The 538,942-nt window shown below is 41.3% G+C and overlaps 2 protein-coding genes and 2 pseudogenes across 5 annotated transcripts; 3 read left to right on the top strand and 1 right to left on the bottom strand.

Moving 5' to 3' along the window:
* Positions 1 to 167,834: 167,834 nt before the first annotated feature.
* LOC126184617 (SPRY domain-containing protein 3-like) lies at positions 167,835 to 332,795 on the top strand. 4 transcript variants are annotated; one of them, XM_049927075.1, is made up of 7 exons: positions 167,835 to 167,966; positions 212,493 to 212,636; positions 215,514 to 215,699; positions 240,542 to 240,691; positions 284,650 to 284,828; positions 317,987 to 318,125; positions 332,413 to 332,795. In XM_049927075.1, the coding sequence occupies exons 3-7, from the start codon at positions 215,565 to 215,567 to the stop codon at positions 332,545 to 332,547; spliced, it is 738 nt and encodes a 245-aa protein (XP_049783032.1). In that variant the 5' UTR covers positions 167,835 to 167,966; positions 212,493 to 212,636; positions 215,514 to 215,564; the 3' UTR covers positions 332,548 to 332,795. The 4 variants fall into 4 exon arrangements, with proteins under 4 accessions (XP_049783032.1, XP_049783031.1, XP_049783030.1 ...); XM_049927074.1 differs by having other exon boundaries at positions 167,949 to 168,085; XM_049927073.1 differs by lacking the exon at positions 167,835 to 167,966 and adding an exon at positions 167,976 to 168,758.
* A 256-nt stretch (positions 332,796 to 333,051) lies between these two features.
* LOC126184258 (high mobility group nucleosome-binding domain-containing protein 5-like) lies at positions 333,052 to 378,585 on the top strand (annotated as a pseudogene).
* A 1,469-nt stretch (positions 378,586 to 380,054) lies between these two features.
* Positions 380,055 to 452,329, bottom strand: LOC126184256 (uncharacterized). The gene is made up of 4 exons (XM_049926624.1): positions 452,174 to 452,329; positions 417,115 to 417,423; positions 407,399 to 407,617; positions 380,055 to 380,528 (listed from the first exon to the last, which is right to left on the bottom strand). The coding sequence occupies exons 1-4, from the start codon at positions 452,327 to 452,329 to the stop codon at positions 380,151 to 380,153; spliced, it is 1,062 nt and encodes a 353-aa protein (XP_049782581.1). The 3' UTR covers positions 380,055 to 380,150.
* Positions 452,330 to 530,111: 77,782 nt separating this feature from the next.
* Positions 530,112 to 531,031, top strand: LOC126184255 (uncharacterized; annotated as a pseudogene).
* The last annotated feature ends 7,911 nt before the right edge of the window (positions 531,032 to 538,942 follow it).

Raw genomic sequence — 538,942 nt, 5'->3', positions numbered from 1 at the left:
CTGGTTATCAGTTAGATAGGCTACGCCAGATGACTTGGCAGACATTTGTAAAAGAAAGAAATGAAGGTAGTTAACTGAGGTGATGGAAAAAAAAGAGGCAAGTGAAAGTAAAGAGTAAGTATCATTGAAGTAAAGATGCACTTGAAAATGTCATAAAGGAATTAAATTTTGTGAATTAATTGGAAAATATTTCAAAATCTTGCAGCGTACAGAAACAACTAACTTTGTTTAATTAAATATTACTATTTGCCTGAATAAACACTTGCATAATATTGTACATACATTATCAATAAAAAAAGTTTTGGTTGCCAGCAGCTTTTCAAGAAGTATGTATCTTATACAAATTCATCCCACCAAATACAGTAATAAATTGTAAAGTGAAAGAGTTAAAATTACTGTTTCGATAGTTTTCTGTAAAGTGATCAGAACAATGGTGTTAACCCATTCTACAGAAATTCTGGAAGTGCTTCTTAGTATTTCAGCAGGTTATATGGTTTAATGTTTTATGTACTTTTAAATTATTGACAATTTAAGTGAACACACTGAAAACAGAAAAAATTCTAATAATTCAATTAAAAATAAATACAAGCTGAAACACTAGCAGGACCATGAAACAAAAAATAAAGATTGAATTTCCATGTACAATGTACCATTATATCTGTATAGGAAGTTACTTTTATTTTTAAAATAAATGCAAAAGGAAATAGTGTGCAAGGATTAAATAATTATAGGTAAATCACCAGAAAATGTTAAGCAAACAACAGTATATGTTTTAGCCACTTTTGATGACTAATTAGTAATGCATTTCAGACATTGCCCATCATCAGAATATCTGTCCAGAAACATCACAAAATATGCATGACACATTAAGCGTGCTTAGATTCATAGGCAAATAAGTTAACATACCAGAGAAAAAAACTTTACTTCAGAGTATCGTGCCAAGTGTTATCTATCATAACTTCGAAGCTCTCAACTCACAGCATTCTTCCATCACATAATTAGCTGTTATAACATACCACTAATTGACTTGGTTGTAGAAGTGCTGAGTTCATTTGCCATATTTTGACAGATAATTAACAAAAATCAACTGAAAAACCATAAAACAGTACATCATGCTAAATGATTTTTTATTCCTTTAGGAAAACTAATAATCACAATTGAGAGTGCAAAGATCACATTGGAACAAAAGTACAGTATTAATGCAGGTGGTATGGGCAAGAGACGGAGGGAAGGGAGGCTTCCAAATTAATCTCAGCTTATGTAAATGTGAACCAGCAATCTCTGGTATTAATAAACTTAAAATAGGGAATAGAGGCTTACTGAAAGTCTATTAGGCATTGCGCATACACATAATAAGTTGAAGGTGAAATTTCTTTATAGTGCATAAACAGGTTATTAAATTATTCCAGCACTTAGATAAGAACACACAATATATTCAATATAATGTTATTCGAGTGGGGAGAAGCCATCTGCCTCTGTCAAACAGTAGTAAGTCACATATTTAGCTTTTTTTGTTTGTTTTCATAGTTTAAATCTTAAGATAGAAATGGTAGGATGGATAGGGTGTGTGTTGGACACAATAGGAGCTGGCTGCAGTTCATGATTGGCTGAAGGTGCTTTTAACTATGGTCAGCTGTCTTCAGGCTGCTGCATTCAGGTGTAATGGTGGCGGAGAAACTGGTGCATTGCTTGGAACAGCTCAGGTATCATTTGTTTCACCATAGGCTCTGCTGTTGAGGCACCTTCTAGTGTATCTCATGTGGTGGGTCTGCCCTGACCATAGGGTGAGTGGCAGTCGGTAATACATTTGCATCACTTGAGGCAAAGGGTCAACATGGAGACAGGTCATTGGGATGGGTGGAGTGGACTGCACATGGTAAAGTGAGCATTCATGATCAAGGAAAGATGTAAGCAGAACACGGATTAAAGGGTCAGTGGAAGGAGGGTTTGGGCATGGAGGTGTACAAAATAAGAGCAGAAGAGAGGAATATTGTTGGATTGTGGAACTTCACTCCAGAAAATACCCTCTATGTTTTGATAGCTATCAATGTCAACACTAATAGGTAAATTTGGATATCATCTTATAATGATTGATATTGGCAGTCATTAGGTGTTGTATGATGGTCTTTGTCATACTAGTCTGTTCTGTGATTTTGGAATCAGCTGATGACATTTTTCCTTCTACACTTGTTTTGATATATACACTCCTGGAAATTGAAATAAGAACACCGTGAATTCATTGTCCCAGGAAGGGGAAACTTTATTGACACATTCCTGGGGGTCAGATACATCACATGATCACACTGACAGAACCACAGGCACATAGACACAGGCAACAGAGCATGCACAATGTCGGCACTAGTACAGTGTATATCCACCTTTCGCAGCAATGCAGGCTGCTATTCTCCCATGGAGACGATTGTAGAGATGCTGGATGTAGTCCTGTGGAACGGCTTGCCATGCCATTTCCACCTGGCGCCTCAGTTGGACCAGCTTTCGTGCTGGACGTGCAGACCGCATGAGACGACGCTTCATCCAGTCCCAAACATGCTCAATGAGGGACAGATCCGGAGATCTTGCTGGCCAGGGTAGTTGACTTACACCTTCTAGAGCACGTTGGGTGGCACGGGATACATGCGGACGTGCATTGTCCTGTTGGAACAGCAAGTTCTCTTGCCGGTCTAGGAATGGTAGAACGATGGGTACGATGACGGTTTGGATGTACCGTGCACTATTCAGTGTCCCCTCGACGATCACCAGTGGTGTACGGCCAGTGTAGGAGATCGCTCCCCACACCATGATTCCGGGTGTTGGCCCTGTGTGCCTCGGTCGTATGCAGTCCTGATTGTGGCGCTCACCTGCACGGCGCCAAACACGCATACGACCATCATTGGCACCAAGGCAGAAGCGACTCTCATCGCTGAAGACGACACGTCTCCATTCGTCCCTCCATTCACGCCTGTTGCGACACCACTGGAGGCGGGCTGCACGATGTTGGGGCGTGAGCGGAAGACGGCCTAACGGTGTGCGGGACCGTAGCCCAGCTTCATGGAGACGGTTGCGAATGGTCCTCGCCGATACCCCAGGAGCAATAGTGTCCCTAATTTGCTGGGAAGTGGCGGTGCGGTCTCCTACGGCACTGCGTAGGATCCTACGGTCTTGGCGTGCATCCGTGCGTCGCTGCGGTCCGGTCCCAGGTCGACGGGCACGTGCACCTTCCGCCGACCACTGGCGACAACATCGATGTACTGTGGAGACCTCACGCCCCACGTGTTGAGCAATTCGGCGGTACGTCCACCCGGCCTCCCGCATGCCCACTATACGCCCTCGCTCAAAGTCCATCAACTGCACATACGGTTCACGTCCACGCTGTCGCGGCATGCTACCAGTGTTAAAGACTGCGATGGAGCTCCGTATGCCACGGCAAACTGGCTGACACTGACGGCGGCAGTGCACAAATGCTGCGCAGCTAGCGCCATTCGACGGCCAACACCGCGGTTCCTGGTGTGTCCGCTGTGCCGTGCGTGTGATCATTGCTTGTACAGCCCTCTCGCAGTGTCCGGAGCAAGTATGGTGGGTCTGACACACCGGTGTCAATGTGTTCTTTTTTCCATTTCCAGGAGTGTATATACAAACAATGTTTTTCATCCTCATGAATATTATTGAATTGTTGTGTGTGTTTGCATATTCAGAAAAGCATGATATTGTTTATAATGTTTGAATTCTTTGCAGTATTAGGCATGTAATATATGTATTGGTTATCTATGCAAATTCCCAGTTGGAAGTAAGTTTGCTATTAATTCAGATAGAACACTACTGTATAAATTTGGATCATGCATATGGCATGTAGTCCGTAGTCTTGTCATAATGCTGTGACATAATCTCTTCTGGATTTGTATTTATTACGACTCAAAACCACCCCCCTGCCACCACCATTTAGTCACTATTTATTTTACTTATACCCTTGACCAAACCTCCTCATCTTCCCACTGCTCTTTCACAATCCCCCCCCCCCCCCCCCCTCCAAACAAACATTCTGTATATGAAATTAGGTCAATTCTGTTGAAGAAATCATCAGCCAAGTCATGAGGACAAAGACACAGCATGGCTTCCAATCTGTGGTGCAATGGGTAAGTTAGAGTGTAAACAGGCAAGGAATCAGATGAGTCTTTCTGTCACCAAGGAAAATTAAAGAAAGGTTGTGACCTGACAAACATACTCTCAGGCTCAGTGTACCAGGGATTTATAATATTCCTTGTGAGTATGGTATCAGTTATGTGGGACAGCCTATACAAACTACTGCTAATTGCTGTGTTGATCATCATCTCAAGCATGAAAAAATGAAAATCAGCAGTTTCCAAAAACTGTTTAGTGAGTAAATGCAAGAAAGCCTTTAAGCAGATGAGGATCTGGCCCATATTTCTAGCTGTTGGGTCTCTGTAATTACGGAAGTAGCTGAAATTAGACTGTATGATCACAACAATATACACACTGGCTATGTAATTATCAGTTTATTTATTTGGTATTTTCTAATACAAGAACAGACCACATGAGGCAGTATATATGAATATAACTCAATAGTTTCACACAATTTCAAATTAATTGGTATAATAAAGCAATGCATGGAAGCATGCACGTCGGAAAGAAAAATTACAGAGAAAAACTTCACATAGTTCACCACCTATTACAAGTGATGGCACTGCAAGCTATGCTGGACAGCTTGCAAAAATGTGACCTATGAATGCAGAGAGTGTTGCTTTAGCATATGCTTTCTCCATGATGTAATTTAGCCAACTGCATTGTGTCCACTGGGCATGAGTGTGAACCTCATTAATTTTATGACAGTCAGACTTGGCCCCTGACAGTAGTGATGGAGGCAGTAATCAAAAGTATGGGATTCTATTCAGATTTAATGTGGAATCTTATGAGATAACTTTTTATCCACATGAGTAAGATTATTGTGTAGAAGTGATAGTTTGACATCTTACAGAAGCCTCCTCATTGTCCTTGAGTTTTACACTCTCATGTCAATTTATTAACCCCCTAATTTTATTTGGTGTTCATAAGAAGTGTGAATTTAGGATTATTTGTGAAATTAAATGCCATAATACTTGGATAGTCTGTTTCTCTGCCTGGGATTCAGAATAGAAATTTACATTCTGGTGCAAAATCAGAATTTTATCCGTGATGTATGGTGCTGATCTCCATGACTGTTCCTTTATTTAACACCCTGTAGTCTAACAGGTTGCTGGCAGGCATCAGACAGAAAACTGGAAACCTCAGATATTAAATACATGTAATTACTTCTGAAACAGTGATTTACTGCCATGTGGAGTTCTGCTCCACAAACAGCCACTGCCAATGGGTCTGAAGATGACCACATAAGTGGCCGAAAAAAAAAAAAAATGTGATCGAGAATGATTTAAAGTAAATTATCCAAAATAAATATAAAGTAAACTCATTAGCCTCCCCTCCTATAATTAATCATAATGTTTGGACTCAAGGATGCATGTACTGGATGACAGTAATGTTCATATTAAACAGATATTTAACTTTTCAGTTATATAAACAGCTGATGGTGCTCTCTAAAAATTATAAAATGGTTTGTATGAACTATTAGAGGAAACAACAGTTGAGTAAAAAAACTATTTCTAGCTTTCTGTACTCATAGTTCCTTCCTCTGGGAAGATGAATACATTTGGGAAGACTGGGAATGAGGGGAGTGTCGCTCAGACCACAAGTTGAGAGAAACCCGCCTGTATTGAACACTGATGCAATTCATTCTGGAGTACCACTTGAATTTTTGGGATACCCACCAGGTCAGTTTAAGGAAGAAACCAAGCAGTTCAGAAGTGGGCTTCTAGATTTCTTACTGGTAGGCTCAATCAACATGCAAGTATTATGGAGATGCTTCATGAACTCAAATGAAAAAACCTTGGACAAACATGTTCTTTACATGGAACACTATTGAGAAAATTTAGAGAAATGTCATACAAGGTACCCATCACCACATACCGTATTGTAGCTAGCAGACTAGGCCCTATGTTTGTAATAGAGAATACAGAAAAGAACTATGAGTGAATGTCTAATACATTAAAACATACGGTATCACTCTGAAACTTTGCGATTTATTTCAAATGTTTCGTTACACATTTCACTGTAAATGATAAACTGTGATTACCAGTGACCTACATCTATAACAGTCTCACGATTTGGAGATGTGAGTATTGTCTAGACCTATTAACTATACAAACTACTGCTAATTGCTGTGTTGATCATCATCTCAAGCATGAAAAAATGAAAATCAGCCGTTTCCGAGAACCGTTTAGTGAGCAAATGTAAGAAAACCTTTAAGCAGATGAGGATCTGGCCCATATTTCTAGCTGTTGGGTCTATGTAATTACGGAAGCAGCTGAAATTAGACTGTATGATCACAACAATATACACACTGGCTATGTAATTGTCAGTTTATTTATTTGCTATTTTTAATACAAGAACAGACCACATGTTGCACATGAGGCAGCATATATGAATATAACACAATATTTTCACACAATTTCAAATTAATTAGTATAATTAAGCAATGCATGGAAGCATGCAAGTCAGAAAGAAAATTAATCTAATTCCTCATTCAGCATTGTTTATCACAATGCCATATGAACATAACCCAGATTCTGAAAAACTAGACACGGTGTAGGAAGACACAGTTCGAGCATAACAATGACATATAGTTCCTTGTTTACATAACAACGACCAAAATTGAAGCATAACACATACTTTGCCAGGAGCACAATATTGGGACACCCCCCTGGAAATCTATTCTATGGACTTCTCTAATGTTGTCTGAGGCCTAGGTTAGTTGAAGGGTGATAATTTCGTTAGTTGTGGAACTCGTAAAGATTGGGTGCGGGATAATTGTTATGGTGACAAACGGACATATGGCATTGCCTAATATTTACGTTTGCGTTATATTTGAAGGTACCATATTTATAGCACTTCTCGCAATAAAACCTAAAAGAACAAGGTAAAATCGGAAAATATAGTTAATGAATAATTATTCAAAGAATATTTTGATACATATCATGAACAATATCATACATAAACTGCAGAAAATGCAAGGAATATGTATGTAACTTTTACATATATTTGGTCTGCTTTTCCGCATTTGCCACAGCTGCAACCGGGTTAGTCTGTCACCACATTATCGATTATTCGCATTCGAACCAAGTTTTTACATTTAATTCCCATAAGTTAAGCTCCATTGAATAATCTGGACTTCTTTGACGTTCCAAAATGACAGCTGTGGGCAATCTACATGTAATTTTTAAACAACAAGTGAGCGACGTCGCTAATGTCAATAGAGCTCATTACACTTCTTGTCACCAGGTGGCACTGCTACATACGTTCTGTCTCCCTGATGACGTCATGAGCCTCAACCAATCAGCAGACCCAATTCCCTGGCGTCCCCTAGACGCAAGTGTTTGGCTGCTCTCTGGGGACGCGGTCGTCACCTGTAGTGTTTGGTGCTCTGTATCCTGGCTATTTCCTTGGTCTCAACTTCTCTTTCTTGCTAGGCACTGTGTAACTGGTCCGCGCCGCATCGAGTGCTTTGTTCGCGGTGCACGCACGCCAGGCCCGACTACCATGGACCCCTCTGGTCACTGGTGTTCCGACCGCCGTCCGTGCAGGACTTGGACGTCCTCTAGGGCAGTAGTTGTCATCTCGGGAGTGTCAGGACAAATTTGTAGTGTCTGGTGCTCTGTCTCGTGCCTGTTTTATCGGACCCACGCCTGTTTCTTGTGAAATCTCGCTGTGTTTTGATTTGAGCTTTCAGAAGTTCAAGACTCAAATCCCAGGCCATGCTGAGCTGGTATCCAGTGTCACAGGTGACGAGATTCTCCGTTATCTTGATCTTGATGGACTCTTTTATGACATTGTCCCAATATCTAGGGGTCAGTGTGACAATCTTGGTGTCATTGTAGTTCATCGAGTGAACAAGCTCTAGTCAGTGTTCTGCTATGGTTAATTTGGTTGCCTGTCTGAGTCTGGTCTGCCTGTGGTGTTCTTTACACCTGATGTCCACAGTCCTGGTGGTCTGTCCAATGTATGACATCCCACACTCGTATGGTATGTTGTAAATGTCTGGCTTCCATAACCGCATCCTATACAGTCCCGAACATTATCCCAACCTTAGTTGGTGGGCAAAATAACGCTCTTCATGTAATGTTTCATGAGAATTCTGTTGATCTTAGCAGAGATCAGTACGGCATATGGCAAGTATGACACTCTCGTTGCTTATTCCAGCTCCTCATACTGGATGCTATGGTTAAGTGGCAGGTCAAAGTGCCTTCTGCATGTCTCTAGATGAGAATCCATTCTTGCTGAACACGAACTGTAAGTGTTCTATTTTCATCGCCAAACTGTTGGGGTCTGACAGAGTATGTGCTCTGTGGACTAGAGTTTTGAGCACTCTATTCTTCAGTGCCGGATGGTGGCAGCTGTTGGCTTGCAAGTATAAGCCAGTGTGTGTCTGTTTGCGCTACACATTGTGCCCAAATGTGCCATCAGCCTTCCTCTTGACTAATACCTCCAGGAATGGGAGTTGTCCATCTTTCTCTAGTTCCATTGTGAATGTTGTATTTGGGTGGCGTGAATTTTGATGTTCCTGAAAAGCATTTAGTTTCTCTCTGCCATGGGCCCAAATGACAAAGGTATCATCCACATATCTAAAAAAGCACATGGGTTGATATGTTGCCAATGTAAGTGCCTCCTCTTCAAATCTTTCCATGAATAGGTTGGCAATCACTGGTGATAGAGGCTGCCCATTGCCACTCCTTCCTTTTGCTCATAAAATTGACCACCATATAGGAAGTGTGTCAAGGTTAATATATGCCTGAATAAGTCAAGGAGAGCTCCATTTATCTCCTCTCCAATAATATCGAGTGAGTCATTCAGTGGTACATGTGTGAAGTGAGACACCACATACAAACAGACCATTATGTCAGAGTCCACAATGTGTAGTTCCCTCAGCCATTGTAGGAAGTCCTCTGAATTCTGAAAGTGGTGCACACATTTGCTCCACATGTGGTGCCAGCATCTTCTTTAAGTATTTGGCAGTAGGATAGGTGGCAGCGTCGATATTGTTGACAATAGGTCGAAGAGGAACCCCATTCTTGGGAACGTTCAGGATTCCATAAAGCCTAGGTGGTACCGGCGCTTTGGAACGCAGCAGTCTGATGACTTGTTCAGGCAGGCCTGTCTACTTCTGCAGAGGCCTAGTCTTTTTGTCCACTTTGTCCATGGGCTGACTTCCTATTGGCTTGTATGTAGGATCCTCCAGAAGTTGTTGCACTTTTCTGTCATAATCTGTCTTCTTTAGCATGAGTGTGGAGTTCCCCTTGTGTGCAGTCATCACCACAATGCTGTCATCCTCACAGAGTTGCCTGAGTGCCAACCTTTCATCGCTTGAGATGTTGTGGCTTGGTTTTGGTGAGCGCCCTGCACATCTCTCTACAGATCTCTTCAGCCATACTGGATGGTGGTGTGTTGTTCGCTTGCCCAACTGCACTGATGAAAGCTGTGACAGGCACGTTCCTGGGTGTCACTGCAAAGTTGAGACCCTTTCTGAGTACTTTTAAGATTGCCTCGTCGAGCTGCTTGTCACTCATGTTGGTCACCGTGCACATGTGCTCATTCTGATGCTCCTTGTAGTTGAGGTGTTCAAACTTGGCTAGTTGCAACGTCGTTGACTTCTTCCTGATGCATTCTGCTTGAGACCAGGAGGCGCCATCGACCTGGTCCCATTCTTGTTTGGTCAGGGAAGCTGCTGTGGATAGAGTAAGTATGATATCTTATAACCTTGTAAGAACCATTTTGCAAAGTAACTCTTCTTTACTAATATCATTTTCTACTTTCTTGTCAACAGTTTCACTCTTTTTCCAAACTTCGTACACAGCACATGCTTCCATATGGCCACTCAAGAACCTGTGTTCTTTAGTTCTTTCTGAAAAGTGCTTCCAGTCCCGGTTACCCGTACACTGTACATTATTCCTTTTCTAAGAAAACAGCACCAAGAATTTTGGAATAACACAACAAAAACTATTAACTGATCCATACTTAGAAAATGAAACATAATACGACGTTGAAAAACACCTGTTGTTCTGGTGGGGATCTTTGGGAAATAGTCGCGAGAGCTGTAACGGCACCATATCAAGAATTAGACGTTTTTCTTTATCACTCAATGTCTGGTTTGCAAAGTTTCCCGTGTCATACGAAGTTTTATTTACCTTCTCGAAGAGCGTGTAGATTGACATTTCTTTCCCTGTTTCGTATGCCATGCAGATGTCGTAGACATGATCGGTGGCGTCGTCGTGGCTGGTGTTTTTAACTGCAGTTATTGTCGGATCGTTTTCAGTGGGCTTCTCAGCAGATAGATACCATACTATCTGAGTCACAGTCAACACAAATGTTTGCGCCAAAAGTACTTGTAAAAGTTTGAGTAAAACATTTGTCAAGTTTTGTTTACTCACTTCTTTTTCATGACATTGCTTTCGCTTAAACACACCACTGAGTCGAATTTTTTTATGCATGATTTTAGTTCACTTTAACGGAAACCCTGCAAACCAAACAAACAGTCCTAATGCTTGGTTACACGTATGTGCTCGAAGCGAATACTTACTGCACTGCGTTGACTTTATACGTTGTTACGAATAAACCCGAAGGAAACATTGCACATGTATACTTTCGCGTTTCCCGGTACCTCAATGGCCCGTTGTTTTACCTTGAGCTTAAAGAACACGCCCCCTAGAGTACTCTAAAGTAAGATGATGATAAGAAAAATTGTGCTGTAATGTCACTGATAAGACCGAAATATCTCACAACCGCTCAAATACTACCAGCACATTTGCACGGGCTGGCCATATCAAGAATCATTAGATCGGTTACTGCTGCTACAATTGCACGTTATCAAGATTTCAGTGAGTTTGAACGTGGTGTTAATAGTCGGCACATCAGCGATGGGACACAGCATCTCCGAGGTAGTGATAAAGTGGGTATTTTGCCGTACAACCATATCACGAGTGTACCGTAAATATAAGGAATCAGGTAAAGCATAAAATCTCCAACATCGCTGCGGCCGGAGACAGATCCTGCAAGAACGGGACCATCAACAATTGAAAAGAATCATTCAACGTGCCAGAAGTGCAACCCTTCCGCAAATTGCTGCAGATTTCAATGCTGGGCCATCAACAAATATCAACCATTCAACGAAACATAAAATATCAGTATGGGCTTTCAGTACCAAAGATGCACTACTGTATGTTTCGTGACTGTACAACACAAAGCTTTACCCTCGCATTGACCTGTCAACACCCGCATTGGACTGTTGATAACTGGAAATGTGTTGCCTGTTCAGACGAGTCTCCTTTTAAATTGAATCGAGTGGATGAATGTGTACAGGTATGGAGACAATGTACTGAATCTGTGGACCCTGCATGTCAACGGAAGACTATTCAGGCTGCTGGAGGCTCTGTAATGGTGTGTGGCATGTGCAGTTGGAGTGATGTGGGACCCCTGATACCTCTAGATATGACTCTGACAGATGATATGTACATAAGCATCCTGCCTGATCACCTGCATCCATCAATGTCCATTGTGCATTCCGATTGACTTGGGCAATTCTAGCAAGACAATGTGACATCCCAAACGCCCAGAATTGCTACAGAATGGCTCCAGGAACACTTTTCTGAGTTTAAACACTTCCAATGGCCACCAAACTCCCCAGACTTGAACATTATTGAGCATATCTGGGATACCTTGCAACATGCTATTCAGAAGAGATCTCCACGCCGTCGTACTCTTATGGATTTATGGACAGCCCTGCAGGATTCATGGTATCAGTTCCCTCCACCACTATTTCAGACATTAGTTGAGTCCATGCCATGTCATGATGCAGCACTTCTACATGTTCGTGGGGGTCCTACATGATATGGCAGGTGTACCAGTTTCTTTAGCATGTCAGCATCTATACATAGTGGCTCATTTTTCTGCTAAATGTAATGTTTTCATATTGCTTTCATTGTTATCACTGAATGGTTTTCCTCTGCAATGTGGGCTGCAAATGTAGATTTATTCAAGTTTCCAAGCCTTAAGGCATCAAGGTGCTCTTTGTACCTAACCTGCAAACTTCTGCCTGTCTGACCAGTGTAGAATTTCCTGCATGAATCACATTGGAGCTTGTATATTCTTGATTTACTGTTGGAATCCTTGGAAAGATTTACAGAATGGATCACTTTTTCCAGTAATTTATTGTTAGTAGAGAAGCTAATATTAATATTCTCCTTTTTAAATAAGTTTGCAATTTGGTATGCTATTGGGTCTGTGAATGGTATAACAGTATATTTAGGTTTGGCTTCTACAGAAGGCTGATTTGTTTTTGATTGAATGCCTCGTGAACTGCTGTTCTCTGGAGCTGTGGCATTTGTTTTTATTTTGTTGTGGAGTTTGTATATTATTATGTGGTCATAGATATTATTGTGGGCAACTGTTTTAATTATACTGATTTCATTTTGTTGATCTGTGTGATTCATAGAAACTTTCTGCATATGGATATCATGGCTCTGAAGTATGCCATTTTGTGTTGGCTGGGATGACATGAGGAGTTGCCAAAGGTGACGTCTGTGATGGTGGGTTCCCTGTAGATGACAAACTGATTGATATTTATGGTCAACATTACAGCTTTTAAGATCAAGAAAATTTATGCTCTTATTTGTTTCAAGCTCAAATGTGAATTTAATATTTTTATGCATTTTGTTGAGGTCTGTTGCCAATGTATCAGTTTCCATGTTTGTACCATCAAAAATCAGGATTGTATCATCAATATGCCTTTTGTAGTATATTATTTTGTTTGTGATTAGTTGAGAAGTATTTTTGTTCTACATGGTTGATGTAAATGTCTGCTAATATACCAGCTAAGCCAATGTGTAATATGTACTGTTGAAAGCATGAAAAACCCATCTGATGATGTATTGTAAAAAAATTGAAATCATTAATGGTACTTTTGAATAAAGTAACCTGAAACCAGTATGTGGCTGGTTACTGTACACCATCAACAGTTTATTTATATAACAGCCATATGACAAAATTGCACATGTTGAATGGCTTCAGATTACCTTTTGTGGGGATACATTAAAAGGAATGGTATCAGATGCTGGTGATACATAAGGGATGTCAAACGTATGATGCACATCTTGAAGTTTATTCTTTAATTTATCACAAACCACAAATTTATAAAATAAATATTGATAATTGTACAAAGACTTAATCCCACACCTGTACATTAGGAATTTATCATATTTATATATGCTCCAAATGATGTGTTTGTATGGCAGTGTGAGGTGTCACCTGACCCATGTGCTGCAGTGATAATACCACCACACTGCTCTTGTTCCACTTCATGCCATACACAGGGGAGAATACTGCTAGTGGACATTGGTAAAAAAAAACAAGGTGGACATTCTTTACTGGCCATCTATCCTCAATGATTAAATATATCTTTTAATATTAGCTACAGTGCCAAAAAAAGTTTATTTTACTTTAAAAAATTTGCAGTACCTGCATTTCCTATACTGTAGAGTTAACTTAGTCAGATCACACTGCAGTGACTAAAACTATTGTTACAGAAAAAAGCCATTCAAATATCATGCACACAGTGCATGCCTGAATTACTAAATGGGGGAAATGCAGCTGGCGAATTTACTCTCCATCCTCAAGCATGATGCAGTAGCTTTCCAAAAGCAAGTTGTGTACCTGCTCCCACAGCAACAGCAACCACATCACATTACTTTCGCATCAACGCATAGTTTTCTATGACAAAATCTTTCCATAGCAGATCACAAAGGCTCAGAATGGCATTGCTGACAGTCATGCACCTGCTTGCATTGAATATCATAGGTGCTGTGGCACTCATGTATGGTACCTTGCCAGGACTGCTGTATGACTGTCTCTCAGAGGTAAGGCAGCAGTTTGCATATGTCTAAATTCCTACACAGGAAAGACGCATGACATTAACTACACATACAGTTACACTATTTCACATGACTACTTCTCTTACAATGGAGTGACCATTTCCTTCTCTTCAGGGACAGCATAGGTGAATCCACTTCCTTATACTATTCCACATGTGATGCAGATGGATTCACTCTCAAACCAAATGTGGGTGAATCCATCTAGAAATAGTATTATGGATGTGAATTTGGTGGATTCCCATCCACACCAAATGTAAGTGAATCCAAATCTGCATGATATACTGGATGTAATATTTATGGATTCGCTTCAGAACCCTAACTCTGATGTTGGGTGTCCCCCACAGGTAAAGTAGACACATGGAATAGCATAACTGTATATATGATTAATGAGCTATGTGTTTTTTGTAGTTACATACTTGGACATCTGCAGCCTTCTTCCCAGGCTCTGTCACATGTGCTCACACAGCAGCTTTGATGGGGTACCATACACATGTGCCACAGTGCCTATCATATTTATTTATAGTCAATTATAACATCACTTTTAATGTTTCAAATAGATCATCATAGTAACATGCCCATATTATGTCATTATAATAAAGTTACCCACTGAAATTCATTTACTGTAAATAAATCATACTCATAGAAACTATGCCATGAAATTACCACAGTAGATAGAACAGAGTCACTTTACTCATTCCCCAAACCCACATACAGTATACTGTCACAAAAGCGCATAAACAAAATATGTTTCTGTAGTCCTCACTTAACTCTATGTACATTATCAATGTACTTCAACTATAAAAGTTAAAAAAAGGACGATCATTCCACTTGGGACCTGTGGAAGGTACATTAGCTTATTTGTTTGAGTTGTAAATATCTGTCACGTATTATTGTTTTTCTGACATGTTCTACATCCTGGAGGACCTCCTCACTATAGATCAATTGGAATGAAAGTTAATCTAATCTAATAGTGACTTAAGCTTCAAATGTCTTACAGTATTCATATAGCTTTTAATTCCCATAATCTGTTTACTCTTATGGTCTAACAAGCCTCTTTCTCTACTAGACTTTCCTCCCACCATAACACAAGGTTAGAAACAAAGTTGGAAAAATTTGCTAAAAATTTAACACCTCCATTTCCCATAGCTATCAAATTGTCTCACTAGTACTTCAGATCTTATCACAATACCCATATTTACCAGCTGTTTGCAATCACAATTAAAAAAAACAGTAAAATTTTAAATTTGACTTCACATCTTGTGAAAACCAAATTTCTTCTCAATATTGCACAGAAGTCCTCCAACAGCAGTTTTGAAAGGAGTATAAAAATTTTCAACAAACAATGAAGTTTTCTTCACATAAACTTCATGAAATTCAAAATGCAATAAATAGTATTTCATATCCCAAAAGTTTTGAACATAGGCAGTAACAGACAATATTTATTTCAAAACCTCAGAATTTTTTTCCACTTCAGTCACATTTTTTTTTTTTTTTTTTTTTTTTTTTTTTTTTTTTTTTTTTTTTCTTCTTCTTCTTCTTCTTCTTCTTCTGACAATTGTGAGATTAACAGCACATTAGCTCTGCACTTTTACTGAATCACTTCTTACCTACTAAAGAGAGGGCGGCAGATTGATAGTGTAAGATGATTTGAAAGTTTAAATAGATGAGTTGAAGAAATCATGTGCCATGGCAAAAAGAAATTTCAGAATTAGTACTGATTGAGCATCGAGGCCCTGGGTTCACCATATCCAGATCACAAACAGAACTCATGTCACTCTGGGGATATCTTCATTAGTGTCCCTATCTTTGTCATTTGATTGGACCTCATCTGGTTCACACACTATCATGGCTATATGTTTTAACACTTTCCTGTTCAGTACCTTCACCACATATTTCCAAGAAAGACATATACTTTTCTTTAACTGGACCTACTGTGAATCTGCAAATGACCACATTATTAGCAACACTGTCTTTGCACATACTTTTCCATCTTGTACTTTTTCAATTTAGTCAAATCATTATTAAAGTCAAAATTCTCACAAAAATCTACCATAGGCAAAGTCATTATTGTGAGTCTCATTCCTCATAAACATACTATTATCATTTGTCCTACATACAGTTTCAATATACAGTTCTGCTTTGATGACTATTACTTTGTAATAATTCTGTATGTGTAATTTGAAGTTTTGCTATTTTGAACAATAGATAGGTTTATGGTTGGTGAAGTTATGTCAACATAAGCACTGTTTAGTTCTAGTGTCACTTAAAAATTTAAGCTCCATTCAAACAGGCCTTGGAAATCCCAATGGTACCAATTGACCACTGTGTCATCATCAGCCCAAAGGCACCACAGGATACTGATGAAGAGGGCATGCTCTGGCTGTTGTCAGTTTACATGACCAGAGCTGCTGCTTCTCAGTCACGCAGCTCTTCCACCGGTCTCACAAGGGTGAGTGCACCCCACTTGCCTACAGAACTTGGCAGACTGATTGGTCACCCATCCAAGTGCAAGCCAAGCCCAACAACACTTAACTTCAGTGATCTGATGGAAACCTGTGTTATCATTGCATAAAGGCCATCTAGTGTCACACTATGGTTTACATCCTTATGTTGTAGAAGAATATAATAGGTTACCTCAATTTAATGTTTTACTTCAACAAAAAGACCATGTTCAATATCATTCACATTTATTCTAGTCTTCAAATAGATTTTCGTTTCTGTAATGTGATTAGTGCCAATGGCCTTGACGCTGTGGTAACACCGGTTTCCGTCAGATCACCGAAGTTAAGCGCTGTCGGGCTAGGCTAGCACTTGGACGGGTGACTGGCCAGTCTGCCAAGCACTTTTGGCAAGCAGGGTGCACTCAGCTCTTTTGAGACAAATTGAGGAGCTACTTGATTGAGAAGCAGCAGCTCCGGTGTCGGAAACTGACATACGGCAGGGAGAGTGGTGTGCTGACCACATGCCCCTCCATATACCCATCCGGTGACACCAACGGGCTGAAGATGACACGATGGCCAGTCAGTACCTTTGAGCCTTCATGGCCTGTGTGTGAAGAGTTTAGTTTAATGTGATTAGTATTGGCCCATGTTTTACCTTTAATTGTTTTCAATTGTTCCCCATTTCCCTCTAACTGTTTTCTGATGTTATCTTTAAGTACTTGTAGGTGCTTGTTAGTATTTGACACTAATCTGGTGTCTAGTTGTTGGTGGAACTCTTCCATTTGTTCACTTATTAGGAATGAAAATGTTTTTATCCCCCACCCTCACTCCACCCCCACCCCCTGCTTCATTTGGTGTTTTTCCAGACTCACCAATTTTCTTGACAAACAGTTCAAGCAAAATTACCAAATTCTGATATTTCAATGATATTTATCATGATACTTCTTCTGAAGCTCAACTTGGCTGTCTTCTGTTGGTTTTTAACTTACTTTAAGTGCCAGTGATTACTCTCAATACACACTTAAAACGTACTGTAATCCCCCATGTTATTTCCAAGTTACTTCCAGTCCATTCGTTCTCTGCAGCCTATTTTCACATAAATTTTAAAACATGTATATTTTTTTCCTTTATTCATTTTAAAAAGAGAGTTCTACTAGCTTCTTAAGATATTTTTAACTGACCCTGACTGAGCTTCATGTATAATGTTCCGCTTTCCTTCTTCTTTTACGAAATAATTGCTCTTGTAGTTATGAATCTGAAATATGTGCTCTTCTAGCATTGGGCAGTACATGTTAAACTATAGGAAAGGATGACATTAACTGAAGTTTATAAAAGAATTAGAACTTGAGTAATTTTTTTTACTCATCTGTATAGTAGTTTCAAATATGAGATCCATTGTCTTCTTTGTTGAGAGATAAAATAGAAATCCTGGGTTTTATACTTCACACTAAAAAAACTTTTTTACAATGACACTGCACAATGGTTTTTGACTTTTCTGTTTCTTGTTAGAACATCAAACTTAAACAGTAAAGAGTCGTGTTATACCAAAGAGAGCTTTATTTATTTATTTATTTATTTATTTATTTATTTTATCCATCTTTCAGCACTAACATGCAATGAATGTCGTCAGAAGAGTTACAGCTATTTGTACATTATGTTTTACATACCAAAACATTACATAGTAAAAATATAGCAATGTTGTAAACTATTAGCTTAAAACAGCCTCTACACCTAGATCCATACATAACAGTAAGCCATAATTTATCAGCATTAACATCAAGGGCAAATTTTGCATGATAAACATGTTTTACACAGTACACATATCAACACAATTTGCACATACATGTTGCCAACTATTGAATGAGACAAAGAACAAGTGCTTCATGGTCAAGTTACATGCTAGATGTCCACTCAAAAATAACTGTAAACCAACTGACTGAATTGGCACAGATTGTATTTCTATATATTAGAACATGATCTTTTGGAAAGTTCTAGAAGCAGTAATGGTTCAAATTAATATTTGTATTGCTTTTCTGTTTTTCAATAGTGAATCATTTAATCAAAGTTACATCTTATGAAGTTTGCAAATATACTTCACTTTTTCTACCATGTGGATGTATTTATGAAAACTTAGATATTATTTTGAAACATAACAGTTATTTCTGTTTATTGAATAAATAAATTTTGGGAACAGTTATGTGAATAACATTCTGGCAAATATATGAAACACATGGTGTTTTTGATAACTCATGTAAATTGAAATCTACAGGATAACTAATTTTTGTAGTGCAACATTAATACACAGAAATATGCAAAGTTATTATTATGTTGTGTGCAAATTTCTGATGGTAAATGGTTCAGAAAATGCACCAGTATATATCGTAAACATTTGGGAAGCAAGAACCTCATAATCTGTAGCTGAAAATCAGGTAAATGTTACTGGAAAGATGTTGCAGTGAATCTTGGTTCATTATAACAGAGAGATGATAGATGAGGAGATGGACAGATAGAGGGAGTGGGAAGAGGAGATGGATACAAAGAGGGTGGCATGTGGAGGAGATGGACATAAATATAGGGAGCAGGAGGAGATGGAAATGGGAGGAGGACATTGACAGAGAGAGAGAGGAGAGAAGGCGAAGATGCACATAGAGAGAGGGAGAAGGAGGAGATGCACATAAAGAGATGGGGAGGAAGAAATGAACATAGAAAGACAGATAGGAGGAGGACATGGACAGGGGGAGAGGGAGAGGGAGAAAGAAGAGAGGGGGAGAAGGAACAGATAAACAGGAGATGGACAGTGAAAGGGAGGGAAGGAAGGGGAGATGGACAGAGACTATAATGAATGTCCTTGAGAGATGGAAGCTTCTGTCCACAAATCAGCATGGTTTTAGAAAGCATCACTTGCATGACACTCAGCTTGTCATTTTCTTACATGATATCCTGCAGACTATGTATGGAGGGCTAACAGGTAGATTTCATATTTCTAGATTTCTAAACAGTGTTCCAAACAGTATTCTACTGCAGACTGTTAACAAAGTATAGGCCTATGGAATAGTTTTCCAGATGTGTGAGTGGCTCGATGACTTCTTAAGTAACAGGACCCAGTATGTTGTCCTCAATGGCAAGCGTTCATCACAGACAAGGGCATTGTCAAGAATGATCAGGAGAATTGTGTCCCCCAGTATTGTGATTGGCTAGAAGACTTGTTAACTAACAGGACACAGTATTTTATCCATAACAGCTAGTGTTCATCAGAGACAAGGGTATTGTCAGGAATACCCCAGGGAGGTGTGATAGGACTGCTGTTATTCTTCAATTTAGGAAAATGATCTGGCAGAAAGGGGCAGTGGCAATCTGTGGCTGTTTGCTGATGATGTTGTGGTGTATGGGAAGTTGTCATCATTGAGTGACTGTAGAAGGATACAAGTTGACTTAGACAAAATTTCTAGTTAGTGTGTTGAATGGTAGTGAGTTATAAATGTAAGAAAACGTAAGTTCATGCAGATGAGTAGGAAAAACCAAGGACCTTGCTGTCGGTGGGTGGCTTGCATGCTTCAGTGATACAGATAGCTGTACCATAGGTGCAACCATAGCAGAGGGGTATCTGCTGAGAGGTCAGACAAATGTGTGTTCCTGAAGAGGGGCAGCAGCTTTTCCAGTTGTTGCAGGGGCAACAGTCTGTATGATTGACTGATCTGGCCTCTTAACATAACCAAAATGGCCTTGCTGTGCTGGTACTGTGAACAGCTGAAAGCAAGGGAAAACTGCATCCGTAATTATTCCTGAGGGTGTGCAGCTCTTCTGTATGCTTAAATGATGATGGTGTCCTCTTGGGTAAAATATTCAAGAGGTAAAATAGTCCCCCATTTGGATCTCCAAGTGGAGCGTTCTCAGGAGGATGTCATTATCAAGAGAAACAAAACTGGTGTTTCACAGATTGGATCATGATGTTAGATCCCTTACTTGGGCAGGTTGGTTATAAAATTTAAAAATGGAAATGGATAAGTTGTAGTTAGATATGGTGGGAACTAGTGAAGTTCAGTGTCAGGAGAAACAGTTCATCTGCTCAGGTGAATACCGGGTTATAATACAAAATCAAATAGGGGTGATGCAGGAGCGGGTTTGATAATGAATGAGGAAGCCCACGGCAGTACAAGTTTATATGCCAATTGTCTCCATAGATGATCAAGACTTTGAAGAAATTTATAATGAGATAAATGAAATCATTCAGATTGTTAAGGGAGATGAAAATTTCATTGTGGTGGGGTACTCAAATTCAAAAATAGGAAAAGAAAGAGAAGGAAAAATTGTGAGTGAGTATGGACTCAGGGAAGGGGATGAAAGAGGAAGCTGCCTGGTAGAATTTTGCACTGATCATAATTTAATTGTTGCTAACACTTGGTTTATGAATCATAAAAGAAAGTTGTGTGTATGGAAGAGACCTGAAGACACTGGAAGGTTTCAAATTGATTACTTATTGGTAAGGCAGAGATTTAGGAACCAGATTTTGAATTGTAAGACATTTCCAGGGGCAGATGTGGACTCTGACCACAACATATGGGTTATGAACTGTAGATTAAAATTGAAAAAATTGGAAAAAGGTAGGAAACCTGGATGAATTAAAAGAACCAGAGGTTGCTGAGGGTTTCAGAGGGAGCATTAGGCAATGGTTAACTAGGACACTGGGAAAGGAATACAGAAGAAGATGAATGGGTAGCTTTAAGGGATAAAATAGTGAAGGTGGCAGAGGATCAAATAGAGAAAAAGCCAAGGCCTAGTAGAAATCTTTGGATAACAAAAGAGATATTTAATTTATTTTATGAAAGGAGAAAATATAAAAATGCAGTAAACAAAGTACGCAATAAGAAATACAACCGTTTAAAATACGTGATGACAGGAAGTGCAAAATGGCTAGGCAGGAATGGCTAGAAGACAAATATAATGATTTAGAATCATATTTCACTAGGGTAAAGATAGATACGAACTACAGGAAAATTAAAGAGATGTTTTAGAAAAGATAGCAGTTGCATGAATATCAAGAACTTAGATGGAGAATGAGTTCTAAGCAAATAAGGGAAAGTGTAAAGTTGGAAGTAGTATGTAAAAGATCTACACAAGAGAGATGAACTTGAAGGCAGTATTATAGAAAGCAAACTGGATGTAATGAGGATGAGGTAGCAGATATGTTACTGTGAGAAGAATCTGACAGAGCTCTGGAATATGTAAGTTGAAACAAGACACTGAGAGTAGTCAATATTTTCTCAGAACCACTGATAGCCTTGGAAGAGCCACCCATGACAAAACTCTTCCATCTGATGTGCAAGATGTATGAGACAGGCAAAATACCTCAGACTTAAAGAAGAACATAATAATTCCAATTCCAAAGAAATCAATTGCTGACAAGTGTGAAAATGACCAAACTATCAGTTTAATAAGTCATGCTTGCAAAATACTAACAGAAATTCTTTACAAAAGAATGGAAAAAGTACTAGAAGCCAACCTCAGGGTCAATCAGCTTGGATTCCAGAAAAATGTAGGTATACACAAGGTACTGCAGAGATTATGACTTATCTTAGAAGATAGGTTAAGGAAAGGGAAACCTAAGTTTGTAGCATTTGTGGACTTACAGAAAGCTTTTGATAATGTTGACTGGAATATTCTCATTGAAATTATGAAGGTAGAAGGATAAAATACAGGGAACAAAAGGCTATTTACAACTTGTACAGAAACCAGGGGCATGAAAGAGAAGCAGAGGTTGAGAAGGGAGTGAAACAGGATTGTAGCCTTTTCCCAAAGTCACTGAATCTGTACACTGAACAAGCAGTATAGGAAACCAAATAAATATTTGGAGTGGGAATTATAGTCCAAGGAGAAGACATAAAAGCTGTAAATCCAAGTGTATAATAAAAGGGTAGGCTAATGGGAAACAAAGCTAGTTTTCAGTAGACAAGGAACTTAAATTGACCAAAATAGAAATTGAAACTCATGTTAGATTATGTGGGCAATACTCAGTTTTAAATGTGGACATAAGCTTCTAAGTGGGTATTTTTATCCATCACCAGACTCACACCACTGATTTAACCAAAAAGTTCAGTCTGTTTGTATGAATATCCCCCCTGTCAGACTATCATTGTTGCAGGAGTCTTAAATCACATTGCAGTTATTAAAATTTTGTTAATGGTGAGCATGCTAAGACATCCTGTGAACATTCTCAAAAGCTTCAGTCAGTGAATATCAATGAAATTTCTTCAAAGCCCAGTTGTGCAGATTACCAGTCTCAAAATATGTATGCAGATGAATACTGTTGCATCAGAGACTGTTGAATACAAGCAATTATGAATTGTTAGGTGAGCCTGAGTTCTCAAAGTCACAAGTAACTTTTTCTGGGTATGGTGAACATGATGTTCCTGTGCTAGATATTTTCAGCATATATATCACTATTTATATTATTACCAAGAGAGTTTTGTTCATGATTTTGTGCTCATATGAAAATAGCTGAACTGTGTGAGGAACTTACAAGGAGACTTTTCCAAGCGTCAATAAATGATCTGCACAAAAGTTGGTGGGTGTGTAGAAGGTGCAAAATAGTGCAATAAATGTTTTTTTATTGAGCCTAGTGTAATATATTAGGGGTAAAACACACCCCAAAAGACTGTTTGGCATTTTAGGTTTAGAGGGAATGTCTTCTAAATGATGATATATAAAAAATGTTTTTTTGTAAAAAAGTTAATATGTAATTATATAAAAAATGTTTTTCGGACAAAAGTTGATATGTAATTAATGTTCTATAAAAATGTATAATCACAATTTTTGCAAAATACCCCACCTTCATTTGTAGGCTTAGAAAAATGAGAACTTTTGTTACAACATAAATAAAAGAAGCTTTCAAGCCATGTATATCCCTGTGTAAAGAAACTGGTTCCTGAAACACTGTTTTTGGAAAATAAGCTGTTCACAATGTGTTGGAGTATTTTCAACAAAGCTAATTAAAATGCCTAAACATTCATTGCTGTTATTTATTCTGGAATTTCACATATGTGTATTTTGTTAACTGAAAGTAATAAGTAACTCATTATTATGAAGGTAAGTAATCACAATAATGATAATCTGTAAGGAAACGCTTAAAATGTAACGTTTTTTTATGCCATGCACTTAAAATGAATGAAATTTCTTCATGTAATATACATGATGAGCAAGACAATGTAAAACAAAATTTGTCAAGATTTTAAACTGTCACAGGTGACCTTCTAAATATCCTAATTTGTATCAGGCTTATTTCAGTATGTTTGTAAGCCTTGGCAAACAGAACTGATTATGTACTAATGTCTGCAGCTTGATTATGTTGCTTCTCAAGTGGAGATTGACATCATAGCCATTCAAAAGAAGTAGATCTGAAAGTCTTCACACAAAGTTCTTCCCTCATTGAAAGCTGTATACATCCAATGACTGTACCTGTGCTATTGAGCCCTTTGGGATAACCAGATGAACAAGTTCCTCATCCTCAGGTGCAATGCTCTCAATAGTTTTTTTCACATTGACCACCACAAGAATTTAACAATAACAGATATTTCTTTCACTGGGAGAGAAAACATTTTTCAAATATCTTTTGACCTGTTCAATTATTTGTTTATCAGATTTCAAGAATCTCTTTGAAAAGAAATTCTTGAATTCTCAGTCCAAACTCATCAACAGTTTCTTTTAAAACTATGAAAATGAAGGTGGTCAATGTGAAAAAAAAACTGTTCTGAGCAACATACCCAAGGACAAGAAATACCTGGTCATTCCAAAGGGTTCAGTGGCACAGGTATAGCCATGGAACACATATGGCTTTCAATGTTGGAAGAACTTTCTGAGAAGATTTTTAGCTGTAACCCTGTTGAATGATTATGATTTCAGTCCTCACTTGAGAAACTATACAACCTAGCTGCAGTCACTCACACATAAACAATTCTCTTTTCCAAGGCTTACCAATGTACTAAAATGTACTTGATACACATCAGGATATTTCGAGAGTGACCCATGACATCATATTGTCTCCTCTGTTGTGTATATTACACAAATAATTGTCATTCATTTCATGTGCATGGTGTAAAAAAGTTATGTTATTTTTTAAGTGTTCCCTTGCAGATCATCATGATCTTAATTATATTGTATCATACTAATGAGTTACTTATCTTTTTCAGTCAACAAAATACAAATATGTGAAATGGTAAGTATATACAGTTCCCCACAGTAAATGGAATGACCTCATTAATAAATATAGACTTCGATCAGAAATCGGTAGCTAAGGTAGAATATTCAAAATTTCTAGGTGTATGCATTGATGAGGGGTTGAACTGGAAAATAACACACTGAGGATCTGCTGAAATGTTTGAGTTCAGCTACTTATGCTATTAGGGTCATTGCAAATTTTGGCAATATACATCTGAGTAAATTAGCTTACCATGCCTATTTTCATTCTCTGCATCATATTCTGAGGTAACTCATCATTGAGTAAAAGAGTGTTCATTGCATAAAAGTGTGTAATCAGAATAATTGCAGGAGCTCATCCAAGATCATCCTGCAGACACTTATTTAAAGAGCTAGAAATCTTCACTGTATCCTCACAATATATATATTCACTTATGAAATTTGTTATTAACAATCGGAACAAATTCAAAAGTAATAGCAGTGTACATGGCTACAACACTAGGAGAAAGGATGATCTTCACTACTCAAAGTTAAATCTAACTTTGGCTCAGAAGGGGGTAAATTATGCTGCAACAAAAGTCTTTGGTCACTTACCTAACAGCATCAAAAGTCTGACAGATAGCCATATAGTATTTAAAAGGAAATTAAAAGAATTTCTTAATGGCAACTCCTTCTACTCATTAGATGAACTTGGTATATAGTAAGCGGGTAATTTCCCAATCCCAAAAAAAATATTGAGTGTCATGTAATATTTTGTCTAATGTAATATCTTGTATAGACACCTTTCATTAACCTGACACGTTCCACATCATTACGAAGTGTCGTATTCATGATCTATGGAACAAGTACTAATCTAATCTAATCTAATCTCTAAACTAAAAAAACACAAAAGCTATGAATGTAAAATGTAAAATAAGAATTTAAAAGGTAAAACAAATGTGAGTAAAATAAAGAATTATTATGTTTTTGAATTTTACATATTTTAATTAGGTATGTTGAAAATACTCTGACAGCACATTGTGTATTGCTTATTTTCCAGAACAGTATTTCAGAAACCAGTTGTATTACACAAGGATGTATGTGGTTGAAAGCATCTTTAATTTATGTTGTAACAAAAGTTTCTATTTTTCAAAATTAATTCATGGTGGTGGGGTATTTTTTGTAAATTTTCAAATTATTACAAAAGTTGTTTATGCAGTTTTCAAGAAAATTAGTTACGTATCAACTGTTATTTGAAAAAAAAAAAAAAAAAGAACATTTGTCATGTATCACCATTTTGAAGATATTCCTTCTAAATCTAAAATTCCAAATTACATTTCATGGTGTGTTTTTTCCCTTAAAAGTGAAACTGAGCACAGACAAAAAAATGTTTTGTAATATTTTGCCCCTCTATACAGCCCCCAATTTTCATCAAGATTGTTTATTGACACCTGGGAATGTTCCCTTGTTAGTGACTTTTCAAGATGACCTAGGCAAAGCTTACAATTTTGAGGCTCACTTTGACACACAAAATAATGTAGAACAATGGAATTACCAAGCATGACCTGTCCTTCACACTATCAGAGATCAGGTGGCACAGGAATCATTATCTTGGCTGGACAATAGTGTGACTCCCCCCCCCCCCCCCCCCCAGTAGCTAGTCAGTGGGCATAACCTTTAGTAATTATACAGAAATCTTCAGTAAAGTTATACTTAAGTACAGATTTTAAGGTAGCAGTAAATTCACAGGCTATGATTGACTCCTTTCCCTTGTCACAGCCTGAGGAAAACTGAGAACAGGTCATTTCTTTTCCGAGACTGATCTCCGCAATACTTATTAGCATATTTCCTTTGATGAACAGTCATGACAAGTTTTTTTAATGAACACCAACATGGTGTTATTTAAGTATTTGAGGTTACAGTTCCTTATTGTTTGAATTATTTGGATGACATAGTCATTTTGGGTCATACTCCCAACCAACATCTTTCCAATTTCAGGAAATTATTTGGAGTGCTCTCAGATGCCGCATCAAAGTGTAATGAGGACAAGTGCTCCTACTTCTAGACTGAGATTAAGTATTTAGGAAATGTTATTAACAGTCATGGTCATTTGATTCATTCCGAATGCTGTGCAGATTGCAGCTCCAGTGTATCATCTTCAATGAGAGAATGTTCCATTTGTGTGGACTAGAGACTACAAGTCATATTTCAGAAAATAAAAAATATTTTATTGACCACCATTTTGATCATGGTAAGCCTGTTGTGCTGGCAGCTGACATATCAAGTTATAGGAATGGCACTGTTCACTCACACATAGCTGGACCATTGGAGAGGCCAGTTACCTTTGCATCTGAACTCCTCAACAAAACACAGTGCTACTATTTGCAGATTGAGAAGGAAGTTCTTGCTATTGTGTATGGAGTGACCAGATTCCATCAATACTTTTGTGGCAGAAAATATTCCAATTAGTAATGGATCCCAAGCCTCTCACCTCATTGTTCGCCTCTTCAAAGCACAGTCCCTCCAAGCACAGTGCAAATGTTGTAGAGTTGGACTCTGCTCCTTTCAAATTATCAGTACAAAATCATGCACAGGCCAACAGCTAAGTGTTCGAATATGGACACTCTTTCTCACCTATCAGTCAGCACAGACTCAGGGTCAGATGCCTCAGAGGATTCTTACTTCTACATTGATATTCAGGACACTGAAACACCTGATGGTTTTCCCATTGACCACCAACAGACAGTTCAGGCAATGGTTGTGGATACCAGTCTCAAAATTCTGTTGTAGTCCTCTGCACCAGTTGCCACATTCAATTAAGAAGCCTTGTGATCCAGTGGGATGCCATTATTTTGCACGTCCGTGCACATTATTTGTTCAACAGGGTGTTATCCTATTACATACAGAAAAGTACCAATCACTTGTGGTTGTGCCACATTTGCTTCAGAAGGGAATTCTTCACCTTCTCCATCAGGAGTGTCGGGGCATTGTATTTACTAAGCAGTTCACCTGACACCATTGCTCATCAATCAGCAGGACACACAAATAGAAAATTTGACTGCGCAATGTCTGTCAAGTGCAGCACTCCCAGCTGCTCCACAACAGAAGTTTTATGATTGGCCCAAGCCCAGTGTCCTTTGGAAATGTCTGCATGTTGACTTTTTGGGTCATTACTGGAATTCTCATTGGCTTATTGTGTTAGATGTCTTTAGCAATTTTCTGTTTGTGGTGCTTATCCAATCCACCACAACAGCTATTCCTGTTAAGACTCTGATTTCTATTTTTTGTGTTGAGGGTCTACGAGAAGTGTTGGTTTTGGGAAATGGGCTGCAGTTCACATCAACAGTATTTCAGCAGTCTTGTGATGTCAATGGCATCAGCCATGTGATGACAGAATCTTTCCACACTCAATCTAGTGTTAAAGCAGAAAGCTTTGTCAGAACATCTTTCAAGCAATATATCAACAATTTATAACCTCTCCCCCCCCCCCCCCCTCCACATTCATGGGATAGGCTTTAGTGTTCTTCTTCTCATCCTACAATTCCCAGCCAAGCAACGGCAAATCATCAGTGGAACTTTTGCATGGACACTGACTTTGGGAACCGCATGAGTTGCTGCATCCTTTTCAGTCATTGGCCAATCCTCCACAATGTTCTAAGTTCAAGGTGAATGATTTAGTCTCTTTCAGAGTTATTGGGAGAGGCACTGGGAATGAGGTGGTATTACAGAAATCTTGGGCCACTTTTTGTATGTCTTACAGGGTACCACCAGACTGCAGAAGTGTCATCAGTATCAGCTTCTTTTGTATGGGCTGTGTGATCATGCTGTTGGTTTTTAATTTGCAGATTTGGGGCCCAGAAGGACACAGAAGCTTCAGCTGCCTTCACCTCTCTTAGATCCCATGCCGCCAGCACAGGACGGGGAGCTGATGGGCACTGACGCAGAGCCATTTCCATCGCCACAGTGCCAGCAGCCCTAACCACAAGTGGTGCTGCCTTCTAGTGGGCCACTGTGGACCCTACACTCACTGGTGCACCTCCACCAATGGAAGAAAATGTTCCAACCCTAGGTGTAGGTGTGCACCCTGTGGATGGTTTTATGGACGATTTTTCTGGCCATTTGCAAGATGACTGTCAGGGTGCAGGAGAAAACTTGTCACTGGCTGCAGTTTCAGCTTCTGACTCCTCAGGGGCACCTTCACCCAGACTCCTCTAGCACTGTCAACTCAGGCAGTAAAGGTACATGACAATGGCAAGGGGTTTTTTGGTGGTGGGGAATGTGATGTCATAAACTATTACAATGTCAAAACCATGCCAAGTAGCCCATACCTAGAATTTACTAGTAATTAATGTGACAGCCTCGCTAATCTGCAGCTGGCCCCAAGGCACACCCTCTGCAGCATGCACAGCTAGCACCACCACAGAGCCAACTTATGAAAATGCAGCACTGACACCAGCCTAGTCAGTTCATGAAGTTCTGTCCGTGCATTTGAACCCTTAGTAGTTAGCCTCTGTTTTTATTGTATACGATGAATTTGCCTGTCTCACAGAACTGATGGAATATAATTAGACTTACTGAACTAAAGTTAAGTAAACCAGAGTTACATATGTATTACATGTGCTTCTCATTATTTCTGTTCTCTGTCTCAGCACCCACCTACTCCTTGGTATCCCACCTAGGCCAGCCCAACAATACCAAGTATTTATTATATGTTACTGATATGCAATTTGAATTACCTTTATATCATTTGAATTAGTCACACAATAGAAACACAACACAGACATGCATTCTCTCATTTATAAAAGAATTAATAGGCTATCATATTTTTATAATGTGGTGAAGAATAGGTGGGATTATTCAAGTGTGAGAATGACATTCTAATGAAAGTTGTTTTAATTTCAGCCAATTAGTATACCACTAAAACTATTGCAAAGTATTTTTTATGAAAATCAAAGCAATTAACCCTGAGACGGATGTTTATATTGACCTCACTGTGTGCTGTCTGATGTAAAACCAAGCGAGGTGGCGCAGTGGTTAGCACACTGGACTCGCATTCAGGAGGACAACAGTTCAATCCTGCATCCGGCCATCCTGATTTGGGTTTTCCATGATTTCCCTAAATTGCTCCAGGTGAATGCCACAATGGTTCCTTTGAAAGGGCATGGCCAACTTCCTTCTCCGTACTTCCCAAATCTGACGAGACCGATGACCTCGCTGTTTGGTCTCTTCCCTCAAACAACCCAACCCCCCTCTGATGTAAAAATACAATTGGTGGACTGGAATGATGACGCAACAATGAGTGGGACTACAGATAAGTACAATTTTAACATTTTATTGTGATTCTGGGCAGTAACTTTAGGACTCATGAAATATTTTTTTTATTATTGAACTAAAAAAATCACACCAAAATGATTAAAGAAGGGCTAATTTCAAAGAATGTGGTGAGGGACAATTCAGGATTCTAATAATGTTTCACAAGTTCCCAGAGGAAATGTTATGCTCGAATAGATTATGAAAATGTTATACAGTACAATAGGTGAACTGAGCAAAAGAAAAATCAAAACTTGAATAAAGGGATGAACTAAGTAACAGTGTTCAGCAGGTACTGAAACCAAAAGTCAAGTGAAAAAAGGATTATGTAAGCAAATACCACAATCAATTAGTGAACTGATCATTAAAATTGCTGAGTCCAACAGTGAACTGAACTGTAAGGTAGCAAAAATAAATCAATAACAAAATTCAGCAAGTGACTACTAGTGAATTAAAAAACTGAGCTGCAAAATAACAGTGCTCAGGTCATGGAATTAAAAGAGAAACTTAACAAATTAAAACTATGCTGTACAGTTGTGGTAAGAATGCCTTAATGCTCAAGTGAATGTAGTTGAGTGTAAAATTGTAAATGTGAGATCAAATCTTTTGTATGAAATTGTAAAAACCAAAAAGAATTTTGAAATAGTTCACACTGCCGTGAAACTGTAAAATCAAATTTTTAAATCAGAATTAACTTTTATTCAACAGAATCTTGAAGAGAAAATTGATGCTTTAGAGTTTAAAACAAATAGTCTGATTTACATAATCAGTATTAAAGTTGTAGACCTAGAGAGAATAGTTACTAGTGATGTAGATGCATTAAAAATTGTGGGAGATCTTAGTAAGAAGCTTTGTTTTGTTGTGAGAAAATACTTCTGTAAATAGTTTTGTCAGTATTCCTGGAGAATATAAACTGCACCCAGTTGATTTTATAAAATTCTAATGTGGCAATTTTGATTCTGAAATTACTGATAAAATTAAAGTTGTAAAAATGTTTATGGATGATAAGGGACTTCCATGGGCAAATCAGAATACCCATACAGATACATCCTACAGTGAATTTTAAAAAATGTTATAAACAAATTGTGGTCAAAATCAGAACAAGCTAGAATCAAAAGTGAGTTTTGGGATGGCCAAAGCTATAGGGAGCGAAATGGTAGTATGAAGGAATTTTTGTGAGAGGTAGGAACTTTGATGAGCTAACCAAAATTAACTCTTTAATGGAGATTATTTGAGAAAATTTGGTGGGTTAAGTTCACAGAACAGGTGACTCAACAGAACAGTTTTAAAATACACTCCTGGAAATTGAAATAAGAACACCGTGAATTCATTGTCCCAGGAAGGGGAAACTTTATTGACACATTCCTGGGGTCAGATACATCACATGATCACATTGACAGAACCACAGGCACATAGACACAGGCAACAGAGCATGCACAATGTCGGCACTAGTACAGTGTATATCCACCTTTCGCAGCAATGCAGGCTGCTATTCTCCCATGGAGACGATCGTAGAGATGCTGGATGTAGTCCTGTGGAACAGATTGCCATGCCATTTCCACCTGGTGCCTCAGTTGGACCAGCGTTCATGCTGGACGTGCAGACCGCATGAGGTGACGCTTCATCCAGTCCCAAACATGCTCAATGGGGGACAGATCCGGAGATCTTGCTGGCCAGGGTAGTTGAATTACACCTTCTAGAGCACGTTGGGTGGCACGGGATACATGCGGACGTGCATTGTCCTGTTGGAACAGCAAGTTCCCTTGCCGGTCTAGGAATGGTAGAACGATGGGTTCGATGATGGTTTGGATGTACCGTGCACTATTCAGTGTCCCCTCGACGATCACCAGTGGTGTACGGCCAGTGTAGGAGATTGCTCCCCACACCATGATGCCGGGTGTTGGCCCTGTGTGCCTCGGTCGTATGCAGTCCTGATTGTGGCGCTCACCTGCACGGTGCCAAACACGCATACGACCATCATTGGCACCAAGGCAGAAGCGACTCTCATCGCTGAAGATGACACGTCTCCATTCGTCCCTCCATTCACGCCTGTCGCGACACCACTGGAGGCGGGCTGCACGATGTTGGGGCGTGAGCGGAAGACGGCCTAACGGTGTGCGGGACCGTAGCCCAGCTTCATGGAGACGGTTGCGAATGGTCCTCGCCGATACCCCAGGGGCAACAGTGTCCCTAATTTGCTGGGAAGTGGTGGTGCGGTCCCCTACGGCACTGCGTAGGATCCTACGGTCTTGGCGTGCATCCGTGCGTCACTGCGGTCCGGTCCCAGGTCGACGGGCACGTGCACCTTCCGCCGACCACTGGCGACAACATCGATGTACTGTGGAGACCTCACGCCCCACGTGTTGAGCAATTCGGCGGTACGTCCACCCGGGCTCCCGCATGCCCACTATACGCCCTCGCTCAAAGTCCGTCAACTGCACATACGGTTCACGTCCACGCTGTCGCGGCATGCTACCAGTGTTAAAGACTGCGATGGAGCTCCGTACGCCACGGCAAACTGGCTGACACTGACGGTGGCAGTGCACAAATGCTGCGCAGCTAGCGCCATTCGACGGCCAACACCGCGGTTCCTGGTGTGTCCGCTGTGCCGTGCGTGTGATCATTGCTTGTACAGCCCTCTCGCAGTGTCCGGAGCAAGTATGGTGGGTCTGACACACCGGTGTCAATGTGTTCTTTTTTCCATTTCCAGGAGTGTATGTTGACATATTGGGTTGAGCCTTAGAGAAAAACAAGAGACAGAATTTTAATCATGGAGGGGTAATTAGTTATCAGCATAGGGGTAGACTCAAAAATGTAATAGAGAAAATTATGAGAGTAGGGATGTAGGAAACTACAGGAATGAAAATAACAGAGTTGGAAAAAGAAGATCTTTTCTTTGGAATGAGAGCAATAGAAATGTGACCAGTGAATTTGAAATCAAAGGCAGGTCATAATAGTTTGTAGGATACAAGAAGACAAGATAACGGGGGAAAATTTCAGGGAAACTGATGGTCATCTGTTGGTAGCCTGTCTGATTGGAGAAAAATCTATGACCAAAATCAGGCTAATAATTACAGGAAAACATTTCAGAGGAGGAGAAATTCTAGATCTTAAGGGCAGAACAACCAAGGAGCATACCAGATGAACTGATTATAATTTGACATAGAATTTTGAAAAGCACTGAATATTAATCTGTCTGATGGCAAAATGCACAATAGAACATGTTATGGGGAGTTAGAGATGAATGCAGAGGTGCTGATAAATTTATATATTCAGTCAGGAAATGATATTTATGAATTGGAGGAAGTGACAAACACTAGTTTTGATGAGTGTGGTATAAATAAGATACTGACTTACAAGGGAGTAAACTGATCTCACTGATCATTATGTTCTCAGGTGGGTTTAGTGATCATGTACTGCAGGGATGAAGGGACTTTACCATATAATTTTAATGTGACTGATGTTGAAGTTGTTGATAAAACTAATGGTGATGATAGTGGTGAGATTAACTATGATGAAGAAATTGATGGATGATGGGATGGTTTAAGTTGAAGTCAAAGAAAAAGCAGTGAATATAGTGATTTAGATAATAATGAAGGTAGCTGGGGAAATGAGGTTACTGATCGAGGGATCCATGAGAATTAGATTTTGCCAGTCTGTATTAGTGCATCATTAATCATCAGTGAGTGTAAGGGAGAATATAAGAAGAATGTAAGACTTGCAGATTTGAGGGTGGTTTGGAATAATTTTCATGACAACAACAATAAAATTTGACCTTGTTTAAAAGAAGTTTGTGATAAGATACATCGAGACTGGTGGATTGAAATGAATACTAGTTTGAATAATTTGAGAAAACACAAATGCATTATCAATAAGGACAGTTACAATAAAAGGGAATCTGATATGCCTGTGAATGCACTACACACAACAAATGAAGCACTCATAGAAACTTGGGGTGGAAAATAAGGGTTTTAGTAAAACAAGATGATCTGTTTCACCAAGAGGACAATAAAAATGAATTCAGGATGCAGGGAAGTGCCTACATTTACATTCAAACAGGTACATAGGAATATAACTCTTAGTGGATACTGACAGTCCATCAGTGAGTTTTCTGAAAAATCAAGAGACAAAATTAAACTTGTTCCAGAATTCATTAACATGAATACAATAGACATTGAAACAAGGGGAACTACTGGGACACATTGTAAACATGTGAAAAATCAGGTGCTCCTTTCATTTAAAATGGGGAAAATAAAATGTATATAGGCATGAGTTGTAATACTGGGTTTGAGAGAAAGTATCTTTATTGATATTGACTGGATTGTAAATGGCAGAGTGGGATTTGGTTTGTTGAACAGAGAATTAGTATTTACCAGCCCCAAAAGCAAAATTTCATTAAAGGCCAAATTGATTGCTCTGAATTGTGTTCACAATAATAACCAAATCAGCAGAGTGACTTGTGCAAAGAAGAGCAGATATTTTGAAGATGAAGGAGATTATACTGAAGAGGGCTTAGTCATTAAATAATAGCACAATAAGGTAGATACAAAATTGGAGGCAGAGAAGCTCAATCTTGAACAGAAAGAAAAATTTGGAACTATTGTGGGAATATTATGACATTCACAATGCAAAATTTGGAAAGCTAAAAAATTACTTGTTTAAATTAAAATTGAAACAACATAAACGAGTTTTCAATAAGCCAGTGCTGTATTATTCAAAAAATTGGGAAGCCGTAGACAAGGATTTACATAAAATTGAAACTTGTGGTATAATTGATACAGGTAGTATTGAGTGAGACACTCCTCTTATTGTTGTGGAGACACATTTATGACAGGAGAAGATGTGGATGGGAAAATGGAACACAAATCAGTAGTTTTTTCCACTACAACTTTAAAAAAATATGAGAATTTATGGAGTTACAAAAAAAGAACTATGCTTTGGGAATTCAGTGAATTTCAGAATTACTTAGTTCATCATAAAATTACGTTCTATTTTCACCACAAAGCTTTGAGTTATTTTCAAGAGGGCAAACAGATTAGGCAGATTAGACAGGTGAGTACTATTTCTTCAACAATTTTGTTATACAATTAAATAAATGAGAGGAATGTGGAGCTTAATATGCCAGTGCTCTGTCAGGACTAGCAGTGGAAGTTGATTCTGAACTTATCAGTGTGTAGTGTGAAAAGGAATTTAAGATAATGTGTTTTAAAGGAATCAGAGAGGAAAAGGTGGTGCAAAGATAAGAAGGAACCAAAATCATTATCAAACTTGAAGGCTTTGTCTGGTTTCCAATTGATTGTATTGCACAGATTTGTAAATCTTAGAAATGACATATTGCATTATCAAATAAATTGGCAAAGAATTATTATTATGACTAGTATTATCTTCTAATATTGTCTCTCTTAGGAGAGACACCCTGTATGTATTCCGTTCAAACTGTTGGTTCAAAATTAAATTTGGATCTTTAAAATAATGCAAAAAATATCTAACTCTTCCATTACATCCTATCTTCAGGATTATCTGCTACATACTTTTGATCTTCTAAATGTGAAGCAAATTTGGATAGATTGCTTTTGTTGGTATTGCTATAATACGTAATGCAGAGAAAGATAGATATATGGATGTAACAGAAGAGAAAGACATTTTTTCACACTATGCTCAACATCCAAATTTGATTTTGGAAGAATAATTTCAACTGGAAAAAAATATATTGACAATTTTTGTGATTAAAAAGATAATACTAGTGATAATGGCAGTGCTTTGCCATTTTATTTTACATTTTCTTTGGATAATTGTGTAACTGACATTCCATGCATCTACCTTTGCACAACAAAAAATATTATTGATAAATATATATTTTGCCATTTGTTTTATATACATACAGAGGTGACAAAAGTCATGGGATACCTCCTAATATCATGTCAGACCCCCTTTGGCCTGGTGTAGTCCAGTAACTCTACATGGCATGGACTCAACAAGTCATTGGGAGTGCTGTGCAGAAATATTGATATATGCTGCCTCCATGGCTGTCCATAATTGTCAAACTGTTGCCAGTGCAGGATTTCGTGCAAGAACTGACCTCTTCATTATGTCCCATAAATGTTCAATGGGATTCGTGATGGGCAATATGGGTGGTCAAATCACTCACTCAAAGTGTCCAGAATGCTCTTCAAGACAGTCACAAACAGTTGTAGTCTGGTGACATGGCACATTGTTATCCATACAAATTTCATTATTCTTTGGGAACATAAAGTCCACAAATGGCTGAAAATGGTCTCCAAGTAGCAGAACATGACTATTCCCAGTCAATAGTCAGTTCAGTTGGACCAGAGGACCCAGTCCATTCAATGCAAATACTGCCCACCCACTATGGAGCCACCACCATCTTGCACAGTGCCTTGTTGAAAACTTGGATCCATAGCTTTATGGGGTCTATGATACACTTGAAAACCTACCATCAGCTCTTGCTGGCTGAAACTGGGATTCATTTGACCAGACTACAGTTTTCCAGTTATCTAGGGTCCATTCAATATGGTCGAAGCCCAGGAGAGGCACTGCAGGCAATGTTGTGCTGTGAGCAAAGGCACTCGCGTCGGTCATTTGCAACCCAAGGCCCATTAATGTCAAGTTTCACTGCACTGTCTTAACACATATGTTTGTCATATGTCCCACATTGATTTCTGTGGTTATTCACACAGTGCTGCTTGTCTGTTAGCACTGACAACTTTACACAAATTCCACTGCCCTTGTATGTTATGTGAAGGCAATCAGCCATTGCATTGTCTGTGGTAAGAGGTAATGTCAGAAATTTGTGATTCCCGGCACCCTCTTGACACTTTTGATCACAGAATATTGAATTTCTTAATGATTTACAAAATGGAATGTCCCTTGTGTCTAGCTCCAACTACCATTCCAAGCTACAGGTCTGTTAACATTTCCACATGAATCGCTTGAGTGCAAATGACAGCTCTGCCGATGCACTTCCTCTTTATACCATGTGTATGTGGTACTACCACCATCTGTATTTGTGCATAACACTATCCCATGAATTGTGTCACTTCAGGGTATAAACTCCTGCTATTAACAAAAATTGGTGAGTATCGGTCGAATTTTACTACAATTTTGAAACATCCTCTTTGCATGTAAATTGTCCTGTGTTCATAATGTATCACAACAGTTACTGTAAAATTATCTTTGACCAAAACTGGTCACACAACTAAAAATAAATTATGCAGCTGCTTCATGTGTTAAAATATGTCATTTCTGCACTTTGTAAAGAGTTGTTTATGTAACAAGGGAGACAAAATGTTGAACAATAAGGGCCTACTGTTAAGAAGAAATAGGCCTGACACTAACAATTGGAAATTATGACTGATGTAGCAATTTATTGATGTATTAATAAAACACGTATTAATAAAAAATGTCTGGTACCACGCACCATGGAATTTCTATCCCTGCCAGATGTCATAGACGTTGAAGACCCCTAGAGGTCTCTGCACCATCGCACCATAAGCTGTGGCGGCGCCTGCCTCCTGGCCTGCTTTTAGTGTGACGGTGCCACAGTGGAACACATGGTTCCAGCGGCCAATAGGGGGGCCCTGATAGAGTATTTAAGCGCCTGCCTCTCACTCAGCCAGCTAGTCTAACCTTGCGTACATCTCTGGACACATCGCCTCGCCTTAGACAGCTTATTTACTTTCTTGTTCTGTGTATGAGTGGACGTGGTTGTTAGGTTTTCTTGTGACTCCATTGTTTCAATCTTGTTGTTGTTCATTCTGTCCTTCATTGGTCGTGTCCATCCTCTCCCATTGTGTTGTTGTTCACGGGCCGCTCTGCGGGTCCCACCACACTTTCCATCACTTCAACCCTGCGACCATTCCAGTCGCCATTACAACAAAATGTTTCAGTCATTGTATGGGTCAAAACTACATTTGGAAAAGTCAGGAGAATAAATATTTCTACAATCATAATGGAAGAGTTAGAAAGAAACTAGCAATGTGTGACAGATGCCATAGAGCGAAAGTCAGCAAAGATGTAGGGGGCGTATGCTGAACATGATATCTAAGAAACAGATGGACTTAGCGAGTGTACACATTATTGGACTGTTACCAAAAGCAAAAAGGGATGTCTGTTATGTTTTTGTTGTGGTAGATCTATTCTCAAAATTTACAACATTATATCCACTTATAAAAGAAATCAGTAAAAATGTAATTTGAACAATTATTTTCTGAATGTGGATACTCCCAAAAGAATTCTTTCTGACAATAGGATGTGATTCACTTCAATAACTTGGAAAAAATTTCAAGAGGGGAAAGAGGAAAATCATATATTAATTTTGGTACATCACCCTTGAAGCAGTCCTGCCAGATATATATGAGGAAAATTGGGAGGGCATGCAGAACATATTGGAACAAAAACTATTCAGACAGGATGGAGTGTGTTAACAGTTTTAAGGATGTTTGAAATTGTTTACAACAAATCTCCGTTGGTTTCCCACATCACGAAATTTTATGTGACAAGTAATCTGACAACCATATAATCAAATTAATAGAGTATCCTGCTTGCAAAAGGCTCACAGAACAGAAGAGCGAAGAAATTGTTAGCAAGCTATGGAGAAGCATGGAGAAAAGAGAAAGCAGAGGCACTATAAGAAATTAAAAGTAACACTATTTGTAGTGGATGATTTGGTTTTAGTGAAGACTAATGAAAAATCAAAATATATCTGTGGTGAGCTTAAGAAAGTTTTGGCGTTTAAACTGGGAATTTTGAGGTGCTCAAGAATCCACATACAAATGCTTATAGGACAGCTCTCAACACATGGAGCACTCTCTCCTTCAGCATGATAATGCCTTACACACACAAGTGCTGTGACATCTACAATAGTCTAATACCTTGTTTCACTGTCATAGATCATTCTCCATACATTCCCAATTTGGCCCTATCTGATTTCCATATGTTTCCAAAACTTAAAGAACACCTTCAAGAATGTCACTTTGATAGTGATTAAGCAGAGCAAGCAGAGGCATAGTTGTAATGCCATCAAAAAAGTCAAGTATTCTATGATGATGGTATCAATAAACTGGTCTCTCCTTGGAGAAATGAGTTCATCACCAGAGTGACTATGTAGGGAAATAAATATGTAAACATGAAGATTAAAGATATAAATTGTTAATAAATTTTATTCCATTTAAATAACTTTTAGAGTTTTCACATAAAAATTTGGAGGCATTACTTTTCAGCATGTGCCCATAGATTGATACACCCAAATTGAGACTAACTTTTAGGTTTGAGAAGTGTAGCTAAACTAACAACATTTTGCATCCAGGTGACTGACCTGGTTAAGTAATATGTGTGTACATTTCATGATAATCTCAAGTCAAAATTCTATTCTGTGATTTGTTTTCTAGCATGAAACTCTCATATTTGACTTTGAAATAGCTAAATAAGCATTTAACAAGTAGTGACTTAATTATTAGAAGTTGCTTACTTAGCTATGTTCCTTTCTTTATAGTCAGGGTGACTGCTAAAACTTGCTTCACTGCCGTTCTGATAAGATTGATTCTATATGCATGTAGGACATTGGATACACACTCTAATGAAAATAATGTACTCTGAGTTTTGATCAATTTCCACTCATTCCCATAACTTTTCACCAATACACCTGTTCTGATAAACAAACTTGTATTGCATGCTGCCGTAACAGTTGGCTGAACTGATTTGAACCAACAGCCATAATAAGCTGCAGTAACTCAATCCCACTCAGGCACCCTGTTGTTTGTAACAGGTGACAATGACAGTTTTTGTATGGCAATATTGACGTGATTGATAACAAATTTACAGTTAACTTTTGCAACTATATAATAATCAAGATATAGCATTTTGTTCTTTATAACATACTATCATATTTCATGTGAACCAAATTTTGACAGATGCACATTTGTAACATGAAATTCAATAAAATACCTATTTGAAACCATCAGCATAGAAAAGTTGTGATTTCTGTTTCAATTACAATATAATTCTTTATGCTATCATATTCATGGACTCATATTTTGGTATCAGACACTATATAACTGTTGTTACTGAAATAAACATTTTGGAAGTCCTATAAAAGGAACTACTATTAATCCAGTTTTCTTAGATATTTCAACAAATTAGTTTTATGTAAAATAGTGATGATTTGATACCCAGCAGTCAGCTTTTTTTAAGTGTAATGACAACAGTAAGCTAACATACTGGTGAAATTAAGACTGTCAGTGTTAACAGTAATTTGTAAAACATATATTGTATTCACAACTTGTGTATCTGGTTGTGCTTCAGTCTTGCCATCAATCACTTCACTATAGTGTTTCCTGGGCTGCCTCATTATAATGGCATACGTTAATATGGCCTTACATTAGTTAAAAGATTTTGCAAGCATTATGTCACACACTCTACTGTCATCTACAGAGTGAGTCAGGAGGAAAGTACATGTTGTGAGGGATGATAGTATTAGCGACTGTGAACAAAAACCATCATATGAACATATGTCCTGTTCTTAATAGTTTCTGAGGAAACTAATGAAAACAGGGAGAAACAGGCTACATGTGTGTGATAGTAAATGAATGATTATGCTCTAATGTTCTGTTTAATTTTGTACATTTTCTCACAAAAATGTTCAGTAAATATACGATGAACTGCAATGCACCTGGCAGCCTTGCAGACAGCTGTTGTGTTGCTGATCTGAACTCATCTGTATGGTCCTTAACTTGAGCACAAGCATGTAAAATAAGAGTGAGAAGATCATTTCACAATACTCCCCATGTGTGAAAACCTGAGGCATTTTTGCTACAATAACACATACAGTTTTGACTGTACATGTAACAACACTGTATTACACTGGCGCAACCAGTGTAGTACTGAAATGTGAGGTAAATAGTTTGTGCACTTGCAGGACTCGTCACCCCACTATGCACATATGAAGTGCATAGTAAGTGGTTGGTAAAGATGATACTGTGTAGCCTAATGTTGCTTCGGTTGTATTCCCATGTTAGTGCTAGTGATAAAGGACATGCAGCTGATGCCTATGTTTTCAAACAGCTGTACATCAGATAGAAGGAGGCATATGATCTTTTGAAGTTTTTTATTCAGAATCACCAGTACTGTCACCCCTCAAATTATGTAGCTTTCACTCACCCTGTGTAATGCCCTATCAGTCATTTTTCATGTAATATGAAATTACTTGGTACCTTTGTTGACATTATTCCTGATATGTGTCTATATTACATTTTGCAGATCATCGAGTTGTCGAATAGGACATAATATGTTACACTACTGGTGATAGAATTTATAGTATTCTGTGAAGATTAATGAACTGACTAAAGATTATTCAATGATATATTACTAATTTTTGCCTAAACTATTTAGTTATTTGCCTTTTTTGCAAAATGATTGATGTTACATTATCATTACTTAATTCTTTTCCCTTACTTATTACCTATACTGAAAAATATGTAGGATCTTATGTTGTGTGATAGTTTCAAGAAATGTGATGATTATGATGAACTGATAATGATTTCTGTAATGTAATGATTAATACTAGGTAATGTGAACTGGCATGTTATGGCAATTTTAGTAATCATCAAAACTGTCACTAACACAAATACAAGTAAAGACTATAAAGAAAGTAATATGCATGTGATACACTGTTTAAAGAATGATGACTGCTGTGTAACAGTTGACATTCATGAAGAATCAGCTCTGTATACACTGCACTTCATGATCATAATGGAATCATAGCAGGGTGGTGGATATTAGGAAGGATCTTGAAGCTCAAGTCCAAATATGTTACAGATGTCTGCAAAGACCTGGTCTCTGTTCAAGTATCTGCAAGAGTGAGTACCTTGAAAGGATTTCATGAACTGACTAATCATTATTCAATGATTTACTGCTATTCCATATCCCAGAACTATAAAAATCAATGAAGCTCCTGTCACCAAGGTAGATACATTCAGTACCTATGTTTTTGACTACAGAGTGTTAGTTCAGTTCAGTGACTTCCTTGGTGTTCTTTGTGATAAGTAGATGCCAGTCCACCTAAAATCAAAGATATACTGCACAATGATGAGGCCAGTGGTATTATATAGTACAGAGTGTTGGCCTGCACCTATAAGTGCTGAGCAGGTCATGGATATGACAATGAGATCATTAGGCATTTCTCTGTGTGACCATACCAACAGTTCAACATTTCAACAACTAGCAGGAGAGACTCCAATCAATGGAAGATGGAAGAATGTAAACTTCATTGATATGGATATTTCATGAGGGAGCCGCCCCATTCAGTCATCAACTCAGCCCTTTACTTCACTGTCAAAGACCAGGGACAGTGTAGAAGACTTAAACTGGTGAACAATGTAAACGCAGATCTCTGATCAAGAAACCTACATCCACAGAAAGCATTAGATTGTAAGAAATGGCTTGTGTTGACCAAAAAACCAGACTCTGTTCTGATGGAAAGGTGCCAGTAAGAAGAAAAAGGCATTGGAGGAAGACAGTTAATATGAATATGACTCTGTGATGATTCAAAGAAAGACATACATCAATTAGTGTGCATAAGGAACAAAGTAGGTTTGTGTAAATTAAAGACAGGCAATGTAGGAGCATAAATGTTTTTAGAGCTGTTTAAGAAACAGAGTGGGAAAGAGTGTTACCTTTTGTGAAGTTTTGATGTAATGAATGTTTATACTACTATCAAATTATAGCAATAAAGTGAGAAGATATTATGATGTACTGCAGTGAAACATTCATTTGAAATGAAGGTTTTTGTGAAATGAGGTAATGATGAAGCTGAGTTACGGTTTTTAGTGAGTAGTATTGATTATAATGATACTATTTATTTATTTAGCCATCCTTGGACGTTTTAAAATGTATGATGATGTTGTTGTTGTTGTTGATGATGATGATGATGATGATGATGTGTTAGAGATTATTTGTGAGAAATGAATATGTAATATGAAAAGTAGGACAATGAAGTTATAGTTATGGCTATGTTACCTTAAAATGTAGTAAAGCATATACATGAAATTGTGACAGAGTATTAAAATGTGGAAAAAATTTATTGCCTGTATAATGAAGATGCAATTATGTTTGAAGTACTGTATCATCTTGGTTTCAAGCAAAGGCAGACCATATAACAAATAATTGTTTGCTAAGTTAACTAGTCTGATTATGGGACTGTGATAATTTTAAACATAAGTAGTAAGAAAGAAAGTGAAATATGTATAAACATGTCATTATAATTATAATTAATAATTAATTGGAAATTGCATATAATAATGTACAAAAGAAATTGAAAACTGGTGCTATAAGAAAAGTGGAGAATCCTGTTTGGAATCAAGCTAATGCGAGTAATGTTGTAACCACTTCTCATTTAAAATAGTCTGCAGATGTTTATATCAGATTGTATATGATAGCATCAAGTTACTTAATATTAAGAACAAAGGACATATGCTCTTGATTATGTATTATCTATTTAATTCCTTTCAGTTCTGTGGTCGTTAGTGTAGTGCTGAAATCCTTATTAATTTACTGTTTTGTAAATATCTAAAGAAAATTTTTGTCCTTTTTCTATTTATATGTACAGTGTTGTGACACATTATTTCATATTTGTTTCTTTCTAGTATCTATGCACCTACATTACCACATACTTTTGCACAAATTCTGCGCAGTGGTTAGCACACTGGACTCGCATTCGGGAGGACAATGGTTCAATCCCGCGTCTGGCCACCCTGATTTAGGTTTTCCGTGATTTCCCTAAATCGCTCCATGCAAATGCCAGGATGGTTCCTTTGAAAGGGCATGGCCGACTTCCTTCCTTGTCCTTTCCTAATCCGATGAGACCGATGACCTCACTGTTTGGCCTCTTCCCCCAAACAACACAACCCACAAATACTGTATATTTTATGTGCTTAGGAATATATGTGACGGGCTTATGTTATAATAGAAGTACATGATGAAAAGTTGTTTAGTGTTAAATGATAATTTTAGTTTCCTTTAGACAAGTTTTTGTACTTATAGCCTGCTTGAGCCTTGACTTGCTGCTTACACAGTTTTTGCCCTATCAATTAACTTGAAAATTTATTGAGGATTTGTTTTATGAGAAACTTCAGAAAGGCATAAACACATTTTACAGTTTTTTTAATTTGAACATTAGTGATGTTTCAATTGATTGTTAGGCGAATCGTTATTATGCTGTAATTTCACTTTTTGTAGTCTTCTTCTATTTTTGTAACAACAAGAACATTGTGGTAAAAATATGATTACAAATTGTCAGTACAAGAGACTACTTTACATAATGGTGCCCCGATATTTAATATGTTGTGTAATATTTTGCAGAATATATTTTGCTCTGATGAAGTCAAAAACTATTTTAATGCTTAACTAATAATTTTCTTCTGTATTATAACTAGGTCATTTAGTAATTTTTCCATTGTGTAATAAGTTTTAATTCTTGTTAGCAGTCATTAATCCCTTTTCTTAAAGTGCAGCATGGAATGGGAATCACTCTTGTTACAAAATACAAACAACAAAAGGAAGGAAAGAAGATTAGGGTTTAATGTTCTGTTGCCATTGAGGTCATTACGGAAGAAGCACAATCTCAGCTTGTTTCAGGGATGAGGAAGGAAATTAGTAATGATATTTCAAAGGAGCATGGAATGGTTTAGGGAAATAATAGCGAACCTAAATCTGGAGAGTCAGATGTAGATTTGAACCATTATCCTCCTGAATGCAAGATCAGTGTGCTAAACACTTCATCACCTCTCTTGGTACAAACAAGAGTCCTTGCTATGAAATACTTGGAAGAAATTGTTTCTATGTTTTTTTTTTTTTAAATTGTTACACTTTGTGCCTTTTCCCCATTCATGCTCAAGCATAATTCTTACGCAAGATTTTTTTATGGGGAGAGGAGGGGGGATGAGAATTGGGGGAGGGGGGCTGCAAAGGGGGAGTGCAATGTGGCAGACCAAGACGCACTATACTGAAGTGACTGATGCCACATATAGCATACACTCTAATCCAGATTTTTGTCTCATTTACACAAGTGTTAAAATTCTTGGATATGCTTATGCATACATCTTATTTACTAGTACGTTTTCTACAAATTTATGCCATATAACATAATTGTTTTTATTTGATTTACAAGAATTAATGTTGTCAGTCATGTAAATAATATTGTTTTTTTTCCATCCACACATAATCTGTGGTGAAGCTAGTTACATTAGCAGAGCTCGCATAATTATATAATACACAAAAGTCTTACCATTTTTGATCATAAATTAATTAATTCATTAATCAAAACCTAACAACCACACATTGTTAGGACTGTCTATTCTACACATTTCAGATATAATTCTTAAATGTTTTCATGTCTATAGTAGTCCACCTGTTCTCATATTTTGAGGAACTGGATAGATAAAAAAAATCTACTCACCAAGCAGTGGTAAGAGAACTCATACATATAAAGGTCAAGGTAATTTGAAAGCTTTTGGAGGCAGAGGTTCCTTCTTCTTGCAGAAAAGGTGAAAGGGAAGGAAAAAATATGAAGATAAAGAATTAGCAAGACTTAGGAAATGTGGAGATTTTGGAAAAGTTGCCCAGAACCATGGATCAGGGAATATTGCCAGATGGAATGAGAAGGAAAGACTGATTGTTGGGGATTGCATCAGACAACATTTGAAATCCAGAGACATTGGAGTTGGAAGATAGGGTAATAAGCAAACCAGAGATTACTGACAAAACATCATGCAAGAGTTAATAAGAGCAGATAGTTAAGTGCATTGTACATTGCAGAGGTGGGTTGTGGGAGAAATAGACTGGTCAGAAAATAAAAGATGTAGAAAACTAAAAGGGACTGAAGAAAGGAATAGTTAATGGGAAGAAATGCTGGCATAAAAGACAATAACATAAATTAAGGGCAAGGGGGTGACAAGAACCAAGGACATATTGTAATGCCATTTCTCACTTGGAGAACTCTAAAACTCTAGTGCCTGGGAAAGAATCCAGACCCATGTGCTGAAACAGGCACCAAACTGAGGTCATAAATGTTATATTGTAGAGCATGCTCTGCAACAGGATATTGTGTATTACCAGTTTACACCCTCTGTTCATGTCCATTCACCTGACTGATAAGTTGGTGGTAGTTGTACCAATGTAAAAGGCTGAACATTGTTTACCTAACAGCTGGTACATGAGATTTCATTTTACAGGTGGCCCTCTCTTTGATAGTGTATGTTCTGCCAGTTACAGGGGTGGTATAGATGGAGGTAGGATGGTGCATAGGGCAAGTCTTTCAGAGAGGATGGTCACATGGGTAGAAGTCATAGCTCAGGGAAATTACAGCAAAAGAAGCTTACGGTCTGAACAGTATATGACAGAGATTGGGAGGGAGGAGGGCATGGCGAGGAGACAATGAAAAATTATTCTAGGTTTGGTGCGCAAAATATTGGGCAGAATGGCCCTCATTTCAGGGCATGATTTTAATGAATTTAGGATGTCATAGCCATGTCAAAGTAGCTGATTAATTCACTCAAGATGCAAATTTTAATTGTTATGTGTTTGTTGTGGCATTGGTTCAAGCAGGCCACAAGTTCACAAGCTGGCAGCTAGTTACAAAAATCCAGTGGCAGGCACTAGAATACTGCTTCTTCAGCATCCTGCACTCCACAGCCTGCCTTACAACAGGCCACTAGCCTGCTCCACATACAACGAACGTCTCAGGTAGCACTTGTCAGGTGGGCATGACAAGTGGCTATATTTATCACAACAACGGTGACTGGACAAGAATAACCAAAGATCACATGTGCTGGGAATTGCACTGGGGGTGTGCCTCTCATTAGCTGACATTAGACCTGCCCTTTTATGATTCCAGACTGGGATTCTGATGTTACCACCATCAGTGCCATGTTCTCTTCAGCTTTAGTCTTGAGTTTGACTCCAGCCTCAGCACAAATGTAGTCTCCAAGCCTTCCAACTGCCTCCTCATTCCACGGCAGCTAATACATGCAGTTACAGGTCAGCTAGCACCAGCTAGCCTCACAGTCTATGGCATCAATCTTGGTCCACTCTGGTGGAGCTGTTCAGTGCACACCCGGACCTAGCACTCCATCATCTCCAAAGATGTTTGGGTCAAATTGGCTATGTAGAGAGTGGCTTCCTATATCCCTGCTGGCCAATATCACTGCCTTCCATGGGGGGAGGGGGGGGGGGGACTGTGCTGATGCCACCTACTCTGTAAGTCAGTTCCTGCCAGATGCCATTAGCACTGCTGACATTGCATTCCACCACATCAGTATTTGCCAGCTATTGGCACTGGCCAACTTTGCTGTTTAGGAAGAGTTCCCAGTAAAGTTATTTAACATCTGAGAGCATTCTTTGGCTTTGTCATTGCCATGAACCCTTTATTATTCTTTCCCTGGGTTCCCCTATACATGATATCCAGACAACCAGATGACCATCCCACTCCCTGTGAGTGACTATATAGCAGTCAATAGCCCAGGCTACTACATTTTGGTGTCATAAGTGTTACTGGAGTCAAGCAAGCAACATCATGAGGCATAAATCTGCAACAACACTTCTACACAGTGAATTCAGTTCAGTATTTTGCAGACTTGTGGTTTTGGTGTTCGTTCCTTTTCTAATGAGTATTATCTTTGTATTGTAGGCTTAGGCTTTGCAGTGACAGAAACAGGGGTAGAGGAGGTTACAACTGTAAAGGCCATTCTGACCTTATTAAACCAAATGGTACAGATGCAAGAAGGCAATAAAGAATTATGCAAGCAGTCAGAGGTATTGAGGATAGATAGGAGGGAACAGCTATCATCCGTTTTGTCAGCATCTGTCCTAAAAGCTATTACCACTAGCTTAGTCACTCACTTTTCTCGTAATGCAGAGGAGGGTGCATTGTCATTTGTGGGTAAAAGGTTCATTTTCACTATGCTGGGATGTTGGTCAGAGGAAGACGTTTTGCAAACTGCATTTGGTAGGAATTATGGAATGCACTAATGTTTGATAGTCTAAAGGCGGGTTGTTACAAGAATATGGAAGGAAGAACAGCTGTAGGAATTTTAGGGAAAAGTTAAGCAATTTATTCAGAAGCAGGGTCAGTCTATTGTGAACTTTGTGGACAGGATTAAGAAATTAAATGTCAACTTGTCTAAGTTAACAGAGAGTGACAACACCAATGGGGTCCTTCTGTAAGAGGAAGAACAGATGGTACAGAATGTATTTTTGTGAGGGTTACCTTACAAGATATGAAGCAAAGTACAGGCAAAATTCCCAAAGAAATTAAGTGGAGCCATAGTAGCTGCAACAGCATTGAAAGAAATGAACGTAGTGACCCAAGCCAGAAATAAAAGAGGAATTCTTTCTGTTGAAGTCAAGTGCTACTGTTGTGAGTGATCAGGCCACATATAACAAGAATGCCATCAACCACAGTGTAAAAAATGTGGGTGAACAGGGCATGAGACTGTAGGCAAAAACCAAGTAAGGGACATGAGATAATGGGACATTGGATAGGAATAGTGCCTCACTGTTAAATGGTAGTAGGGGTTCCAGAGCTGGCAAGCAGCGCTCCCAGTAAATAGAACCACAATTAAAACATCATCAGTAATGGTATTTTGCTTGGATGAAACAGTGGGTTGAATAGAACATAGGTTTTAATTAGACATGGTCCACAGGTGTCTGTGACAAGTATGTACCTCAGGGGGTAAAGAAGGTTGGACCCACCATGATGTAGGTTAAGCAGCAGTGATGGAAGTGCTTTACATCCTCTGGGTACAATGATGTTGAATTTTTAGGTTGGGACAAAAAATTTTGCCTCATATAAATGATGGTTACTGTGCAGTGTTAGGATTAGATTTCTTGATTAAACATTTTACTGAAATTGACCTTGATCAGCACATCGTAGAACTTGATGGGACCTAACTCCATCAGGGGAAACCACTAGGAGGACTACACTTGTGCAAGTTACATCCCTAAAGCTGGGAGAACAATTAAACTGTGTGTGCAGGCACTAAAGATGAATCTGTATGATGCTGCACCAAAAGGAATGGAGAAACTGTGATGGATGAAAATGGGAATACAAAATTCATCCCTAGTGCAAGGGGAACCATTTAAACTGTGTGCACAGTCACTAAGGATCAGTTAGCTTGATAGTGCACCACAAAGTATGGAAAAAATATGATGGATGGGAGTGGAAATTAACTGGGATGGTAGAGCCACTAAAGGAAAATGAGGAGTTAGGTAAGGCACAATGCTTCATACACAGGAGTGTGCTACATGTACAGCAATTAGATGATGAGCAGGTACTGTAGGAGGGGTGGTACTTATGACATGTAATTAATTGCAAGGGAGTGTGAATGGACCCCAGAATATTCAAATCCATACAGGATATGCTGATGACACAGATGGAAAAGAATTTGCTGTCTTCTTTATGTTGTTGTTGTTGTTGTTGTGGTATTCAGTCAAGAGACTGGTTTGATGCAGTTCTCCATGCTACTCTATCCTGTGCAAGCTTCTTCATCTCCGAGTAACTACTGCAACCTACATCCTTCTGAATCTGCTTAGTATACTCATCTCTTGACCTCCCTCTACGATTTGTACCCTCCACACTTCCCTCCAATACTAAATTGGTGATCCCTTGATGCCTCAGAGCATGTCCTACCAATCGATCCCTTCTTTTAGACAGGTTGAGCCACAAATTCCTCTTCTCCCCAATTCTATTCAGTATCTTCTCATCAGTTACATGATCTACCCATCTAATCTTCAACATTCTTCTGTAGCACCACATCTCAAAAGCTTCCATTCTCTTCTTGTCTAAGCTATTTATTGTCCATGTTTCACTTCCATACATGGCTACATTCCATTCAAATACTTTCAGAAAAGACTTCCTGACACTAAAAACTATACACATTGTTAACAAATTTCTCTTCTTCAGAAATGCTTTCCTTGCCATAGCCAGTCTACATTTTATATCTTCTGTACTTTGACCATCATCAGTTATTTTGTTCCCCAAATAGCAAAACTCATTTACTACTTTAAGTGTCAGTCTCAGTGTCACCTGATTTAATTTGACTACATTCCATTAACCTAGTTTTGCTTTTGTTGATGTTAATCTTATATCCCCCTTTTAAGACACCGTTCATTCCGTTCAACTGCTCTTCCAGATCCTTTGCTGTCTCTGAAAGAATTACAATGTCATCAGCAAACCTCAAAGTTTTTATTTCTTCTACTCCATTTTTTTTTCTTTACTGCTTGCTTAGTGTACAGACTGAACAACATTGGGGATAGGCTACAACCCTGTCTTACTCCCTTCTCAACCACTGCTTCCCTTACATGCCCCTCAACCCTTACAACTGCCATATGCTTTCTGTACAAATTGTAAATAGCCTTTTGCTGCCTGTATTTTACCTCTGCCACCTTCAGAATTTGAAAGAGAATATTCCAGTCAACATTGTCAAAAGCTTTCTCGAAGCCTACAAATGCTAGAAACATTTGTTTGCCTTTTCTTAATCTATTTTCTAAGATAGGGTCAATACTGCCTCATGTGTTCCAACATTTCTGCAGAATCAAAACTGATATTTCCTGGGGTCAGCTTTTGCCAGTATTTCCGTTTGTTGGTAAAGAATTTGTGTTAGGATTTTGCAACTGTGACTTGTTAAACTGACAGTTTGGTAATTTTCACACCTGTCAACACATACTTTCTTTGGGATTGGAATTATTATATTCTTTCTGAAGTCTGAGGGTATTTTCCCTGTCTCATACATCTTGCTCACCAGATGGAAGAGTTTTGTCATGGTTGACTCTCCCAAGGGTATAAGTAGTTCTAATGGAATGGTGTCTACTCCCAGGGCTTTGTTTCGATTTAGGTCTTTCAGTGCTCTGTCAAATTCTTCATGCAGTATCATACCTCCCATTTCATCTTCATCTATGTCCTCTTCCAGTTCCATAATATTACCCTCAGGTGTATCACCCTTGTATAGACCCTCTATATACTCCTTCCACCTTTCTTCTTTCCCTTCTTCACTTAGGACTGATTTTCCATCTGAGCTCTTGATATTCATACAGGTAGTTCTCTTTAATTTTCCTGTAGGCAGTATCTACCTTACCCCTAGTGACATATGCCTCTACAGCCTCACATCTGTCCTCTAGCCATCCTCGGTTAGGCATTTTGCATTTCATGTCGATCTCATTTTTGAGATGTTTGTATTCCTTTTTGCCCGCATCATTTACTGCATTTTTATATTTTCTCCTTTCATCAACTAAATTCAATATCTCTTCTGTTACCCAAGGATTTCTACTATCCCTCATCTTTTTGCTTACTTGTTCCTCTGCTGCCTTCACTGTTCCATTCTTCTTCTGCTGTATTTCTTTCCCCTGTATTTCTCAGTCATTCCTTAATGCTCTCTCTGAAACTGTCTACAACCTCTGGTTCTTTCAGTTTATCCAGGTCCCATCTCCTTAAATTACTACCTTTTTTCTGTTTCTTCAGTTTTAATCTACAGTTCATAATCAAAAAAGTGTGGTCAGAGTCCACATCTGGCCCTGGAAACATTTTACAATTTAAGATCTGCTTCCTAAATCTTTGTCTTACCATTATATAATCTATTTGAAATATTCCAGTGTCTCCAGGCCTCTTCTACATATACAACCTTCTTTCATGATTCTTAAACCAAATTTTAGCTATGATTAAGTTATGCTCTGTGCAAAATTCTACCAGGTGGTTTCCTCTTTCATTCCTTACCCCCATTCCAAATTCACCTACTACTTTTCCTTCTCTTCCTTTCCCTACTACTGAATTCCCAAATGACTAATAAATTTTTGTCTCCCTTAAATATCTGAATAATTTTTTTCATAGCATCATACATTTCTTCAATCTCTTCATCATCTGCAGAGCTAGTTGGCATTTAAATTTGTACTTCTGTGGTAGGTGTGGGCTTCATATCTGTCTTGGCTTCAATAATGCATTCACTATGTTGTTCATAGTACCTTATTTGCGCTCCTATTTTTTATACATTATTAAACCTTCTCCTACATTACCCCTATTTGATTTTGTATTTATAAGTCTGTATTCAGCTGACCAGAAGTCTTGTTCCTCTTGCTACTGAACTTCACTAATTCCCACTATATCTAACTTTAACCTATCCATTTCCCTTTGTAAATGTTCTAACTTATCTGCCTGTCTTCTCTAGGGAAGCTTGAGGAAGCTGCACAGACAGTAAATCTTCTATTAAAGAAAGGATACATTGCAGTGGGTAGCAGAGTATTGAGAAATGTTTTTCCCATAAAAGGAGAGGATAAACTTACTATAATGTGCATTGAACCAGAAGTAAAACCTACAAGCAAATAGGGTGTTCAACATTCTGTGTTGTATTCATTATGTAGCGATAGTACTTACCCCAGCTGTCTGTCTTAATTTTCATGTTTCCTGAAGCAGTCAAACTCTTCTCCTGCAGCTATCTGTAGTTTATAAGTGAATCAGAAGCAATCTTCTACTTTCATGTGATTTTGTACAGTAGGATACTTTAGAATAGGGATATGTTAGAAAAAGTATCTCCAGTGTTGTATATATACATATTATGTTGTGTTAGTTATAAGTAATGTAATCATAAGAGGATGGAAGAAAGTAAATTAGTACCATAGTTAAAGAATTTCTGTCAAACAAATAGGTAAGGTAAACAGAAAGTGAAAGGTGTCAGCATTATGTGGAGGAGAAGGTGCAGATTATCTGAAACTGTAACTAACATCCAAAGTAATCAGCTCATGGGTTTGCCTTAGCATAAGGATCTGTTACTTGGAGCCGGCTGGGATGGCTGAGCGGTTCTAGGTGCTACAGTTTGGAACCGCGCGACCACTACAGTTGCAGGTTCAAATCCTGCCTCAGGCATGGCTGTGTGTGATGTCCTTAGGTTAGTTAGGTTTAAGTAGTTCTAAGTTCTAGGGGACTTATGACCTCAGCTGTTGAGTCCCATAGTGCTCAGAGCCATTTGAACCATTTTTTTGTTACTTGGACTGTTTTTCAGCAGATTCAATTTTTGATTAGAAAAGCAGGGAAGTTGTTTCTTTATTACGTAATGAAGCAATAATGAAATAATAAAATAATGAATAATGTTAGAGTCTTAATGTTAGGGAGACTGTCTTTGCAGTATGAGTATTTTTTGATAATGCCCTCCAGTAGCTAACGAGGTAGGAAAGGTAAGTAAAATAATGGAGCTGACAGACAAGATTGAGTAATGAAAAAGATAACTGTGTACCAAAAAATGTTGTGTAACTGTATTGGTGATCTAGTTTTGAACTAGGTAACATTGGGTATGTGTATATTGTGCAATTCATGACACTGCAGCTGACAATGAGAGCTTACCATAAAGGGCAATATTTTAGTGAGGTACAAGTCGTATAATGCTGCATTATCGGATCTATAAGTTATCTGAAAACATCTATTTGTGTTTTGAGGAATTATGAGCTTAAAGTGGTAATACTGGAACAAAGAAAACTGATTTTTCTGATTAACTGATAACTGTGGTGCTAGACTGATGTGAATATTTTGAAAGGTCAACTACTTGGTAATATTTTGTGATTCATGATGGTTTAATTTTCTGTTTGACTAAGAATAGTGCTCAGAATTTGAGTGGAGAAGTGGGGTAATGATTTAGTGTGACTTCCATCCCCTTAATTTTGATTTAAGTAGTTATTAAGTTATGTGATGGTGACTCTATTCTTTTTTCATAACATAATGATTAGTAAATCTATGCTACTGCACATCTTGAGCTGTAGCTATTTTGCAAATGGGAAAGAGACCGTAATCTTTCAAGTCTAATCAGTTTCAGACACTTATGACTTAGAGTTATTATTTGTAGTGTAATGTGCACTTGATTTTAAAATTTTACTAGTCAACACTTTTCATACTATAGTCAATTTTTGTACTGATTATTGTGATGTTATGAGGACTATGTAATGTATTTATTTCTGAAGTAATGAATGTAGTTAACCTCTGATGAATGTAGTTAATAAAGACTATGCTCAGTATGAAACAAATTGTTCATACCATAACTACAATACAAGAGGTAAAGATGATCTACATGTTGAACTAAAAAATTTAACACTTGTACAGAAGGGAGTAAAGTATGCTGCTATAAAGACTTTTAATGCATTGCCTAATTATATTAAATGTACAATAGAAAATGAAACGCTGTTCAAAGGTATGTTAAAAAAATACCTGCTCGACCATCCACTGTACTCATTAGATGAATTCTTTTCCAAAAGTAATGCCCTCCCTTAATAATAGATGTATTTGGTGTCTTAGTTATTAGATGGATGATACAATATTATGTTAATGTTATAGTGTTAATGTTATAGTTATAATGTTATATTGAGAATTACTGTACTAGTTTAATGACAGCTTGGAAATGAGAAAAAGTGATACTTATAATATCTATATCATTGAATTATATTACTATTCTGTAGCATTAATTGTATTTGTACAATTGTATTGACACGTTCCACATCCAGGCGAATCACTCGCATGTACGGATCTATGGAATAATCATACCAAATAAAAATAAAAATAAAAATAAAAAATAAATGACCATTATTTACCATTAGCATTAAACATTTTTTCATTATATTTAGAAGTAAAAGTGAGTGTACTAGAGTAGGGTATTTTGACTAATTTTTTCATGTACTGTGGCGGAGGAGAACCACCTCCAAGGGAGCTGATAGCAGTGCATTTCATTGCTAACTGCCACTTGGACCTGTTGAAGGCATGGACAACTTGGTGAGAAAGTGTGTTAAAGCTCATTAAAAGAGTGAAAGTACGTGTGAAAAATATTTAACATTGAGCAAGTGAAATTTTCTGTCTAAAAAGTGAACTGCAATGCGCAGTGTAATCTAGTGTTTTGCAACCCATGAGGATTTATTCTTTTAAGCAGGACAGGACTTGTATAAAGTGATATGGATATTAGAATGTAATCTTTGCTTATCCAAAAAGGACATCACTTATGATGAAGATGCCTAATTTTTATTAAAAGTATAACTTGTGGATATTTTGTGCAAATGTACAATACACTGTATGCAAATATTTTGTATGGTGATTTTCCATATGGCCAGTTCATATAAGTATAAATTTGAAAAAATATATGTACTGTAGTTTTGATAAGATTTCTTATGTAATATTTTTCTGTGTGTAGATTGTTAGCCCAATTTCTGGGGTCACTTGTGGTCATTGAATTGCCCAGTTAGCTATCTGCAATATCTATCTGACCAAGCTAATGAGGGGGTGATGTGAGGAAGCAAGCTGGGATATTTTTACTTCCCCTCTTGTTCTGCCATCTGCCTCCTTAAAATTCATTTTTTTTTATGTCTGACTAATTATCATTAACATACATGAGTATAATCTGCATTTCCATAAAAGAGAAAGGTTGGCCTCAGTTTTAAACAATATAACACCAGATCTAATTTTGTTCTTAGTTTTATGTATGTAATTGAGTTTCTAATTTATTTTGACTATTCCTAGTTAGTATCTTTTGTTATAGGGTGAAATCAGTAATTGTCTCGTTACTCTAATTCTATTGTTGACTTATAAACAAATATAAATTCTGTACTAATTATAAATATTTGGAGGAACAACTAATAGGATTTTCAAAGTATTTATCTGGCTCTATTGAAAAACATGTTACCAAAGCCAACCCTTAATTAATTCCAAAGGAATTACCAGTTTCGTCAAAAGTATTGTTTGTGTAACTATATCTGTTAATTTCATCATTTAAACAAATAATTCGGCATAACCCTTGTAGTAAAAGAAACTGTTAAAAGGAATGAATTTTTTGATGTATCAGTTAATTTAATGAGTTAAGTTTTAATTTTAATTTCTGTAAAATGAACATCAAACAATGTGCCATTTTAGTGTGATACATAAGGGCCCCATTTTTGCTCCTGAGACAGTCAGTCCATGGCCAAGTTTCAGACAAGGAACTCGTATTGCTTAGATCAACAACAATGCATCCACTTAACTGTGAAATAAGTGTAATATGCCATTTGCTAAAACAGTGACAGTGTCTGTTCAATATTTACCATATTATGCAGCATGAACTGTGTGGTTAGGTTTTTACTGCTCATAGATGTTCAACAGTAAACTATTGTAGCAGTATGTTGATGTTTGCTTGCAACCAATTAATGAGACTTATCAAAAGTTAAAAAATAGTACACTGGCCATATAACTGTGTATTATTGTGGGGTTGTGAACAGTGAAAGTAAAGAACTGTGAAACATAAATGTGCATGTGTCGGCTACATCATTTAAAGTAGTCAGTGTTGAACTTCCACACCCCATTTTTGAGCCAGTTTAGTGATGCAGTACATTGACACCAAGGACAATCAAAGAAAAAATAAAGCAGGCAAATGTCACAAGATGTTATTAAAAATAATCCATTGTTCTTGCAAGACGAAATGCAAAACAGTGCAGTGTGGATGTAAGTAGAATGAGCTGTCTTGTCCAGCCTCCTGTGGAGAGTACCAGATCAGTGGATATGAGAATGATATTGTAATCCAAAACAATTACTGTGATTCAGATACCAAGTTTTTCCTATACCACTCATTTAATTCTTAAGGAACATGTTCATATTCTTCTACTATGAAATAAAAAACATTTATACTTATCACCAAAAAATTAAAATTATTTCTTTGTTATTTGAATATAATTTATATGTTGTTTAAAAATGTGCACTGATATTTAAAGGGTTCCTTTGTTACCCAAAATATTAGAAAATTTCTTTAAACTAAGTAATCAATAGTTCAAAAAACCAAGTTTTTATTTAAATTTTTCAGTACTTTTGTGTGGTCCAATTTTGTCTGATTTTGGATATGTTATAAAGCAGCAGTAGTTCAGTTGAATGCCACTTCAAACACTTGTAAAGCAATTTTGCCCAGGTTGTTGGCTAACATTCTTAATTTGATCTAACTAATAAGGAAAGACAGAGATAGGAATGTGTTCAGAAAACAATTGAGGACTTTGGATGTAAGTGCTACTCTGAAATGAGGAGGTGGAAATAGGAGATTAATATATGGCATTCCTTATCAAATTATGCAGAAGAGTGAAGAAAAATAAATAAACAAATAAACTGATAACAATTTCAAAGATTATTATTAGTTTTCTCTCTGCCTCTCTGGGAAGCCACTCAATTGGCTCCTAGCAACCATATCATCCACGCATCACACTGCATAATGCAGATAAGCCTTGGATACATCACACATATCTTCTTTTCTAGCAAACTGTCAAACAACACTGAGCTGGGTAGCACAGTAGTTAGCACACTGAACTTGTATTAGGAGGATTGCGGTTCAAACCTGCAGGTGGTCATCCTGATATAGGTTTCCATGATTTCCCTAAGTTGCTTAAGACAAGTATCAGGATTGTTCATTCAAAAGGGCATGGCCACTTTCCTTCTCCATCCTTCTCTAATCCGAGCTAGTGTTCTGTCTCTAATAAACTTGTTCCTGACGGGACATTAACACTAATCTGTTCCTCCTCTTCCTGTCAAACAAGTACAACACATTAATCTCAGTTTCACTTTCCATATACACAAGCCACAAATTTTGTTTTTTCAGTTCACTTAATGTGTAAATACATTTTTACTTGTAATCCAAAGAGAGTGTTGTGTAAAAAATCTTTTCCTACAGGGGCTGTCATATGTGGCAAACCTTTACTAGTAAACAGGTAACATTAAGAGAGTACATTATTAAAACCTTTTAGAAGTTCCACAGTACTTTCAACTTTTATTTTTGGAAAAAAAGACAGTTACTGAGAAGCTCAAGTCGTAAAGCAAAGTCATCGTTAATAACACAAATACAAAGCTGAAGTGAGGGGTAAAGAACTTTGCTCAGTTACAGAAAAAAGCACAACATATTCTCTCACTTTACAGTCAAGAGTATAGTGAGACATTTAGAAAAGGTAAATGCAAAGCGAAAACACTGACAAATTACATGATTTTCTCAAGCCCAGAAGAATAAATAGTTTGGGAAATACAGTAATACAGAAAGGGACAAATATAATGACCCTAAAAAAAGTTATAACACTCAAGCATAACAACATGTAATTAACTTACGTCTAACAGACTGAAAATACACAAAGCAATACTTTTAAGGCATTACAAACAATTTAACAATCAATTACAAGAAAAATGTTTTTTATTCCAGTCTTTGATCACAATATCAATTCTTTAGACGATGACCGGATTCAGTCCATAATGACCATCCTCAGATCATTTTTACACCATGTCCTAAAGCGATAAGGCCATAATGGCATTGTCAAAAACTTTTGACAGTACTGGATCACTGTTTGTATACACGACCATGTCGCAGTTGGTGGAATTATAAGACAGCATAAAAATGGTTCAAATGGCTCTGAGCACTATGGGACGTAACATCTATGGTCATCAGTCCCCTAGAACTGAGAACTACTTAAACCTAACTAACCTAAGGACATCACACAACACCCAGCCATCACGAGGCAGAGAAAATCCCTGACCCCGCCGGGAATCGAACCTGGGAAAGACAGCACAGACATCAGGACAGAGTAAATACTGGGTTTCCTCAATGTATAGCGTGAAACAACTCAAAGTAAAACCATTCACATTTCCTGTTCACAAGTAACAAGACAGGGAAAATTTAGAAAACTGTAAACCATTCTCTTTGTTAGCTGATTTTTCAGAAATCAAAGAGTGAATAATGTGTGAGTGGTTAGCAACATTCTTGCACAAAACACATGCAAACAAACATATTATACAACAGATCCCACTTAATCATGTCCAATATGATTTCATCAAGAATAAATCTGCTGCCAAATTTTAATAAAAGTCTGAAACATTTTTTTAAAATCATAACTTCCATTCAGTAACTGAGTTTTAGATCATATTATACGCACAAAGCTTTATACAGGAAAGTGCAAGATCTGCTAAAGCAAGTAAAGCAAGTGCTCTTGTAGATACAGTCAGCATTTATTTACTTTATTTATTGCAATATGATTGTTAATATTTCCAATTTTTTGTGACTTTAAGTGTGCATGCCTGTGTGTGTGTGTGTGTGTGTGTGTGTGTGTGTGTGTGTGTGTGTGTGTGTGTGTGTGTGTGTGTTTGTGTGTGTGTGTTTGTATGTGGTTGTGTGTAGACACGCACACATTGATGCATTCCTACACTTCATTTACAAATTAAGTACCCCATAAATGAAAATTTTTAGATGAATAAATAAATTAAATGATGTTAAGTTGTGCATCTTTTCTTGTTAGCCATCATGCTCAACAAAGGTGTGCTTACATATCATTCACACATTCACATATCAGTTGGGACTCATACTGAGAAATTTAACTTACACAAGAATTGTTGATTTTGACCCATCGCCAGTGCTGTCACTATCTCGCTCTCTTCTCCCTTTAATCAGTTTTGTACAGTATAATGTGTCAGTAACCATTTTCTGCTTTACTGTGGATAGTTGCAGGTTTTATAATATGAATATATAAGTTATCTAGTGCTGGTCCACAGGTATTTCCCTTCTGGAGGCACCAGCTCCATGCTAAGCTGCAATCCTATTGATAGCAACACTGTGAATGCAGATTATTTCTTCATCCACAGTCATGTGATTACACATGCATATCCATCCACCTGCCTATATAGGATGCGGCATGTCAGCCAGCAGGCACATGGGTCCACTCTGGACAATTTTGCTCTCTGCATCCCACAACCCATCAATCAAAGCCAATTCACGCCCAGCTCTGGGCTTAACACTGCCTGCATTCCATGGCCCATTAGAGCCACATCATGCTTCATCAGCCTGTCGGCATCGTCATGTTACAGGGACCACTGCTGTCACAGCACTGCCTCCTATCGACCCGCTGATAATAGCTACCAACACCTCTGGCCCATCAGCTTCATTACATTGTTCCTTTCTGGCCTGTCACCCTTGTCACATATCAGGTGGCCAACAGTTGTCAAACGGCACCTCCCACTGGATACTAACACCTGCCACTGTCAAAAATGGCCCACTGACTTTGCCACATCATACCTTGCCAACTTGTTGCCATTGTTATATCTTGGGCTGCCAATGGTGCTCGAGCACCAACTCTTACCAGTCACCGATGCTTTATGATGTTAACACTGGCTCATAGGCTTCACTGATGCTGCCTCTCATGTCAGGTGCCACTGCAGCATCTCACTGGGCAACAGCATCAGCACTGGGCACCAACTATATCCATGCCACAGCATCCTGTGGAGTGCCAGCAGTGCTCACGCCATAGCTTTGCCAGAAACTTGGTTCTTGCAAGGCACCTACAAGCACTGTTAAGACTGGCTGGTTGACACCCTACCTAACAGATCTGAAGGAGTGTTCTCTACTGTAGTTCCAGATGTTACATATTTTAACCTTGTCTTGGTTGTCCAATAAACCATTACTCACATCTACCTGGGACACTGTGTTTATGTCATGTGCCCTTGCCACCATTCAAGGGCCCAAAAGTTGCTGACATAGCTGTCCTATCAATGTTCCCCAGTGTCTATGTCTGGCATCATCGCTTCCAAATGCTGCCACCAACTGCGACCAGGCCATGGACCTTCCACTCCAGCTCACTGGCACCTCCCATTGATAACCCATCAGTCAACTGTAACCTGGCCAAACCTGTCAGTTGTAGTGTCCACAGCAGTCACTATCAGTCAATCTTGCCTCCTGATGGCTGCTGATGCCTTACCGATATCTCACTGGCACGTCTGCTTCCAGTCGAGCCCGTCAGCACCCCAATCTATGTCTGACTGGCTGTTGTCATACAGCCAGATCGAGCTTAGAGTGCCTCAATACCTCTCATTTTTTCTGAAGCCCCAGGAATCCAGTTTCACCCTTCTGATGCTCTTCCACTTCATCTCCAGTGCTTCCCTGCACAAAATTCATTATCTGCCGTGTCAGGTGCATTGTATTTTTCCTGCTGACGCCTCTCTTCTGGGTTCCTGGGCAATGGGCTGTCCTCCTTTTCGTGGTGTTTATCCTGCTGGTTGCTTCTTCATGTTGCACCTCTGGTGACATCTTTCTCTTTTCCGCTGCTATGGTCTTCTGTCCCTGCCATTTCCTTTTCACGTGTTTCTCTGTGCTCCCTGCTTTCTGGATGGCCATCGCATTTGGGTGGCTACAGTCAGTCGAGCTCCTGCCGCCAACACCCTTTCAGTTTGGTCTTTTCTCACGTGCATTTCATTGCTCACAGCTCACCCTCCATCCAGAGCCTTGTCTCCACACTCTGAGCGTGCTCTTTCCCCTTTTAGCCTCTTTCAACTTCAAGGAGGAGCAGTATTCTACCTGGCCATATCTCCTACTCAGTACAAAAAGAAAACGTTCAAATGCGTGCGAAATCTTATGGGACTTAACTGCTAAGGTCATCAGTCCTTAGGCTTACACACTACTTAACCTAAATTATCTTATGAACAAACACACACACCCATGCCCGAGGGAGGACTCGAACCTCTGCCGGGACCAGCTGCACAGTCCCTGACTGCAGCGCCCTAGACTGCTCGGCTACTCAGTACAACCACTGACACTACACTCACGTCCTGTGGGTTGTCTAGTTGCTGGGCAACAGACATTTCTGTTCTGAACATGCCAGGTCTCCGCAATGCTGCACACACCCCACTGATAGCAGCACTATGTTCACAGATCATTTTTTCATGCACGGTCGCATGATCATACGTGCATATCCTTCCACCTGCCTACAGAGCACATGGTATGATGGCCAGCAGGCAGACGCCTTCTCCTCTGGTTAGTTACAACAGCCGCGTCTGTGGCCTGTCAACTGAGCCAACTCGCACACCACTCTGGACTTAATGCCACCTGCATTCCATGGCCAATCTCTCAGAGCCACAGTGTCCATTGGCATCATTGTATCCTGGGGGCCACCATCACTGCTTGAGCCCCTCCTCCCATCGGCCTCCAGCACCCGCTGATGTTGAAGCTGCCTAATCAGCTGCACAGACACTGCCGCTGATGAAATGGAATGAAATGATCGTGTGGCATTGTGGCTAGGAGGCCTCATCTGAAGAAGTTCAGCTGCCGAGTTGCAAGCCTTTTTTCAGGTGACGTCACATTGAGCGACTTGCATGGCAGAGATGATGGAATGAAGATAAGGACAACACAACACCCAGTCCACGACCAGAGAAAATCTCCAACCCGGCCAGAAATCGAACTCGGGGCTGCAGCATGGTAGGCAAACACGTTACCACTCAGCTAAGCAGGCGGACACTACCGCTAATGCCAGGAACCAACAGAGACAACATTGCAGTATCTCACTGGGTGCCAGCTGTGTCCTCACTGCAGCATTTCACCTGGCACCAGCCACACTCCCATTGCAGCATCATCGCTGCCCACGCCAAAATATCATGCTGGGTGCCAGCTGTGACTCTATCACAGCACTGCCATTTGACGGCCACGTCTGCGCCACATCGCCAACGCCATTAAGTCTTGCCAGTAGGGTATCATGCCTGCCAGATAGGGAGGAGCATTCTGTGCTGTATTTCCAGATGTCATATACTACCTTTTGGTACAAACCATTATGGATTTCTGTCAGGAAACGACTGTTTATTTTATGTGCCCTTGCGGCTGCGCAGGGGCACAAAAAATTTTATTGCAGCAGTCAGGACCTGCTTCCATTGCGTAACACGTAGCATGCTAGCTTGTGATATGAAAAGGTGAGCCAGACCAGCCAGGCCCACATCGATCCACATGGCAGTTTAACGAATGAGGCTGGTGCACTGGCCAGCCTGAATATGACATAGGTGATGCCCCAGGTTCGTTAGGCAAATGCGCTGGACCTCGATTTCCGACTCAGAAAATACAATACAAAAACAGTTAAATACACTGCACATCACAATTAAAAGATCACATTTTCTAAACCCTGCAACTGTCTTCCAATGCGGAACATAAGTTTGAAATTTGATTCAAAGGTGCCTACGACCTTTCTCTGTAAGATGCAAAAACCTGGCGCCCTGCGAAGTCACACTCGGCTTCAGTGACGCTTCAGACTGCAAGGCGTCAACACATGCGAAAAACCGCCCCGAGCTCATAACTTCAAGTGAGATGTAAGGACATTTAAAGCTATCACATTTGCACCAAAATTCATCAGAGCCTTGCCCAACGCCATCGTGGACATGTCACGCGATGGGAAGGCCTTCACACCCCTATTAGCCATATTTCACCCTTTCTTTCGACGCCCCTGTGGTGAAGGTCATAACTGTAACACCCAGCGTTTAAATCACACTGTTTTGTTGTGGGCGGCCGAGGAAAACATTTCAGAGACGCAGAGACGCCAGCGTTGAGAATCGACACAAAAAGTCCTTAGGAGATGACAAAAGGGACGTCAATGAAACAACCACTTCCCTTGGGACGTTGATTCCCACATATTTCGCGTTCGAAAATTACATTTCGCAGTGCGATTAGCTATCTTTAACTCTGCTGACACCACCCAGACGATTGAGTCTACGATTCAATTCTTCTCTAAGGTCACCTTTGGTCTGCAACCATACTAAACGTGATCGCATCCGTTTGCAGTAGACTGTGATCGTAATTTTTACCCTGGTGTGGAGGGTAGAACCATTAGGTAACGTTTACGACAATTCGAGAAAATTTGAACGTCATCCAAAGCAGCGAAGTGTGTTTATGCGTTTTCGGCCTTCCTGTTTTGCAGTCTTCTGTGGTGTGGTCACCGGGGAGAAAAGCCGGCCACGGTGGTCTAGCGGTTCTGACGCTGCAGTCCGGAACCGCGGGACTGCTACGGTCGCAGGTTCGAATCCTGCCTCGGGCATGGGTGTGTGTGATGTCCTTAGGTTAGTTAGGTTTAAGTAGTTCTAAGTTCTAGGGGACTTATGACCTAAGATGTTGAGTCCCATAGTGCTCAGAGCCATTTTGAACCGGGGAGAAAGCGGGAGGTTACGACGTTGACACATGCGCGAATAAAACTTCAAACAGTTCCTCAATAACCACCCAATCCTTCAACATCCTTGCTGGCACCTGCACAACTTTGTTGAGCATGTTTAAAATGTACCTGTACAAAGACAGGCCATCCAATGATATCTAAGTGCCGGCAGTGTAGGCAACCCTTTTGGCACACATTCCATTCATATACTGCCAGCAAACGCTAGTGCATCGGAATAGCGTTACTTAGTTGCTTTGTTTCGATGGACAAGGAAATAAATTTCAGGAGAACTAATGGTACATATTCTGATTTCAACGATTTCTTTTATTTTTACAATGAATATTCAGTAACAGATAACACTACTTCTAGCAGTAATAACAACACTACTTCTAGCAGTAATACCAGTCTAGCCTCAGCGGATCACAAAATCAATATAGTCCTGAGGGATGTTGGTCCCCACCTATACATGTGCCTTAACCTTTATCTCATGTAATCCCATACTAGTGTGAGCTGTTGACAGGCCTCTGAATCACCATGATACCCCCTGTACTCAGGCGATCTTTGATGGCCCAGGCAGTGTGAGGCCGAGTGTAGCCATACAGCAATGTGAAGTGGAACCCAAAGGGTGGACCCTCTAGAATGATTTGCGGCTCCACTACATCATTGCCGTAGTGCTGCACATTGAAAGTTGGAAGTGACAAGTCGACGAGGAGCGTTTTCCTGTTGCGTCTGAGGGAAAACGGCATCCGGTATGATTCTTCGCTCCTCATCGTGACGCCAGACACTGGTGCTGCCGTCATGACTCTCGACTGAGAAGCGTGACTCATCCATGAAGAACACCTGACGCCAACGTTCCGCACCCCACTGCACGTGCTGTCTGGCAAACTCCAACCTGGCAACAGGATGTGCACGTGTAAAGATGGACACCTTCATTGACATGTGTGGATGAATGTGCATGTCTCGCAGCTGTAGCCAAATTGTGCCTACACCACTCGACCAGAAGCAGCAGCATGGCGATTGGCAAGAGTCTGTGCTGTTGCTCGTCAGTAGCAGATTGCATGCCGTGCATGCGCTATCCTTCTGCACTGTAATGCAACGGCGAGCAACCTGACGGGACGTCGCGTAGTAAGGCCTGTCTACCGATGCAGTTGCAGCATCCTAAATACCACACTCTATGACATGCCAAATACGTCCGCGATGTACTGTTGTGCCTGCCATCTCGAGACAGAACAACTGCTTGGATAACCTCAGCGGATGACAGCTGTCTTCGTACCATATTTCTGTAAAACAAAATAGACATTCCGAGTCCTCTGCGCTGAGTGAAAGGAACACGCCGTTACTCTAAGATTCCTTACTATGCACTGACGACGACAGTACGCGAAAGAAGCACACTGCACTGTGTGAGAGCAGTCTACAGACTGATCTGCTTGTCCATCAAAACAAAATGGCTGAGTTGCGTTACCCCTCAGCACTAGTATTTGCTGACTGCATACCTCCGGCGTTTAGGTATCACCCTGAATGGCCATTCTCTGTACGGGTAGATTTTTAATGTGACCAACAAAGTTGCGCAGGTAGCACCAAGGATACTGGCGAACGAACTGTGAGGGACCGTTTGCTGTTTTATTCATGCAAGTCTAAATGTCCTCCCCCCCTACCCTGTTATGACGCCACAAGAGAGTGCGAAACATGAGAGCTGAAAAAGCATGAACTCACTTTGCTCCTTCGGATCACGTTCAGATTTAGTCGAATGATCGTAAACGGTCCCTAGTGATTCCACCCTGTACACCAGGGTAAAAATTGCGATCACATTGCTCTCCGAAGCGATGCGATCACGTTCATTGGGGTTGCAGGCCAACGATGTCCTTAGAGAAGGGTGGTTGAATCCTCTGGTTGCTGTCAGCAGCTTCAAAGGTTGCCAAGAACGTCATTCTGTAGCTAATCGCACAGCGAACTGTCATTTTCGAACGTGAAATGCGTGAGAATCAACGCCCCAAGGGATGGGTGGTTTTATTGACACTGTTTATGCTATCTCCTAAGGAGTTTTCATGTCTGTTTTGAACGGCGGCGTCTCTGGAACCTTTTCCTCGGCCAACCACAAGAAAACCGTCTTCTGATCTTCATCACAGAGGCACAATAAGAAGGGCTGAAACATGGTTCAGAGGGGTGTGACGACCTTCCCATGGTGTGACATGTCCACAATGGCGTTGAGCAGAATAGTGGTGAAATTTGAGGCCAATGCCACATCATTAATCCATCTTACACCTCACACGAACTTCTGTGTTATGGACTTCAGTTCGCACGTATCGACACCTTGGTGCTTGAATCGCCGCCGATTCCTAGGATGACTTCACAGGGCGCCACTCTTTTGCACCATTGGAGAAGAAAGTTGTAGGCACCTTTGAACCAAACTTAAAACTTGTGCGTCGCAATGGGAGACAAATTTGGAGTTTCGAAAATGTGAGCCTTTAATTGTGTTGCACAGTGTACGATCTCACACAGAACGAGGTTTACACAATTCGCAGACAAGTGGTGCACACTATTTCCTTCCCTTAGGTTAACTGACAACTGCGGTGACAGGAATGGCATCTGGCCCCAAAATTTAATCAAATATATGTGCCACATTTTTAGTACAGTAGATACAGTTCTAGACGAGGTAATGCGAAGGAGAAGAATTACAGAATTCGAAATTGTCAGTGCACCATTTAAAAATATTCAGAAAGAACTTTCATAAGCCACTGACAATCAGTACTTTGAAACTTCCTGGCAGATTAAAACTGTGTGCCCGACCGAGACTCGAACTCGAGGCAAAGGTCCCGAGTTCGAGTCTCGGTCGGGCACACAGTTTTAATCTGCCAGGAAGTTTCATATCAGCGCACACTCCGCTGCAGAGTGAAAATCTCATTCTGGAAACATCCCCCAGGCTGTGGCTAAGCCATGTCTCCGCAATATCCTTTCTTTCAGGAGTGCTAGTTCTGCAAGGTTCGCAGGAGAGCTTCTGTAAAGTTTGGAAGGTAGGAGACGAGGTACTGGCAGAAGTAAAGCTGTGAGTACCGGCCGTGAGTCGTGCTTCGGTAGCTCAGATGGTAGAGCACTTGCCCGCGAAAGGCAAAGGTCCCGAGTTCGAGTCTCGGTCGGGCACACAGTTTTAATCTGCCAGGAAGTTTCATATCAGCGCACACTCCGCTGCAGAGTGAAAATCTCATTCTGGGAATCAGTACTTTGCCAACCAAGTACGTGTACCTTCGCTAGTCTAGACGCAGACTGACTACAGTTTCGGATGCAATTAGGAATGTGAACATTGGTGCATCGCCGGTCATACTTGACGCTATTCGTTTTATTTATATGTATGCATTTTATTTATTTTAAGCCAAATATACTTCGAGAAATATATCAGTTGAAATAAAATTCGACAGGAGGTTTTCGGAGGATTCCAGATACGAGGTTTGTCCGGAAAATACGTATAAAAGTCGGATAATGTCTTCATGTTACAAGTTGCAGTCACTGCCAAGTGGGACTACTGCTGTAATCAATCCCATCAACGCTCAGTTCGAATCAGAGCACTCTACGAGAAGGTGGGAGTGTGCGGCAGCTTGTTGACAGTTACCCTTTTTCACCTGCAGTCGGCATGGAGCTCTCTCTGATTAAGGAGCAGCGCGTCAACATCAAGTTTCTTGCAAAGCTAGGCAAGAATGGCCGTGAAATTTATGAGTGTTTGAAACAGGTTTATGGAGACAATTCTCTGAAGGAACCAACCGTGAACAAGTGGTTAAAAAGGTTCCGGAATGGCCAAGAAGAAGTGAACGATGATCTTCGCCCAGGACGCCCGTCGACATCGAGTTCCGATGCAAATGTTGAACGAATTCGGGCTTGTGTTCTTAAAGACCGCAGATTGACAGTCAGAATGATTGCTGACGAGCTGTCAATCCCCAAAACAATCGTTCACGAAATCCTGACACAAAAACTTGAAATGAAGAAATTGTGGGCGAAAATTGTACCAAAGCTCTTGACGCCAGAACAGAAAGCAAAGAGGGTTGAGTGCTGTGAGCATTGGTTGGAAGCAGAGGAACGAGGGGACTTTTTCAACCGAGTCATCACTGGAGACGAGTCCTGGTTTTACGAATTCGATGTGGAGCTCAAATCTCAAAGCAAGGAATGGAAACTAGCAGGAGAACCGAGAACAAAAAAGTCGCGAAAATCAAGGTCCAATGTGAATACAATGTTGATTGTTTTCTTTGATTCTAGGAGCATTGTTCACAAGGAATTTGTCCCTCCCGGCCAGAGAGTGAACGGAAATTTTTACGTTGAAGCTCTGACACGTCTCAGAGCTCGTGTGACCCGAGTTCGACCGGTGTTGGCAAAAGGGGGCAGGTGGATCCTTCATCACGACAATGCGCCCGCTCACACGTCGCTCTTTGTGCGCGAGTTTTTCGCCCAAAGCTCAACCACCGTGACAGACCACCCGCCTTATTCACCCGATTTAGCCCCGTGTGACTTCTTCATGTTCCCGAAATGCAAAATGGTGCTTTGGGGGCGGCACTTGGGAGATGTGAAAGCCATCAAGGCGGAAACGACACGGCAACTGAACAACATCACAACTGAAGACTTTCAGCAATATTATCAACAGTGGAAACGGCGTTGGCAGAAGTGTATCGCGTGCCAGGGCGAGTACTTTGAAGGAGACCATATTGTAATACCTGAATAATTGTAAAATAAAGTTATTATTCAGCTTTTATACGTATTTTCCGGACAAACCTCGTATAAGCAATATACACTGTGTGAAGAAAAAGTGAAGCACCTATATGTGGAGAAGAAAACTTGGCAGAATGAGCCCTTTTATTAGTATGATGTTGTATCTCGTAATTCAGCTTGCAAGTGCCATCGTTTTCTTTCCTAAGGCAAGATGGCCCACAACTTTGTTAATTGGTCCTTGATGTCCTGGATACTGGCACTGGGACGGAGTTGACGTCCGAGTTGGTCCCATATGTTCTATCAGTGATGTTTGTGGGGAACTTGCTGGCCACAGAAGTACCTCGACATCACACAGACAGTTCATAAACACGTGCCATATGTGGACGAATATTGTCATGTTGAAAAGTGACACCACAATTCCGTCGCGTGAGAGGTAACACATGAGCACATAGGATGTCCATGATGTATCGTTGTACTTCCAGAGTTCCCTCATTATCACCCATGATCTGAAGTCATACTCGATGGCTCCCCACACCACGACGCCAGGAATAACACCGTTGTGCCTATCCAAAACGTTGGAAATGTGGGACCTCGCCCCAGGTCGCCGTCATACTCGCCGACGATGGTCATCCGGGATCGAACCGCAATTCGTCACTGCACACAATGCAATGCCATTCATCAGTAATCCATGCTTCCTTGTCGTGGCACAAATCCAAAAGCAGTTGATTATGTTGTGATGTTAACGGCAGCTTATGCGTGGGGCAGTAATTACGTACTCCGGCTGCCGTTAGTCTCTGACCAATAGTACAGGGTGACAGAATGCTGCAGGAGGTCCATTACACGCTCTCGCATGGAAGGTTCAGCCATTAAGAGTTTACGCTGTGTTTGGTGGCCAGACGTGGTCGACTTGAATCTTGAAAAGTATGCCTACCCTCGCTTTCCGATGCGGTCCAACATGAGGCACTTCTGCATCTGAATGCCCCTACAAATCCGGATATTCCACGATTCGACTACCAGGTCAAATGGAGACTTACAATTAGGCCTCTTTCAGTCTCTGTCGGGTGCTGATAACGTTACCTCAAACATGTACATGGCGTATCTGTGTCCTACATGCTGATGATTCATAATCTGACGCTCTTCGTGACCTTTATATACCCTTTCTCGCCTAGTAACAAAATAAACACGAACAATACAAATGCAGTCTGGTGGGCGTTCTACATGTCGTAAAGAATTGGAACTCTATTAATTTACATACCCGGCAATGATGTGTACATGTACGAAGTTACATCGACGTCCGACTGTGTCTTCTGGGTGCTTCGCCCTTTTTGACAAGCAGTTTGGTTGAACAAGGTGAATGTTATTATCATCTCCGTGGGATTGACGAGGAAAATTCACACATTCCCAGTTGTTACGAGCAGTCGTCGGAGCTGGACAGGTATGCACTCTCACGATATTGCAGCTGTCACTGTTTATTGGTCAGATGTTCAACAATTACAGCCTCCCAGACGTGTGAACGGATTGAATACTATTGTAGTGTACGATGTCGAATCAGTTCGCACTGATACTGTTTGCATTCATGTAGAGCATTCATGTAGAGGTATGTCTACATCCCAATAGTTAAGGGCCACGGCTTCAAACGCTGCGGTGAAACCACTAATGTCTTTCTTACTTAGCTCGACAATATGCAATGCAACATTAGAACGTGCTTAGTAGAACTAAGCGCATGCGACGTAGTGGCTAAGGTGCACCCTGCTTCTTATCGAATTTTCGTAATAACACTTTCCGGGGTCGATAGATGGGACTGACATATCGCTGAAGGTATGGTTTTCAATCAAGGATCTAACGACCAACAGACTGGTGGCCAAAAGGTCTCTCTATCTTCTTCTTTAGACGTAGCTTGGCAAACATATCACTGGTCTCATTTTCTGCAGTTTTAACATTCCATAAACAACTTCTGAGTCTCCATAGCTAAGTAGTTTGCATAGATGGCTGTCATGTGGGGGACCTGAGTTCGATTCTCGGTACTGTCAAGGATTTTTCCTTGGTAGGAAGACTGGTACGGGGTGCACTCAGCCTCATGATGCCAACAGAGGAGCTGTGTAAGTGAGAAGCAGCTGTTCAACGGTCTGGAACGCCGGCAAAACGGCCGCGAGAGCTGTGTGCTGACCATGTGCCTTTCCATACAGCATCCGCATGACACCGCAAAGAAGAGGATGACTCGGCGACCAGTCGACATCCCTTGGGCCTTTAGGGCCTGGACGATGAGTTCGTTGGAGTCCTTCTGGCTCAGTTACACTTTGTTGGCAAAACTATGCAGTTATACAAGCATCAGTCTATATTACCTTCCATTATTCATCTAATGTCCGATAATAGCTCATGATAAATGTAACCCATTGCACGATTTCGGATATGGAGTATCATATAGTCTATTAGGTCCGACGACGTAGCAGAGACCAAATTCCCTGTGTTATAACGTATTGTAAACTCCGTTTGCGATTGCTAATCTGAATCAAAGAAAACAATCAACATTGTATTCACATTGGACCTTGATTTTCGCGACTTTTTTGTTCTCGGTTCTCCTGCTAGTTTCCATTCCTTGCTTTGAGATTTGAGCTCCACATCGAATTCGTAAAACCAGGACTCGTCTCCTGTGATGACACGGTTGAAGAAGACCCCTCGTTCCTCTGCTTCCAACCAATGCTCACAGCACTCAACCCTCTTTGCTTTCTGTTCTGGCGTCAAGAGCTTTGTTACAATTTTCGCACACAATTTCTTCATTTCAAGTTTTTGTGTCAGGATTTCGTGAACGATTGTTTTGGGGATTGACAGCTCGTCAGCAATCATTCTGACTGTCAATCTGCGGTCTTTAAGAACACAAGCCCGAATTCGTTCAACATTTGCATCGGAACTCGATGTCGACGGGCGTCCTGGGCGAACATCATCAATATCTACAAGAACGAACGGCAATGGGACGCCATCACATCAATTGGGCGGGGGGGGGGGGGGGGGGGGGCGCATATAGTCGGCGAGCCGTGATCTGTGCAGCCCTGTTTTCTACTTAGTGGAGAACAGTATCCCTAAGGCGCCAAATCTCCTCACAGCACTCAGAAAATAACATAATTTCCATGGTCTGTCGACACGTTAAGAAGACTGTTGTACGCCAAGTGATTCCGATGGAAAAGATGTGCTAGAAATAGCAACATTTCAATTGAGCGGGTGAATATTGTCGCTTGGCCAGCGAAGTACTCCAGCGGCATCAAAACTTCCCGTTCCCAGGACATAAAAATTGTTTGTTTGGATGACTCTTGGATGGACAATTGTTTTACATTTAGCAAATGCTGACAGAGAGAAAATATAAGAATCACTTCAAATACCAGCTCATCAAATGTATTCATGGAAGTTCCAGGAGCGTAACTGACAATAGAGCAGAGCTGATTTTTAGAGGTGGACACTCCAGTGGAGATTATGGAAAGCAAATGAATGTTACGGTACCAATTTCGAAAAATGGATACAGAAAAAAATTGCTCCCCAATCTAGCGAAAGCTAGCATTATAACTGTTGATAATGCGCCTTATAATAGTGTCTAAGAAAACTAAGCACCGTCAAAATATGTTGTTAAAATAGAGACGATTAATTTGTTGCAAAATGAAAGTGTATCACAGAGCGAAAAATGAAGAAGTTCGAACTGTTGGAACTGATTCAAAAGCTTAAGAGGCCTGAAAAGAGGTATTGGTTTGACGAATTGATGACAAGATACAGACATTCCTACGGATATGTTCAAACATGTGTGTACTGGTTGCTATAGAGATATCCTGGGCGAAAATTAAAAGAGGCGTACGGAAGCTGAATGTAACAGGGGACGCTTCCCTAGAGAAGCTACAAGAAGCGACCAAGAACGGGATGTGTTAACAGATGACACTACAGACAATATTGTGAACGGTAAAATGATTTAATACATTTAGTCAGTGTTATGTAAATAAATCAGCCACATAATGTTGATGTATTTATTTTACGGATATTTTTAGAACGACGCGCGCTATTTTTCTGTACATTGCGTTCCGAATTGCAACCGCTTAATCGTCGCGCCTATTCTTCTCAGTTTCTTGTCAAATCTTCAGCCACCTCTCCATCTAATTTTTTTGCAGTTACATGTGTTAATAAAAACATAAATTGTTATATTTTTGAAGCGTTTCAATAACCGGTATTTATTATTACTTATTTCTGCTTATGCTTATACGTCCTAATGTGTTGGAAAAATTTACTTTGGTGATTCCATATTTAAATTAATAATATCCACATTTTTTTCCGCACTGTGTCCAAAAGATTATGTTATTTTCAAACACCTGACCATTAGCGGCTGACATTAATTACAAAAAATAGTTCTGGTTCCATCTTCTCAAGTTTAAATTTCGCTGGTTGTAAATACCACCTTTGATGTTGTTATATCTTTGCATAATATTTGCCGTTGACTGGTATGAGACGTAATCTAAGAACTAAGAAGTTACATAGCAGTGGGCGGGAAAAATTCGTTTCTATACGCGTCGTGGTACTAGGTAGAATTTGTACTGTGTGGATAAATTTGATTTGTTTTTGAGTTAGAGAGTAATTTTCAGTTAATGGTTGCACTTCTTTTAGTGATTGACAGACGGTCTATGATATCTCTTCGGTACAACAATCATTTCGTTACATGAACAATTTTTTCCCTCAACTCTGGTGTGTGGCAGTGACATAACTGAGCAAATGGTAAGTTCGTTATTAAATAATATAATTTTAATAGCTTAAAGATTCTGGTGATTATTCGTAGTATTACCGAGCTTATTGTCGAACGGTGGTGTTTGTTTAACGGTGGTGTTTGCTCTTGCAAGGATGTTTCAAAGAGCAACCTACTACTTTTTACGATTCTGAATTTAATAATTCCGCTTGTTATCATTCGTCTGATTTGTAAACTGAATTCAATAATTCCTCTTGTTATCATTCGTCTAATGTGCAAACAGTCATTACAACACAAAGTATACGATTTGAACTGCCGATATTGCAAGAGTGCGTGAAACATAACAGTGCAGTGTACTGCTCACTGATACTATACCCATCGAGACATATTTCTATGAGAGAATGTTGCGTTGTTTTACTGTTATTTAAAAAATTTTCTTGATTGAACGTGATGTCATCAAAATTATTAGTAAAACCGTACAGATGTACTTCATTGAGATGTTTTGATTCTACATCTGATTCGATATGCCAAAAATACCTTACTAAGTATAATACGTATTTAAGATTCTAGATTATGTCTGTTGTAGCTATGGGAAAGAAGAAAGACAATGGCGACTATTTTTGAGTTTGTGGCTTTGATTGTGTTTATCGTTCCACCCAGCCATCTAAGTATCATTGAATGAGTAAATTAAAATTTCAGTTGCAAATATTTTCAAATTTAAAGTAAAAGAGTGGATGCTGCAATATAAGTGGGTATTCCAGTAGAAATTTTATTAATAAGAAACTGTAACAGTCACGAGCACGTGATCCTTGCGTGTTAAGTAGCAGTGCACCTATGGCTCGAAGAAGGCAACAGTCCGAGAATATGTCAGGCGGGCTGCAAGTTAGGCCCCTGATCTGTGCATATTAGTACTACACACAAAAGGTCTTTCGTGATCACGCTTTAAGCGCGGTGGATATGGCAATTTATTCATACGCTCTTTCAAGAATCGGTAATGGCGCCTTGAAGTACGCAACACCCGCCCTTGTCACGCGTGGAGGGTTGCTCGTCATGCGCCTTCAGTAACTGCTGATAACAGTTTGTTTTTCATGCTTTCCTTTATTTGAGGTATCCCTTCGAAACTAACATTCGACGAGTGCCATTGATTTTTCTTAATTATTCTCTTCACTTTCATTTTAAGAAGAAAATTTTCATTATGCAGTGCTCCATCGGCATTTTCCCCTGTGTTAGTTATGTCAACAAAGTGGTTTGAACACCAGTAAATATACATTACTGCAATAATAAATAAGTTTTTTTAATCTGTCACTCGTCTACGCACGTGAACCAAACCTGAAGTATAAATTAGGAGATGTACGCGTGAAGCGTTTACAACTGTCGATGAAACTGCGCACATTATTTGTTTCTAAGCTGATCCATAAACTAGAAAATAGCAATTATTTAGAACCTAGCATTTTTGTCTCAGATGACGTCTCTATATTTAGGTAGATTCTTAAAATTTTTCTTTCCGTTATTTTCACAAATTTGGACATGCAAACTCTGCACTATGTTATTTATGCCATGTTCATGTTTAGTGCAATACACAGTATGACCACCTGGAAAGGTCAAGGATTTCAAAATGAAAATGTTACATGCTGGTGTTTATTCAGCAGTTCTTTTTCATCATGATTTATTGGTGTGGTACCGTGTGATACGAAAGAGGCTATTACAGGTTTCGCTTTACAGATAAATGTGGCAACAAAGTAGGCCGCCAATTCTGGAAACATACCATAGCGGCGTGCATTATGTGAATTGAATAGTTTTTCTGAATCTGAAATAAGTCGATTAAGAATTACCTATATCGCCTGTGGTCAAAATAAGAACAGGAAAATAGTTGAATAAGACAGTCTAAACATTCGTCAGGCAAAGGCACGATTGAAATAAAGAACCATTTCGGAAACTTTGTCGACTTCATCGTCTGTTGAGAACTGTAACGCTTCTCATTTTAAAGGTAGTTATTGTTTTATGCTACGTCTTTTACAAAATTTCAGTTCGTATTGTCTTTCGATATAGTTGTTCATTTCGCTACTACGAACAATTACGTCGAGTGATAGTAAATTTAATATTACTGCCTATATGTTGTTAGTTTAGAGCAGCCGCTAGTTTTTTTATGACCTGGCCGTTTTCTTATTCACGTTACATTGTTATTGCGGATCCAATTTTCACATTATTTGTAACAAATCCTGGCTATAGCTGCTTTGACTTTGTTCTCTGCAGTCCTTGTCACTTCTTGCTCGCACCCTAGCGTGTCTTTGGAGAATATCGAAATAGTTCTTGCAACAATTGAAATGAATTATGCACTAAAATATTAAAATATATTAGGTAGGGAAAATTTTGTAAAACATTACGAAAGTATTTTCTATCTGATAGTGTTATCATGTTCAGTCAAGCTTCAACGAAAAATTCAATTAATGCTAAAATAAAACCATTGAGTGACAATACGGCTAATGAAGACACACAGAACTATGTCTATCTCACCTGCACTGTTCAGTTTCGGAAAAAAATATTAAAACTGACTAGGTACTCCGGAGAAACGAATAACGTCGGAATATTGCAGTTAATCTTAGACATGTCTCTAAAATATTTTTTCATTCCGACGAGTGCGTCCTCAACATTCCGGCGAGTGCGCTCTCGCTGGTCACCAACATGCTACGTCACTTGGCACCCAGGGCTGGCACAGTCGTGTACTCGTTAAGTGAAATCTCACACAGAAAATCAGTTTTTGACGTCTCTTTTCATTCGATTTTGAGCATCTTATTGATAGGATTCAGTATCATTCGAAAGAATTAGTATTTGAAATACTCGAAAGGAAATGTCAAGCGGTAAAGGCACTCGTGATAACACTTGTCAATATCCAAAGCTAACTGTAGATTATCGTTACTGACACTGACGGCTTAAGAATGTGACTACGCTGAATATTTTATAATTTTACGTGTTACTTTAGTTCAGACGCATTTAGAGAATATTGTACTAGAGATTATGGAACTTATACTATGATCTTGACACGGAAAATTTAATTAGGAAGATGCTGAAGTTGACGCAGTCCAGAGAAGATTCATTTTCGCCGAATCCCGCTTCATTGCATCCCATTTGGCTTTTTTGTTCAAAAATCTAATTCTGATGAAAGTTTTGTTCTTACAAATAAATCAATGATTTTCTTTTCGATTGCGAGAAATCTTGAATGTACTAGTGCTGCTAATGATTCTATCACGCGTTTGCAATGTGAAATATTTACTCCATGAAAAGATGCAAAAATAATTACGAAATCTGATATTGCACCCAACTCGGTTGTTGTTACTCTTAATTAACTGTGTATGTTTTACACTTGAATGCGATGTATCGTGTCAAGTGTTACAAGGCATCGTGAGTAACATTTTCACTGGAGCTATCTGAATAAGATCGCAGTGTTGAAGAAAATCTTCATCTGACGTATCGTGACGTGATGTCTACTACTTTATTGCAGAACTCACTAGAAATGAACTTCTCGAATTCTCTCACTGTTTCCTATTCACAATTTTGATCTTTGTCCTCTAAAATAGAAGTACCAAGGGGAAAAGGTAGATTTGTCGCATTAACAGTCACTATTAACAAGCGAATTCTATTTTTCATCTTGACTGGCTTGGGGTTATTATAAAAAGCACCAAGACCGCGAATTCTACAAAAAAAAATTTCGAGACAATCTTGACTCAGTATGGCAGTCAGGATATAGGCAGCCCCAATCTTTTTCACATTTGTGAAAAGTCCAAAAAGTGAATTTACTGATGCAACAAATTCTTTTTGGAATGGGAGGAGACCATTTCTCTTCCCTACTCGTCTATTCGAGCAAATTTCCAAAACCTCTTCAGGGAATTTTCTTGCTTCTGAGGTTGAAACGAAAACGATTTTTAAGAAGTGTTTTCTGGTCTTGAGTGTACCTCGAGTTCAACACATCTAAAACCTCATTTATCAATTCAATGTGCGATCTTTATGGAGGATGTTATTTCACCGCTTGGGCAGTGCGAAGTGAAAATAGCTGTTCAGCCATTCTAACACTCTGACATGCATGACCACATACATCCATGCGAGCTTCCGGTATGTGATAGGTGATCGAAAGATCACTTGTCTGGTGCTGCAGAAGATCATCTATTACAGTCTTTGTAAATAATACGGTAACGGAAGGCAAGATGATTCCGCCGTCAACGAAGTGATTGCTTAATTATTTTTGCAAATGTGCTACGTCGTAAAAATGCCCGTATATTCCTTATAATGCCCACATGGTTCGAAAAATATGTCATAGTTGTGGATACACCAAGTTGTTTCCACAGTTTTGAATTTTTCGCTCCCACATCTTAAGTAACTGCTAAAACACGAGCCACAACTCCTTCAAGTTCTGTAATGATTGTCTGCAACAAATTGCTTGTCATTATCACATTAGTATCGCAATATATTGGCTGCTCCACTTTGATAATAAACTTCCTGTCATGAATACTTGAACGTTCTTGTGTGGCCCGAGTATGACATCGTCAAATAAATCGTAGCTCACACGACTGTCAATGTTCATTTCATCAAATCTTAGGACAGTCATGGCCTCATTGTAAACATTGCTAAGCTAACCTTAATTAAATCTGTTACTTTCTTTAAAATGTCTGATTGACACTTATAGAGCTTCGTCCATTTTTGGAGTGGTGATCGATATGGCAAAGGATATTCTTTCTTCGTGGGCAAGCATATGCTCTAAAAGTGTGCATTTACAGTGTCCTCCGAACTCCAGTTTACACAATTTTTTTCCTACATCAGTCAACCAATTTGTCCTTGGTTGAAACACTGAGCAGTATAATCTTAACCACCTAACTTAATCTTCTCATATTCTCACTAACAGGACCAGATGTTTTGAGATGTACATCCTGTGTCCCAGCTTTCTTCATAGCTGCAACTTTTTGCTCCAGTAAGACGTTTGTGCTCTTCACAATAAGCAGTTCTCTCTCTTCAAGTCCATAATTTCTTGCTCTTTACTTATAAAAAACGAATCAGAAGGTATTTCTGTTTAATTGACTTTTCCAGTTTTCTTTTCTTAGGACACAAAACTTCCAATGTTTTGACAGCCCTCTTCCGCTCCGCACTGCTCTGATGTTATCACATCGTTCTCCTTCTGTTACTTCGACTTCTGTGAGATCACAACCTGAATAATTAGGTTTATTTCCGTGCCAATTAGGTATTTTCTGGGACGGAATTGCACCTGACTGCAGTAACTTTCTTGTAGATAAACCCAACAATTCAGTTTACATATCCCATTTGTAATCCTTTGGTCTAAAATGCTCGGAAAATATCCTTGTGTTTTTAATATTGATCTTGTCCTCACGTTTACAAAGAGGCAACCAATCTAGTTGGAGTTCTAAGTCTTTGGGGAACCGATGGTAAAGAAAGCCCTCGGTTCTATGCCCAGAGTTACTGCACTTAGCAACAGCACAATGCGACGTGGTTATGCTCATCTCACTCGGAAAATATTCTGAACAACTCACAAGATTACGAAAGCTATCACGTTGTACCGGAACACGCCACAGATCAAGGCAGCGAGAACACAGCTCTACCTACAATACTGCTGCCAGTAACGACATAAATACTTGTGCTTAAAATATATACGTTTGTTGAAAAAAAAATAGTTCATGGGGACGGTCATTTAGCTCGAACATTTCATGACCGTAAATTTGAACGTTTATCAGAACACTTTCTCAGCAACGAAAGTTGTCCGTGAGAAATGCTCATTGAATTTATTGCCAAGAGGAAACTTTCAGAGGCATCAAACCTCCTCGACGGGGCAGTAACAATACTCAATCGTAAATGTCGAACTAAGAACCTTGCGGTGTGAAATAAAGGCTATGGAACACTGACAACTACGATTATTTCAAAGTCTCTCCATAGCGACTCAGGCGCATATCCTCCTGATAGGTATTTCTGTCTCTTAGTGATGACGTTTGATTTTCGTAATTGTACACATCCACGTCGAAAACTGAAGTAGTGCAATGCTGAAGTTTGACTATGGAATACTGAAACACAACACGATGGTTTTCGATTCACCATCTGGTATTCGGACACGTGTCTGAACGAGGTCCCTCAATCGCCAGTTTTTCGGAGTTTGAGTGCTATTAGTTACTTTCAAATTATGTACTCTATAAACCCTAGAGTTTACAATGACAGTTTCAACATTCAAGTGATTATTGAAGCTTTGCCACAAGATGGTGAAATTTACTGGGCCTGTAGCTGCAATCTTCATTGTAAGAGGGGATTATCTGGCCACATGGAAGAGATAAACAGGCAGACTTCCTCACACATCTCAATTCCAGACACGAGAATATTAAGTTCACCATGGAGATCGAAACGGATGAGATGCTCGCTTTCCTAGATGTTTTGATTAGAAGACGAGCTGACGGCACTTTGCGCCACAGCGTGTATAGGAAGAAGACGCACACCGATTTGTACCTCCATGCGGATAGCTGCCACCACCCGGCACAAAAGAACGGCGTGCTCAAAACTCTTGTACACAGAACTCACACCATCTCCGACAGGGACAGTCTCCAACAAGAATTGGACCATCTGAAGACCTTGTTTCGGAGGGCAAATTCGGAAGGCTCTAAGTACCACACCTGCAGCACCGGCGGAAACTGAGGATGAACCTCAGGAGGAGGCGACCTTGGCTATTATTCCGTGGGGCCTTATCCGGAAAAACTGAACGCATTTTACGTAAACACAAAGTGAAAACCATCTTCCGTCCTCCAAGCAAAACCAAGAGCTTTCTTTGTAGTGTCAAGGACAATCTTGGTCTACGTAAATCAGGGGTTTATCAGATACCTTGCCAATGCGGGAGTGTATACGTAGGTTAGACCATTCTTACCATTGAGGACCGATGCCGAGAACATCAACGGCACACTAGACTGCAACAGCCCAGCAAGTCGGCAATCGCTGAACATTGCCTGTCGGAACTCCACAGTATGGTTTATGACCAAACCAAATTCCTGACACAGACTTCCAAATACTGGGACTGTGTCATCAAAGAAGCCATAGAGATCAGAGTAAGGGAGCCACAACCAAATCGTGACAGCCGTTACATCCTTAGCAAGGCGTGGGAAGTCGCGATCACCCAGATTAAGAAGAAAAAGGATATTTCCCAGAGTGTACCGACTTCGGGGGAGGAGGGAAGAATAACGAGAGCGGTGTCGGCAGACCCTCCTGAACGAGAAGACCTAGGACGCAGCGCCCAGACGACGGGAGAACGGACGCTGTACCTGGACCGCGGGCGGGGCGCGGACCGCACCGACTCATAGAAAGCGCCTGAGGGAGAAGGGGGATTGTCCTATATATACATGGCACCGACCCACCGCCGGTCAGCTGAGCCTTGGCTGGAGCGATGGCGTATTAAAGTAAACGTCGACAAGTGCGAAGCAGTTCTGTTCACACGCAGACCGAAACTACTGCGCAAACACCAACACTGTAAACCGATAACACTACATACCCGCCCAATACGTTTCCGAGAGAAAGTCAGATACCTTGGTGTCTGGCTGGACCGGAAACTTACATGGGGGGACCACATCGAATACGTTGCCAACCGAGCGCACGCGAGGCTCAAACAGCTCTACCCAATGCTCAACAGGGAAAGCACACTGAATAGGAGGGTGTCGAGGTCCTTATACATGACACTGATTAGACCTCTGATGACGTACGCAGCTCCCGTCTGGGGATATGCAGCTCCCACACGACTGCGCCGCCTGCAGATCATACAGAACAAAGTGCTACGAATCATTAGCAATGCTCCACGCTACACATGCACCGTGGATCTTCACCATGAATACCGCCTTGATACCCTCAAGGAAGTATTCAAGAAACACGCCACACGACTATACAGGAACTCGAGACACTCGAACAATCCTTTCATCCTCACTCTGGGAAACTACGATCACAACCACAGGTGGAAACACAAGCGACCAAAGACACTGCTAGCTAGGGCATAACCACCTATGGTAAAATAACATACGCAAACAGCGACAAACGTCGGTAAGCCCCAGCATATCAGCAACACTGACTGGCAACTACCAGCTGCTATTAGAGCCGACCAACAGGCCACAGCAGGGACACCGACGAGCTCGCGCACAGACGCACGAACAATCTGCCAACACTCCCTCACACTGTGCCTCCGGTATATGACCTATCGGACACAAGACCGATAACAAACCTAACCGTTGCAGGTTGCAGGACGCTGAACGAGGACTCTGTACCAGCACCCAGCGCCAGCCGCCGAGCAGCACAAACGCACAACGTCAAGGTATCGACATGCATGATACCCACTACTAACAAAGCCTATCCTTGCACAACCTATCGCAGGCAGCAAAACAACCGCTACTGCTCTTGCCGCCCGACCTAACTTTCGCAGAGGTTTTTTTCCCTTGGCTCTTGCCTTGGCACTTTTTTTCCTCTGCCCTTCAAACCGCTACCCTTCGACAGACTTCGACCAATCTATCTCCAGATGAGCGCGTATTAATGGTTAATCCTAACCAGACGTACGCAAACATCGCAGTACCCACATCCTGCGACACCTCACTTTAGTGAATACTAACCCTTATGCAGAGATGGCAGTAGACCTTTTGTGTTGGCCATCATGCCGGTGTGGGCGTGGAGGGGCTCCACCTCTAATAAAAAAAAAAAAAAAAAAAAACCGCCGGTCAGTTCATTAGCGCACCTGATGATGGCAACGTGGTCGATTGCGGAAATATTGTGTCCTATGCACACTCATACCATGCTGTTCACCCGAGATTTATTTCGTCATAGGCTACATATTTTTTAATGTGTAAAATATGTAAATATATGTTAAATAGAAGGGGGAAATATTATACCAAAAATATCGAATACTTCTTGAGCGACTTACTTCGAATTTTTAGACGATACTCTAATGAACATTCCGACAAACATAGGATACATATTTGTCAATTTATGTAGTATGTAAGTGTATATGTAGTTTATAATGGGGAACGTTGTTAGTAAAAATTTAAGTTATTGTCAGTTTTACTTATTCTGTTATAGGTACTTATAAATGTGGAAATAATACTAATAATAGTAGGTCTATATGTTTCATAATGAATGTAATGACAAAAATGTGGCGAATACCTGCTTAAATGAAAGAGGTCACTGTTCAAAGAGAAGAAAGAGGTTTCTGTTAACCCTTTAATGCATAGTGTAGCTTATCAACTACAGACTTCATTTCTTCGATGTGTCTTATATTGGGCAACATTTTGTAACAAATTCTTTATGTAGTTAAGTGTATACACTCTACTGCCGCTGCTGGTAGTTCTTCATAGCGATCGTAAATGGCAGGATGAACTGAACCAGTTCGAAAATTAGCTGTGTGGATGTACTGCCGCGCGTGTGTTGTGGTGGAAAGTAGAGGCGTTTTTAAGGTGTTTGTGCACTGATTTGTGGGTTTGAAAATTACTTTTTTATTTTGGAAACGTAAGTAGATATGGTGTAGACAGTTAATTCGAGTGTCTTTACGATAGATTTGAATTTTGGTCTGGTTTTGTGTTTGTAGCGATTGTCAACAATAATGCTTTGTTAATTTAATTTAAAAAATTTTTCAATATTTTTTTCGTAATGTAGGCACTATAAACTAAACGTGGTAATTTTTACAGCTTGAAATAAAAAATCATGCCTTTAAAGGTTAAAACTGACTGAGAGAAAGAAAATGCTGTACTGTGCTGTGAAAGTGTACGGTTTCTTTCTCGCAGCCAGTTTCAACTACGATAGGAGAGCATATAAAGCATTATACAAATTATTTGTCCCATTTACAGGTATGTTCTTTTCTCTGATATATCTTTTCAAACAAAAATTGTATACAAAACAATGTGCTGCTTAGTTTCCTTCCTCGGCATCGATTTTATAGAAAACAGAAAAGGTGTATTATGGCTTATTGGCTTATGATTAGAACAAATTTGTTTTAGGCGACTTCAGTTCCCAATCAAGATTTCCTTTCCAATAACAGTAAAAAAAAGGCTCAAGGTCAGATAGGGGTAGGGGAGAAGAGGACAGAGAAGGCGTCAGGAAACGAACATAGAGAAGGGGAGGAGGAGGAGATTAGTGTTTAACGTCCCATCGACAACTAGATCATTAGAAACGGAGCACAAGCTCGGTTTAAGGAGTGGTGGGAAAGGAAATCTGCCATGCCCTTTCAAAGGAACAATCATGTCATTTGCCTGAAACGATTTAGGGAAAACACGGAAAATCTGAATCAGGATGGCCGCACTCGGGTTTGAACCGCCGTCCTCCAGAATGCGAGTCCATTGTGCTAGAGGAGGAAGAAATGGACAGACAGGGGGAAGGAGGAGGAGGAGATGGGCAGGGAGGAAGGGGAGGAGAGTCCAGCCAATGTGATTTAGGTTTTCTGCGATTTCCCTAAATCGCTTTGTGCGAATACCATACAAGTTCTTTCAGAAGAGCTTCGGGCGATATCCTTCCTCATCATTGCCTAATCCGAGCCCTTGTTCCTTCACCAACAGGAGTCCCATCCTAACGTACATTCTTTGTTGTAACGAAATGAGGCTTATAGCTCTTGAATAAGTGGTCATCTTTTTTAATTTTCTGTTTTTGAAATAATTTAAGTTACTTCTTCTGTTATAGGTATTTATAAATGTGGAAGTAATATTAGTGATATTAGTAATAGTAATGTTTCATAATGAATGTAATGATAAAATATGAGGAATACCTGGTTAAATGAAAGAGGTTACTTATAGTTACAGCTTTTTCTGAAGAAATAAAGCCATAAATAGCTAAAATAATGAGAACCCGATAACTATTTGGAATTTTAGAAGAGTGAATTGAGATTCAAACTGCAAACTAAGCGTTTTATTTTCATGGCACATCATTTCTCAGCCAGCGGAGGGAAAACATTATAAAGAAAACTATTTATTCTAGAATTAACTAGGCTGTCTATGTGGGTGCGATTCCATTGCGACTACTGAGACGACCCAAACCGCATCGCTGGAACAGAGCGCCCGTAAAATGGGACTCAATGTTTCTGAATGCAACGATTTCCACTGGTACGTTTGCAGCCGTGCGACTGCACAGCCGGTTAGAGCAGAGTTGCAAATTTCTTTCCCAACAAAGAAGGATTTTTTCTAACCGGACTCTTCTAAACAGAACATGGTTAGGAGTTTTTCAAAACTTATGCTTCTAAAAATAATATATATATACTGGTTTAAAATTTAAATAGATGTCCTAAAATCATCGGTTCACACATTTATTCTTTCAAAAATATACAAAAGTGCTGTAAGCACAAAAACTGTTGATATTCTTGAGCGACAAGGATGTCTTGCTAAACTCACTTTTCATTCTTGCCGCAAATGAGTCAGTTGCTTTCCTTTCACTGCTGTAAAATAAGAGATGACAAACACAGTCTTCACAGAGAAACAGCGCCGTGCATGGGGACAGCTTTTAATGAGTCATATGTTGGATGCAGCATAATAATACACCAGTCCTCCAACTGCCCAATTGTTCAGACCTTTCGACACGGACCTAGCACTGACAAAATGGTTTTCATTAATTTTGTGGCTCCACATGAATATTTTTCGGAAGTTTTTGAATCGGGGAGCAACTAACAGACAGCAGTCCACAAAAATATAACTATGGCTATGTTTAACTGAGTAAAAGACAAACGCTGCTCCCACAATTAATTCTTTTAATAGCTCTATGTTTCAGATGACAAGGAAAATACGACCTTACATTAATTTGCATTTTCGAGGCATACAGGTGAAAAGAGGTTCTGTGTGCTGCAATGTTTGATACTTTATATTGTAATTTTCGCCTCCGCGAGACACACTAAAATATGAGGGACATACAGTACCACGAGCATTATAATCATCTTTACCTTTGTTAAGCCATGAGTGAACTTTACACGGTTCATTATGAAATTTGATTATCAGTTTCAACTTTTGCTTCTTTTTCGGCACTGGCACTTTATTAATTTCACTCTCTGACGATGAATTCGTTTGTAAAAATGCCTTACGAACGGTAACACATATAGTAGCAACAACCTTTGATCGATTTCAGACTCGCTCCTGAATGAAAGTAAGTTCGAGGTATGGTAACCGGTGTTGCGTGCGGGTTTGTCAAATTAGCTCTAACGCTATTAAATGCTGGATTTTTATTTTCAAATAAGTTTACAAGACTGAATCTTAATTTAAACACTCGCATAATGAACGGACCTTAGTATGTGAAATATTATCTGTTATGGTGTTATCGGGATTTTTACTTATCCCGTCAAGGTTTAATCGGGAGTAAGATTTTCAACAGGAAAATTCGAACAGACCCTCCGAAATCGGAATACCTGGCAAACCTGGGCTAGGGTTGTACCAGTAGTGCAGTTTTATCTGTGAAAATTTTTTCTGTTATTTGGAGTTCTTTTAAGTCCTGCATTTTCTTAAACCTTTTTTGTCAAAGTAATAAAATTTTGTTTTTGTTTCCGTTTGTCTCTTTGGGTTCATTCTGAGCATGTTCCCATCTTCGTTTTCTTGTTGTATCTGCGATTTTTTCGGTTTTTGGTAAAGGGCTTCATTTCTGATGTGGATTATTTTGTTATTACAGAATTTGAGGCCTAGGATTTTTCTTAATATCTTCCTTTCTTTTATCTTCAGCCTTTCAGTTCAGCTACGGGTGTTGGTGGACAGTGTTTCGAGTGCGTATAGGGTCTTATTTTTCCTTCATATGACAGCGGTAGTATATTATTTGTGTTTTTGGTGAGTTGGAAGACCAGTTAACCTTTATTTTTTTCTAAATTATTTTGCCTTTTTCTCCAGGAAATTCCAGCCTGTCTTTTCTCTAATATGTTTGAATACTTTGGCGATTTCTGTTTTTTGTGCTCTCACTTTAAAACGTTTCGATTAATATATTTCAGTATTTTGGTTTTCTCGAAGGAGGTTTTTAGGCCTATTTTTTCTACATGTTTTTGTAGTTCGAGGGTTTGTTCTTTGGCTTCTTTCCAGGTATGGGCTGGTGGGACCATATCATCTGCTAAAGCTAAGCAATTGACTTTGATGCCTCTGTTTTTTGTTTCAAGTTGGATTCCACTATGGGTCCACGTGTTCCGCTCTCTGGCCATTTTCCCTAGGATGCAGTTAAACAGCAGTGTGGAGAGTCCGTCTCCTTACTGTACACCAATTTTTATCTCAAAAGCCTGGGAGAATTCTCCCATGAATTTAACTTTGAGGTATGTGCTGGTAAGGATTTCAGTGATTAGGTTTATGGTTTTATTGTGTAGATTTAGTTCTACACAGAGAGAGGGATTTCCGATCTATTGAGTGGTCAATAGACCGGGAAGTCAATGAAAGTGATAACAAGATTTTGCTCTTGATTTTGGGTAGGCCATGAGGTTTCGTGAGATTTCGGATTTGTTCTGGAAACGAGCTTCCTTTCTTTAACCAGCTTGATATTGTTCTGGGAACGAGCTTCCTTTCTTAAACCAGCTTCATATTCTCAATATTAGAGCCTATTTGGGGTTCTGCTCCGTTTAGCATACTTTAGAAACATCTACGCCTTGTAATGAGATTCCTATGTAGCAGTTGGGATCTGTTTTGGACCGTTTCTTGTGGAGTGGGTGGATGAGGACGGTCTACCATTCAGCTTGGATTCTTTAATTTATCCAAATTTCTTCAGAAGTGTTTTGGAGAGACTCTATGATAATTTTTACTTTTTCCAAACTTGAGCTGTTGATTTGGTTTTCTCCCCGGCCTTATATGATTGATATTCGATATGACAGTTTTTAGTCACCCTATGGTGGTTGGTTTTGAGTTAGGGTTAGTGCTAAAGTTAATTTTTTCTAAGGGTTCTTTACAGTTGAGGATGTTTCTGAAAGACTCTGCAAATATTTTGCAATTGTGAGTTTTGGTTGTGGGCAATATTCCGTTTTTATCTTGGAATTGTATTGTCGGTGGCTGTATTTGGTTATTTTTGTTTACCTATTACAAAAGTTTCATGCGTTGTTTTCGACTAAATCGTCGTTGATATGGAAGAGGAGTAGATCTTCTTGGGCCTTTTTTTTTATTCTTTTGAGATTTTTCTCACTAATTTTCTTATGGTGTCTGTAGTCCGTTCTTTTGTGATTGCCGCTGACGCCACGCTTTGCTTCTTAGTAAAAGGAGTGTATTACATTCTTGTGTCCAACAGGCATACTTTCTGGCTTTAGTTATGACAGCTAGTTATTCGGCTTCAGTTATTAGATTTTCTTTTATTTGATCCAGGTCTTGGTTTTGCATGTTGTTATAGGTTGCGAGAGGAAACCCGTTTGAATTTATTATCTTTTCTAGATCGTATTTTTTGCGTTTGTGTTAGTTGGTTTAGTTTTTCCTTTTGAGGATGGTTTTGAGTTTTATTTTAGAAAGAGCAGAATCTAGTTTGACTCCTCTGAGAACTTTGGCATTTTGTTTCTCTAAATTAACTTCCATTTTATTGCCACATAATCGATTTAAAATTCACCTTGATGTGGATTTTGTGAGACCCATGTTATATGTCTTCTAGGCAGCTTTTTAAAGGCTGTGTATCTGGTGGTAATGTTGTGCGCTTGGCACAGTTCTATCTGTCTGATTGCATTTAGATTATCTCTCTTTTGTGCTACCTACTTTCCGAAATTTTTTTGGACTTTTTTCTCCTTCTCTGCGTGGACACTGAAGTCCCCATAGGTACTACATTGTGTTCCTCTGCATTTTTTTGGACAGCGTCGTCTAGTTGGTCCGAAAGGAGTTCGTTCTTTTCTTTGTCATTTGAATTGTCTGCATTTATGAGATCATGTGCATCCATGGCGGTGTATAACCTATTTTTCAGATTTGAAAGTGAGTGTGGAGAGTGTAAACCTCCTCCCGTTCTGATTCTAAAAGTGTTTGAGTTAATTTCCTGTCCAAGTCAGTAGACGTCGGACTGAATATTTATGACAGCACAGGAGGATAGGCACACATAATGTAAAGGGTGTCAAATGGTTGATATTACAAACTGTGCACTTACTGACATGCCAACTATCAAATCTTCTACTACTGATACCTCTGTCCATCAGCTACAGTCTAGCAAAGTATGTCATTTGTTTAGGCATAACCATGTCAAGTACTGGTATTATATATGGTAGCAACCAACTCTACAGAATTAACGGGAGGTCCTGAATATGATATAGGCACAGATTCTCAAGCAATGTTCTAAGAAATTTATAATATTACATTAATAATCATTCTGAAGTACAGATACTACGATCTCCTTTCAAAATTGTTGCATATTTTGTGTAAGATCAAGCTATGTGCCTTTCTCTTGCACTGCAAAATAACTAGTAATATCCACTGTGCATATACTTGTAGACTTTTTGTTTTATATACATCCACTGTTCCTCCTTCGAAATTGTTGCATATACTGTGAACGATGATGTTTAGTGTCTTTGTCTCAGACTGTAAAGTAATTGGAAAAATCCGAAAGTCACTTTCCTGTAGATATTTTATTTTATGTAGGTGTGCTTTTCACGTGTGCCCGCAGTGATCACCATGTGCAGCATCATTCGACAGTGCATCTGATGTCAAGAAATAAAACGTTTGCATCATATATTATTTTATGGCTGCTCATTTGCTTTCTGACATTTAAACACTGTGGTATCACGTCCGCAATGAGTGACATGTTTACGGTGTTCAACATTAATACCAGGCTTAGATAATGAAGGTCATATTACACTAATTATTTGTTAAATTGCCATTCTTTGGTACAGCAGATGCTAGGTTAATTGGATATCAGTGCATGAGTCAAATGTATGTAGTACCCTTTCCTTTCAACTCTTACATCATATTTTTTGTCAGACTGTTGTTCCATATAGTGTTGTAGAAAGAAGTTTCTGACATGTCTTGCACACTTTAACTGCAACAGATGTGTGCTTTGACATCCATACTGAGAGTGGGTATGTTGTGGATATACTGCTTGCCTAATGCTGAGAGATGGATTTCTGACTACTGTTAAATTCTCTTCATTCTATGATAAGAAATCTATTCGCTGAAAATATATGTTCTTTGCTCTTTATACTACCTGCTATCTTCTCTCGATAAAAAGCTTAATTTATTTTCGTATTTCCTCATAGTTACTGTGCTGCACAAGTTTAAGTAAACCATAAACAAACATTTAATCAGGTTAGAGAGATAGAAGCACTTTGGATATACTTTGCATGTGTTTCGATTTATCTTGGTACAATACTGTATGAAATGAAGATAAGGTATCGATATTTTTATTTAAAATCGAAGGGATAACAATACCTTTTTTCATACTCAAGTTATCCATGTTGATACGGATCGGGCAGACGCATGCAACATGCACAGTCTCATCATGTGCTATGGAAAAACATGTTCTATGGAAAAACTGAGCATAACAGTCATATTTCTTAAACGTTTCAGTATATTGAAATGATTTTTTTTGGGGAATAGTTCCACTCAAGGACGCATGTATATTCTATTACAAGTACTTTGAACTTTCTTATTTATGAGAAATTAAGGTAAATCGTCCACATAGTGCTACAGTGTACTGAACAGAATCCATCTACATATCATATATGTCAAGGAACCCCAGGAGTTGCTTTTAAACATATCTTCAGCATCCGGAAGTGGTGAAGCCTGACAAATACCTCATGCACGGCACTTGCAGAATTCATAATGTTAGCCCAACAAAATCTGCAGATATAGTTTGGTATTAACATTAACATATGGGATAACAGATGAAATGAACTAATTTTACATCAAATAGATACTATTTGCAGATTTAGTTAATCTTTAGTGGCAGCTGTAGCCTTGTTGCAGTGTCAGACATAGCAGACAAAACTGTCTTCAAAAAACAGTCGATTTTTGATGAAAACATACTATAACTTAATAAATGAATGCCACATTTCAGTTCTGTTCAGTGCATTTCAATGTACACAGTGAACACTTCGTGTGTCATTAACAGCCACAAAATTTTCGCAGAGTATATTTGATTTTCTTCAGATGAGAAATTCGTCCGGTTTACTTTGTGATTGAGTTTACCCTATCACAGAGACAATTGCACTTTGTCTGTTTTCCACTGTAACTTACATTTAATGTACGTTGATAAATAGACCTTGTCTCTAAAACACGTAATTCACAAGCAGTTGTGGACTCTGCTCTTGCAACAATTCTTTAGTGCCTTTTGGTGATAGTTATTGCGCTTGTAGCAGTTGATTTCACTTAATCAGCTGGCTGATACATATTTGATGATTCACTGTCAGACAACAGTGCTCATGTTAGACCAAGTTGACCATGACATGTGGTAGTACTCAATTGTGAAGCATTAAGTGGATATACTGAATGTAATATAGACACAATGTTGTTAAGAACAATGTTGTTAAGAATGTGCTATGTTAAATTAACAAGTAATCTGGGGTACTGCTACTGTGATCCCTCTTCAAATTTGTTGCAAACATTGTGACACTGACAATGGCTATCAGCAGACACAGCAGAGAAGGTATTAGCGTATTTCAGCAAAATGTAAGAGGTATTAAAATTAATGCATTGCTTACATATGTTGACTCTGAAATTATTGGTATATCAAGGACCACTTAAATAAGTTGACCAGGATACAGGTTACTTTTCCCTTTTTGAAAGAGTTACTTGTGGAGTGGGGCAGTGGCCACATATGTAAAAAACAATTTAGATTAGATTAGATTAGATTTACTTTCATTCCAATTGATCCGTAGTGAGGAGGCCCTCCAGGATGTGGAACATGTCAGGAAAACAACAATACATGACAAATATTTACAACTAAAACAAATAAGCTAATGTACCATTCCACAGGTCCCAAGTGGAATGATCGTCATTTTTTAATGAACACTAAGAGTCATTTTACAATTACTAATGTACTGAATTTAAAATAAAAAAGTTTTTTATTTATTTATAAGGTAATAAACATGTAATACAACTACTGTAATACTTATTTACAATGAACACATTACTGCACTGAAATGGTGCAGAAGTTAGATTATACTTACACACACACACACACACACACACACACACACACACACACACACACACACAGACACACAAATTTTCAGTGAACATATTACTGCACTGAAATTGTGCAGAATTTATGTTGTACTTATATACAAATCAGTTGGTTTTACTAAGAAATTCATCAATGGAGTAGAAGGAGTTGGCCACCAATAAATCCTTTAGGCTTCTCTTAAACTGAATTTCATTGGTTCTTAAGCTTTTTATGGCTGCTGGCAAGTTATTGAAAATGTGTGTTCCTGAATAATGCACACCTTTTTGTACAAGACTAAGTGACTTTAAATCCTTGTGAAGATTATTCTTATTTCTAGTACTGATTCCATGAATTGAGCTGTTGGTTTGAAAAAGTGATATATTTTTAATGACAAATTTCATTAAGGAATAAATATATTGGGAAGCTGTAGTTAGTATCCCTAGTTCCCTAAACAGACTTCTGCAGGATGTTCTTGAGTTCACACCACATATAATTCTTACTGCACGTTTTTGTGCCCAGAAAACTTTAGCTTGGCTTGATGAATTACCCCAAAAAATAATCCCATATGACATTATGGAATGAAAGTAAGCATAGTATGCCAGCTTTTTCATTTTTATATCCCCTATGTCTGACAAAATTCGCATTGCAAACAGAGATTTGTTAAGACGCTTCAGCAGTTCTGTGGTGTGCTCCTCCCAGTTGAATTTATTATCACCCCTTACAAGTTCTGAACTGCATGTAGTGTGTTTTCTCAAAGTTTAGTGACAAAGAATTGGCTAGGAACCAGTGATTAATGTCCACAAATATTTTATTGGCTGATCTTTCTAAGACTACACTTGATTTGCTATTTATTGCAATGTTTGTATCATCGGCAAACAAAACAAACTTGGCATCTGGTAATGTTACTGATGAAAGGTCATTGATATACACAAGGAAAAGTAAGGGCCCCAAAATGGAACCTTGTGGGACCCCACATGTAATTAGTTCCCAGTTGGATGATGCCTGATAGCTTGATACATGTCTCTTTCCTAATAACACCCTTTGTTTCCTGCCAGAGATATAAGATTTGAACCATTTTGCAGCATTTCCTGTTACACTATAATATTCTAGTTTACTTAAAAGGATATTGTGATTTACACAGTCAAATGCCTTTGACAGATCACAAAATATACCAGTTGCCTGCAATTTTTTGTCTAATGAATTAAGCACATTTTCACTGTAAGTGAAGATAGCCTTCTCAATATCAGAACCTTTTAGAAATGCAAACTGTGACTTTGACAGTATGTTATTTGAGATAAGATGGTTATAAAGACGACTGTACATTACTTTTTCGAAAATTTTTGAGAATGCTGGCAACAGTGAAACTGGACGGAAATTTGATGGTATTTCTTTATCTCCCTTCTTAAACAGTGGCTTAACTTCAGCATATTTCAGCCATTCAGGAAATATTCCACTGATAAACGACTGGTTGCACAGATAGCTTAATATGTTACTTAGCTCAGAATCACATTCTTTAATTAACTTTGTTGATATTTCATCATACCCACTAGATGTTTTTGATTTTAAAGATTTTATGATGGATATTATTTCTGTTGGGGTAATGAGGGTCAAATTCATATTATGGAAGTTACTTGAAATGTCTGGTCTAAGGTAATCCATAGCAGCATCTACCGAACCTGACAACCCCATCTTTTCAGTAACAGTTATAAAATGTTTGTTAAAAAGTTGTGCAACACTATATACATCTGTCACCAATGTATCATTTACTCTTAATGCTATTTGTTCCTCTTCATGTCTGGTTCTACCGGTCTCCTCCTTCACTATATCCCATATTGTCTTTATTTTGTTATCTGATATGACTATCTTCTCCTTGTAATATATTTGCTTTGACATCCGTATTACAGTCTTTAATGTTTTGCAGTATTTCTTATAATGTGCTATAGCATCAAAATTGGAAATGTTTCGGATTGACAGATACAGTTTTCTTTTTGTTTTACAAGATACCCCTATTCCTCGAGTAATCCATGGCTTCTTTGTAGACTTTGCTCTAACCTTGGTAAGTTTTGGGGGAAAGCAGTGTTCAAATAAGGTAAGCACTTTATTAGCAAAAATGTTATATTTTTCATTCATGCCATGAGCACTGTAAACATCAGTCCAGTGAATGTCCCTGAGGAGTGTCCTAAAATAATCAATTTTTGGCTTACTGATTACCCTCTTGAGCTCAGATTTAACAGACTTTATATCCTGTTCAGTATTAACATTTAACAGAAGGAGCTGCATGTCATGGTCTGAGAGGCCATTGACTATTGGTTTTGTAATATAATTTTGTTCATTGGACTTTTCTATAAAGATATTATCAATGGCTGTTTGTGAGCAAGTGGCTATCCTAGTGGGGAACTTTACTGTGGGAATTAAGTTGAATGATAGTGTTACTAACTCAAATAAGTTCTTATTGGGAGAGTCTTTAAGGAAATCTACATTGAAATCACCAGCAACCACTATTTCTTTGTTTTTGGTTGTTAAATGGGCCAGTACAGCTTCAAGGTGGTTTACAAACAGATTAAAGTTACCTGCAGGTGCTCGATATACACTTAATATTATGAAAGATTTTTTGTGAAGATCTAATTCTGTTGCACATGCTTCCATATGCTGTTCTAGGCAAAATTTATGAATGTCTATGTTCTTAAATTTATGACAGTTCCTGATGAATGTGGTAACTCCTCCTTTCTCCATTTCTGATCTACAAAAGTGAGATGCTAACCTAAACCCTGTAACACTTAAGAGTTCTATACCAGTGGTCACATGATGTTCCGAGAGGCAGATTATGTCAGCTGGGTTTGAAGACTCTAATTAATCTATGCAGATAGTTAATTCATTAATTTTATTTCTCAGTCCTCGAATATTTTGATGCAATAAAGATAGCTGACATTTCACATTGACTGAGTTAAAATTGGGTGGAGTTAAAATATCTGCTGACAGTTGAAAATTCTTAACCAATGGCTGTTTATGCTGATGTAATAAGCTGGAATTATGTTTTTTGATTTCTTTCTCAAACTGAAGGTTTATCACAGTTCTAACCTCTCTTAAAATTTGCTTTCTTTCTGTCCTCCCTACCCTAAAAAAGGGTCTTTTCTGAATCCTATAACCACTGGTATTTTACCACTCATGACAGTGCCTCCCCCCTTTAACTTTCCTGCTATTTCCCCAGCCAATTTACCCTTCCCCTTACATATGAGTCTATAGTCGTATCATGACACTGCACTGAACACGTATTTGAATGGTGGGGAGGGGCAGTTGAATTTAGTGGAACTAAGCTTCTAATTTTTGTTGTTTATAGATCCCCTAACTCTGATTTCAGAGCATTTCTGCTCAGACTGGAGAGGGTTCTTGATTCACTTTATAGAAACTACCAACAATTAATTATATGTGGTCACTTCAATATTAATTTTGTATATGATCATGCAAGAAAAAAATGTTGGTAGACCTCCTAAATTCATATGACCTGATGCAGACTGTGTTTTGTCCAACTATTGTGCAGGGGAACAATAGCACAGCCATACACAATATTTTTATTCATTCTTCATTACTAGATGGGCATTCTGTTAGTAAAAGGGTGAATGGCATTTCAGAACATGATGCACAAATTTTAACACTAAAAGGCTTTTGTACTTAAACAAATGTCACATATAATTACAATCTATGCAGGAAAGTTAATGAAATGGTAATAGAGAGTTTTTCTAAACCTTGTCAAGGAACAAGAGTGAGGGGTGTTTATAGCGCAGATAACATAGAAGACAAATATAATGTTTTCCTTAACACATTTCTCATTCTCTTTGAGAGTAACTTTTCATTAGAACTTTCTAAACGGGGTCCTAGCAGTAAAAGGCGGCCTGGGTGACTGACTAGTAGTATAAGGATATCATGTAGAACAAAGTGGGAATTATATCAAAATGATTGAAGTAGTCAGAATCAAGTTACAGTAGCCCATTACAAACAGTTCTGTAAGGTGCTTAAAATAGTTAGTTTCCTGAGCGATTAAAGTACTCAGTAGTAATGCCACTTTATAAAAAGGGAGAAAGAGAGAATGTAGACAGTTTCAGACCTATGTTTATGCTCTCAGTATTTGCTAAAGTTATTGAAAAGTCTGTGTATGTAAGGATAATTGAGGGGCTCGGCGTAACAGTGGTCTAACCCTCGCCCGTACAGAAAATGAGATATCCATGCCATCTGTTGTCTAGTGAGGTGAACTACCTTTCTGTCATGTGGCATAGACCAATATCACCTTGTACGTATTTTTTAGAAGTCATTAATTTCTTCCCTCGAACAAACTTCTGTTTTGTTTGAGTGGAACATTGGTCCAACCTCAAACAGCCAATTAGAGGTGAGTATCTGGATCAAGTGTAACAACATCAAGTATGGCTGACATTCAGGGCGAGAGTGATGTCTCAAGCAATGAAAATAACGAAGAAACAGTGGAAAACTGTGGGGCGAAAAGGGCAAGGTGTATACATTCCTGGGACAGGAATATAAAGAAGAGGAAAAGACATGCAGGAGAAGAATATGTAGGGAGAACAGGCAAGAAAGTACACAAACGTAAACAAGGCCCCCCCATGTGGTTGTCAACGCAAGTGCTATGCATGTTTCAGTGAATATCAATGAGAAGCAGTGTTCAAAAGGTTTTTGAATATGTGGGACTTTAGTTTACAAAATGCATATATTAGTGGGTGAGTGAAAGTAAACCAAGTGAAAAAAAGAATTGTGCAAGTGGAAATGAGAGCAGGAAACAACACACCCGTGAGTATTATATTTCGTTAGATGGTAGTAAAAAAAGAGTTAGCAAACAGGCATTCATGTTTTTGATTGGAATCAGTAATGATAAACTTCCGAGGGCAGTTTCACAGAAACAGACTGAGGGAACACCAAAATAAGATAGTCGTGGAAGACATGGAAATAGACCCAATAAAACCAGTGTTTCCAGACCAATTTAGTTGTAAATCATATTAACAGTTTTCCACTGCGTAAAACTCATTATTCTAGACCTTCTGCTCAAAACAGAAAATATTTGCCTGAAGATCTTAATGCAGCCATGATGTATAAGCTTTCTGTTACTTGGATGAAACAGGAACATAATCCTGAAGATATTGTTAGTGAGCATATTTACGGCGGTATTTTAAACACAAAATTCAACCTCTCTTTTTCCTCAACAGCTACTGACACATGCAAGGTGTGTGACTCATTGCGCATAAAACTTTCACATGTGGAGGAAGATGTTAAAAAAGCTAACGTCCAGAAAGGGTTAAATTTGCACCAATTCAAAGCTCAACAGGCATATAATAATCTAAAGACTGATACAGCTTATTCTAAAGACCACAATTCTGTGAAAGTGATAGCATTCGATTTACAACAAGCTCTACCTATTACCCATCTACACACTAGTGAAGTTTTCTACAAGAGACAGTTATAGACTTATAACTTTTGTGTGCGTAATTGTACATCAGATGATGTGCAAGTGTATGTATGGCCAGAACATATTGCAGGACAGGGTGCTGATGAAATAATATCATGTTTAATTAAATGTACTTCCAACAGTCTTAAAATACTGATAAATTAATCATGTATTCTGATAACCGTTTTGCTCAAAATAATATTATATCAATAGTATGTTTTCGTTTGCAACTTATTCACAAACAATATGTTAAGAAAATAGTTCACAAGTATCTAGTAACAGGTCTTAGCTACCTACCCTGTGATAGGGACATTGCACTCATAGAGAAGAAAAGGAGATTGGAAAAATAAGTATATACACCTGCTGGGTGGGTAGATCTTATAAAAAATACTAGCACAGCTAAAAGAAAATTGAATGTAAATGCAATGCAACAGGTTGATTTCGTAAGTTCAAAGCGTTTAACTGATAAAATACCTAATCGTAAATTTACGGAGGATAAAGAACCTGTTGCTTTCAGTCGCATTTCAATGCTGAAAGTCTCTGTTGAACAACCATGGAAATATATACTATTTCTAGCTTTAGTTAATCTTTAGTAGCTGCTCCAGCCTTGTGACATGGGCAGTGGTAATTATCAGCAGTTGTAGTAGAGAAAGAACTAGTTCAAGCTAGTTCAAGCATTAACATGTCGAGTATTACAGGTGGTAGTAATCAACTTTTCAGATTAACTGAATGTCCTCAATTTTTTTGTAGGTGCTGTCGTTCGTGTAATGTTGTTAGGAATGAGCTATGCTATATTCAGAAACATTCTGAAGTACTGTAACTACATCCCTTCCTCACAGTTGTTGCATATACTGTGTACTGTCATAGTCTAAGCATCTATATGTGGTGAAGCACAACCAGTTACACACACCCACAGCAATTGTACAATTCATAATGTCAACCCAAATATTGTTCAGATAAAGTTTCACATTTACATTACCACCTGGGATACCTGATAATGTGTACTAAATCTGTTTCAACATGTGTACCATATGTTGGTATAGTTAATCTTCAGTGCCAGCTAATACCTTGTGCCATCACAGTGGCAAATAACACCACACACTGCAGAGAATACCATCTTGAACAAACCATTCTATATCTTGATCACAAAGTTTTTCATATTTATATATGAGTGCCACATTGCAATTCCATTGAATGCATATCAGTATAAACAGTGAATATTTCCCCTGTTGTTAACTTCTACAACAGTTTAGAAAAGAAAAATGCTTGTAGTGGTAAATGAGATTAGTTTACCTAGTGTGTGTGCCCTATAAGGGAGACATAAACCCATAGCCTCTCTTCCACTGTAACTTACAACTTGTCTCCAAAACAAGTGATTCAAAGCCAATTCTTAGTTCTATTGTTACAGTAATTCTTTTGTGGCATGCTAGTGATAGTTATTGCACATGTAGTACTTGATTCCTCTTATTCAGATGAATTATGTGTACTGAGTGACACACTATGACAACTGTGTAGGATTAAGTTTGATATTCGCGTTACCTCCTGCAATAGCAGACAACATGAACTAAATCTAAATCAACTATATACTATTTCTAGCTTTAGTTAATCTTTAGTAGCTGCTCCAAACTTGTGACATGGGCAGCAGCAGTTGTAGTAGAGGAAGAATAGTGTATTTCATCAAAATATAAGAGCTATTAGAGGTAAAGGTAGTGCATTATGGTGAACATTTGGCGTCATATGCCATTTTGTGGCATCTCATTTCTTTCTTGACATTTAATCACTGTGGTAAAGTATCCACAATGAGTGTAATGTTAACGATGTACAACATTAATAATTGGCTTCAATACTGAATGTCATATTAGACAAATTATTTGAGATAATGCCATTCTGTGGTGCAGCAGCTTTTTTATGCTACAAAAATCTAATTTCAGTTTACACTTTAACGCCTGAGACATTAATATGTAGTTCCCAGTGCTGTCATACTGTTACTTTGTGTGTTGGTGTCAAAACAGTAGTTCCATATAGTGTTGTTGGAGAAAATTTCTGATCTTTCTTTAATTCTTTGACAGCAACAGAAGAATGCTTTGAATTCCGTGCTGAGCGCAGCTTTGTTGTTGCTGTACTACTATCTAATGCTGGTAGCTGCACTGAGAGATGCGGTTTTGACTACTGTGAAAAACTCATCATGCAATGGTAAGAAATTTATTCAATGAGAAAGATCTGTTCTCTGCCCTTTATACTGCCAGATATCTTCTGTAATAAAGAACTTCGTTCGTTTTCGTTTTTCCTCATATTTGTAATGCTGAATATAATTAATTAAAGAAAAACAAATTTTTTCTATCCGTTTAAAGAGATATAAACGTATTAGATACACATTGCATTTGTTTTTTATTATCTCATACCTTACTGTGTATGAAATGTAGATGAGATTTCGATACATTTTTAAAAATAGAAATGAGAGCAATACCTCATTTGGTAATCAAGATATTCAACTTCATATTGAGCGGGGAAACCACATGGCACATACACAGTCCCATCCCTGTGCAACTGTAAATGTTGTCGAAAAAATCCTCAAATTTCATAACCATTACATTCATTTGAACTATGTTACCTGTAACTGATAACATTCACGAAGATGTGTGTATTCTATAACAAATATTCTAAACGTTTTTCGTCTTAAGAACTGAATGTAACACGTCCACACAGCGATATATTGCATACAACGATATTGACAGACAGGACATAAGTACGAAGGTATCCGAGAAGTGGAATGCTGTCATGGTCTAAGCATCTGTATGTGGTCAAGCACAACCAGTTACACACACCCACAGCAGTTGTACAATTCATAATGTCAACCCAAATAATGCTCAGATAAAGTTTCACATTTACATCACCACCTGGGATACCTGATAATGTGTACTAAATCTGTTTCAACATATGTACCATATGTTGGTACAGTTAATCTTCAGTACCAGCTAATACCTCGTGCCATTGACAGTGGCAATTAGCACCAGACACTGCAGAGAATACCATCTTGAACAAACCAGTCTATATCTTGATCACAAAGTTTTTTATATTTATGTATGAGTGCCACATTGCAATTCCATTGAATGCATATCAGTATAAACAGTGAATATTTCCTCTGTTATTAACTGCCACAACAGTTTAGAAAAGAAAAATGCTTGTAGCATTAAATTAGGTTAGTTTACCTTGTGTGTGTGCCCTATAATGGAGACATAAACCCATTGCCTCTCTTCCACTTTAACTTACAACTTGTCTCCAAAACAAGTGATTCAAAGCCAATTCTTAGTTCTATTGTTACAATAATTCTTTTGTGGCATGCTAGTGATAGTTATTGCACATGTAGTACTTGATTCCTCTTATTCAGATGAATTATGTGTACAGGGTGACACACTATGACAACTGTGTAGGATTAAGTGGATATCCTGAGTGTGAAATAGACACAGTCAGTGCAATAACGTTGTTAAGGACAGACTATATTAAATTAACAAGCAATCTGAAATCCAGTTAGTGTAATCCCTCTTCAAATTATTTGCATATATTGAGAACGACTAATCTATGTTGCTGTCTCAACGACTAAAATAATAGGAAATGTCCATGGTTCATACACTTGTAGACTTTTTATTTTATGTTCATGCACTGTTCACGTGTGCCCACTGAGACCATCTTGTGTGGCATTAATCGACAGTGCTAGAGCAAACCAGGAAATAAATTGCTTGCCTCATATGTCATTATGTGGCACCTATTTGTTTCCTGACATTCTGTGCTATCTCAACCTCAATGAGTGACATCCTAACAGTGTACAAGATTGTTAATGAACTAGCGAAGCAAATATGTCTTTAATTGTATGAAATAAGACAATCTTTAGTGCACCACCTCTCTTATAATAGGTACATTTCAGTTGTTTGCATATTTTAATATTTGATGCCGAAATACCTTAGTTCTCATTCCAGTTACATCACTAAAATATAAGTTAGTTCAAAATTGTAGGTCCATGTAAGGTCTTTGTGAATGTACAAAACTGTCTTCAGCAATGTCACCAAGATGGATTGTGTAGGTATAATTTCATTGTTCTGGGACCACCACGGATACTTAACACTAGTAAACCGAACCTACTTCGTTTAAGTATCATTGTTGGTTTATTTAGTCTTCAGCGTGAAATGCAGCATTGTCACCTTTTTCACTAGTTCAAGCATTAACATGTCGAGTATTACATGTGGTAGTAATCAACTTTTCAGATTAACTGAATGTCCTGAATGTTTTTGTAGGTGCTGTCGTTCGTGTAATTTTGTTAGGAACGAGCTATGCTATATTCAAAAACATTCTGAAGTACTGTTACTACATTCCCTCTTCGCAGTTGTTGCATATACTGTGTACTGTGATGGTTAGTTTGTTTGCCGCTGCCTGTAAAGTAATTGGAGATATCCGAAATTCGCTTTCCTGTAGGTATTTTATTTTTGGTAGATCCACTGTTCATGTTTGCCCGCAGTTATCACCATGCGTGACATCATTCGACAGTGCATGTGAAGCCAACTAATAAACAGTTGGCGACATGTATTATTTTATGGCTGCTCATTTGCTTCCTGAGCCTAACATTAATAGTAGGCTTAGCTAATGAAGATCATATTACACTAAATATTTATTAAAATGCCATTCTTTGGTACAGAAGCTTCCTGATGCTAAGTTAATCGAATTTCAGTGCATATTGTAATGTGTGAGACAATTCCATATAGTGCCGTCGAAAAAGTTTGTGACCTGTGTTTAACCCTTCTAATTGCAACAGATGTGCACTTTGAAACCCATACTGCGAGTGGCTATGTTGTGGCTGCACTGCTTGCCCAATGCTGGATTCCGTGCTGCGAGATGGAGATCTGACTACTGTGAAAATCTCATCATGCGATGGTAAGAAATCTGTTCGCTCAAAAACGTCTGTTCTTTGCGCTTTATATTACCTCATATCTTCTCTTGATAAAGGGCTTCACTTCATTTCATTGTCCCTAATACTTACTGTGCTGCATAAATGTAACAAAACCATTAACAAATGTTTACAGAAATACAAGCACTTTCCAGACACTTTTGATATAGCTGATTTTATCATGAACATTATTGTGTATTAAATGAAGATAACAGATCGAAATTTTAACTTAAAATCAAAAGAAGAATAACGCCTCATTTCATACTCAAATTATTCATGTTGATATAGAGCAGGCAAATGCACACAAGATACACAATCTCACCCTGTGCTATAGTAAAAGTGGGCATAACAATCCTAACATTTCTTATATGGATCAGTATGTGGCATGAGATTCTATTGGAAATAAACTCACACAAGGAAGCATTTATATTCTATTACAATTACTTGGAACCTTTTTATTCACGAGAAATAGTGGTAACTCGTCCATACAGCGATACATTGTGCTGGCGAAATTCCACAGACATGTCATATGTGTCAAGGAATCCCAGGAGCCGCTTTTAAACACGTCCTCAGCCTCTGGAAGCGGTGAAGCAAGACAAATTACCTTATCCATAGCAGTTGTAGTGTTCATAATATCGACCCAACAAACTCTACAAATAAAGTTTGATATTTGCATTACCTCCTGCGATAACAGATAACATGAACTAAATCTAAATCAACTATATACTATTTCTAGCTGTAGTTAATCTTTAGTAGCTGCTCCAACCTTGTGACATGGGCAGGAGCAGTTGTAGTAGAGAAAGAATAGTGTATTTCATAAAAAATATGAGAGCTATTAGAGGTAAAGGTAGTGCATTATGGTGAACATTTGGCGTCATGTGCCATTTTGTGGCATCTCATTTCTTTCTTGACATTTAATCACTGTGGTAAAGTATCCACAATGAGTGTAATGTTAACGATGTACAACATTAATAATTGGCTTCAATACTGAATGTCATATTAGACAAATTATTTGAGATAATGCCATTCTGTGGTGCAGCAGCTTTTTTATGCTACAAAAATCTAATTTCAGTTTACACTTTAATGCCTGAGACATTAATATGTAGTTCCCAGTGCTGTCATACTGTTACTTTGTGTGTTGGTGTCAAAACAGTAGTTCCATATAGTGTTGTTGGAGAAAATTTCTGATCTTTCTTTAATCCTTTGACAGCAACAGAAGTTTGCTTTGAATTCCATGCTGAGCGCAGCTTAGTTGTTGCTGTACTACTATCTAACGCTGGTAGCTGCACTGAGAGATGCGGTTTTGACTACTGTGAAAAACTCATCATGCAATGGTAAGAAATTTATTCAATGAGAAAGATCTGTTCTCTGCCCTTTATACTGCCAGATATCTTCTGTAATAAAGAACTTCGTTCGTTTTCGTGTTTCCTCATATTTGTAATGCTGAATCTAATTAATTAAAGAAAAACACATTTTTTTCTATCCGTTTAAAGAGATATAAACGTATTAGATACACATTGCATTTGTTTTTTATTATCTCATATCTTACTGTGTATGAAATGTAGATGAGATTTCGATACATTATTAAAAATAGAAATGAGAGCAATACCTCATTTGGTAATCAAGATATTCAACTTCATATTGAACGGGGAAACCACATGGCACATACACAGTCCCATCCCTGTGCAACTGTAAATGTTGTCGAAAAAATCCTCAAATTTCATAACCATTACATTCTTTTGAGGCTACGTTTCGTGCAAAATGACAACTTTCACGCAGATGTGTGTATTCTATAACAAATATTCTAAACGTTTTCCTCTTAAGAAATGAATGTAACACGTCCACACAGCGATATGTTGCATACAACTATATTGACAGACAGGACATACGTACGAAGGTATCCGAGAAGTGGAATGCTGTCATGGTCTAAGCATGTGTATGTGGTGAAGCACAACCAGTTACACACACACAGCAATTGTACAATTCATAATGTCAACCCAAATAATGCTCAGATAAAGTTTCACATTTACATCACCACCTGGGATACCTGATAATGTGTACTAAATCTGTTTCAGCATATGTACCATATGTTGGTACAGTTAATCTTCAGTACCAGCTAATACCTCGTGCCATTGACAGTGACAATTAGCACCAAACACTGCAGAGAATACCATCTTGAACAAACCAGTCTATATCTTGATCACAAAGTTTTTTATATTTATGTATGAGCGCCACATATCAATCCATTGAATGCATATCAGTATAAACAGTGAATATTTCCTCTGTTATTAACTGCCACAACAGTTTAGAAAAGAAAAATGCTTGTAGTGGTAAATTAGGTTAGTTTACCGTGTGTGTGTGCCCTATAATGGAGACATAAACCCATTGCCTCTCTTCCACTTTAACTTACAACTTGTCTCCAAAACAAGTGATTCAAAGCCAATTCTTAGTTCTATTGTTACAATAATTCTTTTGTGGCATGCTAGTGATAGTTATTGCACATGTAGTACTTGATTCCTCTTGTTCAGATGAATTATGTGTACAGGGTGACACACTATGACAATTGTGTAGGATTAAGTGGATATCCTGAGTGTGAAATAGACACAGTCAGTGCAATAACGTTGTTAAGGACAGACTATATTAAATTAACAAGCAATCTGAAATCCAGTTAGTGTAATCTCTCTTCATAGTATTTGCATATATTGAGAACGACTAATCTATGTTGCTGTCTCCACGACTAAAATAGTAGGAAATGTCCATGTTTCATACACTTGTAGACTTTTTATTTTATGTTCATGCACTGTTCACGTGTGCCCACTGAGACCATCTTGTGTGGCATTAATAGACAGTGCTAGAGCAAACCAGGAAATAAATTGCTTGCCTCATATGTCATTATGTGGCACCTATTTGTTTCCTGACATTCTGTGCTATCTCAACCTCAATGAGTGACATCCTAACAGTGTACAAGATTGTTAATGAACTAGCGAAGCAAATATGTCTTTAATTGTATGAAATAAGACAATCTTTAGTGCACCACCTCTCTTATAATAGGTACATTTCAGTTGTTTGCATATATTAATATCTGATGCCGAAATACCTTAGTTCTCATTCCAGTTAAATCACGAAAATATAAGTTAGTTCGAAACTGTAGGTCCATGTAAGGTCTTTGTGAATGTACAAAATTGTCTTCAGCAATGTCATCCAGATGGATTGTGTAGGTATAATTTCATTGTTCTGGGACCACCACAGATACTTAACACTAGTAAACCGAACCTACTTCGTTTAAGTATCATTGTTGGTTTATTTAGTCTTCAGTGTGAAATGCAGCATTGTCACCTTTTTCACTAGTTCACGCATTAACATGTCGAGTATTACATGTGGTAGTAATCAACTTTTCAGATTAACTGAATGTCCTGAATGTTTTTCTAGGTGCTGTCGTTCGTGTAATGTTGTTAGGAATGAGCTATGCTATATTCAAAAACATTCTGAAGTACTGTTACTACATTCCCTCTTCGCAGTTGTTGCATATACTGTGTACTGTGATGGTTAGTTTGTTTGCCGCTGCGTGTAACGTAATTGGAGATATCCGAAATTCGCTTTCCTGTAGGTATTTTATTTTTGGTAGATCCGCTGTTCACGTTTGCCCACAGTAATCACCATGCGTGACATCATTCGACAGTGCATGTGAAGCCAACTAATAAACAGTTGGCGACATGTATTATTTTATGGCTGCTCATTTGCTTCCTGAGCCTAACATTAATAGTAGGCTTAGCTAATGAAGATCATATTACACTAAATATTTATTAAAATGCCATTCTTTGGTACAGAAGCTTCCTGATGCTAAGTTAATCGAATTTCAGTGCATATTGTAATGTGTGAGACAATTCCATATAGTGCTGTCGAAAAAGTTTGTGACCTGTGTTTAACCCTTCTAATTGCAACAGATGTGCACTTTGAAACCCATACTGCAAGTGGCTATGTTGTGGCTGCACTGCTTGCCCAATGCTGGATTCCGTGCTGCGAGATGGAGATCTGACTACTGTGAAAATCTCATCATGCGATGGTAAGAAATCTGTTCGCTCAAAAACGTCTGTTCTTTGCGCTTTATATTACCTCATATCTTCTCTGGATAAAGGGCTTCAGTTCTTTTCATTGTCCCTAATGCTTACTGTGCAGCATAAATGTAACAAAACCATTAACAAATGTTTACAGAAATACAAGCACTTTCCAGACACTTTTGATATAGCTGATTTTATCATGAACATTACTGTGTATTAAATGAAGATAACAGATCGAAATTTTAACTTAAAATCAAAAGAAGAATAACCCCTCATTTCATACTCAAATTATTCATGTTGATATAGAGCAGGCAAATGCACACAAGATACACAATCTCACCCTGTGCTATAGTAAATGTGGGCATAACAATCCTAACATTTCTTATATGGATCAGTATGTGGCATGAGATTCTATTGGAAGTAAACTCACACAAGGAAGCATGTATATTCTATTACAATTACTTGGAACCTTTTTATTCATGAGAAATAGTGGTAACTCGTACATACAGCGATACATTGTGCTGGCGAAATTCCATAGACATGTCATATGTGTCAAGGAATCCCAGGAGCCGCTTTTAAACACGTCCTCAGCCTCTGGAAGCGGTGAAGCAAGACAAATTACCTTATCCATAGCAGTTGTAGTGTTCATAATATCGACCCAACAAACTCTACAAATAAAGTTTGATATTTGCATTACCTCCTGCGATAACAGATAACATGAACTAAATCTAAATCAACTATATACTATTTCTAGCTGTAGTTAATCTTTAGTAGCTGCTCCAACCTTGTGACATGGGCAGGAGCAGTTGTAGTAGAGAAAGAATAGTGTATTTCATAAAAAATATGAGAGCTATTAGAGGTAAAGGTAGTGCATTATGGTGAACATTTGGCGTCATATGCCATTTTGTGGCATCTCATTTCTTTCTTGACATTTAATCACTGTGGTAAAGTATCCATAATGAGTGTAATGTTAACGATGTACAACATTAATAATTGGCTTCAATACTGAATGTCATATTAGACAAATTATTTGAGATAATGCCATTCTGTGGTGCAGCAGCTTTTTTATGCTACAAGAATCTAATTTCAGTTTACACTTTAACGCCTGAGACATTAATATGTAGTTCCCAGTGCTGTCATACTGTTACTTTGTGTGTTGGTGTCAAAACAGTAGTTCCCTATAGTGTTGTTGGAGAAAATTTCTGATCTTTCTTTAATCCTTTGACAGCAACAGAAGTTTGCTTTGAATTCCGTGCTGAGCGCAGCTTCGTTGTTGCTGTACTACTATCTAACGCTGGCAGCTGCACTGAGAGATGCGGTTTTGACTACTGTGAAAAACTCATCATGCAATGGTAAGAAATTTATTCAATGAGAAAGATCTGTTCTCTGCCCTTTAAACTGCCAGATATCTTCTGTAATAAAGAACTTCGTTCGTTTTCGTTTTTCCTCATATTTGTAATGCTGAATCTAATTAATTAAAGAAAAACACATTTTTTTCTATCCGTTTCAAGAGATATAAACGTATTAGATACACATTGCATTTGTTTTTTATTATCTCATACCTTATTGTGTATGAAATGTAGATGAGATTTCGATACATTATTAAAAATAGAAATGAGAGCAATACATCATTTGGTAATCAAGATATTCAACTTCATATTGAACGGGGAAACCACATGGCACATACACAGGTTCATCCCTGTGCAACTGTAAATGTGGACGAAAAAATCATCAAATTTCATAACCATTACATTCTTTTGAGACTACGTTACCTGCGAATGATAACTTTCACGAAGATGTGTGTATTCTATAACAAATATTCTAAACGTTTTTCCTCTTAAGAAATGTATGTAACAAGTCCACACAGCGATATGTTGCATACAACTATATTGACAGACAGGACATAAGTACGAAGGTATCCGAGAAGTGGAATGCTGTCATGGTCTAAGCATCTGTATGTGGTGAAGCACAACCAGTTACACACACCCACAGCAATTGTACAATTCATAATGTCAACCCAAGTAATGCTCAGATAAAGTTTCACATTTACATCACCACCTGGGATACCTGATAATGTGTACTAAATCTGTTTCAACATATGTACCATATGTTGGTACAGTTAATCTTCAGTACCAGCTAATACCTCGTGCCATTGACAGTGGCAATTAGCACCAGACACTGCAGAGGATACCATCTTGAACAAACCAGTCTATATCTTGATAACAAAGTTTTTTATATTTATGTATGAGTGCCACATTGCAATTCCATTGAATGCATATCAATATATACAGTGAATATTTCCTCTGTTATTAACTGCCACAACAGTTTAGAAAAGAAAAATGCTTGTAGTGGTAAATTAGGTTAGTTTACCGTGTGTGTGTGCCCTATAATGGAGACATAAACCCATTGCCTCTCTTCCACTTTAACTTACAACTTGTCTCCAAAACAAGTGATTCAAAGCCAATTCTTAGTTCTATTGTTACAATAATTCTTTTGTGGCATGCTAGTGATAGTTATTGCACATGTAGTACTTGATTCCTCTTATTCAGATGAATTATGTGTACTGGGTAACACACTATGACAACTGTGTAGGATTAAGTGGATATCCTGAGTGTGAAATAGACACAGTCAGTGCAATAACGTTGTTAAGGACAGACTATATTAAATTAACAAGCAATCTGAAATCCAGTTAGTGTAATCTCTCTTCATAGTATTTGCATATATTGAGAACGACTAATCTATGTTGCTGTCTCCACGACTAAAATAGTAGGAAATGTCCATGTTTCATACACTTGTAGACTTTTTATTTTATGTTCATGCACTGTTCACGTGTGCCCACTGAGACCATCTTGTGTGGCATTAATCGACAGTGCTAGAGCAAACCAGGAAATAAATTGCTTGCCTCATATGTCATTATGTGGCACCTATTTGTTTCCTGACATTCTGTGCTATCTCAACCTCAATGAGTGACATCCTAACAGTGTACAAGATTGTTAATGAACTAGCGAAGCAAATATGTCTTTCATTGTATGAAATAAGACAATCTTTAGTGCACCACCTCTCTTATAATAGGTACATTTCAGTTGTTCGCATATATTAATATCTGATGCCGAAATACCTTAGTTCTCATTCCAGTTACATCACTAAATTATAAGTTAGTTCGAAATTGTAGGTCCACGTAAGGTCTTTGTGAATGTACAAAATTGTCTTCAGCAATGTCATCCAGATGGATTGTGTAGGTATAATTTCATTGATCTGGGACCACCACGGATACTTAACACTAGTAAACCGAACCTACTTCGTTTAAGTATCATTGTTGGTTTATTTAGTCTTCAGCGTGAAATGCAGCATTGTCACCTTTTTCACTAGTTCAAGCATTAACATGTCGAGTATTACATGTGGTAGTAATCAACTTTTCAGATTAACTGAATGTCCTGAATGTTTTTCTAGGTGCTGTCGTTCGTGTAATGTTGTTAGGAATGAGCTATGCTATATTCAAAAACATTCTGAAGTACTGTTACTACATTCCCTCTTCGCAGTTGTTGCATATACTGTGTACTGTGATGGTTAGTTTGTTTGCCGCTGCGTGTAACGTAATTGGAGATATCCGAAATTCGCTTTCCTGTAGGTATTTTATTTTTGGTAGATCCGCTGTTCACGTTTGCCCACAGTAATCACCATGCGTGACATCATTCGACAGTGCATGTGAAGCCAACTAATAAACAGTTGGCGACATGTATTATTTTATGGCTGCTCATTTGCTTCCTGAGCCTAACATTAATAGTAGGCTTAGCTAATGAAGATCATATTACACTAAATATTTATTAAAATGCCATTCTTTGGTACAGAAGCTTCCTGATGCTAAGTTAATCGAATTTCAGTGCATATTGTAATGTGTGAGACAATTCCATATAGTGCTGTCGAAAAAGTTTGTGACCTGTGTTTAACCCTTCTAATTGCAACAGATGTGCACTTTGAAACCCATACTGCGAGTGGCTATGTTGTGGCTGCACTGCTTGCCCAATGCTGGATTCCGTGCTGCGAGATGGAGATCTGACTACTGTGAAAATCTCATCATGCGATGGTAAGAAATCTGTTCGCTCAAAAACGTCTGTTCTTTGCGCTTTATATTACCTCATATCTTCTCTGGATAAAGGGCTTCAGTTCTTTTCATTGTCCCTAATGCTTACTGTGCAGCATAAATGTAACATAACCATTAACAAATGTTTACAGAAATACAAGCACTTTCCAGACACTTTTGATATAGCTGATTTTATCATGAACATTACTGTGTATTAAATGAAGATAACAGATCGAAATTTTAACTTAAAATCAAAAGAAGAATAACCCCTCATTTCATACTCAAATTATTCATGTTGATATAGAGCAGGCAAATGCACACAAGATACACAATCTCACCCTGTGCTATAGTAAATGTGGGCATAACAATCCTAACATTTCTTATATGGATCAGTATGTGGCATGAGATTCTATTGGAAGTAAACTCACACAAGGAAGCATGTATATTCTATTACAATTACTTGGAACCTTTTTATTCATGAGAAATAGTGGTAACTCGTACATACAGCGATACATTGTGCTGGCGAAATTCCATAGACATGTCATATGTGTCAAGGAATCCCAGGAGCCGCTTTTAAACACGTCCTCAGCCTCTGGAAGCGGTGAAGCAAGACAAATTACCTTATCCATAGCAGTTGTAGTGTTCATAATATCGACCCAACAAACTCTACAAATAAAGTTTGATATTTGCATTACCTCCTGCGATAGCAGATAACATGAACTAAATCTAAATCAACTATATACTATTTCTAGCTGTAGTTAATCTTTAGTAGCTGCTCCAACCTTGTGACATGGGCAGGAGCAGTTGTAGTAGAGAAAGAATAGTGTATTTCATAAAAAATATGAGAGCTATTAGAGGTAAAGGTAGTGCATTATGGTGAACATTTGGCGTCATATGCCATTTTGTGGCATCTCATTTCTTTCTTGACATTTAATCACTGTGGTAAAGTATCCATAATGAGTGTAATGTTAACGATGTACAACATTAATAATTGGCTTCAATACTGAATGTCATATTAGACAAATTATTTGAGATAATGCCATTCTGTGGTGCAGCAGCTTTTTTATGCTACAAGAATCTAATTTCAGTTTACACTTTAACGCCTGAGACATTAATATGTAGTTCCCAGTGCTGTCATACTGTTACTTTGTGTGTTGGTGTCAAAACAGTAGTTCCCTATAGTGTTGTTGGAGAAAATTTCTGATCTTTCTTTAATCCTTTGACAGCAACAGAAGTATGCTTTGAATTCCGTGCTGAGCGCAGCTTCGTTGTTGCTGTACTACTATCTAACGCTGGCAGCTGCACTGAGAGATGCGGTTTTGACTACTGTGAAAAACTCATCATGCAATGGTAAGAAATTTATTCAATGAGAAAGATCTGTTCTCTGCCCTTTATACTGCCAGATATCTTCTGTAATAAAGAACTTCGTTCGTTTTCGTTTTTCCTCATATTTGTAATGCTGAATCTAATTAATTAAAGAAAAACACATTTTTTTCTATCCGTTTCAAGAGATATAAACGTATTAGATACACATTGCATTTGTTTTTTATTATCTCATACCTTATTGTGTATGAAATGTAGATGAGATTTCGATACATTATTAAAAATAGAAATGAGAGCAATACATCATTTGGTAATCAAGATATTCAACTTCATATTGAACGGGGAAACCACATGGCACATACACAGGTTCATCCCTGTGCAACTGTAAATGTGGACGAAAAAATCCTCAAATTTCATAACCATTACATTCTTTTGAGACTACGTTACCTGCGAATGATAACTTTCACGAAGATGTGTGTATTCTATAACAAATATTCTAAACGTTTTTCCTCTTAAGAAATGAATGTAACAAGTCCACACAGCGATATGTTGCATACAACTATATTGACAGACAGGACATAAGTACGAAGGTATCCGAGAAGTGGAATGCTGTCATGGTCTAAGCATCTGTATGTGGTGAAGCACAACCAGTTACACACACCCACAGCAATTGTACAATTCATAATGTCAACCCAAGTAATGCTCAGATAAAGTTTCACATTTACATCACCACCTGGGATACCTGATAATGTGTACTAAATCTGTTTCAACATATGTACCATATGTTGGTACAGTTAATCTTCAGTACCAGCTAATACCTCGTGCCATTGACAGTGGCAATTAGCACCAGACACTGCAGAGAATACCATCTTGAACAAACCAGTCTATATCTTGATAACAAAGTTTTTTATATTTATGTATGAGTGCCACATTGCAATTCCATTGAATGCATATCAATATATACAGTGAATATTTCCTCTGTTATTAACTGCCACAACAGTTTAGAAAAGAAAAATGCTTGTAGTGGTAAATTAGGTTAGTTTACCGTGTGTGTGTGCCCTATAATGGAGACATAAACCCATTGCCTCTCTTCCACTTTAACTTACAACTTGTCTCCAAAACAAGTGATTCAAAGCCAATTCTTAGTTCTATTGTTACAATAATTCTTTTGTGGCATGCTAGTGATAGTTATTGCACATGTAGTACTTGATTCCTCTTATTCAGATGAATTATGTGTACTGGGTAACACACTATGACAACTGTGTAGGATTAAGTGGATATCCTGAGTGTGAAATAGACACAGTCAGTGCAATAACGTTGTTAAGGACAGACTATATTAAATTAACAAGCAATCTGAAATCCAGTTAGTGTAATCTCTCTTCATAGTATTTGCATATATTGAGAACGACTAATCTATGTTGCTGTCTCCACGACTAAAATAGTAGGAAATGTCCATGTTTCATACACTTGTAGACTTTTTATTTTATGTTCATGCACTGTTCACGTGTGCCCACTGAGACCATCTTGTGTGGCATTAATCGACAGTGCTAGAGCAAACCAGGAAATAAATTGCTTGCCTCATATGTCATTATGTGGCACCTATTTGTTTCCTGACATTCTGTGCTATCTCAACCTCAATGAGTGACATCCTAACAGTGTACAAGATTGTTAATGAACTAGCGAAGCAAATATGTCTTTCATTGTATGAAATAAGACAATCTTTAGTGCACCACCTCTCTTATAATAGGTACATTTCAGTTGTTCGCATATATTAATATCTGATGCCGAAATACCTTAGTTCTCATTCCAGTTACATCACTAAATTATAAGTTAGTTCGAAATTGTAGGTCCACGTAAGGTCTTTGTGAATGTACAAAATTGTCTTCAGCAATGTCATCCAGATGGATTGTGTAGGTATAATTTCATTGATCTGGGACCACCACGGATACTTAACACTAGTAAACCGAACCTACTTCGTTTAAGTATCATTGTTGGTTTATTTAGTCTTCAGCGTGAAATGCAGCATTGTCACCTTTTTCACTAGTTCAAGCATTAACATGTCGAGTATTACATGTGGTAGTAATGAACTTTTCAGATTAACTGAATGTCCTGAATTTTTTTGTAGGTGCTGTCGTTCGTGTAATGTTGTTAGGAATGAGCTATGCTATATTCAGAAACATTCTGAAGTACTGTTACTACATTCCCTCTTCGCAGTTGCTGCATATACTGTGTACTGTGATGGTTAGTTTGTTTGCCGCTGCCTGTAACGTAATTGGAGATATCCGAAATTCGCTTTCCTGTAGGTATTTTATTTTTGGTAGATCCGCTGTTCACGTTTGCCCACAGTAATCACCATGCGTGACATCATTCGACAGTGCATGTGAAGCCAACTAATAAACAGTTGGCGACATGTATTATTTTATGGCTGCTCATTTGCTTCCTGAGCCTAACATTAATAGTAGGCTTAGCTAATGAAGATCATATTACACAAAATATTTATTAAAATGCCATTCTTTGGTACAGAAGCTTCCTGATGCTAAGTTAATCGAATTTCAGTGCATATTGTAATGTGTGAGACAATTCCATATAGTGCCGTCGAAAAAGTTTGTGACCTGTGTTTAACCCTTCTAATTGCAACAGATGTGCACTTTGAAACCCATACTGCGAGTGGCTATGTTGTGGCTGCACTGCTTGCCCAATGCTGGATTCCGTGCTGCGAGATGGAGATCTGACTACTGTGAAAATCTCATCATGCGATGGTAAGAAATCTGTTCGCTCAAAAACGTCTGTTCTTTGCACTTTATATTACTTCATATCTTCTCTCGATAAAGGGCTTCAGTTCTTTTCATTGTCCCTAATACTTACTGTGCTGCATAAATGTAACAAAACCATTAACAAATGTTTACAGAAATACAAGCACTTTCCAGACACTTTTGATATAGCTGATTTTATCATGAACATTACTGTGTATTAAATGAAGATAACAGATCGAAATTTTAACTTAAAATTAAAAGAAGAATAACCCCTCATTTCATACTCAAATTGTTCATGTTGATATAGAGCAGACAAATGCACACAAGATACACAATCTCACCCTGTGCTATAGTAAATGTGGGCATAACAATTCTCACATTTCTTATACGGATCAGTATATGGCATGAGATTCTATTGGAAATAAACTCACACAAGGAAGCATGTATATTCTATTACAATTACTTGGAACCTTTTTATTCACGAGAAATAGTGGTAACTCGTCCATACAGCGATACATTGTGCTGGCGAAATTCCACAGACATGTCATATGTGTCAAGGAATCCCAGGAGCCGCTTTTAAACACGTCCTCAGCCTCTGGAAGCGGTGAAGCAAGACAAATTACCTTATCCATAGCAGTTGTAGTGTTCATAATATCGACCCAACAAACTCTACAAATAAAGTTAGATATTCGCATTACCTCCGGCGATAGCAGATAACATGAACTAAATCTAAATCAACTATATATTATTTATAGCTGTAGTTAATCTTTAGTAGCTGCTCCAACATTGTGACATGGGCAGGAGCAGTAGTAGTAGAGAAAGAATAGTGTATTTCATCAAAATATAAGAGCTATTAGAGGTCATAAGCCATTTTGTGGCATCTCATTTGTTTCTTGACATTTAATCACTATGGTAAAGTATCCATAATGAGTGTAATGTTAACAATGCACAACATCAATAATTGGCTTCAATACTGAATGTCATATTAGACAAATTATTTGAGATAATGCCATTCTGTGGTGCAGCAGCTTTTTTATGCTACAAGAATCTAATTTCAGTTTACACTTTAACGCCTGAGACATTAATATGTAGTTCCCAGTGCTGTCATACTGTTACTTTGTGTGTTGGTGTCAAAACAGTAGTTCCATATAGTGTTGTTGGAGAGAATTTCTGATATTTTTTAATCCTTTGACAGCAACAGAAGTATGCTTTGAATTCCGTGCTGAGCGCAGCTTCGTTGTTGCTGTACTACTATCTAACGCTGGCAGCTGCACTGAGAGATGCGGTTTTGACTACTGTGAAAAACTCATCATGCAATGGTAAGAAATTTATTCAATGAGAAAGATCTGTTCTCTGCCCTTTATACTGCCAGATATCTTCTGTAATAAAGAACTTCGTTCGTTTTCGTTTTTCCTCATATTTGTAATGCTGAATCTAATTAATTAAAGAAAAACACATTTTTTTCTATCCGTTTAAAGAGATATAAACGTATTAGATACACATTGCATTTGTTTTTTATTATCTCATACCTTATTGTGTATGAAATGTAGATGAGATTTCTATACATTATTAAAAATAGAAATGAGAGCAATACCTCATTTGGTAATCAAGATATTCAACTTCATATTGAGTGGGGAAACCACATGGCACATACACAGTCCCATCCCTGTGCAACTGTAAATGTGGTCGAAAAAATCCTCAAATTTCATAACCATTACATTCTTTTGAGACTACGTTTCCTGCAAATGATAAATTTCACGAAGATGTGTGTATTCTATAACAAATATTCTAAACGTTTTTCCTCTTAAGAAATGAATGTAACACGTCCACACAGCGATATGTTGCATACAACTATATTGACAGACAGGACATAAGTACGAAGGTATCCGAGAAGTGGAATGCTGTCATGGTCTAAGCATCTGTATGTGGTGAAGCACAACCAGTTACACACACCCACAGCAATTGTACAATTCATAATGTCAACCCAAATAATGCTCAGATAAAGTTTCACATTTACATCACCACCTGGGATACCTGATAATGTGTACTAAATCTGTTTCAACATATGTACCATATGTTGGTACAGTTAATCTTCAGTACCAGCTAATACCTCGTGCCATTGACAGTGGCAATTAGCACCAGACACTGCAGAGGATACCATCTTGAACAAACCAGTCTATATCTTGATCACAAAGTTTTTTATATTTATGTATGAGTGCCACATTGCAATTCCATTGAATGCATATCAGTATAAACAGTGAATATTTCCTCTGTTATTAACTGCCACAACAGTTTAGAAAAGAAAAATGCTTGTAGCGGTAAATTAAGTTAGTTTACCTTGTGTGTGTGCCCTATAATGGAGACATAAACCTATTGCCTCTCTTCCACTTTAACTTACAACTTGTCTCCAAAACAAGTGATTCAAAGCCAATTCTTAGTTCTATTGTTACAATAATTCTTTTGTGGCATGCTAGTGATAGTTATTGCACATGTAGTACTTGATTCCTCTTATTCAGATGATTTATGTGTACTGGGTGACACACTATGACAACTGTATAGGATTAAGTGGATATCCTGAGTGTGAAATAGACACAGTCAGTGCAATAACGTTGTTAAGGACGGACTATATTAAATTAACAAGCAATCTGAAATCCAGTTAGTGTAATCTCTCTTCATAGTATTTGCATATATTGAGAACGACTAATCTGTGTTGCTGTCTCCACGACTAAAATAATAGGAAATGTTCATGGTTCATGCACTTGTAGACTTTTTATTTTATGTTCATGCACTGTTCACGTGTGCCCACTGAGACCATCTTGTGTGGCATTAATCGACAGTGCTAGAGCAAACCAGGAAATAAATTGCTTGCCTCATATGTCATTATGTGGCACCTATTTGTTTCCTGACATTCTGTGCTATCTCAACCTCAATGAGTGACATCCTAACAGTGTACAAGATTGTTAATGAACTAGCGAAGCAAATATGTCTTTAATTGTATGAAATAAGACAATCTTTAGTGCACCACCTCTCTTATAATAGGTACATTTCAGTTGTTTGCATATATTAATATCTGATGCCGAAATACCTTAGTTCTCATTCCAGTTACATCACGAAAATATAAGTTAGTTCGAAATTGTAGGTCCATGTAAGGTCTTTGTGAATGTACAAAATTGTCTTCAGCAATGTCATCCAGATGGATTGTGTAGGTATAATTTCATTGTTCTGGGACCACCACGGATACTTAACACTAGTAAACCGAACCTACTTCGTTTAAGTATCATTGTTGGTTTATTTAGTCTTCAGCGTGAAATGCAGCATTGTCACCTTTTTCACTAGTTCAAGCATTAACATGTCGAGTATTACATGTGGTAGTAATGAACTTTTCAGATTAACTGAATGTCCTGAATTTTTTTGTAGGTGCTGTCGTTCGTGTAATGTTGTTAGGAACGAGCTATGCTATATTCAAAAACATTCTGAAGTACTGTTACTACATTCCCTCTTCGCAGTTGTTGCATATACTGTGTACTGTGATGGTTAGTTTGTTTGCCGCTGCGTGTAACGTAATTGGAGATATCCGAAATTCGCTTTCCTGTAGGTATTTTATTTTTGGTAGATCCGCTGTTCACGTTTGCCCACAGTAATCACCATGCGTGACATCATTCGACAGTGCATGTGAAGCCAACTAATAAACAGTTGTCGACATGTATTATTTTATGGCTGCTCATTTGCTTCCTGAGCCTAACATTAATAGTAGGCTTAGCTAATGAAGATCATATTACACAAAATATTTATTAAAATGCCATTCTTTGGTACAGAAGCTTCCTGATGCTAAGTTAATCGAATTTCAGTGCATATTGTAATGTGTGAGACAATTCCATATAGTGCTGTCGAAAAAGTTTGTGACCTGTGTTTAACCCTTCTAATTGCAACAGATGTGCACTTTGAAACCCATACTGCAAGTGGCTATGTTGTGGCTGCACTGCTTGCCCAATGCTGGATTCCGTGCTGCGAGATGGAGATCTGACTACTGTGAAAATCTCATCATGCGATGGTAAGAAATCTGTTCGCTCAAAAACGTCTGATCTTTGCGCTTTATATTACCTCATATCTTCTATTGATAAAGGGCTTCAGTTCTTTTCATTGTCCCTAATACTTACTGTGCAGCATAAATGTAACAAAACCATTAACAAATGTTTACAGAAATACAAGCACTTTCGAGACACTTTTGATATAGCTGATTTTATCATGAACATTACTGTGTATTAAATGAAGATAACAGATCGAAATTTTAACTTAAAATCAAAAGAAGAATAACCCCTCATTTCATACTCAAATTATTCATGTTGATATAGAGCAGGCAAATGCACACAAGATACACAATCTCACCCTGTGCTATAGTAAATGTGGGCATAACAATCCTAACATTTCTTATATGGATCAGTATGTGGCATGAGATTCTATTGGAAGTAAACTCACACAAGGAAGCATGTATATTCTATTACAATTACTTGGAACCTTTTTATTCATGAGAAATAGTGGTAACTCGTACATACAGCGATACATTGTGCTGGCGAAATTCCATAGACATGTCATATGTGTCAAGGAATCCCAGGAGCCGCTTTTAAACACGTCCTCAGCCTCTGGAAGCGGTGAAGCAAGACAAATTACCTTATCCATAGCAGTTGTAGTGTTCATAATACCAACCCAACAAACTCTACAAATAAAGTTTGATATTTGCATTACCTCCTGCGATAGCAGATAACATGAACTAAATCTAAATCAACTATATACTATTTCTAGCTGTAGTTAATCTTTAGTAGCTGCTCCAACCTTGTGACATGGGCAGGAGCAGTTGTAGTAGAGAAAGAATAGTGTATTTCATAATAAATATGAGAGCTATTAGAGGTAAAGGTAGTGCATTATGGTGAACATTTGGCGTCATATGCCATTTTGTGGCATCTCATTTCTTTCTTGACATTTAATCACTGTGGTAAAGTATCCATAATGAGTGTAATGTTAACGATGTACAACATTAATAATTGGCTTCAATACTGAATGTCATATTAGACAAATTATTTGAGATAATGCCATTCTGTGGTGCAGCAGCTTTTTTATGCTACAAGAATATAATTTCAGTTTACACTTTAACGCCTGAGACATTAATATGTAGTTCCCAGTGCTGTCATACTGTTACTTTGTGTGTTGGTGTCAAAACAGTAGTTCCATATAGTGTTGTTGGAGAAAATTTCTGATCTTTCTTTAATCCTTTGACAGCAACAGAAGTATGCTTTGAATTCCGTTCTGAGCGCAGCTTCGTTGTTGCTGTACTACTATCTAACGCTGGTAGCTGCACTGAGAGATGCGGTTTTGACTACTGTGAAAAACTCATCATGCAATGGTAAGAAATTTATTCAATGAGAAAGATCTGTTCTCTGCCCTTTATACTGCCAGATATCTTCTGTAATAAAGAACTTCGTTCGTTTTCGTTTTTCCTCATATTTGTAATGCTGAATCTAATTAATTAAAGAAAAACACATTTTTTTCTATCCGTTTAAAGAGATATAAACGTATTAGATACACATTGCATTTGTTTTTTATTATCTCATACCTTAATGTGTATGAAATGTAGATGAGATTTCGATACATTATTAAAAATAGAAATGAGAGCAATACCTCATTTGGTAATCAAGATATTCAACTTCATATTGAGTGGGGAAACCACATGGCACATACACAGTCCCATCCCTGTGTAACTGTAAATGTGGACGAAAAAATCCTCAAATTTCATAACCATTACATTCTTTTGAGACTACGTTACCTGCGAATGATAACTTTCACGAAGATGTGTGTATTCTATAACAAATATTCTAAACGTTTTTCCTCTTAAGAAATGAATGTAACACGTCCACACAGCGATATGTTGCATACAACTATATTGACAGACAGGACATAAGTACGAAGGTATCCGAGAAGTGGAATGCTGTCATGGTCTAAGCATCTGTATGTGGTCAAGCACAACCAGTTACACACACCCACAGCAATTGTACAATTCATAATGTCAACCCAAGTAATGCTCAGATAAAGTTTCACATTTACATCACCACCTGGGATACCTGATAATGTGTACTAAATCTGTTTCAACATATGTACCATATGTTGGTACAGTTAATCTTCAGTACCAGCTAATACCTCGTGCCATTGACAGTGGCAATTAGCACCAGACACTGCAGAGGATACCATCTTCAACAAACCGGTCTATATCTTGATCACAAAGTTTTTTATATTTATGTATGAATGCCACATTGCAATTCCATTGAATGCATATCAGTATAAACAGTGAATATTTCCTCTGTTATTAACTGCCACAACAGTTTAGAAAAGAAAAATGCTTGTAATGTTAAAGTAGGTTAGTTTACCTTGTGTGTGCGCCCTATAATGGAGACATAAACCCATTGCCTCTCTTCCACTTTAACTTACAACTTGTCTCCAAAACAAGTGATTCAAAGCCAATTCTTAGTTCTATTGTTACATAAATTCATTTGTGGCATTCTAGTGATAGTTATTGCACATGTAGTACTTGATTCCTCTTATTCAGATGAATTATGTGTACAGGGTGACACACTATGACAACTGTGTAAGATTAAGTGGATATCCTGAGTGTGAAATAGACACAGTCAGTGCAATAACGTTGTTAAGGACGGACTATATTAAATTAACAAGCAATCTGAAATCCAGTTAGTGTAGTCCCTCTTCAAATTATTTGCATATATTGAAAACGACTAATCTATGTTGCTGTCTCCACGACTAAAATAATAGGAAATGTCCAAGTTTCATACACTTGTAGACTTTTTATTTTATGTTCATGCACTGTTCACGTGTGCCCACTGAGACCATCTTGTGTGGCATTAATCGACAGTGCTAGAGCAAACCAGGAAATAAATTGCTTGCCTCATATGTCATTATGTGGCACCTATTTGTTTCCTGACATTTAAACTCTGTGCTATCTCAACCTCAATGAGTGACATCCTAACAGTGTACAAGATTGTTAATGAATCAGCGTAGCAAATATGTCTTTAATTGTATGAAATAAGACAATCTTTAGTGCACCACCTCTCTTATAATAGGTACATGCATAAAAGATACACAATCTCACCCTGTGCTATAGTAAATGTGGGCATAACAATCCTCACATTTCTTATATGGATCAGTATATGGCATGAGATTCTATTGGAAATAAACTCACACAAGGAAGCATGTATATTCTATTACAATTACTTGGAACCTTTTTATTCATGAGAAATAGTGGTAACTCGTCCATACAGCGATACATTGTGCTGGCGAAATTCCATAGACATGTCATATTTGTCAAGGAATCCCAGGAGCCGCTTTTTAACACGTCCTCCGCCTCTGACAGCGGTGAAGCAAGACAAATTACCTTATCCATAGTAGTTGTAGTGTTCATAATACCAACCCAACAAACTCTACAAATAAAGTTTGATATTCGCATTACCTCCTGCGATAGCAGATAATATGAACTAAATCTAAATCAACTATATACTATTTCTAGCTGTAGTTAATCTTTAGTAGCTGCTCCAACCTTGTGACATGGGCAGGAGCAGTTGTAGTAGAGAAAGAATAGTGTATTTCATCAAAATATAAGAGCTATTAGAGGTCATATGCCATTTTGTGGAATCTCATTTGTTTCTTGACATTTAATCACTGTGGTAAAGTATCCACAATGAGTGTAATGTTAACGATGTACGACATTAATAATTGTCTTCAATACTGAATGTCATATTAGACAGATAATTTCAGATAATGCCATTCTGTGGTGCAGCAGCTTTTTTATGCTACAAGAATCTAATTTTAGTTTACACTTTAACGCCTGAGACATTAATATGTAGTTCCCAGTGCTGTCATACTGTTACTTTGTGTGTTGGTGTCAAAACAGTAGTTCCATGTAGTGTTGTTGGAGAGAATTTCTGATCTTTCTTTAATCCTTTGACAGCAACAGAAGTATGCTTTGAATTCCGTGCTGAGCGCAGCTTCGTTGTTGCTGTACTACTATCTAACGCTGTTAGCTGCACTGAGAGATGCGGTTTTGACTACTGTGAAAAACTCAACATGCAATGGTAAGAATTTTATTCAATGAGAAAGATCTGTTCTCTGCCCTTTATACTGCCAGATATCTTCTGTAATAAAGAACTTCGTTCGTTTTCCTTTTTTTCCTCATATTTGTAATGCTGAATCTAATTAATTAAAGAAAAACAAATTTTTTGCTATCCATTTAAAGAGATATAAACGTATTAGATACACATTGCATTTGTTTTTTATTATCTCATACCTTACTGTGTATGAAATGTAGATAAGTTTTCGATACATTATTAAAAATAGAAATGAGAGCAATACCTCATTTGGTAATCAAGATATTCAACTTCATATTGAGCGGGGAAACCACATGTCACATACATAGTCCCATCCCTGTGCAACTGTAAATGTTGCCGAAAAAATCCTCAAATTTCATTACCATCACATTCTGTTGAGACTACGTTTCCTGCAAACGATAACTTTCACGAAGATGTGTGTATTCTGTAACAAATATTCTAAACGTTTTTCCTCTTAAGAAATGAATGTAACACGTCCACACAGCGATATGGTGCATACAACGATATCGACAGACAGGTCATAAGTACGAGAAAAAATGGTTCAATTGGCTCTGAGCACTATGGGACTCAACTTCTGAGGTCATTAGTCCCCTAGAACTTAGAACTACTTAAACCTAACTAACCTAAGGACATCACACACGTCCATGCCCGAGGCAGGATTCGAACCTGCAACCGTAGCGGTCTCGCGGTTCCAGACTGCAGCGCCTAGAACTGCACGACCACTTCGGCTGGCATAAGTACGAAGGTATCTCAGAAGTGGAGTGCTGTCATTGTCTGAGCACCTGTATGTGATTAAGCACAACCAGTTACACACGCCCACAGCAATTGTACAATTCATAATGTCAACCCAAATAATGCTCAGATAAAGTTTCACATTTACATCACCACCTGGGATGCCTGATAATATGTACTAAATGTGTTTCAACATATGTGCCATATGTTGGTACAGTAAATCTTCAGTACCAGCTAATACCTCGTGCCATCGACAACGGCAATTAGCACCAGACACTGCAGTGAATACCATCTTTAACAAACCAGTCTATATCTTGATCACAAAGTTTTTTATATTTATCTATGAGTGCCACATTGCAATTCCATTGAATGCATATCAGTATAAACAGTGAATATTTCCTCTGTTATTAACTACCACAACAGTTTAGAAAAGGAGAATGCTTGTAGCAGTAAATTAGGTTAGTTCACCTTATGTGTGTGCCCTATAATGGAGACATAAACCTATTGCCTCTCTTCCACTTTAACTTACAATTTGTCTCCAAAACAAATGATTCGAAGCAAATTCTTAGTTCTATTGTTACAATAATTTTTTTGTGGCATGCTAGTGATAGTTATTGCACATGTAGTACTTGATTCCTCTTATTCAGATGAATTATGTGTACTGGGTGACACACTATGACAACTGTGAAGGATTAAGTGGATATCCTGAGTGTGAAATAGACACAGTCAGTGCTATAACGTTGTTAATGATGGACTATATTAAATTAACTAGCAATCTGAAATCCAGTTAGTGTAATCCCTCTTCAAATTATTTGCATATATTGAAAACGACTAATCTATGTTGCTGTCTCCATGACTAAAATAATAGGAAATATCCATGGTTCATACACTTGTAGACTTTTTATTTTATGTTCATGCACTGTTCACGTGTGTCTACTGAGACCATCTTGTGTGGCATTAATCGACAGTGCTAGAGCAAACCAGGAAATAAATTGCTTGCCTCATATGTCATTATGTGGCACCTATTTGTTTCCTGACATTTAAACTCTGTGCTATCTCAACCTCAATGAGTGACATCCTAACAGTGTACAAGATTGTTAATGAATCAGCGTAGCAAATATGTCTTTAATTGTATGAAATAAGACAATCTTTAGTGCACCACCTCTCTTATAATAGGTGCATTTCAGTTGTTTGCATATTTTAATATCTGATGCCGAAATACCTTAGTTCTCATTCCAGTTACATTACTAAAATATAAGTTAGTTCAAAATTGTAGGTCCATGTAAGGTCTTTGTGAATGTACAAAATTGTCTTCAGCAATGTCATCCAGATGGATTGTGTAGGTATAATTTCACTGTTCTGGGACCACCACGGATACTTAACACTAGTAAACCGAACCTACTTCGTTTAAGTATCATTGTTGGTTTATTTAGTCTTCAGCGTGAAATGCAGCATTGTCACCTTTCTCACTAGTTCAAGCATTAACATGTCGAGTATTACATGTGGTAGTAATCAACTTTTCAGATTAACTGAATGTCCTGAATTTTTTTGTAGGTGCTGTCGTTCGTGTAATGTTGTTAGGAATGAGCTATGCTATATTCAAAAACATTCTGAAGTACTGTTACTACATTCCCTCTTCGCAGTTGCTGCATATACTGTGTACTGTGATGGTTAGTTTCTTTGCCGCTGCCTGTAACGTAATTGGAGATATCCGAAATTCGCTTTCCTGTAGGTATTTTATTTTTGGTAGATCCGCTGTTCACGTTTGCCCACAATAATCACCATGTGTGACATCATTGGACAGTGCATATGAAGCCAACTAATAAACAGTTGGCGACATGTATTATTTTATGGCTGCTCATTTGCTTCCTGAGCCTAACATTAATAGTAGGCTTAGCTAATGAAGATCATATTACACAAAATATTTATTAAAATGCCATTCTTTGGTACAGAAGCTTCCTGATGCTAAGTTAATCGAATTTCAGTGCATATTGTAATGTGTGAGACAATTCCATATAGTGCTGTCGAAAAAGTTTGTGACCTGTGTTTAACCCTTCTAATTGCAACAGATGTGCACTTTGAAACCCATACTGCAAGTGGCTATGTTGTGGCTGCACTGCTTGCCCAATGCTGGATTCCGTGCTGCGAGATGGAGATCTGACTACTGTGAAAATCTCATCATGCGATGGTAAGAAATCTGTTCGTTCAAAAACGTCTGTTCTTTGCGCTTTATATTACTTCATATCTTCTCTCGATAAATGGCTTCAATTCTTTTCATTGTCCCTAATACTTACTGTGCTGCATAAATGTAATAAAACCATTAACAAATGTTTACAGAAATACAAGCACTTTCCAGACACTTTTGATATAGCTGATTTTATCATGAACATTACTGTGTACTAAATGAAGATAACAGATCGAAATTTTAACTTAAAATCAAAAGAAGAATAACCCCTCATTTCATACTCAAATTATTCATGTTGATATAGAGCAGGCAAATGCACACAAGATACACAATCTCACCCTGTGCTATAGTAAATGTGGACATAACAATCCTAACATTTCTTATATGGATCAGTATGTGGCATGAGATTCTATTGGAAATAAACTCACACAAGGAAGCATGTATATTCTATTACAATTACTTGGAACCTTTTTATTCACGAGAAATAGTGGTAACTCGTCCATACAGCGATACATTGTGCTGGCGAAATTCCATAGACATGTCATATGTGTCAAGGAATCCCAGGAGCCGCTTTTAAACACGTCCTCAGCCTCTGGAAGCGGTGAAGCAAGACAAATTACTTAACCATAACAGTTGTAATGTTCATAATACCAACCCAACAAACTCTACAAATAAAGTTTGATATTCGCATTACCTCCTGCGATAGCAGATAACATGAACTAAATCTAAATCAACTATACACTATTTCTAGCTGTAGTTAATCTTTAGTAGCTGCTCCAACCTTGTGACATGGGCAGGAGCAGTTGTAGTAGAGAAAGAATAGTGTATTTCATCAAAATATAAGAGCTATTAGAGGTCATATGCCATTTTGTGGCATCTCATTTGTTTCTTGACATTTAATCACTGTGGTAAAGTATCCACAATGAGTGTAATGTTAACGATGTACAACATAAATAATTGGCTTCAATACTGAATGTCATATTAGACAAATTATTTGAGATAATGCCATTCTGTGGTGCAGCAGCTTTTTTATGCTACAAGAATCTAATTTTAGTTTACACTTTAACGCCTGAGACATTAATATGTAGTTCCCAGTGCTGTCATACTGTTACTTTATATGTTGGTGTCAAAACAGTAGTTCCATATAGTGTTGTTGGAGAGAATTTCTGATCTTTCTTTAATCCTTTGACAGCAACAGAAGTATGCTTTGAATTCCATGGTGAGCGCAGCTTTGTTGTCGCTGTACTACTACCTAACGCTGGTAGCTGCACTGAGAGATGCGGTTTTGACTACTGTGAAAAACTCATCATGCAATGGTAAGAAATTTATTCAATGAGAAAGATCTGTTCTCTGCCCTTTATACTGCCAGATATCTTCTGTAATAAAGAACTTCGTTCGTTTTCCTTTTTTTCCTCATATTTGTAATGCTGAATCTAATTAATTAAAGAAAAACACATTTATTTTCTATCCGTTTAAAGAGATATAAACGTATTAGATACACATTGCATTTGTTTTTTATTATCTCATACCTTACTGTGTATGAAATGTAGATAAGTTTTCGATACATTATTAAAAATAGAAATGAGAGCAATACCTCATTTGGTAATCAATATATTCAACTTTATATTAAGCGGGGTACCACATGACACATACACAGCCTCATCGCTGTGCGACTGCATGCTCTATATCAACAACAATAATGTGAGTATGAAATGAGGTATTATTCTTCTTTTAATTTTAAGTTAAAATTTCGATCTGTTACCTTCATTTAATACACGTCCAAAAGAATGTAATGGTATTGAAATTTGCATATTTTAATATCTGATGCCGAAATACCTCAGTTCTTATTTCACTTGCATCACTATCTTTGCACTTTTCATGTGACTGATTTTATCATGTGCATTACTGTGTAAGGCAAGACATCAGAATTTCAACGTAAAATTAAAAGAAGAATAATAGTTCATTTCATACTCAAATTATTCATGTTGCTATAGAGTGGGCAAAAGTACGCAACATTCACAATCTCATCCCTTTGCTATCATAAATGTGTGCATGACAATCCTCATTTTCTTATACGAATCAGTATAAGGCATGACGTTTTATTGGGAATTTTCTCACGCAAGGAAGCATGTATATCCACTACAATTACAAGGAAACTTTTTATTCGTGAGAAATGGAGGTAACACATCTTAATAGTGGTACAGTTTGCTGGAGATATTCGGTAGACATGTCATATCTGTCAGTGAATCCCAGGAGCCGTTTTTAAACACGTCCTCAGCATCTGGAAGCGCTGAAGCAAGACAAATTACCTCATGCATAGCAGTTGTAGAATTCATAATGTCAACCCAACAAAATCTCTAGATAAAGTTTGACATTTACGTTACCACCTGCGATAGCAGATAAAATGAACTAAATCTAAATCATCTAGGTACTATTTGTATCTTTAGTTAATCGTTAGAGGGTGCTAAAACCTTGTGACATGGGCAATGGCAATTAGCACCATTTGTAGTAGAGAAAGAATTAGCATTGTAATAGGATGACTGGAGCAGATAACGTGGTCGGGGCTGTAGGGCGTGGCCGGGTAGAAGAAGGTAACTGTTTTTAGCAATCTTCCTCATTGTTGTTGGTTCTTCCAATACATTTGCCGGTAGCTCAGCCGCACCACTTGTGTCGTGGTTGAGACGTGCTGATGCGCGCAACCGGGGGAACGTGACGCTGTGCTTGGTCAGTTGCTGCGCAGGCAGTAGGAGGTTAGCAGCGCCAGACCCGGCCTAACTGGCCTCCTGCAGACGCTGCAGTTTGCGACGATGCGGGGAGTCGCTGGTGCAGCAGCAGCAGCAGCAGCGGGCAACGCCCTCCACCGCCCGGTCCTCGGGGACAGCGTCACTGATGACGACGACGTAACAGCGACCGAACGCCCAATCTGTCGAACCGATGCCAACGTCCACCTCTGATGCCCTTAAATAGTGCAGACCGCTGCTGAATTCGCCAGTTACGCAGCGCTGTGTTTATTAGAATTTTCTCGATGAGTTGGCTAACGCAACCGCGCCACACACGGCCCGCGCCTGCGTAATTCTGCTAATGCTGCATTCTGGCTGTTGATGGCTGCTTCGCACGTAGACACATACCGACACACGTTGCAAAACTGTGTCACCTGCATAACGCGCCGGCCAGCCTTCATCTGCTGTCTGCCGTGAGGCTGGTGCATTGCGCACTAAAACACAAAAAATCACAATTTCGCACCATATTCCTAAAAATAACACCTTGTCCTCTACAATTCCTCCCTCGTACAAAAAGAATTCATCCCCAAATTCAACCAAAAAGTCAAAACAACTACAGTTCACTTCACAAACATCACAAAATGCGATTAATTCACTATTTACACTGTGTTCATTCACTTCTATACTCAGTCTAATCTTTGTTCATAAACATTATTCAGTGTTCTGCTGCAGTTCCTCACAACTGTTCAGTGATTTTGTCTGGACCCTTCAGTTAAAGGTTGGAAGGGGCGGGATTTGGGCTACCTTCCTCTTGCGCTGATAGTACACTAATTCTACGACAAAGATAAAAATACAAATGCCGGTGGTTGATGATCCAATAACTAGTAAGCGTCGCTTATGCTCATTACGGTTCTCATGCACCCGTTGAAAAAGATGTTCCATAGTTATACGTCCATCCTGAGCTCCTAGCATCCAGTCCAAAGAGGCGAGCAAAGTCAGGTCTAATGTGCTATTCAAAAGAGTGAGATTTTCTTTCATGACGAATTGCACTGGTTGGTATGGTACATAGATCAATGTGCGTGTTATGTTCATGATTGTAGCTCCAGTAATCATGGCTGGTAAACAGAAAGTTGGCCCTGAAATGTCACACTGTGTTCCATTAATTAACAGTCCCTGCCCCTGCAATTCTCTTCTTTGCGTACTCCCTTGCTTACCGTAATCGTAATCGTACTTGATTATAACCAAGTCGTGATTGGTTGTGTCGGCTGTGGCCTTAATGTGGGACATCAAGTTCGCGGCCAAAGCTCGCAATTGGCGCGTATTATTAACTACATGTCCGCAGCTTGTGGTCTTGTGGTAGCATTCTCGCTTCCTGCGCATGGGGTCCCGGGTTCGATTCCTGGCAGGGTCAGGGATTTTCTCTGCCTCGAGATGACTGGGTGGTGTGTGTCTTTCATCATTATTTTCATCCTCATTCACTCGCAAGTCGCCGTAGTGGCGTTAAAGAACTTGTGGAGTGGCGGCCGAACCGCCCCGCTAGGGGTCTCTCTGCCACCAATGCCATACACTAATATTTTTTTTATTAACTACATCTTTTTCCAAACTCTCTAATTGGGTTGTGTGAAGATCTAGTATTCCCTGGTTGATATTCACATTATCCTGTACCTGCCATAGCGTTTCATTAATACTTTTAATATCTTCCGCGTCAGCGGTACCAAAAACAGTCTTTAGAATATGACCATCTGTGTCTAACCATCCTCTTTTCCTACGAACGTGCGGGATTAACCCTGCAGTTTACCGCAACTGAGCTTGTAAGCATGCAAAAGCTGATCGTAGTAGCTGATATTCCCCCTGTGTGTCATTAAACCTTGACTGATTAGCCACCATGAAATGAAGTTCATTAAATGTATCCTCTAATTTACAGATTTCGTCGTCAACCGTCCAAATATTACAGCACACCCTTAAGATCCACTGATATCTGGGCATAATCACGTCCGCTTATCGCAAGAACAAAACACCACTTGATATACGTTGTACCTTCAAGGCTTCAGCTAAGTTGTAACAGCAAAACAGAATAACTATGCTGAGAGATAGTGCACACCTTCCCTCTTCAGCACAACCCATATTGCTGGAACTGCTGGTCTTACCAGAACGTCACGCCTCCTGAGAAACAAAAGAAAAACAACTCACATTAGCTCTTCCTTTTTACGCGTGGCCTATGAGCATAATAGCATATCTGATCGTTTCCACAATTAATTTGGTTCTCTTGTTTATCTACTCCTTTCTTATTCTTTTTCTTAGATTCTCTCTCCACTAGAAGTTACTGCAGACAATGAAGGAAGTTCCTCAAAATTCCCCTTGAAAGGCCTAATTCGGTTCACATGCACAATAGTAGGGCGAGTTGGGAGCTATAATTTTACATTCACCAGCGATGTCTTCTCGATCACCTGGAAAGGACCTTGATAACGAGATACAAATTTTTTCGTTTTGCCTTTTGGCACATACAGATTAGTCATCACCCATTGTCCTACAAGATATTTGGGTAATGCCGCCTTTCTATTGTGAGCTTTGTCCTGTCTCTCTAAGGCTTTAGTGTTCATTTTTTTCACCTGCCGCCAGATTGTTTTCAACTTTGTGGATAAATCCTTAACAGCCGAAATATCGGTTCCTGGTGGGATCTTGAGCAACTGAAACGGAAATGGCATCTTCCGACCGAACAGTACTTCATACGGAGACAATCCTGTACTTTCAAGCACTTTTGAGTTATATGCCATGGTTACAAACGCCAATAGGGTATCCCAGTTGTTGTGTTGAGAATTTACATAATAACTTAACATCTTAGCTATTGTACAATGAACCCTCTCGGTCCGACCATTAGCCTGCGGGTGTAACATGCTCGTTCTCAATTTCTTTACATGCAACAACTTGCATAACTGTTTCATCAAATCGGACATAAAGTTTGTCCCTTGATCTGTAATTATAGTTTCAGGTGTTCCGAATTTCAGTATGCATTGATGTACCATGCCGTGAGCCACTGTTTTGCCTCGCTGGTCCGGAATAGCTGTCATAGATACACAGCGCGAAAAATGATCTATTATTGTTAAAACATAGCGATTATCCACTGGTGTTTGCACAAACGGTCCCAAGACGTCTAAGCCATGTAACTGAAAAGGTCTATCTGCTTCCGGTAGTCGTTGCAACACAATTTTCTAATGACTCAATTCTGCCCTTTGGGCACACGGAATGCAATTCTTTACCTACTGATCGACATCTTGCCCACATGTTGACCACAAATAACTCTGTGCTACCCTCCTTTCCATTGCTCTTCGACCCGAATGACCAGGAAAACATTGAATCATGTGCTTGCCTTAAAATTATACTTTGCAATTTTTCTGGTACAACTATGCACGGACCGTTCCTAGATTTATGGTACAATATCCCGTCTTCCACAACAAACTCGCTGCGAGGTAAATTGTTGACAATCTGTGTCAGTGGTTTGTGCCTCTTCCCATTCGTTCTCATTTATTCCTGTGCATTCCATGGCGCATACTTTACGGCTCAGACTATCCGCGTTTCTGTGCGATTTACCTGGTCGATCAATCACTTCAAAATCGTACTCACTAAGACACAAAGCCCATTTAGTTAGACCGAGCGAGGTGGCGCAGTGGTTAGCACACTGGACTCGCATTCGGGAGGACGACGGTTCAATCCCGTCTCCAGCCATCCTAATTTAGGTTTTCCGTGATTTCCCTAAATCGTTTCAGGCAAATGCTGGGATGGTTCCTTTGAAAGGGCACGGCCGATTTCCTTCCCCATCCTTCCCTAACCCGAGCTTGCGCTCCGTCTCTAATGACCTCGTTGTCGACGGGACGTTAAAACAACACTAACCTAACCTAACCATTTAGTTAATCTACTCATTGGGTCTTTAAGCCCTAACAACCACTTAAATGCTGCATGGTTAGCAATCACCTTGAAACATCATCCATACAAATAACACCGGAAATAGGTTATTCCGAAAATTAATGTCAATAACTCCTTCTCAGTTGTTGAGTAATTTTTTTTCTGGATTGTTTAGCTGTCTGGAAGCATATGCTATCAGGTGTTCCTGCCCATCTATTTTCTGAGATAATACAATACCCAAAGCAAAATTGCTAGAATCACAAGATAATATAAACTGTTTACTAAAATCTGGAAAAGCCAAAACTGGAATAGATGTTATAAAATTTTTTAACATTCTGATAAGCCTCTTCGCATTCTGCTGACCGGTGAAATTTTGCTCCCTTCTTCAACAGCTGTGTGAGGGCTTTGCGATTTCCACAAATTTTGGAATATACCTCCTGTAAAAATTGGCGAGACCTAAATAAGACTGCAACTCTTTTACTTTTGTAGGTGTCAGAATATTCATTACCGCCTCCAGAAGTTTTGGATCTGTGCGGACACCCTCCTGTCCTAGACTATGACCTAAAGAACGGTCTTCTTGCAACAAAAAATGACATTTTTCCATATGAAGATTTAACCGCACTGCTTTCAGAGGATCGAAAACTTCGTGCATATGGCGCACATATTCTTGCACGTCCTTTGAGAAAACAGTTATGTCGTCCAAATATACCATACACTGATTAGGTTTCAGCCCTTGTAACACGCTATCTAGTAACCGTTGGAAGGTTGACGGAGCATTTTTGAGTCCGAAAGGCATTTGCTGATACTGAAAATTACCTGTAGATGTTGAAAAAGCTGTCTTCGGTTGGTCTTATGGGGCGACCTCCAACTAGTGGAACCCGCTTTGAAGATCCAAGGTCGTGAAGTACCGACACTGACCTAAATTATCCAGAGTTTCAGTGATATTAGGCATTGGGTATGCATCCGATACAGTTTTTTGATTCAGGACACGATAATCACAACATCATCAGGTGATTTTTTTACCCACTATTGTGATAGGAGCGGACCAGGGACTACTACTGATTTCTATTATCTCATCCCTAAGCTGTTGATTAATAAATTCTTCCGTGACATGCTGTAAACTTTTTGGAACACGATATGGACGTTTATACACCGGTGCTTCATTCACAGTGGGGATGTAATGCTGAACTAACGGTGTGGTGGGCAGTGGACCATGAGAATTAAATAACTCTTTATATTCCGTGAAAAGGTTCTCCATGACTTCTCTGTCTTGCCCTTCTAAATGTGCTACTTTACCCCTCAGTGTGGACCAGCTGACAGACTCTCCCAGCATTGTGTAATCTGCTGTGAAATCCTTATCTAGTTCATCTTCCCCTATTATCTCCAGATTCGCTATTACGGTACCGCGTACTAACTGCACCTCTTCAAGGCCAAAATTATCAATATTGACAGGCACAACCTTTTTTCCTTCTATCTCCCGCACATAGGACACGCTACGGCGTGTAAAACACTTAATTTTATCCAGCGGCTCATTCTCAGACAAAGGTTCAACGACACACAACGACTTTACCGGCATGCTAGCTCCAACATCTGGCCAGATTATTTTCGCTGTACCCTTCGGTATAGTATCCCGCGAGTTAACCCTAAGGGACCTTGTACACAATTTAGGTGGCCCACCCGATGCCTGGGCGATTCCTTGTGACAGTAATGGTTTTTCTGCCGAAGAACCTAGGCGAAATTGCATTCCGTCCAGTTCTACTGTACGCAGTTCCATGTTAACTTCTGCGTGATGCCAACCCGGAAATCCAATCCGAGTATGACATCACAGCTGCTGCCAACAACTGGAAGAACTTCTACCTTCACCTGGAAGTTCCTCATTCCCACTCAGAAGTTTAACACTGCTGATCCGAGCGACTTCACCTGTCCCCCACCCACGCCACTTAACGCCCAGCGTGGTGATTTTAATTCTACTTTACCGAGTACATTTCTACTCGCCATGGATACCTGAGACCCGGCATCCAATAAAAATTTGCACGGTCTGCCCCTCACCAAACTGGTCAGAAAAAAGTCTGCCACTGATTCTGCAACAGCATTAATCCGTACTGGGGGTGTTGCACAGTGGACACACCATCCCCTGATCCGTTTAACTGAGGGGGGGTGATGCCCACCTTGCGGTTTCCTAACATGTTTCTGTCAGGAACCATTGCAGTTCCGCTCCCGATGACCTCAACGTCTGCATTTCCTGCACTGCACTGCCTTGCAATCGCTTCTAATGTGTCCCATCCGACCACATCTGAAACATTTTATTTCTGCATTAAACACTGCTTTCCTGTCTCACGTCTTTGATACTGCTTCAACTTCCTCTGACGCCACAGCGATTCCGACTGCCTCATTCAGAGTCTCAGGGAATTCCATTCTAATCTTGCAGAAGGTTTCGGGTTGTATTCCCCGCAAAAATGCGTCAAGTGCCCCCTGCTCAGCTTCCTGTAGAATGGCTTCATTAATCCTATCTGAATCCGTTAGCTCGTAGGTATTAACATTAATTTTCGAATTGGATCTACAAAAGCATCTACTGATTCCCTATTCCTTTGTCACATTCTATTCAATTATTCCCGATAATTTCTAGACGCATTTTTCCTCTGATACCTTTACAACAACCCTTTTTTGAATACTTCAAATGTCCGAGCACCCCTTAAGTATTCATGGCAGTAACGTACGCTCTGGTATCCCCAGCTACTTTCAACTTAGCCACATGCAAAAGTGTTTCTGCACCACAATTTCCCAATTTAGCAGCCGTGCTAAGGTTCTCAAAAAAATCATAACATCCTCCAGAGCTTTTCCCGAGAAAGGGGTGACCAAAGACGCAGCATTAGTGTCAAGAATTACTGCATTAACAGGAAACCGTTCCTTGCTCGCTTCTTTAGACCGAGCAAGCTCTATCTATAATTCAGACACTCGCTCAAGTAGCTGCTGACTAGCCACCTCGGCTGACACAGACTGCTCCATCACTACCAGCTATCGAATCAAGACCACAGTAAGCCCAGAAAGAAGAACAGGAAGGGAAGACAGACTATGCTACAGGTTCAGACAAACCACCAAACGAAAAACTGGCACTTACTTGTCATGTTGCAGGAGTTGCTGATCCATTGTTGCCCTTCTCAGGTGCCACATATCCTCATGGATTACCAGCCACAAATTCCTCCAAATTCAGGGAGAAGAACACTACTGTCACCAACTGTAACAGGAGTATGTGATGCACAGGTTGCCAGACTGACACCACTTGTAATAGGATGACCAGAGCGGGTGACGTGGCCAGGGTTGTAGGGTGTGGCTGGGTAGAAGAAGGTGGCTGCTTTTAGGAATCTTCCTCTTTATTGTTGGTTCTTCCAATACATTTTCTGGTAGCTCAGCCTCACCACTCGTGTTTTGGTTGAGACGTGCTGATGGACGCAGCCCAGGGAACCTGACGCCGTGCTCGGTCAGCGGCTACGCAGGCAGTAGGAGGTTGGCAGCACGAGGCCCGGCCTAGCTCACCTCCTGCAGACGCTGTCGCTCGTGACGACGCCAGGAGTCGCCGGTGCAGCAGCAGGCAACGCCATCCGCCGGCCGGTCCTCGGGGACAGCGTCACTGATGAAGACGACGTAACAGCGACCGAACGCCCAATGGGTCGAACCGATGCCTACGCCCACCTCTGATGCCCTTTAATAGTGCAGACAGCTGCTGAATCCGCCGCTTACGCGGCGCCGTGTCTATTAGAATGTTCTCGATGAGTTGGCTAACGCAACCGCGCCACACACGGCTCGCGCCAGCGTAAGTCTGCTAATGCTGAGTTGTGGCTGTTGATGGCAGCCGCGCACATAGACACATACCAACGATTGTTGCAAAACTGTGTTACCTGCATAATGCGCCAGCCAGCCTTCGTCCGCCGTCTACCATGAGGCTGCCGCGTCGCGCCCTGAATCACACTAAATCAAAATTTCGCACCATAATTCCTAAAAATAACGCCTTGTCCTCTGCAGCATATTTCATCAAAATGTAAGAGGTATTAGAGGTAAGGTTAGCGCATGATGGTGAACAGTTAGCTTCAAATGCTTTTTGGAGGCATCTCATTTGTTTCCTGACATTTAATCGCTGTGTTAAAGTATCCACAATGAGTGTAATGTTAACGATGTACAACATTAATAGTAGGATTCAATAATGAATGTCATATTAGACAAATTATTTGAGATAATGCCATTCTTTGGTACAGCAGCTTTTTTATGCTACAAGAATCTAATTTCAGGTTACGCCTGAGACATTAATATGTAGATCCCATTGCTGCCATACTATTACTTTATTAGTTGGTGTCAAAACAGTAGTTCCATGTAGTGTTGTTGGAGAGAATTTCTGATATTTATTTAATCCTTTGACAGCAACAGAAGTACGCTTTGAATTCCGTGCTGAGTGCAGGTTTGTTGGCACTACTACAATCTAACGCTGGTAGCTGCACTGAGAGATGCGGTTTTGACTACTGTGAAAAACTCATCGTGCAATGGTAAGAAATTTAATAAATGAGAAAGATCTGTTCTCTCCCCTTTACACTGTCAGATATCTTCTGTAGATAAATAACTTCGTTTCCTATCGTTTTTCCTCATAGTTGCTATGCTGTAACGAATTTAGTAAAGGAAAAACAATTTTTTAAATCCGTTTAACGAGATATCAACACATTCCATACACAATGTATGTTTTTTTTTCCTCGTACCTTACTGTGTAAGAAATGTAGATGCGAATCAATACATTATTTAAAATAGAAATGAGAGCAATACCTCATTTGGTAATCAATATATTCAACTTTATATTGGGTGGGGAGTCACTTTACAAATGCACAGTCTCATCCCTGTGCAACTGGAAATGTGGTCGTAAGAATCGTCAAATTTCATAACCAATACATTCTTTTGAGACAAGGTTTCCTGCAAATGATAACACTCACAAGGCGTGTGTATTCTATAACAAATACTCGGAAACTTTTTTTCTGTTAAGAAATGAATGTAACATATCCACACAGTGATACGGTCCATAAAAAAATATCGACGGACACGTCATTAGTATGAAGGTATCCGAGAAGTGGAATTCAGTCATGGTAGAAGCATCTGAATGTGGTGAAGCACAACCAGTTACACACATCCACAGCAATTGTACAATTCTTAATGTCAACCCAAATAATGATCAGATAAAGTTTCACATTTACATTACTACCTGGGATACCTGATAATGTATACTAAATCTGTTTCATGTATGTAACATTTGTTGGCGTAGTTAATATCCAGTGCCAGCTAATACCTTGTGTCATCGACAGCGGCAATTAGCACCAGACACTGCAGAGAATACCATCTTGAACAAACCAGTCTATATCTTGATCACAAAGTTTTATATATTTATGTATGAGTGCCACATTACAATTCCATTGAATGTATATCAGTATAAACAGTGAATATTTCCTCTGTTATTAACTGCCACAACAGTTTAGAAAAGAAAAATGCTTGTAGTGGTAAATTAGATTAGTTTACCTTGTGTGTGTGCCCTATAATGGAGACATAAACCTATTGCCTCTCTTCCACTATAACTTACAGCTTGTCTCCAAAACAAGTGATTCAAAGCCATTTCTTACTTCTATTGTTCCAATAATTCTTTTGTGGCATGCTAGTGATAGTTATTGCACATGTAGTACTTGATTCCTCTTATTCAGATGAATTATGTGTACTGGGTGACACACTATTACAACTGTGTAGGATTAAGTGGATATCCTGAGTGTGAAATAGACACAATCATTCCTATAACGTTGTTAAGAATGGATTATATTAAATTAACAAGCAATCTGAAATCCACTTACTGCAATCCGCTTCAAATTTTTTGCATATATTGAGATCGACTAAACTATGTTCCAGTCTCCCAGACTAAACTAATACGAAATATCCATGGTTCATATACATGTAGACTTTTTATTTTATGTTCACGCACTGTGCCCACTGAGACCATCTTGTGTGGCATTAATCGACAGTGCTAGAGCAAACCAGGAAATAAATTGCTTGCCTTATTTGTTTTCTGACATTTAACTCTGTGTTAATTCATCTGCAATAAGTTACATCCTAACAGTGTATAAGATTTTTAATAAACTAGCCAAGGAAATATGTCTTGCATTGTATGAGATAATGCTATTTTTAGTGCAGCACCTCTCTTATAATAGGTTCATTTCAGTTATTTTCATACTTTAATATCTGATGCCGAAATACCTTAGTCCTCATTCCAGTTACATCACTAAAACATAGGTTAGTTCAAAATTGTAGGTCCATGTAAGGTCTTTGTGAATGTACAAAATTGTCTTCAGCAGTGTCATCCAGACGAATTGTGTAGGTATAATTTCATTGTTCTGGGACCACCACAGATAATTAACACCAGTAAGCTAAACCTAATTAGTTTAAGTATCATTGGTTGGTTTATTTAGTCTTCAACGTTAAATGCAGCATTCTAACCTTTCTCACTAGTTTAAGCATATCCATGTCGACTATTACATATGGTAGCAAATAACTTTTCAGAATAACTGAATGTCCCGAATTTTTTTGTAGGCGCTGTCGTTCGTGTAATGTTAGGAATGAGCTATACTATATTCACAATCGTTATGAAGTACTGTTGCTACATCCTCCCTTCGCAATTGTTGCATATACTGTGTTCAATCATGTTTAGTGTCTTTGTCTTAGTCTGTAAAGTGATTGGAAATATCCAAAATTCACTTCCCTGTAGGTCTTTTATTTTATGTAGATGCGCTGTTCACCTGTGCCCACAGTGGTCACACAGTCTCGCAGTATTCGACATGCATGTGAAGCCAAGAAATAAATAGATTCCATCATATATTATTTTATGGCATTTGCTTCCTGATCCCAACATTAATAGTAGGCTTAGATAATGAAGGTCATATTACACTAAGTATTTGTTAAAATGCCGTTCTTTGGTACAGCAGTTTCCTGATGCAAGGTTAATTGAACATCAGTGCATAATTTAATGTGTGAGACTATTCCATATAGTGTTGTCAAAAAACGTTTGTGACTTTTGTTTAACCCTGCTAATTGTAACAGATGTGGGATTTGAAACCCCTTACTGCAAGTCGCTATGTTGTTGCTCCTCTGCTTGCCTAATCCTGGAACCCGTGCTGAGAGATCGAGTTCTGACAACTGTGAAAATCTATTCGCTCAAAACATCATTTCTTTGCACTTTATATTATCTGATATCTTCTCTCGATAAAGAGCTTAAAATATCTTTAAATATCCATGGCGCATATAGTTGTGGACCTTTTATTTTATATACATGCACTGTTCACGTGCGCCCACAGAGATTATCATGTGTGGGATCATTTGACAGTGCAAGAGCAATCCAGGAAATGAACAGTTTGCTTCATATGTTAATTTGTGACATCTTTTATTTTTCCTGACATTTAAACACTGTGGTAAAGTATCCACAATGAGTGAAGTGTTAACGGTGTACAACATTAATAGTAGGCTTAAATAATGAATTTAATGTTAGCCTAAATATTTGACATAATGCCATTCTTTGGTGCAGCAACTTTTTTATGCTAGGTGAATCTAATTTCAGTGTACACCTTAGCGCTGAGACTTTGATATGTAGTTCCCTTTGCTATCATACTACTGCTTTATGTTTTCGTGTGAAAACAGTTGATCTGTATAGAGTTGTGGTTGAATAAATTTTCTGACCTTTCTTTAATCCTTTGTCAACAACAACAGTACACTTTTGAATTCCGTTCAGAGTGCAGCTGTATTGTCACTGTACTACTTGCCTAACACTGGTGCCCGTGTTGAGAGAAATAGTTTTTGATTACTGTGAAAAACTCATCATGCAATGATATGAAATTTATTCAGTGAAATAGATCTGTTTTTTTCACTTAGTATTACCTGATATCTTCTGTAGATGAAGAACTTCAATCCGTTTTGTTTTTACTCATAGCTACTATTCTCTATTTAATTAAGTAAAGAAAAACACAATGTTTTATCAGTTTAAAGACGTTTAACCACATTGCATACAAGTTGATTGTGTTTTTTTTTTTCATCTCATACATTACTGTGTACGAAACGTAGATGAGATATCGATACCTTATTTAAAACTGAAATGAGAGCAATACCTCGCTTGATAATCAAGTTATTCAACTTTATATTGAGTGGAGAGTCGCATGACACATGCGCAATCGCATCCCTGTGCAATGAAATGAAATGATCGTATTGCATTATTGGCCGGGAGGCCCCATTCAGGGGTGTGAGGCCGCCGTATAGCAAGTCCTTTTTAGTTGATGCCACTTTGGCGACTTGCGAGACAATGATGATGAATGATGATGAAGGACACACAACACCCAGTCCCCTACCGGGAATCTAACCCGGGTCCCCTGCGTGGTAGTTGGTAACGATACTGCTACACTACGGAGGCGGACATACCTGTGCAATTAGAAATGTGGTTGTAACAATTCTCAAATTTCATTAATATTTCTTTCTTTTGAGACGAGTTTTCTTGCAAATGATCACCCACAGTGATGTGTGTATTCTATAACAAATACTCGAAACTTTCTATTCTTCAGAATTCTTAAGAAATGAATGTAACTCATCCATACAGCGATATGGTGTGCTGAATGGTATCGATAGACTTGTCATAAGTATGAAAGAATCCGAGAAGCGGCAATTAATTGTGGCCAAAGCATCAGAATGTGGTGAAGTACGGCGAGTTAACTCATCCACGGCAGTGTACAATTCATAATGTCAAAAAATAAAATGAACAGATATAGTTTCATATTTATGTTACCACGTGGGATACCTGATAACGTGAACTAAATCAATTTCAAATTACGTTCATTAGTTGGTCTAGTTAATCTTCAATGCCAGCTAATACCTTGTGTCAAATTCAGTGGCAATTAGCATCAGGCACTGCAGAGAATACCATCTTGACAAAGCAGCTAATTTTTTATTACAAAATTTTGTAGCTTAGTGAATGAGTGCCACATCGCAATTCCGTTCATTGTATTTCAGTATAAACAGTGAATATTCCCTCTGTTATTAACTACCACAACAGTTTGGAAACGAAAAATTTGATATGCTTGTAGTGATACATTAGTTTAGTTTATGTTGTGGATCAGTTGGCCCTATAATGGAGACATTAAATCATTACTTCTCTTCCATTGTAACCTACAACTTGTCTCGAAAGCAAGTAATTGACCATCAGTTGTAGTTTCTATTATTTCAATAATCCTTGTGTGGCATGCTAGTGATAGTTGTTGCATATGTAGCACTTGATTTCTCTGGTTCAGATGAATGATGTGTACTGGATGAAACACTATTACAGCTGTGTAGGATTAAGTGGATATCATGAGTGTGATATAGACACAGTAATTCCTGTAACGTTTTTACGAATGTACTGTTTAAAATTAACAAACAATCTGATATCCTGTTACTATGTTCCCCCTTCAAATTTGTGTCATATATTGAAACCATCTAAACTATGTTGCTTTCTCCCATATTGTAAAGTAATTGGAAATATCTGTGGTTCATATATTTGTAGACTTTTTATTTTATGTACACGCACTGTTCACGTGTGTCTACTGAGACCATCTTGTGTGGCATTAATCGACAGTGCTAGAGCAAACCAGGAAATAAACTGCTTGTCTCATATGTCATTTTGTGGCATCTTATTTGTTTTCCTGACATTTAGAATCTGTGCTAACTCAACCACAACGAGTGAGATCCTAACAGTGTACAAGATTATTAATAAACTAGCGAAGGATATGTGTCTTTAATTGTATGTGATAAGACTATTTTTAGTGCAGCAACTCTCTTATAATAGGTACATTTCAGTTATTTGCATAGTTTAATATCTGATGCGGAAATGCCTTAGCTCTCATTCCTGTTAAATCACTAAAACGTAGGTTGGTTCAAAATTGTAGGTCCATATAAAGTCTTTGTGAATAAACAGAATTGTCTTCAGCAGCGTCGTTCAGACGAATTGTGTAGGTATAATTTCATTGTTATGTGACCACCACAGATACTTAACACCAGTAAACTAAATTTACTTTATTTAAATATCATTGATTGGTTTATTTAATCTTCAGTGTGAAACGCAGCATTGTAACCTTTCTCATTAGTTCAAGCTTAACCAGGTCGACTAGTACACGTGAGTGTAATCAACAGTGCAGATCAACTGTATGTCCTGAATATGATATAGACACTGTCATTCGTGTAATGTTGTTACTATTGTGCTGTATTATAATAACAATCGTCCTAAAGTACTGTTACTACATTCCCCCTTCAAAATCGTTACATTAATTGTGTACAGTCGTGTTTTGTGCCTTTCTCTTGGATTGTAATCTGATTCTAAATATCCATATTTCACATGCTTGTAGATGTTCTATTTTATATAGAAGAACTGTACACGTGTGCTCACAGAGATCCCTGTGTGTGGCATTATTTGACAGTGCAAGTGCAGACCAAGTAGTAAACAGTTTCATTCATTCCATGTTATTTTGTGACATCTCGTTTGATTCTTGACATTTAGACACTGTGCTAAATCATCCACAATGAGTAACATGTTAATTGTGTACAATACAAATAGTAGGCTTAGCTAATGAATGTCATATTACACTAATTATCAGAGATAATGCCATTCTCTGGTACAGCATGTTTCTGATGGTAGGTGAGTTTCATTTTTGATGTATACTTTAATGCCTGAAGCAAAAGTAATTAGTTTCCATTGCTGTCATCCTATTACATTATATTTATGATTCTTAAACAGTAGTTCTACATAGTGTTTTTGAAAAAAGTTTCTGACCTGACTTTTTCCCTTTGACTGCAACAGATGTGCACTTTGAATTCCATGCTTAGAGCGGCCACATTGTCACTGTACTGACTGTCCTTATCCTGGTACAAACACTGAGAGATGTTGTTCTGACTAATGTGATTAACTTATCATATGCTGAGTAATCCATTCATTGAAACAATCTGTTCCTTTAGCTTTATAGGGTCATATCTTCCCTAGATGAGGGACTTGAGTTCTTTTCGTTTCTCCTCATAGTTACTGTGCTGCGCCGAATTAAATAAACCAAAACACAAATGTTTAATCAGTTTACAGAGATGGAAACACATTTCATACCCTTTGCATGTGACTGGTTTTATCTCAATCGTTACTGTGTATGAAATGTAGGTGAGATGTTGACTTTAATTTAAAACTAGAAGGAGAACATAACCTCCATTGTAACTCAGGTTATTCTTGTTGATATCGAGTGGGGAATTGCTTGCAGCATGTACAAACTCATCCCTGTGAAATGGGGAATATTGCCTTAAGAATCATTAAATTTCATAAACGTTTCAGTATATCGAAAAGAGTTTTCACTGCAACTATGTGTATGAAATTATGAAATGTAAATGAGAATTCGATACTTTATTTAAAATTGAATGGAGAACAGTACCTCATTTATTAATTAAGTTATTCAACTTTATATCGAGCTGGGAGTTGCATGACATGTGTACAATCTCATCTGTGTGCAACTGGAAATGAATGTAACTGGTCCTCACAGTCTGCTGAGCAAAATTGACAGAGGTGTCATAAGTGTCAGCGAAGGTCAGAAGTGGCATTTAAACATGTCCTCAGCCTCTGCAAGCATGTGAGTTAACTCATCCGCAGAAGACATAGAATTCATAAAGCCAACCCAACAAAATGTACTGATAAATTTTCATATTTGCATTACGGGTAGGGCCTACTCGACAAAAGTGAACTAACCCTACTTCATTTAAGGATCATTGGTCTTTTATTTAAGCTTCAGTGCGAACGGCAGTTTTGTAGCGTATGTCATTTGTTGAGGCATATTCATGTCGACTATTACATGTGTTAGCAATCAACTGTGCAGCATAACTGAATGTCCTGAATATCGTATAGACACTGTCGTTCATGTAATGTTGTTAGGAATGAGTTATATTGTATTAACAATCATTCTGAAGTACTGTTACTCCACTCCCCCTTAAAAATTGTTGTATATATAGTGTACAATCGTGTTTTCTGCCATTCTCTCGGAGTGCAAAGTAACTGGAAATATCTCAAGTTCACATACTTGTAGATATTTTACTTTATATAGATGCACTGTTCACGTGTGGCCACAGTGATAATCATATGCGGCATCATTGTACAGTGCAGTTGAAGCCATAATAAACAGTTTGCATCATATATTATTTTATGGCTCCTCATTTGCTTCCTGACAATTAAACACTGTGATATCTCATATACATTAAGTGACATGTTTATGGTGTGCAACATTGATAGTCAGCTTATATGAAGAAGGTCACTTACACTAATAATTTGTGAAAATGCCATTCTTTGGCACAGCAGCTGCCTGATGCTAGGTGAACTGAAGTCACTGTATAAATTAATGCCTGAGGCAGTAATATGTAGTTCCCTTCTCTTCCAGACCATCACATCATTCTTTTGTCAAAACTGTAGTTCCAATAGAATTACTGAAAAAAGTTTCTGACCTGTCTTTAACCCTTTAACTACACGCCATGTGGGCATTGAGATCGATACTGAACGTGGCTATGTTGTGGCTGTACTGCTTGCCTAATGCTTGAACCCTGCTCAGAGATGGAGTTCTGACTATTGTGAAAAACTCATCATGCAATAGTAACAAATCTGTTCCCTGAAAACCATCTGTTCTTTGCGCTTTATACTACCTGATATCTTCTCTCGATGGAGGGCTTAATTTCTTTTGGTTTTTCCTCATAGTTACTGTGCTGCATAAATTTAAGTAAACCATAAAGAAACGTTTAATCAGTTTACAGAAATTTATCTTTAACGTTTCATTATATGGAAATAAGGTTATTTTGCAAGTGATAGCACTGAAGGAGGCCTGTATGTTCTATTACAAGTACTCAGAACTCGTTTATTCATAAGAAATAGGGGTAAATCGTCCAGTCAGTGATATGATGTGCTGAACAGAATCCATAGACATGTCATATATGTCAAGGTATCCCAGAAGCCACTTTTAAACATTTCCCCAGCATCTGGAAGCGGTGAAGCATGACATTTTCCTCATCCACAGCAGTTGTAGAATTTATAATGTCAACCCAACAAAATCTGCAGTTTGGGCTTAATATTTACATTACCACCTGGGATAGCAGATAAAATGAACTAAATCTTCATCAGCTAGGTACTATTTGTACGTTTAGTTAAAATTTAGTGGCTGCTGCAACGTTGTGACATTGGCAATGGCAATTATCATCAGACATAGCAGAACACACGGTCAAAAAAAAAAGTCTACTTTTTGATCAAAAAATACTATACTAATACTAATACTAAATGAGTGCCACATTTCATTTCTGTTCATTGCATTGTTATTAACAGCCACAAAAGTTTTGCACAGTATATTTGATAAGCTACATTAGAAGTAGGCATAGATAATGAGGGTCAAATTACACTAATTCTTTGAGATAATGCCATTCTTTAGTACAACAGCTTTCTTATGCTAGCTAAAGTGAATTTCAGTGTATACTTTAATGCCTGAGGCTTAATATGTAGTTCCCATTCCTGTCATACTATTTCATCGTACTTTGGTGTCAAATCTGTAGTGTCTTGTTGAAAATAGTTTCTGACCTGTCTTTAACCCTTTGACTCTAACATATCTGCTGAGCACAGCTATGTTGTTGCTGCACTGCTTGCCTAATGCTGGTACCCATGCTGAGGGGTGGAGTTCTTACTACTATGAAAAACTTAACGAACGACTCTAAGAAATCTATTCAGTGAAGAAAATATGTTCTTTGCACGTTTTACTGGCTTTTATATTCTTTCGGTAAAGGACTTTATTTCCGTTTCCGCTCATAGTTGCTGTGCTGCATCAAATTAAATAAACTAAAACACAAATGTTTAATCAGTTTGCAGAGATAGAGGCACATTGCGTACACCTTGCATGTGGTTAACTTTATCTCGTAGATTCCTGAGTGTGAAATGTAGATAAGATATCGATATTTGATTTATAATTGAAAGGAGAACAATACCGCCTTTGATACTCGATTTATTGACGTTTGTATCAAGGGGGGAGTCGCTTCCAACATGTAGAATCTCACCCTGTGCTACTGGAAATGTGGTCATAACAATCCACAACTTTCATAAACCTTTAAGTATCTCGAAATGATGTCTTCTTGCAAATTATTGCACACAAGGAGGCATGTATAATCTATAACAAGTACTCAAAACTTTTCTTATTAATGAGAAATGATGGTAACAATTCTGCTCAGTGATAGGGTGCGCTGAACACAATCGACAGACATGTCATAAGTGTCAAGGATACCCAGAAGCCACATTTAAACATGTCCTTAGCATCTGGAAGTGGTGAAGCACATTGAGTTAACTCATACACAGCAGGTGAAGAATTCATAATGTCAATCCAACAAAATGTGCAGATGTAGTTTCATACTTACGTTACTCCTGGGATAACTGACATAAGTGAACTAAATCTACAACTAGGTACCATTTGTTGGTTTACTTCATCTTCAGTGGCAGCTACAGCCATGTGATACTCGCAATGGTAATTAGCAACAGATACAGCAGAGAACACTATTTTTAACAAATCAGTCTATTTTTTGATCAAGAAATGCTGTAGCTTAGTGAATGAGTGCCACACTTCATTTGTGTTCATTGTATATCAATACACACAGTGAACATTGCCTGTATTATTAACTGCCACAACAGTTTCAGACATTAAAATTTGATATGCTTGAGATTTGGTTTACTTTGTGGTTGAGAGTGCCCTATCATGGAGACATCAGCACTTTGTCTATCTTTGCCTATAATATATATAATCATTGGTTGGTTTATTTCATCTCCAGTGCAAACTGCACCCTTGTAACCTTTCTAACATGTTCGAGCAAAATTATGTCGACTATTACATGTGCTAGCAATCAACTACGCAGATTAACTGACTGTCCTAAATATGACATAGAGACTGTCTTTGATGTAATTTTGAAAGAAATGTGGTGTATTATATTAACAATCATTCTGAAGTACTGCATTCTCCCCTCAAGATTGTTGCATACATTGTGTATAATCGTGTTTTGTGTCTTTCTGTCGGACTGTACAGTAAATGGAAATATCCAGAGCTCACATACTTGTAGATATTTCATTTTATATAGATTCACTGTGCACGTGTGCCCACAGAGGTCATCATGTGTGGCATCATTTGACAGTGCAAAGGTCAACTAGGAAATGAACAGTTTGGCACATCATTTGTTTCCTGACATTTAAACACTGTGGTAGCTCATATACAATGACTGACATGTTTATGATGTACAACAATAGCAGTAGGCTTAGATTATGATGGTCATATTAGACTAATTATTTGAGATAATGTTACTATTTGGTACAGCTGGTTCCTTATTCTAGTTGAATTATATTTTAATGTATACTTCAATGCCTGAGGTATTACCATGTAGTTGCCATTGATCTGTTGCTATTAGGTCATGTTACAGTGTCAAAACTGTTGTTCCATATTGTGTTGTTGAAACACGTTTCTGGCCTGTCTTTTAACACTTTGACTGCATGAGATGTGCACTTCGAATTCCGTGCTAAGGGTGACTATGTTGTGACCGTACTTCTTGCCTGATGGTGACCCTTGCTGAGAGATGAAGTTCTGACTATTGTGAAAAACTTATCATGCAGTGGTAAGAAGTCTATTCAGTGAAAAAAAATCTGTTCTTTGCGTTTCATACAGCCTGATGTCTCCTCTCTATAAAGGACTTAATTTCTTTCTGTTTTTCTCATAGTTACTGTTCTGCATCAAATTAAGTAAACCAAAACAGAAATGTTTAATCAGTTTATAAAGACAGAAACATACTGTGTACACTTTGAATGTGGTTGGTTTTATCTGTTATATTACTGTGTATGAAATGTAGATGAGATATCGATATATGATTTAAAATTGAAAGGAGAACAGTACCTACATCTACATCTACATCTACATCCATACTCCGCAAGCCACCTGACGGTGTGTGGCGGAGGGTACCTTGAGTACCTCTATTGGTTCTCCCTTCTATTCCGGTCTCGTATTGTTCGTGGAAAGAAGGATTGTCGGTATGACTCTGTGTGGGCTCTAATCTCTCTGATTTTATCCTCATGGTCTCTTCGCGAGATATACGTAGGAGGGAGCAATATACTGCTTGACTCTTCGGTGAAGGTATGTTCTCGAAACTTTGACAAAAGCCCGTACCGAGCTACTGAGCGTCTCTCCTGCAAAGTCTTCCACTGGAGTTTATCTATCATCTCCGTAACGCTTTTGCGATTACTAAATGATCCTGTAACGAAGCGCGCTGCTCTCCGTTGGATCTTCTCTATATCTTCTATCAACCCTATCTGGTACGGATCCCACACTGCTGAGCAGTATTCAAGCAGTGGGCAAACAAGCGTACTGTAACCTACTTCCTTTGTTTTCGGATTGCATTTCCTTAAGATTCTTCCAATGAATCTCAGTCTGGCATCTGCTTTACCGACGATCAACATTATATGATCATTCCATTTTAAATCACTCCTAATGTGTACTCCCAGATAATTTATGGTATTAACTGCTTCCAGTTGCTGACCTGCTATTTTGTAGCTAAATGATAAAGGATCTATCTTTCTGTGTATTCACAGCACATTACACTTGTCTACATTGAGATTCAATGTAGACATGAATGGTAAAATACCAGTGCTTACAGGTGTTGGAGCAGCACCTTTTTTAGGATAGGTAAGACAGAAAGATGTCAAGTTCTACGAGAGGTCATGATTGAAACAAATCTTCAGTTTAGGAAAGAAATTAAACAGCACAATTCTAGCACTTTGGATCACCAATCACAGCTGTCAATTATAAATTTTCACCAATCACCAGAAATTTTATCTCCACCAAGTTGTATCTCAGTCATAGGTAATTGCATTGATGAATTAAAGTCACCCAACCCAGTTGACATAATCTGCCTCTCTGAACACCATGTGACCACTGGTATAGCAACTAGGCCTAAGCACAATGAGAAACTCAGACAGGAGAGTACTGCAAATGTTAGAATAAGGAAATGTTCTCATAAAAGTATAATTAAAAATAATGTAAGTATATTTCATGAAAATATTGGGAGTTTAAAGAATAAAATAGATGAGCTTCTGGTTTGTTTAGAAGGTTTAGAAGCTGAGGATGAAATAGATATACTATGCCTGTCTGAGCATCACATTGTTACTGATATGGATAAGGTAAATGTAAGTGGATATAAGCTCTCTGCACATGTTATGAGAGAAAATATGGAGAAATGAGGAGTTGCCATATATGTCAAAAGTTATCATTGTGCAAAAAGTATAGAAACAAAAAAGTTTTGTGTAGAGAAACATATAGAAGCATGTGCCTGTGAGCTTAAATTAAATAAAGGCACATTTATAATTGTAACTGTATATAGGTCCCCATCAGGAAATTTTCATCTATTTCTGAAAAATTTGGACTCCTTGTTGTGCTATCTGTCAGACAGGGGGAAGCAAATTATTATTTGTGGGGACTTCAATGTAGATTCTCTGAAAGAGGGTAATAGGAAAAATGACCTTGAAGTATTACTCGGTTCCTTCAACTTGACACCTGTTATTGATTTTCCTACTCGGATGGTAAAGGGTAGCAGCTCACTGATAGATAACTTCTTTATAGACCAAGATAAGTTTAACCAGATAAATGCTCAGCCTGTTGAGAATGGTCTTTCTGATCATGGTGCACAGCTAGTTACAATATATGACATAGCTCCATTCAGCAATACTAAACACTCCTCCAAAGTAGTACGTTCAATCAACGATTTAACAATTGCAAATTTCAGAGAAAGCCTAGAGCAGTTAGACTGGGATGAAGTGTACCGTGAACCTGATGCCAATTTAAAATATAATTTATTTCATGACATTTTTGTAAGCGCATTTGAAAACTGCTTCCCCAAGAAAATAGTTAAATATACTCGTAAGAAACCTTGTAACAAACCATGGCTTACTAAGGGTATAAAAATATCTTGTAACCGGAAAAGGGAAATGTATCTGACAGCAAGAAAGAGTAGTGACCCAGAAACTATCAAACATTATAAAAACTACTGTGTTATATTAAGAAAAGTTATTAAAAAATCCAGAAGTATGTGTATCATGTCTGAAATCAGCAACTCTGATAATAAAATCAAAACAATTTGGAATATTATTAAAAGAGAAGCAGGTCAACCAAGAGCACAGGAAGACAGTATTACCATCAAATTGAATGAAAACTTTACGAACAAAAAGTCAGAAGTTGAAAATATTTTTAATAATCATTTTCTAAATGTTGAGGATATAGTAGGATCCAGCTGTTCATTAGAAGATGCTAGGCTGTTAATGGAAGAGGCCATACCTATGCAATTTGATACAATTGAAATCTCACCCACTTCTCCCTCTGAAATTAGGAAAATAATAAACTTGCTTAAAAGCAAAAACTCACATGGAATTGACGGCATTTCCAGCAAAATACTAAAAGCTTGTTCTCAACAGATAAGTAAGATTCTCAGCCACCTGTGTAATAGCTCTCTGGAACAGGGCATTTTCCCTGATAGACTGAAATATGCTATTGTTATACCTTTGCATAAAAAGGGGGATAGATCTGATGTCAACAATTACCGTCCAATCTCCCTTCTAACAGCATGATCAAAAATTTTTGAGAAAGTAATGTATTCAAGAGTAGCTTCACATATCGGTAACAATGAAGTACTAACAAAATTTCAGTTTGGTTTCCAGAAAAGTTTTTCAACAGAAAATGCCATATATGCTTTCACCAATCAAATTTTGAATGATCTGAATAACCGAACACCACCCATTGGGATTTTTTGTGATCTCTCAAAGGCTTTTGATTGTGTAAATCATGAAATTCTGCTAGACAAGCTCAAGTATTGTGGCATGAGTGGGACAGTGCACAAATGGTTTAATTCGTACCTAACTGGAAGAGTGCAGAAAGTTGAAATAAGTAGTTCTCATAATATGCAAAGATCAGCACATTCCTCAAACTGGGGAACTATCAAGAATGGGGTTCCACAAGGGTCAGTCTTGGGTCCTTTGCTGTTCTTAATATATATTAATGACTTGCCATTCTATATTCATAAAGAGGCAAAGTTAGTTCTCTTTGCTGATGATACTAGTATAGTAATCACACCTGACAAACAAGAATTAACTGATGAAATTGTCAATACTGTCTTTTAGAAAATTACTAAGTGGTTCCTTGTAAACGGACTCTCACTGAATTTTGATAAGACACAGTACATACAGTTCCGTACAGGGAATGGTATGACGCCATTAATAAATATAGACCTTAATCAGAAGCATATAGCTAAGGTAGAATATTCCAAATTTTTAGGTGTGTCCATTGATGAGAGATTAAATTGGAAGAAACACATTGATGATCTGCTGAAACGTTTGAGTTCAGCTACTTATGCAATAAGGGTCATTGCAAATTTTGGTGATAAACATCTTAGTAAATTAGCTTACTACGCCTATTTTCACTCGTTGCTTTCATATGGCATCATATTTTGGGGTAATTCATCACTGAGGAATAAAGTATTTATTGCACAAAAGCGTGTAATCAGAATAATAGCTGGAGTCCACCCAAGATCATCCTGCAGACATTTATTTAAGGATCTAGGGATATTCACAGTAGCTTCTCAGTATATATACTCTCTTATGAAATTTGTTATTAACAACCAAACCCAATTCAAAAGTAATAGCAGTGTGCATAACTACAATACTAGGAGAAAGGATGATCTTCACTATTCAAGATTAAATCTAACTTTGGCACAGAAAGGGGTGAATTATACTGGCACTAAAGTCTTTGGTCACTTACCAAATAGTATCAAAAGTCTGACAGATAACCAACAAGTATTTAAGAAGAAATTAAAAGAATTTCTGAATGACAACTCCTTCTACTCCATAGAGGAATTTTTAGATATAAATTAAAAAAATAAAATTAAAAAAACACAAAAAATGAAAAAGTTGTTATATTAACTTAAGTATGTTGTTAAATTAACTTAATTATGTCATGTATTGGAAAATTTGACTCGTTCCACAACATTACGAAATATCGTATTCATGATCCATGGAACTAGTATTAATCTAATCTAATCTAATCAATTGCCATTCCCTGCACCATGCGTCAATTCGCTGCAGATCCTCCTGCATTTCAGTACAATTTTCCATTGTTACAACCTCTCGATACACCACAGCATCATCTACAAAAAGCCTCAGTGAACTTCCGATGTCATCCACCAGGTCATTTATGTATATTGTGAATAGCAACGGTCCTATGACACTCCCCTGCGGCACACCTGAAATCACTCTTACTTCGGAAGACTTCTCTCCATTGAGAATGACATGCTGCATCCTGTTATCTAGGAACTCCTCAATCCAACCACACAATTGGTCTGATAGTCCATATGCTCTTACTTTGTTCATTAAACGACTGTGGGGAACTGTATCGAACGGCTTGCGGAAGTCAAGAAACACGGCATCTACCTGTGAACCCGTATCTATGGCCCTCTGAGTCTCGTGGACGAATAGCGCGAGCTGGGTTTCACATGACCGTCTTTTTCGAAACCCATGCTGATTCCTACAGAGTAGATTTCTAGTCTCCAGAAAAGTCATTATACTCGAACACAATACGCGTTCCAAAATTCTACAACTGATCGACGTTAGAGATATAGGTCTATAGTTCTGCACATCTGTTCGACGTCCCTTCTTGAAAACGGGGATGACCTGTGCCCTTTTCCAATCCTTTGGAACGCTACGCTCTTCTAGAGACCTACGGTACACCGCTGCAAGAAGGGGGGCAAGTTCCTTCGCATACTCTGTGTAAAATTGAACTGGTATCCCATCAGGTCCAGAGGCCTTTCCTCTTTTGAGCGATTTTCATTGTTTCTCTATCCCTCTGTCGTCTATTTCGATATCTACCATTTTGTCATCAGTGCGACAATCTAGAGAAGGAAACTACAGTGCACTCTTCCTCTGTGAAACAACTTTGGAAAAAGACATTTAGTATTTCGGCCTTTAGTCTGACATCCTGTGTTTCAGTACCATTTTGGTCACAGAGTGTCTGGACATTTTGTTTTGATCCACCTACCGCTTTGACATAAGACCAAAATTTCTTAGGATTTTCTGCCAAGTCAGTACATAGAACTTTACTTTCGAATTCATTGAACGCCTCTTGCATAGCCCTCCTCACACTACATTTCACTTCGCATAATTGTTTGTCTGCAAGGCTTTGGCTATGTTTATGTTTGCTGTGAAGTTCCCTTTGCTTCCGCAGCAGTTTTCTAACTCGGTTGTTGTACCACGGTGGCTCTTTTCCATCTCTTACGATCTTGCTTGGCACATACTCATTTAACGCATTATGTACGACAGTTCTGAACTTTGTCCACTGATCCTCAACACTATCCGTACTTGAGACAAAACTTTTGTGTTGAGCCAACAGGTACTCTGAAATCTGCTTTTTGTCACTTTTTCTAAACAGAAAAATCTTCCTACCCTTTTTAATATTCCTATTTACGGCTGAAATCATCGATGCCGTAACCGCTTTATGATCGCTGATTCCCTGTTCTGCGTTAACTTTTTCAAATAGTTCGGGTCTGTTTGTCACCAGAAGGTCTAATATGTTATCGCCACGAGTCGGTTCTCTGTTTAACTGCTCAAGGTAGTTTTCAGATAAAGCACTTTAAAAAATTTCACTGGATTCTTTGTCCCTGCCACCCGTTATGAACGTCTGAGTCTCCCAGTCTATATGCAGCAAATTAAAATCTCCACCCAGAACTATAACATGGTGGGGAAATCTACTCGAAATATTTTCCAAATTATCCTTCAGGTGCTCAGCCACAACAGCTGCTGAGCCAGGGGGCCTATAGAGACATCCAATTACCATGTCTGAGCCTGCTTTAACCGCGAACTTCACCCAAATCATTTCACATTTCGGATCTCCGTCAATTTCCTTCGATACTATTGCACTTCTTATCGCTATAAACACGCCTCCCCCTTCACTGTCCAGCCTGTCTCTGCGGTATACATTCCAATCTGAGTTTAGGATTTCATTACTGTTTACGTCTGGTTTCAGCCAACTTTCTGTCCCTAGTACTATATGGGCGTTGTGACCGTTTATTAATGAGAGCAGTTCTGGGACCTTTCTGTAGACGCTCCTGCAGTTTACTATTAGCACATTAATATTGTTATTCCCTGTTGCATTTTGCCTACTCCTACTTTGCCGCGTCTCAGGAGGCGTCTTGTCGGGCCTAGGACCTCATTTGATACTCAAGTTATTTATGTTTATATATAGCAGGGAGATGTGTGCAATGAGCACAATTTCATCACTGTGCAACGGGAAACATGTGATCATAAGAATCATAATTTTTATAAGAGTTTCACTATATCGAAACGAGACTGTTTTGCAAGGGATTGCACTCAACTGGGCTTGTAGATTTTATAACAAATTCTCGATACTTTTTTTTTTCACTGACGTATGGAGGTAACTCGGCCATACAGTGATAGGGTCGGCAAAACAGAATGTGTAAACATGTCAGAAGTGACAAGGAAACACAGAACCCGCGTTTGAACCTGCCCTCAGCATCTGGAAGCGGTGATGCATGACTTGTTTGTTATCTCATTAACAGCAGTCGCAGAATGTATAATGTCAACCAAACAAAATGTGCAGATATATTTTCATACTTTCATCAGCACCTGGGTTTTGGAATGCATCCCAACACTCTTTGGTGCAAACAAAAGTCACGTTTTTCCAGCGCAAACGATGCAATGCAGCCACTATCTGAGCTGTGTTGTAAAACAGATAGAACACGTCAACTTCATGAGAAGTGACAGAAATTCCGCCACTTTCTGCATGGTAAAGAGGTCCCAGATGGCCAGCAAATGTAAGTGAAGGTGATGAACACCTTGGCTGTTAAGTACATGACTAAGTCCCGAAATTTAGTCCGAAAAAAAGCACATTTGTACAGGCAACACTTCAAATGTGCAGCTGAAAGTACTGGGAAAAAGCCTATGGAGGTTACGGATATGCTCCTCCTGTGTACATTCTGACACCACAATATCGCCCAAGTAATTTGAACAGAAGAGAACTCTTGCAGTAAGCTGTTCTAAGTAGCGCTGGAATTCAGCAGGCACAGAAGCAGTGTCAAAAGGTGAGCGCAAAAAGTTGAACAATCCTAAATACGTGCTGGGCACAAACACTTTCTGACATTCCTCATGTAGTGGAATTTGCAAATACATATCGACGAAGTCAATATTTGAAAAATAGCGGCCTCCACCACCCTGTCTATTAATTCCTAGGGGTGAGTCAACAGGTAAGTATCAATTATTGTTTGTGAGTTCACAGTGGAATTAAAGTCAACACAAAGATGAAGTTTTGCAGAAGGCTTTAGTAAGATTACTAAGGGAGAAGCCAATTCACTAGCCTGGATAGAAGGAATAACACCATTGTCTTACCATTCCTTAAGCTTACTTGCAACTTTGTCTCTAAGTGCAAGAGGGATGGGACGTGCCCATTGTAACGTGTGCAACAAAATGATTTACTCTGCCAAATCCTTCAGAAAATAAATCGGAATAATCCATCAATTAAGTAACGCTGTCATTTGGGTTGAAACAGAAACAGAAAGTACATTGCCCTGAATACGAAGACCAAACACATCAAATGAATGTAGCCCATAAATATTTTCGCAGTTTTGTGAACGCAAAATTGTAATTGTCACTGTTCTGCCGTGAGACTGGAATGTGGCAGGCAAACTACATGTACCAATCACTGTAATATCCAGACAGCTATACGCAGTAAGTTGCCTGCAAGATTTAATCAACTGTGGCTAACCCAACTGTTCATAAGTGGCATGATTAGCACTGTAATGGAAGCACAAGTGTGTAACTGAAGTCGCACACAGCGTCTGGCAGTGACTCAGTTCACAACCAGTTTCTGTGACTGTCATTACACAGCATTTGGGGGGGGGGGGGGAGGAGGGTGTGAAGGCACATCCTGAAATTGTTCATTACTAGTGCCAGTAGCCAGTTTAGAAGAAAACTACATTCACTGAGTGGGAAGGTGCTCCTCGCTTATAAGAATGAATGTGGGTAGAGTTCTTTTTCTGTTGCAAACACACAGACTGCACACAAGCATTCCACGAAGGGCAATTTTGTCTCTTATGTGTGGAAAAGTAGCGGGAACATGATTTCACATCAGACACACTCGTTGAAACTTGTTTACTCTGTCCATGGCGTGGCGGCCTGTTTGCACATGGTGGTTGGTCACAAGACCATACCTGTTTATCACTTTGCATTAGACTGCAGACGGTACTTACCTCATAGTTTTCCACAGCGCTATCACACAAATCGTGATGTTCAATAATTTGTAACACTTGGTAAAACAGGATCACAATGCTTGAGAATTTGTTCGCGAATTCTATTGCCAAGCACATTATAGATAACTGCATCACGAATCATTGCGTCACTATAATACTGTCAAAGCAACACTGAAAACTACACTGTCATGTCAAACCTCGAAGTTCAGCGACACACTGACGGTATATCTGTTCTGGCTTTTTCCGCAATCGAAAGAACCTGTAACGAGCTGCAGCAACCAGTACCTGATTCTCGTGATACTTAGTGAGGACTGAAACTAAATCTTCAAAAACTAGCAACTCCGGCCAATTAGTCGAGAATAACTCCTGAACAAGGAGTTTACACTCCTGTGCCAGGCAGTGACAAGAAATAAGAAAGTTTCACATTACCTTGCACTTGATGTGAATCACAATGAGCGTCGAACTGAGCGTAGTACTCGTTCCATTCCTCTTGTTGCCCATTGAAAGCTCGAAACAGTGGAATGCGCGGAAACAGTGCCTTGGATGTGGGTGACTGTTGTGGTGGAGTTGATGCAGCAGTGGCTCGTCCATTAATGAGATGCTGGACTGTCACCATCAACCCCACATTAGGTGGTTCTGAAACTGGATTAGATCAAAGCCAGCAGTCACCGGAGGCATAGGTGCAGGTGGCGTAGGAGGCGAGACAGAAGCTATTTTAATGAGAGGAGCGGCACAAAGTAATTAGAAGCAAGGCAAATACATAAAATAGCGGAAGCGTTGCGGCTGGTCTGCAAGAAAAAACACAATTACTGTGGTAATCAGCACCAACACAAATAAGGAAGGGGAGAAGTTGCGATGGGCGGTGCCAGGAATCCAAAATGATCTATAAATACCACTTTCAAATTCATAGAATCCTTTATTTGTAAGAAGGAAAGAAACATGAGTTATCTTCTGATTATGACGTGCTTCTTGTGCAACCTACATGCAGGTACATTTATACACTAGTACTAATCACAGAATGCAGGCTAAGTATTGCCTTCGTATCACTCAGTACTGATGCCCTCAAAGTCTGTGACCGAACTGGAGCCCACCAGCGATGCGTAGCTGGTTCAGTTACAGTTAACAGGGCATACTGAACTCTGTCTTCTTGGAGGCATGGCACTGCCCGCTCTTCCCATTGGTATGTGGGTCAGTGTCTTCTTGATGCCATTTCGCAGCACTGTGCTGGGTGATTGGCAGTCTGTGCTTTAGGACTACACACGTCTGCAAGACACTTTGGATAACTGTTTCATTCCAATTCACTTTCTAAAATATCATTTGTGGGCACTGGAGTGCATAGTTTTTGCTCAGATGGAATGCTGCATTTTGTGTCATCAGTGGATTTAGTTTCACCTTCCATCTCTTGATACTTGCCCAATACATGCAAGGCCTCCGTCAATATATCCCCGAAAAGTATAGTTAGTTGAAGTACTATACAAAAAAGATCAACAACTATAATTTCGTGGGACACTGGTGCTTTGGTACATAAGTTGAACGGTGTAAGGTAGAGAAGACAATCTTAAGGGAAGCCATTTTTCAGTTTGTGTAATTTACTCTGTCTTTGATTGGAGTAAATTTGGAACACACGAGTATTCTATATTTTATCCTATAAGGAAATGATCTTTAGGCATGGTATTGTCTTGATCAGTTTCATTAAAAGCCACTAGCTACACGTTATTAGTAAGACAGCAGCACTTATTTCTTTCATCAAAAAGCCAGTTTCCAGATATGTGGGTAATGAGGGGACTGATCACTACTGTCACCAGTGAGAAAGAATCTAACTTATTCCGCTGGGATTTACATTTCAATTACTGATATTGTTTTATTTCGTATCAATTGATCAAATAGTTTGTATGTACCAAATTGCAGTGTGATTGATCTGTACTTTTGTGGGAGGTCTGGGTATTTCTCCTGTTTCAGCAGTATGGTGATTTTAGAATTCTTGACTAAAATTTTGTAATGTGTGTTACTTTCTGGCACTAGTGTATATTGTTGTTTAGAAGGCATGAATATTACGGCCATTCCTTGTTCCATATTTATGCGAGGAAGTGTTTTATTAATAAGCCTCTGATATTACAGAATATTCACTTATAAAAATTGTAAATATCACGGGCTCTGAGTTTTAATTTAGGGATAGAGAAGGACATGAGTCTTGTCTCTGTTGCAGATAATTCTGATGATTGATTTTTGAGTTTTCAATAAAGTTTGTTTACAGGGCATATCATTCCAGAAGAGTGCTCCATAGCTGACTGCAGACTGAAAATATGGATGATGTACTGCCACTACTGTTTCTCTGTTATAAGTGAATTCACTATTTGTCTCATGTACGAGGTAATTCACAATTTTGCTGTAATACTAAGTATATATATTTCCATTTTAAATTTTTTGCAGATATCTAGGCAGGAATTTCAAATGGTCATCATTTTCTTTTTCTCCAAGGACTGATAATTCTGTTACTTGTGGTGCCATATGAGAAAGTGTATAGTTGTTTCATTGTTTATTGTGAGTTCATTTCCTGTGGAGCACAGAGTTAGAGCCACCAGTGGTGTGTCTCATAATGACTGAAGCATTGCTCTGTCTAATACTGTTATAAAATGGCTGTTGTCATCACAGAATTTTTCTGAAGTTTGCTTGCCAATTGCTGAGATATGATCTATGTCATTCATTTTGAACACCTAGGAGTCCTTTCCCTTCTAACTTATTTTGTTAAGCAGCATGATCAGTCTGAAAAGAATCGCTGGCAGGTTGAGAACCACCTACCTATCAGAGGTATAGCGGTGGGAGTGAAAAAGCAACATAGCCCAAATTGCATGGATACCCAAAGATTTAATCATCCAGTATTTGAGAATGCGAGCACTTAGTGACTTGCACCAAACTTCACATATATTTTCAAACACTTATGAAACATTTTCTCACATGAAACCCCAAAAAAATGATGAAAGGTAAAAAGTTAATCTCCTACTACATTTTCGCTTTTTGTGCAGTAAAGTTGTCATATGAAGCACGTAATTTTATTTGATTACTTCTTTTCTACTAACTGTATTCATGATATATTTTGCAGACAGTACTCACATATACCACTGACTGTACCAGCACAGATACATACAACTCATATTTCAGGCGATATAACATCACAAACATAGAGCTGCGTGAACATGAATGTGCCGGGTGAAATTCCCTACAGGTGAAACATGTACAAATACGTATGAAATATGTTGAATACAGGGCGGGGAAAAATTGTGTCACGAAATTTTACCCCTGGATAGCTGATGCCGGTAGGAACCAAAATTACTAATGTTGTTTAGGTCGACAATGCACAATTTTTAAACTATGGAAACTTAGTGCTATGCGCTCTGATTGGCCATGGGAGTGCCATGTTGCCAGATGCTCTCGACAATGCACAACCGTGAATGCTTTGCCTGCCAGAGATTGCGATGTATCCACGGCAGCCCACACGCTTGGCGATAGCACGCCAGCCTTCCACTCTGGGGGTGAATCCGCCTAGGTCCTGACACATCTATTGTAGTTTCAAGATAAAACATACTGGGAAGAAACCCATCAACAGCTGTTAGTTCACATACAGAAAGTCTTTTACAAATTGTGTCAGCCCTGAAAAGGGCCTTTTTTGTAGCTAGGGCATTGTTCACTTAAAGAAGGTGCTCAAACTGGCATACCTCTGATACAGCACAACCTTTGTAACGTCGAATGCTGTTTTGCCGAACTCTTTTAAAGATTTCTGGCATTGCCCTGATGTGATTGGCGGCATGTTGAATGTGAACCATTAATTTCTTTTGGTTTCTAGGTGGTTTGTGCCTGGGTGGGTGAACTAGAATATTGAAGAATCCCGACAGGAAAAAGTCCATTGGCGTGGGGTCTGATGATCACGGGGAACCATGTACTGTGAGCACCTCTACCAATTACCCAGTCATCAAGGAGCTAATTTAAATATCTGCGCACAGCATGACTGTTACGTGCGAGCGCCCCATCATGCTGCAACCACATGCATGGCTTATGCATGTCCAGGGGAACATCTTCCTACAGACCGGCGAGAGTTTCTTGCAAAAAGTGAAGGTTATTTTCCCTGGTAAGTCGAGGAGGTAGATGGACTGGCCCAATCAGATGGCCAACCACAATGCCTGCCCAAATGTTGAGCTAAAATCATTCCTGGTGTCCGTGGACGTAAGTGAGGGGAGGATTTTCCCTTGCCCAATAATGAACATTTCGAGTGTTGTAAATGCCATCCCGATGGAAGGTGCACTCGTTGGTAAACAACACAATGGTGGGGAAGTCGGGATATTGTGCAATATGTCACAGAAACCACTGGCAAAACCCCAGCCTGAGATCATAGTCCGCCACAGGATTTAGATGTTGGACAGGGTGGAAACTAAATGGGTGCTGGCTGTCATCCCTCAAAACCTCCCACACTAACCAATGAGTGACCCCCATGCCATATCCAACTGCTCGAGTACTTGTCATAGGTGCTTCCTTGAAGCGCTCAAGAACAGTCTCTTCAAATGCAGCATCCTGTTGTGTTAAAGGTCTTTTAGCATCACCAGGAAATCCTTCTAATGAGCTTGTTTCGCCACGTTGCTGGTGAATTGCCGTAAACGTTTGCGTGTGTGGGCACCGTCTTGCTGGGTATCGTTCCTCATATGACGGTCGTGATTCAGGTGCATTACCGTTGGTATTTCGTTGTTCTTCAAACGAATACTGTACCGCCATGCTTACTGTATGACTAAATCGCAGGTGACCTGTGTGTGCTCCGAAGCAAAGCTTATGGGTGAATGGCTCTGACTTGAGGTGGAGACAAACAGCGAGACCTATTCGACATTTGTGCATATCATGTTTGGACAGTGATGGGGCAGGCATGTTTATGCACATGAACGGACAACCATAGCGCTGTCCGTCAACCGACGAATGGCAACAGGGCAATCCCACGGCCAATCGGAGTGCGTGGCGCCAAGTTTCCGTTGTTTAAAAACTGTGCACTGTCGACCTACACAACATCAGTAATTTTGGCTCCTAGTGGCATCAGCTGTCCAGGGTTAAAATTTCGTGACAGTTTTTCTCCACCCTGTATATGTGACATATGCATATACTGACAAAGTCATGGGTAAAAAGCTATAGGCTGCTATCCAGTCAACCGCACTTTCAAGTATGCACGCCACAAGTTATACTGCTGCGTTTCCTACAACCCCCACTGTGGGACAAGGGCACTGCCATCAACGATTATGCTGCTGCCAATGAGATGCAAGCATCCTCCCTGGAGCTTCAGCAGCTGGTGTACTTAAGTTCAAGTATCCATGCACACACTGACCCCATTTTCCTGTGTTTGCCAGGTGAATAACATTTACAGACTTTCATAGCGGCCAGGACTCCAGATCTACTGAATAGTCATTGTACTGAAGATTGACTGGTGTGTAAATCTGCATATGTCTCAGCATTTTAAGCTACTGTTAGTGAGTGACACTGCAACTTCAACAACAAAGTTATGTATTATTTTTAATCTTTGATATTACATGTAGAGTAAATTGATATCTGACTTCTCTGTTCATAAACAGCACGTGTTCCTCAATCCTGTATTGGCCAAAGAACCACATTGTGTGTAAAGGAAGTCATAACAATTCCAAACCCCTCAAATGATTTCAACCAAATTTGGTACACATATTAATTAAGGTCCTCAAAGAAATACTGTGGGGGTAAGAATCACTAGCTTCTATTTGAATGAGGGTGATGATGTGGAAAGAGAATGGGAGAAACAGATGAACAGACAAACAGGGGAATAGCAGATAGACACAGATAGAGGGAGGAGGAGATGGAAAGAGTGAGGGGAGGAGGAAACTACAGAGAGAGGGGAAAGCAGGAGATGGGAGGAAAGAGGAAAGAGGAGGAGATGAACTGAGACAGGGGAGGGAAAGATAGGTAGAGAGAGGGGATGAAAGAAATGGACAGAGACTGGGGGAGAAAGAGATAGACAGAGAGGAAGGGAAGGAGGAGATGTACAAAGAAAGGGGAGGAGGAAGTGGACAGAGAAAGGAAAGAGGAGGAGATGGACAGGCTGAGGGAGAAGGAGATGGTCAGAGAGAGGGGGAGGAGCAGATGGACAGAGGGAGGAGTAGGAAGAGATGGAGATAGAAAGGGGCAGGTGGAGATGGACAGAGAGTAGGTGGGGTAGAGCATGTGGACAGAGAAGTAAATGAGGTGAACAGTGAGGGGGTGAAAGAGGAAATGGACAGAGAGAGGGGACAAAGGAAATGGACTAATGGAAGATTGAAATGAACACATACCCAGGCAATGCCGGGTACTCAGCTAGTTCAACTGTCAAGCTGGAGCACTTATTGTGTACAACAGATTTGTGGCAAAACAAATGGCAAGTCTTGCTACGTTGCGCACATCGAGTTCATGGTAGCCTAGTGGCGCAGTCTAATAGACACAGTCATAAAACTCTATAGTGCGAAAATTGTTACCATTTGACAGCTGGAGCGACACTAGCGCTACAAGCAGTGAGAAAGCAGACAGTCACAGATTAGATTAGATTAATACTAGTTCCATGGATCATGAATACGATATTTCGTAATGATGTGGAACGAGTCAAATTTTTCAATACATGACATAATTAAGTCAATTTAAACACATAATTAAGTTAATATAACAACTTTTTTATTTATTTATTTTCTTATAATTTTTTTGTTTGGTTTTTTCTTTTTTTCTTAATTTATATCTAAAAATTCCTCTATGGAGTAGAAGGAGTTGTCATTCAGAAATTCTTTTAATTTCTTCTTAAATACTTATTGGTTATCTGTTAGACTTTTGATACTATTTGGTAAGTGACCAAAGACTTTAATGGCAGTATAATTCACCCCTTTCTGTGTCAAAGTTAGATTTAAGCTTGAATAGTGAAGATCATCCTTTCTCCTAGTATTGTAGTTATGCACACTGCTATTACTTTTGACTTGGGTTTGGTTGTTAATAAAAAAATTCATAAGAGAGTATATATACTGAGAAGCTACTGTGAATATCCCTAGATCCTTAAATAAATATCTGCAGGATGATCTTAGGTAGACTCCAGCTATTATTCTGATTACTCGCTTTTGTGCAATAAATACTTTATTCCTCAGTGATGAATTACCCCAAAATATGATGCCATATGCAAGCAATGAGTGAAAATAGGCGTAGTAAGCTAATTTACTAAGATGTTTATCACCAAAATTTGCAATGACCCTTATTGCATAAGTAGCTGAACTCAAACGTTTCAGCAGATCATCAATGTGTTTCTTCCAATTTAATCTCTCATCAAAGGACACACCTAAAAATTTGGAATATTCTATCTTAGCTATATGCCTCTGATTAAGATCTATATTTATTAATGGCATCATACCATTTACTGTACGGAACTGTATGTACTGTGTCTTATCAAAATTCAGTGAGAGTCCGTTTACAAGGAGCCACTTCATAATTTTCTGAAAGACATTATTGACAATTTCATCAGTTAATTCTTGTTTGTCAGGTGTGATTACTATACTTGTATCATCAGCAAAGAGAACTAACTTTGCCTCTTCATAAATATAGAATGCCAAGTCATTGATATATATTAAGAACAACAAAGGGACCCAAGACCGACGCTTGTGGAACCCCATTCTTGATAGTTCACAAGAAAATGCTTTCTTTTTAGTTATTTTCTACCTACTTAACGATATAGTTGTTATATTTTTGGGTTTCATGCATAACCAAATTACTGAAAGACACCAATATCGTGAAATACATATAAAGACAATCGAATCACACTGATTCAATGACATAAGCTACAACTTCTTCATGAATGAATACTTTCAAATATGTCTATATTGGCAACTTACTCTGCTGAAAGCAAGAGAATATTAGCACATATTTCATGCATGAGAAGCATGTTTTTCTGTTGATATTATTATAGCCACTTTCCTTGACATTGAAGAATTTTTAAAATTTGTCAAATGGTTCGGCCGTTCGTACACTTCAATCGCTTTTTTAATACGCGAATATTTTTCTCAATGTAATTACCTTTGTTCAAAAGCGAATGTGCATAAAATTCTTGCCATTTGTGGCACAGTTTTAGCAACCACTGCAGAATCGGTTTCTTTTGTGTTGAGAAACAGTACCGTTCCTTTTGATTATTTATTACGAAGTCTGTGCGGTTTTCCCTTATGCCACAGGTGTTGTGGCTCATTTGATACGTTAAATGACACAGGTATTAAGCCGGGTTCACACACGCAACAAAAGTGTCGCCACAGCCAGTAGCATATTGGAGTTGCATTGCAGTTGCATGTGTGAGCTCCTAGGTTTTAGTGGTGCAACTTCAGAGACACAACTTTTGTCATCCCACAAAAAGTTAAGCTTGGTTGGACTTTAATGCGCCACTTTCCTAACAGCACTGGTTCCTGGTGGCAGTATTTCTAGACAAGAGTATTCTCTCGCAGTTATCGTGGTGTAATTGCTGTTGCACACCATCGAGTTCAGTGTCTCTTTTATTTCTAAAAAAAAAAAAAAAAAAGTGAATACAATGGTCGGCAGGTACACTTTTGCAGCATCTAGAACTTCACGAATGGCAACCTATGATTTTCAGCAGCAGTGTGTGTGTGTGTGTGTGTGTGTGTGTGTGTGTGCAAATAAATTACATAACCCATAGTCTTAAAAGATGAATAAAGAAACTTAATATATTTAACCATAAAAGTGTGTCGTATAAACTTCGCAATTTGTGAGACCAAGCATTGCACAAATTTTGCATTATACGCAGGAAATAGTAGCAGAGTGTGATGTGGTAGCTGTTATACTAAAACTTAGTTATTCGAAATGCCTGTATCAAGGATCTAAAGTCTTGGAAGACTGGCGTGTCTGCCGATGATACATGCCAGCTGTTGGTTAATCTGCCATTGCAGTCAGCATTTTCTTCTCTGAATATTATTTTGTTATAAATGTGTTTGCTTCCCCTGATTTATCCCTGAGAGAAATCTATTTTTGGATCTAACATTTAGGTTTCGTCTTCCTCGTATTTAACAGTCATCCTAGCTCTAAGGACATAACCTGCACTATAACATTCATACCCGCTCATTTGATTTCATTTGACGCCACCCGCAGAATTTGTTGCGTCCCATGTGGACGGTAGCTTACGACGCCACTACAGCAAGCCACAAGCTGTGGCGCCACGTTAGATGCGTGTGTAAACTTTCTTAGGTGGCTATAGGACGTCTTTATGCGAAAGGTCAAGTCTTCTGGTGTTTACTGGCAATTTTTTGTTATTGAAGGAAAACGACATGATTCATACAGTATCTCTAAGTTGTAAGAGAATCGTAAATAAACTCTGTTGTAATGTACCGTTTTGTACCTCCCAGAGTTTCTTAGGAAACCAAATAATGACAAATGTAGTGTCATTTATTAGTTATTGTCGATTTTATTTTGACACTACATACACTCCTTGTATAAACTATGTTGCAAATCAATATAAACGTTGAAACTTCCTGGCAGATTAAAACTGTGTGCCCGACCGAGACTCGAACTCGGGACCTTTGCCTTTCGCAGGCAAGTGCTCTACCAACTGAGCTACCGAAGCACGACTCACGTCCGGTACTCACAGCTTTACTTCTGCCAGTACCTCGTCTCCTACCTTCCAAACTTTACAGAAGCGCTCCTGCGAACCTAGCAGAACTAGCACTCCTGAAAGAAAGGATATTGCGGAGACATGGCTTAGCCACAGCCTGGGGGATGTTTCCAGAATGAGATTTTCACTCTGCAGCGGAGTGTGCGCTGATATGAAACTTCCTGGCAGATTAAAACTGTGTGCCCGACCGAGACTCGAACTCGGGACCTTTGCCTTTCGCGGGCAAGTGCTCTACCAACTGAGCTACCGAAGCACGACTCACGTCCGGTACTCACAGCTTTACTTCTGCCAGTACCTCGTCTCCTACCTTCCAAACTTTACAGAAGCGCTCCTGCGAACCTAGCAGAACTAGCACTCCTGAAAGAAAGGATATTGCGGAGACATGGCTTAGCCACAGCCTGGGGGATGTTTCCAGAATGAGATTTTCACTCTGCAGCGGAGTGTGCGCTGATATGAAACTTCCTGGCAGATTAAAACTGTGTGCCCGACTGAGACTCGAACTCGGGACCTTTGCCTTTCGCGGGCAAGTGCTCTACCAACTGAGCTACCGAAGCACGACTCACGTCCGGTACTCACAGCTTTACTTCTGCCAGTACCTCGTCTCCTACCTTCCAAACTTTACAGAAGCTCTCCTGCGAACCTAGCAGAACTAGCACTCCTGAAAGAAAGGATATTGCGGAGACATGGCTTAGCCACAGCCTGGGGGATGTTTCCAGAATGAGATTTTCACTCTGCAGCGGAGTGTGCGCTGATATGAAACTTCCTGGCAGATTAAAACTGTGTGCCCGACCGAGACTCGAACTCGGGACCTTTGCCTTTCGCGGGCAAGTGCTCTACCAACTGAGCTACCGAAGCACGACTCACGTCCGGTACTCACAGCTTTACTTCTGCCAGTACCTCGTCTCCTACCTTCCAAACTTTACAGAAGCTCTCCTGCGAACCTAGCAGAACTAGCACTCCTGAAAGAAAGGATATTGCGGAGACATGGCTTAGCCACAGCCTGGGGGATGTTTCCAGAATGAGATTTTCACTCTGCAGCGGAGTGTGCGCTGATATGAAACTTCCTGGCAGATTAAAACTGTGTGCCCGACTGAGACTCGAACTCGGGACCTTTGCCTTTCGCGGGCAAGTGCTCTACCAACTGAGCTACCGAAGCACGACTCACGTCCGGTACTCACAGCTTTACTTCTGCCAGTACCTCGTCTCCTACCTTCCAAACTTTACAGAAGCTCTCCTGCGAACCTAGCAGAACTAGCACTCCTGAAAGAAAGGATATTGCGGAGACATGGCTTAGCCACAGCCTGGGGGATGTTTCCAGAATGAGATTTTCACTCTGCAGCGGAGTGTGCGCTGATATGAAACTTCCTGGCAGATTAAAACTGTGTGCCCGACCGAGACTCGAACTCGGGACCTTTGCCTTTCGCGGGCAAGTGCTCTACCAACTGAGCTACCGAAGCACGACTCACGTCCGGTACTCACAGCTTTACTTCTGCCAGTACCTCGTCTCCTACCTTCCAAACTTTACAGAAGCTCTCCTGCGAACCTAGCAGAACTAGCACTCCTGAAAGAAAGGATATTGCGGAGACATGGCTTAGCCACAGCCTGGGGGATGTTTCCAGAATGAGATTTTCACTCTGCAGCGGAGTGTGCGCTGATATGAAACTTCCTGGCAGATTAAAACTGTGTGCCCGACCGAGACTCGAACTCGGGACCTTTGCCTTTCGCGGGCAAGTGCTCTACCAACTGAGCTACCGAAGCACGACTCACGTCCGGTACTCACAGCTTTACTTCTGCCAGTACCTCGTCTCCTACCTTCCAAGGTAGGAGACGAGGTACTGGCAGAAGTAAAGCTGTGAGTACCGGACGTGAGTCGTGCTTCGGTAGCTCAGTTGGTAGAGCACTTGCCCGCGAAAGGCAAAGGTCCCGAGTTCGAGTCTCGGTCGGGCACACAGTTTTAATCTGCCAGGAAGTTTCATATCAGCGCACACTCCGCTGCAGAGTGAAAATCTCATTCTGGAATATAAACGTTAGCATTCACACTCATCCGATAGCATATTGAGAAGTGTCACTTGCTAGTCACGTGGGGTGCTGTTATGGCAGTGGACAAAAAAACTAGACATAGTTTCACATCACATAGATTGTGCCAGTGATCTCCACACCAGTTTGAGAGCCAAGGATGTTAGTGGAGAACATTACAGCGAAGGCAGAGTGTAGTATAACTTTGGATTAACTTCTGAGTATGTGTTTGTTATATGTTGTGTTTAAGTTTACGATAGAGAGTGGGGTTAAGTTTACTATTAATACGTATGTTTGTTTGTTTACATTCCGCACTCCTATCATCAGTTCTTTATGCTGAGTGAGTTTAGTAATTGTAACAGTTTTTAAATGTTTTCGTAGAATAACGGAAGAAAACAGTTCAGCATGTTAGTTATCCTCATAAATTTAAATGGACTACAAATATTCTTTTAATGAAGAAAACTTAACGTGATGTGGGGTAAAATATTGTTAAGGCCAATGACGTAAAGCAATTTGACATGTTCCACAATATAGCTGCTCACTACGGACATTGCGGAATGCTTTTCATTCGCCATGTGCGAGCGTTGATTTATACTTCAATATATCTGTCAGATTCGGCGCTGGCACCATTGTAGGCTTTGGGAAACCGTTACTGCTGTATCTTATTGACATTTGTCAAGTTTCTGCCCTGCTAGTTCTGTTGGTGCTATACACAATTGAAATGTTTATGCACGTACATTTCCAGCTGCTTGTGACAGTAGCGTAAGTCACAATTTTTTAGCAGCGTACATTTTTCGCGAAAACGTTGTCGTATGACAAGTGCTGCGAGCACTCTGAGGTATCAGATGTGTACTATTGGCAAGATGTTTAAACGGTCATGGGCCTAATAACGTTTTGCGGAAAGATCTCACTCAACTGAACTTCTCCGCCGTCTTGAATGTGTGTTACAAAAAGCTTCATTTATCATGTGATGATGATGCCAAACATTCTATTTAAACGTACACACCATCCAGGTAACGACTGAAAGTTCCAAATTTATATTATCAGACTTAATGTAGTGGGAAATTATTATTATTCATTTATTTTTACAACAAGTGTCTCGTGTATTGTAGAGAAAATATTTTTAAATTTCTGATATGCCGTTACAGAGAACGAATCTTTATTTTATATGAAACAGTGATGCATCCGATGCGCTACAATAAAACTGCTGTGAATATCTTCATGTATGTGAAAAAGGGAACAGAAAATTAAATGTTGCAATTGTAGTGTCATATAAATTGTATCAACTACGGCGGATAATGAATGAAATTTATAAAAAAAATAATAGTTTATATGATATTTTATTTTGAAAAGTCCATTGAAATAGTAGACTTTGATTCACATAAATGGAGTACTCAGGTACCATGAATAATGCAGTATTCCAGCAGTTTTATTTCTAGTAGTAGACCATTGCACGATAACATCATAAACCATCTGTAACTCATACTAAGTCAACAATTTGAATGTTAAATTTCATCAAGAATCTTTAGTTATATGTGTCATAATTGAAACAGTATGTATTAAGTTTTTGAATTGTTACAGATTCATCTGTAACAATACAGTTATGGTAAATTTCAGTTGATGCATTCATTGCCTTGTTTATGTACAATACCCCTGTTTTATCAGTAGCACAATGTTTGATACTGGGCCTTGAATCTTAATAAGAATGTTAAACTTCATTTTCTGCCAAGGACTCTTACAGTGCATTTATTCAGTCATTGTATGGTTAACATGTGTGTTTCTTTTGTATGATCAGTATGTCACCTTTTGTATCATTAATTTTGTGTTTCTGCTCTTATAATTTATGTTAATGCTGGTGTTTGAGAGGGGGCTGGGGTAGAAATGCAGATTGAAAGTGATTCAGGATTCATGCACTATCGTCCAAAGTGGTCACTTTTCCTTGATACATGGCTTGTTCATATCATGAAAAGGCCCAGTTAAGAGTGCAGTATATGTTGTTTACAGATTGTGTTTAGTGTCATCCACAAGGATAAAGATCCATAGTCACCAGCCTCATATATTCAACTCTTGATACGTAAAATGTCATGTGCACAACTATAATCGAGTTCGTGTAAGAAGAACCCTGACAGCTAGCAGCACTGTTGTCAGCTTTCAATTGCAAAGAGCAAACAGTTGTAGGAGGAAACAATACATAGCCATCTACAGAGCTGTAGCAACACTGAGGCATTTCCATAGAGACATTTACAAAGTCATATTTTGTGATTGATTGAGGTAGGTGTGCAAAATGCATGGGAAATACGGAAGCGTCCGATCCCGCCCGTCTGCTTTGACCCATGATGTCACAAATATGGGGAAAACGACCATAAACCACGATTCCAATATGGCGCATATGAAGTCGGTACGTACACATTATGAGGACGAAAATACATCAAAAAATAAACACACACTTTCCACAAAAAGCCTAATGACACTAACGGGACAAGCGCGAGAAATGGGGTGTTTTTGGGTGGGGACAAACCAAATATAAACAAATTTAGACACCCACCCGCATACAAAACGGCGAAAAAACCGACATCACAAAACACCCCAAATATCACTAAACACAATATCATCTGGAATCGGACACTTCCCTTGACCCAAGAAACACACATGTTAAGCTCAACAGCAGCTCTCGATCCCATAAATTAGTATCAAACACTTCCCTTGGCCTATATAGCTCAAAAACATCTCCTGATACCAATATCAACATACACAGCCACACATTGGGATCTAACACTTCCCTTGACCTGCGCACTGTTAATTTTATGCGTCATATCTATTCCTGAACAAAAACAACAACCGATTAATTTTACTAAAATTACCACACCATGTACAGCGAACAACACTAAATTAACCTTCACACAAAATCGTTAACTCACTGAAACGAATTCCACTACAAACCCAGCCGACACTAACAATTCTGTATAATGAGCAAAAGCAAACAGCCCATTACAAATGGTTCAGATGGCTCTGAGCACTATGGGCCTTAACATCTGTGGTCATCAGTCCGCTAGAACTTAGAACTACTTAAACCTAACTAACCTAAGGACATCACACACATCCATGCCCGAGGTAGGATTCGAACCTGTGACCGTAGTGGTCGTGCAGTTCCGGACTGAGTGCCTAGAACCGCTCGGCCACCGCGGCTGGCCAGCCCATTACACCACACAAACGAAAACCTGAACATACCACCAGAGTGCACAACAAACCACAACCCAACATCTACAAACACGCCACACTCGAAACCAAACTCCGCGCCGTCATGACGTCACACACAACAGCCTTACGTCACGGGTCAAAGCCGTCGCGTGGGATCGGACGCTTCTGTCGACCCAATGCATGTCCATCCCACTGCAATTGTCGGGGATATTTTTACACCAGCATGACAAAAGTCTCTTCTAGGGTACTCTATATTTGTTAGTTGTCAAGGGAATTCATTAACAGGTGCATGATGCAATAGATAAATATTGAATCTAAAGTCAGGATGTCAAATAAATTCATTTCCTGATAATTGGTGAGAGCAAGGTTTTGATTTATTTTTTTTTTTTTTCCCCCGCAGTTGTGTAGTTAGATTGTTCTGCAAGGCTGCTACTCCCAGTTGTGTTTAACTTTGAGCTTTCGATGTTTGATATTTGTGCCTTGGTACATCTGTAGTGTAACAGATTCCGCTGCAAAATTCTTTTTTCACCTGTGTCTTAAAAACTAGCAGTAATTCTAGTGTCTCATGATATCCTGAAAGCCGTGGGTAAATGCAGTCTGGTAAATGGAGTATATATTGACTTCCAAGAAGCATTTTACTCAGTAGCACACCAACAGTTACTAATGAAAGAATTATCATATGTCATACCAAACGAAAGTTTTGACTGCATTGAGGATTTCTTGATAGCGACAACTCAGCTTGTTACATGAAGATTCATAGATTTAGAAGTACTGTCAGGTGTGCCCAGGGAAATGTGTTGGGATTCGTGTTGTTCATGTTGTACATTAATGGCCTGGTGGACAATATTAGTAGCAACCTCAGAATTTTCACAGCTGATGCAGTTATCTGTGATGAAATACTGTCTGAAAAAAAGATGTACAGCTATTCAGTCACATCTTGACAGAGTTCAGAGTGTTGCAGGGATTGTAAAATTGCTTTAAATCTTAGGAGAATTAAAATAATACACTTCACAAAATAAAAGAATATTACATGACTACAAAGGACCTGTCAGTGAGTCATTGTTGGAGTTGGTCAAATCATACAAATAGCTGGTGGCTCAGTGGTGCCGGTAGCTCAGCATGTTCGGTCAGAGGGATAGCTGGGTAGGGATTAGGTCGGCAGAGCGAGGGGGAGGAGGAAATGGACAGAGAGAGGGGAGGAGTATATGAAGAGCCAGATATAGTGGGGAAGAGGAAATAGATAGATGAAGGTGGGATGATGAAGTGAGCACAGAGAGAGGTTGGAGGAGGTGTGTTCACAATATTTGTTAAACACATACACAGGCAAAGCTGTGAGGAAAAGGCTAATTGAATGTATACATGGAAGGGCAGCACATATTGAAATGGCATGTGGTGTCTGTATATACTGTGATTTGTCATTTACTCTTGCAAACTTAAGAAGGATGCATGTAGAAAATACAGCCTAAGTGAATAAGTCTAAGCCACTTCAGAAATTTTGACAGTGTGTGGTATAAAAGATTTTGTGTTTAGATTTTCCAGTTTGGTGTTATTTTTGAGCATTTCCTTCAAATTGTTATTAAAAGTATAAGGCACAGAATGTAATTGAAAAAAAGAAGAAATCATAAAACATGCAACAAATGAAGCAGTTAAAAGTAGATAAAGGTATCTAAATAAATTAGATTATCAGGAATTACAAAATGACAAAGCAGATACTTGTAGAGAATGAAATCAAAAGCTGTAGAAGCATTCATGACTATGGAAAAAACAGGTGTCGCATATATGCAAATTTAAAAAAAACAGTGGAGAAAATAGAAATATTTAGTTGAAAATAAAGATTTCAGATTGCAGCCAGTACTAACCAAAAAAGGAAGGCTGACCGTTGGAAGGAATATACAGGGTGAAGTGAAATTTGCATGCTCGGGCTTTGCAGCACAACTCCTTACATGCCAGCGATAAAATAAAGTCTCTCACAATATTTCGTCCGCCGAGTACATTCCGGAGAAAAAGGATATTAAAGAGTAGCAATCTGACAACACTGTAACTACATTTATGGTAACTATCTGTCAGCACATGTTAGTCATGCTGTACAGTTGGTGCAGTGGATAGTGTGTTGGGCTTTTGTAGTTATTCTGTCCTATGACAGGTCATTTGTTTCAACTATCTATTTCCCATTTGTCTGACCATGTATTTGTTATGTTCAGTGTTACAAAATGTGGTGAATTTAGGACACATGACCTAAGAAATGGTGTATATTACAGTATGAAATGTCAGAATGAAATTAGCAAATAAAAAAAAAAATGCATCCCAACCTGGGATCAAACACTTGACCTCCTGCATGCTAACCCAAAACTCTATCCACTGCACCAACTGTACAGCATGACTAATATGTGCTGACAGGGGTAGTTACCATATATGTTACAGTGTTGCCAGATTGACACTCTTTAACATCTGTTTTCTGCCGGATGTACTTGTCAGACGAAATTTTAGGAGCCACGCTGTGAAGCCAGAGTGCATGAATTTCGCTTCACCCTGTATAGAAGGGCTGTGTAATGGAATCAAGACAGTATTTTAAAAATGAAAGAAGGTTAAGATGAAAATAGAGATGTGATTCTGCAAGGTTGGGGTTGAAACAAAGCATCTGGAGTAAGCAACATTCTCTTAGAATTCTTTCTTAAGCTATTAGAGAGAACTAATCATGACAAAACTATTAAACCTGGTATGCAAGATTTAAGATGGTTAAATAGTGTCAGAGTTCAAGAAGAATATAATAATGTTTGTCTGCAGAAATTTGTCCAGAGAAGGGGGAAGAGAGAGAGGGGGGGGGGGGGAGATATCCAAAATTATATGTAAAAGAGTTGCTTAGTTTCAAGACATGTCATGCTGCAAGAATTAAATTTTATAGCCGAGATAAAAAACTTATGGTATTCCACAGAATTGAAATGTCAGAATTGTGTAACTGATAAAAACTCTGTACTCTGAATTTGGGGGGAGGTGGTATGCATCATGGTCGCAAAAAACTAATGCAAATTATTCACCTACTCTTGGAAAGACTGGTGGAAGTCAGCTAGGGGAAGATTAATTTGGGTTTCAGGGAAATGTTCGAATGAGAGGCAATAGTGAGTCTACAACCAGTAGTCAAAGGTAGACTGACAAAAGTCAAACTTACAGTTACATTTGTAAATAAAGGGAAAGCTTTGGACTATGTTGACTGGAATATACTTTTTGAAATTTTGAAGGGATAAAACATGGCGAATGAGAAGCTATTTGCATGTATAAAAAATCAACATGAAAAGGAAGCAGTAGTTGCGAAGGGCATGAGGCAGGGAGTAACTTATTGTCAAGTTACTCAGCCTGTATATTGAGCGAGCAGGAAAGGAAACTGAGGAGAAGTTTGGAAAGGGAAATAAAGTTCAGTGAGAATAAATACAAATTTTATTGTTTGATGATGGCATTATAGTTCTGACAGACATGGCAGTGGACTTGAAAGATTATTTGAACAGAGTATATACATCTACATGGTTACTTTGAAATTCACACTTAAGTGCCTGGCAGAGGGTTCATCGAACCATTTTCATACTACTTCTCTACCATTCCACTCTCGAATGGCGTGTGGGAAAAAGGAAAATCTAAATCTTTCCGTTAGAGCTCTGATTTCTGTTATTTTATTATTATGATCATTTCTCCCTCCGTAGGTGGGTGTCAACAAAACATTTTCGCAAAGTTGGTGATTGAAAATTTGTAAATAGATCTCGCCTCAAAGATATCTGCCTTTGTTTCAGTGACTGCCACCCCAACTTGCGTATCATATCAGTGACACTCTCACCCCTATTGTGCGATGACACAAAACGAGCTGCCCTTCCTTGTACTTTTTCGATGTCCTGCATCAATCCTACTTGGTAAGGATCCCACACCACACAGCAATATTCCAGCAGAGGATGGGCAAGTGAATGTAGGCTGTCTCTTTAGTGGGTTTGTCGCATCTTGTTCAGCCAAGAAAGCGCAGTCTTTGTTTCACCTTCCAATTTAAGTTGCTTGTAATTGTAATTCCTAAGTATTTAGTCAAATTTACAGCCCTTAGATTTGTGAGATTTATTGTATACCCAAAATTTATCAGATTATGTCTTGAAAAGAAATCAGGCAGTGCTGAGGGAATTAGATTAGGAAATGGGACAGTGACAGGAATAGAAGGTTCTATGTATTTTGATAACAAAATGAGTGATGATGGCAGAAGTAGGGAGAATATAAAATGTAGACTTGCTTAGTGAGAAAAACTTTTCTGAAAAGAAAAGAAATTAATGTAAATTTAAGTGTTAGGAAATATGGCCTTATACAGGACTGAAAAGTGGATCTAAACATAATGGACAAGGAGAAAATAGAAATTTTTGAAGTGTGATGCTACATAAAAATGCTAAAAGTTTGGATGACTTGATCAGATAAATAATGAAGAGGTACTGAATGGAATCAGAAAGTAAATTTGTGGTGCTACTTTATTAAAGAAGAGACACACTGAGGCATGAAGGAATAGTTAATTTGGTAATGGAAGCAAGTGGGAGGTGGGTTGGTGGTTAAAAATTGTTGAGAGAGACTGAGGTGTGAATGTAGTGAGTAGGTACAAATGTATATAGGATGCAACAGTGAAGTATGGTTGGAGAAACATGCCCAAGATAACCACTGTGCTCCATAAATTATTGTTCTCTGCGATTGTGTTTGACATGTTATAGCATTCATGTTGTGTTCCATTTAGTTTCCCACTTCAACCTTTTTTACGTTGTTATATGAGTTGCTTAGTGAGAATAACTCAGAGAAAAAGTTGAAGAAACCAAGTTCTCTTCAAGTAATCTGTAAATTTTATTCCAGGTTTTTCTCTTGTTGTTGACACAAATTAATTTCTTGAGCACTGTAGCTTTAGATATAAAATGGAGCTTGCAATACTTGTATCATAACAGTTCCTGCAGTTAAAACATATTAGCGAGGCCAATTTAAAGGTAATTGTTTTGCGTTCCGGTGAACATGGCACCATTGAGAATGCAATCCCACCGTGAGCACTGTTCTTTGATGCATGCGTTCACATACGGCCCTAATTGGGGTTGCGTCCAGGGTGGTAATACTGTTTATCACTTTTCTGCACAATTTTAAAACTAGTTTTGGGCGTTCTGTCATGCAAAATAAATGTGCCACACAGAGGAACAATACAAACAATGAACACAAACTACCATTGTTACATTGTCGGTCCCAAGCATTCTCTGCAACTGACTGGCAGCTGGCACCTGAGATAGCAGAGTGATACGACAATGGTGAACAGGACAGAAAGCATGATGAAACTCATGCCCTGGTTTGTTGTTGGTATGGTAACTGTCCTGTAAATAATGAGCTATCAATCACTTTGTTATTATGATCCAGGTATAAAGATGCTAAAGGAATTACAAGTACCCTTCTGTTCAATGGATACTGTCTTCTCTGCAGGAAGTACAGGATCTATCACCACTTGGCCCTGTACAGGGGAGGCAGGTACCAAGGAGATTACACTCATACCTCTAACCAACAAGTTTAACATGCTGTCTTCCACTGAAACTGAAACTGAGCCAGTGGGGCACATCATCTGTTGAATAACTTGTTGTTTCCTGCGTCTGGAGAATGTAAACACAAAACGGTATTGGTCTGTTAATCACTGCAAGTTCAAACTTACAGCTAATAACTGCACCTCTCTGGGAAATAGCAGCAAGGGATGGAAGGAATCACCTTGTACACTGTGTGTGTGCCTGCATGTCTCATTCATTGTATTGAAGTGGCTATTCTGGCAGCCATTGAGGGAAAAAGACACAAAAAACTGTAGACTGTGGTGCACGGTGGAATGAATGATGCCTACTACCCAGGTAGTTGACTGTGTTTGCAGTGCACACAAGTTTGTTTGTTTGTTTCTTTCGTTCTTTTTCATTTCTTGTTTTTTTCTTTTTTAAATGTTTAGGCAACTCTACATCCATTACAGATAATGATAACTGCAGGAGACGCTGAAGTATTACAATAAGATTCAAAGAAATGACACCCACAGGTGAAATGCTGATAAATTGATGAAGTATTTCAAAGTTCCATAGTTCAAAACATTCCTAAAAAGCAGTGGGGCTCATATGATACTAGGTACAGAAAGCTGACTAAAGCCTGAAATGGACAGCAGTGAGATTTTTGGAGTAAAGTATATGAAAAGGATTTGCCAAAGTTGGTGTATAAGTTGCAGTAGACAAGACACTCAGATCCACTGAGATAGAAATTGAAACTGCTTGCAAGATCAAGTAAGCCTCAGTATTTTTCTGTTGATCAAGCACAGAAGCTGAAATCGTTATAGGTACAGAAAGCTGGCCAAAGCCTGAAATAAATTCTGCAGAAATTTTTACGAAGTCTCAGACGGTGTTCAGGAAAGATAGATTAGGCAGAATTGGTGGTGGAGTGTTTGTGTCTGTCAGTGATGGTTTATCTTGTAGTGAAGTCGAAGTAGATACTCTGTGCGAAATGGTATGGGTGGAGGTTATACGTAACAGCCGAACTAAGTTAATAATTGGCTCCTTCTACCGACCCCTGGACTCCGATGATATAGTTGCTGAACAGTTCAGAGAAAATTTGAGTCTTGTAACAAATAAATACCCCACTCATACGGTTATAGTTGGTGGGGACTTCAACCTTCCCTCGATATGTTGGCAGAAATACTTGTTCAAAACCGGTGGTAGGCAGAAAACATCTTCCGAGATTGTCCTAAATGCTTTCTCCGAAAATTATTTCGAGCAGTTAGTCCACGAACCCACGCGAATTGTAAATGGTTGCGGAAACACACTTGACCTATTAGCCACAAACAATCCAGAGCTAATAGAGAGCATCATGACTGATACAGGGATTAGTAATTACAAGGTCGTTGTAGCTAGGTTCAATACCGTTTCTTCCAAATCCACCAGAAACAAACGCAAAATAATTTTATTTAAAAAAGCGGATAAAGTGTCACTACAAGCCTTCCTAAGAGACAATCTCCATTCCTTCCGAACTGACTATGCAAATGTAGACGAGATGTGGCTCAAATTCAAAGATATAGTAGCAACAGCAATTGAGAGATTCATAAATTGGTAAGAGATGGAACTGATCCCCCATGGTACACAAAACAGGTCTGAACGCTGTTGCAGAGGCAACAGAAAAAGCATGCAAAGTTCAGAAGAACGCGAAATCCCGAAGATTGGCTAAAATTTACAGATGCACGAAATTTGGCACAGACTTCAATGCGAGATGCCTTTAATAGGTTCCACAACAAAACATTGTCTCGAAATTTGGTAGAAAATCCGAAGTTCTGGTCGTATGTAAAGTACACAAGCGGCAAGACGCAGTCAATACCTTCGCTGCGCAGTGCTGATTGTACTGTTACCGACAACTGTGCCGCTAAAGCGGAGTTATTGAACGCAGTTTTCCGAAATTCCTTCACCAGGGAAGACAAATGGAATATTCCAGAATTTGAAACAAGAACAGCTGCTAGCATGAGTTTCTTAGAAGTAGATACCTTAAGGGTTGCGAAGCAACTCAAATCGCTTGATACGGGCAAGTCTTCAGGTCCAGATTGTATACCGATTAGGTTCCTTTCAGATTACGCTGATACAATAGCTCCCTATTTAGCAATCATATACAACTGCTCCCTCACCGATAGACCTGTACCTACAGATTGGAAAATTGCGCAGGTCGCACCAGTGTTTAAGAAGGGTAGTAGGAGTAATCCATCGAACTACAGACCTATATCATTGATGTCTATTTGCAGTAGGGTTTTGGAGTATATACTGTATTCAAAAATTATTAATCACTTTGAAGGGAACGATCTATTGATACGTAATCAGCATGGTTTCAGAAAACATCGTTCTTGTGCAACACAGCTAGCTCTTTATTCACACGAAGTAATGGCCGCTATTGACAGGGGATCTCAAGTTGATTCCATGTTTCTAGATTTCCGGAAAGCTTTTGACACCATTCCTCACAAGCGACTTCTAATCAAGCTGCGGGCCTATGGGGTATCATCTCAGTTGTGCGACTGGATTCGTGATTTCCTGTCAGGAAGGTTGGAGTTCGTAGTGATAGACGGCAAATCATCGAGTAAAACTGAAGTGATATCAGGTGTTCCCCAGGGAAGCGTCCTGGGACCTCTGCTGTTCCTGATCTATATAAATAAGCTGGGTGACAATCTGAACAGTTCTCTTAGGTTGTTCGCAGATGATGCTGTAATTTACCGTCTAGTAAGGTCACCCGAAGACCAGTATCAGTTGCAAAGCGATTTAGAAAAGATTGCTGTGTGGTGAGGCAGGTGGCAGTTGACGCTAAATAACGAAAAGTGTGAGGTGATCCACATGCGTTCAAAAAGAAATCCGTTGGAATTCGATTACTCCATAAATAGTACAATTCTCAAGGCTGTCAATTCAACTAAGTACCTGGATGCAAAAATTACGAACATCTTCAGTTGGAAAGACCACATAGATAATATTGTGGGGAAGGCGAGCCAAAGGTTGCGTTTCATTGGCAGGACACTTAGAAGATGCAACAAGTCCACTAAAGAGACAGCTTTCACTACACTCGTTTGTCCTCTGTTAAAATATTGCTGCACGGTGTGGGATCCTTACCAGATGGGATTGACGGAGGACATCGAAAAGGTGCAAAAAAGGGCAGTTCGTTTTGTATTATCTCTTAATAGGGGAGAGAGTGTGGCAGATATGATATGCGAGTTGGGATGGAAGTCATTAAAGCAAAGACTTTTTCGTCGTGTCAAGATCTATTTACGAAATTTCAGTCACCATCTTTCTCTTCCGAATGCGAAAATATTTTGTTGAGCCCAACCTACATAGGTAGGAATGATCATCAAAATAAAATAAGAGAAATCAGAGCTCAAACAGAAAGGTTTAGGTGTTTGTTTTTCCTGTGCACTGTTCGGGAGTGGAATGGTAGAGAGATAGTATGATTGTGGTTTGATGAACCCTCTGCCAAGCACTTAAATGTGAATTGCAGAGTAATCATGTAGATGTACCTGGTTGTAACAATTTGTAGGATATGGAATGAAATAGAATGATCACACAGGCTCAGTTGTATGTATCAGACTTAAGTTCATTGGCAGTATACTAGAAAAATGCAGATAGTCTGCAATAAGAGAGACTGTTTACAAATCACTGTGTGTCCTGTTATACCCTATGGCAAGTGGTGTGACTGATAGTGATTGAATCCACACATTGGATTAAATTCAGTACGGCTTCAAAGAATGAAAGTCCACACTTGAGTACAACAAGAATGTCCATTATGAGTGTGTGTTATGAGTGCGCAGTATGGCGAAGTCCACAATCATCGGAAGTGATGATGAGCCGGGAGGTACCATGGGTGATCAGCGGCACTGTACCATGAGGCTGTGAGCTCATGGGCTGTCGGAATGCAGGTCCAGGTGCAGGAGTGCCTGTAAGACATCTGGCGAAGGCATGAGACAGCACTGTCTGATGGGTAGCAGCAGTGCCAGGCATTGTGATCTAAAACATAGAGCTGCAGCAGCTGCTAGTTGGTCTGGAGCCCAGAGCAGAACTGGCTGTCAAGAGGTTTACTGACAACTTAAGAACCCATCAGTGGAGGAATACAGGTGCAACATCACTTGGTCATGAGACCGTGCAGGCGCAAATCGTTGCCTGTGAGTGCAGCAATGATTGCTGCTACCTGCATACCACGTATCGACATTGCTTTCTCCCGCAACCACTGTGCTTGGCAGTAACAGCTCAGTGAACCGTTCTGTTGACAAACTACCTCCCAAGGTAAAGCAAGGGCAGTACCTGACCCACGAAGCATATCCGTGAGTGTGATGGCTGAATACTCAGGGGCCCAGCCCAGCATATACTACGTGTCTCTTCGTAGATTACTGCTCAAGTGTATGGAACGCATACCAGATAAGAGTGAGAAGGGATATTCAGTGTATAGAAAGGAAGGCAGAATGAATGATCACAGATTTGTGTGCCTCACAGGAGGGCATAAGAGAAATGAAAAACCTTACTGGGCAGACTCTTGAGGATTATACTGCACGAGCCTACATACAAAACTTTGAGAACCAATAGTCGGCCACCTACATGTAAGTCTCGTAGTGTCTGTGAAAACGGAAGTAGCTTAATTACAGCGTGCACAGAGGATTCTAAGCAGTCATTCTTCCTGTGTTCCATACACAATTGGAATGGGAAGGAACCCTAACATGTGGTAACATGCTAAATCCTCACTGCCATGCAGTACGGTTATTTGCATAGTGTATATCTCTATTCTTCTTTAGAACGGAGAGCAGTGTCAAACCGATCTCTGGACTGAAGCCCGCAACAACAGTGTATATAATTTTATATATTATTTTGATTGATGTTAATCTCTTGGTCAGACAAGTTATTCCGTTGCATGGAAAGCAAAGTTCTTTCTAAACTAATGCAAGCTACATAAATTTTCAGTAGGTTGTGTATAGCAAAGAAAGGAGAAATTTATAACTTCATTTTGATTGATGACAGCAGCTATTAAATGATCCTTTACTGGAAATGACCAGTTTCACAGCATATAGTTGCATCCTCAGGTGAACCATCTGACTATGCTGATAAAAAGGGGGAAAATAAAATAAACAATATTGTCTGTACCACAAGTTCAAAAAGGTTTTATTGTATAATGGGTAAGAATACTTACAATTATTTCATTTCATTCAATCTGAACAGCCCTCTTAGATTGTTTGCAAATGATGCTGTCATTTACCATCATGTAAAGCCGTCAGATGATCAAAATAAATAGCAAAATTATTTAGACAAGATATCTGTATGGTGCAAAAAGCGGTAATTGACTGTAAATCATGAAAAGTGTGAGGTCACCCACATGAGCACTAAATAGAATCCACTAAATTACTGTTATGCAATAAATCACAAAAATCAAAAGGCTGTAAACTCAACTAAATACTTAGGAATTATAATTACAAATAACTTACATTGGAACAATCACATGGATCATGTTGTGGGAAAAGCGAATCAAGGACTGCAAATTGTTGACAGAACATTTAGAAAATGTAACAGGTTTATTAAAGAGACTACTTACACTATGCTTTTGTCTGCCCTCTTCCGGAGTATTCCGGTGCTGTATGGAATCTTGATCAGTTAGGATTGACGGAGGATGTTGAAAAAGTTCAAAGAAGGGCAGCTCATTTTGTATTATCGCAAAATAAAGGAGAGAGTGCCACATCTATGTTACATGAATTGGGATGGCAGTTATTAAAACAAAGGCGTTTTTCACTGCGGCATGACCTTCTCATGATATTTCAATCATCAACTTTCTCCTCCAACTGTGAAAATATTTTGTTGGCACCCATCTACATAGGGAGAAATGATCATCATAATAAAATAAGAAAAATCAGAGCAAGCTCGGAAAGATCTAAGTGTTTTTTTCCCCACACAATGCTTGAGAGTGGAACGGTGGAGAAGTAGTTTACAGGTGGTTCGGTGAACCATCTGTCAGGCACTTAATTGTGAATTGCGGAGTAATCATATAGATGTAGGTATAAAATCCAGATTGGGTTTAAACGGACAACCCAACATTCTCACTCAAATGAAAACAAAACAAAACATCCATCAAAGGAACGGTAGTCAGGTAATAAGATCAGCAGAATGATGGAGTTGATCAGGCCAGACAGGGGATACTACAGTAAAAAGTCAAGAGAAGTGATAGTGTCTAAAATTCAAAGTTTTAAAATGTGGAATTAAAATAAAGGTAATTAATACACTGAAGAGCCAAAGGAACTGGTACGCTAATATCGTGTAGGACCCCCGCGAGCATGTAGAAGTGCTACAACATGATGTGACATGGACTCGACTAATGTCTGAAGTAATTCTGAAGGGAACTGACACCATGAATCTTGAAAGGCTGTCCATAAATCCATAAGAGTATGACGAGGTGGAGATCTCTTCTGAACAGCATGTTGCAATGCATCCCAGATATGCTCAATAATGTTCATGTCTGGGGAGTTTGGTGGAAGTGTTTAAACTCAGAAGAGTGTTCCTGGAGCCACTCTGTAGCAATTCTGGACACGTGGGGTGTTGCATTGTCCTGCTGGAATTGCCGAAGTCCACCAGAATGCACAATGGACATAAATGGATGCAGGTGATCAGACAGGATGCTTATGAACATGTCACCTGTCAGAGGCATATCAGAACGTATCAGGGGTCCCATATCACTCCACCTGCACATTCCCCCACACCATTACAGAGCCTACTCCAGCTTGAACAGTCCCCTGCTGACATGCAGGGTCCATGGATTCATGAGGCTGTCTCCATAACCATACACATCTATCCGCTCGATTCAATTTGAAATGAGACTCATCCGACTAGGCAACATGTTTCCAGTCATCCACAGTCCAATATCGGTGCTGATGGGCCCAGGCAAGGCATAAAGCTTTGTGTCGTACAGTCATCAATGGTTCACAAGTGGGTCTTCAGCTCCGAAAGCTCATATCGATGATGTTTCGTTGAATGGTTCACACGCTGACTCTTGTTGATGGCCTAGCATTGAAATCTGCAGGAATTTGCAGACGTATTGCGCTTCTGTCACATTGAACGATTCTCTTCAGTTATCATCGATCCCATTGTTGCAGTACCATTTTCCGGCAACAGCAATGTCAGAGATCTGATATTTTACCAGATCCCTGATATTCATGATGCACTCTTGAAATGGTCATATGGGAAAATCCCGACTTCATCGCTACCTCGGAGATGCTGTGTCCCATCGCTTATGCGCTGACATCACATCCAAACTCACTTAAATGTTGATCACCTGCACAGCAGTAACTGATCTAACAACTGTACGAGATACTTGTTGTCTTAGAGGGGCCTTGCCGACCTTAGTGCAGTATTCTGCCTGTTTGCATATCTCTGTATTTAAATATGCATGTCTATACCAGTTTCTGTGGCGATTCAGTGTAAAATAGGATTATAATAGATATACTCATATTGGGAGAGCAATATAATGCAAAATAGACTGATGTGCCAGTAAGATACAACAAGAAGGCAGAAGACTAGATCAGGTAAAAATCATGATAAAATATGAAACCTAAAATAAAAAATAAAAAAAAAGTTTCTCCTCAGATTTATATCTAAGGATGCAGTTATAAGCTGCATGGACGGTTGTTTCAATAAAGCATCATTTAACAGATGTTACTGGTCTTCATTTATCAAGACGTATCTCCACAGCTGTGGCTGCCTGGAATATAAAGTTAATTATTATTTTTTTTTATCTTGGAACACTGTATGCTTAATAATTTTTTCTGTGTGACTGTTTTGTATGTGTTATGCTAGATTTGCGATCTTACCAGTCTTTTCATTTCACATTGATGTTATTAACTTATTTTGTGCAGTAGATTGATTGTACATATGTCTTGTAGGTATCCCATTTGTTAGAAAGTGACACTTCCATTATCTTCTGACTGCTTTGACTACTTTAAATCTCTGCCTGTGTCCTTTACTTACTATTGTTTGATACTTTGAAATAGAGAACTGTCAGCTACTCATTGTCTCTTCGCTGACAGTATATATATGATTCATACCTGTTTTTGTGGCTTAATACCAGTAACATAGTAGGCAGTATCAGAGTGAAGAGGTCCTTCTTACCATCAATAAAACTGGCAGAACATGTAACATTTGCAAAACAAAAACACATTTTCTGAATAACATCACCAGTTCATCAGATGAATATGACTATCTGCCAGTTGAAATGGCAATATGTAGGCCTACTATGAAGCACCTCATGTTATATAATCAAACAATGGGAAATCCATGATGGGATGTAACAATATTATGAAAAGGAAAGTTGCCACTCATCATATAGTGGAGATGCTGGGTTGCAGATAGGCACAACGAAAGGACCGTCACAATATAAGCTTTCGGCCAACAAGGTCTATGTCGTAAATAGACAACAGAGACACACACATACAGTCACACACACGACTGCAGTCTCTGGCAGCTGAAGCTCACAGACATTGCCTGGAGCTGGATCCAATATGCACACCACTTGCTTTGATGAATCCTGTGTGAGGCACCTGATGTGGGAATTGCAGAGTACTCATGTAGAAAGGGGATGCACATGATCAGACAGTATGTTCCTGTATCATTGGTAGTGAGAGATATATTAGGTGGTCCATTTCATCCCGTATAAACATCCTTCATAAAAGACTGACTGAACTGCTTATGGGCTCAGATGTGTTAGCAACACTGGGCAGCACTTCATACGTTTAAAACATCCAAATAAATTGTAGTGAATAAGTTATAAACTGGCTTTGTACATAGTAGGGTATAAAAAGATTTTGTTTTCTAAGAAGATGAGGGTGTTCAAAGGTATGTGAAGGATTGAAAGCGACAGCTGAATTTAAGGTAACAGGATAAGGTTACAGGAATATTGTTAGTTTGGCCATGCAAAGCATAAATAATAAATTAAGAACAACATAATATGTTTTCCTGAGTAACAAAGATAGAAATTATTGGCTCTGGCCAGTTATATTAAAAGAGCGTGTTTCACAGAAATTTTGCGATTCATGTGATCTTGGTCTTGACATCTGTCTCAATCCTGAAATAATAGAGATGAAAGAAGCAGTGAGTAGCAGAAAAAAATACAGGGACTGACAGAGGATTGATTATAACTACAATAATATTTACAGAGAAAATGCATTTCTATCTGTCATATAATATATATCACAACATCCAGTGCAAGTCCATTTGTTCTTGATTGTCTGAGTTCCTGCTTCGTTTTCTCATAACCTTGTAAGACAATACTGAAATTACCTGCTTGAAATGCAGTTGGTCAGATGATTGTATCATCTGTTGCCTCTGGGTGACGTCTGGCTTGCTTGTCCCTTCCTAAAGTAGAAACAGAGATAACAGGAGGGCGGCATTGGTTGGAAACCCCGAGTTATTCGCCAGTTAACCAGATTTGCTGAATAGCTCTAACCTAAAGGTAGGATTTCACATTCTCTTCACCATTGCTGTAAACAGTGCAACCAATACATTGAAGAGTACAGTAAAGAATTATTTGTTTATAGACTATTTAATGATTCACTGCTCTTCCTCCTGCCTTGCATCCACAACTCACCAATTACAGTCGACATAAGAGACTGGATGACTGGGCACGCAACACAGGTTTCAAGTTTTTATCAGATGGTTTGTTTTGTTAATTTTAACCATATCTTTTGCAAATTGAATGAGGCAGAACTGCACAAACACACAACCAGCTTGTAGTGAAATTGTGTGCTTATGGAATATTTTCGCAGTTATGTGATTAGATTCCTGATTTCCTGTCAGAGGGGTCAGAGTTCATAGTAATTGACAGAAATTCCCTGAGTAAAACAGAAGTAATGTCTGGTGTTCCTGAAGGTAGTGTTATAGGCCCTCTGCTGTTCATTATCTATATAAATGATTTGGGAGACAATCTGAGCAGCTTTCATAGGTTTTTTGCAGATGGTGCTGTCCTTTATCGTCAGAAGATCCAAAAAAATTGCAAAAAGATTTAGAAAAGATATCTGTATGGTGCGAAAATTGGCAGTTGACCCTAAATAATGAGAAGTGTGAGGTCATCCACAGGAGTGGTCAAAGGAATCCATTAAATGTCAGTTACACGATAAACCAGTCAAATATAAAGGCCGTAAATTAAACTAAATATCTAGGAATTACAATTACAAACAATTTAAATTGAAAAAACACACAGAAAATGTTGTGTGGAAGCCAAACCAAAGACTGCACTTCATCGGCAGAACACGTAGGAAATGTAACAGATCTACTAAACAGACTTTGTACACTGTGCTTTTCTATCATCTTTTGGAGTACTGCTGCATGGTCTGTGATCCTTATCACGTAGGATTAATGGAGTACACTGAGAAAGTTCAAAGAAGAAAAGCACATTTTGTATTATCGCAAAATAGGGGGGAGAGTGTCACTGACATGCTACAGGATTTGGGGTGGTTTTTTGCTGTGGTGGAATCTTCTCACGAAATTACAGTCTTTCCCGTCTGAATGCGAAAATATTTTGTTGACTCTGACCTTCAAAGGGAGAAACTATCATCATAATAAAATAAGGGGAATCAGAGCTTGCACAGAAAGATATAAGTGTTTCTTTTTTCCGCACATTGTTCAAGATTGGAATAATACAGAATTACTGTGAAGGTGGTTTGATACATTGTGTATGTAAGTGTGATTTGCAGTGTATCCATGTAGATGTTGAAAGGCACACGTGGATATCATCACATTTGTGGTAGCTTAAAGTAAGAGCATTTAAAGCCATTGACATTTTGAAGTATTTGGATGGAAAGGTCTGGGATATGTGCAGGTCTTGTCTGTAATAATTTTATACTCATCTCATCCCATCGAGACTATTACACTATTGCTAGTTCAGCCTGATCATTGTACCTAAAGATGTTGGGTGCTGTACATTGTGTGGGCATCAGACTGGTAACAGGGGCGTACAGAACAAGCCCTATCCTCAACCTGACTGCCAAAGCTTGTGAGCCATCACTTACCATTTGAGGGCAGCTCCTGACTATGCAGCATGTTTTTAAAAAGAGAGTCTACAGTGTCCATCATCATTCCTCACCCACCAATGGAGCAACTATTCCCAAACTGTCTGTGAACCACAAAGCCATTAGTGATCCAGGCTTGTTTTGGAGAACAATATAATGTATACCATGAGTCCCCTGGTATGTTTGGGCAAACAGTACCTTGGTTGAAACAGGGGACATGTGCCACCCGATCATGGCATACTTCCATCCATTTATTCAGATGAAACAGTATAATTTTAGCTTGCCCTTTTATAGGGTACAACCCTTCAACCCCTGAGTTTCAGCTATGTTACAAAACAAAGAATGTGACATATGTGATGTCATTTTAATTGGGTTCCATTTTATCTAAGTGGTATTTGTTGTGAGATCTTTAAATGATTTAGCTGGACATGTGCTTTTTTAAAAATGAATGACTTGTTGGATGTAGATAGGTTTTTAAATTTTGTGAGGGCTGTTCCCTTAGTTGTTAGTAAGCAGATTTTTAGCGTTTGAGTGGTAGATTCATTCCTATTTTTTGTATTAATGACCAGCCAACCACATGTATCCATTGAAATGTTTTAGTGTTTTTATCCATCTAGTTTTTTTGAAAGCGTGTACGGGCAGCACGTAATTATGCATATGTTTATTCATTGTTTTAATATATATATATATATATATATATATATATATATATATATATATATATATATATATATATATATATATATTAGTTTAGATTAATGTTGTGGTCTTCAGTCCAAAGATTAGTTTGATCCAGCTCTCTATGATAATCTATCTTCTGCGAGCCTCTTCATCTCTGAAGAACTATTGCAACCTACATCCTTCTGAATCTGCTTATTGTATTCATCTCTTGGTGTTCGATTTTTACCCCCCACCCATTCACTCCAGTACTGAGTTGGTAATCTCGTGATGTCTCAGAATGTGTTCCATCTACCAATCCGTTTTTTTAGTCAAGTTTTGCCGCAAATTAGTTACAAGATCCATCCATGTAATCTTCAGCATTCTTCTTTAGTACCACATTCCAAAAGCTCTCGCTAGACAAAATGGTTTGTTTACTGAGGTGTCGTGCATCGTCACTGGCTGGTTGCAGCTGAGTACGTCTGCCGCTTCCATATTTCCTCATTACTACTGCTTCTCCCCTTCCTACCACTCCCCTTAACTTGCAGTCAGTGCTGCCACTACTTCTTGCCACTAGCCTAACAGCTGTCGACAAGAGGCAGGGAGGTATGAGGAGTGGTTTGTTTGGATCTGATTCTGAGACTAGATGGCGGTCATGTGTGCATGAGTTGTGTGTGGGTGATAGAGAGAGAGAGAGAGAGAGAGAGAGAGAGAGAGAGAGAGAGTGTGTGTGTGTGTGTGTGTGTGTGTGCGCGCAAGCGCGCGCAAAAGCTATGACTGAAGAGTGTGATTTTCTTTTCTACGTGCCTGTCTGCAGCTCAGCAATCATCTTTATGGTGAGTTGCTACCTATCCTCATTATTATTGATTCTCAGAATATATGAACAAGTTATCTGTTGCACGAATTGTTCACCGTGGTATCATTTCATCAACATGCTGCCTGTGGCTCGTGAATAGCTACCACACAAGTGGATTTCCGCGACGGGCCAAAGCTGCAGGCTGTTCCTGTGGGTATGTGTCATGGATCAAGTCTGCCAATCTAAAGCCATTCAGTTCCCACTAATGTGCAGGCCCTGCCCATCAGATCTAGTCTGACCGATCTGCCAACAGGCCAGATCAGTTTGTGTGTAGTGTAATGTAGGGTATTTTCATGGTTTATCCATGGACTCATGACTGCGGTGCTACTCAGTTGGTCAGAGGCCACGAGCGATGGATTTCAGGAACCGCAACTGTCTCGCTGCAAGTAAATTGTACAGACATTTTATTTATTCTTAGTACATTTTGCCACTTAAAAAGTGGTTTATGTGTTATAAAGTATGGACGATAAGAAGAAGAAAATTGTCAGTCGTTGGCTGTCTGTACGCTATATACTGATGATATATTTCTCGGAAGAAAAATCAAAAAATACCTCTAAAGTAATAGATATAACACAGTGGGTAATAATTGACAATAATGAACATAGTAGAACCAAATATTATTGGTGGTCACGTACACAATTCTTCCCCACCTTATACACTTCTTTCAAGAGGCCTAATTTTTTCTTAGATTGTTTCTGAAATCAGTGAAGGTATTTTAAATCTGTCTTGTGACTCCAACCAAATGCATATTTTTGCCACCAAATGTGTTTCATTTTATTGGAATAAAATAACATCATGTGTGTTAATGAAACACACATACCATTTGGCTTGCTTTCTCCATCTAAAAACAGTTCATTACAAAAGACACTGGTGTTAGTACTTCAGATTTTTGCTCACATCAGGGAACACCATCTGCTTGAAAGTTTTTTTAAAGATATTTTCTTGTTTGCACTATTGTTTCTTGTGCCATAGCTGCAAAGACAGATTGTCAGCTCACATCTTAACTTACCCTTGAAGTCTCAAAATTTGTGAGGGAAAAATGCTGACTTCCACTGCTACTTTAAATGTCTCATTTCCTATTCTAATTCCCTCAGTATTACGTAATGTTTTTCAACTCTGTTCCATTATCCTTGTTATGATTTTGTTGATGTTCATCCTGTATCCTCCTTTCAAGACACTGTCCATTTCATTCAGTTGCTCTTCCAAGTCCTTTGCTGTCTCTGACAGAACTGCAATGTCGTAGACAAACCTCAGAGTTTATATTTCTTTTTCTTGAACTTTAATACTTCCTTCAAATTTGCCTTTATGGTGCTTTGTGGAGGGTATGCTGTTCTTTTCCTGTTCCGCTCGAAAATATAGCGAAGGTAAAAGAATTGTCTGTATGCCTCTGAACAAGCCCTCATTTCTCGTATATTATCTTTGTGATCTGTACATGAAATGTATGTTGGTCGCAGTAGAATTGTTCTGCAGTCAGCTTCAAATGCTGGTTCTCTAAATTTTCTCAGTAGTGTTCCTCAGAAAGAACATCTCCTTCCTTCCAGGATTCCCATTTGAGTTCCTGAAGTATCCCTGTAATACTGTGTGTTGTTCAAACCCATCAGTAGACAATTTCCTTTTTCACTTGCTCAGTGTCCAGATTGAATAAAATTTGGTATAGGCTACGACCTTCTCAACCACTGCTTCCCGTTCATGCCCCCTCAAGTCATATAACTGTCATCTCATTTCTGTATAAGCCCTAGATAGCCTTTCGCTCCCTGTATTTTATCCCTGCTGCCTTCAGAATTTCAAAGAGAGTTTTCTGGTTGACAGTATCAAAAGCATTCCCTAAGTCTACAAATGCTTTTAATGTATGTGTGCCTTTCCTTAGCCTATCTTCTAAGAGAAGTTATAGGATTGCTAATGCCTTGCCTGTTCCTACATTTCTCTTGAATCCAAATTTACCTTCCTCCGAGATCGGCTTATACCAGCTTCTCCATTCTTCTGTAAAGAAGTGTTTTGTAACTATGACTTATTAAACTGATAGTTCGGTAATATTCACACCTGTTGCACCTGATTTTTTGGAATTGAAATTATTAAATTCTTCTTGAAGTCTGAGGGTATTTCAACTGTCTCATATGTCTTGCACACCAGATGGAAGAGTTCTGTCAAAACTGGCTTTCCCAAGGATATCAGTAGTACTGACAGAATGTCATCAACTTGAGGTGTGTTTTTACGACTTAGGTCTTTCAGTGATCTGTCATATTCTCGTTGTATCATATCTCCCATCTCATCTGTATATATGTCCTTTTCCCTTTCTATAATATTGCCTTCAAGCTCATCTCTCTTGTATAGCCCCTGTATACGCTCCTTCCACCTTTCAGCTTTCTCTTCTATGCTTCGTACTGATTTTCTATCTGAGCGCTTGATATTCATTCAGCTGCTTCTCTTTTCTCCGAAGGCCACATTAATCTACGTGCTGGTCATGTCTTCCCTTCCCTTAGGGTTGCATACTTCTATAACCTTACATTTGCCCTCTATCCATTCCTGTGTATCCAATTTTCACTTCCTGTCAATCTCATTTTTTATATGTATGCATGCCCTTTTGCCTGCTTCATTTGCTGCATTTTTATATTTTCTCCTGTCATCAGTTAAATTTCAAATCACCTGATACCCAAGGATTTCTTCCAGGCCTTGTCTTTTTACGTATTTCATTCCCTGCTGCCTTCACTATTTCATCTCTCAAAACTACCCATTTGTTTTCTACTGCATTCCTTTCCCCTGTTGCAGTTAACTGTTGCCTGCTGCTTCCTCTGAAACTCTCAACAATCTCTGGTTTTTTCAACTTATCCAGATGTCATCTCATAAATTCACTACTTTCTTGCAATTTCTTCAGTTTTATTCTACATTTCATAACCATAATTGTGGTCAGAGTCCACATCTGCCCCTGGAAATGTCTTACAGCTTCAAATCTTGTTCCAAAATATCTGTTTCATCATTATTTAATCAGTCAGAAACATTACGGTGTCCCCAGGTCTCCTCCACATATACTACCTTCTTTCAGGCTTCTTAAACCGAGTGTTAAGGATGATTAAAATATGGTATGTGCATAATTGTACCAGGCATTCCTCTTTCATTCCTTTCCCCCAATCCTTGGCTTCCTCTTCCTTCTATCGAATTCCACTCCCCCACCACAATTAAATTTTTGTCTCCCTTAAGTATGTGAATAATTTCTGTCATCTCATCATACATTTATTCAATCTCTTCTTCGTCTGCAGAGCTAGTTGGCATATTAACTTGTACTGCTGTGGTGGGTGTGGGCTTCATGCTTATCTTAGCTAGCTATGGTAATGCATTCACTATGCTGTTCATAGTAGTTTATCTGCATTCATATCTTCTTATTTGTTATTAAACATACTTATGCATTACCCCTATTTTATTTTGTATTTATAACCCTGTACTCACCTGTTCTTCCTGCCACCAAATTTCACTAATTTCTCCTACATATAACTTCAGCCTATCCTTCTCCCTTTTTAAATGTTATAAGTTACGTTAAGGAAGCTAATGTTTCACACTCTGACATGTAGAATTTCAGTTTTGTATCTCCTGAAGACGACACCATCCTGGTTAGGCCCTGTTTGGAGATGCAAAAGTGGGGTGATTTTACCTCCAGAATATTTTATTGAAGAACATACCATCATCGTTTAATCATATAGCAGAACGGCATCCTCATGGGAAAAATTATGACTGTAGCTTTCCCTTGCTTTCAGCTGTCCACGGTACCAGCACAGCAAGATCATGTTGGCTGAAGTTATGAGGCCAGACCATTCACTCATCTAGACTGTTGTGCCTGCAACTACTGAAAAGACTGCTGCCCCCATTCAGGAACCACATGTTTGTTTGGCCTCTCAACAGATACCCCTCCATGACTATCTGTATCGTTGAGGCATGCAAGCCATCTCACTACAGCAATATCCATGGTGCTAGTATTGTTCAGCATGTCAGTAGCATTATGTGTAAGGAAAGATTTATTTCTTTAATTCGCAAAAGGTATGTGTTCATACTCAGTGAGGGCACTGAGAACCTTGCTGCTAAGTGCCTTCAAATAACAACCACCAGCACCACCACCACCTCCTGGATGCCTCCGTACAAATGACTGGACAGCTCTGATTCTTCTTCCTACAAAGCCCTCGGGCTTCACTGATGGAATTACATAAGATCTGCTGCTAAAAGGCACATTTTCTTTTATTTCCGGTTTACATATACAACCCTTATTAATTCAGGCCTCTTAGGAAATACTGTGTAGTTATACAGTAGTACCAGTATTTCATTTAACTCTTGCTTATTGGCTGCAAGTTCATAAGGAAGGTTTGTTTATATAAATTATAAATATTTCATGGGCATTGGCTGAACTATGACAAATTAATGTGCCCTGCCACTATGGAAACACTGCCGCTGCCACCTAGTGCTGCAGCCACTGCAACTCTAGAGAGCAACACAGGGTGACCAAAATCTGTGATGGCATGGTCGTGTAACAGTAAAGTACGTGTTTAGAAACTGAAAGATTGTGGCATGTAATCCCAGGTGGACTGTGTGTTTTTCATGCTCAATGGTGCCAAGATTCACCGGAAACAAAATGTGGTTTGGATTCTATGTTAAACTGTAGGTCCCCTTTCCCTGCTTGGATAATTGGTTAGAAACACACAATTGAAATGCTTGCTCCATGCTATTGAGCCACACAACATTATTATTACTACAGTCTGTGGATATTTTCTCCTTCCTTATATAATTTAAATTAAAGTCCCTCACCACCTTTCTTCTGCCTGTATCTCAGGACTAATCTCAGGAACTATTGTAGGGATTTTGATACTCACTCTGGAATGAGGCTGCAGTTGGAAATTTCTCAAAAGGTATGAATTTTCTCACTTCCATATTTAATTGCCATTTGGAATGACATCTGATGGTAATGATGGGATCAGTGAGCTACTGTGCCACCAAAGCAGTGGGAGCAGCACTCATTGGTGATTTCACGCTAATGGTTACCTCTTATAGCCAGTGCAGTGCACAAAGTGCTCCAGTGACTGCCCTGCCAACAAATGACTGGCTGTGGTGGCATGATGCCTTTCATGCCCAGCTTGCATTGTTAGGCTGCTTACAGTAATCTGTAGGAAAGTGATGATATTCTGTGACCTAACATTGTTCCCTGTACTTTAATCATAATTCTATACACTGGTGTATAAACAAAATTGCCACTGTTCCTCTCAGGCCATCTGGCTGTAGATACATGGTGCTACATGTGCGAAGCCAGAATGAGTCGTCAGTATGTACATCAAGGACAGACATACTGGTGTCAAATGTATGTGCATGTTCCACAGTATGTCCATGAAGAATCTGGGTTAAAAATAAAGTTACTCATGCGCTGAAAATACAGCATTAGTCAACATTAACAGTAATAATAATAAAAAAAAAATGGTGTGAGCCTCTGTGACTCACGTCAGCCTTTCACATACTTTCTGTGTTAAGCACACCATCACATTACAAGAATAAGTCACAAAAAATAGCTGAATGCAGCACTGTTTTACTAATTTTAATGGTATGTGATACATGGTATAAAAACTCATGAAACTGGTTTTGTACATACCAGACATGTCAGTAACGAATGACATACTGGTTGAAACAGATGAGAATCAGCTTCACTGTATTAACATCACTTTAAAAGAGTACATTGGAGATGTATGCAGGTGTCTTGATGCTACAGCATAAGTTGCAAGACATGTATACTCTTGAGTGCTAAGTGTAAGGTCATTAAATATTAACAGTGATAAAACTAGAAAATACATTGAACCATACATGATCATTAAGGTACATAAAGTATCATGGCATAATTACAAAAGTTCTCATATAACATACCTCTCTGGATTGTATATAAAATTTAATGCATTATGCTACTCAAAGGATTGGTGTGAAATGTGGGGCTCATGCAGGCAACACTACTCAAAGAAAACAGTGCAGTACGAACACCTTCTTTTATACCAGATACAAAAGCACAAACACCATATCACACAAGGTAAAATACACTCTTACATGTGAACACATGTAGAACACTTCATGACCATGCAGAGATACATAATTTTCCATGGTATATCTACATAAATCCTTGTGTTTTAATTAATAAGAGGGCATAGAAATATGTAAAGTATTCTACTCAAGGGATTCGGAACCATGATGAGAGGGAGGTACTGACAACATGAGCTCATCTAACAGCAGCATTCTTTTGAAAGATTGAATGTAATTTGTGCTGAGATCTTCTGTTGAATAGATCTGTTTGTTCATTTAACATGTCTTCAGAGTGAGTCTTCAGATAATCATAGATTCCCATTTCTTCCAAATTGTTGATGTTTCCACCCTTCTGTACTGTGTAAAATATTTGGAGTGACACTTCTATACTACCAGCCATACCTTTATTGTCGTTAAGGTGTATACCAAATGTAGATATGTAGCTGTTCATTTGCATGGTGTATGTCAGTGATATACTGGTGTTGTTTGAAGGTACGTCCTGTGAAATGGATGTCGTGCATATACTGACGTAAAACGATGACAGAAAACGATGACAGTTTAATACAGGGTTATTACAAATGATTGAAGCGATTTCACAGCTCTACAATAACTTTATTGTTTGAGATATTTTCACAATGCTTTGCACACACATACAAAAACTCAAAAAGTTTTTTTAGGCATTCACAAATGTTCGATATGTGCCCCTTTAGTGATTCGGCAGCCATCAAGCCGATAATCAAGTTCCTCCCACACTCGGCGCAGCATGTCCCCATCAATGAGTTCGAAAGCATCGTTGATGCGAGCTCGCAGTTCTGGCACGTTTTTTGGTAGAGGAGGTTTAAACACTGAATCTTTCACATAACCCCACAGAAAGAAATCGCATGGGGTTAAGTCGGGAGAGCGTGGAGGCCATGTAAAGCCCTACACCCCATTGTGCTATTCCTGCTTTGACTCCTGACAGGTAGACCTTGTATTCTCCCACTTCCTGGCCTGGCGGCAGAAACCTGAAGTGCGGCTTCAGCCGAACAAAACTTTATGAGTTTTTCTACGTATCTGTAGTGTGTTGTGACCATATGTCAATGAATGGAGCTACAGTGAATTTATGAAATCGCTTCAGTCATTTGTAATAGCCCTGTAGTTTACACCATAAGATGAAATTTACTAAAGAAATGGAAGTTAATAAGTGTATGAAGTACCAAGATCTGAAAATTTTAAATGGTGGAGCTCAGTATAAATTCAGTATTTTTCTTAAAAGTTCAGCAGCAGAAACATTGATTAAAAATTAGTTGTGCCACCTGGTTGCATACTAAAGGGCAGTGTTTTATTCTCTGGTACATTACTTGTTAAGCTTGCCGCTTGATAATGTCAAAAATCAGAGAGAAGCAACCACATTAAAAGAGCTGGCTATTAGGAATGGCTTTCTTAGTGATTTATTATGAATAACAAAAGATACTATGCTAATGGAAAACAAAGTGAAAATGAGATCACAGTAGTAAAACTTGAGGAAGTGGTGTAAAAAAACGATGTCGTTCCCGTACCTTGGGGTAGTTTCGGATAAACTTGCATCAACATTGAAGAATGCAAAAGTAGGAATTAGTTACCAAACAAACAACACTCTGCAGAGGCTAATCTGACCTAACAGTAACAAAAGGAAACCTTTCAGTAAAACAGGCATGTATAATATTCCATGTGGCACATGCTCCAAGTACTTTATTATATAGGCAGGACATCTTTTTAGCGTCAAGTTTAAGGAAAATGCCAGGAAAACAGATAGCGGTATTTACTCATTGGTATTCGTCTTAAAGGAGAATACCGTATTGGCCTGAAGGTAAGCCATCACCACATATAAGCTGCTCCCCAAAATTTTAAGGGAAAAAAAAAGAAAAAAGGTTTTGCACTAAAATAAGATTCAATCTGATTGACCGGATATAAATTACCAAAATTTTATTTTTACTTACATGTAAGACATCAGTATGTATTGTAAACATTTGTTCTAAAATTTAATAGAACAGATTTGCAACATGTGTTTTGTCTTATTTACTCTCATTGCTATCAGTACCATTATTCACTTCATCACTCTCACTCCTATCACTTTCTTCATTTTCTTCCCACAATATGTCATCTTCACTTCCATCCAGCATATTTGATATGCAGCATTTCTTAAACCTCTTGATGATGGGCTCTGATGATATTGAGGACAATGGAGTAAGAATCCACTCACACAAAAGGGTGACTGGTGGCTTCTTAATCTTACCTGATGGTGTAAGGGCATGGTCCTCATCCAGGAGCCAATCTGAATACATTTTTTGGGGGTTGCCCTTGAATGGTTTGTTTATGGCCACATCTAGTACTTGTGGTTTTGAAGCCACTCTTGTAGGTGTTACAAGATATGTTTTTTGTGCAGCAAGTTTATCTTTTACTTCAGATGTTAGATGTCCCTTATAAGCAACCAAAACTAGCATGGCTTTCATAGCAAGCAGTGCCCCAGGTCTGTGATTCCAAACAGTAGACTGCCAGTCAACCATGAGTTGCATTGTCAGTCAGCCATTTCCTTGACAGAAAATCACTAAGCATATAGGAATTTTTTTGGCATGGTTTTTCTCCTAAGAGTGACATAAGGGTGTAACTTTCTCCTACAGGCTGTAATAGGTCTACTGTCATATTGCTCAGCATGCCAAAAAATATTGGCATTTGCTCAGCATTGGCAATCTGCTAAAAGGGATATGAGTGACAGTTTTAGAACTGGATGTGATGTAACACTGGAAGTTGGCCAGCTTCTCCTTGAAATCTGCTGGTATTATCTGTGTTAGTGTAGCACTTTGTTGGAGAGCAAGGCCATTTCTCTGCATAAACTGAAGACACAAGACACGACCCAATACTCACATGAAATTCTCATTGTGGCACATTTAAGACTTTTGCGATTTCCAAGACCTTCAGTTGGATAATTTCTCATGAGATAGGCATCCCATCGTTCCTCATATCTTGCACATAGGAAAGAAGTTTAGCTTCAAGTTCTGCACACTTGCCACATTTCAGCTCCAAATGATTTTCTTGTTGAAACTGCCTTTTCCCATTTTCCTTCTGAAGCAGCTCAGTGTAACACATCAGATTCGTCCAGATCGCCTGGCCCCTCTGTTGATTGTGGTTTTGGCATCATGCACTATTGTAAGTTTGAAGCTTGCATTGTAACTACTCCGAATTTCGTGGCATAATGATGCCTTTTGCTCTAAATGGTCGTTCATATGGTCATAAATCAGGCCTTCTTATCAGTATCGAACTAAAACTGAATTATAAGCTAATGAAACGATACTGGTAGACCTACACAATGTCAGCACCAATAAAACATGTTGTGGGTTGGCAGGAGAGCCAACACCGGTTTTGAGAGGAAGCTGAAAGGCACGCATTTTAGCTCACGCAGGCTGGCGTGAGGTCTGGAACAGGACAAGGAAATTAGACTGTAGAAAAAACTGACGTAGCTGGTGGAATACTTAACTTTAATCCATAAATGGTGAATGTCCCTCTTGACGGTACTTGTTTTACAGCATCAATAGTAACTGGTAATGGCGCCTTGCTAGGTCGTAGCAAATGCCGTAGCTGAAGGCTATGCTAACTATCATCTCGGCAAATGAGAGCGTACTTTGTAGTGAACCATCGCTAGCAAAGTCGGTTGTACCACTGGGGCGAGTGCTAGGAAGTCTCTCTAGACCTGCCGTGTGGCGGTGCTCGGTCTGCAATCACTGATAGTGGCGACACGCGGGTCTGGCGTATACTAACGGACCGCGGCCGATTTAAAGGCTACCACCTAGAAAGTGTGGTGTCTGGCTGTGACACCACATTCGTCCCCCGCAAATCGGCTCATGGTTGTGGCATAAGGCTTCCGCCCGCCATGGGGAGGACCCCATGTTGACGTATGCGACGAGGTGGGGAGCCTAACAACAGGCGAGGCTATGCCACCCGCACCCTGCCTTTCGGACCGAGGGGAGCGAGGAAACGCCTGAAAACCTGCTCCAGGGTGCACGCCAACATGCGGTGTATGCGCAATAGAGAGACAGGAAGGGCCAAAGGGTCGACCTCCATCGGGCCGGGGCACCCAACGGGCGAAGACGACATATGGTCCGGAGCGGGCAAGAGTTCCATGTCGGAGGACAACTGGTCACGGGAAGCAATCGGCGGCACGTGACCCAGGAAGTGCCCGGCGGTTGCAGCGACGCGTCTACTGCGGGCGTCGCCGGCGGGAGAACAGGCGGCGGCGTCGCGTCGCCATGGGGCAAAATGGAAGGCAGCGTCGGTAACACCTGGGGCTGAGGCGAGCCAGTAGATGGGTCCCCAGGGCGCTGACCGGACGGCTCCGTCGCTGAAAGCAGACGGCTCCGTCGCTGAAAGCAGACGGGGGGCGGCAGATCCCAGGCGACGACATAGGCGCAGCTGATGGAGATGCCGACGCACCTCACCAGAGGCCCCCAAAAGATACATAGCGCGGCCGAGGCAGCAAAGAATGTGCCCTTCAAGCCAACGCCGTGAACCTCGATAGTTGCGGTAGTAGACAAGATCGCCTGGGGCAAAAGCAGGTGTCTGCCGCTGCACAGGAACCTGATGCGGCGGATGTAGCAAAGACATCAAGGTTCGATGAGGGCGACCGTGGAGCAACTCAGCCGGTGAGCGTCCATCTCGGGGCTGAGAGCGATACGAGGACAAAAAGAGCAATAACACGTCCTCCCGAGAATGCGACTCTTTCAACTTCAACATCTGTGACTTGAAAGTCCTGACCAATCGTTCAGCGGCACCGTTTGACTGTGGCGAAAACGGCGCAGACGTCAGATGTTGAATACTATTGGCCTTGCGGAATGACTGAAATTCTGCGGACATGAATTGTGGGCCATTGTCGGAAACAATAGTCTGTGGAAGACCTTCGATGCAAAAGATAGCGGATAACGCTTGGATGGTGGCAGATGACGTCGTGGAAGACATCCGGACAACAAAAGGAAAATTACTGAATGAATCTACCACAACCAACCATCAAGCATTCCAGAATGGACCAGCAAAATCGATGTGTAAGCGTTGCCAAGGGGAAGTGGCTTTTGGCCATGCAAAGAATTTCCACGGTGGTGCTGATTGTTGTTCAGCACACACCATGCAAGAAGAGCACATATTCGTAATCACGGCATCGATTCCGAATCAAGTACAGTGGTGACGAGCAAGTTGTTTCGTTCTCACTATACCCCAATGTCCTTGGTGGAGAAGCTGTAGGATAGAGGACTGTAATGAACGTGGGACCACGACCCTGGACTGATAATTATCAGAACGCAACAGCAAAACACCACGTCGTACAAAAAGTCTCTCCTTGTGAGCAAAAAATCTGCGAACCAACGGATTCCCGATCCGTGATTTTGACAAGGGCCATTGCGTAGCAACAAAATGCAGAACGGTAGCAAGGACAGGGTCGGCAGCTGTGGCTGTAGCTACACAACGAAAATCAATCGGAAACGATTCGACCGCGTCATCAGTTTTCGAATCAATGAACATGCAAGCAAGTTTGGAGGAACTGAATGCTCTATCCTCAGCAACAGGCAAACGGGAAAATGCATCGGCGTTTCCGTGCTTAGCAGTGGACCGATACAAGATATCGTAGCGGTACTGCGAGAGGAAAATAGACCAGCGAATGAATTTCTGCGCTGTACGTGGAGGTACAGGCTTGGTGGGATGAAAAAGCGATGTCAAAGGTTTGTGGTCTGTGATGATGGTAAAGTGACGACCATACAAGAAATCATGAAACTTTGTAACACCAAATACGAGAGCCAACGCTTCTTTCTCGATCTGTGAATAATTTCTTTGCGCAGACGACAGCAATTTGGATGCAAAGGCAATAGGGCGATCGTGCGAACCATCTTTGTGCGAACCATCTCTGTGCGCCAGCACAGCACCGATCCCAAAATCCGATGCATCCACCATCAACAAAAGGGGCTTCCGGCGATCGAGTGGCATAAGGCAAGTATTGTAAAGCAACGCCGATTTCAACTGGCGAAAGACGCGTTCGCATTCCATCATCCAGACAAACGGAACACCTTTACGGCGTAAGCGATGAAGCTGAGCTGAAATGGAAGAGGCATGGGGAACATATTTGTTATAGTATTTTATTTTTACCAGCACTCTCTGTAGCTGCTTCAAATTCTGCAGCGAAGGCAAGTCTTGTATGCCACGAAGGTGCTCTGGACTGGGATGTATGCCTTGGGCATTGAGTACATGTCCCAGATAGGGTATGTCACGAGCAAAAAACACACATTTGTCCTTCCACAAGCGAAGACCATTTTGTCGCAACACCTGAAATAATGTTCTGAGATTATCTAAATGTTCGCCTTCCGTCTTTCCGGAGATCACAATATCGTCCAGATAGTTTGCTGCAGTAGGGACCGACGCAGAAACAGTTTGTAGATATTGCTGAAACAATGCAGGGGCGGATGCACACCTGAATGGCAGTTGTTTGAATCGATACAAACCAAGATGCGTGTTAATCACCAAAACGCTCTGGGATTCTTCGTCCACCGGTATTTGCAAGTACGCATCTGCTAGGTCCAACTTCGAAAAATATTTACCCTGGCACAGTTTGTCAAAAAGATCTTCCGGGCGGGGTAAAGGAAAAGTTGCAGTCACTAGTTGTGGATTCACTGTTGCCTTGAAGTCCACACAAAGTCTCAATTTTCTGGAAGGTTTTGGTAAAATTACTAAGGGTGATGCCCAGAGAGAAGCCTGCACATGTTCAATTACACCTTGTGATTCCAAATCGTGTAATGTTTTTTGTGACCTCATCACGCAATGCGTGGGGAACATTGCGCGCTCTGAAAAATTTCGGTTGCGTGTTTACTTTCAGTTCCAAATGTGCTTTATAGTTCTTAGCGCAACCGAGGCCCGGTGCAAAAATGTCTGCAAATTCTTCACAGAGACGAGAAACACTGTCTGAAGGCACAGTCTGGTTCACTGATAGGACCTGATTTACTATAGACAAGTTAAACAACTGAAATAAATCGAAACCAAACAAGTTCACTGCAGAAGAACGAAGGATGTAAAATGACACAAGTTTTGTTTGTCCCTTGTATTTTGCAAGAAGGCTGCACTGTCCTAACACAGGGATATGCTGGCCGGAATAGCTAGTCAGCTTAACATTTGCGGCACGCAACGGAGGTGTGCCCAGCTGTTTGTACGTGTCTTGATTGAGCAGTTAAACTGCAGTCCCGGTATCGAGCTGGAATGGTATCACTTTGCCGTTAATGTCCAAGTCCACAAAAAGTTTATTGTCCTGCTGTCACAAGAGCGACTGTCTTGTGCAACGTGAACTGACACTGGTACAAAATCACTTGCGACGTGATGGGAGTGCCGGCGGTGTCGACGCACACTATGTGTGGGACGAACACAGTCACTGTTAGAGAGAGTGGCACTGGACGGAGTGGCATGAACTATATGAATTTCCATGGGCGAAGTGTCACGGGCCTGAGTATCCTTGGTTCGATTCCGATTCCGGCGCGAAGCAAAGGGCCTGGAATGGTTTTGAGCTTCCGATCTGAGCTTTTTCTGGCAAACACTTTGAACATTTCCTTTTTTATTACAGAAAAAGCAAATAGCTTGGCGTGACGGGCAGTTCTCACGCGAAAGTCTAGTAGCACACCACGGGCATGATTTTAGCACTGCAATTGCTTGCCGGCACGGTACACGTGGCTGAGAGCCTGGCGGCTTTGGCGCGGCCGGGCGCGAGGACTGTTTACTGTTCCGTGCAGTTCGCCCGACGGGCCGGTTAACCTGAAACACGGGTGGCGAAGTTTCAAATGATTCCTGAGCAAAGTCAAGTGTGTCCTGCCGATCCAATATGTCCATCACTTGTTGAAGGGAGGGATTGACTAGTTTCAAAATCTGTTCCCTTATACGAACATCAGAAACGTTCTGTGCAATTGCATCACATACCATAGTATCTGAATAAGGGAGTCCACATTCACACGCAAAAGCACAATCCCTAGTAAGGCCTTGCAAGGTTGCAACCCACTCCTGATTAGTCTGACCTGCCGTACGTTTCGTATGAAAGAAGGTATACCGTTTGGCAACTACATTGACCGATTCTTTGAAATATGCCTACGTCGCGTCGGGGAAATAATTTGACTATCACACGGTACGTGGTCACCCCGACGGAAGATAATAAAAAAGGCTGCCGCTCGTTACCTTGAATTCTGTAGGCGGTGAGATGGAATCGAAATTGGCGTGGTCACTCCGTCCAGCTTTCCAGTGCAGCATCAAAAGGACAGAAAGTTGGTGCAACTGCGTGTTGTGGCTGCGTTAGCGGTGGAGCGGCAGCTGCCGCATCGTTTTGCATTGCACGTTGGCCCTGGATGAGCTGTCCATGGGCATCCAGTAAGGCCTGCGTCTGCTGATTCTGTAAGCGATAAAATTCGGACAGTACATCTGGAGATGGTGGTGAAGCCATTACACAAGTACATCAGGGCAGTATAGTTACGAACGCAGTGTGGCCTCGTCGCCAAATGTTGTGGGTTGGCAGGAGAGCCAACACCGGTTTTGAGAGGAAGCCGAAAGGCACGCGTTTTAGCTCATGCAGGCTGGCGTGAGGTCTGGAACAGGACAAGGAAATTAGACTGTAGAAAAAACTGACATAGCTGGTGGAATACTTAACTTTAATCCATAAATGGTGAACGTCGCTCTTGATGGTACATGTTTTACAGCATCAGTAGTAACTGGTAATGGCACCTTGCTAGGTCGTAGCAAATGACGTAGCTGAAGGCTATGCTAACTATCGTCTCGGCAAATGAGAGCGTATTTTGTCAGTGAACCATCGCTAGCAAAGTCGGTTGTACCACTGGGGCGAGTGCTAGGAAGTCTCTCTAGACCTGCCGTGTGGCGGTGCTCGGTCTGCAGTCACTGATAGTGGCGACATGCGGGGCAGTACCATGAACGTTTTGGAAGAAATGGGACCTCATGATTGTCTCAAGACTCACTGTGAAAATACGTTAAATGAACAATCATACCTATTTCATTGAAGTGTCACTAATGTATCCAATATATAATGCTTCCATTTTAGATACTTGAAAATGGCCTAAGGCTGAAATTGTACAATAGTACATGAAATAAAGAGAATGGCAGCTTAAGGCATCATGAAATCTTTCAAAAAATGTTTCATTATTATGAGAAGGAAAATTGCTACTCACTATATAGCAGAGATGCTTCAGTCACAGGTAGGCACAACAAAGAGATTTTTCACACTTAAATATTTCGGCCAATGGCCTTTGTCAACAAGACACACACACACACACACACACACACACACACACACAACTCACACTCGTGGGTGTGAGTTGCACGAGCGCGCGCGTGTGTGTGTGTGTGTGTGTGTGTGTGTGTGTGTGTGTGTGTGTGTTGTTGACAAAGGCCATTGGCCGAAAGCTTTAAGTGCGAAAATCTTTTTGTCGTGCCTACCTGCGACTGAAGCATCTCCGGTATATGGTGAGTAGCAACTTCCTTTCTCATAATATTGTTACATTCCATCCTGGATTTTCCATTGTTTGAAAAAATGTTTCATAGAAGATTTCCTGCCAAATTCAACCCAGTCTTTCAAAAACTGGCTTATGTTAGGTGAATGCTCCTTGTAATGATCATCATGTTTCCCATTCCCTTGGGTAGAATACTTTATGTATTTCTATGCTGTCTTATTGTTTTCAATACGAAAATTTATGTAGATATACCGTAGCATTATAAATCTCTGCATGATTAGGAAGTGTTTTACTTACATCGAAATGTGAAAATGATGTTTTTTGCCGTAATTAATACAGTGATTGTACTTTTATACCTGAAATACAGGGAATCTCCTTGCGTTGTTTGGTTTCTTTGTGGTGTGATGCCTGCATGAGCCTATTTTAGATCCCACCCTTTAAATAATACAGTACATGACATGTTCAGTGTTGTGGCATGAAGAGTTTTACTTATATTCAAGTGTAAGGATGATGCTGTATACCTTGTTTCAGATGGTAATAGTACTTTTGTATCTGGCACTCAAGAAGGTGTTTCTATTGCACGATTGTCTTTGAGGAGTGATGCCTTACGAGCCCCACACTTCACGTCCCATCCTTTAAGTAGTACAATACATTACATATTGTATACAGTCCAGGGAAGCTGTGTTATACAAGAACTTTTGTAGTTGTGCCATGATAGTGTAAATACCTTCGTGACTATGTACTTTGTAATGTATTTTCTAATTTATGCATATGTGTGCATTTTTTATACTGTTAATCAAGTGGGATAGTCCTCACTCTTCCATAACCTTAAGCTTAGCACCTAAAGATCAAGACACCTGCGTACATCTCCAATGTGTATATACATGGTGTCTTTTCTTTTGGACATATTCATATCTTGGTCCGGTACAAACTTTTAACTGTCCCCACTGATTTCAGTCAGTGCCTACACATAGCTAATGCCTGTAATTCCTTAGTCTTGTCTCAAATGTAGTCCTCGAAAATGATTTAAATATGTTGAAGCTGTTGCCACATATTTTGGCCAGTATGGTGTTGCAGGCATTGATGGCCCAACCTGGGACTCCAGATAGCCGAGCTGAAGCCGGGACCCACCGCGCCCTATTTTGTCAGGAGGCCTAGCAAGTCCAATAGCGTCAAGGGGCAGTGCAGAGTGATACAGCGGTATTTGGAAGCGTTTCTTTATTCACATAAGTTACAGAAGCGTAACGTCGGTGCTCCGCCCGCGCGCTGTTCCGCGAGTCCAGCCGGCTCAGCAGCTTCTGGTATGCCGACACCGCTGCCGCCATCTGCAAGGCCAATCAACTGGAACTCAGCCGTGCTTGCCCGTTGGCCGCCTACCGAGTGTTGCGTCTTGCACTGCATAGCTGCCCGCGATTCCAAAGACTGTTAGAGTCCCTGGTCCCTGTCGCCCTCTGCCCCATTTGGCCTGCTCTGTCTGACCATGGGACGAAGGTGGTTGTACTGGTCACCTGTGTCCCTCGGCCACTTCTGCTCCCAGGACAGGATAAGACTGGACTTGAACCCGCGCCTTCCTGGATGCCATGCCGCAACTTGCCACTAGTGGTGCTTGCCGGATGGCAACACCCGCCGCTGTCTCTGGTGTTGCTGCAGCAGTGCCGCACCTCCTGCAGCGTACGTCCCGCCCAGACCCTGGTACACCAGGTTGGAAGCGAATATGGCCCGTCCTGGACCCGCTGCAGACTGCTGTCACTGTCCTCCTTCAGGCCAACTGTGCAGTCTCCAGGTACCGGGCTGCCGTGCTGTCCCGACGCGGTGTTGTGTCCCCAGAGGTGGAATACAGCCCGAACAAGTACAAGGAAACAAAGTACAGATTTACATAGAATATTTACAACATCGCTGTCAGTCTGGCCCCTATAAGTGTAGACCAGCACAGGTCCAACCCGACTCTCGACTGACTTGGTACACACCCCTCAAGCTAAAAGTGCCTGACTATTTATACTGCTTTTCCCATCACTTCTGACATAGAGTCAGAGAGAGATAGAAACTATGGCAGGGTTAAATTCCCATACATCAGCCATTTACACATCGCCCTCCTGGCTCTGGACTAGTGCCCCCGCCTCATACATCGCAATAACTTCAAGGCCCCAGAATTCATTGCCCAACCGCGCCTTTACTGAATTTTTAACAAAATTCCTCTTTCCTACAAATAAGACTAATACTAGTGCAACAATAGTGTTTGTTACTATGTCCAGTTTGCACAGATCCAGTTTCATAAGTTTTTATCCCATCTGTCACATATTGCTAAAATTAGTTAACATTGCTGCACTTATCTGTTTGTTCTGTGATTTGTTCTTGTGGTGTGATGGTGTATTTTATACAGTGAATGTATGTGACTTCATTTTTATTCTTTTTATTAATGTTGAGTAGTGCTGTATTTTCTGCTTATGAGTAATTTTTATTTTATTTTTAACCCAAATTCTTCACGGTTGTACTGTAAAACATGTATTTTTGTCAGCATCCAACATTTTAAATTCCCTTACATAAATTTATTGCATTGGTACATGATGCTCATAATAAGACCTGCCATAATTGGCACTTAGCAGAATTATCCAAGAACCCTTAGTATGTCGATTTACCTTGAGAGAAAGTAAAAGGCCCCAAAGCCAGCCCTACAAAATACGCTAGAATGAACCGCCTGGCACAGGGGTATGGGTTCCCAGCGTTTAGTTCTGCCATACTACAAATTTCCTCCAGAGGCACTTTTGTGCTCTCTAAAAATTATTTTGCTTGTTCAAATTCCCATGCCTGTACTTTGGAAGCATTGCCTATCTTGCTTCCTTCCAAGTTCTGCTTTGGATCCTACAATTCCCATACTTGCCAACTGCACTGCTCTTAAGTGCTGCACTGCTTGCGTGCCCTGCACCCATTCAAGGCTAACTGCTTCTCCACTCTGACCAAGGTTCCCAGAACTCCCATCAGCTTTGTTATGTGGCCAGCCAGTGGACCATCTGTCCCCAGGTGTGCCTGCTTCACACCCTCAGGGTAAACTGTGGCATACCCATTCCACACTTCATGTCCTTGCAAAATGGTGATTTTTACTGCAAATTTTCCCTCACAGTGGCTCCTATATGGTCACACATTGCATGAGTTTGACCTGCAGCTGTAACTACACATAAGGCGCAACTGCCTACCACCACCTTGCCATGGGAGAGCCCGTCCTGACAAAACTCTACCATCTGGTGAGCAAGATGTATGAAACAGGCGAAATACCCTCAGACTTCAAGAAGAATATAATAATTCCAATCCCAAAGAAAGCAGGTGTTGACAGATGTGAAAATTACCGAACAATCAGCTTAATAAGCCACAGCTGCAAAGTACTAACACGAATTCTTTACAGACGAATGGAAAAACTAGTAGAAGCCGACCTCGGGGAAGATCAGTTTGGATTCCGTAGAAATACTGGAACACGTGAGGCAATACTGACCTTACGACTAATCTTAGAAGAAAGATTAAGGAAAGGCAAACCTACATTTCTAGCATTTGTAGACTTAGAGAAAGATTTTGACAATGTTGACTGGAATACTCTATTTCAAATTCTAAAGGTGGCAGGGGTAAAATACAGGGAGCGAAAGGCTATATACAATTTGTACAGAAACCAGAAGCCAGTTATAAGAGTCGAGGGACATGAAAGGGAAGCAGTGGTTGGGAAGGGAGTAAGACAGGGTTGTAGCCTCTCCCCGATGTTATTCAATCTGTATATTGAGCAAGCAGTAAAGGAAACAAAAGAAAAATTCAGAGTAGGTATTAAAATCCATGGAGAAGAAATAAAAACTTTGAGGTTCGCCGATGACATTGTAATTCTGTCAGAGACAGCAAAGGACTTGGAAGAGCAGTTGAACGGAATGGATGGTGTCTTGAAGGGAGGATATAAGATGAACATCAACAAAAGCAAAATGAGGATAATGGAATGTAGTCGAATTAAGTCGGGTGATGCTGAGGGAATTAGATTAGGAAATGAGACACTTAAAGTAGTAAAGGAGTTTTGCTATTTGGGGAGCAAAATAACTGATGATGGTCGAAGTAGAGAGGATATTAAATATTGACTGGCAATGGCAAGGAAAGCGTTTCTGAAGAAGAGAAATTTGTTAACATCGAGTATAGATTTAAGTGTCAGGAAGTCATTTCTGAAAGTATTTGTATGGAGTGTAGCCATTTATGGAAGTGAAACATGGACGGTAAATAGTTTGGACAAGAAGAGAATAGAAGCTTTTGAAATGTGGTGCTACAGAAGAATGCTGAAGATTAGATGGGTAGATCACGTAACTAATGAGGAAGTATTGAATAGGATTGGGGAGAAGAGAAGTTTGTGGCACAACTTGACCAGAAGAAGGGATCGGTTGGTAGGACATGTTCTGAGGCATCAAGGGATCACCAATTTAGTATTGGAGGGCAGCGTGGAGGGTAAAAATCGTAGGGGGAGACCAAGAGATGAATACACTAAGCAGATTCAGAAGGATGTAGGTTGCAGTAGGTACTGGGAGATGAAGAAGCTTGCACAGGATAGAGTAGCATGGAGAGCTGCATCAAACCAGTCTCAGGACTGAAGACCACAACAACAAACATACAACCTCTCGGTCATAGAAAGTTCTGTACCAAGAGACTGGAAAATTGCGCAAGTCATACCAATACCCAAGAAAGGAAACAGGAATAATACGCTGAATTGCAGACCCATACCACTAACATTGATTTGCAGTAGGATTTTGGAATATACTTGCTTGAACATCATGAATCACCTCAAAGAAAATGATTTATTGACAAATAGCCAGCAGAGATTCAGAAAATATTGTTCTTATAAAACACAACTAGCTCTTTATTCTCAAGAAGTAATCCTATCAGTTGTGTGACTGGACTCATGATTTCCTGTCAGATGTGTCACAGTGTTCTGCCAATAAATCGAAGTCTATGGTTTGCTTTGCCCACATTACTATGTGATCATCCCAACTGAAGTTATATGTAACTGCAATCCCTAAGTATTTAGTTGAGTTTACAGCCTTTCGACTTCCGTGATTTAGAGAAAGTTTTTGACAGTGTTTCCTGGAATACACTCTTTGAAGTTCTGGAGATAGCAGTGATAAAATGCAAGGAGTAAACGATTATCTAAGACTTGTAAAGACTCCAGTTTTAAGAGTCAAATGATATGAAAGGGAAGCAGTTGTTGAGAATGGAGTGAAACAAGGCTGTTGCCTATTCACTGTGTTCTACAGTGTGGATATTGCGCAAGAGGTTAAGAAAATCAAGGAGAAATTTGACAAGGAAATTGGAGTTCAGGGAGAGGCATAAAAACTTTGAGGATGTTTGTCGATGACATTGTGATTCTGACAGAGATGGCCAAGACCTGGAGATCAGTTGAATGGACGATGTTTTAGAAACAAGCTATAAAATGAATATTAACAAAATGTAGTGTAATGAAGTTGGATTAAATCAGGGAATACAACATTTATGGCCAACTTGGTAGCTCATCTCCTGTGGATACCATTGGCGGTCCATCGTCATTGGATAGAAAGGCACTATTCCACACTTATGCTGGAGAAGGGTTATTGGTAGAAATGCCTGCTGCCGCTATTGGTTGGTCGTCATCAGTGGCTAGATTCGAAACGGACAGAGCAAGAGACGGGGAATGTTTACCCAAAATATTATTGCCCGCCGAGGTGACTTGCAGTGCGTTGTTTATGCCACTCACACACCGCGGCCGCGTATTTACTTCCTTGACGGCGGGGAGCCACGATGCCGGAAGCCTATAGCCATATAGGAGATGAGCTACCATGCTTCTGCAGCATAGCGGGACTATTAGCCTATGACTATGGCCCACCAATGGTAGCCAAATGAATTTTAACCGATACTATTACTTTTCCAGCACCAACACCACAAACCCCCCCCCCCCCCCCCCCCCTTTATAAGTGGACGCGACACTCGTCTCTGACAGTGTTCTAGCAGTAGTGGACACCAAAAGATCCTGAGGAAGATCCCAACAGAGGGGTCAAAATGTTGAACATTTTAGAAGAAACATGATGCGACCTAATAACCCAGAAGATTTTAACTTCAAATTTTGAATAGTTTGTAGGACTCAAAGCCATTTTTATTTAACCCTAAAGAAACTAAATCAAACTGAAGAGCAGCAAAGGTACATATTTGCACTGTCTCCTTAGATAGAGCTGACATCAATCTGTAGGTTGGTTTGACCAGCACCGTGATTTATTGGGCAGGGTCCTCTCAGTCTAGGTGTACCCTTGTCATCTTCAGTCCCCCAGACATACGTGGACCTACAGTTTAAGGCGGGCTCCGAAACAAGTTGAACTCAGTATTTTGTACATTAACAAGCATTGCCTTAGGTGAGAGTATCAATAAGTGGGGGAAAAAAAAAATCTTATGACTGATCTGGAGTAGAACCCCAGACCATCTGATCAGTAATACAGCATGTTACCACTGAGCTACGAGGACAAAATTATGTTTAGGTATTGGCCAACTAATATGTAGTTGCTCATTGTCTTACAAGTAATTACTGCTTTTATGCAGAAATGTGTGTGCAGTTGTAATAACAATTTAAAGACATGTTCAATAGTTAAAAATGTAATAGAAATAGTTTAGTTGCTGCTGTTCGTGCCTATAGAACATTATCGTAAGAGATGTTTGATCATTATTGACTGCTGTCTGTCTGCTACAGATAGTTCGAATTTCCCTCTCTTTATCCGATTTGATATGTCTTTGAATTAATTACATTAATTATGAGTTATTTCCATTAACTTTTATGAGATCAATTATTATCTGCATTCATTACATAAATTGCTAGTATTTTCCTCAATTGATTGAAAAAACACTGTTTCGAACTTCAGCAGCATGACAGTAACATATTCACATATTTTTACTATTTATTGTGTTAACAATAACTTATTTATTATTTACCCCTTTTCAACGTGTATTTGCCCAAAACAAAATCCATTCTTTGGTAGTGTTATTAGGTTGTAAACCATAGAGTACAGAGAACTTGGTCCACGAAATTTCGCCACTCAAAGTTTATCCTAGTTCGTGGTGACATAATTTGAGGTTAACATTTATCAACACAGATTTCTCAGTTCAGCTTGATCTGAGTGCTAATTAAAGACCAACTGCTTTATAAAATGGTGGTAGATAACTTTTACAATTTCAGCAGCAAAATAACTGACGATAACTGAAATAGTGAGGATATGTAATGCAGATGCAATAGTGAGGGAAATATTTCAGAAAAAGAGAAATGTGCTAACATACATTATAAATTTAGCTGCTAGGATGTCCTCTGTAGATATTTGTCTGGCAAGTAGCCCTGTAGAGAAATGTAATGTGGATGATAAACAGTCCGAACAGGAAAGGAATAATAGTATTTGAAAAGGCGAGTGATACAAGAGAAAACTGAAGATTAAGATAACTAATGAAGAGAGATAGAATACAGTAGTGCTGGAAACAAATTATGCCACAACTTGACTAAAAGAATGGATTGCTGTATAGGACACATCCTTAGGCATCAAGGAATTGTGAGTTTGATAGTGGGAGGAAGTGTGGAGGAAAATTTGTGGAGGGAGATCAAGACTTGAGTACAGTAAATAGTTACAAATGGCTGTAGGTTGTAGTAGTTATACAGAGGTGACTATGCTTGCACTGCATAGATTAGCATGGAGAGTCACATCAAACCAGCCTTCAGACTGAAATCTACAACTACTACTACAACACAGTGTCCTGTCAGTTGACAGATCATTATTTTCGTTACAATTATAATAGATTTAAGCAAAATTAATGTGCTTTGTGAGAAAGGTTGAGCAGAGGCCAACTGTATTCTTATTGTTATCATTCGGAAAGAGAGATGAGCTCTGTATGATTGACTGTAAATGAATTTTTTTGTTACTTTGCATTAAGATGCCTGTTATTTGCATTCTTCATGTTCCAGTTTGCTGAACAAAGTACTTTTCTCCCAGGAAGGATGTTATGGCCGTCCACCTCCATTTTGTGACAGAGTAAAGGATTGATGATTTCACTACCCCATCAATCATCAAGAGATGTAAGAAGATAATTTACTGTGTATCACCAACATGTAAGTTTCACTTTTCTGTGGCATCATAGATTATGACTAATTAATATTTTTGTGTTTCCTTCTCAGTGGAATATTTCTAAGACTGACAATATTAATGAAAAAAGTTTTTGATACACTTTGTTTTGAGATTACCAATATGCAGCAGGAGTCAGATCCTGTGTCAAATCTTAGAAGAATCATAACTCTTGTAGAAAAGACAAAATTTTTCCTCAGTAACCCATACCATCTTGCTAATTTGATTTGAGGATATAAATTGTTTGAAGTTTATCAAGCAAGGTGGCATCTTTGAGAAGCAGAACCAATTTATTCCAGATGTTTTAGGTTTCCTGTGTTCAATTAAGTGATAGATTTTTTTCCACCTCATCTGCTAATGTTTTGTACTTTGTGAGCAATTTGTTAGCAGTTATTCACTGAATATGAACCTTACCAGAGCACACCAAGTAAAAGCATTTTTGGAGGTGATAGGAAGCTGTAGAGGGTTTTGTACCTCCCAATGGTGAATTCCAGTTAAACATCACCAGTGGCGCACATTGTTTGTGTAACTGCACGGACACATTCAGGAATATGTCTCTAATCAGTCTTATAGGAAGGTGGCACAATGTGAGGACATTTGATTTTGCAGAAGTTGTTGAAAGATTCATCAGTGAACCTCAAATTATGTGCTTGTTATTGGCCATAACATGGGTACAAGTGTCAGAGGAACATAATCTGTACTGTCTTACACAAAAGCTAAGCACCCAAAATGGAAGAGAAAGCAAAATGAAACTTCACGTGTTGAGAGGATATGTGATTTTATTTCTGTGATTACAAAATTGAGTCAGATGTACAAAGAACTTTGCAGTATGAGCCCAATTATCAGTATGATGTTGCACCCCATATGGTCTGGATGCATGCACTTATTTGGTTGGTTAGGGGTCACAAAGTCTTTGAATCCTCTCCTGAGACAAGCTGGCCCACAGCTGTTATAACTGCTGCTTGCTATCCTGGATGCTTGCACTGGGACAGAGAAAATGTCTGAGCTGGTCCCACAAATGTTCTGCTGGAGACATCTCTGGGGATCTTGCTGGTTGCACGGGCCGTGTGTGGACAAGCATTGTCTTATTGAAAAAGGGCACCACAATACTGTTACGTGAGGGGTAACACACGAGGAGACAGGATGTCCTTGACATACTGTTGTGCCATCAGAGTTCCCTCAGTCACTACCACCTGTGACCCAAAGTCATATCATGACACAAGGAGTAACATTGCTGTGCCTCCCCAAACCATTGGAAGAAAGGGTCCTCTCCCTAGGTCAAATTTTTGAGAACAGAATGTATTCTTAAAGTTTAAGTAATCTTTAAGGAATTTAGCTTCTTACAGTTGAGAATGCCATAATAGTCTAAAATCTTGATCATGGTGAATTAATACACTTAATAACAGTCCAGGCAGAAAGTGTTGTCCTTTCTAAAATATTGCAGGACTGTGAATAAAAGTAAAATAATTGTGTCAAATATGTTCCCTACAGACAAATCTTTACAATACTCCTCTTTATTAGTTAGGATGAAGCTTATTTCGCTTTTGGTTAGCTCGTCTGGACTCATCAAAGTCCAGTGCTTCTGGCAACTGCAAGCATAGGGGTCAGAGAGAGTAGGTTATATGGGGATGGCCATTAGCCCACTATTGTAAATCAATACCCAGCACAGCTTTCAGACCTAGCAGTTAATACTTAGTTATTGAATCCATAGTAATCCCAACTCTCCAGAACAACAATTACTTTGCTTTCTGTACCTTGACTTTGATTTTGGAACTTTGTTGTAGTGTGCATTGCTGTGTCACACGATTGTGGTTTTCATTCATCAGTACTAATATAAAAATGTATCCATGGCACAACATGCACTTGATGTTAAGTTTTTAGCTGCACATTGTGCATCCTACAGAATATCGTTCTCAAAAGTCAACTGATGAAACGTGACATAATCATCTGCAGATTCTTTGCCGCCACCACCACCACCACACAATCGTGGAAGTAAGATAATTAAAAATGTGGGTATAAATTCCACCTCAACACCAGCTCAAACAAAACTGCAATATTAGTAGTAGTAGTAGTAGTAGTAGTAGTAGTGCTATTTTGCAAAGTGTAGTGAAAATAAGGACTTACCCTCATGATGCCAGTTGAGGAGCTACTTGACCAAGCAGTACCAACTGCAGAACATGAAACCTGACAACTGTCAAGAGTGCAGAGTGGTGGGCCCGCGTCCCTCCATACTGCATCCAATGACGCCATTGGCAGAGGGTGACAAGGCATTCAACTGGTACCAATGGACCTGCCAGGACCTGTGGACGGAGTTAGCATTTACATTTTATGTAAACATTGTGTGTTTATGTATAGCAGTCATCTTATTGCATTGAAGAACCAAGTAACAGTCAGTGTTCCTACAGTAGCAGCTAACATTTTTATTCTGTATGCCTTTACCAGATTGGATTTTTAAATCCAGTATTCAGACAAAAGCAAAGAAAACACAGTGCCTTATGAGTAAAATATCAGTTTTTCACAATTAGAAATGGTCAGCTCATACAAATACCTGAGAATATAACAAGTTGTAGTGATATGAAATGGAATGACCACATTATCTTGGATATGGCAAGTGGCAGACTTCATTTTGTTGGCAGTATAATATAGCCAGTCTACAAAAGAGACTATTTACAAATCCCTTGTGCATCCCATCTTAACTCTCAAGTACTGGCTTTGGGTCAAAAGACCCAAGAGATTTTTCTTTTGCCTAATTTCTTCAGCATATGACCCTCTGAAACTTGGCAGGGGCATGTATTTTCCTTTATTGTTGAGCAATTTAATGTATTTGCTCTATGTTACTGTTATGGCAAATGTTTTTGTTTCAGCTTACTCTTTGGACTGTTATGCTGTTGTGGTATTTGTAGCCCAAGGCACAAATGCAGTCATCTGTTGGGAATGTAATTCATGTGCCATTAAATCTTAGCTGGCTTCCTGAAGAAGATTCACGGATGTCAGTTGACAGCTACGAAGATGACTGGTATAGGCTAAGTGATATACGAGTTAATGGCCAGGTGAGTATTTCTGCCTGTTTCAGTCTGGGGTGTGTATAGTTCCATAATTGTTTTTTAATTGTCTTAGCAACAACATTTCAAAAATAACATTTAAAAAACCTTCTTGATGACCAAAGTTGTTTTTATACTGTTGATACGTTGCCTTTTGAGAGTTTATTTCTTTAAGATTTAATACGAATTTGAGATATGTTTGTGAGAATAATTGCACATTCACCATGCCGAATGTACGCTGTCATGTAATAGGATACATAAAGGAAAAATAAATAAGCCACACAGACCTCATCAGTATGAATAGTGATGTGCTGATTGGCAACATATTGATCTTTATCATCATCCACACTACAGTGTGATTATAGTTGTCATTTTCTAAATTCATTTATTCAGGTTGTATGCAAATGCTACTCATGGTCGTTATTGGATAATGTGTGCAGTCCTGACTAGTTTGAGACAGGTAATTGGATCAATGACAGCAAAATCAGGAGATTGGTAGAGTCTGATAGAATTTTTCCTCCATAAGCATTCCTAGAGATATTTTTCACCAGATTAATGTGTGTCTGTATCTTGCAAAGAATTCATGTAACATAGTATGTATTGTATATGGTTGGTATACTATGTGATCAAAAGTATCCGGATAACTGGCTGGAAATGACTTAAAAGTTCGTGGCACCCTCCATCGGTAATGCTGGCATTCAATATGGTGTTGGCCCACCTTTAGCCTTGATGACAGCTTCCACTCTCGCAGGCAAATGTTCAGTCAGGTGCTGGAAGGTTTTTTGGGAAATGGCAGCCCATTCTTCGTGGAGTGCTGCACTGAAGAGAGGTAGCGATGTCAGTTGGTGAGGCCTGGCATGAAGTCGGTGTTCCAAAACATCCCAAACGTGTTCTATAATATTCAGGTCAGGACTGTGTGCAGGCCAGTCCATTACAGGAATGTTTTTTTCTTGTAACCACTCTGCCACAGGTCGTGCATTATGGACAGATGCTCGATCGTTTTGAAAGATGCAGTCGCCATCTCCGAATTGCTCTTCAACAGTGGGAAGCAAGAAGATGCTTAAAACATCAGTGTAGGCCTGTGCTGTGGTAGTGCCACACAAAACACCAATGGGTACAAGACCCTCCATGAAAAATGTGACCACACCATGACACCACCACCTGCGAATTTTACTGTCGACACTACACATGCTGGCAGTCGACGTTCACTGGGCATTCACCATACCCACACCCTGCCACCGTATCGTCACATTGTGTACCATGATTAGTTACTCCACACAATGATTTTCCACTGTTTAATCATCGAATGGTTATGCTCCTTACACCAAGCAAGGCGTCGTTTAGCATTTACTGGCATGATGTGTGGCTTATGAGCAGCCACTCGACCATGAAATCCAAGTTTCCTCCAAGTCCAACCTTACTGTCATAGTACTTGCAGTGGATCCTGATGCAGTTTGGAATTCCTGTGTGATGGTCTGGATAGATACCCGCCTATTACACATTATGACCCTCTTCAATTATCGGCGGTCTCTGTCAGTCAACAGACAAGGTATGCTTTTGTGCCGTACTTGTCCATTCATGTTTCCACTTCACTGTCACACTGGAAACAGTGGACCTAGGGATGTTTAGGTGTGTGGAAATCTTATGTACAGACATACGACAGAAGTTACACCCAATCATCTGACCACTTTCGAAGTCCATGCCCCATTCTGCTCTCTCACGATGTCTAATGTCTACTGAGGTTGCTGATATGGAGTACCTGGCAGTAGGTGGCAGCACAATGGACCTAATGTGAAAAAAATATGTTTTTGGGGATGTCTGGATACTTTTGATCACACAGTGTATCTGTTTGGTATGCAACTCCTTTGCCACCATCTCAGGCCTCGTGGTCTAGTGGTAAAGTGTGTGTAGGGAAACCAAAAGGTTATGGGGTTGAATCTCAGTTGGACCATGGATTTTTCAGTCTACCTTTTAACCTAGCATTCACCTGTCGGTGATGTGGAAAACAACTGATTTTGAAGTTCGCACCACTGTTAAAGGACAACGATTCCACTTTTTTTCAAAGCTTAAGCTCTCAGCTTGTAAGGATTCTTCCAAAACAGGGCTGATAGGCTCACTTATGAAAATGTTTTAATGCCTACTACCCATACTCAATGGATCACTCCCCAGGTAGAAGTATGCAACCCAATGGCACCTTTCGAAGTAACAGTCAATGCATGTGCAGAAGTGGAAACTTATCCTCTACTGATCCCAGATGAACTATTTGCAAAATTAAGCCATGGCTCTTTATTCAGTAATCTGACCTGAAAGAGGTACATTTTCAAATCCCTGTGTATGCAACATCACAAACGTTCTTAGCGCTAGACATACTGTATGGCCTTTACTGCTATAAACAGTTACCTTTGGATCTTTTCAGTCTGCTGTATTTCAGCATTTTATGGATCAGTTGTGTTGCATACCTTGACAATATTTTGGTTACTGGGGCACCTCCATATTTATCTTCACATTCACAACCTTGAATTTTTTTTGAGACTGGCAACAACAAGGCTTAAATGGCATCATGTATGTATGTTCTTTCATGCAGCCTTCCTTGACACATTTGGGGTTTGAACTTGCAGCAGATATACTGGAACCAACTATGGATTACTGTATTGGCCTGTGTGTTAAGACGAGGGTTTTATTTTTCATTTTTTATTATTTTTTTTATATACACTGAATTCATCATTTGAAAAATGCAGAGTCATCTTACATTTGCATATTAAACTAAGGTCATCAGTTTTACTTAGTGTAATAAATTACATTTCCAACTGAAGTTTTTGACAGTTGAGATTGTGCATAGATTTAATTTGAAGAATTTGGAAGGGTGGGAGGTGGGACAGTAACACTAACTTAGCCGAGCACAGGGACAAATGTGAGGAGGGAATCAGTGAGGAAGCTACAAATTTCATCATGCTGCCAACTACGGAATGTAATGCATAACTTGGCTTTTTTATGGACATTTACCAAGCTTAAACTGTAGTTTGCGTGAATACAGTTGCCGTTAGAATTGAACTAACCTTAAAACTGAACAAATACAGAGCAGTAGTATACATTTCTGTAGGAACAGTGCTAAAGCTGCTACTGCTGTATAGCACTGTTAATTTTCAGGGTTGGCAACAGTTGCTTCATGCAAATAATACAACACTAATTTTAAGTTAACAGAGCAGAGACCATGAACAACTGTGGAGAAAAAAAAAAATTGATGTCACTGAAGCGAATGTTCATAGGTGGTGTCAAATGAAGAATAAATTAAAGGATGCCAGTACTACATTCCAAACTTTCAGGGAACTGAAGTAGGGAAGGTTCCATGAATTGGTGCAACCAATTGCTCAGTACATTTGAGAGAAATGCAAGGAAAGTGTCCCAATTACTTGAGAAATTATCCAAATGAAGGAAGAGGAATTTTCCAACTGCATGCATTGTGTAATTCAAACCAGGTACTGGCTGGTGTGTGAGGATGAAGAAGACAGTGTGGCTTATGTTACAGTGCAGTACAAGGCTAGCACAGCCACTTCCTTTGGTGTTTGACGAAAAACTACTTGCGTATTGGCATCCTAGAATCAATCAAAGAAAATTTCGTGACTGTTTGCTAGGCCATATGGGCAACGCCAATCGGGTGCCTGTTTATTTTGGTATGCCGCCAAATGTTACTGTCTACATGAAGGGTGTTAAAAGTGTTCCTATAAGAAGTTCTGGCAATGAAAGGACCAAAAAACAGCAATGCTGGGGGTGCTAGCAGATGAAAAGAAAGTCCTCAGATATGTGGTTCTCTCCAGGGAATCCATACCAAAAGAAAAACTGCCTGCAGAGCTTATCTTTAGATGCCAAGGAAATGGATGGACAACAAATGATCCAATGCTAGATTGGTTGGAGGTTGTTTTGAACAGAATACAAGACTCTTTTCTTAATAGAAAGAAAATATTGGTGCAGGTTTCTTTCAGGGGACATTTTTCCCAGTAAATTAAGGATCTGATATCGAAAAACTACACAGATGTGGTAATAACTCCTAGTGGTATGACCTCACAACATCAAGTAATGGATTTTGTTGTGAACAGACCTTTTGAGGCTCACCTGCGATAGTTTTATGGTGAATGACTTTTTGAAGGAGATCAAACCCTTACTGCTGGGCCAGAATCTCAACTAAGAATTCAAAAAGTTTTGCATATCCAATGCTATGGATGGCTCAGAAGATGACATAATAGGGGAAGTGTGCCAAGAGAGAAGAAATGGCAGTGGGTTTACAAATGAAGATGATGATGATGATGATGATTTCGGCTCAAGGACCTTGCCTGGGCACGAGTGCCAAAGTGCTCAGCTTTGCTGCACATTTCCCCTATTGCCACACCCAACTGTCTGAGTGTGAGGAGGGGGAAGAGGGGAAAAAAGCAAATGCATTGCACGTAAATGGCAATGAAGTCGCACTGCATATGACAAGGTTTTGAAATTTCAAATTTCTCAATAAAATAGATCACAAACAAAACAAATTTTTGGTATTATTTAATTATTTTTGTCACACTGAAGACATAATTTCTGTCTTGTACAAACTGTTGGCATACGGACAGATGGAGACAATTTCACGGAGTTTCGTACTCAAGTTGCCACATAAACGTGACTTAATTTAGTTTCATACTTGAAAAAACTTCTTTCACACAAATATGTTGATTGAAATATTGTAGTACTTTTGCAACTTCATTACGGACAGTTGGAAACTCTACCTGAGGAAAGCAAAGTAGACATCCTGAATAGTTTTAATGTAAAAAGATTTATCATTAAAACTCGAATTACCATACAGGTAATTCGTTTACATCTACACATACACAAGAACACTTTCAACTGAAGTGGCAACCGGTCCAAAAACAGATTTAAGGTTGACAATGTCTTCAAAACCTTTATAAAACTATCCTCGTAATTCTTTCAAGGCTACAATGAATTTTTCAAACCTCGTGTTTTCTCTAACACCTGTGAGCTTTGGACTGGACTGTCTTTGTCAGAATATGTCCCTACTACAGTGCAATTTTGTTTTTAAATACACATACATCAAATCAGAAATAAGTTACCTTGCAGTGTCTTGCTGTCGTCAGTGTGAAATCAAGTCCACTTAAAATGTGAAGTCTGCAATCCATTCCAGATGTTCTAATTTTTGTTGCTACACTCTTCTTCCTTCATAGCAGGTTTTAAACAAAAAAATCATTCCAGGCATGACCCTTCAGTTGGCCATTGTACTTTTCAGTAATATATGAAGTCCCCAGACTCTTCATTCATTTCCATTGAAAACTGCTGGAACTGACAATGGAATAATGTGTGCATCTTCAGAATTTTGCTATATGTACCACTGATTTCTTCATGTGCTCCATGCCTGCAAATTTAGCACAAAGTGATTCTTGATGTACAGAACAATAAATCCCATCTGTCAACCATTGTAATTTTTTGCTCTTTCATTGTCTACCAAATCTTTAAATTCTTTCTGCATGATATTGTAATGTTGTTTCATAGCTAATATGCAGTAACCATTGCTTACGTGAATTGAGAATTCTCAGCCCTCACTTCTGTCATTCCCATTCATTTTAAAGGATTGTGACAGTACATCGCTAGACTGCCCCTTTTTATGCAAACAGCCAGTGGACCTGTGAACGTCCTTCACACCACAAACAAATAGCAAAGGGTCAACAGTGCTGACACCATGATTCTGCCAAACTCACAAGAGTTGTGCTGACCAAAAACTGTCACACCACTATTTATATCAATAAAACAGTTTGCAACTTTGATTAGTGAGAATATGTTAAAAATAAAAATTTCTTTTCAAAAAACGGGATTGTCTTATACTTCAGGGTCATCTTATAATCACATAAATATGGTATGTTCTAGATATTGATAAAATGCAGCCCCCCCCCCCCCCCCCCCCTCCATGAATATCGAAGACTCACAAGCATTTCTGGGTAAGATCAACTATTTTTGTTGATTCAATGCAAACTGTTGTATCCACAGAAACAGTTATGGTACCAAGGTACACATTTCAAGTAGTCACCTTGGTCTCAACAAATTTTCCACGTTTTAAAAGATTGACTTATGCAGGTACTGTGTTTGATGACGTACACCCCTGTGTTTGCTTTTAGTAGTATCAATGGACATGTCCCTTGATGGTATTGTTGCAATCCTATCCCATAAATAACCAGGTGGTGTTGAGCGCCCTATCGTGTATGCTTATAAGTCCTTATCGGCTTCTCAGCAGCAGTTGTTAAATAAAGCAGGAGACCATCACCACTGTATATGCAGTTCAGAAATTCATGAACAGAAATTTCATGTTTTCACAGACAGTTAAATGCTTCTCACTATCTTCAGCCTCAACCATCTCTTACCAGACTGGACCATACATTGCCTCCTGGATTTGGTACTGCATTTGTCTAATTTTTATTATTCTATCCAGTATTGAGCAGCAACGCTACATGCAAACACGGATGTGCTCTCACGATTTGCCATGGGACTTGACCCAGTCTTCGACCGATGTGAATTGGAATGTTTCCAGCTCACTTCGGATTTGGATATGGCCAATTCCATCTTTCCCTTAGCCTTGCATGACATAGTAACCATACCTGCAAGAACCAGATGCTATGACCTCTTGTTCACTTTGTGCAACATTGGTGGCTGGACGCACTTCCCATGCATGAATTTTGCCCCTGTTAGCCACAGGCGCATCAGTTTCACCTAAATCAGGGAGATCTGTTGTTCATCTCAGAGGAGAACCACTGTTGTGTCCTAAATCCTCCTCTCCTGTAGCTCTGATTGCTGCGCCTCCTGCACACTGCCCATTGGAGCATGTCAAAGATGAAATGTGTGGTATGTCTGTTTTGTATGTTGGTGCAACCAAGTGGATGCACACTCTAGAGCACTTCAAACACTAAGAAGGATTAAAACATAAATTTATTTATTTACAGTTAAGTCAGTATAAAGCATCTGTAACTTTGTATCCTGTAGTCTCTCTGCAATCTCTGTGTCTGTTCCACTGGTCCTGGTTGTACCATATTTGCTAGCAGTTGTAGTAGCACTAGTGTAGTGTTAGGTTTGTAAAATTTTCACTGTACTTGCCATCTGTAATGCTTGGTATGATTGGAGAGTAGCCAGATGATAAACTGAAGATAATCTGAGGTGGAGCTCAGAGTATGGTAGCTTAAAAAGATGTGCAGACTGATCACAGTTGCAGGTAGTGAGATGATGTGAACTCGGCATCATCTGGTTGCGTGTGTAATGTCACCTGACGGCATCTGGTGTGCCGTCCCTAGCAGTGGGTCACGGTGGCTGATTTTAGTGTTTCATCTGTGGAGATGAGATCAGCATGCTGAGAGTGGTCGACAAAGACACGGTTGATACCACATTCCTCTTCCTCCCTCCCACTACCCCCCTCAATAAATAAATAAAAAATTGTGCACCATCATTCCATATTGTGGGCTGTGGGCAGTGATGTGGGGAAGGTCTGTGTCGTGGACTGCTAATGGAGTTGGCTGTGGCAGATGGCGTCAACCAACCTGCATCCTGACATTCATCTTGCAAACCATCGGGAACATCTGCAAAATATCCAGAGGTAGGATGTCCATCCTATTGTCCATCCAACAGTACTGGTGGGGGCAGCACTGCTATTGCCGTGGACACTTATGGCTTTACAGCTGACGCAGCAAGGGCTGCTCGGGGGCGCCATTTTGGGATGCAGGCAACATTTCTGAAACATCAAAATCAAGGGCAAGATCACAAAAATCATGGAAGAAACAGTTGATTATGGTACTGTTGGTGGGTGCCTGTTTTGCCACAAACGGCATAATTAGCTCAGCCATTTGTCTGAGTGACAATGCCAGATTTTCAGTTTTTTAGGCTTTTGAAAGTCATAATAAAAAACTTTGTTTTTTGTGTGGAGTTTTGTTGCAATGTTGGTGTCTGAAGGAGGCTGTCAAGGGTAAACTACATGTCATAGAGTAAGATGACAATGACAGTGTAATAATTCTGCCAGCGAAGCATTGTGAAAATGCAGAGTGCAGTGGGTGCTGAGAAACAACAACAAAGCAGAATGAATTTTTCACACTGCAGCGGAGTGTGCGCTGATCTGAAACTCCCTGGCAGATTAAAACTGTGTGCTGGACCCAGACTTGAACTCGGGACCTTTGCCTTTCACAGGCAAGTGCTCTACCGACTGAGCTACCCAAGCACGACTCACAACTTGTCCTCACAGCCTTAATTCTGCCAGTACCTTGTCTACTACCTCATCTCCAGAAGAGCTTCTGTGAAGTTTGGAGGTAGGAGACGAGGTACTGGCGGAATTAAGGCTGTGAAGAAGGGCTGTGAGTGATGCTTGGGTAGCTCAGTCGACAGAGCACTTGCCCGCAAAAAGCAAAGGGCCCGAGTTTGAGTCTCGGTCCGGCACACAGTTTTAATCTGCCAGGAAGTTTCACAAAAACAAAGCATTTTCCCAAATGTGCAAAGCACAAAATTTGGACATCTGAGTCTTGAAAGTGCAAACAATATGTTCGACTTCACCACTTGATTGGGGAGAGATCAGAGCTGTGTGGATATGATGAATCCCATTTTGTTGGAAAAATTATTGTAATTCCAGTGAATAAAACTGTGGACCATTGTCCAAAATGATAGCTCATGGCAAACATTGTAAACAAAGGGCAGGGGCAAGTGCTTTTAATATAATAATACCAGTTGTCAAATTCATTGGAATGACAGCCGGATATCTGCTGTATGCATCAACAATAATCAGCTACCATGTGCTCCAAGAAGGATCAACAAAATCAATGTGGATGTGTTGCCAAGGATTGTCAGGTCAAGGCTAGCTGAAAAATTTCTGGTGCAGTGCTACTTGTTTGTCTGCCTATGCTTGACAGTAGGAAGTCATCTGCTCATTCTGCCTGTACAGTGCAGGTACACTAGCTGCATAGTTCTAACAATTCCCAAATGTCCTCTATGTAACATTTTTAAACGTGTAGCTGAAATGATGCAGAAATCGTGACTCATGTTTGTTCATTTGGAGTGCGCAATAAATTTACATCATTCTGGAGAGAAATACTGTTGCATTGCGCATAGTATTTGCATATTTCTGCATATGAAATTGGTTTCAGATTATGAGGCCAACCCATCCGAATGTAATACATCATCATTCGTAGTGCCTGAACCTGTTCAATAACTTGTGCAATCCACCAACAATCAAAGAGAAAAGCTTGCAGTGCTTGCAAATCAAATTGATCAATTTGAAGACAAGAAGCTTCTGATACATCGAATTCTGAATCATCTCCTATTGGGAAGCAAGACTGTCTGTGTTTGCATGCTGTTCCATAAGGCAATAGAGAATTTCATACTGGTAATTTAAAAGAAGTACTGATCAACATTGCAGCTTCCGTGAAGTACTATCAGACACATATTTTGTTGGATGAAAATGAGCCATTATCATCTTATGATCTGTCATGAGAAAAAATTTTCTAGCACAAAGATATTGATGAAATTTCATGACACTATAAAGCTAAGGCTTTCTTTTCCAACTGACTGGAGTTGACATGGGCCTTGTTCAATGTCTGAGACATGAAAGCAATGGGGGTTTTCAATGTTACTAAAATTTGTAAGATAAAATTGCTCCTATTCCATGTGATGATGCAGCAAGTTCAAGCACTACTGAATTTTGCAGATTGAACTTAAGAAGGCATGGGTGACTAATCACTGCATTTTTCAATTTTTGAATGGGTCGTTCACTCACTCTGATGCTTTAGAAAGAACATTTTTATGCTGGAGTCAATGCAAATGAGTGGCAGTTTGTGCTGTATTTAGAATAAATTTGATATAGTAGGGCATTTTGTCCTGAACTGCCTGTAGTTCTCATATATTTTTTGAAAGTAATCTCTAAATGGCCCCTAAATGTGTACAAGCTTGCAAGGGAAACTCTCCATCGCACCCTCCTCAGATTTAATGGTAAGAGGGGCCAGTGGACAGCCCATCAAAAACTGAACACAGCTCAAGCACGAAAACAGGAAGAAGGTGTGCTGAACCATGAAAAAAAAAAAAAAAAAAAAGCAAAATGAATGGTCCAAGGACAAGAAGATCAATATATAGCAGCCTCAAACAGTAATGGCAGTGTAGGTAAGTGGTCACAGTGTTGGACTGCTTTTTTCTCTGCTGTTTACTTTATTCAAATTTGTGTCTGTGTAGTGGTGTAATGTCCATTTGCAACTGCAAGTTTGTAAACGTTTGATGACAAGGCACCAAGTCAACCAAATCCTCCACCGCAAAACATTTCTGTTGTGTCATACATGGCATTAGCAATAGTATGTTGTTGTATGGCAGGCATCTCTTATTGACGAACCTAATTTGTATGTCTGGTAAGTGAGTGAGATGTGACTCCTTGCCCGATTTAGGTGTTTGTGTGAGTATAGTCACTCACAAGGAAATGATGAAAACCCACAGTTTCTCTGTGCTCTGTCAAAACATGTTTTTAGTGTTTTTGAAATTGCGTTACATTTTGGAAGTTTTAACTCTTGAATTCCTTTGTTGTAACATTGTTCACACCCATGTATTTGTTGTTTTTCATTTCTGAGAGATGCCTGTGTGGTATCTTGCCTGCTCTCACCATTCTTCACATTTACTAGTGACAGTAATATATTCTTGGCACATGACTCATATTCTATAACTAATGTATATTATGGCTACTGCCAAGACTACAGAAAGGGAACAATCATTTCAGTGAATGTATGGACAATTCATAATGTGAAAAAATAAAATAAAATAAAAGTAAATGGCACGAGGGAGTTTTGAAAATGGCTCATCTAATTTATGGTCTAAAACTGAGACCACTGAACCACGACGGCTGTTCTATTACTCTCGATATTGCACTTGTTAAGCTTGGACCATTCACTGTTTTTATTTTGCTTTTTTTCGCAGTTCAGTACACCTTCGCCTGTTGTCATGCTTGATGTGCATTCATTTTGTGATGGGCTATCCACTGGGCCATCATACCACTAAATCTGAGGGTGGTGCAATGGGGAGTTTCCCTTGTTAGAGACGGACGACTGCCATAGGCATCAATGAGATGTCCCAGATATTCAGTTTCAATGTTGAAAAATGAGCACTTCTGGAAATTACACTTATGCTCTGCATTGTTTAAAACTTAAGAGATTCAAAATTTTTGAGATGGTCTTCTGGTGTTCGTGTGCACACCATGATGTCATCAATTAATTTGAACAGGGCAGAACTTTCAACATCACTTGTTCAAGAAAGCACTAAAATAATACTGGAGCAGATGTGCTTCTGAAGGGAAGGCACTGACTGGTATTGGTACATTCCCCCCCCCCCCCACCCCCCCCCCCCCCACCCCCGACGAAGTTGAAGGTAAACATTGGCTAAATCAATTTTAGAAAACAATTGTCCACATGCTAGGCAATCCATAAGCTCCTCAATATGTGGTGGTGGAATGGAATCAGTAACTGTTTGAGTGCTAACTGTTGCTTTAACTTATTGAGTACCAGTGGTTTCTCCCTGAAACCGTGATTTTATTAATTTTGTTTACAAGTACTAGTGCCTTTTGCATGAAACCACTGATGCTGCTCGCATTCGGGAGGACGGCGGTTCAATCCCGCGTCCGGCCATCCTGATTTAGGTTTTCCGTGATTTCCCTAAATCGCTCCAAGCAAATGCCGGGATGGTTCCTTTCGAAGGGCACGGCCAACTTCCTTCCCTGCCCTTCCCTAATCCGATGAGACCGATGACCTCGCTGTCTGGTCTCCTTCCCCAAAAACAACCAACACTGATGCTGTTGCAAGACAGAGACATCTAGTGGTACGCAGTGGTACCTCTATAAATGTAGTGCATTCTAGCATTTACTTAGAGCATACTGAACAACAGTCTACATGGAGATTATGATATGTGATTATAGGAGATTGTGATGTATTTTTATAGTTTCGAAATGAAACCACTGGGGCAGTAATTACTTTTGAGGGATGTTTTGAGATACATGGGGTTGTATCAAGGAAAACTCCTTAATTGCTCAAGGAAAACCCTGAAATTGCTTTCAAATATGTTTCATGAAATGATGGGTGGTTGAAAATTGTTTCTCCCAGTGATTCCAAACTGACCCGCCCTCTTCAAACAATTTATTCCAAAATGAGATTTTCACTCTGCAGTGGAGTGTGCGCTGATATGAAACTTCCTGGCAGATTAAAACTGTGTGCCAGACCGAGACTCGAACTCGGGACCTTTGCCTTCCACGGGCAAGTGCTCTACCAACTGAGCTACCCAAGCACGACTCACGCCCTGTCCTCACAGCTTTACTTCTGCCAGTACCTCGTCTCCTACCTTCTGAACTTTACAGAAGCTCTAGCACAGAAGCTACACAAATGAAGTTAAATTTACAGCTCCTAGGCATGCCCCGGAGTTCAGCCATCCTCTGTGCCCATTCCTCTTCGTTTTTCATCAAAAGAGTGGCAGGGAGGAGGCAACACCTCGCCACCTGAAATCTGTGCTTCTGTCATTGATGACTGCTTAGTTTTCACCGGTTCACTTACACTGTTTAGCAAAGATTAAAGTGTTGGCTTTGGAAATGAATAAGTACAGTAAGTGTTTATAATAATAATAATAATAATAATAATAATAATAATGCAAAAATGAAAATATCTAGATACACTCTGCTCCTGCCCGTTTCTAGAAAAGAAAAATTTTAGTTAGTTCCAATGATGCTGAAAGAAATACTTATTAGTTATAAATGAAGAGGTGTCAAATATTTTCCCATGAATCCAAATAGTCACAAATCACAAACTCATCACAGAAATGTCTTATGTGTCCATCAGTGTAATGAGATGGATAAATACTGCATAACACATCAAATGCTATAGAAAGTTTAAAATATAAATGTATTTATTTGTAATATTGTTGATATAAAGCATACATAACAATGTATCCTTTAGTCTCTGTGCAGTCTCTCTCACTATTCCTCTCCGATGACCATCGCAGTCTGGTCCCTTCAATCTCACAAACCAACCAACCATCACTATTCCTCTAGTCCTGGTTATACAGTGTTCACTAGCAGTCATAGTAGCACTAGTGTCATACTAGGTTCGTAATGTTTGCGCTTCACTGTTGTCCATGTGCTCGGAGTAATTGAGTAGTAGTGTGATGGTAATCTGAAGATAATCTGAGATGGAGCACCAAGAAAGTAGCTTAAAAAGATGTGTGAACCAATCCATCTGGCAGCATCCGACAAGCCCACCCTAGCAGCAACTTGCAGTGGCCAATTTAAATGTTTCTTCTCTGGAGATGAGAGTGACATACAACCATGATGAATGCGATTGTCAAGGACACTGTCAGTACCCCAGTGACAGTATTTATTCTGGCCCAATATTGACTACACCTGGGTCTGTCAATGTTCCACCTGTCAGGCTCATCGAGCTTCACCTCCCAGGGTCAGTCCATATGAAGTGGTCCAGTGATGGTTGCTTGACCGTTTTTAAATATTTTAATTTTTTTATATGTGATTGCCCTATACTTGAGAAGTTAAAAACAGTTTTTTTTAAATAATTTATCTTGCACCTTTACTGGATGGCAGCCATTTTTATTTGTAGGTGTGCAACAATTTTTCAGTCTGGAGACATTAGCGAAAATTTGAATATCTCTGCACTGGGTTAAGTTACAACATTGCAATCGACATTATTGTTTTTAGAAAAGTGTCCTCTACAACATTGTCTATTACACAAAATACCCTAAATTCAAAAATAACCAATTAAAATAACCTCCAAAATTTGGTATCCAAATTTTCAAAACTCCACTATTTAGGCCCAAAAATAACAAACAAGGGGTGATTTATGAGTGTCTATTTTTTTTTCCTATAGTTAGATATCATATACTACTAGCCTCATATAGAGCAAGAACACTTACAAATGTTTCCTTAACTTTTTATGAAATTTGAAAATTTTCATTTTTTGTAAAGTTCGGGGTTAGTGATCTCAAGTGGGACTGAATATAAAAATATGATTTTTGCACAGTTTGTACATCTACTTGATAGCAAGGTACTGTAAAAATTTCAGCATTGATGTCTGACTGTGAACAAAGATATGAATTTTTGGAAAATGATGAAATAATTCACATTACTCTACAACTGATCTTATGTCTGTTGCCTATTTAAATGGTTTATTGTTTCATTGTAATAAAATTTAATTGTGACATATATTTAGTTAACGCTATCACCCAATATTCATTTAATCTTTATTGGTCCATTATGGACCGTGGGACAACGGCCGGCATGTATTGCAGTAATTTACCAATATCTGTATGTATTGTAGAAATTTATTTCATGAACTTCTTATATGCTACCAGTTTCGGCATTACGTTGCTGGTCAGGCCATCAAGAGCTGTTGCATAGCGATTTGATTCACGGATCCGATTATATGGCTGCTTCCGTGTATAGCGATTTCACGACTATGACATTTGGGGCCTGAAGATGGCATCAATGTAATGCCAAAACTGGTAGCGTATAAGAAGTTCATAAAATAAATTTCTACAATACATACGTCTCTTGGTAAATTATTGCATCAAGCAATATTCATTTAGTTTATTTATTTTAAAAAATGCAAAATTAAACAATAGGAGCTTTCGCTTTTGTTCTATGGTAATAAAAATGCCCATTTACGTTTAGTTTTATCATCAATAATGAAGTACATTATTGCTGGGTGTGGCATTGTAGAAGTACATTATTGCAGGATGTGGCATTGTTGTAGTCAGTCTGTTCTGAAACCTCTTTTAGAGTGGATGTACATACTTCATAGAGAGTGTAGAATGTGTTATGTGCTTTTTTCTGTGTGTAATTTATAATTAATTTTGAGAGATTAACTGGAATGCAATAACATTGGTGAACAGTGCTGTGTCAGACAGACAGCAAGTGAAGTGTGTCACAAAACAGTTTACAGTTCAGTTTCAAAAAACTTGAAAAATGTCAATGATTTTGATGAAGTTAGACAAACTCTGTTTAAATTTAGAGTAAGTTCTTCTGTAACATCAGTGTGTGAGTATCGTAAGAAGAAATATATTCTGAAGTACAACCACATTTTTGTAAGAAAGTGCTGTGATCCACTTTAAAGTTCATAAAAAGCCTATTACTAAAGGTTTGAGGGAAATAAAATTTGAACATTTGTCTTTGTTATGTGAGTGTGAAACAGATTCCCAAGTGAAATATGATATGATTCCTGGAAATTCCCTGTGCCCAAATCATGCAACCTTCTTAATGACATTTATATTCCTAATGAGGAAGCTGTTAGCATATTGGATTTTGCTTGTTCTAAGTTAGATGTATCTCCTGCTTCGAAAATAATAAAATTAAGTAGCAGAAAAAGAAAAGCAGCTATAGAAAATAAAGTACAACATTGAATGAAATCTTTACTCAACAGCAGAGTGTGCGCTGACATGAAACTTCCTGGCAGATTAAAACTGTGTGCCGGACCGAGACTTGAACTTGGGACCTTTGCCTTTCTCAGACAACTGCTCTACCAACTGAGCCACCCAAGCACGACTCACGCCCCATCCTCACAGACGAGGTACTGGCGGAATTAAAGCTGTGAGGATGGGGCGTGAGTCGTGCTTGGGTGGCTCAGTTGGTAGAGCACTTGCCCGCGAAAGACAAAGGTCCTGAGTTCAAGTCTCAGTCCGGCACACAGTTTAAATCTGCCAGGAAGTTTCAAGGTACAACATATTTCAGACAAAATTAGAAAAGACTTGGGATCATGCTTTAATAATACAGATACCAACATCATTTCTAAAGAAGAACAAAACCTACCACCAGCATAATCTGACACTGAATATTTGAGATTAATAGAGAAATTAAATGTTCAGTGACATCTAAAGAGGAAAAGGTTAAAATTTTGAGTTTGCTCCCTGACTCATGGTCAAGAGAAAAAATAGTTCATGAATTCAACGTTTCTCATCGTTTGGTTAAACAAACCCAAAAATTAGTGAAAGAGCAAGGCATTCTTCCAGTTTTAGGAAAGAAGAAAGGAGTTGGTATAAGTGAAGAAACAATTAAAAAGATCCAGCAGTTTTGTGAAGATGATGAAAACAGTAGAATGTGCCCAGATTGCAAAGATAGAAAAAGAGTTGTTTCAAATGGAGTTAAAGTAACAAAGCAGAAATGACTAGTGCTGTCAAATTTAAAAGAACTTTATGTAGCTTTCAGAAATTCTCATCCTGAATGCAAAATTGGAAGGTCAAAAATTTGTGACCTCCACCCTAAGTGGTGTATTTTGGCTGGATCCTCAGGGACACACTCCGTGCGTGTTTGTTTATATCATCAAAATGTCAAACTGATGATTGCGGATGCAAAACCTCAGTGATCTTATCTACAGAGAGTTACTAGATTTAATGGTCTGTGACACTAACAGTTATGGCTGCATGATGAGTGTGTGTAATAAATGCCCTTGTAAGGAAACCATTTTTGAATTGTTTCACGAATATGATGAGGAAATGCCAGACAGTATTACTTTCAAACAGTGGGTCACAACTAACAGGGCAGAAATTATAGCAGTGGTTAAATCTCAGGATGAGTACTTGGAATCTTTAATTGGTAACTTCCAAACCTCAAAAGTCACCACTATGTTTCTAAAATCCAAAGTAAGTTTTTGAAGGACGAAAAAACACAACTTCATGAAACTGAATGCATAGTGCTAGCTGATTTTGCAGAAAATTTTACATTTGTGATTCAGGATGCAGTACAAGGGTACCACTGGGTCAGTGACCAGACAACAGTGCATCCATTCATTCTCTACTTTAAAAATGAGAAAGAGAGCAGTTTGCAGTTCTTCAATTTGCATACAAAGTGACTACTTGGAACACAACACTTTGGCTGTACATGTTTTTCAAAAGTATGTAATAAATTACATAAAAGAAAATTTTTGCAGGGTTGAGGAGCTGATCTACTTTTCAGATGGAAGTGGTAGTCTGTATAAGTACAAAAAGAATTTGTCAAATCTGTGCAACCACAGAGTAGACTTTGGGTTGGAGGCTGAACGGCACTTTTTTGCATCTTGCCATGTTAAAAATGCATGTGATGGAGTAGAAGACAGCCTACAAAGAGCAACCACAGACCAAATTCTCACAGTACAGGACATGTATGTCTTTTGCAAGGATAATATTAAAGGCGTTACCTATTTTCTGACCAAGAAAGAAGAAGTGGTTCTGCATATGAAAACAACACTTCAAACCAGATTTGAAAACTGTATAGCAATAAAAGGAACAAGGCATTTCCACAAATTCCTTGGCATTGCAGAAAACTTAGCTCGATGCTATGTAACATCAGAAACCGAAATTTATGAGGATCATTGTGTCAGTAAAATTACATCTCTGTCTTTAACGTTGAATGACATAGTGGCATGTGTGTATGATGGACAGTGGTGGCTTGCAGAGGTTGAAAGAATAAGTTTGGAAAACAATGATGTTTTTGTGGATTTTTACCACCCTGCTGGCCCAAGAACATCATTCAAGAAATCTACTAGTGACAAAGTTTGGATACCAATGAAAAATGTTTTAAGGAAACTTTCAGTGCTTTAACTTACCATAGCAACTGGGAGGTCTTATTTTGTATCACTGTAGCTGTCTGAAGAAATAAGTGTTCTTAACATTTACCACCAGATTTAGGAACAGTCGCATCTCGAAGGATGTTAATTGAAAATATTTATTTTAAGTATGTCAGAATAATATAAATGTTAATTTCAGTGATGTTTCCACTTTTTGTACCTTACTTCAATAATAATTGATTATATCCCGCCAATATCACATGTGAATAGGCAACAGCCATAAGATCAGTTGTAGAGTGATGTGAATTATCTCCTCATTTTCAAAAATTCATATATTTGTTCACAATCAGATATCAATGTTGAAATTTTTACAGTACGTTTCTATCAAATAGATGTACAAACTGTGCAAAAATCATATTTTTATATTCAGTCCCACCTGAGATCACTAACCCCGAACTTTACAAAAAATGAAAATTTTCAAATTTCAAAAATTCATAAAAAATTAAGGAAACATTTGTAAGTGTTCTTGCTCTATATGAGGCTAGTAGTATATGATATCTAACTGTAGGAAAAAAATAGACTCTCATAAATCACTCCTTGTTTGTTATTTTTGGGCCTAAAAAGTGGATTTTTGAAAATTTGGATACCAAATTTTGGAGGTTATTTTAACTGGTTATTTATGAATTCAGGGTATTTTGTGTAATAGACAATGTTGTAGAGGACACTTTTCTAAAAACAATAATGTTAATTGCAATGTTGTAACTTAACCCAGTGCAGAGATATTCATATTTTTGCTAACTACTCTAAACTGAAACATCGTCACACGCTTACAAACGAAAATGGCCGCCATTCAGTAAAGGTGAAAGGTAAATTTTTTTAAAAAACTGTTTTGAACTTCTCAATTATAGGGTAATTATATATATAAAAAAATTAAAATATTTAAAAATAGTCAAGCAACCAACTTAATTTTTATTGGACCACTTCATTTGGATTGACCCCCCAGTGATTTTCCCCTGGCTTGGCACTGCAGAACTGTGGGAACTTATCCACTTACGTTTTGCTGGCCCATTTTTGGGCTCCATGTGGTTGATTGTGATTGATCGCTTTTTGCACTTCATGTCTGTGTTGCACACGTCTCAGATCACTATTACTGCTACTATTGCAGTCTTGGAAAAGGTCTTTGTCCCTGGAGCACCCTACACATTTTCGTTTCTGATAACGGACTACTTTGTTCTCCTACGATGTCAAATGGTTTTGTGCCATTAGTGAGATGCAACACCTTTGCACACACCTTTTACCCAGCTATAGAAGTAGTGTGAAACACTTTATCGACACATTTAAAACCTATCCCCATAAGCAAATGATGTTATATAGTGCAACTAATGCTTTCTTTGGCTTTCTAGCATCTTACAGGGCCACCCCCATTGAGAGTCACAATCCTGACTGCACAATATTAGACACACTGCACCCATCATCACCGAGGCCTCTTCCTTCCAAAGTGGGTGCCTCAATGTGGGCCCATCAGTTCAAGTACCCCAGTGTGGATCTGTGGAATGATCTCAGCCCTTCTTGGATGCATGTTGTATTTCATGGCCTCTGCCAACTGACTTTTGCAGTGCCATCAAAACCAACTTCATGTCCACCATCCTAATCAGCAGCCACCTGCTTCTCCGCCCCTGGCAGACCCACTGGTCCCTTGACAACTCTGTCGTCTCCATTCAGCCTTGTCTTGCCACAGTTTTCTGCATCAGCACCCATATATATCAATCAGCTTGTTACCTTACCTGGTAGTGCTGCTGTTGACTGCACTCAAACTTCGCCTTCTGCCCCATTGGTCACTGCTTTGGGAAGGGGATATAGTTGCGCCACCTGATGTTACCATGGAAACTGAGCAGTTGCTACAGTGTTACTGTCTATCACTGTGGCCCTATTACTCAGATGACATTGATTCACAGGCGCGTCCTCTGATGGGGTCATGCTGACTCTGGCATATAAGGCAGCCTAAGACTAGACAAAGCAAGTGTTATTGCAAACATTAACTTCCTGATAGAGTAAAACTACATACCAGGCAGGAAACCAAACCTGAACCTTTACCTGCATTACCAATTTACCATCCAAGCCATCTAAGTAACTCCATGGGACACTTAGATAGTTGCCAGTGCCTGTCATCTCCTCCTCCTCATAATACTCACACTAATCAAAACTCTGCATATATTGTTAGGCAAGTACTGTTGTTACAAAGGATATGATAGAAAACGGCTTGGTCACTGCCTGTGGCTATTTTAGTAATGAAACTCTCTGTCTGTTGTGGTGTGTATACTGCAATAGAACTATCACATTATAATACACTCCTGGAAATTGAAATAAGAACACCGTGAATTCATTGTCCCAGGAAGGGGAAACTTTATTGACACATTCCTGGGGTCAGATACATCACATGATCACACTGACAGAACCACAGGCACATAGACACAGGCAACAGAGCATGCACAATGTCGGCACTAGTACAGTGTATATCCACCTTTCGCAGCAATTCAGGCTGCTATTCTCCCATGGAGACGATCGTAGAGATGCTGGATGTAGTCCTGTGGAACGGCTTGCCATGCCATTTCCACCTGGCGCCTCAGTTGGACCAGCGTTCGTGCTGGACGTGCAGACCGCGTGAGACGACGCTTCATCCAGTCCCAAACATGCTCAATGGGGGACAGATCCGGAGATCTTGCTGGCCAGGGTAGTTGACTTACACCTTCTAGAGCACGTTGGGTGGCACGGGATACATGCGGACGTGCATTGTCCTGTTGGAACAGCAAGTTCCCTTGCCGGTCGAGGAATGGTATAACGATGGGTTCGATGACGGTTTGGATGTACCGTGCACTATTCAGTGTCCCCTCGACGATCACCAGTGGTGTACGGCCAGTGTAGGAGATCGCTCCCCACACCATGATGCCGGGTGTTGGCCCTATGTGCCTCGGTCGTATGCAGTCCTGATTGTGGCGCTCACCTGCACGGCACCAAACACGCATACGACCATCATTGGCACCAAGGCAGAAGCGACTCTCATCGCTGAAGACGACACGTCTCCATTCGTCCCTCCATTCACGCCTGTCGCGACACCACTGGAGGCGGGCTGCACGATGTTGGGGCGTGAGCGGAAGACGGCCTAACGGTGTGCGGGACCGTAGCCCAGCTTCATGGAGACGGTTGCGAATGGTCCTCGCCGATACCCCAGGAGCAACAGTGTCCCTAATTTGCTGGGAAGTGGCGGTGCGGTCCCCTACGGCACTGCGTAGGATCCTACGGTCTTGGCGTGCATCCGTGCATCGCTGCGGTCCGGTCCCAGGTCGACGGGCACGTGCACCTTCCGCCGACCACTGGCGACAACATCGATGTACTGTGGAGACCTCACGCCCCACGTGTTGAGCAATTCGGCGGTACGTCCACCCGGCCTACCGCATGCCCACTATACGCCCTTGCTCAAAGTTCGTCAACTGCACATACGGTTCACGTCCACGCTGTCGCGGCATGCTACCAGTGTTAAAGACTGCGATGGAGCTCCGTATGCCATGGCAAACTGGCTGACACTGACGGCGGCGGTGCACAAATGCTGCGCAGCTAGCGCCATTCGACGGCCAACACCGCGGTTCCTGGTGTGTCCGCTGTGCCGTGCGTGTGATCATTGCTTGTACAGCCCTCTCGCAGTGTCCGGAGCAAGTATGGTGGGTCTGACACACCGGTGTCAATGTGTTCTTTTTTCCATTTCCAGGAGTGTATATTTCACTATTTTATACATCTAATAAATGGGAATAATAGCCTGTTATTTCTTTTATAAGACAACTGCTCTAGTGCCTGCTGTTGTTCATACATTTTACACTCTTTGTACTTGTGTTAATAAATTTTCTCACAAATCCAGTTATAATAAGTAACACTAGCATAATTGTGCCTAAGAAGTAATGTGGTCCTATGATACAGGGTGTGTACAAAGTCCGGGAACACTTTGAATTATTTATTGCACAAGAACCAAACATTGTACCGATATCATACATATGTCATTTTGAAGAGAAACCCTGAAAATTTTTTTTCATGTATACCGCCACAGCATAGTTTGGTAATTTGCCGATGGTCAGCGCTAGTCGCAAACATGGCAAGTTCAGGTGTGGAGCTAGCTTTTTGCGTGCTGTAGTTCGAAATGTTTCATGAAATGGCCTCCCCGATCATCAGATCTCACTCCGTGTGACTTTTTTTCTGTGGGGACACATTAAAGATCTGGTGTATGTACCGCCTCTACCATGTGATGTAGCAGAGCTCCGGGAGAGAATACGGGAAGCAACTGCCACAGTCGACGATGTCATGCTGGGACGGGTATGGCAAGAATTCGATTACTGTATTGATGTCTGCCGGGTCACTCATGGTTGGCATATTGAATGTTTGTAAAACAAACTTTCAGAGTTTCTCTTCAAACTGTAATATATATGACATCTGTACAATGTTTAGTTCTTGTGCAATAAATAATTCTAAGTGTTCCCGGACTTTATTTACACCCTGTAGAAGTAGAGCTTTGTTAAAATAACTTTGTGATTGACAGATGGCAGGCGTGGAAAGTGTTGGTGTTGTCAGCTGGTATGAAGCGTGCCATGTGCTCGTGCATTTAATAGCTGCTGACACACTATATGTAGATTGTTACTGTCAAATTTTTCTCTTGGGGAGGCAGCAGTGGTAGTAACAATAGTGCTAGTGTTAGTTTACATTAACATAAAAAATACTCTGCAAACCACTGCAAAGTATCTGTCAGAGGATACTTACCATTGTAACAGATATCAGGGTTTCTTTCCTTTCCGTTCACATCTGGAGCACTGAAAGAATGACTATTTCAGTGTCTGGATTTAGTCTAATTCCGTCTTTCCAGTCCCTACAAAAGCGATTAATTGGAGGCTCTAATATATTCCTAGGTTCCTCATTTAATATTAGTTCTTGAAACTTTGGAAGTGTGCTTTTGTATGATAGTTGATATCTGTCGTCTAGCCCTGCCTGTTTAGGTTTATCCACATTTCAGGGCTATTTACCACTGGCCAAACAAAACCTGTGCTGCCCTTCTTTGTGTATACTGTATTCAGTATTTTTTTGACAATCCTATTTTGTATGGTCCCACTCAGGCGAGCAGTATTCCAGGGCAAGTCACATTAGTATTTTGTAAGCCTCCTTTGTAGACTGATTCCATTTTCCCAGTATACAAGTAATGAACTGAAGTTTGCCATGTACCACTCAGCCTGCATAACCGTATAATTTCTTACACCCACAAATTGCTATACCAGGTATTTATATGAGATGACTGTTACCAGTTGTGAATTATTTATATTGCAGCACTGTGACACTATTTTTACATATTGTGAAGTAGATAGATTTATACTTCTGAATATTTAAAGCAAGTTGCTAGCCTTTGCACTACTTTGAAAGCTTATCAAGATGATGATGTCGTTATGCAAGGACAAGTTTCATGCAGCTCTCCACGCTAGTCTATTCTGTGCCAGCCTCTTAATTTTGTGTGGAATTACTGCAACGTGTATCTATTTGAACAGATTTGTTGTAGTCAAGCCGGGTCTGCCTCTACAGTTTTTATTCGCCCCACCCTACACACACACAAACACACACACACACACACACACACACACACAAAATTGTTCCATGAAAAAACTGGCAATTCCTTGATGCCTCAGGATGTGTCCTATCAACTGACCCTTTCTTGTAGTCAAGTTGTGTTATAAATTTCTTTTCTACCTAATTCTGTTCAGTACTTCATCATTACCTATCCCATCTACTCATATGATCTGTAGCATTCCTCCGTAGCACCACATTTCAAAACCTTCTATTCGCATCTTTTGCGAAGTGTTTACCATCCACATTTCACTCCAACACAAGCCCACATGCCAGACAAATATATTAAGAAAAGATATCTTGACACTAAATTTTGTATTCGAAGTTATTAAATTTTTCATTTTCAGAAATACTTTCCATGATTTTGCCAGTGTGCATTTTGTGTGTCCAAATAGCAAAACTGGTCTACTACTTTTAGTGTTCATTTTTCTAATGCCCTCAGCATCACCTGATTTAATTCATTTAAATTCCATTATACTTGTTTTACTTTTGTTAATGTTTGTCTTATAACTGGTGATGGGGGAAAATCATTTTATTTTATGACCTGTTTCATTATTAGCTTCTGAAATGTATCAGTTACTTTACATGTACTTATTGGAAAAAATAGAAACATTTATGTTAAACCTACAAAATCTAATCAATGTCTGCAACCATAAACTTGAAAGTTTTTCAAAAGAAAACATTGTTACAGCTTCATAGTTTTATTCTGAGATGTGATTCTTACAATCTGTCAACACTTCACTGTAGAATGAAAACAGTTGCCACGAATCTATGTTTGAGCACTGCAGAGAAATTGTCTTTAGCACAACACCAGAAATTTGACATTGTCTACATTTCCTGTTGGCGTGGAAAGTTGTTTTCCACTAAATTATGAAGGGATTTGTATCCCTTCATAATTTCTTTGTACCTGAGGAGGTATATATGACAGAATCTTTGTGTGTCAGCATTAATAGAGTTCGTCATTATGATCATATGGTTGAAATAAAAATGTCAAGCTGTGCTCACAGATGAACATGGATATATGTTCATAAGAGTTGTTAGTGTAGTTTGAAGGTACAACACAATGTGTTTCAGGGTTTTTTTGTTTGTGAAGTATCTGTCTCTTTGTTTTTCTAAAAAAGCTTGCTAATTTCATCACCGAAAGTGCCTTTTCCTACAATAATGAAACTGTTTAGGTTGGAATGGAAGTAATTCTTTTGTCTGTCAACATCACATTTGCCAATATTTTTGTACAATAAATCGTACAAAAAATGTCATGTTTTGGAGAGGACTTTAATGCAGAGCATCAGTGAAAATGTGTATTTTTGTAATCTGCAAGTATAAATAAGAAATAAAGCACTTGAGCTTCAGAAGTATGTAAGTCACATGGCACCTTCTCGATTTTGCTTCTATAAATTGGTCACAACACAGGATATGTGACTTCTACCGTCAATGGATTGAATGATTGGTAGAACATTCTGAGCATTGTATATGGCTTGGCAACTGTGTTAAGATTTAGTGTCATGTATCTGTGTCACTTCAAAGTGTATTGCAGCATTCAATAAAAAGTTACTTGGTCTGCCATAATAATGTGGAAGTCCTCTTTATTGCTTATCCATCAGTGAACATGTTTATGTATGTTATACTTAATCCTCTTTGCAGGTTTTGGAGTACACTGGACGGGGTAAAAGCATAATTGACGTGGGCTTGGCCCAAGCCAGAGCTCCACTGACTACAACAAATCACTATTTTGAAATTGAAATTATAGATCCCGGAGAAAATTGCTATATAGCGATTGGATTGACCAGGAGGGTATGGCCATAATTTTCATGGAGCTTTCATTGTTTCAAACGTTTTTATGAGTTACAGGCTTGAAAAAGGAACTAATTTAACTCTTAGATCTATAATTCTGTAGTATTTTAATTCGGGTGATGCTTTGTCCTTTGACAGAAGTATTTTGTTCTTTGGTACAGTTTTCTGTCATTTTATGTGTTTAACTCGTTGTGCTTACCAGTAACAGTTTGCAAGCAAATCTATTGGGATCCATTTCTTTAACCTGTTCTTAGATTTTTGTGTGGGTAATGTCACTGTTCACAGAAAACTAGTCATCTTGTGAGCCTAGGAATTGATGTTTGGTTGTTGTGAATTTAATACTTGTCTTATACTCCTGCATGTTATTAATAATACCTTAAATAGACTGACAAACGGTCCTTAAGTTTATGATCCACAAAATAATTATTTTCATATGGTCCAGATTTCTGACCATTTGTATATCTTTTTTCTTTCTTTTTAGACAATATTGCTATTAACACAGCACTCACAGTGAGTTAGCTTCCACACAAAAAGTTGAGTGCTGATATCGATATTGCACTCATGGACTTCATAACACCACCAGAAAAAGATTGTAACTAAATTTAAAAGTAAAATTTAGTATTAAGATTATTATAGATGTGTCAAATAACTTAGGTCACATGAACACCACTCCCAATAATAAATTAGTTTCTTTTGACATTCACTTTCTCTTCCTTAGTAGACCAATGACATAAGATATGGACATTTTATGTGTGCAACAATACCACATTAGTCTAACAGAACAAGTTACCATTATAGACATTGTAGAGTTTGTGCAATCTGAATTATTTCACTTAATAAGCTTTAATTGATGGATGGGCAATAGATTCCCCATTATCACCTATGTCAGTAGACGTGTATGGGGAAATTTGAAACAAAGCTTCTTATATTTGAATTTCTGTTAAAATGTATTATGTACAGTCACAGGTGTGGTGTGTGTGTGGGGGGGGGGGGAGGGGGGGGGAATGACTAGGCACACCAAGCTTTCTCAAAGAGATGAATAAATTAACATTCAGTTCAATGTGGATATAGATACAATCAATGATTTCCTGGATATTCACACAGGATATTACTAATTCAAAGCCTACTTTTTCTGTCTCGTGTATACTACCTTCCTCAGAGCATCCATTCTGGCGTGAAAATGCCAGATCTCTCTTCATGATCCAGCATATCTTTGAGGTCAAAATTTGTGAGAAGAATTTTTGTCGGGAGGTACATATTGCAAAGAGATTAGTCCAAAACTTATGATTGAATATTCTAAATTAGTTACCTAAAAGTATCAGTAAATAACTTCAAACTATTGACTGATTATTCTTTAGGGGCTCTTCAAATCTCATGATGTGTACTCAAGTTTCAGCCATGTGGCTCCAAGATTATGTACGTTATGCAGAAACAGTGCATGACCATAGTAGACACAGAAGGTGGCATTTGGATATTCATTTTATCTTTTCTTCTATTAAATTTTGGAACCAGTTAATTCATTTGAACAAGGCCTGTGCTTGGCTCGCAGGGGAAGAACCTGGTTTTATGAGGACAGGTACAGTGCTGATTGTCCTGTACAGGCATGTGCTGGTACTAGCCACTAAACAGGAATGACCACAAGTGCGTAGAATACATACAATACATAGAATGGGTAAGATATTCCCCATTACAAGATACCAACCAGTAGCCTTTGTAGCTAGATGGTGGGGCTGCCACCTTTATGCATCCGTGCACACCTGTTTCTCTTTAGGGGTTATGAAAATGGTTCTAATGGCTCTGAGCACTATGGGACTTGACATCTGAGGTTATCAGTCCACTAGAACTTAGAACTACTTAAACCTAACTAACCTAAGGACATCACACACATCCATGCCTGATGCAGGATTCGAACCTGCGACCGTAGCGGCCGTGCGGTTCCAGACTGAAACGCCTAGAACCACTCGGCCACACCGGCCGGCCTACCTAGGGGTTATCATCTCCCATTGTTGCCTTCACAGAACCATGGATCCATCTCTCCAGGTTTTGTGGGGTTCCAAAATTATAGACAAGTGATGAGGAAAATGTGGAAACTGTGGTTAGTGATGAGCATGTTGATCTCATATCAATGGAAGAACTAAAGGTTGTGTTAAAAACATCCAAAAATAGAAAATCTCCAGGGGAATACAACCTCAATATGGAATTATTTAAATACGCTTCATAATCATTACTCATAAAACTACTGAATTTTGTAAATACTCGTTGGAAATACAGAGATGTACCAGAGGGCTGGTAAATAGCAGTTGTTACCCCATTATTTAAAAATGGGAATTGCAGAAATTGTGTTAATTATCAATGTATTAGTCTTCTGAACTCTGGATACGAGATATATGTATAACTAATAACAGACCAACGTTACTTTTGGAGACATTTCTTACTCAAGAACAGAATGGGTTTTGGAAGGGAAGCTCTTGCTTAGACAGTGTTTTCACAGTCTACCAAATTATTGAAAACCACAGAGAATACAGCCATCTGACATACATAGCCTTCATTGACTATGGAAAAGCTTTTGATAAAGTTAAAGAGTTAGATTATTGGAAATTTCAGAAAAGGATAGTATACCCCAGCATGTAATAAATGTAATTCAACACAAGTATATACACAACAAAATGAAAGTACAAAAAGGAAGCCCATTTGTGAGAAACAATTGTTAAGGAGTGAGATAAGGGTGTCTTTTATCACCCACATTGTTTAATATGTACATAAATGATGTCATAAAGACATGGCAGAATACAGTGGTGCACCATTATAAGCTTAATAATAAAGTTACACTCCTGTTTGAAGATGATCAAGTAATTTTGGTGGACTCAGAAGGTAAATTACAGAGAGCAATTTAGTCCTTGCACGAAGTAACAAATGACTATAACATGACAAAATCTACAGATAAAACTAAGATAATGGCATTCTATGGCAAGGAGCATTTAAGAGCAAAAATAATACCTGATGATAAACAGCTAGAGCAGATAAAACTTTTAAATACCAGGGATAGGTCGTCTCATATACCAAACACAATGATCAAGAAAACAAGTTGCAAAAATTCAAGCAGAAGGTAGGTACTATAAATTAGAAAAGAGACAGTACTAAAATTTTATGTGATGGCAGTGCCAGTTCTAGTGTGTGGCTCAAACACTTGAACTCTAGCTGCCTGTCAAAGGAGGAGGATTGGGGCAGCAGACATGAGACTCCTAAGACAACTAGCTGGTTAAAAACTCATAGACCAGATAAAAAATAGAGAAATATGGAATGAACTGGATGTCAAAAACATATTTCAGAAAATAGAGGAGTAAAGAAAAAAATGGCATGAACACATTCAAAGAATGTCAGAATTAATACCTAAATTAACATATAAACATACACCTCAAGGGAAAAGGAATGTTGGGCACCCTAAGAAGACATGGAAATATCACTAGATTGTACTTGAAACTGGAACATGCAAGGATGCTTTAACCAAAATTGGATATTATGATGGTGCTGGGCAGGCAACATTCTGGGAAAAAGGGCAGGGAAAAGGGGGGGGGGGGGTCATAAATACCTTCCAAGAGATATGCTGCCACATGCTCTGTAAAGTAAAGTATTTATTGGACTGTATTGTGCCTAGAACAATGTGTACAGAAAGCTAGCTATTGGTGGAACTGAGGATTTAACAACTCAGTTGTGTTTTTCGTCTGTTTCTGCAAACAGTGAGATTTGTAGTTTGTTCTTCCACATGTAATGCATAATCCTTGTGATATATTGTATTGAACCTGCTCACGAATCACGAACCTTTTGTACAACAGGGAGAGAGCAATGTAGTGTGAATAACAAATATGACCAAATATTGAGTGAACTTACATGTTATTCCTGGATGTTTGCAGTAATAATTTTTGGACTGGCAACTCATGGGTTTTAAGTGAACACTGTTTGTTAGCTTGAATGCGAAATACAAAGGTAATGCTGCATGGGAAAAAAAAAAAAAAAAACTTGTCATGTACCAAGAACTGCACAGATTAGGTCGGACTTGACAGCAGCAATTTGTGACTTTTTAAACTTAATAATGTAACACAGTTGAAATGCTAAGTTTCTGCACTCACTGTTAATAGTTACCCCGAACGTTTGAACAGTACAAATGTTTTTAGAAAACATTTGTAGAGGGGCATGTAGGCATTGTAGGTGCCTTCTTCTTCTTCTTCTTTTTCTTCTTGCCAGTTACTGTCATTACAGGTTAACATCTACTGTTGCTCTATGCATGTTGAGATTCTCTTCAAAAGTTATTGAGAAAGTGCATCAATTACTAATTGACACAGTACGCAGGCAGAAGTCGCGAAGAGAAATGCACCACCATACATATATTACAGGGGGTGGAAAGGCAAGAGGATGGCTGCAGTGACTGTTGTTAAGAATGATGAGGTAAGCTTGGTTAGGAACTTATATATTTCAGCAGGGAGATGATGGCTTATCATTAGTTTAAAAATGGGTAAACTAACCTCTCTTCAGCACATTTATAACTCCAATCAAAATACTGAGGCAGGAGAACACACAAAATACAATATTTAAAAGATTTGCCATGCTCATATTCTTGTCAGTTAATCTTGTTACCACTTACACTTACAACAGCTTTCTTCTCAGAATATAAAAGGTGCCCCAGTAAAATGTGACACATGGTGATTCATGTCACAAGCACCAAAAACTCAGAAACCCTCTTGCTGCAGTCACAAACCAGACAGCATTAGCTGTGCAGTATCACTGCAAGAAAGTGCTCCATCAGTTCATGCTAGGAAAAAGCACTAGTATCCACAATATTCTACCTATATCCATTGAGAATAGCACTGGAACTCAATGTCCTTGTACTTCAAGCAGTTATCTGTCTACCTGAGAAGCCCTGTACATCACATCGATTCAGTTCTCCCTCAAGTAGAGCTTAAAATGCCAGCAACTGAGTCACTTATTTTAGATGTATGGTAACTACTGTTCCTCTCTGTACATATAAATAAAACCATTACATTGCAAGACTACATGTAAAGCAATGGTTTGAAATAGCAAAGTATACTGACAAGCTAGAATACTATGTTCACTCCTCTTCTAGTAGCAGTCTACTTTCAGTCACTTGATGAACAGTGTCCCTAGTGATTGGAGGAGTGTGCAGGTAGCTCGCATTTTCAAGAAGGGTTGTTGACTAGATGCAGAAGGCTATAGGCATATATTGCTGATGTCTCTCTGTCATAGAACTTGAGAACAAATTCTAACCTCAGGTATTATAACTTTTCTGGAGGCTAAAAATCTCCTCTGTAGGAATCAACACGGATTCCGCAAACAATGGTTATGTGAAACCCAGCTTTAGCTGTTTGTCCACGAGACCCAGAAGGCAGTATATATTGGCACCTAGGTTGATGTCATTTCCTTGACTTCTAGTAAGTGTTCAATACAGTTTCGCACCTTGCCTAATGAAAAAAATATGAGTATTGGTAATATCAGACGAGCTTTGTGATGTGATCAAAGAATTTCCAGCAAATACAACACAGCATGTCATTCTCAATGGAAAGAAATTTTCAAAAAGTAACTTTGGGTGTACACCAGAGGAGTGTTAGAGTAACGTTATTACTACTATTACATCACACATTAAAACCCACCAAGAAATGTTTTCGTATGTGAACTCAGCAAAACACAAACATGCCAATCATGACTAAGGGATATTACCAACTATGACAGTAATGCTATCACATATGGGGTGAGTTTAAGTTAGTTACCTAAAAGTAACATCAAATAACTGAGGAGATTTACTTACTTGAAATAATTTATTCTCAGTTCTGAAATTGACTGAACATCAAGTTTCTTCCTAAAAGTGTTCCAGGTAGCTTCCTCTTGTCACACAGCAGATACCTCATCTGCACAAAAATTATATGTGAGAGCATCTACCCCAGCCAATGCACCACTGATGCATTTGTGAAGCTTGTTAACAGTTGCAGGAAGTGGAGGGAGGAACACTTTGTCTTTAACATATCCCCACAGACACCCAAACAGGAGCAGTGTGGGATAGATATGTTGTTACCTCTTGTTGGTAATGTGGAGGGGTTCCATCTTGTTAGGAAATGAATATACCCATGTCCTCTTGACGTTGTGGCATCAGGTGGTTCTACAACATGTCTAGACACGTAATTCCAGTGACAGCCTGCTCATAGAAAAAAAAAAAGTTGGCTCTTATGGAAGTCAACACAAAAGGCATTCACTGTTGGTGAGTCTTATGTATGTTTCCAGACCTTAGTCAGTTTCTGTGCATCCCATATCCACACATTGCAGCACTTAACATTACCACTAAGATGGAACATGGCCTCATCAGTGAACACTATCTTATCAAGAAAATTCATTTTCCATTCTGTTCCCTATCTTCATACAGAACTCACATCGTCTCTGCTTATGATTGTCACTTTAACGCTGGCAATAGTTGCAACTTGTACATTTTGCACTGCAGCCACTGTCATAAAATTTTCCATACCATAGACTGAGGAACACCCAGCATCAAATTTGTCAGTATTCCAGATTTTGGACAGTTCCGCCATGTAGTCTTCCATTATAGTGCAATAAACACCATTACTCTCAAAGCATACATTATATTTGCACAAAGAAAAATGTAAAATACAGGTACTTTCAAATTAGACCACAGCAGAAGTTCTTCATTACAGAAAACAGTCAAAAGGACCATACTACACTGTAGAATATGTGATCTGTGCACTTTATTGAAATTTTGTGTCAACTGTTTTAAAAGGTTACATAGCTGTTAAGATTTCACAGTGAAGTGTTAATTTTTTCATAATTGACTTTATAAGTTGGTAATCAAGTCGGAGAAGACTAAATGATATTGCTGCAAATAGGATAACGTGGAATAAAGTACTATTGTTGTTGTTTTGCTGTCTTCAGTCTGAAGACAGGTTTGATGCAGCTCTCCATGTGAGTCTCTCCTGTGCAATCCTCTTTATCTCTCTATAAATGCTGCAGCCAACATACATTTGAACCTGCTTGCTGTATTCATCTCAAACTTTCCTCCTTTACCAGATTGATTCCTTGACACCGCAGGATGTGTTCTACCAGTTGATCTCTCCTTTTGCTCAAGTTGTCCCATAACTTTCTGTTTTGTTCAGTTTGATTCAGTACTTCCTAATTAGTTACTTGATCTATCCATCTAATCTTCAGCATTCTTATGTAGCACCACATTTCTAAAGCTTTTCTCTTCTTGCCCATTCTGCTAATTGCCCATGTTTCACTTCCATATAAGGCTACATACCAGACATAAGCTTTAAAAAAAAAAATGGTTCAAATGGCTCTGAGCACTATGGGACTCAACTGCCGTGGTCATAAGTCCCCTAGAACTTAGAACTACTTAAACCTAACTAACCTAAGGACATCACACACATCCATGCCCGAGGCAGGATTCGAACCTGCGACCGTAGCGGTCGTGCGGTTCCAGACTGTAGCGCCTTGAACCGCTCGGCCACTCCGGCCGGCCATAAGCTTTCAGAAAAGAATTTGTAGCACATAAATTTATAGACATTGTTAACAGATGCCTTCTTTTTTATGAGATATGCTTTCCTTGCAATAGCCAGTCTGCATTTTAAATTCTCTTAGCTTTGGACACCATTAATTATTTTGCTGGCCACATAGCAAAACTCATCTACTACTTTTATTGTCTTATTTCCTAATCTGATTTCCTCAGAATTGCCTGATTTTATTTTACTACATTCCATTACCTTTGCTTTACCTTTGTTGATGATCATCTGATAAATTCTGTAGAAGATACTACCCATTCCATTCAACTGCTCTTCCAAGTCCTTTTCTGTCTTTGATTATTACAATCTTATTAGCAAACCTCAAAGTTTTTATTTTTTCACCCAGAATTTAAAAGCCTTTCCCAGGTTTTTCCTTGGTTTCCTTTAATGCCCACTCAATGTGCAGACTGAATAACATCAGGGATAGGCTACAACCCTATCTCACTCCCTTCTCAACGTCTGCTTTCCTTTCATGTCCTTTGCCTCTTGCAGCTACAATCTGGTTTCTGTACAAGTTGTAAATAACATTTCTCACCCATCATTCAATCCTTGCTACTTTCAGAATTCCAAGGGTGTAGTCCAGTCAACATTGTTAAAAGCTGTCTCTACATTTTATGGTAAGTTGTAGGCTCAGTATAGGCTTGTGTTTTCCTGCTTTTCTCTGGAACCCAAACTGATCTATCCTGAAGTTAGTTTCTACCATTTTTTCAATTTTTCTGTCCATATTTTGCAACCTAGACTTATTAAAGTGATATAACAATGAAAATAATCAATTTTTGACAGCATAATGTAATTGGATAGATAAAAAAAATCTACTCACCAAGTGGCAGCAGGAGAAACACATTTTTTAGATTAGATTAGATTTACTTTCATTCCAATTGATCCATAGTGAGGAGGTCCTCCAGGATGTGGAACATGTCAGAAAAACAACAATACATGACAAATATTTACAACTAAAACAAATAAGCTAATGTACCATTCCACAGGTCCCAAGTGAAATGATCACCATTTTTTAATGAACACTATATGAAAGTCATTTTACAAATACTAATGCACTGAATTTACAATAAAAAAGTTTTTATTTATTTATAAGGTAATAAACATGTAATACAACTACTGTAATACTTATTTACAATGAACACATTACTGCACTGAAATGGTGCAGAAGTTAGATTGTACACACACATACACACACACACACACACACACACACACACACACACACACACACACACACACACACACGCGCGCTCGCGCGCGCGGAGAGAGACAGATTGTAACTTATGCATGCTTTGGGAGCTCCAGATCTGAATGAAGATGTTCCCTCAATCCATGAAAAGCAAAGCATGATTTTCCATCTGTTCATTACTCAAAATTCTGGGAACAAATTTTGCCCTCCAGCATCTCATTTGCAAATTATCAGTTAAAATGCTTTGTGCAGACCTGTACTAGACACTAAGTTCTTCGGTAAGCTCTCAAATAGTTATTTGCCAGTTTGAATGAACAATTTTTACCACTTTATGCACATTTTCTTATGTTTTTGATGTTTAGGAATGACCTGAACATTGTTGTCTTCTACAGACTCATTTCTGATTTTAAATCACTCATGCACTTGTAAACAGTCTTCAGAGTTACAGCATTGTTGCCATACCCCAATTATCACATTTCACGAGTTACTTTAACACTTTTTTGCAACTTTAAACACAACTTAATGTTCACAAATTATTTAAAATCCATTATTTGTTACAGATTCATTTCCTGCAAATATTTTTCTTTTCTTTCTTTCTTTTTTATTTCGAGGGGGGGGGGGGGGGCAGTTGCACACAGTTTCAAATTTCCACAACTCCCAGATGTTGCTTGTTCATTATAGACCAATAACCAATACTGGGTAACTACATTCCCAGACCTTGTATCATTTCAGTGTGTTTGAGATATCAGACATATTTTGAATGCAGAAAACATGTCTTAAAATAGTCAAGTGACAGATGAGAATTGATTGTCACAATAAGGGCATTAGTCTTTTAAGTTTCACCAGCTATCCATCTCATTAAACTATCTCCCACCCAACTATTACTTAAGCTGAGAGATGATCATATTCATAATAATTTTAGAAAAAGGATAGGTTGCTATTCAGCAACACACACACACACACACACACACACACATTCGTGTAAATGAAACTCTCACAAACTTGACCACTGTCTCTGTCGGTCGAGGCCAGACTGATCTCGGAAGCCAGAGACTCATCTACATCTATATCTACATCTACGTGATTACTCTGCTATTCACAATAAAGTGTCTGGCAGAGGGTTCAAGAACCACCTTCAAGCTGTCTCTCTACCGTTCCACTCTCAAATGGCGCGCAGAAAAAACGAGCCTTCAATATTTCTGTGCGAGCCCTGATTTCTCTTATTTGATTGTGATGATCATTTTTCCCTATGTAGGTGGGTGTTAACAGAATGTTTTTGCAATTAGAGGAGAAAACTGGTGATTGAAATTTCATGAGAAGATCCCGACGCAACGAAAAATGCCTTTGTTTTAATAGTTGCCACTCCAATTCACATATCATGTCTGTGGCACTATCACCCCTATTTTGCTATAAGACAAAATGAGCTGCCCTTCTTTGAACTTTTTTGATGTCATCCATCAGTCCAACCTGATGCGGATCCCACACCATCCAACCTGATGCGGATCCCACACCACACAACAATACTCCAGAATAGGGCAGACAAGTGTTGTGTAAGCAGTCTCTTTAGTAGACCTGTTGCACCTTCTAAGTGTTCTGCCAATGAATTGGAGTCTTTAGTTTGCTCTACCCACAACGTTATGTATGTGATCGTTCCAATTTAGGTTATTAGTAATTGTAATCTCTAAGTATTTAGTTGAATTTACAGCCTTGAGATTTGTGTGACATATCGCGTAATCGAAATTTAGCAGATTTCTTTTAGTACTCATGTGAATAAGTTCACACTTTTCTTTATTCAGGGTCAATTTTCAATCATACAGATATCTTATCTAAATCATTTTGCAATTCGTTTTCGTCATCTGATGACTTTACAAGACAGTAAATGACAGCATCGTCTGAAAACAATGTAAGACAGCTACTGAGATTGTCTTCTCTGTCGTTAATATAGATCAGGAACAATAGAGGGCCTGTAACACTTCCTTGGGGAATTTCAGATATTACTTCTGTTTTACTCAATGATTTTCCATCTATTACTACGAACTGCAACCTTTCTGACAGGAAATCATGAATCCAGTCACTGAGGCGATATTCCACAGGCACACAGTTGTGAGGAACGGTGTCGAAAGCCTTCTGGAAATCTAAAAATATGGAATCAATTTGACATGCCCTGTTGATAGCACTCATTACTCCGTGAGTGTAAAGAGCTAGTTGTGTTTCACAAGAATGATATTCATGTGTGTGATAGTTGAATTTGCATGTGTGTGTGATGTTTAATTCAGAAGAAAGCTTTTTGGCTGACTACTTACTTTTTTAGCAGTGTTTTTGTTTTGCCTGTCAACATTTCCACTATATGGTGAGTAGCAATCTATCATTTTCATAATATTGTCATTATTCCATCCTGGATTTTCCATTGTTTCATAATACTTTTAACATATTTAATAGAAGTCAAGAGTATTATGAATTTCAGCTTTTACATGATAATCACTGAGAATTATAGTGTGTCCAGCTCGCCTGTGAAAACCCACCTGAATACAAAATGGAGATAATTCTCAGTGGTTTGTAGTTTCCTTCTGATAATTACAAAAATATTTTGACACAATAGATGTGCCCTATTTCCAATTTACAATGTTTTCTTAGCAGATTCTTTATCAGGAGGGCAACCCTTCCAAGCTGTTTTCAGCAAATTGTTAGGCATTACTCATGTCCAATGGTCCATCAGAACCACAAACTGTTTAAGAGTTTATCAGTGGATTACACTGGAGTGACACAAAAAGCTAGGAAAATATGTAGCATTAGAAGAAAATCCTTTGTTGTCTAGGTAAGCCTAATACAGGTGGGGTGCAGTACGTGTCCACTAAAGGCGGTTTTGCCTTGGCAGCCGTCCATCCCACTAGCATCGAGCATCACTTGAAGTTATAAAATACAGACAGTGAAGCCAAGATTTGTGTTTCCCATGACACACAAGGTTCAATTATTGTACTGCAGAAAGGACACTGAGGTATATACGAACCTTACAATTGTAGAGGACTGGCAGCACTCATCAGCACTAAGGCTAGGAGCAGTTCATATTATCATGTTTAACAATAACCACATGTGAAACAGTTTGTCTCTCACTATTACCTTCTGTCCGTCGTACTGTTAACCAGTACACTTGTTCTGTAATCAGATGTGTGTGAAAGATATTAGTGATGGGTGATGGAGGCCGGTAAAGTTGCCACAGGGATTACTAAAGGCACTTGGTTTGGAGGGGGGGGGGGGAAGGTGGTAGGTTAGGAGTAGTGTGTGTGTGTGTGTGTGTGTGTGTGTGTGTGGTGTGTGTGTGTGTGTGTGTTCCTATACTTCAGGATTGTGAGACTCTGCAGGTGAATGCTGCCTCACGTGAATTACTAGTTATGTCATAATAAGTAAAGATGATCATAAACTACTTCCAGCATTATAAAAATAAAAATTACCACACACATTACTTTTAGCATAAATCTCAAAGCATATGAAGCCACTATGTCAAATAGAAAAGTATTGTTTGGTAAATGAATACATTCATATGCAAGATTATTAACAGCCCAAAAACTGTTCCTTATTGAAAGCACAGTCCTGCCTCAGAACAAGATAATTTTTTCCTAATGCATCAATTATTTCCCTATCAGAGCTGCTATGTTGTTAGCAAGCAGCTAGTTTCTAAAAATGTTATTGAAGTAGGTTTATCAGCCCCCTGCCCCAGTGAACCAGGGACCGTAGCTATAATGTAGGTGCAACCACAATGGAGGAAATATCTGTGGAGAGGACAGACTGATCTACAGTTCCTGAAGAGCAGCCTTTTCAGTAGCTGCAGGGGAACAGTACAGATGACTGACTGATATGGCTTTGTAACTTCAGCCAACATGGCTTTGCTGTTCTTGTACTATGATGGCTGAAAATACCACACACACATCACTCTTAGCATAAATCTCAAAGCATATGAAGCCAGTTTGTCAAATAGAAAGGTATTGTTTGGTAAATGAATACATTCATGTGCAAGATGCTAGGGGAAACAATAGCTATCATTTTTTCCGCAAGGGTACACAGTTCTATCAAATGTTTAGATGCTGATATCTCTGGACATAAAAATTGTCCCCCATTCAGATATCTGGGTAAAGACTACTCAGGCGGAGGGGGGGGGGGGGGGGGTATCATGCTGTGGGTAACAGTGTGGAATGTTAGATTTCTTAAATGGTTCAAATGACTCTGAGCTAGGACTTAACATTTGATGTCATCAGTCCCCTAGAACTTAGGACTACTTAAATCTAACTATCCTAAGGACATCCACGCTCGAGGCAGGATTCAAACCTGCGACCGTAGCGGTTGCACGGTTCCAGACCGAAGCGCCTAGAATCGCTCGGCTACAGCGGCCAGCTAGGTTTCTTAATCGGATAGCCAGGTTTATCGGATAGCCAGGTTAAGGGTACAGGGTACTTGTCCAGCTCAATATTATGTAAAAATCAACACCTATTTCCTTCAGGCACTGTTTATGATGTATATGTTTTACAGATTTTTTGTTCATCTCAGGTAATGCAGCACACTTTCTAAACAATTTAGAAGTATTTTGAATATTTTTGAACTTGCGTAGGGCCATTAAAAAAATTACAAAGAAATTGATGCATTTTTTTCCCCCCTCCAAAATGCTCCTGTAAATTGAGGTACCATTTAATCCAGTGTTATACATTTGAAGGTGACCAAATTTTTACCAGATATGCATGTCATGATGGCTGAGGTATGAGACCTATTTAATTTGACCTATTATGTATATTACAAGTTTACAAAAGTATCACATGTTACACTTCAATTTTTATAATTTTTTTTCCTAATAAAAACGTAATTTTTTTCTATAATTTAGTTGATTCTGCAATAAAGCTTAGGTCTACTACATAAGTATGGACTATTGCAAGTTACAGAAAAAATTAGAGCAATGCTTTATAAACTTTAGGAAATATTTGTACCTGAATTCTGGAAAATATAACTAGCAGGACATTGCGAATGAAGATATGAGTCCAATTAAACTGTGCCCCAGAACATTGCTGAAGCATAGTCTTCATCCTGCAGCATTTCTTCATCTTCAAGCTCTCTCCTGGCATTCCTTTTCATAATTCTTGCTTCTTTGGTAACTTGAAGAGCAAATCTTTCAGCTTCATGCACCCATTATCTGTCAACGCAAGCAATTGATCTTCCATATTAGAGTCACATTTTATGCCTAAATTTCTCAGGACTTCCAACCTTCCCATCACTCCATCATTGAAACATATCACTGCATCTAGTACATCAACTTTTAATGTATTTAGTCCTACAAAAACATTCTTGGGTACTCTTTCCCATATGCAATGGTTGAAATTTTCATTTGTATTCTGAGTGCCCCCATGAAGACATTTACTAAGCAAAACAGGGTCACTCAGGTCTCTAAAAATTGGTTTTATTTCATTCATAACAGGCTCAGGAAAAGAATGCTTATGGTGGTATATTTGACCACTTTCTTTTGCTGTTTGGTAACCACACCAAGAATCTGCTCCTTTAGGGCAAAATCCACAAACAGGGTGGTCATCTGTGAACAACTTATGAAAGTAGGTGGCCCATGCTGTAACATCATTCAGCGGTGCAATTCATCTAATGGCCATTCCATAATAACTCTGAAGAAGGTCTATTTCAGTTCCTGTCAATATGCCTTGGCCAGACATAGATTTTCCATCAGATAGCGACTTTCCTTTCATTTCTCTTTGTAGCTTCCTCAATGTAGTGCGTATCCTCTTTTGCATGTGTCTACAACATTCCAGTTTTGTTACCAAGGTATCACCATAAACACTGAACTCATTAATTTTATTGAAATCTGGAATATTTTTAGAGCTCCATCACACTCCATACTTCCAGTGTAACCATCATAATTCTTAGAACACTGATGTTCAGTATGTCCTGGCAGGTGTGGCAGTACTTAGATAAGCACTCAGCATCAACAACTTTTCCATTCTCCAGAGAAGTAGCACTTGCAACGATGTTGCCATGTCACATCAAGTACAACAGCAATGTCCCAGGTGCCACTAATATTTACAGTTTCTTCTAATGCACGTTTAATAGATGCTTTAGATACAACTGCCAAGGCACCTAAAAGTATTTTTATGTACTTGCTGAACCACCAAACATTTGAGCAGCCTTTTTTCCTTTTCCTATTGCATGCATTGAATACACTAACTTCAAATTCACATCATATGAATAATGCGCAATGTTCGAAGTCATTTTCGAGGGAAATTTATTGCAAGATATACACAGAACAACTAATTTTGATGCTAAACCTTCCTGCTACTTTGTTGTGCAGTTATTTCCAGACAGCCTACACCATCACATTATTTACATTTTGCCACTTCCTTTATCAAAGAAGATAAGATGCCCACATCAATAACAACAAATCCACTACAGACAGCGTCATTCTTAACACAAAAATTTGAATCACCAGGAGGCGTGCCATGCGGGAGTTTCTTTCCTGAAGGACTGATACATAGATTACTTTCAACAGTGTGGCTTGCTTTGTTTGTGAACTGGTTACCATGGAATTTCCTGTTATTGAATTTCTTGATGCGTGGCATAGCTCATATTTATCGCACACTAAAGGATATGTACTTCCACAAATATATGTAGCACCTGGGCAACAAACATTCAGTAACACGTGAGCAAACTCCTTCAGCGAAACAAAAGTAAATACTAGCAAAGATAATCATACACACACACACTAGAAATCTGCACTGCTACCAACATATACAATGTATCATATGTATAATTGCTGGAAACAGAAAGTTCACGGTTATTTTCAAAATAATACTGATTCCTGTAACAGAAATAAAGGGGGCGTGGTGGCATACATGACTGTAACTTTAAAATTTGATGTATATAGGTCATTTTTCGTTTGAAACCCTATAATGTGTATACCAGTGTAATCAGGAAAGACTATAGAATTTAATAAGATCATAAAAGTTTTGATTTTTCCACCATTTATAAGTACCCTGTATTCTTAAAGATGAAGAGATTGAAAGAACATATGATGAAATAAAAGAAAGCATTTAGTTAGTTAAGGGAGATGGAAATTTAATTGTGATTGGGAAATGGAATTCAATAGTAGGAATGAAGAGAATGAAAAATAGTAGTAGAACATGGACCAGGGGGCTTGGAATGAAAGAGGAAGCCAGGCACTAGAATTTTGCAAAGTATAATTTAATCATCACTAGCACTTGGTTTCAGAATAATACGAGGAGCGTGTATACAATGAAGAGACTTGGACACATTAGAAGGTTTCAGATAGATTATATAATGGTAAGATAGAAATTTTGAAATCTGAAATAAAATGAGGCATTTCCTGGAGCAAATGTGGACTCTGGCCATAAGTTATTGGCTATGAACTACAGATTAAAATTGAATAAATTGCAAAAACATAGGAAATTAAGGAGATGGGACCTGGATAAACTGAAATAACCAAATGTTGTTGAGAGTTTGGAAGGTAGCATAAGGCAACAATTACTGTGTGTGTGTGTGTGTGTGTGTGTGTGTGTGTGATGCTTAACAGCTAGTCTAAATACTGTTTTCTGTTGCATGTTGCTATGTGCCACACATCAATCAGTGATACGAAAGTGGCTGCTTCTCCTTTACTTTACATATTTCCTGTTTGCCTTTCTTTTACTTTACTTCCTGTTTTATTCCATCCAGGATTTTCCATTGTTGATACAGAAAACAGATGTAATTTTGAAAGGTGATATAGTGAAGGTAGCAGAGGGTCAAACAGGTAAAAAGACAAGGCCTAGTAATAATCCTTGGATTGCAAAGGAGATAGTTAATTGATGAAAGGAGAAAATATGAAAATACAGCAAATGAAACAGGTTACAGGGAGTACAGATGTCTAAAAAATGAGACTGACACAAAGTGTACTGTACCAAAGCAGGAATAGCTAGAGGGCAAATGCAAGGCTGTGGAAGCACGCTTATGTTGGGGAAAGAGAGATGTCATCTGCAGGAAAATTAAAAAGACCTTTGGATAAAAGGAGTTAGCTGTATGAATATCAAGTGCAAAGATGGCAAGCCACTACTAATCAAAGGGAAAGCTGAGAGGTGGAAGGTGAAAGAAATTCCCTGTACAAGGGAAATGAACTTGAGGCCAAGATTATAGAAAGGGAAGAGGAAGTAATAAAGATGAGAAGGGAGATACGATACTGCGAGAAGAATCTGACAGAGCATGGAAACCTCTAAGTCAAAACAAGGCCTCTGGAGTAGAAAACATTTCCTTACATTTATTGAGATCCATGGGAAAGCCAGCTATGGCAAAACTGTTTTCCCGGGTGCACAATATATATGACACAGGCAAAATATCCCTTTTCTTCTTCTTCTTCTTCTTCTTCGGCACTACAGCCCTTGGTGAGCCTTGGCCTCCTTAACAATCTTATATCTCTCTGTTCTCAGCTTTTTTCTTCCATCCATGGATCCCCATCTTGGCGAGGTCAGCCAGCACATTGTCCATCCATCAAGCTCTTGGTCTGCCCTTCCTTCTGGTGGAATACAGTCCGGCATTCATTATTCATTTGGGCATCCTATCTTCCGTCATCCTCTCCGCATGTCCTAACCAACATATTCTCTGAGATTTGATCAATTTCACTATATCTTTCCCTTGTGTAAGCTCCTGTATATCATGGTTGTATCTGACTCTCCAACCTTCTGCCTCTGTCACAGGCCCATAGATTTTTCGTAAGATTTTCCTTTCAACCATGTTTCTGAACCATATGTGGTAACAGGTCGCACAAGGGAATAGTATACTCTCAATTTAGATGTTCTTGCAATTAGAGTGTTCTTGAGTATCTTTAGCTTTACATAATAGGCTTTGTTTCCTGCTTGTATCCTTTCCTTAATACATTTTCTCATACTATTATCATTGGTTAGGAGCACACCTAAATAATGGAAGCATCTGGCACCTTTGAAGCACTTACCAGAGGTCTTCAGGTCCTGTGGTATTCTTCTAGTTTCAGAATTGGACATAACCATATATTTTGTCTTGCTTTCATTTACAGTAAGTCCAGTTCTTGTTCCTTCTGCTTCCATTTGTCCATGTATTTCTTTAAGTAGTGTTACATCCTGCCACAATGGCAATATCATCTGCATATATACATATCTGGCTGGACTTCATCATTATTGTTCCTCTTTTATCTACTTTTTGTATCATACTATGCAGTGTTAAGTTAAACAGGACTGCAGAGAGGCCATCACCTTGTTTCACTCCATCCTCAAAGTCAAACTGCCTGGTCATTCGGTTATTCACTTTTGCTTTTGTATCCTTCATCGTTAGCCCGATTAACTTTCTCAGTTAACCACAGATGCCCAATTCTTTCAGCCCTTTATACAATGCTGGTCTATTAAAACTATCAAATGCTTGTTTAAAGTCAATGACCAGGAAGTGGATATCTATATCATATTTATAAAATTTTTCCATTATTTGTGTAACAACAAACAACTGATCAAATGTACCTCTGTTTGTTCGGAATCCACATTAGTATTCTCAGAGTATCTTCTCGGAGCACTTTTTTATTCTTTCATTCAGCACTCCAGAGAAAATCTTATATACTGTATTCAGTAGGGACATGCCTCTATAGTTTTCACAATTCAGCTTTTCTCCTTTCATATATATTGGGCATATTATTCCAGTATTCCACTTCTCCGGCATGCTTTCATTTACCCATATGTTCTTTATTAGTTTAAATATTTCACGTCTCAGACGTTGCCCACATGATTTTATTAGTTCTGGATTTTGGATTTTGTGCCTCATCCCTTTCAATTTATTTTGCCTCTGTGTTCTCTTCCTGTTCCTGTGTACCTCTTGGGGCCTGATTGTTGTGTCTAGACAAGACAGTCTAGACACAGGGTGAGGTTACCGAAAGGGCACGCGTCAACTCACGCCGACTGGCGCGAATTCTGAAACAGGATAAGTTATGAATGCACTAAAGAAAAGTACGTATCTAAGTTAATACTCAACTTTTAATTCCATCATTGTGGTACATCGCTCTTGACGATACAAATGAGACTTTAATTACAAGCACTGTAAGGCTAATGGCGCCTTGCTAGGTTGTAGCCATGGACTTAGCTGAAGGCTATTCTGTCTCTCGGCAAATGAGAGAAAGGCTTCGTCAGTGTAGTCGCTAGCAAAGTCGTCGTACAACTGGGGCGAGTGCTAGTCCGTCTTTCTAGACCTGCCATGTGGTGGCGCTAGGTCTGCAAGTACTAACAGTGGCGACACGCGGGTCCGACATGTACTAATGGACCGCGGCCGATTTAAAGCTACCACCTAGCAAGTGTGGTGTCTGGCGGTGACACCACACTGATCTAAGTTTTTGTTGAGCATATCTTCAAAGTATTCTGCCCATCTTTGCAATATTTCTTGTTCATCTCTTATTATCTCATGGTTTCTGTTTTTGCATGCATTTTGTTTAGGTAGAAAATTTTTTCTCATCTTTCCCACAGTATAATAGAATTTCTTCGTTTCATTCTGTTCCTTTAATTCTTCTATCTCTTTAAACTTTGATGTCAGCCATTCCTTTTTCTTTTTCTTGCATATTCCTTGGGCATTGGATCTTAATTCTTTGTACACATCCACATTTCTTCTTGTTTCTCTCTGTATCATTCTCAGTCTTGCTGCATTCATACGTTCTATTACTAGCCTCCATTCATCATCAAACCACTCATTTCGAGTATCTCTTCTCATCCCGACTATGTCTTCTGCTGCCTCTTTCAGTGCTTTTTGGATCTTAGTCCATCTCTCTTGAATTCCCATTGTTTCCTCCCTGAGTCAGTGCATCTCTAACTTTTGCTTGGTATGCTTTCACAACTTCTGGGTTATTCAGTTTTTCTGTGTCCCAGTTTGTATTTTTCTCCATTCCAGGTTTAGGTATTACAGATAGTTTCTCTCTCACTACAGCGTTTACAGCATAGTGGGCTGAGTCACAGCTAGGGCCCCTGCAGCTCCTCACATCAATAATTGACGTGGCATGCCTTTACTAACACATGGTCTACTTGATTGACTACTCCACTTACATTTGATTTCCGTGTTCTGAGATGTATTCGTCTATGTGGCAAACGTGCTCCTGATGATTAGATTATTTTTAGCAGCGAACTGACATAACATTTCTCCATTCTTGTTACTTTCTTCTTGTAGTGTGTATCTCCCAGATACTCTTCCATATTCGCTTCGCCCAACCTGTGCATTGAAATCTCCCATAACTAAGAACAGATCATACTTTTGTACTTCATTGCATGCCCTTTCTAGATGTTCATAAAACTTTTCCTTTGTTTCTTCTTCTGCTTCCTGTGCTGGTACGTATGCTGTTTCCCTTTCACTCTCTATCTGCTAAGTCTTTCATTTATGGGTTCAATTTCCAAAACACTTTTACCAACCTCCTTTGTTATTATGAATCTTGTTCCAAATTGTCCTGTTCTTCTATCTGGTCCACGATACAGCAGAGAATACTGGAGCGTATCTATATGTCCTTGTCCTTCCCATCTTATTTCTTGTAGCACTACAGTGTTGTACTTGGAGGGGTATAGGAAAAGGAGTCTAAAGTTTTAGGAAAAGGTATACAATTCAGAAAAGTCACCCAGGATCTGCGAGTGAAGAGAGACTTGCCAGACAGGATGAGAAGGAAAGACTAGTTGTTGGGGACTGTACTGGATGAGATTCGAAAACCTGAGAACTTAAAGATAGAAGACAGGGTAATATGCGAGACAGAGATTGCTGCTAAAACATCATGCACAAGTTAATAACAGTGTAAAGCTAAGTGCATTGTATGTAAGAGAGGTGAGAGGGGGGATGTTAAAAAATAGACAGGTCGGAAATGAAAGATGTAGAAAACTAAAATGGAGTGAAGAAAGGAGTAGTTGCTGTGAAGAAATGCTGATATGGAATGACTTAGTGTAAATTAAGACCAGGGGGATGCTGAGGACCAAGGACACATTTTAGTGCTAGTTCCTACCCTCGGAGTTCTGAGATGCTGGTGTCTGGGGGAAGAATCCAGATGGCATGTGTGGTGAAACAGGCACTGAGATCATAACTCTCATGTTGTAGAGCATGTTCTGCAACAGGATATTGTACATTGCAGGTATACACCCTCTGCCTATGTCCATTCCTCCTAACTGATAACTGAGTGGTACTGATGCTGATGTAAAAGGTTGAACAGTGTTTATATAACAGCTGGTATATGACATGTCATTTTACAGGTGGCTCTCCCTTTGATAGTATATGCCAGTTACAGGGCTGGTATAGGTGGTGCTAGGAGGGTGCATTGGCAAGTCTTACAGCAGAGACGGTCACGGGCAGGAGTCATAGGGTAGGGAGACAGGTGCAGAAGGAGCACAGTGTCTGACAACGATATTGCACAGATTGGGAGGGCAACAAAATGCTATTAAGCTATTCTAGGTGTGGTGGGCAAAATCTCAGATAGAATGGATCTCATTTCAGGGTATGGTTTTAGGAAGTCATGGCTTAGTTGAAGTAGCTGAATAATACATTCAAGACCAGGATGATACTGAGTGACAAGTGGTGTGCTCTAAAGTTGTTTTTTGGAGGAATCCGCAGTACCACAATTGAATGTGATGGCCTGGGAAATCTGCTTTTGAACTAGGCTGGTGAGGTAATTAATGTCCAGTGAAGGCTGAGGTGAGAATGCCCCACTGCAGGACTTGCCCTAGGCACCCTCCTACCACCAGCTGTACCAGCCCTGTATTAAAAAAACATATACTTTCAAAGGGAGAGCCACCTGTGAAATGACACGTCATACAGGGTGAAGCGAAATTCGTGCACTCGGGCTTCGCAGAGTGACTCCTAATGTGTCAGCAATAAAAAAAATGTCTGTCACAGAATTTCGTCCGGCGAGTACATCCAGCAGAAAAAGGACATTAAAGAGTGGCAATCTGCCAACACTGTAACCACATGTATTGTAACTACCTCTGTCAAGACAGCTAACTTGCGCTGTACAGTTGGTGCAGTGGTTAATGTTTTGGGTTAGCATGCAGAAGGTCGAGGGTTCAATCCTGGGTTCAAGCATATGTTTTTTTATTTGGTAAATGTAGTCCAGGTTGTATGGTATCTGGCATCTTAATTGTCAACAGCGATTGCAGCGGGTCCTCTGGAAAACATTTGCACTTATAAACTACAATCGTAGAAATGGAAGATTGATTCGCTTTGAAAGAACCCCTTTCCACGTCATGGGCTCAAATTTATTTGCACCACTTCATCTACTAGATGCGAAACCTGTTTTCTTTGTACCTTCCTCTAATGTTCACATAGGTTAGTACCAACTATTATTCTTGCCTCGTTCAGTTCCATTACATTTCATTAGGGCCTTACGTTATCAGTAGGACTTGCAACATGCCGTGCAAATAATGTCCAAACTCGGTTACTATTTATATGTGTTGTCACCATGGTCCCATTACTTGTTTCAGCTGTCTATTTCTTATTTGCCTAACCACGTACCTGTTGTGTTCAGCATTACAAAATGTTGTAAATTCAGGATAAATGTGATAAAAAAAAAGTGCCCCAACCCTGAGTTGAACCCTTGACCTGCACGCTAACCCAAAACTCTATCCACTGCACCAACTGCACAGCACAAGTAGAATGTGCTGTCAGAGATAGTTACCCTTCATGTGGTTACAGTGTTGCCAGTTTGCCACTATTTAACGTCCTTTTTCTGCCAGATGTACTCACCAGACGAAATTTTGTGACAGACATTTTTTCATTGCTGACATGTGAGGAGTCGCACTGCGAAGCCCGAGTGCATGAATTTTGCTTCACCCTGTATACCAGCTGTTATATACACACTGTGCGTCCTTTTACATTGGCATAACTACCACCCAGGTATCATTTAGGATGAATGGGCATAAACAGAGGGTGTGGACTGGCAACACATAATATCCTGTTGCAGAGCATGCTCTACAGCTTAAAATTGTAACTGGAAATGAAACTTGGGTCCGTGGGTTTCCCAATGAAAAACCAGTGAATCTCCTATCCTTAAAAAGGCACCTCAGTGCAAATCTAATATCAGAGTCATGTTCATTCTTTTTTTTTCTTTTTTTTTTTTCGATATTGAGGGCATAATGCGATCAGAGTTCATTCTGAGGGGAACAACTGTAAATGCCGAATTTTACAAGGATGTATTGCAACTTTTACGAAATGATGTATGAAGAAAGAGACCGAAAAAGTTAACCAATGGCTTCCTTTTTCATCACGACAACACTCCATGGCACGGCGCGCTTTTGATTGCCAAGTTTTTGGCCGGAAAAAGTGTTCCTGTCCATCCACGTCTGCCTTACTTATCAGATTTAGTGCCATGCGACTTCTGGCTCTTCCCGAAAATTTAAAGGAAAACATTTTGAAACTATTCCTGGCATTGAGGGGGCCACAACAGAGAAGTTGAACACCCTTTCAAAAGAAGCCTTCCAGAAGTACTTCCAGTCATAGATTCAACATTGGGATAAGTGCATCGCTAGCTAAGAACAGTACTTTGGAGATTAAATCAAATTTCATGTAAGCTTATTTGTTTCTAATAAAATTATTCACCATATTTTGTGATCACATCTCATATTTATGTGTCCACCAAAGATAGAGAAGAAATGCTCATACTTTATACAAGAGGGAAAGTTCCAAGAAATCATTGTGACAAAATAGGTAATATGCCCCCCCCCCCTCCCGCCACACTTGGTGTCCTGTTCATATGCAAAACAACTATCACTATGATACTGAAAACTGCTTTGATTAAGGTGACTGCTTCAAGCATTAGAGAAAGCAGGTTTCATTTTCTCTGGAAATAGCATATATAAAAAAGTTGGACCAACAGTTGAATCTAATGTCATAACCAAGGTGAAGTCTGCTGTTTGAATGTGGGCAAATGCCTCCAAAAATGCAGAAGCTGTAAAGTTTTGTATCCTAAGCAGTTCTAATTTGTCTTCTCCATGAAAGTAGAAGGTGTTACAACACCAACTAAGTGCAAAATGTGTGCATTTTGCACGTTTATTTACATTTATATACTAGCTTTTGATTTTTGTTTTTTATGAGAATGCATGTGAAAGACAGTATATCTAAAAAGTCTAGATTCTAATGTTTTACTGTTTGTTTTATGTTGCTCACCAAAGATCATAGTCATAGCGACAATGAACATACAATTTCTATATTGATTATAGATTGTAACACCTATACTAATATCATATTAAGCAAATGCTTTTTAACATAACTTTAATTAGTGTATAATATAACAAAATGAGATCTATTTGTAAGTTTCATTACAATACAATAGCCCCCCAAGAATTTTGTAAGTATGAACATGCAAACAAAATTCTGACCCCAGAATAATGAAACTGCCAAGAATATGATTTTAAATAAATTAAAATCTTTAATAGGACAGTTTTCTTTTAATTTTGCTAACTTTCCACCCATAGCAATTGGCAAGACATTAGGTTTAACACAAATTGTGTTACACAAAGTAAAGGAAAACTTACAATTGTTAATTTTAAGGTAAAGATTTACAATTTTCACTTAGATGAGTCTATAATGTCGTAGCACTTCACAGTAAACCATTGAAAGGTTGTAACTTTTGACTATTGGTTTGTTTTACTTTCTTTTGTTCACTGCTGTACTCGATACTCACAGTAATGTCCCACATTGTCCATCTGCACTCAGCTGACCTCCCTTAATAGATTTGATTTCTGCTTGTACTGAAGCAGGTCCATTTCCACAGCTTAGCTGTTTGTATTGCTTCATCATTGATTATAATGCCATGTTATCAAAAAATCAAATTCAGAGATCACCTCTTGGTTACGTAATGTTTATATGTAAGTACATGGTTAGGATACATATTTATCCTTCTGGTAATGTTTATCTAGTGGGAGAACTTTACAGGATCTGTCTGAGTGATACTACACAGATATCGACTGGTCCAAAAAGGATCCCTTAACTAACAATAAATTCAATAAACTTGTGATACAAATGCATTAACATATTGTGTGTAAAATGTCGTATCGCAAACTATGACACCTAAACCAAGGATAAACAAAAAATTAAATTGTTTTCAAAAGTAAAGCTACAGTCAGTCTGTTACAAGAGTTCATATTCACAGTAAAAGTGCAAGGGTAGAGTCATGGTTGTTTGAAAGTATTAGGATGATATGTATATATCAAACTTAGAAAAATATTACTGCCTATGCTTTACAGTGGCCAAGAAACAAATATACAGTAATTCATGTTGTTTACGTAAAACGATTCTCTCTCTTGTTTGGTTGGACATTTCAACAACTTAGGTTTGTAGTAATTAAGACTCTGCCTTTAAGATTAAAAGAATTAAAAAAAAAAACTGTTCATTGTTGCAAGACAGATTTAGCACTGATTAGTGATTTACATTTTAAGTGATGTCTCAACGAGTGTAGTGTGAGGATGTTACACAAGCTAAAATTACACACATTATCAAATATCATCCAAATTGCATAAACATATAGAAATATCAAGAACTGACATGATGAGCATATTACACAAAGAAAATTCATTGCAAACACTTCATACAGCAAATACATTTTAAAGAAGTAATAAACATTTTCAAGGGCACAAAACTGTATTATAATATCGGTCAGTTTTTTACACGCAACATTTCATAATTTCCAGTGAAAAACTTTTGTTGAGTCCCTTTTAACTTTCTCAGAATAGTCTTTCCCCTTTTGTTTACACAATTTCAATGAAATAATATTCCTTAGCCTGAGAACATTCCTGGATTTAGGATACACCAATTGGTATGCATTAGGGTGTGGATTCTCCACAATCTCGAATGGACCCATGTAGATATCAAAGAATTTCTTTATTTCAGAAGTTAACATTTTTGGTTACTCATGTGATTTTACTAAAACATAATCTCCAATTTTAAATTTGTTTGATTTGATCTTGCTATCATGTTGTCTTTTTCTAATTTCCCGATTTTATCATGGTTTCTTTGACTATGGCTTCATGTTCACACAGTCATCATTGTGCATGGTGGAAATTCTGCGAGTTCAGTGGTAAAGTTGTCTGGTTTTAGATGAAACATAATTTCATAAGGTGAAAATCATGTGGAAGTATGTTTCAAGTTGTTCATGACATCTTCAAAGTCTAGTACCTGGTTGTGCCACGTAGGATGTTTATGACTGTAATATTGTCGCAGAAGAAGCTGAGAAGCACCGTGGTGTGGTGGGTATGATACTAAACTGTTGTATGGAGGGTCGTGAGTTCAAAACTCACCTGGACTGCACAATTTTAATTTCTATATTCGGTTTGAGTGCATTCTAGAAGTATCCACAAATGTCAAGAAGCATTGTACTGGAATGTTCTGTAGCTGTATATATATACTGTATGTGTTCTGGCTGGAGGCAGTTTGCCCCACGCTCTTGTATGTGAGAGTACTGAATAAACCTCCGTTAAGTGAAGTTAGTGTTCATCATTCATCTACTTACACCTTTTTCCATGTGACAATATGTACGACATAAGTGACCAATCTCACACATATACCTCTCAGCCGGGTTTGACGACATATTATATATGGATATTTGAACATGTTTGATTCCAGACTTATCAATAAAGGCTTTCCAAACTTTTGACAAAAACTGTGAACCGTTATCCAACAAGATCGCTTTTGGTTTCCTGACGTTTAAGAAATAGTCTTTTTCAACTTTTGTGTGTCTTTATCTGTGGTTTTTCTGATAGGATATGACTTGATTAGTTTAGAAAATACATCCTCCATGACAAAAATGTAGCAGTGGCCACTCCTACTCCTTGGAAGTGGCCCATAGATATCAACACCAACTAAGTCTGGAGGTTGTGCAGGAGTAATGTTTTGCATTTCATCTTGATGTTTCTTGTTACTTACTTTGACTTGTTGGCACTTATCACAAGTTGGCAATTCTTTTCTAACTTTCTTGGCCATGTTGTAGAAGTATATATTTTCTTGTAATTTCTGCATACATTTCTGGATGCCACAATGACCATGGCTCTCATGTGTATACCTAATTAACCTTTCGGCTTCATCTTCAGGCCAGCATAGTTTCTAGTTGTCAAGTCTTCATCAGTTCTCCTAAATGGTGTACCGTTAAACACCTTATAGTACTTGTCTGATTTTTCATAGTTCTTTTTCCCTAAACAGCTCTTTTTTATTTATTTCTAATTTTTGTCATGATTCTGGCTCCTCCTGATTCTATCACACAATGATCTAACAACTTTTTCATCTGTGACCCCTTTAAAAGACCTCATTTTAAACTGTTTTTCTTCATTCTGATCAAAGCATCTGCAACTATGTTGTCAGTGCCTTTAATATACTTAATTTCAAAGTGAAATTGTAAATACAATGCCCATCTTGTAAGCCTAACATGATATAACTTGCATTCCTGTAAATAGCTTAAGGCTTTATGATCAGAGTATACTATAGCCTTATGTCCATGTAAATAGGTCCTGTATTTTGGAAATGATCACTGTGTGGCTGATAACTCTCTTACTGTGGCTGTATAGTTTTTTTCCATGCTTCAGTACCATTCTGCTTGCAAATGCAATTGTAGAATGATCTGTTTCCCCATTGACTTCTTTTTCTTGAAATAATTCAGCACCTAACCCATAATCACTACTGTCAGTATGTAAATGGAAAGGTAAATTGAAATTTGGTCTATGTAGCAGGTTCTGGTTATTCAGTTCTTTTTTTATTTTGTTGAAAGCCTCTTGACAATCTTTACTCCATGTCTAGTGTCCTCCTTAATAAGTTACTTAGACAGTGTGTGATTAAGCTTTGTTTACTTACAAATTTTCTGTGGAATCCACATAGCCCATAAAATGATTTCAGTTGTTTTCTGTTACAGGTTATAGGAAACTCTGAAATAGCTTTAATTTTGTCTGGATCTGCCAAAATTCCTTTTTCTGCTATGACATGCCCCAGAAATTTTAACTCTGGTACTGCAAATTTGCACTTTTCCAGTTTTATTGTCATTCCCCCTCTTCTAAGTTTCTCACATGCGTGGCTAAAAAGCACACGTATCATCTACATTAATCACTAATTAGAATACAAGTTCGTGCCCAAGCACGTGGTCTAAAGCTCTAATGAATTCCGCTACCAAAGAGTTCAAGCCGAAAGGGGTTACACAATACGGATAGAAACAACCATTGTATAGAAAAGCGATGTATTTCCTAGAGTTGGGAGCTAGGGATACTTGGTGAAAGCCTGAGGTTAAGTCTAGACTTGACATTAATTTTATATCCTTGAACTTGTGCAACAGCTCATCGATGTTTTCAGTGTGGTCTGTTCCCCTTGACCTGGAGTCAAGAACTATCCTCACTCTCCCATCTCTCTTCGACACAACTACCAGGGGTTATTATAAGCACTGATATACCTTTCAATAATACCACACACTTCCAATTATGTAAATCTTTCTCAACCACTATACATTTTGCAATGGGTACATCATAAGGTTTTATGAAAAATGGATCATGGTGCCTCACTAACAAAGTACATTGGTAACCCCTAACTTTCCCTGCAATGTTGCTAAAGACATCATTCCCATAACAAAGACTCTAGTTCCTGTTTTTGCCCATCATTTAGACCACTATCTTCTAAAATCTTAGTATTGGTACAAGTGTTTTGAAATCTACTTCACTTAAGTCTAGCTCTGGTATGTCTTTGTCAACATATCTTTTCTTCTTTACAATTTATAGTATTAAATTTGTCGTTACACAAAACTGTATCTGATCTGACAAACTTGGTGGAGATACACCCCCCCCCCCCCCATTTGGTGGTGTTGTGATAGGTTTTTGTCCTCCCCAGTCAAATCTTACATCCACATTCCTAATCCATGACTCTCGAGAAAACAGTCCTCACTGAGTCCTGGTATAATTAGGCATCCATGCGTAAATGTGACTGCCTCAGTTGTAAAAGATAACAAAGTTAGACTTTTCACTACTTTACTATGTTTTCCTGTAGCACCATTTATTTTCACCCCAATGACTGGCATTTCAATGTAGTCTTTCTCGCACTTCAGCTTTTTGGTTAGTATTTCAGATATTCCCTACACTTGACTCCCTGTGTCCACAAGGCACTTGCCTTCCGAGGTACCAACTTTTACATTATGTCATCACCTTTACACTATGTCATCACCTTTTTCAGACTGAACATATTCATACAACAAATCATTTTCAATTTCACTAAAACAATGACTTCCTGAATTGCAGTTACCTTTATTACTGTCTCCTTTATTACCTACTGTCATTACATTAACATACACATTATTAACACTGTCACTTGCATTGATAATTTAATTAATCCAAACATTTTCATCAGTGTAACATTGTTCGTCACTAAGGTATTTATCCTTCAGTTGTTCAACACTATGTTTATTATTTTGCTACCAATCAGGATATAAAATTTGACACATATTGAAAATCAGTTTTCTAACTTACTATCATTTCTAATTGCATCACTATTAACCACATATTATAAAGAAATAATTCACTTTTGTTCATTGCAAATGGTAGCCTACTTGCACAGTCAGTTTTACTGTTCAGAGAATATTTATCATCTACACATGTTCCTTCATAAGATGTTGGATTACAGGACCTATTGGTTGTGACACTGACGTTAACACCACTTAAATTGTTAACAACATCCTTGGGTATATCTACAACATGCATATCAGTTTCTACCAGACACCTAATGCTCCCATTTCCTCTTTCAAATGAACAAAATATTTCTCACCATCATCATGTACCATTAAATCTTCATTTTCCCAAATTCTACAAACATCAACCTCTCACTCCTGAAAACTTACAATGTTGCTTTCACACCCAAGTGTATTTAATTCTTTGCTAATTAAATCAGTGTCAGCAATTTGCTCACCTGGTTCTCTCATCAGTGCTCCAGTTCCTAAATCGTGTAAATGGTTAACCTGCTGGTCCTCTGACAAACTACAAGTTTCTGCCCATTCATAAAATTCAACTAAGTCAATTACTTCCTCTGACTGTTTATTACAACCAGTGTGTTCATTCCTCTTACCTGCATTTTTAGTGTTAGATGAGGAACAAGTGTCATTCTTAACAGGTACTGTATTTACAGGGTAGTACACATTCATAAGATAACTACTCATTACTTCAGATGTATCTTTTGGTACAGTGTAGTCACTGTTATTGGTCCATCCATTATCTATGCTTTTCGCCCCCACCTAGTGGACCGACAATGGAGTGCATGCTAGTTTTTTACTTCATGACTTCCCATGGCATTTTGACTCCTGGTGTCACTATGTTTATTCCAATTCCCGTTCCTGTTTTCAAACTCCCTGTTATTATTTCTGTTGCAAGTCTTCCCAGATTGTCATCTTGAATGGAAATTATGGTTTTCCGTTGAATTGAAATTATTATTATTGTGACTATTTTGTTCCCTATGATGAAAACTATGGTTGTTAGACCTACTGTTTCCCCTTCTGTTAAAATTAGTATTTCCCCAACTATGATCCCCACATCTCTGTGTGTGATTGAAATAGTTTTTTGATTTCCCCACTTTGTCTATAATTCTGTCTAGTTTGTTCATGTAGTTTAGAAATTGTTCAGTGTTATCATACGGTCCATAAACTAGGTCCCATTGCACATCAGCTGGCAACCTTCTCTTTAAAGCATCAATCAGTGTGAGCTCATCAAAGGGTTTACTCAAATGTACAAGTTTCTTCAATTGATTTTTACAAAACTGTTTCATAGCCCCCAGTGTATCCCTATAATTTGGTCCATTCAGGAACTCGTTCTTTATACTGACTTGCTTGGTTTGAGACCAGAACCAACTCTATTTCAAATTCTGCATAAGACATGCCCATAGAAAAATTTTGATAGGCCCATGACAAAGATTCTCCCTTCAAAATTTTTTTCGCAAACTTAATTTTCAAACTTTCACTCATATTAGGCAAAACGTTGTTCTTACAACTCTGCAGAAAGTCGACAGGATGCAAACTACACTCATTAGAAAAGTTTTTAACAGAAATATTAGATAATAAGGTACATGTGTTCATAGAAATATTTTTGTTAGATACATCATTGCTAAGTATTTCAGGTTTAACTCTGATATTGTATTTTTAGTTCACTAACGTTTGTCTTAGTTTCAACCTCGTGGAGTGTTACTGTGTTACTGACTGTTTCCACTTCATCATTCACAACAGTTAGTTTTGAACCTACTCTACTTTCAAGACCTAGAGCCATAGCTTTTACATTTACACAAACTGTACCTATTTGTCTGTTAACATTAACAAAACACATTGCATTTTTCTCTCTGCCTGTGATCAGTTCATTTTTACAGACTGAATTTTGTTACTCAGACTAGATTTTACTTCTCCCACTTTAGATTCAACTGCCAAAATCTTTGTTTCTGTCCTGCTAAATTTCTTGTCTATCTTGGATATGTTGTTGCGAAGTTTATTACCCCAAAGTAAGACATTACCAATTTTTTTGTTCATCACTCCCTTGAGATGTGATACTTTCTGATTTATGACCTGAAAACTGTCCGTGACCATCTAATTCATGTTTTGTAACTGTTCCTCATTAGCTTGTAAGCATGCTGCAATTGTTTGATTTAAAGGTAACCGTTGTTCCATCATTTGTAACATTGATTTTATGTTGATCCGCTTCTTTGAATGACTCCTCTTCCATTTTTATTGGCATGTCTTAAGTCCCCAGAGAGTAACAAATTTTCACACTCAGCACCATTTTCCTCTTTTGCAACAGTCATTTTTTGTAAAATTTCACAAACAAAATAATAAAAGGAATAAAAAGCACTACACAAATGTACTTATCTTTTCAGTCTGGGTCTTCACTCATGTGTTCAGTCCACTGTACTGCTTCGTTTCATCTCCCTTGACTTCCATGTATTGCACTTCTTTGCACCACGTGCTTATTAGATGGCACAGTGGCCCCATTTATCATAGACCCACTCTACTATGATGGAAGGTTATCTCCATAAGGACATCGTTACGGTGTGGCTAATGGCTGTAAAGTACTTTGTTTAGCTGGCCATGTGTGTCCTTTGATGATGCTGCTGAGTGCCCATTGCCCATGCAGTCTTGTTGTCTAGGCGATGGTTCCTTTGCTGCTCTGGGTGCAAGGTAGGTGCAGGTTTTGATTATCACTAGACTATCAAAATCATGATGCAGGAGTCCATGGTTTGTTTAAAAAAACTACATATTTATTGCCAGAACTTGAAAACAACTACTCTCGACCACGGCCAAAACTCAAGTGGCCGAAATCCCGTTGCTCACCAAAGATCACAATCATAGCGACAAGGAACATACAATTTCTATATCGATTGTTGATTGCAACACCTATCCTAATGTCATATTAAGCAAATGCTTTTTAACACAACTTTAATTAGTGTATAATATAACAAAATGAGGTCTATTTGTCATTTCCATTACAAGTGCTTGTCACCTAGTGGTATTTCAGAAGGTTTTGGCTTTGTTTTGTGCTTGAAAATGATCATTGGATTAAGTTTAGTACCATCAGCACAACACAGGAGGACAACAGTGTAGTGCATTTTTTCATCTTCACTTGTTTTTTATAGTTACAGTTTTAGCACCTTTCATGGCGACAGTTCTGTTACTCTCCACATCAAATGTCAGAGGAGTTGTATCCATATTCACTATTTGGCTTAGTTCCACACTGGTTTTCTTTCGATGTTGAATAATAAAGTGATGGAAAGATAATACTTTCTCTTCACATGCTTGTGACATTTTCTGAGATATTTTGGTATTGGTTTGCATGCTAAGTCTGTGACACTTCATAAACCTGTAGCACCAGCAAACTTCACCCTTAAAGCCTGGTAAGTTCCACTGTAGCGCTAGCTTATGAGCATTATTTGAATAATTTTTGTATTAATTCCAGTGCCATTTTGACGGTATCCTTGAATCAATTTCCATACGTGATATTCCAGTTGTGGGGATTTTGCATTCAGCCCTTAATTTGCACATTTAAGTCTCCCCCCTCCCCCCCGCACTAGCTTGCCAATCGTGAATGGTTTTTTCTGTTGGTGGACGGCCTAAAGGCCGCTCAGCTGCTCTGTTTCCGTGTTGTTCTACATATGCTATTACTTTCAATTTATAGCCACTCACATCATATGAATAACTTTTTTTGCATTACAAAACTAGCTATTAACAAAAAAATTGTGCCGTTACTGATAACACAGATCACTTTCAGTTCAAGTCCACTGTCACTGTAGACTGCAATGTTGCATCATAGGCTAGACAGTGTTCTGGGTTTGTTAAGATGTGGCAGGAGGGAGACAATGTTAGCAAGCTTGTGAATCCCTGCAACTCATGTTCGTCGCATCACTGCACTGCTACTGCCAGTTGAACCCAGTATTGCCAGATAGAGATAGGTTTTCTGCAATATCAAAGATCTGGCCATTCTTAAGACTGGTGGGAATTTTAAATCAAACACTGGACATTTTAATATTAATTTCAACTATAAGATCCAACTGAATTTTGGAGGCGATTTTGCAAAGAAAAACAGTGCATCTTATAGTTCATAAAATTCTGGATTTGGAATTTTATATCATGACATAAACATGACTTTACATAGTTGACTGCTGCTGTGTTAAGATAGTGTTTGGTGCATTTATAACTGCCGTATTGTGTCTCATTTAGTTTTCCATTTCGAAGATAGTATGTAATGTCCATATTTGTCATAAATTAGAACTACAGGGATCATATCCCTGTGGTAGACCAAGGTGTAAGACCTACCTAATCCACCCCAGCACTTCCTACTCCAGTCCCGTCACAGGCTTATCCTACTTCATCAGAGGCTGGGCAACCTGTGAAATCTGCCACGTCATATACCAGCTCTCCTGCAAACACTGCACAGCATTTTGTGACAAAAGGACTGCCTACCAGCTGTCCACCAGCATAAATGACCCCAATTAAACTGTCACCAAGAACAACCAGTGGTCAACCACTGGTGGCACAACATGCAGTGAGCACATCGTGCTCAGTTTCAGTGGCTGCTTCACAACCCCAGCCATCTGAATCCTTCCCTCCACCAGCTTCTCTGAACTATGCGGATAGGAGCTATCCTTGCAACATCTCCTTCACTCCTGTAACCGTCCTGCCCTCAATCTCTGGTAAGCCACTGTACACACACCCTCCACCCAACAATTTCCACTTCCTCTCCCAATTTGTCCTGTACCCCCACATGTCACCTGCAATGTGTGCCACCCCCCACCGACCCCCCCCTTTCTTCTCTCTTCTCTCTCTTCTCTCTCTCTCTCTCTCTCTCTCTCTCTCTCTCTCTCTCTCTCTCTCTCCCTCCCCCTCCCCCTCCCTCTCCCTCTCCCTCTCCCTCTCCCTCTCCCTCCACCCCTCCCACCCCCCAACCCCCACAACCTAGTCCACTTGCTAATATGCAGCACTGACACTGTTTGTCCAGCCAACACCATGTAACGGTATTAAGGTGTGTGTGTGTTTTGCCGCAGCTTGAAAAAAGATTAGGCCCTACTCTGAAAGCTAATAAGTTTACTTTCTTTTTGTGTGTGCCTATCGATGACTCAATGCTTGTGCCTATAATTGACTCAATGCTTCTGCTTCTTCGTAAGTGATCTTCTTTAATCCAAGAGTGTTTACCAACTTTTCGACAACATCTATTTTCAAGTTCATTACAAAAATCACTTATCAAGGATTTTCTCTCGTTACAACTTTCTTGGGTGTTTCAGTTTCAGCTGCTAGAAGGAACTTGCAATCCTTGTAGCATAACATATCCTGAAATTGAAAGAGATGTGATTAATTTAAAGTCATTTGTTTACTATCCAGAAAAATATGGCACCAACACAATTTGACCCTGGTGTGAATGCTGTTCTCAGGCACGTGAGAAGTTAGTTGCTGTTTGTAAGCAGCTGGAAATTTCCCTGACTGCTGTCAAGCAATTGGGAACTACTGCAAATGGGTCTGTAGGGCAAAACTACCAAGAGTCACATACCAGAGATACCATAGGTATCTCAAGTACTATCTTCTCCCACGGATGCTGTCCCCTCTATGAAGTACTCGATCTACTGTCACTCGTCGATTACAGTTTGCGTTGTATGTCAGTAGTAGGTCTGTGGCCCCTATACAGTGGAAGTAGAGACCATGGAGAACATATCTCTTTCCAACAAGTTTGAGGTGCTTTCTCCCCCAGAAGCTAAAACCGAGCCAGTGTGAGGTAATTTATATGTTGAGAAGCCTGCTGAATCGTCTTTCAGGGAGAAGCATGTGCAGAAGGGTAATGATCTGTTATGTGTGTGTGATAGGATAATGGTCTGTTAATCATCATCAGTTTGAATGTACAATTAATTATGATACCCCTTAGGGAAATGGCAACAAGGGATGGAAAGGGTCACTTTGTACACTTAGTGTTTATGCATGGGGGCCTCATTCAACATGATGAAGAGGCTGTTATGGCAACCATGTAGGTAACAGAATGTAATCAGTTGCAGATTTTGGTGCACGTTGGAACAAACAATGCCCTTCGTTCAGGCTCAGAGGTCATACTTAGATCTTTCCAGCAACTGGCAGAGAAGGTAGAGAAGACAAACTTGCTCAAGGAATGTGAACAGAGCTTAAAATCTGTGATATTGTCACCATAGCTGATTATGCCTCACTGTTTCTGAGTCAACTAAAAGGATTAAACTTGAAACTTTGTAGGTTCTGTGGCAAACTGGGCTGTTACTTTGTAGGCTTGGAGTTAATGCCTATAGAATCTCCCTAAATGTTCATAGGTACGTCACCCATCAGAGGCTGCTACACAGGTAGGTGACTTGTGTGGTGTGTAAGTTTTGGTTAGGAGACTTTCCATCCAGTCCTGGAATTTGTGAGGTACACCTAAGAAGATGTGGAGTTCAAATAATACTGTGTATAGATAACTGTCTGAAACCCACAACTGACAGCAGTGAACATTTGGGGTTTAGATTAAATAATGTTCAAATGATAGGCTAATTGAAGGTGAAGATGGTATATTCGTCACAATAGGGATTTTTCTACTGACAGTCACTCTCACATATTGGGGCAAAATACCTGAGCATTTATAAGTTGGGCAAATGTCGAGGATGAGTGCCTGGACAAATGCTCAAAATTCATAAATGGCCAGGCATTTATGCATTTTAAAGTTAAATTGATAAGTGACAATTATAAAAAATTTCAAGCTGACTTTTTTATTGGAAAATGTGTTCTGTAAAACTGCTTCTTTAGTGTTTGGGTAACCAAGTTGAAAAAGCATGCTTGAGAGTTAGGAGGGGAGAATTATAAGTGGAAATAAATTAGACTGTAAACATAGCTTTTTCATCTTTAATGAGGTCAATTTTATCTTCACAGCAGTGCAGCTGTACAAAAGTAGATAAAGAAAGGAGCAGTACAGAAAACTATAGTCTGTCTCAAATGTCACTACATCTGACAATAATGCTTTTTTCCCCCACTGAAAACAGAATATATTTATCATCAAGAAACACAGGCCAGCTGTTTAATACATACAGTAATAATTTTTCTATCAATAATTGCCCTTCAATAGTATTCAGACTTGACACGGATTATAAAGTGTGTTACATTACGTAGCGATAGCCTAAGGACAATGTTCTTCTTTTATACCAACTGTCAACCACTTCACAGCTGTTCAACATGGGAAGTCTCCCCCCCCCCCACCTCTCCCTCTTTCCAACCCCCCCCCCCCTCTCTCTCTCTGTGTGTGTGTGTGTGTGTGTGTGTGTGTGTGTGTGTGTGAGAGAGAGAGAGAGAGAGAGAGAGAGAGAGAGAGAGTAGAATAACTACATTATAAATGATAAGCAGCTGCCAGCAACACACACCATTCCTTGGTACCACAAGTTGGAGTGCTAGTAAAAAAAACATGCTCCTCTCTTCTTTCCTTTCATTCTTAGCAATAAAGGCAATGAGTGACATAGGTTCAGGTGTAAACATTTACCGACTTTTAATATTGGGAGTACCATCTTGTCCCTTATTTTAATTCATAAATTGTACGTTCTACCAGTAAAAACTTTGACAAATACTTTTTTTATGAATTCCCAAAATCTGGCAGATTTTGGGCATTTAAAACTGGTTTGGGCAACTTCCTGGCAAATATCCATTTATAAATTTCCTGCCCACTGGGCATTTGGCCTGCTCACATCACTACTCTCACCCTCAGGTATAATTGGAAATTTTAGTGAAAAGTTCAGCACATTGACGCATCTGTGCTCCAGTTATACTGTTATCATTGGAGAATACTTCAATTATCCCACAATCGACTGGGGTAATTACTGCTTTAAGTGGCGGGCGTGATGAAGCATCATGTAAAATGATTGTCAATGCTTTCTCTGAAAACTACAGTGGGTAGGTGTAGGATTTTGGTTATCACCTCAAAAAAGTAAAGATATGTGATTGATTTTTTTATATGTCTATATGGATAAATCTCTGCAGTTCTGGGTGTGAGTTGATGTCTCTGAGCCACAGTTCCAGGACATACTGCTGGATCGTCTAAAGAAGAATGACACATCCCGTCTCTGCTTTATTAATGGGCTGTGACATTTTGTTTTGGCTGTGGTTTTGTGCAGTGGTTTGAAGATTTCAATGTGTATCAGGACTGGGGACGTGTGCCCATGGGCAAACAAAATGTTAATTGAATCTCTTTCTCGTCTGAGTTGATAATTGGAACTATGTGACTGTCCCTTGTACTTAGGACAGATAGCCCACTTTACAACAGAAATACATTGATAAGCCAAAATATTAAGATCATTGCACACTGTCAGTTTCAGTGCCCCATGGTGGTGTTACGGTCATATGATGCTGTATGGAAAGTATGTAAGTAGAACAGAGACAAATGGGGGAATCTTTCTAGCAGTGATACAGGCCACAAATCAACATCTACGTATATACTGTGCAAACCACTGTGAAGTGCATGGCAGAGAGTATGTCCTACTATGCCAATTATTAGGGCTTTTTCTGTTCTATTCGTCTAAGGAGCCTGGGAAGAATGACTGTTTAAATGTCTCCTTGCATGATGTAATTAATCTGGCCTTGTCCTCACAATCCCTATGGGAGCAACACATAGGGGATTGTAGTACACTTCTAGAGTCATCATTTGAAGCTGATTTATTGACCTTTGTAAGCAAACTTTTACAGGATAGTGTATGTCTATTTTCAAGAGTCTGCCAATTCAGTTTCTTCACTCTCCTATGCATCAAAGAAACCTGTGACTATTTGTACAGCCCTATCTGTATATGTCCAACATGGGAAATCCACTAACGTGGTGCTTGGTAATGAACATCTCCTCAGAAATAACAAAGCTGTTTGCACGCCACTGCCTTAAGAATCGTGGCAAGCAGTTGAAGGACAGCGAAACCTACAAGGTGTTGGACATCCACTTATCACACAACATGGAGGTTTGAGGCTGAGCTCCACAGCCGATGACCTCTACATTTCCAGTGTTGACCCAGCAATGGTATCAGTTGTGATGGACACAGGATCATTGAGCTTGGACTGTGACTCAATGAAAATGAGTTGTGTGCTTAGGTAAATCACATTTCTTGTTACACTAGGTTGATGGTTAGTTCTGGACACATCATCATCATCATCATCATCATCATCATCATCATCATCCACATGAACATTTGCTAAAAGGATGTACCTTACCATGATTGCATACCAGTGGGTGGAGTATCATGTTATGTGGTACATTCATCTATGCTTCCATGCAATTGTGTGACATTATTGCAGACCAGCTGCATCCTTCCATGCTGGAAATCATCCTCGAAGGCAACAGCATTCTCCAGTAGGATAACTGTCCATGTCATAAGGTCAGAATTACGCTAGAGTGGTTTGGGAACTGTGATAGTGAACTCATGTTGATGTCTGGCCATGAAATGCACCTGATCTGGAACTGATGGAACTCATTAGGGATGATATCCAGTGCCAGCTCTGTGCCCAAAAGCCACTGGCCTGTAGCATATAGGAATTGCATAACATATGCAAAACCAACTCAAGCCACCTATGTCAGGTACTTTTCAAATGCATGCCACATCATTGCTGTATTGTGTTCAAAACGTAGAGGAACATGGTGTTGAGCAAGTGGTGATAATGCTTTGGCTGATCAGTGTATATTCATTCCAACGGCAACAAATTGACATACACTCTTTGATGATGTCTGTGATGATGATGTTTGGTTTGTGGGGCGCTCAACTGCGTGGTTATCAGTGCCCGATGATGATGTCCGTGTTGAAACTGGTATCAGCAATTACGAAGCAGTCATAACAATAATCTGCACATATTATAAATTAAAGTTTGGTGCTGCATTTTTCTGTCTGTATGTGAAGGTTTGTCTCAGAAACTATTTTAGGGATATTTCTATGGTTTTCACTAATATGTAGATTGATTCATGAGGAATGTTTGTGTGTTGTGAGAGCGTGGAAGGAGAGCATACGAAAATTCACCCTCCAGCTCTGTACACACATTCTTGTGTCTGCTGAATCCACATGCCTGGGTTGTCAACCACGAATAGTGCTAGCCATGCACAATAAAAGGGGGACCCTTCTACCAGCTGAATGTTATGTCATCACCAGTCACAGCTCGTTCATGTCATGTGGACAGTGGGACATTGACTACTAGAGTGTATGTATGCCATGTTATGAATTAAGTTAAGTAAAAGTAACTGGACTGTTGCTATGAGAAGAAAACCTACAATTTTCCATGGGCTGTAGCAGTGATCAATATTATTGGGGAATTCACGTGTAGTATCTGTACATGGGACTAGTGCAAGAATGTTAAAGGCACCATTCTTCCTTATAGAACTTCTCTCCAGTGATGCAGCAGAGTGAGGTCCAGCACTAAAGGTACTAGCTTTGCTTGGCATTCATGCAAATGACATTGATTACAAATTTTTAATGACTGGAGTAACTGGGTAATCAGTCATGGTGGGCACACAGTAAGGTGTGGATTTGCAGACTGTTATAGTGCAGTTATGCTCAGCAATTCATCAGTTAAAAGCAGATGCAGAAACTGGGAGGAACTGGGTCAAGTAAATAGTAGCCAATCCAAGATGATGCACTCGATTTTGTCACATGTGATACCGTGTGCAGTTGTGCAGCTACTTAACGACAAATTTAAACAGACACTTGTGTGATGGTAAAAAGAGGATAAACATTGCAAAGCCATACAGGGAGCAACTCCACAGCATGCCTGTTTTGGATGGGGAATGAATCTAGCATTTTTAGAATTGAATGAGGAAAGTTAATGCTTATATGTATGAGCTCAGTGAAAATGATTTGCACAGTGGGGCAAAATTGTTCGGACAGTGAGCATTAGATGTGTTTCTGAATGAGCTATAGGGTGAAGTTGGTCAAGCGGTAAGATTGGCACTTCTATTCTACTTATTATTCATGTCAACCAAGTCCTTGTTAGGTAAGGTTCCAAATACCTCTAAGTAAGTTACCACCAAAGTCAAACATGCCCACTTATGTCTAACGAGATTTTTGTGGGATCACAGATCTAAAAAGCAATCAGTTTCCCTTTCATGGGCCATAAATGCTACTGGTTCAGTAGCTGACCTGCTCGAGTATGGCTTTATGTGGTTCACATGCGCTATGACAGAGTAAAACGACTATTGAACTTTCCATATAACTGGGGAAATAGATTTTAAGAAGTTTATACAGTCCTTTCTAGCAAAATCTTAAATTCCAGATGTCACCCTTCTTCAATACTGGACTGCTCAAATAAACTAAATCTCCAATGCAATATTTAGGTATAACAGCTACGCGGTCACGTTGAACAGCCATCTGCAGAAATGACTGACGATTTCGACCCTTTACACACTTTCATACTTCATTTATTTAGCTGGCCAAGTCCATGACATGTTCATTGCACATGCCTCTTGCTGATGTTGTTAAGTCAAATAGCAAGGTCATTCACCTGCCAGAGACAATTTCCTAAGAGCTGAATTGCATGCTCACATGGCCCTTCATGTTGTACACACTGAGTGCATATCGTATGTAGGTGTCCCACGAAACCTGCTTACTAGCAACATAGTGACTTATCATTTTCATGAGGGCTTGATGAACTCTTTCCACTTGGCCATTCCTCTCTGGATGAGCTGGCATTATCCTCCACTTACCAACCTTCAGTAACCTGCATATTTGCTGTAGTAAGTCGGAAGTAGAACTGGAACATTACTTGCTAATTATAGAAGAAAGTGAGTCATATTTCAAAATCCAGTCTTTGACAAACACACATCCAGCACAGTATCAGCACTTAGGTCTGGGATTAGTGTCATTAACAGGTCTTGAGAAATGAGCCAGAATAGCTAAGGTGTAATGCTTTCAGTCTTTTGTTTTTGGTAAGGGACCTACAATATCAGTACCTACCATTCTAAAGGCGTGTTTTGGTTTTGCCCACATCTTTCCGCTTATTGCATGAGTCATAATGCGAAATGTAACTGTAGACATTGGAATTCCCATTCGGCCACCAGTAGATTTGCACTATTTATAGGTTAGTTGCTCACCTTTGTCCTACCAATCTTGACATTCTTTTAACACTTGTTCTTGTAAGACTTGAGGTGTGACAATATGGTTACCTTCAGCAGTTCTCTTGTACAGTATCCCATCACCAACTTCGAATTTAGGATTTTGTTTCCAGGACTGACACTGCACGTCACCCTCATCCATGTTTATTAATTCCTCTTCCCTGCTGATTATGAAACATATTCTGACTTTTCTACTCAATCCATCCACATGGCTTTGCAGTTTTTAGGGTCAGTGAACTACCTCAAAATGGCACTCACTTCAATGTAAGACCCATCTGGTTAATGTACTGCTGGGGTCCTTGATGTTCAGCAGTCAGCCAACTAAGATACATCGGTTGTAGTTTATGCCATGCATAAGTGCACATAATTCCTTTTCAGTTTCTGAGTAATTGCATTCCGATCTGTTCAGAGGACAGAAAGCAAATGAAGCTGAATGCTCATCTCCATCTACTTCCTTTCATAAAACTGCCCAATGGCAAAACTGCTAGTGTCAGTTGCTAGGATGAAGGGTTTTGAGAAGTTTGGGTAAGCCAACATGGGAGCCATTGTCAAAGCTGTTTTCAATGTTTCCATCACTTGCGAACATTTGGAATGCCAAGTAAAAACTCTTCCTTTTTTCAGTAAATGAGTCTTTGGTCATGCTGTGTCAGCACACCCCTGAATGTCACGCCAGTAGAAATTCACAGTGCTTAGGAATGTCTGCAGTTCTTTTGCATTCATCACTTCTGGATAGTTCTTCAAGGCTCCAACCAGTTTTAAGTTAGACTGGACTCTATCTGTGTTCTAGGAGAATATCAGAGTAGTTAAATAGCACTGGTGAAATTATTTCCTTGTTTTAATTTAGTAAGCAGCTCTTGTTCAATTGCTTCAAGTGCTTTGTCAGTTAATTTCTTCATTCTGTCATTAGGTGGACAATAATTTACTATTTGAACATCATGCTCCTTGGTAAGTACTTCTATCACATCTTGTGGGTCTATGTTTGGCACTGATGCTACAGTAGTTCCTTGCAGTGGCTCCACTTCCGCATTACTCACTTTAGCAATGCTTACTGCAAAGTGCAATTTTCCCACTTGGTGCTTCTTTAATGACGCTGACTGTTCTTGCTACATAGCAATGCCTCCAGTCTATCAAGTCATCGTTTACTGAAGGCTGTCAACAACAAACTACTTCCCTTGCACTTTGGCATCTTCATGTTGATATACAGAGTTTTTCCTGTTCCTGGGGGTATGCACTCACATTTAATCAAATGTACGTTGTCTATAGCACATTACCTCAGCAGCACTAACATTCCTCCAAATCTGACCATTAGGGTTCCCACTGCAGCTATAATCGTTATGACCAAATCAGATTGTGTTTCTGTTACACTGTTCTGAGCATGGTTAGCTCCCAGGAAATCTAACCCCAACATACCTTCATAGTGTTTCTCTCCACTCCTTAGCACTAGCATTTCGGTCACATATTCATTTTGGCCTATCATGAAGTTAATCACAGCTTCTCCATAACTGTGCACTCTGTTGTCATACACTGGACTCGCATTCGGGAGGACGATGGTTCAATCCCGCATCCGGCCATCCTGATTTAGGTTTTCCGTGATTTCCCTAAATCGCTCCAGGCAAATGCCGGGATGGTTCCTTTCAAAGGGCACGGCTGACTTCCTTCCTTGTCCTTCCCTAATCCGATGAGACCGATGACCTCGCTGGCTGGTCTCCTTCCCCAAAAACAACCAACCAACCTGTTATCATTTAACACTTTAATTATATGGTAGATGTACACTTTGAAACAGACTGCTTTAGTTTGGTTATTGCTTTGTTTTTATTCCAGACAAAAGTATATAATATGGTTTCAGTAGTATTATTATTATTTCAGTTCTTACATCCCTTGAACCTAGGTCACACAGATATTAAAGTGGTGCAATTTTTTGTGCATTTTATTTCAGAAGATGTTAGTATCATATGAAAGAACCTCCAGTAGAGGTTTTATAGAATTAATCACAGGGTTTATGCTAATTTTAGTGTGAAATCTGTTGCAATGAAGACATGTCTTTCAGGTCCCTGTTACAGCACTGACAGTGTCCTGCATGTTAGTGTTATTAATGTCACCTGTTATAGTGATTTTATTAAGTATAGCAGTGTAGCCACACATCATAATTATCAGTAATGTGTTCAGTGCAGTTTCATTTGTAATTATGTGGAATAAAATAGGCTATATATTCTGATGATCAGCTCTATTTGGATGTGTGAACAAACATGAGACTTTATTACTGCAACATATTATTCATTTGGTCTAATAAACTTCTGCATGGCCACATTACAAATATTCTTAGATGTATATGATCCAAAAGTTGAATATTTCTTACATTGTTTTATGTTATGGGAACATAAGACTTTGCATTCAGCTGCTGAAATGGAACAGAAAAACGTTTGGTGATATATCATTGTAACTATTTGGCAGTTACACTTGTCATCACTAGGGGATTGGAAAGGCTGCACACACACACACACACACACACACACACACACACACTGTTTTTGTCGCTGCAGATGATTATGTCTAGTGCTGTTGTTTCATAATTATGTATGTATTTTGTTTTACAATTAATAACAGTATTTTACTTTTTTTCAGAATTATCCTAAACATAGACATCCAGGCTGGAACAAAGGCTCCATTGGCTATCACGCAGATGATGGAAAAATCTTTGTTGGTAGTGGACTAGGTGACCCATTTGGTCCTAGATGCTACAAAGGTGATCATATGGGCTGTGGAATAATATTTCCTCGTGATTACGTCTGTGATTATGACAGGTTTGATCTCTTACTGTCACTTATCCATGTTGTAACTTTAGTGGAAAAAAAGTTTTCTGCCTACATTTACCAAAGTGTTGTAGGAGGAATGGTTAATACTCAGGAATGGACAGGAATGATAATTCAAAGCAAAAAAGTGTAGTACAGATGGGCCTTAAAATGAATACATTAAGAGCTAACAGCACTTCTTCAGTAGAAGAGATGTGTTTCATAGCAGCAAATATGAACATGTGCACATAGTTCTTGGTATGCATTTTAGAGTCTGTATTTACTGTACATTTTTTCATGTTTTGGTCCATACTATCACCTTTTGAAATATGGAAAGCAAAGAGCTTGCAGTAGAAGACATTTGTTACACTGTATCAAAGATGAAGTGATCATAGTTCTTAAGGTGTTTGTTTTAGAGCCCATGTTTACTAGACTTTTTTGCTTTGAATGAACGTTCCTGTCATATCCATAAATATTGACCAGTCGTAGGACACCTTGTATAAAATGCTTATTGTTACTGCAGAAAAGCATTAGGTGACCAAGTTTCGAGAGAGAGAGAGAGAGAGAGAGAATTAACATTTGCATACAGTAACCTACAAGAAGTAGTCATAATGTTTTAATTATCTTCTCTGTGATATAAAGTTACACAATTAATTTTTTATTTGTTTGCAGATGCACATCTAAAGTCCTCATAATACTGAAATCCTCATGCCACAATACTGTAGCACATTGCTAGAAGAACCCAAAGTAAATGGCACAGCTCATTGATAAAGTGGAGATGGGCTGCACCATTTTGTTTTGGCTTCTCTTGTGGTGTTCTGTGGTACTGTAATGTGAGGATTTAAATGTGTATCAGGACTGTAGATATGCACCTCCAAACAAATGAAATATAAATTATTTAACTTAATTTTTTTTTCGATCGGGCAGTTAAAACTTTATACCACTCCTTGTACTTATGTTCAATTTCCCTCTTGTGGTGCATTATATAAGTCTAAACATTATCTGTATTTGTGTTGTCTTGAATGAGTAGCAGTTGACTGTTCAACAATATTATTTGGCATTAATTTATGTCACATTTTCAATACTTGCAAACTCACTCTTCAAAATCTGCACGGTACTTGCCAGTGACCTACAATCGTTAAATTTGACAAGAAGCAAGGTTTCACAGTTAAAGTAAAGAGAAAAAGTCTGAAAATGTTAATTTGTAATTATATCGTATTAAAAACATTTTTTTACCATATGTTGTCTGTCTGTCTGTCTGTCCACCTGTTAAAGACTTCTTTTTCCCAGGAAAGGATAGAGGTATCAAGTTGAAATTTACATCAAATACTGAGGTCTACTGTCCCTTGGGGGTGTAAAAAATATAAGCATCGTAGACAATGCAGTCAAAAGATATGGAAATACATGTCTCATATTTTGATATTTTCAAACTCACTCAAAACTTAGAGGTGAGCAGATGAACTGTCTATATACAGATTTATGTAGTTCTAGCATTTTCTTGGAAAAGGACAAGCAATTTAGATTTGATAATTCTTTATTCAAAATATCTGTTACAGTTTTGTTTATATTATGCTAGCGACTAGTTTCAAACTCAGTCATGCATTTTCAAACAAGAGTTACAGTACATTGCAGTATCAGGAAAATGTTTAAAGAAATAACATTAACATGACACAACTGAACTGTTCTTAATGGCACAATTAACACTTTTAGATTTTAACTTACCTGCACTTGAAGTGCTTATTGAAACAAACTCACCGACATATTTGGGTCACATAACACAGTCTTATAACAAATATAGTGATAATCGTATTACAGTGTGATATTTTCAACAGGTGAAACAGTATTGACTGCATGTACTACAAACAGGTTCACATCTGACTTCCTGGCAGATTAAAACTGTGTGCCCGATCGAGACTCGAACTCGGGACCTTTGCCTTTCGCGGGCAAGTGCTCTACCATCTGAGCTACCGAAGCACGACTCACGCCCGGTCCTCACAGCTTAACTTTTTCCAGTATCTTGTCTCCTACCTTCCGAACTTTACAGAAGCTCTCCTGCGAACCTTGCAGAACTAGCACTCCTGAAAGAAAGGATACTGCGGAGACATGGCTTAGCCACAGCATGGGGGATGTTTCCAGAATGAGATTTTCACTCTGCAGCGGAGTGTGCGCTGCTATGAAACTTCCTGGCAGATTAAAACTTTATCTGCCAGGAAGTTTCATATCAGCGTACACTCCGCTGCAGAGTGAAAATCTCATTCAGGTTCACATCAAGTCAACAGGTGTCTCTAGTTTCCTGCCGTGTATCCATGCGTGTGGTCCATGGCCAGTAGAATGTCACAGTCACTTTGTAATGTATTTGTATCAACTACCACTAGACAGTACATCATAGTTCTTTAATTGCTAAGTAAAAGCAGAAAACTTTTGCTCTTACATATTCCATCACAGTGCTTTGACGTACATCATTTGCATTCATAATGTGATCATGTGATATGTGTTAAGAAAAGTATGGGAAACAGTATCAAAATTACCCCTTATTTTAAGTCCCCTGCTATGGGTACTGTTTATTTTAACATTAACCAAATTAATGTAATCCCGTTTCAATATTGTCTGTGAGAAGATGGCGGTGTAAGTAAATATTGTCTTTAGAATTGTGAGATGAGCAGTTACATTAACATAATGGAATCATTATTTTATTTGAACTATATTGGGGTGTGTATAGCATTATAATTTAATGTTTTGAATGTAGAATTATAATGTCACTTGATGTGTAGTACTTTTGATGCTTTGTGTTGCAGTGTGACAGCCTTTAATGGATGTGTATTCTGCTGTTGCATGTGCCAGTGTCACAGGTTTCTGTATTAATGAAACAGATTTAAGTACACAGTTAATTTCAATAATGATTCAAAAAGACAGATGTAGCAGAAATAAGCTAAAAATTGTAGGATGACAGTACGTATAGCAGGAGCTACCATGATGAGATGACTTTGGTACAGTATCCCATGTTTTTCTTAACCATATCACATGGCTTCATGCAAATTTTGTAGGTCAAAGTGTTGTAATGGAATATATAAGAACAAAAGTTTGTTGCTTTTACTTAGCAGTTAAAGAATGGATACATGGCAGGAAACTAGTGACAGCTGTTGACTTGTGAACTTGTTTGTAGTATGTGCAGTCAATATTGTTTCACCTGTCAAAAGTATCACACTGTTATATGATTACCACCATATCTGTTGTAAGACTGTGTTATGTTACCACATAATGTTGGTGAGGTTTTGCTTTGATAAACACTTCAGTGCAACTTTGTTAAAAACAAAAAAATGTTAATTGCACTATTAAGAACAGTTCGAAATACATCACATTAATGTTATTTCATTACATGTTTTCCTAATGCTGAAATGTTCTGTAGTTTTGGTCTGAAAATGAACAGCTGTGTTGGAAACTAGAACAGTATAAAATACATGCAACTGTGACAGGAATCTTGAATAAAGAATTATCTATATACGTGGTGGTCCTGGTGGTTTGGTGGTAAAGCGTGTGCATGGAAATTTTGAGGTCACGGGAGTGAAGCTTGGTCAGGCGTCAGATTTTTCAGTTTTTGTTTTAATCTAACCTTCACCTCTCAGTGAGGTGTGGGGTTGCCAGAGGCAACAAGTGGTTTGGATTCCCATCTAAACAGTAGGACCCCTTCCCCAGTCACATAACTGCGGTATGTTAGGGAGATACAAGTCGTCAAAACGGTATCCAATAGAAAGACTTGCACCAGGCCGATGAGCCACATTAAATTATTATTATTATTGTTGTTGTTGTTGTTGTTGTTGTTGTTGTTGTGCAATAAATCGTTCACACAGGAGAATCATGCAAATATACCGTCATTTGACGATCGGACAGACTCTCTTATGGTCGGCATAGTAATAAACATCCCTGGCATAGAGAAACAACCGAAGAATGTGAAAGTAAATAAATCACCAGGTCCAGGTGGAATCCCAATTCAGTTTTACACAGTGTACTCTAAGGTATTGGCCCCTTACTTAGCTTGCATTTATCATAAATCTCCCACCCAGCACGAAGTCCCAAGTGACTGGAAAAAAAGCATAGATGACTCCAGTGTATAAGAAGGTTAAAAGAATGGACCCGGAAAATTACAGACCAACGTCCCTAACTTTGGTTCACTGCAGAATGCTTGAACATATTTTCAGTTTGAATATAATAAACTTTCTTGGGACTGAGAAGCTTGTGTCCACAAATTGGCATGGTTTCAGAAAGCAATGCTCATGTGAAACTTGACTTGCCCTTTTCTCACATGATATACTGTGAACTATGGGTGAAGGCCAACAGGCAGATTCCGTATTTCTAGATTTCTGGAAAGCGTTTGACACGGTACACCATTACAGGCTGTTAACAAAAGTATGAGCAAATGGTTCACAGATAATGTGTGTGGCTCAAAGACTTCTTAAGTAATAGAACCCAGTATGTTGTCCTCGATGGCAAATGTTGATCAGAGATGAGGATATCTTTATGAGTGCCCCAGGGAAGTATGATGGGACCGCTGTTGTTGTCAGTACACATAAATGATGTGGTGGGCAGAAATCTGCGGTTGTTTGCTGATGATGCTGTGGTGTACGGTAAGGTGTCAAAGTTGAGTGACTGTAGGAAGATAAAAGACAGTTGGTGTGATGAATGGCAGCTGGGTTTAAATGTTGAAAAATGTAAGTTAATGTGGATGAGTAGGAAGAAAAAATCTGTAAGGTTCGGTCACAGTATTACTAGCATCCTGCTTGACACAGTCAAGTCATTTAAATATCTGGGCCTAACATTGCAAAGCAATATTAAATGGAATTAGCATGTGAGAACTGTGGTAGGGAAGGCAAATAGTTGACTTCAGTTGGAGATCACATATTGGAGACTGGTGCCACCTATTCTTGAGTGCTGCTTACATTTTTTGGGTGTGTACCAGCTCAAATGGAAGGAAGACATCAAAACAATTCAGAGTCAGGCTGCTACATTTGTCACTGGTAAGTTCGAACAACACGAAGATGCTTCGGGAACTCAAATGGGAATCCCTGGAGGGAAGGTGACATTCTCTTTGAGAAACACTTGTGAAAATTTAGAGAACTGGCATCTGAACCTGACTGCAGAAAGATCCTACACTCGCCAACATACATTGTGCGTAAGGACCATGACAGCCGTTCTTCTCTCATTCTGTCTATGAATGGAAATGGCTAGTAGTGGTGCAGGGTATCCTCCACCACACACCGTACAGTGGCTTGCAGAGTATCTGTAGATTATTATTATCACCACCACCACCACCACCACCATCATCGTCTATAGACTTTAAAAAGTTTGTACAAAACCCCCAGAGCACGAGTGCTACTTACACTTCACCAGTTATTTTTACATTCACATTTGATGTGACTGACATAGTGAAAACCAGACTCTAGTAAACTTTAAAGTACTATTGTTAGTGAATTGAGAAACTTAACTGCAAGAATATGTTGCTTGTTTTCATGTGGAGGGAATGTGTGAGTTAAGAGAGCTAGGTAGTAGGAGCTACAGGTGATGGACATTTACATGGGGAAGATGGATGACTGTGTGTCACCAATGGGTTGTACAATCAAGATTAGTTGCTGTTCAGTGTTGTTGTAATTGGTTTATTGATGTAGATGTGTTGTTTAAAGCCATCTGACTCTTCCCAATGTTGGTTGGTGTTCAGGTCACTATGTTTACTTCATCTGCACTTATGCTATGCCTGTCCCTGTAGTTAATAACACATTTGCTACACATCAAAATGATGAACAACACACATTTGCCACACATCAATATGGTGAACGTAGCTCCCTAAACAAAAATCAGCTACTAGGTGGTAATAAGTAAAATATTAATAACCGGTCCATACAGTGAAAAACATTCATATCAATCACTGTGACAGCTTTGAAGAGTTGTCATAGGTCAGTTGGATGTCATCTTCAAAAACAAAACTGGCATTCTATTGATCAGAGCATGGAGTAGTAGTAGTAGTAGTAGTAGTAGTAGTAGTAGTAGAAGTTTATATACCTAATAGCTCTGCAGATGATGATCTACATCTACATCTACATGATTACTCTGCAATTCACATTTAAGTGCTTGGCAGAGGGTTCATCGAACCACAATCATACTATCTCTCTACCATTCCACTCCCGAACAGTGCACAGGAAAAACAAACACCTAAACCTTTCTGTTCGAGCTCTGATTTCTCTTATTTTATTTTGATGATCATTCCTACCTATGTAGGTTGGGCTCAACAAAATATTTTCGCATTCGGAAGAGAAAGTTGGTGACTGAAATTTCGTAAATAGATCTTGCCGCGACGAAAAACGTCTTTGCTTTAATGACTTCCATCCCAACTCGCGTATCATATGTGCTGCACTTTCTCCCCTATTAAATGATAATACAAAACGAGCTGCCCTTTTTTGCACCCTTTAGATGTCCTCCGTCAATCCCACCTGGTAAGGATCCCACACCGCGCAGCAATATTCTAACAGAGGACAAACGAGTGTAGTGTAAGCTGTCTCTTTAGTGGACTTGTTGCCTCTTCTAAGTGTCCTGCCAATGAAACGCAACCTTTGGCTCGCCTTCCCCACAATATTATCTATGTGGTCTTTCCAACTGAAGTTGTTCGTAGTTTTTGCACCCAGGTACTTAGTTGAATTGACAGCCTTGAGAATTGTACTATTTATCGAGTAATCGATTTCCATCGGATTTCTTTTGGAACTCATGTGGATCACCTCAAACTTTTCATTATTTAGCGTCAACTGCCACCTGCCACACCATACAGCAATCTTTTCTAAATCGCTTTGCAACTGATACTGGTCTTCGGGTGACCTTACTAGACGGTAAATTACAGCATCATCTGCGAACAACCTAAGAGAACTGCTCAGATTGTCACCCAGGTCATTTATATAGATCAGGAACAGCAGAGGTCCCAGGATGCTTCCCTGGGGAACACCTGATATCACTTCAGTTTTACTCGATGATTTGCCATCTATTACTACGAACTGCGACCTTCCTGACAGGAAATCACGAATCCAGTCACCCAACTGAGACGATACCCCATAGGCCCGCAGCTTGATTAGAAGTTGCTTGTGAGGAACGGTGTCAAAAGCTTTCCGGAAATCTAGAAATACGGAATCAACTTGAGATCACCTGTCGATAGCGGCCATTACTTCATGCGAATAAAGAGCTAGCTGCGTTGCACAAGAACGATGTTTTCTGAAACCATGCTGATTATGTATCAATAGATTGTTCCCTTCGAGGTGATTCATAATGTTTGAATACAGTATATGCTCCAAAACCCTACTGCAAACTGACGTCAATAATATAGGTCTGTAGTTCGATGGATTACTCCTACTACCCTTCTTAAACACTGGTGTGATCTGCGCAATTTTCCAATCTGCAGGTACAGATCTATCAGTGAGCAAGCAGTTGTATATGATTGCTAGGGAGCTATTGTATCAGCGTAATCTGAAAGGAACCTAATCGGTATACATTCTGGACCTGAAGACTTGCCCATATCAAGCGATTTGAGTTGCTTCGCAACCCTTAAGGTATCTACTTCTAAGAAATTCATGCTAGCAGCTGTTCGTGTTTCAAACTCTGGAATATTCCATTCGTCTTCCCTGGTGAAGGAATTTTGGAAAACTACATTCAATAACTCCACTGTAGCGGCACAGTCATTGGTAACAGTACCATCGGCACTGCGCAGCGAAGGTATTGACTGCGTCTTGCCACTTATTTACTTTACATACGACCAGAATTTCTTCGGATTTTCCACCAAATTTTGAGACAATGTTTCGTTGTGGAACCTATTAAAGGCATCTCGCATTGAAGTCTGTGCCAAATTTCGTGCATCTGTAAATTTTAGCCAATCTTCGGGATTTCGCGTTCTTCTGAACTTTGCATGCTTTTTCTGTTGCCTCTGCAACAGCGTTCAGACCTGTTTTGTGTACCATGGGGGATCAGTTCCATCTCTTACCAATTTATGAATCTCTCAATTGCTGTTGCTACTATATCTTTGAATTTGAGCCACATCTCGTCTACATTTGCATAGTCAGTTCGGAAGGAATGGAGATTGTCTCTTAGGAAGGCTTGTAGTGACACTTTATCTGCTTTTTTAAATAAAATTATTTTGCGTTTGTTTCTGGTGGATTTGGAAGGAACGGTATTGAGCCTATCTATAACGACGTTGTGATCACTAATCCCTGTATCAGTCATGATGCTCTCTATTAGCTCTGGATTGTTTGTGCCTAAGAGGTCAAGTGTGTTTTCGCAACCATTTACAATTCGCGTGGGTTCGTGGACTAACTGCTCGAAAAAATTTTTAGAGAAAGCATTTAGGACAATCTCGGAAGATGTTTTCTGCCTACCACCGGTTTTGAACAAATATTTTTGCCAACATATCGAGGGAAGGTTGAAGTCCCCACCAACTATAACCGTATGAGTGTATTTATTTGTTATGAGACTCAAATTTTCTCTGAACTGTTCAGCAACTATATCATCGGAGTCTGGGGGTCGGTAGAAGGAGCCAATTATTAACTTAGTTCGGCTGTTAAGTATAACCTCCACCCATACCATTTCGCACGGAGTATCTATTTTGACTTCACTACAAGATAAACCACTACTGACAGACACAAACACTCCACCACCAATTCTGCCTAATCTATCTTTTCTGAACACCATCTGAGACTTTGTAAAAATTTCCGCAGAACTTATTTCAGGCTTTAGCCAGCTTTCTGTACCTATAACGATTTTAGCGTCTGTGCTTTCTGTTAGCGCTGGAAGCTCAGGGACTTTCCCAGCACAACTACAACAATTTACAACTACAATTCCGACTGTTCGTTGATCCAAGCACGTCCTGTATTTGCCATGCACCCTTTGAGGTTGCAGCCCACCCCGTACTTTCCCGAGGCCTTCTAACCTAAAAAACTGCCCAGTCCACGCCACACAGTCTCCGCTACCCGTGTAGCCGCCAGCTGAGTGTAGTGAACTCCTGAACTATTCAGCGGAACCCGAAACCCCACCACCCTATGGAGCAAGTCAAGGAATCTGCAGCCAAAACGGTCGCAAAACCGTCTGAGCCTCTGATTCAGACCCTCCACCCGGCTCTGCACCAAAGGTCCGCAGTTGGTTCTGTCAACGATGCTGCAGATGGTGAGCTCTGCTTTCATTTCGTAAGCAAGTCCGGCAGCCTTCACCAAATCAGATAGCGTCTGGAATCCAGAGAGAATTTCCTCAGATCCAAAGCAACACACGTCATTAGAGCCGACATGTGCCGCCACCTGCAGCTGGCTACACCCTGTGCTCTTCATGGCATCCGGAAGGACCCTTTCCACATCAGGAATGACTCCACTCGGAATGCACACGGAGTGCACACTGGATTTATTCCCTTCCTTAGCCGCCATATCCCTAAGGGGCCCCATTACGCACCTGACATTGGAGCTCCCTACTACCAATAAGCCCACCCTCTGCGATTGCCTGGACCTTGAAGGCTGAGAATCATCCTCTGAAACAGGGCAGGTTGCTGCATCTGGCTCAGCCAGAGACAGCACCTGAAACCTGTTTGTCAGATGCACCGGGGTGGCTTTCTGATCAGCCTCCGGGGACGTCTTTCGCTGCCTGCCACGACTTGGAACGACGTCCCAATCAACCATAGGCGAGGGCTCAGCCCCATTGCGGGCAGCAACCGGGGCAGCCACAGCGGCAGAACCGATCTGGGGACAGACGGGATGAGGTTGACATCCCCGTGATACCCAAGTCCGGCTTCCCACAGTGGTGCCCATTGGCAACAGCCTCAAGCTGCGCGACCGAAGTCAGCGCCGCCTGCAGCTGTGAGCGAAGGGATGCCAACTCAGCCCTCATCTGAACACAGCAATCGCAGTCCCTGTCCATTCTGATTGCTGTTGAACAACAGTTACTGAAACATGAGTCCATGCCCAGATAACACAAGGGAAACACACAAACAATGTATGAACTAACGTGTACAAATGCCTACCAACTGCGCTACAGTCTGCCTGAATTTACGATTACAGTAACTAAAACTCGAAATTGCAGCTCCTATACAAAACTATGTAACAAATAAGTGAACTAGGAGTATACGACTTGCTGCTGGCAGCTGCTTCTCCAGCAGCGGCAGGAAGCACACTGGCTGTGACCAACCGACACTGGCCATTCAAAACGAAAATAGAAGACAAACGACTGTGCGAATTTACACTATTCAGGTACTAAAGCATGATGCTACAACTCTCAGATACTATAATATGCCCGAAATTTATGAATTAAACAATGCAAGTATCCAAAAACATGCAAAGAAATTAAGAATTAAACTATGTAACAAATAAGTGAGCTAGAAGTATACGACTTGCTGCTGTCAGCTGCTTATCCAATGGCGGCAGGAAGCATAAGGATGATAAGTGAAAAAATTCATTATAAGATAAAAGAAATTATTCATATAGTTAAGGGGGGTGAAATTTTAAGTGTGATGATGGACTGGAATTTGATAGAGAAAAAGGAAGAGAAGATAGAATTGTAGGAAAACATGGACTGAGTGAAAGGGATAGCCACTTGGTAGAATTTAGTAAAGAGCACAGTTTAATCATTGCTATGATTGGGCTTAAGAATCATGAAAGGAGGATTACATAATGGTAGGATGGAGATTTCAAGACCAGAATTTCCACTGTAAGATGTTTCCAGGGGTACATGTAGAATATGACTGTAATTTCTTGGTTATGAACTGCAGATTGAAACTGAAGAAAGTGCAGAAAGGTAGGACATTGAGAGGGTGGGACCTGGATGCGTTTAAAGAACCAGATATTGCTAACAGTTTCAGAGGGAACATTAGGGAATGATTGACATCAGAAGGACGGAAAAAAAATAGAAGATGAATGTGTAGCTTTGAGATATTAAATGATGTAAGCAGCAGAGCATGATTCAGGCAAGAAGACAATGCCCAATAAAAATCCTTGGTTAATTTAATTGACGAAAAGAGAAAATATAAAAATGCAGTGAATGTAGCAGACAGAAGAGATGTCCAAATATGAGATAGACAAAGTGAAAATGGCAAACCAAATATGGCTAGAGGAGAAATGCAAAGCTGTAGAAGAATGCATGACTATGGGAAAGATAGGTGCCACCTGTAAGAAAATTGGAGACGCCCACAGAGAAAAGAAAAGCAACTGTATAAATATCAACAGCTGAGATGACAAGCCAGTACTAATCAAAGAAGGGAAGGATCAAAGGTGGAAGTCATTTATAAAAAAGGGCTGTCTAAAGGAAAGAAACTTGAGAGCAGTATCTTAGGAAGTAGAAGAAGATGAGAAGGGAGATGTGATACTGCAAGAATAATTTGACAGTGCACTGGAAGACCTGAGTGAAAATCAGGCACCTGAAGTAGATGACATCCTTCAGACCTATTAAAATATTTGGGAGCACCAACTTCGTTGTTGTTGTTGTTGTTCTCTGGTCATCATTTTCATTAGGTTTTATTTATAAATTGTCTGTATCTTTTCATTCATTCTGATGTTTTTTGCCACTCCTCATCTGTAAAGAACCTTTTTATTGTTTGTTATTTGCCTGTTTTTGATTTAAATCTAGTTTTTATGGTTTCAGTTTGTTTAAATTTTCTTTTTTGTTTTGCAAATCGCTCGGGGTTAATTCTAGCTCTTTCAAATCTTCCCTGATTTCCTTTATCCATCGTAATTGTTGCTTCATGTTCCAAAGTTTCTTTACAATTTTTATTGATAATCTGGTTTGTGGTGTACTCATATTATGAGTAAAAAAGATAGATCCTTATTTCCATATAGTATTTGTAATGGGCTCCAGTTCTCTGAACACCACTTCATTTGGCACTATCCACCATTGCCCATGTTTGTGATATTTCTTGTTTGTGCATCTTCTAGCTATTCTTCTCTCTACCTTTACGATTTTGTCAGTTCCATTTTTCTGGGTGACTTTGAAAAGAATTTCACTTCTGTGTGTCACTCTGGTTGAATCACTGCCTTGTAATGTTTTACTTTAGTTTTGATCGACATACTTTTTCTTTGTATGTAGACCATGTTGCTTTTTGAACTCTTACCATTTTGTTAGTTCTTACTTGCACATGCAGGTTTCTTGTCCAAGTTGTATGCTAAAATTTCTCCTATGCATTTAAATTATTTCAATATTTTTACTGTTGTGTGGTTTTACTAGTGGATCTGCCATCAGTATCTGTCTTTTCAATTGATATCTGGAGTCCTATTTTTGGGCTATATTTTGTAGACTTATTTGATTTTTGGCTTCTTGAATGTTATTAGTTAGTAATGCTTAGTCATTTGTGAATCCCAAGCAGTTTAGGTTCATTTGATCTTTTTTAATTCCAATTATTATGTTTCTAGAATTTTCTTTGTGCCATTCCCTCATCATGTACTGAAGTTCACAGTTGAAAAGTAACAATGATAAATCATCTACCTGTCTTAAACCCATTTTAATAATAAATGGTTCAGATATTTCCCCTCTGAACTTTACTTTAGATCTGGTGTTTGTTAAAGTTTATTATTTTTATAAATTTGCGATGGAAACTGAAATTCCTAAGTGATTATATTTTCTGGGCAGCTTCTCCAGTGTCTGAATCCTTCTTGGCATTCTGCTAATGCCTCTTCAAGTTGTTCTTTACATTGATTACACAGAATTCTTGACATGACTTTGTATGTGATATCCAAAAGGAAAATTCCTCTATACTTTTCAAGATTTGATTTGTCTCTTTTCATGTGTAATTGGTGGATTATAGCTGTAGTCCAGTGTTCTGGTAGTTCTTCTTTGTTCCAGATTTTCACCATGCATTGGTGTAATGATATCTTCACTGGTTCCACAAATGTTTCATCTTCTCCACTTGTTTTGTAGTTTTTGAGCTGTTTCAAAGCTTTATAGACTTCATTGACTGTGGGTGGGTTTATATTTTCTGCTGGTATTTTAATAGGGATATCTGTTTTTGTTTGTAGTAGTTTGATGGATTCACAGTTTAGTATTTTGATAAATGTTTCTGCTAAAATTTCTGTAATTTTTTTACTGCTACGAGGCATCTTATTATTTTTATCCTTTAACATTAAAGTTTGAGTGTCACATCTTGGTAGGTGTCTGTTAAATATTTTGTCATAATCTCTTGAGTTTATTTTATTGCTGTTTGCTTCTGTCTTCAGAAGTATATCTTTTTGATATTGGCGTTTAACCCTTATTATTTGAGTTCCAAATGTGATTCATCTATTTTATGGCTTTGATATCTTATCCAGGCTTTGTGTCTATCTGCCACTGTTTTTATCACAGTCATTGTTCCATAATTGGTGTTTTCTCCATGGATTTACTGGGGCTACCTGCTCAGCTATATGTTTCAACTGGGGAGCTATTTCCTCTAGCTCATACAATATTTTTAGATCCCTTGCTTGATCTTCGAATTACTAGTTACTTATCACTTTATGAGGGTCTTAGGTTCTCTTCTTTTTTGGATGGGATCGTTTTCTTTGTCAGTGGGGTGTATTTAATTTTTATTTTCATTATGTAATGACCTGATACAATATCTGTTTCTCTCAAAAATTTCACATTGTAGATTTCCCTGCGGCAATTTTTATGCATACAGACATGATCCAATTGCCATTCTCCTTTTTTCCAGTCTGTGCGGTCATTTCTCTATTATGTCTCTATATCTCTTCTTCTTTTGCATTAAAATCTCCATGTTTGGTGTGGTTTTTATTTATGTTTGTTGTTGTCTGATTTAAAATCTTCCAAAATTCATCCACGTATTTTCTGTGTTCTTTCTTGTTATATTATTTTTATCATTAGTTGGAGCATGGGCATTTATTATTGTGTATATTTTATTTGCAGCTTGTATAGTTAGTGTTGATAGCCTGGGAGATTATGATTTAAATTCTATTACAGATTCAGTTATGTTGATACTGACCACAAATCCTGTTCTGAATTGTGGACATTGCTTCATTACTCTTTTTCCTAGTATCTACATCTACATCTACATTTATACTCCGCAAGCCACCCAACGGTGTGTGGCGGAGGGCACTTTACGTGCCACTGTCATTATCTCCCTTTCCTGTTCCAGTCGCGTATGGTTCGCGGGAAGAACGACTGTCTGAAAGCCTCTGTGCGCGCTCGAATCGATCTAATTTTACATTCGTGATCTCCTCGGGAGGTATAAGTAGGGGGAAGCAATATATTCGATACCTCATCCAGAAACGCACCCTCTCGAAACCTAGCGAGCAAGCTACACCGCGATGCAGAGCGCCTCTCTTGCAGAGTCTGCCACTTGAGTTTGTTAAACATCTCCGTAACGCTATCACGGTTACCAAATAACCCTGTGACGAAACGCGCCGCTCTTCTTTGGATCTTCTCTATCTCCTCCGTCAACCCGATCTGGTACGGATCCCACACTGATGAGCAACACTCAAGTATAGGTCGAACGAGTGTTTTGTAAGCCACCTCCTTTGTTGATGGACTACATTTTCTAAGGACTCTCCCAATGAATCTCAACCTGGTACCCGCCTTACCAACAATTAATTTTATATGATCATTCCACTTCAAATCGTTCCGCACGCATACTCCCAGATATTTTACAGAAGTAACTGCTACCAGTGTTTGTTCCGCTATCATATAATCATACAATAAAGGATCCTTCTTTCTATGTATTCGCAATACATTACATTTGTCTATGTTAAGGGTCAGTTGCCACTCCCTGCACCAAGTGCCTATCCGCTGCAGATCTTCCTGCATTTCGCTACAATTTTCTAATGCTGCAACTTCTCTGTATACTACAGCATCATCCGCGAAAAGCCGCATGGAACTTCCGACACTATCTACTAGGTCATTTATATATATTGTGAAAAGCAATGGTCCCATAACACTCCCCTGTGGCACGCCAGAGGTTACTTTAACGTCTGTAGATGTCTCTCCATTGAGAACAACATGCTGTGTTCTGTTTGCTAAAAACTCTTCAATCCAGCCACACAGCTGGTCTGATATTCCGTAGGCTCTTACTTTGTTTATCAGGCGACAGTGCGGAACTGTATCGAACGCCTTCCGGAAGTCAAGGAAAATGGCATCTACCTGGGAGCCTGTATCTAATATTTTCTGGGTTTCATGAACAAATAAAGCGAGTTGGGTTTCACACGATCGCTGTTTCCGGAATCCATGTTGATTCCTACATAGTAGATTCTGAGTTTCCAAAAACGACATGATACTCGAGCAAAAGACATGTTCTAAAATTCTACAACAGATCGACGTCAGAGAGATAGGTCTATAGTTTTGCGCATCTGCTCGACGACCCTTCTTGAAGACTGGGACTACCTGTGCTCTTTTCCAATCATTTGGAACCTTCTGTTCCTCTAGAGACTTGCGGTACACGGCTGTTAGAAGGGGGGCAAGTTCTTTCGCGTACTCTGTGTAGAATCGAATTGGTATCCCGTCAGGTCCAGTGGACTTTCCTCTGTTGAGTGATTCCAGTTGCTTTTCTATTCCTTGGACACTTATTTCAATGTCAGCCATTTTTTCGTTGGTGCGAGGATTTAGAGAAGGAACTGCAGTGCGGTCTTCCTCTGTGAAACAGCTTTGGAAAAAGGTGTTTATTATTTCAGCTTTACGCTTGTCATCCTCTGTTTCAATGCCATCATCATCCCGGAGTGTCTGGACATGATGTTTCGAGGCACTTACTGATTTAACGTAAGACCAGAACTTCCTAGGATTTTCTGTCAAGTCGGTACCTAGTATTTTACTTTCGAATTCACTGAACGCTTCACACATAGCCCTCCTTACGCTAACTTTGACATCGTTTAGCTTCTGTTTGTCTGAGAGGTTTTGGCTGCGTTTAAACTTGGAGTGAAGCTCTCTTTGCTTTCGCAGTAGTTTCCTAACTTTGTTGTTGTACCACGGTGGGTTTTTCCCGTCCCTCACAGTTTTACTCGGCACGTACCTGTCTAAAACGCATTTTACGATTGCCTTGAACTTTTTCCATAAACACTCAACATTGTCAGTGTCGGAACAGAAATTTTCGTTTTGATTTGTTAGGTAGTCTGAAATCTGCCTTCTATTACTCTTGCTAAACAGATAAACCTTCCTCCCTTTTTTTATATTCCTATTAACTTCCATATTCAGGGATGCTGCAACGGCCTTATGATCACTGATTCCCTGTTCTGCACTTACAGAGTCGAAAAGTTCGGGTCTGTTTGTTATCAGTAGGTCCAAGATGTTATCTCCACGAGTCGGTTCTCTGTTTAATTGCTCGAGGTAATTTTCGGATAGTGCACTCAGTATAATGTCACTCGATGCTCTGTCCCTACCACCCGTCCTAAACATCTGAGTGTCCCAGTCTATATCTGGTAAATTGAAATCTCCACCTAAGACCATAACATGCTGAGAAAATTTATGTGAAATGTATTCCAAATTTTCTCTCAGTTGTTCTGCCACTAATGCTGCTGAGTCGGGGGGTCGGTAAAAGGAGCCAATTATTAACCTAGCTCGGTTGTTGAGTGTAACCTCCACCCATAATAATTCACAGGAACTATCCACTTCTACTTCACTACAGGATAAACTACTACTAACAGCGACGAACACTCCACCACCGGTTGCATGCAATCTATCCTTTCTAAACACCGTCTGTGCCTTTGTAAAAATTTCGGCAGAATCCGTTATAAACTCTATATCCTGATTATTCTGTTAGTTCCTGATCAGTGTTTCTCATTTCTTGAAGCCCAGTTGTTAGAATCCCTTCGTGATCCTTTTTGTCTGTCAAATTTTTGAATTTCCTGGTTGTATGACAGAATTTATATTGTGTGTTGCTATGTAGTTTATCTGCCCTGTCTTGAGTCTAAATTTTGATCTTCTGTCAGCCTTGAGTATTTTCAGATGCTCCAACTCATCAAAGATATCTTTCAACTGACTGCCTACCGTATCCATGTGCAGTCTCCCTTGATAGTTGCCAAGCAGTGTATTTTTCCTCAAAAGATCTCTTTCCACGTTTGACTTTCAAAGGTAGTCAACCTTGTATGGAGCAAGCTCTGAATTACAACTATGGGTGGTAACCTTAGAAGTTGTTTTGTGTTTGGTCCATGAGATGTCTTTTATTTCGCTGAAGTTTGGCAACAAACCAGTTACAACCCCCTACCCACCACCTGGGACATGCCACATCGGAATATCACCTCTCCCCCTGCTACGAGAGTGTAGTGGGTTGGTGGGGGAGAACCAGCTACAACAATGCTATTTCATTTTGTATGCAAGATGTGAGATATGCAGAATACCCTCAGTCTTAAAAAATAATGTAATAAGTCCTATTCCAAAGAAGGTAGGTGCTGTCATCTGTGAATATTACTATGTTGTCTGTTTAATAACTTGTGATTATAAAAAACTGACATGAATTATTTATAGAAGAAGGGAAAGACTGTTGGAAGCTTATGTGTTGGAAGATCAGTTTGGGCTCCATAGAAATATAGGAACAAGAGGCAATATTACTATAACACCTAGAAGACTGAAGAAAGACAAATCTACTTCTATACCATTCGTAGATTCAGTGAAAGCTTTTGAGAATGTTGACCAGAATATATTCTGAAATTATGTTCGTAGCAGGGATAAAATACAGTGAGCAAGTTTCAGAGAAAGTGAAAAGGAGGTAATAGTTGAGAAGAGACTAAGACAAGGCTGTACCTTATTCCCAAGTTGTTTGAGTTAGCAGTAAAGGAAACCAATGAGGAATTTCGAAAGGGAACTTGGTTCAGGGAGACGAAATAAAAATTTTGAGGTTTCTCATGACATTGTAATTCTCTGTAAGACAGCAGAGGCACTTGGAAAAGCAATTGAATGGAATAGCTAATATCTTCTATAGAGGATACAAGATAAACATCAAAAAAAGTAAAACAAAGGTAAAAGAATGGGCAATGCTTAGGGAATTAGATTAGAAAGTGAGGCGCATAAAACAGTAGACGAGTTTTGCTGTTTGGGTAAAAAAATAACTGACAATAACTGGAATAGAGAGGATGTAAAATGCAGGCTTGCAGTAGCAAGGAAAAAATTTCTGTAAAAGGTAAATGTCTTAACACTGAATATAACTTCAAACATTAAAAAGTCGTTCTTGGAGATACTTGAGAGGACACTGTCTGAGGCATTAAGAAAATTTAGAAGTCATCAGGTAGATAATGGTCCGCCGCTCGTGGTCTCACGGTAGCGTTCTCGCTTCCCGAGCACGGGGTCCCGGGTTCGATTCCCGGCGGGGTCAGGGATTTTCACCTGCCTCGAGATGACTGGGTGTTTGTGTTGTCCTCATCATTTCATCATCATCCAGGAAAGTGGCGAAATTGGACTGAGCAAAGGTTGGGACATTGTACGGGTGCTGATAACCATGCAGTTGAGCGCCCCACAAACCAAACATCATCATCATCATCAGGTAGATAATGGAAGAAAGTGTGGGGGGTAAACATTGTTGAAGGACACCAAGGCTGGTCTACAGTTGGCAGGTTCAAATGGATATAGGCTGCAGCAGATATGCAGAGATGAAGTGCACTGCTCAGGTTAGACTAGGATGGTGAGCTACATCAAACCAATCTTTGGACTGAAGATGACGATGACATTGACAACGACAATGTAGTGCAACCACCATTTTTTTGGGTGTTACTGTGGAAGCATATCTGTGAAGCATTTGCAGAAGCCATAGGTAGTCAGTGAGCACAAGATGTTGGCATGCCATTTAAAGTTAACAGGTCCGTTTATGCATTGCAAGACATTCAAGGCATCACACTACAATCCCACCAGAACAGCTGTAAGACGGAGTTGTTATGAGATGAGTCAAGCTGTTTCACCACTGACAGGCCGCAGATCTGCTGTCAGGAACGTGAATGGAAGTGATACATAAACACACAAAATGAGCCGCTATCACCTATAAATAACTAGCTTTTAGCAGAGACATACACAGCACAACACCACCTTCTAACAAGGGAGACTATACCAGGCACCATTGCATCATGGTTCAGGAAGCAGCCACCATGAGCCCAGTAAGCCGCCACCTCTGTCTCTTAGCACCAAGCTCTCCTCCTTGGACTTGATGCTTCTCCACTGCTGGGTCGCTTCCAGGCCCATGCCAGCAACAGCTCGACGTCTTCCCAAGGGGCAGTGGGTTGTGATGGGGGCAGTACATAATTCCACCATTCTATGCTGGCATGGGTGCCGTGGGATCTCATACTGCCACTTGTAGAGGCAGGATTTCCTCACTGCAAGACTGACATCCTCTGCAAGTGTTCCAGTCACCTTCCGCACTGGCGAGGCTACATGGAAGCAACCACACCACTTCTGACTGTGTTGCATGGTGCTAGCTGGCCAGCTGGGGTCAGCCTTTCTGGTTTACAGCTCATGGCCAACCAGCTGGATGCCAGCCGAAACCATCCAGCAATCGCCTATTGTGCCATATGCTGAGAGGGGCGTGGCTAATAACTAAAAATGGAGCATTGTCCCAATACACATGACAACTTCCTATGTGGATGGGGGAATCTGTTAGTTTGTGGTGCTTGCTATGTACCAGATTTAAGGTACCATATTTCGGTGTATGGCATTTTATACTCTGGAAAGTGGGCAAGCACTGAAGACCCTTTACTAAATTTTGGGGATTTGCTTTCTAAGAAGGTAACAATAATGCATGTGTTCCTTGGATTTAAGATTAAGCTGTTCAGGAGAAACTTGGTATCACACCACATTACCATCTTATTTTTCAATTGGATTCTCTTTAATATCATATCTGTTTTTTTCCCTTACTGATTTAGGAAATATGATTGGCATGCCTTCAATATTTTGTCTGTTAGTTGATTCTGCATCAGGTTAATTTCAGCATTGACTATTCTGTTTCTTTCATAAGTGCATGGCTACCACTTTCTTAGACCTAAATTTACCTTTTTATTATGCTATTAATGCATTGATTCACAGAAGTCATTACTAAATTTTCTTGGAAAAAAGAAATACTATCATATATTGAAGGACTTCTGGTCAACTATAGTGTCTCTGTAAATTTTACTTTGACATTGCCTCTTTACTCATGAACATCTTGTATGTAACTTTTGGTCAAGTGTTCCCTTAAACTGGGGAATAAATAAGTTATGGCTGGTTTTTTTTAGATACCTGAGTTTGTTTACATGCGAATTACATGTCAAAATTTGTCAAGGAGTTATGATTTTGGAATGAAATTTTCATGCTGTAGTGGAGTGGGCATTGGTGTGAAACTTCCTGGCGGCAGATTAAAACTGTATGCCAGACCAAGACTCAAACTTGGGACCTTTGCCTTCCACGGGCAAGTGCTATGAGCTTCCCAAGCAGGACTCACAAACCGTCCTCACAGCTTTACTTTCGCCAATACCTTATCTCCTACCTTCCAAACTACACAGAAGCTCTCCTGTGCAATGTGCAAGACTAGCACTCGTGGAAAGAAGGCTATTGTAAAGGCATGATGTAGCCAAAGCCTGGGTGATGTTTCCAGAATGAAATTTTCACTCTGAAGTAGAGTGTATGCCAATGTGAGCCAGGAAGTTTCATATCAGCATCTCAACCCACACTCCACTGCAGAGTGAGAATTTCAAACATTGCCCATCTTGCAGCTAAGCCATGTCTCGGCAATAGCCTTTCTTCCAGGAATGCTAGTTTCACAGGAGAGCTTCTGTAAAGTTTGGACATACTGGTGAAAGTAAAGCTGTGAGGGCAGCTCGTGAGTTATGCTTGGGTAGCTCAATTGGTAGAGCACTTACTCGCAAAAGGCAAAGCTCCAGAGTTCGAATCTTGGTCTGGCACACAGTTTTGATCTGCCAGGAAGTTTCGCATATGATTTCCTTGGTCTCACAAAAGCAAGATATTTTTATGTATACTGAATATTTAGTCTTTGTTTTTTCAAATTTTGATATAAACTATCACTTCACTAATTTTATCACAATATCACGTTTTAGGTAAACAGTGGCCTATTTCTAAACATGCTTCATTGTTGTCATCAAAGTCTGTTACTATTGCATATAATGACAGCAGTTCATATATATTCCTTCAGTGATTTCTTGTACAATTAAGGTTATGATACTCTAACCCAGTTGAGATGATACATTGAAAGGCCAGAGTAAGATCGGCTTAGTCAAGGGTAGTACAAGAGCCAAAATCTTGTACTTAACAAAATTTTTGATGAAACTATAAATTATTATTTTGTATTCATTGATTTGGCATCTATCTAATGATACAAAGACAGAAAGTTTCTATCAGTCTGCCCAAAAATGTTCCCCTAATATATGTTTTTAGTCTGTCTGTCTGTGTAAAGTATTTCGCCTGTCAAAATGAAGGGAAAAAGAGCTAAAGTAGAATTACAAGCAGCCTGTATGTTATTTAGAGAAATTGTTATTGCACAGTGGTCTTGCTAGTTGATGGAGGGTGTTTCCAAGTGCAGTCTCATGCTTAAGTACTCTACAGAGTCAGTTCAAAGATACACAAGCATGAAGAACTCTTCACTGTCAATGTTCCAGCTGTGGTAATTTTACTTTCAAATATTATTCTGTGAGGTGGTTGCGTGGTTTTAATATTGTGCAAATAGCAATGATGTTCACATTATAAGAATGTAATCAGATTGGGGAGGGGGGGGGGGGGGGGGGAGACAGTCTGAGCCTAAGTGCAGGATATGAAAAGTAAGTCTTAAGTTGGCCTCAGATGCTACATTATTCCTTTTTCTCCACATTGATTTTGAAAAGTTCAGTAGAATGATTTTGAACTGGAAATCTTAAGGAATGCTGCATTGGAAGCACTTCAAGATGTTTTAAGTTTACCCTCTTGAAAACATGTGTTTATGAAATTTGATACTCATAAGGATATGAAGGTGGACAGAAGCAGTCAGATAGCTGAGTTGCTTCAGTTCCAAAATAGTGCGAAGCATCCCCAGAAAAGGTCACTTGCAAAATATTTATCCAATCTGCATTGTCGTATATGTAGATAACAGCTGTGAATTGTCTTGATCCCAGCCTGGCCGGAACTGATAATGATTTAAGCCAGAAACAGTGGGATAAACACGTATCAGTACTAGTAGAAAGGAAATGAATTTATGGTGCCATAGCTGATGCTTTAATGCAAGATTTCTGTAAATTTGTAACTGCTTATTAATAATTCATACATTTAGAAGCTACACTAAAATGGTTTGTTCATTTCTGGAGAGACATTCTAGATCAAAAAAGTTCAAAGCTAAAAGTCTTACCTATTTATTCCACAGAATTGCAAATGTAGTGTGCGGTCTCTCTGTAAACATAGAGTGTTTCTCCAAAAATACGAAATAGAAAACTGTCATCGCTCATCACTTTTTTGTGGTGTCACATCTACTTTTAGTTTTCTATGTGGAAATGATACTTGCAATAAAAAATTTTCAACTCCTTGCAATAACTTTGGCACATTTTTTCATGATGGAATGTTATTTGTCTAACAATAAAAAAATCTTCAGCAAAGTGTAGATTTTGTTTTCAGCGCTATCTGAGCTAAGTGTAGTCACTGTTCGTTTTCTTTTCTGGGGCTGGGGCAGGGGGATATCTAGTTTGTTTCTAGTGTGTTCTAGAAAGTGTGTTCTTCTGCTTCTTCAGAAGTCCAATATTCCTGCTGGAATGCAACATATAAGGATTTCTTATTCTTTGTTTGTAAATTCTTGGCATCTCAAGTCTGGATAATATTTTTGCAAGTTTTACACTACTTATCATTCACACATGACATAAGCAAATAAGCAAACCACAAAATAATAATCAGCTTCTGAGAATCTAGAATTGTGTGGAACTGAGTAACAAGTGACCATTGTCGAGAAAGCCACCCATCATATACTCCTGAGTCTCCATCTCATTGCTTCATCCTACCATATTAATGTAATCAGGCAAGGATAGAATTGGTGGTGGGACTAGAGATAGATTTTTTGAGACTGTGCATGCTGTCGTCATCTGCTGAGAAATCGCATCACAAGGAAATTGTTGCTTTTTGCAAAGACTTGCAGATGACAGCATAGACTGATATGTAATGCTTGTAAAGAGGCAAAAACACCATACATTGTTTTATTACACTGTTGTTGAGTGATCTCTGCAACCAGTCACAACAACCAAATTTCTTAGATTATCAACCTGCAGAGACGTACCATTAAACAATATCCAGTAACAAAAACCGTAATTGTCTAACCCCCCTTTAAGAAATTCCCCCTATTAAACAATATTTCCTTCTGTCCCACAACAAACAGCCATAAGAACAATGTTCTTGAAATTTATTTTTCATGAACCACACTTTAGCCAAAAGATTACTTTTATGCAATAAATATGAAACAATTTACAAATTAAAGCTATTTTTTGCAAACTTTCTAACATCTCTTTAAGGTTTTTTTGTGTTCAAACAGGTTACACTAAACTTGAATAGAATGATGTATCAATGGACTTGATAAAGTCATACAATCACATTTAGCAGCTACCGCATCATCAGGATGTGCAATATGCACATTTGTTACATCTGCATATTGTCCATGCTTCTGAATTTGGGGATCAGTTTGTATAACATACATGACACCTTGAGTAAACGTTCCAAATTTGTCAAAATTTTTTATCTGTGCAAACATCTTAATATGGAAAGATAAGTCTGAGTGAAAGTGGTGATAAATGATTTTTTTACATGGTCAGAAGGTAAAAGGATATATAAAATATCCACCCAACTTTGTGTGCAGTGACAGTCGTATGATGTGAAGACACAGACATTATCTTGAAATATAATCGTGTGAACACAACACACTGTGTTAATGGTTTTCATTATAAAGTGGTTGGCAAAACGTGCAGCTAGAAACAATGGCTTGGTTTTGACATATTTGTCACATGCTATGCATTTTAGGAAATAATTATAATTCAAGTATGTTTTCATTAAATTATGATGAACTGTGTGTAATTCTTGCTGTGTGTGAACTGCAGAATCATTCTGGGAAGTTCACTTTATTGAAAAAAAGCCCTTCATCATTACTTCTTAGTCCACAGTAGTATAATATAACATTTTTTTTTGGACTTCCCAACATTTGTAAGAAATGAAATGTTGTTACTGCAAATTTAAACAAGTTTCTACATTGTAATGATGCAATGGCTCACACAGTAACCACAAAATTTAACTCATTGTTGTGTAATAAAAATGCTTTAGACAATAGTAAATATTTCCCAAAATGTTTTGCGCATAACATAAATTGAACAAAAACCATGATTGACACTAGCAAATGTTTAATGGTAAAAAAGAAACTGTAATCACATTCTGTTGTTCAGCAAAGTATAGAATTATGTGCTAGAGATATTTTTATGTCAGTAAACAAAGAAAACATATTAGTCAACACAGTAGAGAAGTAGAGTTGCACGTCGTAACCCTTGACGAGCCACTTGGGTCCAACCAATCGCTGTTCTGTCCTCTGCCACGGGGTCATTGGATACAGTATGGAGAGGCGTGTGGTCAGTACACCACTCTCCAGGTCATTGTCAGGTTTCTTGACATTGGAACTTCTACTAGTCGGTTGAGTAGCTCCTCAGTTAGCATCAGGAGGCTGAGGCACCCCATACCAGCCCTCCCACCAAGGAAGAATCCCTACAAGTACTGGGAATTGAACCCAGATCCCCAACATGACAATCAGCCACACTGACCGCTCAACTCTGGAGGCAGACTATTATTCAACACATGTGGACTGTTATTCACAATGTTGCAGTCAAAATGTTAAAATGTTCAGCTCTACATCTTTACAAAGAAATACAATTTGACACCATCTGCTTTGTGCGGTATATTAAAAAGCCTTTCTAAGTACAGAAGCTGAAGGTTTATCTGTGTGGTGTCACCGCCAGACACCACACTTGCTAGGTGGTAGCCTTTAAATCGGCCGCGGCCGTTAGTATACGTCGGACCCGCGTGTCGCCACTATCAGTGATTGCAGACCGAGCGCTGCCACACGGCAGGTCTAGAGAGACTTCCTAGCACTAGTCCCAGTTGTACAGCCGACTTTGCTAGCGATGGTTCACTGACAAATTACGCTCTCATTTGCCGAGACGATAGTTAGCATAGCCTTCAGCTACATCATTTGCTACACCCTAGCAAGGCGCCATTACCAGTTACTATTGATGCTGTAAACATGTACCGTCAGGAGTGATGTTCACCTATTATGGATTAAAGTTGAGTATTCTACCAGTTACCTCCTTTTTTCTGAAGTCTAAAATCCGTGTCCTGTTCCAGACCTCACGCCAACCTGCTTGAGCTTAAACGCATGCCTTTCGGCTTCCTCATAGTGGATTGGCTGTCTTGCCAAGCCACAACAGTCTGCACTAAAAATAAAAAGTATTCACGCATCATCATTCAGAGATTATATCCAAGGAAGATGGTTCTATGAAATAAGAACTGTAGACTGGCGGGAATGCATTGCGAGAAAAGGCAAGAGAAATTGTGCTGCAAATTGGAATTGAAGATTGAGTGCATCAAATTTCTGAATTGATCAATTCCAAAAACATGATAAATTTAAGTGGAGGAAATGAGGCTAATGTTTTGTGATTGGTAATGTTATGTTTTTCCTCCTACCATAACATACAAGTCACCTGCACCTCTGGACCTGGACATAATTCGATATGTTAAAGCAAAATAAAAAACGGCTGTTGTGCAGGGTGAATTTAGTTCCTTGAGAGAAAGACAGTAATGAAGATGAATATTTTCTGGCGATTAAACTGTTACTCTGCAGGCAGCATTCATATATTTTGCAAATTCTGTCTTTGGTACCACATCATCTTCAGCTGAAGCCATTTTCCATAAGGGGGAAAAGGAAAATCATTGCAGGTGTTTTTGCAAGTGAGACATGTCAGTACTCTTTCTCATTATTCTTCATACCCTAGATGGATGTAAGTTAGATTTCCGATTCTCTTGCGAAGGATCATGTTAAAATAAATTGTGGCAGCAGTGGAGACAGCGAGGAAGATGATAGAAAGATGGATTTACCTGCAAGAAGTTTTTCTGTAGCTGTGTAAGGACTTGACACCATAAGGAGTTATTCTTCATCAGTTCAGTCATTTCATGCAGTATAAACCAGCTGGAGTGACAGTGTATGTCAGTACATTATATTTGAAGAAGGAAGCAAAGTGGTTTTACGTGTACTGTAACTTAAGCAAAAACCTAACAGGTTCATCCGAAGCAGCACATAAAACTCATAATGAATGAATACTTATATCATTGAAAACATTGAAATTACTGTCCGTCATCTCTTTGGCGTAAGGAAGAAAACTGCTATTTAAAGAAAAAAAAAAAAAAAACTTAGTCCCCAGAGGTTTGCTAAAAAGGGGTTTTACTGTAATCTAATTGTTGAGGCAGGAGATACCAGATTAATATTCTACAAAATAGGTCGCTTATAAACAGTTCCAGTGAATTTAGGTGTCATTAATCTATGTAAGATTGTTACAACAATCTTAAAAATAAATAAACGAAAGAGGGAAAACCTGTCCAGAAATGCACAAGTTTAGTGCTGCAAAGTGCTGAAGTTTTGAGAACAACATCAAAGCTTATTCAGATTGTGTTTGGTATCCTAGTTAGTTTTCCAACCAATTAGTCATCATTGTAAAGTGGATGCATATGACTATTGAATACTTAGTCTGTTGAGCAGGACAAAAACTGGTGCTTTTTAAAGATATGTCTGGAAGTTTGTGTCTTGGGGACTGTGGGGTTTCAAAGTTAGAGAACAGTTTATATATGATGACAGTTCAGTGTTCCACAATTTCTGAAGAAATAGGATGAGAGTGTCATACTGTGCAGTAGTTACAAAATGGGTTCAAAATTTTGGCCTCCAACTTGGTTGCAGAGTATACATCAGCAGTGAAAAGTCTGACTCACATGGTGAAATAAGTGTGGCTGTGGATTCAGTATTTCAGTTGTGGTACAGATTTGTGTGATGGTCCTGCATTGTTGGTACAGGATTAGTATACACTACCATTTTCATAATACCCAAAGAACATCTCAGAGGAAATGAGGTAGATTTGTCCTAGTAATATGGGAGACATTAGTTATGACCCAGTTATCTGATCACAAGTTATCCCAGCCCGTAGCTTCACAATTAACCTGTGTTAGTTATTTCTAACCATCTGTACATGTGAATTTTCAAGTGTCCAAATATGTTTGCTGTACAGACTCATAAAGCTGTCTTTAGTGAATGTGCATTAATTGGTAAATATCACCAAAGTGGGAAAATATGGCAGATGTGTGTAGCACTGTAAAGGCTATTGCACAAACTGTATCAGTCACAGGGTCTTCTCCACTACTGTTGCCTGGACTTTCTACAGTTGGTATGGATAACTCTTGCTCACAGGCAACTCTCCACATTATCGTGTGATGCACCAATGTTCTGCAACTTGGGGAGTGCTGGTGGGCATTTTATCTTCAGTTTTCACAACATCCTATTTAAAGACAACCGCTCAGATCAAGGGTGGACAGACTGCATTTGTATTAAAACCTAATAATGGACCAAAATAGAGAATAAGTTATGGAGTGTTTAGGTCTACCGCATATCCCATAAATTCCTCAGTACTACACAATACTACTGTTCCTAAAGAAAAAGTATTAATCACAGAAAAAACACTTTTTTGCAATACGCAGTATAATTTTGGAAAATCTTTTGTCAGGAAATACAATACCTACTTAAAACTGTTTGGTCCATCATAATCTTACTGTAAAGATCAAATGATACAAATTATTTGTATCAAGAAACCTTTCCACATACAGTTGCGCAACAGTTCTGCCATTGGCATCAGTTTCACCATTTGCAAGCAGCACATCGGTCTTTTAGTTACTGGTTTATTGTTGTGTGTTGGCATCTTGAATAGTAGGATTTGTGTCATGTAGATGCCATTGCTGTTGTGCATGTGTAAAATAAGTATGCTTGCGCTGCATTGAGGAAGGACATTTATTTTTAATTATGGCCTTATGGAGATCACGTTGTTGACCATTCACTGTTGAGGCTTATTTGAAAAACAACTTATCTCCTCTCACATTTCAGTGACTCTTTCATCACCATTTTGAGTTGAAGCAACATGGAAATATCCCAGATCAATGGACGATTGTACAGTGGGTGCAACAGTTCAGGACTCTCGTTCAAGGAAAGGAAGTCCATGGCAGTGAAGGACACAATGGACTGCGGCTTAGTTGGAGGAAGCACATCAAGCATTCAACCGAAATCCTCACTGTTCTGCTACCAGACAAGCCTTGGCACTAACAGTGTCAGATTGTTTTTTGTGTAGCATCATCTGTGATAACCTGCACTTTCACTTCCAGGTTGTACAGAAACTAAAAAAACAAGATAAAGTTGCCTGACAAACCTTCTTCTTGTGCTTCCTGGAAATTTCAGCAGCCAACCAGCAGATGTGAAACCAAATACTGATGTTGGATGAGTCCTGTTTTCATGTAGACAGTGGCCTTTATAAACTGAGGTAATCCTCATGTGACTGCTTTGTGAACGTTTGACCGTGTTGTGTTACATGGCTTTGTTTGGCATCATCGGTCCTTTTTTAAAGGATTTCCTCCTTCCAAGGCTGAATGACAACATACAGTTCCAGCAGGATGTGGCAACAGCTAATACGGCCCACTGGTCTATGAATGTCTTGCAGCTTCATTTTCCTCATTGATACATTTCCAGAACTGGAGACACTCATTGGCCAGCATCATTGCCTGATCTGACTGCCCCTTAAGCCGTCGGCACACGGACCTTGCTGCCGAACGTTAACGTTGAGCATGCCAAGTTCAACGTGCTGCTGAATGCTCAGGAACGGTGCGTCTTGTGCATATGGTACGTGGGCCCCAGCATGGTATACGATATCGTGACGCACTCTAGCGGCAGTTGTGGATCTACATCTACATCTACATCCATACTCCGCAAGCCACCCGACGGTGTGTGACGGAGGGCACCTTCAGTACCTCTATCGGTTCTCCCTTCTATTCCAGTCTCGTATTGTTCGTGGAAAGAAGGATTGTCGGTATGCCTCTGTGTGGGCTCTAATCTCTATGATTTTATCCTCATGGTCTCTTTGCGAGATATACGTAGGAGGGAGCAATATACTGCTTGACTCTTCGGTGAAGGTATGTTCTCGAAACTTTGACAAAAGCCCGTACCGAGCTACTGAGCGTCTCTCCTGCAAAGTCTTCCACTGGAGTTTATCTATCATCTCCGTAACGCTTTCGCAATTACTAAATGATCCTGTAACGAAGCGCGCTGCTCTCCGTTGGATCTTCTCTATGTCTTGTATCAATCCTATCTGGTACGGATCCCACATTGCTGAGCAGTATTCAAGCAGTGGGCGAACAAGTGTACTGTAACCTACTTCCTTTGTTTTCGGATTGCATTTCCTTAGGATTCTTCCAATGAATCTCAGTCTGGCATCTGCTTTACCGACGATCAACATTATATGATCATTCCATTTTAAATCACTCCTAATGCGTACTCCCAGATAATTTATGGTATTAACTGCTTCCAGTTGCTGACCTGCTATTTTGTAGCTAAATGATAAAGGATCTATCTTTCTGTGTATTCGCAGCACATTAAACTTGTCTACATTGAGATTCAATTGCCATTCCCTGCACCATGCGTCAATTTGCTGCAGATCCTTCTGCATTTCAGTACAATTTTCCATTGTTGAGGATGTTTCCAGTTCGTAAATCACACTGTTTACTTAATGGGCGCGTGTAAAATTCCCACGTTAGCTCTATTAAAACGCACATTTCCTGCATCGTCCACGAAAAGGAAAGTACCATGTCCAATAAATAAGGACATAGGCTTATAAAAGTTCCATTACAAACAGTGCGGTACTAATTTGGTTCTTGGTTATTTCATTATTCCCACATTTTAGTAAAACCCCAAGGTCAGTCTTACATGAGGACTGTTCCTACCCCCCAGTTGCAGAATCTTTGCAACATGTGAATTACGAAGTGTAAAAGAAAAAGGAGCAAAATATCTTTATACAAGTAGTGCAAGCTGCCCTATAGATTAAGCCAATCGAACTAAGTCACCCCTCAAAAAATGGTTTACATAACATCAAATATTATAATATATACTTATATTAAACTAATAATAAAGTATCAGAACCCAATTAAAATGCTAATGTTAAGAAAAAAAATATAGAAGCGTCGAGACGCGAACCGCCGCCCCAATTAACACCTCAGCACAGGACACTGACGCTACTCATTGCGCTACATGAACAACATACAAAGGACCTCCCATTATTTTATGTTAACTGTTGCTGAAAACCTTAACCATAGATATGTTACTAACTGAAATTTAATTATAGGAAGTTGTACCAAGAACAATGCATTTTGGGTGGATCTTCAGTGCGTCGCTGCCTTCAAATAGCCTACTCTCATAATACACAAATTACAATACTTATTTTGCCACGAATATGATGTTTGTCATTATTTTGTTGGAACGAATCACACAGTTAACAACGGGTTTTGCTGTGATTCTCAATTTGCTGGTGCCCAGAAACGGCATATATACATATAGGCTTGAAATGAATGCCAATATGGCGCCTCACAACTCTGTACTGAAGGGAGACGGCGTGCGTGTGACGTAGGTGGCGTTATGCCATCTCATTGGTCAACACTCAAATGCGCACTCAGCATATCTGACATGTCAGATATTGCTCTGCATGTTCGAAAAGACTCCCGAACGTTCTATTCCATGCTATGACGTCAGAAACTAGGGGCGCTCAACTCTCAACGTTCGGATGCTCGGTCCATGTGCTGACGGCTTTACTACTCCTGGGGATACTTGAAGAGTCAAGGGTGTGCTACATGTCTTCATATGGAGGCTGAACTGAAGGAAAGTATACAAACAGCTGTTGAGGAGATCTCATTGAACGTACTGAATCACATGACAGAAGCTTTCATTCACCACCTACAGGATTGCATGGAACTTGATGATGACTAATCTGTATTGTGTGATATTCAAAACCAAGTAAGGGTGTACATGATATGTAAGGGCACACATTTTTCTTTATTTTCAGTGTGTTTCATGTCAGTTTGTTTTGAAGTTATGTCCTTTTTATACTCCACTATTTATTGTGCTGGAAACTACTACAAACCTTTTATGGTGTGGCACAGGAAGTCCATCCTCAACCTGCAGACTCTGACATGGAAGTCTGAGTAATTTGTTAATGACCATGCTTTCTTTGTTTGACCATAGATGCATTTTCACTGAATTCATTCCTTTGGAAAGGGTGAAGGCTTAGTACCCCCATTAACTGTCCCAAACTCTACTAGATTAACCATGTTAGTACATTTAGTATACTATTTTGACTGCGTCTTTAATGAGACTAGCTCGAGATGCTTGAAACAAGTTGGTTTTGTTTTTCTTCATGCCATACTGCTTATGTAGGTATTAGCAGCAGTAGAATTTTCTGGCTGATCATGTCTTGTGTTATATCACTGTTCATTTAATCTGTCTTCAAACATCTGACATATGAGCTCAGTACACAATTTCCTACACCACCATGAAGTCTCATAAACTTTTTGGCTCCTTGGGTGAAGATTATTCTTTATGGAACCTAGTAATGTTTATACTTTTACTGTGGGACAAAATATGTATTTGATCTAGTGTGCCTTGAAAATCATGCCAATTTAGAAAAATTAACTGCAAACGGACACATACAGAATTGTATGGATAACTACCAACTGCAGTTATACATCTTAATGCAGCGGTGTACAAACACTTATTAATAGACCTTGAGCTATGTCAGCTTGTCAGTAGAACTGAGCCACCTTCACTTCATGTTTGTCCAGAATGGGTAGCCCAATAAGTAGACTCCATGTTCATCCTGACTCACACCCATTAAACAATGTGAATTATCCCTGAGTCATGTTTAATATGACAATGATGAAATGCTAGTAAAAGTGCTCCAAGAAAGGGGAGAAAAAAGAGGAGAGAGAGAGAGTTGATTTAAAAATAAAATGGGTCTAGGAATTTTGCCCTTCATTTTAAGGGGACATACAATGTTAGTTATGTAAAACTTGTATTTTACAATATTGTAATGAGAGAGGGTGTAGGTGAGAGCGTGAAAAATGGAGGAGATACGAAAGGAATCATGAAGCAAGAGGCAAGGAATTCTTGTAACAGATCTACACACAACAGTGGGTAGGACAGAATGTAGAATGTATGTTAAAGAATGGTTTCCATGTGTCTAGTAATTTTGACCAACTGGGCATCAGGCACTAAACTTCCTTAGTACAGTTAAAATTTTTCCAAAGCATTATGTAGAGTTTCTGTTTAATTACAGTATTTGTTGTCTGCATTACCATGGCCGAAACCTGTAAATATTTCTTATGACTAAAAGGTTGAGCAGAATTTAATATGCAGTAAACATCTGGAGAGCGATCATATGCTCTACATAATTTTTTATTTGATTGTTTTGATCACAAAGTTTTTCATTCAAGATTGGTTTTGGCTATGCAACAGCTCTCTCACTGTGCTGCAGTGCAACATGTCATAAACATTTAAAACGTAATACGAGATAGATTCTGAACATGGCTGTTGCATAGCCGAAATTGCTAATATTTTACAAAAAACTTTGCCATCAAGACAATTAAATAAAAAATTAATTAGAATGTTGTACTGGCAACTTATCTATGAAAAGGAAAGTGGTGCAAATTTCACCTATATTTATAACGTATTTTCTTTGTGTACGTGAGCCTCTTCTACATTCTTTCATAGTAAAATCAGTTTCCTGTGCTTTCCATAAAGATTTTGTTGGCCATACAGTTTCTTTGAATTTATTTTATGTAAATGAAGATCATCATCAAACTTCCATTTGTATACATTGTTGATATTCCATTTTTGTGATGTATTTTAATGGCATGGAATTTTTTCAAGATAATAAATTCAGATGCATTAATTAAGGTTTGTAGCATTTTAATCATTTGGTGGCTTACAGATGTGCTAAATAAGTTTGGCTTTGCAAAAGACCTGACAACCAACTAGTATAATTCAGTTTGTATGTACAATGAATAGATAGTGTATCCCATATGGATAATATGGAACCAGTACAAGATTAAATGATGTTATATAAACCTTTAGCTTATTTTTGTCTGTCCAATACATACTAGTGTGTTAATGAGGCTTTGCGTTGTTGCAGTGATGGTGGTTCTGTCGATATGAGCCCATCGTCTCCCACAGAAGTTGATGACTTACTGCTTCTACTTGACACAAGTGATAGTGAAGATGAAGACTGGTGGAATGGACGCTATGAAATGGAATGTGATAGTAAAGTGAAGGTTACTGAACATTTTTTAACTATCTAGATATCTAGTTACGTTATTATGCCTGTGTATGAAACCATCAAGGGAGATAGCACAGTGGTTAAGACATTGGGCCACATCCAGAAGGTTTTATATTTTAGAATAATAATTTTCACTCAAGACTGTGGCAATCAGATGAGGGGAAGGGGTTTTTAACATCAGACATGCAAGTTGATATTGAATTCAGGGTGTATACGACCTGGGAAAACCGAGAGATCTGGGAAAAACCCAGGAATTTTTTCATCCGGTTGAAAACCGGGAAAAACCCAGGAATTGTTTACAATTCTGGTAATTTTTCATTGTTATAGTTTTCAGTTAAATTTTTGTGATTTTTAGAGGTAAGAACCAATACTCTAACAAAGAATAGTACTGTACCCCGCTACTGCAGAATAAAACTGCAGCAACGAAACATGAACGAGAGAAGAAAAAAAAAAAAAAATAGTAAAATAAACTTAAGTTGCAAAGGAAATGCACCGTATACGACAACAAAACACAGTGCTCATACAAGCGTCTGCCAACAGCAAAGTGTGTCAAAGGCTTTAGGAAGACTGTGCAATGCTTCATAACAAAAAATTGCCTCCGAGGAGCGTGACGTGACAACTGTTTAAATTAGATTCCTTTGAGCAGTTGGGGGCAGGCTCTTGTGCATGCGTAGTTGAGTCGCGTATGAGTAGTACCTTCTCCTGCTTCTCGTTACAGAAGTGTGGCTTGGCGCCACTACCTAATATTGCCCCAGTTTCGAAATATAGTAAATCCGGGCCTGATGCACAGAGCAGTCTGAGTTGTGGTGGGGAGGTGGGTCATCTCCACGTAACCTGTGTTTACGTTCAGTGATTTTGTTGTTTCCTCTTCGTGTATTGCTCTCACGCTAAATGATAAAACGAATTTTTTTGACCGGGAGATATCAAATGAATTAAAACACGTTCGCATAATTACGGATGTCTAAAATATGTCATTAGTTTCAGATTTTATTCCACCTTTCTGACAGTCAAGCATTAATCACCTTGCAGAACAATGAAGTTATCTTTGTTGGTTTGCTAAAGAGATTTGGCTTTTATTAATCTTTTCTGCTGAGGCAGTCAGTTTATTTGAAACGAACTGTTTTATTTCACACTGTTGGCTGGTTTCAACTGTTCACTGATTTCAAGTGCACATATGACATTATGCCATAATAAAGAACCAAACATGAGATAATATAATACTGGTACTCCTAGAAAATTTACATCTGAATCTGGACAAACGAATGTGCACTTTAAGCCGAATTATGCATTTTAGTATGGTTCACGAAATTCCGATGCTCTTGAAGTATCCTTTGATGTCTTGTTTCTTTTATGACCTAATGTAAGATCTTTTAATGTTTTACACGTACGAACATATGGCCTTCCTGCGTCATCGCGTGGTGATGACTGTTATCTGGCGCTCTCTTGCAACTGCTGAAACGAACCTATTTCTAACAGGTAGCGGGAAAATATTGCGAATGGTGGTTTGAAAATCGTTACATACATTAAAAGCAAATTTCCTTTTACGCAAGATGAACTATGTGCGAGAATGTACGATGAATTTCGTAAATAACAAAGCGTTTGACTCTCATTTAAAAATCAACTCTTTGAGGATGGCCATTTAGAAGAATTTTGAGCTCAGAAGATCACACATTTATGTCGTTATTAAAAATTTTGCTGGCACATTTGTGTGATGTATCTTAAAGTGTATCACGCGTAGAAAAGATCAACATTATAAGTGGAAGCTTAGCTTCTCTTCCAGCTTATTAATCTTGGAGACCAATATTATATGTGAATGCTATGTATATTAATTTAAACCATTAACATTTCTTATTTGTGCTTTTGCACTACTTAAGAGTGATCTTGCTATTGGCTGACTACATCACATGTCCTATGCTGTCATCAGCTGGCGAGATCACGTGACATGAGTGATGAGTGGCTTACAAAAGTGCGTCGCAATCTCGATTTCAATGCTTCGGAAAGTAACATGCAGTATTTGATGGAATTCAAATTTATACCTTCGTAATACGAAAATATGCAGCATACATATTGCTGCACATCAAAGGTGTTTCTAACCCCCCCCCTCCCCCCCCCCCCCCCCCCCCCCCCCCCCCCTCCGAGTTTCGTTTTCTAAAGTCGTGGGAAATTCTACGTCAGTATATAAAATCATAAACATTCAAAGGATTGATGAGTTTTACAGTGCCAAGGAATAGTATCTACATCTACATCTACATCTACATTTATACTCTGCAAGCCACCCAACGGTGTGTGGCGGAGGGCACTTTACGTGCCACTGTCATTATCTCCCTTTCCTGTTCCAGTCGCGTATGGTTCGCGGGAAGAACGACTGTCTGAAAGCCTCTGTGCGCGCTCTAATCTCTCTAATTTTACATTCGTGATCTCCTCGGGAGGTATAAGTAGGGGGAAGCAATATATTCGATACCTCATCCAGAAACGCACTCTCTCGAAACCTGGCGAGCAAGCTACACCGCGATGCAGAGCGCCTCTCTTGCAGAGTCTGCCACTTGAGTTTGTTAAACATCTCCGTAACGCTATCACGGTTACCAAATAACCCTGTGACGAAACGCGCCGCTCTTCTTTGGATCTTCTCTATCTCCTCCGTCAACCCGATCTGGTACGGATCCCACACTGATGAGCAATACTCAAGTATAGGTCGAACGAGTGTTTTGTAAGCCACCTCCTTTGTTGATGGACTACATTTTCTAAGGACTCTCCCAATGAATCTCAACCTGGTACCCGCCTTACCAACAATTAATTTTATATGATCATTCCACTTCAAATCGTTCCGCACGCATACTCCCAGATATTTTACAGAAGTAACTGCTACCAGTGTTTGTTCCGCTATCATATAATCATACAATAAAGGATCCTTCTTTCTATGTATTCGCAATACATTACATTTGTCTATATTAAGGGTCAGCTGCCACTCCCTGCACCAAGTGCCTATCCGCTGCAGATCTTCCTGCATTTCGCTACAATTTTCTAATGCTGCAACTTCTCTGTATACTACAGCATCATCCGCGAAAAGCCGCATGGAACTTCCGACACTATCTACTAGGTCATTTATATATATTGTGAAAAGCAATGGTCCCATAACACTCCCCTGTGGCACGCCAGAGTTTACTTTAATGTCTGTAGACGTCTCTCCGTTGATAACAACATGCTGTGTTCTGTTTGCTAAAAACTCTTCAATCCAGCCACACAGCTGGTCTGATATTCCGTAGGCTCTTACTTTGTTTATCAGGCGACAGTGCGGAACTGTATCGAACGCCTTCCGGAAGTCAAGAAAAATAGCATCTACCTGGGAGCCCGTATCTAATATTTTCTGGGTCTCATGAACAAATAAAGCAAGTTGGGTTTCACACGATCGCTGTTTCCGGAATCCATGTTGATTCCTACATAGTAGATTCTGAGTTTCCAAAAACGACATGATACTCGAGCAAAAGACATGTTCTAAAATTCTACAACAGATCGACGTCAGAGATATAGGTCTATAGTTTTGCGCATCTGCTCGACGACCCTTCTTGAAGACTGGGACTACCTGTGCTCTTTTCCAATCATTTGGAACCTTCTGTTCCTCTAGAGACTTGCGGTACACGGCTGTTAGAAGGGGGGCAAGTTCTTTCGCGTACTCTGTGTAGAATCGAATTGGTATCCCGTCAGGTCCAGTGGACTTTCCTCTGTTGAGTGATTCCAGTTGCTTTTCTATTCCTTGGACACTTATTTCGATGTCAGCCATTTTTTCGTTGGTGCGAGGATTTAGAGAAGGAACTGCAGTGCGGTCTTCCTCTGTGAAACAGCTTTGGAAAAAGGTGTTTAGTATTTCAGCTTTACGCTTGTCATCCTCTGTTTCAATGCCATCATCATCCCGGAGTGTCTGGACATGATGTTTCGAGCCACTTACTGATTTAACGTAAGACCAGAACTTCCTAGGATTTTCTGTCAAGTCGGTACCTAGTATTTTACTTTCGAATTCACTGAACGCTTCACGCATAGCCCTCCTTACGCTAACTTTGACATCGTTTAGCTTCTGTTTGTGTGAGAAGTTTTGGCTGCGTTTAAACTTGGAGTGAAGCTCTCTTTGCTTTCGCAGTAGTTTCCTAACTTTGTTGTTGTACCACGGTGGGTTTTTCCCGTCCCTCACAGTTTTACTCGGCACGTACCTGTCTAAAACGCATTTTACGATTGCCTTGAACTTTTTCCATAAACACTCAACATTGTCAGTGTCGGAACAGAAATTTTCGTTTTGATCTGTTAGGTAGTCTGAAATCTGCCTTCTATTACTCTTGCTAAACAGATAAACCTTCCTCCCTTTTTTTATATTCCTATTAACTTCCATATTCAGGGATGCTGCAACGGCCTTATGATCACTGATTCCCTGTTCTGCACTTACAGAGTCGAAAAGTTCGGGTCTGTTTGTTATCAGTAGGTCCAAGATGTTATCTCCACGAGTCGGTTCTCTGTTTAATTGCTCGAGGTAATTTTCGGATAGTGCACTCAGTATAATGTCACTCGATGCTCTGTCCCTACCACCCGTCCTAAACATCTGAGTGTCCCAGTCTATATCTGGTAAATTGAAATCTCCACCTAAGACCATAACATGCTGAGAAAATTTATGTGAAATGTATTCCAAATTTTCTCTCAGTTGTTCTGCCACTAATGCTGCTGAGTCGGGGGGTCGGTAAAAGGAGCCAATTATTAACCTAGCTCGGTTGTTGAGTGTAACCTCCACCCATAATAATTCACAGGAACTATCCACTTCTACTTCACTACAGGATAAACTACTACTAACAGCGACGAACACTCCACCACCGGTTGCATGCAATCTATCCTTTCTAAACACCGTCTGTGCCTTTGTAAAAATTTCGGCAGAATTTATCTCTGGCTTCAGCCAGCTTTCTGTACCTATAACGATTTCAGCTTCGGTGCTTTCTATCAGCGCTTGAAGTTCCGGTACTTTACCAACGCAGCTTCGACAGTTTACAATTACAATACCGATTGCTGCTTGGTCCCCGCATGTCCTGACTTTGCCCCGCACCCGTTGAGGCTGTTGCCCTTTCTGCACTTGCCCGAGGCCATCTAACCTAAAAAACCGCCCAGCCCACGCCACACAACCCCTGCTACCCGTTAGCCGCTTGTTGCGTGTAGTGGACTCCTGACCTATCCAGCGGAACCTGAAACCCCACCACCCTATGGCGCAAGTCGAGGAATCTGCAGCCCACACGATCGCAGAACCGTCTCAGCCTCTGATTCAGACCCTCCACTCGGCTCTGTACCAAAGGTCCGCAGTCAGTCCTGTCGACGATGCTGCAGATGGTGACCTCTGCTTTCATCCCGCTAGCGAGACTGGCAGTCTTCACCAAATCAGATAGCTGCCGGAAGCCAGAGAGGATTTCCTCCGATCCATAGCGACACACATCATTGGTGCCGACATGAGCGACCACCTGCAGATGGGTGCACCCTGTACCCTTCATGGCATCCGGAAGGACCCTTTCCACATCTGGAATGACTCCCCCCGGTATGCACACGGAGTGCACTTTGGTTTTCTTCCCCTCCCTTGCTGCCATATCCCTAAGGGGCCCCATTACGCGCCTGACGTTGGAGCTCCCAACTACCAGTAAGCCCACCCTCTGCGACTGCTCAGATCTTGCAGACTGAGGGGCAACCTCTGGAACAGGACAAGCAGCCATGTCAGGCCGAAGATCAGTATCAGCCTGAGACAGAGCCTGAAACCGGTTCGTCAGACAAACTGGAGAGGCCTTCCGTTCAGCCCTCCGGAATGTCACTTAACACGGAAAAAGTGCATTTTTGCCCGGGAGAAAGTGTATTTTTAACCGGGAAATCTGGGAAAAACCCGGGAATTTTTTTTCTTTGTCCACGTAGACACCCTGTGAATTGAACCATCTGCTAAAGCAACTTGTGTACTGCATCCTGTACCTACAGACAACTGTATTTAATGACTATTCTGAAATGATAAAAGTCACTCATTATAAACACAGTTTTTTTAAGTCAGTTTCTTTCATGTTGTTTGTCCAAAGAATGTTTCAATTATTTAATTATGTCATCTGAAATAGTTCAAGACTACTTCCAGTATCCAACTTTTGTGGGTGGTCACCCATAAAGAAATTACTTTGCCATGCACTATTAATAGTGACCATAGAATATCACTCAGCCATCTTGAAACTGCTCAGAACTCATGATTCTTCATAATTAATTCTACAAAGGTATTACCCGTCAATATTCAATCTGTGTCACACCTCTCATATGTCTTTGCATCACTTCCAAAATCTATATTCGTCAGAAACGATCTTTTATCTGCACTTCTGGAGCACAGCCTGACTATCACTCTGTACCAGTAGCCACTAACTCCATTGTCTCAAACCACACACAGTCTAGTTGAGATCTCTGACCATTGGCACAAAACTTTAACATCCAGAAACCTCTAGCACGTCAGTGATATCACAACCACCACACGCTAATATCGGTCTTCACCAAGGGTGTCGATAATTGTACTGTTATAAGGTGTGTGACTCAAATACCTGTTCAACCAGTTAGGCTTTCTGTTAATTTCCTTAATCACATAAGGCAAATAATGGGACGGTTCCTTTAAAAGGATGCAATACATCTTCTTCCCCATTGTTCTCCATTCTGAATTTGTACTCAGGATAATGACCTTTTCATCAGTGGATTTGTAACACTTTGAGTACCACATATATCTGTGCCATGAGCATCAAAGGAAAATTCAAAGGCCATTGTCTTGTGCTGTGGATGTGAGATATTGATTTTTATAGCTTTCAGCTATTTTTCCAAAATATGACTAGAATCTGATTATCATTTGGTGTTTTATGTAAAGTAATATGCAGTTTTCAAATATGGGTTTAAGTTGGTAAATATCTTCTTTTTGTGTTGTAAAGTTATGTAGGTTGGCTGTGCAGCCTCACTGTTCTCTTACATTTGTAGCCTTATCACATCATCGCTCCACCATTCAAGACTCTTTCATGGATATATGCATGACAAGCATAGTGTTCCAAGCCATTGCAATAACCCTTCTTTTCTGTTCTGCAGTTCCTGCCTAATGGTATTCCATGGCCCACTCTTAAGCTTTGCTGCTTTTTTTCTGACAACTTGGTTCTCATCTGGCTCTTATCTTGGCTTATTCTCTTGACCCTTTACATAACATTCTACCTTTCTTAGCTTCTTCACAACATAGTATGTGGGTATATACTTGAGTACAATCGTCATGATATCCATTTCTGGGATGACTGTCTACCAGATGCAAAACCTAAAAGTGACCAGTCCGTTCTAGGAAGGGTCAGCACCCCATGGAGGTAACAAAGATTAAGATGTAACATTATGTTGATGATGTTGTTATATACAGAACATAAAACTGGACAGAAGAAGAAGGGAGAAGGAAATTGGCTGTGTTCTTTTCAAGGAACCATGACATTTTTGTTCTTAACCATTTTTTTTCTTTTTTTAAATGGGGGGGGGGGCAACTCTGAACAAAACTAAGTGAGGATGGCTGGGTGAGTATGTTGTCATTATTCCTCTTGTATGTTAGTTCAGTGTATTCACAAGTGTTGGCCGCTGTGATCAAGCGGTTATAGTCCGGAACTGCGCTGCTGCTGCTGCGGTTGCAGGTTCAAATCCAGCCTCGGGCATGGATGTGTGTGATGTCCTTAGGTTAATTAGGTTTAAGTAGTTCTAAGTCTAGGGGACTGATGACATCAGATGTTAACTTCCATAGTGCTTAGAGCCATTTGAACTATTCACAAGTGACTGCTCATGTAACGTGGTAAGAGAACGGGTATGAGTGTGATGAGAAGTAGTAATTAGAAATAAAATACAAACAAAACACCTCTGAGGGTTTTCCTTCCTTGCATTCCACTTTGTTTATGTTATTTTACCCTATATCATATGCACACTTTATGATCCTATGGGAATATCCTCAGTAAGGCCCTGTTCATACCTTATGTGAAGGCGGGTCAGTCAGTAAAAACTGGAAATGACATTTTATTCATAAATCAATTTGAATAAGATACATATCACCATGGTTTACACACACACACACACACACACACACACACACACACACACACACACACACACAGGTTTGCAAGCACTTGGCAACCCATCATCTAGAAATGCTTTCAAAATCACCTCTGGTCTTCTCAGAATTGCCATGGATAACTGAAAAGTGATTATCATGTAGCCTTCAATTCAGAAGATGGAAAGACACGAGCTGTATGGTGGCAGACAACCAGTGTTTCTTTTTGACAAAATATAGGGACATTATTTTGCTGCATAAAGATATGCCTTATAGAAATGTAAGTGTCAAGTATACAGAGACAGAACACTGTTTTTGTTGAATACATTTCTTTTGGATAGTGTTAAGTAATTAACTCCAGTGACCAGTGCAGGGCATTCCACAGCACCCAAAGAACAACCGAACAACCTTGATCTTCTCTTGTGCTTCCAAACTAGGTGATTTCCAGGCTTACCTGGCAGACTTGCTGTTTAAAATGTATTGATTGAGCTGCTTGTTATCAATGGCCATGGGAGATGGGGAATGAAAATGAGACCGGCGCTCCCATACTGAAGCATGTGCCAAGAATCGCTGCATTTGCAGGCTATCATACAACATAGTGAATGGACTACCATAGGAAAGGTTTAAGATTCTTGCTAGATTTATTCAGTGGTATTCCATTTTAGTGGTGACAGTATTATTGATTGTGATCATCAGTTCTGTATAGCATCTGTAGAACCCATTTGTTTATATGTACTGTGACAGCACTTCAGGATCTATCTTGGCTAGAATAAAAATGTGAATAACTAAATGCATGAAAATAGATAATAAATTGAAACACTAAAAAGTGATTTGTTGTAGAAAAACCCCTTCAAAGTCAGTTGTTTCATTGTACCAGGTGCACAAGTATGAAATGCAGATTGTTTCATCCAAAAAAAACATGTTAAACTCAGAGGAATAATAAATAATACTTTATTCAAATTATGCTCCATCATTTGTTATGCATTTTTCCCATCTTTTGGGCAGTTTGTGAATACCACACCAGTAAAAATTTTCTGCTTTTGCTGCGAACCATTCATCAAGCCATTTTTTCACATATTCGTACAAGCCAAAGTGCTGCTCAGCAAATGCATGACCCATCAATGCAAACAAGTAGTAATCAGGAGTCAAGTCTGGTGAGTAAGCCACATGGGCTAGAAGTTGCCAGCTGTATGTTTCCGGTGTGTCATGAACTGGTTTTGCTGTATGTGAAGGAGCACTGTCATGAAGGAAAATGACTTTGTGTTGCCTCTTTCAGTATTGTGACCTTTTTTCAAGCAGCAAACAGTTCCCATCAGTCATTGTTGTTGGTAACATGTAGTATGAACCATTTCCCTAGGTTTTAACAGCTCATAATAAACTGTACCCCTCTGGTTCCACTAGACACAGAGCATCATCTGTTTGCCAAAGTGATTGATCTTGCGCTCGATGTGATTGGTGGGCCTGGGTCTACCCATGATTTTTTGTGCATGGCATTCTCAAAATAAATCCACAATTCACCCCCTGTAACTGTACAATGCAAAAATGACTTCCTTTTGTACCGAGCAAGCAAAATCTCAGGTGTTTTTGCTCTTTTCCATTTGCCTGTTATTCAACTCATGTGGTATGCACCTACCAGTCTCCTGAATCTTTCCCCTCTTTTTTTTTTTCACCAATTGGAAGCAGCTTTGTGACTAACACCCAATTGCTTGGTGAGTTGTTTTTGTGTTTGCAAATCATCTTCTTTCAGTAATGTTTCCAATTCCACATCTTCATATTTTTTTGGCAGTTTTCCATGTTCCTTCTCTGCAACATCGAAGTCGCCACTTTTGAAATACTGAAACCATTGTTCACACGTATCTTGCGATTGAGCATGTTCACCATAAGCTTCTTGAAGTAATTGGTATGATTCAGCAGCAGTTTTCTTCAAGAGAAAACAAAAAATTAATGCTGTCTGTGAATGCTCTTTGTTCGGTATAGATTTCGACATATTGAACTCAATAACAGAACACTATGCACACATGTTTCCAATTTATCACTGTACGTCTGACGGTTGTTGATGACACAACAAAATGGTCCTGTGCCAAATTTAACTGCAGTGGTGCGACATCTGTTGTCTGAAATACACATTTCATACTTGTACGCCTGGTAGACCAACTCATTTTTTGTAGTCAATTTTTCCCAATAACACATAGTGGCAACATTTGTCAAGTGTATGTGTATATGCATTTCATGTTTCGTATCTTCACCATTTGACCCCACTCATCTCACAAAGTACTTCACCACTTTAGTTATACAGCCTGAGTTATTCTTATTCTTTATTGACTTGCCCTACTTCTTTACCTTTTTCCATTTCTTACTCTAGTTCAAGGGAAAAAAAATTATACAAGTAGATCCACAAAGCTCCAAATCCTGTGTAGTCTTTGCTTGATCCAGCTATCCTTTCCACAGTTTTCAATTCTATACCAAAAGGAGATAACTAGAATGAAATTCTGAATTTTTGATGGCTGCTGAAAATAACAACAGTAACTGTCACTTGTGTGATAGTGAGATGGTGTGTACTGCAGTAACCAGTTACCTTGTCTCTCTCGCCTGAATGGAGTTAGTAGTGCAAACTTCTGTTACAGTGAACAAAGAATGCTCTCTACCTGCAAATACCCAGCCACAGCCGAAGACATATTAATGCTTAGACTCAATGACATCTGCTTATGTAGTGCAATCTCTTATGGAACTGGTGAAAGTGTCAGAACAGCATACATTACTTGATATTCTACAATCATATGTATCATAAAATTTACATTTTTTTTTGTCTATTACAATTATTTGATTTTTGAGCCATACCCGTATTAACGTTTAGAATATTTCAAAAGGTCCATGATTTTTTGTATCTTTTTATGACTCTACAAGAAGTAATCATAGTTGTACAAAATGGCTCTAACAGTTACCTCACTGCTTAAGTGTCATAATGGAGGACAGGAAAGTGCATTTTCCCGTATGCTGTCATTCAAGGTAGCATCATGAGTGATTCACAGGAGAGCATGATATTGATACTCCCCAAAGCTAACAATAATATAAGTAAATAGATTCTAAAGCAAGACAGCGAAATCACTGTCACAAAATTCATTACTCTGTTAAATTCTTCATTTGTGTGGCAATATTGTCCGCAGTTGCTTTACAATTCCTGAGGTATTTTCATTCCATCATCACAACTACAACTGGTGGGGAAAAAAAACATTCATTTTCTTGTAGCTGTAATGATGCCATCGTCAGTTATGATTACAGAGGGCATGTGGATCACTGAGACTGGACAGTTGATCAGTGGAAACATTTCCCCTGGTCGGATGAAACACATTTCTTTTTACATCAGATAGATGGTTTGTGTCTGGACACACCATCATCCAGATGGATGGCTGCTAAAAACATGCACTACACCACAGATCCAGCAGGATAATTGTTCCTCTCACTAGGTGAGAATCACACCACAGTGTTCTGAGGAGAATGCTAGGGAACTCACATTGATGTCTTGGCCACCAGATTTGTGTCATCTGAACCTGGTGGTACATATCCGGGGCTATTGGGCCCCAGCTCTGCACTCAGACACCACAAGCCCCTAATTTATGGGTATTGCATGACCTGTGCAAAGACATCTGGTGCTGCTTACCTCTGGAATCCTACTAAGAACTTCTTGAATCAGTGCCATGCAGAATTACAGCTGTATTGCATTCCATAGGTGGACCAACATGCTTTTAATCAGGTGGTCATAATGTTTTGGCTCATCAGTGTTTATAAAATTTTTGTATTACATCATCAGTTAACAGAAATATGCTTTTGGCAGTTGAAGTTTTTTATAAACTCAAATAAAAAAATAACAGGTGCATGTATTACCACTAGGAAATTGTTACCCACACAGAATTATTGATATTTTTTTAATTGCCAGCTCCTGCTTCCCCCTCCCTTCTACCCTCGTATTCCACCCCCTGCCATTCCCAATACATTATATTTCAAACTCTTCAGTATTGCTAACTGTGAAAAGTCATATTTATACATTGCAGATTCTTTAGTACCACTAACTATGAAAAGTCATTTTTGGCTAAATTATGTTCCTTTTCTGCTTTAAATGCATGAACCCCACCCCTAAAAGAAGCCATACAAGAAGAGCTCATTCTACTGTATGAGGATAACACATGTTGCAGTTCTGTATCTCAACACTAGTGTTCTACAATGCAAACAACTGTGCTTTTAAAGACCAAAGGTCAGCTTCAAATTATCGTACTTTGTTTTTTGGTGGTTGCTTGTTTTGATGAAGAATTAATTCATGCCCAGGCTTGATGCCAAAACAGCTCAACAAAGTGCACATAGGCACTCCAAGTCAATGCTGCCTTCTCCAGGTCACCACTTGTGCCCAAACTTTTTGCTGACGTCCTCACTATTCCTACCTTGTCCTCTTTTGTGAAATCCTTATATGAAGGTCCACTGCCTTCTACCACTTGATCAACCCTTCATTTGAAGTAATGCTGATGACATGGTACTATGTCCCTACAGTTTCCTGAAAGTAAGGATATTTATCTCAACTCTGTTTACGACTGATCAACAATACTTTCTTCTTTCCACAATTCTAGTTTCAGATATCACAGCTGGAGTCTGCTGTATATTTCCTAATACTTCTCCTGCTCCTGCTACCACCCTGGGCTCCTCTCCAGTGAACCCATACAGCAGATGTAATGTAAAATTCTCACAGTGTCTCCTTTCACCTGGCCTTTCTACCAACTGCCAGTGCCTACCCAACCTCCTCCCTTATACCTTCCTTAATATATTACTGCAAAGTATGTTGGTTGAGTAAAGCAACATACCTGTAATGATTCTTCAATTTAAAACCCACTAATGCTGAACTTATATAAAAATTAGAGTATCTGGAATGGATTACAGACCTTGCATTTAAAGTGGACTTGATCGCACAATGCCCACAGTAAGATATTGCTAGGTCGGAAACAACTTATTTCTGACCTGATGGGGAGGTATTAAAAAATAAAATGACATTGTAGAAGGGACAAATTCTGACAAACATATTCCAGTTCTCTAAGCTGACTGGTGTTAAAGAAAATATGAGGTTTGAAATGTTCATTGTGGCCCCGAAAGAATTACAAGGATACTTTTCTAAACATTTTGAGGACACTACCAATCTTACATCTGTTTGCGAGCTGTGTTTGAGACACTTTGCCATTTCAGCTGAAAATGCCCCCTTGCGTGTGAAATCTAACTAATTGATGTGCAGTGTTATTCCTGTTTTAAAGACAAATCCTTTCATGTTAAAACTGTCCATGATGTGTACATTGTTTTCCTCAAGTTGTCTCCATAATGAGGTTGCAAAAGTGCTACAATATTTTAATCAACATATGTGTGTGAAAGACCTTTTTTATTAAAGAACTAAATAAGTCACTATTACATGGCAACCAGAGTCTGAAAAATCTGTCCCTGGATCTGCCCATACGCTGACTGTACCAGATAAATATTAGATTATGTCTACAGCATGCCAAAAATAAATACTGAAAATTTATTTTGTTTGTGATCTATGTTGCTGAGAAAAGTGAAATTCGAAACCCAGTCATAGGCAGTGGAGCTGCATTGCCATTTAAAATTGGCACATTCACTGTTACCCCCTCTTACAGTTCCTCGTGCTTACACATTGTACTGTGACAGTGGAGGGAAATGAGCAGCCAGGATGGGTACTGTGGCACTCGTGTGATGGCACAGCTCGCAAGCTAAATTCCCGGCCACTCCTGAAATAGAGTGATATCATTAAGTGATGAATAACCTAGATTTGCAGAGCAGGAAGGAGACACAATACAAACAAATTTGTTGTTTATTTTCAGGTGTGTTTATGTTGTAAATATAAAGTTTTTCTTCTCTGTTAATAAAAATATGTTTTTGTGTGTTATACCATTTTTAATGAATGCTGTCTTTATCAACGTGTTTGCAGTGAAACCAATCCATTTTAATCAATAAGGTTGAGAGCTGTTAATGGTTAAGTAATGACAAATGCGTTAGGCCCAAATTATAGTGCTCAGTTGTAAATGATACATTGCCTTGATAATTTGTGGGCTTCTAAATACATTATTAGAGTTAATTTGATGATTAAAAATGAATATTAAAAAAATTATTTGTGTTCACTGACATTCTAATTGGGCCTTTTCTCTCTTAGGTCTTCTTCACACGCAATGGCAAAACAATTGGCATTAGGCAAGTCAGAATTCCTAAAGGAGGATTTTTCCCTACAGTTGGTATGCTGAGTGTTGACGAGAAGGTACGAGTTGACCTAAGGCCTCTAACTGGCTGATTTTGGTGCCTACTAATTGAGAAATGTAATTCTGGAATAAATAAAAATGTTACTGGCTGCAGAATTTATTAAGAACTCAATGAACGATCATGTGTTTATATTTGCAGTTATAGTATGAAATACTCTTTCCAGTGTGGCTGAATGCCATTGTGTTATAAGACGGGCTAATTGTATATGTATTTTCCTGCCTTTACATATATTTTATAACTATCTTCCAGATGGAGACAAATAAATACATTTTACTAAAACACTTCAATTATAATTTTGTTTCCTTTTTCACTTTCTGTTGTGATCTCTGTGTTAAGCTAGTTGCAAAGCACAGAATCTTAATAGCAAACCACTGCACACTCTCCAGTATCTAGTGTAACTGAAAAACAGAACATTTCTACACAAGATTCACTGCAAGGTTTGTTGACAGTATTTAAGTCCTATAATCTGATTTTTCACATGAAAAACTCTTCAGGTGAGTATCTACAGGAACCATATTTGTCAGACTAGTTGACCATGTGTGGCAGTCCAACTAATCTCAAGACATTTAGTGTCACTTGGACATGTCCACTGTACATGAGCGTGTTGGCCACATACGACCATACACAGCCAACTGATGGAGTGATCATAGTGAAATGGGATTGGTCAGATGTAATTGGTGCAAGCAAACACCAGTTCCTGCTTGCATCTGGGTGTGTTTTGTACTTAATTACCAACTATAGATGTAGAGAAGCTTGTAAGTTGCATGAATGAGAACCAGCCACTGTGGAATATGAAACACGAGGTGTTACCAATGGCATTCTCGACTTACTGTCAGTTGGACCAGCAACCAGTGCACTTTAGGAATAAAGTACATTTCCGTTTATAGTTACAGTTTATTTTCCCTACTGGCTACTGGTTTATGTACACAGTATCATCCTCAGGCCATCCTGTGACACACAGTCGTCATGCTTGCTTCCCAAATAGGTGTGTCAAAAAGTCAATATTTGTCAGACCTTGGGAAGCAGGTGTGACTACTGTGTGCCAGTGATTGGCCTGAGGATAGCACTGTTTACCAAAGCTGGAAGCAAATAGGCAAAATAAACAGCAATTATAGACTAAAACATGTACTATATCTTATTGAGGAACCTACAATTGAAAGATGCAGAGGACACGAGTATGGACAGTAAGTGGAAATAATAATAAAAATAAACATAAAAATAAAAAAATTAATTAAAAAACCTAAAATATTGTGGTCAGATTTATTGAATACATGACACATCTTAACTAAAACTATTACAGGTACATGTGGGGGGTATTCTGTAAAGCCACTCAAACTGCTTTCGTTTATGCCCTTTCCTTGAGGAAAAGAACATCATAAATTGATCTCAGATAGAATACACTCTACTGACACCACAAGTCTCACTATACGAAGTGTATCTTGATGTGGATTGTGTTAGCTATCAATTGAATGCAGCTGTTGGTCCTCCCCTCCTCTACCCCCCGTTTTTTCCCCCAATTATGATATAGTGTAACAAACCTATTTTTGACTATAATGTAACATTACTTGGCTTTCCAATTTTAGTACTTTCTTGAATCAATTTCCATTTACTAGTCACTGTCTCAAACTCACATTCATCACTTATCAAGCTTTAGAAAGACTCTTGTTCAAAGTAGTTTGCACTGGTCCACATTCTTACACTGAGAATGATCTCGTCAGGTAAGTGTTAAGCATGTGGCCTCCTCCTTGGAAGAGCTCAGCAGTGCTCAACATCTTGCAACAAACCAAGATTTAGGCTATTAGACAATATGAATTGTTTGACACCACTTTCACTTCTAGAGTGTTGGATGCCAATACATGATTTTTTATGGAATTTTTCGATACCCTGAAGCATTTTCAGGTTCTTTATAAATTATGAGAATGTTTTTGCGAGTTACACTTTAAACATGTAATCCCAGACAGATAGTCATTATATCAATTTAACTTTAAAAATAAACAGGAACATAATTCTGAAAAGAGTTAGTGTCTGTAAATAATCTAATTTGCCTTCATTTAAGTCACTTGGGTAATAAATACTATATGTACTTACAGGAACTCCAAATTTCATTTTCACCAGAGCAATTTATTATTTGTTAGGTATATAGCCAACTTTCTATTACAGAAACATAGTTAAATTTGCTTAATTGAATTTGGACTAATGGATCTATGCAGATATTTGTAAAAACGATGATGATACATCATTCCATATTAATGTAAAATTGTAAGTACCAGGCGTCCTCATATTTTGTAATACAAGAGCTCTCTAATATGTGTTAAACTCTATTCTTGACTTAAGTTTCATACCTTTTAATGTAAACTACAATGTTCATTGTCCTCAGGCCGCCTTCTGAAGAAGACAGATTTAAATCTGTCGAAACCTAGGTAAAGATTTCTTTATCCATTGCAACTGGTCGGTTGTTTTTAGTCTTATTACGTGGAACCGTTGCTGTTGCGCAGCTATGTTTAAAATACTTAATTGAATTTGATACCAAACTTAGTATTACATGTTATAAACAAACTTTTTCTTGTGTCATACTCTGGAGACTTCGATTTTTAATTCATGGTTATTTCACATAACTTATTATTATTTTAGAATTTAGATTTTTTTTATTTGTAAGAAGATAAAATTGTATCAGAGTTTCCACTGTTAATAAAACTACGTGTTGTTACTACAGTTGACATGACAGTAGAAGTTTCCGGAATATTCTATTGACAAAAGTAATGTGTGCCAGAAGTTGATGCCTGTTTTGACTGCATACAGTTCAGATCATAGTTTGCATGTCTCTGCAAGCAGTTCATAAAAATTCTTTGCACTAGTGTTCTCACTATGTTGCATGCATGTCATGGTGTGAATTTTAAGTGTTGTTTAACGGAAAAATGTGACGTCTTTTTAAACGTGGCTTTTTGTTGTGACATTACCTCATTTTTCAATTTAACATGAAACTATGCAACAAGCCACTGATATGTGAAGCAAGTGAATCAAAGGATGAATACACGTCAAAATGTGGTGTCCTTTTTTTTTTGTTGCAAAGACCCATCATATGGCACAGCAAAAGGGCAACTTTTTGATGATCCCTGAGCAGACGAATGTATCGTCTGCCTAATTAGTAGGTGATTTGATCCACTTCTCTTACCCCTGCATATTGGATGCACTAAATTAGCTATTAGTCTTCTGGAAGATTGTATAAGAAGTTATAACATTTTTCATTTCACACCCTTCAGCAAAGGGTTAACTTTCATTCTTATGGTATATGGGAAGATAGTGGTTTCAAGTGTTTGGCTCGTCTGGGATTTTTTATGTCTGATTGATATCACCTTTTGGGTTTCTTAAAAAGGCTAAAATGCAACAAGACATCAGTCTCTCTCTTTGCTATATTTCCCTGTGTGTACAGCTGGAAACATGTATGGTGCCACTGAAGCTATGCAGTTTGAGCACCAAGCTGTTGAACACCTGTTCATTTCTTCAGAAAATGGTGCTCACTGTTTCAGTTGTCTGTTAGTGATGCATGGAAAGTATATGGTTTCAGCCTCACCAACTGATGCAACAGCCAAAAGTCTCCACAGTAATGGCATGACTAAAGAATTTTAATACACTATTACACATTGATGATATTATTCGTGACAGGGTAACGTTTATTATTTGTATATTTTAAACCTGTTGTCTAATTATGTGATAAAGTAGAAGTGGCATAGCTTAAGAAATGTTTCTCGAAGAGAATACAACAAATTTATACAAAGGAGGAGTGGAGACAAAGTGCCTCTAAAGGACATTTCATCATGGCCACATTTCCAAACTACGCTGTTTCTGAAGGACACTATTTAACACAGAAGATTCCATGGGAACATTTCACCTTCCAGGATAACAATATCACATATGCTGATTTTGAACTAGAAAACAATTTTGCATCTCATATGTCACAAGAAAGTGAACTTGCATCTGGCCCACGATACGCATCTTCAACAAGCATTTTGTTATTGCTAGTTGAAGATAGTCTGCTTGTACAAGGGCAGTTCAATAAGTAATGCAACACATTTTTTTTCTCGGCCAATTTTGGTTGAAAAAACCGGAAATTTCTTGTGGAATATTTTCAAACATTCCCGCTTCGTCTCTTATAGTTTCATTGACTTCCGACAGGTGGCAGCGCTGCACGGAGCTGTTAAAATGGCGTCTGTAACGGATGTGCGTTGCAAACAACGGGCAGTGATCGAGTTTCTTTTGGCGGAAAACCAGCGCATCTCAGATATTCATAGGTGCTTGCAGAATGTCTACGGTGATCTGGCAGTGGACAAAAGCACGGTGAGTCGTTGGGCAAAGCGTGTGTCATCATCGCCGCAAGGTCAAGCAAGACTGTCTGATCTCCCGCGTGCGGGCCAGCCGTGCACAGCTGTGACTCCTGCAATGGCGGAGCGTGCGAACACACTCGTTCGAGATGATCGACGGATTACCATCAAACAACTCAGTGCTCAACTTGACATCTCTGTTGGTAGTGCTGTCACAATTGTTCACCAGTTGGGATATTCAAAGGTCTGTTCCCGCTGGGTCCCTTGATGTCTAACCGAACACCATAAAGAGCAAAGGAGAACCATCTGTGCGGAATTGCTTGCTCATCATGTGGCTGAGGGTGACAATTTCTTGTCAAAGATTGTTACAGGCGGTGAAACATGTTTGGCCCAATGAAGGACGCAATTCGTGGGAGGCACTACGCGGATGATGAAGAAGTTATTGAGGAAGGCTCCGACATCGACCAGTGGAATGGTACCGTGCAGGCATACAGGCCCTCATTTCAAGGTGGCGTAAGGCCGTAGCATTGAATGGAGATTACGTTGAAAAATAGTGTTGTGTAGCTAAAAGATTGGCGAATAACCTGGTGTATTTCAATGCTGAATAAAACAACCCCTGTTTCAGAAAAAAAATGTGTTGCATTACTTATTGAACTGCCCTCGTAGTTCACAGCCAATCCATTGTCCTCAGTGATCAACCTCTATGATGAATAATATGGAATCTACACCGAACCCATCAAGAGGAAGTGTCCACAATGAACACATACCACTCCCACATACGTGGTGACCCATTTCTTGTAACACAGAAGAAGAAACTCAGTTTTTTTGCCAGCAATGCTGCTTTGAAGTGAGACAGTGATTACATTTTTTAATGAGCCTGCTACTCTTTTTAAAGAACATATCTATCCACAGGAAACTTGTAGTTCATCACAAACTGCATGTTCTTCTTGATGAAGAACTATGTGCTGTGCCTGCCACTGTCCTTCCCTACAGTGTATTTCCTCAATCATCAAGCGATCTGAATATTGTGGGCACTTGCCACCTGGGAGCATTTCAGTTTATGAAGAGGAATACTCTACTTCAAGATACAGTGACAAAACTGCTACTAACACACAAATGAAATTGTCCCTATGCCTACTGTGGCTACCTACCTGTCATATTTTGCTAACAGCAGTACAGGCTCATAAATGAAATATTTTATATGTTCCTTGTACAATATATATATAGTTACTACAATGAGTTCTCCATTGTTGCAAATTGTTTGTAAACTATTTTGTAATACACTTTAGGATTATTATTGTAAGACTAATAGTGTATAGCATTTTTTTCAGTTTTGACAAATGTGTGTGCGTCTTACCTCAGTGTTAAAGACAACAGTTCCTCAGGTTGTATAGTTTCCCTAAAATTTGACCTTTTGTAATTGTATGCCGAATAGCCGCAAGGTTATGATGAAATGTTCCCGTAGGTGAAATTTCTCCCCGTGCCCCTCTTCTGTTCTTCATGTAAGTCATGAAATTCTCCTAATCTGCTTCACTTGCTTAGTATACGGGTGGCCAAGAACTACCTTTGCTTTAGGTTGGTTCTTTGTGTTGTTAGGTGGCAGTGTTTCTGACATTACTCAGCTGCCATGGACGAGCTTCAATTGGCCATAGCCATACAACCACATGGACAGACCATTAGTCATATGAATACAGCTCCAGTAGACATCGAGGTTTACTTTGAGTTATTTAATTCACAGGATTTTAAAAGGCATATAAATTGACCTCACTCCCTATTGTGACACTCCAGTGTATGGCGATTCCTTTTGTCATTGTTACTTTATAAACATGAACCTCCAAGAACAGATTTGAGACAGATTTTCTTATCCTAAATCTTGTCTCCAATCTAGTTTCCTCTGGAAATTAACTGAATAAATGCTGTTTGAGAATTCTGTCCACAGCTCCGTAGTATTTATTTACTGTCGTAGAATACATTAAATCTGAAGTATCCTGTAACATGTAATCACAGACCATAAATGTACAGGTCAACTGTTTCAAAAATTGGGAAATATTCTATTCCCAAATGAAACCCACCTGTAATAATAATAAACAGGTAAGTTTGAATGAATGAATTGTGCGTGCTGGGGAGAGTCCTAGCTTCTACCAGTGGTCTGTTCCCCCTTTCTGCTTTAGGTACATTGTTCAGAAAAGTTAGAATGTGAGTGCACTCATAATAGGATTACAAAACATATTCCGCAACAGATTCCTAACATACAAGACTGTTTGGTGGGATATAATCTCTTCTGCAGGAGCTACACATTTAGCAAAAGTACAGTCATAGTTAACCAAAAAACTTAACTGGGGAGGATACTGTTGATAAATTGCTCAAAAACATTTTGCATTAGCTGCATACTCCCTGAGGTATGTCGACTTAGTCGAAGGGAGCAAGGAACGAAAGAGCAAGTTTATGATGAAGAAACTCTACAGTGAAATAAAAAGAAAATAAAACAATAATCAAAATAAATGCAGTCTGTTCAGAAGTGCACATCTGTGAAACAAACTATGTTGATCCATCTCCTTCAGTGGAATAAACTAGGAACCTCTGTGCCATCCTGTCCATAAGGTGACCGAGATTTTACTGGTCAAGCATGTCCACTCTCAAAAGTGCCCTCCCAATGTTACCCAGTGTATGAGGATGGTTACCGTGATGTCACACTGGAATTTTAATTGCTCCCAAACATGTTTTATCGAGTTCATTTTGGCAGACACAGCACACTGTTCATGTATTTCTGCACTATCATTTTTGAGGTATGAATGTGTCATGGGCTTATGGCCCTGTTTATGGGCTGGCAGAGTTTTAAGATTCGGCACCAGGTCTGTCTTTGACCTGCTATTTAGGTCCATATGCTGTGATATTAAATTCCTCTCACCATTAATCAGCACACTGAAATGAATGTCCTGGGCAAGGGGGAAGTTGGTGCTCGGCAATCCACCAATGGATCCAGCACTGTATTGACACCAGGATATACCAGAAGTGATATCATTGCACATTGTTTTGGCCAGTCTGCCAGCTGCGGACAGAGCTCAGGGCTTGGCTTACATATAGTGGGTAGCAGGAATTGCTTGATATCTACATCTACATCTACATCTACATCCATACTCTGCAAGCAATCTGACGGTGTGTGGCGGAGGGTACCTTGAGTACCATTATCGGTTCTCCCTTCTGTTCCAGTCTCGTATTATTCGTGGAAAGAAGGATTGTCGGTATGCCTCTGTGTGGGCTCTAATCTCTCTGATTTTATCCTCATGGTCTACGTAGGAGGGAGAAATATACTGCTCGACTCCTCGGTGAAGGTATGTTCTCGAAACTTCAACAAAAGCCTGTACCGAGCTACTGAGCGTCACTCCTGCAGAGTCTTCCACTGGTGTTTATCTACCATCTCCGTAACACTTTCGCGATTACTAAATGATCCTGTAACGAAGCGCGCTGCTCTCCGTTGGATCTTCTCTATCTCTTCTATCAACCCTATCTGGTACAGATCCCACACTGCTGAGCAATATTCAATCAGTGGGTGAACAAGCGTGCTGTAACCTACTTCCTTTGTTTTCGGATTGCATTTCCTTAGGATTCTTCTAATGAATCTCAGTCTGGCATCTGCTTTACCGACGTTCAACTTTATATGATCATACCATTTTAAATCACTCCTAATGCGTACTCCCAGATAATTTATGGAATTAACCGCTTCCAGTTGCTGACCTGCTATATTGTAGCTAAATGATAAGGGATCTTTCTTTCTATGTATTCACAGCACATCACACTTGTCTACATTGAGATTCAATTGCCATTCCCTGCACCATGCGTCAATTCGCTGCAGATCCTCCTGCATTTCAGTACAATTTTCCATTGTTACAACCTCTCGATATACCACAGCATCATCCGCAAAAAGCCTCAGTGAACTTCCGATGTCATCCACAAGGTCATTTATGTATATTGTGAATAGCAATGGTCCTACGACACTCCCCTGCGGCACACCTGAAATCACTCTTACTTTGGAAGACTTCTCTCCATTGATAATGACATGCTGTGTTCTGTTATCTAGGAACTCTTCAATCCAATCACACAATTGGTCTGATAGTCTATATGCTCTTACTTTGTTCATTTAACGACTGTGGGGAACTGTATCGAATGCCTTGCGGAAGTCAAGAAACACGGCATCTACCTGGGAACCCGTGTCTATGGCCCTCTGAGTCTCGTGGACGAATAGCGCGAGCTGGCTTTCACACGATTGTCTTTTTCGAAACCCATGCTGATTCCTACAGAGTAGATTTCTAGTCTCCAGAAAAGTCATTATACTCAAACATAATATGTGTTCCAAAATTCTACAACTGATAGATGTTAGAGATGTAGGTCTATAGTTAAATGCTTTATCTCTGAGGACATCCCCATCTGTGTGAATGACTATAGGCTTTTGTGTCTAGTGGGAGGGCCTGAGGTCATACTGGAGCTGCAACCAGGACATGAGCAAAGGTGTAGCATGTCTGTAGATGATGATGGTGTTGTAGTAGTAAGTAGTAGTAGTGGTGGTGGTGGTGGTGGTGGTGGTGGTGGTGGTGGTGGGTCTCTGGTTCAGACCATTGCATAGGCCTATAGTTGTGGTTGCTAAGGGCTGTGTGAGGGCTGAATTCAGCCACAGGTTTTGTGTGTTATTGTACCCAAAACTGAGTCCTATTACTGAACATATGCTCGTGTCTGGCCACAAATCAAAAAGCTGGTGCCCCCTGTGACCAATGCTAATACCTTGCATCTGCCCTGGGATCTGACCCAAGTTACAAGTCCAGACATAGGATTCTGCACAGTAACAGATACTTTAACACTCACTGTAGGTTTACAGGGACAGGTGCAGAAGGTCAAACAGTTTGTGAGGTCTGTGCACATGCAAAATTTTAGCTGACCTGTGGCCATAGATAGGAGCAGTTGTGTACATTACATGGAAGTCCTCTGCCTGTTGAAGATTCTCAACAACCCTTCTTTTGTGTAATCAGCAACAGCAGGTATCAATAGCAATGCAGAAATGATGCGGCACACTACAACAACTGCTGCCAATGGTGGAAACGGTACGTCACACGGGCTGCAACTGTCACAAGGAGCTAAGGCAGCCAGATGGCCAGTCTTCTATTGTGGTGTGTATGAAGTACTTAGTTGTCTTACCACTGTTACTATAACAAACCTGCTTAGTTTATGGACTGTATTGGTTTCACTGTTGGTTTACATTCACTGTGCAACTTACGATGACTATTGTTCCATTTAGAGTTTAAACTTTACACTTTCAAAATGAATGATAGTGAAAATGCTCCACCTCAGAAATAGATGCTGATTGAAAAGTGGTGATGGTCAGATATACAATACCATTTGGCTGGCGGAACAGTTGGAACACAGATGAAGTTAACAGGGGGCCATCATCTGTAAAAGTAGTTCAGGGGAATGCTCTGTACTGCAAACATAGTTGTAAGGGCACATATGGTAGCATCTGCTGTTCTTTTAGACATCCATGGCCTGTAGGAAAAATTTGAGGGTACAACTATTGCCAAATGATCTTTGGTTGACGGAGTCGTGTACATTCAGAGCTCTTGTAAAGATGTGTGTTTAACTGAGTAATAACAATTAAGGCACTATTATATTGTAAGTAAATTAGTACCTATTGTAAGGTGCCAATTGAAGGTTTCACATTCAATTACATATTTTTTGGAAAAAGAAAACATTTTATAGGCACAAATTTTGGACTAGGTTTTGTTTATGTTACTGTATACTATAAGTTACATGACTATTTCAATAAAGTACAGTTTCTGTTGGTAGTGTAGCCTTACACACTATCCATGTGATTCTCTAGTAGTTAGCCAAAGAGAAAAGTGCATATAATGTAGGCTCAGTTCTTTGTTTACTTTTCTTTCATCATGTAAACATTGCAGGTTTAATCATTTCTATTTATCTGGAAGTTTTGAATATTAATTGAGTAGTATAGTAAGTTATTCTTGTTTAATTTAAACTAAAGCTAAGATTGTTTGGCATGAGTGAGAAGTGTATGACTTGCTGAAGGATTATTTCTGTGGCATGGTGTGAGGGTTGTTGCAGTGTCTTTCATGGGGTGAATATAGCATGGGAATCGGGGACATAAATAAGGCTCATTGGCTGTGTAGTATTTGCTGCAGATATAGGAAGATAGTGGAACAAGGAGAAGATTGCTGCCCTTCTGGTGGAACTAGGTAAGACAAAACAAAATCTGGAAAGATTAAGGGGGGAGAAGGAAAAAGAGAGGCAGGAAGTGACAACAGGTTATAGAAGAAATAGGAATAGGACTGACTCTGGCAGTGTTGTTGTAAATGTGGAAAACAGGTTTGGTCTGTTGTCACAGTTGAAAACTAATGCACCACAAGTAGATGTAGGAGTAGACAGGACAATATAAACTTTCAAGAAGTGTTTGCAAAGAAAGAATTCAGAAAAAGCTGTGAAGGAGAAGAATAGGAAGAGCAAGAAGAAGAAGAAAAAGAAGAAGAAGAAGTAGTCTTTGTTCTTAGGTAGTTCAAATGGTAAAGGTTTTGGCCAACTGGTGGTCAGGTTACCAGGTCACAAGTTTTTTTAAACCTAATGCAAGTCTGGGTCAGGTGATAGAGGCTGGAGCAGGCAACAGGATAGACAGTGACCCTAATTATTCCATTGAGGGTGACCTGGTAAAGATACCTCCAGCAACCAGGCATACTGGTGTTGAGCTTGTATCTGTTCTGAGGCACCATGACTGGCCCCATTTAATCGCTATTAGCAAAGTTAATTTATAGGTGGAATGGCTTCTTGGATCGGGTATGGGGTCTCATATCACTGTGGTTCTTGTTGACTAAAAGTAGATAAGACTATACTTAGGCATGGCCTTCAACACAACGGGACAGGCAAGGGAAAACTGTCTCTGCTAATAGCAAATAACTTTAGGGGTGTGGTGAAGTACCAAAACACAAGTTTTTTTAAGGATAGGAAGGGCAGAAACAAAAGATTTTTAGAGACAGGCTGAAAATGACATTCACATTCATAAAACAGGCAGCCAGAAAGCAAATCTAATGCACACACTTCATACAGACAGCCTCTGATTGAAACTGGAGATACTCAAAAATTGACAGAAAAATTAGGTTCATCTAGTTGTAATTCAGCCAGTGCACAAAATCAGTTATCCTTATTGCATCAGAATATCTGACAACTGGGATAAGCATATTTGTGTTGAAGACAGAGTTGACCGAACCAGTTGATATAATCTGCCCCTCTGATCATGATGTGACACTGGTAGAGAGATGTTAAATGTTACAGGATTCAAGTTAGCTTCTTACTTCTGTAGAGAAAATATGGAAAGAGGAGTAGTTGCCACATTTGTCAGAAATTGTTTTGATTTAAAGAACATTTATATCAATAAATTTTTCTCAGAGCAGCACTTAGAATCTTGTGCAACAGAAGCAGCATTTCATAAGTCGTTTATAATAGTAAGAATATACAGAGTACCTTCAGGGAACTTTAACCTCTTCATTAAAAAAAGAATCTGGAAGATCTGTTGCCCCATCTCACAGAAAAAAAAGGAAATATTGGTTGCTGTTGATTTTGGTGTGGATTTATTGAAAAGCTCTGACAGTAAACAATCATTGCAATCAGTAACGCAGTAATTCAATTTGATTCCTACTGTGAACTTTGCAACTAGGATATGTAAATGCTCTGAGGCCACTATTGATAATACCTTTGTAGACAAATCTAGGAAAATAAGTCAAATCTCAAAACTAATAGTAAATGGGCTATCTGATCATGACATGCAGCATCTTGGGTCAAATGTTGAAACTTGTCAGGATTGTAGCGGCACCACCATTTAGGAGAGGGAAAGCTAGTTTTGTGCAATATTCTGAACACAAGTTACAGCCAGGTGTGAGCTGGACTGCAGTGAGTTACGCTGACCAGCGGTTGCGAAGTGGAATGGAGGCCACAGGGCCATCAAACCGCTGAAAAGAGTAAACGCGGCGGCTCGCATGGTGCAAGCTACAGGCAGAATGGGCCTAATGGTGCAACCGGGGTGTGGTGCGTACGTGACTCAGAGCGATGCGTTAGCGAAACAGAGGCATGCAGCTGAGTATAAATAGGTGGTGTTTTCTATCGAGATTGATTCAAATGTGGCAGCTCTCCTGGACAGCAGAGCATGTCACACTACTGGCGACACACGGCAGCAGATGGGGCACCAGCATCCCAGCCCACGGCGAGTCATTGTTTTGACCCTCTGAGGCCAAAGTGGGGCATTCAAGTGTGGCAGCTCTCCTGGATGGCAGGGCACATCACTCCGCCGGGCTACATGCAGCAACAGATGGGGTGACAGTGTCCCAGTCCACAGCGGGTCGCTGGTTCGGCCCTCTGAGGCCAACACGGGGTCTGCAGCGAGCCAGGGGAGGCCACTCTTTGGCTCGCTACCGCAGGCAGTTGTCTCTGCTCCTGACACACGCTGACACGCTGGAGACTTCTGTGGCTAGGGCCACAGGTTCGGACGCCAGATTGGGGGTGGTCGTTGCCGCCGCATTCTCAGCTACGCTAGTGAGGAAGAAGCAGCAGTGGGGCCAGCCTACAGCTCCCAGTAGAGCAGCGCAGAGTCAACAGGGACGGTGGCCACTGAGTCAGCTGCTGGCACAGCCATCCTGACGTAATCTGAACTCTACAGCTGGCGAACAAGGCCAGCACGACACAGTGTTGCATTGCACAGGTTGCTGGGTCAGTGGCCTCAGCATTGCGGGGCCTGTGACGTGGACCGACGTCAACGAAGCACTGTAGTGGAAATGAATAAATCATTTGGAAATCTTGGCCGAGTTTTAATATGGCACCTCCTGGCACCCACCCACTACATGTGGTGTCAATACGCCACATTCGGCATCTGATACCACATCAGGATTAAAAAATCTATTAATTATGAGTATAGGAAGGTAATAAATCACTCAAAAATTGAGAATGTCAGGAGATTGCTCAGATGTGAACTGGATAGGTGTTTACAGTACTTCTGACTAAAATGGAAAATACAAAGCATTCATTAATGAAGTTACTTCCTCTTTTGAACTTTTCCCCCCTAAAGACAAATCAAACAGAAGTCTAAAAATAAACCATGGATTACACAAGAAATGAAGATATCGTGGGACAAAAAGGAGACTGTATCTACTATCTAGAAACAGCTATAATGTTAGCATTGTAAGGCATTACAAAGAACACTGCAAAACATTGAAGCAAGGAATCCAGAAATCTAAGCAGTTTTATCAAGAAAAAGAGGTTATTACGTCAGGTAACAAAATAAAAACTATATATGATATAGTGAAGCAAGAGACAGGTGGGGCCAAAAAGGAAGAGGAACAGATAGCTCTAAAAATAAATGAGACATTGGTAACAAGTACATGTAGTGTTACATACCTCCTAAACAGTTTGTTTCTGTTACTGACAACTTGCAGTTATCAGGTTTGGTAAACAGTGCAACGGAGTATTTTGGGACGAGTCTTTACAAATAACTTCAGTAGGATGGAAGTGACACTCATGTCTCCCAAAGAAGTAGCATCCCTCTTAAAATCTAAGAACTCTGGTGTTTATGATGACATACCAATGAAGTTAATCAAAGAGTGCCCATGCGAGTTGAGTTCTATCTTAAGTTATTTGTGTAATCAGTCTCGTATCAGCAAACATTTTCAGACTGGCTAAAATATGTTGAAGTTAAGCCTCTTTACAAGATGAGGGATACAGTGATACCATCAACCAATTTCACGTTGCCAGCTTTTTCAAAATTATTTGTAAAGGTTATGTTCAAGCACCTCCTTAAGCATCTGACTGCAAATAATGTATTGTCCAAGTCACAGTTTGAGTTTCTTAAGAGTTTAGATGTAAAGAAAGCTATTTACACGTACAGTGAGAATATACTTAATTCATTAGATAACAAATTAGAGGCAACTGGCATTTTCTGTGACTTGTCGAAAGCCTTTGTGTGAATCACAGCATTCCTATAAGAATATTAGAATTTTATGGTGTCACCAGCAGTCCTGCGAAATGGTTTGAGTTTTATCTAACTAATAGGAAATAAAGTGTGTCATTGCACAATACCTGTGTAGTAAGCAGTCAGTCATCATTTGATTGGGAAATGATTAGATTTGGTGTTCCTCAAGGTCCCATCTTGGGTCCACTGCTTTTTCTTGTGTGCAATAATGACACCTCATCTGTCATCTGCCAGATGACAAGTTTGTTTTGTTTGCAGATGATACAAACATTGCAATAAGTAGCAAGTCAAATACAGATATAGAAATAGCTGCTAATCAAATGTTCACTGACATTAATAAATGGTTTAAAGCTAACTCACTGTCATTAAACGTTGAAAAGACCACTATATGCAGTTCAGAACCTGTAAGATTTCCTTCTTGCATGTTTATAACATATGAGGACATGCAGCTCAAAGAAGTCGACAGTGTTAAATTTCCGGGATTACAACTCGATAATAAATTCATTTGGGAAGTGCACACCACAGAATTGCCGAGCCTAAACAAGTCTGTATTTGCAATTAGAATGTTGCCAGATGGAGGCGATATAAATATAAAAACTAGCATACTTTGCTTGCTTTCATTCTATTATGTCATATGGGATCATATTCTGGGATAACTCATCAAACCAAGCAGAAGCATTCTAGCATGCAAAAGCAAGTAATAATACTAATTTGTGGTGTAAATTAAAAGACATCATGTAGAAACCTGTTGAAGGAACATTGTACTTTAACCACTGCTTCTCAGTGTATTTATTCCTTTATGAAATTTGTTACAAGTAATATATCTATTTCCATCCAATAGCTCAACATATAGTACCAATACTAGGAATAAGATTAAGCTACATAAAGACCTAAAATCACTTACCTTGGTCCAGAAAGGTGTCCAGTATTCACGAACACGCATTTTCAATAAATTGCCAGAAACCATTAAGAACTTGGTTTCAGATAAAGCACGGTTTAAACAGAGTTTGAAAGACATTTTTATAGGCAACTCCCTGCACTCTATTCATCTCTTAGACCAGCTTAAGCAAAACTGTTTGTTAGATTACCGTTTTGACAGTACTTGGTCACAACAGTCAAGCTTTGGTTTTTTGTATATTATAAATTTATTAAAAGTGCATAACTGTTTCATTCTGACAGTATATTAATTCTGTAAATATTAACAATTCCAGTTTGCTCTAATGTATTTACTGTTTCGACAGTCTCCTGTGACAAATGCTTGGGGTAGTGGGTTTTATATTCAAATTTCTTATCTTATACTTTCAGACTTACTCCACACTCACGAGAATCATCTCAATTTTAGATCTATGGAATGAAACCTTCATCCAATTCAATCACCACCATTACTGCATGAAATGGTTTGGCGGCATCAACATATGCTCAGTCCCATGGCTGATCTGGGTTGGTCACAGGAAAAAATCGTTGGGCTGGGGCTACCTGAGCTTGCACACAGGCATAGCTGGGTTGGACCACCTGTTCAATATCTTTGTCCAGTCAGGGACAGTAAACATAATGGACCACATGGGATTTCATACTAGGCACCTACCAGTGTGTTATGTGAGGCATTTGGAAGATGTGAGGCAGAGCATGGATGGGATGACATCCCAGCTTTCTTCTTCCTTAGTAGCCAGCAGTGGAATTCCTTTGGTGGCATTCAATTGGTTGCACGTGCCATGACATTGACACTTGTTTGGGAAGAGACAAGAAAGGTTTCTGTCAGCCTTTTACAGGGAAAATGCTTGGCATTTCAGTGCAGGCAGTGACACCACACTTGTTTGTTGTGCTACTCAGGACATGACTTACATAGATGTGATGCATTAGGGCACATTGTCAGCATTATTGTGAATCTCCGTTATGAGCTGTGTCTTGCTCTGGGTGCCAAGGTGGCTTCATAGATAGTGGTCAGAAGCACACACTGGTGAAGTGGAGAAAGTATCCAGATCTGATGTAGATTACTGAATATCATGTGACAGTTGGTTCTTAGAAGATTATTTTGTATTTTGATCATCTCTGGACTGTTGATCACAGTGTCAACTACTAGGCCTGATAGTTACTGCACTGTCTTTCTGAAAAACTTGCTGTGCATTAGAAGCAATGTCAAATGATCTAGTGAAGTTCAATACCGCTCTGAGAGAAAGATCTGATGATGGAAGTGCTGTTGATTGTACTTCCTGACCACTAGTTAAGCGAAGAACAAAGTTGTGATTTGGCATAGTATTCACTACACTGTTTATATGTGAAATTGCAGTGATTTAATAAGTCTGTGACGGAGGCCACTTACAGCTGACCAGACTGTTTATTATATCAGTTAAATTTTAGCCTTGCAGCTGCTATGTGATTTTGCTGGCCATAATGGTTAGACAGTAAATCACAGAAACTTGCCATGTAGCTGAAACAACTGCAGAAAATTTTCTCATGAATTGTCCAAAATGTTCTCCATTGTGAAGCAAAAAGCCTATGGCAATCCAGGCTTGGTATACTGTTAATCTTACAGTGTTTGAATGATGTTCAGCTTCATAGGTTAACTGGCCAGGACAACAGGTTTCTCTCGGACCTGATGTTCATGTTGATATGGTGCAATACTGAAGTGTAAGTCTAGACAATCAGAAACAGCCATATCCTGAAGTAATGAAGTGAAGTAGTCCTCAGCCCTAAGTTCACTGAAAACTCAGCATTTTAGTAAACAAAATTCAAATGAAGGTGTTATGTCTTTGCCTTCCTTCAACTAGAGAACCAGCTGACAGTTATCGAGAGATACACAGATTAACTACAATTTAATTTAGCATTTTCACATACTTGGTACCATTTACAATTACTAGTTATTTCCCTTCCTATTCCACTTTCAAACAGCACAAAGGAAAAAATGACTGTGTCTGTATGATCCCTAATTTCTCTGATCTTGTCTTCACAATCCTTACTCTAAATGTACATTGACTGACTACAGTAGAATCATTCTGCTGTCCTCTGCAAATGCCAGTTCTCTAAATTTTCTCATTAGTGTTTCGTGAAAAGGAGGCTACCTTCCCTCCAAGTATTCCCATTTGATTTCACAAGGCATTTCTGTAACACTCCTATGTTGATGGAACCTACCAAAAACAAATCTAGCAGCATGTCAGCCTTAATGTCTTCCTTTAATCTGACCTGGTGGGGTCCCAACATGCAAGTACTAAAGAATGGATTGCACAAGCGTTCTTTACACAGTCTCCTTTATAGATATGCAACAATTTCCTAAAACTCTCTCAGTAAGTGGAAATCTGCACCCAGAAGACATGGTTTGATGTCAGTGTCCCTACATATCAGTACACAAGTATGTGTATGATTAGACTTCAGTTCTGTGACAGGCACATTTTTCACATTTAGTGCTGTTAGCAGGCCTGGTAGGGTACATATGGGGAGTGAACCGCCTCAGATGTTGAGTGATCATTATGGAGGATGCAGGGCTGTCACATACTGGTGTGAGACAGTGTTAGCTGCACCCATCAGTTTTAAAGGGCCTTGCTTGTGGGTCTGCATTCAGCCATGTGGTCTAATTCTGCAATATCTGGATTTGTGGGACATTCAGATGTGACAATGAACTGCATAGGGCCTTGTGGGGTTCCTTACTCATCAGTAAGGTTCCAGCTGACTGTGTCTGGCCACCACAAGGTTGGATTAGTTTGTTGTGCATCAAGCACATTGCAACCTCTTCACATATGCACTTGCCATCTGAGAACACATAATGGACCCCCGTCAACATTCTGGGTCAACCCTCACAATTGGTCTGATACTAGCAGCACCTGGATTCCATGTGTTGGCTGCCATTAACACAACACAAATGGCAGCATCTGCAATGCTGCTGTGACCACAAAATTTGGACTGCTAATGAATCTTGGTTCTACCATAGCCCAGATGACCATTGTCAGTGAATATGGCAATGACCGGGGAAGAGGTCGATTCTTCTAATATTTGAGAGGTACAGCAGTGTTATTCCTTGTCATAATGTGGGTAGCCACCAAGTATGACTTCAGGTCACAGCTGTTAATGATTGAAGCAGCTCTGACAGCACAGTAATACATCATGGATATACTGTGTTCTCGTATGTTACCTCTCATGCATAAGTGTCTTGGTGCCATTCTTTCAACACTACACTGCTCATTCACACGTGGCACACCTGTCTGTGATGATTTACTCCCATAGTCAGCAAGATCTCTAGATACATGTCTGGATCCAGCTTTTATCTAAACTCTGACTCGGTACCAGTATCAAGGACAATTTACAACAGTTGTGGCCAGCTTGCCTCATATTTCCTTCTCCCTTTCTCAGTACCTCACTTTTGCCAGCAATGTATTGTGAGCAGCTGTTGCTCTGTAAGAGTTATTTGTCTGTTTTTAAGGATAGATAATATTTAAAAACAAACTTTTGGTATAGTATTAATTGTAATTTTCATTGGAGCTGTTACATCTGTTTCAAGATGGAAGCAAGGCCCAATTCTACTTTCCACCTCTAGTAATTCATAAATTTCCATATACAGCACTTCTTAATGAAATACTTTAGTTTAAAATCGTGTATTTAACATAGGATTTATTGTCAAAACTCGGGGAAAAACGTGTAGGGAATCAGATGAGATGTATCTTAAAGGGCAAAAAAAAAAACCTTTTCTTTCACTCTGATATACATATTTTTGTACTTGCAGAAATTGTAAATTTTAAACAATTAGGTACTCTGTGGTTTGTTTATATTGCTTAAGCCAAAATGGTTCATTTGAAAGCATACAGGAAATATTCTTCCCCAGTCAAAGCTTGTGCTCAGTCTTCAATGACCTCATTGTTGACAGGACATCAAAGCCTACTTTTCCTTCCTTTGTTCCTTACTGGGATGTACAGATGCAGTTTGATTTGTACTCAGATGACAAGACAAGACACCACACACACACACACACACACACACACACACACACACACACACACACACACACACACTAATTACAAAAACTCAAAAAGTTTTTTTAGGCATTCACAAATGTTCGATATGTGCCCCTTTTAGTGATTCGGCAGACATCAAGCCAATAATCAAGTTCCTCCCACACTCGGCACAGCATGTCCCCATCAATGAGTTCGAAAGCATCATTGATGCGAGCTCGCAGTTTTGGCACGTTTCTTGGTAGAGGTGGTTTAAACACTGAATCTTTCACATAACCCCACAGAAAGAAATCGCATGGGGTTAAGTCGGGAGAGCGTGGAGGCCATGACATGAATTGCTGATCATGATCTCCACCATGACTGATCCATCGGTTTTCCAATCACCTGTTTAAGAAATGCCGAACATCATGATGGAAGTGCAGTGGAGCACCATCCTGTTGAAAGATGAAGTCGGTGCTGTCGGTCTCCAGTTGTGGCATGAGCCAATTTTCCAGCATGTCCAGATACACGTGCCCTGTAAGGTTTTTTTCACAGAAGAAAAAGGGGCTGTAAACGTTAAACTGTGAGATTGCACAAAACACGTTAACTTTTGGTGAATTGCGAATTTGCTGCACGAATGCGTGAGGATTCTCTACTGCCCAAATTTGCACATTGTGTCTGTTCACTTCACCATTAAGAAAAAATGTTGCTTCATCACTGAAAACAAGTTTCGCATTGAACGCATCCTCTTCCATGAGCTGTTGCAACCACGCCGAAAATTCAAAGCGTTTGACTTTGTCATCGGGTGTCAGGGCTTGTAGCAATTGTAAACGGTAAGGCTTCTGCTTTAGCCTTTTCCGTAAGATTTTCCAAACCATCGGCTGTGGTACGTTTAGCTCCCTGCTTGCTTTATTCGTTGACTTCCGCGGGCTACGCGTGAAACTTTCCCACACACGTTCAACCGTTTCTTCGCTCACTGCAGGCCGACCCGTTTATTTCCCTTTACAGAGGCATCCAGAAGCTTTAAACTGCGCATACCATCACCGAATGGAGTTAGCAGTTGGTGGATCTCTGTTGAACTTCATCCTGAAGTGTCGTTGCACTGTTATGACTGACTGATGTGAGTGCATTTCAAGCACAACATACGCTTTCTCGGCTCCTGTCGCCATTTTGTCTCACTGCGCTCTCAAGCGCTCTGGCGGCAGAAACCTGAAGTGAGGCTTCAGCCAAACAAAACTTTATGAGTTTTTCTACGTATCTGTAGTGTGTCATGACCATATGTCAATGAATGGAGCTACAGTGAATTTATGAAATCGCTTCAATCATTTGTAATAGCCCTGTACATAACAGCTCTAGCTCGCTGCAGTTAAATTTGGATTGTGAATAACCAGTGTTTTATTTAGTACTCTTTAATCCACTTATCTGGAATGTTTGCCTTAAAAAAAGACTACTACAATCATCTGGCCTGGTTGCAGAATATTTAATCAAAGTTCATACCCAGCTATCATGTAACTATTGATAAATATTCTTTCATTAGTACTAAAGTCTTCAAGTTCACATGTGAACAAACCTCAATTTTATCAGCAAGTCTGTGGCAACTGTCAAGTACCAAAATCTAACTGACAGAAGTGCAGATCCACAAATAATACAATGAAATTTTTTATGTACTGCAACACTGCGGCTTACTTGCTACTCCGAAAAACAGCCTCAGACAGAAAATACAGATAAGAGCAAAGTCGATAATATCAATGCTCAAGAGTTCAACTGTACAATTTCCTATGGGTGGCACCTTGGCTACATGTATATGCAGACATTCCTCCTCCCCCCCCCCCCCCCCCCCCCACCTCTCCGTTGTCCAGAATTGACTGTCACACTCCAAACTACAAAATGTCCAGGACACTGATTCTGACAGATGTTGTTATTATTAATTATACATCAGTGGCCACTGAAGTTGCAAACCATCAAGGCTGCCTGCAACAAAAGTCAAATTAGCATTCAGCATACTACATGCTTGGTTGTACAAATTATTAGCATACCCATACAAAGTGGGTATGGTGTGATGGCATCTATATCCTACATATGAGGAAAGATTGTGCCATGGATTTCTGATTCAGAAATCATTTGAATGTTTGTTATCTGTGAGATCATGTTATGCCTCACGTAAGGAGGACCATCTACCAGCCAGGACAGAATACTACTACAACAGGATTGTGGCCTATTTAGACTGCTGTATATCTTTCCATGATACTGCTATTCACATTGATAGGGATTCCAACTGTCATGTGATAAGGGAATTGATGGGGTCAAGAAGGTTTTATTCAGTACCATGCAAGATACCAACTGCACCCCATGACTAGTGTTGGAAAGGACTGAGATATTGTAGTATCCTGCCATTGTTGTGGGTTCACGTAATGCAGTTGCAGAGGTGTGCACCCAACAACAACGGATACAGGAATTGGGTGGAGACACTAGGAAACTACTGTATGGCTCCCAGTGTGTGTGTGTGTGTGTGTGTGTGTGTGTGTGTGTGTGTGGTTCTGAGTACAAAGTTTGTATCCTGTACACAGCCAAATTTTGTTGTGTATTCCTTTCTGCTACAGTGCATACATATAACAACACTCCCTTATTTGCTACCTTTCTTGTTGTAATTTTAATGGCCAGCAGTGTGTATTGATAGAGCGTTTGCCACTGTGGGACTTCAGACATCATTGTACCTTCATTTCACGCATTAAGTCCTGACACGGCTGATATTAGTTCTTTCCCTTTCCTTTCCCCCACTATCTCCTTTCAATTACATGAAAAGTTTCAGAATCATACTACCTACAAACGTGGCATATGTATTTGATGTTGCATTTTTTCTCTACACTGTGCTCACAGAGGCTGCATACCATACACCACTTTCAAATGAAATTATTTGTAGTCATTTTCTAGAAACAAATGTTTACAACAGAAAAAAATCCCATGTTAACAAATCAGTTTTTAACCAATATTTTCATCAGTCTCTGAGAAATTTCAATAAGAACGTAGTCACTGAAATTAGGTTTTGACCAAAACCACTTTAAGAATAGCTTTGCTTCTAAGAAATAAATATTGAAAAGGTTGCAGACAATCCCAATCATGAAATTCCTAATGTAGTTGTAAATGTACCTTTCATCTTCAAATAAATTACTCCAAATTACTGAGAGAGAAAACATCAGTAATTCACAATCGATTCTTATTGTTGGCAGGAATAAGATAAAACATCATGACCACCCCTTGTAATACCACTGAACATTATCAGAATTGTACAAATGCTAAAAAATTAGAAGCAGTGGGAAATTCTGTCAATAATTAATATTTCATAAGCTCTATACAGTCACGTATATGTTATCACTCATGCACAAAATAAATCAATTTTGCGAGCAGCAATCTTATTTATGATAGACTAGTGCCAACTGTTACATCTCAATTGAGCTAACAGATTTGCATTGCAATCATGAAATATTTAGATGGTGAAGTGTGTGCCTCCTACTGAGTTGTGAAAGTGTTGTATTGCAGCATACATAACGTAAAACTCCATGTCTGTTGCACTCAGTTTCTGCTTTGCTGTCAGAAGCATTTGCAAGAAAAATGCTATGGGCTGCCAGACTATGTACAAGTTGCTGCAAGGTGGCTCCAACCTATAGCTGGCCTGCATTCACCATTAACGCTGTCAGTGCACTATGCTGTAGGTGCATGAGGAGGATTGCTTGAGCTGCATATAACTTAATTTAGTTGAACGCCACCAGTTCCTTAACACACTTCACTTTCCTCCTGCCAGCCATACATTTTTCCTTTCAACAACTCTGTGAGGGATGTCTGCAGTTTGCAAGATCCCCTCATTCTAAACTGATACTGTTATTACTCATCTCAGCTGCGAGTCCATAGAGGGTGGTATGTGTGATGTACAGCATAACTGGTCAGCATTTCCACCCGGAATTTGTGAGTGTAAGTTGGACCTTCCTTGATCCGCATTGGTGGCTCGTGTCGTCTGATTTCCTCCTACCTGTGCATGGTGCAGCTCTCGTAAATGTCGTCCCATCCAGATTCTTCATTGGCACATTGGATGTGTCTGTTGGTTGAAGCTAATTATCTGAAATTGCTGTTGATCAACTTTGGGGTATCTATTTACTTGAAATTAACATTCAGAATGCTGTAATATCACTTTTATTCCTATTAAATCAATAATGAAACACTCATGTCACAAACTACTCATAACCGAGAGCACGGCTACCATTGAATAAGACAGGAAGAGCTCTTAACGCCGACTGCTGACTCTGGTGCGCAGTCCGTACCTCTTACTAGTTTCGTCACAGGTCGTGGATTTCCGATCAAGTTCGTACTTACTAAGATATGCATTTGTTAATGAACAGGTGTGAATTTTAATGAGGCAAAATTATGATAAATAGTTTTACACATCCAGAGGCTTCTAGTATTCATGTTGTCATAAATGACAAACTATTAAATATAAATAAACAAAATCGGTGACTTTGGCACCAAGATGGCGGTACTTCCCGTCATATATATTTCCCAGGTTGACGCTTGTTGCTACAGTCCAGCGCCGAGCCTCACCCCACTACACGCGACATATGGTCACATTGTCACCTAGCCAGCCAGTGTGGGAAATGCTCTCTGACTCATGGCCAGCTATTGACTACAGCACTTCCTAACTATCGTGAATACATCAATAGGAGACAATAATTTATTAAAACTGGTAAAAAATGTCTTCCTCACATAAGAGGCACCTTACAAGTTCCACTTCTTTCAGTGGGTACCTTCTGTAATAATTAAGCATTCTGACAAAGTGCCACAGATCTTTATGTCTGTGGTATAAGCACTTTGTGAAATTTTTCCATCCTCTCAGACATTGGAGCTATGCCCCTTGCCAACATGTTAAAACTGAGAAAGTTCACATTACTTGCTTCCCAAGATGCATTTTTCTTTGTTGATAAAAACCCCATATTAGCATAGGCATTGGAAAAGCTATCTGAAATGGTTTGCATGCTACTCTAGTGGCTCTGAAAATACTAGAATATCATCCACATAACAAAACACAAAATCAATGTCTCTGAGAAGCTAGTGAATGAAATGGTACCATGTTTGTGCCACATTTTTTTCAGACAGTGCATCATGAAATGGTACTCAAACAGGCCAAATTTGTTAGTGATCGCCATCTTTTATACCTTTGGATGCAACCAGTATTTGTCAGTGGGTCTTTTCACAATGAATGATACTGAATATTTGAGCTTTTCCAGTAGCATTTTTGAAATCCCTTATGTGGTGAATAGGGTTGGCACAAATCTGATATTCAGAGCTCTGGTCTCAACACACATGCCATATATCATTCAGCTTGAACACCACGTGCAGTGGCGAGGACCACTGACTGACCAAAGGTACCATCACACCTTCTTGGACCTGCTTACTAATGTTTTCTCGCACAGCTGCAAATTTTTCTGGTGTTAGGTGGTGCAGCTTGGCCACCACTGGTGGCTCAAGCAATGTCCAAATGAAACATATAGTATTCTGTTTGCCCAAGTGCCTTGCCTCTTCAACTGACTTCATGTCTGAAACTACTATTATGCTATCCAAGTTCCAGTTGCACTGTGTTGATTCTACTGTTACCAGTGATAGTCGTTTCCCACTGTGGAGATGTGCCATTAGTAGAAAGTGGCGATGGAAATCTGTTCTTATTATAGGTTTGACAAAGTTCATGACTATGAAGGCCAATGCAACTGCCTATCCACACCGAGTTCAAAATTCAACTGCTTCCTTCCATCTGCCTGAACAACGTACTTATTAGCTGCTGTCAAAATCTGTGACCTTGCAGAATCATCTGCATTGAAGCTGTGATGGGGGAGCATACAGAGATCAGATCCTGTGTCCACCAGGAATTTGGTTCCTGTTAACATGTTTACTACAAATAAAGTCTTTTGGAGTCATTTCAAGCCAACTACACAAAAGCAATTATCTGGAATTGTTGAGGCAACTCTTTGTGGAAGGCTCCAAATACTTCTGATATTCGAAGTGCACTTCTTGGAAGCTTAAATACTGGAAACCTGCCACAAAGGTTAAGCAATGGCATTTTGTGTGTATTAGTTTTGGAACTCTGTGACTTTTGTGTCAGAACCCGGAATGGGAGTGAAATTTGCCTTGTGAATATTAACATTATCCTGCCCTGAGGACAAGTCTGGGCACTTGCCTCCACTTTGTTTGAAATAGACTTGAGCTAACCATTTGTGAGCAATAGTGGGATGCTTGTGTCACGTTTGTTCATCAGTTTTCATGTTGTACCACCAGATCTGTAAAGACAGCAGTGTTGTTTAAAATTTTCTGCAATGAGCTGTTAGCAGACATCATCATGTGTGGTGCAACTGGCTACACTCTTCTGGTGGTAATGGAAGCGTACATCTTCATAGCTCCTAATGTAACTGAAGGGGAATAGTGATTAGTGCAACAAGAAGAAAGCAACAGCCACTGGCACCTTTCAGTTGGTATCGGGAGCATTTGGGTGACTACAGGGTACTACGAATTTGAGCTTTACTTCTGAAACCTTGGTGATACCAAGACCTACTGCATTTCACAACACGTCATGACATCCTGATCACGCAGAAAGACTATATTACACCATTTAGTCTGACATGTCATCAGTGCATTGTGCTGCAATTTCTGTGTACACAGCTCTTAATTGTGGTTGTCAAGTGTGCACTGCTTGGGATGTATGACCAGGGCCACTAGGTGGCTCTGTCCCTAGTCTGTGCAGCTCAGGGACTTGCAGCATGTATTTTGTTTCCATAATGCCTATGTTGTACTGCAAAAAACTTGGAATGGCTTACAATTTATCCACTAGCCTGTCAAGTGACAACTGTGTCTCGCACAAAAATAATCCGAATGTTTGTAGGTAACAGTTTGAGCCACATCATCCATAAGGAAAATTCTGGTAAGAAATCCATCCCTGTCAGTGTTTGCAATAGCTGTTTAGGTAATCTGTTTCCCCAACTGCTGGTCTGTAAGTAATCTCTAAAGCCGTACTTCAGGTGTAGTCATTAAACACTTGATGAGGCAGTTTTGTTTTTATAATCAATGTAACTATGCCTTAGCAAAATTTCCTCATATCTGCAACTGGAATCAAAGGAAATGGGGGAGTAAGTATCCGTTTCTCTAGCCAAATAGTCAGCCTGTCCATCTCTGGGATGCCCACATGACATGGGACCCAGAGAAAGATAATTGAACAGCTGACACAGCCAAGGGGCAGAGAGAACGTCATGGATAGTAGAAACCACAGGTTGATGGGAGTATCATCGGTGAATAGCCTGCAGGTTGCTTATTGAGTCAGTGCAAATTAAAACACTGTGAAGGGAGGTCTGAGGAACAAAATGAGGGTTCTGAATGGCTAGAAGCTCTGCTGTGAACACACTACATGATCCCGGCAATAAATAATGTTCTAAGTCAGTAGGAGATGTGAAAGTGTACCCCACACTATCTATCTCCTTAAAACCATCAGTGTAGAAGATGGTGGCACCATGGAACTCTGCAAGAATGGCATGTACAAGACGCTGGAAAACCATATGTGGAACAGGTTGGTCCTAATCAGTGTTCTAAGCACAATCCAAGGGGGGAGAGGAAATACATGGAGCACATTCCAGTGAGTGGAAATGAAAATCCCGATAGGGGTAAGTGAGACACATGCCAGCCGGCAATCACACCCATGGGCAATTGTCAGGAAGGAGATAGTCCTCATTTGTGAAGAGGACACGGTACAGGGGATGGTCATGGAATTGGCAAGTGGCAACTGCATAAGAAACCACAAATTGGCTCCGTCATATTTGTAGAGGGGGAATCCCCACATCTGCAAGGAGACTGTTAAAGGGACTAGTGCAAAAAGCACCAACAGCCAATGCACCCCACAATGGTGAACAGGGTCAAGTATTTGCACAGTGGAAGGAGCCACTGAGCCATAAACCTGACTACCATAATCAAGTCTGGACAAGAGCAAAGCACAGTAAAGACAGAGAAGAGTGAATAGGTCTGCACCCAAAGATGTGTGGGCCAGGAGGCCGATAGCTTTAAGCTTCCACATACATGTAGTCCTCAGATGGCGAATGTAGTGCAGCCATGTCAGATTTTTATCAAAAGTTAGGCCCAAGAAACTGGACTGTGCTACAGCACAGGTAGACCAAATAAGGTTGTGGATTGGGGTATACTTTGGGTCAATGGCAAAAATGCATAACCCTGTTTAGGGGAGAGAACTGGAAGCCATGGGAGATGGCTCATGCAGAGGCCCGTTAGATGGCACTTTGGAGCTGGCGCTGAGCGGATGCTACTGAGTGGGAGCTATACCAGATGCATAAATTGTCTACATACAGCACTGGGGTAACCAGAAGCCCAGAGGGATGGCACCAAGCCATATTGGATGCATCACGTAGGTCAAAGAAGACTGGGACAAGCCTGGAGATTCGTGTACCCAACATAATCTGAAGCTAACCACCTTCTCGAGCAGTTTAGAAAGTACAGACATCAAGCTAATTGGGCGGTAACTGTCAAGAGACATTCAGTTCTCCCCAGGCTTAAGGACAGTGAAAGCTATACTGTCTCACCATAGCAATGGGTAAGCACCTGTGAGCCAAATGCAGTTGAAGACCCTGAGGAGATGTTGCCACTGGGTAACATCCAAGTGTTGCATCATCTGGTGCCGGCCGCGGTGGTCTAGCGGTTCTAGGCACTCAGTCCGGAACCGCGCGACTGCTACGGTCGCAGGTTCAAATCCTGCCTCGGGCATGGATGTGTGTGATGTCCTTAGGTTAGTTAGGTTTAAGTAGTTCTAAGTTCTAGGGGACTGATGGCCACAGATGTTAAGTCCCATAGTGCTCAGAGCCATTTGATCATCTGGTTGTTGATAGAATCCGGGCCTGTGGCCATGTCACATGAAGAGGTAAGCCATTCAGTGAATGGTTCATTAGAGGGTTCAGTGTGGTGTGGGTTGAAACAGGGGGGGGGGGAGTATGTTCGATTCAGCCGATCTGCCGGAGAAATGTGGCAGGATAGAAAGAGTATGCCGACGTGGTCACTAAGTCTGTCACAAGGTGCTCTGTAAGGACCAATGGATGGATGCACAGAGCACCTTGGAGGTTAAGACCCAGGACAGTTGACCATCTCTGGGGGCCCAGAAGGTCATGGAGCTTGGACCAAACCTGCAGTGAAGAGGCATAGGTCCAAATTTGTCCCCTATTATCCACAAGAAACCATGGCTTTGTGGTAGTGACTGTGTCCCCATCTGTCCTAGTACAGACAAGGTAGTGGAGAAAGTGTTTCATCCCAAGAAAGTGAGTCTGGCACCTGGCACTCCTCCCATGTTGTAACCGGGAAGGGAAGGTTTGCCGGGTCATGCAATGCAGCATTAAATGATCCTTCACCATTTGAGAGATGACCGTTTGAGAATGGCCAGATTTTTGCAGCTTGATATGCTTCATTTGCAAAGCTTCCACCCAGATATGACCCTCTCTGATCAGGGGCTCTACTCACGGGTGCCACCCAGCAACTGCAATGACCACCTGGCACAGGTGTTGCCGGGAGTTCTGGTGTTCCAGGAAGACAATACATGGGGAGGGAACAGCTCAGGCATCAGTAGTGTGATCCCCAAGTGGTCAGAGAGCTCAGCCAGGTAGGTACATAACAGCCCCACCACATGGACTGGCTACATGCGCTGGTGACATAGCAAGGTTTGTTCATGTGTGTTTTTTGTTTTGTTTTAGGGTGCAAAAACTACTGGGGTCAAATGCACCAAATTTAAAAATATAGAACCCGAAGACAGAGGAGTTATAAAACAACTATACCCCAATTGGCATAAGAGAAGATAGCTAAAAACAGGGACATGGAGAAAGCACTATGAAAGACACCATACAGAAATGGAGATCCAGATCTAAAAATTAAATGGCCATCATATTGCTTTGACAGATAAAAAGTAAAACACTGTCAACTGCCCATGCGTCATATGCTAAAATGGTCAGTAACTCAGACGGCAAACCCAAGCAGGAATGTAAACAGTTAAAAATATGTATTCCATCAGGAAGCGGTGGACAGTTAAAACTTGGGCCCAATGTGTACAAAGTAGTGGGGTAGCGCGACTTTGCAAGTGATGATGGCTAGACAGGCAATGCCCAATACACAACCTAGTTAATGAACTACTCCCGATGGGAGGGCTGAGAGGAGGTCGTCCAAGCCAGTGGGAGGGGCTTAATAATCCTGAGCTTATTTCCATGAAGGGATAAGCAATGGCAATGCCAAAGGAACAGCATTTCCTGACAGACGGCAACACAGAGATCATTGGAGGGAATATAGGAACTAGGGGGCGGAGGTACGAGGACTACAGGTTTTGCAGCAGCATAAGCAGCCTTGTTTCCTGGCAGACCGACATGACCAGAAACCCACATAAACAGAGTGGCTCCACCACAAGTGAGCAAGTGACAGTTTTCGTGGACCTTTTGCACTAAGAGATGTGTGGTGTACAGCGCACATAGACTTTGAAGGGTGCTGGGAGAGTCCAAGCAGAGGACGCAATTGAAAAGTCTGTGGCCTGATAAACAGCAAAGAGCTCAGTTGTTAAAACTGAGCAGTGTGCTGGGAGCCGATATCAAAAGATCTGGGTGTCAAAGACAAAGGCACACCCAACATCACAGTCAGTCTGAGAGCCATCAATGTTTACAAATGTACTATCGGGAAGTTCCATGCAAAGGCCATGAAACAAAGCGGTAGAGTGGGGCTGTAATCGTGTCCTTAGGAAATGAATGAAGGCCAAGGTTAACACGGGTCCTTCACACAGCCAAGGTGGGGAAGGGTTCACTCCCACTGGGAAAGTTGCAGTTAGTGTGAAGCTAAGCCACTGTAGCAAGTGCCAAAAGTGGACTCCAGGAGTTAACAGAAGAGCGTCGTGCCCCATACTGGTGATCAAAGGAGTCATCAAATGAGTCAGCTTAGGATGGGTGGCCATGCATGGCAGACAAACGGCAAGCATACCTGCTGAGGAGAATGTCACAGTGGTAGTTCAGCTGCTTCAGCATACTGACTCAACTGGGCTAGTGTAAAAGGCACCAGTGGCCAAACAGATACCACAATGGTTGATTGTGTTGAGACTGCATTAGAGGGATGGATGTGCAGATGCATAAACATAGCACCCATAGCCTAGTTTCGAACGGACAAGGAACCAGTACAAATGGAGGAGCATGTTTCAATCTGCACCCCAGCAAGTACCATTGAGGACACGTAGGACACTGAGTGACTGTACAGCGTGCTGCCAGGTGAGACATGGGAGGACGAAGATATTTTCCTATAAAGCATGAGCCCAGGGATTTCGTAGTTTCAACAAACAGAAAAGCAACAGGCCGAAGATGTAAAGATGGTGCGAGAAACTAATTGCACCACCAGAAATTCATACAGATGGTTTTGTCAGTAGATTAAGGCAGCTTGACTGATGGCACGTAAATACGCGTAATGTTAATGATCTAGTATTTAAGAAAGAGAGCTCTTAGCGACTACCAACGAACCTTATTCACGATTTCAAATAACATTAAACTAATGCAAGGTTTCCTATAACTAATTCACGGTGCCCTCAGTTACACCCACATAATTTCTGTCTCACTGACCTCTGAACAGAATGATCACCTGTTATTTCAATACCATTATTGCTATGTCTTTCATCAGTTCCGTTTGAAATCTGCATAATAACTGACAATTAGATGAATGTTATGTTTTATCGAGTTCAGCTGAGTGTAGCCCTTCACACATTAAAAAAACCTGAAAGTAAGTATACATTGGAACAATCTGTTTAATGACCAATTTTCCTGATAATAATGTAACATGGAGCAAAATGAGGCAATAATGCACAGTTGTTGCTGTTGTTGTTGTTGTGGTCTTCAGTCCTGAGACTGGTTTGATGCAGCTCTCCATGCTACTCTATCCTGTGCAAGCTTCTTCATCTCCCAGTATCGACTGCAACCTACATCCTTCTGAATCTGCTTAGTGCATTCATCTCTTGGTCTCCCTCTACGATTTTTACCCTCCACACTGCCCTCCAATGCTAAATTTGTGATCCCTTGATGCCTCAAAACATGTCCTACCAACCGATCCCTTCTTCTAGTCAAGTTGTGCCACAAACTTCTCTTCTCCCCAATCCTATTCAATACTTCCTCATTAGTTATGTGATCTACCCATCTAATCTTCAGCGTTCTTCTGTAGCACCACATTTCAAAAGCCTCTATTCTCTTCTTGTCCAAACTATTTACCGTCCATGTTTCACTTCTATACATGGCTACACTCCATACAAATATTTTCAGAAATGACTTCCTGACACTTAAATCTATACTCGATGTTAACAAACTTCTCTTCTTCAGAAACGCTTTCCTTGCCATTGCCAGTCTACATTTTACAGTTAGTAAACAATAATTTTTAATTATGAAAGGAATAAATCCAAACACTTATCACTGGTCATGAGAAATGATATAGTTAATAGCGGGCACAAAAGCACGGCTCATTGACAAACGCAAGCAGTTGCGAAAATTTTCCATCACTTACGCTTGATCGAAACCTTAATTTATTCGTTTTCATCACTGAGAAAAATGTTTCACAAACATATGTCGACCCAAACATGGACATAACTCTCGCAGCTTCTCAGTACAGGCATGGAAATTCTTGTTGTGAAAAATTTTCGTAGAATTCTTTTGTACTTCGCACTGCAAAGAACTTTTCCTTCAGTCTTGTATTACACTGTAGGTTGATCAGTTCCATCTGTAGATCATTCGGAGCATCTTCAACTGACGATGAAAACAGTCGAGCAAATAGGCGAGTGACAGGAGACAAACCCTTGTTGTTGTTGTTGTTGTTGTTGTTGTGGTCTTCAGTCCTGAGACTGGTTTGATGCAGCTCTCCATGCTACTCTATCCTGTGCAAGCTTCTTCATCTCCCAGTATCGACTGCAACCTACATCCTTCTGAATCTGCTTAGTGCATTCATCTCTTGGTCTCCCTCTACGATTTTTACCCTCCACACTGCCCTCCAATGCTAAATTTGTGATCCCTTGATGCCTCAAAACATGTCCTACCAACCGATCCCTTCTTCTAGTCAAGTTGTGCCACAAACTTCTCTTCTCCCCAATCCTATTCAATACCTCCTCATTAGTTATGTGATCTACCCACCTTATCTTCAGCATTCTTCTGTAGCACCACATTTGCACAAAGTGCATTATCGACACCTCGTATGTATATCACAACCTGGGCTGTATCTGTAAGATCTGTTGCTTCATCAAGCGCAACAGAGAAAGCAACAAAGTCTTTAGCCTTATTTATTAGCTGCCTGTGTACAGAGCCAGCCATAGCACTGATATGTCTTGTCACTGTTTGGATAGACTGATTTCTTGCAACCTGCTAATGTTCGTGGGACACACAAGTTCTGCAGCATCAATCAGACACCCTTTTATAAACTCCCCTTCAGAAAAGTGTATCCCAGATTATGCAATTCTTAATGCAATTTTAAAACTTTCAGTTAAGATTTAGCATGGTTGTCATTCTGGAAAAATGAAAACTGTACATTTTACAGCATACAGTAAAATAGACATAAAGGTAACACAAAAAACTACGAGTTCAATAAGTATCAGTTACTTTGATGTACAGTAAAATTGAGTTGATGTGTCTTATCAATTTTCTTAAGGACATTTAATTTTGCTTGCCGTTCTTCACTGTTGAGTACACTACACTTGTCTTTGTGATATGTATTGTAGTGTCTTTCAATTGAAAACTTACACTGGCTGCCTATTATTCAGCAGCACAGCAAACACTGAGTTTTCGCCAATGGCTACAAAAAAGAATTGCAGTTCCCAGTCATTTTTGAACAACTGAGAACATAGATCTCCCGTCCTTTGCTTTTTCTCAGTGCCTGCCATTTCTCAGTACTTCTGTTAAGGTTACGTTCACCAGGGGTAAACAAGACTGGGTATGTTGCGCTCTTGCTTGTACCACATAAAGAGGGAAGTGGAGCCGCCGCCGTTCATTTATGACACGTGTCTAACAACAGATGTCACTGTCGCACACGTGTGCACATGTGCAGCACTTCCGCACATCTGCACACTGTGCAGCATTTGGCTGGCCCTGATCTAGAGCTTCAGTACACCAGTTTCGATATTTGTAAGGACATTGTCTAATAGTGAAGATGACAACTGTTACTGTATTCTAGTAGGAGCCTGAAATCATGAAATGAGTGGCTTTATGTGAAAACTTTTTACAATAATCAAACGTTGTCTTCTTTCTACATGGCAGAATGCTCAAGCTATAAAAATAAAAGGATTATCACAAAATCAAAACTGATATGAAAGTATTTAAGTGCTGAACAGGCCATGAATCAGGCTGGTCCACAATCCATGCAAGTACACAGCCAACTCAATCTTTACCAATGTTATTTGAGGTGTAGAATCAGATAAAGGGTAAAGTGAGGGTAAAATAGGTGTATAGAAGTAAACTCCAGCCAGGTGAGCAAAGTGTGCTGGTGGAAGGTAGCTGGAGGCCCCAGGATGTGTCTTGCAGCTGTTTGTCAGTTTCTGCACCCTGGATCGAAAGAGATAACTGTGAGATTGCATGGAAGAAATTCCCATCTCCATATGGCATCTAATCGCTTTAACAATGAAGAGATTCCACCCAATACAGACCATTCTGTTTACAAAAAGGGTCTTCAGGCAGATGCCGATAAATATAAATAAAAATATCTAATGTCCATCTGTTTTAGATTGATGCAATATGTTCCATACTCAAGCACAATGTATTTGTAGAATGAAAAGTATCTATATAAATCAACTTTGATCTTGTTAAACTTTGCTTGCTCTATTCATCCATAGAGATACAGAGTGCCATATATAATGGGTCCCAAATTTATAGTATGTTTCCTTACTGAAGAAGGTGGCTCAGTGATTAGCTCACTGGTCTCACACTCTAGAGGAAAACGACTCAAATCCTATCTGACCATCCACATGTAGGTCATCTATAATTTCCCTAAATTGCTCAAGGCAAATGCCTGGAAGGCTTCTTTGAAAAGAGCATGACTGATATCATTCCCCATCCTTCCATAATCCAAGTTTGTGCTCCACCTCTAACACATTGATGATGTTACATTGAACTCTAATCTTCCTCCTCCTGACTTTCTTGACTTCAGGAAGGTCTCAGTTACACACTGTTCATTCATGAACAAAAGATGAGCTTATTGACTACTAGACCACATTTATGACTGGATTCAGATCTTCCTTACATGTATAACAACACGTTGACCTCATTGGTACAAAACAGATGAGAGAGGAGGGGGGGCAGTGAGTGTTGTGGCAAGAAACTTGTAGATGTCAGTACTTTTTTCAGTTGTCAGCAGGTGTCAGATTACAGCTGATGCAACTGTGCTTGTTATGTTGAATGTAATTTCACGTTTCCCCTCCCCTCCCCTCCCCTCCCCTCCCCTCCCCTCCCCTCCCCTCCCCTCCCCTCCCCTCCCCTCCCCTCCCCTCCCCTCCCCTCCTGAGAGGAGCAGAAGAAAGAGTGCCAAACTGCAGTAGTCTTTTACTGTGAGGAGTTTATTACTGAGACAAGTAGCACACCAAATGTCATTTCACTTTCGGGCAAAGCGAGATGTGACGTGTAATCGCATATCTGCACCTGGAATCATGAAAGCGTATGGGGCTTAATATCTGTCCCTCTAACCAAACTGTCTGCCAGTTCATTCTCTGGGATGCTGACATGACTTGGGACCCAGATAAAGACAACTGAGCAGGTGGCACTGCTGAGGGCAAAAAGAAGGTCACGGGTAGCAGATACAAAAGGGTGACGAGAGTAGCATCGGTCTATAGCCTGCAGGCTGCTCATCAAGCCAGTACATATTGAAACACTCTGGAGGGAGTTGAGACTAACAAAATGGAGGGCCCTGTTAATGGCTAGCAGCTCTGCTGTGAACACTACACAATCCCAGCTGTAAATGGTTTCCACGACAGTAGGCGTCATAAAAGCATATCCTGCCTTATCTATCATCTTAGAATAATCAGTGTAGAAAATGATGGCACCCTGAAACTCTGCAAGGATGAAGGATGGCTCGTACAAGATGCCAGAAAACTACAGAGCCGACAGAGCTCAGGACCCTGGAACAGGTCGGTCTTAAACTGTGGTCTAGGCACCAACCAAAGGGGGGGGGGGGGGGGGGGGGAAGGGGTCTGGGAGGAAATACACGAGGGCACATTCCAGTGAGTGGAGATGCAGATCCCGACAGAGGGAAGTGAGACATTCAAACCAGCAATCCCACTTATGGGTGAGTATGAGCAGGAGACATCTCTCATTCGCAGTGAAAAGAGGACAGGGTACACGAGACTGTCAGGGAATCGTCTAATGGCAATTGCATAATAAACTGGTAGTTGGCTCAGTCATATTTGTAGTGGAGGAACCCTCCCTTCTGTGAGGAGACTCAACAGGAATAATGCGAAAGGCACTGACAGCAATATGCACACCGTTATGATGAACAGGGTAAAGTAGTTTCAGAGTGGAAGCAGCTGCTGAGCCATAAACCTGACAACCCTCATCTAGTCTGGACAACACTAGAACACAGCAAATATGGAGAAGAGTAGCATGGTCTGCATCCCAAGATGTGTGGTCCAGGAGGCAGAGAGCATTAAGCTTCTACATGCAAGTAGTCTTCAGGTGGTGAATATGGTGCAGCCACACCAGCTTTTTATCAGTAAGAAGGCCCAAGGAACAGGACTGTACTACAACATGTAGGTGCTGGTTGCCTAGAAGTTCTGTATTAGGTGTGCTGTGGGTCAATGGCAAAAATGCATAACCCACGTTTTGGACATAGAACACTGGAAGCCATGGGAAAGGGCCCATGCAGAGACTCAATGGATGGTGCCTCGGAACTGGCATTCAGTAGATACATCTACATCTACATCTACATCTACATTTATACTCCACAAGCCACGCAACGGTGTGTGGCGGAGGGCACTTTACGTACCACTGTCATTACCTCCCTTTTCTGTTCCAGTCGCATACGGTTTGTGGGAAGAACGACTGTCTGAAAGCAGATACTACCGAGTGGGAGCTGCACCAGATGCAAGAGTTGTTGACATACAATCCCGGGGTAACCAGAGGCCCCAACAGAGGTTACAATACCATTGATGACCTGGAAAGATGGGCACCCACTCCTCGGCCTGTGTGAGGCATTCACAGCACAGGTACCAGCATTGTAATCCAACCCCTGTGGTGTCAGGGATCAGCCAGATATGTACATAATAGCTCCACCTCACAGACTGGCTCCCGAGCTGGCGACTTAACAAGAAGGTGAGAGTGCTATGGCGGGGAAAAAGGGAAAAAGGGAAAGGAGTAGGAGTAGAGGGAAAGGAGTAGGAGTAGAGGGAAAGGAGTAGGAGTAGAGGGAAAGGAGTAGGAGTAGAGGGAAAGGAGTAGGAGTAAAGGAAAAGGAGTAGGAGTAAAGGAAAAGGAGTAGGAGTAGAGGGAAAGGAGTAGGAGTAGAGGAAAAGGAGTAGGAGTAGAGGAAAAGGAGTAGGAGTAGAGGAAAAGGAGTAGGAGTAGAGGAAAAGGAGTAGGAGTAGAGGAAAAGGAGTAGGAGTAGAGGAAAAGGAGTAGGAGTAGGAAAAGAAGTAGGAGATGGAAAAGAAGTAGGAGATGGAAAAGAAGTAGGAGATGGAAAAGAAGTAGGAGATGGAAAAGAAGTAGGTATAGGAGTATCCCATGCCAAAGGCACTAGGGAGGGAGTTCTTCATCTGGCTCACACAACAGATTTCAGATTTAGGGATGAATCAAATGCGTGTGGGGGACCAAAAAAAAGAGGGACCAAAAAGGAGGAGCAAAACAAACAAAAGCAGTAAGATGAAGAGAAGTCAGGAGGATATCCAGGCTGACATAAATAAGAACAGTAAGGGCCAAAGGGGAAACGTGGGGGGCGGTGGCGTGAAGGGCTGCCGAGGAGGGAAGCGTGCATGTCGGCCGAGGGGGGGGGGGATGCAAGATGGAGATGATGGGGGGTGGGGGGAAACGCAATGTGGGGGTGGGGGGGAACGTGAAGTGGGGCCAACGGGGGGGGGGGGGGGGGAACGTAAGGTGGGGGTGGGGCCAACGAGGGGGGGGGATGTAATGTGGGGGTGAGGGGGGTGGGGAAACGTAAACTTTTGACCAATCAGAAGGAACCGTTGTCAGCTTTCTGATTCACATTGTTCATTGGTGCAATTAGGAATGTGTGAACTAATTTTGCCTAATGTAGGCATAGAACTATGATTTTAAGTATCTTCATATACCGTGCCATATGAAGAGTTTATAAATAAACAGAAAAAAGTATGCGTGCTATTTTTTATATGAAAGTTCCCTGTATGCTAATGTAAGCACAAAGTCAACACCATGACCAAATGGGTGAAGCATCCTCATCGCAAGTGTCTTGCAGTAACAATGGTCTTGCAATGATACCAGAAACTAGGAGGAGAAAGAATGGTTTGCTACTTCCCAATAATATGTGTGCCTTGACTGTTGGACCATCTGACAGTGGGAGGAGTAATCTTGTTCTGTCTCTTAACATATTGTAAGGGGATCCACTTAGGAGATATTTCACAGCATTGACAGCAATGTATCAGGCATTCAACAGAAACGACAATAATCCACCACATGAGAAAGTAAAGCTGAACAGTGTTTCATATTTGATGGCAACATAGTGCAAAAACAAGAATCTGATATGCAAATATTTTTGTTTGTGCCATCATATGAAAGTCTGTAGCTATTGAGCTATACATATTGTACGACTGCAAAGCAGTCTGTAAGGGTAAAGCAAAACTTAATGCTTTAAAACAGTACAATATGAATTTAAAGCATATTTACGAAGTGTATGTAGGAACCGACATGACATTCTATGAATTTGTTAGCCTGGATAGGGAGTGCTGGAATTTCACACAGTATGGTTTTCTAGTTGTAGATAGAATGATAACATTAAATGTGAGTCAATATAGATGTAACTTCCAGGAGTTACTGATCAAAAGGTAGTGTTACAAGGTGTGACTATCAGTATACTGTAAACTATGGACAAATTTGCATGCATATCATGCACTCATTCTGAGGATGTTAAGCACAGGCAAACATATTTAATCATTGATAAAGAATTGAGGCAATCAACAGAAAATTAACAGAACTGGATAGACTTAACACAGTAGCTACAAAATGTGAGATGTTAAATGACAGAATCTGGCAACATGAACTCTATGTTGATGAGAAAATTGAAGTAGTCAGTACAGGGTAAGCACTAATATTTAATTTTATTAAGGCAGTAAATATGGAGAGTGTGTTATCACCACCCGTAGCCTCAGATAATATACCTGTAAGTCATAAGCCATCTCAAAACCAGTTCAGTGTATAACAGTGTCTCAAAATGTACAGTTATCAAGACTCAAAAGGCTATTCGCCATAAATGATTGTTAAAACCAGGAAATCTGTAATGACGACGACGACGACGACGACGACGACGACGAGGAGGAGGAGGAGGAGGAAGACGGCGACGAGGAGGAGGAGGAAGACGGCGACGAGGAGGAGGAGGAAGACGGCGACGAGGAGGAGGAGGAAGACGGCGAGGAGGAGGAGGAGGAAGACGGCGACGAGGAGGAGGAGGAAGACGGCGACGAGGAGGAGGAGGAAGACGGCGACGAGGAGGAGGAGGAAGACGGCGACGAGGAGGAGGAGGAAGACGGCGACGAGGAGGAGGAGGAAGACGGCGACGAGGAGGAGGAGGAAGATGGCGACGAGGAGGAGGAGGAAGACGGCGACGAGGAGGAGGAGGAAGACGGCGACGAGGAGGAGGAGGAAGACGGCGACGAGGAGGAGGAGGAAGACGGCGACGAGGAGGAGGAGGAAGACGGCGACGAGGAGGAGGAGGAAGACGGCGACGAGGAGGAGGAGGAAGACGGCGACGAGGAGGAGGAAGACGAAGACGAGGAGGAGGAAGACAAAGACGAGGAGGAGGAGGAGGAGGAGGAGGAAGACGAGGACCAATTTCTTAACCAAGCAAACAACACAGGTTGGGAATAAGGAATTGGAAAGAACACCAGGTTTATTTAATCTTAGAGAGAGAAAGAGAGAGAGAGAGAGAGAATACCAAAAATGGACAAATACAAGGCTCAAACAGTAGGAAATCCAGGAAAATTATTCGACCTGCATTAACTGGTGCTCATACTGCAGGTGAAAGCATTGATGTTTAGCATAGAAGACTGAACACACTACCTCTGAAGTATGTATACTAAGGTGACACAAACGAGATCACAGAACAACTATTACTACTCACAGCATCAGCTGCTGCAGGGAATACAGCTCACATGACTGAAATAACTGCAATCATCTCGTAGCTTTGAGAAAGACTTATCACCAAGTAATTGTGGAGATTACTTGAGCTCCACAAGCCAGTGTGCCAAACATTCCCACGCAGGCATGTTATTATGCAAGTTTGCATTATTTACAGAAGGCCAATCTCATAGATATGAAACCATCTTCTCAAGCTAATAAAGGTTTCAAATATATTTGAATGGCCTTAGATAGGTATTCCAAATTCACCTTGGCCCTGCCTGTGAAAGCAAAGTCAGGGAAGTAAGTTGCTGCAGACAGGGACAAGTCAGTGTCCTGACAACTTTCAAACTGACCATCATGGAGAATTTTACAGTAAGTATCTCAAGCCGGTAATGGAACGATACAGAATAAAACACTACTAGACATTCTCCCACCTCCAAGATAGTGTTTTATAAAATCTGAAAAGAACCATAAAAAACCATTTATGGATGCAATTATATCTTCATGCTTCACACAAATGGCTAGACATTCTCCAGATTAGAGGGGTGCAAAATTGAACTGAATATTGTGCAATTAAAATGAGATTTGTTAATGTTTGTGGCAAGGTACCTCTAATATACAGTATACAACTGTATTAAGATGGTGGATTCACATAGACATAAATTCAATGCAGGAGATTTTGTGTGTATTTTAAAATAAAAAACTCTTTTCTGAAGTATTATCTTCCAAACTGGTCAATGGAGATATTTAGTGTCCAAAGTATAGTGGTCAGATCCCATAATTTACATCTTAGAGGATAGCAATCGTGAAGAAATTGCAAGGAGTTCCTGTACAGAGGAGTTGGAGAAAAGTTCTGAATGAAAAATGTCTCTTAGAGCATATCATAAGGTATAATTGGAATAAGGATTTAGGCAAATGGCTTGGCTTTCCACCATTGTAGAACAGTTGGGTTAAGACACTAAATCTGGTATGTAACAGGGTTCGAAAATTTTAGTGCAGCAGCATAACACAAGTGTTAGGGAGCACATCAGAGGTGGCAGCAATATTCTCAGTAAGTTATCAGTTGTACTGTGTATCTCTGGATGCAAAGCTGAAAAAGGTAGGTGAGGGGGGGGGGGGGGGTTAGGTAGAGGGGACCAAACAGTGAGGTCATTGGTCCCATGGTCTAAGGTGGCAGAAACCAAGGGAGGAATGACAAAAACAGCACAGTCCACACAATCCAATGATGGGGAAGGGAAGGAGCAATATTCAAACAAAGAGGGAAAGGAATGTTAGGGCTGCAGGAAGAAGGTTTGGAGGATGTGGGGAAAGCAGGGATGCCCCAGAAACACTGCACTTTGGGTCATAAGCACCACCACTAACCTGTCCCAATCCCCACACCATACCATGATCACAACACAATGGGACAACACCAGGGGAAGAAGGCAAGAAATGGGGTAACAAAACAGCATGACAGATCAGACGATTGTAGGGAAAAGGTGGGGAGAACCTGGCTGGTGAGAAGGCAAGGTCAGAGCCTCCATAACCAATGCCTACACTAACTGAGGGACTCCTGTTACAGAGGAAAATTCAAGGACTCACCTGAGAGGGCAAATCTTTTTCACGAAGAAAACCAAGGATGGATGTAACCATGCAAGGGTCGTCAACAAATGAGTACACATTTTCATGAAATGTGTTTACAAGGCCATTGTATTAATATCAAACTTATTTTATTTCTAGTTATGGCAAATAACATATTCTGCAACATTGTGTTTTTTGATGTGGGACACTTACAAATATGCTAGTGACCATATGCATTTCATAGTCAAGTTTCTGCAGTTTGTCTTGGCAAGTTTAACGTGAACTCCATAATGATGGTGCAACTTGGGAACTTTTACATAAAAAAATTTGTTTCCTTAAGGTTTTAACATGGCACTTCTACTCTCACATCACCACTTGACTGAGCCACCATGAGATAGCATTGCCCATGGGTATCTCAACATTTATGTAGGCCATTGTTAGTCCTTTTTGTAAAGTCAGTAGTTTCTTTTCATAGAAAGAAAATCAATTACTTCCAAAATTGCCATGGATTAAAGATATAATGACTTGCTCTTTTTGTCTGCAAGAATGGCTACTGCATTTTAGCTTCTCAAACAATCATAAAAGTCAATACATGGCTCCTGTCATTTTCGATACACTTACAACACATCGTAATGATGTCACACATGAGTTTGATGGAATGAACTTGACATCCTCCATGTAAAGTACATCAGCAGAAGAGACAATTAATACTTTCACTGTGATACCAAAGGTAATATTACCAATGATAGCACCACTGAAGTGGAATTCTTAAGCATTTCTCCAAAATTCCTTCACCAAAGGTGAAATAAAAATTTAAATCAAGAAGAGCTGCCAATGTAACTTGAGGTTCCCCTGCTGTAGTGAAGCAATTTAACTTAATAAAGGCATGTCTTCCACTCCCCATAGTATACCAATTTGATTCCATTCAGGTTATGTTGATACAATAGGGCCATACTTAACATCACAAACTGATCACTTGAAAGATCTGAACTAAAAGAATGGAAAGTTGCACAGGTCACAACAACAGTCAAGGAAGTAAGTAGGAGTAATTGGATGAATTTCAGACCAATGACACAGACTGTTTCGCAGTAGGATTTTGGAATGTAGACACTGTCCCAACATCATGAATTTCCTCAAAGGTCGTGGTCTATGGACATACAGTCAGTGCAGCTTTTGAAACTTTCTTCTTGTGAAACAAGTATTTCTCACAAAGTAATGGGTGCTATTGATGCCTTTCTAGATTTCCAGAAGGCTTTTGTGCCTGTGGAGTATTGCTTCAGTTGTGCAACAGGATTCACAATTTCTAGCTGGCCAGGTCACAGTATATCCTTAGTGATGGAGAATGGAGTGAGAGGGATACCTGGTGTATGCAAGGAAGTGTTTACAGGCCCTCTGCTACACCTAAACTATGTAAGATTTAGGAGACAGTCTGAACAGCGCTCTTAAACTGTTTCAAGATGCTGTCTGCTGTCTATTAAACGCTCAAAATCTAAACAAGTGCAAAATGACCATCACAATATCTCTATGGTACAAAAAGTGGCAATTGTCTGAATAAAGGAAAGCGAGGTCATCCACACAAGTATGAGAGACACACCTGTCAAATTGTAGTTACATGAAATCACACCAATTTATAGGCTGTCAGTTCAATAAAATATTTGGAAATTACAATTATGTACAATAGAAAATGGAATAACAGTGTTGTGGGGGAGATAAACCAAAGACTTATTGGTGAAACACTCACTCAGATGCAACAGGCCTACTAAAGACTGTACACTGTGCTTGTCCGTCCTCTGATAGTATTGTGGTGCTGTATAGGATCCTTACCAGATATGTCTGAGTACATCGAGAAGACCAGCAACATTGCTGTCAAGCTACAATTATGGCAATGATGTAGGGCACACAGGAGCAAAGGACACAAAACAGTGTGAGCTGGGCTATGGTAGTGTGCAGATGTGTATCCCAGTGTCTGATCTGGCAAGCTGTGGATCCCATAGCTCATGTCCAATGCAAGCTCCCAATCACACATACAGAAGTGAGTTTGGTGTTTTCTGTTCATTTCCACTCTCATTTGGTTGAAACCATTAAGCACATGGCACCTAGTGATCATGAAGGTAGTTTGCTTTATTCCTGACACGCATCTATTTTTCTTCTGGAGTCATGTGATTGGTCGACATACTTGTCACTAAGTAATATATACTCTCCAGGACAAAGTGTGAATGGAACTATTGTGTGGACACCATTACCAGGAGTATCAGTTGATAGACACTGCAAGCTTCATTTGTTCACTTACTCCTTTGTGTAGAATAAATGTATTATGATGAAGATGTATTTTTGTCAATGCCCTTCACCACAGTAGAAACTTAGCCTCTTCCTGAGCATAGAGTGTGGGTGTGGCACTGCACACCTGACATTTAAGCAGTGTACCCACATGTTCTTGCTTCACTGGTGGCCATTTGATCTGAGGCCAGCAAATGGTGACAAATTCATCTGTGTATGTGCGACAATCTTGAGTGGACAAACCACTGAGTTTTGTACAAACATTCATTTCCTTGTGATTGTGTGCTTTGCTCATGAGCATTTTTAGCGTTATCTTTCATATGTATGTATGTATGTATGTATGTATGTATGTATGTTTCAACTGCTGCGTGCAAAAACTGCTGCGAAAAAACCAACAGTGCCCAATACTGCATCCATGGCAGCCTACAAAGTCCTCAGCTCGGCAACTTTCACTCCATGGTGACACAGTCTACTGCGCAACCCACCTCTGATGCCAATCTGCACCACCTAGTCCACAATCTGGCCACCCACACGGAGCTCACAGCTCAACTGGTTGGTGCACTCTCAGAGAGGGGAACAGGTACTGTAGCAGCAGCCGATCCAGCTACAAGTGACTTGGCTGTCACAACTGGCAACCCAACGCCAGCCATCTTAGTGGTAACTTGCCAATGTCAGATCAGCAGCTGAGTGGTTGTTGCTGGTATTATGTCTGCTTTGGCAACAATGCAGCAAAGTGCCAGGAGCACTGCACACACCCGAATTCCAGCTACAACCGGGCCTACATGCACCCAGTTGCTGTGCCATTTCATACCCTGTGGCAGAATGGGCTGTAAAATATGCTCACTATTTTTATTTACTTGAATTTGGCATATTTCGTGACAGTACCTTTTCCGTGAAATGTTTACAAGGCGATATTTGTCTTGGCTTCATTTGTCTAGTGGAAGTATGATTCCACAATGCAGTTTCGTCTGCTGCAGAAATGACCTGGTTCAATGCGTTTGCCTCATATTTGGTGCTTCAAATACCATTTCTTCAAATGTGGTTTCTTCTTGAAGTTTATATAAAAAAGTAGTAACATAATTCATTTTTTTCTGTTCACTTCCAAATTATTATGACGGCGACCTGCACACTGTTCTACTGTCAACACACACCACTAGTTCACTGCCGACTGACTACAGTCAAAGACGACTCCAGTGTCAAAGACATTTTACACAACACACAAGCTTCCACTTATAATCAGTCTCTTTGATATTCTTCGTCACATTTACTAATAGTAATCAATATGCTGTCACTCTCAAAAATAATTAAATTAGCATATAAGAAGGCAAATTACAATAAAAAATTCTGACAAAAATATAAGAAAACTTTTACAATTTGGTATCGACAAATCCGGTAGAAAATAACATCTCCCAGATCCATTACAGCTGGAAGTGTCAAATACCTTGTCGACACGGTTTTTGACCTCTCAGTATTCCCTCTAGCTATGCTGAGAGGCCACAGGACTGCCATGATATTGTCTTATGGTGGAGAATAATTCTACCATCAAAATATATATGGCATACAATAGAAATTTGAACCTTTGTCTATGTCGCACATTCTCATGGACTTTCAGTGTGGCTGACATTAGCCTGTCAATCCTTTGTGCAGATTGCCTCAGCCGCTACAAGCTACTAGCTAGTATCCTAAATGCCCAGCTGATCAACTCGGCAACTTTGAAGATGGTGGGATAGCAATCACAGGCTATTTTCTTCAGTGTTGACCTAATGAACTACCTTGACTGTTGGCAGACATTGTGGACAAATTTCCCAAACTCCCTTGGCAGTCTATTATGGCCTTTATCTTTGTCATATAATCAGATCTGTTTTCACTCAGTTTTTCATATAATACATTTGATGCAAGCCTCTTAGTCTTAGGTTGTTCAAATTTTTCATAGTAAATTTCACTACTGAACTATCTATAACAACTTTGTCTGTCCTGAGTTTTCTGTCGTAAGTATACTTTCATTTACAATAGTTTATTTATTGGAAGCATACTTGAAAATGTTCACTTGACTTAATTCTGTTATGGTTTCACAGAGAGTCTCAAATTTGGGACGTCAACTTCATTTTCCTTTGCTCTGTTTTGACAGAATACATCACTTTTGCTGTAATTATTGAGCTGACTATTCAGAATTTTTCCATATTTCACCATATAATCTGCAGTTTACATAATCACTTTGATTTTGCACATTTAAAGTATTAGTATCCATAACCCAGTCAGTAATTGTTAACTGATTTTAAGAGCTTTTACTTTCCTGTCTACAAGACAATTATTTGCTTAACTGCCTACTTTTGGAATATCTTGCTACTCAATTGATTCCTTTGGGAATGTTTTGTAACAACTTCCCATGGTCCATTTTTGTACTGTGGTCATTATTTTGGTACTTAGTTGACCCATCAAATTTTGTTACTTATTAAATTTTGTTTACTCCTTTACGTTATAATTTTTAGCAAATCATTCACAATTTAAGTTCATATTCCTCTATGGATTTTTATTACATTTCTTATTTTCTTTTCCATATTTCGGGTGCTGCTTATTGTAAGAGTGATATTCATTGTGCTTGCAGCATTGGCTAGCAAGTTTTCACCAGCTGTCTAAATCTCTTGCAGTGCAAGTGTGTCAGCTCCATGCTACTGCACAGCATGTCGCACAATGCTGTCCCTATTTTTCTCTTCCTCAGTCTGCATTTACCTTGAACTAATACATTAACCTCTATCTTTACATATCTTGCCCAATTTACAGATTGTATTCCTGACTACTATATTATAATTTACAAATCCTAAATTTGTATTGTTACATAACTAACATTACAAGTTTGTGCCACTGGATACTCATTTCAGAGCTGCGTTCAATCACACAGGTGCCACATAACACCCTCCTTACACTAGACAATGTAGACTTATTTTACAAAAATAACTGGACCATTATTTTAGTAATGCTTAATTTAGGTACTGTTTTTTTCTCCAACACATACTAAAACCACTGGAAGAAACAATGGATTGCTAATCATTCCTAGGTCATACAAATCCATCATTCAAGCATATTTTATTCATGAAGTAATTGCAGTTATTTAACTCAATTTGTATTACTAATTTATTGTCTGCATTAATTAATGAAAAAGCTGTTCAACCATTTTTACTTATAATAATAGATGTACTTAACTGACACTAATAAGTGAATCATTGCCTCATGTTAATGGTTATAAAAATATTCTGTATGCTTCTGAACAAAACAATATGTGAATGAATGAAAATTAATCAGCGGCCCTACTTTCTTTAGATGTCCCAATCGCCCAACAAGACACAACATACTCATCATATCCTGCAAGCAAAATCCTTTTAATCATTTATCTTCAATGACTGTTTAAATTTACTGTCAGGATAAAGTTACTTTTCAGATTAAAAGATTTTTCTTGAAAAATAAAGTTTTATTCCAATGTAGTTCAACAGAGGGCACCATTTAAACTCAATCAGTAAAATGTTTTCAAGTTTAGTTTGACAGTCTCTGAAGAAAAATTAACTGAACCTAAATTACATTCAAATTTAATTTTACAAATACTTTTAACTCAAAAAATATATTCATACAAATCCTAGGAACACCTGCTTATTTGCACATAACCACACACACATGTCCATGTACTCAGTTAAAAATTTTGTCTTTAAATACTACACTGTGAAACAGAGGTTAGCTCTACATACATATCCCCAGATACTTATGGCAGCCTGCTCACAAATATAAAAACAGGAGTGAGCACATGGCTCAAATATTAAAATATGCTTACTGATGACTTGTGGATGAGCCCTTACAATATTAAAAACATTTAGTTTGTATGAACATTCAGGATAGAATGTTTTTAATATTTTGTAAGGGGATCACCCCTGAGTTGTTAGGGAGTGGGTTTTACAGACACTGTTGTGCACATGCACTAACTGCTCTGCAGGGTACTTTGCATTAGTAAAATTTTGGACAGTATGATAAAATTGTTGTTTGGTAATGATCAATAAAAAAGCACTTTCTGACAATATGCAAAAGTGGTAGTATATTACAGTACTTAATATTACCACCTATAAAATTTATTAATGTTCAGTAGACATCTTGCATCATACAAATAAATCTAAGACTACAGTTCAGAGAGCTTGTAAAATGCATGTGCAATAAATTACTCATTTTGTGAGTTTCTTTTTATCCACTTTGAATTTTGTATCCATATTTTGTGCTGGTGTTTGAGGAGTTATTCTGCGCCTTGCAACAACTGGTGTTGCCTTAGAAGCAATACCTGATGGGTCTGTCTGAGCAGTTTTCAGTTTTGAACCAGAAAAGAATTTCTTAACTGTTGACTGAGTCTTTATCATTATTTTTCTATCTCGAGGCAGTGTCTGTGGTGCTTGTAGCATCCTTTTCTGTTGTGGCCTTGGAACAGATGATGGTACTAGTCTCGATGCAGGTGGTTTCCTTGTAGATTTTGGTGTTGATTTTGGTGTCGAATTTGGTGTCGAATTTGGTGCTGAATTGTTAACTGCATGAAGCTGCCTTGTTTTATCCTGGAAAAAAGCAGTTTGTTACACACTTTAAATGACATATTTTCAGGTATAAAGGGGAGCAAGTCAGATAATGTCACTCTCTTCAATACTCAAGCTCATAAAGGAAGTATCTCAGTTTAATTTTATGCCAATTGCAGTTTGGAGTTTACAGACAAACCAATGTGAAGACTACACTGTGAGAAATTGTTTCTATGAAATTTATGGCACAATTTTGTAGCTGCCTAGATAAATTTACATGTATAACAGCTGAAGTTTTATTGTTTGGAATTACAATGCTGAGTGCACAGTTTTCAGTTTTTATTCAAGTAACTTAATTGTTGTTACATAGTGCCTGATAACTGTCCAGACCAATATAAACAGGGCACTTATTTACTACAAATCACAGAAAATGTACTAATTTCTTTATTAACTCTACCAGTTTTATACTATTTTTGTTTTGTGTTACCTGTTACTATATTTCCTGTAGTGGACAGCAAAACCATACTGGAAAGTATTTTAAAACACTCATCTGTTGGCTATGCTGATAAAGTATGTGAACAATCTATTACAACCCAACACTTTATGGAGAAGGTTTCCACAAAACTGACATGCGAGAACATTTGTTTAATTTGCTTTCTAATTTTTATTTGTATATGTTCTTATTCCAATATACAAAAAAGTACCTTTTTCCAAATATTCATCTAATATATTAGATTCTGTCAATCTCATTGCAGTGAAATCTATATAAATGAACACATGAAGTACCACATTATCAGACGTAGCTACAGCAGATTTCTTGTGTGAATGATACTGACAAAGTTACTGTTACTCTGTCCCCATAAGTTATACAAACTGTGACTGTAGAATAGGATGGAATCGAAACTTGTCTCTTAACACAGATTTTCAAGTCATTGACACTATGTGTAGGGGACTTCTCAAAACACAAAACTCTACTTACAATATTTGTTTTAATATTGTTAATATAATATACTGTACTAGATATGTAATTAATAGCAAGAAATAATTTTTCTTAAAAGTAACGAACTATAAAAAATTAATAGGATTAAGCACTTGCTATCTCTTGCTCAATTCTACTGTGTAGTAACACTTCTACACTAGTTTCTCGTGGTTTTCCTTCAGTGCTTCTAAATTTATAGTGAGCAATTCTCTTCCTTTCAAATTTTTTTTTTATGGTTTTAGGGTGCAAAACTCTTACAGTCATTAGTGCCCAGTCTGTGACTTAGGAAAAGGTAAAAAACGAAATTGGAAATAAGCAGCAATGGGAACGAAACTCAAAAAATTGTAGAAACTAAAAACAGAAGGAAAGCTTAAAAAATCACTATAGAATGGGGTTGGTTGTCCCCAAAAAGAGCTTCAAATGACTGACATCTCACTGGCACTAATAAACTCAAGAACGCGATCGGCTGAGCGCGTGTCATCTGCTAAAATCGAAGATATATCAGGTGACAGCTGTAGACAGGCACGTAACAGAGTAAAACAGGGGCACTCCAGTAAAAGGTGTCTTACCGTCCACAGCTGAGAGCAGTGGGGACAATGTCGGGGAGGATCGCCACTTAAAAGATGTCAATGGCTAAAAAGACAGTGCCCTATCCGGAGTCTAGTTAAAATTACCTCCTCCCGACAACGTGTTTGGGAGGAAGAGGTCCAAGCACAGGGAAGAGCTTTCACGTCCCACAATTTATTATTAGGAAGTGTTGACCAATGTGTGTGCCATAAAAGAGCAACACGACTACATAAAACACACCGTAGATCAGCGAAGGGAATCATGCGAATAGCTAGCCGAAGAAGAGAGACTGCAGCCTTGGCCGCTATATCAGCCACCTCATTTCCACAGATACCGATGTGTCCTGGGATCCAGAGGAATGCCACAGAGATGCCCCAAGTGGAGCAAGTGTAGACAGTCCTGAATCCGGTGGACCAGAGGGTGGACAGGGTAAAGAGCTTGGAGACTGAGGAAAGAGGTGAGAGAATCTGAGCAGATAACGTACTGTATCCGCTGATGGCGACGGATGTATTTGACAGCCTGGAGAACAGCGTAAAGCTCTGCAGTATAAACCGAACACTGATTGGGAAGCTGAAATCGATTTGGGGTGTCGCCAACAATATAGGCACACCCTACACCGAACTATGTTTTTGAGCCATCAGTGTAAATAAATGTAGCTTCCGCACATAGGGCAGCAAATGCCCGATGATAAACAAGTGAAGGGGTACCATCCTTTGGAAACTGACAAAGGTTACAGAGCAGGCAGGTCCGAGGACGGAGCCAAGGTGGTGCTGTACCCCAAATTGTCAAGAAAGTTTTAGGAAAGCAGAAGGAAAGAGAATGGAGCAGTTGATGGAAGCAGACTCCTGGTTGTAGTAGGGAGGAAGGGCAGCCTGCATACCCTAAATCCAAGGAGGCGTAGAAAAAATGTCATGGGCCACATTAGCAGGCATGGAAGACAAATGGCTGGCATAACGACTCAGGACAGCTCGCCGATTGGACAGTGGAGGTTCAGCAGTCTCAGCATAAAGGGTTTTCACAGGGCTGGTGTAAAAAGCTCCAGACGCTAAACGTAATCCACAGTGGTGGATAGAGGCGAGACGCCGAAAAATAGATGGCCTTTCGGAGGAGTAAACTATGCTTCCATAGTCCAATTTCGAGTGCACTAAGGCGCAATAGAGGCGGAGGAGGACCATTCGGTCCGCTCCCCAGGAGGTACCATTCAGGACACTGAGGGTGTTGAGGGATCACAGACAGCGAGCCGAAAGATACGAAATGTGGGAGGACCAGCATAGTATTCTGTCAAACGTAAGACCCAAGAATTTAGCGATGTCCGAAAACGGAAGGTTGACAGGTCCTAGATGTAAGGAAGGTGGAAGAAACTCCATGTGACGCCAAAAATTAACACAAACGGTCTTACTGGGAGGAAAGCAGAAACCTGTTTCGATGCTCCAAGAGTGGAGGCAATCTAGACATCCTTGAAGACGGCGTTCAAGAAGGCTGGTCCGTTGAGAGCTGTAGTAGACCACAAAATCGTCCACAAAGAGGGAGCCCGAGACATCAGGAAGAAGACAATCCATAATGGGATTTATGGCAATGGCAAACAGTACAACACTTAGCACAGAGCCCTGGGGTACCCCGTTTTCTTGGGAGAAAGTACGGGAGAGAGTAGTGTTCACACGCACCCTAAATGTGCGCTCTGCCATAAATTCGCGAAGAAAAAGGGGCAGCCAACCTCAAAAGCCCCACCAGAACAGTGTGTGGAGGATGCCTGTCCTGCAACAGGTATCATATGCTCTCTCCAGATCAAAAAATATTGCTACTGTTTGGCGTTTCCAGAGAAAATTGTTCATGATATGAGTGGAGAGGGCAACAAGGTCGTCAACTGCAGAACGATGCTTTCGGAATCCGCATTGAGCAGGTGTTAAAAGACAGCAGGACTCCAGCCACCAAGCTAAACAGCAATTCACGACATGCTCCAAAACCTTACATACACTACTCGTGAGAGAAATGGGGCGATAGCTAACCGGGAGATGTTAGTCCATTCCAGGAATCTGAACAAGAACGACAATAGCTTCCCGCCACCGTCTGGGAAAAGTACTGTCGGTCCAAATTCGATTATAAACGCGAAGGAGGTATGGTAAATGCAGCAACATTTGTATGTGGATACCATCCGGTCCTGGGGCGGAGGAGCGAGAAGAAGAGTGCATGTTGGAGTTCCCGCATGGAGGAAACAGTATTGTAGCTGTCGCGATTTTGAGAGAAGAAAGCAAGAGGTTGCACTTCCGCTGCACGTTTCTTCAGGAGAAACGCTGACAGATAATTTGAAGAGCTTGAAATCTCAGCAAAGTGCTGACCCTATGAGTTAGAAATGGTGACGGGGGTCTACTAATGTATCATGCGCGACAGTGAGCCCAGAGACCGGGGAGAAACTTGGTATGCCAGATAACCGTCGAATCCGACTCCAAACTTCCGAGGAGGGAGTTAAGGTATTATATTAACTAGTAAAGAAGTCTCAGCTCGCCTTCTTGCTATCGCAGATTACGTGACGGCATTCCCAACTTAACTGCTTATAGCGGATACAGTTGGCCAAAGTAGGAGTGTCTGAAAATGCGAAGAGCATGTCGCCGCTCACATATTGTGACACGGCATGCCTCGTTCCACCACGAAACTGGGGGGCACCGGGGCAAGTCAGAGGTGTGAAGTATTGAACGTTCCGTAGCTGTAAGAATAAAATCTGTAATATGAGTGACCTCATCGTCGACGCTAGGAAAGTGACGGCCATCGAATTTCGCTAGAGACAAAAAAAGTGTCCAATCGGCTTGGGCAAACTTCCAGCATCGCGGGTGCATACATGGCAGTTGAGGCTGTAGTCTAAGGACACATGGAAATTGGTCACTCGTGTGGGTATCAGCAAGGGCGAACCATTCGAAGTGCCGAGGTAGAGGAACAGCACCGACCGAAAGGTTCAAATGAGAGAAATTTGTCGTGGCAGACAAATGTAGGGTCGCCAGTGTTGAGGCAAACAACATCCGCTTGGTGGAAGATGTCTATCAATAGTGAGCCACATGGACAAGGATGTGTAGATCCCCAAAGCGGGTGGTGGGCATTGAAGTCTCCAACCAGCAAATAGGGGGGTGGAAGCTGGCCAAGAAGATGAAGGAGATCAGCTCGTGCCATTGGTGTGGACGATGGAATGTATACAGTACAAATAGAGAACGTGTATCCGGAAAGGGAAAGACGGATGGCGACAGCTTGGAAGGAAGTGTTTAAGGGGATTGGGTGATAATGGAGAAGAATCGTGAGTCCTCAATGTGCTGGAGTGCCTTCAACAGAGGGGAGATCAAATCGACCGACTGAAAATGGGGGAAAACAAAGTGGTCGTGGGGACGCAGCTTTGTTTCCTAAAGACAGAAGATGACCGGCAAGTAGGCTCATAATAGGATCGACAATTCATCCCAATTGGCTCGAATGCTGCGGATATTCCAATGGATAATGGACATAGGGTGGACAGAAAATGGAAGAATGTGACCAAGGTTGCCGTCTACTCAACGACTGCTCAGAGCTTGAGACCAACAGCGTGGAACGGCATTCAGCCAAAGGCAGAAGATCCGAGGCACGCTGTGGCAGAGGAGGAGAGGAACTGGGTTTCTTATTAGCCTTCTTGGAAACAGGATGTTTAGATGAAGGAAGAACTGATGGTTGTGAAGTTGGAGTATATAAAAAATCTTCACGAGTAGGCTCTTTTTTGGAAGTCCGAGTGTCTGACTTTTGGGCTCAAGATTTATCAGAACCCGATGAAGGGTGAGCCATAGAGTGAGCAGGAAAAAGTGGGGAGGTAGAGCGGGTGATCTTCGGGCTGGCCAATCTGATTACCGTCGCACTAAACGTGATATCAGAAGTCATCGTGGCCACCTCCTTTGTTGGCCAAGAAGAGGCAAGGACAGTGCTGTATTTACCTGTGAGGCACAGTGAGCTTTCGACTGGCGAATAATTTTCGAGCAGCAAAGGTCGACACCTTTTCCTTTACTCTGATTTCCTGAATGAGCTTTTTGTCTTTAAAAACGGGGAAATCTCGAGAGGAAGCAGCGTGGTCAGCCATACAGTTGATGCAATGAAGGGATGGAGGTGGACAAGCACCCTCATGGGCATCCTTGCCACACGTAACACATTTGGCCGGATTGGAACAGGACTGGCTGGTGTGATTGAACCGCTGACACCAATAGCAACGCGTAGGGTTTGGGACATAAGGGCGAACGGAAATTATCTCGTAGCCTGCTTTGATTTTCAATGGGAGTTGAACTTTGTCAAATGTCAAGAAGACAGTGCAGGTTGGAATGATGTTTGTGTCAACCCTTTTCATGAGTATGAACAGCCGTTACACCCTGGTCTGACAGTGTTGAATTTCCTCGTCAGACAATCCGTCGAGGGAGCGTGTATAAATGACCCCACATGAGGAGTTTAAAGTGCGGTGTGCTTCCACCCAGACAGGGAAGGTGTGTAGCAGTGAAGTATGCAGCAACTTTTGTGCCTGGAGGGTACACTGTTTGTAACAAGGTGCCATTTCGTAATCTGGAATAAGACTTTACAGGACCTGCAATTGCATCGACACCTTTCTGAATAATGAAAGGGTTGACCGTGGAGAAGTCGTAACCTTCGTCAGACTGAGAAACAACAAGGATCTGTGACAACAATGGAAGAACTGTCTGTGGCCGAAACTCATTGAACTTGCACTTGTGAGCAGACATAGAAGAAGATGAGGATACCATACGAAGTATCCCTCATGATTACCGGCATCTCCGATGGCACGCTCCTCCCTTGGGGGGGGGGGGCCCTCTCTGAGCGCACTCCCGCCTTAAGTGATTGTTCACATCTCAGGTCACACCTCCCGATAAACAAATGAATGGACGGACCAATCGGCACTTTCGGAAGGTATCAGCTCGGGTAATCACCCCTCCCTGGGCCTGGCCATTACCAGGGGGTACGTATGTGTCCTACCTGTCTACCCACGGCAGGGTATTACGCATTACACCGTCACCAGCTATGCATGAAAATGCGTGGGTCGGCCTTCAAACATGCACAGGGAGGAAAAAAGAGAAAGCGAAAAACAAAGAAAGGGAAAGGAAAAAAGAGAGGTCTCAAATGCCGCAGCAGAGAAAAAGGTGAAGAGAAGAGGTAAGGGAAAGAGAAGGACAAAGGAAGGATGAAGACTTGCAAGGAGAGAAAGCGAAGAGCATGTTACATTTTCTAGCGTCCGTCTCTGGATGTAGGCACAAAACTTACTCCCAGAGGGGGGGAGAGGGAAGGAAAGAAGCAGAGGTGAGAAGGGGGGGGGCGCAGATGGGGGATGGGGAAGGATGCAGAAAAGGAAGGTATGCAGCCCGGAAAGGAAAGAGGGCCAAATTAGCTCGGGGTCCCGTGCTCGCTATGCACGTATCCACAAAGGAGTTGTGGATCCCGTGGGGGGTTCCTTTCACCATGTTATATATTTTCATACCCATGTACTGTGGAGTTTGAGCATAAAATGTGCCAACAGATGAAGGTATACCATGCCAAGATTTAGTTGGTGCTGATGTTTTTCGAAGTTTCTTTATAGAAGATCAAAGAATGCAACTGAGAGATGGGAAGGGAATGTGCCATTGCAAAAGATAACCAAGTTACAATTAAGATCTTTCAAAATGCTGGTCTACTTAACAGGGAAAAGCCAAGAAACAAGGGTTATCTTGTTTTCAGAAGAATCTGAGCCAGAGAGAAAGGCCGTGTGGTTCTAGGCGCTACGGTCTAGAATCACGAGAACGCTATGGTCGCAGGTTCGAATCTTGCCTCGGGCACGGATGTGTGTGATTTTTTTTTGTTTTTGTTTTGGTTTTAGGGCGCAAAACTGCTATGGTCATTAGCACACGGTCTGTGACTTAGGAAGCAGTAAAAAACCGAAAACGGAAACCAGCAGCAATGGGAACAAAAGTCATAAAATTGGAGAAACTAAAAACAGAAGGAAGGCTTAAAAATACACTACAGAAGGGGGTTGGTTGTCCCAAAAAAAAAACTTGAAATGACTGACATCATTTCACTGGCACGAATGAACTCTAGAATGCGATCGGCCGAGCGCGTGTCATCTGCTAAAATTGACGATATATCAGGCGACAGCTGAACACGGGCGCGTAACGGATTAAAATAGGGGCACTCAAAAGGTGTCTTACCGTCCACAGCTGAGAGCAGTGGGGACAGAGTGGGGGAGGATCGCCGCTTAAAAGATGTCTATGGCTAAAAAGACAGTGCCCTATCCGGAGTCTCGTTAAAATTACCTCCTCCCGACGACGCGGTCGGGAGGAAGAGGTCCAAGCACAAGGAAGAGCTTTCACGTCCCGCAATTTATTATTGGGAAGTGTCGACCAATGCGCGTGCCATAAATGAAACAACACGACGACATAAAACGCTCCGTAGATCGGCGATGGGAATCGATGGAATAGCTTGCCGAAGAAGAGAGACTGCAGCCTTGGCTGCAATATCGGCCGCCTCATTTCGCAAATACCAACGTGTCCCGGGAGCCAGAGGAACGCCACCGAGACACCCCCCAGGTGGAGCAAGCACAGACAGTCCTGAATCCGGTGGACCAGAGGGTGCACAGGGTAAAGAGCTTGGAGACTGAGGAGAGAGCTGAGAGAATCTCAACAGATAACATACTGTATCCGCCGAAGGCGGCAGATTTAGTGGACAGCCTGGAGAACAGCGTAAAGCTCCGCAGTATAAACCGAACACTGGTCGGTAAGCCGAAAGTGATTGGGGGTGTCACCAACAATATAGGCACTCCCTACACCTAACGATGTTTTCGAGCCATCGGTGTAAATAAATGTGGCGTCCGTCATTTGTGCACATAGAGCAGCAAATGCCCGACGATAAACAAGTGAAGGGGTACCATCCTTGGGAAATCGACAAAGGTCTCGGAGCAGGCAGATCCGGGGACGGAGCCAAGGCGGTGCTGTACCCCAAGTTGTCAAGAAGGTTTTAGGAAAGTGGAAGGAAAGAGAATGGAGCAGTTGACGAAAGCAGACTCCCAGTGGTAGTAGGGAGGAGGGGCGGCCCGCATACCCTACATCAAAGGAGGCGTCGAAAAAAATGTCATGGGCTGGATTAGCAGGCATGGAAGACAGATGGCTAGCATAACGACTCAGGAGGACTGCTCGCCGATTGGACAGCGGAGGTTCAGCAGTCTCAGCATAAAGGCTTTCCACAGGGCAGGTGTAAAAAGCTCCAGACACTAAACGGTGGTGGATAGAATCGAGAGGCCGAAGAATAGACGGCCGAGCAGAGGAGTAGGCTATGCTTCCATAGTCCAGTTTCGAGTGCACTAAGGCGCGATAGAGGCGGAGAAGGACCACTCTGTCCGCTTCCCAGGAGGTACCATTCAGGACACTGAGGGTGTTGAGGGATCACAGACAGCGAGCCGAAAGATACGAAATGTGGGAGGACCAGCATAGTATTCTGTCAAACATAAGACCCAAGAATTTAGTGACGTCTGAAAACAGAAGGTTGACAGGACCTAAATGTAAGGAGGGTGGAAGGAACTCCTTACGTCACCAAAAAGTGACACAAACGGTCTTACTGGGAGGAAAATGGAAGCCGGTGTCGATGCTCCAAGAGTGGAGGCGATCGAGACATCCTTGAAGACGTCGTTCAAGAAGGCTGGTCTGTTGAGAGCTGTAGTAGATCGCAAAATCGTCCACAAAGAGGGAGCCCGAGACATCAGGAAGGAGACAATCCATAATTGGGTTGATGGCAATGGCAAACAGTACAACACTCAGCACGGAGCCCTGGGGTACCCCGTTTTCTTGGGAGAAAGTACGGGAGAGAGTAGTTTTCACCCGCACCCTAAATGTGTGTTCTGCCATAAATTTGCGAAGAAAAAGGGGCAGCCGACCTCGAAAGCCCCAAGAGAACAGTATGCGGAGGATACCTGTGCTCCAACAGGTATCGTATGCTCTCTCCAGATCAAAAAATATTGCTACTGTTTGGCGTTTCTGGAGAAAATTATTCACGATGTAAGTGCAGAGAGCAACAAGATGGTCAACTGCAGAACGATGCTTTCGGAATCCGCATTGGGCAGGTGTTAAGAGACTGCGGATTTCCAGCCACCAAGCTAAACGGTAATTCACCATACGCTCCAAAACCTTACAGGCACTACTCGTGAGAGAAATGGGGCGATAGCTAGAGGGGAGATGTTTGTCCTTTCCAGGTTTTGGAACAGGAACGACGATACCTTCCCGCCATCGTCTGGGAAATGTACTGTCGGTCCAAATTCGATTATAAACGCGAAGGAGGTAACGCAGACTATGGGTTGATAAATGCAGCAACATTTTGATGTGGATACCATCCGGTCCTGGGGCGGAGGAGCGAGAAGAATGGAGTGCATGTTGTAGTTCCCGCATGGAGGAAACAGTATTGTAGCTTTCACTATTTTGAGAGGAGAAAGCAAGAGGTCGCACTTCCGCTGCACGTTTCTTTGGGAGAAACGCTGGCGGGTAATTTGAAGAGCTCGAAATCTCAGCAAAGTGCTGACCCAATGAGTTAGAAATGGCGACGGGGTCCACTAATGTATCATGCGCGACATTAGCCTAGAGACCGGGGAGAAACGAGGTGCGCCTGAGAACCGCCGAAGCCAACTCCGAACTTCCGAGGAGGGAGTGAAGGTGTTAAATGAGCTAATAAAGAATTTCCAGCTTGCCTTCTTGCTATCGCGGATGACACGACGGCGTCACGCTCTGAACTGCTTATAGCAGATACAGTTGGCCAAAGTAGGAGGGTGGCAGAAAATGCGGAGAGCACGTCACCGCTCACGTATTGCGTCACAGCATGCCTCGTTCCACCAAGGAACTGGGGGGCACCGGGGCAATTCGGAGGTGCGTGGTATTGAACGTTCTGCAGCTGTAAGAATAACGTTGGTAATGTGTGTGACCTCATCGTCGACGCTGGGAAAGTGACGGTCATCGAATGTTGCTAGAGACGAAAAAAGTGTCCAGTCGGCCTGGGAAAACTTCCAGCGTCTCGGGCGCATATATGGCAGTTGAGGCTGCAGTCTAAGGACACATGGGAATGGTCACTTGAGTGTGTGACATCAAGGCCGAACCATTCGAAGCGCCGAGCTAGCAGAACAGTACCGACCACAAGGTCCAAATGAGATAAATTTGTCGTGGAGGCAGACAAAAATGTAGGGACCCCAGTGTTGAGGCAAACTAGATCCACTTGGTGGAAGACGTCTAGCAATAGTGAGCCACGTGGACAAGGATGTGGAGATCCCAAAGCGGGTGGTGGGCATTGAAGTCCCCAACCAGCAAATAGGGGGGTGGAAGCTGACCAAGAAGATGAAGGAGATCAGCTCGTGCCATTGGTGTGGACGATGGAATGTATACAGTACAAAGAGAGAACGTGTATCCAGAAAGGGAAAGACGGACGGCGACAGCTTGGAAGGAACTGTTTAAGGGGATTGGGTGATAATGGAGAGTATCATGGAGAAGAATCACGAGTCCTCCATTGGTTGGAGTGCCTTCAACAGAGGGGATATCATATTGGACGGACTGAAAATGAGGGAGAACAAAGCGGTCATGGGGACGCAGCTTTGTTTCCTGAAGACAGAAGATGACCGGCGAGTAGGATTGTAAAAGGATCGACAATTCATCCCGATTGGCTCGATTGACAGATATTCCAGTGGATAATGGACATAGGGTGAACAGAAAATTGAGGAATATGACCATGGTTGCTGTCAACTCAATGACTGCTCAGAGCTTGCGACTGACAGCATGGAATGGCATTCAGCCGAAGGCAGAAGATCCTGATCGATAGGTTGTTCAGGAGCAGCTCCTGCCACCAGCGATCGGCCGGTTGATTGGCCGCCAGCAGTGCCCCTCGGCGACACAGAAGATGATTTAGATGGAGGAGGAACCGATGGTTGTGAAGTTGGGGTACGTAAAAAATCTTCACGAGTATGCTCTTTTTTCGAAGTCTTGGTGTCTGACTTTTGGGCTCGAGATTTAGCAGAACCCGATGAAGGGTGAGCCATAGAGTGGGCAGGCGAAAGTGGTGAGGTTGAATGGGCGATCTTTGTGCTGGCCGATCTGACGACCGTGGCACTAAAGGTGAGGTCACAAGTCTGCGTGGCCGCCTCCTTTGTTGGCCAAGGAGAATCAAGGACAGTGCTGTATTTTCCTGTGAGGCACGGTGGGCTGTCGACTGGCGAATAATTTTCGAGCAGCAAAGGTCGGCACCTTTTCCTTCACTCTTATTTCCTGGATGAGCTTTTCGTCCTTAAAAACGGGGCAATCTCGAGAGGAAGCAGGGTGGTCACCAATACAGTTGATGCAGCGAGGGGATGGAGGTGGACAAGCACCCTCAAGGGCATCCTTGCCACACGTAACACATTTGGCCGGATTGGAACAGGACTGGCTGGTGTGATTGAACCGCTGACACCGATAGCAACGCGTAGGGTTTGGGACATATGGGCGAACGGAAATTATCTCATAGCCTGCTTTGATTTTCGATGGAAGTTTAACTTTGTCAAATGTTGAAAATTGTAACTACTGTAATTTTGAAAGTTTGTCTGCCTGAAAATGTACTGTTGTCCCAAGCATATTGCAACAAACGGTGTATTTCTATCGCTGCTCATTTAGTTTTTATTGCCGTTTCAAATATACCGGTCATTTTTGAAACACCCTGTATATACATCATTGCTGCTTTTGAACTGCAGTTGATTTACAACAAACTTCATGAGGGAATAAACATACTGTTATGTATTAGTCACAATGCCTAACTATAAAGAAAAATCCTTTGACCCTTTCCTCACCTGAGAGACTCTTCTCCAAAGGATCCATGGAAAACGATTACTACAATGTGTAGTGCAATACACAATGTGTAGTGCAATACACAATGTGTAGTGCAATACACAATGTGTAGTGCAATACACAATGTGTAGTGCAATACACAATGTGTAGTGCAATACACAATGTGTAGTGCAATACACAATGTGTAGTGCAATACACAATGTGTAGTGCAATACACAATGTGTAGTGCAATACACAATGTGTAGTGCAATACACAATGTGTAGTGCAATACACAATGTGTAGTGCAATACACAATGTGTAGTGCAATACACAATGTGTAGTGCAATACACAATGTGTAGTGCAATACACAATGTGTAGTGCAATACACAATGTGTAGTGCAATACACAATGTGTAGTGCAATACACAATGTGTAGTGCAATACACAATGTGTAGTGCAATACACAATGTGTAGTGCAATACACAATGTGTAGTGCAATACACAATGTGTAGTGCAATACACAATGTGTAGTGCAATACACAATGTGTAGTGCAATACACAATGTGTAGTGCAATACACAATGTGTAGTGCAATACACAATGTGTAGTGCAATACACAATGTGTAGTGCAATACACAATGTGTAATGCAATACACAATGTGTAATGCAATACACAATGTGTAATGCAATACACAATGTGTAATGCAATACACAATGTGTAATGCAATACACAATGTGTAATGCAATACACAATGTGTAATGCAATACACAATGTGTAATGCAATACACAATGTGTAATGCAATACACAATGTGTAATGCAATACACAATGTGTAATGCAATACACAATGTGTAATGCAATACACAATGTGTAATGCAATACAATGTGTAATGTAATGTAACTACAAGATGATCATGGGTGAGCTTCACACAATAGTCTTATAGCACTCTTAACAACAATTTCTTGAAGTTAAGTTATCCCAGAACATTATTCTGTATGACATTATTGAATGAAAATATGAAAGTATGTCAGCTTACTAATTGGTCTCTACAAAAAACTTGCAACCATGCAAAGTGCAAACGTGGATGAACTAAGTTGTTTAAGGAGTTCAAAACTGCTTTTACCAGTTTAAATTCTAACAAATATGAACGTTTAAGAAAATTTAATTTTCCTCCACTTATTACAGTTAACGTTTGTGTTGTACATCTAGATGTCCAGAACTGAGTATGTTCTGTATCTTAAAATTTAGGGTGAGACCTTTTAAGAAAAGCAGTCTGTTATACCTTTAAGAACACTGTTTACCATCTCTTCTGTTTCTGTATGCATGCATACGTGGGTTGATTAAATTACTAATGTCATCTGCAAAATGAACTAATTCTGGTTGTTGTATATTAGAATGGTGTATGTAAACAATGTGTTTAAGTATCTGGACACCTGGCTGAGAATGACTTTAGTTCATGGCACCCTCTATCAGTAATGCTGGAATTCAATATGGTGTTGGCCCACTGTTAGCCTTGGTAACAGCTTCCACTCTCACAGGCATACATTCAGTCAGGTGCTGGAAGGTTTCTCAAGGAATGGTAGCCCATTCATCACTGAGTGCTACACTGAGGAGAGGTATTGATGTGTCAGTGAGGCCTGGCATGAAGCCAGTGTTCCGAAACATCCCAAAGGTGTTCTATAGGGTTCAGGTCACAACTGCAGACCAGTCCATTACAGGGATGTTATTGTGTAACCGCTCCACCACAGGCAGTGTATTATGGACTTTATAGTGTTGAAAGATGCAATCACCATCCCCAAATTTCTCTTCAACTGTGGGAAGCAAGAAGGTGTTTAGATCATCAATGTAGGCCTGTGCTGTGATAATGCCCTGCAAAACTAGGGAAAAAAGCACCCCTCCATGAAAAACACAACCACACCATAACACCACCACCTCTGAATTTCACTGATGGCACTACACACGCTGGCTGATGTTCACCGGACATTCATCATCATACCCACACCCTGCCATTGGATCACCACACTGTGTACCTATCCACACATTTTTCCACTGTTCAGTTGTCCAATGTTTATGCTCCTTACACCAAGCGAAGTGTTGTTTGGCACTTACTGGCATGACGTGTGGCTTATGAGCAGCTGTTCTACCATGAAATCCAAGTTCTCACACTTCCCACATAACCATCTTAGTATGTGCAGTGGATCCTGATGCAGTTTGGAATAATCTGCAATGGTCTGGATAGATGTCTGCCTATTCACAAAACGATCCTCTTCAACTGTCGGCATCTCTGTCAGTAAACAGAGAAGGTGAGCCTGTACACTTTTGTGCTGTAGGTATCTCTTCATGTTTCCATTTCACTGTAACATCCAAAACGGTGGACCAAGGGATGTTTAGGAGAGCGGAAATCTTGCATACAGATGTATGACAAGTGACACCCAATCACCTGATCACTTTCAAAGTCAATGAGTTCTGCGGAGTGCCCATTCTGCTCTCCAGCAATGTCTAATGACTACTGAGTTTGCTGATATGGAGTATCTGACAGTAGGTGGCAGCAGAGTGCACCTAATATGAAAAACTGTATGTATGTATGTATGTATGTATGTGGTGGTGGTGTCTGGATACTTTTGCTCACGTGGTGTATATGAGGAATAATAGCAGATTTAAGACTGAGCACTAACAAACCCCACATGTGATTTCTCTGCATTCAGAATGAAGTCCCTGGGACTACATTGGATGGCCCACGAAGTACAACTTTCTGGATTCTTTTGGTTAGATATGACCTCATCCATTGGTTAGCAATACCATCATTTACATAAAACTAATTAACTAGAACAGAGGTTACTGGACTTTTTCAAAAGCACGCAATTAACAAAATGAATAGCATGTGCCACATCACCATTCTGTACAATACCTAGATGGATTTTAAAATTGAGCAAAGGAAATTTAATAGCAGTCAGGTCTCATGTGTGATCTCTTCATATTCTGAACATAAAATTTAAATTATATCACCAAGTGTCATGTTCCATACATTTTACCAGGCATATTCAAGAACTGTTGGCCAGCCAGAACTGACTTCATGGACAGGATCTGGCCTGTGGCTGTAGTTTGGTGACCCCTGATATAGGATAGTACTGTGATTTACATAACCAAATGTCTTGGGTCACAAAATACCAACCAATGCTGTTTTATTAGTTAGTGCTTGTAAAATTTGGTGAGAACATGTAAAAGGCATTTTCACTAGAGCAACAGTTCTGCTATCCAAACTGATTTGCTGAGAATATTGTTGCTCAGGTGAAATACTGTTCTAGAATACATCACCTTACCCAAAATTTTGGAAAATGTTAGCAGTGAAACAGGTAAGCAGTGATACACATTTTCCCATTACCTTTCTTATGGACATGTTTGACAGCAGTATATTTCAGTCTCTGCAAAAATGCCTTGAGTTAGCAATGCAGTACATATTTCAGAAATGGGCAAGCCAATTATATGAGAATAAATATTTATTACTATACTGGAAACACCATGAAAAACAGATGAGCATTTATTAGACAATATACGATTTTCTTAATTTCAAAATAAGTTTGTGATACATTCAAATGGCTGAATTTTATGAGTTGCTTTTTCAACTTACTGCTGTTATTTCTTGCTAATTGTTTCACCTACACTTTCTACTGTAAGAAATATTTATCACGTAATTGCTACCTGCATCTCATTTTCAGCAGTTCCTTTCAGTTCAATAGTGGTATCCCGTTCTGTGGCTGGTTGTCCAGTCTTATTTCCTAACATTCCATATAGTGTCAAGTCTTGGCAGAACAGCTGATTTCAGACATTATGTTCATGTTCCTAGTTTCTTTAATAACATTTCTTAGTAATTTTGAGTAGTTTTTATAGTTTGCAGCTACTGCATGATCTTTACTTGTTCTTGCCAATGGATACTTTTCCATTTTACTTTCAAGAGATACTTTAATCCCTCTACTGATCTGTATTTCTTTAAATGTCTTAATTTCCTTTTTTATTTGCTTATATGGAAAGATATTTTCAAGCAATGATATGAATTTTTTGTGAAATAAATTAAATTTTATGTTAGTATTTGATTCATTATAAATTACACCCCCAGTCATATCTTGTAAACTATGCTTAAAAACATGTGTCCTGTAGTCAATTATCCCAACTAATTTCCACTTTGTAGTATTCACATTGTAAGGCACTATCTTATTTATCCTAACTGTCCTCATGATCAGACAGCATTTGTTTCTAGGTAAACAACTATTTTCTTGCTTTGAGCTTCAACAAAGGAAACATCCATTAAGGTTCTACCATCTATCAACCCACCTTAGAACATTAATTAATGAGATAAGATTGTAACTTTTGTACCTATATCTCCATTAAATTTTATTAACAGCAAGGAGATGCTAATTTCCCATTGTTTTGCAAGTGTCCTTACAAAATCAGCAACCTATGGCAAATTTTTCTGATACTATGTTGACTTATTATCAACCAACTTCACTAGGCCATGAGACATAGCAGCATTTATAGCTGCATATTATGTTTTCCTCTTCCAATTTGCATATTTTCTCCCCAAATTGCCATTTACGAAATACGTAGTAAGCATGTGAAAACTAACTTCACAGCCAGACTTAGCCCAATGTTACTTTTACTCAAATCATTTATTCGACTATTCCAAGTCCATTTGTGTAGTTAGTTTGGCTAAATGGTATGATAATTAGGAAGTATAAGTAACCTACAATCTGTATACAGTATGACTCTGCAGATTTTGTATAAGCTAAAATTTAAATGACCTACACAGATCTGTAAGCACAATATTCCAGTTTTGGTGTAACATTTTATTTTCTCTGAAATTAAGTACTTTCCATATTAACTGAATACTTGCAATATTTCTGTATGACAACATACAGCATTAATGCACCAAATTTCATGAAATTTACTGTGATTTTCAATATAATGTGTATTCACATAAACCAAGGAGGTGACATTGCAGAAGAAAAAATAATGTCCATGTATTTTTATGAATTTGTAACTGGTATTTTCCACAATCGAAATTTACATTGGTTCTTTCTGTTCATCAGAAATTTCACCATAGCCAAATTTAAAGCACTGTCAGTTAACAGTGCGTCTCCTATGTCACACTTTATAAGAAAGGATCTAGCGCATTCATGATGAATGAACACCTAGAGCCCTATCTACCTATATCGAAAATGTGCTGCACTCAGAGCACTCTATACATTAAACCAAAGCAGCACTGTGTTTCATGTCCTGATGCCTGTTACTGAACAGTCAAGTGAATTGTTGATAATTACTTTTAATGTGAACTTTTATCTGCTATGAGTTTTTATCTGTAACAATGACTTCAGGAGAGTTGTTTAATCTGTTTTACTGGCACTTTTTGTTGTGATATGTTCATTTTGCGCAGAAGAGTGTACGGAGCGATCTATTAAGTGACTTTACTGCTGATTTACTATACAGACATTTGAGAGATCTGACCTGGCCATGAACAATAGTTTTACAATATCAAAATGATATTTCAGTGTGAACTTCAAGTAAATTTATCAAATAATTTGTCAGTTTTTGACAGAGGCATCAGATATCATGGACATGTGTGCAGATAAATCAAGTAGGCTACAGCCTTGCAAAGCTCAGTAGACCCCCAGTTCAGACCTTCCAACCACAAAATTTTGGAATGGTCATAATGGACTAAACTGGAAGCCTCTGAATCTGTAATCAGCCAACACTATCTACTACACCACGGAGCCACCCTTAGAGTCTTTGGTATTCTGCCATTCGTATGTCTCATTTTCTTAAGGAGTTTGGGTCTACTGGGACATTAGATAGGAATGGCTATTACCTGAACCACAGCAATTCCAGTAACTAGACTGATGTGAGAAACATCCTCTTTCAGATAATAACAAATTGGTGACACTAGTTACATAATTAATGTCATCTATAATTACTGTATTATACAAATTTGTCCATTCTACAAGCCTATATTCTTATGCAGTATCAGACACTAATTACAGAAGACTACAGAATTTGAATACCAGCTGACAGACATCTCTTTCCATGAAACGTAGTGGCAGAATGAACCAGAAAGTTACTAAGCCTTGTCCAATTACACAATCTTAACAAAATTTTGATTAACTGTTCATGTTATAGTAACAAGTTTACTGCAACTGCTCCTGCTTCTGCTGCTACATAATAGACCACATTTTCATTTATCGGCCAACACTATCCACTACACCATAGAGCCAACTTAACAGTCTCAGGAAAGTTAGAATGGCAAATAGAAGGGAGAGTGAAGTTTAAATAGTCATAAAATGACTAAAATAATATTGAGGAGCAGGAGAGCCGAGTGAGGGAGAGGCAGCACCTTTGTCAGGAGGGTATTCATTAGTCTAAAATCCAATGCTCAAGTTTAACCCAACTGTAGTGACTGGCCCAAAAATAATGGATCTCTGAACTGTCATACTCCCAAGGTTGAAGGTTTTTATAGCCATAAAAGGGCAGTGTGCTCCACGTCTGCAGGAAGCAATGTTGAGACAACTCTGCCGTGTCAACTTGCAGTCGGCTTTTTGCTTTGTTTACTAGGTGACAGCCAAAATTTGTATCAAGCAATTCATGATTTCATGTTTTGTTTAAGTAGTCTGCATTTCATTTATGATAGTCAATGTCTGGATGCCTTTACATGGTCTACTTGTGCTATTCTCCACTTAGTTGGACACACACATTCCTGAAACATTTAGAATGCAATGAAATATAGCCTTCTGTAAGTAAATGTGCAACTACTAAATGACAATTTTCTCATAGTACTGTTTAGAGAGGTCTAACTTCAAAGCTTTTACAAAAATTGCGACAAACTGTATTACCTTTCAGAAAATATCCACTTCAAAATTTCAACACTTACATTTATGAAACATGTATTCCACTCTAATGATGTCTAAAAAAACTACAACAGGATTAAACAGCTTCAGGTGAGAAAAAATCCGAAGCCCCTCACTAAGTGTTACATCAGGTAAATATGGGTAATGTGACTTTTCTTCCATCAAATAATTGTCTTATGTTCTATGTGACAGCTGGCATTGTGATGTTTAACACTGATACTAGGTAGTCATTTCGCCCAGTTTCACTGATGAAAAGTGGGAAATAACTGTTTTATACCTCTCAGCATTAACTGTTCTTTAACCCTTTAGTGAAATTGTCGCAATATTTTCAGTATAATCATTGAAGTGCCTTTTGTCTAAGTGCTTTAAGAGAAATGCAAATTATATCTAAAGAAAGCAGGTAATTCTGCTTAACGCCTTTCTGAAATCGAGTTTCCACTCTCGTTCTGACTATGGAAGCATAGACCAGCTATGGTTTGAATTCAAAGAAATTTTACTGACAGGTGAGAGATGATATCACATAAAATAGTGATTGTACTGAGCCCCATAGTGTACAAAATGGGCGAGAAAATTGTTGCAGAAGCAATGAAAAAAGCACACTGACTTTAAAAGAAGACATCATCTCAAGATTTTGGAAGTTTTCCAGAAGTGCAAAATGTAGTGTTAACTTCAATGCAAGATGCTTTTAACAGTTTCCGGAATGAAACTTAACTAAATCTGGAAACCCAAAGAGTCTCACCATATTAAAACAGACCAGTGGCAAAACACAATCAGTAACTTCACTGTACAGTGACGTATGTTAGCACCACTGAAGCAGAGCTATTAAACAGTTTTCCAAAATTCCTTTACAAAATAAGTATAAATATTGTAGAATTCTGATCAAGAACAACAACCAACACAAGTAACTTAGAAGTAGATATACTTTCTGCAGCAAAGCAGCTTAAAACAAAGCAAGGCTTCTGACTGACTGTACACCAGTCAGGTTCCTTTATGTACTGCAAGAGCGGAAAGTTGTCCAAGTTCCACCAATACCCAGGAAAGGAAATAAGAAATCCATTGAGTTACAGACCCATATCCTAATGTCAGTTTGCAGTAGGATTTTGGAACGTATACTTTATCTGAACATTATGAATTACCTGAGATAAAATGATTTATTGGCAAATAGTCAGCATGGATTCAGAAAATATTCTTGTGTGAAACAACTAGCTCTTTCTTTCGTGAAGTAAAGAGTGCTATCAGCAGGGCTGTCGCACTGATTCCATATTTTGGATTTCTAGAAGCTTTCGACAGTGTTCCTCACAAATGCCTTCTAATCAAATTGCATGCCTATGGAGCATCATCTCTGTTGTGACTGGACACAACATTTCCTGTTCATAGTAACTGATGGAAAGCCATCGAGCAAAACAGAAATAATATCTGGTGTTCCAAAGGAAGTGTTATACTCTGTTGTTCCTTATGTACATAAATGATATATGAGAGAATTTGAGCAGCCCTCAGATTGATTGTAGATGATCCAGTCATTTACCATCTTGTAAAGGTATCATTATCAAAACCAGTTGCAAAATTATTTAGACATGACATCTGTATGGTGCAAAAAAAAAAAAAAAAGTGGAAATTGAGTAACAATGAAGTGTGAAGTCACCCACATGAGTATGCATAGTAAAAAAAATCCACTAAAATTCAGTTAAATGTTAGACAAATCTAAGGGTTGTAAATTCAACTAAATACTCAGACTGTAATTCTGAATTATTTAAATTGGAATGATCACAATATGTTGTGGAGAAAGTATCAGTGATTTATTGGCAGAAGAAGATGCAACAGGTCTACTAAAGAGACTGCTTACACCACACTTATCTGCTCTCTTCTGGAGTACTTCTGTCCAGAGAAGGATCCACACCAGATGAGGCTGACTAAGGACATTTAGCAAGTTCAAAGTAGTTAAGATCATTTTATATTATCACAAAAGAGGAGACAGTGCACTATGGAAATGGCATGCGAATTGGGGTGGCAATCATTAAAAATAAGGCACTATTTGTTGTGGTATTCGATCATCAATATTCTCCAATTGTGACTATATTCTGTTGGCATCCACCTACAAAGAGAAATGATTATTGTGATAAAGTAAGACAAATCTTGGCTCGTACAAAGATTTAAGTATGTGTTTTTCCTGCATGCTGTGTGAAACAGGAACAGCAGAGAAATAGCTTGAAGGTTGTTCGATGAATACACTGCCAGGCTCTCAATTGTGGAGTAATCATGTAGATGAAACAGACTCTTCAGCCTTGAACCTGAACACAGTTGGCTGATTCTTGATTTCCAACTCTAGTAACTTTATCCAAGTTTTCTGTTGTTCTGATGTTTCTTCATTTTGTATTTCATTTATCAATTTACTTGAGAATTTCTTTACACAAACTGACACAGCCTGTTTTTGAGCTTCAATCAAACTGAGTGGAATCTGAGGAACAGATTTTTCTTGCAGCTAATCACCTGAAATCAAAGTTACTACAGTGCTGATCCTCTTCAACAATGTGCACAACAGCAATGATTTTTTAAACAAATTTTGGAGTGACTTCATGAAATTCATTCTTATTTGAAGCAAAACAAAAAATTGTTCTGACCAATAGTAAACATTTTTCTGGAGCTGGTTGGCTACTGAAAGTATAATGAAGGAATTGACAACATGGTTTTTAGTAATGTCTTTACAAAAATAATACTACAAAAATAATACAAGACCTTTACATAATATTTACATTTTTTTCCATAGCACTGTCAGTTAACTACTCCGCCAATTTTGAAGCAGTCACTGCTTTAAAAATTGATTCTGTTAAAACAGTGCCAATACACCTGATGACAATTTGAAAGAAAGTCTAAGGAGTTCCTTATCCCTCATGGATGTATTATGTGATGTCACATATTGATGTGATGGTTATCAAAGACCAGATTACAGTCTCCACTTTCTGCTGTAGCATACAGAAGGGAAGAGGATGATGGTGACAAGCTAAACATCCCACACAATGATAGCCAGTTCAGTACACAGGCCGAATCACATAAAACTTTCATCACAAATATTGTAGAAATGGAAAGCGCTATTTATGTATTGCAACTCATCTTAATATTTAAAAACTATTTTGTGCAAACTGTTTACTGGCTAACAATACTGGCTACTAATGCATTCTGTGGAAACTGCACATAATAGCATTTTCTGTTTCAAAAATATTTGTAGTACAAATTTTAGGTGATTCACTCTGTATCTGGAGCACCCAGAGAGATGTCATGGATTCTTGTCTGGAAGTACTTACAAATTCAATTAAGATTTCCTCAATCAGGTAACTTTGGTTCAGATAGTGGCTAAATATTTTTCTCAAAACTGTCACCCAGATCATACAGGGCATAGACATACAGCCTTTTAATGACACATTATCTATTGATGGGCTGTAGTGTGTCTGGAAAGCCATCAAGAAATCTTGTGGCAGAGGCAATTTCCTGATTGGTGTTTCTAAATTGTTTCCGATAAGTCCAACAAAATGCAGAGATTTCTGCTAGCTGCAAAAATTACAGTGACTGTACCCTGCAATGTGTGTAGTTTCCTCTTGTGGTATAGCATCAGAAGAGCAGGGGGAGGGGGTAGCACAATTTCTTACAAAAGAAATCAAAACCACTGAGAAACTGATCACTAGGTACCTGAATAATTTGTGACTTTTACACTTCCTGACAGGCAGGTAATAATTAAATAAATATGAATACTTTGAAAGTTATTTACTACTCATCTCATTTTCATTTTCACTGGTCAGACTGGTTGATAAGTATCACGAATACCAGGTACAAAATTATTTTCAGCTTTTAGAAGCAGAATCATCTGGAAATTTCAGAGAATAGCAGCAAATGGTTGAATAGGTAAGACTTGACAAATACACAGATATGCAAATATTTTAATGTGTTATTCTACAAGTAAAGCTAAAGAAGAAAGTTCATATAAACATAGGTATACAAATTTTTAGTTAGAGAGTTACGGCCAATAGATTTTTGCCTGAAATTTAGCAACTTCACTAATATGAAGCAATCGTAGAACTGTACGAGGTTAAAGTAAAGCACTATTTCCATTTATTTTGTTGTTATTGGTCTGGTGAATCTAATAAAACATGTCCCAGATGTGTATCTGCAATAGTTTTCCAGAACATCCAGAAAATCAAAGATTATTATAGAAGTAATTTTTTTTACTTTCCATTAAGAATGGAAAACATTTATGTGACTGTTGGCAACCTTTAGTGAGTTGTTTCAGTTGTAGCCTACCCTTTAAACAAGTTAGTTTTCTTTATTGTTCAGTAAAAGAACATAATAAAAGTGTATTTAGTAACTGTTTTAGTTTGTAGATTATTTATGATATGAGCTGCTCAGGGAACACATTGGTAAGTGCCACCGCCATGTATTTTGCGGTAGATGGACACCAGCTGTGGGATACACAATGCAGTAAACTTACTAGTAGTTCCAAATTCACTTAACAGATGTCAGGGAGGAACTTTATGGTAAGCGCCACTGTCCATCTGAAACATAATGGTAAGTGACAGAGAATGGCGGCAAGTAAAAACATCTGAGATTTTGGCAACAGTGAACATAGCAGAAGACTAGGAATATACTTCCAATGATACTAATATCTTCAAGAAGGATCCAGAATACATTCATAATGATTCAGATGACTCAGAGGTATGTTATTATGTAAATATACTGTCTTTAGTATGTTTCACAAACATAATGGTAAGTGCATGTACATACCATTATGTTCCTGAAGTATAATTGAAAATTACGTTCGCCAAAAAGTACAAGATGTGTATAGTCCAGGTCAGTGGTGTGAGATCATCAAGAAGTTTGCTTGTGTATAATATAAAAAGAGAGGATTTCTATCAAATACAACACTCTAAAGAAGCATTTGTCTTCAGAAAGAAGACAGTTTATGATCGAGATGTCAACCTAAGGAAAATATGTAGGTGGAAGGTGACCTCCGAATATCCGTCATCTTTATTCATCAGCGAGACATTTTGTCACGACATTTGGCATGAAATAAACTTCAGGAAACGTGGAAGGAAAGGATCAGTTCCTACGCTTCGACTTACATACAATGGGCCAAGGCTTATTGAAAAGAAGAAAGTTGCTGACATCCTGTCACTCCTAAATTACATACCTCCTGTCCACATTGGACTTTCCCTGTCACTAAAGCCAACAGTTTTAGATGAAAGAGACATTAGTAATGAGAGTGATGAATGAGTTTGCAGTTTCTGTAAAGTGTTGAGGGTTTACCGTAAAATTTAATATCTAATGTTGTATCACTATGTGTTGTTAATGGTGTATGGTAATGTAATAATTTTTGTATATTTCATTTGTTTTAGTCAGTTCTGATTTTCATTTATGTCTGTATAGTAGAAGATAGATGTTAGAGTCACTACAGGATAAAAGGACTGTTCAAAAAAAATTATTCAGATTTGCAGATCAATTTAAACTTTAGATGCACTGTATCTCGAAACTGTGATTTTGGCACTTGTCATTTTGTTCCCCCGAGCAGCTCAAATATGGATGCCTTTCAAATGTACAACAGAGGAATATGCCAAAATGGTGTTTACTTACGGCAAATGTGCCGGTAATGCTACAGCAGCAGTTAATGAATATCACGTATGTTATCCTACTATGATAACTTCAAATGCACAAACCATTAGTGGAGTATTTTGAACGTTATGGGAGACAGGTTCTCTACCTAGCATTCATAAACAGTACAAGTGCTCAATGCATGAAGACTGAAGATATTATGGATGCTTTTCAATGTAAGCCAGGTACCAGTACATGACGTATCTCTCAATAAGGCATTTCACAATGTAAGGTGTAGTGTACACTGAGATACAATTATCTTTAGCCTTACCATAAACAAAAAGTGCATCATTTGCATCCAGGAGATCCTGCCCTTCACTAGGAGTTGTGCAACTGATTAAATACTAATCAGCAGTTACACAAATACATTTTATTTACCGATGAGGCACAGTTTACTCAAGATGGTATAAACTATTTACATAACGAGCACATATGGTCTGAAGCAAACCCACACGCAACAGCACAACCCAATTTTCAGCAGAAATTTAGCATAAATGTGTGGTGTGGTATAATCAACACACACTTTATTGGATGATTCATTTTCCCTGGATGTCTAAATGGTGAGCCATAACTACAATTCCTTGAAGAAGAAATGCCCTGCTTCCTCTAAGAAGTTCCACTTGTTATGTGACTGCAAATTTATTTACAACGTGATGGCACACCTCCACATTTCACCAATGCCATTACTACACATTTAAATGAACATTTTCCCCAGAAATGGATTGATCATGGTGCTACATGTCTGCAGTCACTCAGATTACCTGATTTAACAGCAATGGATTATTGATGGGGATGGATGAAAGTTTATGAAGACTAAGTCAATACACATGATGCATTACTTGCTTGCTTTATGAATGCAATAGATGAAATTAAGAACAACCCTGTTAAACAAACAAGAAACAATATATGTTCAAACGCGTGCAGCTAAATGCATTGAACTCCATGGAGACATTTTGAATATATGTTGTGAAATTTTGTGTACACTGTACAACTTCCATAACATTGAGCTTTGTGTTTTCTGGTTTAACATGAATTCATGTGTGCTATGGTATTAATAAAAGCAGATTATCTGAGTCTTACAGTTTCAGCTAACATTATTACCATCATTTTCCAAAACTAAATTCTCTACAACTTCAGTTGAAAACTTTGTGCGATTACATGGAATTTACAAAACTGGGCCAAGTAGTTAATAAATTAAAAATTTTTAAAAAATTACTTCTCGACTTCTCTGGATGTTCTGGAAAACTAGAGCAGATATTAATCGCGCAAATAAAGTTTACACTTGGCACGCTGGCTGATGGGAGCAGCTGTAAATGGGAAATGCCTTTGTAGTCCCTACAATCAACCACCGTGCCAAGTGTCAACTTTCTCTGAACATACAGTACACATCTAGGACTTGTTTTATTAGAGTCACCAGATCAACAACACCAAATTACATGGAAATCGGGCTTTGCTTGAACCTTGTACAGTTTTGTGATGGCTTCATACTAGCAAAGTTCCTAAATTTCAGGCACAATCATTTATTAGCCGTAACTTGGCAACTAAACATTTGTAGACCTATGTTTATATGAACTTTTTTCTTTAGTTTTACTTTTAGAACAACATATTAGAATATTTGCATATCCCCATGAATCACTGTATAGCTCTGGATACAGTAGCAGTAATTGCTCCGACTTTCCAAACTGATGCTGAATTTATTTATGTATGTATATAATGGACTAGAGCACAAATTTAATTTGCAAATAATTTTGTATTACAAGATGGTGGTGGTGGTGGTGGTACTACAGCTGAGATCCCCTGCCCACAACAGCACACACTTGCCTTCCAAGTTGGCAATACTGAATTTTCATGGAAACTGCCTAGTCATGTAATTAATGGATTCAAACTTCATGGTATCCTCAACACATCAAGATTTTTAAGATTCGAGTGTTTCAGTGTTAACATTGTTCTGTGTTCTATGGATTAGGTTTATATTTAATGTTAGGAAATATAACAATGATACTACAGTTACAGCATCTAGTTTTCCATAAAATTAACAGATTACTTACCATTACACTAGAGCTGTTACCCCTGGCAAGTGATAGAATGTTACCAAGTTCCTTATGGATACCTTCTAATTTTTCTATTATATTTGAATTGGATCTTATACTTAGTTTTTCCAAAGAAGATTGTATGGATCGTGGACTTGATGTCCTGAATGATGGTACACTTTTTGTTGTTGATCCTTTAATAGGAGATATTTCAGTGCTTGGTATTGAAGGGAATTCCTGAAAATCAAAAGTAATAAGGATAAGATTTTAATTTTGGTTTCTCACACCACTTAAGTGCACTTTCAGAACTAATTCTGAATTTAATGTCTGCCTATAAACAGATCTGTTACAGTTATTTCACTGTTTTAACACTACAATGACTTCTGTAAGTATTTGATGATTATAGTCCGCATATGTTGAACTGTTGACAAACAGAAAGACTGGCTCTATTTAAAATCTTCAGTTTAAGTTTCTTCCACACACTATATCTAGTAAGGATCTCCACTGGACCCTGATGCCAATGTGAATGTTCCCCAGAACGTAAGGGAGCTGTCACCAGCTTTTTTTTAATTTGTTTTGGTTTTAGGGTGCAAAACTGCTATGGTCATTAGCACTCGGTCCGGGACTTAAGAAACCTGCAGCAATGGGAACCAAAGTCATAAAATTGGAAAAAACTAAAAACAGAAGGAAGGCTTAAAAATCCTCTACAGAAGGGGTTGGTTGTCCCAAAAAAAAAAAAGCTTCAAATGACTGACGTCATTTCACTGGCACTAATAAACTTGAGAACGCGATCAGCTGAGCACGTGTCATCTGCTAAAAATCGACGATATATCAAGCGACAGCTGTAGATGGGAGCGTAACGGATTAAAATAGGGGCATTCAATTAAAAGGTGTCTTACCGTCCACAGCTGAGAGCAGTGGGGACAGAGTGGAGGAGGATCACCGCTTAAAAGATGTCGATGGCTAAAAAGACAGTGCCCTATACGGAGTCTAGTTAAAATTACCTCCTCCCGACGACGTGTTCGGAAGGAAGAGGTCCAAGCGCAAGGAAGGGCTTTCACTTCCCGCAATTTATTACGGGGAAGTGCCGACCAATGTGCATGCCATAAATGAGCAACTTTGCGACATAAACCGCTCCGTAGATCGGTGAAGGGAAGCGACTGAACAGCTGGCCAAGGAAGAGAGACTGCAGCCTTGGCCGCTATATCTGCCGCCTCATTCCCACAGATACCAGCGTGTCCCAGGAGCCAGAGGAACGCCACCGAGACGCCCCCCAGGTGGAGCAAGCGCAGACAGTCCTGAATCCGGTGGACCAGAGGGTGCACAGGGTAAAGAGCTTTGAGACCGAGGAGAGAGCTGAGAGAATCGGAGCAGATAACTTACTGTATCCGCAGATGGCGGCGGATGTAGTGGACAGCCTGGAGAACAGCGTAAAGCTCCGCAGTATAGACCGAACACTGGTCGGGAAGCCGAAAGTGATTTGGGGTGTCGCCAACAACATAGGCACTCCCTACACCTAACGATGTTTTCGAGCCATCGGTGTAAATAAATGTGGCGTCCGTCATTTGAGCACATAGAGCAGCAAATGCCCGACGATAAACAATTGAAGGGGTACCATCCTTGGGAAATCGACAAAGGTCTCGGAGCAGGCAGATCCGGGGACGGAGCCAAGGCGGTGCTGTACCCCAAGTTGTCAAGAAGGTTTTAGGAAAGTGGAAGGAAAGAGAATGGAGCAGTTGACGAAAGCAGACTCCCAGTGGTAGTAGGGAGGAGGGGCGGCCTGCATACCCTACATCAAAGGAGGCGTCGAAAAAAATGTCATGGGCTGGATTAACAGGCATGGAAGACAGATGGCTAGCATAACGACTCAGGAGGATTGCTCGCCGATTGGACAGCGGAGGTTCAGCAGTCTCAGCATACAGGCTTTCCACAGGGCTGGTGTAAAAAGCTCCAGACACTAAACGTAATCCACGGTGGTGGATAGAGTCGAGACGCCGAAGAATAGACGGCCGAGCAGAGGAGTAGACTATGCTTCCATAGTCCAATTTCGAGCGCACTAAGGCGCGATAGAGGTGGAGAAGGACCACTCACTCTGCTCCCCAGGAGGTACCATTCAGGACACGGAGGGTGTTGAGGGATCGCAGACAGCGAGCTGAAAGGTAGGAAACGTGGGAGGACCAGCACAGTTTTCTGTCAAATGTAAGACCCAAGAATTTAGCGACGTCCGAAAACGGAAGGTTGACAGGTCCTAGATGTAAGGAGGGAGGAAGAAACTCCTTACGTCGCCAAAAATTTACACAAACGGTCTTACTGGGAGAAAAACGGAAGCCAGTTTCGACGCTCCAAGAGTGGAGGCGATCGAGACATCCTTGAAGACGTCGTTCAAGAAGGCTGGTCCGTTGAGAGCTGTAGTAGATCGCAAAATCGTCCACAAAGAGGGAGCCTGAGACATCAGGAAGGGGAGAATCCATAATGGGATTGATGGCAATGGCAAACAGTACAACACTCAGCACGGAGCCCTGGGGTACCCCGTTTTCTTGGGAGAAAGTACGGGAGAGAGTAGTGTTCACCCGCACCCTAAATATGCGCTCTGCATTAATTTGCGAAGAAAAAGGGGCAGCCGACCTCGAAAGCCCCCAAGAGAATAGTGTGTGGAGAATGCCTGTCCTCCAACAGGTATCGTATGCTCCCTCCAGATCAAACAATGTTGCTACTGTTTGGCGTTTCCGGAGAAAATTGTTCATGATATAAGTGGGGAGAGCAACAAGATGGTCAACTGCAGAACGATGCTTTCGGAATCCGCATTCGGCAGGGTTTAAAAAACTGCGGGATTCCAGCCACCAAGCTAAACGGTAATTCACCATACGCTCCAAAACCTTACAGACACTACTCGTGAGAGAAATGGGGCGATAGCTAGAGGGGAGATGTTTGTCCTTTCCAGGTTTTGGAACAGGAATGATGATAGCTTCCCGCCATCGTCTGGGAAAAGCACTGTCGGTCCAAATTCGATTATAAACGCGAAGGAGGTAACGCAGACTGTGTGTTGATAAATGCAGCAACATTTGGACGTAACTACCATCCGGTCCTGGGGCAGAGGAGCGAGAAGAAGAGTGCATGTTGGAGTTCCCACATGGAGAAAATAGTATTGTAGCTTTCACTATTTTGAGAGGAGAAAGTAAGATGTTGCACTTCCGCTGCACGTTTCTTCGGGAGAAACGCTGGCGGGTAATTTGAAGAGCTCGAAATCTCAGCAAAGTGCTGACCCAATGAGTTAGAAATGGCGACGGGGTCCACTAATGTATCATGCGCGACAGTGAGCCCAGAGACCGGGAAGAAACTAGGCGCGCCTGAGAACCGTCGAAGCCGACTCCCAACTTCCGAGGAGGGAGTGAAGGTGTTAAATGAGCTAATAAAGAATTTCCAGCTTGCCTTCTTGCTATTGCGGATGACACGACGGCATCGCGCACGGAGCTGCTTATAGCGGATACAGTTGGCCAAAGTAGGATGGTGACGGAAAACGCGAAGAGCACATCGCCGCTCACGTATTGCGGTACGGCATGCCTCGTTCCACCAAGGAACTGGGGGGCACCGGGGCAATGCGGACGTGCGTCGTATTGAACGTTCCACAGCTCTAAGAATAACGTCTGTAATATGTGTGACCTCATCGTCGACGCTGGGAAAGTGACGGTCATCGAATGTCGCTAGAGACGAAAAAAGTGTCCAGTCGGCCTGGGCAAACTTCCAGCGTCTTGGGCGCATATATGGCAGTTGAGGCTGCAGTCTAAGGACACATGGAAAGTGGTCACTCGAGTGTGTATCATCAAGGGCGAACCATTCGAAGCGCCGAGCTAGCGGAACAGTACCGACTCCAAGGTCTAAATGAGATAAATTTGTCGTTGAGGCAGACAAAATTGTAGGGACCCAACTGTTGAGGCAAACTAGACCCATTTGGTGGAAGACGTCTAGCAATAGTGAGCCACGTGGACAAGGATGTGGAGATCCCCAAAGCGGGTGGTGGGCATTGAAGTCCCCAACCAGCAAATAGGGGTGTGGAAGCTGACCAAGAAGATGAAGGAGATCAGCTCGTGCCATTGGTGTGGATGATGGAATGTATACAGTACAAAGAGAGAACGTGTATCCAGAAAGGGAAAGACGGACGGCAACAGCTTGGAAGGAAGTGCTTAAGTGGATTGGGTGATAATGGAGAGTATCATGGAGAAGAATCTTGAGTCCATGTGCTGGAGTGCCTTGAACAGAGGGGAGATCATATCGGACGGACTGAAAATGAGGGAGAACAAAGCGATCATGGGGACGCAGCTTTGTTTCCTGAAGACAGAAGATGACCGGCGAGTAGGATCATAAGAGGATCGACAATTCATCCCGATTGGCTCGAATGCCGCGGATATTCCAGTGGACAATAGACCTAGGGTGAACAGAAAATAGAGGAATACGACCAAGGGTGCCGTCAACTCTACGACTGCTCAGAGCTTGCGACCGACAGCATGGAATGGCATTCAGCCGAAGGCAGAAGATCCTGATCCATAGGTTGTTCAGGAGCAGCTCCTGCCACCAACGATCGGCCGGTTGATCGGCCGCCAGCATTGCGCCTCGGCGACACAGAAGATGGCTGAGGGCGATTTACGCCAGGTGGTGCTGTAGATGGGACACGCCTTGGTGGAGAAGGAGATGAACTGGGTTTCTTTGTAGCCTTCTTGGGCATATGATGTTTTGATGGAGGAGGAACCTATGGTTGTGAAGTTGGGGTACGTAAAAAAATCTTCGCGAGTTTGCTCTTTTTTCGAAGTCTTGGTGTCTGACTTTTGGGCTCGAGATTTAGCAGAACCCGATGAAGGGTGAGCCATAGAGTGAGCAGGAAAAAGTGGGGAGGTAGAGCGGGCGATCTTCGGGCTGGCCAATCTGATTACCGTCGCACTAAAGGTGATATCAGAAGTCTGCGTGGCCGCCTCCTTTGTTGGCCAAGGAGAGGCAAGGACAGTGCTGTATTTACCTGTGAGGCACAGTGAGCTTTCGACTGGGGAATAATTTGCGAGCAGCAAAGGTCGACACCTTTTCCTTTACTCTGATTTCCTGAATGAGCTTTTCGTCCTTTAAAACGGGGCAATCTCGAGAGGAAGCAGCGTGGTCACCCATACACTTGATGCAGCGAGGGGATGGAGGTGGACAAGCACCCTCATGGGCATCCTTGCCACACGTAACACATTTGGCCGGATTGGAACAGGACTGGCTGGTGTGATTGAACCGCTGACACCAATAGCAACGCGTAGGGTTTGGGACATAAGGGCGAACGGAAATTATCTCGTAGCCTGCTTTGATTTTCAATGAGAGTTGAACTTTGTCAAATGTCAAGTAGACAGTGCAGGTTGGAATGATGTTCGTGTCAACCCTTTTCATAACTATGAACAGCCGTTACGCCCTGGTCAGACAGGTAGTGCTGAATTTCTTCGTCAGACAATCCATCGAGGGAGCGTGTATAAACGACTCCACACGAGGAATTTAAGGTATGGTGCGGTTCCACCCGGACAGGGAAGGTGTGGAGCAGAGAAGTACCCAGCAATTTTTGTGCCTGGAGGGCACTGTGTGTTTCTAACAACAGGGTGCCATTCCGTAATCTGGAACAAGACTTTACAGGACCTGCAATTGCGTCGACACCTTTCTGAATAATGAAAAGGCTGACCATGGAGAAGTCGTGACCGTCAGACCGAGAAACAACAAGGAACTGTGGCAACGATGGAAGAAATGTCTGTGGCTGAGTCTCGCTTGTGAGCAGACATAGTGGAAGGTGAGGAAACCATTGCGGAAGAATCCCCCATGATTACCGGCATCTCCGATGGCGCGCTCCTCCCTTGTGGGGGCCCTCTCTGAGGGCTCTCCCGCCTTAGGTGATTGTCCACACCTCAGGTCACACCTCCCGACAAACGGACGGAGGGACCAATCGGCACTTTCGGAAGGTATCAGCTCGGGTAATCGTCCTACCTGTCTACCCGGGGTGGGGAATTATGCGTTACCCCGTCACCGGCTACGCACAAAAATGTGTGGGTCGGCCTTCAGACATGCAAAGGGGAAAGGGGGGGTAAAGGGTAGGGGGGGTAAGGGGGGGTAAGGGGGGGTAAAGGGTAGGGGGGGTAAGGGGGGGTAAGGGGGGGTAAAGGGTAGGGGGGGTAAGGGGGGGTAAGGGGGGGTAAAGGGTAGGGGGGGTAAGGGGGGGTAAGGGGGGGTAAAGGGTAGGGGGGGTAAGGGGGGGTAAGGGGGGGTAAAGGGTAGGGGGGGTAAGGGGGGGTAAGGGGGGGTAAAGGGTAGGGGGGGTAAGGGGGGGTAAGGGGGGGTAAAGGGTAGGGGGGGTAAGGGGGGGTAAGGGGGGGTAAAGGGTAGGGGGGGTAAGGGGGGGTAAGGGGGGGTAAAGGGTAGGGGGGGTAAGGGGGGGTAAGGGGGGGTAAAGGGTAGGGGGGGTAAGGGGGGGTAAGGGGGGGTAAAGGGTAGGGGGGGTAAGGGGGGGTAAGGGGGGGTAAAGGGTAGGGGGGGTAAGGGGGGGTAAGGGGGGGTAAGGGGGGGTAAAGGGTAGGGGGGTAAGGGGGGTAAGGGGGGGTAAAGGGTAGGGGGGGGTAAAGGGTAGGGGGGGATAAAGGGTAGGGGGGGGGTAAAGGGTGGGGGGGGATAAAGGGTGGGGGGGGATAAAGGGTAGGGGGGGATAAAGGGTAGGGGGGGATAAAGGGTAGGGGGGGATAAAGGGTAGGGGGGATAAAGGGTAGGGGGGGATAAAGGGTAGGGGGGGATAAAGGGTAGGGGGGGATAAAGGGTAGGGGGGGATAAAGGGTAGGGGGGGATAAAGGGTAGGGGGGGATAAAGGGTAGGGGGGGATAAAGGGTAGGGGGGGATAAAGGGTAGGGGTGGTAAGGGGGGGCAAGGGGGGCAAGGGGGGGCAAGGGGGGGCAAGGGGGGGCAAGGGGGGGCAAGGGGGGGCAAGGGGGGCAAGGGGGGGCAAGGGGGGGCAAGGGGGGGCAAGGGGGGGCAAGGGGGGGGCAAGGGGGGGGCAAGGGGGGGCAAGGGGTGGTAAGGGGGGGCAAGGGGTGGTAAGGGGGGGCAAGGGGTGGTAAGGGGGGGCAAGGGGTGGTAAGGGGGGGGCAAGGGGTGGTAAGGGGGGGCAAGGGGTGGTAAGGGGGGGCAAGGGGTGGTAAGGGGGGGGCAAGGGGTGGTAAGGGGGGGCAAGGGGTGGTAAGGGGGGGCAAGGGGTGGTAAGGGGGGGCAAGGGGTGGTAAGGGGGGCAAGGGGTGGTAAGGGGGGGCAAGGGGTGGTAAGGGGGGGTAAAGGGTGGGGGGGTAAAGGGTGGGGGGGGTAAAGGGTGGGGGGGTAAAGGGTGGGGGGGTAAAGGGTGGGGGGGGTAAAGGGTGGGGGGGTAAAGGGTGGGGGGGTAAAGGGTGGGGGGGGTAAAGGGTGGGGGGGTAAAGGGTGGGGGGGTAAAGGGTGGGGGGTAAAGGGTGGGGGGGTAAAGGGTGGGGGGGTAAAGGGTGGGGGGGTAAAGGGTGGGGGGGTAAAGGGTGGGGGGGTAAAGGGTGGGGGGGTAAAGGGTGGGGGGGTAAAGGGTGGGGGGGTAAAGGGTGGGGGGGTAAAGGGTGGGGGGTAAAGGGTGGGGGGTAAAGGGTGGGGGGGTAAAGGGTGGGGGGGTAAAGGGTGGGGGGGTAAAGGGTGGGGGGGTAAAGGGTGGGGGGTAAAGGGTGGGGGGTAAAGGGTGGGGGGGGTAAAGGGTGGGGGGGTAAAGGGTGGGGGGGGTAAAGGGTGGGGGGGTAAAGGGTGGGGGGGTAAAGGGTGGGGGGGTAAAGGGTGGGGGGGTAAAGGGTGGGGGGGTAAAGGGTGGGGGGGTAAAGGGTGGGGGGGTAAAGGGTGGGGGGGGTAAAGGGTGGGGGGGTAAAGGGTGGGGGGGTAAAGGGTGGGGGGGTAAAGGGTGGGGGGGTAAAGGGTGGGGGGGTAAAGGGTGGGGGGGTAAAGGGTGGGGGGGTAAAGGGTGGGGGGGTAAAGGGTGGGGGGGTAAAGGGTGGGGGGGTAAAGGGTGGGGGGGTAAAGGGAGGGGGGGTAAAGGGAGGGGGGGTAAAGGGAGGGGGGGTAAAGGGAGGGGGGGTAAAGGGAGGGTAAAGGGGGCGGTAAGGGGAGGGTGGTAAGGGGTGGGGGGGTAAAGTGGAGGGGGGGTAAAGGGGTGGTAAGGAGGGGGGGTAAGGGGGGGGGTAAAGGGGGGGGTAAAGGTGGGGTAAGTGGGGGGGAAAGGGGGGGAAAGGGGAAAGAAGAGAGGTCTCAAATGCCACAGCGGTGAAAAGGGTAAAGAGAAGAGGTAAGGACAAAGGAATGACAAAGGAAGTACAAAGGAAGGAAGAAGACATACAAGCAAAGAAGGCGAAGAATGTGTTACATTTACGAGCATCCGTCTCCGGACGTAGGCACGAACCATACTCCCAGATGGGGGGAAAGTGAAGGAAAGAGCCAGAGGTGAGGAGGGGTGAAGATGGGGAAGGATGCGGAAAGGGAAGGAAGGTATGCCACTTTAGCTCTGGGTCCCGTGCTCGCTACGCACGTATCCACAAAAGAGTTGTGGACCCCCTGGTGGTTGCCACCAGCTTGTGTCTATCCTGCAGTACAGGTGTCGTCGATGTGTTCATCCGTAAGACCTCTCAGTGCTCTGCCACTGCACTGATGTCTAGTGCAAATTGGCATGTGCCCATTTGAGTCTTAGTTGTTGTCATGGTACTGACATTTGCGTATGCATGGGTCATCAGCTGCAGTGGTTTATTGTTTAGAGTCTTTGGTGCACTGTGTGTTCAGACATTTTTACTCTGGCCAGCATTAAAGATTGGTGTTAGTTCCACCAGTTTGCTACCTGTCCTGTTTTACTTATCTGCCCAGCCTACAACTTATGATACCTCTAACGAGGGGTGGCTGCCCAACCCCACAACATCTGGACATGATTTCACCTTTGTTTTGCCCCATGTTGAAGACCCAACAGCAGTCCTGCAACACACAACAAGTTTGCAGTTTCTGACATTCTTTAGCTGTCATTACTTCCAGGTGATGCTATCACCTAGGATGGGTTTATATCTATAGTAAGTCAGTGGTCATACTTTTCTTCTGGCTGATCAGTATTTTATTGACAGCAGTGGTGCAGAATGGTCTATTTTACTGGACTCCATAGTAAAAATGTTGCCATGAAGGCTATTTTAAGTAACTGATGTGAAGACAAATTTGTAGTAAATTATTTATTAGCAACTCTTGGCAGTTTAAATATGAATTTTTTTTCAATTATCATTTGTGCCAATTTCTCTGTGCAATGAACTGCATAACCATTACCCAGCAGGTGCTACAAATAGACAATGTATCACTTCAGTGTGGTTTAAATTTGATACCAGTTTCTTCCATATACTGATCAACTTCTGCTGATTTGGATCTTCATAGTCAGGTACAAATTGAAATTTTGAAAGTGATATTTTTAGGAAGGTTGTAGATTAACAAAGTGCCAGACTGGAAAAAACCAACATAAGGACACTGTACAATCCAACTTGTCAGTGGCAGATCATCTTTTAGATTTAACATTAACAGAAGCTCCAGATCAAAGAACTAATATTTGTAATAAAGTAAATATTTTTATTCCTTAGTGTTACCTAGTCATAAAAAAAATTTAAATCCTCCTTTTAACACAATGTATCTGGATTACTTAACCTATCTTATAACCTTACCTGTAATGAAACTGCTGATTCTTCACGTTTCAGATGCTCATTTGGGCCTTGATGTGACCAAACAGAGCTACTATCTTGTGAAAGAATGGGTGATGAGCTAACACGTCTCATTGTTTCCATACCAGGGCTTGGAGTAAGTGATTGCAAACTACCTGTTGTCATAATTTTTGTTGCAATCTCTCTTATTGCCAGTGGATTATTTAGGTCAATCATAACATGATGGAGTTGGCTCAACACTTCTCTCACAACTTTCCCCAACCCTTGGTTTAATTCTGGCAATGATGAACAACCGGCCTCATGAAGTGATTCCTGCATAAAATATTCGAACTATAGGTAATTGTGTATTAGACCTATGTTAGCTTAAATTTCTTTAAGTATTTTTTCATATATTTTATCAGTATGGAATTAACTATTTAAGTTTATTGCAGAGAAACATGAACCAAAACGCTAAAATTCTATGTTTTTAACATTATGACAACTTTTGATTTAGTCAGAATTATCCAGATATTCCTGTAAATGTCTTCAAGTCTGTGTAGTGATGCAGAACATTAGTAAAAATATTTTTACACCTAACTTTCTAAATAACAATCTCTTAATAAAAAAAAAAATGATTCTGGTACACAAATTTCGTTTAATATTTAAAAAACTATTTCTCAAAATTTAAAATAAACAACAAATTACTTTAGAATACTGTACAGTTTAATTCCTTAAACTGCACAGAAAATGTTATCCACTTACCTACTCAGATTCTATAGCAACCACCTGAGCCACAGCTACTTTGACATGAATATAATCAGTTCACAATTTGTTACAGAATAGAAGTAGTACCATAAAGACCATGAACCTAGATTTGAAGCACTTTGTTTCATCACTCACTTTTCAGTCATGTATATATACCCACTACAATGATAACCTAAAGATTGGTGCACATTTCACTGCAATGTTACTGAAGTGTTAAGTTGCAGGTATATCAATGAACAACTGAGTGAATGAATCCATATCACCTAAGTTCCACAAAGAAGGATGCACAGAGATTAACAATTGTGAGATGTTTCAGCAAGCTACACAGCTGGCTGGTACCACAGATCTCAGCTGAAGAGATTCCTTTTCAATTTATCATCCAGAAAACTCTTAGACGATGGAGTATTGAAAATAAATTAAACAATATATGCAGTTCTGCAACTAAATGCCAAGACTCTTTCTGCAGTGGAAGGAGGATTACATTCCTGCATCATAACTTTATACTTTCCATAAAAGTTTACTATGTATGGCCGGCCAGAGTGACCGTGCGGCTCTAGGCACTACAGTCTGGAGCCGAGCAACTGCTACAGTCGCAGGTTCGAATCCTGCCTCAGGCATGGATGTGTGTGATGTCCTTAGGTTAGTTAGGTTTAATTAGTTCTAAGTTCTAGGTGACTGATGACCTCAGAAGTTAAGTAACATTGTGCTCAGAGCCATTTGAACCTTTTACTATGTATGCACATCACAAAAAATGTTAAGATTCGTGGTATTAGGCAATTTTGTGGTAATGAATTCACTTTCGATAGAGTTCAACACCAAACTGCATAGTTTTATTGCAGTTAATGATATTTTCTCTGCAAGCAACAAGCTTATGTCACCAACTAGTGTAGTTGACAATTCTTACATTCTGTTTCATCCTTCACAATAAAATTTGTTGCCTGCCAATATTTCATCATATGCTTGTATTATGGGAAGAAACACTGACCAAGAGCAGAAACATACTGTGTTAAACTAAAGCTCTCAGTCAAATTATTTTTCTGTTAACTGACACTAGAGACTACCACCACGACCTCCTCCTCCTCCTCCTCCTCCTCCTCCTCCTCCTCCAATTTATAGTGTGTGTTGAAGATGTGTTTTCTGCAGTATCATCTGATCTCATCCAAGGTGGTTTTTTTATACAATAATAATTTATTCCACCTCATCTTCACGAAGTTCATACAGTGCTGACAACGTATCTCAAAACTTTCTTCTCATTTTGATGAAGTTACAGGCAATCTAACAAAATTAGAAACTTTTAAGTACACTTTTGAGGGATGCCCATCATAAAGCACTTTCATTCTTTAATCACTGTTTCTACTATTTTAGACAGAATAGTCATGATTGTTGGGTCTATAGTTTTCTGGATCTCCTTTAAATGCAGACATTACATTGCATTGCATTGCATTGTTTGAAAGGTTTTGGGTATACTACTTCCTTCATTACTAAATGTAATCAAAAGTGGCTGGGTTTAAAAGATCTAGCAGTGTTTCATCATTGTTGCTGATATGCTGCCCAGACTAGTTTTTATTTTTTAATGCGCCAATTATTTTTGGAACTTCATCTGTATCAAGTAGATATAAACTTTCAGCTCTTACAGCTTTCCATGCTATATGGTACTGTTTTGTTTCAGATTACTATAGTGCTGATTGAAACTTAGTTGGCTTATTTCTTTCCTCTCCCTTGTCAATATTTTTATGTTAAGGCATGCAACATTTGTGTACAGTAAATTGAGGCTGTTTTATGATGTCAGAAGTGGTTTGTATTCCAAGTTTTCGGTGGCTAGCCTTCGTCTTAGTGTGTGCTTCCTTCTTGCACATGTAAGCCAACTGACTGGCCTGTCTAGTATCTTTCTGGCAATTTTCATAGAGCACAATCCGTTCTTGTGGCTTTATTTCCTTGGTGCTCTTTTTTGCTGACCATTAATAATTCTGTAGACCTTAGGACTAGCTAAATCTATGTAGATGTCCTAATTTCCATTTCCTTTCTACACTGTCTTCTATACATATATCCCACTTTTCTGCTTTTAACAAAATTTCTAGTCTACTCCAGTTTTTGAGTGAGGTTTTGAGTTCATCATCATCTCACAAATTGATCGTCTAAAATAGCCTGCAACCACAGTAGTCAGAATCTTAACTTTATGTCTGTGGGTATATATGACAGATTGTTGTCTTAATGTGTGTAACATTTCTGTGCATCTTAGATTTTATTGCTGAAATAAGACTGAAGACATAATATTTGATAAAATTTGTGTAGCCACTTTTTTTCCATTCACTTATTACAAAGTAATTTCTTGATGACTATGCAGTAGTACATCAACTTCCAGTAAAAGTCTTTCAGTACTTTATTTTGGTAATTCTTTTGTTCCTTTTAGAAGACTTTTCCCTGCAAACTTTATTTATACTACTGTCAATTAAAAAATCTGAGATCTGATCTGTTGAGTGTAGTTCTCTACAGTCAAAAATTATTTCTGCTTCCACACTTAGGTTGAGTTCTAAAATAGTATACTATGTTTTTGAATGCCATTAAATTGAAAATTTTTAATCCATTCCACTTTAAACCTTGCTATCATGAAAATATTTTGTGGATTAGCAGCTAACAGTTGTACATGTGATTTTAAGTGAATATTGGACTTTCAATGAAGTACTGTTGAATTTAATTATTCTGAATATTTCTTCATTTGTTTTACTGCCATTTACCTACCTCTGGGTAGGAAAACAATTTTGTCTTTATGAGAAGGCTTCCTCTTCCCAATGCTTGTTTCCATGGCTACAGGGGAGGATTAGCCACGTAGTAAAAGTTAATAAAAGCTACAGATCCCACACATTAGCCCCCAATATGGGTTATGTATTAAATTGGGTGTGTACCTACCATCCATTGGAGTGTGTCCAAATCTACAATGGATAGTAACAATTTTAGCTCATTTCTTAAAGTGAGCTCCAGTCACACCATACATCATGTCTCTTAAGTTGAAAACACTGAAAATCTTAAATGGTAACTCCATAATGTTTGAGGTAGTTTTAATAACCTTTGTTGTGACAATTCCTACATCATGTACATGATTTACAGGAGGATAATAAAATGAAATCAGTTACAATGTGGTCCTATTTATTACCAGGAAGAACTATTCAGTTACACTGTTTTTCTCCTAGGTCTAGTACTTGCAAGTCAGTCATTCCTTCTACATTTCTTACAGTATTTCTGATACTAACCATCTAGAGTGAACATTGCTTTCTTGTTGGTGCACTATTTTTGCACAATGTGCTGTTTCACAGTTCCTGCATTTCGTTCCATTTCTTTGCCAGTTGCTGTGGAATAATAGAACGCAGTTCTGTACTACTGTAACATTCTTTTTCTTCGATTTTGTTAAAAGCCTCTATACATTTTTCCACTTATGTCTGAATGGCAGACTGCTTTAGAAAGCATTGGAAAACTACTTCAAAAATTCTGACTGAAAAGATTGTCTGACACTGTCCTCAGTTCTAGTGGATGTTACAAAGGCACTTTGTTGTTTTTACCACTATCAAGCATATTTTGGATGATATATTATAGCATAGATTAAAAAGTAATGTTGTAATTATGCTGACAGACTAGTTTCAAAGATGGATTAGTTGTAGACAGAGATAATTACTATCACCTAGATTGACTGGTTGGTTTTTCAGTCCTGTGACCTAGGATGGCAGAAATCATGAGAGGAACAACACGAACAGTCCAGTCAAAGGGAAGGGATAATATGCAAACAAGGAGGAAAATGGGGAGAGCAGAGGCACCCCAGGAACACAACATGCAGTGAGGCACCAACACCACCACTGACCCATCCCAACACATACACCATACCACTATGGTACAACAGGGCCAACACCAAGCAAAGAAGACAGAAACGGAAATGAAACTGCACAACAGACCTGACAAAATGTAGAGAAAAGATGGGGAGAACCTGGAAGGTGTGGAGCCAAGATCCGAGCCTCCATAACCCACACCTACTCAAACTGAGTGACTCCAATTCCAGGACTTAAACCTGAGAGGAAAAATCTCTTTCACAAAGGAAACTTAAGAAAGATGTAACTATACAAGGGTTGCCTGCTAACAGCTGAGACTAGGAGAGTGAGAGGGCATAATTAGTGCAAAGGGCTGTAAGGTGGGGACAGTCCAGCAAAATATGGATCACCATGAGGGGAGCCCTAGAACTACAAAGGGAAAGGAGTGGCACATTGTGAAGTAAGAAATGAAGGGTCAACCTAGTATGACCAACACAAAGACAGCAGACACACACACACACACACACACACACACACACACACACACACACACACACACACATTCTTCCCACACTTACATGAATGGACTGGGTGAAGCCCTTACAACTATTCTGCCTGAAGTGCAAATGCAACTGATCTACTTTAGTTTGAAGTTGCCAGACATGTGGAGAAACACCATAATAGAATTTATGTCAAACTACTGTACTCTTCAAAGTATTGTCTTTTCTTAGTTTAATGTTATGGCTAATTTTATGTCAGTTGCTATCGGATACAAATTGCTTTTTGACTGAGTCTTCCTGTAACCTTTGACTATATATAGGACACGAACTGGAAAATATTTAACCTTGAGAACTAACAGAACTTTGTCCTTGTTTAATAAATGACCGACATGTATCGTAAAGAAACCCTTCTCAAGACTTGTCTTAGGGATGTGATGTGTTTCTGCTTTTCTATTAGGGAACTGTTGAGTAGAATATAAACATAGGCTTCCACAACCAGTCACAGTCAGTAACATTTTTCTGGGTTTGTGAACGCATTTTCAATGTGTAAAACTACCGACGTTTCGGCCACTGTTACAAGTGACCTTCATCGTGTTTTTGTTTACTGCTTTTGGTGTCATCAGGCCGCTAAAATTAGGGCTACTTAAACCTAACTAACCTAAGGACATGACACATCCATGCCAGAGGCAGGATTCGAACCTGCGACCGTAGCAGCAGCGTGGTTGCTTACAGAAGCGCCTAGAACCGCTCGGCCACAGCGGCCTTGTTTACTGCTGAATGAGAAAAAAATTCTTATATACCTTCAGACGTGGCTGTTATCTAACAGATAGGCTATTGAGGATGAAGGGGAGGAATGTTATAAGTTCTTTATTGGTGTTATTTCTTTTCATTGGTTAAAACCAAACATTTTGACTGGTGTTTGCATTACTGCTTATGATTGGTGGAAATCCGCGAGTGGAAATCCAGGCGGCAGTTGTTGCGTTGTTTTCCTGCTTTCTAGAGCCGGCTGAGGTGCGCCAGTGCTCTATGTACCTGCGACTGCAACGTTCTCCCCCGCGCTTGCTTCACATGAAACGTCGTCCGCAACGCTGTTATTGCTGGCAGTCAACACGTATGAAGTCTTGTGCCAGTCTTCTCTGTTCATGTTGGCGGGTCGCTTCGCTATTCCTATTGCCTCTCTAGTCTTCCTCCTGAAAGTAATAGGCTGTTTCGCCAGTACACGAGCTTCGCCAAAATCTGTTTGCCGCACTCATTGTGGTGTTCTGCCACCGCTGACTGTGTTGTCTTAGGCGGATATATCTTTCGTGTTCAGATATCCGTGTGCAGATGTGTCGCCCCATCTCTCCTACATACACTAATCCACATTAGCACCTGATTTCGTGAACTCCGTCAGCATGTAGTTTGTTAACTGTGTCTTTCTTTGTGCAAAGAACACCCTGAATGTCACAACAGTGACCGAAACGACGGTAGTTTTAGATACTGACAATGCGGACACAAACCCAAAAAAAATTATTAACTGCTGAGTAGAATGTTATTTTCTTCCAGCACCAAGTATAATAATAATAATTTGCAGTCACTAAATTGAGCAAGGTGCTTTTATTTCCACGAATTTTTAATGACTGAACTGCAGGTTACATACTTGCTCGACGTCAGGGTGCACAAATAAACAACTCTATTTTCTGCATACTTTAGTGACATTTAGCTTTGTTCCAATTTTAAAAATTTCGATACGTCAGCGCCATTTAGTATGCATATACTTATCACCTAAAAACAGACGAAACGTGAAGTAGCTAGTGACTACGTTTTTCTGCAAACTCTTCAAAATTTATGTTACATAGTTCTTCGAAAATAAATATCGCAATAACTATGACAAATATCGCAAAAAAAAATCACTTCATCCTCACGCTGTGATATGAAACATATGCATAAATCAACTTTTTGTGCCAGTTTCCTCAGAATCGAATGAGAAGTATTTTATTGTGAAGAAAGTAAAAAACCAGAAGGGGTTTTTAATTTTTTTTAAAGAACTACTGGGAACTCCCGGAGTTTATGTAGCTTTGCTTTGTTATTGTACATTAATTTCTACATAAAGAAATTCGGAAAATCATTTTTCTCGTGTACTGCCATCGGCCGCTCCGTGGGAACCGCTTCCTGTGTGGCGTCCATTGCGTTGAAAGCCGTCTACAGCCCCTCCGGCACGAACCGTGACGCCTGCCGCCTGCCGCTTTCTGTCTGGCCACGCCTTGAGGTCTGTTCTCACTACACAGTAAAGCGGCACGTGACAATGACAAGCCTTTCCCGCTATGACGCGGGAGTTCTCGGAATTTGCGTTTCCACCGGAAGCGGCAGAAGCTAGTGGCAGCCAATGGTGGAACGCCATTGAGATATGGGTGGGGACCCACTGAAATGCGCGATGCTTTTGACTAACTGTACCATGAATTACACGAAAGAAAGTTAGATGAAGATTTTCTACTACTACTACTACTACTACTACTACTACTACTATATTTTCTTTACGAAAAATTTTTTCACGTGTTTCATTACCGATGTTTCCTTATTTCTGATTTGCTGAATTATGTTGCGTGATTACTCCCTATCTCTGTTTTGAAAATCGATCGCCCCCAGAACAGAAACTTGCCTGATGCTTAACAGCTTTCACTAGGGAGATTATCAGTATCTAAATGCAGTTTACTATGATACTGTATTACCTTTTATACATTAGGCATTTATTTATAACTTAAAATGTCTAACACTTGATCCTCCTTATTTGGTGTATTAAGGTCACGTATTTTAACCACAGTGAGTTAGATAAACAATCCATGAAGTACTACCACAATACTCTACTCCATCTCTAATCTGTCTTTAACATTATCCTAGCCAAGACAGAGAGATCATAAAGCCAACACCCACCCAACTTGGTGGCACAATGCAATGTGCCTACCAACATCACCAGTAACAGACTGCAGAATCTACGGTAAGATAAAAGAAATTAAATAGGTGAGAGAAAAATTTAAAGTGTCTTTAGAAAGTAATTCGGTAGCAGAGACAGGAAGAGGAAACAGAAGATGGACTGAGAGGAAGGAATGAAAGGGTAAGCCACCTGGTAGAATTTTGTAAAGAGCATAATTTAACCATCACCAACACTTTCCTTAAGAATTATGAAGGAAAGATGCACAGGAAGAGGGGGGGGGGGGGGGGGAGAAAACTAGTTAAGCTTTGTTTCAAAACAGTTATTGCTACAGTTCGAGTGTTGCCTCAGCAGATACCTATGATTAATCAAACATTCGAGGTTTTTCCGTAAGGCTAAAGAAGCAGGCAAGTAAACTTTCCAGGGGAAAGAAGCAGACAATTCAACCGAGACCAATTCAACCGCCACCATGGTGGGTTGATCTCCACGTCTGGATAAAAGAGACCATAATTAGGGTGCTTTGGGGTGCAGCAAATGCACAGCATGTAAGATATCAGCTGTTGTTGGCGCAAAACTTGGAGTGGTGGAATCCCCACCTCTGCGAGAAGGCTGATCACGGACCTAGTCCAGAAGGAACTAGTCGCAAATCTTACCCCACACTGGTGACGCAAAAACCATAGACAGTACTCCTGTAGTCTAAACGAGACTGGACCACCACTTTGTACAATCACAAGAGAATAGAGCGGTCTGCACCCCAGGTGGTATTGCACAGACATCTAAGAACACTGAGATGTAACCAGCATGTCCTCTTCATCTGGCGAAGAGGAGGGGGCCATGTCAAACAGGCATCAAAGACTAGACCCAAGAAGCGATGTGTGTGTACCACTTCGAGGGATTGGCCATCAAGGAACAGGTCTAGATGGGGATGGACTGTATGGCAACAGCAGAAATGCACGACACACAACTTGGCCACCGAAAACAAAGCCATGGGAGAGAGCCCAAGGTTGCGCTGAGTAGATTGCCTCCCTGTGCATTCTGCAGCGCCCGTGATGGAGGAAGCGACGTAGATACAAAAATCCTCAGCATACAAAGAGGACACTGTCAGCGCAGCAGTAGCCACCAGTCCATTAATGGCAACATGAAAGAGAGGGACTCAGCACGGAACCTTGTGGAACCCCATTTTCTTGACGATGGGAAGAGCTCTAGGAGGGACCACTTTTGCCCCAGAAAGAGCGATAAGACAGGAAGTTACGGACAAAAATGGGCAGAGCGCCACGAAGGCTCCATTCGTGAAGGGTTATGAGGATGTGGTTGCGTCAGGTGGTGTCTTAGGCTTCATGCAGGTCAAAGAAGACTGCAATGAGGTGTTGCAGATGGGCAAAAGCCGACCAGATAGACTCCAAGTGGACCAAGTTATCCACCATAGAGTGGTCACAGTGAAAACCACCTTCAGTAGATGAGAAAAGGCTGTGGGATTCGAGGATCCAAAACAGCCGCCAACTCACCAGGCATTTAAGGAGCTTGCAGAGGGTGTTGGTAACGCTAATTGGACGGTAGCTATCCAACTGAAGAGGTGGCTTCCCAGGCTTCAACACCGGAATAACAATGCTTTCCTGCCACTGAGTAGGAAATACCCCTCACTCCACAGGTGGTTTGAAAAGGGTCAGTATACGAGAGTGGCCAGCCACCTATAAGTGTTGGAGCATTTGCTTATGTATCCAATGTGGTCCAGGAGCCATGTCAGGACAAAGGATGAGGGAGAGAGCGTTGACGAATTCCTACTCGCTAAATGGGTCACTACAAGGCTCCAAGCAGCGAAAAACGAAAGACAAAGGCAGTTGTTCCAAGCACTCTTTCAGGAGGAGGAACATGAGTGGATACTCAGTAAATGCAGAGGCTTGGGCGAAGTGTTGAGTGAAATGCTCTGCGACAAAGTCTGGATGAGTAAGGACAACACCATGCACAGAAATTCCAGCAACGCCAGTGGGAGGATGATGGCCAAAAATTCGCCTGAGTTTCGTCCAGACTTGTGAAGAGGGGGTGAGCGGTCCTATGGAAGCCACATATCATTCTCAGCAAATCCATTTCTGAAATTTGATTAGATAACAGGCGCAGGCACGGAATTGTTTAAAGACCAGAATGGTGGTTAGGGCAAGTGATGTGGGTGGCCTGTCAGGTGGGAGGTGAAGATTACAGATTGTGATTGGAGTGGCCAGATGGACCCTGACAGCAATTGCTTCCAGAGTGGTATGGAGGGGAACCCATTTACTAGCGGATCAAGGTGCAAACACCACCAGAAGCCCACAAGGGGCCAATTCAGTTTTGACAAAGTGTGGAACCCACAAAGGGGTGGGCGAGTAAGAATGGACAAAATGGGTTTCCTGAAGAGCAACGCAAGCAGCAGAGTAGGAGGAAAGAAGGGGCTGCAATTCAATTCATGGATGTGACGCAAATAGTCATTACAATTCCGCTGGAGGATTCTCAAGCTGGAGTCCAAATGGGAAGCGAGCAGATTGGAGCTGGTCACGCCACCCAGTCGCCATCCGTTACCAATAAGGATGGAGTAATGTACATATAGGTGGGGTCAGACTGTTGGTTCATTGGCTGGAGGAGGGGAAGGCAGCACCTCAGGGGGTTACCAGAGGGCCTTGTCCTTGTGTTTCTGCTGCTTCTCTTGTGAAGGAAGAAGGGCAGATTGCAATGGGGCTGGGCACAGATATACACCTGGCAATCTTGGCACCCTCCAGCCGCAGATCACCTGGCCATTGTGGAGCTGTAGATCGCCTTTCAGGGGGGTGCCAGGAAGAGGAGTCCCAGGAGGGAGCTCCAGCACTGGCAGCTGCCGAGGAAGGGGAGCGCTTCTCCAGCAGGTGAGGGAGAGCAGTACCTGAAGGGGCAGGTATGGGTACTGATGGGGAGGAGGAGTTGGAGAGTGAGGGTGAGGTGGAAGGTGTGGGGAAAATGGGACAGGGCTGCGAGGAGGAAGGGGTAGGAGGGGGAATGGACGTAACTGAAGCAAAAGTAGAAGTTATAGGCACGGGATAGAGCTGGTCATACTTTCAGCAAGCCTCAGTGTAGGTAAGTCGATCTAAGGTCTTGTATTCTTGAATCCGTCATTCTTTCACATACACCGGGCATGCTGGCGAGCATGGACAGTGCTGTGCATTACAATTTACACACTGGTGGGGGAGCACAGGCACTCCCCTCATGAAGGGGGAGCCCACAGTACCTGCAGAGGGGATCGATCATAGGTGCAGCAGGAAAATGTGTCCAAACCTTAAGCATTTAAAGCATCTCATCGTTGGTGGAATGTAAGGTTTTACTTCACACTGATACACAATCACTGTTATCTTCTCTGGGAGCGTATCCCCTTTGAAGGCCGGGATAAAGGTGCCTGTATCGTTGAGATTTTTTTAGGGCCTCTTTACACAACAGATAAATTGGACTTCTCGCCACTCAGGGGTTTGCACGGAGCTTCTCGTCAGTTTGGAGAAGATCCCGGTGGAAAATGATGCCCTGTACTGAGTTCAAGGATTGGTTGGGTGCCCCAGAGACTGGGATGTCACCGAGATGGTCACCAGCACGCAGGGCTTCATATTAGGTAGCAAAAGATATCTCTATGAGCAAAGAACTGGACCACATTTTACTCATGGATTCCAATTCGCCATACTTATTTTCAATAGTCTCCACGAACAACAAAGGCTTGGTCGTGGCAAAACTTTCGCCATCTGTCCTCGTACAAACCAGGTACTGAGGGAAAGGCTTCAAGCTGGCGAGCTTGACCCTCTTCCCAGGAGGTGGCCAGGGAGGGGAAGGCTGAAGGATCAGGAGGAGATTCATGTCTTCTGCCACTTAGAGAAGCCTACAGAATGCCAGGATGTTGAAGCTTTTGTCACTTCATGTGCAAGGCGTCCACCTCAGTACCACCCACTCTGACCAGGTGCTCACCCCATGGGCACCACCCAGCCACAGCAAGGGCCATCTGACATGGCAGCCCCTGCTGGGAGTTCTGATGCCCCAAAGTGGTGAGCATAGACTCCTTGGCATACATGAGGCGTTAACAGCTCTCAGGTACTAGCAGTGTGATCCCTGTGTTGTATTAGGTGGCTCAACGAAGTGGGTACTTAACAGCCCCACCACACAGACTTGCTAGCATGCTGGTGACCTGTCAGGAAGGGAGCCAGGGTGTTAGGGGAAAAGGGAGGGGGAGAGGAGCCTGTACCATGGAAATTAAGTTGGGTGTTCATCCCCACATGGCTCACACTGAATGGAAAACGTTGGAAATTGAGGTCAAACCCCAAGGGACCAAAAATGCCGAAAAAGAGAAGGAAAAAGGAAACTAAACAATAGTCAATACCAAAACAAAGCCGGGAGGATAGCCAGGTCGATATGAAGAAGTCCACCAAGAGGAAAAGGAGGGGGCAGGGAGAAAGCAAAGATAGGGAAGGAGATGAACAGGGACGGTAATGCAGTCTGGAAAAAGGGAAGGAGACTGCAATAGCTCGGGGACCCGTGAGCGCCCCGTTTCTGAACTGTGCGTTAGAGCATATTTATTCGTTACTGGAACGCAGGAAACTTATTTAACAGAAGGTGGGAAAATTTATTGGCCTAATATAATGGGCTGTAAAATGAAAGCTAGTGATGGGAAAGTACTGTAACATTATTTCAAAAGTAATCGCCATAACACAGCAGAAATGCCAAACCTTTTGGCTTACCTGGGCCACATTGGAAGAATATTTTTGGGCTGCACATAGTATACGTAACACAGACACTAATATATAGGGGGGAGAGAGAGAGAGAGAGAGAGAGAGAGAGAGAGAGAGAGAGAGAGAGAGAGAGAGAGAGAGAATAGGATGAATCAAAGAGTGGCATCGTGCAGGGGGCGTTTCAAATTGAAAATATTAAATTTATTGTAGTGTTAAATATACATGAACTGAATTATTCGAATTTTTTTTACCGATTGTGTGATAGATGATCACCTCTTGGGCCACTCTGACGCTTGCTTCAGGCCGCATGTGACCCGCGGGTTGGACACTGACTTAATACATTTATCCAACAGTGAGACAATATTGCCAGTGTCTTCATGGAAAAATGTTTTCAGCTGCCTACGGAAAAGTGATTGTACGCAAGTGTGCACCTCTACGTCTGAAGCAAATCATTGACCAAGAATGTCTTTCTTCAGAGCTCCAAAAATGGAAATCATATGGGGAGATATTGGGACTGTACAGACGAAGTGTAAGGGCTTCCCAGCAAAACTTCCACATGTTGCCAAGACTGTTTCGACTACACTGCAGAAGTTTCACTTGGCCGGCCGGAGTGGCCGAGCGGTTAAAGGCGCTACAGTCTGGAACCGCACGACCACGACGGTCGCAGGTTCGAATCCTGCCTCGGGCATGGATGTGTGTGATGTCCTTAGGTTAGTTAGGTTTAAGTAGTTCTAAGTTCTAGGGGACTTATGACCACAGCAGTTAAGTCCCATAGTGCTCAGAGCCATTTGAACCATTTTTTTCACTTGGATGCCCTCAAACATTCTCTATACATTCCGAATCCTCCCCATGTGATTTCCGTATTTTGGAAGCCTGAAGAAAGACATCTGTGGTCGTCTATTTGCTTCGGATGAAATAGTACATGCCTGGGTACAATCATCGTTCCGTAGTCAACCGCCAATATTTTTCCATGAGGACATTGACTCTTTTATCAGAGGAATATATATATACTTTTGAAATAATGAACAATTTACTTTTCTGTCTTGTGTTCAGTTGGCTGCCTCATACATAAGTATACACTCTTCTCTATAACTTTGCATCTGTGGGAACGTTCCTTATGAAGTTTTAGTTCCAGGGAAGTCAATATTTGAGCTTAGAGATGTGCTCTAGCATCCTACAACACTTATTAGCGATATTAATTTAATTCTGTATAACATATGTTGCCTTTTTGTGAAGGGGCATGACTTCACTAATCTTGAACAGTCAGAGAAAGATTCGGCCAACTGAGCTAGGAGGGTTGCTACCTGTACAGAGTTTCTATTAGATTTTATGTTTAACACTGTGTCAAGGCCTGGTAGCTTCCTCACTGAAATGTTTCAACTGGTTTTACAGTAGAGGGGGTTTCTTGTATCGATACATTTTGAACTTTGGCGGTAAAACACTGGGGCCTACATATAGGGTCTTTTGTTAGAAGACTTATTTGATACTGCATTTCCATGCCGCTCTACCCTGCCCAAGCCTCTTTCCCGAACAATACCTGCAACCAAAATCCATTTGAATCTGCTTACTATATTCATCCGTCTTCCTCTACCATTTCTGAACCCCAAAGTTCCCTCTAGTGCTAAACTGATTATCCTTTATGTCTCAGAAGGTGCCCTATCAACCGATTCCTCCTTTTAGTCGAGTTGTACTACAAATTTCTATCTTCCCCATTCTGTTCAGTATCTAAATTTTTCCCCAATCCAACGGAAAATATTCTATGACATCACATTCCCAAAATTATTACATTGTTTGAACTGCTATTAAAGATGTATTCCACAATGCTACACTCCAGACAAATATCTTCAGAGAAGACTAACAAAATTCTTTCCTTCGGATACGCTTTTCTTGCCACTGGCAGTCTACATTTTGCATCTTCTACTTTGGTTATCGGTTATTTTGCTGCTGAACAGCAAAGTTTACTTTTGGTGTCATTTTCTAATGAGTCCCTCAGCCCTAACGTTTAATTAATCTACATTCCATTACCAATGTTTAGCGTTTATGTTCATTTTATATCCTTTCACGACTCCGTCCATTCAGCTGAAGTGATCTTCGAAGTCGTTTTCTGTGTGGCTTTGTAATCATCGGCAAACAAGGCTTATTACTTCTCCCTGAAGTTTAAATTATTCACCAAATTTCTTCAGTTTCCTTTACTACTTGCATCGGGGATAGGCTACAATCCTTTGTCACTCTCTTATCTATCACTGATTCCTCGCCCCTTATTTCGGCTTAGGTCTTTCAACGTTTAGTTGAATTATTCCCGCAGTATCTTACCTCCCTTCATCTACTTCCTATATCAGTCCTATAATACCGCCTTTAAGTTCATTTCCCTTGTACAGCACTTTATGAGTTCCTTCGCCTTTTCGGCTTTCCATTTTCTTCTTAGCACTGGTTTTCCACATGAGTTCTTTACAGTCATACAGCTGCTAATTTTTCAATAGGCAGTATTTTTTCTCTCAGTTGTAGATGCTTCTGCAGCCTTTCATCTGCTTAGGCAATTTGCACTTCCTGTCAATATTTTTTTACACGTCTATTCCCTTTTGTCTGCTTCATTTACTACACATTTACATTTTCTGCTTTCATTGATTAAATTAAATATCTGTGTCATTCAAGGATTTCTACAACGCCTTTGATTCTTACATACCGGTATTTGATGTCTCAAAGTTACCAATTCATCTCTTATTTCCGGTCTAGACGAATGGATAGGTGAGAGAAGTAGTCTAGACTGTATTCATACATTTTTAAATGCATAGTTTAGTGTGTGTGCTTTTTCTTCCTCCCTATAATAGCGCTATTGTCTCTAATCCTCCCCTCCTACTTCATGCTCTCTAAAAGCATCCGTAGTCATAGGGAATAGAATTACTGTAGTGTCTGGGTTGTCTAGACTAGTTTAAGTGTTTTAGACTGTCCAAAGCTTTTTCAGCGTTTATGTATTCGTATTTTCCCAGTCGAAACTGCTCAGGTTGAGGTCTCCTACTGTCACCAAATACTCGGGCTATATCTGTTCAGCATCCTTAGTTACTCTTATCTGTGCTGAAAGGTGGCTGTCTAAGCCTACTTTCATTTCTTTTGTAGAAATTTGTATTTCAGACAGTGTGCTGCTCCGAAAGTTTATGTGGGTTTTACTCCGTTTCAAAAAGAATACGTATGTTCTGACAATATTTGTTGCGGATCATTAGCATCCTTTTCTCATCCACTCCATATCCCAAGATAAGCTGTGCAATTACAAATGTGTGGTTTTGTTCGGATCTGTCACTGAGGGAACACACTTGTTTTATCTGAATGTACTGCCAACCTTCCTAAGTTTTTCCAGAGAGGTCTAGCAAGGTGCGTGTTTTCGAGTCAAGGTGTTCCTGGTGATTTCTCTGAAACAGTGGATATGAGAACCACCCTCACTGCCTTTAGTAAAACGGGTAGTGTTCACAACCGCCGTTGGCTGGCCTTTTTCAGCAGATGTGAAAGTTTGACTCACTGAAAATCAAAGCGTCTCCCTCTCTTCCATCTCCAGGAGCCACTATCTACCCCATCCCCGTTAAAAGACACAGCGGGTCCCATGGCAACAGCCACTAACCAGTACCTCAGGATCCTCACTTTTGTGCCAGACGATGGTGTAAGCATGGTTATCTTCATAACATGTTTTGGTACTTCTGTTTCGATTAGTAAGGATATATACACGTTTTCGTTAGCAACTGCTTCACTTAAGCTTTATGGGTTTTTTATTTTGAATTGGGCTTCTGTTTGATCAATTCTTGTGTCAAGGTGGATCACGTGGCATCAGCACTGGTACTCCTTCACTTTAAAACCTTTCGAATCCTAATATGGATTCGCGATCTTAAACGATGCTCTTCATGTTTAATTCCCTGGTATAAGCAGTTTAATCATTTCGAGGGATGAACCTCGTGCAAAACGAAGTTAAAGTCTGAGTGGGTTGTACTTTTCGATCACGAGATTTGAATTTGGTTCCTTTCCTAGTGCAGTAGCAATTTTTGAACAACTCTACCACCATATGTGGACAAAGCGAGGAACTATGTGCAAAGGACTCCTGAAAGAATTCCCTACAGAATGAACGATTTATTTAACGATTTTCAAATATCACGGTAATTAAGGAATTTATCAAATTTGGAGGAAAAGCTTTGAAGTCTACATAATCCCTCCGGTAGCACGACCTCTAGCTCTGATGTGATTCAGTAGTGATAGTGGATGTATTGTTTTCTGTTGTGTTGCGTATGTAACAAATTCAAAATTTGTCTCTTTAGTGTGGACCCCTACTTTCACGTCATTCTGTTTAGGATCAACTTGATTTAAGACCGAGTTTTACAAATGAGAGATTATATAAATTGTCGTTTTATTTGGATTACCAATTACTAAAATGAATTCAGTCTTAATCAGAGTTGGCATTAACATGTGCCCACGCCACACGCATCCCATAAATTATCTCCCTAAAGTTTTAAATTTTACGCAGAGAGAGAGAGAGAGAGAGAGAGAGAGAGAGAGAGAGAGAGAGAGTGTGTGTGTGTGTGTGTGTGTGTGTGTGTGTATTTCATCCCCACCCAGTCTATATTATCGGGCTCTACTCGTTGTGCAGTTGAATATTAAGGCCTTTTTAAAGTCTGAAATGCTTCCGCAACAGCTGACGTAGCATTCAAGTTGGTTAACGTTGGTTTAAACGAGGGAGGGGGGGGGGAGGAAGGGACAAAACTTATTTCATCGGTCCCTTGTTCCGAATGAAACAATGCCACAAGGGTGAGAATAAAACAAGCGAGACTTACAACACAAAACGGAGAGAAAGGAAAAAAAAAAAGAACGACGGAAGGGCAACAAACAAATGGACAAAATGGGAGAAGAAAACCACAGAAACGCAAGGACGAGGTAGTAGAGATTAAAACGACAAAACAGATTACATAGCTGGCCGACCATGAGGATAAAAAGGAGAAGCCAGCCACATTTCAACACATTAAAATCTCCATCATAAAAGCACTAGACTGGGAGACACAGAGGGACAAACGACATGCGCTAGAACTCAGATCGACTGATAAAACCTACCCTTACGGTTGAAACGTAAAACCGAATGAGCCGATGAGGCGTTGTTTGCTAAAATCAATGATAATGAGTCCGGCAACCGAAGATGAAGTCACAGGGCAGCCAAGGAAGGACAGAGCAGAAGAATATGGGCCACCGTCAACCGGGCGCCGCACCGACACTGAGGTGGGTCTTCACAGCGCAGGAGGTAGCCGTGGGTAGCCCAGGCATGGCCAATGCGGAGCCGCCACAGAACCACGGAGACCCTGCGAGTGGCCCTCATTGAGGACATCCACACATTCGTGGTCCCCTTAATGGCTCGCCGTTTGTTGTGCGTACTGAGAGTTTGCCATTCCGTCTCCCAAAACTAAAAAATCTTGTGGCGTAATAACGAATGCAGGTCAGTTGCGGGGATGCCGATCTCCAGAAGTCGTTTCCGTGTAGACTGTTTAGTCAGCCTGTCAGCAAGTTCTTGCCTGGGATTCCGATGTGTCCTGGGGTCAAGACAAACACCACTTAACGACTGGACCGTTACAGGGCATAGGTGGACTCTAGGATGGTTGCTACTAAAGGATGACGAGCGTAGCACTGGTCGATAGCTTGTAGGCTGCTCAAGGAGTCAGTACACACAAGAAACGACTCCCCAGGGCATGAACGGATGTGCTCAAGAGCACAAGGTAACCACCAGCTCTGCAGCTGAAACACCGCAGTCAACGGGCAAGGAATGCTGTACAATATGTCCTCCATCGATATACGCAAAGCCGACGTGACCATCAGCTCAGCCGTCGTTGTAAATCACTTCGTGGCCTCAGTACATGTCAAGAATCTTGAAGTGACAGTGGAGAGCTGCGTGGTGAACTGAGTGCTTTGGCCATGTGAAAGGTACAGGCTAAGCCGCTGCCTAGGGGTACACCATGGAGATGTACACGAATGGCCTTTAAGTATAGGTGGTACAGACAAGGACTCCAGATAGAAGTGACCAGATGCAAACTGCAATTGTAAGCCCTGACCTGTGCCGCCAATGCGGAAGATGAACCGCCGTGGGTGGGAAAAGGCGACGGTAATTCAAATGCACAGGAGAACTACGAATGTGTGCGATGTAACTGGCCAGCAGTTGCGCACGCCTGACCTGCAACGGAGGGACTCCAGCCTCCACCACGACACTGGTCACCAGACTCTTCCTAAAAGTTCCCGTCTAGTCAAACGCCACAGTGGTGCACTGGGTCGAGTAACTGCAACACCTAGGGGGCCGTCGAACCAAAAACCAGACTCCCATAGTCAAAGGCAGGATTGAAGAAGGGCTCTGTAGAGCTGCAGCAGCGTAGAGAGATCTGAACCCCAATTGGTGTTGCTCAGGCAGTGGAAGGCATTGAGGTGCTGCCAGCACTTCCGCTCAAGCTGACGAACATGAGGTCAAATCCATTAGGCGTCGAAAACCAGTCCTACAACTGTGTCTCCATTACAGTTAGTGGATCGTAAGTAAGGTAAAGTTCTGGTTCCGGATGAATGGTTTGACGTAGACAGAAGTGCATAACACACGACTTCGCAGCTGAAAACTGGAAACCGTAGGCTAGAGCCCACAACTGCGTTTTGTGGATGGCTCCCTGTAGGTGCCACTCAGCAACATCAATACTGGTGGAGCAGTATGAAATGCAGAAGCTGTCTGCATACAGAGAGGGTGAGACTGACAGCCCTACTGCTGCTGCTGCTGCTGATGCTGTTAGACAGGTAATTGTCACAAAAAAAGAGAGACTCAATACAGAGCTCTGTGGGGCCCTATTTCCTGGATATGGGAGGGAAATATGGGAGGGACCAACTTTGAAATTCTTGATAAAAATCCGGAGCAGGCCTCAGACCCCACTCAATGTGGCAAGGATATGATGTCGCCAGGTGGTGTAATGAGGTTTTCATAAATAAAAAAAGGCGGCAACAAGGTTTTGGCGTCTGGAAAAGGCTGTTCAGATACCAGACTTGAGGGAAAATATTATCAGTGGTAGAGCGACCCGGGCGGAAACCGTCAGGGCATGGAGCCAGTAGGCCATGTGACTCCAGGACCCCACCCAACCCAACCACAGACACCATACATTCCAGCAGCTTACGAAGAACGTTGGTGAGGCTTATGGGCAGATGGCTATCGACATCAAGTGGATTTTTACCGGGTTTGAGCATAGGGATGATGGTGCTCTCCCGCCATTGCGATGGAAAGACGACATCGCACCAGATCCGGTTGAAGATGAGGAGATATCGCTTGTAGTTGGAAGAGATGTTTGATGATATGACTGGATCCGACCTGGCCCAGCAGCTGTGACGAGGCAATGTGCAAGGGCACTGAGGAGCTCCCAATTCTGTATATGGGGTGTTATAGGGTTCACTGTGGCATGTAGTGAATGAGAGGACTTTCCCTTCCATCCACCATTTGAGAGAGCGAAAGGCTGAGGGTAATTCTCCAATGCAGAGGCGCGTGCATAATGCTCAGTGAAGTACTCGGCAATCGCGTCTGTAGATTACACGCCATTTACGTTGACACTGGGAACACCTGTTAGGATCTGGTACCCAAAAACTCTTGTGATCTTTGCCGAAACGTGGGAAGGTGACTTATGGCATCCAATGGTCTACACGTACCTCTCCCAACACTCCTATTTCCGTCGTTTTGTAAGCTCGCGAACGCTGGCAGGGAGCCATTTAAAGGCTATGAGGTGCTCCAGGGAAGGGTGCCACTTACGCCGCTGTAGAGCTCGCCGACGCTACTTAATTGCTAATTGCCTCAGCGACTTCCGGCGACCACCAAGGGACTGTCTTTCGCTGGGGGCGCCCTAACGAACGAGGGATCGCGTTTTCCGCAGCAGAAACGACCATTTTAGTTACCTACTCAACCACTTCATCGATGTTACCATGTGGGAGGGATTAAACGGTGACAGCAGAGGTGACAGCTTACCAGTCTGTCTTGTTTGAAGCTCATCTAGGCAGGCGTCCGTGGGCCAGACACTGGGGCAGTAACAGGAAGATTAGGAAGTGGTTACTATCATACAGGTCATCATGTGCTCTCCAGTGGATAAATGGGAGAAGGCAAGGACGGCAAGCCGAGAGATCAGTGGCAGAATATGTGCTGTGTACCACAATGAAATGTGTAGGGTACCTGTATTTAAGAAGCAAAGGTCGAACTGAGAAACTAAGGTTTCGACATATCTGAATCAGCCAGTAAGAGCAATGACACCCCCACAAGGGGTTATGCAAGTTAAAGTTTCCCAAAAGTAGGAAAGATTTAGGGAGTTGATTAATCAGTGCAGCCAATGCATTCAGGGGTACTGCTCTATCTGGAGGAAGATATACATTGCAGACAGTTATTTCCTGCGTTGTCCTTACCCTGACAGCCACAGCTTTAAGAGGGGTTTGAAGAGGCACAGCATCACCACATACTGAGTTCAGGACAGAAACAAACTCCACCTGACACTATCATAGTAACTGCAGTTCTTGTAATATCCCCTACAGCCACAAAGGCCAGGAGTCTGCATTTCTGGGAACCAGGTTTCCTGAATGGCAATGCACAAAGCAAAAGCTTAACAGTTGCCGTAGGTTTGCTAGGTGGTGGAAAAAACCTCCGCAACTCCACTGGATGATTATGTTATCCTGAGGCTGGGGAGGCATGAAGCACACAAGGCAGCAGGTTATGTCTCAGGGTCACTTGGTCACTTGCTGCCAATGAGTATTTCTAGACATTTCTATGGTGGATAAGGCATCAACGAGATCCAGGTCCTCAGGGGATACTAAGATCGCCACCAAATCTTCATATGCAGAATTGATAGGGAGTGGTGGTGCTGGGGGGGGGGGGGGGGGTTGGGGCCACCAGAGGGTCCTCTTTCTTAGACTACTACTATTAAGTTTGCTTGCTCTCTCTTTAGGGGCTTGCTGGGAAGATTTACCCAAAGCAGCTTCAGGCATGGAGGAAGACAATCTCTTTGTTCAGCAGCTTTTGGCTCCTTGAGCCACTGGCGAGTGTGCTGTTGCAGTAGTGGAGACCATGGGAGAGAGGTTCCCAAGGGACCCCTTCTGCACAGGAGGAGCCATAGGAGGCTGTTGCTTCTCTGACTGGGGGAGGGGCCGGTGACCCCTGCATCTGGGAGGGCCTTGTTCCTTAAGTAGGTGCTCTGGGAGCAACAGATGAGGATTTGCCCCGAACCACCAAGGGGGGCAGAGGTATTCTGGTGGCCTGGAGGGCCAGAGTTCACAGCACAGAGTGAGGAATGACTGGCATTTGGGACAGCGATGGTGACGTAGCTGTAGCATACGTCGATGTCAGCTGAATGTGGTGTGATCTTTCAAATTTAGATTTAGCCTATGTGTAAGTCAATCAGTACAGTAGTAGTGCTCTCCACAGTTGATGCAAGTGAGAGCAGGTGCACATTGAGTATCTGGGTGCAGCGGACGTCCAGTTTCGATATGTGGCGCTGGAAGTTTAGTGGGAAGACGTGTCCAAACGTCCAGCACTGCATAGGGGGAGGGACATATGGTTGAATGTTACTGCAGTAAACCATCACCTAGACCTTTTCAGGCAATGAATCACCCTCTAAGGCCAAGATGAAGGCACCGGTAGCAAACCTTTTGTCTTTGGGTCTCCTGTAAATGTGCCAGATGAAATGAACACCAAGCCGTTATAAGTTAGCGTGGAGCTCGTCGTCAGACAGCAAGAGGAGGTCGCGATGGAAAATAATCCCCTGGACCCTGTTGAGGCTTCTATGGGAAGTGATGGAAACCGGAATATCACCCAGATTGTCACAGGCGAGTAACGTTCGGTATTGGGCTGGTGATGCTGTCTGAATCAAGACTGCGCCGTTTCGCATCTTTGACAGCGCTGTCACTTCTCCAAACCTATCCTCCAGGTGTTCAACGAAAAATTGAGGAGTCCCCATCAGTTCTGCTACAGGCTAAAAGCCGAGGCGAATATGGCTCTCCGTCTGTAAATCTACGTTCCTCCCACGGAGTAGCAATGGAGGGAAACGATTTAGGGTCATCCCTGTCGGCATTGTATTCTATCTCGCCATTCTTAGAGACTGCTGGTGCCATATGGTCACCAGCAAGATATGACAGTCTGCTTCATTGTGGGTCATCCGCCACTCCGATCAGGGGCTCTCTCCACAGGTGCCACCCTGCCACAACAAAGACCAACTGGCATGATGGCTGTTTCCTGGAGTCCTGATACCCCAGGAAGACAGGCATCTACTCCTTGGCATTCGTGGGGAGTTTACAGCTCAGGCATCAGCAGTGCCATCCCTGTGTTGTCAGGGGGTACCACCAAATGGGTACATGACAGCCCCACCACAATGGACTGGCTACTGTGCTGGATACTGGGCGCAAAGAAATCCAATATTGTCATGGGGGCGGAAGAGGACAATAGACAACGGAAGAAGACGACATACCCCAGAAAGTGTCCTCGTCCAAATAGTTGAATTGTAGGTGGAGATGCAAAACCATGATGAGAGGTTCAGGAGATCGAATCTAAGGGCACTATGGATAACTCGTGCACCACGTAAGGCGTCCTTGCCCATATGGCCCGCACTTCTGTAGCATTTGTGAAGTGGCAGGTCAAACCATAGAATGTGACCTGAACTCTTAGGGCCGAAAAGTGAGACTCGTTTTATTCGCCTCTTACGACAGGCAATACCTCGGGCCTCTAAGCCCCAGACCCTGAGGGGAACAAAAGTTTCTCTAAATGTTAGTATGTAACAATAATTTTACAGTAATTAAAAATTAAGCTACACTAAATTTACTTCAAAAAGACGTTTTCTCTCTACGGCTAATAGTTTACATATTTTGAGGTCGGAAAATTGCCGATTAAGTGCGGTTTCAATTGTACAAAATTAATTTTGTTAAATGTAGTCGGCAAAGAACATATATTAAATGTGTGTACCCCTGTTACTTCGAAACAGCTGTATTAAGATATAGACTGTGTTCTGGGGTGGAAGATGGTTGAGTATCTAAGGGTAGGAGCACGAGAGAAGATATATCACCTGACAGTGGTCAGACTTCCCTCCATCATGTGTCTTAACTGAAGAGCGAGAATGTTATTCCCATTATCTACGCCTCTCAATCACAAAAGCAACTGCATGGTGTTCCACAAAGCTACACTGACTACAGAGCACCTAATGAATCACTGGGGACTGTACCGACCTGCTGAGGGGTTGTGTTTTCCATTAAGTGCATTAACACTACATGGAATACAGATATAAGTTGTATTAACTCATGAAGTTCATATGGACAGAATCTACGTCAGTATCTGCACGCTGTTCTACACTGTTAGAAGGGAAATTTTGTTCTTGTCATTCCATATGGCGGCTGTAGCGTTATTCCGGGAAAGCGACTTCCACCACGAGCGCTATACTCCTTTTTTTGCAGCTGGACTATACTCCCTAGAATTTTTGTCCAGTCCTCTTATGTGGATAAACTAACTTCACTGAGCTCATGTTTACAGAGGACTTTTTCAGTTTGTTAAATGAATACTTTTTGCAGTTTATTGCGGTTTTATACTTAGTATGTTCCTATAAACGAAGGCTGATAAGTGTATAATTTGTGTGATGTCAGTCACCCTTTTAGTGTTGGTGCTAAAGGAATTTGAATGGTAAATGTGGCACCTTGCTGCTGTCTGTAATTCTATTCACTAGGTGGTGAAATAACCACTACAAAGTTACGGCACTTCTCACCATTGAGATACTGGTAGCCTGTATTAACCCCTTCCATTCAGTAATTGCTGTCAGTTTTCGAGTGGGTTGCACTGAGTGGAACCCTTTACCACATATCCACAGTATATCTTCCACGGTGGATGTGAATAAGACCGTTGTAGTGAGTAATTTGTTCGGAGTAACAATCTGCTGTAATGAAGTACTGGGCATACTGGAATACCTGAAGTTTCATAATGCCTTCTGTGGTTAAGCATCTGGGCGCTTTGATAATTTGGGGAGCTGATGCTGGGGTAATCCGTTTGATACCCCACATGCCGTAGGAAGTATTCCAGCCAGTGCTAGTGGAGTGAATGTAATCGCCATTGTCTGATTCCTCTTTAGAGTATGTTACACTTTGAACAGGCTCTTCAGTGCGGTACAGTTGACAAATCCAGCTGTTTATGTTTACGTAACTGCTCACTTAACTGCGAATAAGTACTTATTTAATGAACTGAAAAATCACTGTTTAAAAAACGAGCTCAGTGAAGTTTACTGAGATAAGAACTGGACATGAAGCGCTCGGCAGAGACAGAAGAAACACAAAAGCGAGCAGCACTCTCATAGAAGGGAAGTTAGCCCTTCACCGAAAAAATGCTACTGCTGCCGTACAGAATGAATCTTTTGTCCTCTACCATGGTAGAATAAGGTGCAGAAATCTACATCTATTCTTTCCAAATGCGTTTCTTGGGTTCGTATTAGTAACTCGTGTCTGTATTCGTACAGTGTATGTACTTTGTGGAGAATACAACCCTGGATTACGTCGCTAATGATTCGTAATGCGCGCTACAGAACGTCAGTCTAACTGAACTGTCCTGTACATGCTTCTTATGGCGTAGTGGGCTAGATAGAATGGAGGAAACAACCTCCTACTCTTCAGTTGGCAGACTGAATTGCAAGACCACATTCCGGCGAAGTACCTTCCGTCGCAATTTTAGCCCCTCTTCCCCTTTTATAACCTCTGAACACAATTTAACCCTTAATACTTTACTGCACTTACAAAAGGATCGCGCCTATCAGTGATCAATTTCATGCAGATTTATGATAAATACAGGGTTTGGCAAGAAATTAAAATGACAAAGGGGAGCTCCAGGTGGCCAAGCGTTTAAACAAAATGGCAGTTATGACGCAGCTCACGTGAGGCATGAGCTATTTATGTTAACGTAGTTTCCAGACAGTGATGAAAGCCTCGGAAATAGTATAGAACGGTAGTAGGAGGGTCGTGCCGTCGCGTCCCTAGGCGGGAACTTTTTCCGTGTTCACTTTTCTTAAGCTGCAAATAAAAACTAAGCAACTCAGTCTCATGCAGCACTGTATGCTATAAACCTTTCTGGGAAAGGGAATTTACACATGCCTAGGAGTAGTACTGACTTGTGGATGGAAAATTCAAAAAACGGTGGTTGAGAACGCGGTAAAATCTAGGAATGTCATCACTACTTCAAAACCTGGGAAACTTACAGCAGCTTTGAACAAAAATGCTGACTTGTGATGGAGCCCTGCTTGCCGGAGAAAATTTCTTCTGTTAAGTGACTCAAGGGGAAGACATACAATATTTTGAAACTACATTTTTTAAATAAAGAGGGATTGCCGGCGTTCAGTATTAAAGCCAATCTCCCAGTGCACTCTTTTGGTGGAACCCTGCGATGTCTAATTTTATAATCAGGTATAGAATTTTATTAAGAAGCTTCAAAACTGCTCATACCTCAGAAATCACATCCCGCGAAGACTGCATCAAAATATATTACATTTTTCATCACTAGCTTTCCTCGCCAATATCGGGGGAAATTATGCGTTACACGTGATTAGCAGCCAAACTGCGTTGAGAGCGAACCTTTCTAAATGTAAAGCAAGTTTTTTCTGTAGAAACTTAACTGTAAAAATACGGTGCTTATGGCATGTCCAAGATGCCTAGGAAATTACTGCTTCCCTGTTACGATGAATCACCGCAGCAAATGCGAAATCAACTGTAAGGTATCTAATTTTATATACTAAGCTCTTGTGCACAGCTTTGAATTCTTTCCTGGAAATTTACACTGAAGCAGCAAAGAAACTAGTATAGACATACGTATTCAGAGAGAGAGAGAGAGAGAGAGAGAGAGAGAGAGAGAGATATAAACAGGCAGAATACGGCGCTGCGGTTGGCAACGCTTAGGTGAGGTAAGTGTCTCGCGCAGTTGTTAGTGCGAGTTATGGATGCTGACGCGAAGAGCGCTATGTCGGCGGACGCTGCTTCGGCAGCGCACGCAGACTACACAGTCTAAATCGGCGAGTGTGGTGGGCGGGGTCTTGCTCCCCAACACCGTAGCACGTGCTTTAGATGTAGGGGGGGGGGGGAGAGTCCACTGACTTGGCTGTTTTCAGGTGGGCCCTGCACCGCCAGTGCTAGTGGAAGCTGCGTCGCGGACGAGACACTTGTCTCGCACGCGAATGGCGCAGTTACTAGCTGCACTGGCGTCTCAAAGGCTTCTTCGGTCACAGCTGTGGTCAGCGACAGGTTGGCGTTCCTGAAGGGGTTAATCCCGGCCAGGAACCAGAGATTGAGGTGGATGCTACTGTGAGGAGACAACCTGACACGGACGCATCGAGGAACCACCCTGCTGCTTCTTCCGAGGAGATCCCCGCTAAGTAGCCTGCCGCCTCAAACAGCAAGGCGCCTGAGGTGCGCACTAAGAAGTCATCTGCCGTGGGCACCAAATACCTCCAACAGCGGCCTCCCCACTGTGGATGGTTTTTAAGTGCCGAACAGGAAGCTCACTACCAGGGCAGCTGCACTCACAGGCACAGCCGTCGCCGACTACAAACAGGTTTGTCACGTTCACTGATGTGCCAATTGATAACGCACAGCCAAGTAAACCAAAGACGGCCGCACCTCCTTCCATTGTTACACAATGACCGAGCGATTTGGAGAACTTTCAACAGCTCTTATTAGTGCGGACTCTTCTGTCGCGGTCAAAACAGCGGTCCGCGACACTAAGGTCTCTGTGAAACGCATGAGGATAACGATGCGGTGATGGGTGTGGCTAAGGCCCAAGGTCTACCATATTATACCCACCCGTCTGAGCCACTCAAGCTGCTCAAGGTAGTCTTGCGCGAACTACCTTTCCAAATGAACCCAGCCCACCTCAGAGGAGCTGAAAGAATTAGGTTTCGGCATCAGAGCGGTCTCTGCCATGAAAATTTCGTGCACCAGATAGACCCCGCTGTTTATGGTTATCTTGATTGACAACATAGAAAACAGAAAAGCATTCCAGCTGAAAACATCGCAAATATCACTGTAATACAGGTTGAAAAGTTTCGCGGCAAAGGCCAGAGGGTACGATATTTCTGTGCCAAGGCCTAAATCGTGTAGCTGGGTTCTGCACTATGTCGCCCAAACGCGTAAAATGCGCTGGACCTCATGGAAGCTGAGAGTTCAAAGCAAAGCCAGAGGAAACGTCCCAATGCTGCAACTGCAGCCAAAGGCACGTTGCTAGCTATTGCTGGTGGAACACTTTCCGGAAGGCAGATGCTAAGCAGCGCACCACTAACACTCCGGTCAGACGAGTTACTCCTGGCCTTACTTTTACTGTCACGATGGGAAGGGGTACCGCACCCACACCTGCACTCGCACCCACACCCACACCCGGCCTCGTGTGGAGAAACGTGCAAATGGTCATTGCTCGCGCCAACGTAGATCACTTCGCGGACGTGTGGCTCCTAGGTCATGTGCCTATATATGGTCACGCCCAGGTATTTCCCGGTTCGTGAGCACTGAATGGGGCCTCCCATGATACGAAGCGTTACTAAATCCTCATGAAGCTTTCCTTCTGAACGTCTGGCTGCATCGCGTCGCAATTCCACGTAACTTCAGGTGCCGGTGTGTTTTAGGGTGGGCGCGCGACGCCTTCCCTACTTCCACGAGTCAGATTTCTTGTTCTCGTTTTGAATCGTAATCTGGTTGCGCTGTTGCTGTATGTTGTTCTCTTCACGTAGTGCGACGTTCTGTTACGCCAGCAATAGGTCCGGCCATCTGGTCGTGCGCCAGCAGACTTTGTTGCCCGAGTCACGGATGAGTGCATTCTCCCGTGTCCGTACGGCCGCGTAAAAGCGTTGCGCCTCTTGCCGGAATCTTGTAGCAGCGGGATTCCTGCCATTCTGTGGAGTTCTCCTGTGCTGAAGTCTCGTGGTAGGTGTAGCGCTAGCCTAAGCGTCTTGTTTTGGACCTTCATGATGGGGCAATTGACATCTGCCTCGTCCAGGAAATCTTCCTAAAACCTGGTATCCATGCGCGAGACAAGTTTCATTTTCCACCGCACTGATAGGCATACAGAGTGGGGTGGTACTGTCATTTACGTTAGGACCTTGCTCAAACACCGTCGTACAGCTCACACAACCAGCAAAAATTCAAGCTACTGCTGTTGTGGTAGAGAATGTCAGGTCAGATGACATTTATCTCAGTTAATCGGCCACCTGGAAGTCCACTAGAACCCAGAGGTGTTTAAGCATTACTGTGTCTCCGCGGTGAACTTTTATTGCGGGAGACTAATGCAAAACACGTGGAGTGGCATTTCAGAGTAACAAATAATAATGCCCGCCGTCTACTGCGAGTAGTTCGGCAGCACAGTGCGGTAATCTTAGGGCCCTATGACCCGAAGCCCTGACGTGCTTGACATCGCGGTTGTGAGGGAGTGACGCCTCACTACCACCACAAGTCGGGTGGCTCTTTCGTCGGACCAACTGCTGATCATTTTCGGCATTGACACTGACGACGTGGAGCCACGGAAACTACAACGCCAGCTAGGGAGGAACAGTTTAGAGAGGAACTGCAAACTTACGACACAGCTTACAATGGACACACACTGGGCTGCAGACGCTGCCACACACAGGGGTACACAAGCACCTCCTGACAGGTCACATCAGGCCGCTGCACATCATGGGAGGCCCCATCCCATCATCTCGCACGGCTAAATATCTAGGTGTAACTCTCGATAGGCACATCACCTGGACGCCACGTATCTGTTAGTTCTGGGGGAAAGCGCATGCTCGTTTGAAGGCACTATATACCATACTACACCCAGAATCAACGCTTCCTCCACACTGCGTAATTACGCTGTATCTGGCACGAATCCAACCAGTGCTAGAATAAGCGTTTTCTGTGTGGGGAAACAAAGCCGATAAACCCACAAGTCGTCTCCTAGGTATACAAGGGGGAGCTCCGCGACTCTCCTTGTACTTACTGCCAAACTACACGACTAGGGCCTTGCATGAGGAAACATGAATACCCATCATAAGTTATCGCATAAAACAGACTGCCCGAAGGTTCTATGAAGCGTCGCGGCAGTCTGACAATCGGTTCAAGTCTGGGAAACCAGCAGCACTGACTGATCCGGCAGTGAGATAGGCAGTAAACAAACGCGTCAATGCTTCAGACGTAAAGAGGCAAAAACAGTTAGGGCATTAAAACACACCTGGAGGAAATACAGGAAGTTACAAAAACTTAGCGGAGAGTAAGGGCAGTCATTTTAGGAAAAGAGCAGGTGTGCGCAGTTGTTGGATCGTTTACTGCTGCTACGATGGCAGGTTATCAGATCTGAGTATGAACGTAGTCTGTACACGAGCGATGGAACACCATCTCCGAGCTAGCGATGAAGTAGGGATTTTCCCATATGACCATTTCACGAGTGTACCGTGATATTCAGGAATCGAGTAAAACATCAAAGTCCCGACATCGCTGCGGCAGGAAAAAGATCCTGCAAGAACGGGACTAACGACGACTGAAGAGAATCGTTTAATGTGACAAAATTGCAGCCTTCCGCATACTCCTGCAGATTTCAATGCTGGGCTATGAAGTGTCAGCGTGCGAACCATTCAACTAACATCGATACGGGCTTTCGGAGCCGAAGGCTCACTCGTGTACCCTTATGACTGCAAGACAAAGATTTACAACTCACTTGGACCTGTCTACACTGACATTGGACTGTTGATGACTGGGAACATGTTGCTTGGTAGGACGAATCTATTCAAATTGCATCGAGCAGATGGACGTATACGGGTATGGAGACAACCTCATGAATCCATGGACCCTACGTGTCAGCAGGGAACTGTTCAAGCTGGTGGAGGCTATGTAATAGTGTGGAGCATGCGCAATTGAAGTGATATGGGACCCCTGATACGTCAGGATAAGACTGACAGGTGACGCGTATGTAAGCATCCTGTGATCACCTGCACACATTCATTTCCATCATTCATTCCGACGGACGTGAACAATTCCAGCAGAACAATGCGACACTCCATACTTCCCGCATTGCTATAGAGCGGCTCCAGGAACTCTCTTCTGCGTTTAAACACTTCCGCTGTTCACCAAACTCCTCAGACATTATTGAGCATATCTGGGATGCCTTGTAACGTGCTGTTCAGAAGCCATCTCCACCCCCTCTTACTCTTGCAGGATTCATGGTGTCCGTTCTCTCCGGCACTACTGCAGACATTGAGTCCATGCCACGTCGTGTTGCGGCACTTTTGTGTGCTCGCTGGAGCCCTACACGATATTAGGCAGGTGTATCAGTTTCTTTGGCTCTTCAGTGTATTTCCGATCTCAGATTTTCCTTTGCCTTTCTGTTCATACCTTTTATGAAAATCAGAAATAATTTTCAATGTATTGTATATTTATTTGCAGCGTAGGTTCAGTAAAAACAAAGTAAGAGGTTCCGTTTAAGGACTACCCCACGACGCTCTGATTACCGTTCTGTACTCTCGTGCACCAACCGCTGCCGAATCTGTGTAAACAAATGACTACTAGCTTGCCTACTCGTGGTAGAAAGACGCCATTTTCTCTAAACTATTAGTCGTCTGGAGCTCCCAATTCTGTCACTCATTTCTGGCCAAGCCGTGTACATCCAATAAATCTGGACGATATCTGGTGAGCTGGCGCTGTCCCTTCAGAGGCGGTACACACAATATTTGTTCTTAACCCACTTCAGCACTTATATCATTAAAACACTATTTTTTTCGTCCCTACAAAAACTATTAGTCCAAGAGGATTATTTTTTGTAGACAGTAATTTAGTGTAACTTTGTACTTGGAAACGTTTTTCTAAAATCCGCGGTTTTAGAGTTATCCAAGGAAACACCACCGAGGATGTTTAATATGTTTTTCACGTGTTTAAAAATATGCGACTATGGTTTTTCCGCAGTTTGATCTTTTTCGATTTCTTCGACAGGTTCAGCTAATGGGCACGTGTTTTTAGGGATCGCGCAGCCACAGTGCCTTTTATTTTCCTAAAGAAAAGAACTGTTGCCGCTTCTATGTTCAAGAATACGCATTATGCGCGCATGACTGCGCAGAAATTTTAAAACAGTATAAATCACAGGTAAATTTGCGTTGGATAGTTTTAAAGAATATATTCGATTTAATTGTTTTATTTAACTGTACTTATTACAAATTAGCATACGACTTTTGTAAATTTTCTGTTCCATTATGGTCTGCGCCTCAGTATTTTCGATAGGAGTACCACTTTTGTATTGTGGGTGAACGTTTTACATACTCTTGGCACCAAACGACGTAGACCGTTCAGCGAAACTGTCTGATAACCAGAATACTTCATAACGTTAACAGCTATTCCAGCCAATTAAGATTACTGACAATTTAGCTGAGAGCTATTTGAGGTTCAGTTTTATGTACTCTGCGATATATTAGTTAAAAATGTAGTAGTTTTACATTTTAACGTAAACAGTAACAGGTTATAAGCAGTTTCGAGGCAGTATCCTCAAGTTAACGCTTACAATGACCAGCAATTGTCAGTTCTACTCTGAGGCGAAAGAGTCATGGGATATTTTTTAATATCGTGTCAGACTTCCCTTTGCCCAGAAAAGTGCCGCAACTCTGCGTGGCGTGGACTCAAGTCGTTGAAACTCTCCTGCAGAAATATTGAGCCATGCTACCTCTATAGTCGTCCGTAATTACGTGTTGCCGGTTGAGGATTTTGTGCACGAACTGACCTCCAGAGAGATACTCAAACCAATCGCAAGCAATTGTGGCCCAGTGACAGGGCGCATTGTCATCCACAAAAATTCCATTGTTTTGGAACAAACTGTCTCCAGGTAGCTGGATATAGCCATTTGTACTCAATAATAGGTTCAGTTGGACCACAAGACAGTTTATTCCAAGTAAACATAGCCTGTGCCATTATAGAGCCACTACCAGCTTGAACATTGCCTTGTTGCAACCTTTGCTCCATGGCTGAATGGAGTCTGCGCCACACTGACCATAGCATCAGCTCTTACCAACTGAAATCGGGACTTCTCTTCCCAGGCCACAGCGTTCCAGTCTAGGTTCCAACCGATATGGTCACGAGCCTAGGAGAGGCGCTGCAGGCGCGTAGTGCTACGAACACGAAGAAAGTTTTGCATCACTTCGGTGTAGATCCCTCAGTGTTTGGTGGGTCACGTCGTCCGTAAACAGCTCTACTCAATCTATACCAGGCATGTTCGATAGGGTTCTTGTCTGGAGAACATGTTTGCCACTAGTCGAGCGATGTTATCCTGAACGAAGTCATTCACAAGATGTGCAAGATGTGGGCGCGAATTATCGTCCATGAAGACTAATGCCTCGACGATATGCTGCTGATATGGTTGCAGTATCGGTCGGAGGATGGCATTCAGGTATCGTACAGCTTTCATAACGCATTCGATGACTACAAGCGGTGTACGTCGGTCCCACAATGATACCCCAAAACAGCAGGGAACCTGCACCTTTCAACACTCGCTGGACAGTGTGTCGAAGGGTTTGAACCTGACTGGGTTGCCTCCAAACATCTCCAACGATTGTCTGAAGGCATATATATCGGTGAAGAGAACGTGATGCCAATCCTGAGCGGTCCATTCGGCATGTTGTTGGGCCAACCTCTACCGCGCTGCATGGTGTCGTGGTTGTAACGATGGACCTCGCCATGGACGTCTGGAGTGAAGTAGCGCATCATGCAGCCTATTGCGCACAGTTTGAGTCTTAACCGACAACTCCATGCTAACGCCGCTCTTTCGTTATGTGAAAGCGGTCAGTCACTGCGTTGTCCGAGACGAGAGGTATTGTCTGGAATTTGGTATTCTCAGCACACCCTTGACACTGTGGACCTCAGAATATTGAATTCTCTAACGATTTCCGAAATGGAATGTCCCATTCGTCTAGTGCCAACTACCATTCCGCGTTCAAAGTCTTAATTCCCGTCGTGTGGCCATCACGAAGTCTGAAATCATTTCATATCAATCACCTGTGTACAAATGACTGCTCCGCAAATGAACTGCCCTTTTCTACCTCGTCTACATGATTCCACCACCATCTGTATATGAATATATCGCTATCCCATGACTTGTCACTTTCAGTGTACTTGGCCGTCGTCATTTCCGCACTTTATGAAAATGAGCGTAAGAGCATCCTTGTCGCAGTCACGGAAGGAGACAGATGGCCAAAATTGTTGTTTCAATTTTTGATTTATGTAATTCTTCGTGAAGCACGATTTTACCTTACTTGTGAAGGCATAGCTACTACGTGTCACCCGATGTGACATTTTAGTGTGCTGAGTAATAATTGCTAAGAGCAGTAAAGGAAACAAAAGGAAAATTCGGAGTAGGTATTAAAATCCATAGAGAAGAAATAAAAACTTTGATGTTCGCCGATGACATTGTAATTCTGTCAGACACAGCAAAGGACTTGGAAGAGCAGTTGAACGGAATGGACAGTGTCTTGAAAGGAGGATATAAGATGATCAACAAAAGCAAAACGAGGATAATGGAATGTAGTCGAATTAAGTCGGGTGATGCTGAGGGAATTAGATTAGGAAATGAGACAAAGTAGTAAAGGAGTTTTGCTATTTGGGGAGCAAAATGACTAATGATGGTCGAAGTAGAGAGGATATTAAACTGTAGACTGGCAATGGCAAGGAAAGCGTTTCTGAAGAAGAGAAATTTGTTAACATCGAGTATAGATTTAAGTGTCAGGAAGTTGTTTCTGAAAGTATTTGTATGGAGTGTAGCCATGTATGGAAGTGAAACATGGACGATAAATAGTTTGGACAAGAAGAGAATAGAAGCTTTCGAAATGTGGTGCTACAGAAGAATGCTGAAGATTAGATGGGTAGATCACATAACTAATGAGGAAGTATTGAATAGAGTTGGGGAGAAGAGAAGTTTGTGGCACAACTTGACCAGAAGAAGGGATCGGTTGGTAGGACATGTTCTGAGGCATCAAGAGATCACCAATTTAGTATTGGAGGGCAGCGTGGAGGGTAAAAATCGTAGAGGGAGACCAAGAGATAACTACTCTAAGCAGATTCAGAAGGATGTAGGTTGCAGTAGGTACTGGGAGATGAAGAAGCTTGCACAGGATAGAATAGCATGGAGAGCTGCATCAAACCAATCTCAGGACTGAAGACAACAACAACAACAACAACAACAACAACAACAACAACAACAACAACAACAACAACAACAACAACAACAACTCATCGAAAACCAACGTGCACTGCATTTGCTAGAGCTCAAATTATTGGAAAATCGAAATGTCTTCATATTATATGGAGGAAGTGGTCACGAAACATGAATACGTACTGATGAGTAGACGGCCGGCAGTGCATTAGTTCTACGGGTCCCACCGATTGACACCTACATACCGTGCTGGAAGAGACGCTCCAGAAGTGCGTCTCCGTGTCCGTGTCGGAGCGGCGGCAGCAGCACGTGGACTGCGGCAGCTCTAGCACGGCGCGCAGTCCCGAGAAGGTGCAGGTGGCCACGACGCGGCAGCCGGGCCCCTCGACGCATGGCAGCATGCCCTGCCCCTGGTCCACATGGCGCAGCCGGAAGCCCAGCCCGGCCCGTAGCAGGTTCACGATGTGCGACACGTCCACGGGGTCTCCGTGCTCTTCCGTCTCCTGTGAGCAAACAAATTCCCGTTTGCATCCGGGAGGATGCAATCGATCCAGGTAATCGCTCTATTAGCTTGCGCTTACTGCATTTTGTTTGTACCTATTCAGCTCTTAAATTCGGTAACCGAACACGGCACAACTAACATGTAAGGATGCGACCGCCACACACTGCGTTTCTTTGGCACTAATGTCATCTACATATTTGTTTTTGAAACCATACTAGTTAGAATGTACTCTAGTAGCAAGTGCTACAGACTCCATACCCCGCTGCATAATTTTGGAAAGTTATCAGATTTTAAATAAAACACTAAGACTACGCGCACACGAAGTGTAAAGCACCGATGTATCGGCGCTATAAAACTCTGCGCGTTTCTCATGTTTGAAGAATATATTCGACAAAATTCTGTTCTATGAAATCTGCATATATTACAAATTAGCACAGGAGGCTACTTTACATTTTTTGTTGAACTATAGTCTGCCGTGCAGTCTCATGGATGTGTGCCACAATGGGGAAATTATTTGCCTTACACTGTTAAGCTATCGTCAACACTTTCATATACCCACGCACCGAACTGAACTAGCTAATCACGATGATAACACGGCAAGTGTCATAGCCGTATTTCTGAGAACTTCTCTCAGAGGAAGAGGAGTCAAAATGAACACGTGTTTCGGCTCATCCGTATATTGTTTTTGTGGTCTTCAGTCCTGAGACTGGTTTGATGCAGCTCTCCATGCTACTCTATCCTGTGCAAGCTTCTTCATCTCCCAGTATCTACTGCAACCTACATCCTTCTGAATCTGCTTAGTGTATTCATCTCTTGGTCTCCCTCTACGATTTTTACCCTCCACACTGCCCTCCAATGCTAAATTTGTGATCCCTTGATGCCTCAAAACATGTCCTACCAACCGATCCCTTCTTCTAGTCAAGTTGTGCCACAAACTTCTCTTCTCCCCAATCCTATTCAATACCTCCTCATTAGTTACGTGATCTACCCACCTTATCTTCAGCATTCTTCTGTAGCACCACATTTCGAAAGCTTCTATTCTCTTCTTGTCCAAACTAGCTATCGTCCATGTTTCACTTCCATACATGGCTACACTCCATACAAATACTTTCAGAAACGACTTCCTGACACTTAAATCTATACTCGATGTTAACAAATTCCTCTTCTTGAGAAACGCTTTCCTTGCCATTGCCAGTCTACATTTTATATCCTCTCTACTTCGACCATCATCGGTTATTTTACTCCCTAAATAGCAAAACTCCTTTACTACTTTAAGTGTCTCATTTCCTAATCTAATTCCCTCAGCATCACCCGACTTAATTTGACTACATTCCATTATCCTCGTTTTGCTTTTGTTGATGTTCATCTTATATCCTCTCTTCAAGACACCATCCATTCCGTTCAACTGCTCTTCCAAGTCCTTTGCTGTCTCTGACAGAATTACAATGTCATCGGCGAACCTCAAAGTTTTTACTTCTTCTCCATGAATTTTAATACCTACTCCGAATTTTTCTTTTGTTTCCTTTACTGCTTGCTCAATATACAGATTGAATAACATCGGGGAGAGGCTACAACCCTGTCTTACTCCTTTCCCAACCACTGCTTCCCTTTCATGCCCCTCGACTCTTATAACTCCCATCTGGTTTCTGTACAAACTGTAAATAGCCTTTCGCTCCCTGTATTTTACCCCTGCCACCTTCAGAATTTGAAAGAGAGTATTCCAGTTAACATTGTCAAAAGCTTTCTCTAAGTCTACAAATGCTAGAAACGTAGGTTTGCCTTTTCTTAATCTTTCTTCCAAGATAAGTCGTAAGGTCAGTATTGCCTCACGTGTTCCAACATTTCTACGGAATCCAAACTGATCTTCCCCGAGGTCAGCTTCTACCAGTTTTTCCATTCGTCTGTAAAGAATTCGCGTTAGTATTTTGCAGCTGTGACTTATTAAACTGATAGTTCGGTAATTTTCACATCTGTCAACACCTGCTTTCTTTGGGATTGGAATTATTATATTCTTCTTGAAGTCTAAGGGTATTTCGCCTGTCTCATACATCGTGCTCACCAGATGGTAGAGTTTTGTCATGACTGGCTCTCCCGAGGCCATCAGTAGTTCAAATGGAATGTTGTCTACTCCCGGGGCCTTGTTTCGACTCAGGTCTTTCAGTGCTCTGTCAAACTCTTCACGCAGTATCTTATCTCCCATTTCGTCTTCATCTACATCCTCTTCCATTTCCATAATATTGTCCTCAAGTACATCGCCTTTGTATAAACCCTCTATATACTCCTTCCACCTTTCTGCCTTCCCTTCTTTGCTTAGAACTGGGTTGCCATCTGAGCTCTTGATATTCATACAAGTGGTTCTCTTCTCTCCAAAGGTCTCTTTAATTTTCCTGTAGGCAGTATCTATCTTACCCCTAGTGAGACAAGCCTCTACATCCTTACATTTGTCCTCTAGCCATCCCTGCTTAGCCATTTTGCACTTCCTGTCGATATCATTTTTGAGACGTCTGTATTCCTTTTTGCCTGCTTCATTTACTGCATTTTTGTATTTTCTCCTTTCATCAATTAAATTCAATATTTCTTCTGTTACCCAAGGATTTCTATTAGCCCTCGTCTTTTTACCTACTTGATCCTCTGCTGCCTTCACTACTTCATCTCTCAGAGCTACCCATTCTTCTACTGTATTTCTTTCCCCCATTCCTGTCAATTGTTCCCTTATGCTCTCCCTGAAACTCTCTACAACCTCTGGTTCTTTCAGTTTATCCAGGTCCCATCTCCTTAAATTCCCACCTTTTTGCAGTTTCTTCAGTTTCAATCTGCAGTTCATAACCAATAGATTGTGGTCAGAATCCACATCTGCCCCAGGAAATGTCTTACAATTTAAAACCTAGTTCCTAAATCTCTGTCTTACCATTATATAATCTATCTGATACCTACTAGTATCTCCAGGATTCTTCCAGGTATACAACCTTCTTTTATGATTCTTGAACCAAGTGTTGGCTATGATTAAGTTATGCTCTGTGCAAAATTCTACAAGGCGGCTTCCTCTTTCATTCCTTCCCCCCAATCCATATTCGCCTACTATGTTTCCTTCTCTCCCTTTTCCTACTGACGAATTCCAGTCACCCATGACTATTAAATTTTCGTCTCCTTTCACTACCTGAATAATTTCTTTTATCTCGTCATACATTTCATCTATTTCTTCATCATCTGCAGAGGTAGTTGGCATATAAACTTGTACTACTGTAGTAGGCATGGGCTTTGTGTCTATCTTGGCCACAATAATGCGTTCACTATGCTGTTTGTAGTAGCTAACCCGCACTCCTATTTTTTTATTCATTATTAAACCTACTCCTGCATTACCCCTATTTGATTTTGTATTCATAACCCTGTAATCACCTGACCAAAAGTCTTGTTCCTCCTGCCACCGAACTTCACTAATTCCCACTATATCTAACTTTAACCTATCCATTTCCCTTTTTAAATTTTCTAACCTACCTGCCCGATTAAGGGATCTGACATTCCACGCTCCGATCCGTAGAACGCCAGTTTTCTTTCTCCTGATAACGACGTCCTCCTGAGTAGTCCCCGCCCGGAGATCCGAATGGGGGACTATTTTACCTCCGGAATATTTTACCCAAGAGGACGCCATCATCATTTAATCATACAGTAGAGCTGCATGTCCTCGGGAAAAATTACGGCTGTAGTTTCCCCTTGCTTTCAGCCGTTCGCAGTACCAGCACAGCAAGGCCGTTTTGGTTAATGTTACAAGGCCAGATCAGTCAATCATCCAGACTGTTGCCCCTGCAACTACTGAAAAGGCTGCTGCCCCTCTTCAGGAACCACATGTTTGTCTGGCCTCTCAACAGATACCCCTCCGTTGTGATTGCACCTACGGTACGGCCATCTGTATCGCTGAGGCACGCAAGCCTCCCCACCAGCGGCAAGGTCCATGGTTCATGGGGGGGCATCCGTATATACCGTTTCTGAAAAAACGACCGTCAAAGTGTTCGACTTAATTCAGATGTCTTAGCAATCTATAGGATGAGCAGAACTGAAGCCACAGTGGGTAGCGTCGAGGTCTCACTTGTGTCCCTTGCTCGAAACCTGATCCTTTATTCACTTATCTACTATGTACATAGAAGATTATTACACGAATGTTTGCTATCAAGATATGGAATACGAAGACATTAACTGAAATTACAACTAGGTTTCACAGTGTCATACATTATAGAATATTGTACGGTATTTTCAGAGGTTACACTCTTAAATTATTTTTCTTTTCATCTACATCTACATGATTACTCCGCAATTCACATTTAAGTGCTTGGCAGAGGGTTCATCGAACCACAATCATATTATCTCCCTACCAATCCACTCCCGAACAGCGCGCGGGAAAAACGAACACCTAAACCTTTCTGTTCGAGCTCTGATTTCTCTTATTTTATTTTGATGATCATTCCTACCTATGTAGGTTGAGCTCAACAAAATATTTTCGCATTCGGAAGAGAAAGTTGGTGACTGAAATTTCGTAAATAGATCTCGCCGCGACGAAAAACGTCTTTGCTTTAATGACTTTCATCCCAACTCGCGTATCATATCTGCCGCACACTCTCCCCTATTACATGATAATACAAAACGAGCTGCCCTTTTTTGCACTCTTTCGATGTCCTCCGTCAATCCCCCCCCCCGGTAAGGATCCCACACCGCGCAGCAATGTTCTAACAGAGGACGAACGAGTAGTGTAAGCTGTCTCTTTAGTGGACTTGTTGCATCTTCCAAGTGTCCTGCCAATGAAACGCAACCTTTGGCTCGCCTTCCCCACAATATTATCTATGTGGTCTTTCCAACTGAAGTTGTTCGTAGTTTTTGCACCCAGGTACTTAGTTGAATTGACAGCCTTGAGAATTTCTTTTGGAACTCATGTGTATCACCTCACACTGAATATATCGCTACCCCATGACTTGTCACCTTCAGTGTACTTGGCCGTCATTATTCCCGCACTGTATGAAAATGAGCGTAAGAGCACCCTTGTCACAGTCACGGAAGAACACAGATGGCCAAAATTGTTTCAATTTTTGATGTGTGTAATTCTTCGAAGCCACAGTATTTTTGTATTATACTGATCGTGGAGACATTGGACACACTGAAATTTGGAACACCACGAGCATCGCGCTAAGTCATGTTTTGAACAAACCTCATTCGGGAAAGAAATGGTAACTCCCCTAAAGATTTCACGCGTTGGCAATTTTTTCGGCGAACTACGCATAACGAATCACTTTTCGGAAAATTGACATCTGCAATTGTTTCGAATCCAGATACATTACAGGAATTTCACAGAATATGATTTCAAATAATTTTTTCCATTCAGTTACTTTACACTGAAGCGCCAAAGAAACTGGTGTAGGCATACGTGTTCAAATACAGAAATGTAAAAAGGCAGAATACGGTGCTGCGGTCGGCAACGCCTACATACGAAAAGAATTGTCGGGCGCAGTTGTTAGATCGGTTACTGCCGCTACAATGGCAGGTTATCAAAATTACAGCGAGTTTGAACGCGATGTTATAGTCAGCGCACGAGCGATGGGACACAGCAGCTCCGAGGTAGCGATGAAGCGGGGATTTTTCCCATATGACCATTTCACCAGAGTACAGACAATTTCAGGAATCGAGTAAAACATCAAATCTCCGACATCGCTGCAGCCGGGAAAAGATCCTGCAAGAACGGGACCAACGAAGACTGAAGAGAATCTTTTACTGTGACAGAAGCGCAACCCTTCCGCAGATTGCTGCAGATTTCAATGCAGGGCCATCAGCAAGTGTCAGCGTTTTTTTGTTGTTTTAGGGCGCAAAACTACTGTCATAAGCGCCCGTTCTGTGGCTTAAGAAAGGGTAAAAAACCGAATGGAAATCAGCAATGGGAGCAAAACTCAAAGGGGGAAACTAAAAACAGAAAGAAATTACCATAGAAGGGGGGGTTTAAAAAAACTTCAAATAACCGATGTCATCTCACTGACACGAACTCGAGGACTCGATCGGCTGAGTGCGTGTCATCTGCTAAAATGGAAGAAACATCAGGCAACAGCCGTAAACAGGCGCGTAGCGGATTAAAATAGGGGCACTGAAGTAAAAGGTGTCTCACCGTCCACGGTTGAGAGCAGTGGGGACAGATCTGAGGGGGAGCACCACTTAAAAGATGTCTATGGCTAAAATGACAGTGCCCTATCCCGAGTCTAGTTACCTCCTCCCGACGACGATGTCGGTACGAAGAGGTCCAAGCACAGGGAAGAGGTTTCACGTCCCATAATTTTTTATCAGGAAGTGTAGACCAATGTGCATGCCATAAAAGATCAACACGACGACATAAAACACTCCGTAGATGGGCGAAGGGAACCATGTGAACAGCGGGCCGAGGAAGAGAGACTGCAGCCTTGGCAGTTATATCGGCTGACTCGTTTCCGCGGATACTAACGTGCCCTGGGATCCAGAGGAATTCCGCAGAGACGCCCCCCAATTGGAGCAAGTGGAGACAGTCCTGAATCCGGTGGACCAGAGGGTGCACAGGGTAAAGAGCTTGGAGACTGAGGAGAGAGCTGAGAGAATCTGAGCAGATAACGTACTGTATCCGCCGATGGCGGCGGATGTAGTGGACAGCCTGGAGAACAGCGTAAAGCTCCGCAGTATAGACCGAACACTGGTCAGGAAGCCGAAAGCGATTTGGGGTGTCGCCAACAATATAGGCACTCCCTACACCTAACGTTTTCGAGCCGTCGGTGTAAATAAATGTGGCGTCCGTCATTTGTGCACATAGAGCAGCAAATGCCCGACGATAAACAAGTGTAGGGGTACCATCCTTGGGAAATTGACAAAGGTCACGGAGCAGGCAGATCCGGGGACGGAGCCAAGGCGGTGCTGTACCCCAAGTTGTCAAGAAGGTTTTAGGAAAGCGGAAGGAAAGAGAATGGAGCAGTTGACGGAAGCAGACTCCCGGGGGTAGTAGGGAGGAGGAGCGGCCTGCATACCCTACATCAAAGGAGACGTCGAAAAAACAGGTCATGGGCTGGATTAGCAGGCATGGAAGAGATGGCTAGCATAACGACTCAGGAGGACTGCTCGCCGATTGGACAGCGGAGGTTCAGCAGTCTCAGCATAAAGGCTGGGCTGGTGTAGAAAGCTCTAGACGCTAAACGCAATCCACGGTGGTGGATAGAGTCAAGACACCGAAGAATAGAGGGCCGTGCAGAGTAAACTACGCTTCCATAGTCCAATGTCGAGTGCACTAAGACGCGATAGAGGCGGAGAATGACCACTGGTTCCTCTCCTCAGGAGGTACAATTCAGAATAGGGAGGGTGTTGACGGATCGCAGACAGCGAGCCGAAGGATATGAAACGTCCGAGGACCAGCACAGTTTTCTATCAAACTTAAGTCCCAAAAATTTAGCGACGTCCGCTAACGGAAGGTCGACAAAACCTAGATGTAGGAAGACGGAGGAAACTCCATAAGACGCCAAAAATTTACAGTGTCTGTCTTACTGGGAGAAAAGCCGAAATCTGTTTCGATGCTCCATGAGTGGAGCCAATCGAGACATCGTTGGAGACGACGTTCAAGAAGGCTGGCCCGTTGAAAGCTGTAGTAGATTGCAAAATCGTAGACAAAGAGAGAGCTCGCGACATCGGGAAGGAGAAAATCCGTAATTGGATTTATGGTGATGGCAAATAGCACAACACTTAGCACGGAGCCCTGGGGCACTCCGTTTTCTTGGGGGAGAGTACGGGAGAGAGTAGTGTTCACCCGCACTTTAAATGTGCGCTCTGCCATAAATTCACGAATAAAAAGGGGTAGCCGACCTCGGAAGCCCCAACAGAACAGTGTGCGGAGGATGCCTGTCCTCCAACAGGTATCGTATGCTCTCTCCAGATTAAAAAATATTGCTACCGTCTGGTTTTTCCTGAGAAAATTGTTCATGATGTAAGTGGAGAGCAACAAGACTGTCAACTGCATAACGATGCTTTCGGAAACCGCATTGGGCAGGTGTTAAAAGACTGCGGGACTCCAGCCACCAGCTTAAACGGCAATTCACTATGCGATCCAAAACTTTACATACACTACGCTTCATACATATGGGGCGATAGCTGAAGGGGAGATGTTTGTCCTTTCCAGGTTTCGGAACAGGAATGAATATAGCTTCCGCCATCTTCTTTGTTTTGTTTTAGAGCGCAAAAAAACTGATGTCATACGTGCCCACGTCTAAACTATAGAATGAAAACAGAGACAAGGGAGAAGACTACATGTCAGTCTTAATTGAAATATGAGACATTCTAACAAGGCACGTGGAAAATGGGCTAAAAAGTCACCATACAATAATGGAGATCCAAAACTAAAAATTAAATGGCCTTCACCATGTTGAATCGGCACATAAGTAAAATGCGGGCGATAGCCCGCGCGTCATTTGCTAAAACAGCTGATAAATCAGATGGAAAAGCCAAGGTGGAACGTAAATTAGTAAAAAAAGGGCATTCCATCAGGTAGTGGCGGACAGTTAAAATCTGGGCGCAATGCGTAGAAAGTGATAGGGCAGCGCCATTGAGCAAATAGAGATGGCTAAAAAGGCAGTGCCCAATAAGCAGCCGAGTTAAAACAATCTCCTCCCGGAGGGAGGGCCGAGAGGAGGTCGTCCAAGGCGCTGGGAGAGGCTTAGTAAGCCGAAGCTTTTGCCCGTGAAGGGAGAACCATTTGCGGTGCCAGAGGGACACCACCTCCTGACAACCCCGCTATCTTCTGGGAAAGCTACTGTCGGTCCAAATTAGATTATAAAGGCGAAAGAGGTAACGCAGACTGTGATATGATCAATGCAGCAACATTTGGATGTGGACGCCATCCGGTCCTGAGGCAGAAGAGCGAGAAGTGAGTGCGTGTTCGAGTGCCACAAAGAGAAAACAGTATAATAGCTTTCGTTTCTTCGGGAGAAAGGCTGGCGGGTAATTTGAAGAGCTCGAAAACTCAGCAAAGTGTCGACCCAATGAGTTAGAAACTGCGACTGGGTCCACTAAGGTATCTTACACGACAGTGAGCCCAGAAATCGGGGAGAAACTGGACGTGCCGGATAACCGTCGAATTCGACTCTAAACTACTGATGAGTTAAAGGATGTGGTATAGTCCCAGCTTGCCTTCCTGCTATCGCGGATGTTCTCGCGTATTGCGCCACGGCACGCCTCGTTCCACCAAGTAACTGGGGGGGGGGGGGGGGGCGCCGGGGCAAAGGGGAAGTAAAAGGTATTTAACTTTCGGCAGCTGTAAGAATAACTTATGTAACATGAGTAACCTGAACGTCAATGTTAGGAAAGTGACGGTCATCTAATATGGCTAGAGAGGAGAAGTGTCCAATCGGCTTGGGAAAACTTCCAGTGTCTTGGGTGCATAGATGGCAGTTGTGGCTGTAATGTAAGGTGTGACTTCTCGTTTTGTCTCTGCTCGATGGTGATGGTTGCCCAATCGAGTTGACGTGGAACGGCGTCCATCAATCACGACAACGCCCACTAGTAACTATTACAAAAACAAACTCCTCGCGCCGTTTGGTTATATTTCAGATACTGTCTCAAAACTGATATCAACGTCTCGATGGAGCAGCACGCCTGTGTGTTTGCGCCGCACTTTCTTGTAATTAAAGCAGTTGTTTTCGCGGTCCCCTGCCGCCGTTGGATAAGCAGCAGCCAGCAGCAAGTCTTACTCTTAGCTCACTTATTTGTTTTATAGTATAATTCTTAATTTCTTTGCTTGTTTTTGGGTACTTGCATAGTTTAATTCATAAATTTCGGGCGTATTATAGTATTAGAGTTTTAGCATCGCGTTTTAGTACCCGTGTAGTGTAAATTCGCGTAGTCATCAGTAATGACTGTTTTGAACGGCTTGTGAGATAAAACAGGAGAAAATGTTAGGGATGGATAGAAACTGCGCCTGTTGTGTACGGATTCAGGGGAAATTGGACACTGTCCGTAAACAGCTGGAAGCTGTGTTGGCCGTGTTCGACAGGCTCCAGGCTGTTGCCCTGGCTCGCGGTGACATTGGGACACCCGAGGAGGCTATCGCTTTGGCGCCTCTGAAAACTGTAGCATCGCCTGGGATCTGATGCCACTGCGTCCTCAGATTTGGACGTCCCTGCCGGTCGACACTTGCCTGACGGTTTTTTTTTGTTTTGTTTTAGGACGCAAAACTGCTATGGTCATTAGCGCACGGTCTGTGACTTAGGAAGCAGTAAAAAACCGAAAACGGAAACCAGCAGCAATGGGAACGAAAGTCATAAAATTGGAGAAACTAAAAACAGAAGGAAGGCTTAAAAATCCACTACAGAAGGGGGTTGGTTGTCCCAAAAAAAACTTCAAATGACTGACGTCATTTCACTGGCACGAATGACCTCTAGAACGCGATCGGCCGAGCGCGTGTCATCTGCTAAAATTGACGATATATCAGGCGACAGCTGAAGACGGACGCGTAACGGATTAAAATAGGGGCACTCAAAAGGTGTCTTACCGATCACAGCTGAGAGCAGTGGGGACAGAGTGGGGGAGGATCGCCGCTTAAAAGATGTCGATGGCTAAAAAGACAGTGCCCTATCCGGAGTCTAGTTAAAATTACCTCCTCCCGACGACGCGTTCGGGAGGAAGAGGTCCAAGCGCAAGGAAGGGCTTTCACTTCCCGCAATTTATTACGGGGAAGTGCCGACCAATGCGCATGCCATAAATGAGCAACTTGGCGACATAAACCGCTCCGTAGATCGGTGAAGGGAAGCGACTGAACAGCTGGTCGAGGAAGAGAGACTGCAGCCTTGGCCGCTATATTGGCCGCCTCATTCCCACAGATACCAGCGTGTCCCGGGAGCCAGAGGAACGCCACCGAGACGCCCCCCAGGTGGAGCAAGCGCAGACAGTCCTGAATCCGGTGGACCAGAGGGTGCACAGGGTAAAGAGCTTTGAGACCGAGGAGAGAGCTGAGAGAATCGGAGCAGATAACTTACTGTATCCGCAGATGGCGGCGGATGTAGTGGACAGCCTGGAGAACAGCGTAAAGCTGCGCAGTATAGACCGAACACTGGTCGGGAAGCCGAAAGTGATTTGGGGTGTCGCCAACAACATAGGCACTCCCTACACCTAACGATGTTTTCGAGCCATCGGTGTAAATAAATGTGGCGTCCGTCATTTGTGCACATTGAGCAGCAAATGCCCGACGATAAACAAGTGAAGGGGTACCATCCTTGGGAAATCGACAAAGGTCACGGAGCAGGCAGATCCGGGGACGGGACGGAACCAAGGCGGTGCTGTACCCCAAGTTGTCAAGAAGGTTTTAGGAAAGCGAAAGGAAAGAGAATGGAGCAGTTGACGGGAGCAGACTCCCGGGGGTAGTAGGGAGGAGGAGCGGCCTCCATACCCTACATCAAAGGAGGCGTCGAAAAAAATGTCATGGGCTGGATTAACAGGCATGGAAGACAGATGGCTAGCATAACGACTCAGGAGGATTGCTCGCCGATTGGACAGCGGAGGTTCAGCAGTCTCAGCATAAAGGCTTTCCACAGGGCTAGTGTAAAAAGCTCCAGACACTAAACGTAATCCACGGTGGTGGATAGGGTCGAGACGCCGAAGAATAGACGGCCGAGCAGAGGAGTAGACCATGCTTCCATAATCCAATTTCGAGCGCACTAAGTGGAGAGAGCAACTAGATGGTCAACTGCAGAACGATGCTTTCGGAATCCGCATTGGGCAGGTGTTAAAAGACTGCGGGATTCCAGCCACCAAGCTAAACGGTAATTCACCATACGCTCCAAAACCTTACATACACTACTCGTGAGAGAAATGGGGCGATAGCTAGAGGGGAGATGTTTGTCATTTCCAGGTTTCGGAACAGGAACGACGACAGCTTCCCACCATCGTCGGGGAAAAGTACTGTCGGTCCAAATTCGATTATAAAGGCGAAGGAGGTAACGCAGACTATGGGTTGATAAATGCAGCAACATTTTGACGTGGATACCAACCGGTCCTGGGGCGGAGGAGCGAGAAGAATGGAGTGCATGTTGGAGTTCCCGCATGGAGAAAACAGTATTGTAGCTTTCGCGATTTTGAGAGGGGAAAGCAAGAGGTCGCACTTCCGCTGCACGTTTCTTCGGGAGAAAAGCTGGCGGGTAATTGGAAGAGCTCGAAATATCAGCAAAGTGCTGACCCAATGAGTTCGAAATGGCGACGGGGTCCACTAATGTGTCATGCGCGACAGTGAGCCCAGAGACCGGGGAGAAACTAGGCGCGCCTGAGAACCGTCGAAGCCGACTCCAAACTTCCGAGGAGGGAGTGAAGGTGTTAAATGAGCTAATAAAGAATTTCCAGCTTGCCTTCTTGCTATCGCGGATGACACGACGGCATCTCGCTCGGAACTGCTTATAGCGGATACAGTTGGCCAAAGTAGGATGGTGGCGGAAAATGCGAAGAGCACGTCGCCGCTCACGTATTGCGGTATGGCATGCCTCGTTCAACCAAGGAACTGGGGGGCACCGGGGCAATTCGGACGTGCGTGGTATTGAACGTTCCACAGCTGTAAGAATAATGTCTGTAATGTGAGTGACCTCATCGTCGACACTAGGAAAGTGACGCTCATCGAATGTCGCTAGAGACGAAAAAAGTGTCCAGTCGGCCTGGGCAAACTTCCAGCGTCTTGGGCGCATATATGGCAGTTGAGGCTGCAGTCTAAGGACACATGGAAAGTGGTCACTCTAGTGTTTATCATCAAGGGCGAACCATTCGAAGCGCCGAGCTAGCGGAACAGTACCGACTGCAAGGTCCAAATGAGATAAATTTGTCGTGGAGGCAGACAAAAATGTAGGGACCAAAGTGTTGAGGCAAACTAGATCCACTTGGTGGAAGACGTCTAGCAATAGAGAGCCACGTGGACAAGGATGTCGAGATCCCCAAAGCGGGTTGTGGGCATTGAAGTCCCCAACCAGCAAATAGGGGGGTGGAAGCTGACCAAGAAGATGAAGGAGATCAGCTCGTGCCATTGGTGTGGACGATGGAATGTATACAGTACAAAGAGAGAACGTATATCCAGAAAGGGAAAGACGGACGGCGACAGCTTGGAAGGAAGTTTTAAGTGGATTGGGTGATAATGGAGAGTATCATGGAGAAGAATCTTGAGTCCATTTGCTGGAGTGCCTTCAACAGAGGGGAGATCGTATCGGACAGACTGAAAATGAGTGAGAACAAAGCGGTCATGGGGACGCAGCTTTGTTTCCTGAAGACAGAAGATGACCGGCGAGTAGGATCGATGATGATGTTTGGTTTGTGGGGCGCTCAACTGCGTGGTTATCAGCGCCCGTACAATTTGCCAACCTTTGCTCAGTCCAATTTCGCCACTTTCCTGGATGATGATGAAATGATGAGGACAACACAAACACCCAGTCATCTCGAGGCAGGTGAAAATCCCTGACCCCGCCGGGAATCGAACCCGGGACCCCGTGCTCGGGAAGCGAGAACGCTACCGCGAGACCACGAGCGGCGGACGGCGAGTAGGATCGTAAGAGGATCGACAACTCATCCCGATTGGCTCGAATGCCGCGGATATTCCAGTGGATAATGGACATAGGGTGAACAGCAAATGGAGGAATGTGACGAAGGTTGCTGTCAACTCAACGACTGCTCAGAGTTTGCTACCGACAGCATGGAATGGCATTCAGCCGAAGGCAGAAGATTCTGATCCATAGGTTGTTCAGGAGCATTCGAGAGTGGAATGGTAGAGAGGAAGTATGAAAATGGTTCGATGAACCCTCTGCCAAGCACCAGAGTAACCATGTAGATGTAGACTATCTTCAACTATAAATATAGCGACTGCTCAATAATGCGATGACTCCCTTGATCTGAAATGATAACCAAAACCGGGCGTGAGTCGTGCTTCGGTAGCTCAGATGGTAGAGCACTTGCCCACGAAAGGCAAAGGTCCCGAGTTCGAGTCTCGGTCGCGCACACAGTTTTAATCTGCCAGGAAGTTTCATATCAGCGCACACTCCGCTGCAGAGTGATAATCTCATTCTGGATAACCAAAAGTCGTTTGGGTGTTCGCGACAGACTTTCCACTTCACACGAACTTGCTGACTGTAGTTCTTATGCCCGGTTTGAGAATGGGTACTCAAAACGTTGAAAATATAATGTCTAATCATGAATCCATCACCCAAGCCGATGTCATGATTTTTTCGAGGATATTGAGTCGTTAATTATTATTCCGTCATCAAGGCGTCGCTACGTCGCGTATTCAACAGCAAGACTTAATTCCAGAGATAACATACCCTTGAGCTATGTTCAGAACGCGTCGTATTTCAGTGTAAACTTATTGCGGTTTACAGTGAAATTGGCACTAAACCACTTTTCACTTATGTTATCCGAAGAATAAGTTAATTTCACAAATACACTTTATATGTCCATTAAATGATTTATGCGACACGAAGAATGTAATTAAACTTCAAGTTTATTGTTCTTCGCAATTATCTGTCCCTACAAAGAGTACACACCGATTTTCCATCAAGGAAATTGCGTCCGTTAGCCTCACCAATTCTGACTGACGATAGCTCCTGACAACACGGCGCAATTTTAAGTTCTTCGTGATTGCGTTTATCTGTTGCCTACTCAAGTTCAATTATTGAATTTATGTCGGCGATCAGTCTGTGTCCTTTGATGTTCGTGACTTAAGTATCACGAAGGCTAAGTCCCATCACAAATCAGCAATCACCAGAGTTATTTTCCTGTCACGTATCAACTATCCCGTTATCTGTATAACACTAGAGACAGACAGCGACAGCTCGGAAGGAACTGTTTAAGGAGATTGGGTGATAATGGACAGTATCATTGAGAATAATTTTAAGTCCCCTGTGTGCCGGAATGCCATCAACAGAAGGGAGATCGAACTGGACTGATTGGAAATTAGGGAAAACAAAGCGATCGTGGGGACGCAGCTTTGTTTCCTGAAGATCAGGGAGTAGTATCTTAAGAGGATTGATAATTCATCCAGATTGGCTCGAATTCCGCGGATATTCCAATCGATAATTGACATAGGGTGGACAGGAAATAGAAGAATCTCACGACAGTTGCTGACAAAACGGCGACCGCTGAGAGCCGGCGGCCGACAGCGTGGAACGGCATTCAGCCGACGGCAGAAGATCCTGATCCAAAAGTTGTTCGATGGCAGCTCCTGCCTCCAGTGATAGGCCGGGTGATCGGCCGCCAGCGGTGCGCCTCGGCGACACGGAAGACTGCCGAGGGCGGTTACTGCTGGGTGGCGCTGTAGATGAGACACGCCGTGAAGGAGGATAGGAACTTTGTTTCTTATGAGCCTTCTTGAAAACAGGACGTTGAGATGAGGGAGTAATCGATGGTTGTGATGTCGGGGAACATACAAAAATTTTCTCGAGTAGGCTCTTTTTTGGAAGTCCGGGCGTCCGATTTTGGAGCTCGTGATTTAGCAGGACCCGATGAAGGTTGAGCCATAGAGCGAGCAGGTGGTAGTGGGGAGGTTAAAATGACCATCTTTGCGCTGGCCGATCTTACGACCGTGGCACTAAAGGCGAGATCACAAGTCTACATGGCTACCTCCTTAGCAGGCCGAGGAGATGCAAGGACGGTGCTATATTTACCTGCTGGGGGCACAGTGGGCTTTCGACTGGTGAATAACTTACGAGAAGAAAAAGTAGACACCTTCTCCTTCACTCCGATTTCCTGAATAATTCATCTTTGGAAATAGGGCAATCTCTAGAGGGAGCAGCGTGGTCGCCCATACAGTTGATGCAACGAGTAGACGGAGGTGGACAATCACCCTCATGGCCATCCCTGCCACATGTAACGCATTTGGCCGGATTGGAACACGACTGGCTGGTGTGATTGAACCGCTGACACTGATAGCAACGCGAAGGTAGGTTGGTTGGCTGGTTTAAAATAGGGGGAAAGGAACCAAACTACGAGGTCATCAGTTCCTTGTTCCTAACAAAACAATACCACTAGTGTGAGAATAAACCAGACGAGACATGTAACACAAAACTGAAAGAAAGACCCCAAGAACGAAGGAAAGTCAACAAACATTAAAGGAACAAAGAAGAAAACAGATGCAAGAAACAAAAGAGTAAAACAAGGAAGCAGATTACAGTGGCTGGCCGGCCACGAAAATAAAAAGGAAAAGCCAGCCACTCTGCAACACATTAAAACCTTTACCCTAAAAGCACTGGGGTGGAGGACACAGAGGGACAAAGGACATTCGCTAGAACTCAGATCGAATGGTAAAACCCACCCTTACGGATGAAACTTAAAACCGAATCAGCCGATGAGTCGTTGTTTGCTAAAATCAATGAGAACTAGTCCGGCAAAAGAATATGAAGTCACAGGGCAGCCAAGGAAGGACAGAGCAGAAGAATATGGGCCGCTGTCAACCGGGCGCCGCACCGACACTGAGGTGGGTTGGTTGGTTGGTTGTTTGAGGTTTAAGGGACCGAACAGCAAGGTCATCAGTCCCTTGTTTCAAATATGGTCCATTCCGCTAATGGGACATCTCAAGGAAGTCAGAACAATAAAAGGGAAAAGCTAAAAACGTAAAAGGGCAGTCACGTTGTCAATGGTAAAAACAAAACGAGGGAAGTAAGCAAGAGAACGAACCCAACGCTATGCTGAAGCAGCATAGGCAAGACCACCTGTGACTTAAAAGGTGCAACCGCTAGAATGTAGAAGTACGTATGGGAAAAGGAGACTAACCAATCCTTAAAAAAAAGGGTAAAAACAGAGTCAAAGGGGAAGAAAAGAGGATCTCGGTCAGGGAGGTGAATCGGGAATCTCCGAACACGGCGTACAGTGGGAGACACCCAAACACTCACCGCCCTGCCAACACCAGAGATTAAAAACCTTAAAACTGAGAACAAAAACCACTTTCCCGGAGGAAACCGAGAACCAGAGAGTCCATCCGGGGATCGTGAGCCAACATCAAAGGTAAAGTGTGGGGATTTTTTTATTTGTGGTTTTAGGGCGCACAACTTCAATGGTCATTAGCGCCCAGACTACGTTAGGAATGCACCGCGAGGCACAAGTTTAAAACAGCAACTAAAAGGGAAAACAGGATAAAAGACAGACTGACAGGCATAGAATTAAAGAAAAACAGCATAATCAAATTTCCTTAGACAGGTTTGTCAAGTTGATAAAACGAAGAACGCGAGCAGCTGCTCGTGGGTCATCCGCTAAAATGGCATCTAGAGTACATGTCAGGCCAAGATCAAGACACAGTGTGTTAAAATCCGGACAGGACGTTAAAATGTGGCTGACAGTCAGCAATTGCCCACATGGGCAGAACGTCGCCGGCGCAGCCATCAGCAGATGGCGATGACTGAACCGGCAGTGTCCAATTCGTAACCGGGCCAAAATGACCTCCTCCCGCCGTGAAGGGCGGGAGGAGGACGGCCAAGCCATGGGAAGAGGTTTCAAGGCCCGAAGCTTGTTGTCCGTAAGTGCAGCCCAGTCGGCATGCCACAGTGATAAAATTCGCCGATAAATGACCCTGCTACAATCTGACGAAGGGACGCAAGCTGTCCGAGGCTGGAGGACCACAGCCTTGGCCGCGGCATCTGCAGCTTCGTTCCCAGGGATACCGACATGGCCAGGAACCCACATAAAGCTAACCGGAGAACCGTCGTCCACCAGCTGCTGAAGAGAGCGTTGGATCCGGTGCACGAAAGGGTGAACCGGATACGGATCACTGAGGCTCTGGATGGCGCTCAGGGAATCGGAGCAGATGACATAAGCAGAATGTCGGTGGCGGCAGATGTAAAGAACAGCCTGGTAGAGGGCAAAGAGCTCAGCTGTGAAGACCGAACAATGGCCATGGAGCTGGTATTTGAAACTTTGTACCCCGACAATAAAAGAACACCCGACCCCATCATTGGTCTTAGAGCCATCTGTATAAATGAAGGTCATATTATTGAACTTCGTTCGAAGTTCGACAAAATGGGAGTGGTGTACCGAACCGGGGGTAACCTCTTTTGGGAGCGAGCTGAGGTCAAGGTGAACGCGAACCTGAGCCTGGAGCCAAGGTGGCGTGTGGCTCTCTCCCACTCGAAAGGTTGCAGGGAGTGAAAAATTAAGGTGTTGAAGGAGGCGACGAAAGCGAACTCCAGGGGGTAGCAGGGCAGAGACATACAACCCGTATTGACGGTCGAGAGAGTCGTCAAAAAATGAACGATAAGACGGGTGGTCGGGCATTGACAGTAGCCGACAGGCATACCGACAAAGCAGTATATCGCGCTGGTAGGTGAGTGGCAATTCACCAGCTTCAGCATGAAGACTCTCGACGAGACTAGTATAAAACGCTCCGATCGCAAGACAAACCCCCATGTTGTATGGAGTTGAGGTGGCGTAAGATGGACGGCCGTGCAGAGGAGTATACGAAGCTCCCATAATCCAGCTTGGAGCGGACGATCGACCGATATAGGCGAAGTAGGACGGTTCGATCCGCTCCCCACGACATACCACTAAGAACACGGAGGACATTTACAGAACGGGTACAACGGGCAGCCAAATATGACATGTGGAGACCAACTAAGTCTCCTGTCAAATGTAAGACCTAAAAATTTTGTTGTCTCCACGAATGGGAGAGCAACGGGACCGAGTCGTAAGGACGGTGGGAGAAACTCTTTGTAGCGCCAGAAGTTAATACAGACCGTCTTCTCGGCAGAAAAACTGAAGCCATTGGCGGCACTCCAGGAGTAAAGACGGTCAAGAGAACGCTGAAGACAGAGCTCCAGGAAACACGTACGCTGCGCGCTGCAATAGATGGTAAAATCGTCCACGAAAAGGGAGCCTGATACATCAGCTTGGAGGCAATCCATTATTGGATTGATCCTTATGGCGAAGAGAGCGACGCTCAAAACTGAGCCCTGTGGCACCCCATTCTCCTGGCGAAAGGTGTCCGACAGGACAGAACCCACACGTACCCTGAACTGTCGATCCATTAAAAAGGAACGAATAAAAAGAGGGAGGCGACCGCGAAGGCCCCATGTATGCATGGTGCGGAGAATGCCCGCCCTCAAACAGGTGTCTTAAGCCTTCTCCAAATCTTGGAACACAGCTGCGGTCGGGCGCTTCCGCAAGAAGTTATTCATAATGAAGGTCGACAAGGTAACCAGATGGTCAACAGCAGAGCGGCACCTACGAAATCCACATTGGACATTGGTAAGTAGGCGTCGAGACTCGAGCAGCCAAACCAAACTAGAGTTAACCATTCGCTCCATCTCCTTACAGACACAGCTGGTAAGCGAGATGGGTCGATAACTGGAAGGCAAGTGCTTGTCCTCCCCCAGCTTAGGAACCTGAACAATAGACTCGCGCCAGCATGCGGGAACATGTCCCTCAATCCAGATGCGATTGTGTGTACGAAGAAGAAAACCTTTACCCGCAGGAGAAAGGTTCTTCAGCATCTGAATATGAATAGTCAGGCCCTGGAGCGGAGGACCGTGACCGGGCAAGTGCGTTTTCGAGTTCCCGCATGGTGAATGGGGCATTATAACTTTCACAATTCGAGGAGCGGAAGTCAGGTGGCCTAGCCTCCCATGCCTGTTTGCGGGGGAGGAAGGCAGGGTGGTAATGAGCGGAGCTCGAAACCTCCGCGAAAAAGCGGCCGAAGGCATTGGAGACAGCCTCAGGGGCCACAAGGACGTCATTCGCGACCGTCAAGCCAGAAACTGGTGAGTGGACCTTAGTGCCAGATAGCCGGCGCAGGCTACCCCAGACAACAGAAGGAGTAAAACTGTTTAAGGTGCTGGTGAAAGCAGCCCAGCTGGCTTTCTTACTTTCTTTAATAATACGACGACAATGTGCACGTAATCGTTTATAATTGATACAATTCGCCACTGTAGGATGGCGTTTAAAGGTGCGTAAAGCACGTCGACGAGCACGTAAAGCGTCTCTACATGCTGCGGTCCACCAGGGGACCGGTACGCGACGTGGAGAAGAAGTAGGGTGAGGGATGGAATATTCAGCAGCAGTGAGAATGACTTCCGTGAGGTGTGCGACCTGACGATCGCAGCTTGTGAAGGTTTGATCCTGAAAGGTCGCCCTGGAAGAGAAGAGCCCCCAGTCTGCTTTGGAGATGTTCCAACTAGATGAGCACGGAGAGGGGGTATGCTGCAGGAGATGGATAACACACGGGAAGTGTGTCGCTCTAATATGTATCAGAAAGTGCATACCACTCAAACCGGCGTGCAAGTTGGGTAGTACATATAGAGAGGACTAAATGGGAATAGGTGTGAGATGCGACCGAAAGAAAAGTAGGGGGCGCCAGTATTGAGGCAGACAAGATTGAGCTGGTTGAAATGGTCTGCTAACAGGGAGCCCCTCGGGCAGGATGCTGGAGAGCCCCAAAGGAGATGGTGGGCATTGAAGTCTCCAGTTAACAAAAATGGTGCAGGTAGCTGAGCAATAATTTGCATCATGTCTGCCCTGGTAACGGCAGACGACCATGGAGTGTAAACGGTACAAATGGAAAATGTAAAAGTGGGGAGAGTAATGCGGATGGCAACTGCCTGCAGGCCGGTGCGCAATGTGATGGGATCATAGTAAATATAATCCCGGCCCAGCAACATAACCCCTCCGTGAGCCGGAATACCTACCACAGGGGGTAGGTCAATACGCACAGAGGTGTAGTGTGCCAAGGCAATTTGATCGCATGGGCGTAGCTTCGTTTCCTGGAGGGCTACGACGAGCGGACGGTGCAAGCAGAGCAGCAACTGCAAGTCCTCTCGGTTGGAGCGAATGCTGCGAATATTCCAGTGAATAAATGCCATCGTAAGAGAAGGAAGATGAAAGAAGGGGTCACCTCGAAGGCCGCTGAGGGCCTGGCTTCGAGCGAGCACTTCCGCCGCTATCAGTATGCGGACTGTCATCGTCCATTGGTTCTATAGGTTCATCGGCCATCTTGGTAAGATGGCTGGGAGGGGGAGCTTCCTCCGCCAGTGAACGGCCAGATGTTCGGCTTCCAGCGGTGCGGCCAGGCGAAACGGATGACTGCCTGGAGCGGCAACCGCTGGGTGGCGCAGGAGAAATGCGCCGTGGCGGAGAAGAACTGTGCTTGCTATGAGCCTTTTTAGAAGGACGTTTGGTGGAAGTACCGGTCGAAGGCTGGGAGGTCGAGGTACGTAGGAAGTCTGCATGGGATGGTTCCTTCTTGAAGGCCCGTGCATCTGACTTCGGGGTCTTCGTCTTAGCAGAAGCTGATGAAGGGGCTGGTGTCTGTGGGGTGATTGGAGGAAGAGGAGACGTCGACCGTGCGATCTTAGCACTGGCCGAACGGATGACCGTGGTGCTGAAGGTCAGATCGCATGTCTGGGTTGCCACCTCCCTTGTAGTCCGAGGAGAGGCGAGGACAGTACTGTATTTCCCCGCTGAGAGCAGCGTGGGCTTCCTACTAGCAAATAGCTTGCGAGCAGCCGAGGTGGACACTTTCTCTTTGACCCGAATTTCTCGGATACAGCGTTCTTCCTTATAGATGGGACAGTCGCGGGAGGACGCTGCATGGTCACCCTGACAGTTCACACAACGAGGAGACGGAGGAGGACAGTCACCCTCATGGGCATTCCTGCCTCAAGTGCCACATTTAGCCGCATTGGAACAAGACTTTCGAGTGTGATTGAAACGCTGACACTGGTAGCAGCGCGTAGGTGTCGGGACATATGGGCGAACAGTAATAACCTCGTAGCCCGCTTTGATGCGCGATGGCAGCTGAACACTATCAAAGGTCAAGAAAAGTGTCTGGGTCGGTACAAGGTCATTGTTGACCTTTTTCATGACCCCTATGGACAGCCATCACGCCCTGCTCAGCGAGGAAAGACTGAATCTCCTCTTCAGTCAATCCGTCGAGTGATCGAGTATACACCACACCACGAGACGAATTCAAAGTTCGGTGAGCATCGACCCGGACAGGGAACGTGTACAGGAGTGTGGCTCGAAGCACTTTCTGTGCCTGAAAGGCGCTCTCAGTTTCTAGTAACAAGGTGCCGTTACGCAAACTGGTACAAGATTTGACAGATCCGGCTATGGCATCTATGCCCTTCTGGATAACGAAAGGGTTGACAGAGGAAAAGTCCTTTCCGTCCTCAGATCGAGAAACGACGAGGAACTGTGGGGCAGGCGGTATTACTTTGGTCACTGGTGGCTGGTCAAGTTTCCGTTTGTTGGCAGAAGTCGAGAGACGAGAAGAAGGGAAATCCATTGCGGAGGAATCCCCCATGATTGCCATCGTCTCCGATGGCGCGCTCCTTCCTTATGGGGACCCTCTCAGAGGGCACTCCCGCCTTAGGTGAATGTTTACACCTCAGGTCACACCTCCCGAGAAACAGACGGAGGGACCAATCGGCATGGTCAGAAGGTATCAGCTCAGGCAATCACCCCTCCCTGGACCTGGCCTTTACCAGGGGGTATGTGCGTGCCTTACTTGTCTACCCAGGGTGGGGAATTACGCGTTACCCCGTCACCAGCTATGCATGCGAACACATGGGTCGGCCTTCAGGTGCGCACAGGGAGGAAGGAAGAAGAGGGGAAAGGAGGCAAGGGAAAGGAGGCAAGGGAAAGGAGGCAAGGGAAAGGAGGCAAGGGAAAGGAGGCAAGGGAAAGGAGGCAAGGGAAAGGAGGCAAGGGAAAGGAGGCAAGGGAAAGGAGGCAAGGGAAAGGAGGCAAGGGAAAGGAGGCAAGGGAAAGGAGGCAAGGGAAAGGAGGCAAGGGAAAGGAGGCAAGGGAAAGGAGGCAAGGGAAAGGAGGCAAGGGAAAGGAGGCAAGGGAAAGGAGGCAAGGGAAAGGAGGCAAGGGAAAGGAGGCAAGGGAAAGGAGGCAAGGGAAAGGAGGCAAGGGAAAGGAGGCAAGGGAAAGGAGGCAAGGGAAAGGAGGCAAGGGAAAGGAGGCAAGGGAAAGGAGGCAAGGGAAAGGAGGCAAGGGAAAGAGTAAGGAAGACAGTGAGATTGAGAAGAACAAAGAAAGGAACCAACGAAAGGAAGGAAGAAACGAGATGTGAAAAACCAAAAAGACCACGAATATAGGTCGTGGAACCGTCCATCTCCGGATGCAGGCGCTTACTACCCCCTTGAGGGGGAGGGACTCCTTTTAGTCACCTCTTACTACAGGCAGGAATACCTCGGGCCTATTCTAACCCCCAGACCCACAGGGGTAAAGTGTGGGGGAGTCTGTACTTAGCACACAGAGCCAAAAGAAGGGGGCATTCAACCAAAATGTGGGCTACTGACTGGAAGGCTCCACAACCACAAAGTGGGAGTGGCTCATTACGCAAAAGAAAACCATGGGTCAGCCTGGTATGGCCAATGCAGAGACGACACAGTGTGGTCTAGTCTTTTCGGGAGAGGCGAAAGGAAGAACGCCACGGGTCTGGTGTCACCTTAATTGCACAAAGTTTTTTAGACAGAGGAGTAGCCTCCCAAGAATTGGGCCATGACTGTGAGAAGTGGGATTTGATATGAAGCCGTAAATCCGCTGCAGGAGGGGTTACAGAAAACGGGGGTAAGTGACTGCTCCCCCAGCCAAACGATCAGCGATCTCATTACCCGGGATACCCACATGGCCAGGGACCCGAAGGAAGTCAATGGAAGAAGCAGCACAGTGAGTATCAGCGAGATGGTCATGGATGGCAGAGACCAAGGGATGGCGCGAAAAACACCGGTCAATAGCAAGAAGGCCACTCCGAGTCCGTACATAACAAAACGCGGTTGTGTTGGGACTGTTTAATAAATTTAAGGGCCTTGGAAATTGCCATCAATTCGGCAGTAAACACTCCCATATCCCACATGATCAGCAGATTTAGAGTTATCAGTGTGAAAAACAACAGCATCCCGAAACTACCATAAAATTTGGCGGAAAAAGGAACGGAACACCACCGGGGGGATGGAATCTTTCGGATCTCGGCGGAGATCCATCCGAATTTGAGGCCGAGGAACTAACCAAGGGGGGGGGGGTGGAGGGGAGGGAGCGAGGAAGACAGGACAAAGAAGGAAACTGAAAATCACGGCAAAGAGACGCAAGGCGGAGCCCAAACGGTAAACCCGCCGTGGGCAGGAGTCGGGTGGGCGACGTCCATGGTCCTGGAACAGGATAGAATAGGAAGGATGAATGGGAGAGGAACGGATAGCGAGTGCATAAGACACGAGAAGCTGGGACCGCCGAACGGAAAGGGGGGGGGGGGTGGGATCCCAGCTTCAACCAGGAGACTATCAACAGGGCTAGTAGGAAAGGCACCGGTGGCCAAACGGATACCACAATGGTGGACTGGACTCAGCACGTGCAGTGTGGAAGGAGCAGCTGAACCATAAATTTGACAACCGTAGTCCAAGCGAAACAGAACTAGAGCACGATAAAGACAGAGGAGGAGGGAACGGTCCGCACCCCAAGAGGAGTGGGCAAGGAAGCGAAGGACATTGAGTTTACGGAAACATCCTACCTTCAGGAGTCTGATATGGGTCAGCCAAGTGAGCTTGTTGACGAAAAGAATACCCAGGAAACGAAACTGTGGGACCACAGGCAATCGTTGTGCATCGAGATAGAGCTCTGGATCAGGTTGGATCGTAGTATGGCGACCCGCGATTTTGAAGGAGAGAATTGAAACCCGTGTGAGAGGGTCCATGCAGAGGCACGCCGTATAGCTCACTGGAGCAGCCGTTCTGCAGATGCCATCGAGGAGGAACCAACCCAAATGCAGAAATATTCCACATACAGGGCAGGGGCGACCAAGGGACCGACAGAGGCCACAAGTCCATCGATAGCAATGAGGAAAAGAAGGACACTCAAGACAGAACCCTGTGGGATGCCCGTCTCCTGGGTCCGTGGAGAACTAAAATCAGTATCAACTCGGACTCTGAATGACCGATGGATCAGGAACTGGCGGATAAAAATCGGGAGTGGGCCCCGAAGACCCCACTGATGAAGGGTAAGTAAGATGTGATGGCGCCAGGCCGTGTCATAGGCCTTGCGAAGGTCAAAAAAACACTGCAACCAAATGGCAGCGCTGGGGAAAACCCTGCCGCACTGCGGATTCCAATCTAAGTAAATGATTGGAGACTGTCCCTCTCGAAAGCCACACTGGTAAGGGGACAATAGATCCGAGATTCGAGGACCCAATTGAGCCGACAGGCTACCATCCGTTCAAGTAACTTACAAACAACATTGGTCAAACTAATTGGCCGATAGCTGTGAACAGATAGGGGGTTCTTACCAGCCTTAAGGACAGGAACCACGATGCTATCCCTCCACTGAGAAGGGAAGTCACCCTGGAGGAGATACGGTTAAACACCTGAAGAAGATGTTGCCGTTGTGGAGCACTGAGATGTTGAAGCAGTTGGTTATGAATGGAATCTGGGCCAGGGGCCATATCATGAGAAGATAGAGCAGAAAAAATCCCATTCACTAAAAGGTTCATTGTAAGATTCTGACTCACAAGGGGTGAAACATAAGGTGCAAGCTTCAGCTCGCTGTTTATGGTAAAGGAAAGCAGCTGGATAGGAGGCTGATGCTGATTCCACTGCAAAATGGGTCGCAAGATGTTCTGCAAGAACTAATGGGTCTGTACAAAGGCCATCTGGGAGGTGAAGGCCTGGGAGGGTGGACTGCCGATGGCAACCTTGGAGAGAGCGAAGTGTAGCCCATACCCGTGACAGGGACAGTAGAACCAAGGGAAGAAACGAATCATTCCTAACATATCCGCTTGCTCTGTTTGATTAAATAACGGGCTTTAGCGCGAAGGCGTTTAAAGGTAGTAAGGCTGGCTACAGATGGGTGCCTCTTTAGGTGTTTTGAAGCTCGACCGCGATCACGGATGGCAATGGCAATGGCCGTACTCCACCATGGGACTTCCCGGCGACTAAATGGCCCAGATGAGCGCGGGACAGCAAGGCTAGCAGCGCGAACAATCGCGTCAGACACGTCACGTATGACGTCATCAATACAACCCGACAAAGAGGGAGCAAACACGACCTGTGCAGTGTATAAAGGCCAATCGGCACGTTGGAAAGACCAACGAGGTAACCTGTCCACCGGGGAGCGGGAAGGGAGCGTGATAATCAACGGGAAATGGTCGCTATCACAAAGGTCGTCGTGTGGCGACCAGTGTAATGAAGGGAGGAGAGAGGGAGAAGAAAGAGAAAGATCAATGGCAGAAAAGGTACCATGACCAGCACTGAAATTAGTAGGGGAGCCATCATTAAGAAGGCACAAGTCGTGGTCTGCAATAAACTGGTCTTCATCTACATTTATACTCCGCAAGCCACCCAACGGTGTGTGGCGGAGGGCACTTTACGTGCCACTGTCATTATCTCCCTTTCCTGTTCCAGTCGCGTATGGTTCGCGGGAAGAACGACTGTCTGAAAGCTTCTGTGCGCGCTCTAATCTCTCTAATTTTACATTCGTGATCTCCTCGGGAGGTATAAGTAGGGGGACGCAATATATTCGATACCTCATCCAAAAACGCACCCTCTCGAAACCTGGCGAGCAAGCTACACCGCGATGCAGAGCGCCTCTCTTGCAGAGTCTGCCACTTAAGTTTGTTAAACATCTCCGTAACGCTATCACGGTTACCAAATAACCCTGTGACGAAACGCGCCGCTCTTCTTTGGATCTTCTCTATCTCCTCCGTCAACCCGACCTGGTACGGAACCACACACAGATGAGCAATACTCAAGTATAGGTCGAACGAGTGTTTTGTAAGCCACCTCCTTTGTTGATGGACTACATTTTCTTAGGACTCTCCCAATGAATCTCAACCTGGTACCCGCCTTACCAACAATTAATTTTATATGATCATTCCACTTCAAATCGTTCCGCACGCATACTCCCAGATATTTTACAGAAGTAACTGCTACCAGTGTTTGTTCCGCTATCATACAATCAAGGTTCCTTCTTTCTATGTATTCGCAATACATTACATTTGTCTATGTTAATGGTCAGTTGCCACTCCCTGCACCAAGTGCCTATCCGCTGCAGATCTTCCTGCATTTCGCTACAATTTTCTAATGCTGCAACTTCCCTGTATACTACAGCATCATCCGCGGAAAGCCGCATGGAACTTCCGACACTATCTACTAGGTCATTTATATATATATTGTGAAAAGCAATGGTCCCATAACACTCCCCTGTGGCACGCCAGAGGTTACTTTAATGTCTGTAGACGTCTCTCCGTTGATAACAACATGCTGTGTTCTGTTTGCTAAAAACTCTTCAATCCAGCCACACAGCTGGTCTGATATTCCGTAGGCTCTTACTTTGTTTATCAGGCAACAGTGCGGAACTGTATCGAACGCCTTCCGGAAGTCAAGAAAAATAGCATCTACCTGGGAGCCTGTATCTAATATTTTCTGGGTCTCATGAACAAATAAAGCGAGTTGGGTTTCACACGATCGCTGTTTCCGGAATCCATGTTGATTCCTACATAGTAGATTCTGAGTTTCCAAAAACGACATGATACTCGAGCAAAAGACATGTTCTAAAATTCTACAACAGATCGACATCAGAGATATAGGTCTATAGTTTTGCGCATCTGCTCGACGACCATTCTTGAAGACTGGGACTACCTGTGCTCTTTTCCAATCATTTGGAACCTTCTGTTCCTCTAGAGACTTGCGGTACACGGCTGTTAGAAGGGGGGGCAAGTTCTTTCGCGTACTCTGTAGAATCGAATTGGTATCCCTTCAGGTCCAGTGGACTTTCCTCTGTTGAGTGATTCCAGTTGCTTTTCTATTCCTTGGACACTTATTTCGATGTCAGCCATATTTTCGTTGGTGCGAGGATTTAGAGAAGGAACTGCAGTGCGGTCTTCCTCTGTGAAACAGCTTTGGAAAAAGGTGTTTAGTATTTCAGCTTTACGCTTGTCATCCTCTGTTTCAATGCCATCATCATCCCGGAGTGTCTGGACATGATGTTTCGAGCCACTTACTGATTTAACGTAAGACCAGAACTTCCTAGGATTTTCTGTCAAGTCGGTACCTAGTATTTTACTTTCGACTTCACTGAACGCTTCACGCATAGCCCTCCTTACGCTAACTTTGACATCGTTTAGCTTCTGTTTGTCTGGGAGGTTTTGGCTGCGTTTAAACTTGGAGTGAAGCTCTCTTTGCTTTCGCAGTAGTTTCCTAACTTTGTTGTTGTACCACGGTGGGTTCTTCCCGTACCTCACAGTTTTACTCGGCACGTACCTGTCTAAAACACATTTTACGATTGCCTTGAACTTTTTCCATAAACACTCAACATTGTCAGTGTCGGAACAGAAATTTTCGTTTTGATCTGTTAGGTAGTCTGAAATCTGCCTTCTATTACTCTTGCTGAACAGATAAACCTTCCTCCCTTTTTTTATATTCCTATTAACTTCCATATTCAGGGATGCTGCAACGGCCTTATGATCACTGATTCCCTGTTCTGCACTTACAGAGTCGAAAAGTTCAGGTCTGTCTGTTATCAGTAGGTCCAAGATGTTATCTCCACGAGTCGGTTCTCTGTTTAATTGCTCGAGGTAATTTTCGGATAGCGCACTCAGTATAATGTCACTCGATGCTCTGTCCCTACCACCCGTCCTAAACATCTGAGTGTCCCAGTCTATATCTATAAGAAGACCTCATCTAGATGGAAAGGCACTGCCCCAGAAGGGATAATGAGCATTAAAATCCCCAAGGAGGAGGAAGGGAGGAGGAAGTTGCTGAAGAAGGGCAGTTAAGGCAGCAAGTGTAAGAGTCCTGTCAGGAGGAAGATAAAGATTGCAAACTGTGACCGCAGAGTCGAAGTAGACCCTAACAGCAACCGCTTCCAATGTAGTTTGAAGAGGAATCCACGTGCTAGCAATGTCTGAACGGACCAACGTACAAACACCACCAGAAGCCCGCAGGGGTCCGACCCAATTTCAACAGAAAACACGGAATCCACAGAGGGTCAGCGAGTGAGCATCAGTAAAATGAGATTCCTAGAGAACCACACAAGCTGCAAAGTAGAACGAAAGAAGTGATTTCAATTCCGAAAGGTGACGATAGTATCCATTACAATTCCATTGGAGAACCACAGAACGACGATTTAAATGGGGCTGAACACGCTAAAGCCAGTCATACCGCCGGGTCCCCACCAGTCACCGACAAGGAGAGGGTGACATCCATGAAGGACAGGTCAGAATCCGTTTGTGAAGTCGGGGAAGAGACCTCCGGTGAAACCAGATGCTCTTTGTCCCGGGACTTACGTTTCTTCTTCATTTCAGGCTGAGATCGAGGAGAGCTGTGTGGCATAAAGGAGTCAGCTGCAGCAAGATCAGGAACAGAAAGAGACCGGGCGACCTGGGGGCCCACAGACCGCGGCTCTCGCGGTCGTCGCGCAGCAGCAGACCTTTGGCCAGGAAGGTGCCGGGAAGGGGCATCCCGGGAGAGGCGCCCTTGACCAGCAGACGCCGAAGGAGTGGAACATTTCTCCGGCTGGGGAGGGGGAGCAGCGCCCAGAGGAGAAGGTGTGGGAGCCGCAGGGGAGGGGGGGAGGAGAGGGGTCCGGGATGGGGGCAAGGAAGGGGTGAAGATGTAACCAAGGCGTAACTAGACGTTATGGACACAGGGTGAAGACGTGTCCATTTCTTATGGGCCTCTGTAGGTTAAACGATCGAGTGACATACTCCTGTATCTTCTTTTCCTTCTTATATACTGGGCAATCTGGTGAACGTGGAGAGTGACCACCATGACAATTTACACACACAGGAGGGGGAACACAGGGACTCCCCTCATGGAGTGGACGTCCACAGTCACCACAGAGGGGCCTGTGAACAGCGGCAAGACATGTGTCCAAAACACAAGCACTTGAAACACCTCATAGAAGGTGGGATGTACGGCTTCACATCACAACGATAGACCATAATCTTAACTTTCTCAGGGAGGGTATCCCCTTCAAAGGCCAGGATAAAGGCACCAGTATAAATGCCATTGTCTTTAGGACCCTTCTGAACACGCCGAAAGAGTGAACACCCCGCCGTCCGAGATTGTCCCGAAGTTCATCAGTTTGAAGGATGAGGTCCCTGTGAAAAATCACACCTTGTACCATATATAGAGACTGGTGGGGGGGGGGGGGTAATGGACACAGGAATTGTGCCAAGATGGGTACAGGCACGAAGGGCCGCAGATTGGGCAGCTGAAGCAGTTTTTATCAGCAACGAACCCAACCGCATCTTGCTCAGGGAGTACAATTCGCCAAACTCGTCTTCATTGTTTTCCACATAGAATAAAGGTTTGGTATTGGTGAAAGCATCCCCATCAGTCCTGGTGCAAACCAGATAACGGGGGAAAGGTTTCGCCCCTAGCCGACGGACCTGACCCTCTTCCCAGGGGGTAGCCATGGAAGGGAAGGCCGAAGGGGCAAGAGAAGCAGCACTTGAGGAATCAGTTCCACGCAGAGAGACGGCCACAGAAGAACGGCCAGAGTTCTGGACCTGTATGCGTTTCATTTGCATAGCGTCCGCCCTGATACCACCCACTCCGATCAGGGGCTCTCCTCACGGGCGCCACCCAGCCACAGCAAGGGCCGTCTGGCACGGCGGCCATTGCCGGGAGTTCCGATGCTCCAGGAGGACGAGCAACCACTCCAAGGCATGCATGAGGAGATCACAGCTCAGGTATCAGAAGTGTGATCCCTATGTGTTCAGGGGGCTCAACCAAAAGGATACATAGCGACCCCACCACACGGGCTGGCTACTGTGCTGGCTATGCACCCTAGCATCAGACAACGACGTGAAAGAAAAGATGGAATGTACTATGAGGGCGCACGTCGGAGACACTAGGTAAGGTGCTCTTCCCCAAATGGTTCACACTACGGAGGAGAAATTTTGTAATGGAGGTCAAACCCCAGAGGGGGACCAAGGAATGCCGAAAGGAGGAGATGATTATTCAACAAAGCCGAATTAGAAAACCAACAGGACCAGGAGGATAGCGGGGCCAACATAAGCAAAGACACCAAGAGAGGGAGAGGAGAGGGCGAGGGCAAAGGAGCAAGGAGGGGAAGGGAAACGAAATGCAGCCTGGAGAGAAAGAAGGCTGCAATGGTTCGGGGCCCTGTGTTCGCCACGCACGTATCCACAAAAGAGTTGTGGACCACCTGGGGGACACTGAGGTGGGTCTTCACGGCGCAGGAGGTAGGCGTGGGTCGCAGAGTTGCCAATGCGGAGCCGGCAGAGAACCACAGAGTCCCTGCGAGAGGCCCTCATCGAGGACTTCCACACATTCGTGGTCCCTGAAATGGCTCGCCGTTTGTTGTGCTTACTGAGATTTTGCCATTCCGTCTCCGAAAACTTAAAAACCTTGTGGCGTAATAACGTACGCAGGTCAGTTGCGCGGATGCCGATCTCCAGAAGCGTTTTCCGTGTAGCCTGTTTGGCCACCCAGTCAGCAAGTTCGTTGCCTGGGATTCTGACTATCAGGTATCCAGACGAACACCACTGAACAACTGGACAGTTACATGACAGATGGACTTCTGGATGACTTCTACCAAAGGAAAACGAGGGTAGCACTGGTAGATAGTTTACAGGCTGCTTAAAGAATCAGTATATAAAAGAAAAGACTCCACCGAGCATGAACAGAGATACTGATGTGCACGAGAAATTGCCACCAGCTCTGCAGTAAATACACTGCAGCCATCAGGTAAGGAATGCTATCAATATGGCAGCCGTGAACGTAGGCAAAGACAACGCGACTATCAACCATTGAGTCGTCGGTGAAAACCACTTCACTTCAGAGCCCCAGAACACGCCAAGAATCAAGAGGAAGTGACAGCGGAGAGCCGCAGGGTTAATGGAGTCCTTAGGGCGACGTGAAAGGTCCAGACGAAGCTGCAGCAGAGGCATACACCATGTAGGCGTACGTGTACGGACCGCAAGTACTGGTGGTAAAGGGAAGGACTCCAGTTCCGAGAGAAGGGACAATATGCGAACCGCAATCGTTAGCCCCCACCTGGACCACATGTAAACTGCAATCGTTAGCCCTGACGTGGGCAGCCGATGCGGGAGATGGACTGCCGAAGGTGGGAAAAGGAGAGTGTAATTCGGATACTCAGGAGAACTACGAATGTGTGCTGCGTAACTGGCGAGCAGTTGTGCACGTCTGATCTGCAATGGAGGTACCCCAGCCTCCACCAGTACACTGGTCACCAGCAGTGGTGCACAGGGTCGAGTAAATGCAACGCCGAGGGCGCTGCCGAACCAGAAACCACAATCACACAGTCAATCCAGGATTGGACAAGGGCTCTGTAGAGCCGCAGCAGCGTAGAGCTATGTGCACCCCAACTGGTGTTGCTCAGTTAATGGAGGGCACTGAGGTTCTGCCAGCACTTTTGCTTCAGCTGACGAAGATGAAGCCATGTCAATTTAGCGTATAAAAGCTATGTCTCCACTACAGTGAGTGGATCGTCATGAAGGTAAAGTCCTGGGTCCGCATGAACAGTACGATGCCCACAAAAGTGCATGACACACGACTTTGAGGCCGAAAACTGGAAACTGTGAGCTAGAGCTCTTGACTGCACCTTGATGATGGCTCCCAGTAGGCGACCCTCAGTAACACCAGTACTCGAGCAGCAGTATAAAATGCATAAGTCGTCTGCATACACAGAAGTTGAGACGGAGTGCCCGACAGCTGCTGCTAGACCGTTAATAGCCACTAAAAATAGAGACACTCAATACAGAGCCCTGTGGGACTCCAATCTCCTGGATATAGATGGAACTATGGGAGGCACCAACTTTGACACAGAAGGTACAGAGCGACAGGAATTCTTGGATAAAAGACGGGAGCAGGCCTCAGACCCCACTCGTAAATTGTGGCAAGGATATGGTGTCACCAGGTCGTGTCATATGTTTTTCGTAAATCATAAAAGACGGCAACCAGGTGTTGGCGTCTGGATAAGGCTGTTCGGATGGTAGAATCTAAGGACACGATTATCAGTGGTAGAGCGACCCTGGCAGAAGTCGCCCAGACATGGCCACAGTAGGCCACGTGATTCCAGGACCCAACCAAACAGCCGACACCATACGTTCCAGTAGCTTACAAAGAACGTTGGTGAGGCTGATGGGCCGATAGCTATCCAAATCAAGCAGTTTTTTATCGAATGAGCACCAAAATGAAGGTGCTCTCCCACCATTGCAAAGGAAAGACGCCATCGCACCAGGTCCAGTTTAAGATGAGACGTCTCTTGTAGTCAGACGAGAGATGATTAATAATCTGACTGTGGATCCCATCTGGCCCAGGAGCTCTGTCAGAGCAATGTGCAAGGGCACTGAGGAGCTCCCACTCTGTAAATGGGGCGTTGTTTGTTTCTTGTTTTTTGGTTTTAGGGCGCAAAACTTCTATGGTCATTAGCGCCCAGCCCGTGACTTAAGACAGTAAAAAACCGAAATTGAAAACCAGCAGCAATGGGAACAAAGTCATAAAAGTGGAGAAACTAAAAATAGAAGGAATGCTTAAAAATCCACTACAGAAAGGGGGTGGTTGTCCCCAAAAACAGCTTCAAATGACTGACGTCATTTCACTGTCACTAATAAACTGAAGAACGCGGACGGCTGAGCGCGTGTCATCTGCTAAAATCGACGATAGATCAGGCGATAGCTGTAGACGGGAGCGTAACGGATTAAAATAGGGGCATTCAATTAAAAGGTGTCTTACTGTCCACAGCTGAAAGCAGTGGGGACAGAGTGGGGGAGGATCGCCGCTTAAAAGATGTCGATGGCTGAAACGACAGTGCCCTATCCGGAGTCTAGCTAAAATTACCTCCTCCCGACGACGCGTTCGGGAGGAAGAAGTCCAAGCGCAAGGAAGGGCTTTCACTTCCCGCAATTTATTACGGGAAAGTGTTGACCAATGCGCATGCCATAAATGAGCAACTTGGCGACATAAACCGCTCCGTAGATCGGTGAAGGGAAGCGACTGAATAGCTGGCCGAGGAATAGAGACTGCAGCCTTGGCCGCTATATCGGCCGCCTCATTCCCACAGATACCAGCGTGTCCCGGGAGCCAGAGGAACGCCACCGAGACGCCCCCAGGTGGAGCAAGCGCAGACAGTCCTGAATCCGGTGGACCAGAGGGTGCACAGGGTAACGAGCTTGGAGACTGAGGAGAGAGCTGAGAGAATCGGAGCAGATAACTTACTGTATCCGCTGATGGCGGCGGATGTAGTGGACAGCCTGGAGAACAGCGTAAAGCTCCGCAGTATAAACCGAACACTGGTCGGGAAGCCGAAAGCGATTTGGGGTGTCGCCAACAATATAGGCACTCCCTACACTTAACGATGTTTTCGAGCCGTCGGTGTAAATAAATGTGGCGTCCGTCATTTCTGCACATAGAGCAGCAAATGCCCGACGATAAACAAGTGTGGGGGTAACATCCTTGCGAAACTGACAAAGGTCACGGAGCAGGCAGATCCGGGGACGGAGCCAAGGCGGTGCTGTACCCCAAGTTGTCAAGAAGGTTTTAGGAAAGCGAAAGGAAAGAGAATGGAGCAGTTGACGGAAGCAGACTCCCGGGGGTAGTAGGGAGGAGGAGCGGCCTGCATGCCCTACATCAAAGGAGGCGTCGAAAAAAAGGTCATGGGCTGGATTAACAGGCATGGAAGACAGATGGCTAGCATAACGACTCAGGAGGATTGCTCGCCGATTGGACAGCGGAGGTTCAGCAGTCTCAGCATAAAGGCTTTCCACAGGGCTAGTGTAAAAAGCTCCAGACACTAAACGTAATCCACGGTGGTGGAGAGAGTCGAGACGCCGAAGAATAGACGGCCGAGCAGAGGAGTAGACTATGCTTCCATAATCCAATTTCGAGCGCACTAAGGCGCGATAGAGGCGGAGAAGGACCACTCGGTCCACTCCCCAGGAGGTACCATTCAGGACACGGAGGGTGTTAAGCGATCACAGACAGCGAGCCGAAAGATAGGAAACGTGGGAGGACCAGCACAGTTTTCTGTCAAACATAAGACCCAAGAATTTAGCGACGTCTGAAAACGGAAGGTTGACAGGACCTAGATGTAAGGAGGGCGGAAGAAACTCCTTACGTCGCCAAAAATTGACACAAACGGTCTTACTGGGTGAGAAACGGAAGCGGGTTTCGATGCTCCACGAGTGGAGGCGATCGAGACATCCTTGAAGACGTCGTTCAAGAAGGCTGGTCCGTTGAGAGCTGTAGTAGATCGCAAAATCGTCCACAAAGAGGGAGCCCGAGACATCAGGAGGGAGACAATCCATAATGGGATTTACGGCGATGGCAAACAGTACAGCACTCAGCACGGATCCCTGGGGTACCCCGTTTTCTTGGGAGAAAGTACGGGAGAGAGTAGTTTTCACCCGCACCCTAAAAGTGCGCTCTGCCATAAATTCGCGAAGAAAAAGGGGCAGCTTCCTCGAAAGCCCCAAGAGAACAGTGTGCGGAGGATGCCTGTCCTCCAACAGGTATCGTATGCTCTCTCCAGATCAAAAAATATTGCTACCGTTTGGCGTTTCCGGAGAAAATTATTCATGATATAAGTGGAGAGAGCACCAAGATAGTCAACTGCAGAACGATGCTTCCGAAATCCGCATTGGGCTGGTGTTAAAAGACTGCGGGATTCCAGCCACCAAGCTAAACGGTAATTCACCATACGCTCCAAAACCTTACAGACACTACTCGTGAGAGAAATGGGGCGATAGCTAGAGGGGAGATGTTTGTCCTTTCCAGGTTTCGGAACGGGAACGACAATAGCTTCCCGCCACCGTCGGGGAAACGTACTGTCGGTCCAAATTCGATTATAAAGGCGAAGGAGGTAACGCAGACTATGGGTTGATAAATGCAGCAACATTTGGACATGGATACCATCCGGTACTGGGGCGGAGGAGCGAGAAGAAGAGAGGGCATGTTGGAGTTCCCGCATGGAGAAAGCAGTATTGTAGCTTTCGCGATTTTGAGAGGAGAAAGCAAGATGTCGCACTTCCGCTGCACGTTTCTTCGGGAGAAACGCTAGCGGGTAATTTGAAGAGCTCGAAATCTCAGCAAAGTGCTGACCCAACGAGTTAGAAATTGCGACGGGGTCCACTAAGGTATCAAGCGCGACAGTGAGCCCAGAGACCGGGGAGAAACTAGGCGCGCCTGAGAACCGTCGAAGCAGACTCCAAACTTCCGAGGAGGGAGTGAAGGTGTTAAATGAGCTAATAAAGAATTTCCAGCTTGCCTTCTTGCTATCGCGGATGACGCGACGGCATCGCGCACGGAGCTGCTTATAGCTGATACTGTTGGACAAAGTAGGATGGTGACAAAATGCGAAGAGCACGTCGCCGCTCACGTATTGCGTCACGGCATGCCTCGTTCCACCAAGGAACTGGGGGGCGCCGGGGCAATTCGGAGGTGCGTGGTATTGAACGTTCCGCAGCTGTAAGAATAACGTCAGTGATGTGTGTGACCTCATGGTCGACACTAGGAAAGTGACGGTCATCGAATGTCGCTAGAGACGATAAGTGTCCAGTCGGCCTGGGCAAATTTCCAGCGTCGCGAGCGCATATATGGCAGTTGAGGCTTCAGTCTAAGGACACATGGAAAGTGGTCACTCGAGTGTGTATCATCAAGGGCGAACCATTCGAAGCGCCGTGCTAGCGGAACAGTACCGACTGCAAGGTCCAAATGAGATAATTTTGTCGTGGAGGCAGACAAAAATGTGGGGACCCCAGTGGTGAGGCAAACTAGATCCGCTTGGTGGAAGACGTCTAGCAATAGAGAGCCACGTGGACAAGGATGTGGAGATCCCAAAGCGGGTGGTGGGCATTGAAGTCCACAACCAGCAAATAGGGGGGTGGAAGCCGACCAAGAAGATTAAGGAGATCAGCTCGTGCCATTGGTGTGGATGATGGAATGTATACAGTACAAAGAGAGAACGTGTATCCAGAAAGGGAAAGACGGACGGCGACAGCTTGGAAGGAACTGTTTAAGGGGATTGGGTGATAATGGAGAGTATCATGGAGAAGAATCATGAGTCCTCCATGGGCTGGAGTACCTTCAACAGAGGGGAGGTCATATCGGATGGACTGAAAATGAGGGAGAACAAAGCAGTCATGGGGACGCAGCTTTGTTTCCTGAAGACAGAAGATGACCGGCGAGTAGGATCGTAAGAGGACCGACAATTCATCCCGATTGGCTCGAATGCCGCGGATATTCCAGTGGATAATGGACATAGGGTGAACAGAAAATGGAGGAATGTGACCAAGGGTGCTGTCAACTCAACGACTGCTCAGAGTTTGCGACCGACAGCATGGAATGGCATTCAGCCGAAGGCAGAAGATGCTGTTCCATAGGTTGGTCAGGAGCAGCCCCTGCCACCAGCGATCGGCCGGTTGACCAGCCACCAGCAGTGCGCCTCGGCGACACAGAAGATGGCCGAGGGCGATTTCCGCCAGGTGATGCTGTAGATGGGACACGCCTTGGCGGAGAAGGAGAAGAACTGGGTTTCTTTGTAGCCTTCTTGGAAGAATGATGATTAGATGAAGGAGGAACCGATGGTTGTGAAGTTGCGGTACGTAAAAACTCTTCACGAGTATGCTCTTTTTTCGAAGACGTGGCGTCTGACTTTTGGGCTCGAGATTTAGCAGAACCCGACGAAGGGTGAGCCATAGAGTGGGAGGCGAAAATGGTAAGGTTGAACGGGCGATCCTTGCGCTGGCCGATCTGACGACCGTGGCACTAAAGGTGAGGTCACAAGTCTGCGTGGCCGCCTCCTTTGTTGGCCGAGGAGAAGCAAGGACAGTGCTGTATTTTCCTGTCTGAGGCACGGTGGGCTGTCGACTGGCGAATGATTTTCGAGCAGCAAAGGTCGACACCTTTTCCTTCACTCTTATTTCCTGGATGAGCTTTTCGTCCTTAAAAACGGGGCAATCTCGAGAGGAAGCAGGGTGGTCACCAATACAGTTGATGCAGCGAGGGGATGGAGGTGGACAAGCACCCTCAAGGGCATCCTTGCCACACGTAACACATTTGGCCGGATTGGAACAGGACTGGCTGGTGTGATTGAACCGCTGACACCGATAGCAACGCGTTGGGTTTGGGACATAATGGCGAACGGAAATTATCTCATAGCCTGCTTTGATTTTGGATGGGAGTTGAACTTTGTCAAATGTCAAGAAGATAGTGTGGGTTGGAATGATGTTTGTGTCAACCCTTTTCATAACTCTATGAACAGCCGTTACGCCCTGGTCAGACAGGTAGTGCTGAATTTCTTCGTCAGACAAACCATTGAGGGAGCGTGTATAAACGACTCCACGCGAGGAATTTAAGGTACGGTGCGGTTCCACCCGGACAGGGAAGGTGTGGAGCAGAGAAGTATGCAGCAATTTTTGTGCCTGGAGGGCACTGTGTGTTTCTAACAACAGGGTGCCATTCCGTAATCTGGAACAAGACTTTACAGGACCTGCAATTGCGTCGACACCTTTCTGAATAATGAAAGGGCTGACCGTGGAGAAGTCGTGACCTTCGTCAGACCGAGAAACAAGGAACTGTGGCAGCGATGGAAGAATCGTCTGTGGCTGAGACTCAGTATACTTACGTTTGTGAGCAGACATAGTGGAAGGTGAGGAAACCATTGCGGAAGAATCCCCCATGATTACCGGCGTCTCCGATGGCGCGCTCCTCCCTTGTGGGGGCCCTCTCTGAGGGCACTCCCGCCTTAGGTGATTGTTCACACCTCAGGTCACACCTCCCGACAAACGGACGGAGGGACCAATCGGCACTTTCGGAAGGTATCAGCTCGGGTAATCACCCCTCCCTGGGCCTGGCCGTTACCAGGGGGTATGTACGTGTCCTACCTGTCTATCCGGGGCGGGGAATTACGCGTTACCCCGTCACCGGCTACGCACAAAAGGCGTGGGTCGGCCTTCAGACATGCACAGGGAGGAAGAAAGAGAAAGGGAAAGGAAAGAAGAGAGGTCTCAAACGCCGCAGCGGAGAAAAGGGAAAGAGAAGAGGTAAGGAAAAGAGAAGGACAAAGGAAGGAAGGAGACATAAAAGCAAGTAAGGCGAAGAATGCAGTACATTTACGAGCGTCCGTCTCTGGACGTAGGCACAAACCATACTCCCAGATGGGGAGAAAGGGAAGGAAAGAGCCAGAGGTGAGGGGAGGAGGGGCGAAGATAGGGATGGGGAAGGATGCGGAAAGGGAAGGTATGCAGCCCGGAAATGAAGGAAGGCCACATTAGCTCGGGGTCCCGTGCTCGCTACGCACGTATCCACAAAAGAGTTGTGGACCCCCTGGGGGGGAAACGGTGGTGAGGGTAGCACTGGTCGATAGATTGTGGGCTGCTCAAGGGGTCCGTACACAGAAGAAACGACTCCCCAAGCGTGAACGGATATGCTCAAGAGCACGAGATATAGCCACCAGCTCTGCAGTGGAAACACTGCAGCCAGCGGGCAAGGAATGCTGCTCAGTATGTCCTCCATAGACATAGATGAAGGCCACGTGACCATCATCAGCCATTGGGCCGTCGTCGTAAACCACTTCATGGCCTCAGTACATGGCGAGAATCGAGAGAAAGTGATAGACAGTTGCAGGTTTAACAGAGTCCTTAGGGTCATGCGAAAGGTCCAGAACAATCTGCGGCGTAGGTGTACACCATGGAATTGTGTGTTAATGGACCTGGGTGAAAGGTGGAAAATGGAAGGACTCTAGACAGAAGGGACCAGACGCAATCGTAAGCCCTGACCTGGGCTAACAATGCAGGAAATGAACTGCTGTGGTTGGGAAAAGAAGACAGTTATTCAGATGTGCAGGAGAACTATGAACGTGTGCAACATAACTGGCGAGCAGTTGGAGCAGTTGTGCATGCCTAACCTTCAATGGAGGGACTCTGGCCTCCACCATGAAACTGGTCACTGGACTCACTCTCTAAGCTCCCATCACGAGGCGAATGCCACAGTGGCGCACTGGGTCTAGTACACGCTACGCCGAGGGCGCCGCCGAACCATAAACCAGACTCCCATAGTCAAGGCGGGATTGAACAACGGCTCCGTAGAGCTGCAGCAGCGTAGAGCGATCTGCACCTCAATTGGTGTTGCTCAGGCAGCGGAGGGCATTGAGGTGCTGCCAGCATTTCCGCTTAAGCTGACTAAGGTGAGGAAGCCAAGTCAATCAGGCGTCGAAAACAAGTCCTTAGAATCGGTATGTCTCCACTACAGTGAGTAGATCGTCATTAATGTAAAGTTCTGGTTCTGAATGAACAGTGACACCGACAGAAATGCACGACATCAGTTTGCAGCTGAAAACTGGAAGCCATGGGCTAGAACCCATGAATGCACCTTGTGAATGGCTCCCTGTAGGCACCATTCAGTAACACCAGTACTGGAGCAACAGTACGAAATGCTGAAGTCATCTGCATACAGAGCTGAGACCGACGGCCCTACAGCTGCTGCTAGACTTAATAGCCACTAAAAATAGAGACACTCAATACACAGCACTGTGGAATACCATTCTCCTGAATACAGGGGGAAACTGTGGGAGGCATCAACTTTGACACGGAAAGTATGGAGCGAAAGGAAGTTTTGGATAAAAATCGTGAGCAGGCCTCTGGAGACCCCACTCATCCAATGTGGCAAGGATATGATGCCACCAGGTCGTGTCGTATGCTTTACCTAAGTCAAAAAAGACGGCAACTAGATGTTTGCGTCTAGAAAAGGCTAGGGACACTCGCAACCCTGGCGGAAGCTGCCCTGACATGGAGCCAGTAGGCCACATGACTCGAGGACCCAACCCAACTGCCGACACACTATGTTCCAGCAGCTTACAAAGGAAGTTGGTGAGACTGATGAGCTGGTAACTATCCACATTAAGCGGGTTTTTACCAGGTTTGAGCATGGGGATTATGGTGCTCTCCCGCTATTGCGATGCAAAGACGTCATCGCACTAGATCCGGTTGAAGATGAGATGTCACTTGTGGTCAGATGAGACATTATTAATCATCTGACTGTGGATCCTATCCGGCCCAGAATCGGAGTCGGGTCAATGTGCAAGGGCGCTGAGTAGCTCCCTCTCTGCAAATGGGGCGTTACAGGGTTCACTGTTGCGTGTAATGAACGAATGGAGTTTCCTTTCTATTCGCCGTTGGAGGGCGCAAAAGGCTGGGCGGTAGTTCTCTGACGCAGAGGCTCGAGCATAGGCTCAGCAAAGTGCTCGGCAATCGCGTTTGTGTCGCTAGATAACACGCCATTGATGTAACCAAAGACGTCCGATCTTCGTCCAGACTTGGGAAAGTGGCGTGTGGCACCCAATGGTCGACATGTACCTTTCCCAACACTCCAGTTTCCGTCGTTTTACAAGCTGTCGGACGCGGAGCTGCTTAAAGGCTATTAGGTGCTCTAGGGAATGGTTCCAGTTACGTTGCTGTAATGCTCCCCGACGCTCCTTAATTGCCTCATCGAATTCCGGCGACCACCAAGGGACTGTCTTTCGCCAGAGGCACCCTAAAGAACGAGGGAACGCATTTTCCGCAGCAGAAACGATCGTTGTAGCTACCTGCTCAACGACAACATCGATGGAACCATGTGGGGGAGATTCAGCGATGACAGCAGAAGTGAAGGCTTCCCAGTTTGCCTTGTTTGAAGCCCATCTGGGCAGGCGTCCCTGGGCCTGACGCCAGGGCAGTGACAGGAAGATGTTGAAGTGGTCACTACCACAGGTCGTCATGTGCTCTCCGGTGGATAGATGGGAGAAGCCCAGGACTGCAAACCGAAAGATCAATGGCAGAGTATGTGCCATGTGCCACACTGGAATGTGTGGGGTCATCTGTATTTAAGAGGCAGAGGCCGAGGCCATGTTGTGACAGTAAATTTTCGATCTCCCTACCTCAGTAAGCATGGCGCCACCCCACAAGAGGTTATGCGCGTTAAAATCTCCCGGAAGTAGTAAAGGCTTAGGGAGTTAGTCAGTGCAGCCAATGCATTCAATGTTACTGCACTATCTGGAGAGAGGATATACATTGCAGACAGTTATTTCCTACTTTGTCCTTATCCTGATAGCTTCAAGAGGGGTTTGAAGGGGCACAGGTTGACTACATACTGAGTTCACGCTATAGACGCAAACTCCACCTGACACTTTTATAGTCACTACAGTTCCTGTAATATCCCTTATAGTTGCAGAGGGCAGGGGTCCACATTGCCGGGAACCACATTTCCTGGATGGCAATGCAGAAAGAAGGTGTAAAGCTTAACAGTTGTCGTAACTCAGCCAGGTAGTTGAAAAACTGCAGGAATTTCACAGGAGGGTGACATTACCCTGAGGCTGGGAAGGCATGAAGCATGTAAGGAGGCAGGTTACACCTCAAGGTCACCTGTTGCCACCGACTGAGTACTTGTATCTATTCCTACTGTGGATCAGGCATCAGTGAGATCAAAGTGCTCAGGGGACACAGAGCTCCACCTCATCCTCAGGTGCAGAATTGGTAGGGAGTCGTGGTGGTGGTGGGGCCACTGGAGAGTCCTTTTCCATAGCAGACAGTTTGCTTGCCCTTTAGTTTCTCTTTAGGGGCTTGCTGGGAGGACTTCTCCAAAGAAGCTTCAGACACAGAGGACGATCGTGAAGCTCATCGTCTAGCAGCTTTTGGCTCCTTTAGCCACTGGCGAGTGTCAACTGTTGCGTTAGTGGAGACCATGGGATTTTTTTTTTTTTTTGGTTGGGTTTAAGGGCGCTCAACTGCTGAGGTCATTAGCGCCCAGTCACTGTTGTTTGAGCACATGGAATCTGGTAAAACTCAAGGGGATGGAGGGGACACCAGAAGGACCCGACAAAGATGCAGACAAAATAAGTAAAAAGATTAAATGTCCTTGGACAAGCCAGTTAAAGTTATAAAACGCAGAATACGAGCAGCTGCTCGAGCGTCATCAGCTAAAACATCCGGTAAAGTAGATGGCAGGGACAGGACAACACGAAATTGACTAAAACGGGGACACGACAATAAAACATGGCGCACTGTTAATGCCTGACCACAAGGGCACTGCGGGGCTGGGTCACCGGAGAGCAGGTAGCGGTGGCTAAACCGGCAATGCCCAATCCGCAACCTGGTCAGAAGGACCTCCTCGCGCCGAGATGGTCGGGAGGATGTTGTCCAAGCAGTTGGTAGCGGTTTTACTGCCCGGAGCTTGTTTCCTTGGAGGGATGACCAAGCATCCCACCACAACGACACAAGCCTCTTACAGACATCCCCACGAACGTCGGATGACGGGACACAATGGGAGGCTGGCCGAGGCAGGAGGACTGCAGCCCTGGCTGCAGCATCCGCAGCCTCATTCCCAGGCACTCCCACATGTCCGGGAACCCACAGAAAGCTGACAGAACCACCATTATCAGCCAAAGAATGGAGGGACTGCTGTATCCGTTGTATCAAGGGATGGACCGGATAGGGAGCTCCAAGGCTCTGAAGAGCACTGAGTGAGTCAGAGCACAGTACATATGATGAATGGTGGTGGCGGCGGGCATACTGAACGGCCTGATGGAGAGCAAAAAGCTCGGCCGTAAAGCTGGAACACTGGTCGAGGAGCCTGTATTTAAATGTGGCGGCCCCGACGACAAAGGCACAGCCGACACCATCGTCAGTTTTGGAGCCATCGGTGTAAATAAAGGTGTGACCGGCAAGTCGAGCACGAAGTTCGGCAAACCGTGAGCAATACATTGCAGCCGGAGTACCATCCTTCGGGAGTGAGCTGAGGTCGAGATAAATATGAACCGGAGCCTGGAGCCAAGGTGGTGTCGGGCTCTCACCCTCCCTAAAGGTGGTAGGGAGGGCAAAATCCAATTGTCGAAGCAGGCGACGGAAGCGGACTCCGGGGGGCAGCAGGGCAGACACATACAACCCGTACTGACGGTCGAGAGAATCGGCGAAGAAGGACTTGTAAGTGGGGTGGTCGGGCATAGACGACAGCCGGCAGGCATACCGACACAGCAGTACGTCGCGCCGGTAGGTCAACGGTAACTCGGCAGCTTCAGCATAAAGACTCTCGACAGGACTAGTGTAGAAGGCTCCGGTCGCAAGACGTAACCCCCGATGGTGGATGGAGTTGAGCCGGCGTAAGAGGGACGGCCGAGCGGACGAGTAGACGAAGCTCCCATAATCCAGCTTCGATCGGACTATGGACCGATACAAGCGAAGCAGGACAGTGCGATCCGCTCCCCAAGATGAACCGCTAAGAACTCTGAGGACATTAAGGGAACGTGTACAACGGGCCGCCAAATAAGAGACGTGTGGAGACCAACACAGTTTCCTGTCCAACGTGAGCCCTAGAAACTTAGTTGTGTCCACGAATCGGAGAACAATGGGACCGAGATGTAAGGATGGCGGAAGGAACGCTTTATATCGCCAAAAGTTGATACAAACCGTCTTTTCTTCAGAGAACCGGAAGCCATTTGCCACGCTCCATGAGTAGAGGCTGTCTAGACAACGCTGAAGGCAGCGCTCCAGGAGGCATGTTCTCTGGGCACTGCAGTAGATCGCGAAGTCATCGACAAAGAGAGAGCCTGAGACATTAGGTGGAATGCAATCCATAATGGGATTGATCGCTATGGCAAAAAGGGCTACGCTCAAGACGGAGCCCTGAGGCACTCCGTTCTCCTGGAGGAAGACGTCGGACAATACGGAGCCCACACGTACCCTAAACTTTCGTTCCGTTAAAAAGGAATCAATAAAAAGGGGCAGGCGACCGCGTAGGCCCCACCTGTGCATAGTGCGGAGGATACCTCCTCTCCAACAGGTGTCATAAGCCTTCTCCAAGTCGAAGAACACGGCTACCGTTTGGCGCCTTCGCAAAAAGTTGTTCATGATGAATGTCGACAAGGTCACGAGGTGGTCAACAGCGGAGCGGCGGCGACGAAAGCCACATTGGACATTAGTAAGGAGCCGTCGAGATTCAAGAATCCAGACTAACCGAGCATTAACCATGCGCTCCATCACCTTACAGACACAGCTTGTAAGAGAAATGGGGCGGTAACTAGAAGGAAGGTGTCTATCCTTCCCGGGTTTGGGTATAGGAACAACAATGGCGTCACGCCAACGCATGGGGACTTGACCTTCGGTCCAGACGCGATTGTAGGTACGGAGAAGGAAGCTTTTGCCCGCCGGAGAAAGGTGTGCCAGCATCTGAACGTGAATGGCATCCGGCCCCGGAGCAGAGGACCGGGACAGTGCAAGCGCACGTTCGAGTTCCCGCATAGTAAAGGGGGCATTATAGGTTTCCAGATTCAGCGAGTGGAAGGAAGGTCGCCGAGCCTCTTCTGCCTCTTTCCTGGGAAGGAAGGCAGGATGGTAATGGGCGGAGCTTGAAACCTCCTCGAAAAAGCGGCCAAAGGCGTTGGCGACAGCCACCGGATCAACAAGGACCGCATTACCTGAGGTCAGGCCAGGTACCGAGGAGTGGGCCTTAATGCCCGACAGCCGGCGCAGGCTACCCCAAACGACGGAAGAAGGAGTAAAACTGTTAAAGGAGCCGGTGAAAGAGGCCCAACAAGCTTTTTTGCTGTCTTTGATGACTCTACGGCATTGCGCTCGGAGTCGTTTGTATTCAATACAATTCGCCAACGTAGGATGGCGGCGAAAGGTGCGTAAAGCACGTCGTCGAGCACGGATAGCGTCCCTACAAGCCTCGTTCCACCAGGGGACGGAAACGCGACGTGAAGAAGTAGTACGAGGAATGGAACGTTCGGCAGCATGGATGATAACAGCCGAGAGGTATTCGACCTGACTGTCACAACTGGGAAAATCGTGGTCCGGAAAGGTTGCCAGGGATGAGTAAAGTCCCCAGTCAGCTTTCAGTATGTTCCAACTCGAAGGACGTGGGGATGGGGTGTGGTGCAGGAGACGAACGACACAGGGGAAGTGGTCGCTCGAATAGGTGTCAGAAAGGACATACCACTCGAACCGACGGGCAAGAGTGGTAGAACATATTGAGAGGTCCAAGTGGGAGAAGGTATGAGTGGAGTCCGAGAGGAAAGTCGGGGCGCCGGTATTGAGGCAGACAAGATTGAGATGGTTGAAGACATCTGCCAAGAGTGAGCCTCTTGGACAGGATGCAGGAGAGCCCCAAAGGGGATGATGGGCATTGAAGTCGCCAAACAATAAAAACGGCGGGGGAAGCTGAACGATCAGGTGCATCATGTCAGCCCGACTAACGGCAGACGACGGTGGAGTGTAGATGGTACAAACTGAAAAAGTAAAAGCAGAAAGAGTAATGCGGACAGCTATTGCTTGGAGTGGGGTGGTCAATGGGATGGGATGGTAATAGACGTCGTCCCGAATGAGCAACATGACCCCACCATGAGCTGGGACACCGTCCACAGGGGTAAGGTCATACCGCTCCGAGGTATAGTGGGTAAAGGCAATACGGTCAGTCGGGCGCAACTTGGTTTCCTGGAGTCCAAGGACGAGCGGACAGTGCAGGCGGAGGAGCAGTTGTAATTCCTCCCGATGAGATCGAATACCTCTTATGTTCCAATGAAACAACGCCATCGCTAGTCAAAAAGTTGTGGGAACGAGACGGGGGAAGAGCTGGTCACCTCGACGGCCGCGGAGGGCCAGGTTGCGAGGGAACAACGCTACAACCGACGGGAGGCGGATCCGGTTCCATCGACTGGTCGCCAGCTGCGGCCGCTGTCCCTGGTTGTGTAGGAGGGGCAGCATCATTTGCCGACGAAAGGCCAGCTGAGCGCCTGGCAGCAGAGCGTCCCGGCGAAACTGAGGACGGCCGGGAGCGGCGACTCACGGATGGAGCGTCAGTCGAAACGCGCCGGGGGGGAGAGGGGGATAAAGATTTCTTCTTGGAGGCCTTCTTGGAAGGCCGAGGAGGCACAGGGACGGTGGGCTGGACCCGAAGAAGGTCCTCACGCGCGGGGTCCGTTTTGGAACGCCGGACCTCGGAAGCCGGGGTCCAGAACGTTTCCCCGATGGACGCCTGAGAAGAGGATCGCTTCTCAGGTGGCGTGTGGGGGGAAGGAGGAGGAAGGATGGCCCCTGGGGCAGAGGGGGTGGGGGCCACGGGGGAGGAGGATTTGGAAGGGAGGGATTTGGGAGGCGGAGGCAGAGCCCCCTGATGGGCGGAGGAGGCGGAGGGGGGATAGGGGAGGGGTGAGGATACCGCGGAAGGAGTGGACACAACTGAGGCAAATGAAGTGGTCAATGGCACGGGATGGAGGCGGTCGTACTTCTTCCTGGCCTCAGAATAAGACAGCCGATTCAAAGTTTTGATTTCTTGTATTTTCTTCTCCTTCTGATATGCGGGGCAGTCTGAGGATCTAGGCGAGTGGACGCCAGGACAATTAACGCACCGAGGTGGTGGGGTGCATGTATGTTCCTCACGAAGAGGACGGCCACAATCGCCACAGAGGGGCTCAGCCTCACACCGTGACGACATGTGCCCAAAGCGCAAACACCGAAAACAGCGCATAGGAGGCGGAACGTAGGGTCGCACGTCACACCGGTAGCACATTACCTTTACCTTCTCTGGGAGAACGTCCCCCTCGAAGGCGAGGATAAAGGCCCCAGTGTCGATGCGACGGTCTTTGGGGCCGCGCTGGACTCGCCGGACGAAATGCACGCCTCGGCGCTCCAGGTTGGCCCTGAGCTCCTCATCAGATTGTAGCAGGAGGTCACGATGAAAAATAACCCCCTGCGTCCTATTGAGTGCCAGATGTGGGACAATGGAGACTGGGATGTCCCCTAGGCGGTCGCACGCCTGGAGCGCCGCCGACTGTGTGGCGGACGTGGTCTTGATAAGTACGGACCCTGAACGCATCTTGCTGAGAGCCTCGATTTCCCCGAAGATGTCCTCAATGTGCTGAACAAAGAACATGGGCTTGGAGGTGGCGAATGTCCCCCCATCGGTCCGAGAACAGACTAAATAGCGGGGGAAGTACTTCGCTCCAAGCCGGCGGGCCTGTCCCTCCTCCCATGGAGTGGCCAATGGGGAAGGGGCAGGAGAACCAGAACCAGAAACGGTACTTTTTCTTTTAAAAGACTCGGCCGCAGAGCGACCCGATACGTGGTGACGTTTCATCTGCGAAACGTCCGCCCCGATACCACCCACTCCGACCAGGGGCTCTCCCCACGGGCGCCACCCAGCCGCAGCAAGGGCCACCTGGCAGGATGACCATTGCCGGGAGTCCTGATGCCCCAAGGAGACGGGCATCTACTCCTTGGCCGACGTGGGGAGGGTGCAGCTCAGGTATCGGCAGTACGATCCCTGTGTTGTCAGGGGGCTACAACCTAGAGGGTACATGACGACCCCACCACAACGGGCTGGCTACCGTGCTGGATTTCTGGTGCCATGGAAAGTCCATCATGATCGCTGGTGCAGATGGAGACGCACTATGGGCGTAACTGGGACAACCCAAAAGGCGTTTAGGCCCAATTTGAGCAATAGTGGGTATGGTTACAACGCCGGTGCAATGCTGAGTGCCAAGGTCTGAGTGCACTTAGGACCAGTGGTACACCACGTAAGGTGTCCTTCCCCAAAAGGCTCGTACTTCTGTAGAAATTTAGAAAAATGGAGGTCAAACCCCAAGGGGGACCATCACATGGAAGGCCGAAACGGTTGAACTCCTTTTAGTCGCCTCGTACGACAGGCAGGAATACCTCGGGCCTATTCTTACCCCGGACCCGCAGGGGGGGAGACCATGGGAGAGAGGTGTCTAGGGAATCCTTCTGCATGAAAGGAGCTAGAGGAGGCTCTTCCTTCTCTGACTGGAGGAGGGGACCAATATCCCCTGCGTTTGGGGGGTGGGGAGTGGGAGGGGCAGCCCCTTGCTCGTGAAGTAGGTACTTTGGGACCAATGAAAGGAGATTTTCCCCCTACCACCAAGGGCCTATGTATTCTGGAGGCCCCACTGTTTGTGGCACAGAGTATGGTACGACTGGTACTTGTGACGGTGATGGAAATGTAACTGCAGCATATGTGGACGTCAACCGAACGAGGTGCAATCGTTCGAATTTATGTTTAACCTCGTGGTAAGTCAACCGGTCCAGGGTCTTTTACTCAATGATTTTCAGCTCTTTTTGAAGTACTGGGCAGTCTAGCGAGCAGGGGGACTGCAGCTCTCCACAGTTGGTACAAGTGGGAGGAGGAGCACATGGAGCATCTGGATGCAGTTGCAGTCTCTACATGTGGTGCAGGAAGTGCAGCAGTAAGGCATGTGCCCGAATTTCCAGCACTTAAAGCACCCCTAGGTCGAGGGACATATGGTTTAACATCACACCAGTAAACCACCATCTTTACGTTTGCAGGCAATGGAAAACCCTCAAAGGCCAAGATGAAGGCACTGGTGGCAACCCTGTTGGCTTTGGGTCCCCTGTAAATGCGCTAGATGAAATTAACACCCTGCCGTTCTAGACTGGCGCGGAACTAGTCGTCAGACTGCAGGAGATCGCGATGGAAAATGATCCCTGGGCAATGTTGAGGCTTTTATGGGGAGTGACGGAAACAGAAGTATCACCCAGCCAGTCACAAGCAAGTAAGTAATGCCCGGGATTGGGCTGGGGAAGCTGTCGGATTCTAGATTGTATCGCTTGTCATTTTGGACAGTGCTGTCGCTTCTCCAAACTTATCCTCCAGGTGTTCAACGAAAAACTGAGGAGTCACCATCAGTTCTGCTACAGACTAAAACTGAGGCGAATGTGACTCCGTTCTGTAGCACGGTGTAGCGAAGGAGGGGATACTATTTAGGGTCATCCCTGTCAGCATTGTATTCTATCTTGCCATTCTTAGACACTGCTGGTGCCGTATGGTCACCAGCAAGAGATGACAGTCTGCTTCATTGTGGGTCATCCGCCACTCCGATCAGGGGCTCTCTCCACGGGGGCCACCCTGCCACAGCAAAGACCAACTGGCATGATGGCTGTTTCCTGGAGTCCTGATACCCCAGGAAGACAGGAATCTACTCCTTGGCATTCGTGGGGAGTTTACAGCTCAGGCATCAGTAGTGCGATGCCTGTGTTGTCAGCAGGCTACCACCAAATGGGTACATGATGGCCCCACCACAACGGACTGGCTACCATGGTGGATATTGGGCGCAAAGAAATCCAATATTGTCATGGGGGCGGAAGAGGACAATAGACAACGGAAGAAGACGACATACCCCAGAAAGTGTCCTCGTCCAAATAGTTGAATTGTAGGTGGAGATGCAAAACCATGATGAGAGGTTCAGGAGATCGAATCTAAGGGCACTATGGATAACTCGTGCACCACGTAAGGCGTCCTTCCCCATAAGGCCTGCACTTCTGAAGAATTTGTGAAGTGGCAGGTCAAACCGTAGAATGTGACCTGAACTCATAGGGCCGAAAAGTGAGACTCGTTTTAGTCACCTCTTACGATAGGCAGCGATACCTCGGGTCTATTCTAACCCCCAGAACCACAGACGGCAACTAGTATTTTGTTAATTGATAACATTTTGTGGGCGATTGTTGCTTTAGTGACCTGATCTGCCACAGAACGTACTGTGTGTTACAGGAGTATCAATACCATTTTCATGTTAATTTATAAAAAATTGTAAGTCTTAAAAATTAAACCAGGCAATGTTCCATTCGACACGTCGTTAGTTGTGGTAAAAAGGTTCTAAATTCAATGAAGCATCTACTCAAATCCTTTGATGGAAGGAGCAAAGATTCAAGGTTCAATAAATGAGCCAAGTAGAACAGACGATCTGATATGGCTCATGTTTTGAAGTCCAACTTGGTAAGGGCTCTTGATACTAAATCAGAGTTTCACTGTAACGTGATTCTACGTTCCGCCGCATTCGCGTGAAAAAATACCCCAAGACTATCCGGACTATCAGGAAAATGTGGTCACTTGTCTAACAGGAATTTCGTGCTGGCTCATATGTTAACACTGGGTAGCACCTCCTAATGCTAAAATATTTTGTTGACGCCCACCCAGACGGGGAGAAACTAACATGGTAATAAAATACAAGAAAACAAAGCTCGCACGGAAAGATCTAAGTCATGTATGTACGGACTTTCTAGTACAGCAGGCCGCAATCCCTTTACTGGGGTGTGACTTCGTAAGGGCCGAAAACTCCAAAGTATTGTTCTGTGTGCCAAATTATTCAAAACTTGGGTTCCCTGCCCTAAATACCAGCCAGACAGGGGTCAGAAGTAGTAAGTTCCACAATGGCCCGCTCTCCATTTTGAGGGGAGAAAAAATTAGTAAAAAATTACAAGAACGGTTCAGTTTAATGGCCGTTCCGATGCGGCCTATGGGCCTACAGTCAGTACATACCTGATTTAAGTGTTAGTTTTCCCCTTGCAGTGGTCGTGAGTAGCACGGTAGAGAAAGTAAAGGTGGTTTGATGAACCCTGTGCCAAGCACCTAAGTGTGAATTGCACAATAGTCGTGTAGATGTACCTTTTCTAAGGTGGAAGGAGACTGTGGCGTGACCAGTTAAAATAGTTTCTAGTGCAGAACACTTATCTGGTGCAGATACTTTTTATATGTACCGATCGAATCAGTCGCCTGTCAATCGGAGAATCTAAATAGAAAGTATTTTCGTCCAGCGTTCTCAAGGAATGGCAAGCGACACCTGCTTCATTGGAATGCGCTATGTATGTTTATCTTTAAAAATGAACGCTCTGAACTTTTTAGAAATAAGTTTGTGCCTGAAGTGGAATGCCCAACTTTGGGCCAATGTTGTTTAATGCAGTATGCTGCAGGTGCAGTACAACAGCAACTGCTTGTTGTATACCTATTTTTGTAAGCTTCTTAGTGACTAACAGTGGAAGGTAAACTTCAGGAATTTCTGTTTTAACAACTTAATAGCGTCCTAGATGAAACGGGGAACTCATCGACGAGTTTTCCTTATTTTCTTTCACATCGCAAGTTTCCCCGTGTCCTTTAAGCATAAGTTCACGTATCAAACACCTACTGGAACATGCAGCAACAATGGCAGATAGTTTTCAGTGATATATTACTGAAATTTAAAGGGTACTAAGACGACATGGCATATGCTCTATGATTCTGCTTTACGTGACGAAATAACAGATAGTAAGGATTTATCCATAATCTTGCTAAGTGTGGTCTGACTTTCAAAAGGAATTATTGGAGAATATTCATAGATGAACATTTTGTTTGAAAAAACTAACCAAATAGTTTTTATGCAGTTTTGGCACTTTAACCACCCATGAACCATGAAATTTTTGCAAATATGGAGAGTCATTCTTGACCAGGAGAACATTAAAACTAGAGATACTTTTGAAGAAAAGAACGAATTGGATGACTAGAGAGCTTCGGCAGCAATCCAGTACTGAGCAAATAAGTTGCGGTTGAAAGGCGGTAGGAATATAATGAAGGGCTATACAAAGAAACCGAACAAAGATCTAAGTCCAAACAAGGCACATGGAGAGTGTAGCCAAATTCAATGCCAAAGCAATCACGTGCTGATAGGTGTTAACATTATCTAACTACTATTTAAGTCATGGTTGTAAAATATTAACACGCAATATTTACAGAATACTGGAAGCACTGCGAAGCTGACCTTGGTAAAGATCATTTTGGGTTGTTGAGAACTGTAGGAACACTCAAGGCAATACTGATTCTACGTCTTGTGCTGGGAGATAGTTTTAAGAAACTCATACCTACATTTATAAAACAGATTTATGGAAGTATAGACTGTTCGGATTATTCTCTTCGAAATTGAGCTGAACACAATGGTAAGCGCCATCGCCGTGTATTTTGCGGTAGATGGCATCTGTTGGATGCACAATGCCGAGCTTAATGGTAAGCGCCACTGTCCGTCTGTTGCGGAAACATAATGGTAAGTGAGAGAGAATGGCGGCAAGTAAAAACATCTCTGAGATTATGGCAACAGTGAACATGGCAGAAGACGAGAAATATACTTCCAATGATACTGATATCTTCGAGAGGGATCCAGAATACATTCCTAACGATTCAGATGACTCAGAGGTATGTTATTTTGTAAATATACTGTCTTTAGTACGTTTCACGAACATAATGGTAAGTGCATGTACATACCATTATGTTCCTGAAGTACGTTAATTTTTAGGTTATGTTAGAATGGCTACATTTTTTTGGCTAAGTGGTGTGTGAATGCGCATTTCTCATGTAATAATAATAATGGTAACAGTAGTAGTAGTTTTCGTTGTTATACAGGTTAATAGCGAATCAGATCATATTGCCCAAAACCACGAACAGTGTATCGCTCCGGCAGAAACCATTCAGGAACAGACAAAGAGGTCGTCTCGGAAAAGGTGCTGCTGTGGCCAAAATAAGAACTGGAACATGGTACTGTTTTGGAAATATCTAATTTCAACTGGTAGATTTCACGTGATTGTACACCACTTCCCCGTGAGCGGGCACACAATGTTGCCGTCTGATAGAGATTTCGCGACAATTGAAAATTACGTTAGCCGACACGTACAAGATGTGTACAGTCCAGATCAGTGGTGCGAGATCATCAAGAAGTTGGCTTGTGTATAATATAAAAAGAGAGGATATCTATCAAATACGACACTCTAAAGAAGCGTTTGTCTTCAGAAAGACGACAGTTGTTGATCGAGATGTCAACCTAAGGAACATATGTAGGTGGAAGGTGACCTCCGAATATCCATCATCTTTATTCATCAGCGAGACACTGTCATGACATTTGTCATGAAAGAAGCTTCAGGAAACTTGGAAGGCAAGGACAAGTTCCTATCCTTCGACTTAAATACAATGGGCAAAGGCTTATTGAAAAGAAGAAAGTTGCTGACGTCCTGTCGCTCCTAAATTACATACCTCCTGTCCACCATGGATTTATCCCGTCACTAAAGCCAACAGTTTTAGATGAAAAAGACATTAGTAATGAGAGTGATTAATGATTTTGCAGTTTCAGTAAAGTGTTGAGGACTTACTGTAAAATTTAATATGTAATGTTCTATCACTATGTGTTGTTAATAGTGTGTGGTAATGTAATAATTTTTGTATATTTCATTTGTTTTAGTCAGTTCTGATTTTCATTTATGTCTGTATAGTAGAAGATAGGTGTTAGAATCACTACAGAATAAAAGGACTGTTCAAAAAAAATTATTCAGATTTGCAGATCAATTTAAACTTTAGATGCGCTGTTATCTCGAAACTGTGATTTTGGCGCTTAACGTTTTGTTCCCCCGAGCAGCTCAATTCTGAAACTAGCTGGGATGAAATACAGATCGTAAAAGTTCAGCAAACGAGGCAGGGTGATGGTTCCCAAACCCTGCATGCGGCGGGAGACGCTACAAACAACCACCCAACCCCACCGCGAAAGTAGTTTAAAAAGTTAGAGTTTAAAATACAGTACATACCACTTCGAAGGAGAAAATGAACCATTTTAACTCTTCGTGAGTCACCCATTATAGGCAAAAAAGGGGCATTTCCCATTATGTGCGTTGTCCAAGGCTCTGTAGCCACAACATGGGGGTGGCTCGTTCCATAAACTATGGGTTAATCTGGTACGTCCGATGTGGAGGTGACAGGACGGTTCAAAGATTAACGGAAGGAGCAGCCAATGCAGTGGTAATCTCCTTGATAATGTGTGTATTAGAAGGGCACTAGTCCACCAGATATTCCATCTCCAAGTAAGGGGAGAGGCTAATTGCACCCCAAAATCCGCACCTGCTATCGTGAAGTCTGTTCGAAGACTAAACGATTCTCTAACAAACTGATCGGCCATTTCATTCCTTGAGATACCCACATGACTTGGGACCCAGAGAAAGACAGCTGAGCAGTCACTACGTCCAAGGTTAGAATATGAACGGCAGGTATTAAGGGGCCAATAACATTGACCAGTATCCTGGAAATGACCATATAGTCACTAGAAATGAGAATGCAGTTAAGGGATGCTTGATAAAACTGTCTCTTACTGGCTTTCGGCACTGCCGTAAAAGCACGTTCCCAATAACTTGTTCCTGACTGCCGGAAGACATGAAAGTATTTTGTGGTGACTGGTCTCATTCTTGGAGATTTTAAAATTTACTTAGGAGACCGACCCTTTTATAAGTTGTCATACAGCCAAATGTGGTAACTGAGTTCGCAGGAAGCCCATGTAACAGCCTTCCGCAATTGGCGAAGGATAAATCGAAAGAAAGAAAAATGTTCTGCAAAAAATAGAACGAATCATAAAATGACCAACAGTAGCGTTTCTATCCCGTACTGCCGGCTGCGGTGGCCGAGTGGTTCTAGGCGCTTCAGTCCGGAACCGCACGACTGCCTCGGGCATGGATGTGTGTGATGTCCTTAGGTTGGTTAGGTTTAAGTAGTTCTAAGTTCTAGGGGACTGATGACCTCAGATGTTAAGTCCCACAGTGCTCAGAGCCATCTATCCTGTACGGTCAGGCAGTAAAGAGAAATTCTCTCGTTCAACAAGTCACTGAAGGAGCACTAGCCCTACAGCTTTGTCCTTTACGCGAATGCAACACTGACAACTCTGGACAGGACAATTTTGTGATAATGCCTCATATGTCCGACTATTACAACTGTCTTCCAGCGCATACTGTGTGTTAATCTGCCATCATTCCTTATGCAGTACTCAATCTGGATGGCGTATGTGCAGGAGACACCTAGTGGAGCCATCTCATCCTACCCATTCCTCAGCGTTATCCTGCCTGGGTGAGTTATGTTCGAACATCTGAAAGGACAAAAATGATTGTCAGACTTAGCATTCGTTTTTAAAACAGTTACTGAGGCCAGGTGATTTGCAAGAGCACACGCAACACAATGTATCCCAAACTTCACTGGCTTCCAAATAAATTTACAGGTCATTTCTGAAGATATGATGAAACGGAGGCCAAACTTTTCTAAACGGTAAGTCAAAAGAATGTTTAAGGACTAATCCTGGTTCGTTTTCATGGCGCCAACAAATGCTAAATTGGAGAGCTGAGTAATACTTCCACAGTATCAAGTAACAATGGACTTCTCGCTTGCGCCGGTAGGAACTGCTTCCTCACCCGTCTTAGGTGAGACTTTGATCAATTCCCTAGTCTATTTTAATCTGCGTCCATTGACGCAGTCCTAATGTACAGCTTCTGTAGTTTCACGAGTTTCGAGTTAGTTTTACAAGTGATTCCTTATTAACTCCTCGCGTGTTTCATGATAGAACTGCACACGTATGCACTGCTAGTTCTGCGCACTACACGCAACAGCCCCCCCCCCCCCTCCAAAAAAAAAAATTACTTCCCAAACGCTGACCAATTTCATCTACAACCTCTAGCCACCCAACCCTCTCATACTTTATTCTGAACACACACTTTCCTAAAAACGAAATACAGTCTGATAGTCCAGTCGCTAACGCCTGCCATGTGTCCAAAACCTAATTGACGAGCGATAGCAGATGTCAAAACAATACCTCTAAAGGCCAGCCTATAATTCTCAAATGAAGAACCTTGGAGATAGACAGCCAATACGTTGTCCTGGCGACAACGCCACATACTGTGTCATAGTCCTAGATGCGTCCACTTTGATTAATCTCACTCGTTGTCCATAAACTTGACACTTCACGTACCCAATTAGACTAACTACAGAAACAATCGTGTTTAGTACATCGTTCCCCACTGCTGCACGCAGAGACCTAGTGGTGAACTTGCCATACCCATACTTAACAAATGGAACAACAATGTAACCACCAGCAACAGTCATAATTCCAAACGAATCGATGGGTCACAACTGCCAACATACAAATAACTCAGTAACACCGCCACAAACTAATATGATCACAGAATTCAAGACGTTGAATCAATCACATGCCTCACACAACTTGGAAGCAAGTGTCACGCTAAAGCGCCACCACGTACTCCAACTTGCCAGCTGCAAACACGATCTAATTCAAATAGCCGCGCCACGATCTCACCGGCCAAAGCGAACTGGTGGTACTTCAAATTTCGGTTCGCCCTGTATTTGCTCCCTTTAACTTCTTTCTCTTGGGAATTTTATTTTTCAGTTCTGTCTGCTTCTGTGTACAAATTCAATATCAATGGTTGTGAAGTTATACCCTGGTTAACACCAAATTGCCTTCTTGATCTACTTATTGCTCGCACCTGTGTTTTGTAGGTGTACTCTGTACTTTAGCCTCCTCCCGAATATTTTAGACACTGATTCAACTTTAATTGTCAAAGGCTTTCTACTTCCACAGAAGCTAGCAAGGGATCCTTGTTTTCCTGCACTGTCTTCCGTTACCAAATCCAACGTCACAATTTTTCCGCGGTTTCTTTTCCTTATCATCGTAGAGTACATTTTTTTCTTTCTGTTCTATATACTCTGATGTACGAAATATTAATTGGAGCCTATCACAATGGACGAGTTTCGCATAGTTACTGTGCATCAGAAATTTGTCCGTATGTGGCTCCAGAGCCTCCAAAGTTTTGTGGAAGAAAACCTTTTCTCTGGTAGCCTGTCCAATTATATCCTTTAATCGCCGCGTGATTGGCCAATTTTGACACAAAGGGCTTGAAAGTGACTTGACAAAATGGGTCGACAGAAGCGTCCGATCCCACGCGTCGGCTTTGACCCGTGACGTAAGGGTGTTGTGTGTGACGTCATGACGGCGCGGAGTTTGGTTTGAGTGTGGCTGTCTCCAGTTCTGTTTTATTTTATTTACTTTTCTGATCTCTTCGTTCTATCTCGTGAGATTTTTTTTTAAATTTAAAAACACTTATTACATATTTTAATTATCTGTTTCCTCCAATTTCTGTTTTAGTTTATTATATTTATCTTACTGATCTGTTCGTTCTATCCCGTGAGATTTTTTTTTAAAAAGACAAAAAACACTAATCAGCTACTGAAGCATCTTTATCTTCTATGGGTTGCAGGGGTTACGACCCCTGGGGAGGTGGGCGGGTATTCATGCATGGCTGTCTTCACTTACACGTTGTAGCTACATAAGGCGTCTAAATTTGTTTATATTTAGTTTGCCCCCCACCCAAAATACCCCATTTCTGGCGCTTGTCCCGTTAGTGTCATTAGGCTTCTCGTGGAAAGTGTGTGTGTGTGTTTTTGTTTCCGCCATATTTGTGACGTCATGGGTCAAAGCAGACGGGCGGGATCGGACGCTTCCGTATTTCAGACAAAATAAGCAAATCGCACAACGAATGAAGATTATACAGCCTACTACGGACAAGTAGTTCTTTCAAGAAAGGTAATTAGGAAAAAAACGTTGAGGAATGCATTTGTATTTACACATGCAGATATGCAGAGCACTTCTGTCTTAAATGCCTGGATACCGTTAAAACCCAGTATAGGGAGGAACTGCATTTATCCTCTGATTTTTTCGTTTTTTAAATGTACTACTAAGCAAACTGGGGCCACGTGAGATATACAAACCCAACGTACGTATCATCTAATCTACAAACCCGCACAGGTTGACTATTTCATTTGACTAGTTTCGCTCATCACGTATTAGCATCGCCGTTATTCGAACCCTCCTGGAAGCACGTTATGGGTTCAAAGGTTTGTTTACCCCATTATTTAGTACATCGCTTTAGCTCAATAGCTAAGAATTTAATATCCCCAGGCATAACTCATGAGTATTCGTCTAAAAAAAGCCGAGTACGTGTGTCATGCGGCTGCAATAAGAGCTATAGTAAATACAAAGCCTCGCGTTCTCCAAGTATGTTCCCGCGTGAAACTACGTTTACAGGTCTCAAGTTCGACAACCTAGTGATTTACATAATTTAAAATCTAAGAGTGCACTCCGTTTTTACCTTAGTACTACAGCTGTGACTATAGGTGAGCAGACTGAGTAAACGAGTGTGCATATGGGAAGAACGCTAGTTTCCGTCTACGTTCTGGGCAGCATCTTTCTTAGAGGTAAGTACTTCTGCCTTGCTTCACTCAATTTCGTGCTATTTGCCGGATCCACTTAAGGACTGACTAAGAGTTTCACATATATTGGCAAAAATTACGAGACATTTTTCACTTTAATGTGACTGTGGAACCTGCCATCACGTTGTTTCAATAACGAGAATTTGCGTAGAACACTCTGAAGCGTCATGACAGCTTTGTTAATGTTAATGTACTGTACATGGTAAGCAATACGTAACGTATTTATAACAAAGAAACACTCCCACCTACTCAGCTTTGAGTCAGTTTTATTTTAAGGCAATGTACTACAACTCTGGTTCTGTCTATTTACGCAATTAGACGAATGTGCAAGCCAATATACCAAAAATTGCGAAACATTTGAGCTATTAATAATGTGTCTGAGCGTAGCTCAAAAACCGTATAATCCACTGTCAGTGTGGGTTTCAGCGCTATTGCGTAGTACTGTCAGCTGTAAACCTCAGCATTCACGATTTATTAACGCACAATTTATGATAAATAGCAAGATGAACAATATGTAGGTAGGCTATAAAGTACCGGAAGCTCTGTTCTGTGCAAATATAATGAAACCAAATCCAAAGCGTAAATATAGCTAAACTGTCAACTGTATTTTAAATGCCTTGTTTGGCAAAATGTTTATTCGCGGAAAATACAGTGAGAAGGACTGAAGCCCTGCTGTAGGCACACCTAGTCACGATTACAATATAGTCATACGTGTATGAGCCGGAAGAAGTAAAATTTGATACACCTGCACAATCCCACAACATTTTAGTTTCTTATGCTATACAGTATAACCGCGTAATGGAGGACGAAATTTTATGTTTACACTTACGTCTTCTGCTCCTCGGCTCATCCATTTCTGAAACCACTTATACAATCGATATCGCCCTTCGCGGAATAATCGTACAGCAGTTTTATTCCCATCCATGACTCTCAATCTAGCAACACGACAAAACTCAGACTGAGTGCGCTGCGGTCACTAGCCAGTACCCTGTTGCATGTCTTTCAACACACGCTTTCGATAAATCGATTATCACTAAAACAGCTAAATTACCTCTGTGAAACGCGATTACTAATATATTTGTGCACAGTGAGATGGGATAAGTGCTATAAATCGTGGAATTCGTGGAAGTGCGATGTTTAGAAGAGTATTATGCGAGTCTTAAGTTATTAGCTTTCAGAATGTGGAGCTGTGACTCCGTGGAGTTTTTCGCTGATGTCGGAGACGCTTTAAAGACCTTCAATTATTGTTTATTTAGCGAAAACTTCTGAAAATTACCAAACACCAAAGATAGACTCTGTGTGAGCTGCATTCGGATCACAGGTATCGCCACCTATTCCATCTAGTGCAGAGAAATGAAGTTCGTAAGAAGACATCGCTTATTTAAGGAAGTCCGTACTAGCTCGAAAATCTACCTATCTCTCTGAGAATATAAATGTGAAGATAGACGAAGTCGACTAAAGTTAAAAAGGGACTGTCTGGCTTGACCAAGATTTCCTATTATTTGGAGTTGCAATTGTGAAGGCCACTGGGATGCGAGCCACGAACTCTTTTTATAGTTAATTACCGATTTGGTCACAAAGGCAGTAGTCCCCTAAGTTAAATTTAGCCATCCTGAGTTACAATCTTCCAGTAACTACAGCTTGTAGATAAATATGAACGTATTTTCGTCCCATACTTCAAAGTAATTTTGGAGTCTTTTATTATTCCTCGAAGTTGGTAACAATAGCTCTTTCGGAGTTAGTAAATTTCATTAAAACCCATTAGCCGTCGTTACAGTTTCGTCCAATCACAGCATGATAATTTTTTGCTGTGGTTTGAACTTGTTCTTGTTTCGTTTTCCGACTAAACAAACTCTTGATTCAGGACACAGCAAGAGCAAAGTTTATCATGCGACCATGTACAGCCAAGCTCCATATTTAAGTAATGCAGAAGGGAAAGTTATCGCGAATAGATGCAATGGATTGCAATTACCTTGACTGACTTCATTGAGAATGAGAAGTTTGTAAAGAACAACAGTGGCTACAGAGATTATGGAACATGACTCAAAACGTTTGAGTAAGTCGATGGTGTGTAAATTACGGAAAGGGGCTGAGTGCCGAGGCAAGTAGAAGAACGCTTTGCCACAAACTTGTTATCGACGACGAGGTCATTAGAAACGGAGCACAAGCTTGGATTGGGGAAGGAAATCGGCTATGTGTTCTTCAAAGGAGATACGCGGCATATGCCTTATGCTATTTAGGTTGATTGATTTGGGGGAGGGGATCAAACAGCGAGGTCATCAGTCCCATCGGATTAGGGAAGGATGCGGAAGGAAGTCGGCCTTGTCCTGTCATGAGCCCGAGGCGATTTAGGGAAATCACGGAAAACGTAAATCGGGTTGGCCGGACGCGGATTTGAGCGGTTGTCCTCCAGAATGTGAGTCCTGTGTGCTAACCACTGCGCGACCTCATTCGGTGCGATTTAGGGAAACAACAGAAAACCTAACTCTAGATAGATTGACACAGATGTCATCACCGGTCCTTGAGACTACCGCACCGCTTCACTCGTCAGAGGAATAAAGTATCTACCCCAAAAAAAGTATTCAATTTACTATGCACATAGTTGTACTAACAGACAGCGATTACTGCGATATTATGAAGAATATAGGGAGGTATTAACTCAGAAAGTCTTCACAACAGTCATCACACAAAACTATACGTCAGCGTTAGCAAATAAACTTCAAGACAAACCATTCCATCTACATAAGCCGGGTGTTTTAAAAGGTGCCAGATATAACAAGTGATCGTGTGTGAATGGAAAATATAATTGTGAATATGGCGTACTACATTAAATTTTAACGGAAAAACGTTGCGTAATAAATTACGCAGTCTGTGGTTTATTTGAATTAAACTGTGCTTCACACACTGCGTATAAATGTTTTCAATGTGGCGGTTTGTGAGAAATGTTTTCGAACGAGAGTGCCGATCAGTATTTAATGTCTCTGGACGTCTAGTGCTCCACCTGTAAGAGTTCGGAACATACGCTGTTACTATCTCCGTTTATTTCCCTCTCTCAGGCGTAAACCTACCGTTGCTGCCGTCTGCCCCGACAGCTGAATGGTCAGCGTGACGGACTGCCGTCCTAAGGGGCCCGGGTTCAGTTCCCGGTTGGGTAGGGGATTTTTCTCCACGAAGGGACTGGGTGTTGTGTTATCATCATCTCATGCCCATCCGGCGCGCAGGTCGCCCAATGCGGCGTCGAATGTAATAAGACCTGCACCAAGGCCGCCGGACCTGCCCCGCAAGGGGCCTCCCAGTCAATGACGCCAAACGCTCATTGCCATTACCGTTGCTGCTACTCTGATTGCGACTTAATTTCATGTTGTCAGGTAATACGCGGAGAAGGCAAGTGGATGCATTTAATTTGACTTTTCCTGCCATTATTGCTTCGTAAATGGAACGGAACCCACATTACTGTGTTCCAGACTCCACCTTAAAGTGTGTACGCGAGCACCCTTTTGGGGAAATTCGGGAGCAATTTATTAATGATTTTCAGTCATAAAATTTTCTTTCATTCCCTCTCGGTATTGTCATCTGTTTGTAGAACCGTTCTCAGTACGTACATACAGGGACCAGCCTATGTCTTAGGCCTGAGTAATATGTATTCGTTAGAGACGGCTAAAGAGATACCTTTTACAAATTTCGCTTACAGAGAGCAATTGGAAGTTTGTGATGATGGTTACTTGAGGTTCTTGGGGAGGCTGACACAGCGTCGGTTCTCTGCAACATTCAACCTACTTTTACAGTCATAACAGGCCGGACTTTGTTCCACTGCAACTTAGCCATGATGGCTTCCGCAACCAGCTGATGGCATATTCGCCTTCCCTAGCCATACCTCTTGTATCCCGAGTGCTGAAATATACCAGGATTTTAACCTTTTAATTCTCTTGTTATCATTTGAAGCTACCCTGACTGGATGCCCCCACTCCATCTTCCTTCCTTGCTGTTCTACAAAACTGGTGCCATAAGTGGGTTCGTCTGTCTTACGATCCATAAACGTATATACACTCCTGGAAATGGAAAAAAGAACACATTGACACCGGTGTGTCAGACCCACCATACTTGCTCCGGACACTGCGAGAGGGCTGTACAAGCAATGATCACACGCACCGCAACCGCGGTGTTGGCCGTCGAATGGCGCTAGCTGCGCAGCATTTGTGCACCGCCGCCGTCAGTGTCAGCCAGTTTGCCGTGGCATACGGAGCTCCATCGCAGTCTTTAACACTGGTAGCATGCCGCGACAGCGTGGACGTGAACCGTATGTGCAGTTGACGGACTTTGAGCGAGGGCGTATAGTGGGCATGCGGGAGGCCGGGTGGACGTACCGCCGAATTGCTCAACACGTGGGGCGTGAGGTCTCCACAGTACATCGATGTTGTCGCCAGTGGTCGGCGGAAGGTGCACGTGCCCGTCGACCTGGGACCGGACCGCAGCGACGCACGGATGCACGCCAAGACCGTAGGATCCTACGCAGTGCCGTAGGAGACCGCACCGCCACTTCCCAGCAAATTAGGGACACTGTTGCTCCTGGGGTATCGGCGAGGACCATTCGCAACTGTCTCCATGAAGCTGGGCTACGGTCCCGCACACCGTTAGGCCGTCTTCCGCTCACGCCCCAACATCGTGCAGCCCGCCTCCAGTGGTGTCGCGACAGGCGTGAATGGAGGGACGAATGGAGACGTGTCGTCTTCAGCGATGAGAGTCGCTTCTGCCTTGGTGCCAATGATGGTCGTATGCGTGTTTGGCGCCGTGCAGGTGAGCGCCACAATCAGGACTGCATACGACCGAGGCACACAGGGCCAACACCCGGCATCATGGTGTGGGGAGCGATCTCCTACACTGGCCGTACACCACTGGTGATCGTCGAGGGGACACTGAATAGTGCACGGTACATCCAAACCGTCATCGAACCCATCGTTCTACCATTCCTAGACCGGCAAGGGAACTTGCTGTTCCAACAGGACAATGCACGTCCGCATGTATCCCGTGCCACCCAACGTGCTCTAGAAGGTGTAAGTCAACTACCCTGGCCAGCAAGATCTCCGGATCTGTCCCCCATTGAGCATGTTTGGGACTGGATGAAGCGTCGTCTCACGCGGTCTGCACGTCCAGCACGAACGCTGGTCCAACTGAGGCGCCAGGTGGAAATGGCATGGCAAGCCGTTCCACAGGACTACATCCAGCATCTCTACGATCGTCTCCATGGGAGAATAGCAGCCTGCATTGCTGCGAAAGGTGGATATACACTGTACTAGTGCCGACATTGTGCATGCTGTGTTGCCTGTGTCTATGTGCCTGTGGTTCTGTCAGTGTGATCATGTGATGTATCTGACCCCAGGAATGTGTCAATAAAGTTTCCCCTTCCTAGGACAATGAATTCACGGTGTTCTTATTTCAGTTTCCAGGAGTGTATTTTCGTGACCGAGTACTGCTGTACGAAGTGTCTCAGAAAAGTAACGAGACTGACAGCACTGAGAGAGATCTGGCAATGCTGTGGTGTTCTACTTGTGTAGACCGGTGTGTTCATCTCTGCCGGATGCTCAGACCGAGTTTCAGCACCAAACAGCCTTCTTGTAAGTCTTGCGAACACCACTAGTGAAGTTGTGGTTTTTTTGTGTGTGCTACGAAAATGCAACAGCAGAATTTAGAGCAACCTTATGCCATCAAGTTTTGTGTTAAACCTGGGGAATCCACGAATGTGACCTTTGAAAAGTTGAAACCGGACTATAGGGAACATTCCCGATCAAGAGCACAAGTTTTTCGATGGCACAAATCGTATTTGGAAGGCTGAGAACACATTGAAGATGAACGCCGCTCAGGTAGACCTTAAACTTCAAAAACGGACAGAAATGTCATCTCTTATGAGATGAGACCGACGTTTAACAATGATGATGGGTGACCTTTTAAATTTAAAGATTTTCTCCGTTCATCAAATTTTGACAGAAATTTTATACAACCTACAGATTTGTGCCAAAATGGTGCCGAAAAACCTCACAACTGAGCAGAAGGGCAATCGAAAAAATGTGTGTGTTGATCTTCTAGAGAGGATTACCAATGGACACAAATGGTTCAGTTGTGTGATCACATGGGTTTTTGAGTACGATCCTGCTAGAAAGAGGCAAAGTGAGGAGTGGCACACTGAGACATCTCCTCGAGGGAAAAAGATCAAATGAGCAAGCGAGGTACTGAATAGAATTGGGGAGAAGAGGAGTTTGTGGCACAACTTGACTAGAAGAAGGGATCGGTTGGTAGGACATGTTCTGAGGCATCAAGGGATCACCAATTTAGTATTGGAGGGCAGAGTGGAAGGTAAAAATCGTAGAGGGAGACCAAGAGATGAATACACTAAGCAGATTCAGAAGGATGTAGGCTGCAGTACGTACTGGGAGATGAAGAAGCTTGCACAGGATAAAGTAGCATGGAGAGCTGCATCAAACCAGTCTCAGGACTGAAGACCACCACAACAACAACGAGCAAGCGAAAGATCAAAACAATGTTGATTGCTTTTTGACTGCAGAGATAACATGCGTAAAGAATTTGTTCCTCCGGGGCAAATTATCAACCATGTGCTTTACACAGATGTCCTTAAAAGGCTCAGGAAAATGAATCAAGTGAAACCGGACATTGCAGACAAGTGAATGCTGCATCGTGACAACGCCCCATTTCTCACAGCCACTTTCATTAAGCTTATCGTATGTATGTTAAATTTCTACTAGATATTGAAAGATTATATACATAATATGATAGTCCACTACTTACCTGAATTTAGTGCGCTAACAATAATGTTCAGTTTGCTTCATTCTCGCTGCCGGGTTTCGCGATGGCGCACTGGCCTATTTGGCGGCTAAGAGCAACACGATAACGGTCAACATGCTAGATGCTACCGTCACACGTGCGTGCACTCGCTTTATTAGTGTTGATTTCACACTGAGTGTCACACTTTCACCTGAGTGTGACATATCGAATAACTGCCGTGGCGTTTGTCTTCATTCTGGGTGCAGTGGATGTGCGCTTGATGTTCAAAATCCGATGCTGTGGCAGAAGATCTCCATTTCTACAGCCCGGGCGTTATTATTATCCGTCGTACTCGCATTTTCAGCGGAGAGGACCCCGACCAACAGCATCCATCGATGAGGTGAGTACGTGCTCGAACAACTATAGTTCACTTGTTAAAGTGTCAAGCGCTGTGAGCCACGATACTCAGACATTATTTCCTTGGACACGCATGTTATTGTCACCACACTCGACCACCCACTTGTTGAAAGACACATATAGCCGTCCAAAACATTGTATAAATTGCTTGTCTTTAAAGTTCATTTTTTAATATAGAGTTTAGTTTCAAATGGTTCAAATGGCTCTGAGCACTATGGGACTTAACTGCTGAGGTCATCAGTCCCCTAGAACTTAGAACTACTTAGACCTAACTAACCTAAGGACAACACACACATCCATGCCCGAGGCAGGACTCGAACCTGCGACCGTAGTGATCGCGCGGCTCCAGACTGTAGCGCCTAGAGTTTGGTTTCCAATGAAAATTCATACAAGTATTGAGTTACAACAATATACATGATAGCTTATACCTAAGCCTGAAATTCTATCCATCGCTAATACTACGAAAATAAATTTCTTAAATTTTAAAATGTCATAAAATTTTCCTTAACTTTGTTCTGTTACTACAGTTTGTTTGTTAGTTTCAACTTCTCTTCGTTCACATCACATGTAAAAATTAATTACTTATCACATTACTGTGACGGAATACAAGCATATGATACACTTATGCTTCATTTTATAGATGGGGTTTTGTCACTTATGGGAGCTCATTTATTACTTAGGTAGAGGAGGGATATAAACCTTTGAAATGGGACCAAAACATCGCGCATTGCTGTCCTAACTACGCTTGGCGCCGCCTCCTTGTTTGGGAGGGAAGAAAGGAAATACACATCTACTGGTTCAAAGATTTATGAGGAAATGTTACTCGTATAAGGATGGACTAGTTGCCAAGGAACTTTTGCTTCATTGAAATGTGTACCGACTAATCACCCATGTAGTATCATGTTGTTTCTTCATGTGTTTGTGCTGTTTACTTCAGTTCACTGTAGCTTAGTGTGAAATCTGATGTTTTAACGATCGCAGACTTATCTTTTCCAAATCCCCAGAAATTTCATTATTCAAGCTTCCATGTGACTCGGTAAAAATTAACTGGTTTTTGTAAAATCTCATGCTTAAATGTTTATGTGTATTCTGCAGCGAATAGGTACTGATAATTGCCACGGAGACACACTGCAACGATGCAATTTCATTTTTCATTTGCCTTATGACCTTTGTATAAGTATCCTTATAACTAAATTGTTTACTCGAGATGCGGCCCGTTTCTTCACTTGGTAGCTGCTACTGTCGACGCAATTCTCTTCTGCGCCGTTACAATGCACTGGTCGCTGAAAGAAAAAACTTAAAACTAATTTCATTACGTAGCTCTGTGGTCACTGACACATTTGGTCACTGCATACATCCGCAGATATTTCCATACTTCGTTTAACTTCATAGACACGCGTTATTCCGTTACCCATTATGATCATTTACTCAGCAAAGAAAATTATTTGACATCTCTCACGGTATTTCGTCGTTAGTCCTTAGCTTACACGTGTCTTATAGCTCTTTATAATGCTTCCTTTTGGTTGTAAATATGTTCTATATAGCTTAGTATTTAATTAAATCTCAGTGTACATATATCAATAGGTTCCTTAGTTCTTAGGCAGTAGATGTATTTGCGTAGTATTTCCGTTTACTTTTTATTTAGGATAGGTACATATTGCATTCCTATTTTGGTTGCGCATTCTGCCAGTCTGTCGCGCATGCACACAGGTCAATGCTTCCTCTCCTGCTACTGACGTTAGCGCGTATTGTTGAGCGCGCGACAGCTGAGCCCTAGGCTAATTTTGTTTATACTTTCGCTTCGCATGAAACGGTATATTACTTCTCATTACAATTAATTTTTATGCCTACGTGCACAAATAAAAAGAATTACTTATGCCTATACACATTACTTTATCTTAAAATACACTCCAGAAGAAGAATTACACTTAGAATTATGTACACTATGTGCAATTATCTTGTGATAAAAAAAATGTTACCACGTTTCGTCATTCTATAAAGGCTTTTATAGATTTGTGAGGATGGAGACCCTTGTCTCTCGCTGTTTTCTCATAAACTAACATGTACGTCCCAGGGTATGGCATTTTGGAAATTACATATGGTCCTGAATAGAATAATTGCCAAATCGAATAATTGTCAAACTGAATAGTTTGCCAATTTTTGTAGATTTAGGATGTGTCCGTAAGAGGACTCGTTGACCTTCAAAAATTGTGTAACACGTTTCAGTGTCTCATTATAAATTTTCTTTCTATACTCGGCCCTGTTTTCTAATGTAATTATGGTTTGTTTGATTTTGTCTTGTAGTGTCATTTCTGTAGTGGGTACCTTTGGTATAGGCGACTCCCGGTCACTCGTTTGTTTTGTCCAGAACATCAATTCATTACGTGTGAAATCTGTTGAAGAATGTGGAAGGTTATTGACAACTTGCATGAAGGGAGTTATGTACTATACCCATCAGGTGTGTTTGTGAGGGGTGAGCATCCTAATAAACCGGTTAAATTCTTTCAAGACTCGTACTACTGGGCTTGCTTCTGGGTGAAAATGGCTTACTAATATGTGCTCTATGTCCTGTGAGATCATAAATTGTTTCCATTTTTGCCCAACGAAATATGAGGCATTATCAGTTAGTAGTACCTTTGGTTTACGTACTCTTCTCAAATAGTCTCCCTCAATCCTTCTTCTGATATTTGTGGCTGTCGCACTTTTGATGGCATACATTTTGGTTTGTTTTGAGAAAATATCGTATAGTGCTACTACGTATCTTACTCCTCCTTTATTTCTTGGATATGGACCAGCTATGTCCAGGGGTACTATATCTAGAGGGCTTTTTAGTGAATATTGGGTGTAACTCAGTATATTTTGACACATTGGACTGTTTTGACTTTTGACATAATGCACACTTCCTTAATACCTGTCTTCTCAAATTTGGAAAATAACAAGGTGTTGCAATTTTTGCAGTACATTTGCCTACTCAATAATGTCCCCATACTTCATGTGTGTGTCTTATAAATTCGTCTATATAATCTTCAGGGATACACACACACCACTGATAAGATTTTTCATGTTTCCTATGTTCCTTGTACTCCTGATACCATTCACTTACCTTTCCATCTTCATCCTGCTTAAGGTTTCGCATGACTTTCCTCCATCTGCGAGCTTGATGTTGTATAATTTTTATTTGCTTACAAACCTTATGGTAATCAGACTGTTGTGTTGTACTTTGCATTAATAACGTTTTGATTTCTGCATCTTGCTCTGTTAATTCACCAGATTCCTCTAAACCTTGTAGTAACCTAGACAAGGCATCTGCAATAACATTTTGACTTTCTTTAATAAAAATGATTTCGAAGTTGAATTCTTATAAATACAGTCACCACCTTGCTAATCTACAGTGCAATAGTTTACATGTTAAAAGAAATGACAGTGACTGATGGTGACAGTGAACTTTGATATTCTTTCCCCACAAAAAGTATTCAAACTTCTTAAATCTCCATATTACCGCTAAACTTTCCAGTTCTGACACAGAGTGAGATCTTTCTGCTTCTGATAACCTGCGACTAGCAAAACTGATGACCTTGGGTACTTTCTTACCTTCATCCTCTCGAATCTGGAACAAACATGCTCCCAGTCCTTGACATGAGGCTTCTGTGCATAGACAAAAATCCTTGGACAGGTCAGGGTGGCTAAGAATGTTTGCATTGGCTAATGCCTGCTTAATGTTATTAAAGTCCTCTTGACACTTATCATCCCATAACCAAAGCCTATTTTTCTTAAGGAGTTGAGCAATGCATTACTGTTCATTAGTTGCTGTGGTAAGAATTTACGAAAAAAGGATGCTAGTCCTAAAAAAAAATTTTGTTGTTTTTTATTCCTTGGTGCTGGACAATTGCGTACGGCATCAAGTTTTTTTTGGATCAGGTAATATACCTTGTTCTGACACGACGTGTCCTCAAAATTTGACTTGCTCCTTTCCAAAACTAGACTTTTTTAAAATTGGCGTTTACTTCGTAATCTGCAAATCGTTGAAGCACCTGCTCCATGAGCCTGATATGTTCTAACAAAGTGGGTGTGTCTATTAGCATGTCGTCTACATAAACAGTGACTATGCTAAGCAATTACGGTCCCAAAACCTTGTCCAATGCAGATATAAACAGTCCTGCGCTAATGTTCAGTCCAAAAGCTAGAACACGGAATTCGTAACTTCTGTCACTACAAATAAATGCTGTATATTTTCGACTTTTTTCGTGGAACTTTATTTGTCAGTAGGACATATTAAGTTCGAGTATACTGAAATATTTTGTACTGTAAAACTTTAGAAGCTGTTCGTCCAAGTTGTCTAGTCTTATGTGTATAGCATCGCGAACTAATGTTAAAGAACCATCTGGTTTGCTTACTGGTAATATTGGACTACAATAGGGTGAAAATGAAGATTGTACAATTCCCCCATTTAATCATATGATTGATTTCTTCCCTTCCTGCCTCTCGTTTCGCCCATGGAATAGGATATGACATTACACAAAATGTCTCATGTGGATAGACTTCAAATTTATATTCATAGTCTTTGATTACTCCTGGCTCCTTACTGAAAACATTGGCATACTTAAATAACAAGATAGAAAGTTCTTGTCGTTGCATCTCATTTAGTACCTGTGATTCACTTAGTTTCTGCTCTACCATTTCGTAACTAACCTTAGTGTTTGCTTCTTGTTCAGTATCAGATTTGTTTGTGAAATATACAGCTGGAAAGAAATATTGCGCTATTACTTTTGACTCTGGTTTGTTTTGTTCTTTCATCAAGTGTTTTGACTAAACCCATAGAAAAAATCTGATCCTTTACATAAAAGTGGCATTTACCATTACCTATGCCAATCTGTGTTTTATATATCCTAAACGTGTGCATGCCAATAAGACAATTAACTATACGTTCGTCAATTATAAGAAAGTTGCACTTCACTGTAAAATGTTCAATTTGTAATGGAATAAGTGCCTGATGAACCTCCCCATGAACCATGGACCTTGCCGTTGGTGGGGAGGCTTGTGTGCCTCAGCGATACAGATAGCCCTACCGTAGGTACAACCACAACGGAGAGGTATCTGTTGAGAGGCCAGACAAACGTGTGGTTCCTGAAGAGGGGCAGCAGCCTTTTCAGTAGTTGCAAGGGCAACAGTCTGGATGATTGACTGATCTGGCCTTGTAACAATAACCAAAACGGCCTTGCTGTGATGGTACTGCGAACGGCTGAAAGCAAGGGGAAACTACGGCCGTAATTTTTCCCGAGGGCATGCAGCTTTACTGTATGATTAAATGATGATGGCGTCCTCTTGGGTAAAATATTCCGGAGGTAAAATAGTCCCCCATTCGGATCTCCGGGCGGGGACTACTCAAGAGGATGTCGTTATCAGGAGAAAGAAAACTGGCGTTCTACGGATCGGAGCGTGGAATGTCAGATCCCTTAATCGGGCAGGTAGGTTAGAAAATTTAAAAAGGGAAATGGATAGGTTAAAGTTAGATATAGTGGGAATTAGTGAAGTTCGGTGGCAGGAGGAACAAGACTTCTGGTCAGGTGACTACAGGGTTATAAACACAAAGTCAAATAGGGGTAATGCAGGAGTAGGTTTAATAATGAATAGGAAAATAGGAATGCGGGTAAGCTACTACAAACAGCATAGTCAACGCATTATTGTGGCCAAGATAGATACGAAGCCCACACCTACTACAGTAGTACAAGTTTATATGCCAACTAGCTCTGCAGATGACGAAGAAATTGAAGAAATGTATGATGAAATAAAAGAAATTATTCAGATAGTGAAGGGAGACGAAAATTTAATAATCATGGGTGACTGGAATTCGAGTGTAGAAAAGGGAGAGAAGGAAACGTAGTAGGTGAATATGGATTGGGGCTAAGAAATGAAAGAGGAAGCCGCCTGGTAGAATTTTGCACAGAGCACAACTTAATCATAGCTAACACTTGGTTTAAGAATCATGATAGAAGGTTGTATACATGGAAGAACCCTGGAGATACTAAAAGGTATCAGATAGATTATATAATGGTAAGACAGAGATTTAGGAACCAGGTTTTAAATTGTAAGACATTTCCAGGGGCAGATGTGGACTCTGACCACAATTTATTGGTTATGACCTGTAGATTAAAACTGAAGAAACTGCAAAAAGGTGGGAATTTAAGGAGATGGGACCTGGATAAACTCAAAGAACCAGAGGTTGTAGGAAGTTTCAGGGAGAGCATAAGGGAACAATTGACAGGAATGGGGGAAAGAAATACAGTAGAAGAAGAATGGGTAGCTTTGAGGGATGAAGTAGTGAAGGCAGCAGAGGATCAAGTAGGTAAAAAGAAGAGGGCTAGTGGAAATCCTTGGGTAACAGAAGAAATATTGAATTTAATTGATGAAAGGAGAAAATATAAAAATGCAGTAAGTGAAGCAGGCAAAAAGGAATACAAACGTCTCAAAAATGAGATCGACAGGAAGTGCAAAATGGCTAAGCAGGCATGGCTAGAGGACAAATGTAAGGATGTGGAGGCTTATCTCACTAGGGGTAAGATAGATACTGCCTACAGGAAAATTAAAGAGACCTTTGGAGATAAGAGAACCACTTGGATGAACATCAAGAGCTCAGATGGAAACCCAGTTCTAAGCAAAGAAGGGAAAGCAGAAAGGTGGAAGGAGTATATAGACGGTCTATACAAGGGCGATGCACTTGAGGACAATATTATGGAAATGGAAGAGGATGTAGATGAAGATGAAATGGGAGATACGATACTGCGTGAAGAGTTTGACAGAGCACTGAAAGACCTGAGTCGAAACAAGGCCCCCGGAGTAGACAACATTCCATTGGAACTACTGACGGCCTTGGGAGAGCCAGTCCTGACAAAACTCTACCATCTGGTGAGCAAGATGTATGAAACAGGCGAAATACCCTCAGACTTCAAGAAGAATATAATAATTCCAATCCCAAAGAAAGCAGGTGTGGACAGATGTGAAAATTACCGAACAATCAGTTTAATAAGCCACAGCTGCAAAATACTAACACGAATTCTTTACAGACGAATGGAAAAAATAGTAGAAGCCGACCTCGGGGAAGATCAGTTTGGATTCCGTAGAAATACTGGAACACGTGAGGCAATACTGACCTCACGACTTATCTTAGAAGAAAGATTAAGAAAAGGCAAACCTACGTTTCTAGCATTTGTAGACTTAGAGAAAGCTTTTGACAATGTTGACTGGAATACTCTCTTTCAAATTCTGAAGGTGGCAGGGGTAAAATACAGGGAGCGAAAGGCTATTTACAATTTGTACAGAAACCAGATGGCAGTTATAAGAGTCGAGGGGCATGAAAGAGAAGCAGTGGTGGGGAAGGGATTAAGACAGGGTTGTTGCCTCTCCCCGATGCTATTCAATCTGTACATTGAGCAAGCAGTGAAGGAAACAAAAGAAAAATTCGGAGTAGGTATTAAAATCCATGGAGAAGAAATAAAAACGTTGAGGTTCGCCGATGACGTTGTAATTCTGTCAGAGACATCAAAGGACTTGGAAGAGCAGTTGAACGGAATGGATAGTGTCTTGAAGGGAGGATATAAGATGAACATCAACAAAAGCAAAACGAGGATAATGGAATGTAGTCGAATTAAGTCGGGTGATGTTGAGGGTATTAGATTAGGAAATGAGGCACTTAAAGTAGTAAAGGAGTTTTGCTATTTGGGGAGCAAAATAACTGATGATGGTCGAAGTAGAGAGGATATAAAATGTAGACTGGCAATGGCAAGGAAAGCGTTTCTGAAGAAGAGAAATTTGTTAACATCGAGTATAGATTTAAGTGTCAGGAAGTCATTTCTGAAAGTATTTGTGTGGAGTGTAGCCATATATGGAAGCGAAACATGGACGGTAAATAGTTTGGACAAGAAGAGAATAGAAGCTTTCGAAATGTGGTGCTACAGAAGAATGCTGAAGATTAGATAGGTAGATCACATAACTAATGAGGAAGTATTGAATAGGATTGGGGAGAAGAGAAGTTTGTGGTACAACTTGACCAGAAGAAGGGATCGGTTGGTAGGACATGTTCTGAGGCATCAAGGGATCACCAATTTAGTATTGGAGGGCAGCGTGGAGGGTAAAAATCGTAGGGGGAGACCAAGAGATGAATACACTAAGCAGATTCAGAAAGATGTAGGTTGCAGTAGGTACTGGGAGATGAAGAAGCTTGCACAGGATAGAGTAGCATGGAGAGCTGCATCAAACCAGTCTCAGGACTGAAGACCACAACAACAACAACAAGTGCCTGATGTTTAATCAATTTAGTCTTATTGCCTGTAGCAGTTTGCACCTTGCAGTTTTGTACTGGAAATGTTGGGAATTTGTCTCTCTTCTTCAGTTCACAAAAAAATGCACACAAGATTGACCATTTTTCTATTATGGATGACGAAACAAGTGATTCTTCAATTCACGTACAAGTGTCATTTTGTATTGGTACGCTGATGATTCCTTAATCATCAATGAGGACTTTACTGGCTTATACGAGATCCCTAACACTGAATCACAAACCCTGTTTAGTATTTAAAAGACGTTTTTGCCCGTCTTGATTTGTCAATGGAAAACTTAAGAGGACAGTGCTATGATGGTGCCTCGAATATGAGAGGTAAGTTCAAAGGACTAAAAAAGTTACTTTTGATATACAACCAAAAGCACGTTATGTGCATTGCCATGCTCACAGTTTAAACTTGGCTGTTGTAGACAGACTCCGCCATCTTACGTCTATGAGGGATATTATGGCTTTACCCAAGGACTTAATAAATACCGTAAGGGAAGCCAACAAAAGGATGGGACTTTTCAGAAGCATACGCTGCGAGAGCACCAACGACCAAGCTGGTCTACGATCTCTTTGCCCGACCCGATGGACTATGTGAGCTTCTAGTATCTTGAGAATATCGAAAAACTTTGAAGAACTTCTAGAGTATTTTGAAAGATTTTCTGCAGAGGACAAAACATAGGCAGGTTACAAATGTGGAGGCTACCTTGAGTCAATGTTACAATTCAAGACTTATTTCTTTTTACGTCTTTATTGCCATGCAATGAACCCAGTAGAGGATGTCGATGAAGAAATTCAATACCCTCATCTAAGTATTGCTGATCTGGAAAAAAATATATGAGGGCTTGATTTGTATATTGAATGGAAGGTGTGGTAGTTTTGAACACTTGTAGGAATTGTGTTTAAAAGGAAAACCTTCACAGGTTGATGATCCTTCGCTTCCTCGGAACTGAAGTATACCAAAGAAGTGTGAAAACAACAAAGCCAGCGCACCACATTCTTTCAAAACCAAAAAAGAATGCTACAAAGCTATTTACATTTAAGTTTGTGAAACGGTGCAATCTTCCATTACTGACCGGTTTGCTTCAACTGGACTCACACAGGTCATTGCAGTTGAACAAGAGTGCTTGCTTTTAGTAAACGGAGGTGAAACAAATTTGGAAAAATCGACTGAGTTTTTAAAAAATGACCTAGATATTGAGAGACTACGCTTACACTTAAATATGTTAGCCGATATCCCTAATAAAAAACAACTGGTCTTAAAAAACATGCGTGATGTGAGAAAGTACATTGCACAAGAGCCTGCAGTTGGAGAAATGTTATGTGAAGTAGTGAAGTGCATTAAGCTTCTCCAAGTAGTTCCAGTCACGTCAGCAACAGAAGAACGCTCATTTACAGACGGTCGACATTTGCACCTTTCTAAAGACACTCTCGCCCTAATAATGGCATTTAGAGCAATATTAAAAAAACTTTATAAAATATAGAATTAAATACATACATAATGTTAAATTTTCAGTTTCGAAATATTAGTACTAGTTTAGTACCGTATTAAAATATTACTATAGTACTGTATTAGTTATTTTCAAACACTAAATATTTTTAGGGTGTAAGACCCAATTAAAATACGCTATTTACATACTTTTTGACTGAAAGTATTAGGCATACTGCATTAACTGTATTAAAGGATTAACTTCCAAGATATTGTTTTTATTTAATGAACCATAGGCCTTATTCAAAGTAAGCTTAAATTAGCTATTTCACTAATTAATCGAAGTGCTATTACTGTGCGACAACAATATTTTATGTTTTTTTTTAATGATAGTTTAGGATTTATTTAAATATAATTTCAGTCTTTCCAGAGCTATATATTCACTGCTATGTAATAGTCTATAAGCGTGATTATTTCTGTAAATTAAATTAGGTTTTTACGAAAATATAGAGCGTGTTTATGTTTTGTTTCTTTTTTCAAAGCCAAAAAATGTGTCAGGCTTGTCGAGTTTCCCGGAGTGTCGAGTTATCGAGAGTCCAGTTTTCGGGGCTCTAATGCTGATCATATGACTCTAAAATGCTTAAAAACTTTAAAACTCACTATTTTTCACCTAAAATTTAGAAAATTTCCCGGGGCAAGACCCCCAGTATTTTTTATAAGTCGGCGCCCCTGCGTGGACCCACCACAATTCAAATGCAGTACTCTAACAGGTGTTCAGAGGTGGAGAGTCTTCGACATCTGGCACCATCTGGGTACACCCTGCATACCAGCCATTCTATGCATTGCAATTGCAAGACTGATTATGGCCCTCTCTATCCATGGAAAAATACATAAAGCACATTAAAACATCATTTGCCATCTCTGTGATCGAGCTGTTCTTGCAGGTTTTACTACGCCACTTAATTGGTCTACCCAGTCATTCCTCATCTGTATAGTCTTTTCTTTATCCCTGATGAATAACAATTAATGCATTTATATCAGCACTGCAACCACCTTCAGCTAAACCTATCCTTTTAGTGGTACAGGTTACTAAGCCTTAAACGTTCACTATGTCGCCGTTGAACGCATAAGCAGTGGCAGCTCACATATAGACACTGTGGAACTGTAGTGCTCCTCTAACTCCACTTGATATTATCCATAACATTTAATGTTACAATATAAATCCCTAAGCTTAATGACAGTAACCCTCGGCCAGTTCTTGGGGGGGGGGGCGAGGAGGGGAGGGGGAGGGAAGATAAAAATCGTTGTATGGAACTGTTCGCTTCACTATTCCAGCGGCTTGCTGTTTGGCTGTTGTCTGCAGTGCACACGTAGGGAGCTACACACGAGGCTGCAAGGGAGGGGGTGCACTGTTGCCTCTGCAGCGCGGACCAGATCTAGTTGGTGGTAAGTAATATTCCATGTGTGTTGTGGTTAGCCGTGTATCATTTTCTTGAATGATATAAAGTGCGACACTGGACTATTATCCTACTTCCAGAAGATCTATTTCATTTATTTTTTTGGTTGTGTTATTTTAGAGAAAAGTTCTTACATCACCGAAAAATAAGTTCTGTGACTGTACTTAAGTTTTCACAGATGCAGATGTACTTTAGAATAACAGGACATAATCCTTCAAGGGATGGTGCAAATATCATAAAAGACATACAAGTGGAGTTAAAGCAAAAATCCAACAGTTTATAGTAATGAATGTTTCGTTCACTGTTACACACATCAACATAATTTAATAATGTGAAATGCAGCAAATGTTACACGAAACGCAAGAATATTTTTCTGTAATATTCTGGCTATTCCAATATTCTTTTTAAGAACACCACACGTGTTCAGTCCCAAGAAGCATATGGACCACAGAATTCCCCAGCAACCCTCTACAGGATGGCACTTCAACATATGGATCACAAACTGGGTTCATGAAAATTTGCAATGTTTAAAAAACAGCCGTGCTGGAATTCAATCAATATCAATTGCAGATCGAACCATTGCAAAAGCCACAGGAATTTTAAAATACCTGAGTGATCATAATTTCAAGTTTTGGTTAGAGCTTTCTCATAAGATTATGCCTAATTTTGAAATAATCTATAACTAAATGCAATATCGAGAAATTAGTGTGTTTAAAGTTAATGAATATAATGAAAATATTGAAAACTGCTATTTTAGAATTAAGAAACTCAAAGTAGGGTGAGAATCCGTCAAAGACACTCACGGCAGAAGCTAAGGAAATGTATGGGTGTATAAGCGTCGATATAACGGACAGATATTTTTCCACGAAACACTTATTATGCGCTAAATTCAACAAGAAATCCTTCGCTACTTTTAAGAATGAACATCCTACACGACAGACAGTACTTACCACTCAATTACATCCCACAGTTATGAAAGGAAAGCTTGGAACTGAACTAAAATTATATTATAGGTCTGATATTCGTGAATATTGCAAATTAACTGAGCTGCTGAAATTTATGTTGGAAAAAAATGTAGACAATGTTCTAAGTGAAATTACGAAACATAAAAATTCTCTTGACGGATCTCATAACTACATCAGAGGCAGATCGCTACTTTTCAACATTGGAATGCATAAAAACGTTTCGGAAAAGAGCTATGAACTTGTAAAGACTAATTGCGCTTGCAATGCTTTCAATGGAGAAAAATTTCCCCAGAGCTTATCCAGAGATCAATAAGAAAATTGTGGATTTTCTTGCACAAATTAAAACGAGAAGAAAGGATTTCTTTCTAAATGAATACGTCCAGCTTGAACCTTAAAAATTCAGGTTAAAATAAGTAAAAAACTTTTAACTTCGTTCTCTTAGGATTTTATCAGTACTCTGAATAAATTTTCTTTTCATACGTGTTTGTTTCCTTGGACACAATTCTGAAACTAAAAACATTTCTTGAGCAACAGCACCCCCTGACTCCAGCTATGAGCTGCCACTCACAAGGGAAGTTTTTCACATCATATTATACGCTCTCCCGCGTTCTGAGAGCCCAAAAACCTTCTATATGCAGTGCGCTACGTCAAACTAACTGCTGACAGACGCATGCGTAGAACGCACGTGAAGCAGGCGAGAGGGCGGAGCTCCTAGCGATAAGCCGACTTTAAGCGATGGCTGACTTTAACATAGGCAGAAGCAGAGACTGCTGGCCTAGCCAAGCCGGCACATGTAGACGCCAAGATTGCCACCAGACACACGAGTCCGACCTCTCTGCTGCACACGAACCATTTACTTGCAGCGCTCGTGGCATCGTAGAAACATACACTCCTGGAAATTGAAATAAGAACACCGTGAATTCATTGTCCCAGGAAGGGGAAACTTTATTGACACATTCCTGGGGTCAGATACATCACATGATCACACTGACAGAACCACAGGCACATAGACACAGGCAACAGAGCATGCACAATGTCAGCACTAGTACAGTGTATATCCACCTTTCGCAGCAATGCAAGCTGCTATTCTCCCATGGAGACGATCGTAGAGATGCTGGATGTAGTCCTGTGGAACGGCTTGCCATGCCATTTCCACCTGGCGCCTCAGTTGGACCAGCGTTCGTGCTGGACGTGCAGACCGCGTGAGACGACGCTTCATCCAGTCCCAAACATGCTCAATGGGGGACAGATCCGGAGATCTTGCTGGCCAGGGTAGTTAACTTACACCTTCTAGAGCACGTTGGGTGGCACGGGATACATGCGGACGTGCATTGTCCTGTTGGAACAGCAAGTTCCCTTGCCGGTCTAGGAATGGTAGAACGATGGGTTCGATGACGGTTTGGATGTACCGTGCACTATTCAGTGTCCCCTCGACGATCACCAGTGGTGTACGGCCAGTGTAGGAGATCGCTCCCCACACCGTGATGCCGGGTGTTGGCCCTGTGTGCCTCGGTCGTATGCAGTCCTGATTGTGGCGATCACCTGCACGGCGCCAAACACGCATACGACCATCATTGGCACCAAGGCAGAAGCGACTCTCATCGCTGAAGACGACACGTCTCTATTCGTCCCTCCATTCATGCCTGTCGCGACACCACTGGAGGCGGGCTGCACGATGTTGGGGCGTGAGCGGAAGACGGCCTAACGTTGTGCGGGACCGTAGCCCAGCTTCATGGAGACGGTTGCGAATGGTCCTCGCCGATACCCCATGAGCAACAGTGTCCCTAATTTGCTGGGAAGTGGCGGTGCGGTCCCCTACGGCACTGCGTAGGATCCTACGGTCTTGGCGTGCATCCGTGCGTCGCTGCGGTCCGGTCCCAGGTCGACGGGCACGTGCACCTTCCGCCGACCACTGGCGACAACATCGATGTACTGTGGAGACCTCACGCCCCACGTGTTGAGCAATTCGGCGGTACGTCCACCCGGCCTCCCGCATGCCCACTATTCGCCCTCGCTCAAAGTCCGTCAACTGCACATACGGTTCACGTCCACGCTGTCGCGGCATGCTACCAGTGTTAAAGACTGCGATGGAGCTCCGTATGCCACGGCAAACTGGCTGACACTGACGGCGGCGGTGCACAAATGCTGCGCAGCTAGCGCCATTCGACGGCCAACACCGCGGTTCCTGGTGTGTCCGCTGTGCCGTGCGTGTGATCATTGCTTGTACAGCCCTCTCGCAGTGTCCGGAGCAAGTATGGTGGGTCTGACACACCGGTGTCAATGTGTTCTTTTTTCCATTTCCAGGAGTGTACATTCGCTTCTGAAGTTTTTTAACAAGTGCTTCATTGTTTCCCAGATTTCATGGGATCGATTAACATAAAAAATAGTAAGATTAGCTGACTCATGTCACATGGAAGCTGAGAGGCTAAATGAAGTGTTTTAAATTTTAGTTTTTATTTCAGTAAACAGTCTACAGCTGGGCTATGTACAAGTGATTCAAGATAACATGAATGTTTACTAAAAAGCATGTCACTTCTTTTAAACTTCTGCCTACTTTGGAAACTATATGTTATTTACATACCGCATGTACACTGCCGGAAAAAAATCGCACCAATAAGATGTCGTGCGACACGAACGGATTGATAGACGTGTTTCTATATGTGAAACATGTTCTCCATTCAGATTCCTTGCCAGTCGCATAAGAATTGCGCTAGTAGCGCCACTATCTGGATGCAAATCAGGTTTGCTTTAAATACACACTGTAATGGTCGTGAGCGTTAGTTATCTTTGAGGTTGGTTGGTTGGTTCAGGGGGAGGAGACCAGACAGCGAGGACATCGGTCTCGGGAAGGAAGTCAGCCGTGCCCTTTCAGTGGAACCATCCCGGCATTTGCCTGAAGCGATTTAGGGAAATCACAGAAAGCCTAAATCAGGATGGCCGGACGCGGGATTTAACGTCGTCCTCCAGAATGCGAGTCCAGTGTGCTAACCACTGCGTTACCTCGCGCGGTGTCACCATTGAGACGGGACGTGGTGTGTAGATACACTCCTGGAAATGGAAAAAAGAACACATTGACACCGGTGTGTCAGACCCACCATACTTGCTCCGGACACTGCGAGAGGGCTGTACAAGCAATGATCACACGCACGGCACAGTGGACACACCAGGAACCGCGGTGTTGGCCGTCGAATGGCGCTAGCTACGCAGCATTTGTGCACCGCCGCCGTCAGTGTCAGCCAGTTTGCCGTGGCATACGGAGCTCCATCGCAGTCTTTAACACTGGTAGCATGCCGCGACAGCGTGGACGTGAACCGTATGTGCAGTTGACGGACTTTGAGCGAGGGCGTATAGTGGGCATGCGGGAGGCCGGGTGGACGTACCGCCGAATTGCTCAACACGTGGGGCGTGAGGTCTCCACAGTACATCGATGTTGTCGCCAGTGGTCGGCGGAAGGTGCACGTGCCCGTCGACCTGGGACCGGACCGCAGCGACGCACGGATGCACGCCAAGACCGTAGGATCCTACGCAGTGCCGTAGGGGACCGCACCGCCACTTCCCAGCAAATTAGGGACACTGTTGCTCCTGGGGTATCAGCGAGGACCATTCGCAACAGTCTCCATGAAGCTGGGCTACGGTCCCGCACACCGTTAGGCCGTCTTCCGCTCACGCCCCAACATCGTGCAGCCCGCCTCCAGTGGTGTCGCGACAGGCGTGAATGGAGGGACGAATGGAGACGTGTCGTCTTCAGCGATGAGAGTCGCTTCTGTCTTGGTGCCAAAGATGGTCGTATGCGTGTTTGGCGCCGTGCAGGTGAGCGCCACAATCAGGACTGCATACGACCGAGGCACACAGGGCCAACACCCGGCATCATGGTGTGGGGAGCGATCTCCTACACTGGCCGTACACCACTGGTGATCGTCGAGGGGACACTGAATAGTGCAAGGTACATCCAAACCGTCATCGAACCCATCGTTCTACCATTCCTAGACCGGCAAGGGAACTTGCTGTTCCAACAGGACAATGCACGTCCGCATGTATCCCGTGCCACCCAACGTGCTCTAGAAGGTGTAAGTCAACTACCCTGGCCAGCAAGATCTCCGGATCTGTCCCCCATTGAGCATGTTTGGGACTGGATGAAGCGTCGTCTCACGCGGTCTGCACGTCCAGCACGAACGCTGGTCCAACTGAGGCGCCAGGTGGAAATGGCATGGCAAGCCGTTCCACAGGACTACATCCAGCATCTCTACGATCGTCTCCATGGGAGAATAGCAGCCTGCATTGCTGCGAAAGGTGGATATACACTGTACTAGTGCCGACATTGTGCATGCTCTGTTGCCTGTGTCTATGTGCCTGTGGTTCTGTCAGTGTGATCATGTGATGTATCTGACCCCAGGAATGTGTCAATAAAGTTTCCCCTTCCTGGGACAATGAATTCACGGTGTTCTTATTTCAATTTCCAGGAGTGTATTAGTCGAAACGCCTTTAAGGCGACAAAGACGCCATTATCAACAACTCACTGAGTTTAAACGACGTCATGTGATAAAGTTACGAGGAACTGGATGTTGCTTCTGAGATATTGCAGAAGGACTTGGCAGGAATGTAGTCACTGTACATGATTTCGGCAGCGGTGTTCACGAGAATCTACGGTCTCAAAAAGACCGGGCTCTGGACGGCTACGTGGCACTACCGAGAGGGAAGAACATCGTGTTCGGGGTATGACCACAGTCTAATATGTACAGTCGCGACACACTGCTGTCACTAGTTGTGGCTTATTCGGCACGTCAAATAACGTAGGAACTGCACTCCAACAAATGTCTTCTTTTCCGCGCTCATGAACTGGTTTGACTCGAAATGTAACGCGCAAAACTTCACGTTATTGTGCAAATAAAGGACATCTTCTTGCAGCAGGTCCTGTGTTCTACTATTTATTAGCCATTTCTTGCTCCTAAAAAAGAAAAACAAATTCAGTAATTCGATACAGTTTAGAAAAAATTCGTAAATAAAGAGCGCTCTAATGTGATGTTTCATACCTCTCAGGGTCCTTAGGAAACCTCAAGAATGACAAATGTGGTGTCTTCTTCCTATTATTACTGCAACTGATTGCGCTACATACGTTGCCTTTCGTAAAAACCATGTTAAAAATGAATATAAACGATACTGTTTACATTTACTGAATACCGTATTCAGCAGCGTAGCTTCTCCAACGCTTGGGGCGCTGTTCGCGCTGTATAACAAGAATCAGCGAGAGTGTCGCGACTGTATATACTAGACTGTGGTATTACTCTGGCGCATCGTACTGCATCTGCAGAAGCAATTTGAACAACAGTTGGCACCACTGTGACATAACGAACCCTGTAGCGTGCATTCCACTGACCCCAGGCCACCGCCATTTGCGACTTCGTTATTGTCAAGAGAGAGCTCATTGGAGGTGAGGGTGGAGATCTGATGTGTTTTCTGATGAAAGCCGGTTCTTCCTAGGTGTCAATAATGGCCGTGTGTTGGTTAGAAGGAGGCCAGTTGAGGACCTGCACTCTGCGTGCTAGACGCCGTGGACTTTCACCTGCAGTTATGGTCTGAGGTGCGATTTTCAATCGAGCACACATGAGACGTCATCGGATGATAACTCCAGCATCATCCACAAACAGGATTAACCGGCCATGTACTGACCGACAAAGTGCAACAGGCATGGAACTCCATCACACAAACTGACACCTGGCACCTGTACAACACAATTCGTGCACGTTTGCATCCTTGCATTCAAGATTCTTGCTGTTACATCCGTTATTAACGTAGCAACACTTCACAATTGCAACAGCCTATCTCGCGCTTACATTAATCTGCGATCTTGCAATATTAATCACTTAGACATGTTACCTAGACAAATATATTCCCGAAATTTCATTACTATACATTAATTATTTTTATGTGATTTTTTCGGTCAATTTATTTCTTCATCCAGGTACCCAACCATAGTTCTTAAACAGAAAATATTGTTGTTGTAGTTAAACCCAATATTGTGGGACTTCCCCGTCAATGAAACCGAGTCAGAAATATTTATCATCTTAACGATAGAACTGAGATCTTTTCATTGTTTTGGTGCTCTTTACTAGTGCTTTTCTGGGACTTGTACGTCTTTGTCATACAATCTGTCTATCCCTGACAGCACTATTTTCCTTCCTTATGCACGGAACTTTATGGTTCAGTAGCTATTGCCATATTTCATGAAGGACAGGAACTGTTTCCTAAACTTCGATCTCTCCATTTGACACAAATGGCAAAAAGGCTAAATTTTTAAATGAAATCATAAAATCTTGTATGTAATTTGAGTCAGTTTTATCCTAATAAGTAGCTGTAGACAAAGCATTTTCAGCAAGATGATTAATTATTAATGTCTTAACCTTTGGTCATAATTGCAAAATACACGTACTGTAGTACAACACTTAACTTATTGTGTTACTTATATTTATCTTTTACTTCATGAACCACCATCATGAAGTTTTGTTCATTGCACATGACTTGCATGTACTGCAGATATATCGTGTCACCATCTTCTATGTGTCACTGAAACTTACAGTGAAAGGCAGCAATTTGTATAGTTCTTCGCCTCAGCTTTAAACACTTCCGTGCTCTGATACTTTATATGCAGTATTAATGTGAAGAAGATGATGTTATTCCACAGGACGTGATGTGCGCTACAGTCTGGAACCGCGTGACCGCTACGGTCGCAGGTTCGAAACCTGCCTCGGGCATGGATGTGTGTAATGTCCTTAGGTTACTTAGGTTTAAATAGCTCTAAGTTCTAGGGGACTGATGACCTTAGAAGTTAAGTCCCATAGTGCTCAGAACCATTTTTTAAAAGTGATGTGCTCCTAATTATTCGTTAATGATTACCTGTCGTATCTTAGGAAGACTGAAGATTATTCATTTCCTACCATTACCGAAATAGCAAGGCAGTTTCTTTTTTCCGACTCTTTCAAAAATTCCGGTGGTCAATATCTGATGTTACTAAAGGTGGTTTACATCATCGTCCTCCTTGATACGAATTGTTTCGTTACATGTGATTCTGTGCTTAGGGACACTGTCCAGGGGGCCTAGTGGTTCCTTACCGCGTCTCTTATCATGTTCCAGTGTGCTATGAAGCGCGCGCAATCTCGCGTGACGGCTTCGTGCTACTCAACCTCGATATTATTGCACTTGACGTTATCGGAAACACGCGGTGACGCCACAGTAAACAAGTACAGTGGTGACTGAGGAAAAAAGCATCACACTGTCAATGCTTTCAGGTAAAAAATGTGTGTGAATTTCTAAGGGACTGCTTAGGTCATCGGTCCCTAGGCTTACACACTACTTAAACTAACTTATGCTAAGAACAACACTCACACCCATGGCCGAAGGAGGACTCGAACCTCTGGGAGGAGGGGCTGCGCAATCCGTGAAGGGCGCCTCAAACCGCGCAGCCATTCCGCGCGGCGCTTTCAGGTCAGTTGTGTGTATAATATAAACCCCAGTTACTCGCTGACTTACTATATGCCAACCTAAGTGTCCTCACTCCCAAGTGCCATAGTATTGTGGTAGACTAATACTGGCTGCCGTTACAGGCATGGCGACTAAGAATCACAAACTGCTTTAACTCGTTCACTCATTACAGGGGCGCTGATACGGGGCCATATTTTTTTAAAAGTGTATTTAAAGTTGAAGTATGGCAAATATTAGTTGCAGTGAATATGAGATTAAATTTTGACTACGAAACACTTACAATGATTGTTAGATTGCGAAGTTTGGCAACAGCGAGAAGAAGCACGATGTCTATATGCTGTCGATGCTAATTTGAGTTTCGGCTCCCTACTTGTTATCAGTTCATGTCGGTATACTTCGTGACGACCTCTAATGTTCACGACTGCTGCCGACTTCAGTGATCTAACAACTGTAGCGTTATAATTGTGCGGCGAACTTGTGTATCAACTGAAAAAAAGAAAAAAAATAGTGTAACGAGCGTGTTTGAACATGGACGATTCTATGATACATTGTCACATAACCTTGTTGTTTCCGCATGTTCTTTTTTTTAACCATAACTGCCGATTATCTGCGCGCACGATTGCCTAAAGTTGTATCTTCCGACCCTCTACAACGTTGTGACAAAGTTCTCCTTCCTGCTTTCGGCGCCCCTCACAGTCCACTGAGGTCGAAGCTTAACTTAGTACCGACAGCTTATACCGACTTCTACCGATATCTAGAGAGCCGGAACTATTGCGTCTGAGATCACTAAACCATGAAATTTAAGGAACATGGCTTACATAACGTAGTGG

Source organism: Schistocerca cancellata, chromosome 4, assembly GCF_023864275.1.
Source record: "Schistocerca cancellata isolate TAMUIC-IGC-003103 chromosome 4, iqSchCanc2.1, whole genome shotgun sequence".
Classification (NCBI taxonomy): domain Eukaryota; kingdom Metazoa; phylum Arthropoda; class Insecta; order Orthoptera; family Acrididae; genus Schistocerca; species Schistocerca cancellata.
This window is presented reverse-complemented; position numbering and strand designations above follow the sequence as displayed.

Excerpts from the sequence above, each read along its gene's own strand:
- LOC126184617 (XM_049927075.1), top strand. The coding sequence starts at position 215,565 with ATGCAGTCATCTGTTGGGAATGTAATTCATGTGCCATTAAATCTTAGC. Across the intron at positions 240,692-284,649 it reads CGATTGGATTGACCAGGAGG|AATTATCCTAAACATAGACA; the intron begins GTATGGCCATAA and ends ACTTTTTTTCAG. Across the intron at positions 318,126-332,412 it reads AATGTGATAGTAAAGTGAAG|GTCTTCTTCACACGCAATGG; the intron begins GTTACTGAACAT and ends TTTCTCTCTTAG.
- LOC126184256 (XM_049926624.1), bottom strand. The coding sequence starts at position 452,329 with ATGCTGCCATGCGTCGAGGGGCCCGGCTGCCGCGTCGTGGCCACCTGC. Across the intron at positions 407,618-417,114 it reads AATCAGCAGTTTCATTACAG|GAATTCCCTTCAATACCAAG; the intron begins GTAAGGTTATAA and ends TTTGATTTTCAG. Across the intron at positions 380,529-407,398 it reads GTAACAGCTCTAGTGTAATG|GATAAAACAAGGCAGCTTCA; the intron begins GTAAGTAATCTG and ends GCTTTTTTCCAG.